This window comes from Podarcis bocagei (assembly GCF_964188305.1).
Source record: "Podarcis bocagei genome assembly, chromosome: 10".
Lineage (NCBI taxonomy): Eukaryota > Metazoa > Chordata > Lepidosauria > Squamata > Lacertidae > Podarcis > Podarcis bocagei.
The window spans coordinates 4698881-5210255 of NC_138135.1; the positions used below are offsets into that span (position 1 = coordinate 4698881).

Below are 511375 nucleotides of genomic sequence, written 5' to 3' on the forward strand. Positions count from 1 at the left end.
TAGAAGTTGCTCTTTTAAGAACTTACAAAATTCACCCCCCAATCCATCCATGCCAAGGGCTCCTCCCACCAATTTTGGTTTTTTTTAAAAAAAATAGTGTCTTCTATTTCAATTGCTGAAATAGGTTCTTTTAATACCGCTCTGTGATCTCGAGTCTTAAATCAAATATTTGTCGATGTTCTCAGGGTCAGGGTTATCAGATATGCACGCTTTCATAAAACGTAGCAAACGCATTAGAGATGTGCCTAGTTTCGCCTTCTGCTACCCTTCACGCTTCTGTCCGCAGGGTTTTTGATTGAGCTTTTGATTGAGTTTCTACTGAAATGAGGTTGCATTGTAATGTTTTAATGTTGTATTTTAATCTTGTTTTTTAAAGCTGTATTTCAGTCAATTGTTTTTATATTTGGTGTTAGCCGCCCTGAGCCCAGTCTTGGCTGTGGAGGGCGGAGTATAAATAAAATTTATTATTATTATTATTATTATTATTATTATTATTATTATTATTATTATCCTGAAATTCTTAGAAAGCTCAGCTAAAATAGCTCTTCCCGACATTCCCACTTTCTCTGACTAATATTAGCACACCCAAAAATTTCTATGTGCTTCCATGTTTGCATTTAGAGCCAAGAGCTGTCTGTATATTTCACATAAGTATTGCAAAATTACTTCTGATTTATCTTTTGTTACCCTTGAGCTGCCAAATTCCGGAGTGCATCCAACCGTGCTGTCGAAAAGTTATAATAAAGGGGTGTCAGAGCCGAATGCGAGAACCACAGCGGGCAGAGTCCGACCCAATCACAGCATTCACACGACTCGCTCGAAAAAATAATCTTTATTGCACAAGGATGGGATTTCAAGAGGATCAGAAGACTGGATTTGAAAGGAAGAGGGACAAGGGAAGTCTACACACCACACGCTGGGAACACCCCCAAAAAACGGCGGGCAGGGTCTCAGTTCGAGGTCCACAGAGGATGCTTCCAGCAGCCTCCTGAACTGCAAGGGAAGAGCTATCCCAAAATGTCTGTGCATGATGGAAACAGTTAAAACACCCCACCAAGCAGGGCTAAGACGTCCTGCCCCACTCCAACGGGAAGCTGTGGGGTGGGTTTCATAACTCTGCTCCCCCCACATCTACCCTGATTTCCTCTCCTCTGCATGGTGTAGGAAACGGGCTCGGCGGCCACAGACAAGTTGATTTATCTTCACTGGTGAGCAGGAAGCCATTCCACCCCCTTCTCTATCCCTCTGTCGGGTGGGGAGCCGCCGATAAGAGATGTACGCCTGGGGCTTCTGTCCCTTTCGATGCCACCCTTCCAGCCCCCCCAGTGCCAAAATCACAGAGCACGAAGAAATAAAAGAGAGAAAAGGCAAACTGGAAGTTGATCGAATTCCCCTCGGTCCCTTCCCCAGAATCAGGCTCTGCCAATACCTGCAGAATCGGCACAGAAAGCGGGTCTGGCCCTCAGTGTGCTGCGATCCCACAGACTGACCTCCCTTTGTCTGTAGATTACAACCAACGCAGCATTGTTAAAAACGGAGGAAAACTCAACGCACAACCTCCGTCTGCCTTGCCCTCCCAAATGAACTCAGGCCGGCCTTTGGAAACCTGGTGCCCCCCAGATGTTTCAAAGTCTCAGCCCCTCCATTGATGAAGGCTGGTGAGAATCATAGTCTAAAACAGATCTGGAAGGCGCCAGGTTAAACGCGAAGCGACTTCACCCCGAATTCAGTGTGCAAAAGTGAACCGTGTAAACGCCGCCACCCCCCAACGCTTCCCTCGAAGAACACGAACAAAACCAACGCGTGGCCCAGTCAAGGGCCGCTGGCCCCACCCTTCTGCGGGCTGGGGGCCACCCTGACCTCTCTGGAACACTCCCTGCAGCCTCCGGCCAGCCTCCCCAAGGTGCCGGAGTCTCCCAAATCAGCCTTCTCATCCGTCGGCAGCACGGCAGGGTCCTCCAGGGACGGGGGCTCGGGAGCAGCCCGGACAACTCACGTGCCCCACCCCACTCCGGGGGCCTGTTCTCACAAGTGGCCCGTGAAGCAGAGGAGGAGGAGCACGTGGACCGTGAGGAGGTAGAGAGTTGCCAGGAGGGGCAGGCGCCGGCGGGAACAGAAGAGGGAGTGGAGGATGCGCCGCAGCCCCACGCCCCCTCGAGTCTGGGGAGAAAGCAAGGAGAGGTTACGAGGCAAGTCTACCAAAGGGGGGCTTCATTCAAGTCAACTCCCGTCGCAAAGGGCCACAGGAGAGGCAGGTGCCTAGGACAGCAACATGGGCCCATCTAGGGTTTCACCAGTACGTTTCCAGGCACAATTCAAAGTGTTGGTGCTGACCTTTAAAGCCCTAAACGGCCTCGGTCCAGTATACCTGAAGGAGCGTCTCCACCCCCATCCTTCTGCCTGGACACTGAGGTCCAGCACCGAGGGTCTTCTGGCGGTTCCCTCACTTTGAGAAGCCAAGTTACAGGGAACCAGGCAGAGGGCCTTCTCGGTGGTGGCACCCACCCTGTGGAACACTCTTCCACCAGATGTCAAAGAGAAAAATAACTACCAAACTTTTAGAAGACATCTGAAGGAAGCCCTCTTTAGGGAAGTTTTTAATGTTTAATAGACCACTGAATTCAATACTCTGTTGGGAGCCGCCAAGAGTGGCTGGGGAAACCCAGCCCGATGGGCGGGGTATAAATTTCCTATTTCCTATTCCTATTCTATGGGTTCCAGAAGCGAAGCGCATTGACTTTTGCAGGAGGTTATACAGTTGTACCCTGGTTTTCGAACAGCTTGGTTCTTGAACGCTTTGGCTCCTGAATGCTGCAAATCCGGAAGTGAGTGTTCTGGTTTGCGACCTGTTTTCGGAAGCCGGACATCCGATGGGGCTTCCTGCAGCCAATCGGAAGCCGCACTTTGGTTTCCAAATGTCGAATGGACTTCAGGAACGGATTCCGTTCAACTGCCAAGGTACCACTGTATATTGCTACAGGGGAGAGTCTGCTGGAGCCATCACGGGAATGTTTTCCCACCTGCCTTGCCTTATCCCGGATGCCTGGGACCCTTGCAAAGCGAAGATGCCGCTTCTTGTCTTAACATTTTTGTAGGGAACATTCATCACCATCTTTTGGTAGGTACACAGACGTGTTTTACCACTGCTGAACTTGTACTGTGTGCGTTACTCTGTATTTGCATGCATTTATTTCTTGACGGAAGGCTTTTCGGCTGAAAGGCAGCATATAAATGAACAGTAACGCGACGTCTGGTGCAGCAGGGAGAACCAGAAGATGCTGTTTGTAACTGGAAAGGCAGTCAGGTTCAAATGACCCAAGTGGATTGTGGACAGACTTGGCCTTAAAGATGCCCACTGATGGCAGATCATTCTAGCTTGGCTTGCCCACTCTGGCTGGGGTGAAGGGAGAGAGTGGAGCTGAGGCTCCCTTGTAGGAGAGATGGGCCCTCACCTGCTGGGAAGAGGCTTACCTTGCTGTAAGAGGTGTCTGTGGGACCTACAAGCAGGGTGTGTTCAGGGCTGGTGGGTATTTCAATGCTGGTGTCCAAAGAGTGGGCCCACTCACTCGATTCTAATCTGCAGGAGAGAGAGAGAGAGAGAGAGAGAGAGAGAGAGAGAGAGAGAGAGAGAGAGAGAGAGACGTGGATTAGTGCCCCATGGTTGACGGGCAGCAGATGCTTGAACAAGCAGCTATACCCCTCAGACCAAGGGTGGCTATTCTTTCAGTTCAAAGGAGCCAACTCCTTGGGGCTACGTCAGCGGCAAATATGGCCTCCAAAATTGTACACAGCCCCCCCCCCAAATCAGGACATCGGTGGAGCTCAGCTCTGGGGTGAGGGAAATCTGCATTGCCACTGGGGCTCTGTGCACCTCAGAGCGGCATCTACAGTGGTACCTTGGATTAAGAACTTAATTTGTTCTGGAGGTCCGTTCTTAACCTGAAATTGTTCTTAACCTGAGGTGCCACTTTAGCTAATGGGGCCTCCTGCTGCCGCCGCACCACCACAGCACGATTTCTGTTCTCATCCTGAAGCAAAGTTCTTAACCCGAGGTGCTATTTCTGGGTTAGCAGAGACGGTAACCTGAAGCGTCTGTAACCAGAGGTACCACTGTACTTCCTTGATTCATCAGTTTAGCATAGTTGTCAACTTTTCCCTTTTCTTGCAAGGAATCCTATTCGGAACAAGGGAATTTCCCTTTAAAAAAGGGAATTTGCTGCCAAGTCAGCCCTGGCCCCTATCATGGGTTGTGGAAGCCCTTCTGGAAGGCCGCTTCGACTGGCCTCTTCCGTCACGCTGGAAGCATCAACGCTCCTGGATCCTGCTTGCTGGAAACCTCAGTAGGGGAAGCTGCTCTTGTATTCGGATCCCATTTGCATCTGGCTGGCCAGTGTGGGGACAGGATGGGCTGCTGGCCTGATCCAGATTTGGAAGGGACCAGGAGGGCCATGTAATGAAACCCCTTCAAATGCAGGAATCTTTTGCCCAATGCAGCTCAGCGCCCGCTGGGATGCCCGAACATGAGAGTGTCAGAGATTACCGGTTTTTTCCTGCGTATTAGACTCAAAAACCATGTCAAAACACTGGGGTCGTCCTATACACGGACCGTGGCATGGGGAGGGAGCTGCGTGCCGCCAGCCAGCTGGTTAGCGGCTCACACGTGGGGGGAGCAGCTGCCCACTTTGCCAATCCCCAGCAATGGTTCTGCTGGGGTGCAAATTCCCCCTTTAAAAAGGGCAACAACTTTGGGCCATCTCCCCTCATTTTCTTTAAATTTAGTCCCCCAGAATAGGAGCCGTCTAATACTTGGGGGCATCTTATACACAGAAAAATTCAGTATGTATGTATATGTATATTTATATGTATATTTGCTTTCGTAGTATATGAAATATGTATATGTATACACAAACACACTCACACACACACACACATACACACACAGTCAGACCTTGGGTTACAGACGCTAAAGGTTGCGTTTTTTCGGGTTACGGACCCGCCAAAACCCGGAAGTACTGTAACGGGTTATCTCCAGTTTTTGGCAGTTGCGCATGCGCAGAAGTGCTAAATCGTGCTTTGCGCATGCGCAGAAGCGCCGAACCGCAACCCACACATGTGCCGAGATGCCGCTGCGGGTTGCGAATGTGCATCCCACACGGAACATGTTCACAACCCCAGCGTCCACTGTATGCGTACGTTATCTATATCTATCTATATATCTATATCTATACACACACACACACAACCTGGTCATGGAAGCCGGGGCCAGGCCCGTGACTCACCTGCGGATGTGATCCTGGGCTGCGGCAAAGGACTCCTCGGCCGCCAGGCGCTGGTCCCGCTCCTCCTGCAGCAGCTCCTCCAGGCGCAAGAGGCCCTGCCTGGCACTGCTCTGCTGCTGCCTGGCCTCCGAGAGCCTGCAGCAAAGAGAAGGGCGGTGAGGAGCAAGGCTCTCCCTGATCGCAGCTGCATGGCCTATGCCAGGCGGCACAGTGGTTAGAGCTGGACTAGGGCCCAAGAGAGACCAGGGTTTGAATCCCTGCTCCACCATGAAGCTCCTTGGGTGTCGGGGGGGCAGTCGTTGCCGCTCTCAGCCTAACCTACCTCACCACCTCCCAGCTCCAACCACCACCTCCCGGCTCCAAAACTGGCACTCACCTCATCTGCAGTTCCTGCAGCTCGGGCGTGTAGCTCTCCCTGGGGTGCTCACTTCTTTCCTGGGGGGCTCCGGGAGCAGCGTCTGTCGGGAGGGAGCCCTGGGCAGGGCAGAAAGCACACATTAGAATCATAGTATCATAGAGTTGGAAGAGACCACAAGGGCCATCGAGTCCAACCCCCTGCCAAGCAGGAAACACCATCAGAGCACTCCTGACATATGGTTGTCAAGCCTCTGCTTAAAGACCTCCAAAGAAGGAGACTCCACCACACTCCTTGGCAGCAAATTCCACTGTCGAACAGCTGTCAAACACTGTCAACATTAAGGCATGGGCCAGATTGCCACAGGCCATAGGTCCTGCACGAGAGTGCCATCCCACCCCCCCCCCCATGGCCAGGTTTCAGGCAATTCTTGCATGGCAGAGGCAGCCAGGCTTACAGGCGTGAAGCAAACACACGTGCTCTGATAGGGAGCTGTAATTGAGAGAGGGAACCAGAATTTGCGCGTAGGCTGAGAATGGCACGGTTTCAGTCGGCCTCTGAAGCCCAGCGAGTCTCAGCCTTACCGAGTCCTTCACTGGGGTCTGGAGCTCCCGCAGCTGATTCTCCAGGGCCTCGCAGCGGGCAAGGACCTCGTTGTAGCGCTGGTGGCTCTCGCGCAGGTTGCGGCTGCTCCCCCGCAGCTGGAGGGAGAGCGAGTTCTTCTCCTCAAAGACCTGAGAGAGCTGGAGAGAGGAGAGACGGGCTGAGATGTCTTCCTCAGCTGACCATCACATGTCCCCCAGGACGTTTCCGAGCACAATTCAAAGTGTTGGTGCTTTAAAGCCCTAAAGGTCCTCAGTCCCGTAGACATAGCTGTCAACTTTCAGATTTGAAAATAAGGGATGAGCAGCTTCAAAAATAAGGGATCAGCAGCCTCACCTGTCCCGGGGACAGTCTATGGGATATCTATCAATCTGGGATAGCAGCGGGAAGCAGTGGGAAACGGGGCTGGAATAAGGGAATTTCCCGCAAAAAAAGGGAAGGTTGACAGCTATGCCAGTAGACCTGAAGGAGTGTCTCCACCCCCATTGTTCTGCCCGGACACTGAGGTCCAATGCCAAGGCTCTTCTGGCGGTTCCAGAAGCCAAGTTACAGGGAACCAGGCAGATGGCCTTCTTGGTGGTGGCACCCACCCTGTGGAACGCCCTCCCACCAGATGTCAAAGAGAACAACAACTACCAGACTTTTAGAAGACACCTGAAGGCAGCCCTGTTTAGGGAAGCTTTTAATGTTTAACAGACCACTGTGTTTTAATACTCTGTTGGAAGCCGCCCAGAGTAGCTGGGGAAATCCAGCCAGATGGGTGGGGTATAAATAATAAATTCTATTCTATTCTATTCTATTCTATTCTATTCTATTCTATTCTATTCTATTCTATTCTATTCTATTCTATTCTGTCAGTTTCTGGCCGTCCTGTCTGTGGAAACAAACCGGAGGGCTTTAATCCTCTGTGAGGAAGAAGCACATTTGACACACGGAGAGCAGAGGTGGTCACTGCGAGGAGAGGGAAAGCACAAGAACTGGAGACAATCCACTTTGAACAACAGACAATTCCCTCACCGTCACTGATGCATAATATGGACATTCTGAGGAGCCCACCCACCGACCCTTGCCCTCCCCTTGCCCTCCCTCCTACCTTGCTGTTCAGCTGCTGGACCCGCAATTCTTTTTGGTGCAGCTCCTTCAAAGTGCTGCTCAGCTGGGCCTGGAGGCTGTTGGTATCAGCCTCTTGACCAGACAAAGCTCCCTGCAAAGTCTTGCTGGAACCGGTGACTCCTGGGGCAGCCTGCAGGGAGACAAATACCTGAGCCCTCAGTGCACAGCCACTCAGCTGGGCCTGGGGGAACTGCACAGCCAAGGGCCAGCGCCTCCCAAGAGCCCGGCCAAAACCTAGGTAACAGTAAAGGGACCCCTGACCATTAGGTCCAGTCGTGGCCAACTCTGGGGTTGCGGCGCTCATCTCGCTTTATTGGCCGAGGGAGCCGGCGTACAGCTTCCGGATCATGTGGCCAGCTTGACTAAGCCGCTTCTGGCGAAGCAGAGCAGTGCACGGAAACGCTGTTTACCTTCCCGCCGAAGCGGTACCTATTTATCTACTTGCACTCTGACATGCTTTCGACATGCTAGGTTGGCAGGAACAGAGACCGAGCAATGGGAGCTCACCCTGTTGTGGGGATTCAAACCGCTGACCTTCTGATCAGCAAGCCCTAGGCTCAGTGGTTTAACCCACAGCACCACCCACGTCCCTAGGCCAAGACCTAGATGTACAGAAATGACGGAAGTGGAGTGTTGGAAGGGACCCGAAGGGCTTACCAGGCTCCGGGAAGGTTGTATGAGGGCCCCGGGACTCTCACAACCTCCCTATAGGGCCAGTAGGCAAAGCCCACTCCAGACAGGCAGGAAGAATCAAGCAGAGGTTGGGGAGCATTTGAGGGTCTTCCTGATTTTGCCTTTACATGTGGACCCCTCAAATGTAACCCTTGTGTGGTTATTGCCTGTTTGTTTGATTTACTTCAATAAAATCTTTTTAAAAAGAAAGAAACAGGATGGCATGGAAGCATAAAAACCAGGTAGAGGGTCTTCTCAGTGGTGGCACCCACACTGAGGAACGCCCTCACATCAGATGTCAAGGAACCACTATCTGACTTTTAGAAGACATCTGAAGGCAGCCCTGTTTAGGGAAGTTTTAAATGTTTGATCGTGTTTTTAATATTCTATTGGGAGATGCCCGGAGTGGCTGGGGAAACCCAGCCAGATAGGCAGGGTATAAATAAATTTATTATTATTATTATTATTATTATTATTATTATTATTATTAAATTGTCATGTTGGAAGGGACCCAAGTCCAACCCCCTGAAATGCAGGAATCTCCACTAGATCATACATGAGAGGTGGTCATTCGACCTCTGCTTATAAACCTCCAAGGAAGGATTGTCTAACAACTCTCAAGAAAGCTTTTCCTGATGTTCTTGTAACCTCAGTTTGGGAAAAGGCCTGGGCAAAGGGCCCCGTTGCAACGTCAGTCCCACCCACCACACCACCCCCAGCCTCACCTGTCTCTGGCGCTGCTCCTCTTCCACCACAATTCGTGCACCAGGTCTCTCTCCCTCCTGCACTGCTCTCCGCAAGGAACTCTGCTCCTGCCCTGTGGCCGATGGGGCCTCCAGCTTCCAAGATGCTTTCTCCTCCCTGCAAGACATCACAAGAGAGGAACTGCAGAGGCGGCACATGGTGGGGTGAGGGAAAAGGGCGACCTGCCCACCAAAGCTCACATGGTGCTTCCTGGTGAAGCCGTGATGAGTCTGGGCACAGCAGTTGTTGCACCAAAGTCAAGAGAGCTCTGGGGAACTGTCAAGGAGGGCGCCCCAAGGCCAGGCTCCAGACAGAGGAGATTTGCTAGAGAAATGAATGTGCACAGCAGCCGGTGTGGAAGGCTGGGGTTGAATCTGAAGAAGCCCGAGTTCAAATCTTTGGCCAGCCGCGAAACTCGCTGCTTGATCGCGAGTCAAAGGCAGCTGTGAGAATAATGGCAACCCCTGCTGCACCAACCTGAGAGAAGCACGGGGTGCAATTTTGACAAAAGTCAGAACAAATAAAAAGGAAAAGGGCCACATCATACCCATTCTGCTTTTGTAAGAAATTGGCATTTAACGTGGCAGCACCCAAGCTTTATACCTCGTTACATCGTGCAAGAGAGTGTATTCAGAAAGGACTCCTTCAGGTGTTCTACATGCCAGGAAATGAAATTCCTGCAGATCTGTTTTCTACGGTTGTTAACAGAGAACAACTTAAGGTTTATGTATAGAGGTTGCAATTGGGTTGAACCACAGGTACTACAAATTACATGGAAAGGGGGAGGATGTTGGGACATAGTTCCATTCCACCTTAAAAGGAACAGGCATGACTGTTGTGTGTCACATGCCTGTTTACTTCCAGCACGGTCTGCTGGGAATTTCCGTTGTATATTGCTTTTGCTATATTGCTCTTGTTGGACACGAAGGGAAGCAGACATGTTTTCCTTTGTTCCTGGACTATGCTGAATAAATGCCTGTAAATAATGCTTACACATGTCTCTGTCCGCCACTTCCGTTGTGAAGATTTATTCACTCTGCTGATAAGAACGTGCTCAGCTTCTGAATGTATTGGAGGCTCGAGTTGCTGATTGATGCTGTTCCAGAGTTCGCTCGGCTGCCGGCCAGCGGCTGGAGCCAGCTGGGGGCCTGCCAAATGCCCCCGTCTCCCCGGACACATCCCAACACCAGGTTGGTGGCCATCCCTGCCTCCAGTGGCAGGGAGTTCCATAGTTTAAGTATGCACTGCTTAGAGGAAGCGTTTCTTTGCTCTGTGCTGAAACTTCCAGCACTAAGCTTTCCCCCTGCCTCTGTGACAGGGTGAGACTCACCTGAGCTGGTGGAGCTCCATCTGCCAAGAGGCCCCGTCCTGCCTCAGAAGCTCCACCTCTTGCTTCTGCTCTTCCACCTGGGCCTTCAGGCGCGCGATCTCTGCTGTGTCCACCCCAACCTGCAGGTACTGCTGCTGGAGGTTCTTCAGCTCCACCAGCTTGGGCAGGAGAGAAGGAAAGTCAGTCAGTTTTAGTGCACATAGCCAAAGGCTGCCGCAATGTACGCAGAAGCATTCAACAATTAAAAGAAAATACAGTCATACCTCGGGATGAATACGCTTCAGCTTAAATATTTTTGGGTTGCACTCCGCAGCTACCCGGAAGTAACAGAGTGCGTTACTTCCGGGTTTCGCCGCTCGCGCATGTGCAGATGCTAAAAATGACGTCACATGCATGTGCGGAGGCGGCAAAACGCGACCTGCGCATGCGCAGCCACATCTTACGTTCGCTTCAGGATGCGAACGGGGCTCCGGAACGGATCCCGTTTGCATCCAGAGGTACCACTGTATGCTGGATTAATACAAAAAACTTAAAACATTTATATTATCAAGACATTACCTACTCTAAACAGAACTATAAAAGTATCTTAATATACAGGTTAAGACATTAAACAATAAAATTTATAGGCTAAAATACCACATGGCCACTAATATATTAAAAATAATGTTACTTAATACAATGTGCAATTATATTCAGAGTTTGGTGATAAGGATAGAATATAGCTTGATGCAGATAGGGTCAAATAAATTCATCTCCTTTACAGTTGGTGGCTATCTTGGCTATATAATTTGCTCTAATTTTCCTAGCAGCAGTTGCAAAGAGTGCTACACGCCAGGTCACATACTTATCTATGTCTGCGAGGAAATATAAAATCATGTCAGAGGGGTTCTGGCCAGGGGACCTTGTCATTATAGGTGCTAAAAATCGTTCTCTTGCTTCATTATATATGGGGCAGCGCAAGATATAATGCATAAGGTCCTCTACTTCAGGACATCCCCTAATGCAAACACGTTCGTTGGTATGCCTCTGTGTCTCCCATCTCTATAAGCAGAGTTTATTGCATTTAATCATAATTTGGAAAAGCTTTCCAAAGTTGTACAAAAGTCAGCTCATTGAAATAAGGTGTATGAGAGAAGGAAAGAGAAGAGATGGGTTAAGCCTGCCACTCGGAAGGCTCCAAGGGTCAATGTCTGCAGACCATCCCCGCGTGACGCCCTTGGGGAAAACTCACCACCTCAAGTACGGGGAACCCTCAGCCTTCCAGAGGTTGCTGAACTACAACTCCCATTATCCCTGGCCACAGGCCATGCTTGCCGGGGCTGATGGGAGTTGTAGTTCAGCAACATCGGGAGAGCCAGAAGTTCCCCACACCTGCCCATCTCTTGGTTTCAGAACTTCAGAACTTCAAGCCAAATTAACCCAGAATACAAGACTCTGTGGATCTCATTACAATTTCCCCCCTACAAAAGCTTTTAATACATTTCCCCCAGTTGCCTTTGATTGTTCTCCCTGAGTCTGACTAAAAAAATAAAATACCGTATTTTTCGCTCTGTAACACGCACCCGACCATAACACACACGTAGTTTTTAGAGGAGGAAAATCCGTAGGCATGCCACCCGTAGGCATTCCCTCCATAACACGCACAGACATTTCCCCTTACTTTCTAGGAGGAAAAAAGTGAGTGTTATGGTGCAAAAAATACAGTAAGTGTTAGGCTACGAAGAATCTCTAGTTCTCTATTATGTAGAAACCGTTTAATCATCCTATGCGCTTTTTAAATGTGGGGGGGTTGGGGGGAAGGGGTTATTGTTGTTTTTATTTTGATTATGGATTTTGTGGTTTTATATTTTGATTTTATTCTGTAAACAGCCCCAAGACCTGCAGGTATAGGGCAGTATAAAAATTCAATAAATAATAATGATTACAAACCCGAAGCAGCGCACACAAAAACTGCATTTACCAACAATCACTCAATAATATACTTCAGCTCTGTGAAAAGAAACCTGAGAGGTGGAGAAGGAATTCTGCCAAAACCCAGTGCCAGATACGTAAGAGGGAGAACCGGTTTAGGGTGCAGAACCACTCCAGATCAGGGGCAAGGAGGTCTCTGAACAGACAGCCAGCAACATGGGTTGGGGAAGTGTTTCTAAGGACTGTGGTGGAAGAGGTGCTGAGCTTGCAGAAGGTGGCAGGCTGGAGAATATACCTCCAAGACAAAACATTTTCTCCCATACAGGGCGTGTGTTCATGGATATGTTCTTACAGACTCTTTTGGACACTGTCCAGTTATGCATTATTGGAAACAAAAGGCTGACTAACTGGGAATCTGCTTTGAGCCTCTGTACTGAACCCCCAAAGGGAATTTTCCTCCCCCAGAGGCAAGTCTGTCTGCACCCTCTGCAAGGGGTGCGTGTGTATTAGAGGATAGGCGAGGCAACAGGGAGGCAGAATTAAATTCATGTAGAACCAGAACTTCAGGATTAGATCAGAGGACATATTTATTTTGTGTGTGTGAATGTCACACTCATGCCTATTAACTTACTTTTTCTACAGCTCTAGATTGGATTCTTAAGAAATATGCAATTAACTGTTACTGTTCTAAGTTCTATTGTGCTGTTTTGCTTAGTGGGTGGTGCAAACCACAACAGTGGTACCTCAGGTTACATACGCTTCAGGTTACATACGCTTCAGGTTACAGACTCCGCTAACCCAGAAATAGTGCTTCAGGTTAAGAACTTTCCTTCAGGATGAGAACAGAAATCGCGCGGCGGCAGCAGGAGGCCCCATTAGCTAAAGTGGTGCTTCAGGTTAAGAACAATTTCAGGTTAAGAACGGACCTCCGGAACAAATTAAGTACTTAACCTGAGATACCACTGTATTCGGAATAAGGCATTTTATAGGGTACGGTGGGGGGTGGCACTAGGGATGGGTTTACGGAACCAAGGGAGCAGGGGCACGAAAAACTTTAGGATCCACTACTCTAGACAGCAGGACGTGGGTGGCGTTGTGGGTTAAACCACAGAGCCTAGGGCTTGCCGATCAGAAGTTCAGCGGTTCGAATCCCCACAATCGGGTGAGCTCGCGTTGCTCGGTCCCTGCTCCTGCCAACCTAGCAGTTCCGAAGCACATCTAAGTGCAAGTAGATAAGTAGGTACCGCTTCGGCGGGAAGGTACATGGTGTTTCCATGCACTGCTCTGGTTCGCCAGAAGCGGCTTAGTCCTGCTGGCCACATGACCCGGAAGCTGTACGCCGGCTCCCTCAGCCAGTAAAGCGAGATGAGCACTGCAACCCCAGAGTAGGCCAAGACTGGACCTAATGGTCAGGGGTCCCTTTACCTTTACTCTAGACATCAGGATGTGCTGAGAATCCCCAGCTTCAAGGAAGACCCTTGAGAAAGGTGGGTTAATGAGCAGCATGTGGCAAAAACCAAGGACTCACCAGCCTGTCCCGGTCATCCTGCAGGGCAGACAAGGCCTTCTTGAGGCTGGGCACTTCGGCGAGGCTGACAGAACCGCCGGTCGCCGACTGCAGCTTGGCCTCCTCCACTTTGCGGGCCTTCTCCAGCTCGCCCATCAATCGGTCTCGCTCGCCCTGCAGGCTAGCCATGGCCTTGGAGAAGGACTTGACCTGGCCAGAGGCCCCCTCCAGGTCAGAGGCCAGGCGAACCACCTCGGCGTCTTTGACCTTCAGCTGCTGGCCGAGCTTCTCCAGTCGTGCCAGGAGGCCCTTCTCTTCCACCGACTTCCGGAGGGCCGCCAGTTCAGAGGCCAAGGCGTCTCGCTGCTCCGCAAGGCTCTTCTGCTCCTCCTGGAACCGAGCCTTCTCCTCCTGGAGGCTCTGAACCAGCAAGCGCTGCTCTTCCAAGTCCGCCGAATACTTCTTCTCCATGGCGCGGAGCTCTTCGTTGCACTCGTCCCAGCTGTCCTGGAGTGAGCTCATGGCCTTCCCGAAGGACTGGACTTGGGCCTTCAGGTCCTGGTTCTCCTCTGTGACAGCCAGGAGGCTCTGCTCCATCTCGAGGAGGTCTTTGGCCAGCTCGGCCACCCGCTCCTCCGCCGTCTCTGTCTCGTTCCGCATCAGCCCGGCGTCGTGGTGCAAGCTCTTCAGCTCCGCCTTCATCTGGGCTTCCGCCTCCTGCATCTTGCGGCTGGTGCTCTGCCGGAGAAGGGCCAGCTCCTCCTCCAGCTCCGCCGCCTGCCTCCGGGCGAGCGAGAGCTGCCCGCTCAGCTCCTCCGCTTCCTCCCCTTTGCCCAGCAGCTGCGCCTGCAGCTCCAGCAGGGGCCCGTCCTCGCGCAGGGCCGCCACCTCGCTCTGCGCCCGGGAGAGGGAGGCCGCGAGCAACTCCGCCTGCTCCCCCAGGCTGCGCTTCTCCAGCCGCAGGGCCTCCGCCGCGCGCTCAGACTCCCGCAGCTGTTCCTCCAGCGCCCGGATGCGCTCCAGCTGGGTCTTCAGCAGCTGCTTCTGCTGGCTGTCCTTGATGGAGAGCAGCTGGTTCAGGTCCTGGCGGTAGCGCACCAGTTCGGCGTCCAGCTTGGCGTTCTCGGCATGCAGGTCGTCCACGCGGCTGTGGAGGCTCCGCAGCTCCCCCTTCAGCCGGTTGTTCTCGGCCGCCGCCTCCTGGATCAGCTGGTCCTTCTCCAGGATGGCCGCCAGGTGCCGCTGCTCCAGCTGGCGGTAGTCGCCCAGGACCCGCTCCCGGTCGTCCTGCAGGGAGGACATGGATTTGGTGAAGGAGTCCAGCTGGGCCTTGTGGCGCTTGCTCTCCTCCTGGGTGCTCTGGAGCTTCCTGCCCAAATGCTCCACCTTCTCCAGGGCTTTTACCTTCTCGGCGTCCGAGGCTGCCCTCTCCTCTCCCGCCTGGCTGATCCTGGCCTCCAGCTCCTTCAGCTCCTCCTGGTGCTGCCGCTGCAGCTCCGACACGGCGGAGGAAACGGCCTCTTCCTTGGCGGCCACCAGGCTGATGATCTTCTGGTCCGTGACGCTCATCTCCGCGTGGAGCCTGTCCGTCAGGTCCTTGGATGCCCGCAGGTCGGCCTCCAGCTGCTCCCGACTCAGCCGGCTCTCTCGAAGGTCGGCCTCTTGGCTTTTCGCCGTGGCCGCCAGCCTGTCCACTTCCTCCAGGCACTTCGTGAAGGAGTCCTGCAGGCCGGCCAGCTTCTCACTCTGGCTCTGGAGCTGCGCTTCCTGTTTCTGGATCTGGTCCTGGGAGTCTCGGAGCAGCCGCTGAGCTTCCTCCAGCTGCATCACCAGCCCCCTTTTCTCCTCCTGGAGCGACTCGGCTTCCTCCAGGAGACGCTGGTGCTCCTTCTGGGCTCTGGAGTCCTGCGCCGATTTGCTGCGTTCCAGGCTGCGAAAGCAGAGAAGGGCAGGATCAGACTCAAAGCAGGAAAGTCCTCTGCCTGTCCTCACTCCCTAATCAATAAACACACAAGACGTAACTAGCTGTACGTTTGAAAAAATGATATATACTATTCATTGTATTGTAGATTTCAACAACAGCAGCTGCTACTATGCTATAAGATCCACTGTCCTGTGATATCATATATGGTATGTACGGCTGCTGACGGTTTTTATATTATTTTTGCTGTAAAAATGTGTGAGATTACGATATTGTATTTATTTGCATTACCTAGAGTTTGTACTACTGATGAAGCCCAAGACGGTGAAACAAGACTAATATTCCGGAAATCCTTGTCTTAGGCTCTGTGAAAGGATTCTGTGGAACTGCAACAACCTTTCGTGTAGATTGTTGGACTCCACGAACAGACAGGTGGAATAGACACTTTCACACATATGGACCTTATGCATAAACTGGTTAGAGAATGAACTGATCCACTGGGTCTTCTATGTTTTTCGTTGACCTTTATGAGCTACTTCTGTTGAAATCTACAATTCAATACAATAAACAGTATATATCATTTTTTCAAACCTACAGCCGGTTACATCTTGCGTGTTTATTGAATATGTTTCACGTAACCAGAGGTTTGTTGTTGTTTTGTCCTCACTCCCCATCAAAAGCAGGCAGGATCCCACGGCTAACGGAAGATTCACAAAGTAATCTAGCCAACGAATCCCATGGGGCCAAGCTGGAAGGTGTGCAGAAGATGGAAGGGTCTAGAAACTGAGCCTTATGAGGAACAGTTGAGGGAGTTGGGGATGTTTAGGCTGGAGAAGAGAAGACAGAGAGGGACTGTCAATGGAAGCTTGAGGAAGCTTGTTTCCTGCTGCCCCGGAAGGCAGAACCTGAACCCATGGATTCAGGTGACAAGAAAGGAGATTCCAGCTAAACATCCCCCCCCCCTCAAAAAGCGGTGGGCTCTCCTTCCCTGAAGGTTTTCAAAAAGAGGCTGGATGGTCGGCTGTCAGGGATTCTTCAGTTGATATTCCTGTGTTGCAGGGAATTAGATTACCCTTGTGGGTCCTTTCCAATTCTACAGCTATTGTTCTATGAACTCCGGATGAAACTAGAGCAGGGGTAAGCAACCTTTTTCAGCAGGGGGCCGGTCCACTGTCCCTCAGACCTTGTGTGGGGCCGGACTATATTTTGGGAGGAAATGAACGAATTCCTATGCCCCAGAAATAACCCAGAGATGCATTTTAAATAAAAGGACACATTCCGCTCATGTAAAAACATGCTGATTCTCAGACCGTCCGCGGGCCGGATTGAGAAGGCGATTAGGCCGCATCCGGCCCCTGGGCCTTAGGTTGCCTACCCCTGACCTAGAATAAAGCCAACATGGGGGGAATGAATGTAACAGCTGTGGTTGGACTACAACGTCCATCATCTCTGACCAGTGGTGCTGCAAGCTATGGACGATGGGAGCTGTGGTCCACGAACAGCTCTAATCACTGAACCACAACCCTTCCCTGTACACTCAGAGTCTTTTGGGGAGGGGGCAGCCACCCCCTTCCTCCCAGCGCCACCCTTCTTTACCTGGCGATGCGGCTCTGCAGGTCCTCCACCTGGGCTGCCATCTGCTTCACCTGCTCTTCCAAGGTGGCACAGGCCTGCTCCCGGGCGCGCACCTCCTGCTCCTTCTTCTCGATGGCCTCGCTGAACTTCTTCTCCCACTGCCTGGACTCGTCGATCACACGGTCCCTGTCGTCCTGCAGGGAGGACATGCTCCGGGTGAAGGCAGCCAGCTGGGCCAAGGTGTGGTTCAGGTTGCCTTGCAGCTGCTTGGCCTCCTGGTCCTTCTGGTGCAGGGATTCCCGCAGGTCCCGCGCTGCCGCCTCCGAGCGGGCCTGCTCCCTCTGCAGGGCCTGCAGCCTCTCCTCCGTGTTCCTTGCCTCCTTCGAGTGCTTGTCCTTCTCCCGCTCCAGCCGCCTCTCGAGGGCCTTCTCCTTCGCCCTCAGCTGCGCTTGGACCTCTGCTTTGCTCGCTTGGAGCTCCTCTCTGGCCTTCAGGCTCTCGGCCAAGACTCTGGCCGCCTCGCTCTGAGTATCATCCAGCGAGACTCTGCAGGCGGCCAGCTCTGCTTGGGCCTTCTGGGTGTCCTCTTCGGCCTTGGCCAAGCTCTTCCTGGCGGCTTCCAGCTCCTTCTGGAACTCACTCTGGACGAACTCCAGGGCCTTGATGGTCTTCTCCAAGCTGCTGGTTTTCTCCTGGCTTTTAATGCAGCCTTTCTGCAGCTCCTTCACCTCCTGCTGCTTCGCCCTCAGCAGCTCCTGGAGCTCCTTCACCTGTGCCCGGCCGTTGTCGCCCTTCCAGGCACCTTTCAGCTTCTCCACGTGCTCTTTCTTCCTCTCTGCATCTGCCTTCTCCTGCAGGAGATGCCGTTTCTCATCCTCCAAGCGGTCCAGGGCCCCTCGAAGGCTCTCCACCTCGCTCAGGAGCTGCTGGTTGTTGCTCTGCAAGTCCGCCACGTCCTGCTGGTAGTTCCCGATGCTCCCGTTCAGCTCCGCCAGCTGGTTCATGAGCCTCTCCTCCAGATCGTCCTTCTCAGCCTCCAAGGCCTCCTTCAGCCTCAGGGCTCCGGCAAGCTGCTCCTCTGTTTGCTGGCCAGCTCGCTCCATCTCGAGGACCTTCTCCTGCAGAGCTTCCACTTCCCAGCCTTTGGCAGCCAACAGTCCCTCCAGCACTTTCTTCTCCTCGCTCAGGGTCTCCACATCCCTCCGGACCCTGCTCAGCTCCTCCTCCGCCACCTGCCTCTTCTCCTCCAGGTCTGCAACTTGTTCAGTGAATTGCTGCAAGGACCCGTTTGTTTCGTCACGAGGAGGGCTGGCTTTGCAGATTTCGTCTTCCTGTGTGGGAGTGGCTTCTGGAGGCTGCCAACGTGATCCTGAATCCACCTGAGCCTCTAGGGGCTCCACCAAGGAGCTGGAAGTGACTTCCTCACTTTTCGCTGCCACCACCACCTCCTCCTCTTCCACATGTGCTTTGCTTTGCAGCGCCTGCCTCAAGTCCTGGATCTGCTGGTTCAGGGCGTCCTTCTCAGCCTTGAGAACCTCCAGCTGGCTGGAAAGGGATTTGCAGTCTTGCCTGGAGCTCTCCAGCTCTTCTCGGAGGTCGCCGCCTGCCCCTTCTGCCCCTTCTGCGCAACCGTCCGCAGGATGGATCTCCGCCCTCAACCGCTCATTCTCCTCCTCCAGCTCCAGGATCTTCTGCTGCTTGGACTTGGCAAACTTCCGCATCTTCTCCCGCATCCCCTCCATCTCCTGCTCGGCCCCCTGCAGGCGGGCATCCGCCTCCCTCTTCTCCGCCTCCACTCCCTTCAGCTTGAGGAAGAGCTCCTGCTTCTCCTGCCGGACGCCCTCCACCACCCGCTGCATCCTTTCCGCCTCGTCGCTGACGTTCTCGTACGACTGCAGGAGGGTCTCGTATTCCGCCTGCAGCTCCGCGTGCTTCCGCTGCCACTCGGAGAGCTCCTGGGCTTGGGAGCGCCGCAAGGCGTCTGCCTCCTCCTCCAGCCGGGCCTTCTCCTGCGTCAGGCCCTCCAGGGCCAGCTTCAGGCTCTCGCAGGAGCTGGAGACATTCTGGTTCTCCACCAGGGCTCTGTCCACTTCCATAATGAGCTTCTCCCGCTCCTCTCCGAGGGCCGCCAGCCTCTCCCCAAGGGCCACCTTCTCCTTCCCCAGCTCGGAAGCTCGGTTCTCTGCCTCTGAGAGGAGGCGGGACATCTTCTCCAGAGCAGCCTTGGTGCCGGCCAGCTCCTCCTTCAGGGCCTTGCTCTCCTTCAGCACCTCCTTCCTGGAGATGAGTGCAGCCTGCAGTTTCCTTTGCAGCTGGCTCTTGGACTGCTCCTCGGCGGCGGCCGCTTCCGACTTCTGCTGGGCTTCAGCCTCCAGGCGCTGGGACCGCTCCTTGCTCTGGGCCTCCTCCAGCTGTCCTTGCATGGCCTTGAAGGCCTCCTCTCTCTCCTGCAGCACCGCCTGCAGGCCACGCAAAGACTCGCTTTTGTCCACTAGCTGAGCATTGAGGTGTTCAATTTCTTCCTTGCTGGCCAGCTGCTTCTGCTCTTCTAAAGCTGCTTGGTGAAGCCTCAGACCCTCTTGCCTGGCAGCCTCGGCCTGGCTCTCCTCCAGCTCTCGCCCAAGGCTTGCTGCACGGGTTTCGGCCTGGCGGCAGGCTTCCTTCACTGTTTCCAACTCAGCTACCAACTGCCCGACTTGCTCCTGGAGCTGCAGAGCTGCCTCAGACCTGCTCCTGAGCTCCCCTTCCAGGTGCCTGACCTGGGCTTCCAGCTCCCCTTTCTCAGCCTTGAGCTTCTCAAGGTCTGCCTTGAGTGCTTCCACAGCTGCAAAATCTTCGGCCGCCATGGAGCTTCCAGGGGCCGGATCTTCAGGAGGGAGAGAGGCCTTCTCCAGGGCCTGGCTCAGATCCTGGAGCTGACCTTGCAGCTTCTCCTTCTCTCGGCTCTGCTGCTCAAACTGCTCCTGCAGGAGACCGTAGTCTTCCTTCTGCTGCTTGAGCTGCTCGCGGTGATGGCGGTTCTTCTCCTGGGCCTTCTTGATGGTGTCTTTGCGGGAGGCCAGGGCTTCCTGGAGCTTCCTCTGCAGCTGCTCCCTCTCCTGCTCCAGAGTGCAGATCCTCTCCTCCAGAGCACCCCTCGGCTCTCCTTCCAGGCTGGGTTCAGCAGTGCTGTCTGACGGAGGAAGAGCAGGAGGAATGGCGGAGACCTCCATGCTTTCTCTGGCTGGTGCCTGTTTCTCGGAGGCTGAGCTGCAGCCCTCAAGTTCAGCTCGCAAGTCACCGATGAGGAGGTCCTTCTCCTGCACACTCTGCCGAAGCTCCCCGACCACAGCCTGCAGCGCAAGCACAGCGGACTCCTTTTCCCCCAAGATGCGCTGCAGCTCGGCCTCCTTTTCCAGAACCAGCTGGCCCAGAGAAGCAGCCCTGCCTCGCCTTGCAGGGCGCCCGTTGCCTTCTGCGCTTACGCTGCTCTCAGGGGGTTCCTCTTCCTCTCCATCCTTATGGGCCTCTGGGCCTCTGGCCCCAGGCCTTGCAGGCTCCTCGCTCCCTGCTTCCAGTGCCTTCTCCAGTTTGTGGACCTTGCTCAGGAGCTCCTTCCTGCTGACAAGAGCTGCCTGCAGCTTCTTCCGGACGAGCTCGTTTTCCTTCCGCAACGCTTCCGCCTCCTCACTGGTGGGCGAAGATCTCTCCTCCAGCTGCTCGGGCACCTTCTTTTTCTCCTCCTCCTCCGTCCCCACGCCCTGCTCTCTCGTCTCCTTCCTTTCTGCCACCAGACTCAGCTGTTCCGTCAGGCTCGCCAACTCCTTCCCCATCAAGAACTTCTCCTCGTTCAGCTGCACCATCCGGCTCGACATGCCCATGCTGACTTCCGCCATCCGCTGCTCCCGCTCCGCCACGTCCAGCCGCAGCCTCTCCACCTCGGCAGCGCTCTCCAAGAGGAGCCCCTGCAGCCGGGCGGCCTCCGACTCCTTCGACGCGAGGCTCTGGGAGAGCTCCTCGGCCTGGGCGGAGGCCTCCTGCAGCCGTCCTGACAGCACCTGCCTTTCCTGCTCCCCCTCCTCCAGAGAGCCTCTCAGGCTCCTCCCCTGCAGGTCCTGCTCCGCCAGGCGGCGCTGCGTCTCGTCCAGGTCCTTCTGCAGAGCGGCAATCTTCACCTCCTTGGACTTGGCCTCGTTCTGCAAGCTCTGGAGCTGCTCCTGCAGCAGGGCCAGCTGGGACGCCCCACTCTCGTGGTTGGAGAGCCGCCGCTTCTCCGAGTCGGCCAGGTCCCCTTCCAGCTGCCTCACCTGCTCCTCCAGCTCCTTCTGCTGGGACAGGAGCTGATCCCTCTCGGCACGGATAGTGTCCACAGCCCCAGAGGAATCCTCTGCCAGCTGCTGCAGCAGCCTGATTTCTGTGTCCCTCTCTTCCAAGACCCCCTTATGGAGCTGCTCTGCTTCCCGCAGCCCGGCAATTTCGAGATGCAACCTTTCCAGTTCTTGCGTTGCCAGAGAAGGCTCCTTAGCTGCTTCTCTGTCCTCCGTGGAGAGGTCGTCTTTCCCCAAGAGTGTCTCCGGAAGGGGAGAGGACTCCTCCTGAATTTCTACGGTGACCAGCGAGCTGCTGCTCGAATCGCTCTGGGTGAGGACCACCCCGTCTTCTTCTCCACCACTGGCTTGTGACTCCCCTGGCGGCGGAGGCTCAACTCCGGCAGGGTCCTGAAGCTGCCTCTTCAAGAACGCAATCTCTTCCTGCGCCTCCTGCATCTCCAGCATCAAGACGGACAGATCTTTGTGTTTCTTCGCAGAAAGGTAATCCAGGACACCAGGGGGTGTGTTGTCCGTGGCCTCTGGGCTGGGCTGAAATGAGAAGAAGGGGGAGTTTAGTTCTCCAGCAAGGCAGTTTGAGGAATGAGCACGGCAGAGGGAATCAGAGCTCCCATCTCTGCCACCTCCCTCCATGACTGTAGCACGGGGATGACAGGGGACCTATTTTATTTTTATTTTATTATTATTATTATCATCATTATTATTATTACTTTGAGCATTTGTAGCCTGCTCATTGGCTGAAATGCTTCCACGGTGGCTTTCATACAATCAAGACAGTCCCTTCCTGCAGGTTTACTAGTCAAACACGACACACAAGGGGAAAGGGACAGGGAGGGAAGAGGAAAAGTATTGCAGGGCTTTTGTTAAAAAAAACAACAACAGAGATAATTCAAGAAAGCAAATCCAGGAGATGGAAGCGGGGCAAAGGGGGGGGGGTCCTACCTGAGCTAAGGCAACAGGATCATCTGGTGAGCAGAGGCCTTCAACGCTGTTGCTTCCCAGACCGTCAGGCACACCTAGCCAAAGAACACAGGAGAGAGTCAGCTGCAGAAAAAGCCAGCACTTTTAACTATTTGAAAGTTTTAAATTATTGATATTAATTTTTCAAAGTGACAGTTTTGACCTACAAAGCTTTAAACGGCTCAGGACCGCAATACGTCAAGGATCCCCTCTCTCCATATGAACTGACTCAGTCCCTGCCATCATCCTCTGATGCCCTTCTGCGTGTGCTCCCTCCATGAGAGGTCCCGAGCAGTGGCGTAGCGTGGGTTGTCAGCACCCGCGGCAAGGCAAGTAATTTGCGCCCCCTAACCCATGGATTTTAGTAGGGGCAGAGAGCTGCGAGTGCGAGAGCGCCCCCCCCGACGTAGCGCCCGGTGCGGCCGGCCCCCCCTGCACCCCCCACGCTACACCGCTGGTCCCGAGGCCTTTTCTGTGGTGGCTCCCCACTTGTGGAAAGGTGAAAGCAGGTCCCCTAAGTGCCTCCCCCCTCAATGCCTGCACCGCACAGCTTTGAGATGCTTACTGCCAGGCCCAGGGGAAGGGTCATCAACTCCAGACGGCAGCCCCAAAGATTGCATTTCAACGCCTGTTTCAGCACAGCTGACCTTCTGGGAGAAAAGAGAAGAGAAAAAGGGAAGCATTTTATTATTATTTATTTTATAAAATTTGTATACTGCTTGATTGTAAAAAAACAACTACCAACCACCTCAAAGCAGCTTATACAAAAAGAATGAAATAATAAATTAAGATCAATAAATTTAAACTTTCAAAGTAACCATGGACAAAAAGCAGATTAAAATTCATATCTACTTTCTAAAGATCTGAGAAGGCTTGTCTAAACAACAATGCTTTTAGCAGTCACCAAAAAGAGTTTGGTGATGGCGCTACCGGCTATCAATTGGCAGGGAGTTCCAAAGTGTAGGGGCTGCCTTACTAAAATATCGAGTTTCTTGTCGCACTTGTAACAGTGCCAGCTCTGCCGATTGAAGTGGATGACTAGCCATGTGTGGGGTAAGCTGATCCCATAGGCAAACAGGTCTTGAGTTTTACCAACCACCAGACTGGCTGCAGCACTAGACAGAAACTGTCTCCTTTGCAGAAAACCCACATCAAGGGGACAAGCTGACTGTATATGAAGAATTCTCATAACCTCAGCTTGGTGTTCTCTTTTTAACACAGCTCTGTTTTTCCTAGTGGATTCGTTCCCCTCCTGCAGCAACCATTTGCCACACCCTCAAAGCTCCTTGCAAGAAGCTTTTGTACTGCCCTTCCTGACTGTTGTGACTCATCACTGACCAAATCTCATGGCTCCCCTGCCTGCAGATAGGAAGATATTTTGCTCTGCTGAGCCTGAAGCCTTTGAAGGAAGGGAAAGATGAATGGAATTAAATCCCAAGGGCAGAGCGCTACTGATTTTCCCTCCAGGCTGGGGGGGAACCTCAGCAGACCCCTCCACAAGGCAAGTAACCCTCATGAACTGGGCTTCCTCCGACAGCAGTGGCAAGTTTGTGATGCCAGAATTCAGGGTTCGGGGAGCCAACTGCAGCACAGCAAGCCGCACTTGGCGTAACTTTCAGACATCTTTGCGACTCTCTCAGTCATTTCTACAGAACTCCTTTCATGGATTTGAGGCTACTGTCTGTTTGGAAACCACTTTGAGTTTTTTCCAACAATCAAGCGGAATATAAATTTTATGAAACAATATATGGTTCGCTTTAATCTACTGGTCTGATACTTGCTCCTAAAAAGACCCCCCAAGATGTCATTTTGATTAGCGTTCCTTCAGATGCCAATGATACATGTACCGTATTTTTCCATCTATAAGACGCCCCCATGTATAAGACGCCCTCTATTTTGGGGGAGTCAGATTTAAGAAAATGGGGGGAGATGGCCCAGAGTATAAGACGCCCCCAAATTTTAGGGTGTATGTGTGTGTATATACACATATACAAACACACACATACATGAATGATGCCTGAGCTACAAGAAAAATGCAAATACAGCAGGAGTTTCTCATTCAGGACAGGTGAAAAGGAGAGCTGTTCTTTGCCAGTGGAAATTAGAGGCAGCTGTGCATTTTGCTACACTTGATCTTAGCCAAAAGGCTGAGAAGCGATTGCATTTTGACTCTCCCAAAGAACCGTCTGGCTGCAGAGGGGCCAGGGAACTGCAGCGGCTTGCCAAGAGAAAAAGCTGAGAGCATGAAAGATACTCTGCACATGCAAAATGTAGGGGAAACACAAGGGGAGAAGGGTCACCTCTGAGGAAGCAACGGCAGTGCTGAAAGCCCAGTTAAGAGGGTGGGCAAAACTCCAGGTGAAATTCCTAAGCGTTCTCTCTCTCTGTGTCCCATGTTAAGCCTCCTAATAATAACCCAGCAAAGAGGATTGCTGGGTGCAGCCAAGAGCGCAGCTTAGAAGGAGCCGTTCTCAGGCAAAGTGCTTAGCCTACTGGAAGGGCTTCTTCGTCCATTCTACTTTTGCTCGGAGGTTACCTGGTTTGACTCTGCCGAAACCACAGGGAATTCGAGCCTCTTTTCCAGCATGGCAACTTTGGAGCGGAGGGTCTCTGAAAAGGCAGAGGAGGGAAGAGAGGTGTTAATCAGAAGAAGAAGACAAGGAGGAAGCGGGATCTGGAAGGAGGCCGGAGTTTGGGGTCAGAGCTGTAAATGGAGTGGTGTCAGGCCAGGCCAGGCCAGGCCATGAGCTCATATCCTCTCTGGAGAAAGGAGGGTTACAGGATGTCCTGGAAGAGGTGATGACACAGGGACACGCTTCTCAAGAGCGATGCTTTCTCAAGGGAAAGTAAAAGCTCAACAGGATTGAGGCTCTCTGCAAAGGATGAGGACGGGAAGACTGGGAGGGGAGCATTTCAGGGAAATGGCGCAATTTTCCCTACGGGGGACTCGGGGTTGTTAGCATAATTGCCTTCATGAATTTGTCTGCATTGCATTTAAAGCCATCCAGGTTGAGGCCATCCCCTTTCACCTTTGGAACAGGTTCCATAGTTTAACTATGACGAAGGGCTTCCTTTTATCTGCCCCAAATCTTCAGCTTCCTAAAGGTAAAGGGACCGCTGACCATTAGGTCCAGTCGTGGCAGACTCTGGGGTTGTGGCGCTCATCTCGCTTTACTGGCCAAGGGAGCCGGCGTACAGCTTCCGGGTCATGTGGCCAGCATGACTAAGCCGCTTCTGGCGAACCAGAGCAGCGCACGGAAACGCCGTTTACCTTCCTGCCGGAGTGGTACCTATTTATCTACTTGCACTTTGACGTGCTTTCGAACTGCTAGGTTGGAAGGAGCAGGGACCGAGCAACGGGAGCTCACCCCGTCGCGAGGATTTGAACCGCTGACCTTCTGATCAGCAAGTCCTGGGCTCTGTGGTTTGACCCACAGCGCCACCCGCGTCCCAATTCAGCTTCCTAGGATGTCCCTGAGCCCTAGAACTCTCCATGCCACACATCACTCCATAAACTTCTATGAAATTATCTGCTCTTTGGCCCCGAAGATAAAAAAAAGTCTCAAATTGGGGGGGGGGGTGCTCTGCCTGATGCTGAGCATGCCTTCTTGGGTTCTCAACTAGCAGAATCCACTTGCTTTGAAGAGGCGGATCACAGGAGAACAGGGGGCCTCTCCCTTGCAAGGTTGTTAAGGGTCTATTCATCTGTTGCCTTAAAAAACACACACACCTGCATGTGAAATCTTAAAAACCCATCCAGCTTAACAATAGAAGGGGCACCACCCCCTCCAAGCGCAAACACCCACTTGCGCTGCAACAAACATGATTATCGTAATCTCTCAGGAGTCTGGCTGTGTCAAGATCTCTGCCAAGAACACTCTGAATTATCCCGGCTGTGTGCAAACCCTGTACAAGATCAGCACACACAAGTGATGTGTGTGTGCATAGAGACCTTGGAAGGCCCGATCCAAGAGGCGAAGTCCAAGTTGGAGCACAGGACTCAAGAACTGGGTCGGCTTTTGGTTGGCCAGGCGCAAGCCAGCAGGCAGGAATTTTAACTGGGTTCAGTGAGTGTTCCACTGAATACACTGTTGGGGGTTAGTTTCTTTTTAAGGGTGCCATCTACCCACAAGCCTGGGCCCTTGCAAAGGAGAGGGGCTGGAAAGCTGAACAAAAACTCATAGTCTTATCATACGAGGCCCATCTCTATTTCCCCCCTTCCCAAGAGAGGGTTAAATAAGAACGGGGCCTTTTTCTGTGGCGACTCCCCAGTTGTGAAATGCTCTCCCTGGCACCATCACTGCATGTCTTTAGGTGCCAGGCAAAAACATTCCTCTTTGCCCAGACCTTAAATAACCTCTTGCCTATTAAAGGTGGAGGAAGCTGTTACCACACTCCTTGGCAGCAAATTCCACTGTCGAACAGCTCTTACTGTCAGGAAGTTCTTCCTAATGTTTAGGTGGAATCTTCTTTCTTGTAGTTTGGATCCATTGCTCCGTGTCCGCTTCTCTGGAGCAGCAGAAAACAACCTTTCTCCCTCCTCTATGTGACATCCTTTTATATATTTGAACATGGCTATCATATCACCCCTTAACCTCCTCTTCTCCAGGCTAAACATGCCCAGCTCCCTTAGCCGTTCCTCATAAGGCATCATTTCCAGTCCTTTGACCATTTTGGTTGCCCTCGAGGCTTGACAACCATATGTCAGGAGTGCTCTGATGGTGTTTCCTGCTTGGCAGGGGGTTGGACTCGATGGCCCTTGTGGTCTCTTCCAACTCTATGATTCTATGATTCTACAATGATTTTATTATGATGCTGTGTATTGTTATACTCTGTACTATGTTTTTACTATTATGCTGTGTAAGGTATGTTCTTAACGTTGTACACCACACTGGGGTCTTTGGATTAAGGGTGGTATATTTATCAGTATCACCACCCTCCAGCCCGTTGAACCCATAGCTCTTCTCCCTTTCCCTGGAACCATTAGCAGTTGCTCTTCATCTTAATCTATTTATACGGGATTCCTGGGGGGAAGCCACACAGCCCTGGCTGGAGAAAGCAGATCACAAACAGGTTTTAGAAGGTGGAAAGTGGCGAAAGAAGAAGGAGAAAGGTACCATTTTCGGCTTGCAGAGCTTCCAGAGTCTTGCGCTGCTCATCTTGCCAGGCATTTCTTGCAAAAGCTGCTGCGTCCTCTCCAGTGGCCAGCTGCAGAGCAGAAGGACACAGAGAACACAAATTAACTTTTGCAGATTGATGTGGGAAATAGATGGAATGGAGTGATGAAGGGACACATGCACAGCTGGTGGGGGCTAGAAACAGGCTGGTCTGCCCCTCCCTGGTTTGCTGGGGCCTTCGGGGAAGCAGTTACCTCGTTCGGCGTAGAGAGCTGCTTTCCTTCCTGAGCTGTAAGTGCTTTGGGTTTGGCCTGTGAATGGTCAGACTCCTTGGGCCTTTCTGGGAGCTCCCCTGGGGAAACAAACACGGAAGGTTAGTTTCCCAGCAACATCTAGAGCCAGCGCCACCTCTTCTGCCCCAGCGCTAACAAAGGGCTGTGTCATCCTGCACCTTACACTTGCGGAATTTGCTTTTCTGTCAATGAGTGGGTGTCACCAGGACTCAGCTTTCACTCTGTAAAAGAAGGACAAGCTTCCATTCAGAGAGCTGCCCTCGGGTCCACTTTCAACAGCCTGGAGACAAAGGCTGCCAAAAGGCACAGCAATCAGGATGGCGGCTCTGCAAGCTGACCTGTTCCTCAAGCCAATGCACCACCGCCGTCCCAAGCAAACCCCCCAAATGGTGCCAAACTCAAGCCTCGAACAACATAACTAGTGTCAGACAAGGTCCCAGGAGACCAGGGTTTAAATCCTCATTCCGCCATGAAATTTGCTTGGCGACCCTGGGCCAGCCACCGTGTCTCAACCTGGCCCACCTCACAGGGTTGTTGTGAGGATAAACTGGAGGGGGGAAGGTGAACCACGTGTTAGGATTCTTGCTCCGTGTTTGCAGTCATGAGATTGTTGTCTATCACATGACGGTGTATGTTTTCATTCCACATAGTGGGAAGTGACGGAGACAGGATGTTTATGTTACTGTGTTCCGTGAAGTGGGACTATTGTCCTTTGTCCTTTCTCTTTTTGCTGTCTGATGAGAAAGAGGAAGGAGCTAAGTCAGAATGCTAGGAGTGTATTATATGTAAATAAACGTAGATTAGCCAAAATGCTGTGCTACCGAGTTCTGTTACGCAAACTGCAAATACTCTGCAGGATCGTAAGTGTGCTGATGCCTCTTGGTATCAGTCGCTGTGATGTTCGGGCTGAAGAAAGCTTTTGAAGCTCCCAAACGATCGACCAGGAGGGAGAGAACATGCCAGTCGGGAATGTGTCTCTGCCAGGGTCCTACACGCGAGTAGGACGGTCCTAGCACTACGTACACCACCTTGAGCGCCTTAGAGGAAAAGGTGGTTTATAAATGTAAATTTTTTTCAAAAAAAACAGAAGAACAAATACAGTCAAATCTCATGTTATGTCCGCTTCATTTTACATTCTTTCAGGTTACGTCCCGCAGCAACCCAGAAGTACCGGAAAGGGTTACTTCCAGGTTTTGCTGCTTGCGCAGATGCACAAAATGACATCACGTGCATGCGCAGAAGCGGCGAATCACAACCCGAGCGTGCGCAGACGCGCCACTGTGGGTTGTGTTCCTTTCATGTTGCAAATGGGTCTCCGGAACGGATCCCGTTCGCAATCAGAGGTTCCACTGTATCTAGCACCGATCATTCCAACACAGTGAACAGATGCAAACCTTGAAAAACTGCTCCCGCCTCCCAAGATTCCAGAATTTGTCCTTTCAAGAATTCAGGCCTATTTCCATTAACCCCCGAGATCTCTGCAGACGAAGGCCTGCTTCCTGACCTTGCTGTGCCAAAGAGCCATCCTCAGAGGAGTGCTCCAGCGGCCGCTCTGCGTTCTGCCGCAGGTGAGCGTTCTCCGACTGCAGAGCCTCATAGCTGGAGCGCATATCCTGCTCTGCTCTTTGGAGCGCAGCAATCTCTTGGCTCTTCTCTGCCATTTCCCCCGCGTGTCTCTCCTCCGCATCTCGGCTCTGGCGCTCGCAGTCTGCTCTCGTTTGGGCGAGCTCCTGAGAGAGCCGCTGCACCTCCTCCTGTGAGCGGTGGGAGGCCAGCTTCTGCTCTGCCAGTTCCAGTTCCAGCCTCTCCACCAGGCTCTGGGACTCCTGCCTCTCGGAAGCAGAGGTGCTGTGCAGGGAATCCAGCTCCTCCTCCACCTTCTGGAGTCTCTCTGAAAGGACCTTGGGAAGTAAAGAGGAGAACACACATGCCTTTCAGGGGTGCAAAGCGATTTTTGTGTATGCACAGAACCCTGGGAAGACCTTTTCCGTGTGCCTCCCCCTCAAGAGGTCTGGAGGGTGGAAACACAAGAACAGGGCCTATTCTGCAATGGCTCCCATTTGTGGAATGCTCTCCCCTAGGATGCTGACCTGTTGCCTTCATTATGCACCTTTAGGCTCCAGGCAAAGAAGTTCCTCTTTAATCAGACCTTTGGCTGTTTGACATCCTATATCCTTTCCAATGTGTTTGTGGAAGGGGAGTTATTGGTTTGTGGATTTGTTGTTGTGCATTTTGTGTTTCATCTTGTATTTTTATGCTATGAACTGCCCTGAGACCGACGGACTGAGGGCGGCATACAAATTTAATAATAATACGGCGGTACCTCAGTTCTTGAACGTTATCTGTTTCAGAAGACCGTTCAACTTCCAAAACATTCGAAAACCGAGGCACAAAGGGCAGCCGGCGAATTAAACTGAGTAAATTGAAAAACACTCAGCAGAAGCCGTTCAAAAACGGAAGCATTATTTCGGCATTTGGGTTCGATACATTCATCAATGGAGACGTAGGAGAACCGAGGTACCACTGTAGTAAGATGCGATTGTATTGCACTGCAGAACTGAGTGTCAAAGAGACATTGTCAACAGTCTATAGAGAATTCTTCCCCTGGAGTCTTGGAGGGGGGAAGTCTCCTGCTTTACGCTGATGTATGTGACTTCCCTGAAATGCTGATCTGCTAGGACTACCGTATTTTTCCGTGTATAAGACGATGTTTCCTTAGAAATAACAGGCAAAAATTGTGGTCATCTTATACATGGATAGCAGAGGGAGGACGTGCGATTGGTGGCAGCAGCCAGGAGGGGATTGGCAGCGCCGATTGGGCGTGTGACTGGTTGCTGTGGCAAGGCCTGCTGATGATTGGCTGTGGCTACGGCACTTGTGCGGTCTATTTACGGTAGTGGCGAGGTGTGTGTGCAATCAGCTGTGGTTGTGTCTAATGTGTATGCGGGCTGCTCAGTCCCCACCTCCCAAAAAATACACAGGAAAATATGGTATTTGCTCAGTGGGCAATTGGCTAGAACATGGGTAGACAAAATAAGACCCGGGGGCCAGATCCAGCCCAACTGCCTTCTAAATCCGGCCCACGGATGGTCGGGGAATCAGGGTGTTTTTACATGAGTAGAATGTGCCCTTTTATTTAAAATGCATCTCTGGGTTATTTGTGGGGCCTGCCTGGTGTTTTTACATAAATAGAATGTGTGCTTTTATTTAAAATGCATCTCTGGGTTATTTTATTATCTTGGCCCAGTATACCTGAAGGAGCGTCTCCACCCCCATCGTTCTGCCCGGATGCTGAGGTCCAGCGCCAAGGGCCTTCTGGCGGTTCCCTCACTGCAAGAAGCAAAGCTACAGGGAACCAGGCAGAGGGACTTCTCGGTGGTGGCGCCTGCCCTGTGGAACGCCCTCCCATCAGATGTCAAGGAAATAAACCACTATCTGACTTTTAGAAGACATCTGAAGGCAGCCCTGTTTAGGGAAGTTTTTAATGTGTGACATTTTAGTGTATTTTTTGTCTTTGTTGGAAGCCGCCCAGAGTGGCTCGGGAAACCCAGCCAGATGGGCGGGGTACAAATAAATTATTATTATTACTATTTGTGTGGCATAGGAATTCATTCATATTTTTTTTCTTTTTCAAAATATAGTCCAGCCCATATGGTCTGAGGGACAGTGGACAGACCCACGGCTGAAAAGGTTTGCTGACCCCTGGGCCAGAATGTGTTGCATCACAGCTTGTCACACACTGGGCTCCAGGTTTCGTGGTACCATCCGCCAATGAGCAAAGGATGGAGAGGGTTGATGGGTCGACAGTCCCGCTTTGCAGCAGAGGGAGTGGAAGCCTCTGACCCTTTCCAGCTCTTATCGTCCTGAATGTAAGTACCTGTTTCTGCTCTTCGGTAATGTTCAGCTCCTGCTGCAACAATTCCACCACCTGCGTCCGCCCCAGCAAGGCTGCCTCCTGCTCCTCCAGCTTCCGTTGCAACAGCCGCAGGTTCTGAGACAGAGAGAACACCAGTTTTGCCAGGCTCAGAGGCACAAATCCAGAGATCACAGCACGGACCTTTCACTTGCGGGCTTCTTTGTCTCTGGCTCTCCTCGCCTGAGCCCTCCAACCCCTTTTACGGGCCCAGATTGGGGCGCGTATCTCACCCCTCACCCCCAAACCTCTGCCAACGCACCTGCTGCATTTCCGCTTCCAGATCCGAACGGGCGGCTAGCTGGTGCAATTCGGCCTGGTGCTGGTGGGCCTGTTCCTTCAGGAGAGAGTCCTTCTTCTGAACCTCCTCTTGCAGAGTGCTGAGCTGCCAACAGAACACACTAGTTAAAAAGTTGCTAGCAGGAATGCCCTGTGCCTTTGGAGTCAAAAAGGTTTTTCAAGGAGCAAAGAAACTCATACAGTGGTACCTCGGGTTACATACGCTTCAGGTTACAGTCTCCGCTAACCCAGAAATAGTACCTTGGGTTAAGAACTTTGCTTCAGGATGAGAACAGAAATCGTGCTCCGGCGGTGCGGCGGCAGCAGGAGGCCCCATTAGCTAAAGTGGTGCTTCAGGTTAAGAATAGTTTCAGGTTGAGAACGGATCTCCGGAACGAATTAAGTACTTAACCTGAGGTACCACTGTATTAGTATTTTAAATCTAGTCCAGCAACCTGTCTATGGGAAGCCCACAGACAGGACCTGAAAACTATCAGGCAACAAAATTATCCTCCCCGCTTGTGATCCCTCGGAAACTGGCATTCAGAGGCAAACTCCCTCCAACAGTGAACATAGCATTTGCAGCTAGTAAAGGTAAAGGGACCCCAACCGCTAGGTCCAGTCGTGGCCGACTCTGGGGTTGCGGCGCTCATCTCGCTTTATTGGCTGAGGGAGCCGGTGTACAGCTTCCGGGTCATGTGGCCAGCATGACTAAGCCGCTGCTGGCGAACAAGAGCAGCGTACGGAAACGCCATTTACCTTCCCGCCGGAGCGGTACCTATTTATCTACTTGCACTTTGACGTGCTTTCGAACTGCTACGTTGGCAGGAGCAGGGACTGAGCAACGGGAGCTCACCCCGTCGCAGGGATTCGAACCCCCGAATCCCCTCCGACAGTCATCCAAGTTGATGACCACCATCGCTTCCTGCAGATGGGAGTTCCATAGTTTTACTATGTGCCGTTTGAAGAAGTATCTCCTTTTTTCTGTGCTGTTCAATGCACTGAGGCATTACCTTTGAATGCATCTCAGAATAAACTGCTGAGAAGCCAGTGGCAGGAGGTGGCCACAACCCAACTCGACGTACAGAGAGTTCCATTTATTTATTTATTGCATTTACATCTCATCTTTTTCTGCAAGGAGCTCAAGGTGGCGTACGTGGTTCTCTCCCTCCTCATTTAACCCCCACAACAACCCTGTGAGGTAGGTTAGGCTGAGAGGAAGTGAGTGACTCCCAAAGCGACATGGAGAACTTCATGGGATTTGAACCCTGGTCTCTTAGGTCCTAGCCCAACTCCTTAACCTCTATGCCGCAATTCCAAATTCTGCCCTTGCTCAAACGAGTCCCAGAATGCCAAAAGTAGTGACTAAGATACAGTGGTACCTCGGGTTACAGACGCTTCAGGTTACAGACTCTGCTAACCCAGAAATAGTAGAATCATAGAACCATAGAATCATAGAGTTAGAAGAGACCACAAGGGCTATCGAGTCCAACCCCCTGCCAAGCAGGAAACACCATCAGAGCACTCCTGACATATGGTTGTCAAGCCTCTGCTTAAAGACCTCCAAAGTAGGAGACTCCACCACACTCCTTGGCAGCAAATTCCACTGTCGAACAGCTCTTCCTGTCAGGAAGTTCTTCCTAATGTTTAGATGGAATCTTCTTTCTTGTAGTTTGGATCCATTTCTTCGTGTCCACTTCTCTGGAGCAGCAGAAAACAACCTTTCTCCCTCCTCTATGTGACATCCTTTTATATATTTGAACATGGCTATCATATCACCCCTTAACCTCCTCTTCTCCAGGCTAAACATGCCCAGCTCCCTTAGCCGTTCCTCATAAGGCATCATTTCCAGTCCTTTGACCATTTTGGTTGCCCTCGAGGCTTGACAACCATATGTCAGGAGTGCTCTGAAATCTTAAAAACCCATCCAGCTTAACAATAGAACAGTACCACCCCCTCCAAGCGCAAACACCCACTTGCGCTGCAACAAACATGATTATCGTAATCTCTCAGGAGTCTGGCTGTGTCAAGATCTCTGCCAAGAACACTCTGAATTATCCCGGCTGTGTGCAAACCCTGTACAAGATCAGCACACACAAGTGATGTGTGTGTGCATAGAGACCTTGGAAGGCCCTGACCCAAGAGGCGAAGTCCAAGTTGGAGCACAGGACTCAAGAACTGGGTCGGCTTTTGGTTGGCCAGGCACAAGCCAGCAGGCAGGAATTTTAACTGGGTTCAGTGAGTGTTCCACTGAATACACTGTTGGGGGTTAGTTTCTTTTTAAGGGTGCCATCTACCCACAAGCCTGGGCCCTTGCAAAGGAGAGGGGCTGGAAAGCTGAACAAAAACTCATAGTCTTATCATACGAGGCCCATCTCTATTTCCCCCCTTCCCAAGAGAGGGTTAAATAAGAACGGGGCCTTTTTCTGTGGCGACTCCCCAGTTGTGAAATGCTCTCCCTGGCACCATCACTGCATGTCTTTAGGTGCCAGGCAAAAACATTCCTCTTTGCCCAGACCTTAAATAACCTCTTGCCTATTAAAGGTGGAGGAAGCTGTTACCACACTCCTTGGCAGCAAATTCCACTGTCGAACAGCTCTTACTGTCAGGAAGTTCTTCCTAATGTTTAGGTGGAATCTTCTTTCTTGTAGTTTGGATCCATTGCTCCGTGTCCGCTTCTCTGGAGCAGCAGAAAACAACCTTTCTCCCTCCTCTATGTGACATCCTTTTATATATTTGAACATGGCTATCATATCACCCCTTAACCTCCTCTTCACCCCTTAACCTCCTCTTCTCCATGCCCAGCTCCCTTAGCCGTTCCTCATAAGGCATCGTTTCCAGGCCTTTGACCATTTTGGTTGCCCTCTCTGGACACGTTCCAGTTTGTCAGTGTCCTTCTTGAACTGTGGTGCCCAGAACTGGACACAGTACTCCAGGTGAGGTCTGACCAGAGCAGAATACAGTGGCACTATTACTTCCCTTGATCTAGATGCTATACTCCTATTGATGCAGCCCAGAATTGCATTGGCTTTTTTAGCTGCCGCGTCACACTGTAGTACCTTTGCTTAAGAATTCTGCTTCAGGATGAGAACAGAAATCACGCAGCAGCAGCGGGAGGCCCCATTAGCTAAGGTGGTACCTCAGGTTAAGAACAGTTTCAGGTTAAGAATGGACCTCAGGAACTAATTAAGTTCTTAACTTGAGGTACCACTGTATTACAAAAAGCCTTCACAACCTCCTCCTGATGTTTGATGTCTTATCGTGGTTTTTAATATTCTGTTGGGAGCCACCCAGAGTGGCTGGGGAAACCCAGCCAGATGGGCAGGGTATAAATAATTGTTGTTGTTGTTGTTGTTGTTGTTTCCTCCCTACCTGGGTCTGTGCTTCCTCCAGGCTTCTTGTTTTTGCGTCCAGCTCTTCCTGCAGCTCCTGACACCGCCTTTGCAGAAGCTCGGTCTCCTCTTCCCGCTCATCCCGCGTCCCTTGGTCACTCTGAAAAGGAGGCAGCGAGTTACTGAAAGGGAGTGATCTGTGAACAGCATACTTCTGACTGGGAAAGAAGAGGTTCGGTTAACCCACTGGCCAAACACTTCTGAGCATTTTTTTAACGCATTAGCTTCATTAGAACACAAACATGGCTTTGAAAGGATATATGATTTCTGACATGATTGAGAATCGTAGAGCCAGGGACGGAGAACTTTAAAGCATTAAAATCGGGATGTGGAAAACATGGAAACAACGAGGAGAGACAGGACTGAGATTTGGAGATATGCTTCAGAGGTCCAGACTATGGGAAGCCCCGAAAAATCAACAAATACAATTTGGATTGTAGCTTGGCCTTTTTTATTTTAGTTTTTTGTTTTAATTGGATTATGATTGGATATGTTAACTGGATACTTTTTATTGGAAAATTAATAAAAATGATTTTTTTAAAAAAATAACGCTAACATGACTTTTCCCTTGACTCGTCATAATTTAATCTTGTAGCTAAAGCTTTCTAGATGTGAAAAGAGGCACACTGCCAGTCCTCACTGATAATAATAATAATAATAATAATAATAATAATAATAATAATAATAATAAAAATTTTATTTATATCCCGCCCTCCCCGGCCAAAGCCGGGCTCAGGGTGGCTAACAACAATAAAACAGTACAACAGTACAACACAACACTCTAAAATCATTCATTATAAAATTAATTCAAATAAACCACTGGCAACCATTGGGCCAGAGCTTCGCGAAGATTGCCGAAGGAGGGAGTCAGGCTGTGCCCTGGCCAAAGGCCTGGTGGAACAGCTCTGTCTTGTAGGCCCTGCGAAAAGATGCCAAGTCCCGCAGGGCCCTAGTCTCTTGTGACAGAGTGTTCCACCAGATCGGAGCCACAGCCGAAAAAGCCCTGGCTCTAGTTGAGGCCAGCCTAACCTCTCTGTGGCCTGGGACCTTCAAGATGTTTTTATTTGAAGACCGTAAGTTTCTCTGTGGGGCATACCAGGAGAGGCGGTCCCGTAGGTACGAGGGTCCTAGGCCGTATAGGGCTTTAAAGGTTAAAACCAGCACCTTAAACCTGATCCTGTACTCCACCGGGAGCCAGTGTAGCTGGTATAGCACCGGGTGAATGTGATCTCGCGGCGAAGACCTCGTAAGGAGTCTCACTGCAGCATTCTGCACCCGCTGGAGTTTCTGGGTCAGTCTCAAGGGCAGCCCCACGTAGAGCGAGTTACAATAATCCAGTCTGGAAGTGACCGTCACGTGGATCACAGTGGCAAGGTCAGGGCGAGAGAGGTAAGGAGGAGAGGAGCTCGCTGAGGGGTTCCTGGGGAAGCACATCAGAAGCCAGAGGGGCAAGGACTTCCTGGCGATGTGGAAGGAGCTCAGGTCCACGTAGCTCACTAGCATCCACCGCAGCTTAGCACACAAGAGACACAAGCAGCGAACAGGGACAAAAGTGTTTCAGCAACCGGCTGTGTGGCTGAGCTACTTCCCAGGGCAAAGAACGGCTTCTGAGAGCACGGAGGGCAGGTGATGTCCAAAAATAAAAAGGTGTGCCATATGAAAAGCAGAGTAAGCATTCTGGACCAGGAGGCTGGCTAGTCTCACCTTTGTGGAAGAAAGAGGGTCCGTTGCGGGAGATGCTGCTCCCTGTTCTGAAAGTTGCTCAAGCAGCTTGCTCTGAGATGCCAGCTTAGCTTTGGCCTGCAGTTTCAGCTTCCGCAGCTTGGCTTCCGCAGCCTGCTTTTCTTCCTAGAGGAGGGAATTTTTACATACAGGAATGACAGCATGTTCAAAGGCTGATGTGAGCCAAGGCCCTGCAGTGGGGCAAGAGGCTGGGCTCAATGGCCTCCTGGCCCCCATCTCAGTTTTGCGATTTTAAGTGTTGCAGCAGACAAAAGGTTCCCAGTTACGGAAGAGTTGAGCAGCGACGCCTCCCACAGAGGAACGGTACCTGTAGCAGGGCATCCTTCTGCCGTAGCTGAGCATCCTTCTCGCGCACCAGGTCCTTCAGCTGCGCCACCAGCCTCTCCATGTGGCCCAGCCGTTCCAGAACGTCCTCTGACGTCTCCTCCCCATTCTGCTGGTTGGGCTCCAGGACCGGGCCCTGCGGGGTAACAAGAAGAACTCTGTGTAACAACGCCATGGCCAAAGGACCCAACATCTAGCTTCATCCCTAGGGCTAAACATCTGGCGGTGGAAGTTCCACACCATATTATTATTTTTATTTATAAAATGTACATACTGCCCTCCCTCCAAAGATCACAAGGCAGTTTACAGAATAAAAGCACCAAACACATAACATAATAACAAGAAACCCCACCCCAAACACATTTTTTTTAAAAAAAGCCATTCACTCTTTAATCAGCCAAAGGCCTGGTTGAAGAGAAATGTTTTCACCTGGCGCCTAAAGATATAGAATCATAGAATCATAGAATCCTAGAGTTGGAAGAGACCACAAGGGCCATCGAGTCCAACCCCCTGCCAAGCAGGAAACACCATCAGAGCACTCCTGACATATGGTTGTCAAGCCTCTGCTTAAAGACCGCCAAAGAAGGAGACTCCACCACACTCCTTGGCAGCAAATTCCACTGTCGAACAGCTCTTACTGTCAGGAAGTTCTTCCTAATGTTTAGGTGGAATTTTCTTTCTTGTAGTTTGGATCCATTGCTCCGTGTCCGCTTCTCTGGAGCAGCAGAAAACAACCTTTCTCCCTCCTCTATGTGACATCCTTTTATATATTTGAACATGGCTATCATATCACCCCTTAACCTCCTCTTCTCCAGGCTAAACATGCCCAGCTCCCTTAACCATTCCTCATAAGGCATCGTTTCCAGGCCTTTGACCATTTTGGTTGCCCTCCTCTGGACACGTTCCAGTTTGTCAGTGTCCTTCTTGAACTGTGGTGCCCAGAATATGTAATGAAGATGCTAGGCGAGCCTTCCTGGGGAGAGCGTTCCACAAACGGGGAGCCACCACAGATAAGGCCTGTTCTCATGTTGCCATAGGCATCTCACATGACTTCCCCAAACAACTCTGGGAATGATAGTTCCCCCTCACCAAGCTGTGATGCCCAGCACCCTTAACAAACTACAGTTCTTGGGATTTTTGGGAGGTGGGGAGAGGAGGTAGTCATGGGCTTAAATGTGCATTGGACGTGTTTTAAATGTATGGTGTGGATTTGCCCTGAGAGTCCTGGAGAGCAGTACAGTGGTACCTCGCAAGACGAATGCCTCGCAAGACGAAAAACGGGCAAGACGAAAGAGTTATCCGTTTTTGGAGTCGTTCCGCAAGACGAATTTCCCTATGGGCTTGCTTCGCAAGACGAAACGTCTTGCGAGTTCTTGCGAGTTTGTTTCCTTTTTCTTAAAGCCGCTAATAGCCGCTAAGCCGCTAATAGCTGCTAAGCCGCTAATAGCCGCTAAGCCGCTAATAGCCGTGCTTCGCAAGACGAAAAAACCGCAAGACGGAGAGACTCGCGGAACGGATTAATTTCGTCCTGCAAGGCACCACTGTAATCAGAAATAGCTTAGAGAAATCAAGGGCTGCTTTACACAAAGATGTCCACTTCATGCAGCGGTCGCCAGGTGATTGGCTTTGCATCTATGAATGAGCCATCCCAAATCAAGCACCACAGACAGAACTTGCAGGCTGCCGCAATTGGCACACTTCTGAGAGGACGCCATTCACATTCACTCATACCTCGGGTTGAAGTAGCTTCAGGTTAAGTATTTTTGGGTTGCACTCCGCGGCAACAGAAGTAACGGAGCGCGTTACATCTGGATTTCGCTGCTTGTGCATGCGCAGACGCTCAAAATGATGTCACGTGCATGCGCGGAAGTGGCAAAACACGGCCCACACATGCACAGACGCGTGTTACGTTTACTTCAGGATGCGAACGGGGCTCCTGATCGGATCCCATTCGTATCCAGAGGTATCACTGTGTTCAGCTGTGGACCATCGGTCATTAAAGGACACAATGGGTGTGAAAGCAGGCAGTGAACGTGCATGCGTGAAGCAGCTCTAAATGGTGTGATACTGCTTGGACTGCAGGACTGAAAACACAGCTGGGGGTGGGGATCCTCCGGACTGGTGGCTTTGGAGCTGAGGCTTATCTACTAATGAATGCCCCACGGTCTCTATGGAGGAGCCAGGAGCCAGTGCAGAAGGTGGCAGCTCATCTTCTCACAGAATTAGTGTGTATGGTGCAGGTCATTATAGAATCACAGAACTGTAGCATGGAAAGGGACTTTAAGGGTCATCTGGTCCAATCCCCCACAATGCAGGCATCTCATCACCAGCATTTATGCTGTCTTCTGCCTGTTCCCAAGACAATTTAAGGCACAGGCTTTGAGCACAAATGCCCTCCTTGTTTTCAGCTGCCTGTGTGCAGCCAGGACCTCCTAGCCCAGCTGGCACCTCGGGAGAAGCACATGCATGCTGCAGACCCTTCCTTCCCCACACCCACTGGGCAGCAGGCCTCGGCTGGGAAAAAGCTACTTACATCAGGCTGATCGGCAGCCTCCACAGCCTCTCCTTCCCCTGACAGCTCCTGCAGGACAGTGTTGGCCAGTCCCGACAAGCGGCTCAGCATCTTGAGCCTCCAGCTCTTGCAGGACAGAGAAGGAGGAGGAGAAAGTGGATGTCAGCACAAATGGGAAAGGTTTGGGGCTAGGTTTAGTCGCTGCACAGGGAACGTGCTTCTGCCATGATGTCATAGCAAAAGCCAAAAGAGGCAAGGAAGAACTTGCTTATTGCCCAAGGCCACGCACAAAAATCAAGCATCCAGACATCTCAAGCATGCATGGAATAAGGGACTGCCCCATCTGCTGCTGTCCAGGATGAAGCATCCCCGTGGAAACAGAATGACACACACACCCGCCCACCTCAGGCCAAGTGTTTGCCTTGGTCAGAAGCCGGAAATTCACTTCACTGGGTTACAGAAATCAGGAATGTGCCTCACGGATGATGGGGTAAAGGACATTTCCTTAGATCTGTTCCTCACCCAGGTTTCTAAATGGGCCCTTGCCTGGCAGCCTAGAGAATTACCACCAAGCAACTAGGCTAGGAAGCTTGCAGAAGCTGAAAAGGAATCGAATCCTTTTATTTATCCTTTCTGGTCAACCATGGGCCACAAATTATTTTTAAAAAAGGAATGTGTGAGTGAGGAATGCACACTACGCTTGGGATGTTCCAAGGACGGGCTTTCAAGCCTGAACTTGCTGCACCAGAACCAAGAAACCCTGAAAGGCAGAGCACCCCCGCAGCAACTCCAAACTGCTCAAGGCAGAGGGAGGATGGGCAGAGGCAGTGGCCTTGAGCGAACAGATTCCCACATCTCATCACCTGCATTCTCAACACCCACACCGCTTCCCTACAGCAGCCAAAACATGGACATTTCAAGTGCTGCAGAATCAAAACCAAATATCCTGACAGGCTTTACAACCTTCGTTGTCTGAATCTAACTCCCATCAGACCCACTGTGAAAGGTCAGGGGTGATGGAAGCAGCAATCCAACAGCATTGGAAGGCCCCAGCTACCCGCCAACACCACTGCTTGAAGGTACCTTTAAACGGTGGCAGGGAGGGGATTCCCTGTTCCTGCTGCCTCACCCTTTATTTATAAAAACAGTTTCCTGACTTTCCAACAAATGGTGTTCTTGCCCAGGTCACATACGCACAACTGACTTGTTGTGGAAGCAGAGGTGACACTGCCTGCTCCTGAAACACCAGCCAGAACATCAGCAAAGGCTACCCGGACATTGACGATAAGAGTTTCCTGCTCAACTCCCTTGGGCGCTTTGGGTGGGGCTGCTGAGGATGAGAGCAACAAGCACTTTCTCAGAAGCTGTTAATTCTGTTTGACTTCACTGGCATGAGTGTGGCCAAGAAACTGTGCTGTGAATCAGCAGATCCCTGGTCCAAGTCTGCCAAGACTCACCAAGCGCAGCCTTGGGCAACCCAGGACCTCTCAGCTTTAGCCTAACCTGATTTTCGGGAAGCGGGGATAGACTTGCCTATGCAAAATACGGTAATTTGCAAAGGGTAAAATTTGCACCAGAAAATGTTCTGAAGCCCTAGAGAGCGGTCTAACTTAGCACATGCGTTTTACTACAAAACCTTGAAACTGCTGAACTTGTCTAACGTTTATTTGAAATTAGCATTCATTGATTGTTAATAATGAACTTATGAACTGGCAAATTTTCCACAGAAAAAGAAAGCACTGGGATTTCTTTTATGCCCAACATAACTGCCCAACTACCTGTATTAAGGGGATAATAATACTGACTGATCTTACTTGGAAACCCAGCCAGATGGGCTTGGTATAAATAATAAATTATTACTACTACTACTACTACTACTACTACTACTACTATTATTATTATTATTATTATTATTGGGCTGTTGTATGAATTACAACAAATGCATGCTTGGGAAATGTTGCATTTTACGGCACTTCACTCTAGGAAAGCTACACTTAGAGGTAGTGAATCAGATACATCTTTGTCTCACATGGCAGCACACCTGTGGTTTTCCAACACAGAGCCTTATGCAAACCAGCCCTTCAGTCAAGTAAGAAGCGAGGGTGAATCATCAGGCCAGGTGAGTGGAAACCCAAACAGATTCCTTGGGGCAACTCCCCTGCAGAAGGTTAATTAAGGTAATGAGCCTGAGGCACCTGCTTCTGCTCTTACAGAATGTTTATGCCTTGTTATCAAGAAAAGATCACTTGATAATAATGAGAAATAATGCCTTTTAGTGTCACCCACCCAGTATTGTGGAATACTCTGTCAACAGAGATTCAGCAGGCAAGTATTATTATTATTTACTGAATTTATACACTGCCCTATACCCGGAGGTCTCAGAATAAAATCAAAATATAAAACCACAATATACATAATCAAAAAAACAACCCAATAACACCCACCCTCCCCCCAAAAACCCACCTTTTAAAAAGGGCATAAGAGTACATCTTTCTACGCTGGTTAACTGATGCCTGTTTTTAACCCTTTAGTACGTTTTACTGCATGTTTTATCTATTTCTGTTGTGAACTGCTTTTAGTTTTTTCTTAATGAAATAGCGCTCTATATTTTTATAAGTAAATAAAACAAAACACTCCTTGTTTAATTCCAGCTTGTCAAAGTAACCGAGGCCACAGCCCACTCTCTGTTTGCACTGGGCACAGAATGGAAGATTACAAACTTAAGGAACATTTTAGCCACTTCCTGGTTTCAAACGTAGCAGCCCAGTTTGCATGTAACGCTCACCCAAGCCATGGCTTTGAGCAGGCAAGCAAACGTGCGGGTTCCTGGAGTGATGGTTGTGGTACTGCTGCTGCAACGCTATCAGAGGCTAAGCCGTGGTTTGGGTCTGCATGATGTGTGAACCCAGCTTTGTGGTTTGACTTAAGACGAACATGGGTTGTAAACCAAGAGCAAATCCCAGTTACAGCTCATGGCTTGTTTCACTCCTGGCTTAGCCCCAGGTGAGGGAGGGATGCTGCAACCTTCTCTCAGGGAACCGGCACATTTGCTCATTTGTGCATTACTTGCGAGCCAAGCTAATGCTGTGCAATGTGAAAGCAACCCCAAGACACATGAGAGCTGTCAAACTGGTGCACTGGAACCAGCAAGACAAGCGGAGGTACCAACAATTTCAGCTTATGGGAAGTCCACTGAGAAGAGGAGCCTGCCTTTAAAGAGCACCTGCAGGGGTGGCGGCAGAGCTGGATTTCGGTTTGATGAGGCCCTAAGCTACTGAAGGTAAAGAGGCCCTTTATATGTTCAGCTGTCCGTTGTCCACAATAAATTGTGGCTGTTTTTTGTGTGGAATATATGCTATAAGGTAATTGATGGTGCTAATAGGTATCTCAAGCCATTTGCACATGTTGCCATGCACCCAGTCCATGCAGAATGTAGGCACCCTATATATAGAAAGGAGCAAACCAGTGATATTTTGGGGAGCATGTGGGGCCCATTCCTTACATCCTAGGAGCCTACACAACACAAAACACTGTTGCTGTATGTAGGTTTTATTTTATTTGATTTTCATCTTATATTTTGGAAATGTACCTCCAGTTGTTTTTCCTTTAATTTTTTTGGGGGCCCCCAAGAGAGTGGGACCCTAAGCTATAAGATTGCTTAGAACAACAACTACCAGGCTTTTAGAAGACATCTGAAGACAGCCCTGTTTAGGGAAGCTTTTAATGTTTGATGGACTACTATATTTTAATATTTTGTTGGAAGCCGCCCAGAGTGGCTGGGGCAACCCAGCCAGATGGTAGGGGCATAAATAATAAATTATTATTATTATACGTAAATCTTGCTGCAAGACAAGCGGAGGGTACCAACAGTTTCCGGCTTATGGGAAGTCCAAGGGGCAGAGACTGAGAAGAGGAGGCTGCAGGGTGGGTGCAAGGCAACAGAGACCCAAATGGAGCTCCCAAACAGTAAAGCCTTTCCTGTCCTTGATGGGCAGACACCTGCAAGCGGAGCAGAGAGAAGGGTGACCAAGCCGCCGTTAAAGACACAGGAGCAGAGGGATGCAGAGCTCATGGCAACCTTGCCTGGAGAAAGGCACGGATCTGCTGCGAGGGACGTGCCAGGCTGGACAGTTGCATGGGCACTTTTGAGAAGGCAGCTCCCGGGTGGGGGGTCACGGAGGGTGGCTTCCCACCGCTTCCCCTCCATTCCCGAGGTTCAAGAGGTGCAGCCACGCTGGCCTAAGGATGCCGCAGGTCCACAGAACTGTAGCGCTGGAAGGGACCACTAGGGTCATCTAGCCCGACCCCGGTTGTTTGAGCCAGGCACCGAGATTGAGCTCTACCGGCTGAGCCATCCCTGGGCCGACCCGAGGCTGCCCCTGTTGGCCTTCTGCCTTCCTCCCTCCAACAGAGGAGCTGCTGCCTCCGCACCCTGCGGTTTTAGCAGCCGCACAGCAGGCCGAAGTTCAGCGGCCGCTGAGCTACACCGGTGGAACTTCTGCCTGCGCGCCTCCCTCCCTCCCCCCCCCCACCGGAGGAGCAGCCTAAGGGCTCGCCGAGCTCCCTCAGGGCGGGCGGAGAGGGGCAGCCTTGCCTGGCCGGGCCCGGCAGCAGACTCACCGCTCTTCTCCTCAGCCCGCGTCCTCTCCGGGTTCCGGCCACATCAGCACCGGAAGTGCCCTGGTCTCTGCCCCTCGGCGCTTCCGGGTTGCTCCCTTCAAGCGCCCGCCTCTCGTCCAATCAGAACCCGTGCAGCTCCTAGACGGACGGAGCGCCCTTCCAACCGCAGCGCAGGGCTTGGGCCGTTGCCGGGGTGACGCCGCGGCCGGCGCAGCCGCGTCGCGCCACTTGCGCGTCCGCCAATCAGCAGGGCGGGATTCTCTCTCCTCCTCCCTCTCTTTCCCACAAAGCGAGCCGCACGAAAACAAAACGCAAGGAGCCAATCAGGAAGCGAGGTCTCCCCCCGCCCACCGGCGCAGGAAACCAATCAGCGGCCGCGCTGCGGAGGCGGGTCTGAAGTTGGAGGCCAATCAGGGCGGGCGGGCGGGGGATGGAGGCTGTCTTTCCAGGCGCCGCTTTACTCCGGAAACTTCCCGCGAGGAAGCCACGCCCCCTCCGAGGGGCGGGGAAATGGTTTTGCATATGGTAATTTATGTTAATATGTCTTTGCCTGCAGTTTAACTATTATGCGCTTAATATTAATGAGGTAGAATTAAAAGGAATTGAGAGGAGGAGCCCATTTCTGAAGTGAAATTTATACTCAAATTCCATTAATTAACCAATAATAATAATAATAATATTTTCTTATCGTCATATCAAAATTGTTGTTGCTGTTGATTTATTATTATTCTTTTGTTTTTATTACCTTCACCTTTAAATCACCTTTCATCCCTCAGGGTCCCAGGGCAGTTAATAATTAACAGCAATTAACTAATAAATTACACAGCATTTTACACTGGGGCAAGAGTATGGAAACAAGAAGAAATTCTGACGAAAGAAGAACGGCAGACGAAATCAATGGACTATGCAGAATTGGACAAAATGACAGGAAGGAAACCTGTGGAACCAGAGATTGGAAGAAGTATATGAATTATTTGAAGAGCTGGCTTCCAGGTGGAAAAATCAAAATTAGAAACAGAATTGTTAGAACCCAAAACTAAGACTCTGTCAAAGATGTATAACTTGCTGTTGAAATGGAATACTCAGGATGAAACGGTGAAATCTGCGATCATTAAATGGGCACAAGATGTTGGACATAACATTATGATGGCTGACTGGGAACAGTTATGGACCACAGGTATGAAGTTTACGGCATGTAGTGCCTTAAGAGAGAATATTATGAAAATGATTTACAGGTGGTACATGACCCCAGTCAAGCTTGCAAAAATCTATCATTTGCCCGATAATAAATGTTGGAAATGTAAAGAAACTGAAGGTACATTCTTTCACCTTTGGTGGACGTGTCCAAGGATTAAGGCTTTCTGGGAGATGATATATAATGAATTGAAAAAGGTATTTAAATATACCTTCTTGAAGAAACCAGAGGCCTTTCTCCTGGGCATGGTCGGCCAATTGGTGCCAAAGAAGGACAGAACTTTCTTTATGTATGCCACAACAGCAGCAAGAATACTTATTGCAAAGTACTGGAAGACACAAGACTTACCCACTCTGGAAGAATGGCAGATGAAAATGATGGACTACATGGAATTGGCGGAAATGACCGGCAGAATCCGAGACCAGGGAGACGAGTCGGTGGAAGAAGATTGGAAGAAATTTAAAGACTATTTACAGAAATATTGCAAAATTAATGAATGTTAGAATGATGTTTAAGTGGTTTCTAGCTGTAATGGTTTAAAAGAATATGGAAAAATTGGATTTTTAATAGGTAAAAATTTAATGTTACAATATATTAAGATTAAAGATCAGGATAATAAGGAGGGAAAGGAATTGCTGAACTAATAAATTGAACTGGAATACAAAAAAGGGAGGTATGAGGAGGTCCGGGAAACAAGTAAATGAAAGATAAGTGACGAAAAGATGGAATTATTTTTAACTGTTTTTTCTTTTGTATTTTTTCTTTTTTCTTTTTCATTATGTAATACTGTGAAAACTTTAATAAATATTTATATATATAAAAAAGAATTATTTGAAGAGCAACTGTAACCAACAAATTACGCTAGTAGGACTACAAGACGTTTTGTAAGGAGAAATATACGAAGTGTTACAAAGCAGAAAAAGATAGAGATATTGGTTATGAGTTTGAAATGTAATAGGGAAGATAAGAAATGCATGCTGAGAGATTAGATTGGAAAATTTTCAGACAGGATTGACGGAAGTCAAAAATTTGAATAAGATGTAAAAGTATGTTTAATTACTGTTGAAAATGATATTCTAAAAAAACCTAATAAAAAATTATATTAAAAAAATTAATTACACAGCATTTTTGGCAGGCTTATTGATGGGGAAGGGTTTTTTTTTTTAGCAAAGGTTTCTTTATTGGTGGCGGAGAGTGAAATTAACAAATAGGAATTGACATGTGTTTGGGTTTTTCCCCAGCTGCCCCCTCTCCCCCCTCTGTCGTCAGTTGCTGAGGCTGAAGATCCCTGTCTACCCACAAGTCTCTTCCTCTCCAGGGCAATTTCCCCCAAGCAATCGGAGGCTGCGCCTTCCTGACAGCCCACCTCTCCTCCGCCCTCTTCATGCCTCCCCTGGTTCTGGAAGATCAAGCCGGAGGGGAGCTTGTCACAGCAGCAGGAGGAGACAATTGTGTCTCTTCACCAAACTGATTCCTGACTGCCTCTTTTTTAAAAAAAATATATGCTTTTTATTAAGTTTTCGTTTTAAATACACCAACACCAACAAACAAATATATCAAGTCTTTTTACATCTATCTTACTTTATGCTCCATAGAGCCATTGACTTCCCTCCTTCCCTTCCGCAGGTTTTCTTATTCCAATCCTTAATTCACAGTTTCATTAGTAAAAGACTAAACCATGACATGAGATTTATTTGAGTCCTGCTAACGTCTTCAAATTTCTACAGTTCTCACTTATATAGACCATAAATTTACTCCATTCTTTTTGGTACTTTGTTTCCTCCTGACTGCGAATCCTATGTATCAGTTTTGCTAGGTCCGCGTACTCGACCAACTTTGTCTGCCACTCCTTTACAGTCGGTTACTCCTGTGTTTTCCACTTTTGGGCTATCAGAACTCTGGCTGCTGTTGTAGCATACATATATAGTCTTTGGTCCGTCTTCTTAATATCCTCTCCTATCAAACCTAGCAGTAGTTCTTCAGGCTTTTTGGGGAAAGTATATTTAAACATCTTTTTTAATTCATTATAGATCAATTCCCAAAACTCACCGTCCTTTTCTTTACATTTCCAACAGATTTTACTACTCGTCCTATACATTTTTGCTAGTTTGGTAGGAGTAAGATACCAGCGATAGACCACTTCCATTGCATTCTCTTTTAAAGTAGAGCATGCAGTAAATTTTAAATTTTCATTCCAGAGTTTGATCCATGCATCATATTCTACAATATGCCCAAAGTCTATTGCCCATTTTGCCCTAGCCTCTTTTATCAATTCATCTATTGTATTCCATTCTAATAAGAATTTATACATTTTCGAGAGTAATTTGGTCTTGCAATTCCTGTCTGCCTCTTGGCCCCTCTCCTCTCCTGCTTCCGCTTCTGCCTATTATTCTGGACTTCTCTCTGCCACCAACTCTCCCTGCTCACTAAGCCTTGTAGCCTCTTCACATTCCAACACTTCCTTCTCCCCCCAGTGCTCTCCCTCTGGTCCCTCATCGTTGTCCCACCACCCCTTCCTGGGATCGGAGCATACTTCCCTTGGGGGCTTCCCAGCTGGGTTCCTCCCATGGATCCAGCCAGTCCACCCCACCCACAAATAATAATAATAATAATAATAATAATAATAATAATAATAATAATAATAATATGTTTCAGATAACATTTCCTGCAATACCTTTTAAGGACAGGGTGGGTGGGCGAGCCACAGGCCTGCGGCAACTTTTGTTTTATCAAAACCCTTTTTAAAATTATTATTAGGGGGTCTCTTCTAGCAAAAACTTCCAGAAATGGTCAGAATGCACGCAGAGTCTGGGGCATAGATCTCGAAATGCTTTGCTCCCATGTGAAGACTCCGTGTTACTCTAAGACATCAATGTTCCTGCTGGCATGTTCATCATAATTGGAGGACCCTGGAGGTTAGTCATTTCATCCAACATATGTCTCCCCAAAAAATGTCCCGAGAATTGCAATGGCGTGTAAAAAGAGAGGAAGAAGAGATCAGCCTCTGATCATCTTTTGGTGCAAATATCTGCTTAACCCCCCTCACCTTTAGCTCCCGTAATAGCAGCAGTTTCTTGGATTATTCTTCCCTCTTCTTTTCTTTCCATTCCGTGCATATCGTTGAAGCTTTAAAGGCTTCTAAATGGGTCTGAGATCAGATTAGAAGGCTATAATTGGCTTGGGAAGATCTCCCCCAGTGCTGCTTAACATGATTTGGATGTCTATTGTGAAAACAGAAGGGAGCCAGGAGCCGGTCCTGTAGCAACTACCAGTGGCAGAGGGCGGCTGCTGCTGCTGAGGGTCTCCCCGTGGTCCACCTCCACACAGAATGGGAAGCAATGGCAGCAGGACACTGGATGACCTGCAGACCTTGGAGATTCACCACTGGTACAAGAAGTTCATGACAGAGTGTCCCTCTGGGCAGCTGACGGAACATGAATTCAAGCATTTCTTTGGACTCCGAGGCCTGGACCCAGAGGCCAACCAATACATTGAGCAGATGTTCCACACCTTCGATATGAACAAGGTAGGCCAAGGCTGCTGGGCTCAGCTGCACCAGTTTTCCAAAGCCAATGAACTAGCTGTGGTGGCCACCAAAGTAGCGGTGACATTTTAAGAGGAGCAGAAGCAGCTCAAGGACACCCCCAGAACTGTGCAAGCGGTTCTTCCTCCCCCCCCCCGCCCCCCAGGAGCATACTTTGGAAACACCTTTCGGAATGGTGAAAAGAATGTAGCAGGTGCTGATTGGCTAGCTCCCATAACATCAATACCTCCCTGCACTTGCTAGAGCAGTTTTGTCACTGATTTTTAAAAGGTGAATTTGGTGAGCATAGGATGGTGGGTGAGGTGTAAATGCCCACAAATGTTTTAAATTGCTTTTTATTTATCTTATTCTCATTTTGTGTGTTGTATGCCGCCTTCCTATACAAAAGTGTGGTCTAGAAATATTTCAACGTACAAGTAATAACAGATAGAGGTACGAGAATATGAGATAGCTCATATTCTGCGTGGTAGGCAGGTTATAGCTAAGGGCTGATATATACCCGGCTCAGGAACACTTCGATCATAGGTCCTCCTCTGGGAAACTTGAATTCCACTTCTGACACCAGTGTTGCACGCCACCCCAATCTCTTAGCATTGTGACATTCCAAGGGTTTCAGGCGCTTTCCCCCAGGGTTTGTGTTTTCTATTGGAATGAGGCACAGCAGAGACTGGTGTCTTTATGATGTATGGTTCATTTACACATATATACAACCTGAGCCTACAAGGGAGCATTGACACCCCAAAAGTGTCTCGTTTCTCCCATAGCCACAGCCTTGGGATTCAAACAGAAATAAAACATTGCTGGCCAGGTCCAAAGAAATGCTTGGATTCATGCTCCATTAGCAAGACACAATCATGAACAACTTGTAGAAAGGGTGGATCTCCAATGTCTGAAAATTCAGATGGTGTGTAAAAAGAAGCAATGCAAGAAAGAAAGAAGAGGTCAGCCTCTGGTCAATTTTTGGTACAAATATCTGATTAACCCCTTCACCTTTTCTGATTAAGCTCCCGTAATAGCAACCTTTTCCTGGATTATTCTTCCCCGTTCTTTCCATTCCCTCTTTGTATCGTTGAAGCTTTAAAGGCTTCTAAATGGGTCTGAGATCAGATTAGAAGGCTATAATTGGCTTGGGAAGATCTCCCCCAGTGCTGCTTAACATGATTTGGATGTCTGTTGTGAAAACAGAAGGGAGCCAGGAGCCGGTCCTGTATCAACCACCCGTGGCAGAAGGCGGCTGCTGCTGCTGAGGGTCTCCCCGTGGTCCACCTCCACACAGAATGGGAAGCAATGGCAGCAGGACACTGGATGACCTGCAGACCTTGGAGATTCACCACTGGTACAAGAAGTTCATGACAGAGTGTCCCTCTGGGCAGCTGACGGAACATGAATTCAAGCATTTCTTTGGACTCCGAGGCCTGGACCCAGAGGCGAACCAGTACATTGAGCAGATGTTCCACACCTTCGATATGAACAAGGTAGGCCAAGGCTGCTGGGCTCAGCTGCACCAGTTTTCCAAAGCCAATGAACCAGCTGTGGTGGCCACCAAAGCAACTCTGGAGGTAGCGGTGACATTTTAAGAGGAGCAGAAGCAGCTCAAGGACGCCCCCAGAACTGTGCAAGCGGTTCTTCCTTCCTCCCGCCCCCCAGGAGCATACTTTGGAAACAACTTTCGGAATGGCGAAAAGAATGTAGCAGGCGCCGATTGGCTAGCTCCCGTAACATCACCAATACTTCCTTGCATTCGCTAGAGCAGTTTTGTCTCTGATTTTTTAAAGTTGGTGAATTTGTTCAGCATCATATGAGGGATAAGGTGTAGATGCTTTTTTATTTTTCCTATTGTGTGTGCTCTATACCACCTTTTCATACTTTTAACGAAATGTGGCTATAGATATTTCATTACGCGAGTATAACAGATAGAGGTACAATTGCAAATAGATATAGATAACTCATCTTCTAAGTGCTGATCCTGCAGTTGAATTTTTGTGTGCGTTACCTGTAACACAAGTTGCAAATTCCACCCCGCGCTATGGGTGAAAAAGAAAACCCAGCTGTGAGCAATCAAAAATTAGTACCAAGTTCATGAACACAATTTAGCTGCTTTGGTTTCTTACTTTGTTTTTAAGTGCTTTAAAAGCAAAATGCAGCAGAAAGGAACTTGGGGTGTTGCCACCCCAAATCCCTCCTCTGTAGAAAGATTAGGTCTGGGAGGAACAGGTGGCAGCATCAGAACCTTAGGAGAAAGTAACAAGGAGGTGAGACTCTCATCTGTGCCTGGATGGGACATCCATTGGGAGACTTGTGCAAATTTCCTTGAGCTTCCTGAAAGGAAGAGAAGAATAAAAGGCAAGCCAGGAAGACCCTGGTCTTTTCCTGCCCAGCTCTCTAAGACACCCCTGGGATCCACTGATTTGGTTAAAATGCACAGTGCGAGAATGAGGACTCCAGATCTCTGGGTAGCACAATCTGTAATGCCTAACCCAGCCTTCTCCAACTGGTGCCCCCCAGACCTTTTGGACTACAGCTCTTGCTGGCCCCTCGCAACGGCTTAAAGCTCTCTGAGCTTGGCTCACAGGTCACAGGTGCTTGCTTTGGCTTCTGGAAATCTCCCCTGCATGCGAACCACCCACCCGACATCAGCTGTGTAAAGCTGTCCTACAAAGGCAGGCTGAAGGAACTGGATGTGTTCACCCGAGAACAAAGAGGATTAAACCGGAGGGGTGGGGGAGACAAGAGATGAGAAGACAGCAGGAGGCTGGAGTGCCGTCCCCTAGACGAGGGCTGGGCATAGCAGGCTGCAACCATCTCCAGCGTCCAAGTGGAAAGAGAGAAATGGAGGAATTGGTCAAACTACTGATTTTATATGAATTTATAAAGCTAGGTATCTTCCCTGAGCTGTCAAGTCAAAAGGATACACCCAGGCATATATATCATTGTAACAACTTTAAAGATGTGCCCCCCTCCGTCATTTCCATAACAGAATCTTAGGAATTCCCTCCTCCTCTCCATGGATTCTTTAAATATCTATATCAACTGCATATTGTGGTTCATCCAAACTTCAGTTCTCCATCGTTTCCAAAATCTTTGTAACATTGCAGGAGTTATTTAAAGCCTGCCAAAGAGGTCAAGTGTTTACAGTGTTCTTATAAATATCTGTATTTACCGTATCCCAATCTCAAATGAAGTTGCTATCTTTCTGATTTTCCATGTCAGTCTTGTCATCTCTGCATAATCTAGTAGCTACTAGATGAAGCTACTGGAAAGAGAGGGTCTCTGAAGGAGACCTGAATCAGCTCCGTCCCAGAGCACATGCGCACACAGTCCGGAGGTGCATCTTCAATTCTGTGTGCTTGTGGCTGGGGAAGGCAGCAACCCTAACCTCTCCAATGTTCCAACTCAGGTGGTTAAAAAAGCAAGAGTGCCTTTGCTTCATTTCTATCCCACCCTTTCTCCAAGGAGTTCAGTAGGGTGTACGCTATGCTTGCCACTTTCCCGTATATTAATAATAAATAATAATAATAATTTATTATTATTATTTGTTATTTATACCCCACCCATCTGGCTGGGTTTCCCCAGCCACTCTGGGCGACTCCCAACAGAATATTAAAAACACAAAAAAAACATTAAACATTAAAAACTTCCCGAAACAGGGCTGCCTTCAGGTGTCTTCTAAAAGTCAGATAGTTGTTTATCTCCTTGACATCTGAACAATCTTCAACGTCAACCAGCCAGGTCACAATTTGCACCAGCCTCTTCTCTCCCTCCCTAGTTTTCTTATTTCTGCCCTCAATACTTCCTCTGCTTTTTCCCTGCTCCCCCTCCACAGGATGGCCATATTGACTTCATGGAGTACGTGGCTGCCCTCAGCCTTATCCTGCGAGGAAAGATGGAGCAGAAGCTGCGCTGGTACTTCAAGCTCTACGATGTAGATGGAAACGGCTGCATTGACCGCAGTGAGCTGCTCAATATCATCCAGGTAATGGGAAACTCTGTTTTCTTGCAAAGGGCGCCAAAGCTGATTTCTGCCAGAGTTTAGAATGTGTCTGCAGGTTAGCCACTTCCTCATCCCGGGAGCAGCTAAGGAGGTGCCGCTCTGCACAGTCTCAGAGGCACACTCTTCTCATTGCCCCTTCACATGCTCAAAGGCTAAAAACTCACATCCCCAAAGAGAGGCGGTTGATCCCAACCATAGTAGTAGCTGGTGAGCAGCGACAGGAGAGGGCTCTTATTTTGTAATTTATTTATAAAAATGTGCCATAAGAAAATACAGTGGTACCTCAGGTTAAGTACTTAATTCGTCCCGGAGGTCCGTACTTAACCTGAAACTGTTCTTAACCTGAAGCACCACTTTAGCTAACGGGGCCTCCTCCTACCGCCATGCCGCCGGAGCATGATTTCTGTTCTCATCCTGAAGCAAAGTTCTTAACCCAAGGTACTATTTCTGGGTTAGCGGAGTCTGTAACCTGAAGCGTATGTAACCTGAAGCATATATAACCTGAGGTACCACTGTATATCAAAGCGGTTTACAGCAAGGTAAACAAAGCTATACAATAAGGACCACAAAAGAGCTAAAAACAGACATTGGTTAACCATTGTGGAAGGAAAAAGTCAGTGCTCTCTGGCAACAGCTGTGCGGCTTCACTCCGTAAAAGTAGCGGTTGATTCAAAACACCGCGCCACTCACCCCACGTCGCTTCGGATCCCCCAAAAAGGGTTTCCCTGCGAGTAGGGGAGGCGCTCCTGGTGTCAGCCGAATCCCACCTTCCCAGGCTTCCTCCACCTGAGATTTTTAAAGGGTCTCTGCCTTCGCTGCGGTGGCAAGACCCGATTTTCACGGAGCGGGTTCCTCTCGGTCAGAGGAATTCCGCCATTGCCGATGGTGCTAACCTGGAAGTTTCCAAACCTTTTCCAACTCCACCCAGGATTCCCCTTCACAGCCATGTCCTGATTTTTCATTTTTTCCCCTATTTTTATTTATTAAATTTGCACACTGCCCTATACCCGCAAAATAAAATAAACAAACCCAAAATACATAATCAAAATGTGAACAACCCAATAGCACCCCCTCCCACAACTCATTTTATTTTAATAAATTTATTTATTTGTTTTTCAAGTTAAAATTTTGCAATCACAAACATACAACACACAACATAAAGACAAGGTTCCAGAGAACTTCCATCCTCCCTGTTATTTAATCATTTTCTCCTACATCTTTTGTAATCATCCAAATCTTTTACATTATATCCAAAATTCACCATTAAACTACAAGTGTTCTTCCCACAACACATTTTAAAAGGGCGTTGGGTGTCAATCAGCCAAAGGCCTGGTTAAAGAGGAACATTTTTGCCTGGCGTCTAAAGGTGTATAATGAAGGCACCAGGCAAACCTCCCTGGGGAGAGCATTCCAGAGATGGGGAGCCACTGCAGAGAAGGCCCCGTTCTCGTGTTGCCACCCTCCGGACTTCTCGTGGAGGAGTGACGCGAAAAAGGGCCTCAGAAGATGATATCAGGGTCCGGGTAGGTTCATATGGAACCTATGCTTAGTTTGGAAACAAATGTTTTCTTTTGATCCCACATTGCTGGCAGAGCAGAAGCTGCGAGGGATGGCCTTTAAAAGCTCTCCTGACTCTTGTTTTCTTCCCCAACCTGTTAATATCTTACTGGTATATTTTACCTTGTAAGCGAGGGTTGAGCTTCTCCACATCCTCGCAGATTCCTTCAGGCAGGTATGTTGGGTCTGTGTGCCTTGCTCTGGCCAAACCCTTCCCCGTTCATCCAAGTTGGTGGCCATCAGGGTCTCCTGAGGCAGCGAGTTCCATAGTTTAACTATGCATGGCATGAATTTTCTATCAGTCCTGAATTTTCCAACCTTCAGCTCCGTTGAATGCCCACAAGTTCTGGTGTAATGAGCGAAGGTGACAGCCATGGTTTTATTTAGATGATTTCTATCCTAACCTTAGGGATGTGGGTGGCACTGTGGGTTAAACCACTGAGCCTAGGACTTGTCGATCAGAAGGTCGGCAGTTCGAATCCCCGCAATGGGATGAGCTCCCGTTGCTCGGTCCCTGCTCCTGCCAACCTAGCAGTTTGAAAGCACGTCAGAGTGCAAGTAGATAAATAGGTACCGCTCCGGCGGGAAGGTAAACGGCGTTTCCGTGCGCTGCTCTGGTTCGCCAGAAGCGGCTTAGTCATGCTGGCCACATGACCCGGAAGCTGTATGCCGGCTCCCTCGGCCAATAAAGCGAGATGAGCGCCACAACCCCAGAGTCGGTCACGACTGGACCTAATGGTCAGGGGTTCCTTTACCTTTTCCTTTATTCTAACCTTTGCACAAGACACAGGGAGGATTCCAAGAAGGCAAAACAAAACTACGGCAATATATAAAACCCACAAAATAGCATTGTTCCTAAAACACGCAGCAGAGCAACTCAAGGTTTGCAGCTGCTGTTGCAATTAACTAACGAGACATTTTGCTGGGGCAGGGGACATTCTCAACTCATTCTGGGTTTCTGTACATTAGCTGTTGCAATTGCTGATATTAAAGAGCAATTGTAAACAATGATATTTATGCAGCGGTGGTTTATGAACTGAACCAAATAAGCGCCAAACTCTTCCGTTTCAGGCAATCCGTGCCATCAATGGCTGCGACCACGAGACGAGCGCAGAGGAATTCACCAACCGTGTCTTCAACAGGATTGATGTCAACGGCGACGGTGAGACCCCCTCCCCCGAGACCCTCTCCGCTGGCTCTGAAGCCCTTCCCCAGGCCCACCCTGGTTCCGCAGTCCGTTGCAAACTTTGCTGCCTAGAACTCTGCAGGTTCCAAACTCTGGGCCAAAAAGAGCAGAGCTTGAACCCATTACACAGACACCCTCCCCAACCCTGAACAGGGCCCTCCTCCCTTCACCACATGGGCCTCAGAATAGAAGGCAACCCTCTCACCTATCCCACACCCAGCTGGCAGCGATGGGCGAACTACACATTATACACAAATGCCCATAACTGGGCCCTGCGAACATCTGGGACTCTGTGGAGAAGTTACAGATAGGTAGCCGTGTTGGTCTGCCATAGTCAAAATAAAAAAATTCCTTCCAGTAGCACCTTAAAGACCAACTAAGTTAGTTCTTGGTATGAGCTTTCGTGTGCATGCACACTTCTTCAGATACACTGAAACAGAAGTTGCCAGATCCTTCTATATAGTGAGAAGGTGGGGAGGGGTATTACTCAGAAGGGTGGTGGGAATGGGAGATTGGCAGATAGCTGAGATGAGCCTGTTGACGACTCTTAACGACTGTAATAGGTCTTACAGGAAAAGGCAAGGGGTGAGAAGGTGAGAAATGGCTTAGTCATGTATAATGAGATAAGAATCCAATGTCTCTGTGGAGAGGAAAACTCTTTTTGGAAGAGGGATTAGCACTGAGGACAAGAGGCAGGAAGAAAAGGAGGAAGAGTCTGTTTTCATAGAGTCGTGGAAGAGGCACCGAGAGTCATCTAGTCCAACCCCCTGAAGTGCAGGAATCACAACTTCTCTGCTCAGTACTTCTTCTTTTTTCTTTTTTTTAAAGGTTTTGTTACATGCACTTGTTAGAGGATAAGAATCTAAATCAGCTGGTGTCCTGCAACCCACATAATCCCAGACCGTAGGTCATGCCAATCAGGGTTAGTGGAAGGTTTAATAAACTCATCCCCAATGCCTCTTACCCTATTAAAAAAAACATTATTCAGAATAGAGGTTTGCACAACCCACCGTGGAAAGTAAATAACGCAATAAAATGCAAAACTGTAACAATTAATTGTACATTTACTCAAAATCCAATAAAAACTATTTAGTTTAATTTTCAACAGAATTGATGAACTTGAGCTAGAGATACCAGCTGTTCAAAGTCTGATAGTCATTTACAAGTGCAGCACCCACTGCCTCCCAGGGGACTGTACTATCCAGTTTGGAAACCACTAAATTAGTCCAAAACATATTGAGGGCACCAGGTTGGGGAATTCATCTTCTCTAGGTTTTTGTTTTGCTGTGAGGCTCAGATCACAGTGAACTAGTTTCTTGCTCTACTGGGTTTTGAAAATACTGAACCGTATTTTAACCAGTAACCCACGTTTTCTCGGTTGAGTTCTGGCTAAAGTTCAGTTGACAGGACAGAGTGACAAGGCAGTACCACCTAAACAACTCCTGGCTGGGAGTTCAGGGGAGCTGACTCAAAGCGTAGCTTGCTAGGCCAAAGTGAAGACTTTGCAAGAAGGCTGCTCCAACAGCCTTGCAAATCCGGAGCTCGCAGGAGCATCCCTGAAAAGGTCATGCAGCAAAACAAAGATAGCCTTCCCTGATCCAGAGCTCTGCAGAGTAGAGTTGCAAGGAAGAATGACGCATACCGTATTTTGCGCCCCATAGGACGCTCCGGCCCATAGGACGCACCTAGTTTTTTGGGGGGGAAATAAAGGAAAAAAAATTATTTCCCCCCCAGGTGCGGGGCTGGAAGAACCAGGTCGGGGAACAGCGGGAAGGCGCGCTCTGCCTCCCCGCTGTCCCCCGAGCTTGTGGGGCTGGCTATGGGGAGAAGTGCGCTGATCCCGGGACTGCAGGCAGCTCTGTGCGGCCATCGGGAACGGGGCGGGACTTCGCACCCGGCTCCCGGTGGCTGCGCAGAGCTGCGCTGATCCCGGGACTGCAGGCAGCTCTGCGCGGCCATCAGGAACGGGGCGGGACTTCGCACCCGGCTCCCGGTGGCCGCGCAGAGCTGCACTGATCCCGGGACTGCAGACAGCTCTGCGCAACCCTCGGAGCCGGTCTCCTGAGGGTTGCGCAGAGCTTCCTGAAGCCTGGAGAGTGAGAGGGGTCGGTGTGCACCGACCCCTCTCGCTCTCCAGGCTTCAACGAAAGCCTGCATTCGCCCCATAGGACGCACACACATTTCCCCTTCATTTTTGGAGGGGAAAAAGTGCGTCCTATAGAGCGAAAAATACGGTAGTTACTTTCCTGAGTTTGCTGCAACCAGATCTGGAAGGGCTGTGGCTCAGCGAGTAGAGCACTCGCTTTGCGTGTAGAAGGTCCCAGATACTTGAAAACATAGGAAGAGCCTAATGGATCAGGCCAATGGCCCACTTACTCCAGCATCCTGTTCTCCCAGTGGCCAAGGTGCCTAAGTGGGGAACCAGCAGGCAGGATTGGAGCACAGGAGCCCTCCCCCTTCCTGGGATTTCCAGCAACTGGTGCAGTGGTCCCTTGGTTCTCAAAATTGGAAGTCCGTTCCAAAACCAAAGCATTCCAAAACCAAGGCGCGCTTTCCCATAGAAAGTAATGCAAAACGGATTAATCCATTCCAGACTTCTAAAAACAGCCCCTAAAACATGAATTTAACATGAATTTTACTGTCTAACAATTATGAGACCACTGATCCATAAAATGAAAGCAATAATCAATGGATTGTAAAGGGTAAAGGGACCCCTGACCATTAGGTCCAGTCGTGACAGACTCTGGGGTTGCGGCGCTCATCTTGTTTTATTGGCCGAGGGAGCCGGAGTACAGCTTCTGGGTCATGTGGCCAGCATGACTAAGCCGCTTCTGGCGAACCAGAGCAGCGCACTGAAACGCCGTTTACCTTCCCGCCGGAGTGGTACCTATTTCTCTACTTGCACTTTGACATGCTTTTGAACTGCTCAATGTATTGTACTATAAAATAAATAAGACAGTATTGCAGATGATAAAAAATTATTATTTTTTTCTTGCCTGCACTGATGATAGTCATTGTTTGGATGGAGGGCTTTTATCCATTTCTGCAGTCACACAATCAATCAATCAGTAGCTGAACTGGGTTTCACACAGTCACAAAAACAAAAACAAATTAATCGAGAAACCTCAAAAACAAAAACGCAAATTAAATAGCAAAAACAAAAGCGTCAAACTTAATCCATTCCAGAAGTCTGTTTGACTTCCAAAATGTTTGAAAACCAAGGCGCAGCTTCTGATTGGTGCAGGCACCCCGGAAACAATAGGCGACAGCCGCATCGGACGCTCGGCTTCCGAAAAACATTTGAAAACTGGAACACTTACTTCCAGGTTTTTGGCGTTTGAGTACCAAGGTGTTTGAGAACCAAGGTACCACTGTATTCAGAAGCATTTTAGAGGCAGAGCCTAGTCATCGATAGCCCTCTCCTCCACGAATTTGTCTCATTCTCTTTTAAATCCATGTTGATTGGTGGACATCGCTGACTGTTGTGGGAGCAAGTTCCATAGCTTTATCTCTCCTCCCAGAAAAAATGAAAATGGACTGGAGGGGGAAGCCCGTTTTCTCCTTCTCTCATTGTCTCCTGTTTCTCTGCCCCTCAGGTGAGCTATCTCTGGAGGAGTTCATCGAAGGCGCGAGGAAAGACGAGGAGTTCATGGAGGTGATGATGAAGAGTCTGGACTTGGATCATATTGTGTCCATGATCAACAGCCGGCGGCGAAACAGCGTCTAGCGGCTGGGCAGGGATGCAGGGGGGGAAGTGAGCTTCCTCAGGTGTTGGAAGCAGCAGAGAATACCTGGAGGAGGAGGAGGAGGAGGAGGAATCCTGGAGGGCAGATGCGTTTGGTGGAATGGGAGCAAGGTGCATTTGCAGAACAAGCAAAAGAGCATGACCTGAATGGATAAGTCGTCCACAGGCCATTTTCTCCCCATTCATCTGCTCTCCCAACTGCCTAGAAGTGGGGGGTTAAGCCAATCTGTTCTCAGAACTGCAGGCTGGGCGTGGGACCTCCTAGTTTTACGAATGCAGCACACTCTGTATGCACTACTAGGGTATCCCGTGTGTGGAAGAGTAGCTTTTAGATATCTTCAGGGAAGAAGTAGGAGACTCCGCTGTGAGGTTTCTAGGCAGCCACGCTTCTCCTTTTCTCAAGACTCTCACAGTTAGAAGGTTAGTTGCTGGGGCAGGTCACGATGGGGTTCTTGATGCACGGTGAGTGAAGCCACCTCTGCCAGCACAAGCACACCTGTCTGTGCATGTCCACCTCCCTTGGCTGCTGGCTGTGAAGGATCACCTTTGCAGTGCCTGCGGGCTCCTTTCCAGGAGGATGAGCCCCCCAGAAAGGAGATGAGACTGCCTCAAGCAGTGAATATGGGGGGGGGGCATTCAGGGTGCCAAGTTGAGCCGTGGGCCTAGTCCAGGAGTCCCCTGGCACAAGCCTGGGAGATGCCCAGGAGTCCAGAATGAATTGGGCCCTCTTAGTGGGAGTGGGAGAAAAGCAATGACAAACCTAGACAGCATCTTGAAAAGCAGAGACATCACCTTGCCAACAAAGGTCCGTATAGTTAAAGCCATGGTTTTCCCAGTAGTGATGTACGGAAGTGAGAGCTGAACCATAAAGAAGGCTGATCACCGAAGAATGGATGCTTTTGAATTCTGGTGCTGGAGGAGACTCTTGAGAGTCCCCTGGACTGCAAGAAGATCCAACCTCTCCATTCTGAAGGAAATCAGCCTTGAGTGCTCACTGGAAGGACAGATCGTGAAGCTGAAGCTCCAATACTTTGGCCACCTCATGAGAAGAGAAGACTCCCAGGAAAAGACCCTGATGTTGGGAAAGATGGAGGGCACAAGGAGAAGGGGACAACAGAGGACGAGGTGGTTGGACAGTGTTCTCGAAGCTACCAGCATGAGTTTGACCAAACTGCGGGAGGCAGTGGAAGACAGGAGTGCTTGGCGTGCTCTGGTCCAAGGGGTCACCAAGAGTCGGACACAACTAAACGACTAAACAACAACAGGGGAGTGGCTGCTGATTTGGATTGGGCCCCCAGCCTAGCCCTGCATCCACAAGAGGGACAGGAGATTCTTCCCACAAAAGGTGAGGGGCTGCCGCCCCGACTGACTCCTTGGTTCCCTTTCTTTTGAGCCAGAAGCTTGGAGTGCTGGCTGGCTCCAGCGCTGGAGCCCGAAGGTGCTCCCCAAAGCCTTTCCAAGGAAAGGGGGAAGGAGGACATTGTAAATAGGAGGCCAGGCTCTTGCAATATTTGGCGCTCTTTCTTTGTACAGTTTGCAATTAAAAGGAGAGAAATCCGAGGGTTGCTTGTTTTTTATTCCCGTCAGCAAATGGCTTGTTTGAATGGTGTCTTCTTAACCGACTGACCGTTGGCAAAACAACAAGGGACACGGAGGTTGCTGGGGGACATTAGGAAGCAGGAGAGGGAGGAGAGAGGAAAGACCGGCTCTCTTTCCCCAGCCGAATCCTTTAGAGGAGATCTAAGATTGACGGCAGGAGCAGGGACCGAGCAATGGGAGCTCACCCCGTCGCGGGGATTTGAACGGCCAACCTGCTGATCGGCAAGCCCTAGGCTCTGTGGTTTAACCCACAGCGCCACCCGCGTCACAACCTAGTAGTTCGAAAGCACGTCAAAGTGCAAGTAATAATGAGATAAATAGGTCCGGCAGGAAGGTAAACGGTGTTTCCATGCGCTGCTCTGGTTCGCCAGAAGTGGCTTAGTCATGCTGGCCACATGACCTGTACGCCGGCTCCCTCGGCCAATAAAGCGAGATGAGCGCCGCAACCCCAGAGTCGGCCACGACTGGACCTAATGGTCAGGGGTCGCTTTACCTTTACCTTAAGATCAATGGCAAACATAGCATCAAAGCAGTGTTCGCCAGACTTCTCCCCATACTTCCCTGTGTCGTTGGCAACCTGCAATGCCAACCCTTGATTCAGCTGGCTGTCTTTGGTCTGGCAGGCCTTGGATAAATATTGTTATGTGCCACCCCAATCTCTGAGCAGGGAGAGACCCCAGGGGTTCCAGGCACTTACCCAGGTTTGGTTTCCTAGGTAAGGAGGTCAGTGGAGACTGTGGTGTCCTTAGGCTGTATGGTTTGATTTATAAGTATATGCAGTCTGCAAATAAGATGGAGGGGCTCACAGCATTAAATCCCCTCTCCTGATCTTCCTTCACCATTAGTAGCTGCCTTGGATCCAGCAGAGAGTAAGAAGGTCTCTGTGTCTCCAGCTTCCAGTCTGCTCTCAACTTCCTCTCACTGGCTATTGTTCTTCTACCTCGCAGCTAGGTAAAGTGGGAAAAGGCCCACCCATTTGTCCTATGGCCCAGAGCAGGGGTCAGCAACCTGTTGCCCATGGGGCGGTTTAACCAGCCCACAAGCCTCTCCTGAACCGAGCTGCCCGCTCAGCGAGTCTCTACGCACTGCGCTAAACCGGCATGGCGTGGCACGGGGACTCGCTTCCCCTGTGCATGCCCAGACGCCGGAAATCGCACGCACGATCCAGCCCACGGAGAGATCACCACGGGACTTGACTGGACCAGGCAGGTAAAACCTTACTGACCCCTGGCCAGAGCAACTTCAGATACCCCTACAGATAGAGGATCCCAAGAATTTGAATGGACTTAGGGCATCATCCAGGCTGACACCCCCCCCCCAAAAAAACCCCAAACTCATAACAATATTAAGGATTCCATTTGTGTCCAAATGTCCATGTTGCAAAGCTTGGGCAGGAGGTTCATGACTGCACAGGTGCTGGGCAAGCAGTGCTGTGCACAACTGGCTGCTGCAAATTCTCACATTCAGCTTTCCCAGAGCTTAATGTGGAAGAGCAAAGGGTTCATTTTAACAGAATGCAGTGGGTGTGATGCCTAGGCAGCTAGTCAGACGGGCGGACTTGGCCTACTAAGCCGCCTGGATGTGAAACTGCTTTGGATTCCAGCTGCAGAATGTTCTGAGAGGCTTGGAGGAGGAACGGGATTCTCCAGGGAGCAGAATGATGCCACGAAGCTGGAGAACATCTAGGAGGACCTCTCCATCAGATCTGCTGGTGTTCCTCAGGCTGCTCCCTAAAGTGTGTGTGTGTGTGTGTTTTACCAACCACCAAAACACAAACAGTGAAACCCCCCCAGGCGGCCGATACATTGGGTATACAATATTCAATGATATACATATTCAATAATATTCAATAATAACATTCAAATCAACCATATGTGCTCTTCTATATACCTTAACACTCCTCCTTCCACAAGGTTTATTTAACTTTTAACATTTTAATTGCCCCACATTGTTCAAACCTACTCAAATAATTCAATATCTTCTCAAACCAATCCTCCTCTTTCTCACTGACCTTAAACCCTTTCATTCTATGCATCTTCACATTTAGCTATTATTCAGTTTTTTTCCTCCATTGGTTCACCTCTAGCTCTTCTGCATTTTTCCAATTACTCTCTATAACCTGTCTGGCTGCAATTACCATCAATTTTACCCATTTGCATTCCTCTTTTGTTTTTAACTCAGTACTACGTAATAAGTAATAAGAACGATTAATTTAGTTATTTCTTCCCTAAAAGTCATGCCCCCTTCATTGTAATATTCATGAAGGGGCCAGGCAAAATTTTTCTTCCTCTCCTATTCAAGCTGCTTTAAATTAAAATAAAATAAGTAATGCGATAGGAAAGAGAGAATGTTGTGAATGTGTAGTTAAACTATAGAATTTGCTCCCACAGGAGGCAATGAAGGCCATCAAAAAAGGCTGCTTTAAAGAAGGATTCGACACATTCACAGAGAGGACTATCAATGGCAACTAGACACAATGACTAGGCTGTTTCCACTGTTGGGGCAGCAATACTTCTGAATCCCAGTTGCTGGAGACCCCAGGTGACATGCGTGCTCTTGTGCTCAAATTCAGCTTACTGGGGCATCTGGTCAGGCACTGTGAGACCAGGAGACTGGACTAGATGGGTCATTGGCCGGATCCAACAGGCTCTTCCTATGTTCTTAAATGTTGGGAAGCCACAAGATGGAAATCTGAGGATCCAAGTCTCCCATTGCCTTGCTTTGTTTTCCTAGCTTTATACCTGCACTAAAGAGGCTGGGCAAACAACTGTTTTCAGAGGCAGGAGCCTCTCTCTCTCTCTCTCTCTCTCTCTCTCTCTCTCTCTCTCTGCCACCCCACGAAACCTTTGCCCCGGATGCCACTTGGCAAAGGAATGTTAGTGCTCTAGCAAAGCATCCCAGTGATTTTCCACTGGTAAAAGATACAGGGTCAGCATACCCAAACCTCACATCGCAATGCCATTACATCAATCTATGAATTTGCATATTATTTCAAAGCCCTCAAGTCGGGGACACTCTCACTGCCACCTGTGACTTCCATCGTTTAAGTATGTGCTGCGTGGAGATGGGCTTCCTTTTCCTGAGTCTTCCAAAATTTAGCGTAATTTAATGCTAACGAGTGCTAGAGGAAGCAAAGCCTTTCTGGAATCCAGCCACTTTCTCCATGCATTACTTTATAAATGTTTATCATGTTGACTCTCCCTCGCCTTTTCTCTAAACTAAAAGGTTGCAGACATTGCGGTGGGAATGTTCAGGGAGGCAGGAGAGGATGTATTGTTTATTAATATCCTTTCTAACTTGTGCTAGCAAGTTCTATAATTTAGCAGAGTTTTACATTCTCCTTTCAAACGCACAGCAGGTAGCTGGTTGCAGGCTTGTGTAAGCCTCTCAATATTAGATTCCTGGTAAGTCCCCTCAAAAAAAAACGAAGATCATGGCCACTGGTCCCATCACCTCCTGGCAAATAGAAGGGGAGGAAATGGAGGCAGTGAGAGATTTTACTTTCTTGGGCTCCATGATCACTGCAGATGGTGACAGCAGCCACGAAATTCAAAGACGCCTGCTCCTTGGGAGAAAGGCGATGGCAAACCTAGACAGCATCTTAAGACATCACCTTGCCAACAAAGGTCCGTATAGTAAAAGCTATGGTTTTCCTCGTAGTGATGTATGGAAGCGAGAGCTGGACCATAAAGAAGGCTGATCGCCAAAGAATGGATGCTTTTGAATTCTGGTGCTGGAGGAGACTCTTGAGAGTCCCATGGACTGCAAGAAGATCAAACCTCTCCATTCTGAAGGAAATCAGCCCTGAGTCCTCACTGGAAGGACAGATTGTGAAGCTGAGGCTCCAATACTTTGGCCACCTCATAAGAAGAGAAAATTCCCTGGAAAAGACCCTGATGTTGGGAAAGATGGAGGGCACAAGGAGAAGGGAACGACAGGACAAGGTGGTTGGACAGTGTTCTCGAAGCTACCAGCATGAGTTTGACCAAACTGTGGGAGGCAGTGGAAGACAGGAGGGCCTGGCGTGCTCTGGTCCAGGGGGTCACGAAGAGTCGGACACGACTAAACGACTAAACAACAACAAGTCCCCTCTTAAAAGAATAAACACACCACAATCTTGTGTAAGGTATATAAAAATAGTTTACTCACATTCAGTTCACAGTTGGATCCCTGAAGGCAGACTTACTTACAAAATATATATGTGTGGGTCTATCCCATATGGGGATAATCTCAGTGTCCTCTGTTGGCTGGAAGCCAACAGAGCATTTCTGGCTAAAAAGCTGCTCCAATGACGGAGGACGTCAAAGAGAGAAGAGGTGTGCTGCTTGACTTGCCCTTTTGTTACCTGGACAGGTAAGGTCACACCCATCTCTAGTCACATGCAAAAAGAAGTATGCCCCAGCCAGAAGGAAACAGGAAGTTTTCAACTGGCTGGACCAAACATCCCTTTGCATGTCCTCTCTAGTGTGGCGTTCAGAAAGTAAAGGAAGGATTGAACTCTGATTAATAAGAATACACACAGAGGCTTGAACCAGCAAGACTCTGGGAAGGGTGCGTATAAATCTCTCTCTCTCTCTACCCCTCAGCCCAGGTCGTTTTATTCACAAAAGAACTTTTTACAGAGTGTTTAAAAGAACCAATCAGATTTCTTCTGAGAATTTCCACAAACCCACGTGGGGACAAGTTAAACTACTAATGCTAATTAAGCATGGGATAAACAAAGAACAGAACTACAAAGGAAGACATTTGGCAACCCTGGAGGTGATAAACAAGCAATATACATGATAAGGAGGAAGGCCAGGAGGAGAGCGATCACTATCACCTTCATGTGAGATCTGTTTTCTGGCCCTAAGATTAATATCCTAAGATTAACATATCAGAAAGCTACTTCAAAGAAGCTTGCCCACTATCTTTGATGACCCAGGACGCCTGCCTGGCGAAGCAACTGGGCTGTGTACGTGACTTGTGAAGAGAGAGAAATGGGCAGTAGAGGAAATGGCCAGAGACGCAGAGGGTTGTGGGATTTGGTCAGAAATTATTGTCAATGTATCAAACCCAGTCAACACAATGCATTCATCGTGGACACAATGGCTTGATGCATGTTTTATAATTCCTCATAGTAATCCCACCTGACCCCACACTCTGGATATTTGCACTCCTACACTCTAGGAAAACAAAGAATGTTGTACTTGACTACTACTTATGTATCACATCCCACAATCGCAACTGAGATTGGAGAAATTCGTGGAGGAGGATGTTAACAGAGAAATCTGAGGGCTCGCTTGGACAAAAAAAACAAGGACACCAGCCAGGAATACCCGAGCAAAACAGCAGCCAGTAGGCTTGGCCTTTATTGAAGACTGTTGTGATAGGACTCCCACCTGCCACTAGGTGGAACAAGATGGAAGCCCCGAACAAAAGAGAACCCAAACATTTATTAGCTGCTAATCCCCGTGTTGCACCCCCCCCCCACTACATCACTCATACTTCACGGTTACATCATGAAAGGGGAGGTCTGGTGGCAGTAATCTGAGCATCCTGGACCCTGCCCCATGGTTCCCCTTGCCCTCCACCAAACACCCATCAAGTGAAACAAAAGAGATATTTACTTTTCCGTGTTTTCCAGCCAAGTTAATCACACCCTTTTGTCTTCATCTGGGTTTGTTATTTCTGTCTGGCACTCAGGTATCAGGATGCCAGGGATTATCACTCAGGCAGAGGGGCTGCTGAGTAGCTGAGCTCACATGTCTATATGAATTTCTGCAGTTTTCCCAGTGAGCCAGTACATAGAGACAGGGACGCGGACTTAGAAAAAATATTGGGGGGGCCCGGGAAAGCTCATGAATAATAAATAAGCTCATGAATATGTAAATAAAGTGGCTCCGGCCCTAAATAGGGCAAGCCACGCCCCCCAGCCAGCCGATTGGCTGGCTGGGAGGTGTGGCCAGTCGGGATTCCCCTGTTCTCGCGGGATTTCCGGCAGTGCCTCCGATTAGGGCGCGCGGCTGGCTGGCTGGCGAAGGAGCAGGCGGAGGGAGGAGGAGGCGGGGGACGGTGGCGGCGCTCTGCTGAAAGGGCGCCCGCCCGAGATTATTGGGGGGGCTGAGCCCCCCCAAAAAATTTTTTGAGGGGGCTCGAGCCCCCTCAAGCCCCATGGAGTCGGCGCCTATGCATAGAGACATTTATCAGTGAATTCTTACATGTGGCATTGTGCAGCAGAGGCTGAGTGATAAGAAGAAACTGTGATGGGGTGTTTTGTGGGGACAAGTTACAAAAGTGATTGTGCTGATTTTGGTAGTGGGCTGCATGTGCATGATATCTGCTGGAGGGGCAACCCCCCCACCCAACCTACCGTATTTTTCACCCTATAGGACGCACTTTTCCCCCTCCAAAAATGAAGGGAAAATGTGTGTGCGTCCTATGGGGTGAATGCAGGCTTTCGCTGAAGCCTGGAGAGCGAGAGGGGTCGGTGCGCACTGACCCCTCTCGCTCTCCAGGCTTCAGGAAGCTCTGCGCAACCCTCGGGAGACCGGCTCCGAGGGTTGCGCAGAGCTGCCTGCAGTCCCGGGATCAGCGCACTTCTCCCCATAGCCAGCCCCACAAGCTCGGGGGACAGCGGGGAGGCAGAGCACGCCTTCCCGCTGTTCCCCGATCTGGTTCTTCCAGCCCCGCACCTGGGGGGGGGAAATAAAAAAAATTCTTTATTCCCCCCCCCCAAAAAAAACGAGGTGCGTCCTATGGGGCGCAAGATACGGTATACATAAATTCCTGCAACAATGAGAGGGCTATCAGTTGGTTGTGCTCCGCCTCCCCGCTTGGACTAGAAGGGCCATTGGCCTGTCCCAGCAGCACTCTGCTTATGTTCTTATCCACCTTGACCCAGACAATGAAGGAACAGGGTGCAGGGTCCCGCTTTGCTGCCAGGGTACTTGGCCATGCTCCATGGACCTGAGACACAAACACCGAGGCAACTGACCAACATCAACCTCTGCTCTGATCTGGGGAAGCCCAGGGCTTGTTTGTGTGCAAAGTGGGAGGGAGGAGTTGCGTCTGTCCCCCTCATAGGATGCTAAGGAGTCCTCTCCTCCTCCTCCTCCTCCTCCTCCTCGCAGGGTGCTGCAAACTTCAAAACATTAATCGTTTGCTCGGATGCCCTGCTCAGAAAGGAGTTCGGCCCCTGGCAGGTTAACAGGTGACTTATTGCCCCCGGTTCCGGCTCCTGTTAGCTCAGCCTCGCCTCCTTACATAAGGCCAGAGTCTATAAACAGCTGGGCAGGTGCTGCGGACTCCCCAGAGATCTCCTTCCCCACAGCTGGAAGGATGAAGGTGGTGGACGTGGTGAGTGAGCAGAAGCCCCCCTTTCTCAGCAAAGCTCCTCCGTTGGGAGAAGGCAGAAGGCCGAATGGGGAAGGGGTGCTGGAGGAGGGCTGGAGCTCAGCGGTAGAGCGTCGGCCTCGCATGCAGAAAGTCCCGGGTTCAGACTTTTCTGGGATCCCTAGGTGCAGCTGGAAAATGCTCCTTGGCAGAAACCCTGGAGCGCAGCTGCCAATCAGTGCAGACAGTGTGGATCTAGATGCTGACTTGGTAGAAGTAGCTTCCAAGATGAGGCCCCTTCAGAGACAGGCACCTCAGGATAGAGAGCAAAGGTTGGGAATGCAGGGATGGTAAAAACCATATTACGCAGGTCTACTACTTTCCTCTGGGGATTAGATCCAAAAATATCTTCCTAGCTCTTCGACAAATGCAATTATTCATTTTTATTTATTTCCTGAACTTTGTATACCACTTGATTGCTTTTTTAAAAAACCCCAAAACTCAAAGTTATTAACAAAAGAGCTAAAACAATAAAACTGAATGCAGATTAAAACTTGCATCACCTTTCTAAGCCTCTGGGTACGTGGGTTTTTCTCAGATGTCGAAAAAAGTACAGTGAAGGAGCCTGCCTGGCGTCCATAGGAAGGGAGTCCCAAAGTTCCACTAAAAGGCCAAGTTCTTACAAATGTGGAAGGGATATTATGTGGCGCTTGGAGCGAGGCCAGTTCCGCGAATTGCAGCAGCCAATTGCATGTGTATGGGTGAGACGATCTCGTAGGTCAATTGGCTGCAAGTTGTTAAGGGCTTTGTATACTAATAGCAGCATCTTGGAGTTGTCTTGGTAGCAAATCTGACCTGAAGGGGTAAGAAAAAGAGAAAAATCCCACCTCCATCCCTGGATCATAATGTTAGGTGCCACCCTTAGCAGTGAGAGATTCCAGGGGGATCCGGATGCTTCTACTCAGATTCTGCTTCATTGGAGTGAAGGTCAGACGAGACGGGGAAGGGAGGAGACAGGGAAGGGAGGAATGCCGCCGGCTCGGGGTAGGCATGGGAGTTGCAGGTGGGCAGGCGGTGCACCGAATGTCACCCCCCTCAGTGAGGGCACCCAGGGCGGTCCACCCTCATTGTCCCCCTTCCTACGCCCCTGCTCTGGATAGAAGTGTAAGGAGGCGGTGCTGAGCTGGACTGCTATTTAGGTCTCCTTCTGCCCCTTCCAAGTCCCACCTCTCATGTAAATTTCACAGCGTGTTACCTAATAAGAGAGAACTATATGAAAATGCACCACAGGTGGTACCTGGCGCCAGAAAGGCTGGCAAAAATGAATAAAACATATAATAATAAGTGCTAGAGATGTAAGAAACAAAAAGGAACCTTCTACCATATGTGGTGGACATGCCCCCAAATTGGGAAATTTTGGAGCATGATCCATGAAGAAATAAAGAAAATACAAAGAATATTATATAGTAAAAGGCCAGAGGCATTCCTTTTAGGAATTTTAAATGATGACCTTCCAAAGGACAAAACTATTTTTTTTCTTATACGCAACATATAAGAAACCTGGTGGCTAAGTATTGGAAAGGGAATAAGTTACCCACTAGGGGAGAATGGTTATGTAAGCTTTCAGAATATTTAGAATTAGCCAAATTGACAGATATGATAAGACAAAAGCCAAAAAGTAAAGTGAAAAAGGAATGGGAGTGCCTAAATGAATACCTTAAAATCCAAGGTCCGAGGACAGAAATCTGGCTGAGTCTGGAATAACCTTGTGAAGTGAAAGGATAAGAGGGATTTATATCTAGATGCTAGGATAGAGATGATAAGGAAAACAGGAAGACACAATGAGAGATAAAGGAGGTGCTGTGGAATTGGTGGAAGTCAATGTTTGTTTTTCTTTTTAGTGTTTATATTATTAACTTGTAAGATATGGATTTGTGGGTTTTTTGTATGCTGGTTTTTGTGTTTTGCGTATTGTTATTTTTTGATATTTTTCATGTTGTTGTTGTTGCATGGAAAATACTAATAAAATTTATTATTTAAAGATTAAAATAAAAAGTCCCAGCTCTCACAGAGCCTTTTTCTTCAGGGCTGCGACCCTTCAGAGGTGTACAGGCCAGAGGGCGATGCGGAGAATGGGAAGTCCAAGGGGGACTACAGGAATTTCAAGGTGAGTGCAGATCTGCTACGAAAGGGATCTATTTTCCAAGCAATCTCATGAAGACCCAGGAGAGGAACGGGTAGTGATGCCCACAAAATGTCTCTGTTCTCTCCCTGCCAGAGCAGTTAAGAAGAAACAGGCTCCATCTTGAGGTCAAGAAAGCACAATAATTGTTTAAGAGAGACATTAACAAGAGAGCCCATGTGGCATAGTGGTTAGAGTATTGGACTAGGATCTGAGAGAGCAGGGTTCAAATCCCCACTTGCCCACAAAGCTCACTGGGCGAGCTTGGGAGCCAGTTGCTGCCTCTTGGTCTAACCCACCTCACAAGGTTGTCATGGAGATGAAATGAGGAGGGGTGAGAACACCATGAGCTCCTGGGAGAAAAATTTGAGATAGAAATCTAGTAAATGAATATATTAACACCACCCAGGCAGCTAAAACAAATGTAATAATAATAATAATAATAATAATAATAATAATAATAATAATAATAATAATAATAATAATGATAATTATTATTATTATTATTATTATTATTATTATTATTATTATTATTATTTATACCCCGTCCATCTGGCTTGGTTTCCCCAGCCACTCTGGGCGGCTCCCAACAGAATATTAAAAACATGATAAAACATCAAACGTTAAAAACTTCCCTAAACAGGACTGCCTTCAGATGTCTTCTAAAAGTCAGATACCGTAGTTGTTTATTTCCTTGGCATTTGATGGGAGGGCGTTCCACTACCTGGCCCTCTGCCTGGTTCCCTGTGACCTCACTTCTCACAATGAGGGAACCGCCAGAAGGCCCTTGGAGCTGGACCTCAGTGTCTGGGCAGAACGATGGGGGTGGAGACGCTCCTTCAGATATACTGGACCGAGGCCGTTTAGGGCTTGAAAGGTCAGCACCAACACTATGAATTGTGCTCGGAAACGTACTGGGAGCCAACGTAGGTCTTTCAGGTCTGGTGTTATGTGGTCTCAGCAGCTGCTCCCAGACACCAGTCTAGCTGCCGCATTCTGGATTAGTTGCAGTTTGTGGGTCACCTTCAAAAAGAAAGAGACATTTATTGTACAAATTTATTTATTTTTTTTAAAAGAACCACTCCCTGCCCCAAAAGAGCTGATGGATGTGCCAAAGGTCTCTCTCAATCCTGCCTTTTTTAGGATGGGCCCCTGATGGACCGAGTCTACAACACCTACTTGCAGATGCACACCAACCAGACGGTGGATTTTGTACAGAGGAAGGTAGGTTTGCTGGGGGGGGGGGTCTCCAGTGGTAAGGAAGGCTCATGACACCCAGCTTTTACAAGCAATGGAGGGTCCTTCTCTGCAGCTCAGGTGTCAATTCTCAAAACGGTTCCAAAAGATGCACATCAAAGGCAAGTGAATCTCTCTGCATACGACACGCCACTCTCCGACCCCTGAAACGTTGCGAACATTTCCCAAAATCTACACCAAATGTTTTTGGGCCCCTTCTCCCTTGGCTTCATCAACTCATCCCCAGGGCCCCGTACCCTAAACAGTGGTACCTTGCTTCTCAAACTTAGTCCGTTCCGAAAGTCAGTTCCAAAACCAAAGCGTTCCAAAACCAAGATGCGCTTTCCCATAGAAAGTAATGCAAAACGGATTAATCCGTTCCACACTTCTAAAAACAATCCCTAAAACAGCAATTTAACATGAATTTTACTATCGAACGAGACCACTGATCTATAAAACAAAAGCAATAATCAATGTACTGCAGTCACACAATCAATCAGTAGCTGAACTGGATCCCACACAGTCACAAAAACAAATTAACCAAAAAAGCCTCAAAAAGAAAAACACAAAATAAATAGCAAGAACAAAAGCGCCAAACTTAAATCCATTCCGGAAGTCCATTCGACTTTCCAAATGTTCGAAAACCAAGGCGCAGCTTCTGATTGGTGCAGGTGCCCCGGAAACAATAGCTGCATTGGACATTCAGGTTCCTAAAAATGTTCAAAAACCAGAACCCTTACTTCCAGGTTTTTGGCGGTTGGGAACCAAGGCGTTTGAGAACCAAGGCACCACTGCAGATAAGAAAAGCATTATTCAGGATGGTGGTTTGCATGGCCCACTAAGAAAAACAACAACACAAAACAGGAGCAATTGAATGCACAATTATTTGGAACCACCGATCTACACCTTCTGGCTGAGCTCCCCCAACCCATGGTTCAATAATAGTGTCCTCACAGTCCCCTCTCCCTAGAATGAGGAGTATGGAGGCTGCCGTCTCCGTCGGATGACCATCATGGAGGCCTTGGACCTGCTGGACAACGTGGTCGATGAATCGGACCCCGACGTCGATTTCCCCAATTCCTATCACGCCTATCAGACGGCGGAGGGGATCCGAAGGGCACACCCCAACAAAGGCGAGTGGCTGGCGACTCCACCTGGGGGATAGATTTCTTTTCATCTTTTTTAGTAGTGATTATACACACACACACACACACACACACACACACACACACACACACAATTGTAACTGTTTACAGTAGTAAGATAAGGTATACATTTCCCCCATTCCTTATTAAAATTTTGGCCTTCCTGATTTCTGACTCTTCTGGTCATTTTAGCCATTTTGGCATAGTCCATCAACTTGATCTGCCATTATTCTCTGCTAGGGACTTTATCTTCTTTCCATCTCTGGGCCAATAACATCTGCACAGCTGTGGTCACATACATAAATAGCCTTTTCTGCTCCCTTGGGATTTCAGCACCTGCAATTCCTAAAAGGAAGGCTTCAGCGTTGTTGTTTTTTAAAAAAGGTTATTTTAAACATTTTTTTCAACTCATTATATATCATTTCCCAAAATCCTTTTACTACCTTACAATTCCACCACATTCCTTACATCTCCAGCATACATTTGAGCCTGTTTTATACTTTTTTTGCTAATTTGCTAGGAGCTAAATACCATAGTTAGACACATCCTTTTCATACAATTTTCTTTCAACGTATAACATGCCTCTCTTTTCTTGCCGCAGATTGGTTTCACCTGGTCGGGCTACTTCATGACATTGGAAAGATCTTGGCACTCGTTGGTGAGCCTCAGGTAAGCAGAAAGGTTACATACTTGCCCAGTCTCCTTCATGATCCCCGTTAAGCAAGTTGCCCCCTCTGAGGCTACCTTGCCTAATGCTCAGCTCCTGGGTCCTTCCTGGCAGGAGAGACCATGCCTTCCCCAATCTTCCCCTATCAGGGAATTTAGCAGGGGTGCCCAGGAACCCCAAACGGGGCAAAATTTCACCTGACCCCCTCCTTCCCCACCTGCGTTTGACGTCTGTAATTTTGTATTTTAGTCAACGAACTTACCGTATTTTTTGCACCATAACACTCACTTTTTTCCTCCTAGAAAGTAAGGAGAAATGTCTGTGCGTGTTATGGAGGGAATGCCTACGGGTGGCATGCCTACGGATTTTCCTCCTCTAAAAACTATGTGCGTGTTATGGTCGGGTGCGTGTTATAGAGCGAAAAATACGGTACTATACGCTACATAGAAGTGCCAGTCTGAAGTGGCATATGCAGTCATGCTACTTTTATACTCTACTCAACTCTCTGAGCAAAGACTGACTCTGGGGAGTCCAGGCACTTACCCCCCAGGGTTTGGTTTTCTAGGAATGAAAGTCAGCAGAGACACTGGTTTATTAGGGATATGGGACGCAGGTGGTGCTGTGGTCTAAACCACTGAGCCTCTTGGGCTTGCCGATCTGAAGGCTGGCAGTTCGAATCCCCGCGATGGGGTGAGCTCCCATTGCTCTGTCCCTGCTCCTGCCAACCTAGCAGTTCGAAAGCACACCAAAAAGTGCAAGTAGATAAACAGGTACCACAGCGGTGGGAAGGTAAACAGTGTTTCCGTGTGCTCTGGTTTCCATCACGGTGTCCCGTTGTGCCAGAAGCATTTTTGTCATGCTGGCCACATGACCTGGAAAGTTGTCTCTGGACAAACGCAGGTTTCCTTGGCCCAAAAGTGAGAGGAGCGCTGCAACCCCATAGTCGCTTTTGACTGGATTTAACCATCATGGGGTACTTTACCTTTATTTGGGGTATCTTCTTCATCTTTCTTCTTTGTAGCCGAGTAAGATTGTCTTCCATAAACACAGTTTTAACAATGAGTCTGTAAGTGACTGGAGGCCAGTTCTGAATCCACACGTCCTTCCACAGTGGGAACATTGGTTTCCGGGCGGGAGTTGATACTGGTGTGGATTTGCCAAGCATGCCTTCCTCTTAGTACGTTTCTCCCTTGCGTCCTGAGTTCGAGTGTCTTCAAAGCCCATGACACCTTTGGTAAAGGCTGTTCTCCAACTGGAGCGCTCACAGGCCAGTGTTTCCCAGTTGTCGGTGTTTATACTACATTTTTTAAAGATTTGCCTTGAGAGAGTCTTTGAACCTCTTTTGTTGACCACCAGCATTACGCTTTCCATTTTTAAGTTCAGAATAGAGTAGTTGCTTTGGAAGATGATCATCAGGCACCCGCACAACATGACCAGTTATGGTTTTATTGATGCATCTATGCAAGCTGACCATAAGATGGAGGGGCTCACAGTGTTAACCCCCAACAGATTTTGCTTCTGCATTAATCACAGCCTTGGGGTAAGCAAGTTCTGTGTCTCCAGCTTCCAGGCTGCTCCCAGCTCAGCTCACACACAACTCTTTGGCGATTGTTCTGCTTTCTAGCAGCTAGGTCTGTGGGATGGAGGAAACTCCCACCCATTAGCCTGGAGGACACACTCATTTAGCTCTGCCAGCCGAGCTTATTTTTTATTTGGGGGGGATACTGAAGAGGACCCCTAAACAGCCAGCTAAGGCCATTGCCTTGCAAAGAAACTTGTCTGATTTGTTCAACAACTTCCTCTCTTAGATTCTAACAGATACTGGTCCAAGACCAGACCACACCATCCAGACTGAACCCCCATCCCAAACCAATGCCAATAATAATTAATATATGTTGTTGCGATTGCAAGATTACTGTATTTTTCGCTCCATAAGACACGCCTAGTTTTTAGAGGAGGAAAACAAGAAACAGTGGATGTATGATTTTTGTGGTTCATGCTGTGGCCACAGACATGTGATTTGACAGTGAGTTTGGGGTAGCCCAATGCAAAAATCCTGAGGATCCATGTGGATCCGTGCTTTGTAACCACATTTTGGTGCCATTGCGGCCCCACGAAACAGTGGGTGCGTGATTTTTTTGCTGCAGGCTGAAGCCATGGACATGCTATGTTATCTGATGGAGAATTTGGGGTGACCCAATGTAAAAATCCTGAAGATCCATGGGCGTTTACCTCCCCCCTCCCAGGCAGCCTCCTTTATTGCGTCCCTTATCTTCCTCCCGATCACTTGCCGATCAGCTGCTTCCTTTCAACACTCCCTTCCCTCTTGTTTGCCTTAGTGTCTTTTCCTCAGCTGGAGCAGTTTTTTGCTCCTCCTTTTCTTCTAATTTCTCTCCTCATTGATTTAGTCTTCCTGTCTCCTCTCCTTGCAAGTTAGCTGTTTTTATCTCCCATGCAGCCTCCTTTATCGCTAGCATCCTTTAACTCCCTCCTGATCGCTTGCCGGTCAGCTGCTCAGCGGCTTCATTTCAACACCCCCTTCTCTTTTTCTAAAAAAAAAAAAAAAGGCACGATCTGCTTTTCGCCCCTGGGCAATTCAGCTCCAGGGACCACACATTCGCTCCCTAAGACGCACAGACATTTCCCCTTACTTTTTAGGAAGAAAAAGGTGCGTCTTATGGAACAAAAAATACGGTATATCCAATGAAGTCATCTGTTCACGGAAGAACCTCCACTTACACAACACAACTTTCCCTCCCTCTCTTCCCCTGCCCTTGAATATCTATTCTGGGGGTCCCTCTCCAGGCCTTTGAGGCAGATTTGGGGGTGGTGCAGGGGGGCGTTCAGGGAGAGGAGTGGGAAGCTGCATTGCACCATCAGAAGTCCGTGCGCAAACGGGATAAGTTTGGGGGATCTACAAACCCCTGTTGACAATATTGTGGTTCTCCAGGGAGCCTAGCTCAGCTCATCTCCTTGAGAAAGGTGGCACACCCAGTCCTTGCCCGGTTTATTATTGAAAATGAACACAAGGCTGGGATGGAGGCTCAGCAAAACAGGCCAAAGAACAAACCGGTTTGCAGGCACTCTGGATGGCCAAGAGGAATGGGGGGGAGCTCACTGACCTGCTCTTCCTTCCCCTCCATTTCTTCCAGTGGGCCGTGGTGGGTGACACTTTTCCAGTGGGCTGCAAGGTCCAGGACTCTGTCGTCTTTCGGGACTCCACTTTCCACAACAACCCCGACATGACAAACCCCTTGTACAAGTAAGCATTCGCTCACATCCCTGTTTTGTTCTGTGAGCAGGAGAAAGAGAGCCCTTCATTTGGAGGGACAAAAACGTAAGAAGCCCATCTAGTCCACAAAAATGCCAATGAATATCACAAATGGATATAGAAGTGTGAAGAAGTAAATTGTCTGGAGAGCTGAGAAGCTGAAACCAACAGTTTCTGTAATAGTGGCCTAACCCTCCCTCTCCAAGTATTAATCCAGAATAGCCAGCAGAATCCAAGATGGTCCCCTTTCCTATCTTGCGATAATCCCATTCGTAAGAAGGAGCCTGAGGTACGTTGGGGAGCAAGCCTTGAGATTTGTCTTCTCTTTCTCTCCTCCTCAGCACTAAGTATGGGATCTACCAGCCTCATTGTGGTTTGGAGAATGTCCTGATGTCCTGGGGCCACGACGGTAAGAGCTCCAGCTTTGCATCTGAGGCAGGAGGCTATGGAACACTAAATTAAAAAGTTAGTTTCAACTAAGCTTGTGGAGAGGTTTTATGACATCCACTGCTTATGAAGCACTGGATCAAGCAAATGATCTCCCTTGCTATCAAATGTATTTCTTCATTAACTTTCCTTTCTGCAAAGGTCTGTTCTGTGCCGTGGAGCCTGAATCTGCTGCCTGTCGGACTTGTGTTCAACCGAGCTACTCCTCCGGTTGAGTCCTCTGATGGTGACTAACGACCTAAGCCTTTGATGAGGCTCCAGGCACGCTCCCATTATGCAGAGTATCCAAGCAGCAGCAGAAGGACGAGACATATGAGCAGTATTGCTAAGAGTTTTATTTCTAACTATGCAGACAGAAAATAATACGCATCCTTTCTCTGTGAAAGCAGAGGGGCAATTGGTACAAAGAAACCAGTAAAATCAACATCCGTCTCCTGTCTCCCGTGAGACTTCCAACAGTCTGGAATCTCTGGAATGTAAACAGAGTCTTGTGACTCCAAGCACTGCACAGTGGCACGAACAGAAACCTAACTTCCTCCCCCTTTCTGTGAACACTACTGGGCAGTGTATCAGTACAATCTCAGTACAAACCCAGTTTCTGTACATAGGTACAGTGTAGATCCCTCGGAACAGCCTTGGACAACAAATCAGCAGGAATTTCATTTCCTGGCATGTAGGACACCGTTACGAGTCCTTTCTGAACACATTCCCTAGCATGTTGCAGCTTCAATTGCAGGTGCTTCGTGCTTTGCTTACAACCTTCAGAAGTCAGCAAAGCCAAACATGCTTTGTTGTCCTGATAAACCTGGATTGGACACTTTACATTAATTCCCATGTCTTTACACAATTGTAACAACCATTCACAATCCACAAGCAAATAAGACAGTGCATTCAGTTCAGCTTCACAATAACTTAAGCTTACTGTTGTTTGCCTCTTGCACGACCAATCAAATAGACCCTGGTTGTACATGTAGCAAACTCCAGGTGTGCTTTTCCTGTCTGTAGTGTCACTTCCAAAACTTGCATCAGCAAATATCTCAAGACCGCCAAACTTTTGATTGTTAAACAAAGTCTGTAGTGCATTGTGCCTTTCAAATCGCAAAAACGAGCAGTTTAGAAGTACCCAGAAGAGGAGACAAAGCCCCCTTTTGTCTTCTGTTTCTCTTCTTCTCTCCACTCCAGAGTACATGTACAAAGTGATGAAGCACAACAAATTTGCTCTCCCTCAGGAGGTAAGCTGGAGATCTCACCATCTATGCCCCAAATGCATTCCTACTTGTTTGTTCCTACTTGTTCCTAGTAAAATAATAACAGCCAGTGCTTTTTTCAGGGGGGGGGGACACACACGCATACCCCTAAACATTTTGTGAATCTTTGTACTTTTGTCCATTGACTGTATTTATTTTCCCTGATTTGAACTATAAAATGGTGATTTTCTTGAGTCAAAATGAGAGTACCCCTAAACATTTTTTAAAAAAGAAAAAAAAGCACTGATAACAACACTTTCTCTGTTTTGCCTTTTGGAAGTTGGTAAGGATGCAAGCACCATCAGCACCTAATGTGAGGCTAAGGGAACTCTATTGGAAGCAAAGAGGGAGAGTCGAGTTTGCTAACACCTGTCTGAGGTCTGTGCAAAGTGTTTCCTTATACAGGGGTTGGTTTTGCTCTCTGCGTTTTTCTTTAAGCTGTTCATCAACAGCATCTCCCAAAAAAAGTACACATCACTTGGGAAGACAGGCAAACTAACACCAGTGCCCTGGAAGAAGCAAAGATCCCCAGTGTTGAAGCAATGATTCTTCAACATCAACTTCGTTGGACTGGTCATATTGTGCGGATGCCTGATGATCGTCTTCCAAAGCAACTACTCTACTCCGAACTTAAAAATGGAAAGCATAATGCTGGTGGTCAACAAAAGAGGTTCAAAGACTCTCTCAAGGCAAATCTTTTAAAAATGTAGTATGAACACCAATGATTGGGAAACACTGGCCTGCAAGTGCTCCAGTTGGAGAACAGCCTTGACCAAAGGTGTCATGGGCTTTGAAGACACTCGAACTCAGGACGCAAGGGAGAAATGTGCTAAGAGGAAGACACGCCTGGCATATTCACACTGTGATCAACTCCTGCCCGGGAACCAATGTCCCCACTGTGGAAGGACGTGTGGATCCAGAATTGGCCTCCACAGTCACTTGCGGACTCACTGTTAAAACCGTGTTTGTGGAGGGCAATCCTACTCGGCTACGAGGGATCGCCAAAGAAGAAAGAAGAAAAGTGTTTCCTGGTGCAGCTGGTTCCACTGATTAGAGCAGCCTTTCTCAACCTGTGGGTCCCCAGATGTTGTTGAACTACAACTCCCATCACCCCTAGCTAGCAAGGCCAGAGCTCAGGGTTGATGGGAATTGTAGTCCAACAACAACTGGGGACCCACAGGTTGAGAACCACTGGGAGCAATGCTGGCACTCCTGGGTATCCAATGATGCTGAAAAATTCAAGATGTACTTCATGCAATGTGTAGTTAAACTATGGAGGGCTATTGGTGGCTCTGAGCCAGAACGGCTCTGTTCTGCCTCCACAGCTGAGGCACCAATGCTGCTGAAAACCAGAGGAGGAGAGGAGGCTCTTGCATGCAGGTTTCCCAGCAGAAGAGGCACCTAGTTGACCTCTCTGAGAAGAGGGTGCTCAGGGCCATGGGCCTGATTCTGCAGGGTTCATCTTACATTTTTTTTGTTTTTTGTTTAAAAATATTTTTTCCCAACAACCAAAACAGGAATGCTTAAGGGAGCTGGGCATGTTTAGCCTGGAGAAGAGGAGGTTACGGGGTGATATGATAGCCATGTTCAAATATAGAAAAGGATGTCACATAGAGGAGGGAGAAAGGTTGTTTTCTGCTGCTCCAGAGAAGCGGACACGGAGCAATGGATCCAAACTACAAGAAAGAAGATTCCACCTCAACATTAGGAAGAACTTCCTGACAGTAAGAGCTGTTCGACAGTGGGATTTGCTGCCAAGGAGTGTGGTGGACTCTCCTACTTTGGAGGTCTTTAAGCAGAGGCTTGACAACCGTATGTCAGGAGTGCTCTGATGGTGTTTCCTGCTTGGCAGGGGGTTGGACTCGATGGCCCTTGTGGTCTCTTCCAACTCTATGATTCTATGATAACACAAACAGTGAAACCCCCCAGGCGGCTGATACATTGGGTATACATAATCAATAATAACATATTCAAATCAACCCTGTGTACAATTCTATATACCTTAACACTCCTCCCTCCACAAGGTTTATTTAACTTTTAACATTTCAATTGCCCCAAATTGTTCAAACCTACCCAAATAATTCAGTATCTTCTCAAACCAATCCTCCTCCTCCTCCTCACTGACCTTAAACCCTTTCATTTTATGTATCTTCACAGTTAGATATTCTAAGATTATAATATTTTTCAGTTTTTCCCTCCATTGGTTCACCCCTAGCTCTTCTGCATTTTTCCAATTACTCGCTATAACCTGTCTGGCTGCAATTACCATCAATTTTACCCATTTGCATTCATCTTTTGTTTCTAACTCGGTGCTACTCTGGCTAATAAGAACCATTAATTTAGATATTTCCACCTTCCTACCCACAATTGCCAATATTTCTATACCAATCTGTTTCCAAAATTCATTAACTAACGGACAATCCCACCACATATGACTGTATGTTCCCATCACTCCACATTTCCTCCAACAATTCTTACTTCCAGATTTTGTAATATGATATAACCTTACAGGTGTGTAATACCATTTTTGTACAAACTTCAACCCTTGTTCCTGGATTATCCTAGAGGTCGCAACAAAGGGTGGTTGCCGAAAGATTCTTTCCCAATTTTCATCTAAAATCTGTTCCTGAATATCTAGCTTCCAATATTCTTTCAAACTTTCCTTTGGTGATTTCTCTTACATTGTTAGAGTAGTTGCACCGCACCGCAGGGCAGGAAAGGCTCAGCTCCTGCAAAAATGCACAGAACATGTGGCAGCCCTGAGCCAGCAGCAGCTGCGAGGGACATGGGCTCAGGCAGCAGTAGTTGCCCTGAGGGTTGGTGGAGAACGGAAACATCCCTACTTTCTTCCTCAAAACAATGCCAGCAATTTCTCCTGGTTACCCCAGAACTTTGCAAGGCACACAGATATGAGATGTGGGAACTTGGACAGCCTGGAGAGATCTCGCGAGAGCATCCCAGAACCTGCAGGCTGACTGGGACTTGCCCAGGAAGGAAGGCAGAGACCTTATTAAAAGCTCTCTGCCCCTTGCTTGGAGGGCAAGACCTGCCTGGTGCGCCCACTGCAGATGGGTGGTCTTGACAGGGGCAGTTCAAGGATTCTCATTTTTGCATGTGTGAGCCGTTGCCAGATCATAACCCTCACGTAATATACGATCCTGCTGTACTACCAATGCAGGTAAAGTTAAAGGGACCCCTGACCATTAGGTCCAGTCATGACCGACTCTGGGGTTGCGGTTCTCATCTCGCTTTACTGGCCGAGGGAGCCGGCGTACAGCTTCCGGGTCATGTGGCCAGCATGACTAAGCTGCTTCTGGCGAACCAGAACAGCGCACGGAAACGCCGTTTACCTTCCCGCCGGAGTGGTACCTATTTATCTACTTGCACTTTAATGTGCTTTCAAACTGCTAGATTGACAGGAGCTGGGACCAAGCAACGGGAGCTCACCCCATCGCGGGGATTCTAACCACCGACCTTCTGATCGGCAAGTCCTAGGCTCTGTGGTTTAACCCACAGCACCACCCACGTCCTTCACAGAGCCGTTAGCTATTCAATCCAATACAGAGCCGGTAGCTATTCCAAGTTAATCCATTTTGGGTAGAAATTAAAGGGGGAAAGTGAGGCTGCCAAGATGGGTCAAAGGGCAGATTTGTTTTTATTTTCCAATCTGCCTTTTGGCAAGAAAAATCTTAAGACCGAATTCCTTATCAGCAATTAATTAGCATGTTGTTTGCTGGAGGGAGAGGCGGTGCAGAAGGAGCAAAGTCCATGTGAGATAAGCAGGTTTATTTCCATCAACAGCTCTCCCACAAACGACTGATAAGTTTCCTTTTCCTTTTTTGCCGAATAAACATTTTCAGAGTTCTTAAATTCTGATGGCATCTGTGTTGGCAGTGCAATGAAGGAGTGTCCCCTGCTTTGACTTAGGGTCACGAAATTAAAAGAGACCTGCTTCTTGGGAGAAAAGCAACGACAAACCTAGACAGCATCTTAAAAAGCAGATACATCACCTTGCCAACAAAGGTCCGTATAGTTAAAGATGGTTTTCCCAGTAGTGATGTACGGAAGTGAGAGCTGGACCATAAAGAAGGCTGATCGCCGAAGAATGGATGCTTTTAAATTCTGGTGCTGGAGGAGACTCTTGAGAGTCCCATGGACTGCAAGAAGATCAAACCGATCCATTCTGAAGGAAATCAGCCCTGAGTGCTCACTGGAAGGACAGGTCCTGAAGCTGTGACTCCAATACTTTGGCCACCTCATGAGAAGAGAAGACTCCCTGGAAAAGACCCTGATGTTGGGAAAGATGGAGGGCACAAGGAGAAGGGGACGACAGAGGATGAGATGGTTGGACAGCGTTCTTGAAGCTACCAGCATGAGTTTGACCAAACTGCGGGAGGCAGTGGAAGACAGGAATGCCTGGCGTGCTCTGGTCCATGGGGTCACGAAGAGTCGGACGCGACTAAACGACTAAACAACAACCCCAGAGATTCTGCCTTGCCTTGGGTGTGTCCAAAAGTCACCCTGCTTGCCTTGGGGGGGGCAGTAGTGGGGCTTTCCCAAAGCTTCAGGGCTGCATGGCTTTCTCTTTGCACACCCCTCTGTGCTCTAAAGCAGTGGAGGCTGATGCAGTTTTGCTTTCCTCCCCCTTCTCTGCAGGCTTTCTACATGGTCCGCTTCCACTCCTTCTATCCCTGGCACACAGGGGGAGACTACATGCACCTGTGCAATGAGGACGACCTCCGGATGCTGCCCTGGGTGAAAGAATTCAAGTACGTGGCTGCAAGCCTACGGAGGGAGAGGCAGGGATGGAGGCGTTGGGGTCTCTTCTCAGGAAGCAGCGTGGTTCAGTGGTTAGAGTGCTAGACTGGGACCCGAGAGACAAGGGTCCCCAGTCCCCAGTTGCCAATTCTCAGCCTGGCTTACCTTGCAGGAGTTGTGGGGATGAAGCAAAGACCTCGAGCTCGGAGGAAAAGATGGGTATATAAAAACATCAGTAAGAAAGGGCCCATCTAACTCAGTGCTGTCAGCACTGACTGGCAGCTGCTTCCCAGGGTAGGAAGTCTCCCACATGGAGATTAAATCTGTGACCTTTGAGGTTCAAAATAGGTGCTCTGGATCATCATCATCACCATAATTTATTATTTATACCCAGCCCATCTGGCTGGGTTTCTCCAACCACTCTGGGCAGCTTCCAACAAATTATTAAAAACACAATAAAATGTCAGACATCAAAAACTCCCCTAAACAGGGCTGCCTTCAGATGCCTTCTAAAAGTCAGATAGTTGTTTATTTCCTTGACATCTGATGGGAGGGCGTTCCACAGGGAGGGAGCCACCACCGAGAAGGCCCTCTGTCTGGTTCCCTGCAACCTCACTTCTCGCAATGAGGGAACCGCCAGAAGACCCTCGGAGCTGGACCTCAGTGTCCAGGCAGAACGATGGAGGTGGAGACGCTCCTTCAGGTATACTGGACCGAGGCCATTTAGGGCTTTCAAGGTCAGCACCAACACTTTGAATTGTGCTCAGAGCCAATGTAGGTCTTTCAAGACCAGAGCTATGTGGTCCCAGCTGCTGGTTTCAGTCACCATTCTGGCTGCCACATTCTGGATTAATTGTAGTTTCAGGGTCACCTTCAAAGGTAGCCCTACGTAGAGTGCATGGCAGTTGTCCAAGCAGGAGATAACCAGAGCATGCACCACTCTGGCGAGACAGTCCGCGGGTGGATAGGGTCTCAGATGGAGTTGGTAGACAGCTACCCTGGACACAGAATGGACCTGCACCTCCATGGACACCTGTGAGTCCAAAATGACTCCAAGGCTGCACACCTGGTCCTTCAGGGGCACAATTATCCCATTGTCCTCCACACCCACCCACCCCCTGACCCCCAAAAAGTGTACTTCTGTCTTGGCAGGATTCAACCTCAATCTGCACTGTTACTAATATAAACCCATCAGTAACAGAGGGCCCATCTAACTCAGTGCAGTGAGCACTGGCTGCCAGCTGCTCCCCGGGTAGGGAGTCTCCTCCTTGGAGATGCCACTGGAGATGAAATCTGGGACCCTTGGGGTTCAAAATCTGGATCACGACCTGCCCTCTCCCACCTTGGACCCCCAAGCCAGGCAAGTGTTCCTTAATCTTGGGTCCCCAGTTATTGTCAAACTACAAGCCCCATCATCCCTGACCCCTGGGTTCTGCTAGCTAGGGATGATGGGAGTTGTAGTCCGACAACAGCCGGCACTCTGTGGGTACCAGGGAGCAACCCCACCTTCCTTATTCCACCCCCTTGCAGCAAGTTCGACCTGTACACCAAGTGTGGGGAGTTGCCCAATCCGTCAGAGTTGAAGCCGTACTACCAGAGCCTGATCGACAAGTACTGCCCAGGTGAGCTTTCCTGGTGATGCTCAAAATGGGCTCTGCTTCCTTGTCGCTGACCCAGCCGCTGCTGCAGGATGGATGTGCCAATCTCTCGAGGACTTCGCAACTGCAAGGAACAGGGAACACGTGGGAGGGCAACACACTTCAGGCCGTTTCAGCATGTTTTCCGAAAAACGGCGAAATCCATTCGAAATGGCGCAAGATCCCTCTGTCAAAAACCAATAAAACGCTATTCAAATTGTAATGGACAGAAATCTGCCCTTATTCCCTTATGGGGGACACAAGAGCCCTTATAGAGTCCTTCGTAGGTTCTCCATCGGTCGGAGAAAAGAACAGAGGCCAACCAGAGAATATTGAGAGAAGCAAAGCAGCTAGTAAGCCTGATCTTTATTGAACTGTTGCAACAGGGTGCCCCCTTCACACACAGGAGGACCACCCAGAACCCAGGTGTGCCTGCCCTTATATAGACATTTTAAATTGCCCGCCCTGGAGTCCAAGACCACCCCTAGATACATCATACCTATATCACAGAAATGGCGGTCTACAGCAGAAATCTGAGTGCGTTGTTTATATCCTGTCTGGCATGTTACCAGTTAATGCTCACTTGATTGGAAACCCTGGGGAGCCTGGCCAGTCTTTCGTAATGACAAATACTTAGTTCCTGAGCCAGGTCACAGGCTCACCCTATTCCTACACAGACATACCCTTAAGACAGGATTTGTGAAGGAGGAGACAATGGGGAGGCTTTTTCCTTTGACCTTGCGGAGAAATGTTTGAGGTCAATTTGGGAGGGACAAAATGGCTTCAGGACTTTCTGGGGGGCGGGGGCGTTTCAGACATGTGGCGTATATATCGATGTACGTGCTTGATTGGTGCATTTATGAACATTTATTATACTAAGACCTTAATTTTTTTTTATTTCAAAACCGGCAGGTTGTGCTCTCTGCTCTTCCTCCACGGCTGGAGGTAGGAAAGCTGAGCACCAGGTTGCTGGAACCTGCAAGGTGGGGGGGGGGGGAGAGACCATTGCCTTTGGGCTCAAATCCTATCACAAAATCAGAGTTGGAAAGGGTCCCAATGGTCATCTAGTCCAACCCTGTGCTATGCAGGTATCTCAGCTAAAGCAGGTGGCCATCTTGCTTGCTGGTCCCCCCCCCAATCTGGGCATCGGGTTGCCCCCTGCGAGAACAGAATGGGCGCTGGCCTGATCCTGCAGGCTCCTATGTTGACAGCATGTTTTGGCTGCACCAGCATGAGATCCGGCTTACTGTGGCGGGAGCCCAACTGGTAGAGCGCCACAAAACTCAAGCAGAGGGTCGGAAAACCTGGCGCGGGTTTGAATCCTCTGGGGGCGCCAGACTCCTCACATTCCCGCTCCTGGGGCCCAGACATACAAGACGCCCCCCCGCAACCCCAAACACACACACACACACACACAGGAGAAAGAAAGCTGGAATGTAAAGGCTTTATTTAGAAAATTATAGATCACTCTGTCTCTGGGCGCCGGCAGCGCAACTCCTTCCTTGGGGGGGGGGGCATCTGCTAGAATCAACAGGCCCACCGAGGTTGCTGTTCAGGGCCCTCCCACTAGAGGGCAGCACAGGGGTGGGGGCGGCAAAGCCAATCTCACCTGCCCCCCAGGTGGAGGGGGGAAGGGAGGCACAACTGAGGTCAAGGCAAGGGCCAGGAAAATAGGAGGGGCTGGCCCAGAAAGAAGTTTGTGGGTTGAGGCAAGGCGGCCACTTCTGCTGCCCCTCTTTTTTGGGGGGCACCCACCACCTCACAACAGTGCTCAGCAAGAGAGAAAGGGTTTTCCCCTGGGGGGGGGAGCTCCCGTGTAAATCCCCCACACCAAGAGCAGCAGACTTTCGCACCCAATGCCAGCTCCAGCAGCAGAGCCAAAAATCCAGAGGAGAGAGATTTTTTTATCTAAAAATGAATATTTTTTGGGGGGGGGGATACATACTCCCCCCGCACCCGGTTTTCAGGCATCCAGCTCCTCGTGAGGAGCAGGAAGAGCCCCAAGAATGAAACCGCGTTCAATAAGCAGCATCAAATAAAAGAGGGGGTTTTTTTGGGGGGGGGGGTGCAGAGGTGTCTTAAGAGGCCAAAGAGGCCTTTTGTCTAGCCTAGAACAGCCTCGTCCTTTGGGGGGCCTGTGCCACTTCACGGGCGGCATCTGGGAAAAGCTTTGGGGTGCAGGGAAAGGAAAAGGTTCAATGGGCCCCCAGACCCGAAAGCCCTGTGCAGGTGAAGCAGAGCCCCCCAAACAGGAGGAGGAGCAGGGAGCGAGGGTCAAGAGAGATCCCCAAAGAGACCCGCACCCCAAAAATCTGCGGGCGTTTCTGGCCAAAAGCGGCAGGGCCCTGTGGGAGCATCCGCCAGCCCCTGGAAGGTGGGATTGGGGGCACAGAATGGGGCACCCCCTCCAGGAACAGCACCTATTATTATTTCTTCTTCTTGACGTTGCGGGGTCCGTCTGCGGGGGGCTCGGCCAGGCCCCTGGACTTCTCCGCTGCTGCTGCCGCCTCCTTCCTCCTCACTTGCCCGTTCTTCTCGCTGGCGGCTGCCTGGTCTCCTGCGGCCCCGGTGTCCACTTCCGCCCGCTTGCCGCCCTTGGGCTTCCCAGGCCCGCTGGGGGCGCCCCCCGCCAGCAGCCAGCCCCCCGCCACCCTCAGGAGGCAAATGGCAGCCCCTGTGAGGTACAGGGACCAGATGATGGCCGGGCCGCTGTACGGGTGGAGGTACTCTCGAACTCGCTGCAGGGCCGTCGATAGCGGGGCAGCCGAGGCCCTCTTCGGGGAGGCCTTGTCCTACGAGGGAGGGAGGAAAGTGTTGGCAAGGCAAGGCCATAGCTCAAAAATCACAGTGCTGGGAGGGACCCCCAAAGGTCATTCAGTACAACCCACTGCAATGCAGGAATCTCACCTATAGCATCCCTGGCAGGTGGCTCTGTTTAGAAACCTCCAAGGAGGGAGAGAGCCTACTACCTCTCCTGGGAGTCTGTCCAACTTCTTGTTGTTATTGTTGTTTATACCCTACCCATCTAGCTGGGTTTCCCCAGCCACTCTGGGCGGCTCCCAGCAGAATATTAAAAATAGAATAAAACTTCAAACATTAAAAGCTTCCCTAAACAGGGCTGCCTTCAGACATCTTCTAAAAGTCAGATCATTGTTTATTTCCTTGACATCTGGTGGGAAAGCATTCCACAGGGTGGGTGCCACCACCGAAAAGGCCCTCTGCCTGGTTCCCTGTAACCTCACTTCTTGCAGGGAGGGAACCGCCAGAAGGCCCTCGGAGCTGGACCTCAGTGTCCGGGCTGAAGGATCGGAGTGGAGATGCTCCTTCAGGTCTACTGGGCTGAGGCTGTTTAGGGCTTTAAAGGTCAGCACCAACACCTTGAATTGTGCCTGGAAACATACTGGGAGCCGCGGCCGCTCCCAGTCACCAGTCCAGCTGCCGAATTCTGGCTTAGTTGCAGTTTCCAGGTCACCTTCAAAGGTAGCCCCACGTAGAGCTTACAATATCGTGACAAAATTTTGCATGTCGTCTCAAGATCAAGGAGCAACTTGGAAAACAGCTGGACACCATTCTAAATCAAGGCTGTACTTTTCCAAACTGCACTGGTTTTAGCTACTGATTTCAAAACTGCCCTAATTTGGGAGTGGGGCTTCTTAATATTCAAACCCGTGCAATAGAGGGATCTCTGCTCTCATTGTCAGAAAGTTATTCCTGATGTTTAGCTGCACTTCTGCTGTGGGATGAGCAGGGGAACATCTAGCGAACACGAATGGTTTGGCTTTCACGCAAACAGAACGGAGGAAAAGAATTTATTTTAGAAAATAGAATTATTGATTTATTGTGGATTGATCATTAGTTGGTTAACCTCACTTGTAGGTATTGCAAATGTTAAAAGACTGCACGTGCAGGAACTGGCAAGGGGATAGCTGATGGCTGATAATGGGTTTTTTATTAAAAATAATAATACTGTAATATAAGGTTAATTGTAAGGAATGCTATGCGAATTAGGAATAACTTGGAAAATAATGCGGAAGCAAAAAAAGAAACTTTGGACACATCAAGAATGGAGGCGGGAAACCAATTTTTGGAAAAATTGTATTAAATTTGTTTTAACATGGGTGATTTGGTAAACATTTGGAAAATCAGTAATAAGGATTTGGCAGGGCAGGGGGCTCTCCCCACAAAGCGTGAGGAAGCAATCTCCCATCATCTAGCTGCTGAACCCCCCCCCCCTTTCTGAGAGCCAGGAGGGAAGACAAACGGGGGGGGGGGGGGAGGGACCGGAGCGGGGACTCTCGTCTTCTGCCGGGGCAAAGGGGAGCCGCACAGGGCTCCCCCCCCCACTCTCTACCCCATTGAAAGGTTCAGGACAGGTCAAAGAAAGTCCTTCTTTACGCAGCCAGAGTTAACCTGTGGAACTCCCTCCCACAGGAGGCAGTGAAGGCGGCTTTAAAAGAGGGTGGGACAAATTCCTGGAGGAGGAGGAGAGGGCTCTGGGTGGCTCCTATGCTCTGGCCTCCACAGCTGAGGGAAGCCATGCTTCTGAATTGCTGTCCCTAGAAACCACAGGAGGGGAGAGGGCTCCTGTGTTCGAATCCTGCTTGCAGGTTTCATTTTGGGACAGCTGGATGGCCTCTGTTGGAAGAGACCCTGAGGATCATCTAGAACAGCCCCAGGGCCGGATTGAGGTTTGAGGAGGCCCTCAGCTCCTGAAGGTAATGGAGCCCTTGATATCTCCAGCTGACCTTTGTCAACAACAAATGGTTGCTGTTTTTTGTGTTGAATGTATGCTATATGTTCATTGATGGACCTCATAGGCATCTCAAGCCATTTGCATATAACAAAATATGTGTTTTATCAAAGTAATTGCTGAACAATTAAGAAGTATATTAATAGTGAAATACAATTAAGAAGTAGTACATATTACTAGTGAAATAATGATTAAGCTCTAACTTAAAATGATTTTTTATTCATAACAAACTTAATAATGCAAACACATTGGCATTGGGCAACAACAAATGTTCCTCTAGAAACACAGTTTACAAAGACTCGCGATCTAGTCTCTAGAAACTTGCTAGAACATGAAATAATAATAGCTGTAATTATATGATGCAAATAATTATAAATAGCAGAATGTAGGCACCCTCTGTATAGAAATGAGCAAAGCAGTGATATTTGAGGGAGCAGGCTAGCAGGCGGGGCCCATGACTTACATCACAGGAGCCTACACAACACAAAACACTGTTGCTGCATGTAGGCTTTATTTTATTTGCTTTTTTATCTTATATTTTGGAAATGTACATCCAGTGGTTTTTTCCCCTTTAATTTTTTGGGGGCCCGCAAGAGAGTGGGGGCTTATACGTAAGCCTGTTGAGTTTATACGTAAATCTGGCACTGCACAGCCCTGTGCAAGGCAGGAATAGGCAGTTCCCCCAGACGGGGATCGAACCTGCAACCTTGGCATCATCAGCACCACGCTCTAACCAATGGAACTATCCAAGCCCGATGCTCCCCTGTTCCCCCTGTTCCCATGCACCCCTCCTCACCCTCTTGAAAGGGCATAGATGCTCCCTGCTCCTCAACTCACCTTAAGCCCATGTTGGACCAAGAGGTTGTCCAGGGCAGGGTCGCCGAGGAAGACAGCCGGGTAGAATTCCTCCTGCCACTGCCGCCTCCACCACCGCTGAGGGAGGGACCTGCAAGGGGGGCAGGAAGCGGGAGAATAACTGGGTGCACTCATAGAATCATAGAGTTGGAAGAGACCACAAGGGCCACCGAGTCCAACCCCCTGCCAAGCAGGAAACACCATCAGAGCACTCCTGACATATGGTTGTCAAGCCTCTGCTTAAAGACCTCCAAGGAAGGAGACTCCACCACACTCCTTGGTGCAAATTCCACTGTTGAACAGCTCTTACTGTCAGGAAGTTCTTCCTAATGTTTAGGTGGAATCTTCTTTCTTGTAGTTTGGATCCATTGCTCCGTGTCCGCTTCTCTGGAGCAGCAGAAAACAACCTTTCTCCCTCCTCTATGCGACATCCTTTTATATATTTGAACATGGCTATCATATCACCCCTTCACCTCCTCTTCTCCAGGCTAAACATGCCCAGCTCCCTTAGCCGTTCCTCATAAGGCATCGTTTCCAGGCCTTTGACCATTTTGGTTGCCCTCCTCTGGACACGTTCCAGTTTGTCAGTGTCCTTCTTGAACTGTGGTGCCCAGAACTGGACACAGTACTCCAGGTGAGGTCTGACCAGAGCAGAATACAGTGGCACTATTACTTCCCTTGATCTAGATGCTATACTCCTATTGATGAGACCCAGAATTGCATTGGCTTCTTTAGCTGCCGCGTCACACTGTGACTCATGTCAAGTTTGTGGTCAACCAAGACTCCTAGATCCTTTTCACAGATCCCGCCTTGGATCAAATCTATGCTTCCAGCTGCCATAAGAAAGCTGCAGAGATAGCGCAGGATAGTGCGCACCCCGGAAATGATCTCTTTCAGCTTCTGCCTTCTGGAAGAAGGTACAGAGTTATAAAGACTAGGACTAGCTGTGGTGTCTAGATTGTGGTGTCTTTATTCTTTTAAGAGGGATTCAAGGGAACTTACCAGGAACGTGCAATTCAGTCTGAGTCAGACTGACTGTATAATAGTGAGAGGCTCACACAAGCCTGCAACCAGCTATCTGCTGTGCATGTAAGAAAGGGGAATTTAACTCTGCTACACAAAGGAACTTGCTAGCGCAAGTTAAAAAGGCTCAGTGGTTTAGACCACAGCGCCACCCGCATCCTTAGCGCAAGTTAGGAAGGATATTACCGTATTTTTCGCCCTATAAGACGCACCTTTCCCCCTCCAAAAATGAAGGGGAAATGTGTGTGCGTCCTATGGGGTGAATGCAGGCTTTCGCTGAAGCCTGGAGCGCGAGGGGGTCGGTGCGCACCGACCCCTCTTGCTCTCCAGGCTTCAGGAAGCTATCCGCTAGTTGTGGGAGACCCAGCTCTCCCAGGGCTAGCGGAGACCTTGCCAGCACCCAGAAGCTTGGGGCGCGCTGAGCTCCGCACGCCCCAAGCTTCAGGATTAGCGCAGCGTTCCGCTAGCCCTGGGAGAGCCACGCGGCTCTCCCACGGCTAGCGGAGACCTTGCTGGCACCCAGAAGCTTGGGGCGCACTGAGCTCCGCACGCCCCAAGCTTCGGGATTAGCGCAGCGCACCTGGGGGGAAAATAATTCCCCCCCTTTATTTCCCCCCCAAAAAACTAGGTGCGTCCTATGGGCCGGTGCGTCCTATGGGGCGAAAAATACGGTAATAAACAATATATCCTCTCCTGCCTCCCTGAACATTCCCACGAGAAGATGGTCGAGGAGAGGACGAAACAGCCCCAAAGGATTCCCTGCCCTCTCCCAGAAAGCGCTTCATGTCACTCACCAATCCTGGCCGGCGTCCGTGAACCAGTATTTGTACAACTGAGCCCGGATGTAGGTTGGGGGTTTGGCGCTGAAGGGGTATTTGGAGTCGTCCACCTGCACGAGATGGATCACTGTGGGAGGGAAAGGAAGTTCTTTCAGGCCCAATGGGTCCGGATGTCCCACCCCCTTAGACCCACGGGGCTTTTGTGGGTTTAGGATAAGAACGGTGTCTGCCACCTTAAGCTCCTTTGGAAAACAAGGTGGGATATACAAATGCAATCACAAACGATATTCCTGATAATCACAGGAAAGTTTTCCTCTATGCGACAACAGCTGCCAGGATGCTCATAGCAAAAAATTGGAAAGGGAGAAAAATCCCATCAATGAAAGAGTGGCAAATTAAATTTTGCAAATATATACATCTGGCAAGACTCACAGCATTCATAAGGGGACAATCGGACTAAAAATTAGTAAAAGAATGAGATTGTGCTAAAGAGTATATGAAAAGATATTGTTCTGGAGTAAGTATCTCGGTATGTAACGAATGAAGCTTTGCAGGGTTAAAGAAAGTGAAAAATGGTGCAGAAAATATAAAGATAGAGGTAATCTACATTAGACACAACAATTTAGAAAGAGTAAAAATTTTGAGGTCTTAGAAGAAAGGAAGGAGGTCAATATGTGTATATGTATGTAATGGTTAGAATGATAAGGTTTTATTTGTAGTTGTGTGGTTTTTTTGGTTGTTTCTTTTTCTTGTTTGTATTGCTTTATTTTGGATTTAATGTTTGTAATTTTTGTTGTAATTTTGCATTGAAAATATAATAATAATAATAATAATAATAATAATAATAATAATAATAATAATATTTTTTAAAAATGCAACAAATGAATCAACAGCAATAATAACAGAAGGCAGAATTAGACAAACAGCTTGATTGGAATAACTTCCACGGGTCTTAATATTTTAGCGTTCTCGTTCGGGAGGGGAAGGAGAAGCTGTAGTAAGTCGCCCCCAATATCATAATTCTGTAAAATGTGGGAAATGGCCGTTCTCTGACTCTTTCCCTCCTCTCACCTTCTTTCTTGCCCTGTAGGAGGCGGTAGACGAAGCCCGTGAACCAGGGGCTGTGCGCTTGGGGAGCCAGGGCGGCAAACCACATCTGCCAGTCGAGGCGCGGCTGGTGCGGGGTCACGACAGGGGGGGCAGCGCTGACGTTGCCCGGCTTGTACATGAACTCAATCTCCTGCAGGCGAGAGGGAGAGAGAGGCACTGATCACACACACATCACCTGAAGCCTTATATCCCAGGTCAGCGAGGTTCATTGGACGACCACGAGAAAGTGAGCCTTTGGGTGTCATCAGCCCAGTCCTGCGGGACTCCCTGCCACTTGACACCCAGCAGGTGCCTCCCAAGCAAACTTTTAAATGCCTGCTGAAAACTTCTATATTCCTCCAGGCTTATGCAGGCAATTAAGAACATACCAAACCACTTTGTATTTCTATGACACAGGGATGCACAAATATCTTTACAAATGATATACAGTGGAACCTTGGCTCTCGAACAGAATCTTGTTCTGGGAGTCCGTTCAACTCCCGAAACCGTTTGAAAACCAAGGCGCGGCTTCCGATTGGCTGCAAGAGCTTCCTGCGCTCAAGCGGAAGCTATGTCGGACGTTTGGCTTCCGAAAAACGATCAAAAACCAGAACGCTCACTTCCGGGTTTTCAGCGTTCGGGAGCCAAAATGTACAAGTACTAAGGCGTTTGAGAACCAAGGTACGACTGTACATAAATAAATATATATATATGTGATATATATAAATGAAACCACCCAAACCCCCAGGATGCTGTGCTTCCACCGTCAGCTGCCTCCCAAGTCATGCAAATGACTCATTAGTCCACCCCGGCTTGTGCCCATCCTCCATGAGGTCTAGCACCTTGTGCAAGCATTGTTTTGCCAAAGTCCTTGGATGGCATCAGCAGCTGCAAGCAGAAGAGAGGCCTGAATCCTCCGCCAAGAGGAGGATAAAAGTGCGTGGTCTAAAACTGCGTGCACCAAAAACTCCTCTCCTGCGGACTCCACCCACATCAGCTTCTCACGACGGGCTTTATTAAAGCAAGAAGGCTAATTGGACAGCGTCTGAAGGACTTAGGAGCAACAGAACAATCTGGCCATTATAAAGAAATTCTGTCCTTGGTATGCCTCCCCCCCCCCCTTCTTAGTTTGATTCCCTGGCACCATATTTGTATAAATTAACTATCCCAAAATACAGACATGCCTTCACACAGGCCAGACTGGATGTGATGCCCTCTGCCGTACGTGAGGGAAGATACCAAAAGATTCCAACTGAGAAACGACTCTGCCCCTGTGGAGATGGCAGTCTGGAAACAGTGGCTCATGTTCTCCTGTCCTGCCCCCTTTATAAAGATCTGAGGAATGAGATCACCACCCCACTCCTACTCACCATCCCAGGCCGCCCATCTGCAGCCACATTGTTCTCTCTTTTATCAGATCAAAATGATCAGACAACAGCAAAGGTTGCTAGGTTGATCAAGGGTGCAGTGAGATTAAGGGCCACTATCTGAATGATAATCTTGGTCATTTGATTGCCCTTCTTACCCATTGTTGTCTTTTTAATTGCACACCATATTTTTCGCTCTATAAGACGCACCTAGTTTTTGGAGGAGGAAAACAAGAAAAAAAATATTCTGAATCCCAGAAGCCAGGACAGCCAGCGGGATCACAGCGCAGCAATCCCACTTGCTGTCCTGGCTTATGGGATAGCCGCGCACAGCCTCTCCCGGGCAAGGGGAGCCTTCATATTTCAATATTTCAATTGTTGTATTTTAATTTTGTTTTTAAGTTGTATTCATACAACTTGTTTTTATTATTGCTTGTTAGCCGCCCTGAGCCCGGCCTTGGCTGGGGAGGGCGGGGTATAAATAAAAATTATTATTATTATTATTATCCCCTGCCCAGGAGAGGCTGTGTGCAGCTAAGGCTCCCCCCCAAGAGTCACACTCTCTTTAAAGAGCGTGCAGTGTGTCCGGCTCTTGGGGGCTTTTCCCCGAGGAGGGAGGAAAAGAGCCGTGCGGCTCTTTAAAGGGAGTGCTGAGCAGAGCCTCCCACCTGCATTCGCCCCATAAGACGCACACACATTCCCCCTTACTTTTTAGGAGGGGAAAAGTGCGTCTTACAGAGCGAAAAATACGGTATATGGCTTGTTTTATGTTGCTATGGCCGTTGGCTAAAGCGAATAAAGTTTATCTATCTCCATGAATTACCGTCCATGTTTCCTTGTCATAGCTGCCTTCCAAGACCACCTCAGGTCGCCCGCCGACCCCCGTCATCCGCCGGAAGAGGCCGTAGGAGTTGGCGAGCTGGTAGCGGTCGACAGCGCTGAAGAGCTGGTGGACGCTGGGCCAGAGTTTCCCGTTGGACTCGTACTCAATGTAGGTGAAGGGGACCTGGGGCAAGAGAGAGAGAGAGCAAGGAGGGGAGGGTTTTTTGGGGGGGTCAGCCTCTCCTGGAGACAACGTTGCAGGAACAGGAGCAGCAAGAGCTCAGCTGTCCAAAAAACATGCATTGGGTATGTGGAACCCTGTCTCTGAATGAATGAAGCCCCGCGTTATAAGAAAAAATTGCTCCTTTTCCCTTATGGTGTACCCAAGAGCCCATATAGAGTCCTTAAGTGGGTTCCCTATCGGTAGCAGAAAATAATAGAGGCCAACCAGAGAATATTGAGAAGCAAAGCAGCTAAGCAAGACTTGACGTTTTCATCCCCCAAAAAGTTTTTTTGATTTGAGTTTCTACTGAAAAGAGGATGCATTTTAATGTTGTATTTTAATCTTGTTTTTAAGTTGTATTTCAATCAATGGTTTTTATACCAGTGTTAGCTGCCCTGAGCCCAGTCTTGGATGGGGAGGGTGGGGCAGAAATAAAATTTAATAATAATGATCTTTATTAAACTGTTGCAACAGGGTCCCCCGGCTCACCCCACGCAGGGAGGGAAAGGAGGGATCCAGAACATTGGTGTGTAAGCTCTTATAGACTTTTGAAATTGCCTCCCCTGTAGCTCAAGACCACCCCAAAAAAACATCATACATGCATCACAGAAAGAGGTGGTCCCCGGCAGAAATTTGAGTGTGTTGCCTCTCTCCTGTCTGCCAGGATACCTGATAATGCCTTATTATCCGAATGCCTTTTCTGGGGAGCCTGGCCATTCCTTGGAGATGGTAAATACTTAGTTCCTGAATCTCTTACGCACGTTGAGAGTGTGCTCAGGTTAACAGATACTTGCCAGACTGTATTCACAGGGAGGTGTAAGCAGCCCCTACAGTCCAAAGACAATTGGAAAGCTTTCCTCATCTCCTTGCAGAGAAATATTTGAGGTCAATTTGGGAGAGTCAAAAATGGCTTCAGGATTGTTCTCCTGTACTATTTCAGAGACACGGTTTATATACTTATGTATGTGTTTGCCTTGTACATTTATGAACATTTATTTCATATATGTAAATGTAAAGGGACCCCTGACCATTAGGTCCAGTCGTGGCCGACTTGGGTTGTGGCGCTCATCTCGCTTTATTGGCCGAGGGAGCCGGTGTACAGCTTCTGGGTCATGTGGCCAGCATGGCTAAGCCGCTTCTGGCGAACCAGAGCAGCGCACGGAAATGCCGTTTACCTTCCCGCTGGAGCGGGACCTATTTATCTACTTGCTCTTTGTTGTGCTTTCGAACTGCTAGGTTGGCAGGAGCAGCGACCGAGCAACGGGAGCTCACCCCGTCGCGGGGATTCGAACTACCAACCTTCTGATCGGCTAGTCCTAGGCTCAGGGGTTTAACCCACAGCGCCACCCACGTCCCCTTTCATATATGTAAGACCTTAGAATTCCTATAACACCAGGACTCCCCACCACTAGGGATCCCTTTCCAAGTGAGAGCAACTGTTAGGGGGGCTTTGCTTCCCCCCAATTTGCTTCAAAAGGAAACAACAGGACAAATATATTCATTCCACAGTGAGATGCAAGGTTCATATTTATACGAAAAGCACCCCTCCCTCCCACTTCTCTTTCCCCTGCCATCGTTCAAAGGTGCCATTTTTCTTTTTTCTGAGTTGGCACACTTGGCAGCTTTCGAGGCCCACGCAAGACGTCATCCCTTTCCCCAAGCTGTCGCCTGATTTACTCACCAGGCTGATGGTAAACATCCCGAGAGCCGCAGTGGCGAAGATGGCCCACTGGGTGGCGCTCCAGAGCTTCCAGAAAAAGCCACGGGTGCAAGCACTCCTATGGGGGGGGGGAGAGAAAGAGGACAAATAGAGAAGGCTGCATATTAACTTCTCCCATCTCTTTTTAATTTTATTTTACAGTTCAGTTTTTATTCGTTTATAAACAATACATCCAATCACCTCGAAACACCAAAACACAAAAGCGTTACGAACAAACCGCCACCAATACAAAAAAGGACAATATATAACTGAAAAAGGAAAGAATAAAGCAACTTTCTTCTCCACCTGACGACTTCCTCTGCCTCCTTTATTTCCTTGTTAACTGCATCTGGTTTTTTTTTTAGTAAACTTAACCAATATTAAATGTTGTTTGTATTCTTTTTAAACTTGTGTTATTACAAGAGTTAATCAAAGCATATTAAGGATTCGATGTGGGGACTATGTTCTTTTAAATATAGTCTACAGATGTCCCACTCTTGGTTATACTTTTGGATCGACCGGTCCCTGGCCTTTTCTGTCGTGTTTGCCAATTCTATATCCAGTGGTACCTTGGTTCTCAACCGCCTTGGTACTCAAACAACGTGGAACCCAAACACTGCAAACCCAGAAGTGTTCCGTTTTGTGAAGTTTTTTCAGAAGCCGAACATGCTCCGTTTTGAGTATTATGATGCGGTGTGTCTGTTATTTTGCGTTCTTGTGGCTCTTTTTTTTTCCTTTTTGTGACTGTGTAGAACCCAGTTCAGCTATTGATTGTGTACATTGATTATTGCTTTCATTTTATGGATCAGTGGTCTCATTAGACAGTAAAATTCATGTTAAATTGCTGTTCTTGGGGTTGTTTTTAAATTTTGAGGTATTTAGTAAAGAGTTACAGTCATACCTCATGTTACAGTGCTGCCCCGCAAGACGAATGCCTCGCAAGACGGAAAACCTGCTAGACGAAAGGGTTTTCCGTTTTTGAGCTGCTTCGCAAGACGATTTTCCCTATGGGCTTGCTTTGCAAGACGAAAACGTCTTGCGAGTGTTCCGATTTTTTTCTGCTCCCCCCCCTTTTTCTAAGCCGCTAAGCAGCTAAGCCTTTAATAGCCGCTAAGCCTTTAATAGCCACTAAACTGCTAATAGCGCTAATCCGCTAATAGGGTTGCTTCGCAAGACGAAAAAACCGCTAGATGAAGAGACTCGCGGAACGGATTAATTTCGTCTTGCGAGGCACCACTGTACGTGCGCTTCACGGTTTTTCAGGTTGCGTCCCGTGGCAACCCGGAAGTACCGGAAAGGGTTACTTCTGGGTTTTGCCGCTCGCGCATACACAGAAGCACCAATTCGTGCTATGCACCTGCACAGATACGGCACTTCAGGTTGCGGGCTTTTCATGTTTTGAACGGGCCTCCGGAATGGATCCCGTTCGCAACCAGAGGTACCACTGTACATTAGAACTGAAAAATATATAAAATGCTATAATATAAAGGTTAGTTTTGAAAGCCAAGAGGTGGGAGGGAAGGAAGTTGACAGGCTCTAAGGAGCCAGAGAAATGGACAAGAATGATGTGATTATATACGTTTAAACAGAAAAGTAATAAAAAATATTTTTTTAAAAAAGGAAAAAAAGAAAGCAGCAGGGACACTGCCGAGGCCTTTCCCCCAAAAGACACCGCTTCCCCCTTTACCTGTGAGGCACTCACCTGTACCCAGCCTGAAGGATCTCCCAGACCAGAGAGACAAGTCCGATGGCCGCCAGAGGGAGGGTCACCATCCGCAACCACAGCATGAACTCGTGGTAGGTGAAAGCTGGAGAGAGACAGGCAAGTTGTCCACGTACGTGAAAAAGCTGGGAGCAGGGGTGACAAGCCCCCAGCCCAAATCAGTGAACTTTAAACTAAGAATCAGAACAGTAGGCACCCCTATGGTACCTCCCGAGACAGGCGGGGGCCCAAAACAGAACCACAGATGCACCCTTTCAGAAAGATTCCTGGCTTAGTGTTAGGGCATCTGCTTGGCATGCAGAATGTCCCAGGTTCAGACCCTGATGGTCTCTCCAGGCAGAGCTAGCACAGGCCTTGCCTGAAACCTTGCTGAGCTGCTGCCAGCCTGTGTCCGGTAGTACTGCTCTGGATGGACCAGGCGTCTTCCTTGATGCAAGGCAGATCCCCATGCTCCGCATTCAAAAGAACTCAGTTTTTGAATGTGGCAGCATCTACACTGCGGAACTCCCTGCCTATTGATAGCAGGCAAGCAGCTTCACTTCACTTTTTTCGGCGCCTCCTAAAAACGTTTTCGTTCAGACAAGCCTCTCCTGATGTTTACAGAGTTGGCGCAAGCTCTGTTTTCGGCCTATCATTATTTTAACTTCATGAATGCATTAAATTATTGTTGCTCTTTTTTCTGGGTGGTAATTTTATTGCTTTATCTCATTTTTGTAAACCATGTTGAGGGGTTTTTTATTATTAAAAAAATACAATCAAGCAGTGTACACATTTTATGAAAGAAAGAATGTTCCCACGAATTGAACAATTTCCTTTATGGTATTAAATTTTCCTGGTGCCAAAATTGCCACATTTTGATGTTAGATCATCAGGCTTGGTTTCCAGACCCATGATCATCTTGGTTGCCCTCCTCTGCCCACCTTGCAGCTTGTCAACATCCTTCTTAAATTGTGGTGCCCAGAACTGGACACAGGATTCCAGGTGGGGTCTGACCAAGGCAGAACAGAGCAGGAACATTACTCCCTTTGATCTGGACACTAGACGTCTGTTGAAGTTACTGTTCATTGTCATCGATGGCAAAAGCCACACATTCTTTCCATAGGAAAAAAGCAGTGAAAATCCCTCAACCATTTATATGGATATTCTCAGGGCTGGATTTAGGTTTGATGAAGACCTCAGCTACTGAAGGTAATGGGGCCCTTGATATGTCCAGCTGTCCTTTGTCAACAACAAATTGTCACTGTTTTTCGTGTGGAATATATGCTATTTTGTCATTAATGGACCCAATAGGCATCTCAAGCTATTTACCCATGTGGCCATGCAACCAGTCCATGCAGAATGTGGGCACCCTATATATAGAAAGGAGCAAACCAGTGATATTTTAGGGAGCAGGCAGGGCCCATTACTTACATCCTAGGAGCCTACACAACACAAAACACTGTTGCTGTATGTAGGTTTCCTTTTGTTTTTTATGTTATATTTTGGAAATGTAGGCACCCTATATATAGAAAGGAGCAAACCAGTGATATTTTAGGGTGCAGGTGAGCAGGTGGGGCCCATTACTTACATCCTAGGAGCCTACACAACACAAAACACTGTTGCTGTATTTGTTTTTTATGTTATATTTTGGAAATGTACATCCAGGTTTTCTTCCCTTTAAATTTTTCGGGGGCCCCCAAGAGAGTGGGGCTGTAAGCTATAGTTTGTTTAGCTTATACATAAATCTGGCACTGGCATATTCTATTTTCATCCTGCCACGATTATGGCAGCATCTTGCACCCCGATGTTTCTTTTTAAAAGTTCTTTATTACAAAATAATTTACATAACAAAAAACACCATAAACAGACTAACAACACCTCATTTGACATTGTATATCCTTTAACTTCCGATTCACCTCATTGTGCTTTTTATACCTTACTAGTCTATACGCACTTCATTTTTAATAATTCATTTTGGTTAATTATCAGGAAAAAAATTACTTTATAAATTCCTCAAACTTCAAGATTCAATCCAAATCTGTCAGGAGATTTGTGTTATTACAGTACTTTTTAAGACATTCTTTGAACGTTGTCCAATCTTTACTAAATTTCTGGTTAGAATTTCCCCGTCATCCTTGCAAGTTCTGAGTATTCTGACGTTTCCATACCTGCCTTGGACTCAATCAGCTTCTTCTCCCAGTTGACCTTCAGGTCGAAGTAAAGAGCCGTCCAGTAGACCAGCAAGCCATAGGCGCCCAGTTCGGACAGAAGAGACATGACAGACGCCATGCTGGGAGGCCAAGCTGCGGACAAGAGACAACACGGAGCAATGCAAGGATGGAGGGGGGGGTGGGCATGGAGGGGCCGTGGACACCCCCCTCCCTAGATGGGTCACTGGGCAGAGAGGGCGGAGAGAGCGACTCGAAATCCTCACCTGCTTTGTGGGAAGAGAGTTTCAAGGCTGATGCAGCGGCCCCAACCTCCCACTGGGGGAACTCAAAATATCTATCTTCCTAGAAGTTTGGGGGACAGGAGGTGGGCGGGTGTGGAGGACTCCCTGGTCGTGAATGGGGCAACTGTGCCCCTGAAGGACCAGGTGCGCTGTCTACCAGCTCCATCTGGTACGCAGGATGAGACCCTCCCTGTCCACAAAACTGTCTGCCAGAGTGGTGCATGCTCTAGTTATCTCTCGCTTGGACTACTGCAATGCACTCTACGTGGGGCTACCTTTGAAGGTGATTCGCAAACTACAACTAATCCAGAATGCGGCAGATAGACTGGGGACTGGGAGCAGCCGCCGAGACCACATAACACCAGTCCTGAAAGACCTTCATTGGCTCCCAATAAGTTTCCGAGCACAATTCAAAGTGTTGGTGTTGACCTTGAAAGCCCTAAACGGCCTCAGCCCAGTAGACCTGAAGGAGCCTCCCCACCTCCATTGTTCTGCCCGGACACTGAGGTCCAGCGCCGAGGGCCTTCTGGCGGTTCCCTCCCTGCGAGAAGTGAGGTTACAGGGAACCAGGCAGAGGGTCTTCTTGGTAGTGGCACCCGCCCTGTGGAACGCCCTCCCACCAGATGACAAAGAGAAGAAGAACTACCAGACTTTTAGAAGACATCTGAAGGCAGCCCTGTTTAGGGAAGCTTTTAATGTTTAATAGGTTATTGTATTTTAGTGTTTTGTTGGAAGCCGCTCAGATTGGCTGGTATAAATCATCATCATCATTATTGTAGATAGGAAGGAGTTCACTGCTCAGAATTTGCGCTAAGGTGGTCTTATTGCTGCTCCCCAGTGGCATTGCCTAAAGGGGTGCTAAGAGGTACCGGGGAGGGAAGGAGGGGGCGATGGAAGCGTGAGTCAGACTTTGAAAAGGTTCCCAAATACTTTTTGGTGCCCGGCCCTCTTGACTCGATAAACTCATCCCCTGCTCCTCCTACCCTACAAAAAGCATTACTTAGAATATTGTAATGATGATGATGATTCTATTATTGGTACCCCGCCTATCTGACTGAGCCGCCCCAGTCACTCTGGGCGGCTTCCAACATACAAAAAACCAGAACGTGGCAGCAGACCTACATTGGCTCCCGGGACGTTTCCGAGCACAATTCAAAGTGTTGGTGCTGACCTTGACAGCCTTAAACGGCCTTGGCCCAGTATACCTGAAGGAGCGTCTCCACCCCCATCGTTCTGCCCAGACACTGAGGTCCAGCTCCAAGGGCCTTCTGGTGGTTCCCTCCCTGTGAGAAGCCAAGTTACAGGGAACCAGGCAGAGGGCCTTCTCCGTGGTGGCGCCCGCCCTGTGGAACGCCCTCCCATCAGATGTCAAAGAGATAAACAACTATCTGACATTTAGAAGACATCTGAAGGGAGCTCTGTTTAGGGAAGCTTTTAATGTTTAATGCTGTATTTTTTAATATTCTGTTGCTCAGAGTGGCTGGGTCTAAACTGTTGTTGTTGTTGTTGTTGTTGTTGTTGTTGTTTGTTGTTGTTAAACATTAAAAAACTCTAAACATTAAAAAGCTTCCTGATACAGGGCTGCCTTCAGACGTCTTCTAAAGGTTGTACAGTTACTCATCCCCTTGACATCTGTTGGGTGGGTGCCGCTACCGAGAAGGCCCTCTGCCCGGTTCCCTGTAACCTCACTTCTCGCAGTGAAGGAACGCAAAGCCCACCAAGAAAGATAGTAACACAATATTCGAAAGAGCAACCATGAAATGCACATTGATTCAAAACCCAGTGAAAACTATTTGGCTTAATTCAACACTGGAGGGGGACGACGACTTGATCTGGTGATGCCAGATTCTTGAACTCTGCACCCCCCAGTGCCCCCTTTCCTCTTGGCAACCTCCCAGAGGACACCAGCACCCACCTGGGGATCAGATGATGTAGACCCTGCCCGTCGCTAGCCCTGGACCCATTTCACAGAGCCACGGAGACCAAAGCCACTTACCGGCTGCCGTTTTCTTCCTGCCGTGACCCAGCCACATCCCCAAATGTTCGTCATCCAGGAGGGAGAAGCTTAGCACGATGGTGAGAAGGTTGAAGAAGTTGTAGTTGCCCGTGGCGATGATGAGGAGCTGCAGGAGGACCTGGAAAGGGTTTCGGAAACCTGTCGTTATGATCTTAAACCTAGGTTTTAAAAGACAACCCACCCACCCCACAACCGGACCGGATGCAAACGGACGGGGACAGGGTCTATACAAAGAAGCGCATTTATCAGGGCCGAGAATAGATGTATTAGCAAGAGAATTTCCACAGCCCAGCTGAAAGTTTGAGCGTATTAGATGTTAGGATATTTCTGTTCCACCTTAAAAGGGAGCAGGCTGTGAGTCACAGAGTCTGCGTATTTCCTGTTCACAGGATGTTTACGTTGTCTGTTGCTTTCGTTTTCTCTCTGTCTGGAGACACTGACGCAGGCAGTCATGGCTTTCTTTGATCTGATGCCAATCTCCCTGTTAAGTTTTGGCATCATGCAACATTACACCGATCCTGGTCTGACTGCACTGGCTACTGATTAGTTTCCGGCCCCAATTCAAAGTGCTGGTTTTGACCTATGAAGCCTTAAATGGCTCAGGACCGCAAGACCTCAAGGACCGCCTCTCTCCATATGAACCCACCTGGACCCCGATATCATTTTCTGAGGCTTCCTCCTTGAGAGGTTCGGAGGGTGGCAACACAAGAACGGGGCCTTTTCTGCAGTGGCTCCCTGTGCATGGAATGCTCTCCCCAGCGAAGTTCGCCCGGCGCCTTCATTATACAGTCATACCTCGGGTTACTGACGCTTCAGGTTGCGTTTTGTGGGTTACGAACCTGCCGAAATCCAGAAGTACTGAAACAGGTTACTTCTGGGTTTCGGCGGTCGCGCATGCACAGAAGCGCTAAATCACGCGTTGCACATGTGCAGAATCGCAACCTGCATGGGCACAAACGTGCCGTTGCGGGTTGCGAACGTGCATCCTGCACGGATCACGTTCGCAACCCGAGTGTCCGCTGTACTCCTCTGGGCGCCAGGCAAAAACATTCCTTTTTAATCAAACCTGATTGACATTCTATGCCCTTTTAAAAAGTGGTTCGTTTTGAGAGGTTGTTATTGGGCTATTGTTATTATTTTGATTTTATATATTGTGTGAAGCGCCCCAAGACCTCCGGGTACAGAGCGGTATATAAGTTCAATGAATGAATGAATGAGGTTGCCTGTGGATACCTGGCTGTAGAAGGCAAAGAGGCGGAGGCGCCGCAGAGGAGCGAAGAAGAGTGCTGGGATGGCTATCTCGATGACGTAAGTGGCCACCACGCTGAACTTCTGGAACCAGACGGGCAGCTGGTGGGCGAACCACGAGGCTGGGGTGGGGATGCACTGGGTCTCGTAGTGGTAGGTTAAAGCTGGGGAGACAAGTGGTTATGGGATGCATAAAAGGATCCGGAACGAGGGGTTCAGAAAGGAGATTCTGACCGAACATTCTGGCCACAATGTGGGATGTAATCCATTGGATCAGTCAAATGCAACATTCCTTCTTTCCCTAGAACGGGCACAATTAGGGGGAACATCCTGTTTCATGGCATGTGACCTGGGAGATGGACAGGGATCTGGCTGACTCCTTGAAAGAGCCGAGTCACGCAGCCATTTTCTCAGCCTTGATTTCTAGCTTTTGTCTCTCTCTTGTTGCTGTTCTTTTGCCAACGTTAAATAAGCTGGAGTTCTTGTTATTAAATATACCAAGAAAAAAGCACACCAGGAACTCAGGCCAACGTAAGTTTCAATAGCGGAAGTGGTCCCTACTTGCTAATCAAAAGTCAGTTTTAACAAAAACTGATCCATTCAAAAGTATGTATTCTGACAAGGATTACAAACTCTAATAGAGATTACAAACTCATGAAGATATGTATAACACAATAATTCGTTACAGAATTAGAGGTAAGAGTTTATGAGGAGAGACAAGTTCAGGTTAGTCCATAGATTCAACGTGAAGGTCTTAGTTTCAATCACTGAGCAAGTGAGAAGTCAGTTATGGATCAGAAACCAGTAAGTTCATGGAAAACGCACAGAAAAACTCAAGATACATGTTGATCTACCCACACGTAGTTGTCATCTCTGAGAAACGTAGAAAATAACAGGATACATTTATCCGAAAGTCTTCAAAGTTACACAACCCTTTAAAAATTAGCTGATGAAGGTGAATACATTGAAACAGGGCCCTGTCCTGGTTTCTGATCCATCATTGACTTCTGCTCAATGATTGAAACTAAGCTGTTCTTTTGCTGCCTGATTGGTCTCCTGCCACCATTTTCTTATCAAAATGTGATTTTGCTGTCTGCCGGCTCTCAGCCAGCAGCACACGAGTCCAGTCTCCACGTGAGAAGCTCAGTTTCTTTCTGTAACTACTAACTTCTGTAACTTCTTTCTTTCTGTAACTACTAAGTAAAGCCTAACTTTCAGGGAACAAACCGTGAACTGAAACGTGAGTAAACCTTTTACCTTACTCAGAAAGACCCTCGTGTCTTTATTCTTTTAAGAGGGATTAAAGCGTACACCAGGAAATAATCTTAACTAGGAGATTCAAACGAATCTGCAAACTAGCTTCCACCTATATCACTTCACTAGTGTGAGTGAAGGAAGGCTAATACTTATTCAATATATCCTTTCTGACTAGCCTTAACATTCCCACAAACAAGAGCCGTTTGAGGTTTACTACCCCTTGCTGATTTTATAACACTACGGCTTTCAAATCGAGGCCTTGCCTCTTCGTTTTGCTGCCGCGACTCCTTCGCCTGTGATTTCCCCACTGACCTGTGAGCCCCCACCAGGTGGGGCAGCGGCTGTTCAGCTTCACCACCCCTGAGGCGAACATGAGGCGGAAGAGCAGCCAGCGCAACAGCCAAAAGGTCACTCCGTCGTGGGGCCGCCAGGCCGTCGTGCGCCACTTGAGCAGGTGAAGCGGGGCCACCAGCACCGCCAGGAAGCCCGTCTCCAGCAAGAGGCTGTCCCTGGGAGGGGGAGAAAGATACGGGGAGATTGGAGGAGAAATCAGGGGAGGCCACCCGCTCTGAGATGCCGCTCTTCACACAGACACACTGGGTCAAGGCCTGGGTCTCGTTATTTTATTACAGAATGTTTAAGACAACTTTTGTTAAAAGACTAGAAGCCTTTTTGCTAGGTATTACAGGTCAAGTCTTGCCAAAAGAGTGGAAAAGACTATTTACAGTGGTGCCCCGCAAGACGAATGCCCCGCAAGACGGAAAACTCGGTAGACGAAAGAGTTTTCCGTTTTGGAGGTGCTTCGCAAAACGAATCTCCTATGGGCTTGCTTCGCAAGACGAAAATGTCTTGCGAGTTCCTGCTGGTCCCCCCCCCCTTCCACCCCTTTTCTAAGCTGCTAAGCCGCTTATCAGCTGATCCGATCAGCAGATAAGCCGCTAGAAGCTGCTAATAGCGCTAAGCCGCTTATCAACTGATCCGATCAGCAGATAAGCCTCTAAAAGCCGCTAATAGCGCTAATCCGCTTATCAGCTGATCCGATCAGCAGATAAGCCGCTAAAAGCCTCTAATACCGCTAATCCGCTAATCCGTCAATGGGCTTGCTTCGCAAGACGAAAAAAACCGCTAGACGAAGAGAATCACAGAACGGATTCTTTTCGTCTTGCGAGGCACCACTGTATGTACAGTGGTACCTCGCAAGATGAATGCCTCGCAAGAAGAAAAACTCGCAAGATGAAAGAGTTTTTCGTTTTTTGAGTTGCTTCGCAAGACGAATTTCCCTATGGGCTTGCTTCGCAAGACGAAAAACGAAAAAACCGAAAACGTCTTGCAAGTTTGTTTCCTTTTTCTTAAAACTGTTAATACCCAGGGTGACTTCGAGGAGCAACTCATAGCACGCGGTGTGGTAGCCTTTTTTGAGGTTTTTGAAGACTTTGGTGATTTTGAAGACTTTGGGAAACCGTGCTTCGCAAGACGAAAAAACTTGCAGAACGAATTAATTTCGTCTTGCGAGGCACCACTGTATACCACAACGGCGGCTAGAATGTTACTAGCCCCAAAATGGAAAGACAACAAGATACAGTCATACTAGGGGTTACAGACGCTTCAGGTTGCGGATGCGCCGAGACCCAGAAGTACCGGAACAAGTTACTTCTGGGTTTTGGCGGTTGCGCATGCGCAGAAGTGCCAAATCGCGCTTTTGCATGCGCAGAAGCGCTGAATCTCAACCACTGCGGTTGCAAACATGCATCCTGCACGGATCAGGTTTGCAACCCGAGCGTCCACTGTACCAACCAAAGAAGAATGGCAAGAAAAACTGATGGAGTAGGCGGAAATTCGGAGCCGTCTTTCCCATAGGGATTAGTGCACCAGGGGGCTGGCTTCTCAGGGGTGCCCCAGCGAGTGGGGGAGCTGGACAGCTTTGCCGGGGGGCTCCCCTTTCCCTGCATGCCCCCCAGCTGCGCCCTGCCAACCATAAGGCTGGCAGGCGTGCAGCTTCCCTTTCAAGCCTCCTCGGGAGGAGAGCGATCCCCTCAGTGGCTTAGGATAGAAGCTGTGCCCCCACCACCCATATGGCTGGAGGGTACGCAGCTTCCCTCCCAAGCCTCTGCGAGGACCGCTGTCCCACAGCAGCATGGGGGAGAGTTGTGCCCCCCCCCCCATGGCTGGCAGTGAGCAGCTACGGGCACCCCAACACTATCCATGGTAATTTGGGAGCGCTGGGTGGGTATTTGCACCCCGGCGCTGCATCTGCTAAAGACAGCCCTGCTGAAATGGCAAAACTAACTGGACAACTAAGAGACAAGGACCGTAGAGACTGCAAAAAGGACTGGGAACCGTTTATGTTGTACTTACAGAAACATCGTAAAGATGTGGACTCACTAGCAGCGTTTGAGTAAACACTTACAATTAAGAAAGCAAGCATAAAAGTTAAGAGGTAACAATGGGGAAATAATAAAGGGTAAGATGTAATACGAAAAAATACGGCACAAAAATGGTAAGATTACGATAATATTTAACTAAAAGATTAAAAAATTAAGGTAAAATAAAACAAATATTCAAAGAACCAGAAGAGGAAGTTGAGGGAAGTCACGGGGGGGGGGGATAGGGATTTATAGATTATTTTTGTGACAATAATGATTGTGTTGGATATCAAATTGTAAAACTTAATAAAATTTATTTATTTATTATTATCTTTATTTTATTTTATTAGAATCATGCCTTGGTTTTCAAATGCCTTGGGAGTCGAACATTTCAGCTCCCAAACAATCAAAATTTTAACCAGAAGTGACTGTTCCGGTTCCTGAACGTTCTTGGGAACCCAAACATCCGACGTGGCTTCCAATCAGCTGCAGGAACTTCCTACAGCTGATTGGAAGGCGCGCCTTGGTTCCCGAATGTTTTGGAAAGTCGAACGGACTTCCAGAACAGATTCCGTTTGACTTCCAAGGTACTACTGTACTTATTAAACCTGTACACCGCCCTATAACCGTTGATCTCAGGTTGGTTCGCAACAGAAAAATTTAAAAAAATATAAATTCTGTCCTCCTCACCACCAAAATGCCAGATTCTGCTTCCAAACAAATGACGGCAAGCTTGCAGGATGAAGCAAGGAGGCGCAGAGCCCAGGGGCTACATCCTGCCACTCAGCTCCTGACGCACAGCGACGCCACGGCCCACTTTGCAAAGCTGTCCGTCCTCTCTGCTCCTCAACATGTAGGAAAGCTTAACCAGGCATCCCCTGTCCCAGATTTTAGCCATCCGTTGTCTCAAGGATTGGATGTGCACGTTCCGTCCCCCAGTTTATGCAAACAATAATTGCATAATTGCCGTCCTCTTTAATCCCCTTTTTTAAAGTGGAAGGCTGAGAGCAGAGGACATGCAACACACACACACACACACAAACACACGCCACAGCCTGGATGTCATTTGCAGCCTGCTGTCCCCAGCAGGTCAGAGAAAGGAAGCGCCACACCCAAAATCTGGATGTTTAATGTTTTATTGTGTTTTTAATATTCTGTTGGGAGCTGCCCAGTGTGGAAACGCAGCCAGATGGTTGGGGTATAAATATTTATTATTTATTTATTATTTATTATTTTTATTATTTTTATTATTTTTATTATTTTTATTATTTTTATTATTATTATTATTGCAATATGCCACTTACCACTGGAAATACAGGAAGACCTGTCCAACCTGTGGGGAGAGAAAAGGGAAAGCACACATCAAACGGGGTTCAGACCCCCTCCGTCCACTCCATTTCAACTAATTTTTTTCTTTGCACCCACCTCCCGGCTGTAGCACCGCTGGCAAAAAACCACCCTGACAAATCTCACGGTTTTCAGATACAGCCGCTTGCAGATTTCGGTGGCTAGCTTGCCTCTGGCTCCCCCACTAGCGCAATGCCCCTAAGAGGCTCAGGACGCTCCAAATATCTGAAGCTTCGCCTGCTTCCCTACAGACCCTTGTCTGTGCTGAAATCGGCAAAGGGGACCCTTTTGGTGGACCCCCCCACCTCCTGTCCGCAGAGGTTTGGGTGGAGGGAGCCCAGAGGGTGCCTATGCTGTGGGACTCCCTCCCCACAGAAGAACTGTCACTAAGCACTTTTCAACAACTGCCAAAGATGCGCCAGTTTACCCTGGCCGTGGACACCCGAGTTGAATACCGTATTTTTTGCTCTATAAGACTCACTTTTTTTACTCCTAAAAAGTAAGGGGAAATGTGTGTGCGTCTTATGGAGCGAATGCAGGCTGCGCAGCTATCCCAGAAGCCAGAACAGCAAGAGGGATCGCTGCTTTCACTGCGCAGCGATCCCTCTTGCTGTTCTGGCTTCTGAGATTCAGAATATTTTTTTTCTTGTTTTCCTCCTCCAAAAACTAGGTGCATCTTCTGGTCTGGTGCGTCTTATAGAGTGAAAAATACGGTACTTCTGAATATTCCTATTCTTGAGACTGCAATCTGTTATACTGGTTCTATTTTAAATCGGTGTTTCCCAAACCCATTTGGGGCTACTGCCCCCTTGGTTCCCTAAACTCATCCCCAGATGCCCCTGCCCTATTTTTTAATTTTTTTTAAAAAAGGCATCATTCAGAAGAGCGATTTGCACGACCCACCAAGGATGGTAATAGTGTTAGGTATCATTCGTTAAGAAACAGTAAAAGGGTGCAGAGAATTTTAAGGGTGTTTTCTGTGAGTTCTGGGTGTGGTGTTCTAGGCCGATTAGGCACAGATGGTAATATGTATAAAGGAAGAAGTTGCAGTTCAAATTTGCCTGCAGAAAGAGAATACCCACACACTTTGCTTTTGTAGTTTTGTGTAGTGGCAATGAAACTTTTGTTTGCATATTTTACACCAGTCTTGTGGTTCTGTCGTCTGTTTCAGCTTCAATAAATAGCACCATGAAATTCAAAGCAGGGACAGCGAGTTGCACCTTTCTTCGAAACCCAGCTAAAAATGGTTTGGTTTAATTAATTGAGCCAATCTGACGAATTCAATCTGGCGATTCCTGCTTTTCAAAGTCTAACAGTCCTTTACTCCCAACGCCCTTTAAAAATATGCTGGGGAGAGAGATATTATTGGGTTGTCATTTTTATTATGTATCTTGTGCTTTTATACTGTACAGTAATACCTCGGGATAAATGTGCTTCAAGTTAAGCATTTTCAGGTTGCGTTCCGCAGCGACCCGGAAGTAATGGAGCGCGTTACTTCTGGGTTTCGCCGCGCACGCATGCGCAAAAGGTCAAAATGACATCACGCACATGCGTGGAAGCAGCGAAACCCGACCCACACACGTGCACATGCAGGTTGCGTTCACTTCAGGATGCGAACAGGGCTCTGGAATGGATCCCGTTCGCATCTCAAGGTACCACTGTATTGTGATTTTAGCCTGCAGTAGGGCAGCATACAAATTTAATTTAATTTAGGGCAGTATACAAATTTCATAAATAATACTCCTGAGCTCCTCTGCTGCCCCTAGCACCCCCCCCCCCCAATAATCTAATTGCCCCCTCTTAGGGACACTAGTTCCCACTTTGGAAACCACTGCAATAGATTGCTTTGACCCTCCATGAGACCTTAGGGTGAAGGGTGGGCAATAGATCCAACTGAGAATAAATAAGAAGAGGGATGCAAGTGGCAAGCGCGTTGTGCATGCCCGCTCCCTGCGGAACTGTGCAGGTTTGGGTTTCCCCCAATGCTGCAGGCAACTCCCCCCCCCCCCGGTGAAATCTCCACCAAGATCTTCCCGCAGAGGGCTGCACGGCCCGCCAACTGGACCTGCGCCTCGCCCGCCCCCACGCAGGGAGGGAGCCAAGACGGAGGAGAAAGACGAGGGCCGGCTGCAGATTGCTGGCGCTGAACCCAGCTCCCTTGCCACGGGCTCGGATCCAGAGCCGCTCCACCGCCTGCCCAGCCCGCCAGGAGGTCCCGGGGGCTGTCAACTCATGACAGCACAATGGCGTGGGAAGAGGAACCCGGGAGGAAGGAGGGAGAGTGCAGGCCTGGCCCCTTTTTCGGAGGATGTCAAGCTCTCGGGATCAACCCAGCAGCTGCCACCTTTGGGCAAAGGAGTTGCAATTTGGGGAATAGCAATGGAAGCCGGAGGAGAACCTGCAGGATCAGGCCATCGGCCCATCTAGACCAGAATCCTGTTCTCACACTCAGGGCCAGATTTCGGTATGATGAGGCCCTCAGCTCCTGAAGGTCATGGGGCCCTTGATATGTCCAGCTGTCCTTTGTCAACAACACATTGTCGCTGTTTTTGTGTTGAAAATATGCTATATATGGTCATTGATGGACCTGATAGGTATCTCAAGCCATTTGCACATGTCTTCATGCACCCAGTCCATGCAGAACGTAGACACCCTATATAAAGGAAGGAGCAAACCAGGGATATTTGAGGGAGCAGGCTAGCAGGCGGGGCCCTTGATTTACATGATAGGAGCCTACACAACACAAAACACTGTTGCTGTATGTAGGTTTTCTTTTATTTTATTATATCTTATATTTTGGAAATGTACAACCAGGTTTTTTTTCCTTTAATTTTTTTTTGGGGGCCCCCCAAGAGAGAGGAGCCCTAAGCTGTAGCTTGCTTAGCTTATACATAAATCTGGCACTGATATATTTATCTACTTGCACTACTAATAGTGATAAAGAGCAGAATGTAGGCACCCTATATATAGAAAGGAGCAAACCAGTGATATTTGAGGGAGCAGGCTAGGCCCATGACTTACATCATAGGAGCCTACACAACACAAAACACTGTTGCTGCATGTAGTTTTTATTTTATTTGTTTGTTATCTTATATTTTGGAAATGTACATCCAGGGGGTTTTTTCCTTTAATTTTTTGGGGGGGCCTAAGCTGTAGCTCGCTTAGCTTATATGTAAATCCAGCACTGATCTCACACTGGCCGACCAGGTGCCTGCGGGGAAAACCAGAAGCAGGATTCAAGCATGAAACCACACTCCTCTCCTGTGTTTCCCAAGAAATGGCATACAGGAACATTGCTGCCTCCGACTGCGGAGAGCAGAGCATGCGCCATCCTGGCTATCAGCCACTGACAGCCGTCTCCTCCTCCATGAATATGTCTCAATCTCTTTTAAAGCCATCCGCGTTGATGGCCGTTGATGCCTCTTGTGGCAGGGAGTTCCACAGTCTAACTAAGAGGAACTTTCTTTTGTCTAAATAAAAAAATTCCTTCCAGTAGCACCTTAAAGACCAACTAAGTTAGTTCTTGGTATGAGCTTTCGTGTGCATGCACACTTCTTCAGATACACTGAAACAGAAGTTGCCAGATCCTTCTATATAGTGAGAAGGTGGGGAGGGGTGTTACTCAGAAGGGTGGTGGGAATGGGAGATTGGCAGATAGCTGAGATGAGCCTGTTGACGACTCTTAACGACTGTAATAGGTCTTACAGGAAAAGGCAAGGGGTGAAAAGGTGAGAAATGGCTTAGTCATGTATAATGAGATAAGAATCCAATGTCTCTGTTCAGACCAGGTCTCTCCATGGTTTTAAGTTTGGTAATGAGTTGCAATTCAGCAGCTTCTCTTTCCAGTCTATTTCTGAAATTCCTTTGTAGTAAAACAGCTACTTTGAGATCTTTTATAGAATGTCCTGGGAGATTGAAGTGTTCTCCTACTGGTTTCTCTGTTTTGTGATTCTTGATGTCAGATTTATGTCCGTTTATTCTTTGGCGTAAGGTTTGGCCTGTTTGTCCAAACCTTTCTTTTGTCTGACCTGGATCTTCCACTTCTTTGGATATTCATGAGTTCCAGTGTTATGGAGGAGAAAAAGCCTTTGTCTATCCACTTTCTCCACCCCCAGAATAATTTTATAAGCTTTCTATCCCGTCGCCTTTAAGATAAACCCCCCCAAAAACTGCCTGCATCCCTTTGGTGATTCTGACGGCCCTTTTCCAAACCTTCTAAATTCTCAACCTCTCCAAAGCTCTCCCACCCCACTGGCAGAGATTCTCCCATCAACCAGGACGTGGAAGACATCTGGGGCTGGGGGCTGGATCAATAGGGCACAGCACAGAACGGAGAGTCTGTGCCCAGAGGGAGATGCGACGACAAGCGCCAATTCTGGTCGCGGGAGGATTCCTGAAACGACCCAACCCTCCCCAGATCTAGGTCAGAGTTTTGTCTGTCCGCTGGAATCCTCTGCGCTCAAACACAGCCTTAAAAGGAAGGAGGGAGGAAGACAGCCTGGCGGAGGAGACTGGAATGTCACTCTGAGATGCTCTAAAAGCAAGGGAATCCCTCTCCACGCTGTGATTCCTCTGACCTTAGGGAAGAACGCAGGAACATCTGAAGTGGTACCCAAAACTCTGGATGAACGGTGACTCAGGGCTTGCTCCTCATCTGAAGCCCCTTCCCTCCTGTTTGAGGGTCTCTGTCGGCCTCCCTCCTCCTAAAAAATTCTCGCTCCGTTTTTTTCTTCTGTGTCAGCTGGCAAAAGGACCTAGCTGGGGGGGACGGGACACGGCACAGAAGGCAAAGGGAGCACATTTCACGACACAGCCAAGTTGGAACAATTCAAACCCCACACAAAATATTGCGGGGGCTCCCTTAACTGTGTTATTCTGCTGACTTAAAGCAGTGGTACCCATTGTGGGTGGTACCACCCATGGGGGGGGCAGTGAGATTACCTGGCCGGGGGTGGGGGGCTAAGAGCAAGGGGGCGAGAAGGGGGCACTGGAGGTGTAAATGGCTATCTGACTTTGAAAAGCTGATATCGCCGGATCAACTTCACCCATTGCATTGATTTAAGCTACATAATTTTAATTGGATTTTGAATAAATGTGCATTTGTTTTGAATTTTACTGATTACTGTTATGTGTATTAATACCTCACCTTCCCCTGGTAGGAATGAAATTTTACTGGGCTATCATGTGGGCCGTGCGACCTGCTATCCTGAATAATGCTTTACTTAGGGGAGGGGGGCATTGGGGGTGAGTTTACGCAACACGGGGGTTTTTGACAGCTGCTGGCTTAAACCATTTAATACCCCGTCTTCCCACCCAAGAGACCCTAAAGGCTGCTGAGAATCCAGATTTTACACTCAAGTGGGCTCTGTCCAGTCAACCTAAATTGCATTTGCCAACAGCATAGAACGGCAGGCAATGGGTTTCGCCTTGGCCCTCTTAGTTTTTTTCAGTGCTGCACACCTTGAGCTCTTGGGCAAAATATAGGCATGCGCCGAGCGAAATGATGCGCAACAATTAAGAATACAGAGGCATTTATTTCCAAGACACCCCCAGCAAGGAAGAGATTTGCTCTTCGAGGGCCTAATTCCCCCCAAAGTAAGCAGTGGCCCCTCTGAGCTCCCAGGGGTGAGGGTTTGCACACGAGGAGTCATGGGAGAAAAGGCCCCGCTCCTGGGGGGCATTAACGCAGCTTGCCAAAAGGCTGGTGGGGTTTTAAAGCCAGGATCTGACGAGTGAATAAAAGTGCCTCTGAAAGGTATCCAAGTCACCTTGGCTCTTTTACGGTTTTGATTTTGGCTGCTTATCTTGGGCTTCCAAGGACCCAAAGCAAAGCACCGGCAAGCAAGCACCGACTGCCCCCTACTGCTGCCACACACACCCCAAGGCCACGCGCCGCTTGCCGCCCCCCCATACCTGATAAACGGAGAGGTAGAACGCCCAAAGGGCCAGGAAGACCAGGCTGTCTCGCAGTGGCTCCAGGATCAGGGCCCCGAAGGAGAGCAGCGTCCCCAGCAGGCAGAGCAGCTCCAGGCCCTGCTCTGTGTCCAGTCCCAGGCGTGGCCCCAGCCACAGCAGGGTGGGCGAGTCGCGCAGCTGCTCCCAGAAGCCCTTGCCGCTGAAGCGAAGCACCTTCCGGGCGGGCAGGATGCCATCCTTCCCATAGAGGCCTGCAAGGAGGTCGAAGCAGGAGGAGTTGGTGGCAGCGGCCACAGGCAAGACCTTTATGGGGGGCACGGCATCTCCGACCCCAACAGATCCCCCAGCTCCAGCCTTCCCCAATTCGGCACCCTGCTGATGCTTTGAACTTCAATGCCCATCCCTGCAAAACACCAACTAGCCTGGCAGGCCCAACATCATTGGTCCATTTAACTCAGAGTTGTCAGCACGGACTGGCAGCAACACGCTGCGGGATCAGAGGCAGGGGGGCTCTCTCAGCTGGAGATGCCATTAGGGACTGAACCCAGGTGTTTCGGCAAATAATAATAATTTATTATATACATGCCGCCCATCTGGGTTGCCCCAGCCACTGGGCAAATAATAATAATAATAATAATAATAATAATAATAATAATAAATTGTATTTATATCCCACCCTCCCCAGCCGAAACCGGGCTCAGAGCGGCCAACAACAATAAAAGCAACACAATACACATAAAATCACAGTCAATTGAAATGCATTCTAAATCAATTCATTCTAAAATGAATTCAAAATCAAATTAATGGCAACCATTGGGCTAGAGTTCTATGAGGATTACAGAAAGAGGGGGGTCAGACTGTGCCTTGGCCAAAGGCCTGGTGGAACAGCTCTGTCTTGCAGTCCCTGCAGATAGATATCAAGTCCCGCAGGGCCCTAGTCTCTTGCAGAGCGTTCCACCAGATCGGGGCCACGGCCGAAAAAGCCCTGGCTTTGGTTGAGGCCAGCCTAACCTCCCTGTGGCCCAGGACCTCCAAAGTGTTTTTGTTTGAAGACCGTAAGGTCCTCCGTAGGACATAGAGGCGGTCCCGTAGGTACGAGGGTCCTAGGCCGTATAGGGCTTTAAAGGTTAAAACCAGCACCTTAAACCTGATCCTGTACTCCACTGGGAGCCAGTGCAGCTGGTATAACATTGGGTGAATGTGATCTCGCAGCGAAGACCCTGTAAGGAGTCTCGCCGCGGCATTCTGCACCCACTGGAGTTTCTGGGTCAGTCTCAAGGGCAGCCCCATGTAGAGCGAGTTACAATAATCAAGTCTGGAGGTGACCATTGCGTGGATCACAGTGTCAGGGCGAGAGAGGTAAGGAGTCAATTGCTTAGCTTGGTGGAGATGAAAAACATCAAACATAAAAAACTTCCCTAAACAGGGCTCCCTTCAGATGTCTTCTAAAAGTCAGGTAGTTGTTTATTTCCTTGACATCTGACGGGAGGGTGTTATACAGGGCAGGTGCCACCACCTAGAAGGCCCTCTGCCTGGTTCCCTGTAACCTCACCTCTCGCAGGGAGGGAACTGCCAGAAAGCCCTCGGCGCTGGACCTCCATGTCCGGGCAGGGCGATGGGGGTGAAGACGCTCCTTCACGGATACAGGATCTGAAGCAAGTGTCCCACCCCCTAAGCTACAACCCTTCCCGTGCTGCAACGGTCCCATGCCCCAAAAAGTATGTGTGGAGGAGCCCACCTCCCTAGGAAGAACAGTTGTTGTCTCAAAAGACAACAATGGAGTGCACCTCCGATGGTGAAGCCAAACTGCTGTGTTAGAAGCAACAAAGTGACCCACCTCCCCGGGCCGCAAGACTGGGCTGTGTGCCTGGAGGTCTGGGGCTGCCCAAAGGACAAGAAACCCCCTCTGGACCTGGCTGATGGGGTCCAAAGGTAAGGAGAGCTTGGCTGTTGGAGATGCTGTAAGGAGGTGTACAAGGCACCATCCAACTGTCTTAGGGACTCCGGATTTGTGTAGGCTTTGCGCATGACCCTTTTCTAATTGATTTTTGAATTTCATTGTTATTCTTGTTTTTATATTATATTTTATGCTGCTTTTACAATTAAGTGAAAGGAATTTTAAATGGGAATACAAAAGGGGAGGTGTGAGGAAGTCAGGAATCAAGTAAATGAACTATAAGATATGAAATACTGATTTTTCTTTTTTAAGAAACTGATTTTTTTACTTTTTGTGTGTTTTGTTTTTGGTATTTTTGTACCCTTCTTTTTTCTACTGTGGCTATTCTTTGTTTTTATCTTTTATGCTTAAACTTTTATTGTCTTTAAAATTCTAATAAATATTATATATATATATATATATATATAAATACAATTAAGTGTTTTAAATTTGTTGTTAGCTGCCCTGAGCCCAGTTTTTGAACTGGGAAGGGCGGGGTATAAATAAAAATTATTATTACTATTTTCTTCTCCTAACGATGTCCCGCAGAGGCAGCACAGGCTTAGGATGTGAATTCTCCTTCTCCTCAATGGGTTCCCAACCCCAGGTGGTTGAGCCCCACCTGCCCCACACTTCCTTCTGCAGAAACCACCTTCTTGACCGTTGGACCCACGCTGGGTCTCATCCGCTCAACCCACCACCTGCAGAGGAAGACCCCAACTCACCAGTGGGCCCCAGAGACAACTGGGAGATTTTCCTGACTTTGCAAGGGGGCAAGGAAAGCCAAAGGACGGCTTTGGGCTGCGCGGGGGAAAATTCCCCCAGCTGAAGAGGGCCCGGGGCTTGATTTTCGGCACAGCCTCCAGCCATAAGGAGATTAAGAGTTGGATTTGGAAGCATGAGAGGCCCTTGGCGGAGGGCCCAGAAGCCGGAGGGGAAGGAAAGCCTGGCAGGAAACTTACAGAAAAGGGGAAGAGAAACCAGGAGGAAGGGGGGGGGGGGTTCAGCTCTGACAGTAGCTGCAGGCAGGATGGGCTGGGCGAGGTGGAAGGCATTGCCTGGCAAAAATAAAAGGTGTGTAAGAGCTGACTGCAAGCCACGTGCACTGACACCCTCAACCCCCTTCCAAAATCCTGCACCGAGCTTGCACTATTGCAATGTGGATGCCACGTGTTATGTGGAAAGGGGAGGGAGGGGTGCAGCAGAGGGAGGGGAAAGTTCCATAGGATATCCGGCCCTGGAGAAAGGGGGTGGGCTGAGGGCAGTGGGCTCCGTTCCACAGCCGGGACTTGCTGAGAAGGGGCAGGATTTGGGTGGGGGAGAAGGTAAGGGGTGGGCTCTTTAGGGCGGATGGGACCGTGAGAGGAGACCTGCAAGATTAGGCCGACAGTCCGTCTACCCCAGCATCCCGTAGCTCCACAGAGCCAAGAAGCTGGATAGACTGCCGCTGGCCCTGGAGGTTCCATCAGAAGAGACCGGCTGCTGGATCAGGCCACTCGCCCACCGAGCCCAGGTTCCCCGACAGGAAACCTGCAAGCAGGATTTGACCCTCTCCTCTCTGGCGTGGTTTCCAGGAACAGGGCCCTGTGAGGAAGGGGGCCGGGCCATGGACCCCTTTAGCTGAAGAGGACTCAGATCAGCCGCCTCCCACCTTTGCAGACTCAAGACCCCCTTCTAACCCAAACACGGATTTGGGGACCCCTTAATCTGTCACCACGTCCTTGCCCAGGGGTGGTACACCTGCTGCAACCCACCTTGGATCAAGACCAGAATTCTAGGCCAGGGATGGGGAACCTGTAGCACTCCAGATGTTGTTCTCCTCCAGCTCCCATCAGCAACATCTGGAGAGTCCAAAGTTTGCCACCCCTGCCCTGAATAAAGCTGTTAGCAATGTTAGGGTCTATTTCCACGGTATTGCATAATCACCCCGTGCTCCTACAGGAGGAAGAACAGGACAAACATGAACAATGGGTTCACCCAGTGCCTTCCAGCTGTTTTGGACTACGATTCCAGCTGTTTTACCATATCACCAAAGCTCGCTCTTGTCAACACGGTTAAGAGTCAGGTATGGGGGAAGCTGCAGTCTTCAACATCTGGAGGGCACCAGGTTGGAGACCCCTGCTTTGTACCAAGCTGCTCCCGGGGAAGCGGAGCGGGCGGTTTCGTCCCGCCTCCACCTGCCGAGCCAGAGGGGCGCCCTGCACAGACCCGACTCCGCTGCCCGGGCCAGCTCCTCCGAAGTTGCCAGCATCTGTCCCGGTCCTTCCAGGCCCAGGCCGACAGCCACGTCTCCCTCTCTCTCACACACGCGGGGCTCCGTGCATGCTTCCCTCCGGCCTCACCTGCAGCCCCCAGCTTGCAATGCCTAGAATCCTCAGCACCACAAAATGCTAAGAGTCCAGAGGGGCCCCCAAAGGTCATCCAGTCCGACCCGCTGCAATGCAGCCAGGCCCGGTTTCCGAGAACGCCCGAACCCACACGCCACAAGCTCGACCCCCGAGAGCTGCTACCCACATTTCATGCAGACCCAGCGGAACCCCCCCCCCCGCCGCCTCAAAACGCCACTTCCCGTGCAGGAGAGCAAGAGGGCACCTGAGCGCGTGCAGAGTGCAATGGCTCGGCTCAAGGCTTCCCGCTTCTCCCCCGCGGCCCTTAGCACAAACCCTGGCCCTCTTCCCACCCCTTCCCCGGCGGCCTCCTCCCTCTCTCCGGCCCGCGGGGCCCTCTCCGGCCCCCGGGACGGAGGCGAGCCTCGCGTAGCAGCGGCAGGGCCCGAGTCCCGGGGGAAGAGGGAGCCTTCTCGGCGCCGCGCTTACCGGGGACCTGGACGTAGAGCGAGGCGAAGGCGGCGACGTAGACGGCGGCCAAGCCCCGCAGGAACAGCTGGCGGGCCAGGCGGGGCGGCTCGGCTCCCATGGCGGCGGCGGCGGCGAAAGAAGCAGCCTGCGCTCGCGGCTCGCTACAATGTAGCCAACTTCGCCAGGGGGCGGGCTCAGAACGCCAGGGCCGCCGAGCTGATTGGCTCAGACGCCGAGAGGGGGGCGCGGTTAGAACGCCAGCGCCCAGGCGGGGCGCGGGGGAGGAGAAGGAGGGCGGGGCCGGGAAGAGAGCCGGGGGCGGGGCCTGCGCTTAAGAAACGAGGAGGCGTCGCCGAGGGATCGCGTCACAGCGGCGCGGCTTCGTGGGCGTCACTGCGCCGCGACGGGCGGGAAAGACGAATTCGCGGAGCGTTGGGAGCGGCGCGCGAGGGAGCGAAGGGTGAGTCCGGGGGAGGGAAGGGGGGTCGGGTGGGGGGGGTCTCCCGGTCTCCATAGCAACCGCGCAGGTAGGAACACCCCCTCCCAGGGCGGGAGGGGAGGGGCGGCGCTGAGGCCAATTGCACTCTGCACATGCTCAGGAGACGACGACGCCAACTCCCCTCCCCCATTTACCCCCTTCGTTTATTTATTCGCGGGTCTCATTTGCTTGCTCATTTATTCCCTTTATTCTTCGGTGTGTTTCTTAGGTTTTTTATATTTATTAATTTATCTAACAATAATAATAATAATAATAATAATAATAATAATAATAATAATAATAAAATTTTTAATAAATAATAAAATAATAAAATAAAATAATAATAATAATAATAATAAAATTTTATTTGTATCCCGCCCTCCCCAGCGAACGCCTTGCTCAGAGCGGCTAGCAACAGTAAAAATAGCACCATTTACATAAAATCAACTCAGAATCAAATTAATGGCAGTTCAGAATCAAATTAATTTGTTCAGTCGTTGTTGTAGGAGGTGTTAAATTTTTACACCGCCCAGGGTTTAGGTTTGATGAGGCCCAAAGCTGCTGAAGGTCATGGGGCCCTTGATATGTCCAGCTGTCCTTTGTCAACAACAAATTGCCGCTGTTTTGTGTGTGGAATATATGCTATATGGTCATTGATGGACCTACCGTATTTTCCGCTCTATAGGACGCACTTTTTCCCCTCCTAAAAAGCAAGGGAAAATGTGTGTGCGTCCTATGGAGCGAATGCAGGGGGGAGGCAGGCGGGAAAAGCCCCCAAGAGCCGCACACAAGCTCTGTGCGCTCTTGCGGGCTTTTCCTCAGGAGGGAGAAGGGACTGACTGGCCGCATCAGTCCCTTCTCCCACCTCGTAGAAAAGCCCACAGGAGCCACGCACCCTTTAAAGAACGCGCAGCTTCTGTGGGCTTTTGCGGGAGGTGGGGGAATTCCCCCACCTCCCAGAAAAGCCAGGAGAAGCCGCACACTCTTTAAAGGGGTTGCGCGGCTTCTGCGGGAGGTGGGGGAATCCCCCCACCTCCCGCAAAAGCAGGACGAAGGTCTGGGAGAATCGCACAGGCTGCCTGCAGCCTGTCTGCTGCTCCCAGAGCTGGGGGGGGGGGGAATAATCTTTTTCCCCTTGATTTCCCCCTCTGAAAACTAGGTGCGCCCTATGGTCAGGTGCGCCCTATGGTGCGAAAAATACGGTAATAGGTATCTAAAGCCATTTGTACATGTGGCCATGCAACCAGTCCATGCAGAATGTAGGCACCCTATATATAGAAAGGAGCAAACCTGTGATATTTTAGGGAGCAGGCAGGGCCCATGATTTACATCATGGGAGCCTTCAAAACACAGAACACTGTTGTTGTATGTAGGTTTTATTTTGTTTTTTATCTTATATTTTGGAAATGTACATCCAGGGTTTTTTCCCCTTTAATTTTTTTGGGGGCCCCCAAGAGAGTGGGGCCCTAAGCGATAGCTTGTTTAGCTTATACGTAAATCCGGTACTGACACCGCCCCTTCATCCTAGGATCATGGGGTGGTTCTCGTTATTAGGAAAAAAAAACCCATAAAATTACTCGGCGTTTTCATTCCCTTTACTAATTCGTTTGATTGTTGCTTCCCTTTATGCATTCGGTCGTTCAGTCCACCAATCCACCAATGAATTATTCATTCGTTGAATTTGTGACCTGCTTTTATTTTGCCCAGGGCAACCTAAAGCAACACCCCCCAAGCCACCTAGATATAGCATTAAAACCAAAAGGAAACGACCCTCCCAGCTCCAAAAGATTTGTTCCTTTAATTGATTGGTTGATTGATTCCCTTCATTTGGCGCCTCTAGTGCACATGCTCTTCAGAGGAGCTCTTAGGACTCCCTAACTGCTCCCCTCCCAGCCCGCCTTATTCCTGTGACTAATTGAAGCTCTACTTTTAATATACCGTGTTTTAATTGTGGCCACCTGCCCAGGGAAAGAGCAGATAATTAACAATAACCATAATAACAGTAGGATGCATTTGGCATCAGTGTAAAAATACGGGGTGGAGACCAGAGTGAAAACAGTTGCTTTATTTCAGGCATTTATGTACTGCCTGATAATCAGAATTTCTAAGAGGCACACGGGAAGCACGTGCAAAGAACAGGATAGCAACTTTGTAAAAGTTTGGTGTGTTTTTTCTCCCCCCCCCCCCCGGTCTGTTTCTCTTTTTCTATTTCTCTCTCTTATTTACGTCTCACCATGTTTAGTGCACATATAATTATGTACTTTTTAACTGCCAATAAAGATGTCTGGGGGGGGGGAAGAGGAGAGAAATGGTTTACGACTGGAAGAAAGGGGCGTACCCTTAAAATACATGCCTTTCCTGTGGTGTGTTTGGAAATTCCCTTGAGACACATGGAACAGGTGGTTCATGAATTGATAAGTGATAGTAGATTATGCAAGCTTGATCAGCAGGACAGAAATATTTTTGAAAAAATAATAATAACAGTTTCAATAAAACAAAATATCAAAACATCTCATTATCCCCCCCCCATTTCACCTCCCCATCAAACCCTGCCTCCTTCCTCCCCCGAGACCTCTCTCAGCTCCTCCCTCTGATTTCTCCACTCATATTGTTCTCTGCATACTGTAAAATTGTATAAATCCTTATCTATCTACTATGTTAACAATCAAGAAATTTGTGTATGTTTATTCAAAACCTGAAAAGGAGTCCAATTCATTTTGTTGTCTTTTTAAGTAATGTGTGAAACGTTCCCATTCTAGGACAGAAATATTTCAAAAAACATTATTTCAGGTGTTTATGTAGCATGTTTGCAAATCGCCTTGGGACACATGTAAAGCTGATATGTAAATTGATGATAAATGGGTAAAGAGGGAGTCTTCAGCATGGGGCAGAAAACAAGACGGAGGGTTCTAAAGCCAGGCTGCTTGGTTTTGCCAAGGTGTGGAGCCTGATGGTGGGTTTGAACCCTGGGCTTCCAGGAGGTCATAGTCCCTACACTCTAACCCAGAGCTTTCCAAACTGTGTGTTAGTGGGCAGGTGTGTTGCTCAAACACTCCCTGCCACTCAAACTGAGTGGGGTTAGCTCAAACTCTGGTTCACTTGTAAAACTGAATTACTTTGTTGTGAAATGACGCATATCTGAAAAGCATACGTCGCCAACGTGGGAAGTTTGGAAAGCTCTGCTCTAACCACTGTACCACACTGGCTCCAGTTCTTAATGGGTGGGATTATGCAAGTCTCTCTCTTCTTTATTTTGGTTATTTGTTATCTGAACAGCAGGTCTTTGAACAGCGGGCGGAACCTGAACATTCATGCCTAAAATGCATTAAACCCCTGGAGTGTGGGTCTGTTCTGGATGGGATTTGCTGCCATGGAGGACGTGGAGTCTCGTTTCGTGCACTTCCTCAAGCCGATAAGGGACCTCACTGCGAACTGGGCGGTGGATGTGGCAGCTCAGCTGGGAGAGTACCTGGAGGAGGTAAGTGCCTCCATTTGCTCCTGCTTTGAGGGAAGCGTGTGTGCAGGGAGCTGCTTTGGCACGGGAATCTCATTCTACCTATGGTGCCTCTGCCCCTGCAGAGTGAAAGTCTCCTCCTAGCTGCGGGCGGGGCTTTAAAGGAGGAGTAGCACCTGTCTTCTGTGTCCAGGGCATCTGTCTGCCAGCTCCATCTGGTACGCAGGCTGAGACCCTCCCTGCCCACAAAACTGTCTCGCCAGAGTGGTGCATGCTCTGGTTATCTCCCGCTTGGACTACTGCAACGCGCTCTACGTGGGGCTCCCTTTGAAGGTGACTCATAAACTGCAATTAATCCAGAATGCATCAGCTAGACTGGTGACTGGGAACGGCCGCCGAGACCACATAACACCGGTCTTGAAAGACCTACATTGGCTCCCAGTACGTTTCCGAGCACAATTCAAAGTGTTGGTGCTGACCTTTAAAGCCCTAAATGGCCTCGGTCCAGTATACCTGAAGGAGCGTCTCCACCCCCATCGTTCTACCCGACACTGAGGTCCAGCACCGAGGGCCTTCTGACAGTTCCCTCACTGCGAGAAGCAAAGTTTCAGGGAAGCAAGCTATGGGAGATCCAACATGTCTCCATTTGTTCCCTGTTAAATTGGGATATAAGCAGTACCCTTAGTTGCTTTTCGATGCTGATATGATTGAAGAACAAAATCAAACAGAGCTCTTGCTGTCTGTTAGAATTACTTTGCCGAAACAGAATCTATTATTCCTGTATTCTCTTGTCACCTCATGTATTTATTTATTTTTTTAACCCTGCAGCTGGCGCAGATCTGCATTTCATTTGATAATGGCAGAACCACCATGAACTTTACAGAAGCAGCAATGCTCATCCAAGGTTCTGCCTGCATCTACAGTAAGAAGGTGAGGTGGCTATCAAGAATGCTCAAACTAGATGGACCGTGGAACTGCAACAAAATTGATTGGCTTAGCAAACCTCCATTCTTGCCTCTAAACCTGTTGCCTTTTTTCTCTTTTTTCAGGTGGAATCTCTCTACTCACTGGTCTTCCAGGCACTTGATTTCATTTCCAATAAGAAGTTAGTTGAACTTTTTTTGAGGGGGAGGGAAGATTTTCACTTCTGCAGTGGCTAGAGCTCTTTATATTTCTGTCCTGGAATCCCTCACTTTCCTCTGCCCATTGTGCTGCCTTTGACTTAGTTACAGTCAAACCTCGGTTGTCGAACGTAATCCGTTCCAGAAGCCTGTTCGGCTTCCAAAATGTTTGACAACTGAGGCACAGCTTCTGATTGGTTGCAAGAGCTTCCTGCACTCATGCGGAAGCTGCGTCAGACACTCAGCTTTCAAAAACCGGAGCATTTACTTCCAGGTTTTTGACGTTCAGGAACCGAAACGTTCCAAAACGGAGGTGTTCGCGATCCGAGGCTTGATTGTATTGCCAAGATAGCTTTGTCTCTCTCCATTATTTTTTTACTTTAGACAAATCTTTTAAGTTGTCAGGTGTACTTTTTTCTAATATTGGCAGCAAATATTTGGTTAGTGGAGCTGAATAGCTTCCTTTTCTGGAAGTTTTCTGGCATTGAGAGTGCTCTAGGTTTATGTCCTCATATTGTGAAGGAGCAATTTTGTTTTGCTGCTTCCAAATGTTTGCCTCATTTGTCTTAAGTTGGCATGTCTTTCGCTTGCTCGTTTCCTGCTGCCTCGTGTTATGACCGTGGGGCTAGGTGTTTCCACCATTCATAGAATCATAAAGTTGGAATAGACCACAAGGGCCATCGAGTCCAACCCCCTGCCAAGCAGGAAACACCATCAGAGCACTCCTGACATATGGTTGTCAAGCCTCTGCTTAAAGACCTCCAAAGAAGGAGACTCCACCACACTCCTTGGCAGCAAATTCCACTGTCGAACAGCTCTTACTGTCAGGAAGTTCTTCCTAATGTTTAGGTGGAATCTTCTTTCTTGTAGTTTGGATCCATGGCTCCGTGTCCGCTTCTCTGGAGCAGCAGAAAACAACCTTTCTCCCTCCTCTATGTGACATCCTTTTATATATTGGAACATGGCTATCATATCACCCCTTAACCTCTTCTCCAGGCTAAACATGCCCAGCTCCCTTAGCCGTTCCTCATAAGGCATCGTTTCCTTATGACTCTCTGTGTGTTTTATTATAAGAACAATTCCAAAAACGCAGCTCCCCTGACGTGCTAGCTTCCTTGCTAGCAAGGAGAAGTGTTGTTTTGACATAAAACCACATTTGTCTATGTACTTCGAAACCCACCCACCCCACCATTTGTAGATAGAAATGATCAGTGCAAAGAATTTTACACTGGCTTATTTGTCTGACTGCATCCAGCCAGTCATTACTATAGCTGTAAGTAGGCAGAAGGTTCTGTGGTACCAAAGACTCGGGACCGCGATACCTCAAGCACCGCCTCTTCCCATATGAACCTTCCCGGAGATCATTTGAGGCCCTCCTTCGTGTGCCTCCTCCTTGAGAGGTCCGGACGGTGGCAACAAGAACAGGGCCTTTTCTGCAGTGGCTCCCGCTCTGTAGAATGCTCTCCCCAGGAAAGTTTGCCTGGCGCCTTCATCCTGAACCTCGACTGTAGTATTGCCTGGTAACCTGGATTCTGAAATTGCACTCTTCGGGGGGACTTTCATTGGCTTGAAAAAGAGAGGGATTAAAATTTTAAAAAACAACAATTTGCTCTGATTTTCCTTTTCTCGTGACTCTTTCAACTCCCACCAATTAGGCGTGAGAAGCAGGCTGCATCAGTAGGAGAAGATGGAGTTGACAGAGATGTCAGCAATGGACCAGCAGCAGAAGAGGAAAAGGTGAGGCCCATTGCCATTGTGCAAGGGAATGTGTCCATATTCTCTCTCCCTCCGCAGGCAAAGCTGTTCTTTTGACGGGGCCAAAGGCAGCAACAGAAACTGGCTGCAGATGGATTCTGTCAGAGCAGCGTCAAACAGCTCTTGCCTGTGGCCGTTCTGCTTCATCCATCTGTAGAACAGCCTTTGCCAACCTGCCAGCCTTCGGATGCTGGGCTACAGCCTCCCATCAGCTGAGGGGATGTCCTAGTTTAACTGGGGGGCACCAGGTTGGCAAAAGCTTTAATTTTTGCTCTTGGTGATGACTGTAGGCTTCTTCTAGTTGCAGAAACTTACAGGAAAATGCTGCCAGCAATCTCTTTGTATAAATTCCAGAGGGGTGGCTGGGCTTGCCTGCTCTAGCAGAAGCAACATTGGAATCCTGCAGCTCCTTCAAACCTCATAGAATTGTAGATTCGGTTTCGGTCCGGTATACCTGAAGGAGCATCTCCACCCCCATTGTTCAGCACGGACAGTGAGGTCCAGCGCCGAGGGCCTTCTGGCGATTCCCTCCCTGTGAGAAGTGAGGTTGCAGGGAACCAGGCAGAGGGCCTTCTCGGTAGTGGCACCCACCCTGTGGAACACCCTCTCTTCAGATGTCAAAGAAATAAACAACTATATGACATTTAGAAGACACCTGAAGGCAGCCCTGTTTAGGGAAGATTTAATGACTGATGGTTTAATGTATTTTTAATCTTTTGTTGGAAGCCGCCCAGAGGGGCTGGGAAAACCCAGCTAGATGGGTGGGGGAGAAATAATAATAATAATAATAATAATAATAATAATAATAGTAATTTTTAGAGTTGGAAGGGACCACAAGGATCATGTAGTCCAACCCCCTGCAATGCAAGATTCTTGACCTTGAGATTGAGTTTCAAGCACTGCTGACCTAATGAATGTTTTATGGTATAAAGCAGCTCAGGGCCCTCATTTACGGAACCACCTCTCCTGGTCTGCCCCACAGAGGACCATGAATAACCCTAGTTCAGAGGTCCCAGGCCCTAAGGAAGTCAGATTATCCTCCACCAGGGCCAGGGCCTTCTCAGTGATGGCTCCGACCCGGTGGAATGCTGTCCCATGAGACCAGGGCCCTGCAGGATTTAACCTCCTTCCGTCGGGCCTTTAAGACACAGCTATTCTGCCTGGCTTGAATTTGAACTTAGCCTGATCTTTTATTCCCCTTCCTTCCTTCCCTCCCCCTCCCCTTTTATGAAGATCACCCACTCTGAGACCCCACAGCTAATTCTCCCCTGGCCTCCTCGCTGGCCCAAGTAGGACCAATTCAGCCAGCTAGCCCTGGGGATTATCTAATGCTTAGTTCCCCTAAACTGATTTCTGAATTTTGAATTTCATTGTTATTCATATTTTTATACTGTATTTTATGCTGCTTTTACAATTAAGTGTTTTAAATTTGTTGTTAGCTTCCCTGAGCCCGGTTTTTGAACCGGGAAGGGCGGGTTATTATTATTATTATTATTATTATTATTATTATTATTATTATTATTGAACCGGGAAGGGCGGGTAATAATAATAATAGTAGTAATAATAGTAATAATAATTATTATTAATAATAAGGTTATATAGATGGAAGTCTACTTTGTCAGGTGCATGTATCTTTTTATGTTGCTTAAATACACTTAAAGTCACTTCAAAATTGTAGCCTGCCTTGAGGACTAGGGATGGGGCAGGCTAGATTTTTATCTTTATTTTTAAATGGCAGCCATGGTACCTCCCATTAAAAGCAATTTAGTATGTAGCTTTGGGCAGGCTCCCTTTTCTTCTTCTGCCCTCCCACTCCTTGCTTGCCTAGGCAATGTGCGCCATTGATGGAGTTTCTCTGTTTCTCTGTAGTTCCTCTCTTTGGACGACATCCGTGATACCAGCAGAGCAAGCAATGACATGAGGGAAAACCAGAGAAATAGTGTGAGTAGCCTCTACTGTTCCCATTTTTGATGTCTGAAGATGAATGGAATGGGAGGGGTCAGGAATTCAAGGGGGGGTATGTTGAGCTTCATACAAGTTTCACCCCCCCCCTGCCCCACTGCTGAAATTGTGAATTCGGCCACAAGTAGCGCGGTGTGTGTCATAACACATCTAAGTTTAACATGGGGAACTGTGGTTTTGGTATTGGAAGATATACCGTATTTTTTGCACCATAACACTCACTTTTTTCCTCCTAGAAAGTAAGGGGAAATGTCTGTGCGTGTTATGGAGGGAATGCCTACGGGTGGCGGGTGGGATCTGCTGCAGTCGTGAGCAGAGGATCCATGGTTCCCCTTCCTTCCCTCCTCCGTGGCTCGCTTTGAAACAGCAAAGCGGGAGAAGAGCCGCTGAGTGAGGAGGAGAGAGAGACAGAGAGCCTGCTTCTTTAAAGGAGCAAAGTGGAAGAGGAGAGTGTAAGCGGCTCCTGTCCGGTTGGTTCCTTTAAAGCAAGCAGGCTCTCTGTCCCTCTCTCCTCCCCACTCAGCTCGCTACATAGCAGCAAAGTTTTTCAGCTCGCTAAGCCGGGGATGAGCGGGAGGAGGAAGAAAAGCAGAGCCTGCTTGCTTTAAAGGAGCAAAGCGGGAGAGGAGAGGAGCCTTCTCCTCTTAAACCCCTTTTCTGCATTATTAGCAGCATCCTTCTCCTTGTCCCTTGAGTGCTTTTCCTTCCCTCCCCACTTAAAATGTGGTTACAAAGCACGGATCCACATGGATCCTCAGGATTTTTGCACTGGGTCACCCCAAATTCACCATCAGATCACATAGCATGTCCATGGCTACATCTTGCACCAAAAAAATCACGCACCCACTGTTGCCTGGGGCCGCAGTGGTGCAAAAACGTGGTTACAAAGCATGGATCCACATGGATCCTCAGGATTTTTGCATTGGGCTACTCCAAACTCACTGTCAGATCACATGTCTGTGGCCACAGCATGAACCACAAAAATCATACATCCACTGTTTTGTTTAGAATATTTTTTTTCTTGTTTTCCTCCTCTAAAAACTACGTGCGTGTTATAGAGCGAAAAATACGGTAATTATTAATTAAGAGAAAACAACTCCATCTATCTCAACATCCCCTCTTAAAGCCAGCTTTGAGGAAGAAATCTCAAAGCTATTTACCACACATTCAAACATCAGATAAAACAATCCAGAACAAAACATTACTGAAGAAAGTCAGATGTAGATATCCAAAGCAAAGTAATTAACAGGAAATTATAATATTATCTTAAAAGGTTTCAAAGTAAAGCGTTGCAAAGAAGGTCAATTGCAGAATGCACCTTGAGCTCAGCAAAGTTAAAGAAATAATTGCCTTGAATTCATTTCAAAAGAAAACATTACTAAAAAAAGGTCAAATACTAAGTGCACATTTCAAACGGCACGGTTATCAAGAGGATAAAATATTATAAGCATAGAGCATAACTGCTGCTGTCGCCACCAGTTCTGCCAATGGTGGTTCATGGCCAGGGGCAGCTGTGGAAGCTCAGATTCGATGACCTGGGTCTGCTCCAAGAGGCAGCCAAGATGGTCTCTGGCCTCTTCAGCAGCATTGACTTTTTGTAGCTGGAGTCAGTCCGGGCCCCACCCTCCCAGGCCAGATGGGAGGAAGCCCTGCAGGGCAGGGAGCAGATCTTCCAGGGCTCCCAGCCAAGGTGATGAAACTGAAGCAATGGGAAGCTGGCTTATTCTGAGTCAGGCCTTTGGTGCATTTAAGAGAGTTTTTCTCTACGCTGACAGATAGTGATCCTCCAGAGTTCAGACCAGGAACATTCCCGGCCTTGCTGATGCAAGGAGGACCTGTTGCATGCAAGGCATGGCCTACAGCCTTCCTTTCCAAGTCCCTTGCTCATAGATGTTTGTGGCCATTGAAATATCACATTGCTGTGAGTTCCAGACTGAGAACTGTTGCTCCGTGGCTGGCACAAGATGTCAGGTCAGCTGGAAACAGCATTCTTCCTACGTTCTTTTTTTTGTTGTTGTTGTAAGATGTTTATTAGGATTTTTTTAAGATATTACAATACAAAATGAAAAAGAAAAAAAAAGAAAAAAAATGATTAAAAGCCACTCCATTTTTCTATTACTTATTTTCCTTAGCTTGTTTCCCGGACCTCCTCATACCTCCCTTTTTTTGTATTCCAGTTCAATTTGTTGGCTCAGCAAATCCTTACCCTTTTTGTTTATCCTAATCTTTGGTCTTAAAATAGTAACCATAGATTTTTCCCTATTAACAACCCATTTTTCATATTCCCTTAAAGCATTACAGCGGGGGACCACTTAATTTCTATCCAACATCATTCTAACATTCATTAATTTTACAATATTTCTGTAGATAGTCTTTAAATTTCTTCCAATCTTCTTCCACCACCTCTTCTCCCTGATCTCAGATTCTGCCAGTCATTTCCGCCAGTTCCATATAGTCCATCACCTTCATCTGCCATTCTTCCAGAGTGGGTAGATCTTGTGTCTTCCAATACTTTGCAATGAGTATTCTTGCTGCTGTTGTAGCGTACATAAAAAAGTTCTATCCTTCTTTAGCACCAATTGGCCGACTATGCCCAGGAGGAAGGCCTCTGGTTTCTTCAAGAAGGTATATTTAAATACCTTTTTCAGTTCATTATATATCATTTCCCAGAAAGCCTTAATCCTTGGGCACATCCACCAAAGGTGAAAGAATGTACCTTCAGTTTCCTTACATTTCCAACATTTATTATCGGGCAAATGGTAGATTTTTGCAAGCTTGACTGGGGTCATGTACCACCTGTAAATCATTTTCATTAAATTCTCTCTTAAGGCATTACATGCCGTAAACTTCATACCTGTGGTCCACAACTGTTCCCAGTCAGCAAACATAATGTTATGTCCAACATCTTGTGCCCATTTAATCATAGCAGATTTCACCGTTTCATCCTGAGTATTCCATTTCAACAGCAAGTTATACATTTTTGACAAAATCTTAGTTTTAGGTTCTAACAGTTCTGTTTCTAATTTTGATTTTTCGACCTGGAAGCCAATTTTCTTATCCAAATTATATGTCTCCATTATCTGAGGATAATAATGAAGCTAGTCTCACACTTTGTTTTTTAATTTCTCAAAACTCTGCAATTTCAATCTATCTCCGTCTTGTTCCAAAATTTCCCAATATTTCGGCCATTTGGCCTCCATATTGAGCTTTTTCAGAGCTTTTGCTTCCATCGGTGACAACCACCTTGGAGTTTTATTTTCCAATAAGTCCTTATATCTTATCCAGACATTAAACAATGCTTTCCTGACATTCTTCCTACGTTCTTGTGCTTTCGACCTTCCGAGTCCAGCTCTGTCATCTTTCTGTCACACTCCTGTTCCCCTAAGCCAGAAAGCCCTGCTTGTTTATGCCTCCTTTAATCAGCAAGCGGACCCATCCGATTTCCCCTTTCCTGGAAGGTCTCCAACAGCACTGTGTGTGCTTCCCCCACCCTCCACTGTTCTAGATACACGAGAAGGGCTGTGGCTCAATAGCAGAACATCTCTTTTATGTGGATTAAGGGTAAAGATATAACTTAGAGATAGAGGGTTTTATACTTTCCTTTCTTCATTTTATTCCTTTTTTATGCTCTTCTATTTCTATCTTCTCACTCTATTTTGCTTTTATTGTACTCTATGTTGAAAACTTTTAATGGAAAGGGTTATTTAAAAAAACAGCAGAGCATCTATTTTCCTAGTAGGGTGGGGTAAGACTGAAACTCTGTACAGTGGTACCTTGGTTCTCAATCCATTCCAGAAGTCTGTTCCAAAACCAAAGCGTTCCAAAACCAAGATACACTTTCCCATAGAAAGTAATGCAAAACAGATTAATCCGTTTCAGATTTTTAAAACGACCCCTAAAGCAGCAGTTTAACATGAATTTTACTAACGAGACCATTGATACATAAAATGAAAGCAATAATCAATGTTTTCTACTATAAAATAAATAAGACAGTATTCTAGATGATAAAAATTAAAATTATTTTTTTCTTACCTGCACTGATGATGAACGTTGTTTGGATGGGGGGCTTTTATCCATTTCCGCAGTCACACAATCTATCAATCAGTAGCTGAACTGGGCTCCACACTGTCACAAAAATAAATTAACCGAAAAAGCCTCAAAAACAAAAATGCAAAAGAAATAGCGAAAACAGAAGCGCCAAACCTATTCTGTTCCGGAACTCCGTTTGACTTCCGAAATGTTCAAAAACCAAGGCGCAGCTTCTGATTGGTGCAGGTGCCCCGGAAACAATAGCCGACAGCAGCATCGGAAGTTGGGCTTCCGAAAAGCGTTCGAAAACCGGAACACTTACTTCTGTGTTTTCGCTGTTTGAGTACTAAGCCGTTTGAGAACCAAGGTACCCACTTAAAGGTACCCACTCATTACCAAACTTAAAACCATGGAGAGACCTGGTCTAAACAAAGACATTGGATTCTTATCTCATTATACATGACTAAGCCATTTCTCACCTTCTCACCCCTTGCCTTTTCCTGTAAGACCTATTACAGTCATTAAGAGTTGTCAACAGGCTCATCTCAGCTATCTGCCAATCTCCCATTCCCACCACCCTTCTGAGTAATACCCCTCCCCACCTTCTCACTATATAGAAGGATCTGGCAACTTCTGTTTCAGTGTATCTGAAGAAGTGTGCATGCACACGAAAGCTCATACCAAGAACTAACTTAGTTGGTCTTTAAGGTGCTACTGGAAGGTATTTTTTTATTTTGACTATGGCAGACCAACACGGCTACCTATCTGTAAGGTACCCACTGTATTGCTGCTTCCAGCCAGTGTGAGCAAAACTGCACTAGATGGGCCCCAATGATCTAGCACAACGCAAGGCTGCTTCCTGTCTTCCTGTGATCCCTTTGCTCACAACTCCCAGCTAGAAAAATAGGGCACTGCCAGCAGCTGAAGAGGAGCACTCAGCTGAAGGGAAGCTCAAGAGCTCTCTAGCCTGAGATGGCCGAGTCTCCAGGAGGGCATAGTGGCTCAGCACCCCTCCTGCCCCAGAGGACGACCCCCACCGCCCCTCTCCCTAGAGACGTTGGAACTCGCTTCCTTATCTTTCCAGGCGAACGACGTTGTCCCCTTGACTCCAATGGCCCTGGTTCCACCAGATGACGCAGAAAAGACGAACAATCCCCTCTTCAGGTAAGGATCCCCCGCCCCAGCCTTTAATTTTCCTAGTCAGAGGGGATTCTCAATGCGCTCTGGGGGAGGCGTGCCTTCTCATGCTGCCCAGCTCTCTAGGGCTTGTCAGGAGTTCAGCCTACACACGAGTAGGATCCTGGTAGAGACACCTGCCCGACTGGCATGTTCCCTCCCTCCTGGTCAATCGTTCGGGAGCTTCACAATCTTTCTTCAGCCCGAACATCACAGCGACCGATGCCAGCAGACATCGGCACACTTAGGGATCCACAGAGTTTGTGCAAGTTGCCTAACAGACCTCAGCAACTCAGCATTTTGGCTAATCAGCTTTATTTATAAACACACACAGAGCACTGCAACATGGCTCCCTCTCTCTCTAGCATCACACAGCAAAGAGAGAAAGAGCAAAGGACAATAATCCCACTTCACGGAACACAGGAACACAAACATCCTGTCTCCATCACTTCCCACTCTGTGGAGTCAAAACCTACACCGTCATGTGAAAGACAACAATCCCATGACTGCAAACCTGGAGCAGGAATTCTAACAGGGCTGGCCTACAGACTGAAGAGGTCACTGTGTTTCCTTGCAGCCAGAAGGGGGAGAAGTTGGCGAGCCGGAAGGATTTTCACATGAACATCTGCACTCCTCAAATCACCGGCAGGCTGGAACTGGTGGGGCTCTCGCCGATACAGGACAGGAACTGGGACCGGGGGATCGGCTCTATAGGTAGGGGCCGGCGCATAGCGCTTCTCTCTTCCCTCTTGCTCCCTTGGGGGGGGGATGTTAAGAGCGTAAGAAGGGGCCACATGCTTTGGGTCGTTAGGGGGATGTTGCTGCCATGCTCTAGGGTGGCCCTCTCAGTACCCTCTCCTTCCTCTATAGGTGTGCAGGGCCTTCTTCCAGCAGGCTCCACGCCCATGGACGTCTGCGGGTTCCGGACGCCTGTCGCTGCGCTGGACTTCTCCGAAGAAAGCGGTGAGTTGCGCCTGGCAAGACAAATGTCAAAAGATTTTGAATAAATGGACAAGTTATAGGAATTGGATAGCATGGGGGGGAAGCCAACCCAAGCATCCAAATTAGAATGAATAACCTGTGCACATGGTTAGAAGAGAAAACAATTTTTTTGGGGGATGGATCAAAGGGGAGGGAGGAAGGGGGGAAAGTTAGGATAAATGAGTAGGGACAAAAGTACCGTATTTTTCGCTCTATAACACGCACCCGACCAGAACACGCACGTAGCTTTTAGAGGAGGAAAATCCGTAGGCATGCCACCCGTAGGCATTCCCTCCATAACACGCACAGACATTTCCCCTTACTTTCTAGGAGGAAAAAAGTGAGTGTTATGGTGCAAAAAATACGGTATATACTGTTAGGCATAACTAATAGGAGGATGATTTTGATGCAGGTTATTGTTAGACTTGCGACTGAATGTTTTTTTTGTAAGTTATTTGAAGTGCCTGGATGAAAGTGTGATTATAAAGAATGGGGCGGGAGGGGGGTGGAGTTGCGCCTGGCTTTCTGGAGGCGACTGAGGGCATCTGAAAAATAAGAGCCCGTATTGGAGATGCTTAAAAAGAGGTTCCTAGACTGGAACTATTCCTCCCAGAAACCCAAAAGAAAAGGGCGCATGCTCCAAGCGAGAGTCCTTCATTGAAACACAAATTCTCAAAGGGACAGCCTCAGAAATAAGGAGGAGGCTGCAGAGTTCCGCATCCAAAGCCATGTTTTTTGTACACTTCCAGATTACAGACGCCATTTCCTTTCCCCAATCAAAGAATCACAGCAATCTTATTAGTTGCAACCCAAAGTCATCATCCTGAACCGATCTAAACCGTTTGGCTTTTCAGATCAGCCCTCATCATAATATCATGTGATTACGTATAACCATTTTCTGCTGTCTTTCCTTATTAAGACTTTGACTGATTTTCCTGTTCATTAAGTCTTCCAATGTCCCCTTTCATCTGTCTACAAAACAATTGAAGATTGATTGCAATTGCCATGCCTAGCTGATTCTCTTTTCATGCATCTACAATGGCCACGATGGATTCGAACAGTTTACTCTTTCATAGGTGCCTAAAAGCAGCTACAGGCCTTTTCAGTTTAGCTAGGCCATAGACTCAAAACGGAACAATCAAAATGCAGTTTTATGAAATTATTATTTTCTCCAGCACCTGCTGGTCAGCCCAATGACCTTGTTCAGCATTCTGTTCTCACAGTGGCAAACCGGGTGCGCCCAAGGGAAACCTGAACGCAGAACCCAACCCCTCCTGTGCCTTCCACCAACTGGAATTCAGAAGCATCGCTGCCTCTGGTTGTGAGGGCAGAGCAGAGCCATAAATGGCTAATAATAAAAATAATGAAATTTTATTTATACCCCGCCCTTCCCGGTTCAAAAAGCCGGGCTCAAGGCGGCTAACAACAAATTTAAAACACTTAATTGATGCAACAAAAAACAGCATAAAATAGAGTATAAAATGTGAATAACAATAAAATAAAAAATCAATTTAGGGGGGAAATCCATCCAGCAAACATTGGGTGATCACCAGGGCTAGCTGGCTAAATTAGTCCTGCTTGGGCCAGCGAGGAGACCAGGGGAGAATTAGCTGTAGCATCCCAGAGCAGGTAATCTTCATAAAAAGGGGAGGGGGAGGGAAGGGAAGGAAGGGGAATAAAATATCAGGCGAAGTTCAAATTGAAAGCCAGACAGAGTAGCTCTGTCTTACAGGCCCTGCAGAAGGAAGTGAAATCCTGCAGGGCCCTGGTCTCATGGGACAGAGCATTCCACCAGGTTGGAGCCACTACTGAGAAGGCCCTGGCGGAGGATAGTATGACTTCCTTAGGGCCCGGGACCTCTAACCTATGATTATCCATGGACCTTAAGGTCCTCTGCGGGGCAGACCAGGAGAGGCAGGCCCGTAGGTACGAGGGTCCTAAGCCACCCATAGCCCTCTCCCCCTCCATGAATTTCTCCAATCCATTTTTGAAGCCCTCCAGGTTGTTGGCCTTCATGGGGGAGGGAGTTCCACCGTTTAACTTCCTTTCCCAAGGAAAGCAGGGAGCTTCGCGGCGAGAGCGCAGCCCATTCCACGGCTGCTGCTGTTTTGCCGGGCCGGAAGATCACCTCCCTCCTCTTCCTTTCTCCCTGAAGCAGGTGCAGCAGCGCCCATGTGTGACGATAACGAAGACTGCGACAACTTCCTGCCAGCGCTTCCCGAAGACGTCCTGGATGGCTCGCCAGCTGGGGAGGAGGAGCTCCATGTTGAGCATCAGATGGTATTTGGCAGGACGAGGGGAGGAGGAGAGCAGGAGGCTGCCTAGGCGTAGTGACAAACCCTTAACAATCTTTTCCCTTTGCCTTCTAGAGCATCCCTCAGAGGAAAGGCTACATGCTGCGAGAGAGAAGCCCTGCCCCGGGTGCCTGCGTCAAGGTCAGGGGAACGAAATGCCCCAGCCTCACGTCGTGAGAGCCACTGTGGGGTTGTGGCTACAGCGTTCGCCTACGGCCTGGGAGACCAGAGTTCTAGTCCCCGTGTGGGTGACCTTGGGCCAGTCGCTGACTCTCAGGCCAGCCTCCCTCACAGGGCTGTTGTGAGGATAAAATGGGGAGAACCCTGTGCGCTGCCTAGAGCTCCTTGGAGACACGGTGGGGATGGAAATGCAATAATATAAGCAAACAAACTTGGGCAGAGGGTTGTCTTTGCGCAAACCCCTCAGTAATAATAATAATAAATTTATTATTTATACAGCGACCATCTGGCTGGGCATCCCCAGCCACTCTGGGCAGCTTCCAACAAAATATTAAAATACAGTAATGGATCAAACATTAAGAGCTTCCCTAAAGAGGGCTGCCTTCAGATGTCTTTTTAGCTGGGTTCTCTCGTACGTTGAAAATTTGTCCAATGTCTTGCATGTGCCAGAGGAAATCGGAGCCACAATTGTTTTGTGCTTGCCAGCATTGCACAAACATTACGAGGGCTTTGACGCCACTTTTGACGCCACTTTGGCCAGAGCCAGGCTCAGGATGGCTAACACCAATAAAAATCACAGCAAAAACATAATAGGGGAGAAAGAGAAGGGGGGGGGAACCAATTTTAAATACAGGTTAAAATGCAATTTAAAATGCAGCCTCATTTTAAAGTAGCCGATAAATCAAGACCATAAGGGGAGGGCAACATAAGGGTCAGACCGAGTCCAAACCCAAAGGCCAGGCGGAACAGCTCTGTCTTGTAGGCCCTGCGGAAAGATGTCAAGTCCCAGAGGGCCCTGGTCTCTTGGGACAGAGCGTTCCACCACGTCAGGGCCAGTACTGAAAAGGCCCTGGCCCTAGTTGAGACCAGTCTAACCACCTTGCGACTTGGGACCTCCAAAATGTTATTTGTAGACCTTAAGGTCCTCCATGGGGCATACCAGGAGAGGCGGTCCCGTAGGTACGAGGGTCCTAGGCTGCCTAGGGCTTTAAAGGTCAAAACCAGCACCTTAAACCTGACCCTGTACTCCACTGGGAGCCAGTGCAGTTGGTAAAGCACTGGATGAATGTGATCCTGCGGCAAGGATCCCGTAAGGAGCCTTGCAGTGGCATTCTGCACCCGCTGGAGTTTCTGTGCCTCTGTTTCTCTTCCAGGAGATGCTGGACCCCTGGCGCAGCCTGGACCCCTTCAGCTCCTCCGATGATAAACCCCTGAGGAAAGGTATCTGGAGAGGGAGAGGGAGGCTGGGTGGGTTGGCTGGCTGGCTGCAGGGTGGATTTGATTTAAATCACGCTTTAAATCACTAGTCAGTAAGACTTGATTTAAACCACTAGTCAGTAAGACTTGATTTGAATCATTTCTTTTACAGAAAGTCTCATTCTTGGTGGTATCATCTTAATATTGACAACCAGATGAAGGTTTCGTTTTTGGAATAATAAATTTTCAGAGTAGTTTTTACAGTTATATCAAAAATTACTGATTTGGTTATACTATTAGAAACACATGGACAGATAATTATGAAATTATTGTTTATATTTGGACAACTTTTCTGCTGCAGTTTATTAGAAGGAGAAAAATAATCATTCCCTTAATAACAATTAAAACAATTTATTTAACTAAAACAGTAACATTGTAGCATATGCATTCATGTTTGTTAGCTGACGTGGTGAAACAATTTTTTAAATAAAACTTTATTTAGCACACATGAAAAACTTAAAAGAAATTATTATTTCCTGATTATAGCCTTTGGACTCTAATGTAACTCTAAAAATAGTTTTCTGTTTAAAAGATTTTTCCTCCAAAAGCATTTTATTTTAAAAATCCAAGTTAAATAAAAAATTACAATTTTAATTATTTTTTTATTTTAAAATAGTTGATTTTTATCCACCCTGCCTGGCTGGCTGCTGCAGAACCCCCCCCCCCCCAGTAACCCACCTCCTGAAAAACCATCAGTTAGACCCTGTATGGGCTGTGAGGAGAGATTTGCCCCCTGAGGTTTCCTTAAGAAAACTTACTCCATAGAATCATCGAGTTGGGAGGAACCCCAGGGGTCTTCTAGTCTGACCTCCTGCAGTGCAGGAGTTGCAACTCAAGAATCCCTGACAGAGGGCCATCTAACTGCTGCTTAAAAGCCTTCAATGAAGTAGAGTCCACCGTTTGTGGCAGGAAGTGTTAGAAACTCAGATATACAGTGGCACCTTGGAAGTCGAACGGAATCCGTTCCGGAAGTCTGTTCGACTTCCAAAACGTTCGGGAACCAAGGCATGGCTTCCGATTGGCTGCAGGAAGCTCCTGCAGCCAATCAGAAGCTGCAGAAGTTGCATCGGATGTTTGGGTGCCAAAGAATGTTTGAAAACCAGAACAATCACTTCCGGTTTTTGATCGTTCAGGAGCCAAAACATTCGACTCCCAAGGCGTTTGCAAACCAAGGTACCACTGTATGCTCCAAATGGCTCCTTAAACCAGGGTTACCGCCGCCAAAACTGAATGCCTCGTTGCCATTTGGGGGTCAGACAGCTCGAAAGTCCATTTTCCAACATGACTTTTTGGTTCCTGAAATTCGTGCTGATTGTGCAGATAAAATATAACGGATAGCATTTGAGAGGATGTGGTATTACTCTGTGAAAAGGTCCAGATCCAAGGATCCCCAGGCACACACCTCCAGATGGTGGAGACGTCAGGCACCGTCCTGGCCCCCGGGCATCTTCACTTGGTCCCAAAGGCCAACAGCTGGGGGCAAAATGTGCCTGGCAAATTTTGAACGCTGGTGGCACGTGACAGCCTTTGGCCGTTATCTTGGTCCCTTTGTGGGACGCAACAAATACTGGAAAGGGATGGAAAACCGGGAAAGTGTTAGACCAGGCTTCCTCAACCTCAGTCCTCCAGATGTTTTGAGACTACCATTCCCATCGTCCCTGACCACTGGTCCTGCTAGCTAGGGATCATGGGAGTTGTAGTCCAAAAACACCTGGAGGGCCTAGGTTGAGGAAGCCTGTGTTAGAAGCTTATAAAGTGTGAAACGTAACAGTAAGAGTCTTGGCTGTTGACTGCTGGGGGTTTTTGGTGGGACTGGGAGGGCCTCTGTTTCTGCCCCCGTGACCCGATGTAGGAGGGCAGCTCCTTCCGCTTCTCTCTCTTTAGGCAAGCCGTTCACGGTGCCACATGCCCTGGAGAACCTGCCGGGCACCAAGCGGAAGAGGAGGCTGCCCAGCAAGCTGCAGGAATTCACGGCCTGGTTTTCAGCCACAGGTGACTACAATGGGGCACGAGTGTGGGGCTGCTGTGGGACTTGACCTTGCCACCTCAGGCTTGCTGTATCCAAGAAGTCTCTGTTTCATGAACGCAGCTTGTCCTCTGTTGTGGATGTGCTTGTTCTGCCCCTGTGCCCCCCACCACGTACCGTATTTTTCGCTCAATAAGACACATTGGACCATAAGATGCACCTAGTTTTTGGAGGAGGAAACTAAGAAAAAAAAGATTCTGAATCTCAGAAGCCAGAACAGCAAGAGGGATCGCTGCGCAGTGAAAGCAAGGATCCCTCTTGCTGTTCTGTCTTCGGGGATAGCTGTGCAACCTGCATTTGCTCCATAAGATGAACGCACATTTCCCCTTACTTTTTAGGAGGGGAAAAGTGAGTCTTATAGAGCAAAAAATATGGTAGGTCAGAGGGTGCTGCTTTTGGTAAGGCCTAAGAACCGAAGAGGAGCTTGCTAGATCAGCCCAGCTTCCTGTTCTCACAGTCGCCAACCAGGCACCTGGGGGAAATCTGCAAACACAAGCGCTCTCTGGCGTGGCTTCCAGCAACGGGTATTTAGTCACATCCTGTTCCAGCTCTTCTAAGTCGTCTTCTTTGGCCATCCCTCGCAGCCAAGTAAGATTGTCTTCCACAAACACGGTTTTAACAGTGAGTCCGCAAGTGACTGTGGAGGCCAATTCCGGATCCAAACGTCCTTCCAAAGTGGGGACATTGGTTTTCAGGTGGGAGTTGATCCCGGTGTGGATTTGCCAAGCGTGCCTTCCTCTTAGCACCTTTCTCCCTTGCGTCCTGAGTTCGAGTGTCTTCAAAGCCCATGACACCTTTGGTAAAGGCTGTTCTGCAACTGGAGCACTCGCAGGCCAGTGTTTCCCAGTTATTAGTACTTATACTACCTTTTTTTAGATTTGCCTTGAGAGAGTCTTTAAACCTCTTTTGTTGACCACCAGCATTACGCTTTCCATTTTTAAGTTCGGAATAGAGTAGTTGCTTCGGCAGACAATCATCAGGCATCCACACAACATGACCAGTCCAACGAGGTTGATGTTGAAGAATCATTGTTAAACACGGGTGATCTTTGCTTCTTCCACTACACTGGTGTTAGTTCGCCTGTCTTAGTATTCACTCTTGCAGCTCATAGGGAAAGGGCCGTCGCTTTGCAAGCACAGCATCTCGGGTTCAATTCCCAGGTAGGAATAGGAGGAACTCCTTTCCTGAAGCCCTAAAGAGCCACTGCCAGTGTCAACAACACCAAGAGAGGTGGACCAAGGGTTGGACTTGGTGTAAATACTTGGAAGTTTCATCACAACTGAGCAACATACAGATTCTATTAAATAATAATATTAACAAAATTTTATTTATACCCTGCCCTCCCCAGCCAGAGCCGGGGTCAGGGCGGCTAACATCAGTAAAATCACAATAAAAACATAATGGGGGGGGCCCAGAAACCAATTTAAAATACGGGTTAAAATACAATTTAAAATGCAACCTCATTTTAACAGTAGCCCATAGATCAAAACCAGAAAGGGAGGGAAACATAAGGGTCAGACTGAGTCCAAACCAAAGGCCAGGCAGAACAGCTCCGTCTTGCAGGCCCTGCGGAAAGATGTCAAGTCCCTCAGGGCCCTGGTCTCTTGGGACAGAGCGTTCCACCAAGTCGGGGCCAGTACTGAAAAGGCCCTGGTCCTAGCTGAGACCAATCTAACCACCTTGCGACTTGGGACCTCCAAAGTGTTGTCATTTGTGGACCTTAAGGTCCTCCGCAGGGCATACCAGGAGAGGCAGTCCCTTAGGTACGTGGGTCCTAGGCCGCCTAGGGCTTTAAAGGTCAAAACCAGCACCTTAAACCTGACCCTGTACTCCACCGGGAGCCAGTGCAGTTGGTAAAGCACTGGATGAATGTGATCTCGCAGCGAAGACCTCGTAAGGAGTCTCACTGCGGCATTCTGCACCCGCTGGAGTTTCTGGGTCAGCTTCAAGGGCAGCCCCGCATAGAGCGAGTTACAATAATCAAGCCTGGAGGTGACCGTTGCATGGATCACTGTGGCCAGGTCGGGGCGGGAAAGGCAAGGGACCAGCTGCTTAGCATGGCGAAGGTGGAAAAATGCCAGGTTCTTGCACAGCATCGTCTTTCCCTTTGACCTGACGCGTTGCCTGGCCTTGGAAGTGCCTCTGTGCCACCTTGAGGAGGGGAGGGAGCAGGGAGGGCCGCTGAGCCAGAGAACCTCTGCCGTCTCCCTCTGAGCATGTGCTTCTTCTCTCCCCAGAGCACCACAGAGCTGGTAACCAGAGAAGCAGGAAGAAAGGTCCAGTGTTCCCTGGTGAGTGGGTGCAACTCGTGGGTGGGTGGGAAGGTCACTGTCCTGGGTCCTTTGTCGGTTTGCCTTCCCCTCTTCATTAGTTTGCTTATGCTTGACTTTGCGTTTAATACGAAACAAGCAAAGCTGCAGGGAGCAAGTTAGAAATACCAAAGCATTCTCTGCATTTCTTTGGGCCCCACTCTGGGCATCTTCCAGACGCCTCTCCTTCAGGCAGTCCAATTTACAGCCTTTGGGCGTTGCTCTCATACAATCCTAGGGTTGGAAGGGACCCACAGGGGTCATCTAGTCCAACCCCCTGCAACGCAGGAATCTCAGCTAAAGGATCCCTGACAGGTGGCCACCCGACCTCTGCTTAAAAACCTCCCACAAAGGAGAGTCCACCACCGTCAGAGGTTTTCCATTTCTCTGTCAAATGGCTCTCACCGTCAGAAGATTCTTCCTGAAGTTTGTCATGTGACTCCATTGGGTGCTCCCCTCTGTAGCTCTCATGTGACCTCTCCTTGGGGTGGGTGCGGCATTTCCTTCTACACACACACACACACACACACACACACACACGGTAGCTGAGGGTTAGTCGGATCCCAGGTGTTGCCTTGCAGCCTGAGGGACACCAACTGCCCATTCATACTAATAAAACCTGCACATGTTCCCACATGGGCGGGCAGGTGTCTCGGGACCCTGCCACAGCCACTGAGCATCTTTTCGGCACCAAAATGTGCACAAAATGTAGAAGCTGCAATGGAGCCCCTCTCCAGAGAGCTTGAAAATAGATGTGACTACAGATTTCATCATCCTTGACCCTTGGCCATACAGCCTGCTGGGAGTTGGAATCCCACAGCATCTGGGGCAAGAATCACCTTTTCTCTGTCGAGGGCAGTGGAAGATGGGTGTTGGGGGTATAGACCAGGGGTCGCCAACCCTAAGGCCCGGGGGCCGGATCCGGCCCAATTGCCTTCTAAATCCGGCCCGTGGACAGTCTGGGAATCAGTGTGTTTTTACATGAGTAGAATGCTTTTATTTCAAATGCATCTCTGGGTTATTTGTGGGGCATAGGAATTTGTTCTTTTCCCCCCTAAAATATAGTTCGGGCCCCCCCACAAGGTCTGAGGGACAGTGCACCGGCCCACGGCTGAAAAAGGTTGCTGACCCCTGGTATAGACAGTTGAAAAGAGAGCTAAGCTGAAGCCAAGCTGGGTTGGGGAGGATTTCAGAAGGGATTTTGGAGTCAGCCACGTAAGAATCCGGGGCAGGGAGCTGGGGAGCAGCAAAGCAAGTTCTGCAGAAGAAGAGCTGGATGGAGAGTGGCTTTTCGCTGCTCCTTGCAAAGCTGCTTCCCAGAGCCTGGGAGCAGGATAAGGGGATTTGGGGAGGGGGAGAGAAGCTGTAGCTGGGCTTTGTCGAAGACCCTGTTCCTGATCCTGTCATTTCTGGACAGATCTCGAAGTCCTCTACTTGAATCATGCGAAGGAGCGCTTGGCTGCCCAGAAGAAGCTGCAGAGGATGAGGATGGTGAGGAGAGAGACCTTTCATTCATTCGTTTTGCTTAACTTCGCTGCCCCTGATTTCCTGCCAGTGCAGACAAGGCAGTTTGCAATCTGATGAAACACAATCTAATAGGCACACGACTTGCAAGGAGAAAAGGGTGGCAGCTGGGAGCGTTGTCTGTGTTGGGAGCCCCCTCTGATCCCCGTAGAAGTGGTCCAGTTTGCTAGCATCTCTGCATGATCAAGTTTATCTAGTGCATTTTTCCTCAAGGTGGGACACACATTGTTCTTGCCCTCCTCATTTAATAATAAGAAATTATTATTTGTACCCCGGCCAGAGCAGGGCTCAGAGCAGCTAACATTATATAAATAATACAGTATTCGATCCCTTCAACAACCCTGTGAGGTACCGTATTTTTTGCACCATAACACTCACTTTTTTCCTCCTAAAAAGTAAGGGGGAATGTCTGTGCGTGTTATGGAGGGAATGCCTACGGGTGGCATGCCTATGGATTTTCCTCCTCTAAAAACTATTTGCGTGTTATGGTCGGGTGTGTGTTATAGAGCGAAAAATACGGTAGGTTAGGCTGAGAGAAGGCAGTGACAGGCCCCCGGGGTCACACAGTGAGCTTCACGGCTGAGTGAGAGGGATTTGAACCCAGGTCCCAGCCTGATACTAACCACTACAACACTGCTGCTGTAATGCATAAATCTGATGCAAGAAAATTGGTGCTCTCCTTGCAAGAAGAGTCCTGGTGCTCTGGCAAGAGGAATATCTGCCCAATGCCCTCCTGCCCCTTATCCCGGGTTTTGGAGACGCTTGTGAGGCTCGCTAGAGCCCTCTAAGGCCCAGGCTGAGAAGAGGAGCTACTGTCCCTTGTCAAATATTTGGGAGCAAAAAGTTCATTTCCAGTGCTGGTGGAATGGCTAGTGTGTCGGGCTAGGACCCAGGAGTAAGGTAAAGGGACCCCTGACCATTAGGTCCAGTTGTGGCCGACTCTGGGGTTGTGGCGCTCATCTCGCTTTACTGGTCGAGGGAGCCAGCGTACAGCTTCCGGGTCATGTGGCCAGCAGGACTAAGCCGCTTCTGGCAAACCAGAGCAGCGCACGGAAATGCCATTTATCTTCCCGCCAGAGCGGTACCTATTTATCTACTTGCGCTTTGACGTGCTTTCGAACTGCTAGGTTGGCAGGAGCAGGGACCAAGCAGCGGGAGCTCACCCCGTCGCGGGGATTCGAACTGCCAACCTTCTGATCAGCAAGTCCTATGCTATGTGGTTTAACCCACAGCGCTACCCACGTCCCTCAGGACCCCTGGGTTCAAATCCTCAACTCAGCCATGAAACCCACTGGGTGATTTTGGACCAATCACTGCCTCTATCAGCCTAACTTAACTCACAGGGTTGTTGTTGGGGATTAAATGGGGGGGGGGAGATAACTGGGTGTGCCACCTTGAAGGAAAAAATTCAGATATAACCGCCACAAATGAATGACTAGAATAAGGCTGCTTGGGAAGGCAAGCTTTGCTCAAAACCTCATGAAAAGTGACTGACCCTAAGCGAGAACAGGGTGGCAAAAACAGGCCTGGTTTTTGTTTTTATCTTTCCCCCTGAAGCAAGATGCGCAGCTGGCCAATCGGTTAGAGGAGCCCGAAGCCCTGGAGGAGGAAGAGGAGCAAGACGACGATGACGCCATGGGCGATATGGATGTCGGAGGGGCAGGTCTGTCCACAGTTTCTGGGCTGAGCGCTGGGAATCTCGGGCCTCTCCCCCAAAACCAGGGCCTCCATTTTCAGCCCAGAATTGGCCGTTGCAATGGGGGGCCACACGATGCTCCTTCCACACAGGTCCCCCACCCCTGGTTTAAAGCAACCGGTGGGGCGAAGGAACCACATTTCTGGACGCCAATTCACCCAAATCTCGGTGCCCATTTGCCCACAGCCGTTGTGCTCAAGCCTTTCCCCAAACGCTCCCCCCGTCGCACTTGCCTCGACCGCCACCTTTCTCTGTCCACAGATGACTTTCTGGAGCCCGAAGGCGCCCCCCAGGTGGAAGCTGCAGAGGAGGCACCAGTTGGCCTGATAGGTAACAATTGTCAGGTGGCGTTGTTAGCTGGGCTGGGGGCTGGGGCCTGTAAGAATAGCTGGAAGCTGGTCAGTTAACCCACAGCCCAATGGGGAGCAATTGGGGGGGGGCAAATCTTGGGTTCAGCACTGAGCAGCTGATTATTATTATTATTATTATTATTATTATTATTATTATTATTATTATTATTATTGTTATTAATTTATATTTGTTTATTTATACATACCCCGTCCATCTGGCTGGGTTTCCCCAGCCACTCTGGGCGGTCTCCAACAGAACACTAAAATACAATAACCTATTAAACATGAAAAGCTTCCCTAAACAGGGCTGCCTTCAGATGTCTTCTAAAAGTTTGGTACAGTGGTGCCTCGCAAGACGAAAAGAATCCGTTCTGTGATTCTCTTCGTCTAGCGGTTTTTTCGTCTTGCGAAGCAAGCCCATTGACGGATTAGCGCTATTAGCGGCTTATCTGCTGATCGGATCAGCTGATAAGCGGCTTAGAAAAAAGGGGGGAGGGGAAAAAACCAGCAGGAACTCGCAAGACATTGTCGTCTTGCGAAGCAAGCCCATAGGAAATTCGTTTTGCGAAGCACCTCCAAAACGGAAAACTCTTTCGTCTAGCAAGTTTTCCGTCTTGCGAGGCATTCGTCTTGCGGGGCGCCACTGTAGTTATTTTTCTATAAAGAAAAAACTATAAAAATTACAAACACATCAAAATCAAACAAATCCCCGAACCCAACCAAATATCCATTCCACCCCCACACAAAAAAAAATCAAAAGGGGAAAAAAGAGCATTTTAAAAAGAACTCTGCGCCGCTCCGAGTCCTCCTGGGCAGCAACAGCAGCAATGGCAACCATCCTTATGAGGCCTGTCAGGCCCTGTCCTGGGCCAGGTGGTGAGTGGCAGGAACAGGGCCCTTAGGCACTCACGCAGGGGAGTTATTTATTTCTGTTATTTGTGCCAAAGAGCCCTGTGGGGCATAGCCGAATAATTTGGCTGCTTTTCACAACTCACAGCTGCGGGTTGAGAAAGATACCTAATGAATATTTATCCTGCACCAACTGGTGACCAGGGAAGCCTAGGCTTCGAAGTGTGTTGGGGGTACAGTGAGTGAGTGGCCCCATCAAGAGAAGGCTCTGACCTGTGGTTGTCTGGAGACAATGGAGGAATGCACCTTGGGGATCCAGGAGAGACATGTTTTGTTGCAGCTGAGGCAGGTGAAGGCGTCCAGTTGTGCTGCTGCTGATGCCCCATGCTGTTTCTTCTCTCTGAGCTCCTCCCAGCCGTCATTCCTCCTCTGGTCACTTCACTGCTATGAACGCACAACTTGTCCACCTTCAGCATACGTGAAGGAGCATCTCCACCCCCATTGTTCAGCCCAGACACTGAGATCCAGCGCCGAGGGTCTTCTGGCGGTTCCCTCACTGTGAGAAGCGAAGTTGCAGGGAACCAGGCAGAGGGCCTTCTCGGTGGTGGCGCTCGCCCTGTGGAACGCCCTCCCGTCAGATGTCAAGGAGATAAACAACTATGAGTTTTAGAAGACATCTGAAGGCAGCCCTGTTTAGGGACGTTTTTGGTGTCTGACATTTTATTGTGTTTTTAATATTTTGTTGGAAGCTGCCCAGAGTGGCTGGGGAAACCCAGCCAGATGGGCTTGGGTATAGATAATAAATGATGATGATGATGATGATCCAGAGCACCTATTTTGAACCCCAAAGGCCCCAGATTTAATCTCCAAGTGGGAGACTCCCTACCTGGGGAGCAGCTGCTAGTCAGTGCCCAGAGTAGCTGGGGAAACCCAGCCAGATGGGTGGGGTATAAATTACAGTGGTGCCCCGCTAGACGAATGCCTCGCAAGATGAAAAACTTGCTAGACGAAAGGGTTTTTCGGTTTTGCGTTGCTTCGCTAGACGAATTTCCCTATGGGCTTGCTTCGCAAGACGAAAACGTCTTGCGCTTTTTTCTTAAAGCCGCTTGAAGAGGCGCAGTTGCGACGGACCGTGCTTCGCAAGACGAAAAGACTTGCGGAACGAATTATTTTCGTCTTGCGAGGCACCACTGTATTATTATTATTATTATTATTATTATTATTATTATTATTATTATTATGCCTGTCTCCAGGCACTGTGGTCGTCTGCCAGGGATTCCAGCCTCTGGCCCCTGCAGCTGTTTCTAGGGTGCTTTTGATGTTGTGGGATGTAAGCAGGGCAGTTGCCCACAGCTAATCTGAGACGTTTAGGAGAACCTCTTAATTTCTGCATTTGCTTACAGATCTTGGTGACATCACCCCTGCCATCAACTACGAGGAATACGTGCAAAGAAATGTGGTGCGTATCGTGTGTGTGTTGGGTCACGTGGCATTTAGGTGTGTCCCAGGCAGCCACCCATCAAAACACTGGCCAGACTCACACCTGATTATCTTACTTAGTGAGGTGATGGTCTTGCCTGCTTTCAGAGCCATGCCCTGGGGACGCTCGGCCTCACTGTGTCTCCCACCACTTGTTACTGAACTTATATCCCGCCTTTTCCTGTTCCTGGTTCTCCCTTTCTCCATTTTAACTGTACAACAATCCTGTAGGTAGGCCAGGCCGTGAGAGATTATGGCTGGCCCAAGTCAACCAGTGAAGTTCATAGCTGACTTGAGATTTGAGCCACGGTGTCAGGCCCTAGTCCTAGACTCTAGGCACTAGCGCGTCTTATTTCTTCCCCTTTTTTAAATTCAAATTTTACTTCTTAATAAAATACAGTGGTACCTCGGATTAAGTACTTAATTCGTTCCGGAGGACCGTACTTAACCTGAAACTGTTCTTAACCTGAAGCACCACTTTAGCTAATGGGGCCTCCTGCTGCCGCCGTGCCGCCAGAGCACGATTTCTGTTCTCATCCTGAAGCAAAGTTCTTAACCTGAAGCACTATTTCTGGGTTAGCGGAGTCTGTAACCTGAGGTACCACTGTAAAGCAAAGATAAAGAATTTGAATAAATACTCGGAACGTTACAGCAGGTTGAAAGCAGCATAAGGTTGAACAATATAATTAAATGTACTGTTCCGAAACATTACAAAAAAGCCTGTTTTTCCATAAATATTTTAGGCTGGTTTATATGTATTCGTTTGTAATAAGTTAGCTTAATCATGGTTACTACGGACCCAATTTTCTCAGTTCATTTAGAAATAGTAGGATATATGTTCTTCTCCCCCCCCCCCCAACACACACTTTTAGCTATTATAATAGCTAAGCAGCTTCCCAGTCTTTTTTGAAGTCTCTGTTGTCCGTGTCTCTCTGAGTTTCCCTGTTAGCTTTGCCAGTTCAGCATATTCCATCAGTTTTTCTTGCCATTCTTCTTTGGCCGGTGTCTTCTCATCTTTCCATTTCTGGGCTAGTAAAATCCTAGCTGCTGGTGTTGCAGGAAGCCATATTTCTGCCTCTCATACTGGGGACCCCTTGAGACAGGCAGCCAGAGCCCCAGCCATCCAGGGGGCAGCTATTGCCCAAGGTAATATTGGATGAGAGGGCCTAGCAGTGGCAATTGGCCACGATAGTTTAATGTAGGGTTACCAGGTGTCCCTGTTTCCCGGGGACAGTCCCCGGATTTGCGAGTAAGTCTGCGGACAAATTCCGTCCCCGGATTTCATCTAATGTCCCCGGGAAACGCAGCAGTGGCAGTCTCAGCAGCCCGGAGCAGTTGGCTCTGGCTGGCTTCAGGAGCTGCTCAGAAGTCCCCATGTGATGGTGGTGCAGGGGCTCAAAGATGCAGCTTCCGGGCTGCCTCCACCTTCCCTCACCCCAGCAACTAAGCTGTGAAGGGAGGCTTCATGCTGCCCATCGGAGCAGCCTCCCAACTCCTACTTGCGTGCAAGCAAGAGGGGGCAGGGATCTCTCAGCTGTGAAGGGGAGGCTTCACGCTGCTTATCAGAGCTTGTGTGCAAGCAGGAGGGGGCAGGAACCTCTCAGTTAGGCAACGGGAAGTCTCCCTTCCCAGCTGAGGAATCCCAGCCCCTGCTGCTTGCACAAAAGTAGGAATGGGATTGGGGCTGCTCCAATGGGAAGGGAGGCATTGCGCTGCCTGAGAGATCCCTGCTCCCTGCTGCTTGCACGAAAGTAGGAAAGGGATTGGGTTTGCTCCGATGGGAAGGGAGGCATCGCGCTGCCCGGGCCTCATTGCCGCCGCCGCTCTCGGCCCTCCTTCTCCGCCTTCCATGCCTGACCCACTGCGCACCGCTTCTCCACCACCACCGAAGAACCAACAACTCAGGGGCTGCCCAGGCTCAGGGAGAAAGGAGATAGAAGCCTTGGAGGAAGGGGAAGCGTGGCGGTTGAGGTCAAGGCGGCAGCCACCCCTCTGCCACCGCCATGGCTGCAGCATCAACGTCCTGAATGTGTAGTATTTATTTATTTGAAGTGTCCCCGGATTCATTGAAAAAAATCTGCTAACCTTAGTTTAATGAGCCCTCCATGTTCAGATACAGTCTACCCTGAGGACAGGACAGGACTAAGCAGGTTGTGTTCTGCTGGCTTATTATGCAGTAGCAGTTTGGGATTAAAAAAAAATCAGAGCGGTTGGATAAAAAACAGCTGCCTTGCGCTAGCCTCCCAGCTCTGAGCAGTAGTTGGCCTTTGCGACCAGAGCGCTCCTTCAGAGCAGGATCAGAACCCCACCTTCTGCGGATCTTGAGCGCAAGGCCCTTGGTTTGATTTGATGTTTTCATCCCCAAAAAGTTTGATTTGATGTTTTCATCCCCAAAATTTTTTTGATGTGAGTTTCTACTGAAATGAGGCTGCATTTTAATCTTGTTTTTAAGTTGTATTTTAATCCATTGTTTTTATACCTGGTGTTAGCCACCCTGAGCCCGGTCTTGGCTGGGGAGGGCGGGGTATAAATAAAAGTTTTTATTATTTTATTTTTTCTCTCCCCAGGAAGTGTTCATCTCGCACTCCCAGAAATACGCCCGAGAGACCGTTCTGTCCCGGCACGTTCGGGACTGGGAAGAGATGGTGGTCCCGAAGCTGGAGGAGCAGGTGAGACTCAGTTTGGGGGGGCCAGGCCTGCCTGACTCCCCCTATTTCCCAGGTCCCACACCTCTTGCCATCTCCCGCCAACAACACCCTCAAGTGCTTTTGTGTAGCTGTAAGGCAGGGGTCGGGACGCGAGTGGCACTGTGGGTTAAACCACAGAGCCTAGGATTTGCCAATCAGAAGGTCAGCGGTTCAAATCCCCGCGACGGGGTGAGCTCCCGTTGCTCAGTCCCTGCTCCTGCCAACCTAGTTCGAAAGCACGTCAAAGTGCAAGTAGATAAATAGGCACCACTACGGCGGGAAGGTGAACGGTGTTTCCGTGCGCTGCTCTGGTTCACCAGAAGTGGCTTAGTCCTGCTGGCCACATGACCCGGAAGCTGTATGCCAGCTCCCTCGGCCAATAAAGCGAGATGAGCGCTGCAGAGTCGGCCACGACTGGACCTAATGGTCAGGGGTCCCTTTACCTTTTAAGGCAGGGGTCAGCAACCTTTTTCAGCCAGGGGCCGGTCCACTGTCCCTCAGACCTTGTGGGGGGCCGGACTATATTTTGAAAAAGATCCGCCGGATAGCAGGCAGCTATCCCGAAGCAGCAGCAACCGCGGCAGCCTCCCCTTCCCACGGCGAGGTGGTGCGCGGCTTCGGCCAGGGCTCCAAGGAGCGGGGCATCCCCGCAACTGCCAGAACTACCAGCCGGTAAGCACTGCTAGTTGGCTGCAGGTGGGGGTAGTCTTATACGAGTATATCCCAAACTCTATATTTTAACAGGAAAAGTTGGGGGTCATCTAATACGCCCAGTCGCCTAAAACGCCAGAATCTACAGCACTCACATAAAGACTACCTTACAGTGCGTTTAAAACCAAAATCGCATTTGGATGGAAACTGTTTCTCAGGCGGCTAGTCCTAGTCTTTATGACCCTGTACCCTCTTCCAGAAGGCAGAAGCTGAAAGAGATCATTTCCGGGGTGGGCACTATCCTGCTTCCCTAACCTGCTTCCCCCTCTCCACCTAGGAATCACACGAAGCCTTGGACATCCACAGCTATGGGGACATGCTGGTGTCCAAACTGGGCACCGTGGGCGAGTGGCACTCCTTCGCCAGCCTGGTGGCGGGGCAGCCGCCTTTCGAAGTCTGCCGCTGCTTGTTGGCCTCCCTTCAGCTGGTGAGTACGGCGTTCCAAAGGCCGGAGGGTGGGGGCCCTTTTGTGGTTGGGGGTTACGGGGTCCATCTGGGTGTGCCACCCCACCCCTTTCCCCTTCTATCGTAGCCAGGTTGCCTTCCAGCCTTGGGGGGAAGGGGTGCAGCTCGGTGGGTAGAGGTCAAAGGTCCCAGGCCCATTGGAGGTATTTAGTAATAATAATAATTTTTTATTTATACCCCACCCTTCCCGGTTTGGGACGCAGGTGGCGCTGTGGGTTAAACCACAGAGCCTAAGACTTGCCGATCAGAAGGTCGGCGGTTTGAATCCCTGCGACGGGGTGAGCTCCCATTGCTCAGTCCCTGCTCCTGCCAACCTAGCAGTTCGAAAGCACGTCAAAGTGCAAGTAGATCAATACAGTAGGTACTGCTCCAGTGGGAAGGTAAACGGCATTTCCATGCGCTGCTCTGGTTCGCCAGAAGTGGTTTAGTCAATGCTGGCCACATGACCTGGAAGCTGTACGCTGGCTCCCTCGGCCAGTAAAGCGAGATGAGCGCCGCAACCCCAGAGTCGGCCACGACTGGACCTAATGTTCAGGGGTCCCTTTACCTTAACCTTTCCGGTTCAGAAAACCGGGCTCAGGGCAGCCAACAACAAATTTAAAACACTTAATTGTGATACAACAAAAAACAGCAAAAATATGGTCTAAAACTTGAATAACAATAAATTCAGAATTCAAAAATCAATTTGGGGGGAAATCCATCCAATAAACATTAGATGATCACCAGGGCTAGCTGGCTAAATTAGTCCTCTTTGGGCCAGCGAGGAGACCAGGAGAGAATTAGCTGTGGGATCCCAGAGCGGGTAATCTTCATAAAAAGGGGAGGGGGAGGGAAGGAAGGGGAATAAAAGATCAGGCTAAGTTCAAACTGAAAGCCAGGCGGAATAGCTCTGTCTTACAGGTCCTGCAGAAGAAGGTTAAAACCTGTAGGGCCCTGGTCTCCTGGGACAGAGCATTCCACCAGGTCGGAGCCATCACTGAGAAGGCCCTGGCCCTGGTGGAGGATAGTCTGACTTCCTTAGGGACCTCTGAACTATGGTTGTTCATGGACCTTAAGGTCCTCTCGGGGCAGACCAGGAGAGGCGGTCCTGTAAATAGGAGGGCCCTAAGCCACAAAGGGCTTTAAGCAGAGGTTGGATGGCCACCTGTCAGGGATACCTTCGCTGGGATTCCTGCAATGCCGGGGGTTGGGCTGGATGACCCTTAGGGCCCCCTTTCAACTCTTAAGATTCTGTGATTCATTCCCCAGTGACATCTCCAGGTAGGGCAGAGAGAGATATGTCTCGGATCCCCGAGAGTGTTGCTGCCAGCCCTTGTGGCCAATACTGAGCTAGGCAGACCCCAGGGACTCACATGGTGTAAGGCAGCTTCCCTGGTTCCACATTGTAGCCTGTGGGTTAGCTCAGCTGGTAGAGCACGGGACTCTTGAATCTCAGCGTCGTGGGTTTGAGCCCCACGTTGGGCAAATGAATTCCCGCATTGCAGGGGATTGGACTGGGTGATGATGGTGATTTATTTATTACTTATCTCCCACCCATCTGGCCAGGTCTCCCCAGCCACTCTGGGCGGCTCCCAACAGAACATTAGAATAAAACTTCAAGCATTAAAAACTTCCCTAAGCAGAACTGCTTTCAGATGTCTTCAAAAAGTCAGATAGTTGTTTACAGTGGTGCCCCGCAAGACGAATGCCTCGCAAGACGGAAAACTCGCTAGACGAAAGAGTTTTCCGTTTTGGAGGTGCTTCGCAAAACGAATCTCCTATGGGCTTGCTTCGCAAGACGAAAATGTCTTGCGAGTTCCTGCGGGGTTTTTTTCCTTTCCCCCCTTTTTCTAAGCTGCTAAGCCGCTTATCAGCTGATCCGATAAGCTGATAAACTGATAAGCCGCTAATAGCGCTAATCCGCTAATCCGTCAATGGGCTTGCTTTGCAAGACGAAGAAATCGACGAAGAAAATCACAGAACGGATTCTTTTCGTCTTGCGAGGCACCACTGTATTTCCTTGACATCTGATGGGAGGGCATTCCACAGGAATTGTGGATCATCTCTGTAGTGATGTAGGGATATAGGAAAAGGTGAACAGGTTCTTACTTTTTTATTGTTAACTGCCTTGGGAATAATAATAATAATAATAATAATAATAATAATAATAATAATAATAATTTATACCCTGCCTATCTGGTTGGGTTTCCACAGCCACACTGGGCGGCTTCCAACAGGAGGTTAAAAATACATGAAAACATCAGTCATTAAAAACTTGCCCAAACAGGGCTGCCTTCAGATGTCTTCTAAAAGTCAGATACAGTGGTACCTCGGGTTAAGTACTTAATTCATTCTGGAGGTCCGTTCTTAACCTGGAACTGTTCTTAACCTGAAGCACCACTTTAGCTAATGGGGCCTCCTCCTGCCGCTGTGCAATTTCTGTTCTCATCCTGAAGCAAAGTTCTTAACCTGAAGCACTATTTCTGGGTTAGCTGAGTCTGTAACCTAAAGCGTATGTAACCCGAGGTACCACTGTAGTGGTTTATTTCCTTGACATCTGATGGGAGGCTGTTCCACAGGGCGGGCGCCACCACCGAGAAGGCCCTCTGCCTGGTTCCCTGTAACCTCACTTCTCGCAGGGAGGGAACCACCAGAAGGCCCTCGGACCTCGGTGTCCAGGCAGAATGACGGGGGTGGAGATGCTCCTTCAGGTCTACAGGGCCGAGGCCGTTTAGGCCTTTCAAGGTCAGCACCAACACTTTTGAATTGTGCTCAGAAACGTCCTGGGACCTTCGGGGCTCCCTTCCCGCTCTACAAGTCTCTGATTCTTCCTCTAGGCCAACGACTACACAGTGGAAATCTCCCAGAAGCCTGGCCTGGAGGAGGGCATGGACACCATGGCTCTTCGCCTGCTGACCCAGGACAAGGCACACGACCGTTTCCGCACCTACACGGCTCCCTCGCTCGGCCAGCACTGACGCCTCTCCTCCTGCGCACATGCATGTGTGTTTGTGTGTATATATGTGTATATATCTCTGTACAGCTTCTGCACCCTCCTTTCCCCACTCCGCTTCGACCCTCTTCTCTTTGCCACAATAAACTCGTGCGCTGGAGTCATTCCTGGGTTTCCTTTCTGAGCGCCGGGCACTGACAAAACTCGGGATCTGTTCCCTTCTGGGATTTTGTTTCCGTTGGGAGCATGGGGCGGACGGGGGGTTCAAGATGCGCAAGCCGAGGGGTCCTGCTCTGTCTGGTCCCTGCGGCCCTTAGGCCTAACCTTCCTCTGCTGGCGGCAAAGAGGCTGTTTGGAACCTGGAGGCCGGCTGGAACAAGAGCTGCACTCATTGAGTTTGTGTGACGCTGGTTTTGTTCCCTGCAGCGCAGTTTGAGGAAGCACAGCTCTGCAGTGGTTAAGCTTTACTGCACATGAGATTAAAGGCTTCTGTGCAGCCGAAGTGTTACAGGAGGTTGTCTGCTGTATAGTATCTCTCTTCTGGCCACGGAAGCAGCAGCAGCATTTGGTCACTAGGAAAGCTACCGCCCTTAGAGGGTTCATGCTCCAGGATTGCCTCTGCATTCCCAGAAGCCACAACCAGCCAGACACATAAGTGCTGCTCTTGGAAATGCAAAGAGCGGGCAACACTCCCAGAGTTACAACCATTTCAGCCGTAAACTCGAGGCTACAGAATTACACATGCATCCCGCAAGACACCAGGTGTACCGGGAATCTATTGTTATACAGTGGTACCTTGGGATGCGAACGGGATCTGTTCCAGAGCCCCGTTCGCATCCTGAACAGAACGTAAGACACGTGTGTGTGGGTCGCGTTTCACCACTTCCACGCATGCCATCATTTTGAGCGTCTGTGCATGCACGAGCGGCGAAACCCGGAAGTAACACGCTCCGTTACTTCTGGGTCGCCGCAGAGCGCAACCTGAAAATACTTATCCTGAAGCGTATTTATCTCGAGGTATGACTGTACTGGCAGGGAAGCCAAAAAAACGCCACCTGAAGCGTCTGTAACCCGAGGTATTACTGTATGTTTTGCTTACTGTTTGACTACTCTTGTTGTAGTTATGGGGGGGGGGGGTTCCATGTTGTAAGCCGCCTTGAGCGTGGATTGAGCTGTGGAAAGCTGGCATACAAATAAAAGGATGTCTGCATGTACCCAGCAAACCTCTGTGGAGAGGCTTCCACAATGCGTGGCACCAGAGAAGAAGGCAGTCAAAATAATGCCCAGAGAGTAGGTGGGCTCTCTGTGACATTCTGGCCGTGGCTGGACAGCAACTCGGGTATATCAGCTAGGTGCCAAATGGCTCCTTAACCCAGGACGTGGGTGGCGCGGTGGGTTAAACCACAGAGCCTTGGACTTGCTGATCAGAAGGTCGGCGGTTCGAATCCCCGCGACGGGGTGAGCTCCCGTTGCTCGGTCCCTGTTCCTGCCAACCTAGCAGTTCGAAAGCACATCAAAGTGCAAGTAGAGAAATAGGTACCACTCTGGCGGGAAGGTAAACGATGTTTCCGTGCGCTGCTCTGGTTCGCCAGAAGCGGCTTAGTCAGCTGCACTCTGGCTCCCTCGGCCAATAAAGTGAGATGAGCACTGCAACCCCAGAGTCAGCCACGACTGGACCTAATGGTCAGGGGTCCCTTTACCTTTTTACCATTGCCAAAACAGACTGCCTCATTGCCATTTGGGGGCCAGGTGGCTTGAAAAACAACATTTTGGTTCCTGAAATTCATTCTGAATTTGTGGAGGTAACATATATAACCAATAGAATTCTGCAGAATACGTTGCTAGGGTGCGAAAACAGCCAAGATCCCCAGATCTACATCTCCAGGTTGTCAAGACATCAGCTGGCATCCTGGTGCCCGGGCATCTAAACTTGGCCGCAAGTGGCAGGTAAAGGGACCCCTGACCATTAGGTCCAGTCGCGGCCGACAGCAGGTCCTTGCCCCTCGAATGTACCCCAGATTAACCAAACTGCTGCAAGCAGAGACGCCCATTTTATAGTGGGGGGCACCTGCGCTTAACCTGGGGGCTTTGTGCTTCAGAGGGAAAGAATCGGAGCAGCAGGGGTAACCATCCACAAACAGTAGCTCTTTGGAAAGCAATCTTGAAAGCCTTTGCTGCAGCTCTTGGAAACCACAGCGGACAGACAAAGAAGTATGTTTGCGTTTGTTAAAAAGCACCCCAAAATATTTTGTAGGAAGCAAAGCAAACCTCTCTTCTCCCCCAGGTAACCCAGTAAATGAACACACGCAATATCAGTGAGTAGCAATGTAATTTCTCCCTTGACATAGCCTCCGGAACTCACCACCACAAGGTGCCAAGACAGAAGCTTGTAAGTTGAAACAGCACCCCCCCCCCAAAAAAAGAGCAGCGTTGAGAGAGCCACCTGCCAGGCCTCCCTCTCAGCCAAAGAGGCTCTCGTAGGTGTCCATGTGTCCCTGCACACTCTTGGCAATCTGCGCCTCCGTCTTGTTCCGGTTGTAATAGTCCAGGAAGAGCCCGTCTGGGCTGAGCAGGTAGATGATCACGGTGTGGTCCACAATGTAGTCGCCATCCTCGTCTCTGGGGCCGGCGCTGGCGTAGACCCGGAAGGCCCGGCCCACTTCCCGCACCTGCTCTGGGGTGCCCGTCAACCCCAGGAGCCGCGGGTGGAAATCCCGGACGTACTTGGCCAGCGCAGGCACGTCGTCCCTCTCGGGGTCGACCGTGATGAAGACGGGCTGGACTCTCGGCAGGTGAGATTCGCTGTCCAGCAGTTCCACCACACGACTCATTTTCTCCAGCTCCTCGGGGCAGATGTCCGGGCAGTGGGTGAAGCCAAAGTAGAGCAGGACCCAGCTGCCCCGCAGGTCGGCCTTGGAGCGGGGCCGCCCCGTGTGGTCCAGCAGCCGGAAATCCCCCTGCCCGAGGGCCAGCTTCCGCAACTCCTCAATGCGCCTCAGTTTCTCCTGCCGGAGCTTCTCTTTCCGCAGGTACAGCCAGCCGGCCAGGATGCCGCCGCCAAAGAGGACGGTGATGAGCAGTCGAGTCTTGAACAGGAGGCGGGGGCCGGACGAGGGGCTCTGTGGGGTCCCCTGGGAGAAAGACCTCCAGCTGGCTGCGTGCTGCTGTGTCCTGCTGGGGTGCGAAGCCCCTCTCGCTCCCAGATAGGCGCCCTGGGCTGCGGAGTCCGAAGTGCCCTTTTCCAAGGAATTCAGCAGAGATGCCTGGCAACCTGTGCCACCAACCAAAGATGCAAGCCGGCTGTGCCAGGCTGCCTGGAAGCGGCACCTGACTTGTTTGCAGAGAAGCGGGCATCTTCTTCTCCCCCAAAGGCGGGGGGCCTGGCCTGGCACCACATGCCAGAGGCTCGGGCTGACAAAGGACCGAAGCATCCCGGACAAATCTGGAAGGAGAAAACCTTATGTGCTTAATTAATAATAATAATATTTTTTTATTTATACCCTGCCCTCCCCAGCCAAGACCGGGCTCAGGGCGGCTAAAATCTAATAATAAAAAAGTTGATTAAAATACAATTTAAAAGATTAAGATACAACATTAAAACATTAGGGTGCAATCTCTTCATAGGAGGAGAAAGGAAAAAGAAAGAGGGGGAGGGAATCAAACTGATTCCAAGCCAAAGGCCAGGCGGAACAACTCTGTCTTACAGGCCCTGCGGAAAGAAATCAGATCCCGCAGGGCCCTGGTCTCAAGAGACAGATCGTTCCACCAGGTCGGAGCCAGTGTTGAAAAGGCCCTGGCTCTGGTTGAGGCTAATCTAACTTCCTTAGGGCCCGGGACTTCTAGGGTGTTGCTATTTATGGACCTTGAGGCTCTCCGTGGGGCATACCGGGAGAGGCGGTCCCGTAGGTACGAGGGTCCTAGGCCATGAAGGGCTTGAAAGGTCAAAAGCAGGACCTTAAATCTGACCCTGTACTCCACCGGGAGCCAGTGCAGCTTGAAAAGCACTGGGTGAATATGCTCCCATGGCAAAGACCCCGTGAGGAGCCTCGCTGCAGCATTCTGCATCCTCTGGAGTTTCTGGGACAGCTTCAAGGGCAGCCCTGCGTAGAGCGAGTTACAATAATCAAGCCTGGAGGTGACTGTCGCATGGATCACTGTGGCCAGATCAGGGCGGGATGGCCATCCATTAGTAGATAGAGCTGAGTGTCATCAGCATATTGGTGACAAGCCAGCCCAAAGCTCCGGATAATCTGGGCAAGGGGGCACACAAAGATATTAAAAAGCATCGGGGAGAAGATTGCGCCCTGCGGCACTCCACACACCAAGGAGTGGTGCGACGATATCTCCCTCCCTAGGGCCACCCTCTGTCCCCGACCAGAGATAAAAGAGCACAGCGAATTAGGGGCTATGCCCTGTATCCCAACGTTGGCGAGGCGGTGGTCCAAAAGATCATGATCGACCATGTCAAAGGCTACTGACAAATCTAAGAGAATCAGCAGTCCCAACCCGCCTTGATCCACTTCAATTTATGCCCTTGCATCTGTGTGGCACACAGGGACGCGGGTGGCGCTGTGGGTAAAACCTCAGCGCCTAGGACTTGCCGATCGTCAGGTCGGCGGTTCGAATCCCTGCGGCGGGGTGCGCTCCCGTTGCTCGGTCCCAGCGCCTGCTATCCTAGCAGTTCGAAAGCACCCCTGGGTGCAAGTAGATAAATAGGGACCGCTTACTAGCGGAAAGGTAAACGGCGTTTCCGTGTGCTGCACTGGCTCGCCAGATGCAGCTTGTCACGCTGGCCATGTGACCCGGAAGTGTCTGCGTACAGCGCTGGCCCCCGGCCTCTAGAGTGAGATGGGCGCGCAACCCTAGAGTCGGACACGACTGGCCCGTACGGGCAGGGGTACCTTTACCTTTATCTGTGTGGCACACAGAGGTTTCCCCCTGCCCACGTTTTCTCCTCAACCAGCCTATGTTTCAGGTTGGACAGAGCCACAGCAACTGGTCCCCGGTCCCCCAGCAAACCCCCAGGAGCTCACACCGGCGCAGTGTGCAAGCTTTCGTGAAACACCAGGTTCTTCCTCAAGCTAGGTAGTTCCAAAAAAGGCAAGGAAGAATAGGAGAGCGTCTGAGCAGTGGAGCGATGTTAGACTGGAAATGCTAACAGGAGCTTTTATGAAATCCCCCCCTTAGCCGGGAAGCTCCCTGGGGGAGCCGCTGCCTCTCAGCCAACCTACTTCCTCCCAAGATTGTTGTGAAGATAAAAATGGGGGAAAGAATTGCATGCCAGGTTGAGCTCCCTGGGGGAAAAAGGTGGGCCACAAATACAATTAATAGCAATAATTAACAAGAAGCCTTCTGTTAAGGGAAATAGGGGTACAAGGATCCTACCATTGGCTCCCAGTACGTTTCCGGGCACAATTCAAAGTGTTGGTGCTGACCTTGAAAGCCCTAAACGGCCTCGGCCCAGGATACCTGAAGGAGCGTCTCCACCTCCATCATTCAGCCCAGACACTCAGGTCCAGCGCCGAGGGCCTTCTGGCGGTTCCCTCCCTGCGAGAAGCAAAGCTACCAGGAACCAGGCAGAGGGTCTTCTCAGTGGTGGCACCTGCCCTGTGGAATGCCCTCCCACCAGGTGTCAAGGAAATAAACAACTATATGACATTTAGAAGACATCTGAAGGCAGCCTTGCTTAGGGAAGCTTTTAATGTTTGATGCATTACTGTATTTTAATATTTTGTTGAAAGCTGGCCAGAGTGGCTGGGGTATAAATAATAAATTATTTCTATTATATTACCATTCATCTGGGAATATGGAATGTGAAACCACTGAGAAGGAGCACACTAGCGCTCTTCTCCCAAAGGACTATGGGTGGGGAAGGGGGCAGGAGAGAAAGATTGTTAAATAGCTCAAAGATAGCACAGCAGTTGAAGCCGGCCTGGGGGTGGCGAGTTCAAGTCCATCCCCTGCTGTGGATTCAGAAAGCCCAATTTCTTGGTCTCATATCTCCACTTTTGCAGCTCAGGGCAGTCACTCCGGGGGGCTTCAAGAGCCACCAAGGCACAGTCCCCAAACCCACCCTTTCCTTTCCACAGAGGCCATTCTTTCCCCACTGCAGTTGGAGGCAGCAGGGCTGCTGGATTCCTGTTGCTGGAAACTGCAGGAGGAGAGAATCGCTCGTGTTCAGATCCTACTGGACCAGGTGGGCCATTAGCCTGATCCAGTGAGAAGGAGGATTTAAATTTGTATAATTGTTCTTTCCTAAGGCCCCCTCCTCGCTTCCTTCTGGGGCGACCCTCCCCCTCTTCAAACAGGGTCCTAACTCAAAAAACCCTGGGAAGCCTCAAAGGTCTTTCGGGAACTGGGAGGGGGAGCAGATCCTGCTGGAGGAAGGAACGGGGTGCAATGTGAAAATCCTCCCCCCCCCCAATTTAACCCCTTCCCTGGGACGCTTTGAGGAGAAAGAGGCAAAGCTCATGCGAACCCTGTGAGGATGTTGGCAGGCAAAGGTCTGCGAGGAAGAGAAGCGGAAGTTGTTGATCTCTTTCACCACCTTTCTCTTTTCGGCTGGGTTTCTCCACCTGTCAACCTTCTGGCAGGCAGAAATTCAGCAGGTGGGGAGGATTTGCCTCCATTGCTGGTGTTGGAAAGTTTGCTTCCATTTGACCCTCGCCATGGATTGCTTTGAAGTCATTTCTGCACCAGGGAAAGTAAAATTTAGCCCAGTTCCACCCCCCCCTCCACCTGTCCAGTAGTAACTTAGAGACCAACTAAGTTAGAAACTGGTATGAGCTTCTGTGTGCATGCAGATGGGTACGACTGGAAGGGATTTATTTTATTTCTTAATTTATTTTATTTTGTTTCTATTACGGCAGACCAACAGGGCTACCTACCTGTAACCAGAACCCTGCTCTCCTTTTCCTCTGATCCACTCCCTCCTTTTCCCAACTCAAACCTGGAGGGGGGGTTCCCCTCTGATCTCCTCCCCCCCCCCCTGAACCAAGCAGGGCTCGGACCCCCTGCAGGCTCCCAATTCCCCCCCACGCAATACATCCCCCTCCCCAATGCACCCCCTCCCCTCTCCCAATTACAGCCCTCCCCTCCCCCAATGCACCTCTCCCCTCCCCCAATGCACCCCCTCCCCTCCCCCGCATCTGCTCCCTCCAGCCACGTGCTTCCCTCCTTACTTCCGGGTTCTCCTGCCGGCGGACACCTTGGGCTCGACCTCGCCGATTCTGCGCATGCGTGCTTGGGTGTCCCGCCGGCTCCACCTCCTCGGCCCTCCCCTTCTCCCTGCCTTGCCTTGTTCCCTGAAGCGGCCAGCGGAGGGAGCTCCAGCGCCACGCGAGGGGGGGGGGGAATGGGCTGACGTTTTCTTTCCCTCCCTCCAGAATTAGTTTTTTTTATTATTATTGCAGATTGGCTGTTGTTAAGGAGTTGTTGCACGCTTCCATAGTATTATTTACTTATTGCATTTGCACCGTTTCTCCCCCTTCCTTGCATAATTTCACCTTGAGAGAGAAAAGGCTGGGAGGTGCAAATGCAATAAGTAAATAATACTGTGGAAGCGTGCAGCAACTCCTTAACAACAGCCAATCTGCAACAACAACAATAACAACAACAACAATTAATTATGGGAAGCTGGGCTGATCCCGGAAGAATGGATGCTTTTGAATTCTGGTGCTGGAGGAGACTCTTGAGAGTCCCATGGACTGCAAGAAGATCAAACCGATCCATTATGAAGGAAATCAGCCCTGAGTGCTCACTGGAAGGACAGGTCCTGAAGCTGAGGCTCCAAGACTTTGGCCACCTCATGAGAAGAGAAGACTCCCTGGAAAAGACCCTGATGTTGGGAAAGATGGAGGGCACAAGGAGAAGGGGGAGACAGAGGACGAGATGGTGGGACAGTGTTCTCGAAGCTACCAGCATGAGTTTGACTAAACTGCGGGAGGCAGTGGAAGACAGAAGTGCCTGGCATGCTCTGGTCCAGGGGGTCACGAAGAGGCGGACACGACTAAACGACTAAACAACAACAACCCCCTTCCTTGTCTAGTTTTGCACAAGCCCTGGGCGATTCAACCCTTGGGCCAAACAGAATGAGAAGGTTTGCAAAGGAGCGATGGGGGACCTTGCAGGTGATGTCTGGGAGTGGGTAATAATAATAATAATAATACCCCGCCTATCTGGCTGGGTATATATATATATATTTTAAAAAAAATATTTATTGTTTTTACAACAATTTAAACACTTACAAAGGAGAAAACAAAGAAAAAACAATACACAATAAATTATAATACACAAACACTACATAAAAATTAACAAAACAAAACAGAAACAATTTAAAAGCACATCAAAAGATAAAAGAAAAAAAGGGGGGAAGGAAGAAAAAAGAAAAAACTTCCAATATCTTATCTTTCTTTCCCATATTTCCACAGCCTCCTCACACCTCCCTTTTTGTGTTCCACTTCTATTGATTATTTCAGCAATTCCTTACCATCTTCTCCTGTTTTCTATCCTATAATTATCTTAACATCTTTTAACCTTATTTTCCTCTAATGCTCTATTAATCTATTTATACTTAATTCCTTATAACATTTCTACTAAAGCCATATAATTTCATTCCAACATTCTTCTAACATTCATTAATTTTACAATATTTCTATAAATAGTCTTTAAACTTTTCCCAGTCTTCTTCCACCGACTCTTCTCCCTGGTCTCGGATCTTGCCAGTCTTTTCCGCCCATTCAATCTAGTCCATCAACTTCATCTGCCATTATCCCACACTTCGATTCTTTTAAGAGACAGCCATTCTCTCAACCAGCAAAAAGCAGATGATTCACAACAAAGTTTAGGTGTCTGACAGGACAGGTCCACCTCCTTCTTTAACATCCGTCAATATCTTAAGTTTTACTTGAGGCTTCCTGCCCTGCCAAACCAATCCAGGAACATCCCTCTGCCACCTCCCGAAACAATCCCTCCCATCCAAAGCTTGCAATGTTTGAAACAAAAGCAACATCCCCAGCAACACAGCAACCCTCATCCCCACCACATCAGCTCGGCCCGACCATAACAACTTCAAATTTATCCATATTTCCCAATCCCCCTTCTCTTCAATCCAATGTCCTTCACAGTTACCCTTAAGTAAATTCACATTTTTGGCGGCCCTACTGACCCCCAAAAATCTCTCTTTCTCAGCCAATGTTGATCCTGTCTCCTCCTGAAGCTCTGTCAAACTTTCCTTCCCCAGTTCTGGTGGAACCAGCTTATATTCGTCAAGTTGCTTTTGAATGTGTGGAGCTCTCTCACACTCCAATTGTGTTGTTTTACCTTCAGCAGCAAAGGTTTCCCTGACTTCATCCGCAGTTTGCCGTGTTAAAGTAGGTTCCTGTGTCAGTTTCTGGGTGACTTCTGTGTTGATATTCACATTTTGTCCCAGATTATTTAAACTTTCTGCCATTAAATCAATTTTGATATTTGCAGCATTTACTTTCACCAGCCTTTCATTCATCAAATCTTTTTTCTTATGAAGCTCTTCCAGCGAATCATTTATTTTCAATAATGCGACCACTAAGGCCTCTTCTGTTGACATTTCATCTGTTCTTTCCTTTCCGTTTGCCATAACACTTAAAGAATCCAAGGTCAGTCCCTGAGTCACACAGTTCTTATCTTGAAGCTGGAAAGTCCCCTAGCCCAGCTCTTAAAAAGTGACCAATTTCTGTCTGTCACCAATGGAAGCAAAGGCTCAGAAAAAACTCAATATGGAGGCCAAATGGCCGAAGTATTGGGAAATTCTGGAACAAGAGGGAGGCAGATTAAAACTGCAGAGTTTTGAAAAATTAAAAAAACAGAGTGCGAGACTGGCTCCACTATTATCAAATAATGGAGGGATATAATTTGGATAAAAAACTAGGCTTCCAGGTGGAAAAATCAAAATTGGAAACAGAATTGCTAGATCCCAAAATTAAGAATCTGTCAAGAATGTATAACTTGCTGTTGAAATGGAATACTCAGGATGAAATGGTGAAATCTGCTATGATTAAATGGGCACAAGATGTTGGACATAATATTATGATGGCTGACTGGGAACAGTTATGGACCACAGGTATGAAGTTTACGGCATGTAATGCCTTAGGAGAGAATATTATGAAAATGATTTACAGGTGGTACATGACACCAGTCAAGCTTGCAAAAATCTACCATTTGCCTGATAATAAATGCTGGAAATGTAATGAGACTGAAGGTACATTCTTTCACCTTTGGTGGACATGCCCAAGGATTAAGGCTTTCTGGGAAATGATCTATAATGAAATGAAAAAGGTACTTAAATGTACTTTTCCTTTTAAATATACCTTCCTGAAGAAACCAGAGGCCTTTCTTCTGGGCATGGTCGGCCAATTGGTGTCAAAGAGGGACAGAACTTTTTTTATGTATGCCACAACAGCAGCAAGAATACTTATTGCAAAGAACTGGAAGACACAAGATCTACCCACCCGGGAAGAATGGCAGATGAAGCTGATGGACTACATGGAGTTGGCGGAAATGACTGGCAGAATCTGAGACCAGGGAGAAGAGTTGGTGGAAGAAGATTGGAAAAAAATTAAAATTTATTTACAGAGATATTGTAAAATTAATGAATGTTAGAAGGATGCTGGAATGAAGTTATATGGCTTTAGCAGAAATGTTATAAAGAACTGAGTGAAAATAGATTGTTAATGGGTCATAGTGGAAATTTAAGGTTAGATTGTGTTAAGATAAATTATAGAACAAAAATTAAGAAAGATGGAAAGGATTTGCTGAAATAGCTAATTGAACAAGAATACAAAAAAGGGAGGTGTGAGGAGGTCAATGATACAAGTAAATGAAAGGTAGATATATAGGGATATTCGATGTGTTTTTAAATGTTTGTGCTTTTCTTGTTGTTTTGCTGTACTGTTTTTTGTTTATTTTTGATGTATTGTGAATTTTTTATTGTTTCTTTCTTCTTTTTTCTGTAACTATTAAACCTTTAATAAATATCTTTTTTTAAAAAAAGTGACCAATTTCAGAAACTTCCACTAGGGGGAAACAGTTTCTATTTATAATAATCAACGATATCACCTTTAAGTGCAATCCAAAGTTAGTTTCAGTTTTCAGTTACTTTTTTACTCCTTTTTAGAAGCAGCCGGAGACAGTGGAAACAATATCTCTCTCTTATTTTGCTAGCTGTCAAGGAACGTTCTAAGTGCTGTCAATGGACATTCCAAAATGTCAGTCCCACTAGCAGCCCGTTTCCAGGGTCAGAGCGGCAGTACTTTACCTCTCTTTACTCTCTTCTGCAGGCATACTTAGTCCACAACTTCCCCATCTTCTCCTGCCTCCAAGGGGGTTTTTATACTCTTTGCCGAAGGAGATTTAATCTTTTACAAAAGGCTTTCCAAGACTTCAGCTTAGAGACTCCATGCCTCAGTCTATTTACAAATAGGGAAGGCGGACTTCCTGTTTTGAACCTCCCCGTTTCGATGCCAAATTAAACGTTTAAAATCCAATTCTCCCGTATCAGCTCTACTGACATGTAATTACTTTGGAGTCCAAATTGTCCACAGGAAAAAGTCAGTGCTCTCCGGCAACAGCAATGCGGCTTCACTCCGTGGAAGAAGCAGACGATTCGAAGCACCGTGCCACTCACCCCACGTCGCTCCGGATCCCCGAAACCAGGTTTCCCCGCGAGTAGGGGAGGCGCAGAAGGTGCCCACCAAATCCCATGTTCACAGGCTTCTCCCCCCTGTGATTTTCACGGGTCTCCGCTTTCGCCGTAGCGGCCAGACCCAAATTTCCACAGAGCAGATTCCTCCCAGTCAGAGGAAATCCGCCATTGCCCAGAGGCACCAACCCAGAAGTCCTCCTATCTGGCAGAGTATAGGGATGTGGGTGGAGCTGTGGGTTAAACCACAGAGCCTTCTGGACCGTCCATAGGGGCTGGGAGCTGGGGGCACTGTTATACAATGGTTTCGCTCCTTCTTCCTGGGCCGTGTTCAGAAAGTGGTGTTGGGGGATGAGTGTTCAGACCCCTGGGCTCTCACTTGTGGGGTGCCTCAGGATTCCGTCCTCTCCCCCATGCTTTTTAATATCAATATGAAGCTGCTGGGAGAGATCATCAGGGGGTTTGGGCTGAGTGTTCATCAGTATGTGGATGATACCCAGCTCTACCTCTCTTTCAAATCAGAACCTATGAAGGCGGTGAAGGTCCTGTGTGAGTGCCTGGAGGCGGTTGGAGGATGGATGGCGGCTAACAGATTGAGGTTGAATTCTGACACAAAACAGAAGTACTGTTCTTCGGGGAGAGGAGGCGGCAGGTGTGGACTCCCTGGTCCTGAATGGGGTAACTGTGCCCCTGAAGGACCAGGTGCGCAGCCTGGGAGTCATTCTGGACTCACAGCTGTCCATGAAAGCACAGGTTAATTCTGTGTCCAGGGCGGCTGTCTACCAGCTCCATCTAGTACACAGGCTGAGACCCTCCCTGACCACGGACTGTCTCGCCAGAGTGGTGCATGCTCTAATTATCTCCCACTTGGACTACTGCAATGCGCTCTATGTGGGGCTACCTTTGAAGGTGACCCGGAAACTGCAATTAATCCAGAATGTGGCAGCTAGACTGGTCACTGGGAGTGGTTGCCCGGACCACATAACACCGTTCCTGAGAGATCTGCATTGGCTCTGATATGGAAGGGGGGCATGCCTTTCTTCACCCTTCCGCCAGTCACCAGAGGGTCTGAGGCGATGACCTCAAGGGCACCCAGCCCCACGTGGACCCCTCAGCCCCCACACCGTTGCACAAGCACCGCACTCTACCCCAAGCCCCATAAATAAAGTGCCTTTCCCCTTTTCCGCTATTACGGGCGAAATAAGCCCAAAACCTTATGCCTTCCCTCCCCACTCTATCTTTACTATGGGTCGACTGTATGAAGCTGTATTCCCTATTCTTTCAATGGGTGCATTCTACCCAATCAGAACCTTGCATTCGCCTTGCAGAGCTAGCTCAGCGAACTCCTGCACGCCTCATTTAACCTCTTGACAAGCTGCTGACGGCTCCCCACTGGGAGAACAATGGAACCGAAACTTATGAACTCATAAAAGTGTCAAATCTTGCTACAATGTATCCATTTTGTTTCCGACCTCAATTATCAATATAAAATGGACTAAAATCCTTAAAATTCATATAAAATCAACCACAACTCCGATTTTCTTGCTTTTGGTGTCAATCGGCTCAGTCTCTCCAAGACTCCATGACACCTCCCCTGCCCTCCATGATCCCTTAAGCGAGGTGTCACGTACTCTCAGGAAGACCCTAATCCTGTCAAATCACTCTGCCAAGCCTTTCCTCCGGGCAATGCCAGGTGGCAGACTATGCATACATGGACCATTGTCTTCTCATCAACGGTACTCAGGATGTGCTTATCTGCGCATATCTCCAGCTCTGCATATTCCCCCTCCCTCCTCCATATGTTAATCCTGTGTAACCCAACCTCTTCTTAATGTATTCATGATGTAACTGGGATGTATTTTGCACTGTATTCTGGGACATGGAGGGAAGTTTTAAAAGTTCATGTCACCCCTTTCTCGCGGTTCAATCTCGCCTTGAACCTGTTGCGCAATAAACTTGGATCTTCTGCAGCTTGCTCCTGTCTCCGGCTGAGCTCATTTTCCTCCACAGGGACCCGCGGACTTAGTCTGACGAGCTGGGTGACAGAGCAGCCTCGCACCCAGATTTTACCGTAACAGCTCCCAGTACGTTTCCGAGAACAATTCAAAGTGTTGGTGCTTACCTTTAAAGCCTTAACGGCCTCGGCCCTGTATCCATTGTGGCGCTGAGGGCCTTCTGGCGGTTCCCTCATTGCGAGAAGTGAGGTTACAGGGGACCAGGCAAAGGGCCTTCTCGGTGGTGACGCCCGCCCTGTGGAATGCCCTCCCTTCAGATGTGAAGGAAATAAGCAGCTATCCTATCTTTAAAAGACATCTGAAGGCAGCCCTGTTTAAGGAGGTTTTTAATATTTAATGCTTCACTGTTTTTAACACTCGATTGGGAGCCGCCCAGAGTGGCTGGGGAAACCCAGCCAGATGGGCCAGGTATAAATATTATTATTATTATTATTATTATTATTATTATTATTATTATTATTATTATTAAGGCTGCATGGCATTTAAGAATGAGACTGTGAGTTTATCTTTATCTTCTGCATATACCATTTGCTACATTTCTTAAATGTGACAATTTTGTGCTATAGAAGGAGGAGAGTGACATATAAGAGGACACAGGGAGTTAAATTCTGAGGCGAGAGGAACCCGGAAGCTGCTTTAAGACCCAGAAATGGTGAAAAGCAAGATATAGTCTGTGTTCTAGGATTATGATAATGTTTTATTCTCTTGCTGATTATGCTGTTTTCAATGTGCATTTTATATTTCCCCTCCTTTAGCAATGTTTTCTTCTGAATGAAGCTGAACTGTGACACACACCCGAGCCTTTGATGAGGCTCCAAGCACACTCCCCATTCAGCTGAGTATCCAGCACGCAGGGAAGGACGAGAAGTTTATTAGCTACATTGCTAAAGAGTTTTATTTCTAACTACGCAGACAGAAAAGAAATATACATGCTCTCTCTGTGAACGCAGAGAGCAACGGAAAAACAAAGGAACAGGAAACAGTAACATCACATCCGTCTCCTGTCTTCCGTGAGACTTCCAACAGTCTGGAATGTCTCTGGATTGCAAAACAGAGTCCTGTGACTCCAAGAGCACGGCACACTGGCAACACACAGAAACCAGCACCACCTCCCCAAGGGTGAAGATGTGTAGACACACCTCCTACCCCAGGAAATGCCCAGAGGTGACAATTGCTGGGCTCACTGTTAGCCAAGGGAAGCCAAATCTCATCACCAGCCAAATCTCACCAGGCTGCAGACATTAAAGGAAGTTCTGTTGTCCTTTTGGATGGTGGGTACTTGAGACAGGTTTGCCTAATATTGTACTTGGGTGTTGCCCTGACATATCTGTCTATGCTAATCTTGTGTAATCCTCCCCTTTCTGACGTTTTAGTGATGTAGCAATGATGCATTGATGATGCTGTGCGAACTCTATCCTGGGATTTGGTGGGAAAGTGTAAAAAGTCAGTGTTGCCCCAGGGTCAGAGTTCCCTCACTGCTGTTTGAACCTGTTGCACAACAATAAAGGATCTCAGTCTACTGACTGCTCTTTGCTCCAAATTGCTTGGCTGGAATTTCCTTCATTTACTGACCGCATGGACCCACAGGGGACTTGTACCCTGGCAAGCTGGGCTGTTGAGCAGTCTCTCATCCCATAATTTTCTTTAAAAAGTTGAAAGGTCCTTTCCCATTTCCAATACTGACGGCCTGTGATAAAATCGTCGGACTCTTATCTCCTCCTGGCTCCTGAGTTTATTGGCCAGACCTAGGAGTTTTTATAGCCTTTGGGGGTATACAGTGGAACCTTGGTTTACAACCATACAGTGGTATCTCGGGTTAAGTACTTAATTTGTTCCAGAGGTCCGTTCTTAACCTGAAGCACCACTTTAGCTAATGGGGCCACCTGTGGCCGCCACGCCACTGGAGCACCATTTCTGTTCTCATGCTGAAGCAAAGTACATAACTCAAGGTACTATTTCTGGGTTAGCAGAGTCTGTAACCTGAAGTGTATGTAAATAAAGCACTTTTGCAATCTTTTCATTTAAACTGCTTCTCCTCTTTGAGTTTGTTGATTGTTTGTATGGTTTCAACTCCTAAAGTTCTTCCTGTCTATGAGTCTGTTGATGTAGATCTTGCACTAGGACTGAACCTCTATCTACTTTCCTGATATTTATAAGGTTTGTGTTTTGTGTGAGTTTGTTGACATAAATCAAGGGTTCCAGTCTGACTGAAGCTCCTTCCACAGGCCATACATTTAAACAGTTTCTCCCCTGTGTGTCTGCTGATGTTTTCTAAGATTTCCATTCTGACTGAAGCTCTTTCCACACTCAATGCAATTATAAGGTTTCTCCCCTGTGTGAGTCCGTTGATGTCTTCTAAGGGTTGCATTCAAACTAAAGCTCTTTCCGCACTCCATACATTTATATGGTTTCTCCCCTGTGTGAGTCCGTTGATGACTTCTAAGGTGTCCATTATCAGTAAAGCTCTTTCCGCACTCTATACATTTATATGGTTTCTCCCCTGTGTGAGTCTGTAGATGTATATTGAGGTGTCCACTCTGACAGAAGGTCTTTCCGCACTCCATACATTTAAATGGTTTCTCCCCTGTGTGAGTCCGTTGATGTGTTCTAAGTTTTCCATTCTCACTAAAGCTCTTTCCGCACTCCAGGCATTTATATGGTTTCTCCCCTGTGTGAATCCGCTGGTGTAATTTAAGGTCTCCATTCTGACTGAAGCTCTTTCCGCACTCCAAGCATTTAAATGGTTTCTCCCCTGTGTGAGTCCGTTGATGTCTTCTAAGGCTTCCACTAATACTAAAACTCTTCTCACACTCCAGACATTTATATGGTTTCTCCCCTGTGTGAATCTGCTGGTGTAATTTAAGGTCTCCATTCTGACTGAAGCTCTTTCCGCACTCCAGGCATTTAAATGGTTTCTCTCCTGTGTGAGTCCGTTGATGTCTTCTAAAGTTTTCATTATTAGAAAAGCTCTTTCCGCACTCCAGGCATTTAAATGGTTTCTCTCCTGTATGAGTCCGTTGATGTCTTCTAAGGTGTCCATTATCAGTAAAGCTCTTTCTGCACTCTATACATTTATATGGTTTCTCCCCTGTGTGAATCCGCTGGTGTAATTTAAGGTCTCCATTCTGACTGAAGCTCTTTCCGCACTCCAGGCATTTAAATGGTTTCTCTCCTGTGTGAGTCCGTTGATGTCTTCTAAGGTGTCCATTATCAGTAAAGCTCTTTCCGCACTCTATACATTTATATGGTTTCTCCCCTGTGTGAATCCGCTGGTGTAATTTAAGGTCTCCATTCTGACTGAAGCTCTTTCCGCACTCCAGGCATTTAAATGGTTTCTCCCCTGTGTGAGTCCGTTGATGTCTTCTAAGGTGTTCATTATCAGAAAAGCTCTTTCCGCACTCCAGGCATTTAAATGGTTTCTCTCCTGTGTGAGTCCGTTGATGTCTTCTAAGGTGTTCATTATCAGAAAAGCTCTTTCCGCACTCCAGGCATTTAAATGGTTTCTCTCCTGTGTGAGTCCGTTGATGTCTTCTAAGGTGTTCATTATCAGAAAAGCTCTTTCCGCACTCCAGGCATTTAAATGGTTTCTCTCCTGTGTGAGTCCGTTGATGTCTTCTAAGGCTTCCACTAATACTAAAACTCTTCTCACACTCCATACATTTATATGCTTTCTCCCCTGTGTGAATCCGCTGGTGTAATTTAAGGACTCCATTCTGACTGAAGCTCTTTCTGCACTCTATACATTTATATGGTTTCTCCCCTGTATGAGTCCGTTGATGTCTTCTAAGGTGTTCATTATCAGAAAAGCTCTTTCCGCACTCCAGACATTTATTTGGTTTCTCCCCTGTGTGAGTCCATTGATGTGTTCTAAGGGTTCCATTATCAGTAAAACTCTTTCCGCACTCCATACAATAATATGGTTTCTCCCCTGTGTGAGTCTGTTGATGTGTTCTAAGTTTATCACTCCGATAGAAGCTCTTTCCGCACTGCATGCATTTAAATGGTTTCTCCCCCGTGTGAATCCGTTGATGTCTCCTAAGTTTATCACTCCGATAGAAGCTCTTTCCACAATCCAGACATTTAAAAGTTTTTTCCCTTGTGGGAGTCCGTATATGTAATCTTAAGTGTCCATGTTGACTGAAGTTCTTCCCACACTCCCTGCATTGCAGTCCTTTCCTGCCCATGTGAGTCCGCTGATTTGTTCTAAGTTTTCCAATATCAGTGAAACGTTTCCCACACTCCATACCTTTAAACGGTTTCTCCCCTGCTGGAGGTCGTTGATGTGAACTATGTGTGCTCATTCAATGATTCATATTCCGCATTTCACACATTTAAATTTCTATCCCTAATTGGGGGGGGGGGAATTGTGCCCCATCCCCTGGAGTTCTGACTGTCTTCTCCATCTCCTTCTTCATAGTGGGAGGAAAGGGAATCCTATTTTGGTTTCAAGGAAGAGAACAAAGTGAAAGAGAACACATCAAGCTCCATTTGCACCTTCTCCTATTTCAACGTCTCCTACATTCCCTCACCTCCTACCCATGTTCCCAAGTGAAGTTGCAATGTCAAATGATAGTAATTTATGAGCAACTTTCAAAATCTTCAATCAACGTTAATAAAGCAGCTTGATTTTTTAAAGAACGATGTGCTGTCTGATCTTGTGCCTGTCTTCTGATGCAGGACTATCCTGAAACGACACTGAAAAGCAGGATATTCAAGGCAAATAGATAAACTGTACTTAGTGGAATGTGTAGTATCTTGAAAATGTAGTATTGATTCATTAATGGCTTGAAGGGGACATGAATTTATTCCTGTTCTGTCTTAAAGATCATAATCATACGATGTCATGGGGTGTTAGGGGAGCGGTAGTACCTTTGGTGGGGGAAATGTCATGCACCTTCTGGGGTAATTTATCCACCATTGGTCCCCACCCTGCACTCAGCTCTCACCTGTGGCTTCCAGAAGCTTTCAGGATGCAATACGGCCACAATCCCAGGAACAGCTTCAACCGACCGGCTAAACCAGGTGAGGATATCTGATGGGTCTCAAATTCTTGGTGGGTTGGGGAATTCTGCTGCAGGTGAAGAAAGGCCCTGGTGGATGGAGAGGATGAGAACAACAGTGAATCCCACAGTCAAGAAGGCAGATTCTGCCCATTCTGCAGAGGAAAGTGAAGGGCAGATGGGGCTCATCAACCTGGGAAGGGAGCTCCTCGAGAAGGAAAACTCTGCTCGTAATACTTTGGTGCACTCCTTTGCTTCCTCGTGAGTTATCTTCAGGAGAAGAAAAGGCTATGGAGGAGAAATTACACAAATCCAGAGTGGACTCTCTAAGACAGTTGGATGGTGTCCTGCACATCGTCTTCATTCAACTCCTGCAGCCAAGCTGGTGCCTAACGTACTGCTCTGCTTTCCTTGGGACCATATAAGCCAGGCTGAGAAGGGGGTCTTGTTGTCTAGGCAGCCCAGGACCCCTAAACACACTGTCCAGGCTGGCAGTACTGCTAACACAGCAGTTTCGGGGGGAGCGATGAACTCAGACCTGTGTATCAAAATCTCTCCAATGTGGAATATGAAAAACATAAGTGCTGTTTATATTATACATCAATTAAAAATTATTCAGAATATTTGTCTTTTGAAGAAAAGATCACCAAGTATCCGATGGCCCCTTCAATGCTAATGAAAGTCCTGTGCCTGGAGCTTTTGGGGGTGCAGGACCAGTTTTAATGGAGAAATCTGAGGGCTCCCTTGGACAAAAAACAAGGACAGCAGCCAGGAATACCAGAGCAAAACAGCAGCCAGTAGGCTTGGTCGTTACTGAAAACTGTCACGACAGGACTCCCACCTGCCACCCGGTGAAACAAGATGGAAGCCCCGTACAAAAGAAGACCCCAACTTTTATTAGTTACTAATTCCTCAAACTACACCCCTAAAACTAAATCACAACTACATCACTGATACATCACAAAAAGGAGGGGTTGAGGGAGGAGTTGTGGTGGTAACCTGAGTGTCCTGTCACCTGGCTGGTTCCTCCTTTCCCCCTCCCCATGAGTACTTTCCAGGTGGACTTCCGGTCGGCGCCAGCGCTAATGGCGGTCCTCTTTCCGAGCTCCAGAGGAGGACTGCTCTGCGAGTTCGGGTCTGACCCGCTACGGCAAGCGGGGGACCCCTAAAATCACAGGCGCGGAAGCCTGTGAACGAGGAGATTCGGTGGGCACCAGGAGCGCCCCCCCTTTACCGCAGAAAGAGCCTTTTTAAAGGCTCCGGAACGACATCGGGGGAGCGCGGTGCTGAGAATCACTACCCAGCCCGCAGAGTGAAGCCGCGTCGCCATTTGCGGAGAGCGCCGATTCCTTCCTGTAAATTCCGGACTGAAAAAAACCCGTGAGTAAGATTGAACCTCTATTTGAAACCAAAGTTGGAAATTTGGCTGAAAGCGGGGAAGGGGAAAATTAAGGAAGTCTGCCTTCCCCCGACTGCATGACTCCACTCCTATATGCAAGTTCTTTGTTACCTTTATGGTCTTCTGTCTGGGACCATCAGAGTTGGCATAACAACTGGGCAGGGCTCCTGTGGATGTGCTGGGATGGTGAAGGGATTATGGCTGCCCTGTATTAAACCTATCCCCTTTGATAGTCCTTTCTTCATGGAGCAAAATAAAAGTGGACCGGTGTACCGTATTTTTCGCTCGATAACACGCACCTGACCATAACACGCACCTAGTTTTTAGAGGAGGAAAACAAGAAAAAAATATCTGAATGAAACAGTGGATGTATCATTTTTGTGCTTCATGCTGTGGCCACAGACATGTGATTTGACGGTGAGTTTGGGGTAGCCCAATGCAAAAATCCTGAGAATCCATGTGGATCCATGCATTGTAACCACGTTTTTGTACCATTGCAGCCCCAGGCAACAGTGGGTGCGTGATTTTTTTGGTGCAGGCTGTAGCCATGGATATGCTATGTGATCTGATGTTGAATTTGGGGTGACCCAAAGCCGAGCTGCAGCCTTAGAAGGGGAAAATGGGGCTTTCGGAGGTGGTTTTTACTGCCCCGCTGCTTCCAATTTTTTAAAAGGCAAATTGCAGGTGAAGATGCAGCAGTCCGTCACTCTCTCACTCCCTCCAAGCACCCACGCTAGCGAACAAACACAGGCAACCACACACTCACAAAGCACACGCACTAGCAAACACACAGTCGCGCTGCAGAGTGGCCAAACCTCCTAGCAAGCACTTCCCTGGCTTCTGCTGACCGCAACGAAGATGACCCTCGAAGAAAATGTGTGATGCACTCGGGCCAGTCGGCTCCAGGGACCACACATTTGCTCAATAACACGCATGGACAGTTCCCCTTACTTTTTAGGAGAAAAAATCTGCGTGTTATGGAGGGGGAAATACGGTAAATCTGATGTACAGTTGATTTACTATAAATTTATAAGAAAAGCGTCGTGTATGTTGTGTGTGTCGTGTAAGTACAAACTGAATGACTGGGGAGGGGGGTTCCTGCAACAGCAGGAAAGCTTCTTCCACCATTATCCTTCCAATTGGGATTCAGGCCTCATCATGGGACTAAAACAGCACTGGTTGCACTGGATGATGATCTCCGATGTGCTAGAATCCGAGGGGAAAACTGTTTCCTGGTTCTGCTGGATCTCTAAGCGGCTTTGGAGACCGTCGACCATGGTATCCTTCTGGACCCTCTAGGGGAGCTGGGGGCCCTGCTCTGCAGTGGTTCCCCTCCTTCCTCCTGGGCCTTGTTCAGAAAGTGGTCTTGGGAGAGGAGTGTTCTGACCCCTAGGTGCTCCCTTGTGGGAACAACAGAGTTGCCGTAAACGATAATCCCACCCACAAACTCTCATTTACACACAGCCTGTCGATTGGGGGGGGGGGGTGTCACACACCTCACCTGTGCTAATGCTGGCAGTCTTTGGCCTGTATAGGCACACCCTGGGTGTTGAGGCTCCAGCCACGGGGGCTGTCTATCATGAAAATGAGTCCTTTGACTGGGAAGATTCACGCAGCCGCTGTCATTGAATTTTGATGGATTGTATCTCAGCTTGTCTGTCAGTCTGACACTGCCTACAAAAAGTTAGAGGAACAAAAATGCCTTTGAGATGCAACTTCTATATCAGTCCTGAGAGCCATTCCATGGACTCGGCACCCCTGTTCCTGACAACAGGTGTACATCTTCTGCATCCTCAATGAACCATGCAGAGAAGAGACGCTTAAAGATGGAAGCCTGAGAGAGAGGAAAAGGTTTCTGGCTGCTTCCTGGGTGGGATTGCGGAAACAAAGAGCCGCTTCTGAGAAGGCCTCCCCCCTCCTCTCTTCCTCTCGGGATTTCCTCTCCTCTCCAGGGGGAACAATGGTTGGACCGGGCAGAATTGCTGTATCTGCCATTAATTTGATTTTGATTTTATATTAGAATGAATTGCTTTTAGAATGCATTTTAATTAATTTATCATGAGCCCGGCTTTGCCCGGGTAATGGTGAGATATTAATAATAATAATAATAATAATAATAATAATAATAATAATAATAATAATAATAATTATTATTATTATTATTATTATTATTATTATTATTATTATTATTATCTGGACAGGGCAGGGGCTTATGGGGTGGGAAGCGGGTGAAGCTTGCAGGAAGGAAGGTGTGTCTTGCTAATGGAGAAATCTGAGGGGCCCCCCTGGAGAAAAAACAAGGACACCAGCCAGGAATACCAGAGCAGAACAGCAGCCAGTAGGCTTGGTATTTATTGAAGACGGTCGCGACAGGACTCCCACCTGCCACCAGGTGGAACAAGATGGAAGCCCCGTACAAAAGAGAACCCAAAATTTTATTAGCTGCTAATCCCAATGTTACAGTCCCCAAAATACATTATGAAAGGGGAGGTCTGGTGGCTGTAATCTGAGCATCCTGGACCCTGCCCCATGGTTCCCCTTGCCCTCCACCAAACATCTATCAGGTGAAAGAAAAGAGATATTTACATTTCCCTTCTAGGAGCAGAAGTGCATCAGTAGCCAGAGTGGAACAAGGGGGGGAGGAAGTGCAAACAAACATGACCGCCATGTGGCCTGACTTATCCCCCCCCCCCCAAGAAGGGAAATGGCCGGCATGCGGCCTACAGCTAGAGGGTGGTGGATGGCTATGCCCCCCCCCGCCACCGCAAAACAAAAAGGTTTCCCCCCCAGCCTATCTGGGTGCCCGCCCAGAAAGAAAAGCCACAAAATTGCAGCCTAGCCTGGCGGAGGGGCCATGCCCCTTCCAATCAGGCCAGAACTTACCTTAATCCGGCCGCCAGGACACGCTCCTGAGGATCCTGATCCTGCAAGGAAGAAAACCAAAAGAGGCTTGGACAAAGGGGTCGGCCTCCATTCTTTGGCCTTTGCCCCACCCCCGGCTGGCCACCCATTGTCCTCCCTGACCTGTTTCTCAGCCAAGTTCATCACACCCTTTTGTCTTCATCTGGGTTGGTTATTTCTGGAATGGCTACCTGTCCAGCACTCAGGTATCAGGATGCCAGGGATTATCACTCAGGCAGAGGGGCTGCTGAGGAGCTGAGCTCACATGCATATATGAATTTCTGAAGTTTCCCCAGCGAGCCAGTACATAGAGACATTTATCAGTGACTTCTTACATTTGGTATCGTGCAGCAAAGGCCCTTTGAATAGATAGGAAGAAACTGTGATCAAGTGCTTTGTGGGAAGAAATCACAAAAGTCACAAAAGTGATTGTGCTGATTTCGGTAGTGGGCTGCATGTGCATGATACATAGGCGCCGACTCCATGGGGCTTGAGGGGGCTCGAGCCCCCTCAAAAAATTTTTTGGGGGGGCTCAGCCCCCCCAATAATCTCGGGCAGGCGCCCTTTCAGCAGAGCGCCGCCGCCGTCCCCCGCCTCCTCCTCACCTGCTCCTTCGCCAGCCAGCCAGCCGCGCGCCCTAATCGGAGGCACTGCCGGAAATCCCGCGAGAACAGGGGAATCCTGACTGGCCACACCTCCCAGCCAGCCAATCGGCTGGCTGGGGGGGCGTGGCTTGCCCTATTTAGGGCCGGAGCCACTTTATTTGCATATTCATGAGCTTATTTATTATTCATGAGCTTTCCCGGCCCCCCCCCCCAATATTTTTTCTAAGTCCGCGTCCCTGGCATGATATCTGCTGGAGAGGCAACCACCCCCAACCTATACATAGATTCCTGCAACAGTCTGGACAGGGCAGGGGCTTATGGGGTGTAAAGAGGATAGAGGTTGCAGGAAGGAAGGGGTGGGGGGACACGACCCCCCACTTTCCAGGGATCCCTCTCTGGTAGCCTTGAAGGGGTGGCCGATTCCTGGGTGGGAGGGAGAAGCCAAGGCGGCCCCTCCGGAGATTCCCCACGGGAGCCACTATGGATAAGTCTCCCCAAAGACTGGTTTCCTATCTCTCCCCCCCCCAATTCTGCCCTTCCCTGCCCCAGGGATGCTCCCCCTCCCCACTTCCTCGACTCCCTCCCTCTGTCCCAGAGTCTCCCCTGAACCCAAAGGCCCCCCTTGGCGTGGCTCACCCGTCGCCCTTCGCCCCCCATCTCTCCATCCGGAGGGGCCCCCCCAAGACGAGCAGGGGAGGACAGGGGGGTCTCTATCCAGGCGTCCCTCACGCCCGTTAACCCTTTCATGGCCCACCTTTCTCCGTGCGAAACCCACAGCGCCCCAGGGATGCCTGCGCGGGGAAATGGGGCGAGGGGGCTTCGTTGGGATCCCCTGGGTGGGCTTCCTAAGGGCCCAAGGAAAACCTCCTTCGCTGTACGCGTGCAGGGATCCAGATCCACGAAAGGTGCTTTGGGGAGCTCAAGGGGGTCTCTGGATCCTTCTCTCCCCTTCCCCCCGCGACCCCTTTACCTCTTGTCCTCGCTCCCGATTCTCCTTTCCTTTCCTGCAACATCCACGGGGGGTGTCCTCCCCTGCCGCCCCTCCTCCCCTTTCCGAAAGCGCGCCCCCCTAGAGCTACGGCGCAGAGCAGCAATCCGGCGCAGAAGCTCCACTTGCGGGAGAAGCAGGCAGGTTGGGAGGGGGGCTCACCCCCCCCACACTTTCCCGAAGCAGGAGCCGGATGGCGAGGAAGAGGAGCAACATATTGGGGAGGGGATTTGGGCTTTGCGGAGGCGGGGTCTGGGAAGGATGTGCCGGAAGGGGTGGAATTTGGGGGGCGGGGAGCAGAGGAAGGTGTTCCCCCTCCCCTCTTCCTCCTGAGAATCAGGAGAATGGGGGCTGGGCTGATCCCGGCAATCCTACTGCAAAGTGGTGTGTCCCCCCCAATGTTTATATTGCAAAATCCTTCCCTCCCCCACCCCACGCCATGAGCTTAGATCCCCCCGTGTTTTAGGTATTGCTGCTGTTAAATCCAGCAAGGGGGGGAGGCGCAGTCAAGACAGAAATCCATCGGGATGGTGGATTGAATCCTGATACTTTCCAAGGCGAAGCGCAGGGAAGCCTTGCAGCTAGGGGGATGTGTGAATACTGTTGTGGTGCTTTGGGGAGGAGGGTAGTTAAAAGGTGTGGGAAACTGGGGTTGTGGTGGAGCGATGAACCCCAAAGGACTGAGAATTCACTGTGAACAGGACTGGCCCACCCAAGCCTCACCCCCTTACCTAAAAGCCTGACAGCCCGCAATGTGACAGGATTGTGACTCCTGCCCTCAGCAAGCAAAATAGTTCCCCTCCCCACCGGAGGAAAGCAATCTATGGGATGCTGAGGTGCCCTGAGGGCTGTGCGGGACTCCCATTCCTTGAAATGGAGGGAGCCGTGGGCTGTCAGCTTTGTGTGTGTCTCAGGGAAAAGGGGGGCGCTCTGTGTGTTTTGCTAGCAGTTAAATTGCACTTTTTGGGGAAAGAGCTTTCTTTTTGTGTGCTTTGCATTGAGACTCGTGTTTCCAGCTCAGCCAGGGGAGCTGGGGCGGGAGGGCCCCCTGTGTGTGAGAGAGGGGCGGGAGAACCCCCCCCCCTCCGCAATAACCGGCTCCCAGCACTGTGTATGTCTAAGTATTTTATTGTCTCTATCTCGGCCAAGAGGGGCTGAGGCTGTGAGGAAAGAGGGGGAAGCTGCTTTAAGACCCAGAAGTGGTGAAAAGCAAGATATAGTCTGTGTTCTAGGATTATGATCATATTTTATTCTCTTGCTGATTATGCTGTTTTCAATGTGCATTTTATATTTCCCCTCCTTTAGCAATGTTTTCTTCTGAATGAAGCTGAACTGTGACACACACCCCAAAAGAAAAAATCTCAGGAAAGTATTTGTTACAGAAATTACAAGGCGGGGTGGGGCACATCCTTAAAGTTGTTAAATGTTACAAATATTATGCCTGAATGTATCCTTTTGGCTTGACAGCTCAGGGAAGATACCTAGCTTTAAAAAAATCATATAAAATCAACTCCTTTGCCAGTTTCCTCCATTCCAAAGCTATTTTGCCCTTGGAAAAAGGACTCTTTTTTCCTGCCACCTGTTGGACTTGGGTTCGACCGAGCTCCTCCGATGATGATTAATGACCCGAGCCTTTGATGAGGCTCCAAGCACACTCCCGATTCAGCAGAGTATCCAGCACGCAGGGAAGGACGAGAAGTTTATTAGCTACATTGCTAAAGAGTTTTATTTCTAACTACGCAGAAAGAAAAGAAATATACATGCTCTCTCTGTGAAAGCAGAGAGCAACGGAAAAACATAGGAACAGGAAACAGTAACATCACATCCGTCTCCTGTCTTCCGTGAGACTTCCAACAGTCTGGAATGTCTCTGGAATGCAAAACAGAGTCCTGTGACTCCAAGAGCACGGCACAATGGCAACACACAGAAACCAGCACCACCTCCCCAAGGGTGAAGATGTGTAGACACACCTCCTACCCCAGGAAATGCCCAGAGGTGACAATTGCTGGGCTCACTGTTAGCCAAGGGAAGCCAAATCTCATCACCAGCCAAATCTCACCAGGCTGCAGACATTAAAGGAAGTTCTGTTGTCCTTTTGGGTGGTGGGTACTTGAGACATGTTTGCCTAATATTGTACTTGGGTGTTGCCCTGACACATCTGCCTATGCTAATCTTGTGTAATCCTCCCCTTTCTGACGTTTTAGTGATGTAGCAATGATGTATTGATGCTGCTGTGCGAACTGTATCCTGGGATTTGGTGGGAAAGTTTTAAAAGTCAATGTCGCCCCAGGGTCAGAGTTCCCTCACTGCTGTTTGAACCTGTTGCACAACAGTAAAGGATCTCAGTCTACTGACTGCTCTTTGCTCCAAAATGCTTGGCTGGAATTTCCTTCGTTTACTGACCGCATGGACCCGTGGGGGACTTGTACCCTGGTGAGCTGGGCTGTTGAGTAGTCTCCAAACCCATAATTTTCTTTTAACATGTTGAAAAGTCCTTTCCCATTCCCAATATTGACTGCCTGTAATAAAATCGTTGGATTCTTATCTCCTCCTGGCTCCTGAGTTTATTGGCCAGACCTAGGAGTTTTTATAGCCTCTGGGGGTATACAGTGGTACCTTGGTTTATAACCATACAGTGGTACCTTGAGTTAAGTACTTAATTTGTTCCAGAGGTCCGTTCTTAACCTGAAACTGTTCTTAACCTGAAGCACCACTTTAGCTAATGGTTTCTCCTGCTGCTGCCGCGCTGCACAATTTCTGTTCTCGCCCTGAAGCAAAGTTCTTAACCCGAGGTACTATTTCTGGGTTAGCAGAGTCTGTAACCTGAAGTGTATGTAACCCGAGGTACCACTGTAATCCATTCCGGAGGTCCGGTTGTAAACCAAAACAGGTTGTAACCCAAGGCGTGCTTTCGCCAATGGGGCCTCCCCCCCCCAAAATGGGTTGTAATCCAAAAAAAAGGGGCACGGACTTCGGTGTCAGGAAAAAGCAGCAATGCAAAAGCCAGCTGCGGGTGGCTGGAATGCAAAACAGGATGTTGATGTCTGGAACTGTACTGTTGGGGAAAAGGGGCAGTCTATTCTCTGTACTGAGCACCGGATGTTAGCTCAGAGTGTCATCTGACCTGTACTGGAAGTACAGGGGTGGAGTTGTGACTCTACTGCCAGAGTCTGGAGAGTGCAGTCACGTTTCTCTGTACTGCTGAAATGACAGGAATAAAGAAATGTAAATAGACTCCTGTCTGTCTCTTTTCCCCTCCCTGGGGGAATGCAGGGAGAGGGAGGATGGTGTGTTCTTCTCACGTCTGAGGAGGATCGCCGATTTATGGCCTTGCCTGTATCCTGCCGGGAGAAGCAGATCGGAAGGTCAACAAGTATCTCAGTCGGTTGCCCGGGGGAGGCCAGTTACCTCTGACTGCGAGCTGAGATACTGACAGGTTGTAATCCAAAACGGTTGTAATTCAAAGCGGTTGCAAACGAAGGAAGCACTGCACAACATTTGGTGGCGTGACTCAGATAAATCGAGGCTTTCTTTGAGCCCACCCAGCTGTGGGTGCCTGAACCGAGGGAGCTATGGGCTTTGGCTCTGCGTGTCTCGGCCAGCTGTGGGTGCCTCAAGCAGGCAGCAGCAGGCTCCCAGCTCTGTGAATGTCTATGTAGTGTATCTAGCACGGCCAAGAGGGGCTGAAGCTGTGAGGAAAGAGGCGTTTTCTCGCTTTGTGTTTTGCTTGAAGGCTCCTGTCCGGCTGTGGGCTGGGGCTGCAGAGATCAGGCTCTCTCTCCTCTTGGCACAACTGCGAGTTCTCTGCCCAGGACTGGCAGGCTGTGCAGCCGAGGGGGTTATGAGTCTTTTTTTTTTCTATAGGCTTTCTCACTGTGGCCCTTGCTGGCCACCAGTCTTTTCAAACTGCTTTCGCCCCACCTTTTATTTTATCTGCAACATGTCGGAAGGGCAGGGAGTCCCCCTTGTGTAACATCTTAAGCAGGAGGGCATAACCTCGCTGATGGTGCAGTGGGCACTGAAGGAGGCAGAAGTAATCAAACCCCAAAAGAAAGAGAACTTTTCCAGAGGAGAGGCGAAAAAGAAAGAACCGACCTGGCCCCCAACAGCTCCCATATCAGCATTTAATTGGCCAGACCTAGGAGTTTTGATAGCATTTGGGGGCATACAAGACCCGGACTCTGAGCCTTCTTCCCTTGGGTGTCCCCCAGCTGGTGCCTCCCCCCCTTTCACCCAGCCAGTCCATGACAGCAAAAGCAGCAACAACAGTAAATTCAATACAATAATAATATGTACACTGGTCCTCTGGCAGGAAGAATAATAACTTCTGGGACTATAGAAAAGGACTATCTTCCCCAAACCCCAGAATAAGCAGGAGCTCTGGGATTGCCTCATGGGGTTCGTGAGGGAAGATGGGCCCCCCAGGAGACTTCCCTGCTACCTGCAGCCCCTCCTTCCCCCTATTGCAAAAAGGCTTGGGGGAAATCTCCCATTAAATTACAGCATTTTAAGTTTTCTTCAGAACATGTAGGAGGCAGGGAGAAGTTCTACTGAAGAAGCAGTATTCGGAGATCATGCGGTGGTGAGGGTGAGAGAGTTTGGTGCAAAAACCAGTCACACACAGATGCACCCATCTTGCATGCTTGAGTACAGCAACTCCAGGGCACGAGCCAAGTATCGGCAGGGTAGGGGCCACGTGTAAAGCAATTCCCACACTGACGTCAAAAACACACACAGAGGCAGCAGGACTTCTTCAGTAATAGTTTACTGAGTTTTCAAAGCATACAGTTCTCACTGGGTTCCCAGTGAGGCACAAAACTTAGCTCCTGAGAGCAAATCCAGTTTCAGCAGTAAAAAAATACAGCACACAGGATACCTAAGTCAGGCACACAAACCGGCAGAAGGGAGCAAGGGAAGAAAGACGCTGGAAGGACACAGGGCACCTACCACACGCCATACATTTAAACAGTTTCTCCCCTGTGTGTCTGCCGATGTACTCTAAGGTGTGCACTCTGCCTGAAGCTCTTTCCACACTCCATGCATTTAAATGGTTTTTCCCCTTTGTGAGTCCGTTGATGTATACGGAGGTATCCACTCTGATTGAAGCACTTTCCACATTCCATGCATTTAAATGGTTTCTCACCTGTGTGAGTCCGTTGATGTCTTCTAAGGTCTCCATTCTGAATGAAGCTCTTTCCACACTCCATACATTTATATGGTTTCTCCCCTGTGTGTGTCCGTTGATGTGATCTAAGGCCTGCATCGTGACTGAAGCTCTTTCCGCACTCCATGCATTTAAATGGTTTCTCCCCTGTGTGAGTCCGTTGATGTGTTCTAAGGTTTCCATCGAAACTGAAGCTCTTTCCGCACTCCATACATTTATATGGTTTCTCCCCTGTGTGAGTCCGTTTATGTTTTCTAAGGTCTCCATTCTGACTGAAGCACTTTCCGCATTCCTGGCATTTAAATGGTTTCTCTCCTGTGTGAGTCCGTTGATGTTCTCTAAAGTTTCCATTGAAACTGAAGCTCTTTCCGCACTCCAAACATTTAAATGGTTTCTCCCCTGTGTGAATCTGTTTATGTATATTGAGGTATCCACTCTGACTGAAGCACTTTCCACACTCCAGACATTTAAATGGTTTCTCCCCTGTGTGAGTCCGTTGATGTGTTCTAAGGCCTCCATTATCATTAAAGCTCTTTCCGCACTCCATACAGTTATATGGTTTCTCCCCTGTGTGAGTCCGTTGATGTGTTCTAAGGCCTCCATTATCATTAAAGCTCTTTCCGCACTCCAAACATTTAATTGGTTTCTCCCCTGTGTGAGTCCGTTGATGTATATTGAGGTGTCCACTCTGACTGAAGCTCTTTCCACACTCAAGACATTTAAATGGTTTCTCCCCTGTGTGAGTCCGTTGATGTGTTCTAAGGCTTCCACTCTGACTGAAGCTCTTTCCGCACTCCAGGCAGTTAAATGGTTTCTCCTCTGTGTGAGTCCGCTGATGTGTTCTAAGTTTTCCATTTTCACGAAAGCTCTTTCCGCACTCCAGGCATTTAAATGGTTTCTCCCCTGTGTGAATCCGCTGGTGTAATTTAAGGTCTCCATTCTGACTGAAGCACTTTCCACACTCCATACATTTATATGGTTTCTCCCCTGTGTGAATCTGTTTATGTATATTGAGGTGTCCACTCTGACTGAAGCTCTTTCCACACTCCATACATTTAAATGGTTTTTCCCCTGTGTGAGTCCGTTGATGTATTCTAAGCTTTCCATTATCACTAAAGCTCTTTCCACACTCCATACATTTATATGGTTTCTCCCCTGTGTGGGTCAATTGATGTATTCTAAGTGTATCACTCCGATAGAAGCTCTTTCCACACTCCATACATTTAAATGGTTTCTCCCCTGTGTGAATCTGTTTATGTATATTGAGGTGTCCACTCTGACTGAAGCACTTTCCACACTCCAGACATTTATATGGTTTCACCCCTGTGTGAGTCTGTTGATGTTTTCTAAGGTTTCCAGTATCACTAAATCTCTTTTCACACTCCATACATTTATATGGTTTCTCCCCTGTGTGAGTCCGTTTATGTTTTTTAAGGTCTGCATTCCGACTGAAGCTTTTTCCACATTCCATACATTCATATGGTTTCTCCCCTGTGTGAGTCCTTTGGTGTAATTTAAGGCTTCCATTTTGACTGAAGTTCTTCCCACACTCCCTGCATTGGAATCCTTTCTTGCCCTCGTGAGTCCGCTGATGTGTTCTAAGTTTTCCACTATCAGTGAAACGTTTCCCACACTCCATACCTTTACATGGTTTCTCCCCTGTTGGAGTTTGTTGATGTGAACTATGTGTGCTCATTCAATGAAGCGTATTCCGCATTTCACACATTTTAATTTCTATCCCTAATGGGGGGGAATTGTGCCCTATCCCCTGGAGTTCTGAGTGTCTTCTCCATCTCCTTCTTCAGAGTAGGAGGAAAGGGAATCCTGTTTTGGTTTCAAGGAAGTTGAACTAAGGGAAAGAGAACACATCAAGCTCCATTAGCACCTTCTCCTATTTCAACGTCTCCTACATTCCCTCACCTCCTACCCATGTTCCCAGTTTTTAGGAAGTGAAGTTGCAATATCAAATGATAGTAATTCATGAGCAACTTTCAAAATCCTCAACCAATGTTCATAAAGCAGCTTTATTTTTTAAAAAATAATGTGCTGTCTGATCTCGTGCCCATCTCCTGACGCAGGACTATCCTAAAATGACACTGAAAAGCAGGATATTCAAGGCAAATAGATAAACTGTACTTAGTGGAATATATAGTACCTTGAAAATGTAGTATTGATTTATTGATGGACTGTATTAAAGATCATAATCATACGATGTCATGGGGTGTTAGGGGAGCAGTAGTACTTTTGGTGGGGGAAATGCCATGCACCTTATGGGGTAATTTCTCCACCATTGGTCCCCACCCTGCACTCAGCTCTCACCTGTGGCTTTCAGGAGCTGTCAGGATGGAATAGGGGCCACAATCCCAGGAACAGCTTCAACCGGCAAGCTAAAGCAGGTGAGGGTAGATGATGGGTCTCAAATCCTTGGTGTATTAGGGAATTCTGTTGCAGGTGAAGGCAGGCCCTGGTGGATGGAGAGGAGGAGAAAAACAGTGAATCCCACAGTCAAGAAGGCAGATTCTACCCATTCTGCAGAGGAAAGTGAGGGCAGATGGGGCTCATCAACCTGGGAAGGAAGCCCATCGCGAAGGAAAACTCTGGTCGTAAAACTTTGGTGCACTCCTTCACTTCCTTTTGAGTTATCTTCAGGAGAAGAAAAGGCTATAGAGGAAAACCTACACAAATCCAGAGTGGCACCGTCTCTAAGACGGTTGGATGGTGCCCTGCACACTTCCTTCCAGCCACTCCTGCAGCCAAGTTGGTGCCTAACGTACTGCTCGGCTTTCCTTGGGACCATATAAGCCAGGGTGAGAAGGGGGTCTTGTTGTCTAGGCAGCCCTGAACCCCCAAACACACTGTCCAGGCAGTGCTGCTAACACAGCAATTTCAGGGAGAGCGATGAACTCAGACCTGTGTATCAAAGTCTCTCTGATGTGGAACAAGGAAAACAGAAGCGCTATTTACATCATACATCAATTAAAAAGTATTCAGAATATTTGTCTTTTGAAGAAAAGACCACCAAGTATCCAATGGTCCCTTCAAAGCTAATGAAATATTGTGCCTGGAGCTTTTGGGAGTGCAGGACCAGGAAAGCTTCTGCCACCATGATCCTTCCAATTGGGATTCAGGCCTCATGATGGGACTGAAACTGCGCTGGTTGCGCTGGATGATGATCTCCCATGCGCTAGAGTCTGAGGGGAAAGCTGTTTCCTGGTTCTGCTAGATCTCTCAGTGGCTTTGGAGACCTTTGGCCATGGTGTCCTTCTGAACCCTCTAGGAGAGCTGGGGAAATGGTTATACAGTGGTTCCCCTCCTTCCTCCTGGGCCATATCCAGAAAGTGGTGTTGGGGGATGAGTGTTCAGACCCCTGGGCTCTCACTTGTTGGGTGCCTCAGGGCTCTGTCCTCTCCCCCATGCTTTTTAATATCTATATGAAGCTGCTGGGAGAGGTCATCAGGGGTTTTGGGCTGGGTGTTCACGAATATTTGGGTGATACACAGATCTTCTCATTTTAATCAGAACCAGTGAAGGTGGTGAATGCACTGTGTTGGTGCCTGGAGGTGGTTTGAAGATGGATTGTGGCAGACTTCCGGAGGCGGCGCGAACGGCAATGGCGGCCTCCTTCGCGCTGTGAAGGGGAAGCTCCACAGAAACGGGTCGTCCGCTACGGCGAAGCGGGGACCCAAGTCGGAAACCCACAGGCAGCAAAAGCCTGTGGTCGTGGGACTCGGCGGGCACCAGAAGCGCCCCCCGAAACGAAGAAGGGACCTCGTAAGGGGCTCTGGAACGTGGAAGGGCTGGCGCGGTGCTGTGAGTCGATTGCTCTTTCTGTGGAGTGAAGCCGCGTAGCTGCTGTCGGTGAGCGCTGACCTTTTTTCCTGGGAACATTCGACTAGCAAAGCAACAACCCGTGAGTAAGAGGGACTGTATTAATTTGGGACTAAATTAATTTAAAATTCGGCCAAAGCAAGAGACGCAACCAGGAAGTCCATCTCCCGGCTCTGCTTAAAGACTTAAAGCAAAGACTTTGATCTGTCTGGTGCCTTTGAAGCTGCGCCTAAAGGAACTAATTCGTGCATTACCTGAACTGACTTTGTTGTTATCAATGGATTTAACTCTTCTAGTTGTGGACTTTGTTTTTACCTCTTCCCCTGGATTTACAAATTGATTAAGGAACCTAGGCAGTCGGACTGCCAGACTGTCAGAACTGTCAGATTGTGGACTTTGTTACTTTGGACTGTTACATCTGAGCGCTACTTGAACTGTTACATAGAAATACTGTTTCTGGCACTTTTTAGAGACATTGTTTTACTTATAAGGATAACTCTGCTAACCATAAGAGACCTGAAGGCTTTTTGGAATTTTGGAATTTTGAGGCTGTTTTGACATTGTTTTAAAAGTTTTGAAGCTTTGGAACAATTTGAGAAAAAACTTTTTATGAACTATAAATTTGCTGCTTCCCTCAAGATACGTTTGAACTCCCCCTAGAGGATTTTGGATTTACAACTTTCTGGGACTTGTTTTTCTTTCTTTTCTCCTCTCTCTTTGTTTACTCTCTGGGCTTGTGGATTCCCATGGGATCGCATGCAGTTTGACCTTGGCACGTAGACAGAAGTGGAATGAGCGGCACTGGGAAAACAAGATCAGCCAAAGCTAAAGCTAAACAAACGACTTTAACTTCACAGCTGCGTAGATCATCTGTTCCTGCTATTTTGGTGACACAAGAGGAAGAAACCGAGCAAACTACGCCAGAAGGCATGGCTGCAGGAGGATCTCCCTCAGTACTGGACAAAATTTTTGAAAAGTTGGAAGGTTTGAGTAAACAAGTGGCTGAGCAATCATCTAAAATTGATCAAAACACAGCCAGCGTAAACAAACTGACTCAACAAGTGGCACTGAATGCACAATCAATTGGGAAACTATTTGAAGCCACCACAGAAAACCGTAAATTGGCTGAGGAAGCTAATCAGAAAGTTGAAGCTTTAAAGGAGGAGGTGAAACCTATGCGCAAGCAGATTGGCGATCAGCAGGCCTATCAGTCTATGATAGAACTACGAAGCAGGGAAAACAACCTGAGATTGAGGTCAATCTTAGAACTTGAAGAAGGGGACTTAACTGAGTACCTGACAAAAGAATTTACAAAAGGACTTTAAAATTGTGAGTGCTTTTAGACTTGGAAAAGTAGCAAGGAGAGACAGGCCCAGAGATTGTTTGATTGCTTTGAGATCAAAGGAGGAAAGAGATAAGATATTGAGTGCACACTTCCAAAAGTCACTTGAGATTCAAGACCTGAGAGTAGAAATTTACAAAGATATCCCGAAACAATTATTGGATCTCAGATCTAGCTACACAGAGTTGGCGAAATTGCTGAGGAGTAATTCAATTGTCTTTAGGTGGGAATTTCCTCAAGGACTATCTTTTACATTCAGAGGGAAGAAAGTGAAAATCAAAACAGCCGGGGACAAAGAAAAGTTTCTGAGTGACTACGGAGAAGACCTTCAGAAAGGGACCGTAGGAACCCCAGGGTCTGGGCCACTGCCTGTACCTATACCTTTGGGGCCTGAAGAACAGAAGAAAGAGACGCCACCACCAAAGGGATAACAGATCTGTCCAGGATGTCTCTGCAGCTCTTAAGCTGGAACATTAATGGCTGCAATTCCCCGGAAAAAAGGAGAAGGATATTTCATCTATTAAAGAAAGAGCAATTAGACATTATTTGCTTGCAGGAAACACATGTGACTAGGCTCCACAGAAAAGTGCTAATTAATAAGAGACTAGGCCAAGAATTTATTTCATCGGACCGAGTGAAGAAAAGAGGAGTGGTGATATATGCAAAGGAGAGCCTGTCACCAAAATTCCTTTTTAAAGATGAGCAAGGAAGAATTTTGGCAATTGAAATACAAACACAAGGGGGAAAGTTTTTGATATTGGGAATTTATGCACCGAATGAGGGGAAATCGGAATTCTACAAGAAGCTGCATGAGACAATGCTGGACTATCTGGACTATAGCAACATCATTATGATGGGTGATATGAATGGGGTGGTATCTACAAACATGGACAAAGCGCAAAGTCAAAGTGTGACAAAAGAGGGTAGACTACCAAAAACCTTTTTTGAACTAACCGACAATATGGACTTGATTGATATTTGGAGGACAAAGAACCCCCTGGGAAGAGAAGGGACATTCTTTTCTGAAGCCCAACTGACATGGACAAGAATTGACCAAATATGGATAACTAGAGCAGTGTTTCCCAAACTTTTTTGGGCAACGGCACACCTGTTTACTGAAAAAAATCTCGCGGCACACCACCATTAAAGCCCCGCCCCGTGACGTCAGCGCGCAGCGTCACGCCGGGAGGGACGCACGAAAGTGAAAGTTTTTTCCCTCCCCCTTGCCGGGGAACCTCCAAGCTTTGGGGGTGGGAGGAGGCAGCAGAGCGAGCGACTGAGGGACGGCGGCAACTGAGGCGGCGGCGGCTGTTGTGGTGGTGGCGGCGATAGCGGGCGGAGGAGGGGGCGGCGGCGGGGCTTGAGGAGCCGTCGCCAGGAGTTGCTGCTGCTGTTGTTGCTGCTGCTGCCCGGACATGCCGGCCTCCTCCTCCTCCGCTGTCTCACGCTCCTCCCTTTTGCACGTGCTGCCCCGCCGCTCGGCACCACCACCGCGGAGCCGCCCCCGGCTCGACGCGGATCCTCGCCGCCGCCGCCTCTCACCACCCGACTCGCCCGCCTCCCTCCCACGGCACACCAGCCAATGTCTCACGGCACAGTAGTGTGCCGCGGAACACCGGTTGGGAAACACTGAACTAGAGGACTGGCACCTAAGACCAGAAAGGTGGAAATCTGCCCAAAAACCTGCTCCGACCATAACGCAGTAAAGATGGAAATGAGACTAATTCCAACCAGCTCCTTTAGATGGAAGATGAATGACATCTTGTTAAGAGACCAGGAGATTATCAAGAAGGCCCAAAAGACTTTGAAAGACTATTTTGAAATAAATTTGAACACCACAGTGGAAAAAAGAGTAATCTGGGACGCAAGCAAAGCAGTTATGAGGGGGTTTCTGATACAACAGAACACGATAAAGAAAAGAGTACAGAACGAGAAAAAAGATAAGATCTTGGAGAAAATAAAGGAATGTGAGAAAAAGCTAAGATCGAAACCAAAGTCACAGGAGATTCTGAGAGAAATTAAACTTTATCAAGCACAATATTCCAAACTGATAAATCAGGAAGTTGAGTGGAAAATTAAGTTAATGAAACAAAGGACTTTTGAATCGGCAAATAAATGTGGAAAACTGCTAGCATGGCAGTTGAAAAAGAGACAAAAACTGAACACGGTTACTAATCTAGAGATTGAAGGGAGAAATATTCAGAATCCTGTGGAGATTAGAAAGTGTTTCCAGAGATACTTCAAACAACTCTACACTCAAGGGCCGCAAAAAGAGACTGAGATAGACCAATTTTTAAGAAGTAATGGATTACCAAAACTGTCTCAAGAAAATAGGACAATACTGAACTATAAAATAACACAAGAAATTGAAGGTGCCATTCAGAATATGCAATTGGGCAAATCTCCAGGGCCAGATGGGCTTACCTCCAAGTACTATAAGATATTGAAAGATTATTTGATACAACCATTAATGGAGGTTTGCAATGAGATTATGGAGGGGAAGAAAGCACCGGAATTGTGGAAAGAAGCTTTCATCACATTGATACCCAAATCGGAAACGGAAAAGACACAACTGAAGAACTACCGTCCCATCTCTCTTTTAAATGTGGATTACAATTTTTTTGCAGACATTTTAGCAAATAGATTTAAAAGAGTGCTAAACGAAGTGATTCATAAAGATCAGGCAGGATTTCTCCCAGGTAGACATTTGTTTGATAATACAAGGAACATTATTGACATTCTGGAACTTCTGCAAACGAACATTAACACAAAAGCAGTATTGATTTTTATAGATGCGGAGAAGGCCTTTGACAACATCTCATGGAAGTTTATGAAGAAAAACCTTGAAGGGATGGGAGTGGGACGGGGGTTTGAAAATGGTATAGATGCAATTTATTCAGAACAAAAAGCTAAATTGATAGTTAACAATGTGGTGACAGAAGAGTTTAAGATTGAGAAAGGAACACGACAAGGTTGCCCTATTTCCCCTTTGTTATTTATTTCGGTCCTGGAGGTGCTCTTGAGCATGATTAGAGGGGACCGGTTGGTTGAAGGAATCCAGGTCGGAGCCAAACAGTATAAACTTAAAGCTTTTGCAGATGACCTGGTCTTGACATTACAGGAGCCAGAATCTAGTACGAAAAGGGTGTTAGAACTGATTCATGAGTTTGGTCGGGTGGCGGGATTTAAACTAAACAAGCAAAAAACTAAGGTTCTGGGGGGAAAATTGACAACTTTAGAATCAGAAAGGTTTCGGAAAGAGACAGATTTAAATGTGGTCAAAAAGGTGAAATACCTAGGGGTAAATATGACAGCCAAAAATTTGAACTTATTTAAGGACAATTATGAAAAGTGCTGGTCAGAAATTAAAAAGGATCTAGAAAGCTGGTCAAGATTGAAGCTTTCCTTGTTGGGCCGAATTGCTGCTATAAAGATGAATGTATTGCCAAAAATGCTGTTTTTGTTTCAGACCCTACAGATTGTGGACAAGGTGGAGTGTTTCAGGAGGTGGCAGAGAGACATTTCTAAATTTGTCTGGCAGGGCAAAAAGCCCAGAATAAAATTTAAAATATTAACTGATGCTAAGGAAAGAGGGGGGTTTGCCCTGCCAGACTTAAGGTTGTATTATGAATCAGCAGCTTTCTGCTGGCTGAAAGATTGGCTGCTTCTGGAGAACACTGATATTTTGGATTTGGAAGGGTTTAACAACGCTTTTGGATGGCATGCATATTTGTGGTACGACAAGGTAAAAGTCCATAGAGCTTTCAAGAACCATATTGTCAGGAAGGCAGTGTTTAATGTCTGGATAAAATACAAAGACTTATTAGAAAATAAGACCCCAAGGTGGCTGTCACCAATGGAAGCTAAGGCTCAGAAAAGACTCAATATGGAGGCCAAATGGCCGAAATATTGGGAAATATTAGAAAAAGATGGAGATACTTGGAGATTGCAGAGTTTTGAGAAATTAAAGGACAAAGTGCGAGATGGGTTACATTATGCTCAGATTAGGGAGGCCTTTAATCTGGAGAAAAAAACAGGCTTCCAGGTGGAAAAATCAAAATTAGAAACAGAACTGTTAGAACCTAAGACTAAGGTACTTTCAAAAATGTACAACTTGCTGTTAAAATGGAACACTCAAGAAGAAACGGTTAAATCAGCTATGATAAAATGGGCACAGGACATTGGGTACAATATTATGTTTGCTGACTGGGAAAGGTTATGGACCACCGGTGTGAGGTTCACGGCATGTAATGCCTTGAAAGAAAATATTATGAAAATGATATATAGGTGGTACATGACCCCAGTCAAGCTTGCAAAAATATACCATATGCCAGACAATAAATGTTGGAAATGTAAGGAAACTGAAGGAACATTCTTTCACCTCTGGTGGACTTGCCCAAGGGTTAAGGCTTTCTGGGAAATGATCTATAATGAGCTAAAAAAGGTATTTAAGTATACCTTCCCTAAGAAACCAGAGGCCTTCCTTTTGGGCATTGTCGGCCAAAGGGTGCTAAAGAAGGACCGAACTTTCTTTATGTATGCGACAACAGCAGCAAGAATACTCATCGCAAAACATTGGAAGACTCAAGATTTGCCCACTCTGGAAGAATGGCAGACGCAACTGATAGACTATATGGAATTGGCAGAAATGACTGGCAGAATCCGAGACCTGGGAGAAGAGACAGTGGAAGAGGATTGGAAAAAGTTTAAGGACTATTTACAAAAACATTGTAAACTGTATGAATGTTAAGATGATGCAGGATAGAAAACAACATGGCATCAGTAACTTAGTTGAAAGAAGTATGAAAATAAGTAATACATAAGAACAAAGATGAAACCTTGATTAATATTATGTCAAACTTAAATATCTAAGTATTTGATAATAATATTTAAAATTGGAGACATAATAACTGAAAACTGCAAAATAAGAGTCGAAAGAAGGTGAAGAATTGCTGTTTATAACTTTATAACTGGGAACGCAGGAAAGGGAGATGTGAGGAAGTCCGAAAGGTTATGGAAATTTGGTTCTTTGACACTTGATTATGTTGTATTTCATTTATTCTGTGCTAGCTTTTTTGCTTTTTGCTTTTTTGTTTGTTCTATGTTGGTGATGGTGTTTTATGTGTCTGGTGATTCATTGTTTAAAACCTTTAATAAATATCTTTTTTAAAAAAATGAAGATGGATGGTGGCTAACAGATTGAGCTTGAATCCTGACAAGACAGAAGTACTGTCCCTGGGGAACAAGGGGATGGGCAGGTGTGGGGGACCCCCTGGTCCTGATGGGGTAACTGTGCCCCTAAATAACCAGGTGTGCAGCCTAGGGGTCATTTTGGACTCACAGCTGACCATGGAGGTGCAGGTCAATTCTGTGTCCAGGGCAGCTGTCTAGCAGCTCCATCTGGAATGCAGGCTGAGACCCTCCTTCCCTGCAGACTGTCTCGCCAGAGTGGTGCATGCTCTGGTTATTTCCGGCTTGGACTACTGCTATGTGGTCTACATGGGGCTACCTTTGAAGGTGACCCAAAACTGCAACTGAATGGGAGCAGCGCCGAGACCACATATCACTGCTCCTAAAGGACCTTACCTGGCTCCCAGCACATTTTCAAGCACAATTCAAACTGTTGGTGCTGACCTTTAAAGTGTCATGGTTGCATTTTCCAGGCATAGAAAAGTATTGATCTAATGCAGGCTTCCTGAAACTCGGCAGTTTCCTTTCTGCTGAGAGCTGGTGGTGGGATAAGTTGTGATGAGGTTATGAAGAACCTTTCTTGTTTTGGGGAACCAGATGAAGCTGGTTTAAACTGGAGTGAGCCAGGCTTGTTATCCAGTCCCAAGGTTACGCTGACATTTAATGGAATATAAATTACAAGGCTTAAAGGTGCCTTGTCCCACTTCCTAGTCTGCTATTTCTCTACTCTGCTTGTGTGATTCTTAGTTGAGTGCTGTTTTGGTATGCTAAGTTAGGGTTTTACGTAAGTTAAGTTTTTGCTATTTTTTGAATCCTGTTATGTTTCTTTGCCTTCAGTAATAAATTTATTTGCTGAATGAGATTGTTATGGAGCAGCAAGATCTGCAACCTAAACCCCTCAACAGCCTCAGCCCTGTAGGCCTCAAGGAGCATCTCCACCAACATCGCTCAGTCTGAACAGGCAGGTGGTCCTTCGAAGGTCTTCTGCTGATTCTCCCCCCCCCCACGCAAGAAGCGAAGTGTTACGGAAATTACAGGGGGGGGCACATCTTTAAAGTTAAATATTACAAATATTATGCCTGAATATATCCTTCCAACTTGACAGCTCAGGGAAGTCACCTAACTTTAAAAATAATATAAAATCATCTCCTTTCCCAGTTCCCCCCATTCCAAAGCTATTTCCCCCTGGCAAAAGGACTCCAGGAAGTTCTCAGAGGTGAAAATTGCTGGGCTCATTGTTAGCCAAAGGAAGCCAAATCTCATCACCTGACTCGCCTCAGGCTCCAGACATGCAAAGGAATTGTACTTTTGGGTGATGGGTACTTAAGACATATTTGTCTATGCGGGGGGGGGGCACCAGTGGGCGAATTGGAAGATGGCTGACAATAACATCTCTCCGACCCACACAAGGTAATTAAGAGGCTGTGATGGGAGTATGCAGCCTCCCTTGCCCCCCCAAGGGAATGGGGGGGCTGCCTTGCCTGCTGTGCCCATAATTCACGCCCAGATTCGAAATAAGGGGGTGAGGGCACTAGGCATAAAGCCCTCGGGTGGAGTCCGGCTCTCCCGGATGCTGTCTCTGATTGTGCACTGGTTTGCATAAGCTCAAGATATTTAATTGGAAATTAAGCAAATGCACATATTTCAAGTGAAGAACGGGAGTGAAAACTGCTAACTGAAGTGGCCTCTGTGAAACGAGAGCAACGGGTTTGGATTTAACGGAATACAACATGAAGAAATTACATCAGGTTCAGTATGCCGGAGCGGGACTGGATGGAGGGGGGGGGACTTTTTTTCTTTTCTTCAATAACCCCTTCTCAAAAAGAACCGCTGCATAATCGACCTAAGCAGGATGATTAAAAACTGTGTGGAAATAATTTACTACCGAAAGCTTGACATGTGAGATCGAGAAAAAGAACAAGGGCTTTTGATGGCGCAGCAACAAAAAGGGAGTCGCCATTTTGACGGGTCTTGTCGAAAGATTTATCGGGAGGAGGAAGCTTTGTTTTCACACTGGATTCCTGGTAGAACCTGGTAGAACCTCCTCGAGGACTGAGAAAGAGGGACAAACCTGTGAAAAGTGAATAAGTAGACAGCAAGAATGTTTTTCTTTATGGAAGCGATGAAATACGGCGGCTGTCTGAAATACGACTCTTGGACGAACGGAAAAACCCACACAGGAATACAAATTTGTTTGAACCTGCTTATGGAGACAATCAGAGGCCACAAAGACAGAGAGAGAGGAAAAAAATATGAAAACAACTAGAAGAGATGTGGAAAACAGCAAGAAAGGATTGGACAGAATTTTGAACATTATTTGGACAGATTTGTGGACTTTTAAAGCAGTAACAATAAGAGAATTGGACCCCTTTCGGAACTTGAAATATGGGTACCCCCAACAAAATTTAAAATTGGGCTCTGTAATTCAGAATTTATGTGATTTGATTTGATATGATTGGTCTGTTAATAAAAAACATTTTTTAAAAAAAGACATATTTGTCTATGCTAATCTTATACCTGAGTCTTGCCCTGCCATGTCTGCTTATGCTAATCTTGTACCAAGGACTTGTCTGGACATGTTTGCCAAGGTTAACCTCTCCCCTTCGAACTGTATTCTGGGATGTGGTGGGAAAGTTTTAAAAGTCTTTGTCACCCCATCCTTGGGGTTCAAAATTTGCTCTTTGAACCTACTGCGCAATAAACTTTGGTCTACAGCTATTTGCTCCGGTTGGCTGGACTCCTTCCTTTATTCTGCAGGGACCCACGGGCTCTGCCCGACCAGCTGGGGGACTGAAAAGTCTCGCACCTAGATTTTTCCTTAACAGAAGTTACAGAGAAGCAGGCTGAGGGCGAGGAAATGGGCAACATTCTGACATTTAGAAGACAGCTGAAGGCATCCCTCTATCGGGAGGTTTTTAATGTCTGATGTTTTACTGTCTTTTCTTTGTACTGGAACCATGCAGTGGAAGAGAAACTTAAAGATGGAAGCCTGAGAGAGAGGAAAAGGTTTCTGGCTGCTTCCTGGGTGGGATTGCGGAAACGAAGAGCTGCTTCTGAGAAGGCCTCTCCCATCCTCTCTTCCTGGACAGGGCAGGGGCTTATGGGAAGAGGATGGCGGTTGCAGGAAGGAAGGGGTGGGGGACATGACCCCCCCACTTTCCAGGGATCCCTCTGGCTGCCTTGATGGGGTGGCCGATTCCTAGGTGGGAGGGAGAAGCCAAGGCGGCCCCTCGAGAGAATCCCCGCGGGTGCCACGATGAAGACGTTTCCCCAAAGACTTTTCTACCTATCTTTTCCCCCATCATTGCTGCCCTTCCCTGCCCAGGGATGCTCCCCCTCCCCACTTCCTTGACTCCCTCTGTCCCAGAGTCTCCCCTGCACCCAGAGGCCCCCCTTGGCGCGGCTCACCCCTCACCCCCCATCTTTCCATCCTGAGGGTCCACCCCAAGACGCACAGATTAGGGACAGGGGGGGGTCTCTATCCAGGCGTCCCTCACGCCCCTTAACCCTTTCATGGCCCGCCTTTATCCGTGCGGAGCCCATAGGGTCCCAGGGATGCCTGCGCGGGGGAAACGGGGCAAGGGGGCCCTCGTGGGGACCCCCTGCGTAGGTGTCCCATGTCCGCCGCTGCCAAGGCGCCTAAGGGGCCAAGGAAAGCTCCCTTCACAGCACACGTGCAGGGATCCAGGCCCTGCCGGTAGTGTCCATGAAAGTCGCTTTGGGGAGCTGGTGGGGGTCTCAGGGTCCTTTTCTCCCCTTTCCGCCCCCCGCGACCCCTTTACCTCTTTGTTTTCGCTCCCGATTCTCATTTCCTTTCCTGTAACATCCATCGGGCGGGGGTTCCCTCCCCTGCCGCCCCGCCTTTCCTTTCCGAAGCGCGCTCCCCTAGAGCTACGCCGCAGAGCAGCAATCCGGCGCAGAAGCTCCACTTGCGGGAGAAGCAGGCAGTTTGGGAGGGGGGCTCTCTCCCCTCATTCCGGAAACAGAAGCCGGATTGGAGGAGGTGGAGGAGGAGGAGCAGCGCATGGTGGAGGGATTTGGGGTTGTGGGGGCGGGGTGAAAGGAGGATGTACCAGGAAGGGAGGAATTGGGGGGGGGGGCGAAGGAGAGGAAGGTTCCCCCCTCCCTTCTTCGTTCAGGTGATGAGGAGAGCGGGAGAGGGGCTGATCCCGGCAATCCATTTGCAAAGTGCGGTCCCCCCCCGAATGTTTACATTGCAAAATCCTTCCCTCCCCCCGCCCCCCACGCCATGATCTTAGATCCATTCCATGTTTTAGGTATTGGTGCACACTGAGCGGCGGGTTGGGCTCTGTGACTCCTGTGTTACGGGAAAAATGGGGCTTGGGCTTTTGCACACACGCCTCCCCCCCCCCCCGACACCCAGGTAAAATTCATCCCTTGTGTCTCCGTCAGATGTGACACAATGAGGCCAGGAAGAAAGCAAGGCAGCTGTTGATCTGTTTGCGCGCAGAGGGCCCCACCCCCCATGCGAGGAGTGAAGCAGCCCAGAACTAAAGCGCGTTGCAATTTGTACACCCTCAGATAGTAGGCCCCCCCCGTCACAGAGAGAGCACCCCAAAAACATCCCCGGTCGCGTCACAAAATGCGTTGTACACGGATATCAGATCAGACTCCGAGTTCATGTTTGGGCAACATGACAAGTCTGTCTGTCAATCGGGATGCCTGACGATTCCTGCTCCCTGCCTTTTCCTGGCCAGCCTGAGAGATCACTGGAAAGGGCGGATTTATTGACTCCAGAATCCCTCATCGCAGACCCGTTTCATTCAGGCCTAGAGATCTGCTCTTTGGAACAGTCTGCTTGGATCGTGTGGATCATCCATGATGTCATACTCATCTCACGGGGGGGGGGGGCTCAGGAAGAATCTCCTGCCACGTGACTGGGGGAGTCTGGAGGCTGACGGGGGTCAGACAGGCTGCTGTTTTGCTCTCCTTACTATTTCAGCTCAGCTTTACTGGCAGAAGTTACATTTCATCCAGAAATGGGTGGATTCATTGAGGAAACGGGGCTACGTTTCAAAGAGGCAAACGTGTATACTTTGTTATCACCCAGTGAGTTGTGTTGCAAAGGCCAATTGCAGAAAGGCTCCTATTGTATCACCTGCGGCTACATGCCAGAGTTTTGATCTTTTTGCGGAAATGTTTTCCTCTGGCTGAGACCATTCGGGGCTTTCAAGGTCAGCACCAACACTTTGAATGGTGCTCGGAAACGCACCGGGAGCCAGTGAGGATTTCTTAGGACCCGTGTTCAGGGGCCAGCTGTTAGGGGGCCTTTCAGCTGCTGTCCAAAACTGAATGTATCCCTTCCCGGAAGTAATCCATAAACCTCTCCTCCTCCGCCTTCTCGGGATGCCATTGGTGCGCGATGCTCCGCCTCTCGAAAGAGGGAGAGGCGTGAGTTGGGTGCGCTCGGCTTGCCAAGGGTTAAACGGAAACGAGCTAGATTCCTAGACAGGAAAGTAAGACGGGGGGGGGGCAAAGTAAGTAAGACTTTCCGGAGCGAAAGCCCAACCCCTCCCTTTCCTGCAAGAAGTCGGGCGTGTGGGGGTCCCGTTGGTTCGGCTCTGCAGAGGCTACCTGGGGGCGCCTGCTGGGATCTGGTGAGTCTCATCTCTCCCAGCATAGGGCCCATGGGGAGAGCGGGGGTCCCAGCGCTGCATGGCGAGAGGGGGCAAGTCAGGGCGGGGAGGGGCGCAGGAGGGCGGCAGCTCTGCTCTTCCTTTGCATGGATGCCCTTGGATCCAGGAGTGGGAAAAAGCATGCAGAGAAACCACATTCAGATGTATGGGTCAGTCCCCTTGTATAACGCAGGCTACATCCGGACATGAAATATACCCTGGTCCCTAAAACCTCACTGGTGCAAGGAAGGAAGGAAGGAAGGAAGGAAGGAAGGAAGGAAGGAAGGAAGGAAGGCAGAGAAGAGAAAGCGCTTCCTCTTGCAGGGCAGAGTAAACCTGTGGAACTGCCTCCCACAAGAGCCAGGGAAGCCACCAATCAAGGTGGTGTTAAAAGAGGAGGAGGCCAATCCGTGGAGGAGAAGGAGGAGGAGGAGAGGGCGATGGGGGAATCCTCTGCCCTGTCTCCCGCATAGGAGGCTGTCCTATGGTCTGATCCTGCAGGGCTCATTTTCTCCTCCAGTGCTTAGTGTTGGGATGCAGCCAAGGAATTGGGGGCAAATGGCAGCCCCCCAGCTGTGCTAGGCGATCCCCAGTCCTTGGATCAGCATGAAACTGCAACCCAAGCTTCAACAGCCTTCAGTAGCTGGGCACACACACTCAGCAGAGTAAACGCACAACAGAAGTGGCTGGAGAGGCATATGTGAGCAGATTTACAAGCAGTTTATTCAGCACACATCAGGACAAAGGAATCATGTCTCCTCTCCTTCATGTCCAAAGCAAGACAGCATAAGCAAAATCTATACAGTGGTACCTTGGGTTAAGTACTTAATTCGTTCTGGGGGTCTGCACTTAACCTGAAACTGTTCTTGACCTGAGGCACCACTTTAGCTAATGAGGCCTCCTCCTGCTGCTACCACGCCACCAGAGCACGATTTCTGTTCTCATCCTGAAGCAAAGTTCTTAACCCGAGGTAGCGGTGTCTGTAACCTGAAGCGTCTGTAACCTGAGGTACCACTGTACACAAACAGAAGTTCCCAGCAAGCTGTGCTGGAGTGTAAACAGGCATGGGACATGCCTGTCCCTTAAGATGGAACGGAAATATTCTAACACTTAGTAGTTCCTCCATATGCAAGCTTGGCCTCTGAGATTGCTGGGGGTTGGACTAGATGATCCTTGGGGTGCCATCCACCTCTATAGTTCCATGAAAGCACTACTGGAGGTCTCACAAGCCAAGGCATTGAGAGCAGGAGAGGTCCTGCTGGAATGGAAACAACCAGTGCAACTGTTTTTAAAACAGGAATCCAATGTGTTTGTTTGGGGGGGGGGACTCAGTGGGGAGGGGTAGTCCCCTGGATGCCACCTTGATCTCCTTGGGCAAAGAGGTGGGAGAGAAATGCCATTCATAAAGAGAGGCAGCCCAGCCAATCATCTGGCTGCTGTGTTTTGGACCAATTCCGGAGTCGCCTTCAAGGGCAGTTCCACACAGAGAGCGTTGCCACCATCCCATCTGGCGCAGAGCAGGGAAGACCAGGACCATGTCCTCTCTGTCCCTAAAGGTCTGTGGGGTGGGGAATTAGCCTGAGCTGGACATGGGCCTCAAGCGACCATGATGGACCCAGGAGTGCCCGCAAGTATTCATGACTGGGGAGGGGGCATGTTAAGCAATGTAACATCATCATCATTACTGTTAGTTCCCTGCCCATCAGCCGAATTTCCAAGAGCAGATTACAAAATTTAAAAAACAGCAATAAGAACAGTTGAAAACACATTACACGCTTAGAAAGGCGAGTCCCACTTCATTTGTTTTTGAGTGCTGTCCTTTGACCCCACCCACATGTTATTTGGCCCTCAGAAGTTAGCCAGATAAGGGAATAAATGGGCCCTGAAGTGGGGTTGGGCAGGAGAGCAACTCTTGAGGAACCCTGAGTTAGGACCCCCACTATAACCCAATGCTCAAATAACACTCAGTACAAATGAGTCACTTGTCAATCACAGTTCTGACTTCATTCCTTGATTGAAAACTCCGAAAGGCAGGAGCAACCAGGGTGATTCATCTCTCAGAAAGACCAACAGTTCCCTGCACATTTTGCATGGTCACTTTCCCTCTAAGAGGGCTGGAGACTTACTGTATTTTTCTCTCCATAAGATGCACTTTTTCCCTCCTAAAAAGGGGAAATGTGTGTGCGTCTTATGGAGCGAATGCAGGTGGGAAACGACCCCAAGAGTCGCACACACGCTCCGCACGGTTCTTGCGGGCTCTTCCCCGAGGAGGGAGTGACACGGCCAGTCAGTTCCTTCTCCCTCCTCATAGAAAAGCCCGCAGTTGCTGCAGACCCTTTAAAGAGCGTGCGGCTCTTGCTGGCTTTTGTGGGAGGTGGGGGAAGGGACAGAGGGCAGCCCCTCAGTCCTTTCCCCCACCTCCCGGAAAAGCCCCCAAGAGCCACACTCACTAGCCGCATGGAGCATGTGTGCGGCTCTTGGGGGCTGCTCCCTCCTGGGGAAAAGCCTGTAAGCACCGCATACACGCTCCACGTGACTCGTGAAAGGGAGCGCTGAGCAGAGCCTGGGATGCATACTGCACTGTTGCTTTCTGAGGCCAAAGGAAAGGACTGGACCCAGATTAAAATAAGACACGAGGCTTTGACCGGCAAGGTTCTTGGAGGAAGTGTGTACACCACACCCCTCACCAGGCCATTTTATTAGCAAAAGAATCCTTTACACAGTGCTCGTAAGAACCAATCAGATTTCCTCTGAGCATTTAAACAAACCCCAAGTGGGGACAAAGTTAAACTATAAACACTAGTTAGGCATGCATACTTTGGAGTAAGTGAATGAAAACTACAAAGGAGCACATTCAGCAATCAATACACATGATAAGAAGGATGGCCAGGAGGACAGTGATCATTATCACCTTAATGTGAAACCTGTTTCCTGGCCCTAAGGTTAACATCCTAAGATTAACATGTCAGAAAAGCTACATCGACGAAACTGCCCGTTGTCTTTGAGGACCCAGGACGCCTGCCTGTCTAAGTGTGTACGTGACTTGTGAAGAGAGAGAAATGGGCAGTAGAGGAAAAAGGGCATGAATGTAGAATCTTATGGGATTTAATCAGAAATTATCATCAATATATCAATCCCAGCCAACACAATGCATTCATCGTGGACACAATGGCTTGATGTATATTTTATAATTCCACATGGTAATCTCATCTGATCCCTACAAGCACTCCCTTTAAAATATATATTTTTTCTTGCATTCCCCTTCTAAAAACTAGGTGTGCCTTATAGTCAGGTGCATCTTATGGAGTGAAAAATACGTTTTGCTTCTCCTTTCTAAAGAAACCTCAAGAGTCTGGGTTGTGGTGCAGTCCAGAGCTGGCTCTTCCAAGACTCATACATGCTTCCTCATGGAACATTTTTCTCCTCCAGGCAATAGGTCAGTTTTGTAACAGAACGATGTATTTGCTTTGTAGAATTTGCAAGGATCTCTAATTCAGACAGACAGAACTTGGCAGAAGATCAAGGGATTCCTTCATCTCTTTTGGAATCTTCCTGAGAGCACAGATGGATGAGCAAGACTCAGCTGGCCCTGAAGCAGGAAGAAGCCATGCCATCAGAACTGGGAGCAGTGGAGGATTCTGGGAAAAAACTGTGCAGAAGATCCTGGGTGAGGAGGACACTCTCCGCTCAGAGGTGCAGAGCCAGCAGTTCAGGCAGTTCTGCTTCCAGGAGGCCAAAGGACCTCGAGAGGTTTGCAGCCGACTCCACCACCTTTACCACCAATGGCTGAAGCCAGAAAGGCACACGAAAGCTGAGATGCTGGACCTGGTGATCTTGGAGCAGTTCCTGGCTGTCCTTCCACTGGAGATGGAGAACTGGGTGAGGGAATGCGGAGCAGAGACCAGTTCCCAGGCAGTGGCCCTGGCCGAAGGATTCCTCCTGAGTCAGGCAGAGGACAAGAAGCAGGCAGAGCAGCAGGTGAGAGAGACTTTCCTCTGGATACTCCCAAGGGGCTCCGAACGTGAGTGAGGGTATCTGAAAATTCTCCATCCTTTTTTTGGAAAGCAGCCATTGAATGCTATCAGATTGCCCTTCAGTTTTTGCCTCTGTCATTCCTTTTCTAACTCTTCTTTATATTCTCTGTTTTGAAACATTGTTGCTATTTCAGAGACAGGATCTGTTTGCAGAAATGGGCCCAGATATCTCTGAGACCAAAAGGATTCTGTTGGACACGAGAGTAAGGCTGCTGGGTAAGGAAGGAGTCCGTTCTCTGTTTGGTCCCTTTCTGTGGATATCAAAACGAATCCATGGGTTCTTTTCCTCTCTTTTTTTTTGGGGGGGGGGTAGACACTTGGGGCCAGGAGCACCAAGGAGGGAGATGTATTTTTTAACCCAACTAAATTATGAAATGGGTCCAAATGTCCAGATGCACTCAGAAGGTGAGACTTCTGCACTCCTGGCTTCCCACTTACCTCTGTCTCTTGCAGGTGACCAGATGATGCCAGCAAGACCTCCTCATCCATCTATTCCTGGTGGGGAAGGAGAAGCAACGGTTGTGAAAGCAGCTCAGGTAGAGGGAGGGAGCCCTGTGGGGAAGGGGGCTGAGGGGTGGGGCATCCAGGGTGCCTCTGGCCCCCAAGGAATCTCTCTCCTCCTCTTGGCTTCTGTCCAAGCTTCTCTGAAGGCATCTTTGTCAAGGGCAGCCTAGACAGAAGCCAAGAGGCTGGGAATGCCGTTCAAGAAGCTTAATGTGCTGAAAATAAGGAACAGCCACCTTGCCTTAACTCACCTTCTGAAGGTCAATAAGATCATTCATAAGTCATTGTCGTTTTATTTGTAGAGTTATCATTGAATGCTAAAATAGACTTCTAAGCAGTTCAAAAAGCCTAAAAAACAGTTCCCAGGATTCACCTATCCTGTCACATCAGTTGCACAATGGGGCTTTCCCCACCTTCTCCTCCCCCCCTTTCCCCCCAGTGCACTTCTGGAAGTTGTCTTTAGGGCATCAGAAAGGTCTCTCCCCCCCCCCCCCCCGAAGAACAGGACATGGGGAGCAGAGAGGGGATCCTTCAATCTGGCACAGACAGAAGGATTTTAAGAACACAATGAAGAGTTCCTTCCATTTACACAAAGATTAATGTCCATCACTAAATCACACAAGAAAAGAATTCCACTAAGACATTAAAAGCAGCACCCACAATTAAAACGTGCAGCAGGATGATTCCATTGAAACAAAACACCATTTAATGAGCAGAAAGAAACAGCAATGTGTAGCAGACAACCTTAGTGCTCTCTAAAGAGGACCTTTTCCTTTCTCTCTTAGGGTCCAGTGTGCTTTGAAGATGTCGCTGTTCATTTCACAGATGAGGAATGGGCGTCACTGGATCCTGACCAGAGAGCTCTGCATAAGGAAGTCATGGAGGAGAATTGTGGGATCGTGGCCTCTCTCAGTAAGGCTCCCTTTTGGATCCCAATCTCTCTTTGGAAATTCCATGCATCTCTCTCTCTGATAAGCCTCCCTGGTTTTGAGGGAGATCTACAGGGCCACTTGCAGCATCTGGGATTCTAATACCCCTTAAACTCACCTTAAATGGAGGGACCTTGCTGAGAATGGAGTGGGAACATGCTGGGAATTTGAGGTTAGGAAAGCACATCTTTGTTTGACACTGTCCTGCCTTGTATTGCCCAAAATCTTCCTGACACAGAGCTTGTGGAAGGCATTGAAGGGTTGTTTCTGATGGTTTTAATTGTCCACAATTCACTTCACAAAGCAGCTTGCTCAACACACAATCCTGCTAGACCTTCATCTTGGTATTGAACGGTTAGCATCCCATTCACCCATACAGTTGTCCCTCGGGTTACAGACACTTCAGGTTACAGACGCTTCAGGTTACAGACTCCACTAACCCAGAAATAGTACCTCGGGTTAAGAACTTTGCTTCAGGATGAGAACAGAAATTGTACAGCAGCGGCATGGCGGCAGCGGTAGGCCCCATTAGCTAAAGTGGTATCTCAGGGTAAGAACAGTTTCAGGTTAAGAACGGACCTCCGGAACGAATTAAGTTCTTAACCAGAGGTACCACTGTACTCTTTTGGAGAGGTGAGCCATTGCCATAAGTGCCTCGCCAGTACACATGTCCAGGTCAGTATCAATGAAGAGGTTGTTGGTTTCTTAGGTAGACACAATCATCCACCACCTCCAGTGTCTGAAACTCACATGGTGCTAGGCGCATTTTGCAACAGGAAATGTCATAGACACGAGCAGTTTCTGAGCTCTGCTCACAGAATCTAATATTTCAGATTAAAACTGCAGAGTGGAAGGAAAGAAGGACCTTTTTCTGCCTCCCCACTTCCAGCTACTCTCTAAAGACTGAAGGAGAGACCTTCTTAAAAACTCAGAGGGGTGGGCAGGGGAATGACTAGACCATGTGAAAAATGAACATATTATTTCAGCTGCAGTTCATTCCTTTTCAGCTGTATTTTTTTGTCATAAGAGAGTGCATATGGACATTCCATTTTTGAGCCCATAACCTAGGTTTAAGGTCCTCTTTATGTCCTAGCTGTCCTATCTCTGTTTCTAACACTGCCCACCTCTAGTGTGTGGTCACCAATGTTGATGCATGGAATTCTTCCTCTATCACAAGGGTTAATGATCAATATTCAATACAGTGGCCCTCCATTTCTTCCGGCAGCTCTAATCCATTTCTTCATTGCAGGTGGTGATGATTTGGAAACTGAGAGAGAGGACGCCCATGACAGAATTCACACAGTGGAGAAGCCATTGCCACTCTTGGAGTGTGGAGAGAGCTTCAGTCACAGCTCCCATTCGACTACCCACCAAAGAAATGCTATTGAGAAGAAATCCTCTCAGTTCTCTGAATGGGGAAAAACTCTCTGTTGGAATGAAAGCCTCACTTCACAGGAAATAATTCACATAGGGGAGGATCCACTGAAATACTTGGAATGTGGAAAGAGCTTCAGTACGAGTGCACATTTCATTTCACATCAAATAACTCACAGCAGGGAGAAACCCTATCAGGGCTTGGATTGTAGGGAAAGCTTTAATACAAGCACAACCTTCCATAAACACCAGAGAATTCACAGGGGCGAGAAGCCATTTCAATGCCGAGAGTGTGGAAAGAGCTTCAGTCAAAGCACCCATCTCACAGCCCATCAAATAATTCATACAGGTGAGAAACCCTATCAGTGCTCAGAATGTGGGCGGAGCTTCAATCACAGGGCGAATCTCACGGCCCATCAAAGAATTCACAGTGGTGAGAAACCCTATCAGTGCTCAGAATGTGGGAAGAGTTTCACTGTGAGCTCCGGTCTCGCTTCCCACCAAAGAATTCATACTGGGGAGAAACCCTATCAATGCGTGAATTGTGGAAACAGCTTCAGTCAGAAGGCAAGTCTCATTTCCCATCAAAGAATTCACAGTGGTGAGAAACCCTATCAGTGCTCAGAATGTGGGAAGAGCTTCAGTCGGAAGCAAAATCTCACTTCCCATCAAAGAAGTCACACTGGTGAGAAACCCTATCAGTGCTCGGAATGTGGAAAGAGTTACTGCCATAGAGCCAATCTCACTTCCCACCAAAGAATTCACAGTGCTTGGAACGTGGAAAGAGCTTCTGTAAAAGCGCCCATCTCGCTACCCATCAAAGCATTCATACCGGGGAGAAATCCTATCAATGATTGGATTGTGGAAAGAGTTTCCTCCAGAGAGCCGATCTCACTTCCCACCAAAGAATTCACACAGGGGGGAAACCATATCAGTGCTTGGAATGTGGAAAGACCTTTAGTCACCGTGCCAATCTCGTGGCACACCCAAGAATTCACAGTGGTGAGAAACCATAACAGTGCTCCCAATGTGGGAAGAGCTTCACTGTGAGCTCCAGTCTCGCTTCCCATCAAAGAATTCACAGTGGTGAGAAACCCTATCAGTGCATGGAATGTGGAAAGAGCTTCAGTCAGAAGCAAAGTCTCCCTTCCCATCAAAGAATTCACAGTGGTGAGAAACCATATCAGTGCTTGGAATGTGGAAAGAGCTTTGGTAAGAGGACCAATCTCACTTCCCACCAAAGAATTCATACAGGGGAGAATCATAGAATTTTAGACCTGCAGGAGACTTCTGGGTCGTCTAGTCCACTGCAGGACTCTCAACTAAAGCTTCCATTACATATTGCCTTCAAACTTCTCCTTACAAACCTCCAAGGAAGGAGAGTCCACAACCTTCCAAGGGCATCTCTAATTTGAAGCCATTGGTTTGGGTCGCAGCCTCCAGAGCTGGTGAAAACAAGCTTGTTCAATCTTCCACGTGATAGTCCTTCCTGTTCCCCAGAAGGCTTGGTTTCCAACTCTTAATTCTCTTGGTCACCCCCCTCTGCACACCTTCCAGCTTGTCAAAACCCTTCTTAAATTGGGGCACCCAGAACTGGACACAGGACTCCAGGTGTGGTCTGAACAAGGCAGAAGAAATTGAGGCTGTTACTTCTCTTGATCTGGACACTTGACTTCTTTGGACGCAACCTAGAATAACAGCCTTTTTTGCTGCTGCATCATACTGTTGACTCATGTTAGTCTAAGACCCTTTTTCCACATGTACTACTGGCAAGCCCGGTATCCCCCATCTTATATTTGTGCTGCAAATTCTTCTTGCCTAAGTACAGCAACTTACCTTTCTTCTTACTGAAATTTACTGGATGTCTTTATATACCACCTGTTTCTTCAAGAAGCTCAGTGAGGTGTTGAGTCATTCTCCCCCTCATTGTTTAATCCTGACAACAACCCTGTTAGGTAGGTTGGGCTGTGAAGCCATCACCCAGTGGGCTTCATGGCTGAGTGGGGATTTGAACCCAGGTCTCCCAGTTCCTAGTCCAAAACTCTTAAGCACTGCACCCCACTGGCTCTCGAATGAGACTCTTGGAAAGTGCATGCATGCGCATTTCCCGAAAGTTTCAGTGCAATGTCTTGGTGTTTGTAGTTAAAGTTTTATACGCATGTATCAATGACGTTAATATATTAATGGTAATTACAGTAGAAGAGTAAATTTTAGGTAATGCTAGATAGCGATAGGGTTAGTTTGGAATGCTGGGATTGAAAAATTGAATAATTGAACAATTTCCACATGAATCACAAGAAGTTCTAAAATATAAATACAAAATGGCAACAGCAACAACCCCTGAAAAAGCCCCATGTCATGTATTGATGAAGTTGTTAGAAAATTTATTATGGGAAAGGGGGTAAAAGTCTTAAAATTTCATGCAACCATATTCTCGGGGTTCCTACTCTTTGTGTGAATGAACCTTGTTGCTACAAATAAAGATCAGGTCTACTGTTTTGCTCCTTTAACCTGCCTGGATTCTCCTTCTTTGCTGACCCCGGAGGGACCGCGGGGTGTGGCCCCCTGGGGAGCTGGGCAGCGGAGGAAATCAGCACCCCAGGATTTTTTCCTTCTCAGTGCTTTTCCACCTGAGCCTCTTACCTAAAAGCTTGACACCCCGCAATGAGACAGGATTGTGTCCCTGCCCTCAGCAAACAAAATAGCTCCCCCCTCCCAAGATACTGAGGTGCCCTGAGGGCTGTGCGGGACCCCCAGTCATTGAAATGAAAAGGGGAGAGGCTCAGGAAAGTTTCAGGGAGCAGGCAGAGAGGGGGCCGCACAGGCTCCAGAAGCTCCGTCTCGCTCATTCCTCCACACTACTCCCCCCCCATTACACCTGCCTCCCCCCCATGGCACCTTCACAAGTGTGGGGAAGCTGTGACCCCTCTGCCCCCATCAAAGTTCCTTTAAGACCCCATATTTCAGGGGGCAGGCTCATCTGCAGCAAAACAAAACACAGCTGCCCTGGCCAAGTGGAGCCAGGCTGGGGGGCACTGTGGGGAACCCGGAAATGTGCCCTTAGAAGAAAAATGTGCCCCTCTGTTGGAGGCAGCCCTCCTTCTGAAACACCAAGAGAGTAAACGGACAGTTCTCTGAATGGAGATGAGCAGAATGCGGAGTCCACTCAAGATCAGTATTGGGACCTGTGGCTTTTCAACTTGTTCATAAATGATCTAGACTTAGGAGGTAGCAAAGTAAGAGAGATTGCAAGGAGCTCCAAAAGGACTTCTTCAAAGGGGGTGAATGGGCAGAAAATACAGTTCATTATCAATAAGATTAAAGTGATGCATGTTGGGACAAAAAAACAACACCTGTTAATATCATGTACAGGCTCATGGGGTCTGAACCAGGTTTCTCTGTGTGCTCTAGGAGACCAGGGGAGAAGGGAGGTGGTCGCAGCAGGAGGGGGAGTCTCCCTGGATGCTTCAGCACCCAGCCTCCTCTGGGTCTCTTGGCCCTCTCCTCTCCTCCCTCTGAGCCTGAACTGCTCTCTGCCCCAGACTCTTCCTGCTCACCAAACCCTGTTTCCTCCTCAGCTTGCAACACCTCCCCTCCCATTCTGCTCCCTTTTATCCCTCTTTCTGCTCATCGCCATCCCACCACAAGTCCCCAGGATCTGACCCTTCTTCCCTTGCAGGTCCCTCAGCTGGTGCCTCCCCCCCCCATGACAGCTCTATGACAGCAAAAGCAGAAACAACAGTGCAATCAGTATGATAGTAATATGAACTGTGGTCCTTTGGTAGGAAAACTCCCTACCAGCATGATTGAATAAAAACTTCTGGGACTATGGAAAACTACTATCTTCCCCAAAACCCAGAATAAGCAGGCGCTCTGGGGTTGCCCCATGGGGTTCAAGAGTGAAGATGGGCCCCCCAGGAGACTTCCCTGGTACCTGTAGCCCCTCCTCCCCCCTCTTGCAATTAGGCTTGGGGCAAAATCTTACATTAAATTACAGCATTCCAAGTTTTTTTCAGAATGCTTAGGAGGCAGGGATGAAGTTCTGGTGAAGAAGCAGTGCTTGGAGATCATGCGGTGGGGGTTGGTGACAGAGTTTGGTGCAAAAACCGTCTTGCATGCTTGAGTAGAGCAACTCCAGGGCAGCAGGACTTCTTCAGTAATAGTTTACTGAGCTTTCAGAGCATACAGTTCTCATTGGGTCCCCAGTGAGGCACAAAACTTAGCTCCTGAGAGCAAATCCAGTTTCAGCAGTAAAAAAATACAGCACACAGGATATCTAAGTCAGGCACACACACCAGCAGAAGGGAACAAGGGAGGAAAGAGGCTGGAAGGACACAGGGCAATGGATGTGTGTCTTTCGCTTCCTGTCGCCTGGGAGGGAAGTCAGGAACTCGGCATATTCAGGGGCTTCACAAAGGAAAGGAAAGCTTTCTTCTTTTTTTCAAAAAAAATATTCATTTTATAACACAAATAAAGAACACAAACAGAAAAACAAACAACACAAACAGATTATTCTCTTATCCTTATTTTTCTAAACATTGTTAGGTGGGCTTCCCCAAGTCCCACCTATCTGATTTTCATTTTCCTTCATCTTTAGCAGTTTACATATATAATAGTTTCTAACCATTTTTTTATCACACTTAAATTAACTTCACATTTTATCGCTTACAAATAATATTATTTTAAAATACACTATCTTCTACTTCTACTTCTACAACCCTATCCACTTCCAGAACTATTCTTAGATTTAAATATTAACATATTTTTTAAAATATTCCTTAAACTTCTCCCTATCTTCTTCCATCATCTCTTCTCTCTGGTCTCGGAGTCTCCCGGTCAGTTTGGCAAATTCCATATAGTCCATCATCTTCATCTGCCATTCTTCGATAGTTGGTAAATCTTGTTTCTTCCAATTCTTTTTTCCACAATTTCTCCCAGTCCACCATCATGATATTGTGCCCCACATCCCTGGCCCATTCAATCATTACAGATTTCCCTTGTTCATCTCTTGTATGCCATTCCAGCAATAAATTATACATCTTAGATAGGTATTTTGTTTTTGTATCTAATAATTCCATTTCTAGTTTGGATTTCACTGTTTGAAAACCAATTTTCTTATCCATTTTAAACATTTCATTTATCTGGATGTACTGGAACCAATTGTGGATCGAGAACTCCCAGAAGTGCAAGCTGGATTTCAAAGGGGCAGAGGAACTAGAGAGTTCCAGAAAAACATCTACTTCTGCTTCATTGACTATGCAAAAGCCTTTGACTGTGTCGACCACAGCAAACTATGCCAAGTTCTTAAAGAAATGGGAGTGCCTGATCACCTCATCTGTCTCCTGAGAAATCTCTATGTGGGACAAGAAGCTACAGTTAGAACTGGATATGGAACAACTGGTTGGTTCAAAATTGGGAAAGGAGTACGACAAGGCTGTATATTGTCTCCCTGCTTATTTAACTTATATGCAGAATACATCATGCGAAAGGCTGGGCTGGATGAATCCCAAGCTGGAATTAAGATTGACAGAAGAAATATCAACAACCTCAGATATGCAGATGACACAACCTTGATGGCAGAAAGTGAGGAGGAATTAAAGAACCTTTTAATGAGGGTGAAAGAGGAGAGCGCAAAATATGGTCTGAAGCTCAACATCAAAAAAACTAAGATCATGGCCACTGGTCCCATCACCTCCTGGCAAATAGAAGGGGAAGAAATGGAGGGAGTGAGAGATTTTACTTTCTTAGGCTCCATGATCACTGCAGATGGTGACAGCAGCCACAAAATTAAAAGACGCCTGCTTCTTGGGAGGAAAGCAATGGCAAACCTAGACAGCATCTTGAGAAGTAGAGACGTCACCTTGCCAACAAAGGTCCGTATAGTTAAAGCCATGGTTTTCCCAGTAGTGATGTATGGAAGTGAGAGCTGGACCATAAAGAAGGCTGATCACCGAAGAATTGATGCTTTTGAATTATGGTGCTGGAGGAGACTCTTGAGAGTCCCATGGACTGCAAGAAGATCAAACGCATCCATTCTTCAGGAAATCAGCCCTGAGTGCTCACTGGAAGGACAGATCGTGAAGCTGAGGCTCCAGTACTTTGGCCACCTCATGAGAGAAGACTCCCTGGAGAAGACACTGATGATGGGAAAGATGGAGGGCACAAGGAGAAGGGGGCAACAGAGGACGAGATTGTTGGATAGTGTTTTCGAGGTTACCAGCATGAGTTTGACCAAACTGCGGGAGGTAGTGGAGGACAGAGGTGCCTGGCGTGCTCTGGTCCATGGGGTCACGAAGAGTCGGACACGACTAAACGACTAAACAACAACAACAACAACTGGAACCAATCATCTAATTTATCTTTCAACGGATCATAAGATTTTAATCTAAATTGGTCCCCTACTTCCATCAAACTATCATTATACTTCAACCATGTATCTTTCGTATTCAACCTTTTATGGGTCTTAGCTTCCAATGGTGATATCCATCTGGGTGTTTTCCTTTCTAACAAATCCCTGTATCTTATCCAAACACCATCCAAAGATTTTCTAATTACCGTATATGATTTTTAAATCCTTTGTGAGCTTTTAGCTTGTCATACCATAAATATGCATGCCAACCAAATACATTATCAAAACCTTCCAAATCCAAAACATTTGTATCTTCCAATAAAAACCATTGTTTCAGCCAGCAAAAGGCTGCAGCTTCAAAGTAAATCCTTAAATCTGGCAGGGAGAAACCCCCCTCTCTTTTACATCTGTTAATAATTTAAACTTAATTCTGGGGTTTTGCCCCGCCAGATAAATTTAGATAATATCTTTTGCCATTCCTTAAAACAATTCAACTTATCAATGATAGGGAGTACTTGGAACAAAAATAACACCTTAGGCAATACATTCATCTTTATCGCAGAAATTCAGCCCAGCAAAGATAGTTTCAACCTTGTACAAAAATCCAAATCTCTTTTGATATCTTTCCATAACTTTTCATAGTTGTCTTTGTACAAATGCATTTTTTGCAGTCATATTTACACCCATATATTTCACCTTTTTCACAAACTTCAGCCCTGTGGGTTCCTCTAAGTTAAGTTTTTCATGTATCGTTATTCCCCCCCCCCCCCGTAAAACTTTGGTTTTATTCTTATTCAATTTGAAACCTGCAACTTGTCCGAACTGTTGAATTATCTTCTGTGCTTTGATTGCACTGATCTCAGGGTCCTGTAAAGTCAATACCAAATCATCAGCAAAGACTTTTAACTTATATTGTTTAGTTCCCACTACTATGCCTTTAACTTCCTCATCATTCCTTATCATATTCAGCAGCACCTCTAGGACAGAATTAGAAAGCAGGGGGGGAGGAAGTGGGCACCCTTGCCTGGTTCCCTTCTCAATCCTAATTTCTTCTGAGACCACATTGTTAATTATAATTTTTGCTTTCTGCTCCAAGTAAATTGCATTAATACCATTGACAATTTTTTGACTGATCCCCATATTACACAAGTTCTGTTTCATAAAACTCCAAGAAACATTATCAAAGGCTTTCTCTGCATCAATAAACATAAACATTGCTTTAGGATTCTTTTTTGCCTCTAATCTTTCCAGCACATTCCTAATATTATCTTTCATATGCCTCTCAGATAAAAAAACCTGACTGATCTTTATGTATGTGCTTATTCAAAATCTTCTTCAATCTTGTAGCCAAAATATTTGCAAATATTTTATAATCCACATTCAACAAGGAAATTGGTCACTGATTCCTTACTTGAGCTCTATCTGTATCTGGTTTGGGTATCAGAGTGATGAAGGCCTCTTTCCAGGACTCGGGTGCTTTGTCCCCCTTTAATATTTTGTTACAAACATCCATCAATGGTTGTATCAGCCAATCCTTAAATATTTTATAATACTTGGAAGTTAAAGCATCAGGTCCCAGTGCTTTGCCTATTTTCATTTGGGCAATTGCCCCTTCAACTTCTTGTCTTGTAACCAGTTCATTTAGTAGGCTTGTTTTGTCCGCTGGAATTTTCTGCAATCCATTTTTGTCCAAAAACTGTTCCATTTTATCCATTTTTCCTTTATGTAAAGCTGCTTATAGTACTTTTGAAAACATTTTCTAATCTCTGTTGGGTTCTCAATATTCTTACCATCCTCCATAATATTAATTATTGTACTCTCCTTCTGTCCCCAAGCCAATAATTTTCTGCATTTATTTGCCGATGCAAAAGTCTTTTGTTTCATCAATATAATTTTCCATTCAATTTCTTGGTTTACTGTTTGTGAAGACTAAGATTGTAATGCTTTAATTTCCTTTTGAATTTGTTGATTTTTTGAGTTACATCTTAGCTTTTTCTCTTTCTCCTTTGAGACAGAACTTTTTCCTTTTGCTCATTCTGTGCTTCCTTCCTGATAGAATTCTGTTGAATCAAAATACCTGGCATTACCACTTTACTTGCACCCCTTGCTTCAATTCCAGGATTCAGGTTCAATTCAAAATAGTCCTTTAGGGTCTTTTGAGCTTTATTTACGATCAATTCATTTCTCAGTAAAACATCATTCATCTGCCATCTAAAAGTACCCTGTAGAGACAATTTTAACTCTGTCAGCACAGCATTACGATCAGAACAAGTCCTTGAGCAAATCTCTGATTTAGTGACTCTTGAGGTCAGGTCTTTAGTTAGCTGTCAGGGAATTGGAGGCTGCGAAAAAGCTGAGGGGGAAGCAGAGAGGCAAGAGTATCTGGTGGCGTGGGAAGGGGCCCCTAGTTCAGAGAATACCTGGGTCCTGGAGAGTTGTATCACTGACGAGGGTCTAGTGGAGGAGTTCCACAATTTCTTCCCCGACAAACCCAAACCCCGGGGTAGATTTTTCCAACAGGTGTTCGGGCCGACGGATGATGAAGAGGATTTCGAGGGATTCCCACCATCTGACAAAGAGGAAGAAGAAGAGGAAAGTGTCTATTGGGGAACACGAGGAACTGTGGGTTTGAGGAAGGACTGGAGGACGGTTTTTGAAGATACGGATGAGGAGAAGGGTAGTTTTCCAGGCTTCACCCCCGCCACTCCGGAGGATAAATTGGGGGTGGTCGATTCTCCCGAGGGGAAGGGGGCCTTTGAGGAGGGGGTGGATGTCAGGGAATTGGAGGCTGCGAAAGAGCTGAGGGGGAAGCAGAGAGGCAAGTACAGAGAGCCCACGCCGGTAATTAGCAGTTTTTCTTCCACGTCAGAGGAGGAAGCTGGGAGGGGGGAGCCAGTGCTGGGAACCAGCCACTCACAGAGCAGAGGAAGCAAGAGGCGTGGGCTCAGGAAATGGGCTTGCTGGGGGAGGCATAAAAAAAGTCAGACGATTCATCTGACTCCGAGAGATGAAGTGTGTCTTTGAACTCTTGTAACTGCTTTGAAGCTTAGCAATAAATCTCTTGTACAGAGATGGCTGTGTGCCCGGAGCATTATCTCAGCTAGCTTGTCAGCACAACCCCTACATTAGCCATATATAATCCAAACGTAAAAGGTACACACAATACAGTCCTTTTGATGTTGGAAGAATTGACCGCTAATGCCTCACAGTCTCGCAGCTTCGTATAATCACAGGAAGCTTTTTATCTGATGTGTCGCAGCTCCAACCCCCTCGTTCTCGGAGCTCAAAAGCAGAACTTTCCAGGGAGGGGGGAGCCCACTTTTGACACCTGCCAGATTCCATGTCCTCAAAATGCTCGATTTGAGGTTTTCCCGGGGGTCTGCTGTGCTGGAGCAGTTTGCCCTGCCTTTGATATACCGAGGTCTCCTCCGATAAAGAGATCTCCAACTGTGATGGCGAGCGATCAACCAGAAGCCCTTCATGAAGCAAAGCTTTCTGCCGGCTGCTTTGAGGCAAATGTGCATCCCAGAAACACACACTAATAATAATAATAATAATAATAATAATAATAATAATGACAATAAAGATATTATTATTACTATTATTAGTATTGCCATATCCATTGTTTTCCAAAGGTTATCACAATGTAGTCTAGAAACTGGTATAGGATGAGATCAATATATGCCCAGCCCTAATCCTCACTCACCACCAGAAATACAGATTCACCCTCTCCCCCTCACTATCAAAAGGTACCTTACATCTAAAATTATACTCATTATTGTGGGACATTACCTTCATTATTTCATTACTATACAGTTTTACATATAAACACCAGAACAAATACATGACACGCTTTGAAGATGGATTTTCTGCTGAGTTCATTGGTGTGAAGAAGAGTAAACTCTGAAAGGAACACGTTCCTCACTCCATACATTTAAATGGGTTCTCCACTCTGAGAAGAAGAAGAGTTTGGATTTGATATCCCGCTTTATCACTACCCGAAGGAGTCTCAAAGTGGCTAACATTCTCCTTTCCCTTCCTCTGTGAGGTGAGTGCTGCTGAGACAATTCAAAGAAGTGTGACTGGCCCAAGGTCACCCAGCAGCTGCATGTGGAGGAACGGAGACGCAAACACGGTTCCCCAGATTACGAACCACTCTTAATACACTACACCACACTGGCTCTTAGATGTTCCTTAAACACTCCATTATAACTAAAGCACTTTCTGCAATCTTTCCCTTTAAACAGCTTCTCCTCTTTGAGGGTTGATGGGTTTGTAGGGTGTCAACTGTTAAAGTTCTTCCTGTCCATGAGTCTGTAGATGTAGGATTCCACTAGGACTGAACCTCTACCTACTTTCCTGATATTTATATGGTTTGTCTTTTGTGTGAGTTTGTTGACATAAATCAAGGCTTCCACTCTGGCTGAAGCTCCTTCCACAGTCCATACATTTAAACAGTTTCTGCCCTGTGTGTCTGCTGATGTGTTCTAAGATTTCCATTTTGACTGAAGTTCTTTCCACACTCCATACATTTAAATCGTTTCTTACCGATGTGAGTCTGTTGATGTACTCTCAGGTTTCCACTATAACTGAAGCTCTTTCCACACTCCATACATTTAAAAGGTTTCTCTCCTGTGTGAGTCCGTTGATGTTGTCTAAGGTGTGCACTCTGACTGAAGTTCTTTCCACACTCGATACATTTATATGGTTTCTGCCCTGTATGAGTCCGTTGATGTATTCTAAGGTGTCCAATCCGAATGAAGCTCTTTCCGCACTCCATACATTTAAATGGTTTCTCCCCTGTATGAGTCCGTTGATGTATTCTAAGGTTTCCAATCTGAATGAAGCTCTTTCCACACTCCATACATTTAAATGGTTTCTCCCCTGTGTGAGTTCGTTGATGTGTTCTAAGGCTTCCACTATCACTAAAACTCTTTCCACACTCCATGCATTTAAATGGTTTCTCCCCTGTGTGAGTCAGTTGATGTTGTCTAAGGTTTGAATTGAAACTGAAGCTCTTTCCACACTCCATACATTTAAATGGTTTCTCTCCTGTGTGAGTCCGTTGATGTTGTCTAAGGCCTGCATCGTAACTAAAGCTCTTTCCACACTCCATACATTTAAATGGTTTCTCTCCTGTGTGAGTCCGTTGATGTGATCTAAGGCTTCCACCATAACTAAAGCTTGTTCCACACACTATGCATTTAAATGGTTTCTCCCCTGTGTGAGTCCGTTGATGTGATCTAAGGCCTGCATCGTGACTGAAGCTCTTTCCACACTCCATACATGTATATGGTTTTTCCCCTGTATGAGTCCGTTGATGTATTCTAAGGTTTCCAATCTGAATGAAGCTCTTTCCACACTCCAAACATCTAAATGGTTTCTCACCTGTGTGAGTTTGATTGTGTAAAGTTAGGTGCGCATTTTGACTAAAGCTCTTTCCACACTCCTTGCATTTAAATGGTTTCTCCCCTGTGTGAGTCAGTTGATGTTGTCTAAGGTTTGAATTGAAACTGAAGCTCTTTCCACACTCCATACATTTAAATGGTTTCTCTCCTGTGTGAATATGTTGATGTTTTCTAAGGCTTCCACTATCACTAAAGCTCTTTCCACAAGCCATGCATTTAAATGGTTTCTCCCCTGTATGCGTCCGTTGATGTATTCTAAGGGTTCCACTATCACTAAAGCTCTTTCCACACTCCATGCATTTAAACGGTTTCTCCCCTGTATGTGTACGTTGATGTATTCTAAGGTTTCCAATCCGACTGAAGGTCTTTCCACACTCCATACATTCATATGGTTTCTCCCCTGTGTGAGTCCGTTGATGTGATCTAAGGCCTGCATCGTAACTGAAGCTCTTCCCACACTCCATACATTCATATGGTTTCTCCCCTGTGTGAGTCCGTTGATGTGATCTAAGGCCTGCATTGTAACTGAAGCTCTTCCCACACTCCATACATTCATATGGTTTCTCCCCTGTGTGAGTCCGTTGATGTGATCTAAGGCCTGCATCGTAACTGAAGCTCTTCCCACACTCCATACATTCATATGGTTTCTCCCCTGTGTGAGTCCGTTGATGTGATCTAAGGGTTGTATTGGAACTGAATCTCTTTCCACACTCCACACATTTAAATGGTTTCTCCCCTGTGTGAGTTTGTTGATGTATTCTAAGTGTATCTCTTCGACGGAAACTCTTTCCACACTCCATACATTTAAAAGGTTTCTCCTCTTTGTGTGTCTGTGCATGTAACTTAAGGTGTGCCCTCTGACTGAAGTTCTTCCCACAGTCCATACATTCATATGGTTTCTCCCCTGTGTGAGTCTTTTGGTGTAATTTAAGGTTTCCATTCTGACTGAAGCTCTTCCCACACTCCCTGCATTTGAATCCTTTCTTACCCATGGGAGTCCGCTGATGTATTCTAGGTTTTTCACTATCAGTGAAACTCCTTCCACACTTCAAATCTTTAAAAGGTTTCTCTCCTGTGAGTTAGTTGATGTGAGCTATGTGTGCACATTCAGTGAAGCATATTCCACATTTCGCACATTTCAATGTCTATTCCTAATGAAATGAAAGGTTCTCCGTCCCCCGGAATTCTGACGTTCTTCTGTAACACCTTCTTCAGAGTGGGCAGAGAGGAAGTCCTTTTTGGATTCCAAGGAAGAGAACAAAGGGAAAAGAACAAATCAATCACCATTAGCCCCTTCTATTATTTCAACATCTCCTACATTTCCCCCTCTTCCTACCCATGTTCTCAATTTTTATGAAATAATAATAATAATAATAATAATAATAATAATAATAATAATAATAATATATTATGTATACCCTGCCCATCTGGCTGGGCTTCCCCAGCCACTCTGGGCAGCTTCCAGAAAAACATTAAAATACTGTAATACATCAAACATTAAAAGCTTCCCTAAAAAGGGCTGCCTTCAGATGTCTTCTAAATGTCTGGTAGTTGTTTATCTCTTTGACATCTGGTGGGAGGGTGTTCCACAGGGAGGGTGGCACTACCGAGAAGGCCCTCTGCCTGGTTCCCTGTAACTTTGCTTCTCGCAGTGAGGGAACCGCCAGAAGGCCCTCGGTGCTGGACCTCAGTGTCTAGGTAGAATGATGGGGGTGGAAATGCTCTTTCAGATATACTGGACAGAGGCTGTTTAGGGCATTAAAGGTCAGCACCAACACTTTGAATTGTGCTCAGAAACGTACTGGGAGCTAATGTAGGTCTTTCAAGACCGGTGTTATGTGGTCTCGGTGGCCGCTCCCAGTCCCCAGTCTAGCTGCTGCATTGTGGATTAGTTTTAGTTTCTGGGTCACCTTCAAAGGTAGCCCCACGTATAGCGTATTGAAGTCCAAGCGGGAGATAACCAGAGCATGCACCACTCTGGCAAGGCAGTCCACAGGCAGATAGGGTCTCAGCCTGCGTACCAGATAGAGCTGGTAGACAGCTGTCCTGGACACAGAATTGACCTGTGCCTCCATGGACAGCTGTGAGTCCAAAATGACTCCCTGGCTGCACACCTGGTCCTTCAGGGGCACAGTTACCCCATTCAGGACCAGGAAATCCTCCACACCTGCCCGCCTCCTGTCCCCCAAAAGCAGTACTTCTATCTTGTCAGGATTCAACCTCAATCTGTTAGCCACCATCCATCCTCCAACCGCCTCCAGACACTCACATAGGACCTTCACTGCCTTCACTGGTTCTGATTTGAAAGAGAGGTAGAGCTGGGTATCATCCGCATATGGATGAACACCCAGCCCAAACCTCCTGCTCTCCCAGCAACTTCATGTAGATGTTGAAAAGCATGGGGGAGAGTACAGAACCCTGAGGCACCCCACAAGTGAGAGCCCAGTGGTCTGAACACTCATCCCCCAACACCATTTTCTGGACAAGGCCCAGGAGAAAGGAGCGGAACCACTGTATGACAGTGCCCCCAGCTCCCAGCCCCTCAAGACGGTCCAGAAGGATGTTATGCTCAATGGTATCAAACACCGCTGAGAGATCCAGCAGAACTAGGAAACCTTTGTCCCTAGCCCACCAGAGATCATCAACCAGTGCGACCAAGGCAGTTTCAGTCCCATGATGAGGCCTGAATCCCAACTGGAAGGGATCCAAATGGTCCGCTTCTTCCAGGCGTGCCTGGAGTTGTTCAGCAACTACTCGCTCAATCACCTTGCCCAAGAATGGAAGATTTGAGACTGGGCAATAGTTGGGCATCGTGGCCGCATCTAAAAATGGTTTTTTAAGAAGCGGTTTAAGAACTGCCTCTTTCAGCGGGTCTGGAAAGGCTCCCTCATGGAGGGAAGCATTCACCACCCCACGAAGCCCATCGCCCAGCCCTTCCTGGCTAGCTTTTATCAGCCAGGATGGGCAAGGATCAAGGAGAGAAGTGGTTGGTTTCACTCGTCCAAGCAGCCTGTCCACATCATTGGGGGTAACAGGTTGGAATTGATCCCACACAACTTGACTAGACAGGACTGTAGCACTCTCCCGCCCCGGCCCTGATGCCATGGTGGAGTCTACCTGAGCGACTTGAGCGACCTGAGTGAATCTGAGCGACTTTATCTGTAAAAAACTTTGCAAAATCATTGCAGGAGATCATGTGGGCTGCACTGAGCCCTGATGGAGCAGGTGGTTCTGCTAAATTGCGAACCACCTGAAAAAGTCTCCTGCTGCTGTTTTCTGCAGATGCAATAGAGGTGGTGAAGAAAGTAGTTTTCGCCGTCACTACCGCCACTTGGTAGGCTCAACATTCAGCTCTAACCCGTGTCTGGTCAGCTTCAGAATGGGTCATCCACCACCGGTGCTCTAGCCGTCTCAACGATTGTTCCATTGCCCTCAGATCCGTGGAAAACCACGGGGCTCTCCGGGCTCCATGCAATCAGAGAGAGTGCTTCGGAGCCAGTCAATAGCCCTGGTTAACTCCACATTCCAGCGGGCCACCAGGGAATCGGCTGAAAGGCCATCAACATGGGATAAAGCATCCCCTACCACTCTCTGGAAACCATTTGGATCCATTAAGTGGCAGGGGCGGACCATCCAAATCGGTCCTACCTCCCTGCAGAGGGGAAGGGTCGCGGAGAAGTCCAGCTGCACCAGGAAGTGATCTGAGAATGGCACTTCTTTTGTTTTGCTTTTACTTAGTGTCAGATCACCAACATCCATAGAGGTGAACACCAGGTCCAAGGCATGTCCGCGGCTATGGGTTGGGCCAGACTTATTTAGGGACAGCCCCATGGAGGCCATGCTTTCCATGAAGTCCCGAGCGGCCCATTGTAAGGTCGTGTCGGCATGGATGTTAAAATCCCCTAGGACAACCAAACTAGGTGTCTCCAGGAGAACATCCACCATGACCTGAAGCAGCTCGGGCAGGGAATCCTTGGTGAAGCGGGGGGGGGGGGTCAGTACACCAAAAGGAATCCTGTACTGCCCCTATTGCCCAACTTCCAGAACATGCACTCAGAGAACTGGGTCTTCCCAATAGGACGCCTGCTGCAAACTAATGACTTCCTAAAAATCACTGCAAACCCCCCTCCCCGCCCACATGACCTGGGTTGCTGTGTGTAAGTGAAACCTGGTGGACAAGCAGCAGCAAGGACAGGCCCATCTGCTTCATCCAACCAAGCCTCTGTTACACATGCCAGGTCAAGTCCTCCATCCACGATCAAGTCATGGATCACAATGGTTTTATGGATCATTGACCTGGCATTGCACAGCAGCACCTTCAGGTTGTGTGGGTATCCCTTTGCTGATTCCAGTATCCCGTCCGGTCAAGACCAGACCTGGAGGCAGGGATAGTCCTCAAACAATGACTAAGCCCGCTTCCTCAGTAATGACGTGGTCTGGTCTTAGCATAACTCCTCCTCCTACCCGTGATCACTGAGGTTGGTTGTCCCAGTACATCCCCCCCTGTGGAACTTGCCCCAGCCATTTTGTTTGTTGGGACCCACTCCCAGGCAGCCCTGACCCCTCCCCTTAAAATCAAATTAAAACCAATACAACAAACAAACTAACAAAACAATAAAACAAACAAAAAAAGAGAGTGTTACAAACACACCATAATTAAATTAAATTAAACAAATTCCCGCACCCAACTAAACACCCACCCCACCCCACCCCCTCTTACGCACAGCAAATGAAAAAGCAATGTCATCAAATGATAGTAATGCAGCAGCAACCTTTCATAATCCTCAATCATCGTTAATAGCACAGCATGATCTTGGAATACAGCCTTTTCAAATCAATTGTTTCCTCACAGGAAAGGCAGCTGCTCTCTGTCCATGCAGGCCCTCTCTTTCTCTGGTCCATCGTTCCTTTGGACATTCCCCATCCTCTGCATCATAATCCTTCATCCACCTCTAGATCTTTATGAATCACCTGCACAGTCTATATCTTGTCCAGGGACTGTGGTCTGGGTCAGTCAGAGAACTAGTGACAAGGCTTGGTGCTTGGGGTCAGCTGAATGGGTGCCCAGGGAAGCTCCTGTTCTGGGAGATGGACCTCTGTCTATATGCCTCGCATTGCATGGAGAGAGCAGGAGAAGCGGAAGGAAAGCAGCTGGCAAATGGGAATCCCAGGCGGAAACACCCACCCCAATGGTTCCTTATAATAATGATGTGCTGCCTGATCTCGTGCCTGTCTTCTGACACAGGACTATCCTAATCTGGCACTGACAAAGCTGGATATTCAAGGCAAAGGGATAACTGTACTTAATGAAAAGTTCAACCTTGTAACACTGTCCTAAAGGATCTTCACTCACTCTCAGTGCATTTCGGAGCACAATTCAAACTGCTTTTGCTGATTTTTAAATTGTCATGGTTGCATCTTTCAGGCAACAAAAGTATTGATCTGACATATAGAGATCATTCCTAGTCTATTGGTTCAAGAAGGTTCTGGTGGTTTTACTCTGTGTGATTCAAAGTGGTGTTTTCTCTAGCTGGAACATTTTACCTGATCAGGGAGTTTCCTTTCTGCTGAGAGCAGGTGGTGGGATCAGTTGTTATGAGGTTATGCTGAACCTTCCTTGTTTCTGGGAACCAGAAGAAGCTGGTTTAAACTGGGGTGAGCCAGGCTTGGTATCCAGTCCCAAGGCTACTCGGACACTGAATTGTTTATAAATCGCAGTATTGAAAGGCGCCTGGTCCCGCTTCCTATTCTGCTATTCTCTACTCTGCCTGTGTCTTTCTTACTTGAGTGCTGTTTTGGTATGCTATGTTTTACTGTAAATTCAGTTTTTGGATTGTTATGATTCTTTGCCTTCAGTACTAAATTTATCTGCTGAATGGTTTTTTTTTTTGCTGCCTCTGAGTGTTTTTTCCTACACTGCTAACTATATGTCGGTCTTGGAGATTGTTATGGAGGAGCAAGATCTGTGACCTAAATCCCTAAACTGCCTCGGCCCTGTAGACCTGAAGGAGCGTCTCCACCCCCCATCCTTCAGTCTGAACACTGAGGTCCTCCTCTGAGGGTCTTCTGCTGGTTCCCTCCCTGAAAGAAGTGAGGGTACAGGGAACCAGGCAGAGGGCCTTCTCGGTGGTGGCGCCCGCCCTGTGAAACGCCCTCCCTTCAGAGGTCAAGGAAATGAACAACTATCTGACATTTAGAAGATAGCAGAAGGCAGCCCTGTGTCAGGAAGTTTATAATGTTTGATGTTTTCCTGTTTTTTATGTGTACTGGAAGCTGCCCAGAGTGGCTGGGGAAGCCCAACCAAATGGACTACATATACATATGCAGATGGACTACATTGTATAAATGCTACAATCATTCTTATCATCTTGTGATTTTTTGTAGTTTTTTTGGAATTTGTACTGCAATATTAGCTCAAGAAATGTTATGGGTGGACAAAATCACAGGGTTGCCATAAACTATAATCCCACCCATGAACGCGCATTCACATACATTCTGTAAATTTGGGAAGGTCACACACCTCACCTGTGCTAATACTGGCAGTCTTTGGCCTGCACAGGCACACCCGGTGTGTAGAGCCTCCAGCCACAGGCACTGTCTATCATGAAAATGGGTCCTTTGACTGGGAAGATTCATGCAGTCGCTGTCATCGGATGATGAAGGATTGTATCTCAGCTTGTCAGTCACTCTGACATTGGCTACAAAGAATCAGAGGAACAGAAATGCTTTTGAGGTGCAGCTTCTATATCAATCCTGAGAGCCATTCCATGGACTCTGCACCCCCGTTTCTGATGACAGGTGTACATTATCCTCATCCTCAGTGGAAAAGACAATTAAAGATGGAAGCCTGAGAGAGAGGGAAAGGTTTCTGGCTGCTTCCTGGGTGGGATTGCGGAAACCAAGAGCCGCTTCTGAGAAGGCCTCCCCCCTCCCCTCTTCCCTTCTGGATTTCCTCTTCTCTCCAGGGGACCAAGGAATGGACTGGGCAGAATCGCTGCGTCTGGACAGGGCAGGGGCTTATGGGGTGGGAAGAGGATGGAGGTTGCAGGAAGGAAGGGTGGGGGGACAGGACCCCCACTTTCCAGGGATCCCTCTCTGGTTGCCTTGAAGGGGGGGCATTCCTGGGTGGGAGGGAGAAGCCAAGGCGGCCCCTTCGGAGATTCCTCGTGGGCGCACGATGGAGATGTCTCCCCAAAGACTGGTCTTCCTCCCCCCCCCCATTGCTGCGTTTCCGTGACCCGGGGGTGCCCCCTCCCTTCTCCTCCCACTTCCATGACCCCCTCTCTTTCCCTGAGTCTCCCCTGCACCCAGACGCCCCCTTGGCCCGGCTCATCCCTCGCCATGCGCGACCCATCTCTCCGTCCCTAATGCGCCCCCCAAGACGAGCCGGGGAGGGACAGGGGGGGGGTCTCTATCCAGGCGCCTCCCGCACCCCTTAACCCTTTCCTGGCCCGCTTCTCCGCGCCCCAGGGAGTCCTCGTGGGTGGGCGCCCCATTTCCGCCCCTTCGCAGCACGCGTGCCGGGATCCAGGCCCCACGGAAGGCGCTTGGGGAGCTGGAGGGGGTCTCTGGGTCCTTTTCTCCTCCCTCCCTCCGACCCCTTTACCTCTTTGTCCTCGCTCCCGATCCTCCTTTCCTTTCGTGCAACGTCCACGTGGGTGGGTGGGGATTTACCTGCCGCCCCTCCTCCCCTTTGAGAACGCGCGCCCCCCTAGAGCTACGGGGCAGAGCAGCAATCCGGCGCAGAAGAGCCACTTGCGGGAGAAGCAGGCAGTTTGGGAGTGGGATCACACCCCCCCCCCCATTCCAGGAACAGAAGAGCCGGATTGGAGGAGGAGGAGCAATGTATTGGGGGTGGGATTTGGGATGGTGGGGGCAGGTTGAGAGGAGGATGTGCAGGGAGGGGAGGGAACGTTTGAGTGGGGTGGGGAGGAGAGGAAGGTTTTCCTCCCTTCCTTTAATGGATTGGAGAGCGGGGGAGGGGCTGATCCCGGAGATCCAGCTGCAAAGTGGGTCCCGTCCCGCCTACAAGGTTTACATTGCAAAATGCTCCCCTCCCCCACCCCATGGACTTAGATCCATCCGTGTTTTAGGTCTTGGCGCTGTTCAAACCAGGAATGGGGGGCAGTTAAACGACTCCCCCCAAATCCCAGCTCCCCACCCCAGCCTCTGACTAAGGCCAGGACAATGACCGTGGACACAGGCACCGTCCATGCACAACAGCCAAGAGGCTCAGCAAAGCAGCCCATACAATTGTAGCAAGAAGTGGATACCACGTGTTAACGGAGAAATCTGCGGACGTTACGGACGTGTTGGTATGCTTGGGGGATTATGGCTGCCTTGTGTCACGTCTCCCCCCTTTGATAGTCCTTCCCTCATGGTGTAAGATAAAAGTGGAACGGTGCAGATCTGATGTACGGCTGATTTTCTATGAATTTATAACAGAAGCATTGTGTGTATGTCGTGTTTGTACAAACTGAATGATGGGGGGGGTCCTGCAACACATGATTCCCAGTCCCAAAGAAGGGCAGTGCCAAAGAATGCTCCAACTACCGTACAATTGCACTCATTTCACACACTAGCAAAGTTATGCTTAAAATGCTACAAGGCAGGCTTAAGCAGTATGTGGACTGAGAACTCCCAGAAGTGCAAGCTGGATTTAGAAGAGGCAGAGGAACCAGAGACCAAATTGCAAACATGCGCTGGATTATGGAGAAAGCTAGAGAGTTCCAGAAAGACATCTACTTCTGCTTCATTGACTATGCAAAAGCCTTTGACTGTGTCGACCACAGCAAACTATGGCAAGTTCTTAAAGAAATGGGAGTGCCTGATCACCTCATCTGTCTCCTGAGAAATCTCTATGTGGGACAAGAAGCTACAGTTAGAACTGGATATGGAACAACTGATTGGTTCCAAATTGGGAAAGGAGTATGACAAGGCTGTATATTGTCTCCCTGCTTATTTAACGTAGATGCAGAATTCATCATGCAAAAGGCTGCACTGGATGAATCCTGTAATAAACAAATTAAAGTCTTATATATATAATAAATGTTCATAAATGTACCAACCAAGCACATACATAGATATGTGGACCACATGTCTGGAGAAGCACAGGAAGACCGACCTGAAATCATTTTGACTCCCAAACTGACCAAATGTTTTCTCTGCAAGGAGGGAGGGGGTGAGGGAACCTTCCCATTGTCTCAGGAATTGGGAAATCACCATCTCAAAGGAATGGCCAGACTACCAGGAAAGGGAATCAGATAAGGCATTACCAGATAACCTGGCAGACAGGAAAAATGACAACATTCACATTTCTGTTGCAGACCACCTTTTCTGTGATGCAGGTATGATGTTTGTGGGGGGTGGTCTGGGGTTACACCCCTCTGTGATGTATGGAGGGATGGTCTGGAGCTCCAGGGCAGGGAATTTAAAATGTCTATATAAGGGCTGGCACACCTTGGTTCGGGGTCCTCCTCAGGGGACCACCCTGTTGCAACAGATCAATAAAGATCAGGCTTATGAGCTGCTTTGCTTCTCAATAGTCTCTGGTTGCCTCTGTTATTTCCTCCTACCGATGAAGAGCTTACAAGGGACTCTGTAAAGGGCTCTTGTGTCCCCCATAAGGGAAGAAGGGCAGCTTTATTTACAACAGATGGCACCCCAGATGGGACCTTCGGTTGGCCGGATTCTGGGGGCAAGGAAGGACTGGTGATCCAGTGCGCAGCAGGCCATTTGCCAGGAGGAGCCACCAGTCCTCTAGTGACCCCAGGGTCTGGAAAGAAGTGGAGTTCCAGCGGGGCCAACCAGAGGAAGCAACGCTTGATCAGGCCAGCCTCATATTTATTTATTTAAATAATCTTTATTGATTTAAATTACAAACATATACAAAGAATTTACAATCTCATACTGCAAAAAGAAGATTAAAGAAAAAACAATGAAGAAAAAAAGGAAAGAAGAAAATATTCGTTAATATTGTTCCGGTTTACTCCACAAACAGTATTTGTTGTGTTTACAAGTATCACTCAAGTTCTGCTAATATGGTGTGGTTGGTACAATATGATCTTATATAATCCTTAAATATTCTCCATTCTCCAAGTATTTTCCGGTTCAGTACTCCTCCAACTCTTCCCGTCAGTTTTGCTAGTTGTAAATATTCTAACATGAGTATCTGACAATCTGTAATTATCAGTATTATTTTCCATTTCATCGCCACAAGAATTCTTGCTGCTGTGGTGACATACATGAACAGTGGTCTTATTTCTTTTTTAATTTCTAATGGTAATATGCCTAAAAGAAAGATCTCTGGGTTTTGTAATAAGTGAGTCTGAATAATTTCTTGAACTCAAGAGTTATCCCATAATTGCCTAATGATTGCACAAGTCCACCACATGTATGACTCCACATCTATTTTACATCTCCAGCAAGCCGGTTACCCTCCGTTATACATTTTCACTAGTTTCAAGGGGGTACGACGCCATCTATAGAACATCTTCATGATGTTCTCCCTAAGGTTATAGCATGCTGTGAATTTAATACCTTCCGCAGTCTCTCCCACTTATCCATATATATATATGTTGTATCCAAAATCCTGTGCCTGTTTCACCATAACTGCCTTGACTGGTTCTTCTTTCCCATTCCAAAAGGTAATCATAGATTTTTGAAATATTTTTTCCTTTCATAAAAATTAATTCTCTTTCAAATTTATATGTTTCTTTTGCAATTCCTTGTTTTAAATCCATGGCCAATCTTTGGTGTAACTGAAAATATTGTAACCAATCCGTTAGGACGGCGATTTTTAATTTAATCCTATTTTTTCAATGTAGGCTTGTCTTTATCTATTTCTAGGATTAATCCTAACGTAGGCCAATCTGCTTTCATATTTCTTTTTCTTACTGCCCTGGCTTCTCTTGGTGATGTCCACAAGGGTATTTTTGGCTCAAGTATTCCTTTATATTTATTCCAGATTTTATATCATGATTTTCTTATCACATGGCTCAAAAATCCCCTGTGGACCTTCACTTTTCCGTATATTAAAGAAGCGTGCCATCCAGACTGATTCTCGTGACCTTCCAAGTCTAATAGGTCTGTATCTTTTAGTGTAATCCAGTCTTTTATCCAAACCAATCCTGCCACCACATGGTAAAATTCCAAATCTGGCAATGAAAAACCTCCTATCTCATTTTTATCTGTTAATAACTGGTGTTTAATTCTCAGTTTCCCCCCAGTAGTAATGTATGGAAGTGAGAGCTGGACCATAAAGAAAGCTGATCGCCGAAGAATGGATGCTTTTGAATTCTGGTGCTGGAGGAGACTCTTGAGAGTCCGATGGACGGCAAGAAGATCAAACCTCTCCATTCTGAAGGAAATCAGCCCTGAGTGCTCACTGGAATGACAGGTCCTGAAGCTGAGGCTCCAAGACTTTGGCCACCTCATGAGAAGAGAAGACTCCCTGGAAAAGACCCTGATGTTGGGAAAGATGGAGGGCACAAGGAGAAGGGGACGACAGAGGACGAGATGGTTGGACAGTGTTCTCGAAGCTACCAGCATGAGGGAGGCAGTGGAAGACAGGAGTGCCTGGCGTGCTCTGGTCCAGGGGGTCACGAAGAGGCGGACACGACTAAACAACTAAACAACAACACAATTATCGGTTTCTTTTCACTCCATATGAATCTAGATATTTCCCTTTTCCACTCCCTAAAACAATTCATTTCTCCTAAAATGGGTATTGTTTGGAATAAGAAAATCATGTTGGGGAGGATATTCATTTTCACAACCGAGACTCTTCCCCAGAGTGAGAGTTTGGTCCAGGTTTCCATATTTTTAAAAATTTCTTTCCATACTTTACTAGAATTATCCTCATATAAATTTAAACTTTTATTTGAAATCCAGATCCTTAGGTATTTAACCTTATTTTTAATACCCAGGCCTGTTTCTTTCTTGAAGTTCTTTTTTTCCCTTCCATTGTGAGGGTTTTTGTCAGTAATTTAGTTTTTTTGGTAGTTTATTTTCAGCCACAGGCCTGCCATAAATTAATCTTGTAATCGTGACTCAACTCACGGAAAATGAGAAAAAATTGGTAACAAAACCAAAAGATGAACAAATTAAACAGACTATTAAAATGTTACAAACTCAGTTCTCCATGTTGGTGAACCAAGAAGTGGAATGGAAATTAAAACAAATGAAACAGAAGTATTTTGAATCAGCCAAGAAAACTGGGAAGCTACTGGCATGGCAACTAAGAAAACGTCAAAGTCAAAATATAATTAATAAAATAATTAATTAATAAAATTAGGATAGGAGAACAATTGACGGAAGACCCAAAAGAAATAAGAAGAGCCTTCCAAGGATTCTATAAGGAACTTTACAGGAAAGAAAAGGAAGACATAAATAAAATAAAGAGATACTTGGAAACACATAAAGAAGAAAGAGAACAACTAAATGCCCCAATAACAAAACAGGAAATCCAAAGGTCCATCAAGAGGATGAAACAAGGTAAAGCCCCAGGACCGGATGGGCTTACCTCAAAGTATTACAAAACACTGAGTGAACAGTTGATACCGGTTCTCTGTGAAGTAATGAACTCTATTCTACAAGGAGGAAAAATACCAAATTCCTGGAAGGAGGCATATATAATGTTGATCCCCAAACAAGACACAGATCATTTGAGCGTTAAGAATTTTAGACCAATATCACTGTTAAATAATGATTACAAACTATTTGCGGACATTATGGCAAACAGATCGAAAATAATATTAAATGAGCTAATTCATAAAGACCAAGGAGGTTTTTTACCAGGCAGGCAATTAAAAGATAATGTAAGACATATTATTAATACATTGGAATATTGGGACGCTCAGCAAATTACTTGCAGCGCCTGGAACATAAAGTACACCGCTGATGGTTGTGTGCAAACTTGCAAGTTTCACAGTCCCTTCTCCTGCGATTTGCAACATCTTTCCATCAGCCAGGTGGATCTCACCTTCCTGAGGCTTGAAGGAGATAAAGAGGTGCCGATCCTTCGAGATGTGGCGGGTACAGCCTGAATCAACAACAAAGCTGCCTTTGGCTGTTGGAGCAGTCTTTACAGCAAGCAAACCCTTGTTTTGCACCGGTGTGGGCTTTTGCAGCTTGCCCCCCTGCTGCTCCTGGCCAGCTGACGTGCCTCTAGCCTTTGGTGAAGCTGTGCCAGCAAGCAAAACCTTGCTTTCCACTGGCGTGGGCTTTTGCAGCTTGCCCCCCTGCTTCTGGTCAGCAGACGTGCCTTTAGCCTTTGGTGAAGCAGTGCCAGCAAACAACGCTTTGTTTTTCCCTGGCGCGGGCTCTTCACCCTCCCTCTGCTCCTGGCCATCTGCAGGCGTCTGCGTCTGCCTCTGTTTACCTTTGCCTTTCCGGCCTCTGCAAAGGCGTTGACCTTGGTTCTCACGAGAACCAGAGCTCTCAGCTGCCGACTCCTTGGCTCCCCCTGGAGGCTGGAATGCTGCCTGGGATGACGTGACGGTCAGCTCCCCCTGCAGCTTGCAACCGGTGCCCTCAGCATCCCTGCATTCACTCGCATTCTGGGAAACAGCTAGGACCTCCGATGCAGTCAAACTCTGGGCTGGGATTACTGACTTGTGAGCTTTCATCAAAGCATTCCACATCCCATGTGCAGTGGTGTTGCCAGCCAGCGTCTTAATTTCCTCAAGAGATACGGATAAGACTATTATATCTATCGCCTTCGAATCAGCGGCTTTCCATCTCTCTGTCAGAGGAACCGGGGGGGCCTCACTCACGGTATGCCACACCCTAAACTGACGCAGCAAACTTTCACACCATTTTGCCCAGGTTTCATAATTCTGCCCATGCAACTTAGGACAGTCAGCATTTTCAGAAGCTTGGGAAAACTCCATTCCAGCTTTTATTTGAGCCGTGAGCCTTTTATAAACTTCAGAGACTCCTTATCTTGGCAGCCATTAATCACGAAGCCTCTTTGGCGCAGCTCCCAGGCCAATTAAGCCTTCAGGAGATCAAAGGCTCCTTGCCGAGGTAAAACAGAAAAGCGTCCCTTTCTTTCGCTTTCCCCACAACATACCTCTCTGATGCAGTCTGTTGCAGCATTTACTCTCCTGTAGGTGCTGTGAATCTGGGCCCGAAACCCTTGTTGTTGGGAAACTGCCAGGGAGATATAGTCCATCATGGCCCCAAGCCGATTGCCGGACGTCCATCAATCTCCCGTAGACAGGCAGATCCAGCAGTTAGCGACACGAAGCCTCAGAAACGGATTGCCACATTCCAGGCTTGTGTACACTGTTTATCAGCAGAAACACAGCCGAAAGCTTGCACCGCAGAAGAGCATAATTTACAGACTTTATTTAGCGTAGAACAGAACAAAAGAAAACATGACCGTTCTGTGTCAGCATCTCTGGCCAACTGGCAAAAACGAAAGGAACAACAGCAGAACATAAACATCCTGTGAACAGGACATGCGCAGACTCTGTGACTCCCAAAGCCTGCTCCCTTTTAAGGTGGAACGGAAATATCCTAACAGTGCCCAAAGATTAAGGCTTTCTGGGAAATGATATATAATGAATTGAAAAAGGTATTGAAATATACCTTTCTGAAGAAACCAGAGGCCTTTCTCCTGGGCATGGTCGGCCAATTGGTGCCAAAGAAGGACAGAACATTTTTTATGTATGCAACAACAGCAGCAAGAATACTCATTGCAAAGTATTGGAAGACACAAGATCTACCCACCCTGGAAGAATGGCAGATGAAGGTGATTGACTACATGGAATTGGTGGAAATGACTGGCAGAATCCGAGACCAGGGAGAGGAGTCGTTGAAAGAAGACTGGGAGAAATTTAAAGACTATTTACAGAAATATTGTAAAATTAATGAATGTTAGAAGGATGTTGGATAGAAACTAAGCAGTTTCCAGCTGTAATGCTTTAAGAGATATATATAAAAAAAAAGGTTTCACAAATGGGTAAAAGTTTAATGGTAAGGATTTGCTGAACTAACAAATCGAACTGGAATACAAAGAAGGGAGGTATGAGGAGGTCCGAGGAAATAAGTGTACGGAACTTATGTTACTGATAATTAATGTGTGTTTTTAACTGTTTTTTTATTTTGTATGTTTATTTTTCTTTTTTTTGTTATATCTTAAAAACTTTCAATAAATATCTTTTTTTTTTAAAAAAGGAAAGGGACTCTTTTCCCTAGAGTGTAAGAAGCAGAAAAGGTTGGTGGGACCCCATGGGAAAAAGAGGGAGAAGGACTTTGTAGAGTCCTTCGTAGAGAAGACGAACAACAGTCAGGACAGGAAAGACCTGGGAAAAGGCTAGGGGGGTTTTGTTTTTGTTTTGGATTTGGTTGAAAATTGGGATCCCCACATTCTAAGAGTTCTAACCGCCAGACGCAAAGGCATGTGCTAGTTGCAGCAGGAGGGGGGGTCTCCCTGGATGCTTCAGCAGCCGGCCTCCTCTGGGTCTCCTGGCCCCCTCCTCTCCTACCTCTGAGCCTGAACTGCTCTCTGCCCCAGACTCTTCCCGCTCACCTAACCCAGTTTCCTCCTCAGCTTGCAACACCTCCCCTCCCGGTCTGCTCCCCTTTCTCCCTCTATCTGCTCATTGCCATCCCACCACCAGTCCCTGGGCTCTGAGCCTTCTTCCCTTGTGGGTCCCCCAGCTAGTGCCTCCCCTCCCCCACCAGCCAGTCCATGACAACAACAGCAGCCACAACACTGTGGTCCTCTGGTAGGAAAACTCCCGAGTAGCATGATTGAATAAAAACTTCTGGGACTATGGAAAAATGCTAGCTTCCTCAAACCCCAGAATGAGCAGGAGCTCTGGGGTTGCCCCATGGGGTTCATGAGTGAAGATGGGCCCCCCAGGAGATTTCCCTGGTACCTGCAGCCTCCTTCCCCCTCTTGAAATTAGGCTTGGGGGGACATCTCCCATTCAATTTCAGTATTTCAAGTTTTCTTCAGAACGCGCAGGGCAGGAGGCAGCGATGAAATTCTGGTGAAGAAGCAGTGCTTGGAGATCATGTGGTTGGGGGGGGGTGAGAGAGTTTGGTGCATAAACCAAAGGTACTTTACATATAAAATTATGCTCACTATTCTGAGATGTTGCCTTCATTATTTCATTATTATACAGTTCTACATATAAACACCAGAAGTTTGCATATACCTCATGCTTTTAGGAATGATTTCCTGCTGAGTTCAATGCTCAGAGTGGACTCTGAGAGGAAGACATCCCACACTCCATACATCTAAATGGGTTCTCCCATGTGAGAGTCCCTGGATATACCTTAAATAAAGGTAAAGGTAAAGGGACCCCTGACCATTAGGTCCAGTCGTGACCAACTCTGGGGTTGCGGCGCTCATCTCGCTTTATTGGCTGAGGGAGCCAGGGGACAGCTTCCGGTCATATGGCCATGACTAAGCCGCTTCTGGCGAACCAGAGCAGTGCACGGAAACACCGTTTACCTTCCCGCCGGAGCAGTACCTACTTATCTACTTGCACTTTGACGTGCTTTTGAACTGCTAGGTTGGCAGGAGCAGGGACCGAGCAACGGGAGCTCACCCCGTCACAGGAATTCGAACCGCCGACCTTCTGATTGGCAAGTCCTAGGGTCTATGGTTTAACCCACAGCGCCACTCGAATCCCTGTACTTTAAATACTCCGTTATAAATAAAGCACTGTTTGCAGTCTTTTCATTTAAACTGCTTCTCCTCTTTGAGTTTGTTGATGGTTTGAGGGGTTTCAACTCTTAAAGTTCTTCCTGTCCGGTCCGTGAATCTGTTGATTTTGACTCTGACAGAAGCTCTTACCACACTCGATACATTTAAATGGTTTCTCCCCTGTGTGAGTCCATTGATGTTTTTTAAGGCTTCCATTTTCACTAAAGCTCTTTCCACACTCGATACATTTATATGGTTTCTCCCCTGTGTGAGTACGTTGATGTTTCCTAAGGCTTCCATTTTCACTAAAGCTCTTTCCACACTCGATACATTTTTTTAAAATAATCTTTATTAAAGTTTCAAAAGGTTACAAAAAAAAACAGAAAAACAAAAGAAAACACAAAAAAACAACAAAAAAATTCCACCTTTTAGGTCTCATTTTCAATAACTTCTTTTCATGACTTCCCCACGCCTCCCCTTATTGTATTCCAACTCCAGTTGTTTGTTCAAACAAGTTTTTATCCTTAGTGTCCTAACCATAATTTGTTAATTTACTTAACCATAATTTGTTAATATAATTCTTTATAGTAGGTTTAAACCTTAGTTCATTATTATCCTTAATTTAGTTTATTTAGCAATTTTTAAAATATATACCTTAATCATATATGAAAAAAGAGAAAAGAGATATAAAAACATAAAAAGAGATACCTTTCCTAAGGCTGTCCCTAGTTCCCATCCACGGATTCCCCATTCTTATAATAATAAAGAACATATAATTTTTACACTGCAAAGTAAGAATCAGACCGCCTATGGACTTCTAAACCCCACCCTTCTCTCCCCAGTTTCAGTCCCAAACCAAAGTCCAGCTAGTCCATCTTTTTAGCCTGGTGACCTTACGTCTGAGGCTCTCAAATCTCTCTCAGTCCCTTTCAGCCGGCTTCTTTGGAGGTCTCTCATACTAAATATCCAAGGTCGAAGAGGTACCTTCTCAGTGCTGACCATGTTTCTTCCAGCCAGGCCTACTTGTTTAAAGGTGGAGCTCCAGCTCTGTTTCTTAAGTCTATATGTCCCAAATAGTCCAGCTTTCACCTTGGTCGAATTAGAGTTCATCTTGGCAGATCTCCGGCTCTCTTTTGTCTTCTGTAACATTTCAGCCACCCCTTCTTTCTGCTCCTCCTGTTCAGCAGGTGTCTTTTCCTCCTCTTCAATCTTTGATTTCATTTCTTGTCCAGCTGCCTGTGTTTTGAGCATCAAGTCCCTTTCCAACTCAGTAGGTATATTTTCTGTTAACTTCGGTTTTGTGGGGCTTGTAGACAAAACATGGCCTTGCTCGCTCATCTCTCGCAGCTTTCCCACGAGAAAGATAAGCTCTTGCAAGTCAGCTCGTATTTCCCGACCTAGTTCCATTCTTGTAATGTCCAAGAATCCCCTCTAGAGGGATTCTGGTTACTTAGTATTCTTTTCTCTTCCGATCCAAAAGTCAGATTTATTTGTATCAGTCTTTCTTTACTTTCAATATTTTGTAACAATATAACCGGTTAAAATTTAAGCTTTCGGTTTTTCCCAACTTTGACAGCTAATTTGACAGCTGTCAAAAGTTTTCTGTAGATCCTCAGCAGGCTCTTTTCACGGGTTACTCCCAGGCTTGAGAAAAGTGGTACTTAATCCAAACAAATGAACTCTTGTCCTCCAGCACATTAGCTTAGTCCTTTAAATCCGTGGAATTTATATTTTTTATCCAATCACAACAATTCTTCTCGCAACCTTAGTTGACAGATCCTTGCTTTAAACTGTTGACAATAGGGGGGAGACGGACTTCCCTTTTTTTTTCACCTCCCCCGCTCGTACCAAATCCAAAACCGAATTATTTGTAATCCAATTTCCAAATTACTCACGGGTTGTTGTTCTTGATTTTAAGTCCAAATTTTAGCAGGAAGAAGTCAGCGCTCTCCGACAAATGGCATGCGGCTTCGCTCGGCAGGGGAAGCAGTAGACTCACAGCACCACGCCGCACCCCGGCATCCATTCCGTAGCCTTTAAAAAGGCTCCTTCATGAGTCGGGAGGGCGCTAACGGTGCCCGCCGAGTCACCATGTCCATGGGCTCCGTGCCCGTGGTTTTTAAGGGTCCCCGTGTCGCCGGCATGGCAAGACCCAGCCCCCTGTCAAGCCGATTCCCTCCGGAGCTCGGAGGGAATCCGCTATTAGCCGATCGCGCTAACCCGGAAGCTAACACTCGATACATTTAAATGGTTTCTCCCCTGTGTGAGTACGTTGATGTTTCCTAAGGCTTCCATTTTCACTAAAGCTCTTTCCACACTCGATACATTTATATGGTTTCTCCCCTGTGTGAGTCCGTTGATGTCTTCTAAGGCTTCCATTTCCACTAAAGCTCTTTTCACACTCCATACATTTAAATGGCTTCTCCCCTGTGTGAGTCTGTTGATGGGATCTAAGGTGTCCATTCTGACTGAAGTCCTTTCCACACTCCATGCATTTAAATGGTTTCTCCCCTGTGTGAGTCCGTTGATGTGTTCTAAGGCTTCCACTATGACTAAAGCTCTTTCCACACTCGAAACATTTAAATGGTTTCTCCCCTGTGTGAGTCCGTTGATGTTTCCTAAGGCTTCCATTTTCACTAAAGCTCTTTCCACACTCGATACATTTATATGGTTTCTCCCCTGTGTGAGTCCGTTGATGTCTTCTAAGGCATAGATTTTCACTAAAGCTCTTTTCACACTCCATACATTTAAATGGTTTCTCCCCTGTGTGAGTCTGTTGATGGGATCTAAGGTGTCCATTCTGACTGAAGTCCTTTCCACACTCCATGCATTTAAATGGTTTCTCCCCTGTGTGAGTCCGTTGATGTGTTCTAAGGCTTCCATTTTCACTAAAGCTCTTTTCACACTCCATACATTTAAATGGTTTCTCCCCTGTGTGAGTCTGTTGATGGGATCTAAGGTGTCCATTATGACTGAAGTCCTTTCCACACTCCATGCATTTAAATGGTTTCTCCCCTGTGTGAGTCCGTTGATGTTTCCTAAGGCTTCCATTTTCACTAAAGCTCTTTCCACACTCGATACATTTATATGGTTTCTCCCCTGTGTGAGTCCGTTGATGTCTTCTAAGGCTTCCATTTTCACAAAAGCTCTTTTCACACTCCATACATTTAAATGGTTTCTCCCCTGTGTGAGTCCATTGATGTGTTCTAAGGCTTCCACTATCACTAAAGCTCTTTCCACACTCGATACATTTAAATGGTTTCTCCCCTGTGTGAGTCCGTTGATGTTTCCTAAGGCTTCCATTTTCACTAAAGCTCTTTCCACACTCGATACATTTAAATGGTTTCTCCCCTGTGTGAGTACGTTGATGTTTCCTAAGGCTTCCATTTTCACTAAAGCTCTTTCCACACTCGATACATTTATATGGTTTCTCCCCTGTGTGAGTCCGTTGATGTCTTCTAAGGTTTCCACTATGACTAAAGCTCTTTTCACACTCCATACATTTAAATGGTTTCTCCCCTGTGTGAGTCTGTTGATGGGATCTAAGTTGTCCATTCTGACTGAAGTCCTTTCCACACTCCATGCATTTAAATGGTTTCTCCCCTGTGTGAGTCCGTTGATGTATATTGAGGTGTCCACTCTGATTGAAGTTCTTCCCACACTCCCTGCACTTAAAAAGTTTTCTCTCTCTGTGAGTCCGCTGGTGTGTTCTAAGTTTTGCATTGAAAGAGAAGCTCTTTCCACACTCCATACCTTTAAATGGGTTCATTCCTTTTTGTGTTCGTTGATGTGAACTGTGTGTGCTCATTCAGTGAAGCATATTCCACATTTCACACATTTTAATGGCTATTCCTAATGAAACGAAGGGTGCCCTGTCCCCTGCAATTCTGTCTCCTCCATCACCTTTTTCAGAGTGGGAAGAAATGAAATCCTGTTTGGGTTTCAGGAAAGAGAACACAGAAAAAATGGACACATCAACCACCATTAGCATATTCTCTTATTTCAACATCTCCTATATTCTCCCATGTCCTCCCCATGTTCCCAATTTTTAGGAAATGCAAATGGTATGATGTCAAATGGTAGTAATGCATCAGGAACCTTTCATAATCCTCAATCATCTTTAATAACACAGCATGACCTTGGAATGCTGTTGTCCTCTGAGACTGCCTTTCAAATCAAGTGGTTGCCCCCATTTCCACCTCTAGATCTTCATGAATCACCTTCACAATCCCACTGACCTCAGGAGGTCCATATGGACTATTTTGGGAGACCCAGGCCTTCATCTCTTCCAGGGGCTGTGGTCTGGGTCAGTCAGAGAACTAGTGACAAGGCTTGGTGCTTGGAATCAGCTGAATGGGTCTCAGGGAAGCTCCCGTTCTTGGAGATGGACCTCTGTCTACATGACTCACATTGCATGGAGAGAGCAGGAGAAGCAGAAGGAAAGCAGCTGGCACATGGGAATCCCAGGCGGAAGCACCCACCCCAATGGTTCTTTATAATGATGATGTGCTGCCTGATCCTGTGCTTGTCTTCTGACAGGGGACTATCCTAATCTGGCACTGAAAAGCCGGATATTCAAGGCGAGGAGATAACTGTACTTAATGGTAGGTAGACATATTGGTCTTACACAGTTGAAAAAAATAATAAAAAAATAGTCCAGTAGCACCTTAGGGACCAACTAAGTTTGTTTTAGGTATAAGCTTTCATATGCATGCACACTTCCTCTTATAGTGAAGGGTAGTGGGAGATCGTAGTAGGAGTACCCTTCTGAGGAAAACCCCCACCCCCACCTCCCATGATATATACAGGTCTGGTGACATCTGTTTCAGTGTATCTGAAGAAGTGTGCATGCACACAAAAGCTTATACCTAGAACAAACTTAGTTGGTCTCTAAGGTGCTACGGGAATATTTTGTAATTTTTTATTTCAACTGCGTCATATCAACACAGCTACCTACCTGAATCTAGATGTCATGGGGTGTTTGGGATAAGTAGTTCCTTGGCTGGGGGACATGTCCTGCACCTTCTGGGGTAATTTTTCCACCCTTGGTCCCCACCCTGCACTCAGTTCTCACCTGTGGCTTCCAGAAGCTGTCAGCATGCAACAGGGGTTCAAGCAACGGCTTCAACCGGCCGGCTAAACCAGGTGAGGAAAGCTGATAGGTCTCAAATCCTTGGGGGGCTGGGGAATTCTGCTGCACCTGAAGTCAAGCCCTGGTTGATGGAGAGGAGGAGAACAACCGTGAATCCCACAGTCCAGAAGGCAGATTCTGCCCGTGCTGAAGAGGAAAGTGAAGGGCAGATGGGGCACGTCCACTTGGAGGTTTGTTATCTAGTCCCAGGGTTACTCTGACCTTGAATTACATATAAATTACAGTATTGAAATGTGCCTGCTCCCACTTCCTATTCTGATATTACTCTACTCTGTTTGTCTGTTTCTTACTTGAGTGCTGTTTTGGTATGCTCAGGGTTTTACTGTCAGTTACTTTTTTTGTGTGTGGATCCTGTTATGCTTCTCTGTCTTCAGTAATAAATTTCTCAGCTGAATTATTTTTTTGCTGCCTCTGTCTTTTCTCCTATACAACGATCATTATGGAGGAGCAAGATCTGCAACCCAAAGCCCTCACCAGCCTCGGCCCTGTGGACGTGAAGGAGCATCTTCACCCACATCGTTCAGTCCGGACAGGGAGGTCCGCCTCCGAGGGTCTTCTGCTGGTTCCCTTGCTGTTAGAAGTGAAGTTCCAGGGAACCAGGCAGAGGGCCTCCTGCCACATGGGATGCCCACCCTTCTATGGGCAAGGAAGTAGGCAACCATCTGACATTTAGAAGACAGCTGTATCAGGAGGTTTTTAATGTTTGATGTTTTACTGTCTTGTACAGTATATGTACTGTAGGGATGCGAGTGGCGCTGTGGGTTAAACCACAGAGCCTACGACCTGCCGATTAGAAGGTCGGCAGTTTGAATCCCCGCGATGGGCTGAGTTCCCGTTGCTCGGTCCCTGCTCCTGCCAACCTAGCAGTTCGAAAGCACGTCAAACTGCAAGTAGATAAATAGATACCACTCCGGTGGGAAGGTAAACGGCGTTTCTGTGCACTGCTCTGGTTTGCCAGAAGCGGCTTAGTCATGCTGGCCACATGACCCAGAAGCTGTATGCCGGCTCCCCGACCAGTAAAGTGAGATGAGCGCTGCAACCCCAGAGTCGGCCACGACTGTACCTAATGGGCAGGGGCCACTTTACCTTTACCTATATGCACTGTAAGCTGCCCAGAGTGGCTGGGGGGGAAATACTAATACTATAACTTCTAGAGTGGTACCTCGGGTTACAGGCACTTTAGGTTACAGACTCTGCTAACCCAGAAATAGTACCTTTAATTAAGAACTTTGCTTCAGGATGAGGACAGAAATCGTGCTCCGGCAGCGTGGTGGCCCCATTAGCTAAAGTTAATGTTCAGGTTAAGAACAGTTTCAGATTAAGAACGGAGCTGTAGAACGAATTCAGTTCTTCACCCGAAATACCACTGTACTATTATTATTATCTTGTGATTTTTTTGTAGTTATTTTGTAATTCGTACTGCAATATCAGCTCACGAATTGTTATGGGTGGAGAAAATCACAGGGTTTCCGTAAACTATAATCCCACCCACACACTCTCATTCACATACAGTCTGTAAATTTGGGAATGACACACACTTCACCTGTGCTAATACTGGCAGTCTTTGGCCTGCACAGGCACACCCGGTGTGTAGAGCCTCCAGCCACAGGCACTGTCTATCATGAAAATGGGTCCTTTGACTGGGAAGATTCATGCAGTCACTGTCATCGGATCTCAGCTTGTCAGTCACTCTGACATTGCCTACAAAGAATAGGGGGAACAGAAATACTTTTGAGGTGCAACTTCTGTATCAATCCTGAGAGCCATTCCATGGACTCTGCACCCCTGTTTCTGATGACAGGTGTACATTATCCTCATCCTCAGTGGAAAAGACAATAATGATAGAAGCCTGAGAGAGAGGAAAAGGTTTCTGGCTGCTTCCTGGGTTGGATTGCGGAAACAAAGAGCCGCTTCTGAGAAGGCCCCTCCTCTCCCCTCCCCTCTTCCTCTCCGGATTTCCTCTCCTCTCCAGGGGACTAATGGTTGGACTGGGCAGAATCGCTGCGTCCGGACAGGGCAGGGACTTATGGGGTGGGAAGAGGATGGAGATTGCAGGAAGGCGAGGGACGGGGCCTGGACCCCCACTTTCCAGGGATCCCTCTCTGGTAGCCTCGAAGGGGGGGGGGCGATTGCTGGGCGGGAGGGAGAAGCCAAGGCTTCCCCAAGGAAGCCACGATGGAGACGCCCCCCCCCAAAGACTGGTCTTCCTATCTCCCTCCCTCCCCCATTGCTGCGCTTCCCTGACTCGGGGATGCCCCCTCCCTTATCCCCCTACTTCCCCGACCCCCTCCCTTTCTCCCGGAGTCTCCCCTGCATCCAGACGACCCCTTGGCTCACCCCTTGCCAGGCGCGACCCATCTCTCCGCCCCTTTTGCCCCCCCCCTAAGACGAGCCCGGGAGAGACAGGGGGGTCTCTATCCTGGCTTCTCTCCGCGCCCCAGGGATGCCTGCGCGGGGGGAACGGGGCCAGGGAGTCCTCGTGGGTGGGCGCCCCATATTCGCCCCTTCGCAGCACGCGTTCCGGAATCCAGGCCCCACAGAAGGCGCTTGGGGGAGCTGGAAGGGTCTCTGGGTCCTTTTCTCCCCTCCCCCCCCCGCGACCCCTTTACCTCTTTGTCCTCGCTCCCGATTCTCCTTTCCTGCAACATCCACGGGGGGGGGGCCTGCCTTCTCCCTCCCCTTTCCGAAAGCGCCTCCCTAGAGCTACGGGGCAGAGCAGCAATCCGGAGTGAATTGCTGGGAGAAGCAGGCAGTTTGGGAGGGGGGCTCACCCCCCCCATTCCCGGAGCAGAAGCCGGATTGGAGGAGGAGGAAGAAGGGGTAGGATGTTTGGGCGCGGGATCTGGGGTTGTGGGGGCGGGGTGAGAGGAGGATGTGCCGGGAGGGGAGGGAAAGAATTTGGGGGGGGGAGAGGAAGGTTCCTCCCTCCCGTCTTCCTTCTGGGGATCAGGTGAGCGGGGGAGGGGCTGATCCCGGAGATCCAGCTGCAAAGAGGGGTCCCCCCCACGTGCAACATCTTCCCCTCCCCTCCCCCTCCCACACCCCACGAGCTAAGATCCCTCCGTGTTTTAGGTATTGGTGCTGTTCAAACCAGGAATGGAGGGGGGCAGCTAAACGACTCCCCTCAAATTTCCGTGGGAAATGGGGAGAAAAAATTGTGGGGGGAAACCCCATGTCATATCGATGAATACCTGCCGGAGGAGTTTCATAGCAGGTTCCCAAGGAAGCCCAAACCCCTTGGTAGGTTCTGGAGAGAGCAATTTGGCACCACGGGGGATGAAGAAGAGTTTGAGGGGTGGCCAGCCTCAGAAGAGGAGGAAGGAGGGGAAGCCGAGGAAGAGGAATCCGACTGGGGAGATTGGGCAGTGGAAGGAGATAGCAACAGATGGAGAGCGGTGTTTGAATCCTCTGAGGAAGGGGAGAGCTCTTTCGAGGGGTTTCCTGCATCGCCTTCCGAGGAACGGAGGGGAGAGGGGGAGGGCCCTGGGAGGGAGGTGGATGTCAGGGAACTGCCATCAGAGGGAAGAGGAGAGGAAAGTTGCTCCAGTGATGCAGGGGAGGGAACTAGCAAGGAGAGAGAGAGGGTTCCCACGGGGGAAAGAAATCCAGGGGACACCAGGGAGAAAGGGGAAGCCGAGAGCAAGGCGGAGGGGAGGCTCAGAGACTCTTCCAGTGAAATCAGTGGAGAGAGCACAGGACCTCCGCTTGGCACGCCAACGCTGCGCAGAAGGCTTCCACGCAGGGAATCTAGGCGGAGACTTGGAGTCAAACAACTCCTATGTTGGCGCAAATTTAGGTCCCGCCCACTGATGGATTCTGCCAGTGACTAAGACAGTCGCGTTTCAAGGGCTGTCAACCGGGGAAAGTTTTAGCTACACGGCTAGCTTGGAGCAGTTTGCAGTTTACGCACAAGCAACCCCAATTCCCATTACAACCGGTATAAAATTTACGGCATGTAATGCCTTAAGAGAGAATATTATGAAAATGATTTATAGGTGGTACATGACCACAGTCAAGCTTGCAAAAATTTATCACTTGCCCGATAATAAATGTTGGAAATGTAAAGAAACTGAAGGCACTTTTTTTCACCTTTGGTGGACGTGTCCGAAGATTAAGGACTTCTGGGAAATGATATATAATGAAATGAAAAAGGTACTTAAATGTACTTTCCCTAAGAAACCAGAGGCCTTTCTCTTGAGCATTGTCGGCCAATTGGTGTCAAAGAAGGATAGAACTTTTTTTATGTACGCTACAACAGCAGCAAGAATACTCATCGCTAAGTATTGGAAGACACAAGAGCTACCCACTCTGGAAGAATGGCAGATGAAGGTGATAGACTACATGGGACTGGCAGAAATGACTGGCAGAATCCGAGACCAGGGAAAAGAGGCGGCAGGAGAAGATTGGAAGAAATTCAAAATTTATCTTAAGAAATATTGTAAAGTTAATGAGTGTTAAAATGTTGTGGTTATAGAAAGTAAGGGATTACAACTGAAAAAGTTTAAGTAAAAGAAAAGGAAAGGAAAGGAAACAATTAGACGAAATTAAGGGGAAGGATTTGCTGAAACAAATTTGGAAATTGGAATGCAGAAAGGGGAGGTATGGGGAAGTCAGCGAAATAAGTTTTAAGAAAATTGGATATGAAATTATATAGGTATGTTTGCTTTTGTCTGTTTTTTTGTGTTTGTATGTTTGTATTGTGTATTGTGTATTGTTTGTGTTAATATAAATTGTGAAAATTCAATAAAAATTTATTTAAAAAACACAAAAACTGGGAAAGATGGAAAGGATTTGCTGAAATAGCTAATTGAACTAGAATACAAAAAAGGGAGGTTTGAGGAGGTCGTCGAAACAAGTAAATGAAAGATAAGATATGAAAATATTGGATGTGTTTTTAATTGTTTCTGTCTTTGTTTTTGTTTTGTTAAGATAAGCAGTGGTTGGTTTTTTTTGCTTTTTATGTATTGTATTGTATTGTTTTGCTTTGTTTAACTCTTTTTCTTTTTATAATTATTAAATTCTTAATAAATATTATTTTTTAAAAAATAAAATAAACAGAAACGATTCCTAGACAGGAAAGTAAGACGGGGGGGGGGCAGGGTCCTCCAGAGCGAAAGCCCTATCCCTCCCTTTCCTGCAAGAAATCGGGCGTGTGGGGGTCCCGTTGGTTCGGCTCTGCAGAGGCTGCCTGGGGGCGCCTGCTGGGATCCGGTGAGTCTCCTCTCTCCCAGGATAGGGCCCAGGGGAGAGCGGGGGTCCCAGCACTGCATGGCGAGAGGGGGCAAGTCAGGGCACGGAGGGTCACAGGAGGGCGGCAGCTCTGCTCTTCCTTTGCATGGATGCGCTGCTGGCCCCTTGGGGAGGGGTCTGGGGTCCAGGAGCGGGGAAATGCATGCAGAGAAACCCCATTCGGATGTATGGGTCAGTCCCCTTGTATAATGCAGGCTGTCCGTGGATGGAAACATTCAGACATGAAATATACCCTTGTACCTAAAACCTCACCTGTGCAAGGAAGGAAGGAAGAAGGAAGGAAGGAGAGCAGAGAGGAGAAAGTGCTTCCTCTTGCAGGGCAGAGTAAAACCTGTGGAACTGCCTCCCACAAGAGCCAGGGAGGCCACCAATCAAGGTGGCTTTAAAAGAGGAGGAGACCAATCTGTGGAGGAGGAGGAGGAGAGGGGGATGGGGGAATCCTCTTCTCTGTCTCCCCTATAGGGGGCAGCCCTGTGGCCTTATCCTGCAGGGCCCATTTTCTCCTCCAGTGCTCAGTTCCTCCAGATGCAAGCGTGGCCTCTGAGATTGCTGTGGGTTGGACTAGATGATTCTTGGGGTGCCATCCACCTCTATAGTTCCATGAAAGCACTACTGGAGGTCTCACAAGCCAAGGCACTGAGAGCAGGAGAGGTCCTGCTGGAAAGGAAACAACAAGTGCAACGGTTTTTAAAACAGGAATCCAATGTGTTAGTTGTGGGGGGACTCAGGGGGGAGGGGTAGTCCCCTGGATGCCACCTTGATCTCCTTGGGCAAAGAGGTGGGAGAGAAATGCCATTCATAAAGAGAGGCAGCCCAGCCAATCATCTGGCTGCTGTGTTTTGGACCAGTTCCCAAGTCGCCTTCAAGGGCAGTTCCACACAGAGAGCGTTGCAACCATCCCATCTGGTGCAGAGCAGGAAAGACCAGGACCAAGTCTGGGACTGGGACTGTGGGTGGCAAACTACCCTGAGCAGGATATGGGCCCCTGAGCCTCAAACGACCATGATGGACCCAGGCGTCCCCAAGTATTCATGACGGGGGAGGGGGGGAGTGTTGGGCAATGTAACATCATCATCATGATTGTCAGTTCCCTGCTCATCATCTGAATGTCCAAGAGCAGATTAATAAGAACTGTTGAAATAAGCAATAAGAACAGTTGAAAACACATGGCACACATAGAAAGGTGAGTCCCACTTTATTTGTTTTTGAGTGCTGTCCTTTGACCCCACCCACATGTCATTTGGCCCTCAGGAGTTAGCCAGGTAAGGGAATAAATGTGCTCTGACATGGGTTTGGGCAGGAGAGCAACTCTTGAGGAACCCTTACTTACCGTATTTCTCTCTCCATAAGACACACTTTTTTTCTTTTTCTTATAAAATATTTATTAAAGGTTTTAAACAATATAACACCATACACATACACAACCCAAAAGCAATAAAAAACACCATCACCAAAGTGAGAAAAAACATAGGAAAAAAGAAAAAACAACCGACAAAAAATCATGTGAAAGACATAAAACATAGTTAGACTTCATGAACCAAATTTCCATAACCCTCTTTTCTGACTCCCTCACATCTCCCTTTTCTGTGTTCCCATTTATAAAATCAGTTCAGCAATACTTCACCTTCTCTCAAAACTTGTTTTAAATTATACGTTTCAACTATTATGTCTCCAGTTTGCCCTTTGTTATCAAATATTTGACTATTTAAGCTTGACATAATATTATTCAAAATTCACCTTTGTTCTTATAGTTTAGTTATTTTCATGCTCCTTTCCGCTAAGTCACTAATGCCATGTTATCTTAATATCCTGCATCATTCTAGCATTCATACAATTTACAATACTTTTGCAAATAGTCCTTAATTTTTTTCCAATCCTCTTCCGTTTGTTCTTCTCCGAGGTCTCGGATTCTGCCAGTCATTTCTGCCAGTTCCATGTAGTCTATCAGTTGCATCTGCCATTCTTCCAGGGTGGGCAAATCTTGTGTCTTCCAATATTTTGCGATAAGTATCCTTGCTGCTGTTACTGCATACATAAAAAAGGTTCCATAAGACACACTTTTTGCCTCCTAAAAAGGGGAAAGGTGTGTGCATCTTATGGAGCGGATGCAGGCGGGAGGCAGGTGAGAAACGCCCCCAAGAGCTGCACATATGCTCCGCGCCGCTCTTGCAAGCTTTTCCCAGAGGAGGGAGGAGGAACTGACGCGGCCAGTCAGTCCCTTCTCCCTCCTCGTAGAAAAGCCCACAGTTGCCGCACACCCTTTAAAGAGGATGCGGCTCTTGCTGGCTTTTGTGGGAGGTGGGGGAAGGGACAGAGGGCAGCCCCTCAGTCCCTTCCTCCACCTCCCGGAAAAGCCCCCAAGAGCCACACTCCCTTTCACTAGCCGCGTGGAGAATGTGTGCGGCTTTTCCCACCTGGGGAAAAGCCTGCAAGCGTGACACACACGCTCCACACAGCTCATGAAAGGGAGCGCTGAGCAGAGCCTGGGATTTTCTTGCATTCCCCTTCTAAAAACTAGGTGTGCCTTATAGTCAGGTGCATCTTATGGAGCGAAAAATACATTTTCCTTCTCCTTTCTAAAGAAACCTCAGAGTCTGAGTTGTGGTGCAGTCCAGAGCTGACTCTTCCAAGACTCATACATACTTCCTCACGGAAAATTTTTCTCCTCCAGGCAATATGTCAGTTTTGTAACAGAACAATGTACAGTGGTACTTGGGTTAAGAACTTAATTCGTTCTGGAGGTCCGTTCTTGACCTGAAACTGTTCTTAACTTGAGGTACCACTTTAGCTAATGGGGCCTCCCACTGCCACTGCAGTGCAATTTCTGTTCTCATCCTGAAGCAAAGTTCTTAACCCGAGGTACCATTTCTGGGTTAGCGGAGTCTGTAACCTGAAGTGCCTGTAACCTGAGGTACCACTGTTTTTGCTTTGTAGAATTTCCTAGCACCTCTAATTCAGACAGACAAAACTTGGCAGAAGATCAAGGGGTTCCTTCATCTCTCTTGGAGTCTTCCTGAGAGCAGAGATGGATGAGAAAAACTCAGCTGGCCCTGAAGCAGGAAGAGATCATGTCATCAGAACTGGGAGCAGTGGGGGATTCTGGGAAAAAAACTGTGCAGAAGATCCTGGGTGAGGAGGACACTCTCCGCTCAGAGGTGCAGAGCCAGCAGTTCAGGCAGTTCTGCTTCCAGGAGGCCAAAGGACCTCGAGAGGTTTGCTGCCGACTCTACAACCTTTACCATCAATGGCTGAAGCCAGAAAGGCACACGAAAGCTGAGATGCTGGACCTGGTGATCTTGGAGCAGTTCCTGGCTGTCCTTCCACCAGAGATGGAGAGCTGGGTGAGGGAATGTGGAGCAGAGACCAGTTCCCAGGCAGTGGCCCTGGCCCAGGGGTCTGCAACCCGTGGCTCCGGAGCCGCATGTGGCTCTTTTACACCTTTGCTGCGGCTCCGGGGCGGATACTAGCGAGGGGAGGAGGCGCATTGTGCGCCCCGACACTCCCCACTGTGGCGGGCGCTGTACTGGCTGTGATGTTGCATGGGGGCGATGCGTGCATTAGTCACGCACCGTCCCAACGTCACCTTCCCGCCCGCTGTCAGATCAGAGGGCAGCGGCGTGCATGCTTTAAATGTCACAATGGTTTTGCGGCTCCCAGGTTTTGTTTTTTTCTTCGGAAACGGGTCCAAGTGGCTCTTTTTGTCTTAAAGGTTGCAGACCCCTGCCCTGGCCGAAGGTTTCCTCCTGAGTCAGGCAGAGGAGAGGAAGCAGGCAGAGCAGCAGGTGAGAGAGACTTTCCTCTGGATACTCCCAAGGGGCTCCGAACAGGAAGGAGAACATCCCCAAAAGCTCTACTAATGGCCCATCCTTTTTTTGGAAAGCAGCCACTGAATGTTATCAGATTGCCCTTAGGTTTTTGCCTCTGTCATTCCTTTTCTAACCCTTCTTCATATTCTCTGTTTCGAAACTTTGTTGCTATTCCAGAGACAGGATCTGATTGCAGAAATGGGCCCAGATTCCTCTGAGACCAAAAGGATTCTGTTGGACACGAGAGTAAGGCTGCTGGGTAAGGAAGGAGTCCGTTCTCTGTTTGGTCACTTTCTGTGGATATCAAAACGAATTCATGGGTTCTTGTCATCTTTTTGGGGGGCAGGACACTTGGGGCACCAAGTAAGGGAGATGTATTTTTTAACCCAACTAAATTATGAAATGGGTCCAAATGTCCATATGCACTCAGAAGGTGAGACTTTTTTGGGAGCAGCTGCACTCCTGGCTTCCCACTTACCTCTGTCTCTTGCAGGTGACCAGATGATGCCAGCAAGATCTCCTCATCCATCTATTCCTGGTGGGGAAGGAGAAGCAACAGCTGTGGAAACAGCTCAGGTAGAGGGAGGGAGCCCTGTGGGGAAGGGGGCTGAGGGGTGGGGCAGCCAGGGTGTCTCTGGCCCCCAAGGAATCTCCTCTTGGCTTCTGTCCAAGCTTCTCTGAAGGCATCTTTGTCAAGGGCAGCCTAGACAGAAGCCAAGAGGCTGGGAATGCCATTTGAGAAGCTTCATGTGCTGAGAATAAGGAACAGCCACCTTGCCTTAACTCACCTTCTGACGGTCAATAGGATGATTCATAAGTCATTGTAGTTTTATTTCTAGAGTTATCATTGAATGCTAAAATAGGCTTCTAAGCAGTTCATCAAGCCTCAAAAATAGTTCCCAGGAATCACCTATCTTGCACAATGGGGTTTCCCCACCTTCTCCTCCCCCTTTTAATGCGCAGAAATAAACAGCAATGTGTGGCAGACAACCTTAGTGCTGTCTAAAAAGGACCTTTCTCTTTCTCTCTTAGGGTCCAGTGTGCTTTGAAGATGTTGCTGTTCATTTCACAGATGAGGAATGGGCGTTGCTGGATCCTGACCAGAGAGCTCTGCATAAGGAAGTCATGGAGGAGAATCACAGGATTGTGGCCTGTCTCAGTAAGGCTCCCTTGTGGATCATGACCTCTGTTTAGAAATTCCATGCATATCTCTCTCTGATAAGCCTCCCTGGTTTTGAGGGAGGTCTGCAGGGCCACTTGCAGCACCTGGGATTCTAATACCCCCCAAACTCACCTTAAATGGAGGGCTATTGACTGTTTTGACCATGGACATGATCAAGCCAACATAGACATTGCTGAGAATGAAATGGGAACATGCTGGGAATTTGAGGTCAGGAGAACACATCTTTGTTGACACTGTCCTGCCTTCTATTGCCCAAAATCTTCCTGATATGGAGCATATGGAAGACATTGAGGGTTTTTTTCCCCTAATGGTTGTAATTGCCCACAATTCACTTCACAAACTGCTTGCTCAACGCACAATCCTGATAGACCTTCCTCTTGGCATTGAAGAGTTAGTAACACATTTGCCTTGCCAATACACTTGTCCAGGTCAGCATCGATGAAGAGGTTGTTGGTTATGGTAGAACCTCCTAGGGAGACAAAATCATCCACCACCTCCAGTGTCTGAAACTCCCATAGGCGCATTTTGCAACAGGGAATTTCATAGACACGAGCAGTTTCTGAGCTCTGCGCGCAGTACTGCACCTAAGATTTCAGACTAAAACTGCAGAGTGGAAGGAAAGGAGGACCTTTTTCTGCCTCCCCACTTCCAGCTACTCTCTGAAGGCTGAAGGAGAGACCTGTCAAGGTGGTGTCTGCTCTTCGCAATAAACACCCTCTGCTCACTCAGAGAGATATTTACAGTTCTTTCTTTACATATGTACGAACAGCTACAGTTCAAAATCATGCATCTGAATCTGACCAGTCAGATTTGGGGAGTGGCTTCCTTCGGCTCCTTCTCCAACCCAGCAGATGTGGGAATCTCGCAAGACGTCTTTGATTCTCTCCTCGCCTGTGCCAAAGGCACCGCTTCCCCTTCTGTTCCTGAACTCCCTGGTTGGTGGCAGGGCTCTCCAGTACTGCAGAGCCCTGACACCACTTGACTGCTCTCTGCCTTCTCCTCCCCTACTTTGTCCATCATTTCCCTGTTTTCCCTGTCTGACTGTCCCCGCTCTGATACTCCCCCTTCCATTGACCCAAGGGCTCTCTGTCCCGTGACATCACCCCCCCTAAGCCCCCCCCGATCTGTCTCGCTTTCAATGTCTTCTGAGGATCTGAAACCTACAAGTGGTGATATACCTGTGGGTGCGTGAATTGTGTTATTGTATGCAAACTCTGCCAGACTCAATTTCCTCAAAACTTTTCTCTCTGTTCTCCCCTTGCCTGTCTGTCCCATGACAAGACCTTCTTAAAAAATTGGGGAGTGGGGGGTGGGCAGCGGAAGGGCTAGACCACGTGAAAAATTAACATATTATTTTAGCTGCTGTTCATTCCTTTTCAGCTTTGTATTCTTGTTATAAAAGAGTGCGCCTAGACATTCGTTGTTGCGCCTGTATCCTCGGTTTAAGGTACCTTTAGCTCCTGGCTGTCCTATCTCTGTTTCTAACACTGACCACCTCTAGTGTGTGGTCACCAATGTTGATGCATGGAATTCTTCCTCTATCACAAGGGTTAGAGATCAATATTCAATACAGTAGCACTCCCATTTCTTCCTACAGTTCTAATCCATTTCTTTCTTCATTGCAGGTGATGATGATTTGGAAATTGAGAAAGAGGATGCCCATGACAGAATCCACACAGTGGAGAAGCCATTGCCACTCTTGGAGTGTGGAGAGAGCTTCAGTCACAGCTCCCATTCGACTACCCACCAAAGAAATGCTATTGGGAAGAAACCCAACGGGCAGGGGTACCTTTACCTTTACCTTACCTTATCGTACCACAAATATGCATGCCAGCCAAATGCTTTATTAAGGTAAAGGTAAAGGTACCCCTGCCCGTAAGGGCCAGTCTTGACAGACTCTAGGGTTGTGTGCCCATCTCACTCAAGAGGCCGGGGGCCAGCGCTGCCCGGAGACACTTCCGGGTCACGTCGCCAGCGTGACATCGCTGCTCTGACGAGCCAGAGCCGCACACGGAAACGCCATTTACCTTCCCGCTAGTAAGCGGTCCCTATTTATCTACTTGCACCCGGGAGTGCTTTCGAACTGCTAGGTTGGCAGACGCTGGGACTGAACAACGGGAGCACACCCCGCCGCGGGGATTCGAACCGCCGACCTTTCGATCGGCAAGCCCTAGGCACTGAGGCTTTTACCCACAGCACCACCCGCGTCCCTACAGCGCCACCCGCATCCCTAAATGCGTTATTAAAACCTTCTAAATCCAACACGTCTGTGTTTTCAAGAAGCAGCCATTCTCTCAGCCACCAAAAAGCAGCTGATTCATAATAAAGTTTAAGGTCTGGCAGGGCAAATCCACCTCTTTCTTTAGCATCGGTTAATATCTTAAATTTTATTCGAGGCTTCTTGCCCTCCCAAACAAATATGGAAATACCTTTCTGCCACTTCTTGAAACAATCCATCTTATCTAAGATTTGCAATGTTTGAAACAGAAACAACATCCTTGGCAGCACGTTCATTTTTATCACAGCAATTCGGCCTAACAATGATAACTTCAAATTTGACCATACTTCTAAATCCTTTTTCACTTCAGACCAACATTTTTCATAGTTATCCTTAAATAAATTCACATTTTTTGCAGTCATTTTAACCCCTAAGTATTTCACTTTCTTAACTAATGTTAATCCTGTCTCCTCCTGAAATTTCTCTCTCATTCACAGTTAAGTTTTTCTCTAAAACCTTAGTTTTCATCTTGTTCAACTTAAAACCTGCTACCTGTCCAAATTCTTGTATCAATTCCAGTACCCTTTTAGTACTAGATTCTGGCTCCTGTAGAGTCGATACTAAGTCATCAGCAAATGCTTTCAGTTTGTACTGTTTAGCTCCCACTTGTATACCTTTAACCTCTTGGTCCTTTCTAATCATATTTAACAAAACCTCAAGGAACGATATAAAAAGCAATGGAGAAATTGGACAGCTTTGTTGTGTCCCTTTCTCAATCTTAAACTCTTCTGTCACTACATTGTTCACAATTAATTTAGCCTTTTGTTCAGAATAAATTGCACCTATACCATTTTCAAAACTTTGGCCTACCCAAGCTTGTTTAATCTTCCACCTGACAGCCCTTCCTGTTCCTCAGAAGGCTTGGTTTCCCAAAACTTAATTGTCTTGCTCACCCCCCTCTGCACACCTTCCAGCTTGTCAAAATCCTTCTTAAATTGGGGCACCCAGAACTGGACACAGGACTCCAGGTGTGGTCTGAACAAGGCAGAAGAAAGTGGGGCTATTAGTTTTCTTGATCTGGACACTTGACTTCTTTGGACGCAGCCTAGAATAACAGCCTATTTCGCTGATGTTGACTCATGTTAGTCTTGTGGTCCACTAAGACTCCAGGTCATTTCCACATGTACTACTGGCAAGCCTGGTATGTCCCATCTTATATTTGTGCAGCTGATTCGTCTTGCCTAAGAGCAGAATCTTACCTTTCTTCTTAGTGAAATTTATTGGTTGCCTTTATATACCACCTGTTTCTTCAAGGAGCTCAGTGTGGTCTTAAGTCATTCTCTCCCTCATTGTTTAATCCTGACAACAACCCTGTGAGGTAGGTTGGGCTGTGAAGCCATCACCCAGTGACTGAGTGGAGATTGGAACCCAGGTCTCCCTGGTCCTAGTCCAAAACTCTTAAGCACTGCACCCCATTGGCTCTCGAATGAGACTCTTAGAAAGTGCATGCATGCGCATTTCCCGAATTTTGCATTTCAGTACATTTCAGTGCAATGTCTTGGTGTTTGTATTTAAAGTTTTATATGCATGTATCAATGACATTAATATAATAATGGTAATTACAGTAGAAGAGTAAATTTTAGGAAATGCTAGATGGTGATAGGGGTAGTTTGGAATGCTGGGATTGAGCAATTGAACGGATCAATTTCCACGTAAATCACAAGATCTAAAATATAAAAACAAAACACAACACCAACAACCCCCCCCAAAACCCCCAAATTCAAGAGTCTGTTCAGCAGCCTCAGCTTTTGCAGCTGGCATCAATCCTGGCTCTTCCCTCCCAGGCTAGGTGGAAAAGGTCTCTAAGGAGAGAGCCCGTCTTCTGGGACTTGCAGCCAAGATGGTTGGCTGCAACCATTGGAGGGTGGAATGGAATGGGACAGTGGTGGCAATTGTGGAGCAGGGTTGGTTAGACCTGTAGTAGAGAAACAGCATTATAATCCCCGTTGTTGCAGCTGTAGTAAAGTTTCAAAAGAAAAAGAAAAGAAATGAGAACATTTGAAACCACATGTTTATGTCTATTTTTTAAATAAATCAGTTTAATGAATCAATGCACACTTCCTCCTCTGTTATGTTTGGGGTGAAGTGTTGAAGAGTTCTCTGTGGTGGCAACAGGAATAAAGGGGAGTTTGGCGGAAGATCCATCTCCTAGCCGTGCACCTTGAATGAAACGGGAAGGTGGCCCAGGGATGGGTGGGCAGGGCCAGAGCCCCTCTGAGCAAAGGCGGTGGGGGCTCAACATGGGGAGATAAACTAGAGGACACTCGGAGAGTACAAAGCGCTTCATAAAAACCAACTCTGCTGTCTTTACAACATCCCTATGAGGTGGACCTGTAGCCTTTCCCCATTAATGTGGGAAGTCGAAGAGAGGAGGAGGAGAGCAGAGAGGGGCGTGAAGCAGAGGCTCTGTCCCTCTGCCCTCTTGCAAGTTGCACACACACAATGCGCTCTGATTTGCACTGCTCATTCACATCTGTTTTAGGCCCCCAGGCATTTACTGGAACGGTCTAGGTCAGGGGTCTGCACCCTTTAAGACAAAAAGAGCCGCTTGGACCCGTTCCCGAAAAAACAACAACAACTGGGAGCCGCAAAAACATTGCAACATTTAAAACAAATATAACACTGCATATATTGTTTCTGGCCTTAATGCTATATATACAGGATCGTGCAGTCAGCTGTCAATCTCAAGAAAAAAGGACAAATTAATAGCTAATTAAAATATTTAATTTACAACCAGGTAACCAGGTTAATGGGACTTTTGCTCCTGAACCTCAGTGCTCAGTGTCTGCACATCAGGGCTGTAAGACGTCACCTTCATTTTCACACAGGCTTGCAAGCTGTCATCTGTGAGGTGTGATCGGTGTTTGTTTTTAATATAGTTCATGTTGGAGAAGACCTGCTCACATACATATGTGGAAGAGACCACAAGGGCCATCGAGTCCAACCCCCTGCCAAGCAGGAAACACCATCAGAGCACTCCTGAGATATGGTTGTCAAGCCTCTGCTTAAAGACCTCCAAAGGAGACTCCACCACACTCCTTGGCAGCAATTCACCAAACTTTCACCAAACTTTCCCCTGCTTAAGTTTAAAAAGGGGCTTCAAGCAACTAAAAAGGGGCTTCAGACAACTAACTCCACGTGGAATTCCATGCGACCGCGACTGCATAATCAATGCCACAAAATGCCAAAGAAAATTAACCAGGGCCCCAGTGAACCATAAATCATAATCAGTGCCTGATGTAAATAGTAATTAATAATGGGGGCCCAATGTCATCCTCGTCATTATAAAAATAATCCCTCTCTTCGCGCCGCCCAGCCTCCCAAGAAAAAAACCCCACTTCAAACGGTAACAAAGCACAAATTCCACGTGACCGCGACTTGCTATGCCCAATAATCAATGCCCCAAAATGCCATAGAAAATTAATCAGGGCCCCAGTGTACCATAAATCATAATCAGTGCCTGATGTAAATAATAATTAATAATGAGGCATTCGTCATTATAAAAATACCGTATTTTTCGCCCCATAGGACGCTCCGTCCCATAGGACGCACCTAGTTTTTTGGGGGGGAAATAAAGGGAAAAAAAATTCCCTTTATTTCCCCCCCAAAAGCAGGTCGGGGAAACAGAACCAGGTCGAGGAACAGCGGGATGGCGGCGCTGCGCCTCCCTGCTGTCCCCCGAGCTTATGGGGCTGGCCAATGTCTGCCCTGCGCGAGGGGCGCTCTGCATCAGGGCCCCCCCTGCGGGGCGGCAGGCTGCTACCCACAGCGTGGGGAGCCTTGCCGGGAAGTCCGGCAAGGCTCCCCACGCTGCGGATGTCTGCCTGGCGAAGGGGGCGCTTTGCTTCAGGGCGCCCCTCGCACTGGGCAGCAGGGTGCTCACCTCCGCCCCTCGCCTCCGCCCCTCGCCTCCTCCCCTCGCCACTGCCCCGGAGCCGCAGCAAAGGCTTTAAAGAGCCGCATGCGGCTCTGGAGCCGCAGGTTGCCAACCCCCGGTCTAGGTGCTGATTTTTAAAGTATATAAGTCGTTCAGTCATGTCCACCTCTTTGTGACCCCCTGGACCAGAGCATGCCAGGCACTCCTGTCTTCCACCGCCTCCCGCAGTTTGGTCAAACTCATGCTAGTGGCTTCGAGAACACTGTCCCACCATCTCGTCCTCTGTTGTCCCCTTCTCCTTGTGCCCTCCATCTTTCCCAACATCAGGGTCTTTTCCAGGAAGTCTTCTCTTCTCCTGAGGTGGCCAAAGTCTTGGAGCCTCAGCTTCAGGATCTGTCCTTCCAGTGAACACTCAAGATTTTTTTGGAAAATCAATAAAAATTATTAAAAATGAAATAAAACCCACACCCCAGGATATTTCCCCTATCACCTCTTTTCCACCTGAGCCTCACCCCCATACCTAAAACCCAGACATCCTGTAGTGTGCCAGGATTGTGACTCCTGCCCTCAGGAAACAAAATAGCTCCCCCCCCCCCGATGCTTAGGTGCCCTGAGGGCTGTGCAGGACCCACAATACTTAAAATGAAATAGGGAGGGGCTCAGGAAACCTGAAGGGAGCAGATGGGGAGGGGGCTGCACAGGATCCAGAAGCTCCTTCTCGCTGATCCCCCCCCCATGAAGTTCCTTTAAGACCCCACATTGCAGGGGGGAGGGTCACTTGCAGCGAAACAAAATGCAGTTGCCCTGGCCGAGTGGAGCCAGGCTGGGGGATGCTGTGGGGACCCCAGAAATGTGCCCCTCTGTTGGAGGCAGCCCTCCTTCTGAAACACCAAGAGAGTAAACGGACAGTCTCTGAATGGAGAGGAGCAGAAAGCGGAGTCCCCTCAAGATCAATATTGACACCTGCGGCTTTTCAACTTGTTCATAAATGATCTAGACTTAGGAGGGAGCAGGGAGGGGGCAAAGTTTGCTGATGGCAATAGATTGTCCTGGGGTTCATGAGTGAAGATGACCCCCCCAGGAGACTTCCGTGGTACCTGCAGCCCCTCCTTCCCCCTCTTGAAATTAGGCTTGGGGGGAAATCTCCCATTCAATTTAATTATTTCAAGTTTTCTTCAGAACGCGCAGGGCAGGAGGCAGTGATGAAGTTCTGGTGAAGAAGCAGTGCTTGGAGATCATGCGGTGGGGGGGGGGAGTGACAGAGTTTGGTGCAAAAACCAAAGGTACTTTCGTCTAAAATTATACTCACTATTGTGAGATGCTGCCTTATTTCATTATTATAATGTTTTACATATAAACACCAGAACTTCACATATACCTCATGCTTTTAGGAATGATTTCCTACTGAGTTCATTGCTCAGAGTGGACTCTGAGAGGAAGACGTCCCACACTCCATACATCTAAAAGGGTTCTCCCATGTGAGAGTCCCTGGATGTTCCTTAAAGACTCCATTATAAATAAAGCACTTTTTGCAATATTTTCATTTAAACTGCTTCTTCTCTCTGAGTTTGTTGATGGTTTGAAGGATTTCAACTCTTAAAGTTCTTCCTGTTCATTAGTCTGTTGATTCTGAACTTCCACTAAGAGTGAACCTCTATCTACTTTTCTGATATTTATATGGTTTGTCTTTTGTGTGAGTTTGTTGACAAAAATCAAGGGTTCCACTCTGACTGAAGCTCCTTCCACACTCCATACATTTAAATACTTTCTCCCCTGTGTGAGTCTGTGTGATGTTTCCTAAGGCATCCATTATTACTAAAACTCTTTCCACACTCCATACATTTAAATGGTTTCTCCCCTGTGTGAGTCCGTTGATGATTTCTAAGGTTTGCACTCTCACTGAAGTTCTTTCCACACTCCATGCATTTAAATGGTTTCTCTCCTGTATGAGTCCGTTGATGTTTCCTAAGGCTTCCATTTTCACTAAAGCTCTTTCCACACTCCATACATTGAAATGGTTTCTCGCCTGTGTGAGTCCGTTGATGATTTCTAAGGTTTGCACTCTGACTGAAGCTCTTTCCACACTCCATACATTCATATGGTTTCTCCCCTGTGTGAGTCCGTTGATGTGATCTAAGGATTCTATTCTGACTGAAAACCTTTCCACACTCCATACATTCATATGGTTTCTCCCCTGTGTGAGTCCGTTGATGATATCTAAGGTCTCCACTCTGACTGAAGGTCTTTCCACACTCCATACATTTAAATGGTTTCTCCCCTGTGTGAGTCCGTTGATGATTTCTAAGGTTTGCACTCTCACTGAAGTTCTTTCCACACTCCATGCATTTAAATGGTTTCTCTCCTGTATGAGTCCGTTGATGTTTCCTAAGGCTTCCATTTTCACTAAAGCTCTTTCCACACTCCATACATTGAAATGGTTTCTCGCCTGTGTGAGTCCGTTGATGATTTCTAAGGTTTGCACTCTGACTGAAGCTCTTTCCACACTCCATACATTCATATGGTTTCTCCCCTGTGTGAGTCCGTTGATGTGATCTAAGGATTCTATTCTGACTGAAAACCTTTCCACACTCCATACATTCATATGGTTTCTCCCCTGTGTGAGTCCGTTGATGATATCTAAGGTCTCCACTCTGACTGAAGGTCTTTCCACACTCCATGCATTTAAATGGTCTCTCCCCTGTGTGAATCCGTTGATGTTTTTTAAGGTCTGCATTCTGACTGAAGCTTTTTCCACATTCCATACATTTATATAGTTTCACCCCTGTGTGAGTCCGTTGATGACTTCTAAGACTTCCACTATCACAAAATCTCTTTTCACACTCCATACACTGAAACGGTTTCTCCCCTGTGTGAGTCTGTTGATGTCTTCTCAGGTGTCCACTCCTACTGAAGCTCTTTCCACACTCCATACATTTATATGGTTTCTCTCCTCTATGAGTCTGTTGATGTTTCCTAAGGCCTCCATTTTCACTAAAGCTCTTTCCACACTCCATACATTGAAATGGTTTCTCCCCTGTGTGAGTCCGTTGATGATTTATAAGGTTTGCACTATGACTGAAGCTCTTTCCACACTCCATACATTGAAATGGTTTCTCCCCTGTGTGAGTCCGTTGATGTCTTCTCAGGTGTCCACTCCTACTGAAGCTCGTTCCACAATCCATACATTTAAATGGTTTCTCCCCCGTATGAGTCCATTGATGTTGTCTAAGGTTTCCACTCTGACTGAATCTCTTTCCACACTCCATGCATTGAAATGGTTTTCCCCCTGTATGAGTCCGTTGATGTTGTCTAAGGCTCCCACTATCATTAAAACTCATTTCACACTCCATACATTGAAATGGTTTGTCCCCTGTGTGAGTCCGTTGATGTCTTCTAAGGCTTCCACTATCATTAAAGCTCTTTCCACACTCCATACATAAATATAGTTTTTCCCCTTTGTGAGTCTGCTGGTGTGTTCTAAGTTTTGCATTGAAACACAAGCTCTTTCCGCACTCCATACCTTTAAATGGGTTCTTTCCTTTTTGTGTTCGTTGATGTGAACTATGTGTGCTCATTTAGTGAAGCATATTCCACATTTCACACATTTTAATGGCTATTCCTAATGAAACGAAAGGTGCCCTGTCCCCTGCAATTCTGTCTTCTCCATCACCTTTTTCAGAGTGGGCAGAAAGGAAATCCTGTTTGGGTTTCAGGAAAAAGAACACAAAAAAGGGCACATCAACCGCCATTAGCACCTTCTCTTATTTCAACATCTCCTACATTCTCCCATGTCCTACCCATGTTCCAAATTTTTAGTATATGAAAATGGTATGATGTCAAATGGTAGTAATGCATCAGCAACCATTCATAATCCTCAATCATCTTTAATAACACAGCATGACCTTGGAATGCTGTTGTCCTCTGAGACTGCCTTTCAAATCAAGTGGTTGCCCCCATTTCCACCTCTAGTTCTTCATGAATCACCTGCACAGTCCCGCTGAGCTCAGGAGGTCCATATGGACAATTTTGGGAGACCCAGGCCTTCATCTCTTCCAGGGACTGTGGTCTGGGTCAGTCAGAGAACTAGCGACAAGGTTGGTGCTTGGGGTCAGCTGAATGGGTGCTCAGGGAAGCTCCTGTTCTTGGAGATGGACCTCTTGTCTACATGCCTCACATTGCATGGAGAGAGCAGGAGAAGCAGAAGGAAAGCAGCTGGCCCGTGGGAATCCCAGGCGGAAACACCCACCCCAATGGTTCTTTATAATGATGATGTGCTGCCTGACCCTGTGCTTGTCTTCTGACAGAGGACTATCCTAATCTGGCACTGAAAAGCCGGATATTCAAGGCAAGGAGATAACTGTACTTAATGGTAGGTAGACATATTGGTCTGACACAGTTGAAGTAAAAAAATTAACAAAAATAGTCCAGCAGCAACTTAGGGTCTTGGGAGAAAAGTATTGAGAAACCTGGACAGCATCTTAAAAAGCAGAGACATCACCTTGCCAACAAAGGTCCGTATCGTAAAAGCTATGGTTTTCCCAGTAGTGATGTATGGAAGTGAGAGCTGGACCATAAAGAAGGCTGATCGACGGAGAATGGATGCTTTTGAATTCTGGTGCTGGAGGAGACTCTTGAGAGTCCCATGGACTGCAAGAAGATCCAACCTCTCCATTCTGAAGGAAATCAGCCCTGAGTGCTCACTAGAAGGACAGATCCTGAAGCTGAGGCTCCAAGACTTTGGCCACCTCAAGAGAAGAGAAAGACCCCCTGGAAAAGATCCTAATGTTGGGAAGATGGAGGGCACAAAGAGAAGGGGACGACAGAGGACACGATGCTTGGATAGTGTTTTCAAAGCTACCAGCATGAGTTTGACCAAAATGCGGGAGGCAGTGGAAGACAGAAGTGCCTGGCATGCTCTGGTCCAGGGAGTCACGAAGAGGTGGACACGACTAATCAACTAAACAGCAGCAGCAGCAGCAGCAGCAGCAGCAGCAGCAGCAACAGCAACTTAAGGACCAACTAAGTTTGTTCTAGGTATAAGCTTTTGTGTGCATGCACACTTCTTCATATAGTGAAGGGTAGTAGGAGATGGTAGTAGGAGTACCTTCTGAGAAAACCCCCACCCCACCCTCCCACGATATACAAGGGTCTGGTGACATCAGTTTCAGTGTATCTGAAGAAGTGTGCATGCACACAAAAGCTTATATCTAGAACAATCATAGTTGGTCTCTAAGGTGCTACTGGACTATTTTTTAATTTTTTATTTCAACTTCGTCAGACCAACACGGCTACCTACCTGAATCTAGATGTCATGGGGTGTTGGGGAGCAGTAGGTCCTTTGGTGGGGGACATGTCCTCCACCTTCTGGGGTCATTTTTCCACCCTTGGTGCCCACCCTGCACTCAGCTCTCACCTGTGGCTTCCAGAAGCTGTCAGCATGCAACAGGGGTTCAAGCAACGGCTTCAACCGGCCGGCTTAACCAGGTGAGGATAGCTGATGCGTCTCAAATCCTTGGGGGGCTGGGGAATTCTGCTGCACCTGAAGTCAAGCCCTGGAGGATGGAGAGGAGGAGAACAACCGTGAATCCCTCAGTCCAGAAGGCAGATTCTACCCGTGCGGAAGTGGAAAGTGAAGGGCAGATGGGGCACGTCCACCTGGAGGCTTGTTATCTAGTCCCAGGGTTACTCTGTCATTGAATTATAGATAAATTACAGTATTGAAATGCGCCTGCTCCCACTTCATATTCTGATATTACTCTACTGTTTGTCTGTTTCTTACTTGAGTGCTGCTTTGGTATGCTAAGTCAGGGTTTTACTGTAAATTAAGTTTTGGTATTTTTGGGATCCTGTTATGCTTATCTGTCTTCGGTAAGAAATTTCTCAGCTGAGTTCTTTTTTGCTGCCTCTGTGTTTTCTCCTACTCTGCTAACTATACATCGATCATTATGGAGGAGCAAGATCTGCAACCTAAAGCCCTCATCAGCCTTAGCCCTGTGGACCTGAAGGAGCATCTTCACCCCCATCGCTCAGTCTGGACAGGGAGGTCCTCCTCCGAGGGTCTTCTGCTGGTTCCCTTGCTGTTAGAAGTGAAGTTCCAGGGAACCAGGCAGAGGGCTTCCTGCCCGTGGAATGCCCTCCCTTCAGAGGGCAAGGAAGGAGGCAACCACCTGACATTTAGAAGACAGCTGTATCAGGAGGTTTTTAATGTTTGATGTTTTATTGTCTTGTATATGTACTGTAGGGATGCGGGTGGCGTTGTGGGTTAAACCTCAGAGCCTAGGGCTTCCCTATCAGAAGGTTGGCAGTTTGAATCCCCGCGACAGGGTGAGCTCCCATTGCTCGGCCCCTGCTCCTGCCAACCTAGCAATAGTTCAAAAGCACGTCAAAGTGCAAGTAGATAAGTAGGTATCGCTCCGGCGGGAATGGAAACGGTGTTTCCGTGCACTGCTCTGGTTCGCCAGAAGCGGCTTAGTCATGCTGGCCACATGACCCTGATGCTGTACGCCGGCTCCCTCGGCCAGTAAAGAGAGATGAGCGCCGCAACCCTAGAGTCTGCCACAACTGGACCTTACCTTTACCAACTGTACTGTAAGCTGCCCAGAGTGGCTGGGGGAAGATACTAATACTATGACTTCTACAGTGGTACCTCGTGTTACAGACGCTTCAGGTTACAGACTCTGCTAACCCAGAAATAGTACCTTTTATTAAGAACTTTGCTTCAGTATGAGAACAGAAATCGCATGACGGCAGCAGGAGGCCCCATTAGCTAAAGTGGTACCAGAGGTTAAGAACAGTTTCAGGTTAAGAACGGACCTTCAGAACGAATTCAGTTCTTAACCTGAGGTACCACTGTACTATTATTATGATGATGATGAGATTTTTTTATAGTTATTTTGGAATTCGTACTGCAATATCAGCTCACGAAATGTTATGGGTGGAGAAAATCACAGGGTTGCCGTAAATTATAATCCCACCCACAAACTCTCATTCACATACAGTCTGTAAATTTGGGAATGACACACACCTCACCTGTGCTAATACTGGCAGTCTTTGGCCTGCACAGGCACACCCGGTGTGTAGAGCCTCCATCCACAGGCACTGTCTATCATGAAAATGGGTCCTTTGACTGGGAAGATTCATGCAGTCGCTGTCATCGGATGCTGATGGGTTGTATCTCAGCTTGTCAGTCACTCTGACACTGCCTACAAAGAATCAGAGGAACAGAAATGCTTTTGAGGTGCAACTTCTATATCAGCCCTGAGAGCCATTCCATGGACTCTGCACCCCTGTTTCTGATGACAGGTGTACATTATCCTCACCCTCAGTGGAAAAGACAATAAAGATGGAAGCCTGAGAGAGATGAAAAGGTTTCTGGCTGCTTCCTGGGTGGGATTGCGGAAACCAAGAGCCACTTCTGAGAAGGCCTCTCCCCTCCCCTCTTCCTCTCAGGATTTCCTCTCCTCTCCAGTTGGACCAGTGCTTGGACTGGACAGAAGCGCTGCATCTGCACAGGGCAGGGGCTTATGGGGTGGAAGGAGGATGTAGATTGCAGGACGGAAGGGTGGGGGGACAGGACCCCCACTTTCCAGGGATCCCTCTCTGGTCGCTTTAAAGGGGGGGTCGATTGCTGGGCGGGAGGGAAAAGCCAAGGCGGCCCCTCCGGAGAGTCCCCAAGGAAGCCTCGATGGAGACGCCCCCCCCCCCGACTATCTCCCTTCCCCCAGTGCTGCCCTTCCCTGCTCCCCCCTACTTCCCCGACCCCTCCCTCTCTCACGGAGTCTCCCCTGCACCCAGACGCCCCCTTGGCTGACCCCTCGCCATGCGCCCCCATCTCTCCATCCGGAGGGCCCCCCCAAGACGAGATGGGGAGGGACAGGGGGTCTCTATCCTGGCTTCTCTCCGCGCCCCAGGGATACCTGCGCGGGGGAAACGGAGCCAGGGAGTCCTCGTGGGTGGGCGCCCCATCTCCGCCCCTTCGCAGCACGCGTGCCGGGATCCAGGCCCCACGAAAGGCGCTTGGGGGAGCTGGCGGGATCTCTGGGTCCTTTTCTCCCCTCTCCCCCCCCCCCGGACCCCTTTACCTCTTTGTCCTCGCTCCCGATTCTCCTTTCCTTTCCTGCAACATCCACGGGGGTGTCCTCTGCCTCCTCCCTCCCCTTTCCGAACCCCCCCCCCCCGAGCTACGGGGCAGAGCAGCAATCCGGAGTGGAAGCTCCACTTCCGGGAGAAGGTTGGGAGGGGGCTCACCTCCCTCCACATTCCTGGAGCAGAAGCCGAATTGGAGGAGGAGGAGGAAGGAGTGGGATGTTTGGGGGCGGGATCTGGGGTTGTGGGGGCGGGGTGAGAGGCGGATGTGCCGGGAGGGGAGGGAAAGAATTGGGGGGGGGAGGAGAAGGTTCCGGAGATCCAGCTACCAAGTGGGTCCCGTCCCTCCTACAAGGTTTGCATTGCAACATCCTCCCCTCCCCCACCCCACGAGCTTAGATCCCTCCGTGTTTTAGGTCTTGGTGGCTGTTCAAACCAGGAACGGGGGGGCAGCTAAACGACCCCCCCCAAATCCCAGCTCCCCACCCCAGCCTCTAAGGCCAGGACAAGGACCGTGGACACAGGCCCCGTCCCTGCACAACAGCCAAGAGGCTCAGAAAAGCAGCCGATACAATTGTAGCCAGAAGCGGATTCCAAAATCTGAGGGATCCCTTGGACCAGAAACAAGTAGACCAGCCAGGAAGAGGAGAGCAAAAGAGCAGCCAGTCGGCTTGGTCTTGATTGAAGACTGTCGCCACAGGACTCCCACCTGCCCCCAGGTGGAACAAGATGGAAGCCCCCAACAAAAGAAGACCCCAACTTTTATTAGCTGCTAATCCCCCATGCTACACCCCCAAGACTACATCATGACTACATCATTGACACATCACACAGAGGAGGGGTTCAGGGAGGAGAAGAAGAAGGAGTTTGGATTTGATATCCTGCTTATTCACTACCCAAAGGAGTCTCAAAGCGGCTCACATTCTCCTTTCCCTTCCTCTACCCCAAACAAACACTCTGTGAGGTGAGTGGGGCTGAGAGACCTCAGAGAAGTGTGACTTCTCTGAAGGAGGAGGAGTTGTGGTGGTAACCTGAGGGTCTTCTCACCTGTCTGGTTCCTCCTTTCCCCTCCCCATGATTACATTCCTGAGGACAAAGGGGAGTTCACTGTTTCCTGCCCCCAGAGGGAAGGGCTGGTCACTGTCCTGTGTTTCAGTCCCTACTGAATCCACTTCCATATCCGGTTCCTTTGTAAGTGGAATGATCTTCTGTCTAGGACCATCAAGGTTGGCATGCCAACTGGGTAGGGCTCACTGCGGACGGACGTGTTGGCTGCCTTGTGTCAAGTCTCCCCCCTTTGATAGTCCTTCCCTCCGCGTGCAAAATAAAAGTCGAACGGTGCAGATCTGATGTACGGCTGATTTTATATGAATTTATAACAGAAGCATTGCACATGTCGTGTGTGAGTGTGAGTGTGTGTGTGTCGTGTTTGTACAAACTGAGTGATTGGGGGGGGGTTCCTGCCACACATGAATCCCAATCCCAAAGAATGCACCAATTACCACACAATTGCGCTCATTTCACATGCTAGCAAGGTTATGCTTAAAATTCTACAAGGAAGGCTCAAGCAGTATGTGGACTGAGAACTCCCAGAAGTGTAAACTGGATTTCGAAGGCACAGCGGTACCACAGACCAAATTGCAAACATGCGCTGGATTATGGAGACTATAGAACATCCTTTGACTGTGTTGACCACAGCAAACTATGGCGAGTTCTTAAAGAAATGGGAGTGCCTGACCACCTCATCTGTCTCCTGAGAAATCTCTATGTGGAACAAGAAGGAGGACGGTATATTGTCTTCCTGCTTATTTAACATAAATGCAGAATTCATCATGCAAAAGGCTGGGCTGGATGAATCCTGTAATAAAAAATTTAAGGTATTTTATCCAAACCAATCCTGCCTCCGCATGATAGAATTGCAAATCTGGCAATGCAAAAACTCATTTCTCCTTTTTATCTGTTAATAACAGGTGTTTAATTCTCGGTTTCTTTCCACTCTATATAAATCTAGATATTTCCCTTTTCCACTCCATAAAACAATTCATTCCTCCTAAAATGGGCATTGTTTGGAATAAAAAAATCATTTGGGGGATGATTCATTACATGAATCCATGTGCTGGTCGCAGCAGGAGGGGGGGGTCTCCCTGGATGCTTCAGCATCCGGCCTCCTCTGGGTCTCCTGGCCCCCTCCTCTCCTCCCTCTGAGCCTGAACTGCTCTCTGCCCCAGACTCTTCCCGCTCACCAAATCCTGTTTCCTCCTCAGCTTGCAACATCTCCCCTTCCGGTCTGCTCCATTTTCTCCTTCTTTCAGCTCATGCAACCACCAGTACCCAGGATCTGAGCCTTCTTCCCTTGTGGGTCCCCCAGACTGGTACCTCCCCACCCTCACTAGCCAGTCCATGACAACAACAGCAGCCACAGCACTGTGGTCCTCTGGTAGGAAAACTCCTGAGAAGCATGATTGAAGCAAAACTTCTGGGACTATGGAAAAATACACTCTTTCCCAAACCCTGGAATAAGCAGGGCTCTGGGGTTGCCCCATGGGGTTCATGAGTGAAGATGACCCCCCCCCAGGAGATTTCCCTGGTACCTGCAGCCCCACATTTCCCCTCTTGAAATTAGGCTGGGGGGGGATCTCCCATTCAATTTCAGTATTTCAAGTTTTCTTCAGAACGTGCAGGAGGCAGCGATGAATTTCTGGTGAAGAAGCAGTGCTTGGAGATCATGCGGTGGGAGAATGACAGAGTTTGGTGCAAAAACCAAAGGTACTTTCATCTAAAGTTATACTCACCATTGTGAGATGCTGCCTTCATTATTTTATTATTATACAGTTTTACATATAAACACCAAAGCTTCACATATACCTCATGCTTGTAGGAATGATTTCCTGCTTAGTTCGTTTCTGTGAAGAAAATAGTGGACTCTGAGAGGAAGACGTCCCACACTCCATACATCTAAATGGGTTCTCCCATGTGAGAGTCCCTAGATGTTCCTTAAATACTCCATTATAAATAAAGCATTTTTGCAATCTATTCATTTAAACTGCTTCTCCTCTTTGAGTTTTTGATGGTTTGCAGGGTTTCAACTCTTAAAGTTCTTCCTGTTCATTAGTCTGTTGATTCTGAACTTCCACTAAGAGTGAACCTCTATCTACTTTCCTGATATTTATATGGTTTGTATTTTATGTGAGTTTGTTGACATAAATCAAGGGTTCCACTCTGACTGAAGCTCCTTCTACAGTCCGTACCTTTAAATGGTTTATCCCGTGTGAGTCTGTTGATGTTGTCTAAGGTGTCCATTAACCCTAAAGCTCTTTCCACACTCCATACATTTATATGGTTTCTCCCCTGTGTGAGTCCGTTGATGATTTCTAAGGTCTCCACTCTGACTGAAGCTCTTTCCACACTCCATGCATTTAAATGGTTTCATCCCTGTGTGAGACCGTTGATGTTTTTTAAGGTTTCCATTATCACTAAATCTCTTTCCACAATCGATACATTTATATGGTTTCTCCCCTGTGTGAATCCGTTCATGATTTCTAAGGTTTCCATTATCACTAAAGCTTTTTCCACACTCCATGCATTTAAATGGTTTCTCCCCTGTATGAGTCCGTTGATGATTTCTAAGGTTTCCACTCTGATTGAAGCTCTTTCCACACTCCATGCATTTAAATGGTTTCTCCCCTGTATGAGTCCGTTGATGTGATCTAAGGCTTCCATTCTGACTGAAAACCTTTCCACACTCCATACATTCATATGGTTTCTCCCCTGTGTGAGTCCGTTCATGTGATCTCAGCTTTCCACTATCACTAAAGCTCTTTTCACACTCCATACATTTAAATGGTTTCTCCCCTGTGTGAGTCCGTTGATGTCTTCTTAGGGTTCCACTATCACTAAAGCTCTTTTCACACTCCATACATTTAAATGGTTTCTCCCCTGTGTGTGTCCGTTGATGTATATTGAGGTGTCCACTATGACTGAAGTTCTTCCCACACTCCCTGCATGTAAAACGTTTTCTCTCTCTGTGAGTCCGCTGGTGTGTTCTAAGTGTTGCATTGAAAGAGAAGCTCTTTTCGCACTCCATACCTTTAATTGGGTTCTGTCCTTTTTGTGTTCGTTGATGTGAACTATGTGTGCTCATTCAGTGAAGCATATTTCACACATTTTAATGGCTATTCCTAATGAAATGAAAGGTGCCCTGTCCCCTGCAATTCTGTCTTCTCCATCCCCTTTTTCAGAGTGGGCAGAAAGGAAATCCTGTTTGGGTTTCAAGAAAGAGAACACAAAAAAGGGCACATCAACCTCCATTAGCACCTTCTCTTATTTCAACATCTCCTACATTCTCCCATGTCCTCCCCATGTTCCCAATTTTTAGGAAATGAAAATGGTATGATGTCAAATGGTAGTAATGCATCAGCAACCTTTCATAACCCTAAATCATTTTTAATAACACAGCATGATCTTGGAATACTGTTGTCCTCTGAGACTGCCTTTCAAATCAAGTGGCTGCCCCCGTTTCCACCTCTAGATCTTCATGAATCACCTGCACAGTCCCACTGACCTCAGGAGATCCATATGGACCATTTTGGGAGACCCAGGTCTACATCTCTTCCATGGACTGTGGTCTCGGTCAGTCAGAGAACTAGTGACAAGGCTTGGTGCTTGGGGTCAGCTGAATGGGTGCTCAGGGACGCTCCTGTTCTTGGAGATGGACCTCTTGTCTACATGCCTCACATTGCATGGAGAGAGCAGGAGAAGCAGAAGGAAAGCAGCTGGCACATGGGAATCCCAGGCGGAAACACCCACCCCAATGGTTCTTTATAATGATGATGTGCTGCCTGATCCTGTGCTTGTCTTCTGACAGAGGACTATCCTAATCTGGCACTGAAAAGCAGGATATTCAAGGCAAGGAGATAACTGTACTTAATAGTAGGTAGCCATATTGGTCTGACACAGTTGAAGTAAAAAAGTAACAAAAATAGTCCAGTAGCACCTTAGGGACCAACTAAGTTTGTTCTAGGTATAAGCTTCTGTGTGCATGCACACTTCTTCATATAGTGATGGGTAGTGGGAGATGGTAGTAGGAGTACCATTCTGAGAAAAACCCCACCCCACCCTCTCACGATATACAAGGGTCTGGTGACATCTGTGTCAGTGTATCTGATTAAGTGTGCAACACGGCTACCAACCTGAATCTAAATGTCATGGGGTGTTCGGGATAAGTAGTTCCTTTGGTGGGGGACATGTCCTGCACCTTCTGGGGTCATTTTCCACCCTTGCTCCCCACCCTGCAGTCAGTTCTCACCTGTGGCTTCCAGCAGCTGTCAGCATGCAACAAGGGTTCAAGCAACGGCTTCAACCGGCCGGCTAAACCAGGTGAGGAAAGCTGATGGGTCTCAAATCCTTGGGAGGCTGGGATATTCTGCTGCACCTGAAGTCAAGCCCTGGTGGATGGAGAGAACAACTGTGAATCCCACAGTCCAGAAGGCAGATTCTGCCCGTGCGGAAGAGGAAAGTGAAGGACAGATGGGGCACGTCCATTTGGAGGCTTGTTATCTAGTCCCAGGGTTACTCCGACATTGAATTATATATAAATTACAGTATTGAAATGCGCCTGCTTACACTTCATATTCTGATATTACTCTACTCTGCTTGTCTGTTTCTTACTTGAGTGCTGTTTTCTTATGCTAAGTCAGGGTTTTACTGTGAGTTACATTTTTGCTATTTTTGGGTCCTGTTATGCATATGTGTCTTCAGTAATAAATTTCTCAGTTGAATTGGGGGGGCCACTAGGTGGCGCATCGGAAGATGGCTGACAATAACATCTCTCCGACCCACACGAGGTAATTTGGAGGCTATGATGGGGGTAATTAGCCTCCTTACCCCCCCAGGATTGGGGGGGGGGCGGCCCTTGCCTGCTGTGCCCTATACCACCACCAAATTTGTGGGGGTGGGGGCACTAGGCACAAAGCCTTCCTGTGGGATTCCGGCTCTCCTGGACGCCGTCCCTGATTAGCGCTGCTGGTTGCAATGATCTTTAAAAGAAACAATTTGGATGAGATTAATTGCACATGCTTCAAGGAAAAAGGGGAGTAAAGACTGCTGACAGAAGAGATCTCTGATAACAAGACAAGAATAAAATATGAGAAGATACGTCAAGATATGGTATGACAAATGGGGGAGGGGGGAGAAAACCTGCCTTCCTTTTTTTCATGTGAGTTAACAAGAATCCCCTCCCCTAATGAGTCAGAAATTAAGGACTTAAGCTGTGGATTTAAGGCTGTGTGGAGATAAACTTTCCATCCAAAGCAATGTTTCAAGATGAAGCTGGAAAGCTAAGAGTTTTGGAATGACGCAGTTAAAAATGCCGTCACCATTTTGGGAGGCATTGTTGGAGCTCTTGGGTCTGGGAGGAGAAAGAGAGAAATAGAGTTGTTTACATATCGTGGATCAACTCCTCGGTGGGACTTAAGAGCGACAAATGCCAAAATTTACGATGGAAAGAGCGATGTTATCTACGAAGGAGATATATGGAAACCACCTGGACTTAGTGGAGGAACGGGAAATCCACACAGGATTATACTTGTTATCGGCTTAAGGAGACCAACAGAAGAGATTGTAAAGGAAAAAGAGAAATTATATGAATAAGATATGATGTGGAAACACCAAGATAAGACTGGATAGAATTATGAACTTTGTTTGGACTGATTGGGACTGATTTGGACATTAACGCAGTAATAAGAAGATGATCTGAATCCCCCTTTGGATCTTGAAGTATGGGTTCCCCCAACAAAATTTAAAAATTTGGCTTTGTAATTTGGAATTTATACGATGTGATTTAATTTGATGTGATTGGCCAGTTAATAAAAATTATTTTAAAAAAATAAAAAAATTTCTCAGTTGAATTAATTTTTTTGCTGCCTCTGAGTGTTTTCTCCTACTCTGCTAACTATACATTGATCATTATGGAGGAGCAAGATGTGCAACCTAAAGCCCTCAACAGCCTCGGCCCTGTGGACCTGAAAGAGCATCTTCACCCCCATCGCTCAGTCCGGACAGGGAGGTCGGCCTCCGAGGGTCTTCTGCTGGTTCCTTTGCTGTTAGAAGTGCAGTTCCAGGGAACCAGGCAGAGGGCCTCCTGCCCCATGGAATGCCCTCCCTTCAGAGGGCAAGGAAGTAGGCAACTATCTGACATTTAGAAGACAGCTGGGTGTCGTTGTGGGTTAAACCATAGAGCCTAGACTTCCTGATCAGAAGGTTGGCGGTTCGAATCCCCGCGATGGGGTGAGCTCCCATTGCTCGGTCCCTGCTCCTGCCAACCTAGCAGTTCGAAAGCACATCAAAGAGCAAGTAGATAAATAGGTACTGCTCCGGCGGGAAGGTAAACAGCGTTTCCGTGTGCTGCTCTGGTTCTTCAGAAGCGGCTTAGTCATGCTGACCACATGACCCGGAAGCTGTACACCGGCTCCCTCAGCCAATAAAGCGAGATGAGCGCCGCAACCCCAGAGTTGGCCACAACTGGACCTAATGGTCAGGGGTCCCTTTACCTTTACCTATATGTACTGTAAGCTGCCCAGAGCAGCTGGGGGAAGATACTAATACTAGAACTTCTACAGTGGAACCTTGGGTTACAGACGCTTCAGGTTACAGAGTCTGCTAACGCAGAAATAATAACTTGGGTTAAGAACTTTGCTTCAGGATGAGAACAGAAATTGCGTGGTGGCAGCAGGAGACCCCATTAGTAAAGTGGTACCACAGATTAAGAACAGTTTCAGGTTAAGAACGGACCTCCAGAAAGAATTCAGTTCTTAACCTGAGGTACCACTGTACTATTATTATTATCGTGTGGATTTTTGTAATTATTTTGAAATTTTTACTGCAATATTAGCTTACGAAATGTTATGGATGGAGAAAATCACAGGGTTGCCATAAACTATAATCCCACCCACAAACTCTCATTCACTTAGTCTGTAAATCTGGGAAGGTCACACACCTCACCTGTGCTAATACTGGCAGTCTTTGGCCTGCACAGGCACACCCGGTGTGTAGAGCCTCCAGCCACAGGCACTGTCTATCATGAAAATGGGTCCTTTGACTGGGAAGATTCATGCAGTCACTGTCATCGGATGCTGATGGGTTTTATCTCAGCTTGTCAGTCACTCTGACATTGGCTACAAAGAGTAAGAGGAACAGAAATGCTTTTGAGGTGCAACTTCTATATCAATCCTGAGAGCCATTCCATGGACTCTGCACCCCCGTTTCTGATGACAGGTGTACATTATCCTCATCCTCAGTGGAAAAGACATTAAAGATGAAAGTCTGAGAGAGAGGAAAAGGTTTCTGGCTGCTTCCTGGGTGGGATTGCGGAAACAAAGAGCTGCTTCTGAGAAGCCCCTCTCCCCTCGTCTCGGGATTTCCTCTCCTCTCCAGGGGACCAGTGGTTGGACTGGGCAGAAGCGCAGGACAGGCGCTTATGGGGTGGGAAGAGGATGGAGATTGCAGGAAATAAGGGGAGGGGGACAGGACCCCCCACTTTCCAGGGATCCCTCTCTGGTCGCCCTGAAAGGGGGGGGGTCGATTCCTGGGCGGGAGGGATAAGCCAAGGCGCCCCCCCCGGAGATTCCCCAAGGAAGCCAGGATGGAGACGTGTCCCCAAAGACTGTTCTTCCCATCTCTCCCCCCCCCCAGTGCTCCCCTTCCTCCCCCCTCCGTCTCTCCCGTGGTTTCCCCTGCACTCCGGCGCGACTGGCCCCTCACCCTGCTCGCCCCATCTCTCCATCCTAGGGCCCCCCCCAGCGGGAGTGGGGGAGGGACTGGGGGGTCTCTAGCCCGGCGCCTCCCGCACCCCTTAACCCTTTCCTGGCCCGCTTCTCCGCGCCCCAGGGAGTCCTCGTGGGTGGGCGCCCCATCTCCGCCCCTTCGCAGCACGCGTGCCGGGATCCAGGCCCCACGGAAGGCACTTGGGGGAACTGGAGGGGTCTTTGGGTCCTTTTCTCCCCTCTCCCCCCCCCCCCGGACCCCTTTACCTCTTTGTCCTCGCTCCCGATTCTCCTTTCCTTTCCTGCAACATCCACGGGGGGGTGTCCTCTGCCTCCTCCCTCCCCTTTCCGAACCCCCCCCCCCAGAGCTACGGGGCAGAGCAGCAATCCGGAGTGGAAGCTCCACTTCCGGGAGAAGGTTGGGAGGGGGCTCACCTCCCTCCACATTCCTGGAGCAGAAGCCGAATTGGAGGAGGAGGAGGAAGGAGTGGGATGTTTGGGGGCGGGATCTGGGCTTGTGGGGGCGGGGTGAGAGGCGGATGTGCCGGGAGGGGAGGGAAAGAATTGGGGGGGGGGGAGGAGAAGGTTCCGGAGATCCAGCTACCAAGTGGGTCCCGTCCCTCCTACAAGGTTTGCATTGCAACATCCTCCCCTCCCCCACCCCACGAGCTTAGATCCCTCCGTGTTTTAGGTCTTGGTGGCTGTTCAAACCAGGAACGGGGGGGGCAGGTAAACGACTCCCCCCAAATCCCAGCTCCCCACCCCAGCCTCTAAGGCCAGGACAATGACCGTGGACACAGGCCCCGTCCATGCACAACAGCCAAGAGGCTCAGAAAAGCAGCCGATACAATTGTAGCCAGAAGCGGATTCCAAAATCTGAGGGCTCCCTCGACAAGAAACAAGGAGACCAGCCAGGAAGAGCAGAGCAAAAGAGCAGCCAGTCGGCTTGGTCTTGATTGAAGACTGTCGCGACGGGACTCCCACCTGCCACCAGGTGGAACAAGATGGAAGCCCCCAACAAAAGAAGACCCCAACTTTTATTAGCTCCGAATCCCCCATGCTACACCCCCAAGACTACATCATGACTACATCATCGACACATCACAAAGAGGAGGGGTTGAGGGAGGAGTTGTGGTGGTAACCTAAGTGTCTTGTCGAGAGCCAGTGGGGTGTAGTGGTTAAGAGTGATAGTCACGTAATCTGGGGAACCGGGTTCCCGTCTCCGCTCCTCCACATGCAGCTGCTGGGTGACCTTGGGGCAGTCACACTTCTCTGAAGTCTCTCAGCCCCACTCACCTCACAGAGTGTTTGTTGTGGTGCAAGAAGGGAAAGGAGACTATTAGCTGAATGAATGCTTCGGTCTCTGCTGCGCTCCTTTTGTTCCGCAGGGACCTGCAGACTCAGTCAGATGAGCTAGGTGGCAGAGCAGCCTCACACCTAGATTTTCCGTAACAATGTCTTATATAGATAATAAATGTTCACAAATGTACCAACCAAGCACATACATAGATATGTGGACCACATGTCTGGAGCAGCTCAGGAAGACCGTCCTGAAACCATTTAGACTCCCAAACTGACCAAATGTTTTCTCTGCAAGGAGGGAGGGGGTGAGGGAACCTTCCCATTGTCTCAGGAATCGGGAATTCACCATCTCAAAGGAATGGCCAGACTACCAGGAAAGGGAATCAGATAAGGCATTATCAGAGAACCTGGCAGACAGGAAAAACAACAACATTCACATTTCTGTTGCAGACCACCTTTTCTGTGATGCAGGTATGATGTTTGTGGGAGGTGGTCTGGGGTTACACCCCTCTGTGATGTATGGAGGGGTGGTCTGGAGCTCCAGGGCAGGGAATTTAAAATGTCTATATAAGGGCAGGCACGCCTTGGTTGAGGGTCCTCCACAGGGGAGCACCCTGTTGCAGCAGATCAATAAAGATCAGGCTTGGCTTTGCTTTGCTTTGCTTCTCAATAGTCTCTGGTTGCCTCTGTTATTTCCTTCTACCGATGGAGAGCCTACAAGGGACTCTGTAATGGGCTCTTGTGTCCCCCATAAGGGAAGAAGGGCAGCTTTATTTACAACAGATGGCACCCCAGATGGGACCTTCGGTTGGCCGGATTCTGGGGGCAAGGAAGGACTGATGATCCAGTGTGCAGCAGGCCATTTGCCAGGAGGAGCCACCAGTCCTCTAGTGACCCCAGGGTCTGGAAAGAAGTGGAGTTCCAGCGGGGCCAACCAGAGGAAGCAACGCTTGATCAGGCCGGCCACAAATTTTTTTATTTTTTAAAATAATCCTTATTGATTTAAATTACACACATATACAAAGAATTTGGAATCTCATACTGCATCTCCCCTTCCGGTCTGCTCCCCTTTCTCCCTCTTTCTGCTCATCCCACCACCAGTTGCTGGGCTCTGAGCCTTCTTCCCTTGTGGGTCCCCCAGCTGGTGCCTCCCCCCACCAGCCAGTCCATGACAACAGCAGCAGCCACAGCACTGTGGTCCTCTGGTAGGAAAACTCCCGAGTAGCATGATTGAACCAAAACTTCTGGGACTATGGAAAAATACACTCTTTCCCAAACCCCGGAATGAGCAGGAGCTCTGGGGTTGCCCCATGGGGTTCATGAGTGAAGATGACCCCCCCCAGGAGATTTCCCTGGTCCCTGCAGCCCCTCCTCCCCCCTCTTGAAATTAGGCTTGGGGGAAATCTCCCATTCAATTTCAGTATTTCAAGTCTTCTTCAGAACGCGCAGGGCAGGAGGCAGCGATGAAGTTCTGGTGAAGAAGCAGTGCTTGGAGATCATGCGGTGGGGGGGGGTGACAGAGTTTGCTGCAAAAACCAAAGGTACTTTCATCTAAAATTATACTCATGATTGTGAGATGTTGCCTTCATTATTTTATTATTATACAGTTTAACATATAAACACCAGAACATCAAATATACCTCATGCTTTTAGGAATGATTTCCTGCTGAATTCATTGCTCAGGGTGGACTCTGAGAGGAAGACGTCCCACACTCCATACATCTAAATGGGTTCTCCCATGTGAGAGTCCCTAGATGTTTCTTAATCACTCCAATATAAATAAAGCACTTTTTGCAGTCTTTTCATTTAAACTGCTTCTCCTGTCCATGAGTCTGTTGATTTTGAACTTCCACTAAGAGTGAACCTCTATCTAATTTCCTGATATTTATATGGGTTGTCTTTTGTGTGAGTTTGTTGACATAAATCAAGGCTTCCACTCTGACTGAAGCTCCTTCTACAATCCATACCTTTAAATGGTTTCTCCCCTGTGTGTCTGCTGATGTTTTCTCAGATTTCCACTCTGAGTGAAGCATTTAGTATTTACTCCATACTTTTAAATGGTTTCTTCCGTGTGAGTCCGTTGATGAGTTCTAAGTTTTCCATTATCACTAAAGCTCTTTCCGCACTCCATACATTTAAATTGTTTCTTACCGATGTGAGCATGTTGATGTCTTCTAAGGTTTCCACTATAACTGAAGCTCTTTCCACACTCCATACATTTAAAAGGTTTCATCCCTGTGTGAGTCTGTTGATGTATGCTAAGGCTTCCACTATCACTAAAGCGCTTTCCACACTCCATACATTTAAATGGTTTCTCCTCTGTGTGAATCCATTGATGTCTTCTAAGACTTCCACTGTGACTGAAGCGCTTTCCACACTCCATACATTTAAATGGTTTCTCCCCTGTGTGAGTCTGTTGATGTCTGCTAAGGCTTCCACTATCACTAAAGCTCTTTTCACACTCCATACATTGAAATGGTTTCTCCCCTGTGTGAGTACGTTGATGTCTTCTCAGGTGCCAACTCTGACTGTAGACGTTTCCACACTTTATACATTTAAATGGTTTCTCCTCTGTGTGAGTCCATTGATGTCTTCTAAGTCTTCCATTATCACTAAAGCTCTTTCCACACTCAATACATTTATAAAGTTTCTCCCCTGTGTGTTCCCGTTGATGTCTTCCAAGGTTTCCACTATTACTAAATTCCTTTCCACACTCCATACATTCATATGGTTTCCCCCCTGTGTGAGTCCGTTTGTGCAATTTAAGGTTTCCACTCTGACTGAAGTTCTTCCCATACTCTCTGTGTGAGTTTTCTCTCTGTGTGAGTCCACTGGTGTCTTCTAAGTTTTGCATTGAAACACAAGCTCTTTCCGCACTCAATACCTTTAAATGGGTTCTTTCCTTTTTCTGTTCATTGATGTGAACTATGTGTGCTCATTCAGTGAAGCATATTCCACATTTCACACATTTTAATGGCTATTCCTAATGAAATGAAAGGTGCCCTGTCCCCTGCAATTCTGTCTTCTCCATCACCTTTTTCAGAGTGGGCAGAAAGGAAATCCTGTTTGGGTTTCAGGAAAGAGAACACAGAAAAAAGGGCCCATCAACCGCCATTAGCACCTTCTCCTATTTAAACATCTCCTACATTCTCCCATGTCCTAGCCAGGTTCCCAATTTTTAGGAAATGAAAATGGTAAGGTGTCAAATGGTAGTAATGCATCAGCAACCTTTCATAATCCTCAATCATCTTTAATAACACAGCATGATCTTGGAATACTGTTGTCCTCTGAGACTGCCTTTCAAATCAAGTGGCTGCCCCCGTTTCCACCTCTAGATCTTCATGAATCACCTGCACAGTCCCACTGACCTCAGGAGGTCCATATGGACCATTTTGGGAGACCCAGGTCTATGTCTTTTCTGGGGACTGTGGTCTGGGTCAGTCAGAGAACTAGTGACAAGGCTTGGTGCTTGGGGTCAGCTGAATGGGTGCTCAGGGAAGCTCCTGTTCTGGGAGATGGACCTCCATCTACATGCCTCACATTGCATAGAGAGAGCAGGAGAAGCAATAGGAAAGCAGATGGCACATGGGAATCCCAGGCAGAAACACCCACCCCACTGGTTCTTTATAATGATGATGTGCTGCCTGATCCTGTGCTTGTCTTCTGACAGAGGACTATCCTAATCTGGCACTGAAAGGCAGGATATTCAAGGCAAGGAGATAACTGTTCTTCATGGTAGGTAGCCATTTTGGTCTGACACAGTTGAAGTAAAAAATTAACAAAAATAGTCCAGTAGCACCTTAGGGTCCTGGGAGAAAAGCAATGAGAAACCTAGACAGCATCTTAAAAAGCAGAGACCTCACCTTGCCAACAAAGGTCCATATAGTTAAAGCCATGGTTTTCCCAGTAGTGATGTATGGAAGTGAGAGCTGGACCATAAAGAAGGCTGATCGCCGAAGAATGGATGCTTTTGAATTCTGGTGCTGGAGGAGACTCTTGAGAGTCCCATGGACTGCAAGAAGATCAAACCTCTCCATTCTGAAGGAAATCAGCCCTGAGTGCTCACTGGAAGGACAGATCCTGAAGCTGAGGCTCCAAAACTTTGGCCACCTCATGAGAAGAGAAGACTCCCTGGAAAAGACCCTGATGTTGGGAAAGATGGAGAGCACAAGGAGAAGGGGATGACAGAGGACGAGATGGTGGGACAGTGTTCTCGAAGCTGCCAGCATGAGTTTGACCAAACTGCGGGAGGCAGTAGAAGACAGGAGGGCCTGGTGTGCTCTGGTCCAGGGGGTCATGAAGAGTCGTACACAACTAAATGAATAAACAACAACAACAGCAACAGCACTTAGGGATCAAGTGCGTGCACACTTCATGTGCTTGCACACTTCTTCATATAGTGAAGGGTAGTGGGAGATGGTAGTAGGAGTACCCTTCTGAGAAAAACCCCACCCCACCCTCCCACGACATACAAGGGTCTGGTGACATCTGTTTCAGTGTATCTGAAGAAGTGTGCATGCACACAAAAGCTTATACCTAGAACAAAATTAGCTGGTCTCTAAGGTGCTACTGGACTATTTTTTAATTTTTTATTTCAAGTGCGTCAGACCAATACGGCTACCTACCTGAATCTAGATGTCATGGGGTGTTGGGGAGCAGTAGGTCCTTTGGTGGGGGACATGTCCTGCACCTTCTGGGGTCATTTTTCCACCCTTGGTCCCCACCCCACACTCAGGTCTCACCTGTGGCTTCCAGAAGCTGTCAGCATGCAACAGGGGTTCAAGCAATGGCTTCAACAGGCCGGCTAAACCAGGTGAGGAAAGTTGATGGGTCTCAAATCCTTGGGGGGCTGGGGAATTCTGCTGCACATGAAGTCAAGCCCTGGTGAATGCAGAGGAGGAGAACAACCGTGAATCCCACAGTCCAGAAGGCAGATTCTGCCTGTGCGGAAGAGGGAAGTGAAGGGCAGATGGGGCACGTCCACCTGGAGGCTTTTTATCTAGTCCCAGGGTTACTCTGACATTGAATTATATATAAATTACAGTATTGAAATGCACCTGCTCCCACTTCATATTTTGATATTACTCTACTCTGCTTGTCTGTTTCTTACTTGAGTGCTGTTTTGGAATGCTAAGTCAGAGTTACATATTTGCTATTTTTGGATCCTGTTATGCTTATCAGTCTTCGGCTGCACAAAGAGGGAGAACTGCGCAGCGCCCCTTCAGCGAGGCGCCTGTCCTAGCTTCTGCCTTAGCCTCTTCATCCTGCTGCCCTTGGCGCTGTTATCCCAGAAGCCAGAACAGCCACACAGTATCCCAGAAGCCAGATTCCTCTTGCTGTTCTGGCTTCTGGATTTCAAAAATCTTTTTTTCTTGGAATCCTCCCCCCAAAACTAGGTGTGTCTTATAGAGCGAAAAATACGGTAGGTACCGCTCCGGCGGGAAGGTAAACGGCGTTTCCGTGTGCTGCTCTGGTTTGCCAGAAGCGGCTTAGTCATGCTGGCCACATGACCCGGAAGCTGTACGCAAGCTCCCTCAGCCAATAAAGCGAGATGAGTGCTGCAACCCCAGAGTTGGCCACGACTGGACCTAATGGTCAGGGGTCCCTTTACCTTTAACTATATGTACTGGAAGCTGCCCAGAGTGGCTGGGGGAAAATACTAATACTATAACGTCTAGAGTGGTACCTCGGGTTACAGGAGCTTCAGGTTACAGACTCTGCTAACCGAGAAATAGTACCTTTAGTGAAGAACTTTGCTTCAGGATGAGGGCAGAAATTGTGCTCCAGCGGCGTGGTGGCCCCATTAGCTAAAGTGGTGCTTCAGGTTAAGAACAGTTTCAGATTAAGAACGGACCTGCAGAACAAATTGAGTTCTGAACCCGAAGGACCACTGTACTATTATTATTATCTTGTGATTTTTTGTAGTTATTTTGGAATTTTTACTGCAATATTAGCTTACGAAATGTTATGGGCAGAGAAAATCACAGGGTTGCCGTAAATTATAATCCCACCCACAAATTCTCGTTCACATAGAGTCTGTAAATTTGGGAATGACACACACCTCACCTGTGCTAATACTGGCAGTCTTTGGCCTGCACAGGCACACCCGGTGTGTAGAGCCTCCAGCCCCAGGCACTGTCTATCATGAAAATGGGTCCTTTGACTGGGAAGATTCATGCAGTCACTGTCATGGGATGATGATTGGTTGTATCTCAGCTTGTCAGTCACTCTGACATTTCCTACAAAGAATAAGAGGAACAGAAATGCTTTTGAGCCATTCCATGGACTCTGCACCCCTGTTTCTGATGACAGGTGTACATTATCCTCATCCTCAGTGGAAAAGACATTAAAGATGGAAGCCTGAGAGAGAGGAAAAGGTTTCTGGATGCTTCCTGGGTGGGATTGCGGAAACCAAGAGCCGCTTCTGAGAAGGCCCCTCCTCTCCCCTCTTCCTCTGGGGATTTCCTCTCCTCCCCAGGGGACCAATGGTTGGACTGGGCAGAAGTGCTGCGTCCGGACAGGGCAGGGACTTATGGGGTGGGAAGAGGATGGAGATTGCAGGAAAGAAGGGTGAGGGGACAGGACCCCCCACTTTCCAGGGATCCCTCTCTGGTCGCCTTGAAGGGGGGGGGCATTCCTGAGCTTGAGGGAGAAGCCAAGGCGGCCCCTTCGATGATTGCCCAAGGAAGCCATGATTGAGACGCCCCCCCAAAAAACTGGTCTTCCTATCTCCCCCCCACAGTGCTCCTCTTCCCTTCCCCCTCCCTCTCTCCCGCAGTTTCCCCTGCACTCTAGCGCGACTGACACCTCGCCCTGCGCGCCCCATCTCTCCATCCTAGCCCCCCCCCCGAACAGGAGGAAGGGAGGGACTGGTGGGGTCTCTATCCAGGCGTCTCTCGCGCCCCTTAACCCTTTCATGGGACGCGCGCAGCCTGGGAAACGGGGCGAGGGGTCCGCCCTGCGAGGAAAGCTCCCTTCGCAGCACGCGTGCCGGGATCCAGACCCCACGAAAGGCGATTTGGGGAGCTGGCGAGGTCTCTGGGTCCTCGTCTCCTCCCGCCTCCTCCCCCCGCCCTTGCCCCCCATCCATGAGTCTCCCCTGCACCCAGAGCCCCCTTGGCTCACCCCTCGCCAGGCGCAACCCATCTCTCCGTCCCTATTGCCCCCCCCCCAACGGGAGCAGGGGAGGGGACAAGGGGGTCTCTATCCTGGCTTCTCTCCGCGCCCCAGGGATATCTGCGCGGGGGAAACGGAGCCAGGGAGTCCTCGTGGGTGGGCGCCCCATCTCCGCCCCTTCGCAGCACGCGTGCCGGGATCCAGGCCCCACGAAAGGCGCTTGGGGGAGCTGGAGGGGTCTCTGGGTCCTCTTCTCCCATATCCCCCCCCCCCCGCGAGCCCTTTACCTCTTTCTCCTAGCTCCCGATTCTTCTTTCCTGCAACATCCACGGGGGGGGGGGTCCCCTGCCTCCTCCCTCCCCTTTCCGAAAGCGCCCCCCCGAGCTACGGGGCAGAGCAGCAATCCGGAGTGGAAGCTCCACTTCCGGGAGAAGCAGGCAGGGTGGGATGGGCTCACCCCCCCCCCATTCCTGTAACAGAAGCCGGATTGGAGGAGGAGGAGGAAGGGGTGGGATGTTTGGGGGCGGGATCTGGGGTTGTGGGGGCGGGGTGAGAGGAGGATGTGCCCGGGAGGGGAGGGAAAGAATTGAGGGGGGGAGAGGAAGGTTTTCCCCCTCCCCTCTTCCTTCTGGATCAGGAGAGCGGGGGAGGGGCTGATCCCGGAGATCCAGCTGCAAAGTGGGTCCCGTCCCTCCTACAAAGTTTGCATTGCAAAATGTTCCCCTCCCCCACCCCACGAGCTTAGATCCCTCCGTGTTTGTTTGTTTTATATGAAATTTTTATTGGTTTTTCAACATTTATAAAAACACATACAATACAATACAATACACAATACAAACAAAAAGACACATAAACACACAAGTATAATTTCAAATCTTTTCTTTTCATAAACCTTACTTCACCGACTTCCCCGTACCTCCCCTTTCTGCATCCCTATTTCCAAATTCATTTCAGCAAATCCTCCCCCTTACATTAATCTAATTTTCCCTTGTTCTTTTCTTTTACTTGATCTTTTACGGCTGTAATCCCCCTCCGTGTTTTAGGTATTGGTGCTGTTCAAAGCAGGAACGGGGGGGCAGCTAAACGACTCCCCCCAAATCCCAGCTCCCCACCCCAGCCTCTGACTAAGGCCAGGACAAGGACCGTGGACACAGGCCCCGTCCATGCACAACAGCCAAGAGGCTCAGAAAAGCAGCCGATACAATTGTAGCCAGAAGCGGATTCCAAAATCTGAGGGATCCCTTGGACCAGAAACAAGGAGACCAGCCAGGAAGAGCAGAGCAAAAGAGCAGCCAGTCGGCTTGGTCTTGATTGAAGACTGTCGCCACAGGACTCCCACCTGCCACCAGGTGGAACAAGATGGAAGCCCCCAACAAAAGAAGACCCCAACTTTTATTAGCTGCTAATCCCCCATGCTACACCCCCAAGACTACATCATGACTACATCATTGACACATCACACAGAGGAGGGGTTCAGGGAGAAGAAGAAGGAGTTTGGATTTGATATCCCGCTTGATCACTACCCAAAGGAGTCTCAAAGTGGCTCACATTCTCCTTTCCCTTCCTCTACCCCAAACAAACACTCTGTGAGGTGAGTGGGGCTGAGAGACCTCAGAGAAGTGTGACTTCTCTGAAGGAGGAGGAGTTGTGGTGGTAACCTGAGGGTCTTCGCACCTGTCTGGTTCCTCCTTTCCCCTCCCCATGATTACATTCCTGAGGACAAAGGGGAGTTCACTGTTTCCTGCCCCCAGAGGGAAGGGCTGGTCACTGTCCTGTGTTTCAGTCCCTACTGAATCCACTTCCATATCCGGTTCCTTTGTGTGTGTGATGCTCTTCTGTCTAGGGCCATCAAGGTTGGCATGCCAACTGGGTAGGGCTCACTGCGGACGTGTTGGCTGCCTTGTGTCAAGTCTCCCCCCTTTGATAGTCCTTCCCTCCGGGTGCAAAATAAAAGTCGAACGGTGCAGATCTGATGTACGGCTGATTTTATATGAATTTATAACAGAAGCATTGCATATGTCGTGTGTGAGTGTGAGTGTGTGTGTGTCGTGTTTGTACAAACTGAGTGATTGGGGGGGGGGTTCCTGCCACACATGAATCCCAATCCCAAAGAATGCACCAATTACCACACAATTGCGCTCATTTCACATGCTAGCAAGGTTATGCTTAAAATTCTACAAGGAAGGCTCAAGCAGTATGTGGACTGAGAACTCCCAGAAGTGTAAACTGGATTTCGAAGGCACAGAGGTACCACAGACCAAATTGCAAACATGCGCTGGATGTTTATGGAGACTACAGAACATCCTTTGACTATGTTGACCACAGCAAACTATGGCGAGTTCTTAAAGAAATGGGAGTGCCTGACCACCTCATCTGTCTCCTGAGAAATCTCTATGTGGAACAAGAAGGAGGACGGTATATTGTCTTCCTGCTTATTTAACATAAATGCAGAATTCATCATGCGAAAGGCTGGGCTGGATGAATCCTGTAATAAAAAAATTAAGGTCTTTTATCCAAACCAATCCTGCCTCCGCATGATAGAATTGCAAATCTGGCAATGCAAAAACTGATTTTTCCTTTTTATCTGTTAATAACAGGTGTTTAATTCTCGGTTTCTTTCCACTCTATATAAATCTAGATATTTCCCTTTTCCACTCCATAAAACAATTCATTCCTCCTAAAATGGGCATTGTTTGGAATAAAAAAATCATTTTGGGGATGATTCATTACATGAATCCATGTGCTGGTCGCAGCAGGAGGGGGGGTCTCCCTGGATGCTTCAGCAGCCGGCCTCCTCTGGGTCTCCTGACCCCTTCCTCTCCTCCCTCTGAGCCTGAACTGCTCTCTGCCCCAGCCTCTTCCTGCTCAGCAAACCCTGTTTCCTCCTCAGCTTGCAACAACTCCCCTCCCATTCTGTTCCCTTTTCTCCCTCTTTCTGCTCATCCCACCACAAGTCCCCAGGATCTGAGCCTTCTTCCCTTGTTGGTCCCCCAGCTGGTACCTCCCCACCCTCACCAGCCAGTCCATGACAACAACAGCAGCCACAACACTGTGGTCCTCTGGTAGGAAAACTCCTGAGAAGCATGATTGAAGCAAAACTTCTGGGACCATCTTCCTCAAACCCCAGAATGAGCAGGAGCTCTGGGGTTGCCCCATGGGGTTCATGAGTGAAGGTGGGGCCCCCAGGAGACTTTCCTGGTACCTGAAGCCCCTCCTCCCCACTCTTGAAATTAGGCTTGGGGGGAAATCTCCCATTCAATTTCAGTATTTCAAGTTTTCTTCAGAACGCACAGGGCAGGAGGCAGCGATGAAGTTCTGGAGAAGAAGCAGTGCTTGGAGATCATGTAGTGGTGGGGGGGGGGAGTAACAGAGTTTGGTGCAAAAACCAAAAGTACTTTCATCTAAAATTATACTCACCATTGTGAGATGTTGCCTTCATTATTTTATTATTATACAGTTTTACATATAAACACCAAAGCTTCACATATACCTCATGCTTGTAGGAATGATTTCCTGCTTAGTTCATTTCTGTGAAGAAAATAGTGGACTCTGAGAGGAAGACGTCCCACACTCCATACATCTAAATGGGTTCTCCCATGTGAGAGTCCCTAGATGTTCCTTAAATACTCCATTATAAATAAAGCATTTTTGCAATCTATTCATTTAAACTGCTTCTCCTCTTTGAGTTTTTGATGGTTTGCAGGGTTTCAACTCTTAAAGTTCTTCCTGTCCATGAGTCTGTTGATTTTGAACTTCCACAAAGAGTGAAACTCTATCTACTTTCCTGATATTTATATGGTTTGTATTTTATGTGAGTTTGTTGACATAAATCAAGGGTTCAACTCTGACTGAAGCTCCTTCCACAGTCCATACCTTTAAATGGTTTGTCCCGTGTGAGTCTGTTGATGTTGTCTAAGGTGTCCATTAACCCTAAAGCTCTTTCCACACTCCATACATTTATATGGTTTCTCCCCTGTGTGAGTCCGTTGATGATTTCTAAGGTCTCCACTCTGACTGAAGCTCTTTCCACACTCCATGCATTTAAATGGTTTCATCCCTGTGTGAGACCGTTGATGTTTTTTAAGGTTTCCATTATCACTAAATCTCTTTCCACAATCGATACATTTATATGGTTTCTCCCCTGTGTGAATCCGTTCATGATTTCTAAGGTTTCCATTATCACTAAAGCTTTTTCCACACTCCATGCATTTAAATGGTTTCTCCCCTGTATGAGTCCGTTGATGATTTCTAAGGTTTCCACTCTGATTGAAGCTCTTTCCACACTCCATGCATTTAAATGGTTTCTCCCCTGTATGAGTCCTTTGATGTGATCTAAGGCTTCCATTCTGACTGAAAACCTTTCCACACTCCATACATTCATATGGTTTCTCCCCTGTGTGAGTCCGTTCATGTGATCTCAGCTTTCCACTATCACTAAAGCTCTTTTCACACTCCATACATTTAAATGGTTTCTCCCCTGTGTGAGTCCGTTGATGTCTTCTTAGGGTTCCACTATCACTAAAGCTCTTTTCACACTCCATACATTTAAATGGTTTCTCCCCTGTGTGTGTCCGTTGATGTATATTGAGGTGTCCACTATGACTGAAGTTCTTCCCACACTCCCTGCACGTAAAACGTTTTCTCTCTCTGTGAGTCCGCTGGTGTGTTCTAAGTGTTGCATTGAAAGAGAAGCTCTTTTCGCACTCCATACCTTTAATTGGGTTCTGTCCTTTTTGTGTTCGTTGATGTGAACTATGTGTGCTCATTCAGTGAAGCATGTTTCACACATTTTAATGGCTATTCCTAATGAAATGAAAGGTGCCCTGTCCCCTGCAATTCTGTCTTCTCCATCCCCTTTTTCAGAGTGGGCAGAAAGGAAATCCTGTTTGGGTTTCAAGAAAGAGAACAAAGGGAAAGAGAACATATCAACCGCCATTAGCACCTTCTCTTATTGCAACATCTCCTACATTCTCCCATGTCCTACCCATGTTCCCAATTTTTTAGAAATGAAAATGGTAAGGTGTCAAATTGTAGTAATGCATCAGCAACCTTTCATAACCCTAAATCATCTTTAATAACATAGCATGATCTTGGAATACCGTTGTCCTCTGAGAATGCCTTTCAAATCAAGTGGTTGCCCCTGTTTCCACATCTAGATCTTCATGAATCACCTGCACAGTCCCACTGACCTCAGGAGATCCATATGGACCATTTTGGGAGACCCAGGTCTACATCTCTTCCATGGACTGTGGTCTGGGTCAATCAGAGAACTAGTGACAACGCTTGGTGCTTGGGGTCAGCTGAATGGGTGCTCAGGGACGCTCCTATTCTTGGAGATGGACCTCTGTCTACATGCCTCACATTGCATGGAGAGAGCAGGAGAAGCAGAAGGAAAGCAGCTGGCACATGGGAATCCCAGGCGAAAACACCCACCCCAATGGTTCTTTATAATGATGATGTGCTGCCTGATCCTGTGCTTGTCTTCTGACAGAGGACTATCCTAATCTGGCACTGAAAGGCAGGATATTCAAGGCAAGGAGATAACTGTACTTAAGAGTAGGTAGCCATATTGGTCTGACACAGTTGAAGTAAAAAAGTAACAAAAATAGTCCAGTAGCACCTTAGGGACCAACTAAGTTTGTTCTAGGTATAAGCTTTCGTGTGCATGCACACTTCTTCATATAGTGATGGGTAGTGGGAGATCGTAGTAGGAGTACACTTCTGAGAAAAAACCCACCACACACTCCCACGATATACAAGGGTCTGGTGACATCTGTGTCAGTGTATCTGATTAAGTGTGCAACACGGCTACCTACCTGAATCTAAATGTCATGGGGTGTTCGGGATAAGTAGTTCCTTTGGTGGGGGAGATGTCCTGCAGCTTCTGGGGTCATTTTCCACCCTTGGTCCCCACCCTGCAGTCAGTTCTCACCTGTGGCTTCCAGAAGCTGTCAGCATGCAACAGGGGTTCAAGCAACAGCTTCAACCGGCCGGCTAAACCAGGTGAGGATAGCTGATGGGTCTCAAATCCTTGGGGGGCTGGGGAATTCTGCTGCACCTGAAGTCAAGCCCTGGTGGATGGAGAGAACAACTGTGAATCCCACAGTCCAGAAGGCAGATTCTGCCCATGCGGAAGAGGAAAGTGAAGGACAGATGGGGCACGTCCAGCTGGAGGCTTGTTATCTAGTCCCAGGGTTACTCTGACATTGAATTATATATAAATTACAGTATTGAAATGTGCCTGCTTACACTTCATATTCTGATATTACTCTACTCTGCTTGTCTGTTTCTTACTTGAGTGCTGTTTTCTTATGCTAAGTCAGGGTTTTACTGTGAGTTACATTTTTGCTATTTTTGGGTCCTGTTATGCATATGTGTCTTCAGTAATAAATTTCTCAGTTGAATTGGGGGGGCCACTAGGTGGCGCATCGGAAGATGGCTGACAATAACATCTCCCCGACCCACACGAGGTAATTTGGAGGCTATGATGGGGGTAATTAGCCTCCTTACCCCCCCCCAGGATTGTGGGGGGGGGGGCGGCCCTTGCCTGCTGTGCCGTATACCACCCCCGAATTTGTGGGGGTGGGGGCACTAGGCACAAAGCCTTCCTGTGGGATTCCGGCTCTCCTGGACGCCGTCCCTGATTCGCGCTGCTGGTTGCAATGATCTTTAAAAGAAACAATTTGGATGAGATTAATTGCACATGCTTCAAGGAAAAAGGGGAGTAAAGACTGCTGACAGAAGAGATCTCTGATAACAAGACAAGAATAAAATATGAGAAGATACGTCAAGATATGGTATGACAAATGGGGGAGGGGGGAGAAAACCTGCCTTCCTTTTTTTCATGTGAGTTAACAAGAATCCCCTCCCCTAATGAATCAGAAATTAAGGACTTTTTTTTCATGTGAGTTAACAAGAATCCCCTCCCCTAATGAATCAGAAATTAAGGACTTAAGCTGTGGATTTAAGGCTGTGTGGAGATAAACTTTCGATCCAAAGCGATGTTTCAAGATGAAGCTGGAAAGCTAAGAGTTTTGGAATGACGCAGTTAAAAATGCCGTCGCCATTTTGGGAGGCATTGTTGGAGCTCTTGGGTCTGGGAGGAGAAAGAGAGAAATAGAGTTGTTTACATATCGTGGATCAACTCCTCGGTGGGACTTAAGAGCGACAAATGCCAAAATTTACGATGGAAAGAGCGATGTTATCTACGAAGGAGATATATGGAAACCACCTGGACTTAGTGGAGGAACGGGAAATCCACACAGGATTATTATACTTGCTATCGGCTTAAGGAGACCAACAGAAGAGATCGTAAAGGAAAAAGAGAAATTATATGAATAAGATATGATGTGGAAACACCAAGATAAGATTGGATAGAATTATGAACTTTGTTTGGACTGATTGGGACTGATTTGGACATTAACGCAGTAATAAGAAGATGATCTGAATCCCCCTTTGGATCTTGAAGTATGGGTTCCCCCAACAAAATTTAAAAATTTGGCTTTGTAATTTGGAATTTATATGATGTGATTTAATTTGATGTGATTGGCCAGTTAATAAAAATTATTTTTAAAAAAATCTCAGTTGAATTAATTTTTTTGCTGCCTCTGAGTGTTTTCTCCTACTCTGTTAACTATACATTGATCATTATGGAGGAGCAAGATGTGCAACCTAAAGCCCTCAACAGCCTCGGCCCTGTGGACCCGTCCATCACTCAGTCCGGACAGGGAGGTCTGCCTCCGAGGGTCTTCTGCTGGTTCCTTTGCTGTTAGAAGTGCAGTTCCAGGGAACCAGGCAGACGGCCTCCTGCCCCATGGAATGCCCTCCCTTCAGAGGGCAAGGAAGTAGGCAACTATCTGACATTTAGAAGACAGCTGGGTGTCGTTGTGGGTTAAACCATAGAGCCTAGACTTCCTGATCAGAAGGTTGGCGGTTCGAATCCCCGCGATGGGGTGAGCTCCCATTGCTCGGTCCCTGCTCCTGCCAACCTAGCAGTTCGAAAGCACATCAAAGAGCAAGTAGATAAATAGGTACTGCTCCGGCGGGAAGGTAAACAGCGTTTCCGTGCGCTGCTCTGGTTCTCCAGAAGCGGCTTAGTCATGCTGGCCACATGACCCGGAAGCTGTACACCGGCTCCCTCAGCCAATAAAGCGAGATGAGCGCCGCAACCCCAGAGTTGGCCACAACTGGACCTAATGGTCAGGGGTCCCTTTACCTTTACCTATATGTACTGTAAGCTGCCCAGAGCAGCTGGGGGAAGATACTAATACTAGAACTTCTACAGTGGAACCTTGGGTTACAGACGCTTCAGGTTACAGAGTCTGCTAACCCAGAAATAATAACTTGGGTTAAGAACTTTGCTTCAGGATGAGAACAGAAATTGCGTGGTGGCAGCAGGAGACCCCATTAGTAAAGTGGTACCACAGATTAAGAACAGTTTCAGGTTAAGAACGGACCTCCAGAAAGAATTCAGTTCTTAACCTGAGGTACCACTGTACTATTATTATTATCGTGTGGATTTTTGTAATTATTTTGAAATTTTTACTGCAATATTAGCTTACGAAATGTTATGGATGGAGAAAATCACAGGGTTGCCATAAACTATAATCCCACCCACAAACTCTCATTCACTTAGTCTGTAAATCTGGGAAGGTCACACACCTCACCTGTGCTAATACTGGCAGTCTTTGGCCTGCACAGGCACACCCGGTGTGTAGAGCCTCCAGCCACAGGCACTGTCTATCATGAAAATGGGTCCTTTGACTGGGAAGATTCATGCAGTCACTGTCATCGGATGCTGATGGGTTTTATCTCAGCTTGTCAGTCACTCTGACATTGGCTACAAAGAGTAAGAGGAACAGAAATGCTTTTGAGGTGCAACTTCTATATCAATCCTGAGAGCCATTCCATGGACTCTGCACCCCTGTTTCTGATGACAGGTGTACATTATCCTCATCCTCAGTGGAAAAGACATTAAAGATGAAAGTCTGAGAGAGAGGAAAAGGTTTCTGGCTGCTTCCTGGGTGGGATTGCGGAAACAAAGAGCCGCTTCTGAGAAGCCCCTCTCCCCTCGTCTCGGGATTTCCTCTCCTCTCCAGGGGACCAGTGCTTGGACTGGGCAGAAGCGCAGGACAGGGGCTTATGGGGTGGGAAGAGGATGGAGATTGCAGGAAATAAGGGGAGGGGAACAGGACCCCCCACTTTCCAGGGATCCCTCTCTGGTCGCCCTGAAAGGGGGGGGGTCGATTCCTGGGCGGGAGGGATAAGCCAAGGCGCCCCCCCGGAGATTCCCCAAGGAAGCCAGGATGGAGACGTGTCCCCAAAGACTGTTCTTCCCATCTCCCCCCCCCAGTGCTCCCCTTCCTCCCCCCTCCGTCTCTCCCGTGGTTTCCCCTGCACTCCGGCGCGACTGGCCCCTCACCCTGCTCGCCCCATCTCTCCATCCTAGGGCCCCCCCCAGCGGGAGTGGGGGAGGGACTGGGGGGTCTCTAGCCCGGCGCCTCCCGCACCCCTTAACCCTTTCCTGGCCCGCTTCTCCGCGCCCCAGGGAGTCCTCGTGGGTGGGTGCTCCATCTCCGCCCCTTCGCAGCACGCGTGCCGGGATCCAGGCCCCACGGAAGGCACTTGGGGGAACTGGAGGGGTCTTTGGGTCCTTTTCTCCCCTCTCCCCCCCCCGGACCCCTTTACCTCTTTCTCCTCGCTCCCGATTCTCCTTTCCTTTCCTGCAACATCGACGGGGGGGTGTCCTCTGCCTCCTCCCTCCCCTTTCCGAACCCCCCCCCCCAGAGCTACGGGGCAGAGCAGCAATCCGGAGTGGAAGCTCCACTTCCGGGAGAAGGTTGGGAGGGGGCTCACCTCCCTCCACATTCCTGGAGCAGAAGCCGAATTGGAGGAGGAGGAGGAAGGAGTGGGATGTTTGGGGGCGGGATCTGGGCTTGTGGGGGCGGGGTGAGAGGCGGATGTGCCGGGAGGGGAGGGAAAGAATTGGGGGGGGGAGGAGAAGGTTCCGGAGATCCAGCTACCAAGTGGGTCCCGTCCCTCCTACAAGGTTTGCATTGCAACATCCTCCCCTCCCCCACCCCACGAGCTTAGATCCCTCCGTGTTTTAGGTCTTGGTGGCTGTTCAAACCAGGAACGGGGGGGCAGGTAAACGACTCCCCCCAAATCCCAGCTCCCCACCCCAGCCTCTAAGGCCAGGACAATGACCGTGGACACAGGCCCCGTCCATGCACAACAGCCAAGAGGCTCAGAAAAGCAGCCGATACAATTGTAGCCAGAAGCGGATTCCAAAATCTGAGGGATCCCTTGGACAAGAAACAAGGAGACCAGCCAGGAAAAGCAGAGCAAAAGAGCAGCCAGTCGGCTTGGTCTTGATTGAAGACTGTCGCCACAGGACTCCCCCCTGCCACCAGGTGGAACAAGATGGAAGCCCCCAACAAAAGAAGACCCCAACTTTTATTAGCTCCGAATCCCCCATGCTACACCTCCAAGACTACATCATGACTACATCATCGACACATCACAAAGAGGAGGGGTTGAGGGAGGAGTTGTGGTGGTAACCTAAGTGTCTTGTCGAGAGCCAGTGGGGTGTAGTGGTTAAGAGTGATAGTCACGTAATCTGGGGAACCGGGTTCCCGTCTCCGCTCCTCCACATGCAGCTGCTGGGTGACCTTGGGGCAGTCACACTTCTCTGAAGTCTCTCAGCCCCACTCACCTCACAGAGTGTTTGTTGTGGTGCAAGAAGGGAAAGGAGACTATTAGCTGAATGAATGCTTCGGTCTCTGCTGCGCTCCTTTTGTTCCGCAGGGACCTGCAGACTCAGTCAGATGAGCTAGGTGGCAGAGCAGCCTCACACCTAGATTTTCCGTAACAATGTCTTATATAGATAATAAATGTTCACAAATGTACCAACCAAGCACATACATAGATATGTGGACCACATGTCTGGAGCAGCTCAGGAAGACCGTCCTGAAACCATTTAGACTCCCAAACTGACCAAATGTTTTCTCTGCAAGGAGGGAGGGGGTGAGGGAACCTTCCCATTGTCTCAGGAATCGGGAATTCACCATCTCAAAGGAATGGCCAGACTACCAGGAAAGGCAATCAGATAAGGCATTATCAGAGAACCTGGCAGACAGGAAAAACAACAACATTCACATTTCTGTTGCAGACCACCTTTTCTGTGATGCAGGTATGATGTTTGTGGGGGGTGGTCTGGGGTTACACCCCTCTGTGATGTATGGAGGGGTGGTCTGGAGCTCCAGGGCAGGGAATTTAAAATGTCTATATAAGGGCAGGCATGCCTTGGTTGAGGGTCCTCCACAGGGGAGCACCCTGTTGCAGCAGATCAATAAAGATCAGGCTTGGCTTTGCTTTGCTTTGCTTCTCAATAGTCTCTGGTTGCCTCTGTTATTTCCTTCTACCGATGGAGAGCCTACAAGGGACTCTGTAATGGGCTCTTGTGTCCCCCATAAGGGAAGAAGGGCAGCTTTATTTACAACAGATGGCACCCCAGATGGGACCTTCGGTTGGCCGGATTCTGGGGGCAAGGAAGGACTGATGATCCAGTGCGCAGCAGGCCATTTGCCAGGAGGAGCCACCAGTCCTCTAGTGACCCCAGGGTCTGGAAAGAAGTGGAGTTCCAGCGGGGCCAACCAGAGGAAGCAACGCTTGATCAGGCCGGCCACAAATTTTTTTATTTTTTAAAATAATCCTTATTGATTTAAATTACACACATATACAAAGAATTTGGAATCTCATACTGCATCTCCCCTTCCGGTCTGCTCCCCTTTCTCCCTCTTTCTGCTCATCCCACCACCAGTTGCTGGGCTCTGAGCCTTCTTCCCTTGTGGGTCCCCCAGCTGGTGCCTCCCCCCACCAGCCAGTCCATGACAACAGCAGCAGCCACAGCACTGTGGTCCTCTGGTAGGAAAACTCCTGAGTAGCATGATTGAACCAAAACTTCTGGGACTATGGAAAAATACACTGTCGAGAATCCAGCTCGACATCAGTAAGAAAATCAGTAAGAAATCAGTCTCACACCAAGATGACTTGAAGAAAAAGCTTTGGCTACAGCCGTAACGTTTATTGTGTGCAGTAAAAAGTAGATCATCCTCCCTCCTCCAGCACTGCGCTTGCTCTGCCTGGTACTCAAAAGTAACAAATCAAAGGAATGTAACCTTGCTTTTGCCCACAGACAAAGAGAGTGTTATGCTACGTGAGCCAATCATTAGTCTAGCATGAGGTGTTCACTTGCTCATCATGCTCTTAGCAATATCTCGTGCTGTAAAATCACTCTGCAATAATAAGAACTCTGCTCATGCTCTTATGTACAAGCAATCATTTTCCCACATGCCCTCTTTTCTTGTTTATATTATAAGAGGAAATCTTAATCAGAATCATATATCTCATTACCTAAGCGTTTATATTTTGCAACATAAATTCCCCTTGTAACCCTTGTGGTGGGCCGTGGTCGAAACCACCATGCAATATATTGGGAAATCAAAAAGCAAGCAAGCATTGAATAATAAAACCAACAATACATGCAATTACAATCAATAATATTTTTCTTAACCATACTCCATTAAGTAACCAAGAAAATAACCAATCCCATGGATCAAAACCTTCAGGCGGATTCAAAGGATTATGGGTTATCATTTGTTCCATATAATCAATAATAGTGGAGATATTGGTTGATTGATCAGTTATATACATACAACAATGAGAATGAATTAAGGCATAAATTCCACCTTTAGAGGCAAGGATTACATTTAAAGCATAAAAAGTTTATAAAGCAACTTCTCTTATTTCTGACTTTTTTTGTTTTTGTTAATTATTTTTAAAACAAAGATGAAAGAATTAAAAACAAAGCTTCGGTCCAATTTGCCACAGAATAACCATAAATCAGATTGAAGCAAACATGTAGATGTACTGCTCTTTCTCATCCAGTCGAACCAAACATAAAAATCTCTACACGCAGCTTGTTGTTCATAGGTCATGTAGGTTGTGACATTATTAACTGAGACTTTCGGTCTATCACTCATAGTGGTAACATTAAAAAAAACAAGAAGATCCATTAACATACTCATAGGTCCAATTACAATATGGATAATGACCTAAACTTTTTTTGCTATTATGATTAAAACGAAAACAATAAGGCACTATTTTTACAAGCGATAAAAAACAACAACACAGGGAATAAACTTATGCGATTATCCTTCATATTATTGCTAATCTTAAATGAAGCATTTACTGGAATGCTAGAATACCACCACCAAAAAAGGCTCAAAGCTTTGAGAAGCTTTTTTTAAAATCATTTTTCTCAGCAGCTAAAAAGCACTAGCCAAGCATATTCCGCTTGCTGTAACTAAAAAGATTGCAACAAGGTCGAGAACAGAGCCCATTGTCTTCGCAAGGCTTGCCAAAGAACCACACCGCAACCCGCCTTCGGTCCGGGAACCATGCCAAAGCACAAAAATGAAACAACTGGAACACACTGAAATCTCACCCCCTCCCTTGCCAAGAGTCCACAATAGTTCCAAGACAGCCCTCTGTACATGCTCAGGGGAACACATCATAAGGCAGGACTCCTGAGGGAGGAGAAAAAAAAAATATCTGGGGGGTAAAATCTAAGTGATGCCAATAAGGATGAGAATGGTAAATTAGTCCAAAGGCTGTTTCCGAGCAACCTGCGTGGTATTTCGTGGCTCGATTATTGGCATGTAAAAACCATAATCCAGAAGAAGTCACACAACCATTTCTGCAGATACAGGAGCCCATTTGCTGTAAATAAGTCTGATGTATTGCTCCTTGTACTGCTGAGTCAAAAGTCCAAGCCCAATGAAACGTGGTGACACAGAGGCAGTGTCCACAGTGAGATGTACCTTAGAAAATGGAGCCAAAGAAGGCGTGTGGGTGACATCCATTTGCCAAATTGCCAGGGGATGCAGGCCTCTAGGGTTGACTGCATCAAAAGAAGTGACTGTGATCTTGTCTGCTGGATCCTTATGTCCTTTAAGGGCAGAAAATAGTGGAGACAAAGTGGAGGTGGGCAGGTCCAAATAACTCTTTATCCAATTCAGCTGTCCAAGAATTTGTTGTAAATCCACCAATTTAAGATGATCAGGGAACTGTAGTTGAGGCGTGACTGGAATGGCAGCAGATGCTGTCAGCTTGTGTCCCAGGTACGTAATGGGTAAAGTCCGCCGGATTTTTTCTTTAGCCACTGTCAAGCCAACAGGTTTTATCCTTTGCAGGATTTTGGGACACGGCGGAGGACAAGGCCGTGGCTAGCAGGCCGTGGCTAGCAGTGCCCACTGACTGGCAGGCTTTAAGCATATCAGCAATGGCTATATTTGATGTTGCCATTAGAAGGCGCAGCGCTTGCTTACAGTCCTCATTTGCAAGCTGGCGTATAGTCAGTTCTTGTGCTGCCAGGTCCTGAACTTGCCGCTTGAAGGTATTATACAAGCGATCAACAAATTGTCCATAGGGCTCTGCAGGGTCCTGTCTGATGCTCCCCCATCGGCCATTGCGCTCATTCCTGTCATCAGGGACAGAGGCCAGAGCCTCTTGGGCTGAGGCTGTGGTGGCTGCCCAATACATAGGATCAAGGGCCAACTGTTGGGCAATGGTAAGAAAATTGCCTCCTCCCGTCAGCCCATCGAGAACATCGGTTTGGGTCAGCATGACGGGGGCTGGGGGTGCAGGAGCAATCACAGGAAAGAGATTTGGAGTATCAGAATCAAAAGGCAGCAACGGAGCAGCAGTACAAAGAGTCTCTTCTTGGAGAGGAGTGGAAATGGGGGGTGCTGAATGCGAAGAATGCAGGGGAGGGACGACAGGAGCCGAAGGAGAAAAAATGTCTGCCTGTTTAGGAGGCTGATAAGACGGTGCTTCTGAAGGCAGCATGAGGACTGGGAGGGGGGGCAAAGGAGCTGAAGCAGCGGCCAGGAGGAGATTTGTAGGAGTTAGGCTTGAGATAGCCTTATAAACCTTACAGCAGGCATGCAAAACTTTGACATCAATCTGAGGATGGTTTTGGAAAAATTGTCCTATTTTTTCCCAGTCTTTTAAATGATAATTCCCATGCTGAGGAAACCAGGGACAGTGAATATCCAATGCTTCTATAAGAGACACGATATCAGCATCTGAGACAAGAAGGCTGTTGCTGGCCAAAAGAGATTTAAGGTCTTCAAAAAACTTTTTCTGTGGTGGAGAGAGAGACTGCCCCATAATGGCAAAAGAAAAGGGGGGGGTTGGGAGCACTCACCAGGGATCCACTAGGTGGATGAACGACGCGTCTGCAGCCCTTGCCGGGCGAGATGAGTGCTGATAAGTCCTTAACGTAGTCCAGAATCACATACACGGGGTACCAAGGGAGCACTCACCGGGATCCATAGTGGATGAAAGACGCGTGGTGAGCGCTGAACGATGAAAAACAACGTGGAGTCCAAAAGTAGTCACACGGGGTACCAAATGTCGAGAATCCAGCTCGACATCAGTAAGAAAATCAGTAAGAAATCAGTCTCACACCAAGATGACTTGAAGAAAAAGCTTTGGCTACAGCCGTAACGTTTATTGTGTGCAGTAAAAAGTAGATCATCCTCCCTCCTCCAGCACTGCGCTTGCTCTGCCTGGTACTCAAAAGTAACAAATCAAAGGAATGTAACCTTGCTTTTGCCCACAGACAAAGAGAGTGTTATGCTACGTGAGCCAATCATTAGTCTAGCATGAGGTGTTCACTTGCTCATCATGCTCTTAGCAATATCTCGTGCTGTAAAATCACTCTGCAATAATAAGAACTCTGCTCATGCTCTTATGTACAAGCAATCATTTTCCCACAATACACTCTTTCCCAAACCCCGGAATGAGCAGGAGCTCTGGGGTTGCCCCATGGGGTTCATGAGTGAAGATGACCCCCCCAGGAGATTTCCCTGGTCCCTGCAGCCCCTCCTCCCCCCTCTTGAAATTAGGCTTGGGGGAAATCTCCCATTCAATTTCAGTATTTCAAGTCTTCTTCAGAACGCGCAGGGCAGGAGGCAGCGATGAAGTTCTGGTGAAGAAGCAGTGCTTGGAGATCATGCGGTGGGGGGGGGGGTGACAGAGTTTGCTGCAAAAACCAAAGGTACTTTCATCTAAAATTATACTCATGATTGTGAGATGTTGCCTTCATTATTTTATTATTATACAGTTTAACATATAAACACCAGAACATCAAATATACCTCATGCTTTTAGGAATGATTTCCTGCTGAATTCATTGCTCAGGGTGGACTCTGAGAGGAAGACATCCCACACTCCATACATCTAAATGGGTTCTCCCATGTGAGAGTCCCTAGATGTTTCTTAATCACTCCAATATAAATAAAGCACTTTTTGCAGTCTTTTCATTTAAACTGCTTCTCCTGTCCATGAGTCTGTTGATTTTGAACTTCCACTAAGAGTGAACCTCTATCTAATTTCCTGATATTTATATGGGTTGTCTTTTGTGTGAGTTTGTTGACATAAATCAAGGCTTCCACTCTGACTGAAGCTCCTTCTACAATCCATACCTTTAAATGGTTTCTCCCCTGTGTGTCTGCTGATGTTTTCTCAGATTTCCACTCTGAGTGAAGCATTTAGTATTTACTCCATACTTTTAAATGGTTTCTTCCGTGTGAGTCCGTTGATGAGTTCTAAGTTTTCCATTATCACTAAAGCTCTTTCCGCACTCCATACATTTAAATTGTTTCTTACCGATGTGAGCATGTTGATGTCTTCTAAGGTTTCCACTATAACTGAAGCTCTTTCCACACTCCATACATTTAAAAGGTTTCATCCCTGTGTGAGTCTGTTGATGTATGCTAAGGCTTCCACTATCACTAAAGCGCTTTCCACACTCCATACATTTAAATGGTTTCTCCTCTGTGTGAATCCATTGATGTCTTCTAAGACTTCCACTGTGACTGAAGCGCTTTCCACACCCCATACATTTAAATGGTTTCTCCCCTGTGTGAGTCTGTTGATGTCTGCTAAGGCTTCCACTATCACTAAAGCTCTTTTCACACTCCATACATTGAAATGGTTTCTCCCCTGTGTGAGTACGTTGATGTCTTCTCAGGTGCCAACTCTGACTGTAGACGTTTCCACACTTTATACATTTAAATGGTTTCTCCTCTGTGTGAGTCCATTGATGTCTTCTAAGTCTTCCATTATCACTAAAGCTCTTTCCACACTCAATACATTTATAAAGTTTCTCCCCTGTGTGTTCCCGTTGATGTCTTCCAAGGTTTCCACTATTACTAAATTCCTTTCCACACTCCATACATTCATATGGTTTCCCCCCTGTGTGAGTCCGTTTGTGCAATTTAAGGTTTCCACTCTGACTGAAGTTCTTCCCATACTCTCTGTGTGAGTTTTCTCTCTGTGTGAGTCCACTGGTGTCTTCTAAGTTTTGCATTGAAACACAAGCTCTTTCCGCACTCAATACCTTTAAATGGGTTCTTTCCTTTTTCTGTTCATTGATGTGAACTATGTGTGCTCATTCAGTGAAGCATATTCCACATTTCACACATTTTAATGGCTATTCCTAATGAAATGAAAGGTGCCCTGTCCCCTGCAATTCTGTCTTCTCCATCACCTTTTTCAGAGTGGGCAGAAAGGAAATCCTGTTTGGGTTTCAGGAAAGAGAACACAGAAAAAAGGGCCCATCAACCGCCATTAGCACCTTCTCCTATTTAAACATCTCCTACATTCTCCCATGTCCTAGCCAGGTTCCCAATTTTTAGGAAATGAAAATGGTAAGGTGTCAAATGGTAGTAATGCATCAGCAACCTTTCATAATCCTCAATCATCTTTAATAACACAGCATGATCTTGGAATACTGTTGTCCTCTGAGACTGCCTTTCAAATCAAGTGGCTGCCCCCGTTTCCACCTCTAGATCTTCATGAATCACCTGCACAGTCCCACTGACCTCAGGAGGTCCATATGGACCATTTTGGGAGACCCAGGTCTATGTCTTTTCTGGGGACTGTGGTCTGGGTCAGTCAGAGAACTAGTGACAAGGCTTGGTGCTTGGGGTCAGCTGAATGGGTGCTCAGGGAAGCTCCTGTTCTGGGAGATGGACCTCCATCTACATGCCTCACATTGCATAGAGAGAGCAGGAGAAGCAATAGGAAAGCAGATGGCACATGGGAATCCCAGGCAGAAACACCCACCCCACTGGTTCTTTATAATGATGATGTGCTGCCTGATCCTGTGCTTGTCTTCTGACAGAGGACTATCCTAATCTGGCACTGAAAGGCAGGATATTCAAGGCAAGGAGATAACTGTTCTTCATGGTAGGTAGCCATTTTGGTCTGACACAGTTGAAGTAAAAAATTAACAAAAATAGTCCAGTAGCACCTTAGGGTCCTGGGAGAAAAGCAATGAGAAACCTAGACAGCATCTTAAAAAGCAGAGACCTCACCTTGCCAACAAAGGTCCATATAGTTAAAGCCATGGTTTTCCCAGTAGTGATGTACGGAAGTGAGAGCTGGACCATAAAGAAGGCTGATCACCGAACAATTGATGCTTTTGAATTATGGTGCTGGAGGAGACTCTTGAGAGTCCCATGGACTGCAAGAAGATCAAACCTCTCCATTCTGAAGGAAATCAGCCCTGAGTGCTCACTGGAAGGACAGATCCTGAAGCTGAGGTTCCAAGACTCTGGCCACCTCATGTGAAGACTCCCTGGATAAGACCCTGATGTTGGGAAAGATGGAGGGCACAAGGAGAAGGAGACAACGGAGGACTAGATGGTTGGACAGTGTTCTCGAAGCTACCAGCATGAGTTTGACCAAACTGCGGGAGGCAGTAGAAGACAGGAGTGCCTGGCGTGCTCTGGTCCAGGGGGTCACGAAGAGTCGGACACAACTAAACGAATAAACAACAACAACAACAACAGCACTTAGGGATCAAGTGCTTGCACACTTCATGTGCTTGCACACTTCTTCATATAGTGAAGGTTAGTAGGAGATGGTAGTAGGAGTACCCTTCTGAGAAAAACCCCACCCCACCCTCCCACGATATACAAGGGTCTGGTGACATCTGTTTCAGTGTATCTGAAGAAGTATGCATGCACACGAAAGCTTATACCTAGAACAAAATTAGTTGGTCTCTAAGGTGCTACTGGACTATTTTTTAATTTTTTATTTCAAGTGCTTCAGACCAATACGGCTACCTACCTGAATCTAGATGTCATGGGATGTTGGGGAGCAGTAGTTCCTTTGGTGGGGGACATGTCCTACACCTTCTGGGGTCATTTTTCCACCCTTGGTCCCCACCCCGCACTCAGGTCTCACCTGTGGCTTCCAGAAGCTGTCAGCATGCAAGAGGGGTTCAAGCAATGGCTTCAACAGGCCGGCTAAACCAGGTGAGGAAAGTTGATGGGTCTCAAATCCTTGGGGGGCTGGGGAATTCTGCTGCACCTGAAGTCAAGCCCTGGAGGATGGAGAGGAGGAGAACAACCATGAATCCCACAGTCCAGAAGGCAGATTCTGCCTGTGCGGAAGAGGGAAGTGAAGGGCAGATGGGGCACGTCCACCTGGAGGCTTTTTATCTAGTCCCAGGGTTACTCTGACATTGAATTATATATAAATTACAGTATTGAAATGCACCTGCTTCCACTTCATATTTTGATATTACTCTACTCTGCTTGTCTGTTTCTTACTTGAGTGCTGTTTTGGAATGCTAAGTCAGAGTTACATATTAGCTATTTTTGGATCCTGTTATGCTTATCAGTCTTCGGCTGCGCAAAGAGGGAGAACTGCGCAGCGCCCCTTCAGCGGGGCGCCTGTCCTAGCTTCTGCCTTAGCCTCTTCATCCTGCTGCCCTTGGCGCTGTTATCCCAGAAGCCAGAACAGCCACACAGTATCCCAGAAGCCAGATTCCTCTTGCTGTTCTGGCTTCTGGATTTCAAAAATCTTTTTTTCTTGGAATCCTCCCCCCAAAACTAGGTGTGTCTTATAGAGCGAAAAATACGGTAGGTACCGCTCCGGCGGGAAGGTAAACGGCGTTTCCGTGTGCTGCTCTGGTTTGCCAGAAGCGGCTTAGTCATGCTGGCCACATGACCCAGAAGCTGTACGCAAGCTCCCTCAGCCAATAAAGCGAGATGAGTGCTGCAACCCCAGAGTTGGCCACGACTGGACCTAATGGTCAGGGGTCCCTTTACCTTTAACTATATGTACTGGAAGCTGCCCAGAGTGGCTGGGGGAAAATACTAATATTATAACGTCTAGAGTGGTACCTCGGGTTACAGGAGCTTCAGGTTACAGACTCTGCTAACCGAGAAATAGTACCTTTAGTGAAGAACTTTGCTTCAGGATGAGGGCAGAAATTGTGCTCCAGCGGCGTGGTGGCCCCATTAGCTAAAGTGGTGCTTCAGGTTAAGAACAGTTTCAGATTAAGAACGGACCTGCAGAACAAATTGAGTTCTGAACCCGAAGGACCACTGTACTATTATTATTATCTTGTGATTTTTTGTAGTTATTTTGGAATTTTTACTGCAATATTAGCTTACGAAATGTTATGGGCAGAGAAAATCACAGGGTTGCCGTAAATTATAATCCCACCCACAAATTCTCATTCACACAGAGTCTGTAAATTTGGGAATGACACACACCTCACCTGTGCTAATACTGGCAGTCTTTGGCCTGCACAGGCACACCCGGTGTGTAGAGCCTCCAGCCACAGGCACTGTCTATCATGAAAATGGGTCCTTTGACTGGGAAGATTCATGCAGTCACTGTCATGGGATGATGATGGGTTGTATCTCAGCTTGTCAGTCACTCTGACATTTCCTACAAAGAATAAGAGGAACAGAAATGCTTTTGAGCCATTCCATGGACTCTGCACCCCTGTTTCTGATGACAGGTGTACATTATCCTCATCCTCAGTGGAAAAGACATTAAAGATGGAAGCCTGAGAGAGAGGAAAAGGTTTCTGGATGCTTCCTGGGTGGGATTGCGGAAACCAAGAGCCGCTTCTGAGAAGGCCTCCCCCCTCCCCTCTTCCTCTCGGGATTTCCTCTCCTCCCCAGGGGACCAATGGTTGGACTGGGCAGAAGTGCTGCGTCCGGACAGGGCAGGGACTTATGGGGTCGGAAGAGGATGGAGATTGCAGGAAAGAAGGGTGAGGGGACAGGACCCCCCACTTTCCAGGGATCCCTCTCTGGTCGCCTTGAAGGGGGGGCATTCCTGAGCTTGAGGGAGAAGCCAAGGCGGCCCCTTCGATGATTGCCCAAGGAAGCCATGATTGAGACGCCCCCCCAAAAAACTGGTCTTCCTATCTCCCCCCCACAGTGCTCCTCTTCCCTTCCCCCTCCCTCTCTCCCGCAGTTTCCCCTGCACTCTAGCGCGACTGACACCTCGCCCTGCGCGCCCCATCTCTCCATCCTAGCCCCCCCCCCCGAACAGGAGGAAGGGAGGGACTGGTGGGGTCTCTATCCAGGCGTCTCTCGCGCCCCTTAACCCTTTCATGGGACGCGCGCAGCCTGGGAAACGGGGCGAGGGGTCCGCCCTGCGAGGAAAGCTCCCTTCGCAGCACGCGTGCCGGGATCCAGACCCCACGAAAGGCGATTTGGGGAGCTGGCGAGGTCTCTGGGTCCTCGTCTCCTCCCGCCTCCTCCCCCCGCCCTTGCCCCCCATCCATGAGTCTCCCCTGCACCCAGAGCCCCCTTGGCTCACCCCTCGCCAGGCGCAACCCATCTCTCCGTCCCTATTGCCCCCCCCAACGGGAGCAGGGGAGGGGACAAGGGGGTCTCTATCCTGGCTTCTCTCCGCGCCCCAGGGATATCTGCGCGGGGGAAACGGAGCCAGGGAGTCCTCGTGGGTGGGCGCCCCATCTCCGGCCCTTCGCAGCACGCGTGCCGGGATCCAGGCCCCACGAAAGGCGCTTGGGGGAGCTGGAGGGGTCTCTGGGTCCTCTTCTCCCATATCCCCCCCCCGCGAGCCCTTTACCTCTTTCTCCTAGCTCCCGATTCTTCTTTCCTGCAACATCCACGGGGGGGGGGTCCCCTGCCTCCTCCCTCCCCTTTCCGAAAGCGCCCCCCCTAGAGCTACGGGGCAGAGCAGCAATCCGGAGTGGAAGCTCCACTTCCGGGAGAAGCAGGCAGGGTGGGAGGGGGCTCACCCCCCCCACATTCCCGGAACAGAAGCCGGATTGGAGGAGGAGGAGGAAGGGGTGGGATGTTTGGGGGCGGGATCTGGGGTTGTGGGGCGGGGTGAGAGGAGGAGGGGAGGGGAGGAAAAGAATTGAGGGGGGAGAGGAAGGTTTCCCCCCTCCCCTCTTCCTTCTGGATCAGGAGAGCGGGGGAGGGGCTGATCCCGGAGATTCAGCTGCAAAGTGGGTCCCGTCCCTCCTATAAGGTTTGCATGAACGGGGGGCAGCTAAACGACCCCCCCCCATCCCAGCTCCCCACCCCAGCCTCTGACTAAGGCCAGGACAATGACCGTGGACACTGTAGCAAGAACCCCCCCCCCAATCATTCAGTTTCTACAAACTTCACACACACTCACACTCACACACTACATACACCACGCTTCTGTTATAAATTCATAGAAAAATGAACCATACATCGGATTTGCACTGTTCCACTTTTATTTGGCTCCATGAAGGAAGGACTACAAAATGGGGAAGGTTTGATACTGGCCAGCCATAATCCCTTCAGCATACCAGCACATCCACAGGAGCCCTGCCCAGTTGCTATGCCAACCCTGATGGTCCTAGACAGAAGACCCTTCAAGATCACAAAGAACTTGCATATGGGAGTGGATTCAGCACGGACTGGAACAAAGGACAATAATCAGCTCTTCCCTCAGGGGGCAGGAAACTGCAAACTCCCCTCTGTCACCTGGAAAGTACTCATGGGGAGGGGGAAAGGGGGAACCAGCCAGGTGACAGGACACTCAGGTTACCACCACCACCCCTCCCTCAACCCCTCCTTTCTGTGATGTATGCATGATGTTTCTGGGGGTGGTCTTGATCTACAGGGTGGCAATTTCAAAAGTCTTTATAAGCCCTTGCACAGCATTTTTCTGGGTCCTTCCACTCTCCTGCAAGTGAGGGGAGCATCCTGTTGCAACAGTTCAATAAAGGCCAAGCCTACAGGCTGCTGTTTTGCTCCAAGTTATCCTGGTTGGTGTCTTTGTTTTTGTCCAAGGGAGCCCTCAGATTTTTCCGTTAACAGACACAGGCACCATCCCTGCACAACAGCCAAGAGGCTCAGAAAAGCAGCCGATACAATTGTAGCAAGAAGCAGATTCCATGTCTTAAGGGAGAAATCTGAGGGCTCCCTTGGACAAGAAATAAGGAGACCAGCCAGGAAGAGCAGAGCAAAAGAGGAGCCAGTAGGCTTGGTCTTGATTGAAGACTGTCGCCACAGGACTCCCACCTGCCACCAGGCGGAACAAGATCGAAGCCCCCAACAAAAGAAGACCCCAACGTTTATTAGCTGCTAATCCCCCATGCTACACCCCCAAGACTACATCATGACTACATCATGATTACATCATGACTACATCATTGACACATCACAAAGAGGAGGGGTTCAGGAAGAAGAAGAGGAGTTTGGATTTGATATCCCGCTTTATCACTACCCAAAGGAGTCTCAAAGCGGCTAACATTCTCCTTTCCCTTCCTCCCCCACAACAAACACTCTGTAAGGTGAGTGGGGCTGAGAGACTTCAGAGATGTGTGTATTCTTTGAAGGAGGAGGAGTTGTGGTGGTAGCCTGAGGGTCTTGTCACCTGTCCGGTTCCTTCTTTCCCCTCCCCATGATTACATTCCTGAGGCCAAAGAGGAGTTCACTGTTTCCTTCCCCCAGAGGGAAGGGCTGGTCACTGTCCTGTGTTTCAGTCTGTACTGAATCCACTTCCATATGCAGGTCCTTTGTGAGTGGAATGATCTTCTGTCTACGACCATCACGGTTGGCATGGCAATTGAGTAGGGCTCACGGCGGACGTGTTGGCTGCCTTGTGTCAAGTCTCCCCCCTTTGATAGTCCTTCCCTCATGGTGCAAAATAAAAGTCGAACAGTGCAGATCCGATGTACGGCTGATTTTCTATGAATTTATAACAGAAGTGTTGCCTATGTCGTGTGTGAGTGTCGTGTTTGTACAAACTGAATGATTGCAACACATGAATCCCAATCCCAAAGAAGGGCAGTGCCAAAGAATGCTCCACCTACCGTACAATTGCACTCATTTCACACGCTAGCAAGGTTATGTTTAAAATGCTACAAGGAAGGCTCAAGCAGTATGTGGACTGAGAACTCCCAGAAGTGCAAGCTGGATTTAGAAGAGGCAGAGGAACCAAATTTAGAAGAGGCAGAGACCAAATTGCAAACATGCGCTGGATTATGGAGAAAGCTAGAGAGTTCCAGAAAGACATCTACTTCTGCTTCATTGACTATGCAAAAGCCTTTGACTGTGTCGACCACAGCAAACTATGGCAAGTTCTTAAAGAAATGGGAGTGCCTGATCACCTCATCTGTCTCCTGAGAAATCTCTATGTGGGACAAGAAGCTACAGTTAGAACTGGATATGGAATAACTGATTGGTTCAAATTTGGGAAAGGAGTACGACAAGGCTGTATATTGTCTTCCTGCTTATTTAACATAAATGCAGAATTCATCATGCGAAAGGCTGGGCTGGATGAATCATGTAATAAAAAATTTAAGGTCTTATATATATAATAAATGTTCATAAATTTACCAACCAAGTGCATATACATAGATATGTCGACCACATGTCTGGAACAGCACAGGAAGACAGTCCTGAAACCATTTAGACTCCCAAACTGACCAAATGTTTACTCTGCAAGGAGGGAGGGGGTGAGGGAACCTTCCCATTGTCTCAGGAATTGGGAAATCACCATCTCAAAGGAATGGCCAGACTACCAGGAAAAGGAATCAGATAAGGCATTATCAGATAACCTGGCAGACAGGAAAAATGACAACATTCACATTTCTGTTGCAGACCACCTTTTCTGTGATGTAGGTATGATGTTTCTGGGGGGTGGTCTGGGGTTACACCCCTTCTGTGATGTATGTATGATGTATGGAGGGGTGGTCTGGAGCTCCAGGGCAGGGAATTTAAAATGTCTATATAAAGGCAGGCACACCTTTGTTCTGGGTACTCCTCCTTTCCTGCGTGTGAGGGGAGCACCCTGTTGCAACAGATCAATCAAGATCAGGCTTTGCTTTGCTTTGCTTCTCAATAGTCTCTGGTTGCCTCTGTTATTTTTTCCTACCGATGGAGAACCCACAAGGGACTCTATAAAGGGCTCTTGTGTCCCCCATAAGGGAAGAAGGGCAGCTTTTGTTTACAACAGATGGCACCCCAGATGGGACCTTCGGTTGGACGAATTCTGGGGGCACGGAAGGACTGGTGATCCAGCGCACACCAGGCCATTTGCCAGGAGGATCCACCAGTCCTCTAGTGACTCCAGGGTCTGGAAAGAAGTGGAGTTCCAGCGGGGCTAACCAGAGAAAGCAACGCTTCATCAGGCCGGCCACAAATTGATTTATTTTTAACATAATCTTTATTGATTTAAACTACACACATATACAAAGAATTTACAATCTCATACTGCAAAAAAGACAATTAAGAAAAAACAATTAAGAAAAAAGGAAAGAAAATACAGAAAAAGGAAAGCAGAAAAAGCAGATTTATGCGCATAAAAAAACTTAATCTTCCTAATTAAATAAAAAAGACTTCTGACAAAACGAGTCTTCCAATCATTCTCATGGTACTGTTTATACTGCCGTTGTTTCCCCCCACAGTTTTATATTCTTTAATATTGTTCCAGTCTACTCCACAAACAGCATTTGTTGTGTTTACAAGTATCACTCAAGTTCTGCTAATATGGTGTGGTTGGTACAATATGATCTTCTATAATCCTCAAATATTCTCCATTCTCCAAATATTTTCTGGTTCAATACTCCTCTAACTCTTCCCATCAGTTGTAAGTATTCTAACATGGGTATATGGCTTCTCTTGGTGATGTCCACAAGGGTATTTTTGGCTCAAGTAGTCCTTTATATTTCTTCCAGATTTTATATCACGATTTTCTTATCACATGGCTCAAAAATCCCCTGTGGACCTTCACCTTTCCGTATATTAAAGAAGTGTGCCATCCAGACCGATTCTCGTGGCCTTCCAAGTCTAAGAGGTCCATATCTTTTAGTGTAATCCAGTCTTTTATCCAAACCAATCCTGCCACCGCATGGTAGAGTTCCAAATCTGGCAATGCAAAACCTCCTCTCTCCTTTTTATCTGTTAATAACTGGTGTTTAATTCTCAGTTTCTTTCCACTCCATATAAATCTAGATATTTCCCTTTTCCACTCCTTAAAACAATTCATTCCTCCTAATATGGGCATTGTTTGGAATAAGAAAATCATTTTGGGGAGGATATTCATTTTCACAACCGAGACTCTTCCCCAGAGTGAGAGATGGAGTTTGGTACAGGTTTCCATATATTTTTTTCCATATATTTTTTACTAGAATCATTCTCATATACATTTAAACTTTTATTTGAAATCCAGATCCCTAGGTATTTAACCTTATTTTTAATTTCCAGGCCTGTTTTTTCTTGAAGTTCTTTTTTTTCTTCCATTGTGAGGCTTTTTGTCAGTAATTTAGTTTTTTGGTAATTATTTTCAGCCCCAGGCTGGCCATAAATTAATCTAGTAAAAGACCCTGGGGTGGCCAGGAGCAGCGCATGCGGACGTGAGTCTAGGAATGGAGAAGATTGTGGGCGGGATTCTCTGAAACATCCAGCAGCGAAGATTCTCCTCCTTTGCTGTATCTTTTGCTGACGGTCTTCACTCCCAGCCTTCCTGGCAAGAGGTAGTGAGGAGGGGGAGGGGAGAACGGGAAAATTGGGGTTCTGCAATTAGAGAGGCAATGAACTGCAAGGGGAGAACGCCAGTCAAAGCTCTCATTCCCTGTTGGTGAACCTGAGATTTGAAACTTTACCTTTTTCCCAAGGAAGACGCCCCAAGGCTGGTCCCAGTGGCCACTTTGGATAGCAACGGACTTGGGCTCGGTTTCCAATTTCTCTTTTTCTCCTAAATGCAGCTGCACCGGCAGCACCAAGATCCGGAAGGAAGTGACTGGTGTGCGTCAGAGCGCAAGGGCGTTTACAGTTCCTTTCCGTTCTCTCTGGAGCAGCCGGATTTGGCACTGGGCTGCCAGGCGTCCAATGGAAAGGGACTCTTTTCCATTGCGTGTAAGAGGCAGAAAAGGTTGGTGGGACCCCATGGGAAAAAGAGGGAGAAGGACTTTGTAGAGTCCTTCGTAGAGAAGACAAATGACTGTCATGACAAGAAAGACCTGGGAAAAGGCTGGCGGGTTTTTTGTTTTGGTTATGGCTTTGCTTGAAAAATGGGATCCCCACATTCTAAGAGTTATAACCGCCAGACGCAAAGGCATGTGCTGGTCGCAGCAGGAGGGGGGGGTCTCCCTGGATGCTTCAGCAGCCGGCCTCCTCTGGGTCTCCTGGCCCCCTCCTCTCCTCCCTCTGAGCCTGAACTGATCTCTGCCCCAGACTCTTCCCGCTCACCAAACCCTGTTTCCTCCTCAGCTTGCAACATCTCCCCTTCCGGTCTGCTCCATTTTCTCCCTCTTTCTACTCATTGCCATCCCACCACCAGTCCCCAGGATCTGAGCCTTCTTCCTTTGTGGGTCTCCCAGCTGGTGCCTCCCCCCCCCTCACCAGCCAGTCCATGACAACAACAGCAGCCACAGCACTGTGGTCCTCTGGTAGGAAAACTCCTGAGTAGCATGATTGAAGCAAAATTTCTGGGACCATCTTCCTCAAACCCCAGAATGAGCAGGAGCTCTGGGGTTGCCCCATGGGGTTCATGAGTGAAGATGGGGCCCCCAGGAGACTTCTCCAATACCTGCAGCCCCTCCTTCCCCCTCTTGAAATTAGGCTTGGGGGGAAAATCTCCCATTCAATTTCAGTATTTCAAGTTTTCTTCAGAACGCGCAGGGCAGGAGGCAGCGATGGGGTTCTGGTGAAGAAGCAGTGCTTGGAGATCATGCGGTGGGGGGGACGACAGAGTTTGGTGCTAAAAACCAAAGGTACTTTCATCTAAAATTATACTCATGATTGTGAGATGTTCCCTTCATTATTTCATTATTATGCAGTTTTACATATAAACACCAGAACTTCACATATACCTCATGCTTTTAGGAATTATTTCCTGCTGAGTGGACTCTGAGAGGAAGACATCCCACACTCCATACATCTAAATGGCTTCTCCCATGTGAGATTCCCTGGATGTTCCTTAAATAAAGGTAATGGTAAAGGGACCCCTGACCATTAGATCCAGTCAAGGACAACTCTGGGGTTGCGGCGCTCATCTCGCTTTATTGGCCGAGGAAGACGGCGTACAACTTCTGGGTCATGTGGCCAGCATGACTAAGCCGCTTCTGGGAACCAGAGCAGTGCACAGAAACGCCGTTTACCTTCCCACCGGAGCGTTACCTATTTATCTACTTACACTTTGAAATGCTTTCAAACTGCTAGGTCGGCAGGAACAGGGACCGAGCAACAGGAGCTCACCCCGTTTTGGGGATTCGAACCACCGACCTTCTGATCTGCAAGTCCTAGGCTCTGTGGTTTGACCCCCAGCGCCACCCGCGTCCCTGTTCCTTAAATGCTCCATTATAAAGAAGGCACTTTCTGCAGTCTTTTCATTTAAACTGCTTCTCCCCTCTGAGTTTGTTGATGGTATGACGGGTTTCAACTCTTAAAACTCTTCCTGTCCAGAAGTCTGTTGATTTTGAACTTCCACTAAGAGTGAATTTCTATCTACTTTCCTGATATTTACCGTATATGGTTTGTCTTTTGTGTGAGTCTGTTGACATAAATCAAGGGTTCCACCCTGACTGAAGCTCCTTCTACAGTCCATACCCTTAAATGGTTTCTCCCGTGTGTGTCCGTTGATGTCTTCTAAGGTCTCCACTCTGACTGAAGCTCTTTTCACACTCCATGCATTTATATGGTTTCTCCCCTGTGTGAATCCGTTGATGTGTTCTAAGGCTTCCATTTTCACTAAAGGTCTTTCCACACTCGATACATTTAAATGGTTTCTCCCCTGTGTGAGTCCGTTGATGTCTTCTAAGGGTTCCATTTTCACTAAAGCTCTTTCCACACTCCATGCATTTAAATGGTTTCTCCCCTGTGTGAGTCCGTAGATGATTTCTAAGGTCTCCACTCTGATTGAAGCTCTTTCCACACTCCATGCATTTAAATGGTTTCTCTCCTGTGTGAATCCGTTGATGTTGTCTAAGGCTTCCACTAAAAGTAAAGCTCTTTGCACACTCAATACATTTAAATGGTTTCTCCCCTGTGTGAGTCCGTTGATGTTGTCTAAGGCTTTCACTAAAACTAAAGCTCTTTGCACACTCAATACATTTAAATGGTTTCTCCCCTGTGTGAGTCCGTTGATGTTTTCTAAGGCTTCCACTATCACTAAAGCTCTTTGCACACTCGATACATTTAAATGGTTTATCCCCTGTGTGAGTCCGTTGATGTTGTCTAAGGCTTCCACTAAAACTAAAGCTCTTTCCACACTCAATACAATTAAATGGTTTCTCCCCTGTGTGAGTCCGTTGATGATTTCTAAGGTATCCTCTGTTACTAAAGCTCTTTCCACACTCAATACATTTATTTGGCTTCTCCCCTTTGTGAGTCCGTTGATGTGTTCTAAGGCATCCTCTGTTACTAAAGCTCTTTGCACACTCCATACATTTAAATGGTTTCTCCCCTGTGTGAGTCCGTTGATGGTTCCTAAGGCTTCCACTTTCACTAAAGCTATTTCCACACTCGATACATTTAAATGGTTTCTCCCCTGTGTGAGTCCGTTGATGTGTTCTAAGGTTTCCACTCTGATTGAAGCTCTTTCCACACTCCATGCATTTAAATGGTTTCTCCCCTGTGTGAGTCCGTTGATGTGATCTAAGGTGTTCACTCTTACTGAAGTCCTTTCCACACTCCATGCATTTAAATGGTTTCTCCCCTGTGTGAGTCTGTTGATGTCTTCTCAGGTTTCCATTATCACTAAAGCTCTTTCCACAATCAATGCATTTATATGGTTTCTCCCCTGTGTGAGTCCGTTGATGTTGTCTAAGGTGTCCACTCTGACTGAATCTCTTTCCACACTCGATACATTGAAATGGTTTCTCCCCTGTGTGAGTCCATTGATGATTTCTAAGGCCTCCACTCTGATTGAAGCTCTTTCCACAGTCTATGCATTTAAATGGTTTCTCCCCTGTGTGTGTCCGTTGATGTATATTGAGGTGTCCACTCTGACTGAAGTTCTTCCCACACTTCCTGCACATAAAACGTTTTCTCTCTGTGTGAGTCTGCTCGTGTATTCTAAGTTTTGCATTGAAAGAGAAGCTCTTTTTGCACTCCATACCTTTAAATGGGTTCTGTCCTTTTTGTGTCCGTTGATGTGAACTATGTGTGCTCATTCAGTGAAGCATATTCCACATTTCACACATTTTAATGGCTATTCCTAATGAAATGAAAGGTGCCTTGTCCCCTGCAATTTTGTCTTCTCCATCACCTTTTTCAGAGTGGGCAGAAAGGAAATCCTGTTTGGGTTTCAAGAAAGAGAACACAGGGGGAAAGGACACATCAACCGCCATTAGCACCTTCTCTTATTTCAACATCTCCTACATTCTCCCATGTCCTCCCCATGTTCCCAATTTTTTAGAAATGAAAATGGTATGATGTCAAATGGTAGTAATGCATCAGCAACCTTTCATAATCCTCAATCATTTTTAATAACACAGCATGACCTTGGAATACTGTTGTCCTCTGAGACTGCCTTTCAAATCAAGTGGTTACCCCCATTTCCACCTCTTCATGAATCACCTGCACAGTCCCACTGACCTCAGGAGGTCCATATGGACCATTTTGGGAGACCCAGGCCTTCATCTCTTTCAGGGACTGTGGTCTGGGTCATTCAGAGAACTAATGACAAGGCTAGGTGCTTGGGGTCAGCTGAATGGGTGCTCAGGGAATCTCCTGTGGAGATGGAGATGGACCTACTTGCCTCACATTGCACGGAGAGAGCAGGAGAAGCAGAAGGAGAGCAGATGGCAAATGGGAATCCCAGACGGAAACACCCACCCCAATCGTTCTTTATAATGATGATGTGCTGCCTGATCCTGTGCTTGTCTTCTGACACAGGACTATCCTAATCTGGCACTGAAAAGCAGGATATTCAAGGCAAGGAGATAACTGTACTTATTGGTAGGTAGACAGATTGTCCAGTAGCACCTTAGAGACCAACTAAGTTTGTTTTAGGCATAAGCTTTCGTGTGCATGCACACTTCTTCTTATAGTGAAGGGTAGTGGGAGATGGTAGTAGGAGTACCCTTCTGAGGAAAACCCCCACCCAACCTCCCATGATATACAAGGGTCTGGTGACATCTGTTTCAGTGTATCTGAAGAAGTGTGCATGCACACGAAAGCTTATACCTAGAACAAACTTAGTTGGTCTCTAAGGTGCTACGGGAATATTTTGTAATTTTTTATTTCAACTGCGTCATATCAACACGGCTACCTACCTGAATCTAGATGTCATGGGGTGTTTGGGATAAGTAGTTCCTTGGCTGGGGGACATGTCCTGACCTTCTGGGGTCATTTTTCCACCCTTGATGCCCACCCTGCACTCAGCTCTCACCTGTGGCTTCCAGAAGCTGTCAGCATGCAACAGGGGTTCAAGCAACAGCTTCAACCGGCCGGCTAAATCAGGTGAGGATAGCTGATGGGTCTCAAATCCTTGGGGGGCTGGGGAATTCTGCTGCACCTGAAGTCAAGCCCTGGTGGATGGAGAGAACAACTGTGAATCCCACAGTCCAGAAGGCAGATTCTGCCCGTGCTGAAGAGGAAAGTGAAGGGCAGGTGGGGCACGTCCATCTGGAGGCTTGTTATCTAGTCCCAGGGTTACTCTGGCATTGAATTACAGTGGTGCCCCGCAAGACGAAATTAATTCGTTCCGCAATTTTTGTTGACTAGCGAATTTTTCGTCTTGCGAAGCACGAAATCCCATAGGAATGCATTGAAAATCAATTAATGCGTTCCTATGGTCAAAAAAAGTCCAAACAAAGCCAAATTTGGTACAACAACAGTTTATTAACTGCTCTTTAAAGTCACACATACTGTAAAGAGCAGTTCAAAAATTTAAGGGAAAATAAATTAACTTTATAAACAAAACATGTCTTTGTTTTTAGTCAAAGAAAAAAAGTCGCGAGACGTTTTCGTCTTGCGAAGCAAGCCCATAGGGGAAATTCGTCTTGCGAGGCAAATCGCGAACGGAAAAACCTTTCGTCTAGCGAGTTTTTTGTCTTGCGAGGCATTCGTCTTGCGGGGCACCACTGTATATATAAATTGCAGTATTGAAATGCGCCTGCTCCCACTTCATATTCTGATATTACTCTACTTTGTTTGTCTGTTTCTTACTTGAGTGCTGTTTTGGTATGTTCAGGGTTTTACTGTGAGTTACATTTTTGCTATTTTTTGGATCCTGTTATGCTTATTTGTTTTCAGTACAGTCATACCTCATGTTACGTTTGCTTCAGGTTGTGCATTTCTCTCTTGTGTCCCATGGCAACCCAGTTACTTCCAGGTTTTGCCGCTCGCGCATGCGCAGACGTGCAAAATGATGTCACATGCATTCGCAGCAGTGAATCATGACCTGCACATGCGCAAACGTGGTTTGTGTTCTGCGCATGTTGCGAATGGGCCTCCGGAACGGATCCTGTTCGCAACCAGAGGTACCACTGTAATAGATTTCTCAGTTGAATTATTTTTTTGCTGCCTTTGAGCATTTTTTGCTACTCTGCTAATTATGCGTGGAACTTGCTCTGAAGATCGTTATGGAGGGACAAGATCTGCAACCTTAAGCCATAAACAGCCTCAGCCCTGTGGACCTGAAGGAGCGTCTCCACCCCCATCACTCAGTCTGGACAGGGAGGTCCGCCTCTGAGGGTCTTCTGCTGGTTCCCTTGCTGTTAGAAGTGAAGTTCCAGGGAACCAGACAGAGGGCCTCCTGCCCCATGGAATGCCCTCCCTTCAGAGGGAAGGAAATGGGCAACTCTCTGACATTTAGAAGACAGCTGCATTGGGATGTTTTTAATGTTTGATGTTTTACTGTCTTTTTTATGTACTTTAACTCCCCGGAGTGGCTGGGGAAACCCAACCAGATGGGCAGGCTATAAATACTGCAATTATTCTTATCATCCACCTGAGCACGGCCTTGGCTGGGGAGGGTGGGGTATAAATAAAACTTTATTTTTATCATCATCATCATCATCATCATCTTTGGATTTTTTAAAGTTATTTTGGAATTTGTACTGCAATATCAGCTCACGAAATGTTATTGGTGGATAAAATCACAGGGTTGCCGTAAATTATAATCCCACCCACAAACTCTCATTCACATAGAGTCTGTAAATTTGGGAAGGTCACACACCTTACCTGTGCTAATACTGGCAGTCTTTGGCCTGCACAGGCACACTCTGTGTGTAGAGCCTCCAGCCACAGGCACTGTCTATCATGAAAATGGGTCCTTTGATTGGGAAGATTCATGCAGTCGCTGTCATCGGATGCTGAAGGATTGTATCTCAGCTTGTCAGTCACTCTGACATTGCCTACAAAGAATAGGGGGAACAGAAATGCTTTGGAGGTGCAACTTCTGTATCAATCCTGAGAGCCATTCCATGGACTCTGCACCCCTGTTTCTGATGACAGCTGTACATTATCCTCATCCTCAGCGGAAAAGACATTAAAGATGGAAGCCTGAGAGAGAGGAAAAGGTTTCTGGCTGCTTCCTGGGTGGGATTGCGGAAACCAAGAGCCGCTTCTGAGAAGGCCCCCCCCCCTCCCCTCTTCCTCTCGGGATTTCCTCTCCTCTCCAGGGAGAACAATGGTTGGACTGGGCAGAAGCGCTGTGTCTGGACAGGGCAGGGGCTTATGGGGTGGGAAGAGGACGGAGCTTGCAGGAAGGAAGAGGTGGGGGGGACACGACCCCCACTTTCCAGAGATCCCTCTCTGGTCGCCTTGAAGGGGTGGCCCATTCCTGGGAGGGAGGGAGAAGCCAAGGCGGCCCCTCCGGAGATTCCCCGAGGAAGGCACGATGAAGACCCAAAGACTGGTCTTCCTACCTCTCCCCCCCCCAATACTGCTGGGATGCTCCCCTCCCTCCCCCCCCCCCACTTCCTCGACCCCCTGCCTCTCTCCAGCGTCTCCCCAGCACCCAGAGGCCCCCTTGGCCCGGCCCAACCCTCGCCATGCGCGCCCCATCTTTCCATCCGGAGGGGCCACCCCAAGACGAGATGGGGAGGGACGGGGGTGGGGTCTCTATCCAGGCGTCTGTAGCGCCCGTTAACCCTTTCATGGCCCGACTCTCTTCCCGCGAACCCCACAGCGCTCCGGGGCAAGGAAGCCCTCGTGAGGACTCCCTGGGAGGGGGCCCCATGTCCGCCCCTGCCAAGGCGCCTAAGGGGCCAAGGAAAACCCCCTTCGCAGCACGCGCCCAGGGATCCAGGCCCTGCCCGTGGGGCCCACGGAAGGCGCTTTGGGGAGCTGGCGTGGGGTCCCTGGGTCCTTTTCTCCCCCCTCCTCCCTCCGTGATCCCCTTACCTCTTTTAACTCGCTCCCGATTCTCCTTTCCTTCCCTGCAACATCCACCGGGCGAGGGGTTTCCCTGCCTCCTCCCTCCCCTTTCCGAAACGCGCGCCCCTAGAGCTATGGAGCAGAGCAGCAATTCGGCGCAGAAGCTCCACTTGCGGGAAATGCAGGCAGTTTGGGAGGGGGGCTCATACCCCACATTCCCAGAATAGAAGCAGACTTGCGAGGAGGAGGAGAAGGAAGAGGAGCAACGTCTGGGGGCGGGATTTGGGGTAGTGCGGGACGGGATGAGAGAATGATATGCTGGGAGGGAAGGGAAAGAATTGAGGGGGGGAGGAGAGGAAGATTACCCCTCCCCTCCTCTTTCTGGGGATCTGGAGAGCGGGAGAGGGGCTGATCCCGGCAATCCAATTGCAAAGTGGGGTCCCGCACAAACAGTGTTTACATTGCAAAATCCTTCCCTCCCCCACCCCACGCCATGAATTTAGATCCGTCCCTGTTTTAGGTATTGGTGCACCAGGAATGGGGGGGGGGGAGTTAAACGACTCCCCCAAAACCCCAACGCAGCCTCTGACTAAGGCCAGGACAATGACCATTGAGACAGGCACCTTCCATGTACAACAGCCAAGAGGCTCAGAAAAGCAGCCTATAAAATTGTAGCAAGAAGCGGATACCATGAATCGGACTGTTTCCTCCGACTACCCAATACTGTATAGAAAACTGAAAAAGCTTCAAATAATCGCCAACATTCAACGGTTTGACGGATTTCCTGGGTAAACGTCTTTTATATACCTTACACAAGATTATGTTGTGTCTATTCTTTTTAAGAATAGGGAAATTACCAGGAATCTTATATTGAGAAGCTTAAACAAGCTTGCAACAAGCTAACCACTGTGTGTTTAAAAGAGGAATGCAAAACTCTGCTAAGTTATAGAACTTGCTAGTGCAAGTTAGGAAGTATATTAAACAATATATCCTCTCCTGCCTCTCTGAACATTCCCACAAAGGGTTATTGGCCCCAGCGTTGCGTATTTTTGAAGGATTGGAAAGGATTGAGATCCTAAGCTGAAAAGTATTTTTCTGAGCATACTTCCTGGTAAGCACATGGTCCTTTGTTCCATAGTGTAGTGGGGATTAAGCAACCCCCCCCCCCAGTCCCTTAGAGTTCACAGTGACCTAAAGCAGTGAAGATTTGTTTTGTATTTTGAGATTTTTTGCTATTTTGATTTTGAGATTTTGACAGCTTTTGAAATTTTGAATATTTTTTTAATTTTGAGATGGCCAGTATTGCTTTTGATAGTGATGCAGGGCAAGAAATGCCTATGCTGAATGAATAAAATTTTGTGCACTGGAAGCAACATTTAATAGCACTTCTAAATGCAAAAGGAGTCTCTGGAGGTCTAGGGACAAAGGTGAGAGCTGTTTCCTAGTTCTGCTGGATCTCTCAGCGGCTTTTGATACCATCGACCATAACATCCTTCTGGGCCGTCTAGAGGGGCTGGGAGCTGGGGGCACTGTCATACAGTGGTTCCGCTCCTTCCTCCTGGGTCGTGTTCAGAAAGTGGTGTTGGGGGATGAGTGTTCAGAGCCCTGGAACCTCACTTGTGGGGTGCCTCAGGGTTCTGTCCTCTCCCCCATGCTTTTCAACATCCACATGCAGCCGCTGGGAGAGATCATCAGGGGGTTTGGGCTGGGTGTTCATCAATATGCAGATCATACCCAGCTCTACCTCTCTTTTAAATCAGAACCAGTGAGGGCAGTGAAGGTCCTGTGTGAGTGTCTGGAAGTGGTTGGAGGATGGATGGCGGCAAACAGATTGAGGTTGAATCCTGAACTGTTCTTGGGGGACAGGGGGCAGGATGGTGTGGAGGACTCCCTGGTCCTGAATGGGGTAACTGTGCCCCTGAAGGACCAGGTGCGCAGCCTGCGAGTCATTTTGGACTCACAGTTGGGACTCACAGAGGCACAGGTCAATTCTGTGTCCAGGGCAGCTGTCTACCAGCTCCATCTGGTATGCAGGCTGAGACCCTCCCTACCTGCAGACTGTCTCACCAGAGTAGTGCATGCTCTAGTTATCTCCCGCTTGGGCTACTGCAATGTGCTCTACGTGGCGCTACCTTTGAAGGTGACCCAGAAACTGCAATTAATCCAGAATGTGGCAGCTAGACTGGTGACTGGGAGTTTAAAAGGGGAATGCAAAACTCTGCTAAGTTATAGAACTTCCTAGCGCAAGTTAGATAGGATATTATTAAACAATATATCCTCTCCTGTCTCCCTGAAAATTCACACATAGACCACAGTGCCACCCGCGTCCTCCCTGATCTTTTATTAATAGACCTTCTCAAGGCACTCACGCAGGAAGAAGGAGGGAACTCTGACCAAAAGAAAGACCATACTTTTATAAATGTCAGAAAAGGTTGTCCACCCCACCTTTTCCCGCCCTCGTAGATCTGTCATGGAGGACGTCAGAGAGGAGGTGCCCCAGCGTGAGGTTACAGCTAAGGATCCTTTGTGAAGTGGTGGGTGATAGTGACATGTTTGCTATTCATGTGTTTGCAAAGTACCTGCTGCCGGTGTCTGGGCTGAACCCATTCTGTTAATGGCGGTCCCTTTTGTGATGTTGCAGGAATGGAGACGACAGAGGCAACAGCACTGGAAGTGATAATTAGAATGTTGTGCTAAGATGTTCCCAGCTTTGTGTCCGATTGGGACCGGGAGAAGACAGTCTTTATTTGTGAAAGGTTGTTACTTTGTTTGAAGAATGGCTTATTCGGTAAATGTGCCTTAGTCATGAATGGGTGTGTTTTTCACTGTGGAGCCATGGATTCAAACTACAAGAAAGAAGATTCCACCTAAACATTAGGAAGAACTTCCTGACAGTAAGAGCTATTCAACAGTGGAATTTGCTGCCAAGGAGTGTGGTGGAGTCTCCTTCTTTGGAGGTCTTTAAGCAGAGGCTTGACAACCATATGTCAGGAGTGCTCTGATGGTGTTTCCTGCTTGGCAGGGGGATGGACTCGATGGCCCTTGTGGTCTCTTCCAACTCTATGATTCTATGAGCCACTGGATGGCAGTGTGGGGTGGTCTATATTGGGTACCGTATTTTTCGCTCCAAAACACACACTTTTTTGCTCCTAAAAAGTAAGGGAAAATACCTGTGCGTGTTACGGAGCGAATGCACTCGACTGGATCCATGGCTGCCGTCAGTCAGGCAAAGCGGGAGCCGCTTGCAGGGCTTTGCACGGCTCTAGCTTTGCTTGCTTTACAGCCAGGAGGAGGGGGAGGAGCCGAGGAGGGAGGGAGGGAAGGAGAGCCATGGCAGCAAAGCGGGCAGCAGCCGCTTACACGCGAGGAGGGACAGACGGGAGCCATAGGGAGCCGGAAAAGCGCCACGTAGCCAGCAACAGCTGCTGCAGCCTCAGCTAGCAACACTCTCTAAACGGAGCAATGAGGCTGCATAGGGACGGCAGGGCACAGGAGGGCTCTGAGCCACGAGCGCAGTGAAAACCAGTAAAAAAGTTTTTTAAAAGGCTGCTGGGGACAGGAGGGCACGGGATGAGGGAGAGGGGGAAATTATGATTCTCCCAGCATCTCAGCTGATCCGCTGAGCAGGACTTGGGTTGCAGGGGATTCGTCATTAGCTGCGTAAAGCAGCAAAGAGGGAGAGAAGGAGCAAAGCCGGAGAGGAAAGGAGCTGCTTACACTGCTGTAAGTGGCTGCTGTCCGGTTGGCTCCTTTAAAGCAACAGTGCTCTTTCCCTCCCCCCCTCCCCTCTCAGCTCGCCGAAAAGCTCCTTTTCCACACACCCCACTCGAGCTCCTTCTCCCCTTAAACCCCTCTTCTGCATCATTAGCCACATCCTTCTCCACACACCCCACGCGTGTTCCTTCTCCCCTTAAATCCCTCGCCTGCATCATTAGCCGCATCCTTCTCTACACACCCCACGTGTGTTCCTTCTCCCCTTTAACCCTTGCCTGCATCATTAGCCACATCCTTCTCCACACACCCCACGCGTGTTCCTTCTCCCCTTTAACCCTCGCCTGCATCATTAGCCGCATCCTTCTCTACACACCCGTGTGTTCCTTCTCCCCTTTAACCCTTGCCTGCATCATTAGCCACATCCTTCTCCACACACCCCACGCGTGTTCCTTCTCCCCTTTAACCCTTGCCTGCATCATTAGCCACATCCTTCTTCACACACCCCAAGCGTGTTCCTTCTCCCCTTAAATCCCTTGCCTGCCTCATTAGCCACATCCTTCTCTACACACCCCACGCGTGTTCCTTCTCCCCTTTAACCCCTTGCCTGCATCATTAGCCACATCCTTCTCCACACACCCCACGCGTGTTCCTTCTCCCCTTAAACCCCTCTTCTGCATCATTAGCAGCATCCTTCTCCACACACCCCACGCGTGTTCCTTGTCCCTTGAATGCTTTTCCTTCCCACTTAAAACGTGGTTACAAAGCACGTATCCACATGGATCCTCAGGATTTTTGCACTGGGTCACCCCAAGTTCACCATCAGATCACATAGCATATCCATGGCTACAGCCTGCACCAAAAAAATCACGCACGCACTGTTTCATGGGGCTGCAATGGCGCAGAAACGTGGTTACAAAGCATGGATCCACATGGATCCTCAGGATTTTTGCATTGGGCTACCCCAAACTCACCGTCACATCACGTCTGTGGCCACAGCATGAACCACAAAAATCATACATCCACTGTTTCGTTTAGAATTTTTTTTCTTGCTTTCCTCCTCTAAAAACTATGTGCGTGTTATGCTCAGGTGCGTGTTATAGAGCGAAAAATACGGTAAGTCATGACAGCAACAGTTTCACTTAGTTCCAGCTATTTTGTACAAAGTTTTACAAAGTCTGTTTCAGTAGCACATTCAAAGCATTACACAGTACAATTTTGTATCAACATGACCACGTTAGAGCCAAGGCTTTACACTTTTGGGAGCATACATTTTCTTAATAACAATCTCAGAAACATAACAGAGAACATAACAGAGAACATACATAAATGGGAATTCAAGTCAGGCCCTCGAGGTGGCTCTGGCAAGTGAGCCCAGCTGCATGTGACAAGGGTGGGGAGAAATTCCTTCCTGGCCGTCACCTTTGAGTATAGGGGTCACTGCCCCTATTCCTCTAGCACAGAGCTCAGCAACCTTTTTCAGCTGTGGGCCGGTCCACCGTCCCTGAGACCATGTGTGGGCCGGACTGTATTTTGAAGGGGGGGGGGGGGATGAACGAATTCCTATGCCCCACAAATAACCCAGAGATGCATTTTAAATAAAAGGACACATTCTACTCATGGAAAAACACGCTGATTCCTGGACTGTCTGTGGGCCGGATTGAGAAGGCGAATGGGCCATATCCAGCCCTCGGGCCTTAGGTTGCCTACCCCTGCTCTAGCAGGAGCGATTGTGGGGCTTCCTTGCCCGCTTCCATTCAGCTCCGCCATCCTCAAATGGCAAGTCTTCTTCAGTGATTGTGGGAGCGGACAGGCTGGAAGCTGAAGCGGCTTCTCTTGGAGTAGGCTTTGCTTTGCTTTCTGTTGACCTCAATCTGTGTTTTTAATGTTCTGGTGGGTACCTGCAGCTCCTCCTTCCCCCTTTTGCAATTAGGCTTGGGGGAAGATGTCCAATTAAATTACAGTATTTTAAGCTGTCTTCAGAAAGCGTAGGAGGCAGGGAGAAGTTCTGGTGAAGAAGCAGAGTTTGGAGATCACACGGTGGTGGGGGTGAGAGAGTTTGGTGCCTAAACCAGTCTGACACTCACACACACACACACCCTCCTTGCATGCTTGAGTAGAGCAACTCCAGGGCATGAGCCAAGTAGCAGCAGGGTAGGGGCCACGTGTAGAGCAAGTCCCACACTGAGGTCAAAAACACACACAGAGGCAGCAGGACTTCTTCAGTAATAGTTTACTGAGCTTTCAAAGCATACAGTTCTCACTGGGTCTCCAGTGAGGCACAAAACTTTGTTTCTGAGAGCAAATCCAGTTTCAGCCGTAAAAAAATACAGCACACAGGATATCTAGGTCAGGAACACACACCGGCAGAAGGGAGGAAGGGAGGAAAGAGGCTGGAAGGACATAGGGCAATGGATGTGTGTCTTTCGCTTCCTGTCATCTGGGAGGGAAGTCAGCAACTCGGCATCTGCAGGGGCTTCATGAAGAAAAACTTTCTGCCTCCTGCTTCCAGGTACATCCCAGAAACTCACACTGTGATTCACGGTGTATTGCAGTATCAATTGCTTTACAAAGCCCTGATCCTCACCACCAGCAATCTAGATTCCCCCTCTCTATCAAAATGTACTTTACATATAAAATTATAATCACTGTTGTGAGACATTACCTTCATTATTTCATGACTATAGTTTTACATATACGCACTCCATACATCTAACAGGGTTCTCCCCTTTAGATCTCCCTAGATGTTTCATAAACACTCCATTGTAACTAAAGCACTTTCTGCGATGTTTCCATCTAAACTGTTTCTCGCCTTTGAGTTTGTTGTTGGTTTGTAGGGCGTCAGCTCTTAAAATTCTTCCTGAACGTGAAGAAGAAGAAGAGTTTGGATTTGATATCCCGCTTTATCACTACCCGAAAGAGTCTCAAAGCGGCTAACATTCTCCTTTCCCTTCCTCCCCCACAACAAACACTATGTGAGGTGAGTGGGGCTGAGAGACTTCAGAGAAGTATGACTGGCCCAAGGTCACCCAGCAGCTGCATGTGGAGGAGCGGAGACGCGAACCTGGTTCCCCAGATTACGAGACTACCGCTCTTAACCACTACACCACACTGGCTCTGTTGATGTAGGACTTCCAATAGGACTGAACGTCTACCCTTAAAGTTCTTCTTGACATTAATGTGGTTTGTCTCTTGTGTGAGTTTGTTGATGTAAATCAAGGGTTTCACTCTGACTGAAGCCATACATTTAAGTGCTTTCCCTCCTCTGTGTCTGCAAATGTCTTCCTCTGAGATTTTCACTCTTACTGAAACTTTTCCGCACTCCATTCATTAAAATGATCTCTCTCCTGTATGCGTCCGTTGATGCACATTGAGGTGTCCACTCTGACTGAAGCTCTTTCCGCACTCCATACATTTATATGGTTTCTCCCCTGTGTGAGTCCGTTGATGTGTTCTAAGGTGCGCAGTTTGACCGAAGCTCTTTCCGCACTCCATGCATTTAAATGGTTTCTCCCCTCTGTGAGTTCGTTGATGTATTCTAAGGTTTGCATTAAAATGGAAGCTCTTTCCGCATTCCATACATTGAAATGTTTTCTCTTCTGTGTGAGTCCGTTGGTGTGTTCTAAGGTTTGCATTGAAACTGAAGCTTTTCCCACACACTATACATTTAAATGGCTTCTCCCCAGTGTGAGTCTGTTGATGTATTCTAAGGTTTCCAAGCTGACTGAAGCTCTTTCCACACACCATACATTCACATGGTTTCTCCCCTGTGTGAGTCCGTTGATGGGTTCTAAGGTTTCCAAACTGACTGAAGCTCTTTCCGCACTCCATACATTTAAATGGTTTCTCCCCTGTGTGAGTCCGTTGATGTGTTCTAAGGGTTGCATTGAAACTGAAGTTCTTTCCGCACTCCATGCATTTAAATGGTTTCTCCCCTGTGTGAGTCTGTTGATGTCTACTGAGGTCTCCATTCTGACTGAAATTCTTTCCACACTGAATACATTTAAATGGTTTCTCCCCTGTGTGTGTTCGTCGATGTAAATGGAGTCTTGAACTGTCACTGAAGCTCTTTCCGCACTCCATACATTTGAATGGTTTCTCCCCTGTGTGAATCCGTTGATGTGTTCTAAGGTGTGCACTCTGACTGAAACACTTTCCACAATCTATGCATTTAAATCGTTTTTTACTTATATGAGTCTCTTCATGTGTTCTAAGGGTTCCACTAAATCTGAAATTCTTTCCACACTCCATACATTTATATGGTTTTTCACCCGTGTGAGTCCGTTGGTGTAATTTAAGGTTTCCAATCTGACTGAAGCTCTTTCCACACTCCCTGCATTTGAATGGTTTCTCTCCTGTGTGAGTCCGTTGATGTGTTCTAAGGTGCGCAATTTGACTGAAGCTCTTTCTACACTCCATGCATTTAAATGGTTTCTCCCCTGTGTGAGTCCGTTGATGTGTTCTAAGGTTTGCAGTGAAATGAAAGCTTTTTCCACACTCCATACATTCATATGGTTTTTCACCCGTGTGAGTCTGTTGATGTATTTTAAGGTTTCCATTCTGACTGAAGCTCTTTCCACACTCCATGCATTTAAAAGGTTGTTCCCCTGTGTGCGTCTGTTCATGTTTTCTAAGGTTTCCATTCTGACTGAAGCTCTTTCCACACTCCATACATTTAAAAGGTTTCTCACCTGTATGTGTCCGTTGATGTAAAGTTAAGTGTCCCCTCTGACTGAAGTTCTTTCCACACTCTGTGCATTGAAATCGTTTCTTGCCCATGTGAGTCCGTTGATGTGTTCTAAGTTTTCCACTGTCAGTGAAACTTTTTCCACTCTCCATACCTCTAAATGGTTTCTCCCCTGTTTGAGTTCATTGATGTGAGATCTGTGTGCTCATTCAGTGAAGCATATTCCACATTTCACGCATTTTAATTGCTATTCCTAATGAAACGAAAGGTTCCCCATCTTCTGGAATTCTGACTGTCTTGGGTATCACCTTCTTCAGAATGGGCGGAAAGGAAATCCTATTTTGGTTTCAAGGAAGAGAACAAAGGGAAAGAGAGCACATCAAACACCATTAGCAGCTTTTCTTATTTCAACATTTCCTATATTCCCCCACATCCTACCCATGTTCCCAGTTTTTATGAAATGAAGATGCAATGTCATCAAATGATAGTAATGCAGCAGCAACCTTTCATAATCCTCAGTCATTGTTAATAGTGCAGCATCATCTTGGAATACAGCCTTTTCAAATCAATTGTTTCCTCACAGGAAAGGCAGCTGCTCTCTGTCCATGAAGAGGCCCTCTCTTTCTCTGGTCCATCTTTCCTTTGAACATTCCCCATCCTCTGCATCACAATCCTCCATCCAACCCTGTTTCCACCTCTAGATCTTCATGAATCACCTGCACAGTCCCATTGGCCTCAGGAAGTCCATATGGACCATTTTGGGAGTCCCAGGCCTTCATCTCTTCCAGGGACTGTGGCCTGGGTCAGTCAGAGAACTAGTGACAAGGCTTGGTGCTTGGGATCAGCTGAATGGGTGCTCAGGGAAGCTCCTGTTCTTGGAGATGGACCTCCATCTGCATGCCTCACATTAAATGGAGAGAGCAGGAGAAGCAGAAGGAAAGCAGATGGCACATGGGAATCCCAGGCAGAAGCACCCACCCCAATGGTTCTTTATAATGATGATGTGCTGCCTGATCACGTGCCCCTCTGCTGACACAGAACTATCCTAATCTGGCACTGACAAAGCTGGATATTCAAGGCAAAGGGATAACTGTACTTAGTGGAAATTTCAGCCTTGAATATATGGTATTGATTCATTGATGCCCTGAAGTTGTGTTATCTCTGGAGACAAGAATTTATTCCTGATTTGTCTTAAGTATCATAATTATACAATGTCTTGGGGTGTTAGAGGAGCGGCGATACCTTTGGTGGGGGAAATGTCATGCACCTTATGGGGTAACCTATCCACCACTGTGCCCCACCCTCCACTCAGCTCTCACCTGTCGCTTCCAGAAGCTGTCAGCATGCAACAGGGGCCACAATCCCAGGAATGGCTTCAACCGGCTGGCAAAACCAGGTGACGATTGTTGATGGGCCTCAAATCCTTGGTGGGTTGGGGAATTCTGCTGCAGGTGAAGGCAGGCCCTGGTGGATGGAGAGGATGAGAACAACAGTGAATCCCACAGACAAGAAGGCAGATTCTGCCCATCCTGCAGAGCAAAGGGAAGGGAGCCCACTGAGAAGGAAAACTCTGGTCCTAAACTTTGCTGCCTCATGACTTATCTTCAGGAGAAGAGAATGCTATGGAGGAAAACCTACACAAATCTTGAGTGGAGTCTCTAAGATGCTTGGATAGTGCCCTGCACACCTTCTTCATTCAACTCCTGCAGCCAAGCTGGTGCCAAACATATTGCTCTGCTTTCCTTGGGACCATATCAGCCAGGCTGAGAAGGGGGTCTAGTTGTCTAGGCAGCCCAGGACCCCCAAACACACTACCCAGGCAGTGCTGCTAACACAGCAGTTTCAGGCGGAGAGATGAGCTCAGACCTGTGTATCAAAGTCTCTCCAATGTGGAACAAGGAAAACAGAAGTGCATCATATGTCACTGTAAGAGTATTTGAAAAGACAAAGTATCTGGTGGCCCCTTGAAAGCTAATAAAAGTATTGTGGCAGAAGCTTTTGGGGGTGCAGGACCAGGAAAGCTCCTGCCACCCTGATCCTTCCAATGGGGATTCAGGCCTCATCATGGGACTTGAACTGCCCTGGCTGATTATCTCCAATGGGATAGATATTGAGAGGGAAGCTGTTCCCTGGTTCTACCGGATCTCTCAGTGGATTTGGAGACCTTTGACCATGGTATCCTTCTGGACCCTCTAGGGGAGCTGTGGGAATTACTATGCAGTGGTTCCCCTCCTTCCTCCTGGGCCATGTCCAGAAAGTGGTGTTAGGTGATGATTGTTCTCAGCCCCGGGTGCTCCCTTGTGGGGTGCCTCAGAACTCCATCCTCTCCCCCATGCTTTTAAATATCTATATGAAGGCGCTGGGAGAGATCATCAGGGGTTTGGATTGGGTGTTCACCAGTATGTGGGTGATACCAAGCTCTTCCTCTCTTTTAAATTGGAACCAGTGAAGGCGGTGAATGCCCTGTGTTGGTGCCTGGAGGTGATTTGAGGATGGGTGGCAGCTAACAGATTGAGGTTGAATCCTGACAAGACAGAAGTACTGTCCCTGGAGGACAGTAAGTTGTGGAGGATTCCCTGGTCCTGAATGGGGTAACTGTGGCCCTAAAGGACCAGGGGCACAGCCTGGGGATCATTTTGGACTCACAGCTGTCCATGGAGGCGCAGGTCAGTTCTGTGTCCAGGGCAGCTGTCTGCCAGCTCCATCTGGTACACCGGATGAGACCCTCCCTGCCCTCGGACTGTCTCACCAGAGTGGTGCATGCTCTGGTTATCTCCAGTTTGGACTACTGCCATGTGTTGTACATGGGGCTACCTTTGAAGGTGACTCAGAAACTGCAACTAATCCAGAATGCGGCAGCTGGACTAGTAACTGGGAGCAGCCGCGGAAACCACATAACACTGGTCCTAAAGGATCTTCCCTGGCTCCCAGCGCATTTCCAAGCACAATTCACACTGTTGGTGCTGACCTTTAAAGTGTCATAGTTGCATTTTTCAGGCATAGAAAAGTATTGATCTAATGTAGAGAGATCAATCATTCCTGGTCTATTGCTTCAAGAAGGTTCTGGTGGTTTTACTCTGTGTGATTCAAAGCTGATGTTTTCTCTAGCTGGAACATTTTAGCTGCTAAGGGAGTTTCCTTTCTGCTGAGAGCAGGTGGTGGGATCAGTTGTTAGGAGGTGTACATTATCCTCATCCTCAGTGCACCAGGCAGTGGAAAAGACTCTTAAAGATGGAAGCCTGAGAGAGAGGAAAAGGTTTCTGGCTGATTCCTGGGTGGGATTGCGGAAACAAAGAGCCGCTTCTGAGAAGACCTCTCCTCTCCTCTCTTCCTCTCCTGATTTGAACCGCTGCGACTGGACAGGGCAGGGGATTATGGGGTGGGAAGAGGAGGGAGCATGCAAGAAGGAAGGGGAGGGGGGACACGACCCCCCACTTCCCAGGGATCCCTTTGGTTGCCTTGAAGGGGTGGCCGATTGCTGGGAAGGAGGGAGAAGCCAAGGCGGCCCCTCCAGAGAATCCCCGTAGGCGCCATCATGGAGATGTCTCTCCAAAGACTGGTCTTCTTAGCTCCCCCCCCCCCAAATGCTGCCCTTTCCTGCCCCAGGAATGCTCCCCCTCCCCACTTCCTCGACTCCCTCCCTCTGCGCCAGAGTCTCCCCTGCACCCAGAGCCCCCCCCCTTGGCGCCTTATATGGTTAGGGTTATGTCTGCCGCTGCCAAGGCGCCTAAGGGGCCAAGGAAAGCCCCCTTCGCAGCACACGTGCAGGGATCCAGGCCCTGCCCGTGGGGCTCACGGAAGGCGCTTTGGGGAGCTGGCGGGGGTCTCTGGGTCCTTTTCTCTCCTCTCCTCCCCCGGGAGCCCTTTACCGCTTTGTCCTCGCTCCCGAGTCTCATTTCTTTCCTGCAACATCCACGGGGGGCGGGGATCCTCCTCTTCCCATCCTCCTCTCCTTTCCGAAAGGCGCCCCCCCCCCGCGAGCTACGCCGCAGAGCAGCAATTCGGAGTAGAAGCTCCACTTGCGGGCGAAGCAGGCAGTTTGGGAGGGGGGCTCTCTCCCCTCATTCCGGAAACAGAAGCCGGATTGCGGGGAGGAGGAGGAGCAGAAGGAAGAGGTGCGACATACTGGGGGGTTTGAGGGTTGTGGGGGCGGAGTGAGAGGAGGATGTACCAGGGAGGGAGAAATTGAGGGGGGCGAAGGAGAGGAAGGTTTTTTCCCTCCCTTCTTCCCTCAGGGAATGAAGAGAGCGGGAAAGGGTTGATCCCGCCAATCCATTTGCAAAGCGGGGTCCCCCCCTACAATGTTTGCATTGCAAAATCCTTCCCTCCCCCACCCCACGCCATGAGCTTAGATCCGTTCCATGTTTTAGGACGATATTGGAGCACACTGAGTAGCGGGTTAGGCTTTGTGACTCCTGTGTTACGGAAAAAATGGGGCTTGGGCTTTTGCACACACGCCTCCCCCCCCCCCCGACACCCAGGTAAAATTCATCCCTTGTGTCTCCGTCAGAGGCAACACAATGAGGTCAGGAAGAAAGCAAAGCAGCTGTTGATCTGTTTGCGCGCAGAGCCCCCCCCCCCCATGCGAGGAATGAAGCAGCCCAGAAGTAAAGCGCGTTGCAATTTGGACACCCTCAGAAAGTAGCTCCCCCCCCCCGTCACTGAGAGAGCACCCCAAAAACATCCCCGGTTGCGTCACAAAATTGCGTTGTACACGGAAATCAGATCAGACTCCATGTTTTGGCAACATGACAAGTCTGTCTGTCAATCGGGATGCCTGACGATTCCTGCTCGCTGCCTTTTCCCGGCCAGCCAGAGAGATCACTGGAAAGGGCGGATTTCTTGACTCCAGAATCCATCATCGCAGACCCCTTTCATTCAGGCCTAGAGATCTGCTCTTTGGACCAGCCTGCTTGGATCATCAATGGATCATATCTGGATCATCCATGATGTCATACCCATCTCACGGGGGGGGGGGCTCAGGATGAATCTCCTGCCACGTGACTGGGGGAGTCTGGGGGCTGACGGGGGTCAGACAGGGCTGCTGTTTTGCTCTCCTTACTATTGCAGCTCAGGTTTTCCTGGCAGAAGTTACATCTCATCAAGAAATGGGTGGGTTCGTTGAGGAAACGGGGCTAAGCGAAAACATCCATTGAAAAGAGGCAAATGTGTATACTTTGTTACCACCCAGCGAGTTGTGTTGCAAAGGCCATTTGCAGAAAGGCTCCTATTGTATCACCTGCGGCTACATGCCAGAGTTTTGGTCTTTTTGCGGAAATGTGTCTGTGTAAATGCACTTATCCCCATGCATTTATAATGGCAAGACATTAAATCCCTTGAGATCCACAAGCGCCAGAACCATAAGCCCACATAGGAGTCCAAAAGCACAGAACGAAGCAGCCCTATCAAAAGCTGGATGTCTAACAAAAAATAAAATAAAAAAAAAATCCTTCCAGTAGCACCTTATTTGAGATCTTGTATAGAATGTCCTGGGAGATTGAAGTGTTCTCCTACTGGTTTCTCTGTTTTGTGATTCTTGATGTCAGATTTATGTCCGTTTATTCTTTGGCGTAATGTTTTTATTTTATTTTATTTTGACTAGGGCAGACCAACACGGCTACCTATCTGTAACAAAAACAAAAACAACTATTTTTTGTACCCCATCCATCTGACTGGATTGCTCCAGCCACTCTGGGCAGCTTCCAAAAGAATAGAAGAAAAGATAACCGAACATGATATATTAAAAGCTTCTTGATACAAAGCTGCTTTCAGGCGTAGGGCTTTCAAGGTCAGTGCCAGCACTTTGAATGGTGTTAACGGAAAAATCTGAGGGCTCCCTTGGACAAAAAGTAAAGACACCAACCAGGATAACTTGGAGCAAAACAGCAGCCTGTGGGCTTGGCCTTTATTGAACTGTTGCAACAGGGTATTCCCTTCACTTGCAAGAGAGAGGAAAGACCCAGAAAGATGGTCTGCAAGACCTTATAAAAACTTTTGAAATTCCCCTCCTCTAGGTCAAGCCCACCCCCAGAAACATCATGCATACATTACAGAAAGGAGGGGTTGAGGGAGGAGTTGTGGTGGTAACCTGAGTGTCCTGTCACCTGGCTGGTTCCTCCTTTCCCCCTCCCCATGAGTACTTTCCAGGTGACAATGGGGGGTTTGCAGTTTCCTGCCCCCAGAGGGAAAATCTGATTATTGTCCTTTGTTTCAGTCTGTGCTGAATCCACTCCCATATGCAAGTTCTTTGTCTTTTTGATTGTCTACTGTCTGGGATTATCAGGGCTGACATAGCAACTGGGCAGGGCTCCTGTGGATGTGCTGGGATGGTGAAGGGATTATGGCTGACCAGAACCAAGCCACCCCCCCCCCTTTGATAGTCCTTGTCACATGGAGTAAAATAAAATGGAACAGTGCAAATCCGATGTATGGTTGATTTTCTATGAATTTATAACAGAAATGTGGCGTATGTAGTGTGTGAGTGTGAGTGTGTGTGAAGTTTGTGCAAACAGAATGATTGGGGTGGGGGGTTCCTGCTACAATGGTGCTCGGAAAAGGACCAGGAGCCAGTGAAGATTTCTTAGGACCCTTGTTCAGGGGCCAGCTGTTAGGGGGCCTTTCAGCTGCTGTCCAAAACTGAATGTATCCCTTGCCGGAAGTAATCCATAAACCTCTCCTACTCCGCCTTCTCGGGATGCCATTGGTGCGCGATGCTCCGGCTCTCGAGAGAGGGAGAGGTGTGAGAGAGAAAGTAAGGGGGGGCAGGGTCCTCCAGAGCGAAAGCCCAATCCCTCCCTTTCCTGCAAGAAGTCGGGTGTGTGGGGGTCCCGTTGGTTCGGCTCTGCAGAGGCTGCCTGGGGGCGCCTGCTGGGATCCGGTGAGTCTCCTCTCTCCCAGGATAGGGCCCATGGGGAGAGCGGGGGTCGCAGCGCTGCATGGCGAGAGGGGGGCAAGTCAGGGCGGGGAGGGTCGCAGGAGGGCGGCAGCTCTGCTCTTCCTTTGCATGGATGCGCTGCTGGCCCCTTGGGGAGGGGTCTTGGGTCCAGGAGCGGGGAAATGCATGCAGAGAAACCCCATTCAGATGTATGGGTCAGTCCCTTTGTATAACGCAGGCTACATCCGGACATGAAATATACCCTGGTCCCTAAAACCTCACTGGTGCAAGGAAGGAAGGAAGGGAGGGAGGGAGGGAGGGAGGGAGGGAGGGAGGAAGACAGAGAAGCGAAAGCGCTTCCTCTTGCAGGGCAGAGTAAAACCTGTGGAACTCCCTCCCACAAGAGGCAGAGGCCACCAATCAAGGTGGCGTTAAAAGAGGAGGAGGCCAATCCGTGGAGGAGGAGGGGGGCAATGGGGGAATCCTCTGCCCTGTCTCCCGCATAGGAGGCAGCCCTATGGTCTGATCCTGCAGGCCTCATTTTCTCCTCCAGTGCTTAGTGTTGGGATGCAGCCAAGGAAATGGGGGCAAATGGCAGCCCCCCAGCTGTACTGGGTGATCCCCAGTCCTTGGATCAGCATGAAACTGCGACCTGAGCTTCAGCAGTCTTCAGTAGCTGGGCACGCACACTCAGCAGAGTAAACGCACAACAGAAGTGGCTGGAGAGGCATATGTGAGCAGATTTACAAGCAGTTTATTCAGCACACACCAGGACAAAGGAATCATGTCTCCTCTCCTTCACGTCCAAAGCAAGACAGCATAAGCAAAAGCTATACAGTGGTACCTCGGTTAAGTACTTAATTTGTTCTGGAGTTGGTGCTTCAGGTTAAGAACAGTTTCAGGTTAAGTACGGACCTCCAGAACGAATTAAGTACTTAACCCGAGGTACCACTGTAATCCGAATCTCCTAGAGCAGATTACAAAATTTTTAAAAACCAGTAAAAATAGTTGAAAAGACATCACAGTGGTACTGCAGGTTAAGTACTTAATTCCTTCCGGAAGTCTGTTCTTAACCTGAAACTGTTCTTAACCTAGACACCACTTTAGCTAATGGGGCCTCCCACTGCCACCGCACGATTTCTGTTCTCATCCTGAGCAAGGTTCTTAACCCAAAGTACTATTTCTGGGTTAGCAGAGTCTGTAACCTGAAGCGTCTGTAACCCAAGGTATCACTGTACTCTCATAGAAAGGCGAGTTCTAATTTATTTGCTTTTAAGTGCACACATATGCACCCATCTTGCATGCTTAAGTACAGCAATTCCAGGGCATGAGCGGAGTAGGGGCCATGTGTAGAGCAAGTGCCTCACTGAGGTCAAAAACACACACAGAGGCAGCAGGACTTCTTCAGTAATAGTTCACTGAGCTTTCAAAGCATACAGTTCTCACTGCGTCCCCAGTGAGGCACAAAGCTCATGAGAGCAAATCCAGTTTCAGCAGTAAGAAAATACAGCATGCAGGATATCTAAGTCAGGCACACAAACCGGCAGAAGGGAGCAAGGGAGGAAAGAGGCTGGAAGGACACAGAGCAATGGAGGTGTATCTTTCGCTTCCTGTCTTCTGGGAGGGAAGTCAGCAACTCGGCATATTCAGGGGCTTCACAAAGCAAAGCTTTCTGCCAGCTGCTTCCAGGCAAATGAGCATCCCAGAAACACACACTGTGATCTGTGGTGTGTTGCCATATCAATTGTTTTTGGAAGGTTATCGCGATGTGGTCTAGAAACCAATATGGGACAATATATCGCCCAGCCCTAATCCTCACTGACCACCAGCAATCCAGATAAACCCTCACCCTTTCTCTCTCAAAAGGTACTTTACATCTTAGATTATAATGACATTGTTTGGCATTGCCTTCAATATTTCATTACTATACAGTTTTACACATAAAAAACCAGAACTTCACATACACAACATGTGTTAAAGACTGATTTCCTCCTGAGTTCATTTCTGTGAAGAAAAGAGTGGACACTGAAAGGAAAACGTCCCATTCTCCATACATCTAAATGGGTTCTTACATGTGAGAGTCTCTGGATGTTCCTTAAACAATCCATTGTAAATAAAGCACTTTTTGCAATCTTTTTATTTAAACTGCTCCTCCTCTTTGAGTTTGTTGATGGTTTGTAGGGTTTCACTCCTAAAGTTCTTCCTGTCCATGAGTCTGTTGATATAGGACTTCCACCAGGACTGAACCTCTATCTACTTTCCTTTTTTAAAAAAGTAATATTTATTAAAGGTTTAAGGGTTACAGAAAGGAAAAAAGGAAAAAACAAAGTTAAACAAAACAATACATTACAATAAAGAAAAACAAGAACAGAAAACACTACTTATCTTAACAAAACAGAAACAGAAACAGAAACAGAAACAGAAACAATTAAAAACACTTATCTTTCATTTACTTGTTTCATTGAGCTTCTCACACCTCCTTTTTTGTATTCTAGTTCAGTTAGCCATTTCAGCAAATCCTTTCCATCTTTCTCAGTTTTGGTCCTATAATTTGTCTTGACACAATCTAACCTTACTTTTCCCCCTTTAGCCGATTAACAATCTATTTTTACTTCATCCTTTATAACATTTCTGCTAAAGCCATATAACTTCATTCCAACATCCTTCTAACATTCATTAATTTTACAATGTTTCTGTAAATAATCTTTAAATTTCTTCCAATCTTCTTCCACCGACTCTTCTCCCTGGTCTCGGATTCTGCCAGTCATTTCCGCCAGTTCCATGTAGTCCATCAACTTCATCTGCCATTCTTCCCGGGTGGGTAGATCTTGTGTCTTCCAGTGCTTTGCAATAAGTATTCTTGCTGCTGTTGTAGCATACATAAAGAAAGTTCTATCCTTCTTTGGCACCAATTGGCCGACCATGCCCAGGAGAAAGGCCTCTGGTTTCTTCAGAAAGGTATATTTAAATACCTTTTTCATTTATAGATTATAGATCATCTCCCAGAAAGTCTTAATCCTTGGGCATGTCCAACAAAGGTGAAAGAATGTACCTTCAGTCTCATTACATTTCCAACATTTATTATCGGGCAAATGGTAGATTTTTGCAAGCTTGACTGGTGTCATGTACCACTTGTAGATCATTTTCATTATATTCTCTCTTAAGGCATTACATGCCGAAAACCTCATACCTGTGGTCCATAACTGATCCCAGTAGGCCATCATAATGTTATGTCCAACATCTTGTGCCCATTTAATCATAGCTGATTTCACTGTTTCATCCTGAGTGCTCCATTTCAACAGCAAGTTATACATTCTTGACAAATTCTTAACTTTGGGATCTAACAATTCTCTTTCCAATTTTGATTTTTCCACCTGGAAGCCAAGTTTTTTGTCCAAATTATATGCCTCCATTATTTGGTAATAATGGAGCCAGTCTCGCACTCTATTTTTTAATTTTTCAAAACTCTGTAGTTTTAATCTATCTCCCTCTAGTTCCAAAATTTCCCAATATTTCGGCCATTTGGCCTCCATATTGAGCTTTTTCTGATCCTTCGCTTCCATTGGTGACAACCACCTTGGGGTTTTATTTTCTAGCAAGTCCTTATATCTTATCCAGACATTAAAAAGTGCTTTTCTGACAATATGGTTTTTAAACGCTTTATGTGCTTTGACCTTATCATACCACAAATATGCATGCCAACCAAATACATTGTTGAATCCTTCTAAGTCCAGCACATCGGTGTTTTCAAGAAGCAGCCATTCTCTCAGCCAGCAAAAAGCAGCTGATTCATAATAAAGTTTAAGGTCTGGCAGGGCAAACCCACCTCTTTCTTTAGCGTCAGTTAATATCTTAAATTTTATTCGAGGCTTCTTGCCCTGCCAGACAAATCTAGAAATATCTCTCTGCCACTTCTTAAAACAGTCCATTTTATCCAAGATTTGCAATGTTTGAAACAAAAACAGCATCCTTGGCAATATGTTCATTTTTATCACAGCAATTCGGCCTAGCAATGATAGCTTCAGATTTGACCATATTTCTAAGTCCTTTTTCACTTCAATCCAACATTTTTCATAGTTATCCTTAAATAAATTCACATTCTTAGCAGTCATGTTAACACCAATTTCACTTTCTTAACCAGTATTAATCCTGTCTCCTTCTGAAACTTATCTCTCTCAATCACAGTTAGATTTTTCTCTAAAACCTTTGTTTTCATCTTATTCAACTTAAAGCCTGCTACCTGACCAAATTCTTGAATCAGTTCCAATACTCTTTTAGTACTAGATTCTGGCTCCTGTAATGTCAATACCAAATCATCAGCAAATGCTTTCAATTTGTACTGTTTAGCTCCCACTTGTATACCTTTAACCAATTGGTCCCTTCTAATCATGTTTCGTAGAACCTCCAGGACTGATATAAAAAGCAATGGAGAGATTGGGCAACCTTGTCGTGTTCCCTTCTCTATCTTAAATTCTTCCGTCACTACATTATTCACAATTAATTTAGCCTTTTGTTCTGAGTTCCAAAACCTTGACCTACCCCCATCCCCTGTAAATTCTTCTTCATAAAACTCCAAGAGATATTGTCAAAGGCTTTCTCCGCGTCCACAAATATCAGAACTGCTTTAGTATTAATATTCACTTGTAGTTTTTCTAAGATGTTAATTATGTTCCTCGTATTGTCAGACAAATGTCTGCCCGGGAGAAAGACCGCTTGGTCTTTATGCATTTCTTCTACTAGCACCTTTTTAAATCTTTTAGCCAAAATATCTGGAAATTTTTTTTATAATCCACATTAAGCAACGATATGGGACGGTAGTTCTTAAGCTGTGTCTCTGTTTTCGGTATAAGTGTAATGTAATATTCCTTCCACGACTCTGGTGCCCTTTCCCCTTCCAGTATTTCATTACAGACTTCCTTTAAAGGTTGTATTAACCATTCTTTCAGAGATCTATAATATCTTGAAGTCAAACCATCCGGTCCTGGAGATTTACCTAATTGCATGTTCTGAATGGCCCCTTCTACCTCCTGCTCCGTTATTTTGTAATTCAGCATTAGCTTATTTTCTTGAGAGATTTTTTGTAGTCCATTTGTTTTCAAAAATCGGTCAATGTCCATTTCTTCCTGCGTCTCCTGTGTATATAGTTGTTTAAAGTACCTCTGGAAGCACTTTCTGATCTCCACTGGATTCTGTATATTCTTTCCTTCCACTTCCAAATTCGTAATGGTATTAAGTTTTTGTCTTTTTTTCATTTGCCAAGCCAGCAGTTTTCCGCACTTATTTGCTGATTCAAATGTCTTTTGTCTCATCTGTTTAATTTTCCATTCTATTTCCTGATTCATCATTTTCATATATTGTACTTGATATAACTTTATCTCTTTCAGGATATCCTGCGACTTTGGTTTCGCTCTCAATTTCTTCTCTCCTTCCTTTATTTTCTCCAGAATTTTGTCTTTTTTCTCATTTTGAGCTCTCTTCTTGATTGCATTCTGTTGTATCAGAAATCCTCTCATAACCGCTTTACTTGCATCCCAGATTACTCTTTTTTTCCACAGTAGTATTCATATTTATCTCAAAATAATCTCTCAAGGTTTTTTGGGCCTTCTTAGTCACTTCTTCATTCCTAAACAAAGTGTCATTCATCCTCCATCTAAAGGAACCAATTGGTGTCAGTTTCATTTCCATCTTCACAGCATTGTGGTCGGAGCAAGTTTTAAGACAGATTTCCACTTTACTGATCTTCGGAGCCAGTCCTCTAGTTACCCAAATTTGGTCAATTCTTGTCCATGTCATTTTGGCCTCAGAGAAGAAAGTTCCCTCTCTTCCCAGAGGGTTCTTCATTCTCCAGATGTCAACTAAATCCATATTGTTAGTCATGTCAAAGAAGGTTTTTGGTTGTCTACCATCCTTGGTAACTACCTGTCTCTGTGCCTTATCCATATTTGTAGGCACCACTCCATTCATGTCTCCCATCAAAATCATATTGTAATCCATATAGTCCATCAGAGTCTCATGTAGCTTCTTTAAAAATTCCGATTTCCCTTCATTTGGTGCATAAATGCCTACTATCAAAAATTTCTTTCCTTGTGATTGAATTTCGATTGCAACAAATCTTCCTTGGTCATCTTTAAATATAAATTTTGGTGATAGGCTCTCCTTTGCATAAAGGACTACTCCTCTTTTTTTGACTTTATCTGATGAAATAAATTCATGGCCCAATCTTTTATTACTCAATACCTTCCTGTGAAGCCTTATCACATGTGTTTCTTGTAGACAAATCAAGTCCAATTGTTCTTTTTTCAATAAATGAAAAACTCTCCGCCTTTTTTCCGGGGAGTTCAGTCCATTCACATTCCAGCTTAATACTTGCAGTGCCATGATGTAATTACTCTGATTTTCCTCCAACTGCACCCAATGCTTGCTCTTCTTCTGTTGGTGGTGTTGGTGTCACATTCACTGGGTGGTCCAGTCCAAAGGATAATGTTGCTATATCCAGTATTCCTCTATTTACTGATCCTCTGTCCGATGCTCTTTGCTCTAGTCCTCTGTCTGGTGATCTTTTGTCTAATGCTCTTGGCTCTTTTCCAAGTTCCTTCTGCAGATCTTCGTAGTTATTCAAAAACCTTACTTTATCCTCTACTGATCTTATTTTTATTTTCCTTCCTTTGAAACTGAAGGATAGGCCTTGGGGAAATTCCCACCTGAAGATGATTTTATTCCTTCTCAGCAGGGCAACCAAATCTCCATAACTTGACCTAAGGTCCAAAAGATGTTTCGGGATATCTTTAAATATTTCCACTCTTGACTGCTGTACTACCAAGGTCTTCTGGTAGTGCCAACCCAAAATTTTATCTCTCTCTTCTTTGGATCGGAGGGTAATCAAACAGTCTCTTACTCTGTTCTTCTCTTTCTTCCCTCCTCTCCCAAGTCTAAAGGCCCTCACGATTCTAAATTCCTCTTCTTCCAAATCCAAATCCCAAAAATCTGCAAATTCCTGCGTGAGAAAATCTATCAAACTGTCCTTCTCCAGTTCAGGTACAGCTCTGATCCTCAAATTCATCTGTTTTTCCTTGAGCTCAATCATAGAAAGCGTCGACTTGTGGTCCTCAAGTTGCCTCTGTAGGTCTGGGACTCTCTCTGTTTCCAGTTGTGTTACTTTAACTTCCACGGCAGCAACTTTTCCCCTGGCTTCCTCTGCGGTCTGTGGAATCGAAGTAGATTCATGTATCAGTTTCTCGATGGTTTCTGTGTTGGCATTCACCTTTTGTCCCAAATTATTTAAACTTTCTGTGTTTTGATCAATTTTAGTAGATGCAGCATCCACTTTCTTATTTAGCTGTTCCAATGAGTCATTTATCTTACTTAATGCAAGTGCTAAAGCCTCTTCTGATAACATTCCTCTTGGTTTAGAATGTGTTAGTACAGCCGCAGATGACGCAGAAGGGCCGGATGTTGACGCTCTTCGCTGCCAAGACTTCCCAGACCTTGTTGTTTTGTCTGCGATTGAGGAATCTATTTTTTCTTTTCCATCTGCCATAACACTTAAGAAATCCAAGGTCAGTCCCCCAGTCCCACAGTTTTACCTTACAGCTGGAAAATTCCCCTGCTCCAACTCTTGTAACAGTTTTAGAAACTTCCTCTCGGGGGAAACAGTTGCTATTTGTATTTGTATTAATCCATAATAACGCCTTTTAAGACACAGTTCAAACAATAAAGTTAGTTTCAATTTTCAGCTACTTTTCCTCCTTTTTAAGATCAGAAGAGGACAGCTAAAAACAATGTATCTCCCTTATTCAGCTAGCTGTCAGCGAACGGTCTATTCACAGTCAATGCATGTTCCAAAGTACGGCAGTCTTATTGGCAGCCCCTTTCCAGGTTCTGAGCAGTGGAATTTTAACTTCCTTCCCTCTCTCTTGCAGGTATATACGGTCCAAAACTTCCCCCCTCTTCTCCTGCATCCAAGGGGGGGGGGTCCACTATTTTTTAGTGCTGGAAAATTAGTCCTTTCCAATAGGCTTTCCAAGACTTTAGCTTGCAGCCTCTTTGCTTTAATCTATTTACAAAAGCAGAAGGCGGACTTCCTGTTTTGAGCCTCCCCGTTTTGGTACCAAATTAAGTCTTTTTTTCTTTAAGAACTTCCAATTTCTTCTACTCACGGGTAGTTGCTTTTAGAATCAGATTGTCCACAGGAAAAAGTCAGCGCTCTCCGGCAACGGCTGTGCGGCTTCGCTCCGTGGAAGAAGCAGTCGTTTCAAAGCTCCGCGCCGCTCACCCCACTTTGCTCTGGATCCCCGAAACTGGGTTTCCCCACGAGTAGGGGAGGCGCGAAAGGTGCCCACCGAATCCCACATTCACAGGCTTCACCCGCCTGTGATTTTTGAGGGGTCTCTGCCTTCGCCGTGGCGGCCAGACCCAGTTTCCACAGAGCAAATTCCTCCCGATCAGAGGAATTCCGCCATTACCAAAGGCGCTAACACGGAAGTCTCCGAACCTCTATCTTCTTTCCTGATATTTATAAGGTTTGTGTTTTGTGTGAGTTTGTTGACATAAATTAAGGGTTCCACTCTGACTGAAGCTCCTTCCACAGTCCATACATTTAAACAGTTTCTTCCCTGTGTGTCTGCTGATGTTTTCTAAGATTTCCATTCTGACTGAATATCTTTCCGCACTCCATACATGTAAATGGTTTCTCCCCTGTGTGAGTCTGTTGATGTCTTCTGAGTTTTCCATTATCACTAAAGCTTTTTCCGCACTCTATACATTTAAATGGTTTCTTTCCTGTGTGAGTCCATTGATGTATATTGAGGTGTCCACTCTGACGGAAGCTCTTTCCACACTCCATACATTTAAATGGTTTCTCCCCTTTGTGAATCAGTTGATGTTTTCTAAGGCATCCATGATCACTAAAGCTCCTTCCGCACTCCATACATTTATATGGTTTCTCCCCTATGTGAATCCGCTGGTGTAATTTAAGGTCTCCATTCTGACTGAAGCATTTTCCACACTCCAGGCATTTAAATGGTTTATCACCTGTATGAGTCCGTTGATGTCTTCTAAGCTTTCCATTATCAGTAAAGCTCTTTCCGCACTCCATGCATTTAAATGGTTTCTCCCCTGTGTGAATCCGCTGGTGTAATTTAAGGTCTCCATTCTGACTGAAGCACTTTCCACACTCCAGGCATTTAAATGGTTTTCTCCCTGTATGAGTCTGTTGATGTCTTCTAAGGTTTCCATTATCAGTAAAGCTCTTTCTGCACTCCATGCATTTAAATGGTTTCTCCCCTGTATGAGTCCGTTGATGTGTTCTAAGGTTTCCATTGAAACTGAAGCTCTTTCCGCACTTCATACATTTAAATGGTTTCTCCCCTGTGTGAATCCGTTGATGTATATTGAGGTATCCACTCTGAGTGAAGCTCTTTCCACACTCCATACATTTATATGGTTTCTCCCCTGTGTGAATCCGCTGGTGTAATTTAAGCTCTCCATTCTGACAGAAACCTTTTCCACACTCCATACATTTAAATGGTTTCTCCCCTGTGTGAGTCCGTTGATGTTTTCTAAGGTCTCCATTCTGACTGAAGCACTTTCCACACTCCACGCATTTAAATGGTTTTCTCCCTGTATGAGTCTGTTGATGTCTTCTAAGGTTTCCATTCTGACTGAAGCTCTTTCCACAATCCAGACATTTATATGGTTTCTCCCCTGTGTGAATCCGTTGATGTGTTCTAAGGGGTCCATTGTCACTAAAGCTCTTCCCGCACTCCTGGCATTTAAATGGTTTCTCCCCTGTGTGAATCCGTTGATGTGTTCTAAGGTTTCCATTATCAGTAAAGCTCTTTCCACACTCTATACATTTATGTTGTTTCTCCCCTGTGTGAGTCCATTGATGTGTTCTAAGGTTTCCATTGAAACTGAAGCTCTTTCCACACTCCATACCTTTAAATGGTTTCTCCCCTGTTGGAGTTTGTTGATGTGAACTATGTTTCCTCATTCAATGAAGCATATTCCACATTTCACACATTTTAATTTCTATTCGTAATGGGGGGGGGGGAAAGTGACCCACTTCAGAGTGCGAGGAAAGGGAATCCTGTTTGGGTTCCAAGGAAGAGAACCAAGGGAAAGAGAACACATCAAGCTCCATTAGCTCCTTCTCCTATTTCAACATCTCCTACATTGCCTCACATCCTACCCATGTTCCCAGTTTTTAGGAAGTGAAGTTGCAATGTCAAATGATAGTAATTCATTAGCAACTTTCATAATCCTCAATCAATGTTAATAAAGCAGCATGATTTTTAAAAGAATGTGCTGTATGATCTCATGCCCGTCTTCTGACGCAGGACTATCCAGAAACGACACTGAAAAGCAGGATATTCAAGCAGATAGATAAATTGTACTTAGTGGAATTTGTAGTATCTTGAAAATATAGTATTGATTCTCTAGTGGCCAGAAGTGTTATTTCTGGGGACATGAATTAATTCCTGTTCTGTCTTAAAGATCATAATCACACAATATCATGTGGTGTTAGGGGAGCGGTAGTACCTCTGGTGGGGAAAATGTCATGCACCTTATGGGGTAATTTATCCACTATTAGCTCCCACCCAGCACTCAGTTCTCACCTGTGGCTTCCAGAAGCTGTCAGAATGCAACAGAGGCCATAATCCGAGGAATGGCTTCAATCAGCCGGCTAAACCACGTGAGGATAGCTGATGGGTCTCAAATCCTTGGTGTATTAGGGAATTCTGTTGCAGGTGAAGGCAGGCCCTGGTGGATGGAGAGGATGAGAACAACAGTGAATCCCACAGCCAAGAAGGCAGATTCTGCCCATTCTGCAGAGGAAAATGAAGGGCAGATGGGCCTCATCAACCTGGGAAGGGAGCTCCTCGAGAAGGAAAACTTTGGTCGTAATACTTTGGTGCACTCCTTCACTTCCTCTTGAGTTATATTCAGGAGAAGCCTATGGAGGAAAACAACTCACACAAATCCAGAGTGGAGTCTCTAAGATGGTTAGATTGTGTCCTGCACACCACCTTCCAGCCACTCCTGCAGCCAAGCTGGTGCCTAACGTACTGCTCTGCTTTTTTTTGGGACCATATAAGCCAGGCTGAGAAGGGGCTCTTGTTGTCTAGGCAGCCCAAGACCCCCAAACACACTGTCCAGGCTTGTAGTGCTGCTAACACATCAGTTTCAGGGGGAGCGATGAACTCAGATCTGTGTATCAGAATCTCTCCAATGTGGAATATATAAAACAGAAGTGCTGTTTATATCATACATCAATTAAAAAGTAATCAGAATATTTGTCTTTTGAAGAAAAGGCCATCAAGTATCCGATGGCCCCTTCAGAGCTAATTAAATTATTGGGCCTGGAGCTTTTGGGGGTGCAGGATCAGGAATGCCTCTGCCACCATTAACCTTCCAATTGGGATTCAGGCCTCATCATGGAACTGAAATTGCCCTGGTTCTGCTGGATCTCTCAGCAGCTTTAGAGTCCTTTGACCATGGTATCCTTCTGGACCCTCTAGGGGAGCTGGGGGGCCTGCTATGCAGTGGTTCCCCTCCTTCCTCCTGGGCCATGTCCAGAAAGTGGTGTTGGGGGATGAGTGTTCAGACCCCTGGGCTCTCACTTGTGGGGTGCCTCAGGGCTCCGTCCTCTCCCCCATGCTTTTTAATATCTATATGAAGCTGCTGGGAGAGATCATTGGGGCTTTTGCCTTGGTTTTCACCAGTATGTGGATGATACCCAGCTCTTCTTCTCATTTAAATCGGAACCAGTGAAGGTGGTGAATGCCCTGTGTTGGTGCCTGTACATGGTTTGAAGATGGATGGTGGCTAACAGATTGAGCTTGAATCCTGACAAGACAGAAGTACTGTCCCTGGGGAATAGAGGGTGGGCAGGTGTGGGGGACCCCCTGGTCCTGATGGGGTAACTGTGCCCCTAAATAACCAGGTGCGCAGTGTTGTGATCATTTTGGACTCACAGCTGACCATGGAGGGGCAGGTCAATTTTGTGACCAGGGTAGCTGTCTAGCAGCTCCATCTGGAATGCAGGCTGAGACCCTCCTTCCCCGCAGACTGTCTCGCCAGAGTGGTGCATGCTCTGGTTAGTTCTGGCTTGGACTACTGCTATGTGGTCTACATGGGACTACATTTGAAGGTGACCCAAAACTGTTGGGTAACTGCCAGGGAGATATTGTCCAACATGGCCCAAGCCGGCTGCCGGACGTCCACCGATCTCCCGTACCTCAGGCAGATCCAGCAGTTAGCGACACGAAGCCGTTCTGGAAATAGATTGCCACATTCCAGGCTTGTGCACAATGTTTATCAGCAGAAACACAGCCAAAAGCTTGCACCGCAGAAGAGCATATTTTACAGACTTTATTTAGCGTAGAACAGAACAAAGGAAAACATGACCGTTCTTTGTCAGCGTCTCTGACCCGACTGGCGAAATCGAAAGGAACAACAGCAGAACATAAACATCCTGTGAACAGGACATGCGCAGACTCTGTGACTCCCAAAGCCTGCTCCCTTTTAAGGTGGAACGGAAATATCCTAACATCCTCTCCCTTTCCGTGTAACCTGTTGTACCTGTGGTTCACCCAATTGCAACCTTTGTACATAAACCTTATGTTGTTCTCTGTTAACAACCTTCGACAACAGATCAGCAGAAATTTCATTTCCTGGCATGTAGGACACCTGAATCAGTCCTTTCTGAATACACTCTCTTGCACGATGTAGCTTAATCTGCAAGTACTTGGTTCTCTGCTTGCAACTCTCGGAGTTCAGCAAAGCCAAACACGATCTATTGTCTTGATACACTTGTACAGGACATTTCACAGACACTCTGATGTCCTTAAACAGTTGCATCAACCATTCACAATCCATGAGTGAAAATGACAGAGCATTGAGTTCTGCTTCACAGGAACTTAGGCTCACTGTTGTCTGCTTCCTGCACAACCAGTCAAACAGGCAGTGGTTGTACATGTAGCATACTCCAGAAGTGCTTGTACCATCCGTGGTGTCACTTCCAAAGCTTGCATCTGCAAAGATTTCAAGACCTCCAGTCTTCTGACTGGTGAACCTCAGCCTGTAGTGCATAGTCCCTTTCAAATAGCGGGCTATGCGCTTCAGAGCTTTCCAATCCTGAACCGTAGGATTGTTGGCATGTCTGCTAAGCAAATTACAGCTTACAGCTATGTCAGGTCTTGAACATCTGGCAATGAAATTCAGCTTGCCTAGAATGCATCTGTATAGCGTTGTGTCAGAAAACACTTCAGCAGTACTGTCTACCTGGTAACCTGTCACCATCGGTGTGTCTGCTGGGTTTGCATCAACCAAATTCAACCTGGCTAACACATCAGCAATTTTCTGTGTTTGGTGTACCAGAAAATGTTGTTTTTCCCTGGCACAGGCTCTTCACCCTCCCTCTGCTCCTGGCCATCTGCAGATGCCTGCATGTGTTTACCTTTGCCTTTCCGGCCTCTGCAAAGGCGTTGACCTTGGCTCTCACGAGAAACAGAGCTCTCAGCTGCCGACTCCTTGGCTCCCCCTGGAGGCTGGTATGCTGCCTGGGATGACGTGACGGTCAGCTCTCCCTGCAGCTTGCAACCGGTGCCCTCAGCATCCCTGCACTCATTCGCATTCTGGGAAACAGCTAGGACCTCCGATGCAGTCAAACTCTGGGCTGGGATTATTGGCTTGTGAGCTTTCATCAAAGCATTCCACATTCCACGTGCAGTGGTGTTGCCAGCCAGCGTCTTAATTTCCTCAAGAGATACAGATAAGACAATTATGTCTATCGCTTTCGAATCATCGGCTTTCCATCTCTCTGTCAGAGGAACCGGGGGGGGGGGCTCAGATACGGCATGCCACACCCTAAACTGACGCAGCAAACTTTCACACCATTTTGCCCAGGTTTCATAATTCTGCCCATCCAACTTAGGAAACTGAGTATCTCCATAAGCTTGGAAAAACTCCATTTCCAGCCTTTACTTTAGCCGTGAGTCTTTTATGCCTTCAAAGACTCCTTATCTTGGCAGCCCATTAATCACGAACTCTTTGGCTCGGCTCCCAGGCCAATTAAGCCCTGCCGGAGTTCCAAAGGCTCCTTGCGAGGTAAACAGAAAAGCGTCCCTTTCTTTCGCTTTTCCCACAACATACCTCTCTGACGCAGTCTGTTGCAGCATTTACTCTCCTGTAGGTGCTGTGAATCTGGGCCCGAAACCTTGTTGTTGGGTAACTGCCAGGGAGATATTGTCCAACATGGCCCAAGCCGGCTGCCGGACGTCCACCGATCTCCCGTACCTCAGGCAGATCCAGCAGTTAGCGACACGAAGCCGTTCTGGAAATAGATTGCCACATTCCAGGCTTGTGCACAATGTTTATCAGCAGAAACACAGCCAAAAGCTTGCACCGCAGAAGAGCATATTTTACAGACTTTATTTAGCGTAGAACAGAACAAAGGAAAACATGACCGTTCTTTGTCAGCGTCTCTGACCCGACTGGCGAAATCGAAAGGAACAACAGCAGAACATAAACATCCTGTGAACAGGACATGCACAGACTCTGTGACTCCCAAAGCCTGCTCCCTTTTAAGGTGGAACGGAAATATCCTAACAACTGAATGGGAGCAGCGCCGAGACCACATATCACTGCTCCTAAAGGACCTTTCCTGGCTCCCAGCACATTTTCAAGCACAATTCAAATTGTTAGTGCTGACCTTTAAAGTGTCATGGTTGCATTTTTCAGGCAAAGAAAAGTATTGATCTAATGCAGGCTTCCTGAAACTCGGCAGTTTCCTTTCTGCTGAGAGCTGGTGGTGGGATAAGTTGCGATGAGGTTATGAAGAACCTTTCTTGTTTCATGGAACCAGATGAAGCTGGTTTAAACTGGAGTGAGCCAGGCTTGTTATCCAGTCCCAAGGTTACTCTGACATTTAATAGAATATAAATTACAAGGCTGAAAGGCGCCTGGTCCCACTTCCTAGTCTGCTATTTCTCTACTATGCTTGTGTGATTCTTACTTGAGTGCAGTTTTGGTATGCTAAGTTAGGGTTTTATGTTAATTAAGTTTTTGCTATTTTTTGAATCCTGTTATGCTTCTTTGCCTTCAGTAATAAATTTAATTGCTGAATGAGATTGTTATGGAGCAGCAAGATCTGCAACCTGAAGCCCTCAACAGCCTCAGTCCTGTAGACCTGAAGGAGCATCTCCACCAAAATCGCTCAGTCTGGACAGGCAGGTGGTCCTTCGAAGGTCTTCTGCTGATCCCCCCCCCCTGCGAGACGCGAAGTTACAGGGACCCAGGCAGAGGGCAAGGAAATGGGCAACTTTCTGACATTTAGAAGACAGCTGAAGGCAACCCTTTATTGGGAGGTTTTTAATGTCTGCTACTTTACTGTTTTTTATTTGTAGTGGAACCAGGAAGTGGAAGAGAAACAGACCATCGGCTGTGGTGAGGACTGCAGGGCCTGTTCCCTTCCAGGGCCCTTTCCAACTGGCCCAGGCCCTCACTCTCCCAGCTACAAAGAGACTCCTGCTGTGGTGAGACCTTGGACCATCGGCTGAGGTGAGGACTGCAGCGCCTGCTCCCTTCCAGGGCCCTTTCTAACTGGCCCAGGGGGCGTGGCCCAGGCCCTTATTTAGAACAAACTTTTGGGAAAGTGCGGGAAGTTGTTCTGCTATTGCTTCCCTGTTCCAAGTGGTTAATGTGTTTTAAAATGTCCTCAAGCAATCGGTGGCATTTAATCCCCCCCCCTTTTTTCCTTTGTTGGGAGTGGGTGGGAGGGATGGATATTTGGTTGGGGATTAATTTGAGTATAATTGTTCTGTTTTTGTTTTTTGTTGTTTTATTGGTTGTGTATTGTTTGTGTTTCATTTTTAAGGGGCAGGATCAGGGCTGCCTGGGAGTGGGGCCCCAGCCAACACAATGGCTGGGACAAGTTCCATGGGGGGCGGGAAGCACTAGGACATCCGATCTGGGTGATCATGGGCAGCAGGAGGAGTTACGCTAAGACCAGACCATGTCATTACCGAGGAGGCAGGTTTAGTCATTGTTTGAAGACTATCCCTGCCTCCGGGTCTGGCCTTGACCGGAGGGATGCTGGAATCAACAGGGGAAACCCACATGACCTGAAGGTGTTGCTGTGTAATGCCAGGTCAATGATAAATAAAACCACTGCCATCCATGACCTGATTGTGGATGGAGGATTTGACCTGGCATGTGTGACAGAGACCTGGTTGGATGAAGCAGATGGGCCTTTCCTTGCCGCTGCTTGCCCACCTGGTTTCTCTTTTTTAATAATAATAATAATAATAATAATATTTATTACTTTTATAGATTACAAAAAGGGAAGAGAAAAACAGAAAAAAGACAGAGGAGGAAAGCAAAAAGGAGAGAAGGAAAAAAACACAATATAGTACAATATATAGACACAACCTAAACTCAAAACTAAACACATTAAACTAAACTAAACAAACCCCACTCCCTAACCTTAACCCTAAATAAAACAAAACAAAAACAATTTAAAAACATACATCATCCCTTTTCCGTACTCTATCTTTCATTCCCTTGTTTCCTCGACCTCCTGTCACCTCCCTTTTTGTATTCCACTTCTATTAATTGTTTCAGCAAATCCTTTCCATCTTTCTCCATTTTCTAGCATATTGTACATAATGTATTTTTTAACCTTATTTCCATTAAAACTAAAATACTTATATATGCTTAACTCCTTATAACATTTCTGCTAAGCCCATAAAAAATCATTCCACCATTTTTCTATCACTCATTAGTTTTACCATATGTCTATATATAAACTTTAAATTTTCAAGTCTTCATCCACCATCTCCTCTCCCTGGTTTCAGATTCTGCCAGTCCTCTCCGTCAACTCCATAGAGGCCATCAACCTGGTGATCTTCTGGTTGCTTACGCACAGCAACCCAGGTCATGTGGATGGGGGGGGGGTTGCAGTGATTTTTAGGAAGTCATTAGCTTGCATCAGGCGTCCTACTGGGAAGACCCAGTTCTCTGAGTGCATGTTCTGGAAGCTGGGCAATAGGGGCAGTACAGGATTCCTTTTGGTGTACTGACCTCCCCGCTGCACCAAGGATTCCCTGTCCGAGCTGCTTCAGGTCATGGTGGATGTTCTCCTGGAGATACCTAATTTGGTTGTCCTAGGGGATTTTAACATCCATGCCAACATGACCTTACAAGGGGCTGCTTGGGACTTCGTGGAAAGCATGGCCTCCATGGGGCTGTCCCTGAATAAGTTTGGCCCAACTCATAGTCACGGACATGCCTTAGAGCTGGTGTTCACCTCTAGTGACGTGGGTGATCTGACACTAAGTAAATGTGAAAGAAAAGAAGTGCTATGGTCAGATCACTTCCTGGTGCAACTGGACTTCTCCACGACCCTTTCCCTCTGCAGGGAGGTGGAACCAGTGTGGATGGTCCGCCCCCGCCACTTAATGAATCCAAATGGTTTCCAGAGAGTGGTAGGGGATGCTTTATCCCATGTTGATGGCCTTTCAGCTGATTTCCTGGTGGCCTGCTGGAATGCGGAGTTAACCAGGGCTATCGACTGTCTGGCTCTGAAGCGCCCTCTCTGATTGCATGGAGCCCAGACAGCCCCGTGGTTTTCTTTGGAGCTGAGGCGATGAAACAATCGCTGAGACGGCTAGAGCGTCGGTGACAGAAAACTCATTCCGAATCTGACTGGAAACAGGTTAGAGCTCAACGTCGAGCCTACCAAGTGGTGATAGCGACGGCAAAGAAGACTTTCTTCACTGCCTCTATTGCATCTGCAGAAAATAGTAGCAGGAGACTCTTTCAGGTGGTCCACAATTTAACAAAACCACCTTTACCACCTATGCCTTGTAAAGACCGCAAGATCTCCTGCAACGATTTTGCAAAGTTTTTTGCAGATAAAATCACTCATATTCAGAAGGAGGTAGACACCACCATGGGAGCAGGGTCAGGGCAGGAGAGTGCTAGAGCCCTGTCTGGTCAAGTTGCATGGAATCAATTTCAATCCGTTACCCCAGAGGATGTGGACAGGCTGCTTGGATGCGTGAAACCAACCACCTGTCTCCTTGATCCTTGCCCATCCTGGCTAATAAAAGCAAGCCGGAAAGGGCTGGGCAATGGGCTCTGTGGGGTGGTGAATGCTTCCCTCTGCGAGGGAGTCGTCCCAGACCTGCTGAAAGAGGCGGTCATTAAACCACTTCTTAAAAAAAATCTTTAGACCCAGCCAATTTGGCAACTATCGCCCAGTCTCAAATCTTCCATTCTTGGGCAAGGTGATTGAGCGAGTGGTTGCTGAACAACTCCAGGCACGCCTGGAGGATGCAGACCATTTGGATCCCTTCCAGTCAGGATTCAGGCCTCATCATGGGACTGAAACTGCCTTGGTTGTGCTGGTTGATGATCTCCGGCGAGCTAGGGACAAAGGTGAGAGCTGTTTCTTAGTTCTGCTGGATCTCTCAGTGGCCTTTGATACAATCGACCATAACATCCTTCTGGACCGTCTAGAGGAGCTGGGGGCACTGTTATACAGTGGTTTCGCTCCTTCCTCCTGGGCCGTGTTCAGAAAGTGGTGTGGGGGATGAGTGTTCAGACCCCTGGGCTCTCACTTGTGGGGTACCTCAGGGTTCCGTCCTCTCCCCCAAGCTTTTTAACATCTATATGAAGCCACTTGGAGAGATCATCAGGGGGTTTGGAACTGCATCAATATGCAGATGATACCCAGCTCTACCTCTCTTTCAAATCAGAACCAGTGAAGGCGTTGAAGGGCCTGTATGAGTGCCTGGAGGTGGTGGGAGGATGGATGGCGGCTAATGGATTGAGGTTGAATCCTGACAAGATAGAAGTACTGTTTTGGGGGGGCAGGGGGCAGGCTGGTGTGGAGGACTCCCTGGTCCTGAAAGGGGTAACTGTGCCCCTGAAGGACCAGGTACTCAGCCTGGGAGTCATTTTGGACTCACAGCTGTCCATGGAGGTGCAGGTCAATTCTGTATCCAGGGCAGCTGTCTACCAACTCCATCTGGTACACAGACTGAGACCCTACCTGCCCGCGGACTGTCTCGCCAGAGTGGTGCATGCTCTGGTTATCTCTGGCTTGAACTGCTGCAATGCACTCTACGTGGGGCTACCTTTGAAGGTGACCCGGAAACTACAACTAATCCAGAATGCGGCAGCTAGACTGGTGACTGGGGGTGGCTGCCGAGACCACATGACACCAGTCTTGAAAGACCTACATTGGCTCCCAGTATGTTTCTGAGCACAATTCAAAGTGTTGGTGCTGACCTTTAAAGCCCTAAACGGCCTCGGCCCAGTATACCTGAAGGAGTGTCTCCAGCACCATTGTTCTGCCCCGACGCTGAGGTCCAGCGCAGAGGGCCTTCTGGCGGTTCCCTCATTGCGAGAAGCAAAGCTACAGGGAACCAGAAAGAGGGCCTTCTCGGTAGTGGCGCCCTCCCTGTGGAACGCCCTCCCATCAGATGTCAAAGTGATAAACAACTACCTGACATTCAGAAGACATCTTAAGGCAGCCCTGTTCAGGGAAGTTTTGTGACATTTTAGTGTATTTTTGGTCTCTGTGGAAGCCGCCCAGAGTGGCTGGGGAAACCCAGCCAGATGTGTAGGGTACAAATAATGTTGTTGTTTATTCGTTTAGTTGTGTCCAACACAACTTCGGCGATTAGCCTTCTTTATGGTCCAGCTCTCACTTCCATACATCACTAGTGGGAAAACCATGGCTTTAACTATACGGACCTTTGTTGGTAAGGTCTCTGCTTTTTAAAATGCTGTCTAGGTTTGCCATCGCCTTTCTCCCAAGGAGCAGGTGTCTTTTAATTTCGTTACTGCTGTCACCATCTGCAGTGATCATGGAGCCCAAGAAAGTAAAATCTCTCACTGCCTCCATTTCTTCCCCTTCTATTTGCCAGGAGGTGATGGGACCAGTGGCCATGATCTTCGTTTTTTTGATGTTGAGCTTCAGACCATGTTTTGCACTCACCTTCAATAAAAGTTTCCTTAATTCCTCCTCACTTTCTGCCATCAATGTTGTGTCATCTGCATATCTGAGGTTGTGGATATTTCTTCCAGCGATCTTAATTCAGGCTTGGGATTCATCCAGCCCAGCCTTTCGAATGATGAATTCTGCATATAAGTTAAATAAGCAGGGAGACAAAATACAGCCTTGTCGTACTCCTTTCCCAATTTTGAACCAATCATTTGTTCCATATGCAGTTCTAACTGTAGCTTCTTGTCCCACATAGAGATTTCTCAGGAGACAGATGAGGTGATCAGGCACTCCCATTTCTTTAAGAACTTGCCATAGTTTGCTGTGGCCGACACAGTCAAAGGCTTTTGCATAGTCAATGAAGCAGAAGTAGATGTCTTTCTGAAACTCTCTAGCTTTCTCCATAATCCAGCGCATGTTTGCAATTTGGTCTCTGGTTCCTCTGCCACTTCTGCAAGCTGGATTTATTATTATTATTAGAAAGATGGAATCCTGAGAGAGAGGAAAAGGTTTCTGGCTGCTTCCTGGGTGGGATTGCAGAAACGAAGAGCTGCTTCTGAGAAGGCCTCTCCCCTCCCCTCTTCCTGGACAGGGCAGGGGTTATGGGGGCTTATGGGGTGGGAAGAGGATGGAGGTTACAGGAAGGAGGGGTGGGGGGACTGGACCCCCCACTTTTCAGGGATCTGTCTCTGGTCTCCTTGAAGGGGTGGCCGATTCCTGGGTGGGAGGGTGAAGCCTAGGGGGCCCTTCCAGAAAATCCCCGTAGGCGCCACCATGGAGAAGTTTCCCCAAAGACTGGTTTCCGATCTCTCCCCCCCAATGCTGCCCTTCCCTGCCCCAGGGATGCTCCCCCTCCCCACTTCACTCCCTCCCTCTGTTCCAGAGTCTCCCCTGCACCCAGAGGCCCCCCCCCCTGGCGCGGCTCACTCCTCACCCCCCATATTTCCATCCTGAGGGGCCACCCCAAGACGCACAGATTAGGGACAGGGGGGTCTCTATCCAGGCGTCCCTCACGCCCGTTAACCCTTTCATGGCCCGCCATTATCCGTGCGGAGCCCACACGTCCCCAGGGATGCCTGTGCGGGGGAAACGGGGCAATGGGGCCCCATGTCCGCCGCTGCCAAGGCGCCTAAGGGGCCAAGGAAAGCCCCCTTCGCAGCACACCTGTAGGGATCCAAGCCCCACGGAAGTCGCTTTTGGGAGCTGGCGGGGGTCTCTGTGTCCTTTTGTCCTCCTCCTACCCCCGCGACCCCTTTACCTCTTTGTCCTCGCTCTCGAGTCTCATTTCTTTCCTGCAACATCCACGGGGGGCGGGGATCCTTCTCTTCCCATCCTCCTCCCCTTTCCGAAAGCGCCCCCCCCCCCAGAGCTACGCCACAGAGCAGCAATTCGGAGTAGAAGCTCCACTTGCGGGCGAAGCAGGCAGTTTGGAAGGAGGGCTCTCTCCGCTCATTTCGGAAACAGAAGCCGGATTACGGGGAGGAGGAGGAGGTGCAGCGCATGTTGGAGGGATTTGGGGTTGTGGGGGCGGGGTGAGAGGAGGATGTACCGTGAAGGGAGGAATTGAGGAGGGCGAAGGAGAGGAATGTTTTCCCCCTCCCTTATGGGGATGAGGAGCGCGGGGGAGGGGCTGATCCCGGCAATTCAGCTGCAAAGTGGGGTCCCCCCCTACAATGTTTACATTGCAAAATCCTTCCCTCCCCCCGCCCCCCACGCCATGATCTTTCCATTCCATGTTTTAGGTATTGGTGCACATTGAGCGGCGGGTTGGGCTCTGTGACTCCTGTGTTACGGGAAAAATGGGGCTTGGGCTTTTGCACACACGCCCCCCTCCCCCCCGACACCCAGGTAAAATTCATCCCTTGTGTCTCCGTCAGAGGCAACACAATGAGGCCAGGAAGAAAGCAAGGCAGCTGTTGATCTGTTTGCGCGCAGAGCCCCCCCCCCTCCATGCGAGGAGTGAAGCAGCCCAGAACTAAAGCGCGTTGCAATTTGTACACCCTCAAATAATCGCCCCCCCTGTCACAGAGAGATCACCCCAAAAACATCCCCGGTTGCGTCACAAAATGAGTTCTGCATTTAAATCAGATCAGACTCCGAGTTCGTGTTTTGGCAACATGACAAGTCTGTCTGTCCGTCGGGATGCCTGACGATTCCTGCTCCCTGCCTTTTCCTGGCCAGCCTGAGAGATCACTGGAAAGGGAGGATTTCTTGACTCCAGAATCCATCATCGCAGACCCGTTTCATTCAGGCACAGAGATCTGCTCTTTGGACCAGTCTGCTTGGATCATGGGGATCATCAATGGATCATCCATGTTGTCATACCCATCTCAGGGGGGGGGGGCGCTCAGGAAGAATCTCCTGTCACGTGACTGGGGGAGTGTGGAGGCTGACTGGGGTCAGACAGGGCTGCTGTTTTGCTCTCCTTCCTATTTCAGCTCAGGTTTTCCTGGCAGAAGTTCTATTTCATCAAGAAATGGGTGGATTCATTGAGGAAACGGGGCTAAGCGAAAACATCCGTCGAAAAGAGGCAAATGTGTATACTTTGTAACCACCCAGTGAGTTGTGTTGCAAAGGCCATTTGAAGAAAGGCTCCTATTGTATCACCTGCGGCTACATGCCAGAGTTTTGGTCTTTTTGCGGAAATGTGTCTGTGTAAATGCGCTTATCCCCGTGCATTTATAATGGCAAGACATTAAATCCCATGAGATCCACAAGCACCAGAACCATAAGCCCACATAGGAGTCCAAAAGCACAGAACGAAGCAACCCTATCAAAAGCTGGATGTCTAACAACAACAACATCAACAACTTTTTTTGTACCCCATCCATCTGACTGGATTTCTCCAGCCACTCTGGGCAGCTTCCAAAAGAATAGAAGAAAACATAACCCAACATAAAACATTAAAAGCTTCTCGATACAAAGCTGCTTTCAGGCGTAGGGCTTTCAAGGTCAGCACCAATACTTTGAATGGTACTTGGAAACGGAACGGGAGCCAGTGAAGATTTCTTAGGACCCGTGTTCAGGGGCCAGCTGTTAGGGGGCCTTTCAGCTGCTGTCAATAACTGAATGTATCCCTTGCCGGAAGTAACCCATAAGCCTCTCCTCCTCCGTCTTCTCGGGATGCCATTGGGGCGCGATGCTCCGGCTATCGAAAGAGGGAGAGTCGTGAGTTGGGTGCGTTCGGCTTGCCAAGGGTTAAACGGAAACGAGCTAGATTCCTAGAGAGGAAAGTAAGACGGGGGGGGGCAGGGTCCTCCAGAGCGAAAGCCCAACCCCTCCCTTTCCTGCAAGAAGTCGGGCGTCTGGGGGTCCCGTTGGTTCGGCTCTGCAGAGGCTGCCTGGGGGCGCCTGCTGGGATCCGGTGAGTCTCCTCTCTCCCAGCATAGGGCCCATGGGGAGAGCGGGGGTCCCAGCGCTGCATGGCGAGAGGGGGCAAGTCAGGGCGCGGAGGGTCGCAGGAGGGCGGCAGCTCTGCTCTTCCTTTGCATGGATGCGCTGCTGGCCCCTTGGGGAGGGGTCTGGGGTCCAGGAGTGGGGAAATGCATGCAGAGAAACCATATTCGGATGTATGGATCAGTCCCCTTGCATAACAGAGGTTGTCTGCGGATGAAAACATTCGGACATGAAATATACCCTGGTCCCTAAAACCTCATTGGTGGGTGGGTGGGTGGGTGGGTGGAAGGAAGGAAGGAAGGAAGGGAGGGAGGGAGGGAGGGCTTCCTCTTGCAGGGCAGAGTAAAACCTGTGGAATTCCCTCCCACAAGAGGCAGAGGCGTTAAAAGAGGAGGAGGCCAATCCGTGGAGGAGGAGAGGGCTATGGGGGAATCCTCTGCCCTGTCTCCCGCATAGGAGGCAGCCCTATGGTCTGATCCTGCAGGCCTCATTTTCTCCTCCAGTGCTTAGTGTTGGGATGCAGCCAAGGAATCCGTGTGCTGGGCTTTCTCCAGTCCTTAGATAAGCATGAAACTGCGACCCGAGCTTCAGAAGCTGGGCACGCGCACTCAGCAGAGTAAACGCACAACAGAAGTGGCTGGAGAGGCATATGTGAGCAGATTTACAAGCAGTTTATTCAGCACACACCAGGACAAAGGAATCATGTCTGCTCTCCTTCATGTCCAAAGCAAGACAGCATAAGCAAAAGCTATACAGTGGTACCTCTGTTAAGTACTTAATTTGTTCTGGAGGTCTGTTCTTAACCTGAAACTGTTCTTAACCTGAAGCACCACTTTAGCTAATGGGGCCTCCTGCCACTGCGCTGCTGGAGCACAATTTCTGTTCTCATCCTGAAGCAAAGTACCTAACCCGAGGTAATATTTTTCACCCTATAGGATGCACCGTCCCATAAGGCGCACCTAGTTTTTTGGGGGGGAAATAAAGGGAAAAAAATTATTTTTCCCCCAGGCGCGGGGCTGGGGCGGGGGAAGCCCGAGCCCCCAAACAGGCAGCTCTCTGCAAGCCGAGGGAGCCCAGCGCTGGCTCCCGCTGCTTGCAGAGAGGTCCGCGAAGCTTGGACGCGCTGAGGTCAGCGCGCGCAGACTTCAGCATGCAGGCACCTCTCCGCAAGCAGCGGGAGCCCAGCGCTGGGTCCCGCTGCTTCCCGAGAGGTGTGCGAAGCCTGCATTCACCCCATAGGACGCACACACATTTCCCCTTCATTTTTGGAGGGGGGAAATGCGTCCTATAGGGTGAAAAATACGGTATTTCTGGGTTAGTGGTGTCTGTAACCTGAAGCCTCTGTAACCGGAGGTACCACTGTACACAAACAGAAGTTCCCAGCAAGCTGTGCTGGAGTGTAAACAGGCATGTGACACACAACAGTCATGCCTGTCCCTTAAGATGGAACAGAAATATTCTAACACTTAGTAGTTCCTCCAGATGCAAGCGTGGCCTCTGAGATTGCTGGGGGTTGGATTAGATGATCCTTGGGGTGCCATCCACCTCTATAGTTCCATGAAAGCACTACTGGAGGTCTCACAAGCCAAGGCACTGAGAGCAGGAGAGGTCCTGCTGGAATGGAAACAACCAGTGCAACTGTTTTAAAACAGGAATCCAATGTGTTTGTTGTGGGGGGGACGGGACTCCGTGAGGAGGGGTAGATCCTTGATCTCCTTGGACAAAGAGGCAGGAGTGCAAAGTCCTTCATTAAGAGAGGCAGCCCAGCCAATCATCTGGCTGCTGCGTTTTGGGCCAGTTCCCAGAGTCGCCTTCAAGGCAGTTCCACACAGAGAGCGTTGCCACCATCCCATCTGGCGCAGAGAGGACCAGCGCCATGTCCTCTCTGTCCCAAAAGGTCTGTGGGGTGGGGAACTAGCCTGAGCTGGACGTGGGCCTCAAGCGACCATGATGGACCCAGGAGTGCCCTCAAGTATTCATGACTGGGGAGGGGGCATGTTAAGCAATGTAACATCATCATCATCATCATCATCATCATCATCATCATTACTGTTAGTTCCCTGTCTGTACAGTGGTACCTCGGGTTACATAAGTTTCAGGTTACAACTCTGCTAACCCAGAAATAGTGCTTCAGGTTTAGAACTTTGCTTCAGGATGAGAACAGAATTTGTGCTCTGGCGGCCCAGCAGCAGCTGGAGGCCCCATTAGCTAACGTGGTGCTTCAGGTTAAGAACAGTTTCAGGTTAAGTACGGAGCTCCAGAATGAATTAAGTACTTAACCCGAGGTACCACTGTAATCCGAATCTCCTAGAGCAGATTACAAAATTTTTAAAAAACCAGTAAAAACAGTTGAAAACACATCACAGTGGTACTGCAGGTTAAGTACTTAATTCCTTCCGGAAGTCTGTTCTTAACCTGAAACTGTTCTTTTTTTTTAATTTTTTTATTGCTTTCCAGATACAGTTGTAAAGTCAGATATAAAAAAAGGAAATAACAGAAAGAAGAATAAAGAAGAAAGAAAAAGAAATCCATCTTTCAAAGACATTTTTTCATCACCAACCGGACTTCCCCACATCTCCCTCACCCTGCATTCTTTACAATAAAAATAACAGCAAATTGTTACCTTGTTTCATGCATTCTTTTGTACTTTCATAATAATATATTTTAAGTTTAAGGTACTTATTATCAGTTTGCTTTTACCCTGAATTAAATATAATGTTGCTTTAAACTTTAGTCCTTTCATAGTTATAACTTAGTTTCCAATATCACCAAATCTTATTGCTGAAGCTAGATTTTCCAAATCATGCAAATTCTTAACATTCATATAGCTTATAATATTTTTGTAAATAGTCCTTAAATTTTTTCCAGTCCTCCTCCATTGTTTCTTCTCCCAAATCTCGAATTCTGCCAGTCATTTCAGCCAGTTCCGTATAGTCCATCAATTGCGTCTGCCACTCTTCCAGTGTGGGTAAATCTTGTGTCTTCCAGTATTTTGCGATGAGAATTCTTGCTGCTGTAGTTGCATACATAAATAAAGTTCTATCCTTCTTTAGCACTTTCTGGCCGACTGTTCTTAACCTGAAACTGTTCTTAACCTAGACACCACTTTAGCTAATGGGGCCTGCAGCTGCTGCCGCACGATTTCTGTTCTCATCCTGAAGCAAGGTTCTTAACTCGAAGTACTATTTCTGGGTTAGCAGAGTCTGTAACCTGAAGCGTCTGTAACCCAAGGTACCACTGTACTCTCATAGGAAGGTGAGTTCTAATTTATTTGCTTTTAAGTGCACACAGATGCACCCATCTCGCATGCTTAAGTACAGCAATTCCAGGGCATGAGCGGAGTAGGGGCCACGTGTAGAGCAAGTCCCTCACTTAGGTCAAAAACACACAGAGAGGCAGCAGGCAGGACTTCTTCAGTAATAGTTCACTGAGCTTTCAAAGCATACAGTTCTCACTGGGTCCCCAGTGAGGCACAAAACTTAGCTCCTGAGAGCAAATCCAGTTTCAGCAATAGAAAAATACAGCACACAGGATATCTAACTCAGGCACACAAACCGGCAGAAGGGAGCAAGGGAGGAAAGAGGGTGGAAGGACACAGGGCAAAGGATGTGTGTTTCCCTTCATGTGGTTTTGGAGGGAAGTCAGCAACTCGGCATCTGCAGGGGCTTCACAAAGCAAAGCTTTCTGCCGGCTGCTTCCAGGCAAATGAGCATCCCAGAAACACACACTGTGATCTGTGGTGTGTTGCCATATCAATTGTTTTTGGAAGGTTATCCCGATGTGGTCTAGAAACCAGTATGGGACATTATATCACCCAGCCCTAATCCTCACTGACCACCAGCAATCCAGATAAACCCTCACCCTTTCTCTCTCAAAAGGTACTTTACATTATAGATTATAATGACATTGTTTGGCATTGCCTTCAATATTTCATTACTATACAGTTTTACACATAAATACCAGAACTTCACATACACAACATGTGTTAAAGACTGATTTCCTCCTGAGTTCATTTCTGTGAAGAAAAGAGTGGACACTGAAAGGAAAACGTCCCGTTCTCCATACATCTAAATGGGTTCTTACATGTGAGAGTCTCTGGATGTTCCTTAAACAATCCATTGTAAATAAAGCACTTTTTGCAATCTTTTTATTTAAACTGCTCCTCCTCTTTGAGTTTGTTGATGGTTTGTAGGGTTTCAACTCCTAAAGTTCTTCCTGTCCGTGAGTCTGTTGATTTAGAATTTCCACCAGGACTGAACCTCTATCTACTTTTCTTTTTTTTAAGTAATATTTATTAAAGGTTTAAGGGTTACAGAAAGGAAAAAAGGAAAAAACAAAGTTAAACAAAACAAAACAATACATTACAATAAAGAAAAAAACAAGAACAGAAAACACTACTTATCTTAACAAAACAAAAACAAAAACAGAAACAATTAAAAACACAATGAATATTACCATAACTTATCTTTCATTTACTTGTTTCATTGACCTCCTCACACCTCCCTTTTTTGTATTCTAGTTCAGTTAGCCATTTCAGCAAATCCTTTCCATCTTTCTCAGTTTTTGTCCTATAATTTGTCTTGACACAATCTAACCTTACTTTTCCCCCTTTAGTCGATTAACAATCTATTTTTCCTTAATCCTTTATAACATTTCTGCTAAAGCCATATAACTTCATTCCAACATCCTTCTAACATTCATTAATTTTACAATGTTTCTGTAAATAATCTTTAAATTTCTTCCAATCTTCTTCCACCGACTCTTCTCCCTGGTCTCGGATTCTGCCAGCCATTTCCGCCAGTTCCATGTAGTCCATCAACTTCATCTGCCATTCTTCCCTGGTGGGTAGATCTTGTGTCTTCCAGTACTTTGCAATAAGTATTCTTGCTGCTGTTGTGGCATACATAAAGAAAGTTCTATCCTTCTTCGGCACCAATTGGCCGACCATGCCCAGGAGAAAGGTCTCTGGTTTCTTCAGAAAGGTATATTTAAATACCTTTTTCATTTCATTATAGATAATCTCCCAGAAAGTCTTAATCCTTGGGCATGTCCACCAAAGGTGAAAGAATGTACCTTCAGTTTCATTACATTTCCAACATTTATTATCGGGCAAATGGTAGATTTTTGCAAGCTTGACTGGTGTCATGTACCACCTGTAGATCATTTTCATTATATTCTCTCCTAGGGCATTACATGCCGAAAACTTCATACCTGTGGTCCATAACTGTTCCCAGTCAGCCATCATAATGTTATTTCCAACATCTTGTGCCCATTTAATCATAGCTGATTTCACCGCTTCATCCTGAGTGTTCCATTTCAACAGCAAGTTATACATTCTTGACAAATTCTTAACTTTGGGATCTAACAATTCTGTTTCCAATTTTGATTTTTCCACCTGGAAGCCAAGTTTTTTGTCCAAATGATATGCCACCATTATTTGGTATTAATGGAGGCATTCTTGCACTCTATTTTTTTATTTTTCAAAACTCTGTATGTCAGGGAACTGCCATCAGAGCATCAGGTGGTGGAGGGACTCAGGCAGGATGAAAGAGACTCAACTGCTGAAGCAGGGACCAGCAGGGGGAGGAGTGGGTCTCTGAGGGAATGCGAGCAGGAGGGAGGGCTCAGGGAGGCTTCCAGCGAGAACAGTGGGGAGGTATCGGAGTCTCCCATAGGGAGACCCATACCTCGCAGGAAACTGTCACGCCGTGAGTCCAGGAGACGCGTTTCCGTTAAGGAACTTCTTTGCTGGAAACGCTTCCGCAGGCAGCCACTGTCGGACTCTACTAGTGACTAGAGCAGACATGTCTGAGGAGCTCCGTCACACACGGAGGTTTGTGGGGGCGCACAAACTCTGAGGGAGCGCGTTTTCACGCACAAGCAGCTAATCAAACCCTCACAGCAGTCCGACAGTCTTTGTACGCTGCCTGTGCAAGAGAAGGCATCATGAGCGAACCAACCGGAACCAGAGGAGCAGGGGCTGGAGCTGGTCCAAGCTTGGAAGATAGATACCGAGCGTTGGAGGTTCAACTGGCCCTGCAGACGGCGAGGCTGGAGGAGAGAAGGGCTCAGGATGCAGACAAGAAGGGGAGAGCCACTCAATTCCCCAGAAAGGTACCAGGATTGGTGCAGAAATTTGGGGGGGACCCCAAGGACTACCATGCTTTTAGGACAGAGATGCAATATGCCCTTAATGTGCAGTTCGATGAGTTCCCTGATGAGGAATCGCGAGTTGCTTTTGTAATTGGGCATCTTGAGAAAGGGGCTAGAGACTGGGTTCGACCCCTAATGGCAACGCACAATGACATACTAAAGGACACAATGAAGTTCTTTCGTGCAATGGATATCATGTTTTCCAGCGATATTGAGGAAGGGGTGGTGCGCAGACAGCTAATGGCTTGTAAGCAGGGGAGTCGATCTGTCCGTGAATATTGGACTGAGTTTACCATGCTGATTCACAGACTGAGTTGGGATTTATCGGCGGCACCCGTTCAAATGCTATTTGAAGAAGGTCTTTCTTCGGGGGTGAAAGACGAGCTGGCACGGAGCCCCAGGGCGGAGTCTATGGATCAGCTGACCAAATCTGCGCTGACCATAGGAGCGCGGCAGGAGGCAAGAGCCTTGGAGAGGCGGGAAGGGAGAGGGGAACGTTGGAAGGAGTTCCGCATTCCAGACATTCCTGAGCCAGCTTTCCCGCCGGCAGAGCCGATGGAAATCGGAACAGCGCGCGCGCGCGCATTTTCAAAAACCAGCGAGGGAGCTAAGAAGGAGGGAAAGGGCCCCCGGAAATGCTATCTCTGCCAACAGCCAGGCCACTTTGCCAGAGTCTGCCCCCAGAGGAAGGAATGGCAAGGGATGGTGGGAGCTGTTGAGGGGGGAGAAGAAGGGGGAGCGGAGCAGGTAAAAGCCAACGCCTGGTTGCCACAATTGGGGCACTGCAGCCAGGCCAAAGAGCAGTGAAAGTGCCCGTGCCAGAAGCTCCTCGACCTGCTCTAGTGATTGAAGTGTCGCTAGAGCTGCAGAATGGGCACCCCCTAAAAATAAAGGCGCTATTGGACTCAGGCAGCTCCTGCAATTTTATGAGCAAGGAGTTTGCTGCTGAACACCAGATACAGACCATCCCTTTAAGCAACCCCCTGCAGGTGACCACGATTGATGGCAGGGAGTTGTTGGGAGGAGGAGTCCGCTTGCAGACTGTCCCAATGATAATGAGGGTGGCAAGGCACACAGAACTGATAGCGTTTAATGTGGCCACCCTGGGGGGCGCTCCCATTATTTTGGGAATGAGCTGGCTAGCTCTACATGATCCGCTGGTTGGCTGGCATCAAAGAGTGGTGTCCTTTGGTTCAGCACATTGCCTAGAACACTGCAAAGGGGAGAAGGGTTCAGTAGGGGCCCAAGCCACCCTAGCAGGGACTGAAGTAATGGGGAAGGTGAAGGTACCACCACAGTATGCAGATCTCAGCGACGTGTTCAGTGAGAAGGAAGCTGACCAACTACCACCTCATAGACCCTTTGATTGTCAGATCAATTTACTCCCTGGAGCACAGCTTCCCGTGGGCAAGTTGTATGCCATGTCAGACAGGGAAATGCAGGAGTTGCGAGGGTTCATTGACAAGAACCTGAAGAGAGGCTTCATCAGAGAGTCCAAAGCAGCAGGGGGGAGCCCAGTGTTCTTTGTGGACAAAAAAAATGCGGACAAGCCGAGACTTGTATGTGATTTTAGGCGGCTGAATGCAGTGACTGAACCGGTGGCGTTCCCTATGCCCAGAATTGATGATATTTTGACCATGGTGAGGAAGGGAAAGATTTTCACAAAGCTGGATCTAAGGGGGGCGTACAACCTGATACGCATAAGGAAAGGGGATGAATGGAAAACCACCATGTTTACCCCTTTGGGGGCGTTTGAATACCTCGTTATGCCATTTGGATTACAAGCAGGCTCCGCGTGTTTTCAATCTTTTATGAACCACGTGCTGGGCCCTTTGCTCTACAAGAATTGTGTTGCCTTTCTAGATGATGTGTTGGTGTATTCTGAGAATGAGGAGCAACATGTGAGAGACGTCAGAGAAGTGTTGAGCAGACTGCAAGCCAACAGGCTGTGGGTCAAACTGGAGAAGTGTCGGTTCCATACCAAGGAGGTGGAATTCCTGGGGTACCGCCTGTCAGACAAGGGATTGGCCATGGATCCCGGCAAGGTACAGGCAGTGCTGGAATGGAAAACACCCAAAACCAAGAAGGATGTGCAGAGGTTCCTAGGGTTTGGAAACTTTTATCGTAAGTTCATCCGCAACTTCGCCCATCTGACGGCGCCCATCACTGACTGTCTCAGCAGTAAGAAGAAGTTTGTATGGACGGCGGAGGCGGAGCGAGCGTTTGAGGAACTGAAAAGGGCCTTCGCCTCTGAAGAACAACTTCTGCATGTGGATTTACGAAAGAAGCTAAGGGTTGAAACAGACGCATCTGACAGAGCCATAGGGGCGGTGCTTCTTCTGCAGCCGGGGAAGGAGGAGTCGGAGTGGCGTCCGTGTGCCTTCTTCTCGCGGAAGCTGAACAAATCCGAGAGGAACTACACGGTGTACGACCGAGAACTGCTTGCTATTCATGAGGCGTTCCGGAGATGGAGGCATCTGCTAGTTGGTGCACAACATAAAGTGCAAGTGTGCACGGACCATAAAAATCTAGAGTACTGGAGAACGGCGCGAGTGCTCAACCAAAGGCAGTTGAGATGGGCCCAAGAGTTCTCCAAATTTAACTTTGAGATTTGTTATGTGCCAGGCCCAGAGAATGTTAGGGCGGACGCTCTCTCACGCAAACCTGAATATTTGGAGGGGGAGGGAGCACCCGAAGAAACCCATATCATTCCAGAGGACCGCTGGGTGTGTGGGGCAAAGGGAATTGGTAGAGGGTACGGTGCAGGATGCATACGCCCAGGGGAAACTCAGGGATCTCAGAGGGGAGGAAGACAAACCCGGTGGTTTTGAGGAGAGAAATGGGGCATTGTATTATAAGGGAGCGTTATATATACCTGAAGGGGAATTGAGGGAGAAAGTACTCAAGCAGCTGCACGATAGCCCCACAGCAGGGCACTTTGGGCAACACAAAACCATGTGGCTGGTTACCAGGGAATTTTGGTGGCCCAAGGTCAGGGAAGATGTGCGGGAGTATGTGAGAGGGTGTGAACAATGCCAAAGAGCCAAGGGGGAGAGGCAGGCGCCGGCTGGTTTATTAGAACCACTGCCCACACCTGAGAGACCGTGGGAAGCAGTGGCAATAGATTTCATGACTGATCTGCCAAGGTCTAGAGGGAAAACAGCCATCATGGTTGTAGTAGACCTGTTAACTAAAATGGCCCACTTCATAGCCTGCTCACATGCGGTTACAGCAGAAGAAACCGCCAAATTGTTTGTAGAGAATGTGTTCAGGTTGCATGGCGCCCCCTTGAGGGTGGTTTCAGACCGAGGGAAACAATTTACTTCCCGGTTCTGGAGGAAGCTCATGAGCTTACTGCATGTAGAGGTTAATTTCTCGACGGCCCGTCATCCTGAAACCAACGGGCAGGCGGAAAGAGCAAATGGGGTTCTCCAACAATATTTGAGGTGTTATGTTAATGACAGAGAGAATGATTGGGTGGAGAAGCTGGCGTTGGCAGAATTTGCCTACAACAATGTAGAGAACGTGTCCACGGGGATGAGCCCCTTTTTGGCTAATCACGGGTGCCATCCCAGAGCCTTCCCAGGGGGGGAGGGGGAGAACTGGAGCGTTCCAGCTGCAGAGCAGTTCGTGGAAGAAATGGAAGCGATCCATCGCCAGCTCCAACTCAACTTAAACAGGGCTAAGGAGGAATATAAGAGGCAAGCAGACAAAAACAGAAGGGAAGGTGAAAGCATCAGGGTGGGGGACCAGGTGTGGCTGTCAACCCAAGGGTTGCCATTCAAGGGAGGTTGTAAGAAATTAAGACCCAAAAGGCTGGGTCCGTTTGAAGTCATACAGCAGGTCAATCCAGTGGCTTTCAGGCTCCGGTTACCGAACCACATGAAGCTGCACCCAGTTTTTCACAGGTCGTTGCTGTCACCGTATAGAGGAGACAGTGAGGGGAGGGTCACTAGGGGACCAGCAATGGAGGAGAAGGAACACAGCTACCATGTAGCGGAGATCCTCGATTCCAGGTGGAAGGGAGATCAAGTAGAGTATTTGGTAATGTGGGAAGGGGAACCGGAGTCGGAAAACACCTGGGTTAGGGCAGAGGATGTCAATGACGAGGTTTTAATAGAGACTTTTCATCAGAGGTTCCCACGTAAACCTCAGCCTGTAGCGAGGTTCCGAAGGGAATACTTTGCCACCACCGACGAGGAAGAGGAGTTGGAGGGGTTCCCAGATTCTGAAGAGGAGGAGGATTCAGCTGGCCAGGACGACGATCGATGGAGAGAATTGTTCGAGACGTCAGAAGATGAGGAAGATTCGTTTCGGGGTTTTAGCCCTTCACCTCCCAGGGGGGAGGAATTGGGAGGGGGTGAGGGGGGCCCTGGAGGGGAAGTGGATGTCAGGGAACTGCCATCAGAGCATCAGGTGGTGGAGGGACTCAGGCAGGATGAAAGAGACTCAACTGCTGAAGCAGGGACCAGCAGGGGGAGGAGTGGGTCTCTGAGGGAATGCGAGCAGGAGGGAGGGCTCAGGGAGGCTTCCAGCGAGAACAGTGGGGAGGTATCGGAGTCTCCCATAGGGAGACCCATACCTCGCAGGAAACTGTCACGCCGTGAGTCCAGGAGACGCGTTTCCGTTAAGGAACTTCTTTGCTGGAAACGCTTCCGCAGGCAGCCACTGTCGGACTCTACTAGTGACTAGAGCAGACATGTCTGAGGAGCTCCGTCACACACGGAGGTTTGTGGGGGCGCACAAACTCTGAGGGAGCGCATTTTCACGCACAAGCAGCTAATCAAACCCTCACACTGTAGTTTTAATCTATCTCCCTCTTGTTCCAAAATTTCCCAATATTTCGGCCATTTGGCCTCCATATTGAGCTTTTTCTGAGCCTTCGCTTCCATTGGTGACAACCACCTTGGGATTTTATTTTCTAGCAAGTCCTTATATCTTATCCAGACATTAAACAGTGCTTTTCTGACAATATGGTTTTTAAATGCATTATGTGCTTTGACCTTATCATAGCACAGGTATGCATGCCAACCAAATACATTGTTGAATCCTTCTAAGTCCAACACATCAGTATTTTCAAGAAGCAGCCATTCTCTCAGCCAGCAAAAAGCGGCTGATTCATAATAAAGTTTAAGGTCTGGCAGGGCAAATCTACCTCTTTCTTTAGCGTCAGTTAATATCTTAAATTTTATTCGAGGCTTCTTGCCCTGCCAGACAAATCTAGAAATATCTCTCTGCCACTTCTTGAAACAGTCCATTTTATCCAAGATTTGCAATGTTTGAAACAAAAACAGCATCCTTGGCAATACGTTCATTTTTATCACAGCAATTCGGCCTAGCAATGATAGTTTCAGATTTGACCATATTTCTAAGTCCTTTTTTCACTTCAATCCAACATTTTTCACAGTTATCCTTAAATAAATTCACATTCTTAGCAGTCATGTTAACCCCCAAGTATTTCACTTTCTTAACCAGTATTAATCCTGTCTCCTTCTGAAACTTATCTCTCTCAATCACAGTTATATTTTTCTCTAAAACCTTTGTTTTCATCTTATTCAACTTAAAGCCTGCTACCTGACCAAACTCTTGAATCAGTTCCAATACTCTTTTAGTACTAGATTCTGGCTCCTGTAAAGTCAATACCAAATCATCAGCAAATGCTTTCAATTTGTACTGTTTAGCTCCCACTTGTATACCTTTAACCAATTGGTCCCTTCTAATGATGTTTAGTAGAACCTCCAGGACCGATATAAAAAGCAATGGAGAGATTGGGCAACTTTGTCGTGTTCCTTTCTCTATCTTAAATTCTTCCATCACGAACTTCCGGGTTGGCGCCTCTGGCAATGGCGGATTTCCTCCGATCGGGAGGAATCCGCTCCGTAGAAAAAAGGGTCTGAACCGCCTCGGCGAGGCGGAGACCCATCAAAAACCACAAGCGGGAGAAGCCTGTGGACGTGGGATTTGGCTGGCACCTTTGCGGCCCCCCTACTCGCGGGGAACCCCGGTTTCGGGGATCCGGAGTGACGTGGGGTGAGTGGCGCGGTGCCTTGAATCGACTGCTTCTTTCACAGAGTGAAGCCGCATTGCTGTTGCCGGAGAGCGCTGACTTTTTCCTGTGGACAATTGGATCTTAAATAACTGTCCGTGAGTAGAACGGAAAATTGGATTAAGAAATTTCTTTTAATTTGGCACTGAAGCGGGAAGGTCTAAACAGGAAGTCTGCCTTTCCGCTTTTGTAGATAGATTAAAGCAAAGACACGGCAAGCTAGAGTTTAGAAAGTCGTCCGTAAAGGATCAATTTTCATCATTTAAAATTACTGAACCCGTTTCCAGGTGGAAAAGTCAAAGTTAGAAACAGAGCTGTTAGAACCCAAAACTAAAAATTTGTCCAAGATGTATAACTTGCTGTTGAAATGGAATAGGCAGGATGAAACTGTTAAATCAGCTATGATTAAGTGGGCACAAGATATAGGTCATAACATTATGTTTGCTGACTGGGAATGGTTGTGGACCACCGGTATGAAATTTACGGCATGTAATGCCTTAAAAGAAAATATTATGAAAATGATTTATAGGTGGTACATGACCCCAGTCAAGCTTGCAAAGATTTATCATTTGCCTGACAACATATGTTGGAAATGTAAAGAAACTGAAGGTACTTTTTTTCACCTTTGGTGGACGTGCCCAAGGATTAAGGCTTTCTGGGAAATGATATATAATGAAATGAAAAAGGTATTTAAATATACCTTCCCTAAGAAACCAGAGGCCTTTCTTCTGGGCATTGTCGGCCAATTGGTGCCAAAGAAAGACAGAACATTCTTTATGTATGCTACAACAGCAGCAAGAATTCTCATCGCAAAGTATTGGAAGACAGAAGACCTACCCACCGTGGAAGAATGGCAGATGAAGGTGATAGACTATATGGGATTGGCAGAAATGACCGGCAGAATCCGAGACCAGGGAAAAGAGGCGGCAGGAGAAGATTGGAAGAAATTCAAAAATTATCTTAAGAAATATTGTAAAATTATTGAATGTTAGAATGACGCTGGCTTTAAAAAGTAAGGGGTTTACAGCTGTAAGGGTTAAGCTTAAAGAAAAATAGAGGAGGTAAATTAAACAAAATTAAGAGTAAGGATTTGCTGGGAAAAATCTGAAAATAGAATGCAGAAAGGGGAGGTATGGGGAAGTCGGAGAAAGAAGTTACAAGAAAATAAGGAGCTGAAATTATACTTGTTATTTTTTTGTGTGCTTGTTTGTGTTATCCGTATTTGTTTAAAAATTTGTGAAAAGTGAATATATATATATATATATATATATATATATATATATATATATATATATATATATACTGAACCCCCCTTGGAAGCAGGAGAAGAGGGGGGAATTTTCTCTGGACTGTTTAAACCTGCAGAAGAGAGAGTAAAAAAAAGCAATTTTCCACCGTCTTGAACCTGGGAGCGGGGTGTCAGGACAGACATCCTTGGGAAGTTCATTGACTATAGACAAACGTTTTTGACAGATAGTTAAAAGAAGAGAAACATATTGATTCCATTGTTCCCCTTTGCATCCAAAAAGAACAAAATATTGACAAAATATCTGAAAAAGGAAACTTTGTTGTTAGATCTGCTTTTTTAAAAAAAAAGAAGCAGAAGAAGAGATGGATACAAATAGAAGCCTTTTCCCCTAGAGGGAGCTTGTGAAACTGTTATTAAATTTGAACTGGGGAGCTTTGCAGCTGCAATAGATTAAGATCGTGGGATCAGACTTTGACCTTGCACAAGAATGTACTCGGAGGCTCTGGTGCTTGCCTTCTGCAAGACAAGTGCTCTATTGGAACAGCTACATGAGAAGACGGATTTGATGACTGTTGCGATTGGAAATTTTGGACAGGCAGTGGGTATCTATATAGAACGCACTCAGGAATTAATCCAGGAGTGTGCTCTGACAGATCAGATGAGGGAGGAGGTTGTTGCTGGACCTCGGGAGGCAGAGATGGAGGGAACTGTGGCCCAGCAGGAACATAAGTTGTTGGATCTGACGAATGAACCTGGAAAAAGCCAGATTTGGAGAGATAGAGTCTTGTTTGGTTTGGAGATGGGGGGCTGGATAGACCCCCCTATGCAGGGATGTTTTGACCTTTCAAGTCTGGCTTTGGGCTGGGAGGAGTTCAGAGTTGTGGGGGCCCTTAACTTTGGAGAGACCTTGAAACATGCTTTTAAATACTACATGGAGTACAGTGTTGACTATGGAAAAGGGGCTGATCTGTCGAGAAGGGACAAAAATATCGTCAAACTGGAGTCTCCACGAATGAAAGGAGCAGAAGACAAAGTAAAATACAGGTATAAATATGAAGAAGACTTGCGGAAGGGACATGGAAGAGATTTAAGGGTCTCGGACATAAGGTTACCGGGTTGATGAACTAGATGGATGGGATAGAAAGGACTGACAAAACCCGAGACCAGGAGGAAGAGACGTTGGAAGAAGATTGGGAGAAAGTTTTAAAATAATTATTTAGGAAAATTTTCGTAAAATTAATGAGTATTAGAAAAATGTTGGAACAAAATTATTTGTCTTTAGCAGAAATGTTAAAAAGAATTATGTAAGAATATGTTATGGTTATGAGAAATTGGTATAAATAAGATTTAAGTTTTAAATTTTAAGGTTTTTTATGGTAAGATAAGGTTAAAATAGATCAAGGTAATTTAATGACAGAATATTATGAAAGATGGAAAGGATTTGCTGAGATAATTAATAACTAGAATACAAAAAAGGGAGGTGTGAGGAGGTCGATGAAATAAGGTAATGACAGTTAAGGGTTTCAGAATACTGGATCTGTTTTTATTTTTTTTGTTTATTTTTGCTTTTTGATTTTGATGTATTATGTGCTTTGCTTTTGCTTTTTGATTTTGAATTGTTATTTGTTTTTCCTTCTTCTCTTTGTTTTTTTGTAATCTTAAAATTTTCAATAAATATTATTTTTTTTAAAAAAATTCTTCCGTCACTACATTATTCACAATTAATTTAGCCTTTTGTTCTGAGTAAATTGCACCTATACCATTTCCAAAACCTTGACCTACCCCCATCCCCTGTAAATTCTTCTTCATAAAACTCCAAGAGATATTGTCAAAGGCTTTCTCCGCATCCACAAATATCAGAACTGCTTTAGTATTAATATTCACTTGTAGTTTTCCTAAGATGTTAATTATGTTCCTCGTATTGTCAGACAAATGTCTGCCCGGGAGAAAGACCGCTTGGTCTTTATGAATTTCTTCTACTAGCACCTTTTTTAATCTTTTAGCCAAAATATCTGCAAAAATTTTATAATCCACATTAAGCAACGATATGGGGCGGTAGTTCTTAAGATGTGTCTCTGTTTTCGGTATAAGTGTAATATAAGCTTCCTTCCACGACTCTGGTGCCCTTACCCCTTCCAGTATTTCATTACAGACTTCCTTTAAAGGTTGTATTAACCATTCTTTCAGAGATCTATAATATCTTGAAGTCAAACCATCCGGTCCTGGAGATTTACCTAATTGCATGTTCTGAATGGCCCCTTCTACCTCCTGCTCCGTTATTTTGTAATTCAGCATTAGCTTATTTTCTTGAGAGATTTTTTGTAGTCCATTTGTTTCCAAAAATCGGTCAATGTCCATTTCTTTCTGCGTCTCCTGTGTATATAATTGTTTAAAGTACCTCTGGAAGCACTTTCTGATCTCCACTGGATTCTGTATATTCTTTCCTTCCACTTCCAAATTCGTAATGGTATTAAGTTTTTGTCTTTTTTTTCATTTGCCAAGCCAGCAGTTTTCCGCACTTATTTGCCAATTCAAATGTCTTTTGTCTCATCTGTTTAATTTTCCATTCTATTTCCTGATTCATCATTTTCATATATTGTACTTGATATAACTTTATCTCTTTCAGGATCTCCTGCGACTTTGGTTTCGCTCTCAATTTCTTCTCTCCTTCCTTTATTTTCTCCAGAATTTTGTCTTTTTTCTCATTTTGAGCTCTCTTCTTGATTGCATTCTGTTGTATCAGAAATCCTCTCATAACCGCTTTACTTGCATCCCAGATTACTCTTTTTTCCACAGTAGTATTCATATTTATCTCAAAATAATTTCTCAAGGTTTTTTGGGCCTTCTTAGTCACTTCTTCGTTCCTAAACAAAGTATCATTCATCCTCCATCTAAAGGAACCAATTGGTGTCAGTTTCATTACCTTCTTCACAGCATTATGGTCAGAGCAAGTTTTAGGGCAAATCTCCGTTTTGCAGATCTTCGGGACCAGTCCCCTGGTTTCCCAAATTTGGTCGATTCTTGTCCAAGTCATTTTAGCCTCAGAGAAAAAACTTCCCTCTCTTCCCAGAGGGTTCTTCATTCTCCAAATCTCAACTAAGTCCATACTTTCAGTCATGTCAAAGAAGGTTTTTGGTAGTCTACCATCCTTGGTAACTACCTGTCTCTGTGCCTTGTCCATATTTGTAGACACCACTCCATTTATGTCTCCCATCAAAATCATATTGTAATCCATATAGTCCATCAGAGTCTCATGTAGCTTCTTAAAAAATTCCGATTTTCCTTCATTTGGTGCATAAATGCCTACTATCAAAAATTTCTCTCCTTGTGATTGAATTCAATTGCAACAAATCTTCCTTGGTCATCTTTAAATATAAATTTCGGTGATAGGCTCTCCTTTGCATAAAGGACTACTCCTCTTTTTTTGACTTTATCTGATGAAATAAATTCATGGCCCAATCTTTTATTACTCAATACCTTCCTGTGTAGCCTTATCACATGTGTTTCTTGTAGACAAATCAAGTCCAATTGTTCTTTTTTCAATAAATGAAAGACTCTCCGCCTTTTTTCCGGGGAGTTCAGTCCATTCACATTCCAGCTTAGTACTTGCAGTGCCATGATGTAATTACTCTGATTTTCCTCCAACTGCGCCCAATGCTTGCTCTTCTTCTGATGGTGGTGTTGGTGTCACATTCACTGGGCGGTCCAGTCCAAAGGATAATGTTGCTATATCCAGTATTCCTCTATTTACTGATCCTCTGTCCGATGCTCTTTGCTCTAGTCCTCTGTCTGGTGATCTTTTGTCTGATGCTCTTGGCTCTTTTCCAAGTTCCTTCTGCAGATCTTCTTTGTAGTTATTCAAAAACTTTACTTTATCCTCTACTGATCTTATTTTTATTTTCCTTCCTTTGAAACTGAAGGATAGGCCTTGGGGAAATTCCCACCTGAAGATGATTTTATTCCTTCTCAGCAGGGCAACCAAATCTCCATAATTGGACCTAAGGTCCAAAAGATGTTTCGGGATATCTTTAAATATTTCCACTCTTGACTTCTGTTAGTGCCAACCCAAATTTTTATCTCTCTCTTCTTTGGATCGGAGGGTAATCAAACAGTCTCTTACTCTGTTCTTCTCTTTCTTCCCTCCTCTCCCAAGTCTAAAGGCCCTCACGATTCTAAATTCCTCTTCTTCCAAATCCAAATCCCAAAAATCTGCAAATTCCTGCGTGAGAAAATCTATCAAACTGTCCTTCTCCAGTTCAGGTACAGCTCTGATCCTCAAATTCATCTGTTTTTCCTTGAGCTCAATCATAGAAAGCGTTGACTTGTGGTCCTCAAGTTGCCTCTGTAGGTCTGGGACTCTCTCTGTTTCCAGTTGTGTTACCTTAACTTCCACGGCAGGAACTTTTCCCCTGGCTTCCTCTGCGGTCTGTCGAATCGAAGTAGATTCATGTATCAGTTTCTCGATGGTTTCTGTGTTGGCATTCACCTTTTGTCCCAAATTATTTAAACTTTCTGTGTTTTGATCAATTTTAGTAGATGCAGCATCCACTTTCTTATTTAGCTGTTCCAATGAGTCATTTAGCTTACTTAATGCAACTGCTAAAGCCTCTTCTGATAACATTCCTCTTGGTTTAGAACGTGTTAGTACAGCCGCAGATGACGCAGAAGGGCCGGATGTTGACGCTCTTCGCTGCCAAGACTTCCCAGACCTTGTTGTTTTGTCTGGGATTGAGGAATCTATTTTTTCTTTTCCATCTGCCATAACACTTAAGAAATCCAAGGTCAGTCCCACAGTTTTACCTTACAGCTGGAAAATTCCCCTGCTCCAACTCTTGTAACAGTTTTAGAAACTTCCTCTAGGGGGAAACAGTTGCTATTTGTATTTGTATTAATCCATAATAACGCCTTTTAAGACACAGTTCAAACAATAAAGTTAGTTTCAATTTTCAGCTACTTTTCCTCCTTTTTAAGATCAGAAGAGGCCAGCTAAAAACAATGTATCTCCCTTATTCAGCTAGCTGTCAGCGAATGGTCTATGCACAGTCAATGCACGTTCCAAAGTACGGCAGTCTTATTGGCAGCCCGTTTCCAGGTTCTGAGCAGTGGAATTTTAACTTCCTTCCCTCTCTCTTGCAGGTATATACAGTCCAAAACTTCCCCCCTCTTCTCCTGCATCCGGGGGGGGGGGGTCCACTATTTTTTAGTGCTGGAAAATTAGTCCTTTCCAATAGGCTTTCCAAGACTTTAGCTTGCAGCCTCTTTGCTTTAATCTATTTACAAAAGCAGAAGGTGGACTTCCTGTTTTGAGCCTCCCCGTTTTGGTACCAAATTAAGTCTTTTTTTCTTTAAGAACTTCCAATTTATTCTACTCACAGGTAGTTGCTTTTAGAATCAGATTGTCCACAGGAAAAAGTCAGCGCTCTCTGGCAACGGCTGTGCGGCTTCGCTCCGTGGAAGAAGCAGTCAATTCAAAGCACCGCGCTGCTCACCCCACTTCGCTCCGGATCCCCGAAACTGGGTTTCCCCACGAGTAGGGGAGGCGCAAAAGATGCCCGCCGAATCCCACGTTCACAGGCTTCACCCGCCTGTGATTTTTGAGGGGTCTCTGCCTTCGCCGTGGCGGCCAGACCCAGTTTCCACAGAGCAAATTCCTCCCGATCAGAGGAATTCCGCCATTACCAAAGGCGCTAACCCGGAAGTCTCTGAACCTCTATCTTCTTTCCTGATATTTATAAGGTATGTGTTTTGTGTGAGTTTGTTGACATAAATCAAGGGTTCCACTCTGACTGAAGCTCCTTCCACAGTCCATACATTTAAACAGTTTCTCCCCTGTGTGTCTGCTGATGTTTTCTAAGATTTCCATTCTGACTGAAGCTCTTTCCGCACTCCATACATGTAAATGGTTTCTCCCCTGTGTGAGTCTGTTGATGTCTTCTAAGTTTTCCATTATCGCTAAAGCTCTTTCTGCACTCTATACATTTAAATGGTTTCTTTCCTGTGTGAGTCCATTGATGTATATTGAGGTGTCCACTCTGACGGAAGCTCTTTCCACACTCCATACATTTAAATGGTTTCTCCCCTTTGTGAATCAGTTGATGTTTTCTAAGGCATCTATGATCACTAAAGCTCCTTCCGCACTCCATACATTTATATGGTTTCTCCCCTATGTGAATCTGCTGGTGTAATTTAAGGTCTCCATTCTGACTGAAGCATTTTCCACACTCCAGGCATTTAAATGGTTTATCACCTGTATGAGTCCGTTGGTGTCTTCTAAGCTTTCCATTATCAGTAAAGCTCTTTCCGCACTCCATGCATTTAAATGGTTTCTCCCCTGTGTGAATCCGCTGGTGTAATTTAAGGTCTCCATTCTGACTGAAGCACTTTCCACACTCCAGGCATTTAAATGGTTTTCTCCCTGTATGAGTCTGTTGATGTCTTCTAAGGTTTCCATTCTCACTGAAGCTCTTTCTGCACTCCATACATTTAAATGGTTTCTCCCCTGTATGAGTCCGCTGATGTGTTCTAAGGTTTCCATTGAAACTGAAGCTCTTTCCACACTTCATACATTTAAATGGTTTCTCCCCTGTGTGAATCCGTTGATGTATATTGAGGTATCCACTCTGAGTGAAGCTCTTTCCACACTCCATACATTTATATGGTTTCTCCCCTGTGTGAATCCGCTGGTGTAATTTAAGCTCTCCATTCTGACAGAAACCTTTTCCACACTCCATACATTTAAATGGTTTCTCTCCTGTGTGAATCCGTTGATGTTTTCTAAGGTCTCCATTCTGACTGAAGCTCTTTCCACAATCCAGACATTTATATGGTTTCTCCCCTGTGTGAATCCGTTGATGTGTTCTTAGGGGTCCATTGTCACCAAAGCTCTTTCCGCACTCCTGGCATTTAAATGGTTTCTCCCCTGTGTGAATCCGTTGATGTGTTCTAAGGTTTCCATTATCAGTAAAGCTCTTTCCACACTCTATACATTTATGTGGTTTCTCCCCTGTGTGAATCCGTTGATGTGTTCTAAGGTTTCCATTGAAACTGAAGCTCTTTCCACACTCCGTACATTTATATGGTTTCTCCCCTGTGTGAGTCCGCTGATGTAAACTTAAGTGTCCATTCTGACTGAAGCTCTTTCCACAATCCATGCATTTAAATGGTTTCTCCCCCGTGTGAGTCCATTGATGTCTTCTAAGTGTATCACTCCGATAGAAGCTCTTTCCACACTCCAGACATTTAAAAGGTTTTTCCCCTGTGTGAATCCGTTGATGTAAACTTAAGTGCCCATGTTGACTGAAGTTCTTTCCACACTCCCTGCATTGGAATCCTTTCTCGCCCATGTGAGTCCGCTGATTTGTTCTAAGTTTTCCACTGTCAGTGAAACTTTTCCCACACTCCATACCTTTAAATGGTTTCTCCCCTGTTGGAGTTTGTTGATGTTAACTATGTTTCCTCATTCAATGAAGCATATTCCGCATTTCACACATTTTAATTTCTATTCCTAATGGGGGGGAAAGGTGACCCATCCCCTGGAGTTCTGACTGTCTTCTTCATCTCCTTCTTTAGAGTGAGAGGAAAGGGAATCTTGTTTTGGTTTCGAGGAAGAGAACTAAGGGAAAGAGAACACATCAAGCTCCATTACCACCTTCTCCTATTTCAACGTCTCCTACATTCCCTCACCTCCTACCCATGTTCCCAATTTTTAGGAAATGAAGTTGCCATGTCAAATGATAGTAATTCATGAGCAACTTTCAAAATCCTCAATCAATGTTCATAAAGCAGCTTGATTCTTTAAAGAATGATATGCTGTCTGATCTCATGCCCGTCTTCTGACGCAGGACTATCCAGACACGACACTGAAAAGCAGGACATTCAAGGCAAATAGATAAACTGTACTTAGTGGAATATGTACTACCTTGAATATGTAGTATTGATTTATTGATGGACTGAAGTTGTGTTATTTCTGGGGACATGAATTAGCGTATTTTTCGCTCTATAACACGAACCCAACCATAACACGCACGTAGTTTTTAGAGGAGGAAAATCCATAGGCATGCCACCTGTAGGCATTCCCTCCATAACATGCACAGACATTTCCCCTTACTTTTTAGGAGGAAAAAGGTGAGTGTTATGGTGCAAAAAATACAGTAATTCCTGTTCTGTCTTAAGATCATAATCACACAATATCAAGTGGTGTTAGGGGAGCGGTAGTACCTCTGGTGGGGGAAATGTCATGCACCTTATGAGGTACCGTATTTTTTGTTCTATAAGACTCACTTTTTCCCTCCTAAAAAGTAAAGAGAAATGTGTGCACGTCTTATGGAGCGAATGCAGGCTGCGCAGCTATCCCAGAAGCCAGAACAGCAAGAGGGATTGCTGCTTTCACTGAGCAGCGATCCCTCTTGCTGTTCTGGCTTCTGAGATTCAGAATATTTTTTTTCTTGTTTTCCTCCTCCAAAAACTAGGTGCGTCTTGTGATCTGGTGCGTCTTATAGAGCGCAAAATACGGTAATTTATCCGCTATTAGCTCCTACCCAGCACTCAGTTCTCACCTGTGGCTTCTGTGGCTCTGTCAGAATGCAACAGAGGCCATAATCCAAGGAATGGCTTCAATCAGCCGGCTAAACCAGGTGAGGATACCTGATGGGTCTCAAATCCTTGGTGGGTTGGGGAATTCTGTTGCAGGTGAAGGCAGGCCCTGGTGGATGGAGAGGATGAGAACAACAGTGAATTCCACAGTCAAGAAGGCAGATTCTGCCCCTGCTGCAGAGGAAAGTGAGGACAGATGGGGCTCGTAAACCAGGGAAGGGAACCCTTCGAGAAGGAAAACTCTGGTCGTAATACTTTGGTGCACTCCCTCACTTCCTCTTGAGTTATCTTAAGGATATGAAAATACTATGGAGGAAAACCTACAGAAATCCAGAGTGGAGTCTCTAAGACGGTTAGATGGTGTCCTGCACACCTCCTTCTAGCCACTCCTGCAGCCAAGCTGGTGCCTAACGTACTGCTCTGCTTTCCTTGGGACCATATAAGCCAGGCTGAGAAGGGGGTCTTGTTGTCTAGGCAGCCCTGAACCCCCAAACACACTGTCCAGGCTCACAGTGCTGCTAACACAGCAGTTTCAGGGGGAGCGATGAACTCAGATCTGTGTATCAGAATCTCTCCAATGTGGAATATGTAAAACAGAAGTGCTGTTTATATCATACATCAATTAAAAAGTAATCAGAATATTTGTCTTTTGAAGAAAAGGCCACCAAGTATCCGATGGCCCCTTCAAAGCTAATTAAATTCTTGGGCCTGGAGCTTTTGGGGGTGCAGGATCAGGAATGCCTCTGCCACCATTAACCTTCCAATTGGGATTCAGGCCTCATCATGGAACTGAAATTGCCCTGGTTCTGCTGGATCTCTCAGCAGCTTTAGAGACCTTTGACCTTGGTATCCTTCTGGACCCTCTAGGGCAGTGTTTCCCAACCGGTGTTCCCCGGCACACGAGTGTGCCGTGAGACACCGGCTGGTGTGCCGCGAGATGCCTGGAGGGAGGCGGGCGAGTCGGGCGGCGAGAGGCGGGGCGGGGGCGGCGAGGAGAGGCCGCGCCTCCTGCTGCTGCCTGGCGCTCCTCCTCGCAGCCGGCAGCGCTGCCTGGGCGCCTCCGCGCGACTCTGTCTCGCTGGGTTTGGTCTCCCAGCAGAGACGGGTCACACGCGCACCTCCCTCCCTCCCTCAGCCTGCGCGGAGGCGGATTGAGCGCAGCTGAGAGGAGCTGCCGAGGGAAAAAACGTTCACTTTTGTGCGTCCCTCCCGGCGTGACGCTGCGCGCTGACGTCACGGGGCGGGGCTTTAATGGTGGTGTGCCGCGAGATTTTTTTTTAGTACACAGGTGTGCCGTTGCCCAAAAACGTTTGGGAAACACTGCTCTAGGGGAGCTGGGGGCGCTGCTATGCAGTGGTTCCCCTCCTTCCTCCTGGGCCATGTCCAGAAAGTGGTGTTGGGGGATGAGTGTTCAGACCCCTGGGCTCTCACTTGTGGGGTGCCTCAGGGCTCCGTCCTCTCCCCCATGCTTTTTAATATCTATATGAAGCTGCTGGGAGAGATCATCGGGGCTTTTGCCTGGGTTTTCACCAGTATGTGGGCGATACCCAGCTCTTCTTCTCATTTAAATCAGAACCAGTGAAGGTGGTGAATGCACTGTATTGGTGCCTGGAGGTGGTTTGAAGATGGATGGTGGCTAACAGATTGAGCTTGAATCCTGACAAGACAGAAGTACTGTCCCTGGGGAACAGAGGGTGGGCAGGTGTGGGGGACTCCCTGGTCCTGATGGGGTAACTGTGCCCCTAAATAACCAGGTGCGCAGCGTTGTGGTCGTTTTGTACTCACAGCTGACCATGGAGGTGCAGGTCAATTCTGTGTCCAGGGCAGCTGTCTAGCAGCTCCATCTGGAATGCAGGCTGAGACCCTCCTTCCCCGCAGACTGTCTCGCCAGAGTGGTGCATGCTCTGGTTATTTCTGGCTTCGGCTACTGCTATGTGGTCTACATGAGACTACCTTTGAAGGTGACCCAGAAACTGAATGGGAGCAGCTACCGAGACCACATATCACTGCTCTTAAAGGATCTTACCTGGCTCCCAGCACATTTCCAAGCAGAATTCAAACTGTTGGTGCTGACCTTTAAAGTGTCATGGTTGCATTTTTCAGGCAAAGTATTGATCTAATGCAGGCTTCCTGAAACTCGGTAGTTTCCTTCCTGCTGAGAGCTGGTGCTGGGATAAGTTGTGATGAGGTTATGAAGAACCTTTCTTGTTTTGGGGAACCAGATGAAGCTGGTTTAAACTGGAGTGAGCCAGGCTTGTTATCCAGTCCCAAGGTTACGCTGACATTTAATGGAATATAAATTACAAGGCTTAAAGGTGCCTTGTCCCACTTCCTAGTCTGCTAGTTCTCTTACTCTGCTTGTGTGATTCTTAGTTGAGTGCTGTTTTGGTATGCTAAGTTATGGTTTTATGTAAATTAAGTTTTTGCTATTTTTTGAATCCTGTTATGCTTCTTTGCTTTCAGTAATAAATTTATTTGCTGAATGAGATTGTTATGGAGCAGCAAGATCTGCAACCTAAAGCCCTCAACAGCCTCAGCCCTGTAGACCTGAAGGAGCATCTCCACCAACATCGCTCAGTCTGGACAGGGAGGTCCTCCTTGGAAGGTCTTCTGCTGATTCCCCCCCCCCTGCGAGAAGCGAAGTTACAAGGAATCAGGCAGAGGGCGAGGAAATGGGCAACATTCTGACATTTAGAAGACAGCTGAAGGCAACCCTGTATTGGGAGGTTTTAATGTCTGCTATTTTACTGTTTTTTATTTGTCGTGGAACCAGGAAGTGGAAGAGAAACAGACCATTGGCTGTGGTGAGGACTGCAGGGCCTGTTCCCTTCCAGGGCCCTTTCCAACTGGCCCAGGCCCTCACTCTCCCAGCTACAAAGAGACTCCTGCTGTGGTGAGACCTTGGACCATCGGCTGTGGTGAGGACTGCAGTGCCTGCTCCCTTCCAGGGCCCTTTCTAACTGGCCCAGGGGGCGTGGCCCAGGCCCTTATTTGGAACAAACTTTTGGGAAAGTGCTGGAAGTTGTTCTGCTACTGCTTCCCTGTTCCAAGTGGTTAATGTGTTTTAAAATGTCCTCAAGCAGTCGGTGGCATTTAATTCCCCCCCCCCTTTTTTCCTTTGTTGGGAGTGGGTGGGTGGGATGGATATTTGGTTGGGGATTCATTTGAGTATAATTGTTCTGTTTTTGTTTTTTGTTGTTTTATTGGTTGTGTATAGTTTGTGTTTCATTTTTAAGGGGCAGGATCAGGGCTGCCTGGGAGTGGGGCCCCGGCCAACATAATGGCTGGGACAAGTTCCACGGGGGGGCGGGAAGCACTAGGACATCCGATCTGGGTGATCATGGGCAGGAGGAGGAGTTACGCTAAGACCAGACCATGTCATTACCGAGGAGGCAGGTTTAGTCATTATTTGAAGACTATCCCTGCCTCCTGGTCTGGCCTTGACGGGAGGGATGCTGGAATCAACAGGGGAAACCCACATGACCTGAAGGTGTTGCTGTGTAATGCCAGGTCAAAGATAATTAAAACCACTGCCATCCACGACCTGATTGTGGATGGAGGATTTGACCTGGCATGTGTGACAGAGACCTGGTTGGATGAAGCAGATGGGCCTTTCCTTGCCGCTGCTTGCCCACCTGGTTTCTCTTTTTAAAATAATAATAATATTTATTACTTTTATAGATTACAAAAAGGGAAGAGAAAAACAGAAAAAAAGACAAAGGAGGAAAGCAAAAAGGAGAGAAGAAAAAAACAATATAGTACAATATATAGACAATGCAAAACACAACCTAAACTAAACACATTAAACTAAACTAAACAAACCCCACTCCCTAACCTTAACCCTAAATAAAACAAAACAAAAACAATTTAAAAACATACATCATCCCTTTTCCGTACTCTATTTTTCATTCCCTTGTTTCCTCGACCTCCTGTCACCTCCCTTTTTGTATTCCACTTCTATTAATTGTTTCAGCAAATCTGCTTAACTCCTTATAACATTTCTGCTAATGGTGGAAAAAATCATTCCACCATTTTTCTATCACTCATTCGTTTTATCATATGTTTATATATAAACTTTAAATTTTCCAATCTTCTTCCACCATCTCCTCTCCCTGGTTTCGGATTCTGCCAGTCCTTTCCGTCAACTCCATAGAGTCGATCAACCTGGTGATCTTCTGGTTGCATACGCACAGCAACCCAGGTCATGTGGATGGGGGTGGGTGCAGTGATTTTTAGGAAGTCATTAGCTTGCATCAGGCGTCCTACTGGGAAGACCCAATTCTCTGAGTGCATGTTCTGGAAGCTGGGCAATAGGGGCAGTACAGGATTCCTTTTGGTGTACTGACCTCCCCGCTGCACCAAGGATTCCCTGTCCGAGCTGCTTCAGGTCATGGCGGATGTTCTCCTGGAGATACCTAGTTTGGTTGTCCTAGGGGATTTTAACATCCATGCCAACATGACCTTACAAGGGGCTGCTTGGGACTTCGTGGAAATCATGGCCTCCATGGGGCTGTCCCTGAATAAGTTTGGCCCAACTCATAGTCACGGACATGCCTTAGAGCTGGTGTTCACCTCTAGTGACGTGGGTAATCTACACTAAGTAAATGTGAAAGAAAAGAAGTGCTATGGTCAGATCACTTCCTGGTGCAACTGGACTTCTCCACGACCCTTTCCCTCTGCAGGGAGGTGGAACCAGTGTGGATGGTCCGCCCCCGCCACTTAATGAATCCAAATGGTTTCCAGAGAGTGGTAGGGGATGCTTTATCCCATGTTGATGGCCTTTCAGCTGATTTCCTGGTGGCCTGCTGGAATGCGGAGTTAACCAGGGCTATCGACTGTCTGGCTACGAAGCGCCCTCTCTGATTGCATGGAGCCTGGACACCCCCATGGTTTTCTTTGGAGCTGAGGTGATGAAACAATCGCTGAGACGGCTAGAGCGTCGGTGACAGAAAACTCATTCCGAATCTGACTGGACACAGGTTAGAGCTCAACATCGAGCCTACCAAGTGGCGATAGCGGCGGCAAAGAAGACTTTCTTCACTGCCTCTATTGCATCTGCAGAAAATAGTAGCAGGAGACTCTTTCAGGTGGTCCACAATTTAACAAAACCACCTTTACCACCTATGCCTTGTAAAAACCCCAAGATCTCCTGCAACGATTTTGCAAAGTTTTTTGCAGATAAAATCACTCATATTCGGAAGGAGGTAGACACCACCATGGGAGCAGGGTCGGGGCAGGAGAGTGCTAGAGCCCTGTCTGGTCAAGTTGCATGGAATCAATTTCAATCCGTTACCCCAGAGGATGTGGACAGGCTGCTTGGATGCGTGAAACCAACCACCTGTCTCCTTGATCCTTGCCCATCCTGGCTAATAAAAGCAAGCCGGAAAGGGTTGGGCAATGGGCTCTGTGGGGTGGTGAATGCTTCCCTCTGCGAGGGAGTCGTCCCTGACCTGCTGAAAGAGGCGGTCATTAAACCACTTCTTAAAAAAAATCTTTAGACCCAGCCAATTTGGCAACTATCGCCCAGTCTCAAATCTTCCATTCTTGGGCAAGGTGATTGAGCGAGTGGTTGCTGAACAACTCCAGGCACGCCTGGAGGATGCGGACCATTTGGATCCCTTCCAGTCAGGATTCAGGCCTCATCATGGGACTGAAACTGCCTTGGTTGTGCTGGTTGATGATCTCCGGCGAGCTAGGGACAAAGGTGAGAGCTGTTTCTTAGTTCTGCTGGATCTCTCAGCGGCCTTTGATACAATCGACCATAACATCCTTCTGGACCGTCTAGAGGAGCTGGGAGCTGGAGGCACTGTTATACAGTGGTTTCGCTCCTTCCTCCTGGGCCGTGTTCAGAAAGTGGTGTGGGGGATGAGTGTTCAGACCCCTGGGCTCTCACTTGTGGGGTGCCTCAGGGTTCCGTCCTCTCCCCCAAGCTTTTTAACATCTATATGAAGCCACTTGGAGAGATCATCAGGGGGTTTGGAACTGCATCAATATGCAGATGATACCCAGCTCTACCTCTCTTTCAAATCAGAACCAGTGAAAGCGTTGAAGGGCCTGTATGAGTGCCTGGAGGTGGTGGGAGGATGGATGGCGGCTAATGGATTGAGGTTGAATCCTGACAAGATAGAAGTACTGTTTTGGGGGGACAGGGGGCAGGCTGGTGTGGAGGACTCCCTGGTCCTGAAAGGGGTAACTGTGCCCCTGAAGGACCAGGTACTCAGCCTGGGAGTCATTTTGGACTCACAGCTGTCCATGGAGGTGCAGGTCAATTCTGTATCCAGGGCAGCTGTCTACCAACTCCACCTGGTACACAGACTGAGACCCTACCTGCCCGCGGACTGTCTCGCCAGAGTGGTGCATGCTCTGGTTATCTCTGGCTTGAACTGCTGCAATGCGCTCTACGTGGGGCTACCTTTGAAGGTGACCCGGAAACTACAACTAATCCAGAATGCGGCAGCTAGACTGGTGACTGGGGGTGGCTGCCGAAACCACATGACACCAGTCTTGAAAGACCTACATTGGCTCCCAGTATGTTTCTGAGCACAATTCAAAGTGTTGGTGCTGACCTTTAAAGCCCTAAACGGCCTCGGCCCAGTATACCTGAAGGAGTGTCTCCACCACCATTGTTCTGCCCCGATGCTGAGGTCCAGCGCCGAGGGCCTTCTGGCGGTTCCCTCATTGCGAGAAGCAAAGCTACAGGGAACCAGGCAGAGGGCCTTCTCGGTAGTGGCGCCCTCCCTGTGGAACGCCCTCCCATCAGATGTCAAAGTGATAAACAACTACCTGACATTCAGAAGACATCTTAAGGCAGCCCTGTTCAGGGAAGTTTTGTGACATTTTAGTGTATTTTTGGTCTCTGTGGAAGCCACCCAGAGTGGCTGGGGAAACCCAGCCAGATGGGCAGGGTACAAATAATGTTGTTGTTTATTCGTTTAGTTGTGTCCAACACAACTTCGGCGATTAGCCTTCTTTATGGTCCAGCTCTCACTTCCATACATCGCTAGTGGGAAAACCATGGCTTTAACTATACGGACCTTTGTTGGTAAGGTGATGTCTCTGCTTTTTAAAATGCTGTATAGGTTTGCCATCGCCTTTCTCCCAAGGAGCAGGTGTCTTTTAATTTCGTGACTGCTGTCACAATCTGCAGTGATCATGGAGCCCAAGAAAGTAAAATCTCTCACTGCCTCCATTTCTTCCCCTTCTATTTGCCAGGAGGTGATGGGACCAGTGGCCATGATCTTCATTTTTTTTTTTATGTTGAGCTTCAGACCATATTTTGCACTCACCCTCAATAAAAGGTTCCTTAATTCCTCCTCACTTTCTGCCATCAATGTTGTGTCATCTGCATATCTGAGGTTGTTGATATTTCTTCCGACGATCTTAATTCAGGCTTGGGATTCATCCAGCCCAGCCTTTCGCATGATGAATTCTGCATATAAGTTAAATAAGCAGGGAGACAATATACAGCCTTGCCGTACTCCTTTCCCAATTTTGAACCAATCAGTTGTTCCATATGCAGTTCTAACTGTAGCTTCTTGTCCCACATAGAGATTTCTCAGGAGACAGATGAGGTGATCAGGCACTCCCATTTCTTTAAGAACTTGCCATAGTTTGCTGTGGTCGACACAGTCAAAGGCTTTTGCATAGTCAATGAAGCAGAAGTAGATGTCTTTCTGAAACTCTCTAGCTTTCTCCATAATCCAGCGCATGTTTGCAATTTGGTCTCTGGTTCCTCTGCCACTTCTGCAAGCTGGATTTATTATTATTATTAGAAAGATGGAATCCTGAGAGAGAGGAAAAGGTTTCTGGCTGCTTCCTGGGTGGGATTGCAGAAACGAAGAGCTGCTTCTGAGAAGGCCTCTCCCCTCCCCTCTTCCTGGACAGGGCAGGGGTTATGGGGGCTTATGGGGTGGGAAGAGGATGGAGGTTACAGGAAGGAGGGGTGGGGGGACTGGACCCCCCACTTTTCAGGGATCTGTCTCTGGTCTCCTTGAAGGGGTGGCCGATTCCTGGGTGGGAGGGTGAAGCCTAGGGGGCCCCTCCAGAAAATCCCCGTAGGCGCCACCATGGAGAAGTTTCCCCAAAGACTGGTTTCCGATCTCCCCCCCCCATGCTGCCCTTCCCTGCCCCAGGGATGCTCCCCCTCCCCACTTCACTCCCTCTCTCTGTTCCAGAGTCTCCCCTGCACCCAGAGGCCCCCCCTGGCGCGGCTCACTCCTCACCCCCCATCTTTCCATCCTCAGGGGCCACCCCAAGACGCACAGATTAGGGACAGGGGGGTCCCTATCCAGGCGTCCCTCACGCCCGTTAACCCTTTCATGGCCCGCCTTTATCCGTGCGGAGCCCACACGTCCCCAGGGATGCCTGTGCGGGGGAAACGGGGCAATGGGGCCCCATGTCCGCCGCTGCCCATGTCCGCCGCTGCCCCCCTCTCCGCCGCCCGCGACCCCTTTACCTCTTTGTCCTCGCTCTCGAGTCTCATTTCTTTCCTGCAACATCCACGGGGGGCGGGGATCCTCCTCTTCCCATCCTCCTCCCCTTTCCGAAAGCGCGTCCCCCTAGAGCTACGCTCAGAGCAGCAATTCGGAGTAGAAGCTCCACTTGCGGGCGAAGCAGGCAGTTTGGAAGGGGGGCCCTCTCCGCTCATTTCGGAAACAGAAGCCGGATTACGGGGAGGAGGAGGAGGTGCAGCGCATGTTGGAGGGATTTGGGGTTGTGGGCGCGGGGTGAGAGGAGGATGTACCAGGAAGGGAGGAATTGAGGAGGACGAAGGAGAGGAATGTTTTTCCCCTCCCTTCTTCCTTATGGGGATGAGGAGCGCGGGGGAGGGGCTGATCCCGGCAATTCAGCTGCAAAGTGGGGTCCCCCCCCCTACAATGTTTACATTGCAAAATCCTTCCCTCCCCCCGCCCCCCACGCCATGATCTTAGATCCATTCCATGTTTTAGGTATTGGTGCACATTGAGCAGCGGGTTGGGCTCTGTGACTCCTGTGTTACGGAGAAAATGGGGCTTGGGCTTTTGCACACACGCCCCCCCTCCCCCCCGACACCCAGGTAAAATTCATCCCTTGTGTCTCCGTCAGAGGCAACACAATGAGGCCAGGAAGAAAGCAAGGCAGCTGTTGATCTGTTTGCGCGCAGAGCCCCCCCCCCCATGCAAGGAGTGAAGCAGCCCAGAACTAAAGCGCGTTGCAATTTATACAGCCTAAGATAGTAGCCCCCCCCCCCGTCACAGAGTGAGCACCCCAAAAACATCTCCGTTTGCGCCACAAAATGCGTTGTACATGGAAATCAGATCAGAGTCCGAGTTCGTGTTTTGGCAACATGACAAGTCTGTCTGTCCGTCGGGATGCCTGACGATTCCTGCTCGCTGCCTTTTCCTGGCCAGCCTGAGAGATCACTGGAAAGGGCGGATTTCTTGACTCCAGAATCCATCATCGCAGACCCGTTTCATTCAGGCACAGAGATCTGCTCTTTGGACCAGTCTGCTTGGATCATGGGGATCATCAATGGATCATCCATGATGTCATACCCATCTCACGGGGGGGGGGCTCAGGAAGAATCTCCTGTCACGTGACTGGGGGAGTCTGGAGGCTGACGGGGGTCAGACAGGGCTGCTGTTTTGCTCTCCTTCCTATTTCAGCTCAGGTTTTCCTGGCAGAAGTTACATCTCATCAAGAAATGGGTGGGTTCGTTGAGGAAACGGGACTAAGCGAAAACATCCATTGAAAAGAGGCAAATGTGTATACTTTGTTACCACCCAGTGAGTTGTGTTGCAAAGGCCATTTGAAGAAAGGCTTCTATTGTATCACCTGCGGCTACATGCCGGAGTTTTGGTCTTTTTGTGGAAATGTGTCTGTGTAAATGCACTTATCCCTGTACATTTATAATGGCAAGACATTAAATCCCATGAGATCCACAAGCACCAAAACCATAAGCCCACATAGGAGTCCAAAAGCACAGAACGAAGCAGCCCTATCAAAAGCTGGATGTTTAACAACAACAACAACAACAACAACAAAATGTTTTTTGTACCCCACCCATCCAACTGGATTGCTCCAGCCACTCTGGGCAGCTTACAAAAGGATAGAAGAAAACATAACCCAACATAAAACATTAAAAGCTTCCCGATACAGAGCTGCTTTTAGGCGTCTATGGAGGTCGTATAATGGTTTATCTCATTGACATCTGGTGGGAGAGCGTTCCACAGGGCAGTCACGACAACCGAGATGGCTCTCTGTAACCTCACTTCTCGCAATGAGGGAACTGCCAGAAGGCCCTCGGAGCTGGACCTTATGCTTTTCATATAATCAGTTAGCCATATATCCATATATAACCATATATCCTTATAATGGTTTTTTTTATAATCCATGTTTGAATCATGAAGGCTTCTGCAGAGCTTAGGGCAGAATGCTTAGATTTGAAAAATCCAAAATGAACTCTGTCCCAGTTCTCTCCCCTTGTTCTTCTCAATGTCTCGCTAACCTAAGGGGGGAAGCAATAAATCTGCTGTGCTGGCATTTTCCTCCTGTCCAGACAGGGTCCTGAGCAGCTAAAAACAGGAAGATGCTAACCGCAAAATGTCCCTGTTTGGCAGATGTTGCGTAGGAGAGCTTAACGGCTGAATACAGTTCCTTTCTCCTTTTTATTAGGGGAAAGGTCGGACTAATGTTCAGACTGAAGAAAGCAGAAGTTGGGAGGGAACTCTTTACATGATCAGGGGGCAAGGCTTGAATGCACTCATCGGTTCTATTTTTGCTGCCATGTGCGATTGTATTCGATTATGTCATGATCTATGATGTATGTACTCAGGTATAAAGCCTCAGGGCGCTAGAGCTATGACGCCCAGTCTCTGGAAACGATTGCACTGGGTCAATTATTGCTTAGCAATAAATATCACTTTCTTTTTCTCCACTACTGCGTCTGTCAATTCTTGGACACAATTTGAGTGGGTCACAGGTACCTTAAAAATCCTTGCTACAAGGCGGCCCTCGGAGCTAGACCTCAGTGTCCGGGCTGAACTATGGGGGTGGAGACGCTCCTTCCCTTCTACTGGGCTGAGACCATTTAGGGCTTTCAAGGTCAGCACCAACACTTTGAATGGTGCTCGGAAACAGACCGGGAGCCAGTGAAGATTTCTTAGGACCCGTGTTCCAGCAGGGGCCATGTTATGTACTGAGTTGAATAGGATCCAAACTGCAGCAGTCTGACTGGTCCTAGAACAATAGGATCCAAAACGCAGCAGTCTGATTGGTCCTAGAACAATAGGATTCAGAATGCAGCAGTCTGATTGGTCCTAGAACAATGCAGCAGTATGATTGGTTGGCAGGAACCACCCAATCATTCTCCAGATAGAAGCGAATCCACAACCTGATTGGCTTACAGTAGAATTCCAGAATTAGCCAATCATGTGCAGCCCATTGTGTAAATAATGTATATAAAGCAGATACTTTGAGGGGACATTCATTCATTCCTCCTCACCACTATGAGCTGAATAAAGAGCATGAAATCACTTTGCGACTCTGTTTCACTGGTGATGAAGGTGGGATCCCGCTGAGCTGACTGCCACACACAGCACCGCAGCACTGCCACCTGCCGCACCGCTGCCTCGCACCGTTTATCCAGGCTTCAGCTCCAGGACACAAGGAACTCAGAATGGCAACTGACAGCAGCTTCTCGCCGTTCAACCCAGCATCCGGAGACTGGGAAGCGTACGCCTCCCATTTCACCTTCCTCCTAGAAGCCAAAGGGGTCACCGACGACAAAGACGCCAGGAAGAGGGCGATATTCTTCAGCATTTGCGGAGAGGAGACGTTTGAAATCGCCCAGGGTCTCCTTGCACCTGAAGACGTCGCTACTGTTCCATACAAAACAATAATGGAACAGCTGAAGGGGCACTTTTCGCTGCAGCCGTCAGTGGTGGCTCGTCGAAATGCCTTCTACGCAAAGCGGCAAGCCCCTGGGGAAACCATAACTGGGTTTGTGAACTGTCTCCGCCATGCCGCCCGGTTCTGCAACTTCTCAGAGCTGGAGAACATGCTTCGTGACCGCCTCGTCGGTGGCCTGAAGGATGAGAAGCTGCAACGACGCCTCTACGCTAAGAAGGACCTAACGTTCCAGGTCGCTCTGGAGGAGGCCCTGGCAACAGAAGCTGCCAAGAGGTCGACGCAAGAGGCACGGCCGAGCCTGCCATCCCAACCGAGGGTCCACCACGAAGACCTCACCGACGACTCAGGATCCGACAGGGAGGAGGTGCACCGAGTACAGCAGCGCACTCAAGCAGCGCACAAACCACAGCTGCCTCGACGAGAAGGAGGAAACTGCGCAAGCTGCGGGGAGAGTCACGAGAGGAGGACCTGCCGTTTCTGCAACGCAGAGTGCAGGCAGTGCAGAAAATCGGGACACATCGCCTGGGTGTGTCGGGCTCGGCCCACCTGACGCCAGGCATCAGATGACCAATCCAAGAGCCCCAGGTCCCGGGGCCCAACGCACCAAGGCAACGCGACGGAGCTCACGGACTTCCAGGTATACCAGTTGCCCCACCCGAACGTAGAGAAAATTTATGTAGAGGTACAGATAGAGGGGGCCCCATGCCGCATGGAGCTTGACACGAGTTCAACTCTATCCATAATCTCGGCAAGGACCTTAAGGAAACTGTGTCCTACTGGGGGTCCCAAACTCAGGCCGGCCCCATTCACCCTCCGGGACTTCCAGAAATGTAAGGTCCCCACAGTGGGGGTGGGGACCTTCAGGGTGCAATACCGAGGGTGGACACGGCAACTGGACTTGCTTGTGGTCAAGGGCCCCTACATTAGCTTACTGGGATTGGCATGGTTTGGACCACTGGGGCTAGCTGTCACCGGGGTGAACCACACTAGCTTACAAGTGGATGTGGACGCCATATGCAAGGAATTTCCGGAGGTTTTTGATGGGAAATTGGGACAGTATACAGCCCACCCCCCATTGCTCTACAGCTTGACCCCGCAGTATGAACGGTCAGGCTCAAGGCCCGCCGGGTCCCGTTCGCCCTGAAACCCCATATAGACGAGGAATTGGACCGGCTCATGGAGCAAGGCGTGCTGGAGCCGGTACCTAATGCCCCCTGGGAAACCCCAATCGTCACACCCGTCAAGCCTAATGGTTCGGTCCGCATCTGCACAGACTACAAATGTACCATAAACAAGGCCCTCACGGCCCATGCATACCCAGTGCCAGTGGTCAGCCATATCCTTGCCACCCTGGCTGGGTCGAAAATTTTTGGCAAGCTGGACTTGGCCCAAGCATATCAACAGCTGCCAGTAGATGAGGCCACAGCAGAGGCACAGACGATTGTGACGCACAGAGGAGCATTCAGGGTAAAGCAGCTGCAATTCGGTGTCAGTGTGGCACCAGGCATATTCCAGAATCTAACGGACTCGCTCCTTAAAGGGATTCCTGGCATCACCCCCTTTTTCTATGATGTGTTGATTGCCGGGCCCACACCAGAGGAGTTTGAGGACCGCCTCCGCACCATTTTGCACTGTTTCCAGACAGCAGGTCTTAAGGTGAAGCGGGAAAAATGTCTACTAGGAGTGCCTCAGGTGGACTTTCTGGGATTTATGGTGGACGCAGAAGGGGTCCACCCGACTGGGGACAAGGTACGGGCCATTTGTGATGCCCCATCGCCCAAGAGCAAGACTGAACTCCAGGCCTTCTTGGGACTATAGAACTTTTACCATTCCTTCCTTCCCCACAAGGCGGCGGTAGCGGAGCCCCTACACAGACTCCTGGACAAGCGGGCCCCTTGGGTGTGGGGCCAGTGCCAGGAGGCCGCATTCCAGGCAGTCAAGGACTTGCTTGTCTCAAACTCGGTCTTGGCACACTTCGACGAGAAGCTGCCGGTGGTGCTAGCATGCGACGCCTCGCCCTATGGCATTGGTGCTGTCCTGGGACACCAACTCCTGGATGGAAGAGAGGTACCGGTGGCATACTTTCCCCAGACACTCAACACAACTGAGCGGAACTACTCGCAAATCGACAAGGAGGGTCTGGCAATCGTGAAGGGAGTAAAAAAATTCCATGATTTCTTGTACGGGCGGCCCTTCACCGTGGTGACTGATCACAAGCCGTTGCTTGGCTTGTTTGCCCCCGAAAAGCAGACCCCCCAAGTGCTGTCTCCTCGTGTCCTCAGGTGGTCAATTTTCCTTGCCAGCTACCAGTATGCACTGATTTACCGCCCTGGGAAGGCGATGGGCCATGCGGACGCCCTCAGCAGGCTACCACTACTGGAAACAGGCCCCGACCCAGCACCTGCACAAGAGGTTATGAGCCTGGAGCTGCTTCCCAACCGCCCCATTCAGGCACAAGAAGTTGCACACCATTCCAAGAAAGATAGGGTCATCTCCCGGATCCTGGACTGGGTGTGGAGGGGATGGCCCAGCAGCAGCCCCAGGCCAGAATTCGCCGGCTACACAACCCGCAAACATGAACTGTCGGCCCACAAGGGGTGCCTGTTATGGGGAAGCAGGGTCGTTGTTCCCCAGCCCCTCCGCAAAAGGGTCCTCACATGCCTACACGAGACAGACCCAGGGGTAGTGAGAATGAAGGCCCTGGCCAGGAGTTATGTGTGGTGCCCGGGGATGGATGGAGAGATAGAAGCCTGGGTCAAACACTGCCAGGCCTGCCAAGAATGCCACCCAGATCCCCCAAGGGCCCCAGTCCAGTCCTGGGAGTCCGCCCGAGCACCATGGTCACGCCTGCATGTGGACTTCGCTGGCCCCTTTCAGGGGAAAACATTCTTCATAGTGGTGGACTCCTACACCAAATGGCTGGAAGTCGCACTGGTACCGTCCACTTCTACGTCTGCAGCCATCCAGGTACTTCGCAGGCTGTTTGCAACCCACGGGCTCCCTGACACTCTCGTCTCAGACAACGGGACTGCATTTACGTCAGGAGAATTCCAAACCTTCACAGCGCAGAACGCCATCCGCCACATCCTTTCGGCGCCATTCCACCCTGCCACAAATGGCCAAGCAGAACGCATGGTGCGGACCACCAAGGACACCCTTCGCCGCATGACGCAAGGGGACTGGGAGTACCGCCTTGCCACATTCCTCCTAGCACAGCACAGCACCCCCAGCTCAACGACTGGCCGGAGCCCCGCTGAACTACTAATGGGTCGGCGCCTTGCACTATGAGATGAATAAAGAGCATGAAATCACTTTGTGACTTTGAGTATATTTCAGACCAGGGGGCCAAAACTGAAAGTATCCCTTGCCGGAAGTAATCCATAAACCTCTCCTCCTCCGTCTTCTCGGGAAGCCATTGGTGCACGATGCTCAAGAGAGGGAGAGGCGTGAGTTGGGTGCGCTCGGCTTGCCAAGGGTTAAACAGAAACGAGCTAGATTCCTAGACAGGAAAGAAAGACGGGGAAGGCAGGGTCCTCCAGAGCGAAAGCCCAATCCCTCCCTTTCCTGCAAGAAGTCGGGCATGTGGGGGTCCCGTTGGTTCGGCTCTGCAGAGGCTGCCTGGGGGCGCCTGCTGGGATCTGGTGAGTCTCATCTCTCCCAGCATAGGGCCCATGGGGAGAGCGGGGGTCCCAGTGCTGCATGGCGAGAGGGGGCAAGTCAGGGTGGGGAGGGTCGCAGGAGGGCTGCAGCTCTGCTCTTCCTTTGCATGGATGCGCTGCTGGCCCCTTGGGGAGGGGTCTGGGGTCCAGGAGCGGGGAAATGCATGCAGAGAAACCCCATTCAGATGTATGGTTGTTGTTTAGTCGTTTAGTCATGACCCCCTGGACCAGAGCATGCCAGGCACTTCTGTCTTCCACTGCCTTATCTCCTCCTGGCTCCTGAGTATTGTTGGCCATACCTAGGAGTCCCTTAGGAGTCCTAAGGGACACGGGTGGAGCTGTGGGTTAAACCACTGAGCCTAGGACTTGCCGATCAGAAGGTTGGCGGTTCGAAGCCCCACCACGGGGTGAGCTCCCATTGCTCAGTCCCTGCTCCTGCCAACCTAGCAGTTTGAAAGGCACTTCAAAGTGCAAGTAGATAAATAGGTACCGCTACGGCGGGAAGGTAAACGGCGTTTCCGTGTGCTGCTCTGGTTCGCCAGAAGCGGCTTAGTCATGCTGGCCACATGACCCGGAAGCTGTATGCCGGCTCCCTCGGCCAGTAGAATGAGATGAGCGCCGCAACCCCAGAGTCGCCCGCGACTGGACCTAAAGGTCCCGGGTGCCTTTACCTTTAATAGGAGTTTTTATAGCCTTTGGAGGTACAGTGGTACCTCGGATTAAGAACTTAATTCGTTCCGGAGGTCCGTTCTTAACCTGAAACTGTTCTTAACCTGAAGCACCACTTTAGCTAATGAACCCTCCTGCTGCCGCCGCGCCTCCAGACCACGATTTCTGTTCTCATCCTGAAGCAAAGTTCTTAACCTGAGGTACTATTTCTGGGTTCGCGGAGTCTGTAACCTGAAGCGTCTGTAACCTGAAGCGTATGTAACCCGAGGTACCACTGTATACAACATTTGGTGCTGTGACTCGGATAAATTGAGGCTTTCTTTGAACCCACCCAGCTGTGGGTGCCTCAACTGAGGGAGCAGTGCCCCCCCCCAGCTCTCTGTGCATCTCAAGCAAGGGGGGCACCTCTGTGTGTTTTGCTCGCATTTAAATTGCACATTTTTTTGGGGGGGGGGAGCTGTCTTTTTGTGTGTCTTGCATTGACGCTTGTGTCTCCAGCTCAGTCAGGGGAGCTGGGCTGGAGGGCCAGCGCTCTCTCTCTCTCTCCCTCTGCGTTTGTGGACACCCCCCCCCCCTGGCAGCAGTGGACTGCCAGCTGTGGGGGCCTCAACCAGGCAACAGCAGACTCCCAGCTCTGTGAATGTCTATGTACTGTCTCAAGCTCAGCCAAGAGGGTTGTGAGGAAGGGGGGGGTGGAGTTTTCTCACTTTGTGTTTTGCTTGAAGGCTTTTGAAGTGTGACAAAACACCCTGGATGTTTGGAGCAGTTTGCATACTCAGACTCCTGGGTAGCAGTCCTCAGAGAGAACCCTACATAAGTTCAAAAGAAAATGTTGTACCTCACTGAGGATGCAGTGGGCTCTGGAGGAGGCAGAAGTAATCAAACCCCAAAAGAAAGAGCACTTTTCCAGAGGAGAGGCGAAAATGAAAGAACCGACCTGGCCCCCAACAGCTCCCATATCAGCCTTTAATTGGCCAGACCTAGGAGTTTTGATAGCCTTTGGAGGCATACAAGACCCGGACTCCGAGCCTTCTTCCCTTGGGTGTCCCCCAGCTGGTGCCTCCCACCCTTTCACCCAGCCAGTCCATGACAGCAAAAGCAGAAACAACAGTAAAATCAGTACAATAATAATATGCACACTGGTCCTCTGGCAGGAAGAATAATAACTTCTGGGACTATGAGAAAGGACTATTTTCCCTAAACCCCAGAATAAGCAGGAGCTCTGGGATTGCCCCATGGGGTTCGTGAGGGAAGATGGGCCCCCCAGGAGACTTCCCTGTTACCTGCAGCCCCTCCTTCCCCCTATTGCAATAAGGCTTGGGGGAAATCTCCCATTAAATTACAGCATTTTAAGTTTTCTTCAGAACATGTAGGAGGCAGGGAGAAGTTCTGGTGAAGAAGCAGTGTTTGGAGATAATGTGGTGGTGGGGGTGAGAGAGTTTGGTGCAAAAACCAGTCACACACATTTGCACCCGTCTTGCATGCTTGAGTAGAGCAACTCCAGGGCATAAGCCAAGTATCGGCAGTGTAGGGGCCAGGTGTAGAGCAATTCCCATGCTGAGGTCAAAAACACACACAGAGGCAGCAGGACTTCTTCAGTAATCGTTTACTGAGCTTTCAAAGCATGCAGTTCTCACTGGGTTCCCAATGAGGCGCAAAACTTTGCTCCTGAGAGCAAATCCAGTTTCAGCAGTAAAAAAATACAGCACACAGGATATCTAAGTCAGGCACACACACCGGCAGAAGGGAGCAAGGGAGGAAAGAGGCTGGAAGGACACAGGGCAATGGATGTGTGTCTTTCGCTTCCTGTCGTCTGGGAGGGAAGTCAGGAACTCGGCATCTGCAGGGACTTCACGAAGCAAAGCTTTCTGCCGCTGCTTGCAGGCACATTCCAGAAACACACACTGTGATCTGTGGTGTGTTGCCATATCAGTTGTTTTTGGAAGGTTATCATGATGTGGTCAAGAAACCAGTAATGGACAATATATCGCCCAGCCCTCACTGACCACCAAGTAATCCAAATAAACCCTCTCCCCTTTTCTATCGAAAGGTATATCACATCTTAGATTATAATCACATTATTTGACATTGCCTTCAATATTTCATTACTATACAGTTTTACACATAATTACCAGAACTTCACATACACAACATGTTTTAAAGACCAATTTCCTGCTGAGTTCATTTCTGTGAAGAAAAGAGTGGACTCTGAGAGGAAGACGTCCCACACTCTATACATTTACATGGGTTCTTACATGTGAGCGTCTCTGGATGTTCCTTAAACAATCCATTGTAAATAAAGCACTTTTTGCAATCTTTTCATTTAAACTGCTTCTCCTCTTTGAGTTTGTTGATGGTTTGAAGGGTTTCAAGTAGTAAAGTTCTTCCTGTCAGTGAGTCTGTTGATTTAGAATTTCCACTAGGACTGAACCTCTATCTACTTTCCTGATATTTATAAGGTTTGGCTTTTGTTTGAGTTTGTTGACATAAATCAAGGGTTCCACTCTGACTGGAGCTCCTTCCACAGTCCATACATTTACATCGTTTCTCCCCTGTGTGTCTGCTGACGTTTTCTAAGGTGTCTATTCTGCCTGAATCTCTTTCCGCACTCCATGCATGTAAATGGTTTCTACCCTGCGTGAGTCTGTTGATGTCTTCTAAGTTTTCCATTATCACTAAAGCTCTTTCCGCACTCAGTGCATGTAAATGGTTTCTCCCCTGTGTGAGTCTGTTGATGTATATTGAGGTGTCCACTCTGACTGAAACTTTTCCCACATTCCATACATTTATATGGTTTCTCCCCTGTGTGAGTCCGTTGATGTTTTCTAAGGGTTCCATTGAAACTAAAGCTCTTTCCGCACTGCATACATGTAAATGGTTTCTCCCCTGTGTGAGTCTGTTTATGTATATTGAGGTGTCCACTCCGACTGAAACTTTTCCCACATTCCATACATGTAAATGGTTTCTCCCCTGTATGAGTCCGTTGATGAATATTGAGGTGTCCACTCTGACGGAAGCTCTTTCCGCACTCCAGGCATTTAAATGGTTTCTCCCCTGTGTGAGTCAGTTGATGTGTTCTAAGGTTTGCATTGAAACTGAACCTCTTTCCGCACTCCAGGCATTTAAATGGTTTCTCCCCTGTGTGAGTCCATTGATGTTTTCTAAGTTGTCCATTATCACTAAAGCATTTTCCGCACTCCATACATGTAAATGGTTTCTCCCCTGTGTGAGTCTGTTTATGTATATTGAGGTGTCCACTCCGACTGAAACTTTTTCCACATTCCATACATTTAAATGGTTTCTCCCCTGTGTGAGTCAGTTGATGTGTTCTAAGGTTTGCATTGAAACTGAAGCTCTTTCCACATTCCATACATTTATATGGTTTCTCCCCTGTGTGAGTCCGTTGATGTATTCTAAGGGTTGCATTGAAACTAAAGCTCTTTCCGCACTCTATACATTTAAATGGTTTCTCCCCTGTGTGAGTCCGGTGATGTGTTCTAAGTTTGCCATTATCAATAAAGCTCTTGCCACACTCCATACATTTATATGGTTTCTCCCCTGTGTGAGTCTGTTGATGTATATTGAGGTGTCCACTCCGACTGAAACTTTTTCCACATTCCATACATTTATATGGTTTCTCCCCTGTGTGAGTTAGTTGATGTATTCTAAGGGTTGCATTGAAACTAAAGCTCTTTCCGCACTCTATACATTTAAATGGTTTCTCCCCTGTGTGAGTCCGGTGATGTGTTCTAAGATTGCCATTATCACTAAAGCTCTTGCCACACTCCATACATTTATATGGTTTCTCCCCTGTGTGAGTTCGTTGATGTATTTTAAGGGTTGCATTGAAACTAAAGCTCTTTCCACACTCCATACATTTAAATGGTTTCTCCCCTGTGTGAGTCCGGTGATGTGTTCTAAGTTTGCCATTATCTCTAAAGCTCTTTCCGCACTGCATACATGTAAATGGTTTCTCCCCTGTGTGGGTCTGTTGATGTATATTGAGGTGTCCACTCCGACTGAAACTTTTTCCACATTCCATACATTTATATGGTTTCTCCTCTGTGTGAGTCCGTTGATGAATATTGAGGTATCCACTCTGACTGAAGCTCTTTCCACACTCCATACATTTATATGGTTTCTCCCCTGTGTGAATCCGGTGATGTATATTGAGGTGTCCACTCTGACTGAAGCTCTTTCCACACTCCATACATTTATATGGTTTCTCCCCTGTGCTATTCTGTTGATGCCTTCTAAGTTTTCCATTATTGCTAACGATCTTTCTGAACTCCATACCTTTAAATGGTATCTCCCGTTGGAGGTCGTTGATGTGAACTATGTGTGCTCATTCAATGAAGAATATTCCACATTTCAATTTCTATTCCTAATGAAATGAAGGTGCACCATTCCCTGCAGTTATGACTGTCTTCTCCATCCCCTTCTTCAGAGTGGGAGGAAAGTAAATCCTGTTGGGTTTCAAGGAAGAGAATTAAGGGAAAGAGAACACATCAACCTCCATTAGCACATTCTCCTATTTCAACGTCTCCTACACTCCCTCACCTCCTACCCATATTCCCAATTTTTAGGAACTGAAGTTGCCATGTCATCAAATGATAGTAATTCAAGAGCACCTTTCCAAATCCTCAATCAATGTTCATAAAGCAACATGATTCTTTAAAGAGTGATGTGCTGTCTGATCTCATGCCTGTCTTCTGACGCAGGACTATCCTAAAATGACACTGAAAAGCAGGATATTCAAGGCAAATAGATAAACTGCCGTTAGTGGACTGTGTAGTACCTTGAAAATGTTGTATTGATTCACTAATGGCCTGAAGTTGTGTTATTTCTGGGGATATGAATTTGTTCCTGTTCTGTCTTAAATATCATAATCATACGATGTCATGGGGTGTTAGGCGAGCGGTAGCACCTTATGGGGTAATTTATCCACCACTGGTCTCCACCCTGCACTCAGCTCTCACCTTGGGCTTCCGGAAGCTGTCAGCATGCAATAGGGGCCACAATCCCAGGAATGGCTTCAACCGGCCTGCTAAACCAGGTGAGGATAGCTGCTATGTCTCAAATTCTTGGTGGGTTGGGGAATTCTGCTGCAGGTGATGGCAGGCTCTGGTGGATGGAAAGGATGAGAACAACAGTGAATCCCACAGTCAAGAAGGCAGATTGTGCCCATTCTGCAGAGGAAAGTCAGGGCAGATGGGGCTCGTCAACCGGGGAAGGAAGCCCATCACGAAGGAAATCTCTGGTCATAATACTTTGGTGCACACCCTCACTTCCTCTTTTTTTTAAAAAATTATTTGTTTATTTATACATACATACATACATACATACATACATACATACATACATCTAATTCGGCATATTCTGTCAGCTTTTGGATCCAATCTTGTATAGAGTGGATTTCATTACTCTTCCATTTGCTACGATCAAAACTCTTGCTGGCGCCATCGCATATAAAAAGATACCCTTCCTCTTTTCTGGAATATCCATATCTGTTATTCCCAGGAGGTAGGCCTCTGGTTTTTTATTGAAAGAGATCTTTTGCATTTTTTGCTGTTCTGCATGTATACTCTCCCAGAATACCTGTATTTTCCTACATATCCACCACATATGGAAGAATGTTCCTGAGTCTCCAACAATTACTTGACACATTTTTATACATTTTTGAAAGTTTCCATGGTGTTAGATACCATCGATGTTGCATTTTTTGAAAGTTCTCTCTAATTGTGTAACAGTTTGTGAATTTCCAATTGATCTTCCATAAATTTTCCCATTGGGCCATGGTTCCCTCACTTCCTGAAGGAGCGTCTCCACCCCCATCGTTCTACCTGGACACTGAGGTCCAGCACCGAGGGCCTTCTGGCAGTTCCCTTACTGCGAGAAGCCAAGTTACAGGGAACCAGGCATAGGGCCTTCTCAGTAGTGGCGCCTTCCCTGTGGAACACCCTCCCACCAGATGTCAAAGAGAACAACAACTACCAGGCTTTTAGAAGACATCTGAAGGCAGCCCTGTTTCGGGAAGCTTTTAATGTTTGATGTATTATAGTATTTTAATATTCTTTTGGAAGCCGCCCAGAGTGGCTGGGGAAGCCCAGCCAGATGGGTGGGGTATAAATAATAAATTATTATTATTCCTCTTGAGTTATCTTCAGGAGAAGAAAATGCTATGCAGGAAAACCTACTCAAATCCAGAATGGACTCTTTAAGATGGTTGGATGGTGTCCTGCACAACTCCTTCCAGCAACTCCGATGGCCCCTTGAAAGCTAATGAAAGTCTTGGGCCTGGAGCTTTTGGAGGTGCAGGACCAGGAAAGCTTCTGCCACCATTATCCTTCCAACTGCGATTCAGGCCTCATCATACGACAGAAACTACCCTGGTTGCACTGCTTGATGATCTCCCATGGGCTAGAGACCAAGGGGAAAGCTCTTTCCTGGTTCTGCTGGATCTCTCAGCGGCTTTGGAGACCTTTGACCATGGTATCCTACTGGACCCTCTAGGGGAGCTGAGGGCCCTGCTATGCAGTGGTTCCCCTCCTTCCTCCTGGGCCATGTCCAGAAAGTGGTGTTGGGGGATGAGTGTTCAGACCCCTGGGCTCTCACTTGTGGGGTTCCTGAGGGCTCCGTCCTCTCCCCCATGCTTTTTAATATCTATACAAAGTCACTGGGAGAGATCATCAGTGGGTTTGGGCTGTGTGTTCCCCAGTATGTGGATGATACCCAGCTCTTCCTCTCTTTTAAATTGGAACCAGTGAAGGTCCTGTGTGAGTTTCTAGACCTGATGGAGGTAACTGTGCCCCAAAAGGACCAGGTGCACAACCTGGGGGTCATTTTGGACTCACATCTGTCCATGGAGGCGCAGGTCAATTTTGTGTCCAGGGCAGTTGTCTGCCAGCTCCATCTGGTACGCTGGCTGAGACCCTCCATGCCTGGAGACTGTCTCCCCAGAGTGGTGCATATTCTGGTGATCTCCCGCTTGGACTACTGCCATGCACTACATGGGGCCATCTTTGAAGGTGACTCGTAAACTGCAACTAATCCAGAATGTGGCAGCTAGAGAACAGAATGGGAGCAGCCGCTGAGACCACATAACACCAGTCTGAAAGGATCTTCACAGACTCCCAGTACATTTCTGAGCACAATTCACATTGTTGGTGCTGACCTTTAAATTGCCTCGGTTGCATTTTTCAGGCATAGATTCCTGTTATGCCTTCTGTCACAAATTTATTTGCTGAAGGAATTTTTTGCTGTCTCTGAGCTTTATTTCCTACTCTGCTAATTGTATGTCCGACTTGCTCTGGAAATCATTATGGAGGAGCAAGATCATTGACCTAAAGCCCTACAGCTTCACTCTCTGTAGACCTGAAGGAGTGTCTCCACCCCCATCCCTCAGTCTGTACACTGAGGTCCTCCTTCGAGGGTCTTCTGCTGGTTCACCCCCCCACCCCCATTGAGAAGCGAAGTTACAGGGAAGCAGGCAGAGGGCAAGGAAATGGGCAACTATCTGACATTTAGAAGACAGCTGAAGGCAGCCCTGTATAGGGAGGTTTTTAATGTCTGATGTTTTACTGTCATTTATAGGTACTGTAAGCTGCCCAGAGTGGCTGGTGAAACCCAGCCAGTTAGGCAGGGTAGAAATACTACCATCATTCTTATTATATTGTGATTTTTTTCTTGTAGATATTTTGGAATTCGTACTGCAAAATCAGTTCATGAAATGTTATGGGTGGAGAAAATCACAGGGATGCCATAAACGGTAATCCCACCCACAAACTCTCATTCACATACAGTCTGTAAATTAGGGGAGGTCACACACCTCACCGGTGCTAATACTGGCAGTCTTTGGCCTGTATAGGCACACCTTGTATGTAGAGCCTCCAGCCACAAGCACTGTCTACCATGAAAATGGGTCCTTTGGGAAGAATCTCAGCTTGTCAGTCACTTTGACACTGCCTACAAAGAATAACAGGAACAGAAATGCTTTTGAGGTGCAACTTCTATATCAGTCATGAAAGCCATCAACTGCTTCTTCCGTGGAGTGAAGCCGCACAGCCATTGCCGGAGAGCGCTACCTTTTTCCTGGGACAATTTGGCTACAAAAACAACTACCCATGAGTAGATTAAATTTGGACAATTGGACTTTAAACAACGACCTGCGAGTAAAACGGAAAATTGGATTAAGAAATTCCTCTTAATTTGGCACAAAAGCGGGAAGGTCTAAACAGGAAGTCAGCCTTCCGTTTCTTGTAGATAGATTAAAGCAAAGACATGGCAAACTAGAGTTCAGGAAATCGTTTGTAAAGGATCAACTTTCATCATCTAAAACCCCCTTCGGAAGCAGGAGAAGAGAGGGGATTTTTTCCGGATTATTTAAACCTGCAGAAGAGAGTGTAAAGAAAAGTAATTTTCCACCGTCTTGAACCTGGGAGCGGGGTGTCAGGATAGACGCTTTTGGGAAGTTCATTGACTATAGACAAACGTTTTTGACAGACAGTTAAAAGAAGAGAAACACAGTGATTCCATTGTTCCCCTTCGCATTTTAAAGGAACAAATATTGACAAAATATCTGAAAAAGGAATCTTTGTTGTTAGATCTGCTTTTAAAAAGAAAAGAAAAGAAAAGAAAAGAAAAGAAAAGAAAAGAAAAGAGATGGATACAAATAGAAGTTCTTCCCCTAGAGGGAGCTTGTGAAACTGTTATTAAATTTGAACTTGGGAGCTTCGAAGCTGCAATAGATTAAGATCGTGGGAACAGACTTCTGACCTTGCATAACAATGTACTCAGAGGCTCTGGTGCGTGCTTTCTGCAAGACAAGTGCTTTATTGGAACAGTTACATGAGAAGACGGATTTGATGACTGTTGTGATTAGAAATTTTGGACAGGTAGTGGGTATCTATATAGAACCCACCCAGAAATCAACTCAGGAGTGTGCTCTGACAGATCAGATGAGGGAGGAGGTTGTTGCTGGACCTCGGGTGGCAGAGATGGAGGGAGCTGTGGCCCAGCAGGAACATGAGTTGTTGGATCTGACAAATGAACTTGGAAAAAGCCAGATTTGGAGAGATAGAGTTTTGTTTGGCTTGGAGATGGGGGGCTGGATAGACCCCCCCCCCATGCAGGGATGTTTTGACTGGCAATGGGCCATGAGGAGTCTAGGGTTGTGGGGGTCCTCAACTCTGGAGGGACCTTGAAACATGCTTTTAAATACCACATGGAGTTCAGTGTGGACTATGGGATAAAAATACTGTCAAGTTGGAGTTTCCACGAGTGAAAGGAGCAGGAGACAAAGTAAAGTACAGGTATAAATATGAAGAAGATCTGCAGAAGGGACATGGAAGAGACTTTAGGGCCTCGGACATAAGATTACCAGGTTAATGAACTAGATGGATGGGATAGAATGGACTGACAAAACCCGGGACCAGGAGGAAGAGACGTTGGATGAAGATTGGAAGAAAATTTTAAAATTTTTATTAAGGATTGTTTTGTAAAATTAATGAGTATTAGAAAAATGTTGGAACGAAATTATTTGTCTTTAGCAGAAATGTTAAAAAAAATTATATAAGAATATGTTATGGTTATGAGAAATTGGTATAAATAGGATTTAAGTTTTAAGTTTTAGGGTCTTTTATAGTAAGATAAGGTTAAAATAGATTAAGGTAATTTACTGACAGAATATTATGAAAAATGGAAAGGATTTGCTGTGATAATTAACAACTAGAATACAAAAAGGGGAGGTGTGAGGAGGTCGATGAAATAAGGTAATGACAGTTAAGGATTTGGAAATATTGGATCTGTTTTTAATTTTTTCTGGTTTATTTTTGCTTCTTGATTTTGATGTGTTATGTGTTATGTTTTGTTTTTTGTTTTTGATTTTTATCGATTTGTATTGTTTGATTGCTGTTTGTTTTTCCCTTGTTTTTCCCTTCTTTTTCTCTTTGTTTTTTCTGTAATTTTAAAAATTCTCAATAAATATCATTTTTTAAAAAATAATAAAGTTGGAAGCCTGAGAGAGAGGAAAAAGTTTCTGGCTGCTTCCTGGGGGGGATTGCAGAAACAAAGAGCCGCTTCTGAGAAGGCCTCTCCCCTCCCCTCTTCCTCTTGAAATTTCCTCTCCTCTCCAGGAGGACCCAAGGTTGGACTGGGCAGAATGGCTGTGTCTGGACAGGGCAGGGGCTTATGGGGTGGGAAGAGGATGGAGCTTGCAGGAAGGAAGGGGTGGGGGAACTGGAGCCCCCACTTTCCAGGGATCCCTCCCTGGTCACCATGAAGGGGTGGACGATTCTTGGGCGGGAGGGAGAAGGCAATGCGGCCCCTCCAGAGAATCCCGGCGGGCGCCATGATGGAGACAAGCCCCAAAGACTGGTCTACCTAGCTCCCCCCACCATTGCTGCCCTTCCCTGCCCCAGGGATGCACCCCCGACTTCCTCGACCCCCTCCCTCTTTCCCTGATTCTCCCCTGCACCCAGAGGCCGCCTTGGCGGGGCTCACCCCTCGCCCTGCGCCTCCCATCTCTCCATCCAGAGGACAACCCCCCGCCCAACACGTGCCACACGGGGGTCTCTATCCAGGCGTCCCTCGCGCCCATTAACCCTTTCATGGCCCGCCTTTCTCCGTGCAGATCCCACAGGGCCCCAGGGATGCTTGTGGGGGGGAACGGGGCAAGGAGGCCTTCGTGGGGACCCCTTGGGTGGGGGCCCCATGTCCGCCACTGCCAAGGCGCCTAAGGGGCCTACGAAAGGTGCTTTTTGGGAGCTGGCGGGGGCCATGATGGAGACAAGCCCCAAAGACTGGTCTACCTAGCTTTCCCCCATTGCTGCCCTTCCCTGCCCCAGGGATGCTCCCCCCGACTTCCTCGACCCCCTCCCTCTTTCCCTGAGTCTCCCCTGCTCCCAGAGGCCGCCTTATCGGGGCTCACCCACCGCTCGCCCTGCGCGCCCCACATCTCCATCAAGAGCACACACCCCCCAACACGAGCCACACGGGGGTCTCTATCCAGGCGTCTCTCGCGCCCATTAACCCATTCATGACCCGCCTTTCTCCATGCGGAGCCCACAGGGCCCCAGGGATGCCTGCATGGGGGAAACGGGGCAAGGGGGCCTTCGTGGGGACCTCCTGGGGGGGTCACAATGTCCACCCCCGCCAGGGCCCCTTAGGGGCCAAGGAAAGCCCCCTCCGCAGCACTCGTGCAGGGATCCAGGCCCTGCCCGTGGGGCCCACGAAAGGCGCTCTGGGGAGCTGGCGGGGATCTCTGGGTCCTTACCGCCCCTCCCCTCCCCCCGCAACCCCTTTACCTCTTTGTCCTCGCTCCCGATTCTCCTTTCCTTCCCTGCAACATCCACGGGGGTGGGGTGTCCTCCCCTGCCTCCTCCCTCCCCTTTCTGAAAGCGCGCGCCCCTAGAGCTACGGCGCAGAGCAGCAATCCAGCGCAGAAGCTCCACTTGTGGGAGAAGCAGGCAGTTTGGGAGGGGGGCTCATCCCCCCCCATTCCCGGAACAGAAGCCGGATGGAGAGGAGGAGGAAGAGGAGGAGGAGGAATGGGTGCAACGTATGGGGGCGGGATTTGGGGTTGTGTGGGAGGGGTGAGAGAATGATGTGTCGGGAGGGGATGGGAGGAATTGGGGGGGTGCCTAACGTACTGCTCTGCCTTTTTTCGGACCATATAAGCCAGGCTGAGAAGGGGGTCTTGTTGTCTAGGCAGCCCAGGACCCCCAAACACACTGTCCAGGCTCACAGTGCTGCTAACACAGCAGTTTCAGGGGGAGCGATGATCTCAGACCTGTGTATCAAAATCTCTCCAATGTGGAATATGTAAAACAGAAGTGCTGTTTATATCATACATCAATTAAAAACTAATCAGAGTATTTGTCTTTTGAATAAAAGGCCACCAAGTATCTGATGGCCCCTTCAAAGCTAATAAAATATTGTGCCTGGAGCTTTTGTGGGTGCAGGACCACGAAATCTTCTTCCACCATTATCCTTCCAATTGGGATTCAGGCCTCACCATGGGACTGAAACTAACGCTGGTTGCTCTGGATTATGATCTCCGATGCGCTAGAGTCCGAGGGGAAAGCTGTTTCCTGGTTCTGCTGGATCTGTCAGCGGCTTTGGAGACCTTTGACTTTGGTATCCTTCTGGACCCTCTAGGGGAGCTGGGGGGCCTGCTATGCAGTGGTTCCCCTCCTTCCTCCTGGGCCATGTCCAGAACATGGTGTTGGGGGATGAGTGTTCTGACACCTGGGTGCTCCCTTGTGGTAGCAAGGTTGCCATAAACGATAGTCCCACCCACAAACTCTCATTCACACACAGCCAGTGAATTTGGTGGGGGGGACACACACCTCGCCTGTGCTAATACTGGTAGTCTATCGCCTGTATAGGCACACCCTGTGTGTTGAGCCTCCAGCCACACAGGGACTGTCTATCATGAAAATGGGTCCTTTGACTGGGAAGATTCATGCAATGGCTACCATTGGATGATGATGGGTTGTATCTCAGCTTGTCAGTCAGTCTGACACTGCCTTCAAAGAATAAGAGGAACAGAAATGCTTTTCAGGTGCAACTTCTATATCAATCCTGAGAGCCATTCCATGGACTCTGCACCTCTGTTTCTGATGACAGGTGTACATTATCCTCATCCTCAACAAACCATGCAGTGGAAAAGACACTTAAAGATGGAAGCCTGAGAGAGAGGAAAAGGTTTCTGGCTGATTCCTGGGTAGGACTGCGGAAACAAAGAGCCGCTTCTGAGAAGGCCTCTCCCCTCCTCTCTTCCTCTTGGGATTTCCTCTCCTCTCCAGGGGGACCAATTGTTGGACTTGGCAGAACCACTGTATCTGCCATTACTTTGATTTTGAATTGATATTAGGATGAATTGATTTTAGAATGCATTTTAATTAATTGATTGTGATTTTATGTAAACTGTGTTACTTTTATTGATGTTAGCTGCTCTGAGCCCGGAGGGCGAGATCTAAATATTAAAAGTATTGTTATTATTATTATCTGGACACGGCAGGGGCTTATGGGGTGGGAATTGGGTGGAGCTTGCAGGAAGGAATCTTCCGTCTTGTTAACGGAGAAATCTGAGGGCCCCCCTGGACAAAAAACAAGGACACCAGCCAGGAGTACCAGAGCAAAACAGCAGCCAGTAGGCTTGGTATTTATTGAAGACTGTCATGACAGGACTCCCACCTACCACAAGGTGGAACAAGATGGAAGCCCCAAACAAAAGAGAACCCAAACTTTTATTAGCTGCTAATCCCCATGTTACAGCCCCCAAAATACATCACTAATACATCACGGTTACATCATGAAAGGGGAGATCTGGTGGCAGTAATCTGAGCATCCTGGACCCTGCCCCATGGTTGCCCTTGCACCCTCCACCAAATACCCATCAAGTGTAACAAAAGAGATATTTACTTTTCCCTGCTAGGAGCAGAAGTGCGTCAGTACCCAGAGCAGAACAAGGAGAAGGGGTGCAAAAAACCATGACCGCCATGTGGCCTGACTTATGCCCCAACCCCACCAACAAAAAGGGAAATGGCTGGCTGGAGGGCAGTGGATGGCGTCATCAGGGGAGCCATGCCCCCGCTACAAAACAAAAAGACCCCCCCCCAAGGCTAGCTGGGGGCTTGCCCAGAAAGAAAAGGGGCAAAATTGTGGCCTAGCCTGGTGGAGGAACCATGCCCCTTCCAATCAGGCCAGAACTTACCTTAATCCGGCCGCCAGGACACGCTTCTGATGATCCTGATCCTGGAAGGAAGAAAACCAAAAGGGGCTTGGACAAAGGGGTCGGCCTCTTTTCTTTGGCCTTTGCCCCACCCCCAGTCAGCCACCCATTGTCCTCCCTGACCTGTTTCCAAGGCAAGTTAATCCCACCCTTTTGTCTTCATCTGGGTTGGTTCTTTGTGGAATGGCTACCTGTCTGGCACTCAGGTATCAGGATGCCAGGGATTATCCCTCAGGCAGAGAGGCTGCTGAGTAGCTGAGCTCACATGTCTATAGGAATTTCTGAAGTTTCCCCAGTGAGCCAGTACATAGAGACATTTATCAGTGAATTCTTATGTTTGGTATCGTGCAGCAGAGGCCCTTTGAACAGATAGGAAGAAACTGTGATGGAAGTGCTTTGTGGGGACAAATCACAAAAGTCACAAAAGTGATGGTGCCGATTTTGGTAGTGGGCTGCATGTGCATGATATCTGCTGGAGGGGCAACCCCCCCCAACCTATACATAAATTACTGCAACAGTATGGGCAGGGCACTTGCTTATGGGGGCTTATGGGGTGGGAGTAGGATAGAGGTTGCAGGAAGGAAGGGGTGGGGGGACACGACCCCCTACTTTCCAGGGATCCCACTAGTAGCTTTGAAGGGGTGGCCGATTCCTGGGTGGGAGGGAGAATCCAAGGCGGCCCCTCGAGAGAATCCCCGCGGGCGCCACGATGGAGACGTGTCCCCAAAGACTGGTCTTCCTAGCTCTCTCTCTCTCCCCCCCCACCATTGCTGCCTTTCCTTTGCCCCAGGGATGCTCCCCCTCCCCACTTCCTCGACCCCCTCCCTCTGTCCCAGAGTCTCCCCTGAACCCAGAGGCCCCCCTTGGCGCGGCTCACCCCACGCCCTGCGCTCCCATCTCTCCGTCCGGAGGGGCCCCCAAGACGAGCAGCGGAGGGACAGGGGGTCTCTATCCAAGCGTCCATCAAGCCCCTTAACCCTTTCATGGCCCACCTCTCTCCCCGCGGAACCCACGGGATGCCTGCGCAGGAAGATGGAGCGAGGGGGCTTCGTTGGGATCCCCTGGGTGCGCTTCCTAAGGGTCCAAGGAAAACCCCCTTCGCAGCACGCGTGCAGGGATCCAGATCCACAACAGGCGCTTTGGGGAGCTCAAGGGGGTCTCTGGATCCTTCTCTCCCCTTCCCCCGCGACCCCTTTACCTCTTTGTCCTCGCTCGCGAATCTCCTTCCTGCAACATCCACGTGGGTGGGGGGGATTTACCTGCCGCCCCTCCTCCCCTTTCCGAAAGCGCGCGACCCTAGAGCTACGGCGCAGAGCAGCAGTCCGGCGCAAAAGCTCCACTTCCGGGAGAAGCAGGCAGTTTGGGGAGGGGATTTGGGGTTTGCGGTGGCGGGGTGTGGGAAGGATGTGCCGGGAGGGGTGGAATTTGGGGGGCGGGGAGGAGAGGAAGGCTCCCCCCTCCCCTCTTCCTTCTGTGAATCAGGAGATGGGGGCTGGGCTGATCCCGGCAATCCTACTGCAAAGTGGGGTGTCCCCCCCCCACAATGTTTATATTGCAAAATCCTTCCCTCCCCCACCCCACGCCACGAGCTTAGATCAGTCCGTGTTTTAGGTATTGCTGCTGTTAAATCCAGGAAGTGGGGAGCGGCAGTCAAGACACAAATCCATCGGGATGGGGGATTGAATCCTGATACTTTCCAAGGCGAAGCTCAGGAAAGCCTTGCAGCTGGGGGGATGTGTGAATACTATTGTGGTGCTTTGGGGAAGAGGGTAGTAAAAAGGTGTGGGAAACTGGGGTTGTGGTGGAGCGATGAACCCCAAAGGACTGAGAATGCACTGTGAACAGGACTGGCCCACCCAAGCCTCACCCCCTTACCTAAAAGCCTGACAGCCCGCAATGTGACAGGATTGTGACTCCTGCCCTCAGCAAGCAAAATAGTCCCCCCCCACCGGAACAAGGCAATCTCCGGGATGCTGAGGTGCCCCGAGGGCTGTGCGGGACCCCCATTCCTTGAAATGGAGGGAGCCGTGGGCTGTGGCTGTGTGTGTGTCTCAGGCAAAAGGGGGAGGGCTGCCCTGTGTGTTTTGCTAGCAGTTAAAATTGCACTTTTTGGTGAAAGAGCTTTCTTTTTGTCTGCTTTGCATTGACGCTTTTGTCTCCAGCTCAGCCAGGGGAACTGGGGTTGGAGGGCCAGCTGTGGGGGGGGGACCCCCCCCTGCAACAAGAGGCTCCCAGCTCTATGTATGTCTTTGTATTTTATTGTCTCTTTCTTGGCCAAGATGGGCTGAGGCGGTGAGGAAAGAGGGGAAAGTTTTCGCACTTTGTGTTTTGCTTGAAGGCTCCTCTCCGGCTGAGGCTGGGGCTGCAGAGATCAGGCTCATTCCCCCCTTGGCACAACTGCGAGTTCTCTGCCCAGGACTGGCGGGCTGTGCAGCCGAGGGGGGCATTTATTTATGAGTCTTTTCTTTCTATAGGCTTTCTCTCTGTGGGCCTTGCTGGGGCAGCAGGCCACCAGTCTCTTTTCAAAAGGCTTCCCCCCCACACTTTTATTTTATCTACTACATGTCAGAAGGGCAGGGAGTCCCCCTTGTGTACAACTTAAGCAGGAGAGCATAATGGGGGGGGGTCACACTCACAGGAGGAATGGACTCCATTACAAGGCATGGTGAATAATTTTGACAAATTCAAATGCAAATACGGTGGAGCGATGAACCCCAAACAAGTGGGAACTCCCTCCGGACAGCCCCCCCCCCCCCCGGGCTCGTAGGACCTGGACCTAACCAACCAGGTCTTTAGAAGCATGACAAAACACCCTGGATGTTCAGAGCAGTTTGCATACACGCACTACTGGGTAGCGGTCCTGAGAGAGAGCCCTACGTGGCTACAGACGTTGAAAGGACAGTATTGCACCTCGCTGATGGCGCACTGGGCTCTGGAGGAGGCAGAAGTAATCAAACCCCAAAAGAAAGAGCACTTTTCCAGAGGAGAAGAGAAAATGAAAGAACCGACCTGGCCCCCAGTGGCTCCCATATCAGCCTTTAATTGGCCAGACCTAGGAGTTTTGATAGCCTTTGGGGGCCTACAACACCCGGACTCTGAGCCTTCTTCCCTTGGGTGTCCCCCAGCTGGTGCCTCCCCCCCTTTCACCCAGCCAGTCCATGACAGCAAAAGCAGCAACAACAGTAAAATCAGTACAATAATAATATGCACACTGGTCCTCTGGCAGGAAGAATAATAACTTCTGGGACTATGGGAAAGGACTATTTTCCCCAAACCCCAGAATAAGCAGGAGCTATGGGATTGCCCCATGGGGTTCGTAAGGGAAGATGGGCCCCCCGGAAGACTTCCCTGTTACCTGCAGCCCCTCCTTCCCCCTCTTGCAATAAGGATTGGGGAAAATCTCCCATTAAATTACAGTATTTTAAGTTTCCTTCAGAACACGTAGGAGGCAAGGAGAAGTTCTGGTGAAGAAGCAGTGTTTGCAGATCATGCGGTGGTGGGGGTGAGAGAGTTTGGTGCAAAAACCAGTCACACACAGATGCACCCGTCATGCATGCTTGAGTAGAGCAACTCCAGGGCATAAGCCAAGTATCGGCAGGGTAGGGGCCTGGTGTAGAGCAATTCCCATGCTGAGGTCAAAAACACACACAGAGGCAGCAGGACTTCTTCAGTAATCGTTTACTGAGCTTTCAAAGCATGCAGTTCTCACTGGGTTCCCAATGAGGCACAAAACCTTGCTCCTGAGAGCAAATCCAGTTTCAGCAGTAAAAAAATACAGCACACAGGATATCTAAGTCAGGCACACAATCCGGCAGAAGGGAGCAAGGGAGGAAAGAGGCTGGAAGGACACAGGGCAATGGATGTGTGTCTTTCGCTTCCTGTCGTCTGGGAGGGAAGTCAGGAACTCGGCATCTGCAGGGACTTCATGAAGCAAAGCTTTCTGCCGCTGCTTGCAGGCACATCACAGAAACACACACTGTGATCTGTGGTGTGTTGCCATATCAGTTGTTTTTGGAAGGTTATCATGATGTGGTCAAGAAACCAGTAATGGACAATATATCGCCCAGCCCTCACTGACCACCAAGTAATCCAGATAAACCCTCTCCCCTTTTCTATCGAAAGGTATATTACATCTTAGATTATAATCACATTGTTTGACAATGCCTTCAATATTTCATTACTATACAGTTTTACACATGATTACCAGAACTTCACATACACAACATGTTTTAAAGACCAATTTCCTGCTGAGTTCATTTCTGTGAAGAAAAGAGTGGACTCTGAGAGGAAGATGTCCCACACTCTATACATTTAAATGGGTTCTCACATGTGAGCGTCTCTGGATGTTCCTTAAACAATCCATTGTAAATAAAGCACTTTTTGCAATCTTTTCATTTAAAGTGCTTCTCCTCTTTGAGTTTGTTCATGGTTTGAAGGGTTTCAAGTAGTAAAGTTCTTCCTGTCCGTGAGTCTGTTGATTTAGAATTTCCACTAGGACTGAACCTCTATCTACTTTCCTGATATTTATAAGGTTTGGCTTTTGTTTGAGTTTGTTGACATAAATCAAGGGTTCCACTCTGACTGGAGCTCCTTCCACAGTCCATACATTTACACAGTTTCTCCGCTGTGTGTCTGCTGATGTTTTCTAAGGTGTCCATTCTGCCTGAAGCTCTTTCCGCACTCCATGCATGTAAATGGTTTCTCCCCTGTTTGAGTCTGTTGATGTATATTGAGGTGTCCACTCTGACTGAAGCTCTTTCCGCACTCCAGGCATTTACATGGTTTCTCCCGTGTGAGTCCGTTGATGTGTTCTAAGTTGTCCATTATCACCAAAGCTCTTTCCGCACTCCATACATGTAAATGGTTTCTCCCCTGTGTGAGTCTGTTTATGTATATTGAGGTGTCCACTCTGACTGAAGCTCTTGCCACACTCCATACATTTATATGGTTTCTCCCCTGTGTGAGTCCGTTGATGTATTCTAAGGGTTGCATTGAAACTAAAGCTCTTTCTGCACTCCATACATTTAAATGGTTTCTCCCCTGTGTTAGTCTGTTGATGTTTTCTAAGATTTCCATTATTACTAAAGCTCTTTCCACACTCCATACATTTAAATGATTTCTCCCCTGTGTGAGTCTGCTGGTGTGTTCTAAGGGTTGCATTGAAACTGAAGCTCTTTCCGCACTCCAGGCATTTAAATGGTTTCTCCCGTGTGAGTCCGTTGATGTTTTCTAAGTTGTCCATTATCACTAAAGCTCTTTCCGCACTCCATACATGTAAATGGTTTCTCCCCTGTGTGAGTCTGTTTATGTATATTGAGGTGTCCACTCCGACTGAAACTTTTCCCACATTCCATACATTTATATGGTTTCTCCCCTGTGTGAGTCTGTTGATGTTTTCTAAGTTGTCCATTATCACTAAAGCTTTTTCCACACTCCATACATTTATATGGTTTCTCCCCTGTGTGAGTCCGTTGATGTGTTCTAAGGTTTGAACTGAAACTGAAGCTCTTTCCGCACTCCAGGCATTTAAATGGTTTCTCCCCTGTGTGAGTCCGTTGATGTTTTCTAAGTTGTCCATTATCACTAAAGCTCTTTCCGCACTCCATACATGTAAATGGTTTCTCCCCTGTGTGAGTCTGTTTATGTATATTGAGGTGTCCACTCCGACTGAAACTTTTCCCACATTCCATACATTTATATGGTTTCTCCCCTGTGTGAGTCCGTTGATGTTTTCTAAGTTGTCCACTATCACTAAAGCTTTTTCCACACTCCATACATTTATATGGTTTCTCCCCTGTGTGAGTCCGTTGATGTGTTCTAAGGTTTGAACTGAAACTGAAGCTCTTTCCGCACTCCAGGCATTTAAATGGTTTCTCCCCTGTGTGAGTCCGTTGATGAATATTGAGGTTTCCACTCTGACTGAAGCTCATTCCACACTCCATACATTTATATGGTTTCTCCCCTGTGTGAGTCCGTTGATGTTTTCTAAGTTGTCCATTATCACTAAAGCTTTTTCCACACTCCGTACATGTAAATGGTTTCTCCCCTGTGTGAGTCCGTTGATGTGTTCTAAGGTTTGCATTGAAACTGAAGCTCTTTCCGCACTCCAGGCATTTAAATGGTTTCTCCCCTGTGTGAGTCTGTAGATGTTTTTTAAGGGTCCCATTATCACCAAAGCTCTTTCCGGACTGCATACATTTAAATGGTTTCTCTCCTGTATGTGTCTGTTTATGTATATTGAGGTGTCCTCTCTGACTGAAACTCTTTCCACAATCCATACATTTAAATGGTTTCTCCACTGTGTGAGTCTGTTGATGTCTTCTAAGATTTCCATTATTACTAAAGCTCTTTCCACACTCCATACATGTAAATGGTTTCTCCCCTGTGTGAGTCCGTTGATGTGTTCTAAGGGTTGCATTGAAACTGAAGCTCTTTCCACACTCCAGGCATTTAAATGGTTTCTCCCCTGTGTGAGTCCGTTGATGAATATTGAGGTTTCCACTCTGACTGAAGCTCATTCCACACTCCATACATTTATATGGTTTCTCCCCTGTGTGAGTCCGTTGATGTTTTCTAAGTTGTCCATTATCACTAAAGCTTTTTCCACACTCCATACATGTAAATGGTTTCTCCCCTGTGTGACTCCGTTGATGTTTTCTAAGTTGTCCATTATCACTAAAGCTTTTTCCACACTCCATACATGTAAATGGTTTCTCCCCTGTGTGAGTCCGTTGATGTTTTCTAAGTTGTCCATTATCACTAAAGCTCTTTCCGCACTCCATACATTTATATGGTTTCTCCCCTGTGTGAGTCCGTTGATGAATATTGAGGTGTCCACTCTGACTGAAGCTCTTTCCACACTCCATACATGTAAATGGTTTCTCCCCTGTGTGAGTCCGTTGATGTGTTCTAAGGGTTGCATTGAAATTGAAGCTCTTTCCGCACTCCAGGCATTTAAATGGTTTCTCCCCTGTGTGAGTCCGTTGATGTGTTCTAAGGTTTGCATTGAAACTGAAGCTCTTTCCGCACTCCAGGCATTTAAATGGTTTCTCCCCTGTGTGAGTCCGTTGATGTTTTTTAAGGGTCCCATTATCACCGAAGCTCTTTACGGACTGCATACATTTAAATGGTTTCTCTCCTGTATGTGTCTGTTTATGTATATTGAGGTGTCCACTCTGTCTGAAGCTCTTTCCACACTCCAGGCATTTAAATGGTTTCTCCCCTGTGTGAGTCCGTTGATGAATATTGAGGTTTCCACTCTGACTGAAGCTCATTCCACACTCCATACATTTATATGGTTTCTCCCCTGTGTGAGTCCGTTGATGTTTTCTAAGTTGTCCATTATCACTAAAGCTTTTTCCACACTCCATACATGTAAATGGTTTCTCCCCTGTGTGACTCCGTTGATGTTTTCTAAGTTGTCCGTTATCACTAAAGCTTTTTCCACACCCCATACATGTAAATGGTTTCTCCCCTGTGTGAGTCCGTTGATGAATATTGAGGTGTCCACTCTGACTGAAGCTCTTGCCACACTCCATACATGTAAATGGTTTCTCCCCTGTGTGAGTCTGTTGATGTATATTGAGGTGTCCACTCTGACTGAAACTCTTTCCACATTCCATACATTTAAATGGTTTCTGCTCTGTGTGAGTCTGTTGATGTTTTCTAAGATTTCCATTATTACTAAAGCTCTTTCCACATTCCATACATTTATATGGTTTCTCCCCTGTGCTATTCTGTTGATGTCTTCTAAGTTTTCCATTATTCCTAACGCTCTTTCTGCACTCCATACCTTTAAATGGTATCTCCCCTGTTGGAGGTCGTTGATGTGAACTATGTGTGCTCATTCAATGAAGAATATTCCACATTTTAATTTCTATTCCTAATGAAACCAAAGGTGCACCATTCCCTGGAGTTTTGACTGTCTTCTCCATCCCCTTCTTCAGAGTGGGAGATACGTAAATCCTGTTGGGTTTCAAGGAAGAGAATTAAGGGAAAGACAACACATCAAGCTCCATTAGCACCTTCTCCTATTTCAACGTCTCCTACACTCCCTCACCTCCTACCCATGTTCCCAATTTTTAGGAACTGAAGTTGCCATGTCAAATGATAGTAATTCAAGAGCACCTTTCCAAATCCTCGATCAATGTTCACAAAGCAGCATGATTCTTTAAAGAGTGATGTGCTGCCTGATCTTGTGCCCGTCTTCTGATGCAGGACTAGCCTAAAATGACACTGAAAAGCAGGATATTCAAGGCAAATAGATAAACTGTCGTTAGTGGAATGTGTAGTACCTTGAAAATGTTGTATTGATTCACTAATGGCCTGAAGTTGTGTTATTTCTGGGGACATGAATTTATTCCTGTTCTGTCTTAAAAGATCATAATCATACGATGTCATGGGGTGTTAGGAGAGCGGTAGTACCTTTGGTGGGGAAAATATTATGCACCTTATGGGGTAATTTATCCACCACTGGTCTCCACCCTGCACTCAGCTCTCACCTTTGGCTTCCGGAAGCTGTCAGCATGCAATAGGGGCCACAATCCCAGGAATGGCTTCAACCGGCCTGCTAAACTAGGTGAGGATAGTTGCTGGGTCTCAAATTCTTGGTGGGTTGGGGAATTCTGCTGCAGGTGATGGCAGGCTCTGGTGGATGGAAAGGATGAGAACAACAGTGAATCCCAGTCAAGAAGGCAGATTGTGCCCATTCTGCAGAGGAAAGTCAGGGGAGATGGGGCTCGTCAACCGGGGAAGGAAGCCCATCGCGAAGGAAATCTCTGGTCGTAATAGTTTGGTGCACACCCTCACTTCCTCTTTTTTTTTTAAAAAAAAAAATATTTATTTATTTATACATACAACAAGAAAAAAACACACACAAAAAACCACAAATACCAAATTACACACAAACTACAAAAATAACCATAGACACATAATTTTCTTGGCAAACAATAAAACATCTATTGGTCTTAACACTAAAGACCCAACTTCCCGTCTATTCCATATTTCAAATTCATATTAAGTATTGCCACTACACACATTTTTTTTCATAATTAAACTTATTCTCAATAAATCTAATTTCTTCTATCTACCTAGCAACTATCACTGAAGTTCCTCGAATGCTGCAACAGAATTTAAACTACTATATTTATTTTTCAGATATTCTTTGAAAACCTCCCATTTAGAAACAAATTCCTGTTTTGATTTATTCTTTATTTTTTCTGATAAACCATCTAATTCGGCATATTCTGTCAGCTTTTGGATCCAATCTTGTATAGAGGGGATTTCATTACTCTTCCATTTTGCTGCGATCAAAACTCTTGCTGCCACCATCACATATAAAAAGATACCCTTCCTCTTTTCTGGAATATCCAGATCTGTTATTCCCAGGAGGTAGGCCTCTGGTTTTTTATTGAAAGAGATCTTTAGCATTTTTTGCAGTTCTGCATGTATACTCTCCCAGAATACCTGTATTTTCCTACATATCCACCACATATGGTAGAATGTTCCTGAGTCTCCGCATCTCCAACAATTACTTGACACATTTTTATACATTTTTGAAAGTTTCCATGGTGTTAGATACCATCGATGTTGCATTTTTTGAAAGTTCTCTCTAATTGTGTAACAGTTTGTGAATTTCCAATTAATCTTCCATAAATTTTCCCATTGGGCCATGGTTCCCTCACTTCCTGAAGGAGCGTCTCCACCCCCATCGTTCTACCCGGACACTGAGGTCCAGCACCGAGGGCCTTCTGGCAGTTCCCTCACTGCGAGAAGCCAAGTTACAGGGAACCAGGCAGAGGGCCTTCTCAGTAGTGGCGCATTCCCTGTGGAACACCCTCCCACCAGATGTCAAAGAGAACAACTACCAGGCTTTTAGAAGACATCTGAAGGCAGCCCTGTTTCGGGAAGCTTTTAATGTTTGATGTATTATAGTATTTTAATATTCTTTTGAAAGCCGCCCAGAGTGGCTGGGGAAGCCCAGCCAGATGGGCGAGGTATAAATAATAAATTATTATTATTACTATTATTCCTCTTGAGTTATCTTCAGGAGAAGAAAATGCTATGGAGGAAAACCTACACAAATCCAGAATGGACTCTCTAAGATGGTTGGATGGTGTCCTGCACAACTCCTTCCAGCAACTCTGATGGCCCCTTGAAAGCTAATGAAAGTCTTGGGCCTGGAGCTTTTGGAGGTGCAGGACCAGGAAAGCTTCTGCCACCATTATCCTTCCAACTGTGATTCAGGCCTTATCATACGACAGAAACTACCCTGGTTGCGCTGCTTGATGATCTCCGATGTGCTAGAGACCAAGAGGGAAGCTCTTTCCTGGTTCTGCTGGATCTCTCAGCAGCTTTAGAGACCTTTGACCATGGTATCCTTCTGGACCCTCTAGGGCAGTGTTTCCCAACCGGTGTTCCGCGGCACACGAGTGTGCCGTGAGACACCGGCTGGTGTGCCGCGAGATGCCTGGAGGGAGGCGGGCGAGTCGGGCGGCGAGAGGCGGGGCGGCGGCGGCGAGGAGAGGCCGCGCCTCCTGCTGCTGCCTGGCGCTCCTCCTCGCAGCCGGCAGCGCTGCCTGGGCGCCTCCGCGCGACTCTGCCTCGCTGGGTTTGGTCTCCCAGCAGAGGCGGGTCACACGCGCACCTCCCTCCCTCCCTCAGCCTGCGCGGAGGGAGAGCCAGAGAGAGGCATCGCTCCTGCGCGGCGGGAGAGGGAGCAGCCGGAGCGATGCCCCAAACGAAGGCATGGGACCGGAGGGGAAATCCTCCCGGCGTGACGCTGCGCGCTGACGTCACGGGGCGGGGCTTTAATGGTGGTGTGCCGCGAGATTTTTTTTCAATAAACAGGTGTGCCGTTGCCCAAAAACGTTTGGGAAACACTGCTCTAGGGGAGCTGAGGGCACAACTGTGCAGTTGTTCCCCTCCTTCCTCCTGGGCCATGTCCAGAAAGTGGTGTTGGGGGATGAGTGTTCAGACCCCTGGGCTCTCACTTGTGGGGTGCCTCAGGGCTCCTTCCTCTCCCCCATGCTTTTTAATATCTATCCGAAGTCACTGGGAGAGATCATCAGGGGGTTTGGGCTGCATGTTCCCCAGTATGTGGATGATACCCAGCTCTTCCTCTCTTTTAAATTGGAACCAGTGAAGGTCCTGTGTGAGTGTCTGGAGGCAGTTGGAGGATGGATGGCAGCTAACAGATTGAGGATGAATCTTGACAAGACAGAAATACTGTCCCAGGGGGACAGGGGGCAGGCAGATGTGGAAGACTCCCTAGACCTTATGGAGGTAACTGTGCCCCAAAAGGACCAGGTGCACAACCTGGGAGTCATTTTGGACTCACAGCTGTCCATGGAGGCGCAGGTCAATTTTGTGTCCAGGGCAGTTGTCTGCCAGCTCCATCTGGTATGCTGGTTGAGACCCTACATGCCTGGAGACTGTCTCCCCAGAGTGGTGCATGCTCTGGTGATCTCCCGCTTGGACGACTGCCATGTGATACATGGGACTACCTTTGAAGGTGACTGGTAAACTGCAACTAATCCAGAATGTGGCAGCTAGACAACAGAATGGGAGCAGCCACTGAGACAACATGACACCAGTCCGAAAGGATCTTCACTGACTCCCAGTACAGTGGTGCCCGGCAAGACGAATGCCTCGCAAGACGAAAAACTCACTAGACGAAAGGGTTTTGCGTTTTTCGAGTCGTTCTGCAAGACGAATTTCCCTATGGGTTTGCTTCGCAAGACGAAACGTCTTGCGAGTTCTTGCGAGTTTGTTTCCTTTTTCTTAAAGCCGCTAAACCGTTAATAGCCGCTAAGCCGTTAATAGCCGCTAATAGCCGTGTTTCGCAAGACGAAAAAACCGCAAGACGAAGAGACTCGTGGAACGGATTAATTTCGTTTTGCGAGGCACCACTGTACATTTCTGAGAACAATTCACATTGTTGGTGCTGACCTTTAAATTGCTGTGGTTGCATTTTTCAGGCATAGATTCCTGTTATGCCTTCTGTCACAAATTTATTTGCTGTAGGAATTTTTTGCTGTCTCTGAGCTTTTTTTCCTACTCTGCTAATTGTATGTTGGACTTCCTCTGGAGATCATTGTGGAGCAGCAAGATCATTGACCTAAAGCCCTACAGCCTCACTCTCTGTAGACCTGAAGGAGCGTCTCCACCCCCATCGCTCATTCTGTACACTGAGGTCCTCCTTCGAGGGTCTTCTGCTGGTTCACCCGCCCACCCCCATTGAGAAGCGAAGTTACAGGGAAGCAGGCAGAGGGCAAGGAAATGGGCAACTATCTGACATTTAGAAGACAGCTGAAGGCAGCCCTGTATCGGGAGGTTTTTAATGTCTGATGTTTTACTGTCTTTTATATGTACTGTAATTTGCCCAGAGTGGCTGCGGAAACCCAGCCAGTTAGGCAGGGTAGAAATCCTACAATCATTCTTATTATACTGTGATTTTTTTGTAGATATTTTGGAATTCGTACTGCAATATCAGTTCATGAAATGTTATGGGTGGAGAAAATCACAGGGATGCCATAAACGGTAATCCCACCCACAAACTCTCATTCACATACAGTCTGTAAATTAGGGGAGGTCACACACCTCACCGGTGCTAATACTGGCAGTCTTTGGCCTGTATAGGCACACCTTATATGTAGAGCCTCCAGCCACAAGCACTGTCTACCATGAAAATGGGGCCTTTGACTGGGAAGAATCTCAGCTTGTCAGTCACTCTGACATTCCCTACCAAAAATAAGAGGAACAGAAATGCTTTTGAGGTGCAACTTCTGTATCAAGCCTGAGAGCCATTCCATGGACTCTGCACCCCTGTTTCTGATGACAGGTGTACATTATCCTCATCCTCAATGAAAAGACATTAAAGATGGAAGCCTGAGAGAGAGGAAAAGGTTTCTGGCTGCTTCCTGGGTGGGATTGCAGAAACAAAGAGCCGCTTCTGAGAAGGCCTCTCCCCTCCCCTCTTCCTCTTGGAATTTCCTCTCCTCTCCAGTTGGACCAGTGCTTGGACTGGGCAGAATCGCTGCGTCTGGGCAGGGGCTTATGGGGGCGGGCAGAGGATGGAGATTGCGGGAAGGAAGGGAAGGGGGGACAGGACCCCCCACTTTCCAGGGATCCCTCTCAAGTCGCTTTGAAGGGGTGGCCGATTCCTGGGCCGGATGGAGAAGCAAAGGAGGCCCCTTCAGAGATTCCCCGCGGGCGCCACGATGAAGACGTCTCCTCAAGGATTGGTCTTCCTGTATCTCTCTCTCCCCCCCCCCGCGCCAATGCTGCCCTTCCCCGCCCGGGGGATGCTCCCCCCGACTTCCTCGACCCCCTCCCTCTTTCCCTGAGTCTCCCCTGCACCCAGAGGCCGCCTTGGCGGGGCTCCCCCCTCGCCCTGCGCGCCCCATCTCCCAATCCAGAGGACACCCCCCGCCCAACACGTGCCACACGGGGGTCTCTATCCAGGCGTCCATCGCGCCCGTTAACCCTTTCATGGCCCGCCTTTCTCCGTGCAGATCCCACAGGGCCCCAGGGATGCCTGTGCGGGGGAAACGGGTCAAGGAGGCCTTCGTGGGGACCCCTTGGGTGGGGGCCCCATGTGCGCCGCTGCCAAGGCGCCTAAGGGGCCCACGAAATATGCTTTCGGAAGCTGGCGGGGGTCTCTGGGTCATTTTCTCCCCGCAACCCCATTACCTCTTTGTCCTCGCTCCCGATTCTCCTTTCCTTTCCTGCAACATCCACGGGGGGTGTCCTCCCCTGCCGCCCCTCCTCCCCTTTCCGAAAGCGCGCCCCCCTTGAGCTACGGCGCAAAGCAGCAATCCGGCGCAGAAGAGCCACTTCCGGGAGAAGCAGGCTGTTTGGGAGGAGGGTTCATCCCCCCCCCCATTCCGGGAACAGAGGTCGGGTGGCGAGGAGGAGGAGCAACATATTGGATTTGGGGTTGTGGGGGCGGGGTGAGAGGAGGATGTGCGGGGAGGGGAGGGAAAGAATTGAGACGGGACGGGGAGGAAGGTTATTCCCCTCCCGTTTTCCTCCTGTAGATCAGGAGAGCGGGGGAGGGGCTGATGCTGGCAATCCAATTACAAATTGGGGTCCCCCACCCCACAATGTTTACATTGCAAAATCCTTCCCTCGCCCACCCCACGCCATGAGCCGTGCGTCCGTGCTTTAGGTATTGGTGCTCTTCAGACCAGGATGGGGGGGACAGTTATACGACTCCCCAAAACCCCAAGTCCCCACCACAGGCTCTGACTAAGGCCGGGACAATGACCGTGGACACAGGGACCTTCCATGCAAAACAGCGAAGAGGCTCAGAGAAGCAGCCTATACAATTGTAGCAAGAAGCGGATACCATGAATAGTACTGTGTCCTCCGAGTATCCAATATAGAAAACTGTAGAAACGTGAAATACCGGTAATCGCCCCAATTCAACGGTTTGACCGATTTCCTTGGTTCCCACGACTAATGACTCCTCTGGAATTCGGGGACCTCGGGCTCCCCCTGACTCCATAATCCCTTAGGAGGCAGGAGGCGATCCAGGGCAGCACATGCCCCAGGCAGAAATCCATCGGATTATGGATTATTCTGGTACTTTGGGGAAAAGGTGTGAGAAACTGGGGCTGTTGACAGGGGTGGGTGATTGGTCCATGTTTCTGAATGCCAAAGACTCCTACTTTGTGACAAATCTGTGATGCATCAAAGATGCTATGGAAAAATGTATTGTGGGAAATGGGGAGAGGTCTTAAAAATCCATGCAACCATCTTCTCGGGGTTCCTACTCTTGGTGTGTTTGAACCTTGTTGCAACAAATAAAGATCAGGTCAACTGACCGCCCTTTGCTTCTTTAACTTGGCTGGAGACTCCTTCTTTTGCTGACCGGAGGGACCCCCGGGGAGTGGCACCCTTACGAACTGGGCAGCGGAGTAAATCAGCACCCTGGGATATTTTCCTTCTCAACTCGTTCCCACCTGAGCCTCACCCCCTTACCTAAAAGCCAGACACAACACAATGTGACAGGAGTGTGACTCCTGCCTTCAGCAAACAAAATAGCTCCCCCCTCCCGAGCAAAGCAACCCCGGGATGCTGAGGTCCCCCAGTCCTTGAAATGAAAAGGGGGGGGGGGGTTGGGAAACCTTCCGGGAGCAGGCAGGGAGGGGGCTGCCCAGGCTCCAGAAGCTCCTTCTCAGTTATTCCTCCCCCACCCCCTCCTCCTGCCTCTCCTCCTTTCCTACAGCTTCTTCACTTGTGGGGAAGCTGTGGCCCTTGCACAGGGGCCCCTTGGGCCTGATCCTGCAGGGCGTACCTGGCATTCCTCCAGATGCAGGTGAGCCCTCCTTTCTCCTTCAAGGTGAACAGGGTTTCCCAAATTTGGGTCTCCAGCTGTTTTCGGACTACAGCTGCCATCACCCCTAGCTAGCAAGACCAGTGGTCAGGGATGATGGTGGAAAAGATCGTAAAACAGCTCCTTCTCCTTATGGGATGCACGAGGAGCCCGTCTAGGAAACAGTCGGTCTCCCAAAAGTCAGAGAAACTAAGAGAGACCAACCAAGGTAACGCTGGGTCAAAGCGGCTGCTATGCCTGACCTTTTATTAAGGTAAGAAAGGTAAAGGACCCCTGGACGGTTGAGTCCAGTCAAAGATGACTATGGGGTTGCAGTTCTCATCTCGCTTTCAGGCTGAGGGAGCTGGCGTTTGTCCACAGACAGCTACCTGGTCATGTGGCCTGCAAGACTAAACCGCTTCTGGTGCATGACAGAAACCAGAGCACACAGAAACACCGTTTACCTTCCCACCACCTATTTATCTACTTGCACTGGTGTGCTTTCAGACTGCTAGGTCGGCAGGAGCCGGAGCAGAGCAACGGGAGTCACCCCGTTGCTGTGATTCAAACTGCCAACCTTCTGATCAGCAAGACCATGAGGCTCTGTGGTTTAGACCACAGCGCCACCCACATCCCCCCTGATCTTTTATTAATAGACCTTCTGCAGCAGAGTCTGAAGCCACTCACGCAGGAGGAAGGCGGGAACTCTGAACAAAAGAAAGACCATACTTTTATAAATTTCAAAAAAGGTTGTCCACCCCACCGTTTCCCACCCTTGTAGATCTGTCATGGAGGACGTCAGGAAGGAGGTGCCGCAGGGTGAGGTTACAGGTGAGGATCGTTTGTGAAGTGGATGGTGATAGTGACATTATTCATGTGTTTGCAAAGTACCTGGTGCTGGGGTCTGGGCTGCACCCATTCTGTTAATGGCTGTCCCTTTTGTGATGCTGCAGGAATGGGCAGAGGAAACAGCATTGGAAGCAACAAGCAGTGCGTGTATGGGCGTTCACAGTTCCCACTGTTGTGCTAAGATGTGTGGAATGTGATCCATCAGAAGCAGTACAAGTCAATCTGAGACAGATTGAATTGTATAATAGTGAGAGGCTCACACGAGCCTGCAACCAGTTATCTGCTGTGCATGTAAAAAGGGGAATGCGCTCTGCTACATAAAGGAAATTGCTGCCGCAAGTTGGGAAGGATATTAACAAACAATATATCCTCTCCTGCCACCCTGAACATTCCCACAAGATGTTCCCATCTTAGTGTCAGATTAGAACTCTTACTGGGAGAAGTCAGTCTTTATTTGTGAATGGCTGTTACTTTGTTTGAAGAAGGCTTTACACTTTCGGGACTATAATGTATGCATTTTCTTAATAACAATCACAGAAACATAACAGAGAACCCGCCTCCTTTTCCATAGACAGTACATCAATGGGAATTCTAGTCAGGCTTTCGAGGTGGCTCTGGCAAGTGAGCCCAGCTGCATGTGACAAGGGTGGGGAGGAATTCCTTCCTGTCAATCAGTTTTGAGTATAGGGGTGAGTGACCCTATTCCTCTGGCAGGAGTGATAGTGGGGCTTCCTTGCCCGCTTCCATTCAGCTCTGCCATCCCCAAATGGCAAATCTCCTTCAGCCCTTGTTGGAGCGGACAGGCTGGAAGCTGAAGGGCTTCCCTTGGAGTAGGCTTTGCTTCGCTGTGTGTTGACCTCAATCTCTGTATTTTTAATGTTCTGTTGGGTACCTGCAGCTCCTCATTCTCCCTCTTGCAATAAGGCTTGGGGGACTAGCTCCCAATAAATTACAGTATTTTAAGTTTTCTTCAGTATGCGCAGGGGGCAGGGATGAAGTTCTGGTGAAGAAGCAGTGTTTGGAGATCATGCGGTGGTGGGGGTGAGAGAGTTTGGTGCAAAACCCAGTCACACACAGATGCACCCATCTTGCATGCTTGAGTAGAGCAACTCCAGGGCATGAGCCAAGTATCAGCAGGGTAGGGGCCACATGCAGAGCAATTCCCACGCTGAGGACAAAAACACACATAGGGGCAGCAGGACTTCTTCAGTAATAGTTTACTTAGCTTTCAAAGCATACAGTTCTCACTGGGTCCCCAGAGAGGCACAAAACTTAGCTCCTGAGAGCAAATCCAGTTTCAGCAGTAAAAAAATACAGCACACAGGATATCTAAGTCAGGCACACACACCAGCAGAAGGGAGCAAGGGAGGAAAGAGGCTGGAAAGACACAGGGCAATGGATGTGTGTTTCGATTCCTGTCATCTGGGAGAGAAGTCAGCAGCGTAGCATCTGCAGGGACTTCACGAAGCAAGGCTTTCTGCCGGCTGCTTCCAGGCACATCCCAAAATTCGCAGTGTATTGACATATCAATGGTTTTTCAAAGGTTATCGGGTTATGGTCTAGAAACCAGCACTGGATAAGATATCAATATATCGCCCAGCCCTAATCCTCACCCACCACCAGCAATCCATATTCACCCTCTCCCCTTCTCTATCAAAAGGTAAGGTAAAGGTAAAGGGACCCCTGACCATTAGGTCCAGTCGTAACCAACTCTGGGGTTGCGGCGCTCATCTCGCTTTGCTGGCCAAGGGAGCCGGCGTACAGCTTCTGGGTCATGTGGCCAGCATGACTAAGCCCCTTCTGGCGAACCAGAACAGCACACGGAAACACCGTTTACCTTCCCACCTGAGTGGTACCTATTTATCTACTTGCACTTTGACATGCTTTCGAACTGCTAGGTGGGCAGGAGCAAGGACCGAGTAATGGGAGCTCACCCTGTCACGGGGATTCAAACCACGGGCCTATGGTTTAACCCACAGCGCCACCCGCATCCCTGTCAAAAGGTACTTTATATCTAAAATTATTCTCACTATTGTGAGACATTACCTTCATTTAAAGAAATACAACACACAGGTACACGTACCAGCAGAAGGGAGCAAGGGAGGCAAGAGGCTGGAATGACACAGGGCAATGTGTTTTGTCAGGGAATGGTCTGAAGCCGAATATTGGGGAATCCATTCTCAAGGAGATCAGCTTTCCTCAGAAGAAGAGATGGAGGGGAGAAACGGCCCCCCTCCTTTCCAGTGGTCTCAGAAGCAGGGAGAGACACAGACAGAGAGCAGATTAGACAGGAGTTACCCAGTTCGAGATAATGGCAACACTCAGCTGGGCCCTGAAGCCGGAAGCCGGATCTCCTCTGATTCATTGCTGTGAAGAAGAGGGGACTCTGAGAGGAACATGTCCCGCACTCCATACATCTAAATGGGTTCTCCCATCTGAGACTCCCTTGATGTTTCTTAAACACTCCATTATAACTAAAGCACTTTCTGTAATCCTTCCATTTAAACTGCTTCTCCGCTTTGAGTTTGTTGATGGTTTGTCGGGTTTCAACTCTTAAAGTTCTTCCTGTCCATGAGTCTGTTGATCATAGAATCATAGACTCACAGAGCTGGAATAGACCACAAGGGCCATCGAGTCCAACCCCCTGCCAAGCAGGAAAATGTAGGACCTCCCCTAGGACTGAACCTTTATTTCCTTTCCTGAAATTTATATGGTTTGTCTCTTGGGTGCGTTTGTTGGCGTAAATTAAAGGGTTCCACTCTGACTGAAGCTGCTTCCACACGCCATAGATTTAAATGGTTTCTCCCATGTGTGTCTGCTGATGTTTTCTAAGATTTCCACTTTGACTGAAGCTCTTCCCACACTCCAGGCATTCAAATGGTTGCTCCCCTGTGTGAGTCCGTTGATGTCTTCTAAGGCTTCCATTATGAAGAAAGCTCTTTCCACACTCCATACATTTAAATGGTTTCTCCCCTGTGTGAGTCCGTAGATGAATACTGAGGTGTCCACTCTGACTGAAGCTCTTTCCACACTCCATACATTTAAATGGTTTCTCCCCTGTGTGAGTCCGTTGATGTGTTCTAAGGGATGCATTGAAATTAAAGCTCTTTCCACACTCCATGCATTCATATGGTTTTTCACCTGTATGAGTCCGCTGGTGTAATTTAAGGCTTCCATTCTGACGAAAGCTCTTTCCGCACTCCATACATTTATATTGTTTCTCCCCTGTGTGAGTCCGTTGATGTGTTCTAAGGGATGAATTGGAATTAAAGCTCTTTCCACACTCCATGCATTCATATGGTTTTTCACCTGTATGAGTCCGCTGGTGTAATTTAAGGTTTCCATTCTTACTGAAGCTCTTTCCACACTCCATACATTTATATGGTTTCTCCCCTGTGTGAGTCTGTTGATGTATATTGAGGTGTCCACTCTGACTGAAGATCTTTCCACACTCCAGGCATTCAAATGGTTTCTCCGCTGTGTGAGTCCGTTGATGATTTCTAAAGCTTCCATTATGATGAAAGCTCTTACCACACTCCATACATTTAAATGGTTTCTCACCTGTGTGAGTCCGTAGATGAATACTGAGGAGTCCACTCTGACTGAAGCTCTTTCCGCACTCCATGCATTTAAATGGTTTCTCCCCTGTGTGAGTCCGTTGATGTGTTCTAAGGCTTCCATTCTCACTGAAGCACTTTCCACACTCCATGCATTCATATGGTTTTTCACCTGTATGAGTCCGCTGGTGTAATTTAAGGTATCCACTCTGACTGAAGCTCTTTTCGCACTCCATACATTTATATCGTTTCTCCCCTGTGTGAGTCCGTTGATGTCTTCTAAGGGATGAATTGGAATTAAAGCTCTTTCCACACTCCATGCATTCATATGGTTTTTCACCTGTATGAGTCCGCTGGTGTAATTTAAGGTGTTCACTCTGACTGAAGCTCTTTCTGCACTCTATGCATTTAAAAGGTTTTTCACCCGTGTGAGTCCGTTGATGTCTTCTAAGGACACCATTCTTACTGAAGCTCTTTCCGCACTCCATACATTTAAATGGTTTTTCCGCTGTGTGAGTCCATTGATGTGCTCTAAGCCTTCCATTATCAGTAAAGCTCTTTCCGCACTGCATACATTTATATGGTTTTTCCCCTGTGTGAGTCCGTTGATGTGTTTTAAGCCTTCCATTTTTACTAAAGCTCTTTCCGCACTCCATACATTTATATGGTTTCTCCCCTGTGTGAGTCCATTGATGACATCTAAGGTCTCCATTCTGACTGAAGCTCTTTCCGCACTCCATACATTTATATGGTTTCTCCCCTGTGTGAGTTTCAAGATGAATATTTAAGTGTCCACTCTGACTGAAGCTCTTTCCGCACTCCATACATTTATATGGTTTCTCCCCTGTGTGAGTCCGTTTGTGCTGTTTAAGCTCTCCACTCTGACGGAAGCTCTTTCCGCACTCCATACATTTATATGGTTTCTCCCCTGTGTGAGTTTGAAGATGAATATTTAAGTGTCCACTCTGACTGAAGCTCTTTCCGCACTCCATACATTTATATGGTTTCTCCCCTGTGTGAGTCCGTTTGTGCTGTTTAAGGTGTCCACTCTGACAGAAGCTCTTTCCGCACGCCATACATTTATATGGTTTCTCCCCTGAGTGAGTCCGTTGATGTATTCTAAGTTTTCCATTTTCACTAAAGCTCTTTCCGCACTCCATACATTTAAAAGGTTTTTCACCCGTGTGAGTCCGTTGATGTGTTCTAAGGCTTCCATTGAAACTGAAGCTCTTTCCGCACTCCATACATTTAAATGGTTTTTCCTGTTGGAGGTCGTTGATGTGAGCTATGTATGCTCATTCAGTGAAGCATATCCCACATTTGACACATTTTAATTTCTCTTCCTAATTAAACTGAAGGTGCCCGATCCCCTGAAGTTGTGACTGTCTTCTCCTTCACCTTCTTCAGAGTGGGAGGAAAGGAAATCCTGTGTGGGTTTCAAGGAAGAGAACAAAGGAAAAGAGAGCACATCAGATGCCATTAGCACCACCTCATATTTCAACATATCCTACATTTCCCCGCATCCTACCCTTGTTCCAAATTTTTAGGAAATGAAAATGCAATGTCATCAAATGATAGTAATGCATCAGCAACCTTTCATAATCCTCAATCAGCAGCATGATAAAGCAGCATGATATTGGAATGCAGACTTTTCAAACCAATTGTTTCCTCACCAGGAAAGTCAGCTGCTCTCTTTCCATGAAAAGGCCCCCTCTTTCTCTGGTCCATCGTTCCTTTGGACATTTCCCATCCTCTGCAACATAATCGTCCATCCACCTCTGTCTCTTAATGAATCACCTGCACAGTCCCATTGGCCTCAGGAGGTCCATATGGACTATTATGTTTGACCTAGGTCTATGCCTTTTCCAGGGACTGTGGTCTGGGTTAGTCAGAGAACTAGTGACAAGTCTTGGTGCTTCGGGTCAGCTGAATGGGTGCTCAGGGAAGCTCCTGTTCTTGGAGATGGACCTCCGTCTAGATGCCTTGCATTGCATGGAAAGAGAAGGAGAAGCAGAAGGAAAGCAGCTGACGCATGGGAATCCCAGACGGAGAAACCCACCCCCATTGCTCCTTATAATAATGAGGTGCAGCCTGATCTTTTCCTGTCTCCTGAATCAGGACTATCCTAAAATGACACTTACAAATCTGATTACTAAAGGCAAATAGATAACTGTACTTAATGGAAACTTCATCCTTCAATATGTAGTATTGATTCATTAACAGCCTGAAGTTATGTTGTTTCTTGAAAAATAAATTTATTCCTGATCTGTCTTAAATATCATAATTATAGGATGGCTTGGGGTGTTAGGGGCGCGGTAGTACCTTTGGTGGGCGACATGTAGTCCACCTTGTGGGGTAATTTTTCCACCATTGGTCCCCACCCTGCACTCAGCTCTCACCTGTGGCTTTCAGAAGCTGTCAGAATGCAACAGAGGCAGCGATCCAAGCAACGGCTTCAACGGGCTGGCTAAACCAGGTGAGGATATCTGCTGGGTCTCAAATTCTTGGTGGGTTGGGGAATTCTGCTGCAGGTGAAGGCAGACCCCGGTGGATGGAGAGGAGGAGAACAACAGTGAATCCCACAGTCAAAAAGGCAGATTCCGCCCATGCTGCAGAGGAAAGTGAAGGGCTGATGTGATTGTCAACCGGGGAAGGAAGCACATCGAGAAGGAAAACTCTGATCCTAAACCTTCACTGCCTTGTGAGTTATCTTCAGGAGAAGAGAAGGCTATGGGGGGAAACCTACACAAATCCAGAATGGACTCTCTAAGACGGTTGGATGGTGTCCTGCACACCTCCTTCCAGCATCTCCGATGGCCCCTTGAAAGCTAATGAAAGTCTTGGGCCTGGAGCTTTTGGAGGGGCAGGACCAGGAAAGCTGTTGCCACCATTATCCTTCCAATTCGGATTCAGGCCTCATCATGGGACGGAAACTGCCCTGGTTGCGCTGCTTGATGATCTCCGATGGGCTAGAGACCAAGGGGGAAAAAGCTCTTTCCTGGTTCTGCTGGATCTCTCAGCGGCTTTGGAGACCTTTGGTCATGGTGTCCTACTGGACCCTCTAGGGGAGCTAGGGGCACAACTGTGCAGTGGTTCCCCTCCTTCCTCCTGGGCAATGTCCAGAAAGTGGTGTTGGGGGATGAGTGTTCAGACCTCTGGGCTCTCACTTGTGGGGTTCCTGAGGGCTCCATCCTCTCCCCCATGCTTTTTAATATCTATATGAAGACGCTGGGAGAGATCATCAGGGGGTTTGGGTTGGGTGTTCCCTGGTGTCAGGGAACTGCCATCGGAGGAACAGGTGGGGAGAGGGCTCACGGAGGCTGGGAGGGAATCAGCAGCGAAAACAGGGACCAGCAGGGGGAGAGATGGGTCTCTGGAGGAAGGTCTCATGAATGCGGAGAGAGACGCAGCAGCTAAAGCAGGAACTAGCAGGGAAGAGGGATGGCTCAGGGACACGTCCAGCGAGAACAGCGGGGAGGTGTCAGAAGCTCCCATAGGGAGACCCATTCCTCGCCGGAAGCTGTCACGTCGTGAGTCCAGAAGACGTGTTTCCGTTAAGGAGCTTCTATGCTGGAAGCGCTTCCGAAAGCAACCACTGTCGGAATCTGCAAGTGACTAGGGGAGACATGTCTGAGGAGCTCTGTCACACACAGAGGTTTGTGGAGTTGCACAAACTCTGAGGGATCACGATTTTACGCACAAGCAGCTAATCATCCCATCACAGCATTCCGACAGTCTCTGTAAGCTGCCTGTGCAGGAGAAGGCATCATGAGCGACCCAGCCGGAACCGGAGGGGCAGGAGTTGGAGCGGGTCCAAGCTTGGAAGAAAGGTACCGAGCGTTGGAAATCCAACTGGCGCTGCAGACGGCGAGGCTTGAGGAGAGAAGGGCTCAGGATGCAGACAAGAAGGGGAGAGCCACCCAGTTCAACAGAAAGGTACCAGGATTGGTGCAGAAGTTTGGGGGGGACCCCAAGGACTACCATGCCTTTAGGACAGAGATGCAATATGCCCTCAATGTGCAGTTTGATGAATTCCCTGATGAGGAATCGCGAGTGGCTTTCGTGATTGGGCATCTTGAGAGGGGGGCGAGGGACTGGGTTCGACCCCTGATGGCAATGCACAATGACGTCCTAAAGGACACCATGAAGTTCTTTCGTGCAATGGATCTCATGTTTTCCAGCGATATTGAGGAGGGAGTGGTGCGCAGACAGCTAATGGCTTGCAAGCAGGGAAGCCGATCTGTCCGTGAGTACTGGACTGAGTTCACCATGCTGGTTCACAGATTGGGGTGGGATTTATCGGCGGCACCCATTCAAATGCTTTTTGAAGAAGGCCTTGCTTCGGCTGTGAAAGACGAACTTTCCCGGGGTCCTAGGGCGGATTCCATGGATCAGCTGACTAAATCTGCGCTGACCATAGGAGCGCGCCAGGAGGCGAGAGCTTTGGAGAGGTGGGAAGGGAAGGGGGAACGCTGGAAGGAGTTCCGCATTCCTGACATTCCAGAGACAACTTTCCCGCCGGCAGAGCCGATGGAAATCGGAACAGCGCGCGCGCGCGCAGTTTCAAAACCCAGTGAGGGGGGAAAGAAGGAGGGAAAAGGCGCCCGGAAATGCTATCTCTGCCAACAGCCAGGTCACTTTACCAGAGTCTGCCCCCAGAGGAAGGAATGGCAAGGGATGGTGGGAGCTGTTGAAGGAAGAGAGGAGGGAAAACCGGAGCAGGTAAAAGCCAACGCCTGGTTGCCACAGTCGGGGCACAGCAGCCAGGCTGAAGAGCAGTGAAAGTGCCCATGCCAGAAGCTCCTCAACCTGCTCTAGTGATTGAAGTGTCGCTAGAGCTGCAAAATGGACACCCCCTAAAGATAAAGGCGCTGTTGGACTCAGGCAGCTCCTGCAATTTTATGAGCAAAGAGTTTGCTGCTGAACACCAGATACAGACGATCCCTTTAAGCAACCCCCTGCAGGTGACCACGATCGATGGCAGGGAGTTGTTGGGAGGAGAAGTCAGCTTGCAGACCGTCCCAATGATAATGAGGGTGGCAAGGCACACAGAACTGATAGCGTTTAATGTGGCCACCTTGGGAGGAGCTCCTATTATTTTGGGGATGAGGTGGCTAGCGCTACATGATCCGCTGGTGGGCTGGCATCAGAGAGTGGTTTCCTTTGGTTCAGCACATTGCTTAGAGCACTGCAAAGGGGGAAAGGGTTACCATTCAAAGGGGGTTGTAAGAAGTTAAGACCCAAAAGACTGGGCCCATTTGAAGTCACGCAACAGGTCAACCCAGTGGCTTTCAGACTCCGGTTACCGAACCACATGAAGCTGCATCCAGTTTTCCACAGGTCGTTGCTGTCACCGTATAAAGAGGACAGAGAAGGGAGGGTCACTCGGGGACCAGCAATGGAGGAGAAGGAACACAGCTACCATGTAGCGGAGATTCTCGACTCCAGGTGGAAGGGAGATCAAGTAGAGTATTTGGTAACGTGGGAAGGGGAACCGGAGTCGGAAAACACCTGGGTCATGGCAGAGGATGTCAATGACGAGGTTTTAATAGAAACGTTTCATCAGAGGTTCCCACGTAAACCTCAGCCAGTGGCGAGGTTCCGGAGGGAATACTTTGCCACCACCGACGAAGAAGAAGAGTTGGAGGGGTTCACTGATTCCGAGGAGGAGGAGGATTCAGCGAGCCGGAACGGAGACCGATGGAGGGAAATGTTCGAGACGTCTGAAGATGAAGAGGATTCTTTTCGGGGTTTTACCTCCTCACCGCCCAGAGGAGAGGGAATGGGCGGGGGTGAAGGGGGTCCTGGAGGGGAGGTGGATGTCAGGGAACTGCCATCGGAGGAACAGGTGGGGAGAGGGCTCACGGAGGCTGGGAGGGAATCAGCAGCGAAAGCAGGGACCAGCAGGGGGAGAGATGGGTCTCTGGAGGAAGGTCTCATGAATGCGGAGAGAGACGGAGCAGCTAAAGCAGGAACTAGCAGGGAAGAGGGAGGGCTCAGGGACACGTCCAGCGAGAACAGCGGGGAGGTGTCAGAAGCTCCCATAGGGAGACCCATTCCTCGCCGGAAGCTGTCACGTCGTGAGTCCAGAAGACGTATTTCCGTTAAGGAGCTTCTATGCTGGAAGCGCTTCCGAAAGCAACCACTGTCGGAATCTGCAAGTGACTAGGGCAGACATGTCTGAGGAGCTCTGTCACACACAGAGGTTTGTGGAGTTGCACAAACTCTGAGGGATCACGATTTTACGCACAAGCAGCTAATCATCCCATCACACCTGGTATGTCGAAGATACCAAGCTCTGCCTCTCTTTTAAATTGGAACCAGTGAAGGTACTGTATGAGTGTCTGGAGGCAGTTGAAGGATGGATGGTGGCTAACAGATTGAGGTTGAATCTTGACAAGACAGAAATACTGTCCCAGGGGGAAAGGGGGCAGGCAGGTGTGGGAGACGCCCTAGACCTGATGTAGGTAACTGTGCCCCAAAAGGACCAGGTGCACAACCTGGGGGTCATTTTGGACTCACAGCTGTCCATGGAGGCGCAGGTCAATTCTGCGTCCAGGGCAGTTGTCTGCCAGCTCCATCTGGTACGCTGGCTGAGACCCTCCATGCCTGGAGACTGTCTCCCCAGAGTGGTGCATATTCTTTTGATCTCCCGCTTGGACTACTGCCATGCGCTACATGGGGCCATCTTTGAAGGTGACTCGTAAACTGCAACTAATCCAGAATGTGGCAGCTAGACAACAGAATGGGAGCAGCCACTGAGACAACATAACACCAGTCTGAAAGGATCTTCACTGACTCCCAGTACATTTCTGAGCACAATTCACAGTGTTGGTGCTGACCTTTAAATTGCTGTGGTTGCATTTTTCAGGCACAGAATCCTGTTATGCCTTCCGTCACAAATTTATTTGCTGAAGGAATTTTTTGCTGTCTCTGAGCTTTATTTCCTACTCTGCTAATTGTATGTTGGACTTGCTCTGGAGATCATTGTGGAGCAGCAAGATCATTGACCTAAAGCCCTACAGCCTCACTCTCTGTAGACCTGAAGGAGTGTCTCCACCCCCATCGCTCATTCTGTACACTGAGGTCCTCCTTCGAGGGTCTTCTGCTGGTTCACCCCCCCACCCCCCATTGAGAAGCGAAGTTACAGAGAAGCAGGCAGAGGGCAAGGAAATGGGCAACTATCTGACATTTAGAAGACAGCTGAAGGCAGCCCTGTATCAGGAGGTTTTTAATGTCTGATGTTTTACTGTCTTTTATATGTACTGTAATTTGCCCAGAGTGGCTGGTGAAACCCAGCCAGTTAGGCAAGGTAGAAATACTACAATCATTCGTATTATATTGTTATTCTTTTGTAGTTATTTTGGATTTTGTACTGCAATATCAGCTGACAAAATGTCATGGGTGGAGAAAATCACAGGGCTGCCATAAACTGTAATCCCACCCACTACTTCTCATTCACATACAGTCTGTAAATTAGGGGAGGTCACATACCTCACCTGTGCTAATACTGGCAGTTTTTGGCCTGTATAGGCACACCTTGTATGTAGAGCCTCCAGACAAAGGCACTGTCTATCAAGAAAATGGGTCCTTTGACTGGGAAGAATCTCAGCTTGTCAGTCACTCTGACATTCCCTACAAAGAATAAGAGGAACAGAAATGCTTTTGAGGTGCAACTTCTATATCAGCCCTGAGAGCCATTCCATGGACTCTGCACCCCTGTTTCTGATGACAGGTGTACATTATCCTCATCCTCAATGAACCATGCAGTGGAAAAGACAATAAAGATGGAAGCCTGAGAGAGAGGAAAAGGTTTCTGGCTGCTGGGGGGGGGGGGATTGCGGAAACCAAGAGCCGCTTCTGAGAAGGCCTCTCCCCTCCCTTCTTCCTCTCCGGATTTGAAGCTCAGCGACTGGGCAGGGCAGGGGTTTATGGGGGCGTGAAGAGGATGCAGCTTGCAAGAAGGAAGCCACAGGGGGGTCTCTATCCAGGCGTCCCTCGAGCCCGTTAACCCTTTCATGACCTGCCTTTCTCCGTGCAGATACCACAGGGACCCAGGGATCCCTGCGTGGGGGAAACGGGGCAAAGGAGCCCTCGTGGGGACCCCCTCGGTGGGCGCCCCATGTCCGCCGCTGCCAAGGCGCAGCACGGATGCAGGGATCTAGGCCATGCCGACGGGACGCATGAAAGGTGCTTTGGGGAGCTGGCGCGGCGTCCCTACCTGGGTCCTTTTCTGTCCTCCCCCCCTCCCCCCGCGACCACTTTACCTCTTTCTCCTCGCTCCAGATTCTCCTTTCCTTTCCTGCAACATCCACGGGGGGGGGGCGCTTTGTCGCCTGCTGCCCCTCCTCCCCTTTCCGAAAGCGCGCGCCCCTAGAGCTACGGCGCAGAGCAGCAATCCGGAGTGGAAGCTCCACTTCCGGGAGAAGCAGGCAGGTTGGGAACAGAGTTCTATTCCCGGAACAGAGGTCGGATGGCGAGGAGGAGGGGCAACATATTGGGGAGGGGATTCCGGGTTGTGGGGGCGGGGTGAGGGAAGGATGTGCCGGGAGGGGAGGGGAGGAACAGGGGGGAGGGAGAGGAAGGTTTCCCTCCTCCCCTCTTCCATCTGTGGATCAGGAGAGCGGGGAGGGGCTGATCCCGCAATCCAATTACAAAGTGGGTCGTCCCCCCCAATGTTTACATTGCGAAATCCTTCCCTCGCCCACCCCACGCCACCAGCCGTGCGTCCGTGCTTTAGGAATTGGTGCTCTTCAAACCAGGAATGGGGGGGGGCGGTTAAACGACACCCCAAGTCCCTACCACAGCCTCGGACTAAGGCCAGGACAATGACCATTTGCACAGGCACCTTCCATGCACAGCAGCAAAGAGGCTCAGAAAAGCATATTGAATCCTGATGCATTCAAAGGAGAAGCGCAGGAAAGCCTTGCAGTTGGGGGGGGGGGGTCCGAATACTATTATGGTTCTTTGGGGAAGAGGGTAGTTAAAACGTGTGGGAAAATAGGGTTACCAACGGGCAGGGTGACATGCTCATTTTTCTAAATGCCAAAGTCTCCTACTTTGTTCCAGAAATTTTTCTATTGGATTCAGACATGTGGTGTGTGTGTGTTATTAGAACATTTATTTTGTATATATTAGACCTTAAAATTCTTACAACAATTGCATATGGTTGCACAAACTTTTAACACCTCTCCCCATTTAACACAATACATTTTTCAACAGGGTCATCGATACATCGCAGCAGGAGGCCCCATAAGCTAAAGTGGTGCTTCAGGTTAAGAACAGTTTCAGGTTAAGTACAGACCTCCAGAACAAATTAAGTACTTAACCCGAAGTACATTCCGAGTATGTTTCCGAGCACAATTCAAAGTGTTGGTGCTGACCTTGAAAGTCCTAAACGGCCTCGGTCCTGCATACCTGAAGGAGCATCTCCACCCCCATCATTCACCCGGACACTGAGATCCAGCTCCGAGGGCCTTCTGGCGGTTCCCTCATTGTGAGAAGTGAGGCTACAGGGAACCAGGCAGAGGGCCTTCTCGGTAGTGGCGCCTGCCCTGTGGAACATCCTCCCATCAGATGTCAAGGAGATAAACAACTACCTGACATTCAGAAGACATCTTAAGGCATCCCTGTTCAGGGAAGTTTTTAATATGTAACGCTGTACTGTTTTTAACACTTGATTGGGAGCCGCCCAGAGTGGCTGGGGAGACTCAGCCAGATGTGCGGGGTATAAATAAATTATTATTATTATTATTATTATTATTATTATTATTATTATTATTATTATTATTATTATTATTATTGCACTGTACGGCATTAAACATTAAAACACTTTGCTAAACTTCTCCAGAAATGTGCCCCAAGAAGAAATGTGCTTCCCCAGTCAGAGGCAGCTGTCCTTCTCTGGTGCTCAAGTGCGGCCGGTGGGCTTCCCAGAAGAGGCCCCTACTTGGCCCCTGGGAGGACAGGGGCCCCGTGGGCCTGATCCTGCAGGGCTCACCTGACGTTCTAATGCAGGTGAATCCTCCTTTGTACTTCAGGTAGAACAGGGTTTCCCAAATTTGGGTCTCCAGCTATTTTTGGACTACAGATCCCACCATCCCAAGCTAGCAAGACTAGGGATGAAGGGAATTGTTGGCAGGCCCTGCAGGTGGCTCTGGAAAGTGAGCCCAGCTGCATGTGACCGGGGGGGGGGATTCCTTCCTAGATTCCAGAAGTGGCCATCACCTTTGAGTATAGGGTCAGTGCCCCTATTCCTCCAGCAGGAGCGATTGTGGGGCTTCCTTGCCCGCTTCCATTCAGCTCTCCGCCATTCCCAAATGGCAATTCTTCTTTAGCCATTGTGGGAGCTGACAGGCTGGAAGCTGAAGTGGCTTCCCTTTGAGTAGGCTTTGCTTCGCTTTCTGCTGACCTCAGCCTCTTGGATTGTGGCCAGCTTTCCTCTTCCATTTCCCTGAATGCTGAGCAGTGTTGGATGTGTGGGGAAGTGAAATTCACTCCATAACTTTTCTGCAGGGTTCCCTCCGCAGCACAGAAGGATGGGGGGAGGGAGGAACACATAGTAATAAATGAGCACTCCTGTGAATGGAGAGAATCAGAAAGTGGAGTCCCCTACAGATCAGTATCGGGACCCATGGCTTTTCAACTTGTTCATAAATGATCTAGAGTTAGGAGTGAGCAGGGAGGGGGCAAGGTTTGCTGATGGCAGTAAATTGTCCAGGAGTGTTCAAACAAAGACAGAATACAAGGAGCTCCAAAAAGAGCTCCCCAAACGGGGATTGGGCTGAAAATACAGTTCATTGTCAACAAGATTAAAGTGATGCATGTTGGGGGGCAGGGAAACACCCTCTTAATATCGTGTGCAGGATCATGGGGTCTGAACCATTCTGCTCCCTTTTCTCCCTCTTTCTGATCATTGCCATCCCACCACCAGTCCCCAGGATCTGAGTCTTCTTCACGAAAGAGCACTAAAATCAGTATGATAGTAATATACACTGTGGTCCTCTGGCAGGAAGACTCCCTAGCAGCATGATTGACTGATAACTTCAGGGAATATGGAAAAGTACTATCTTCTCCAAACCCCAGAATAAGCAGGAGCTCTGGGGTTCCTCCAGGGGGTTCATGAGTGAAGATGGGCCCCCCAGGAGACTTCCCTGGTTCCTGTAGCCCCTCCTTCCCCATCCTACAAATAGGCTTGGGGGGAAATCTCCCATTCGATTTCAGTATTTCAATTTTTTTTCAGTATGCGCAGTGGACAGGGATGAAGTTCTGTTGAAGAAGAAGTGTTTGAAGATCATGCAGTGGTGGGGGTGACAGAGTTTGGTGCAAAAACCATCTTGCATGCTTGAGTAGAGCAGCTCCAGGGCATGAGCTAAGTAGCAGCAGGGTAGGGGCCACGTGTAGAGCAAGTCCCACACTTAGGTCAAAAACACACACAGAGGCAGCAGGACTTCTTCAGTAATAGTTTACTGAGCTTTCAAAGCCTACAGTTCTCACTGGGTCCCCAGTGAGGCACAAACCTTAGCTCCTGAGAACAAATCCAGTTTCAGCAGTAAAAAAATACAGCACACAGGATATCTAAGTCAGGCAGACACACCGGCAGAAGGGAGCAAGGGAGGAAAGAGGAGGAGCTTCACGAAGCAAAGCTTTCTGCTGGCTTCTTCCAGGCAAACATGAAACACAAAAACACACTGTGATCTATGGTGTATTGCCGTATCAGTTGCTTTTTGGTTTTTTTTTGTTCCCCCCCAAAAATAATAATATTCATCTTATAACACAAATAAAGAACACAAACAGAAAAACGAACAATAGAAACAAATTCTTGTCATATCCTTATTTTCCTATACATTGTGAAGTGGGCTTCCCCACTTATCTGATTTTCATTTTACTTGTTTACTTGTTTTTTAAAGGTTCTCGTGATGCGTCAGGGAGTGGTCTGAAGCGGAGTATGGGGGAATCCATTCTCAGGCAGATCAGCTTTCCTGGGAGCTGGAGGGGGGGAATTGACCTCCTCTTTTCCAGTGGTCTCAGAAGCAGGGAGAGACACCGATACAGAGCAGATTAGACAGGAGTTACCTAGCTAAGAGAAAAGGACAAGAGAAACAGACTCAGCTGGACCTGAAGCAGGAATACGGATTTCTTCTGAGTTCCTTACTGTGAAGAAGAGTGGACTCTGAGGGGAACTTGTCCCCCACTCCATACATCTAAATGCGTTCTCCCTTGTGAGAGTCCCTAGATGTTTCTTAAACATTCCATTATAATTAAATCACTTTCTGTAATCTTTCCATTTAAAGTGCTTCTCCTCATTTCTGCTGATGGTTTGTAGGGGTTCAACTCTTAAAGTTCATCCTGTGCATGAGTCTGTTGATTTAGAACTGGACCTATACAGTGGTGCCCCGCAAGATGAATGCCTCGCAAGACGAAAAACTCGCTAGACGAAAGAGTTTTCCGTTTTTGAGGTGCTTCGCAAAACGAATTTCCCTATGGGCTTGCTTCACAAGACGAAAATGTCTTGCAAGTTCTAAGCCACTAATAGTGCTAATCCGCTAACCGCCGTGCTTCGCAAGACGAAAAAACCCCAAGACGAAGAGAGTCACGGAACGGATTAATTTCGTCTTGCGAGGCACCACTGTACCTCTCACTAACTTCCTTACATTCATATGGTTTGTCTCTTGTGTGAGTTTGTTAATGTAAATCAAGAGAGCCAGTGTGGTGTAGTGGTTAAGAGCGGTAGTCACGTAATCTGGGAAACTGGGTTCGTGTCTCCACTCCTCCACATGCAGCTGCTGGGTGACCTTGGGCCAGTCACACTTCTGTGAAGTCTCTCAGCCCCACTCACCTCACAGAGTGTTTGTTGTGGGGGAGGAAGGGAAAGGAGAATGTTAGCCGCTTTGAGACTCCTGAAGGGGAGTGAAAGGCGGGATATCAAATCCAAACTCCTCTTCTTCTTCTTCTTCCACTCTGACTGAAGCTCCTTCCAGAGGCCAAACATTTAAATGGCTTCTCCAAAGTGGGTCTGCTGATGTTTTCTAAAACTTCCACTGTGCCTGAAGTTCTTTCCACACTCAATGCATTTAAATGGTTTCTCCCCTGTGTGAGTCCGTTGATGTGTTCTAAGGGCTCCATTATCACGAAAGTTATTTCCGCACTCCATACATTTACATGGTTTCTCCCCTGTGTGAATCCGCTGGTGTCTTCTAAGGGTTTCATTGAAACTAAAGCACTTTCCACATTCCATACATTCATATGGTTTTTCGCCCGTGTGAGTACGCTGGTGTAATTTAAGGTTTGTATTCTTACTAAAGCTCTTTCCACACTCCATGCATTTATATGGTTTCTCCCCTGTGTGAGTTCGCTGGTGTATATTGAGGTGTCCACTCTGACTGAAGCTCTTTCCACATTCCATACATTTATATGGTTTCTCCCCTGCGTGAATCCGCTGGTGTAATTTAAGGTCTCCATTCTGACTGAAGAACTTTCCGCACTCCAGGCATTCAAATGGTTTCTCCCCTGTGTGAATCCGTTGATGTATTCTAAGGCTTCCATTTTGACTAAAGTTATTTCCACACTCCATACATTTATATGGTTTCTCCCCTGTGTGAATCCGTTGATGTATTCTAAGACTTCCATTATTACTAAAGCTGTTTCCACACTCCATACATTTATATGGTTTCTGCCCTGTATGAGTCCGTTGATGTGTTCTAAGGTTTCCATTATTAGTAAAGCTCTTTCCACACTCCATACATTTATATGGTTTCTCCCCTGTGTGAGTTCGCTGGTGTATATTAAGGTGTCCACTATGACTGAAGCATTTTCCACACTCCATACATTTAAATGGTTTCTCCCCTGTGTGAGTCCTCTGATGTGTTCTAAGTGTATTTCTCCGACTGAAGCTCTTTCCACAATCCAGACATTTAAAAGGTATTTTCCCTGTGTGAAATTGTTGATGTAAACTTAAGTGTCCATGTTGACTGAAGTTCTTCCCGCACTCCCTGCATTGGAATCCTTTCTTGCCCATGTGAGTCTGCTGATGTGTTCTACGTTTTCCACTATCTGTGAAACTTTTCCCACACTCCATACCTTTAAATGGTTTCTCCCCTTCTTGAGATCGCTGATGTGAACTATGTGTGCTCATTCAGTGAAGCATATTCCACATTTCACACATTTTAATGTCTATACATAATGAAACAAAAGTGCCCCATCCCTCAGAATTCTGACTGCCTTCTCCATCTCCTTCTTCAGAGTGGGAGGAAAGGAAATCCTGTTTGGGTTTCAAGGAAGAGAAGAAAGGGGAAGAGAACACATCAAGCGCCATTAGCACCTTCTCTTATTTCAGCATCTCCTACATTCCCCTGCCTCCTACCCATGTTCCCAGTTTTTAGGAAATGAAGATGCAATGTCACCAAATGATAGTAATGCATCAGCAACCTTTCATAATCCTCAGTCATCGTTAATAAAGCAGCATTATCTTGGAATACAGCCTTTTCAAATTGTTTCCTCAAAGGAAAGCCAGCTGATCTCTTTCCATGAAAAGGCCCTCTCTTTCCATGGTTCATCATTCCTTTGGACATTCCCCATCCTCTGCATCATAATCCTCCATCCACCTCTAGGTCTCCATGAATTACCTGCACAGTCCCATTGGTGTCAGGAGGTCCATATGAACCATTTTGTGAGACTCAGGTCTTCGTCTTTTCCAGGGACTGTGGTCTGGGTCAGTCAGAGAACTAGTGACAAGGCTTGGTGCTTGGGGTCAGCTGAATGGGTGCTCAGGGAAGCTCCTGTTCTTGGAACTGGACCTCAGTCTACATGCTTCTCATTCCATGGAGAGAGCAGAAGCAGCAGCAGAAGGAAAGCAGCTGGCAAATGGGAATCCCGGACGGAACCCCCCCCCCCATTGCTCCTTATAATAATGATCTGCTTGCCTGATCTCGAGCCCCTCTTCTGACACAGGACTATCCTAATCTGGCACTGAAAAAGCTGGATATTAAAGGCAAATGGATAACTGTACTTAGTGGAAATTTCATCTTTGAATATGTAGTACTGATTCATTAACAACCTGAAATAGTGTTATTTCTTGAGATATTAATTTATTCCTGATCTGTCTTAAATATTATAATTATAGGATGTCTTGGGTGTTGAATTGTTTCTTTAAATGTAAAGGTTCATCATTGTTCCACCCGATGTGTATGTCTTTAAGGGGCCAGAGAAAGGGCCAGAGCAAGATAATGAGACCCAGCTTTACAGCTGTGAAACATAGCAGGTGCTGCTGAGTTGTATTTGATTAAGGTGTGTCGGCATTTGGGTGTAGTATATAAGGAGCAGCACCTAGCTCTCCCATTACCCTGGGGGATGGGTTGGTGGTTGGGTCTGGTTTGTTGTTGATGTATGTAGTGTAAATGGAGTTTTTGCTTTTGTGATTAAAACCTTGTTTGTTATTTTTGAGTCCCTTTTTAATGCATGGTCTCCCCAGCAAGCTCTCTGCAGCGCTACCATACTGCAAATAGCCAACATTGGGGTGTTAGGGGAGCGGTAGTACTTTTGTTGGAGGAAATGTAGTCTACCTTCTGGAGTACTTTTTCCACCATTGGTCCCCACCCTCCACTCAGCTCTCACCTGTGGCTTCCAGAAGGTATCAGCATGCAAAATGGGCAGCAATCCCAGGAACGGCTTCCACTGACCGGCTAAACCAGGTGAGGACACTTGATGGGTCTCAAATCCTTGGTGGGCTGGGGAATTCTGGAAAACAGAAGCGCTATTTACATCATAGATCACTGTAAAGTTATTCAAAATATTTGTCTTTTGAAGAAAAGACCACCAATTATCCAATGGCCCCTTCAAAGCTAATGAACATCTTGTGCCTGGAGCTTTTGTGGGCTGCAGGACCAGGAAAGCTTCTACCACCATTATCCTTCCAATTGGGATTCAGGTCTCATAATGGGATGGAAACTGCCCTGGTTGCACTGCTTGATGATTTCCGATGGGCTAGAGACCAAGGGGAAAGCTGTTTCCTGGTTCTGCTGGATCTCTCAGCGGCTTTGGAGACCTTTGACCATGGTATCCTACTGGACCCTCTAGGGGAGCTGGAGGCTCTGCTATGCAGTGGTTCCCCTCCTTCCTCCTGGGCCATATCCAGAAAGTGGTGTTGGGGGATGAGTGTTCTGACCCTGGGGTCTCACTTGTGGGGTACCTCAGGGCTCCTTCTTCTCCCCATGCTTTTTAATATCTATATGAAGACACTGGGAGAGATCTTCAGGGGGTTTGGGCTGGGTGTTCCCCAGTATGTGGATGATACCCAGTTCTTCCTCTCTTTTAAATTGGAACCAGTGAAGGCAGTGAAGGTCCTGTGTGAGTTTCTGGAGGCAGTTAGAGGATGGATGGCGGATAACAGATTGAGGCTGAATCTTGACAAGGCAGAAATACTGTCCCAGGGCGAAAGGGGGCAGGCAGGTGTGAGAGACTCCCTTGACCCGATGGGGGTAACTGCCCCAAAAGGACCAGATGCACAACCTGGGGGTCATTTAGGACTCACAACTGTCCATGTAGGCACAGGTCAATTCTGTGTCCAGGGCAGCTGTCTGCCAGTTCCATCTGGTATGCAGGATGAGACCCTACCTGACAGCAGACTGTCTCTCCAGAGTGGTGCATGCTCTGGTGATCGCCCGCTTGGACTACTGCCATGTGCTACATGGGGCTACCTTTGGAGGTGACTCGTAAACTGCAACTAATCCAGAATGCGGCAGCTGGACAACAGAATGGGAGAAGCCGCTGAGACAGCATAACACCAGTCTGAAAGGATCTTCACTGACTCCCAGTACATTTCTGAGCACAATTCACATTGTTGGTGCTAACCTTTAAATTGCCTCGGTTGCATTTTTCAGGCATAGATTCCTGTTATGCCTTCAGTCACAAATTTATTTGCTGAAGGAATTTTTTGCTGTCTCTGAGCTTTATTTCCTACTCTGCTAATTGTATGTTGGACTTGCTCTGGAGATCATTGTGGAGCAGCAAGATCATTGACCTAAAGCCCTACAGCCTCACTCTCGATAGACCTGAAGGAGTGTCTCCACCCCCATCGTTCAGTCTGTACACTGAGGTCCTCCTTCGAGGGTCTTCTGCTGGTTCAAAACACCCCGTGAGAAGCGAAGTTACAGGGAAGCAGGCAGAGGGCAAGGAAATGGGCAACTATCTGCATTTAGGGGACAGCTGAAGGCAGCCCTGTATCAGGAGGTTTTTAATGTCTGATGTTTTACTGTCATTTATAGGTACTGTAAGCTGCCCAGAGTGGCTGGTGAAACCCAGCCAGTTAGGCAAGGTGTTTCCTGCTTGGCAGGGGGTTGGACTCGATGGCCCTTGTGGTCTCTTCCAACTCTATGATTCTATGATTCTATGATTCTATGAAATACTACAATCATTCGTATTATATTGTTATTCTTTTGTAGTTATTTTGGATTTTGTACTGCCATATCAGCTCACAAAATGTCATGGGTGGAGAAAATCACAGGGATGCCATAAACAGTAATCCCACCCACTACTTCTCATTTACATACAGTCTGTAAATAAGGGGAGGTCAAATACCTCACTTGTGCTAATACTGGCAGTTTTTGGCCTGTATAGGCACACCTTGTATGTAGAGCCTCCAGCCACAGGCACTGTCTATCATGAAAATGGGTCCTTTGACTGGGAAGAATCTCAGCTTGTCAGTCACTCTGACATTCCCTACAAAGAATAAGAGGAACAGAAATGCTTTTGAGGTGCAACTTCTGTATCAAGCCTGAGAGCCATTCCATGGACTCTGCACCCCTGTTTCTGATGACAGGTGTACATTATCCTCATCCTCAATGAACCATGCAGTGGAAAAGACAATAAAGATGGAAGCCTGAGAGAGAGGAAAAGGTTTCTGGCTGCTGGGGGGGGGGGATTGCGGAAACCAAGAGCCGCTTCTGAGAAGGCCTCTCCCCTCCCTTCTTCCTCTCCGGATTTGAAGCTCAGCGACTGGGCAGGGCAGGGGTTTATGGGGGCGTGAAGAGGATGCAGCTTGCAAGAAGGAAGCCACAGGGGGGTCTCTATCCAGGCGTCCCTCGAGCCCGTTAACCCTTTCATGACCCGCCTTTCTCCGTGCAGATCCCACAGGGACCCAGGGATCCCTTCGTGGGGGAAACGGGGCAAAGGGGCCCTCGTGGGGACCCCCTCGGTGGGCGCCCCATGTCCGCCGCTGCCAAGGCGCAGCACGGATGCAGGGATCTAGGCCATGCCGACGGGACGCATGAAAGGCGCTTTGGGGAGCTGGCGCGGCGTCCCTACCTGGGTCCTTTTCTGTCCTCCCCCCCCCCCCGCGACCCCTTTACCTCTTTCTCCTCGCTCCAGATGCTCCTTTCCTTTCCTGCAACATCCACCTGGGGGGGGGCGGTGTCGCCTGCCGCCCCTCCTCCCCTTTCCGAAAGCGCGCGCCCCTAGAGCTACGGCGCAGAGCAGCAATCCGGAGTGGAAGCTCCACTTCCGGGAGAAGCAGGCAGGTTGGGAACAGAGTTCTATTCCCGGAACAGAGGTCGGATGGCGAGGAGGAGGGGCAACATATTGGGGAGGGGATTTGGGATTGTGGGGGCGGGGTGAGGGAAGGATGTGCCGGGAGGGGAGGGGAGGAACAGGGGGGAGGGAGAGGAAGGTTTCCCTCCTCCCCTCTTCCATCTGTGGATCAGGAGAGCGGGGAGGGGCTGATCCCGCAATCCAATTACAAAGTGGGGTTCCCCCCCAATGTTTACATTGCGAAATCCTTCCCTCGCCCACCCCACGCCTTGAGCCGTGCGCCCGTGCTTTAGGTATTGGTGCTCTTCAAACCAGGAATGGGGGGGGGGCGGTTAAACGACACCCCAAGGCCCCACCACAGCCTCGGACTAAGGCCAGGACAATGACCATTTGCACAGGCACTTTCTATGCACAGCAGCAAAGAGGCTCAGAAAAGCATATTGAATCCTGATGCATTCAAAGGAGAAGCGCAGGAAAGCCTTGCAGTTGGGGGGGGGGGGGTCCGAATACTATTATGGTTCTTTGGGGAAGAGGGTAGTTAAAACGTGTGGGAAAATAGGGTTACCAACGGGCAGGGTGACATGCTCATTTTTCTAAATGCCAAAGTCTCCTACTTTGTTCCAGAAATTTTTCTATTGGATTCAGACATGTGGTGTGTGTGTGTTATTAGAACATTTATTTTGTATATATTAGACCTTAAAATTCTTACAACAATTGCATATGGTTGCACAAACTTTTAACACCTCTCCCCATTTAACACAATACATTTTTCAACAGGGTCATCGATACATCGCAGCAGGAGGCCCCATAAGCTAAAGTGGTGCTTCAGGTTAAGAACAGTTTCAGGTTAAGTACAGACCTCCAGAACAAATTAAGTACTTAACCCGAAGTACATTCCGAGTATGTTTCCGAGCACAATTCAAAGTGTTGGTGCTGACCTTGAAAGTCCTAAACGGCCTCGGTCCTGCATACCTGAAGGAGCATCTCCACCCCCATCATTCACCCGGACACTGAGATCCAGCTCCGAGGGCCTTCTGGCGGTTCCCTCATTGTGAGAAGTGAGGCTACAGGGAACCAGGCAGAGGGCCTTCTCGGTAGTGGCGCCCGCCCTGTGGAACATCCTCCCATCAGATGTCAAGGAGATAAACAACTACCTGACATTCAGAAGACATCTTAAGGCATCCCTGTTCAGGGAAGTTTTTAATATGTAATGCTGTACTGTTTTTAACACTTGATTGGGAGCCGCCCAGAGTGGCTGGGGAGACTCAGCCAGATGTGCGGGGTATAAATAAATTATTATTATTATTATTATTATTATTATTATTATTATTATTATTATTATTATCACACTGTACGGCATTAAACATTAAAACACTTCGCTAAACTTCTCCAGAAATGTGCCCCTAGAAGAAATGTGCTTCCCCAGTCAGAGGCAGCTGTCCTTCTCTGGTGCTCAAGTGCTGCCGGTGGGCTTCCCAGAAGAGGCCCCTACTTGGCCCCTGGGAGGACAGGGGCCCCGTGGGCCTGATCCTGCAGGGCTCACCTGACGTTCTAATGCAGGTGAATACTCCTTTGTACTTCAGGGAGAACGGGGTTTCCCAAATTTGGGTCTCCAGCTGTTTTTGGACTATAGAACCCACCATCCCAAGCTAGCAAGACTAGGGATGAAGGGAATTGTTGGCAGGCCCTGCAGGTGGCTCTGGAAAGTGAGCCCAGCTGCATGTGACCAGGGGGGGGGGATTCCTTCCTAGATTCCAGAAGTGGCCATCACCTTTGAGTATAGGGTCAGTGCCCCTATTCCTCCAGCAGGAGCGATTGTGGGGCTTCCTTGCCCGCTTCCATTCAGCTCCGCCATTCCCAAATGGCAATTCTTCTTTAGCCATGGTGGGAGCAGACGGGCTGGAAGCTGAAGTGGCTTCCCTTTGAGTAGGCTTTGCTTCACTTTCTGCTGACCTCAGCCTCTTGGATTGTGGCCAGCTTTCCTCTTCCATTTCCCTGAATGCTGAGCAGTGTTGGATGTGTGGGGAAGTGAAATTCACTCCATAACTTTTCTGCAGGGTTCCCTCCGCAGCACAGAAGGATGGGGGGAGGGAGGAACACATAGTAATAAATGAGCACTCCTGTGAATGGAGAGAAGCAGAAAGTGGAGTCCCCTATAGATCAGTATCGGGACCCATGGCTTTTCAACTTGTTCATAAATGATCTAGAGTTAGGAGTGAGCAGGGAGGGGGCAAGGTTTGCTGATGGCAGTAAATTGTCCAGGAGTGTTCAAACAAAGACAGAATACAAGGAGCTCCAAAAAGAGCTCTCCAAACGGGGATTGGGCTGAAAATACAGTTCATTGTCAACAAGATTAAAGTGATGCATGTTGGGGGGCAGGGAAACACCCTCTTAATATCGTGTGCAGGATCATGGGGTCTGAACCATTCTGCTCCCTTTTCTCCCTCTTTCTGATCATTGCCATCCCACCACCAGTCCCCAGGATCTGAGTCTTCTTCACTAAAGAGCACTAAAATCAGTATGATAGTAATATACACTGTGGTCCTCTGGCAGGAAGACTCCCTAGCAGCATGATTGACTGATAACTTCAGGGAATATGGAAAAGTACTATCTTCTCCAAACCCCAGAATAAGCAGGAGCTCTGGGATTCCTCCAGGGGGTTCATGAGTGAAGATGGGCCCCCCAGGAGACTTCCCTGGTTCCTGTAGCCCCTTCTTCCCCATCCTACAAATAGGCTTGGGGGGAAATCTCCCATTCGATTTCAGTATTTCAATTTTTTTTCAGTATGCGCAGTGGACAGGGATGAAGTTCTGTTGAAGAAGAAGTGCTTGAAGATCATGCAGTGGTGGAGGTGACAGAGTTTGGTGCAAAAACCATCTTGCATGCTTGAGTAGAGCAGCTCCAGGGCATGAGCTAAGTAGCAGCAGGGTAGGGGCCACGTGTAGAGCAAGTCCCACACTTAGGTCAAAAACACACACAGGGGCAGCAGGACTTCTTCAGTAATAGTTTACTGAGCTTTCAAAGCATACAGTTCTCACTGGGACCCCAGTGAGGCACAAACCTTAGCTCCTGAGAACAAATCCAGTTTCAGCAGTAAAAAAATACACCACACAGGATATCTAAGTCAGGCAGACACACCAGCAGAAGGGAGCAAGGGAGGAAAGAGGAGGAGCTTCACGAAGCAAAGCTTTCTGCTGGCTTCTTCCAGGCAAACATGAAACACAAAAACACACTGTGATCTATGGTGTATTGCCGTATCAGTTGCTTTTTGGTTTGTTTTTTTGTCCCCCCCCCCAAAAAAATAATATTCATCTTATAACACAAATAAAGAACACAAACAGAAAAACGAACAATAGAAACAAATTCTTGTCATATCCTTATTTTCCTATACATTGTGAAGTGGGCTTCCCCACTTATCTGATTTTCATTTTACTTGTTTACTTGTTTTTTAAAGGTTCTCGTGATGCGTCAGGGAGTGGTCTGAAGTGGAGTATGGGGGAATCCATTCTCAGGCAGATCAGCTTTCCTGGGAGCTGGAGGGGGGGGAATTGACCCTCCTCTTTTCCAGTGGTCTCAGAAGCAGGGAGAGACACCGATACAGAGCAGATTAGACAGGAGTTACCTAGCTAAGAGAAAAGGACAAGAGAAACAGACTCAGCTGGACCTGAAGCAGGAATACGGATTTCTTCTGAGTTCCTTACTGTGAAGAAGAGTGGACTCTGAGGGGAACTTGTCCCACACTCCATACATCTAAATGCGTTCTCCCTTGTGAGAGTCCCTAGATGTTTCTTAAACATTCCATTATAATTAAATCACTTTCTGTAATCTTTCCATTTAAACTGCTTCTCCTCATTTCTGCTGATGGTTTGTAGGGGTTGTATACAGTGGTGCCCCGCAAGATGAATGCCTCGCAAGACGAAAAACTCGCTAGACGAAAGAGTTTTCCGTTTTTGAGGTGCTTCGCAAAACGAATTTCCCTATGGGCTTGCTTCACAAGACGAAAATGTCTTGCAAGTTCTAAGCCACTAATAGTGCTAATCCGCTAACCGCCGTGCTTCGCAAGACGAAAAAACCCCAAGACGAAGAGAGTCACGGAACGGATTAATTTCGTCTTGTGAGGCACCACTGTACCTCCCACTAACTTCCTTACATTCATATGGTTTGTCTCTTGTGTGAGTTTGTTAATGTAAATCAAGGGGTCCACTCTGACTGAAGCTCCTTCCAGAGGCCAAACATTTAAATGGCTTCTCCGATGTGGGTCTGCTGATGTTTTCTAAAACTTCCACTGTGCCTGAAGCTCTTTCCGCACTCAATGCATTTAAATGGTTTCTCCCCTGTGTGAGTCCGTTGATGTGTTCTAAGGGCTCCATTATCACGAAAGTTCTTTCCGCACTCCATACATTTACATGGTTTCTCCCCTGTGTGAATCCGCTGGTGTCTTCTAAGGGTTTCATTGAAACTAAGGCACTTTCCACATTCCATACATTCATATGGTTTTTCGCCCGTGTGAGTACGCTGGTGTAATTTAAGGTTTGTATTCTTACTAAAGCTCTTTCCACACTCCATGCATTTATATGGTTTCTCCCCTGTGTGAGTTCGCTGGTGTATATTGAGGTGTCCACTCTGACTGAAGCTCTTTCCACATTCCATACATTTATATGGTTTCTCCCCTGCGTGAATCCGCTGGTGTAATTTAAGGTCTCCATTCTGACTGAAGAACTTTCCGCACTCCAGGCATTCAAATGGTTTCTCCCCTGTGTGAATCCGTTGATGTATTCTAAGGCTTCCATTCTGACTGAAGCTCTTTCCGCACTCCATACATTTATGTGGTTTCTCCCCTTTGTGAATCCATTGATGTATTCTAAGGCTTCCATTTTGACTAAAGCTCTTTCCACACTCCATACATTTATATAGTTTCTGCCCTGTATGAGTCCGTTGATGTGTTCTAAGGTTTCCATTATTAGTAAAGCTCTTTCCACACTCCATACATTTATATGGTTTCTCCCCTGTGTGAGTTCGCTGGTGTATATTGAGGTGTCCACTATGACTGAAGCATTTTCCACACTCCATACATTTAAATGGTTTCTCCCCTGTGTGAGTCCTCTGATGTGTTCTAAGTGTATTTCTCCAACTGAAGCTCTTTCCACAATCGAGACATTTAAAAGGTATTTTCCCTGTGTGAAATTGTTGATGTAAACTTAAGTGTCCATGTTGAGTGAAGTTCTTCCCACACTCCCTGCATTGGAATCCTTTCTTGCCCATGTGAGTCCGCTGATGTGTTCTACGTTTTCCACTATCTGTGAAACTTTTCCCACACTCCATACCTTTAAATGGTTTCTCCCCTTCTTGAGATCGCTGATGTGAACTATGTGTGCTCATTCAGTGAAGCATATTCCACATTTCACACATTTTAATGTCTATACATAATGAAACAAAAGTGCCCCATCCCTCAGAATTCTGACTGCCTTCTCCATCTCCTTCTTCAGAGTGGGAGGAAAGGAAATCCTGTTTGGGTTTCAAGGAAGAGAAGAAAGGGGAAGAGAACACATTAAGCGCCATTAGCACCTTCTCTTATTTCAGCAACTCCTACATTCCCCTGCTTCCTACCCATGTTCCCAGTTTTTAGGAAATGAAGATGCAATGTCACCAAATGATAGTAATGCATCAGCAACCTTTCATAATCCTCAGTCATCGTTAATAAAGCAGCATTATCTTGGAATACAGCCTTTTCAAATTGTTTCCTCAAAGGAAAGCCAGCTGATCTCTTTCCATGAAAAGGCCCTCTCTTTCCATGGTTCATCATTCCTTTGGACATTCCCCATCCTCTGCATCATAATCCTCCATCCACCTATATGTCTCCATGAATTACCTGCACAGTCCCATTGGTCTCAGGAGGTCCATATGAACCATTTTGTGAGACTCAGGTCTTCGTCTTTTCCAGGGACTGTGGTCTGGGTCAGTCAGAGAACTAGTGACAAGGCTTGGTGCTTGGGGTCAGCTGAATGGGTGCTCAGGGAAGCTCCTGTTCTTGGAACTGGACCTCAGTCTACATGCTTCTCATTCCATGGAGAGAGCAGAAGCAGCAGCAGAAGGAAAGCAGCTGGCAAATGGGAATCCCGGACGGAAACACCCCCCCCCCCATTGCTCCTTATAATAATGATGTGCTGCCTGATCTTGTGCCCGTCTCCTGACACAGGACTATCCTAATCTGGCACTGAAAAAGCTGGATATTAAAGGCAAATGGATAACTGTACTTAGTGGAAATTTCATCTTTGAATATGTAGTGCTGATTCATTAACAACCTGAAATAGTGTTATTTCTTGAGATATTAATTTATTCCTGATCTGTCTTAAATATTATAATTATAGGATGTCTTGGGTGTTGAATTGTTTCTTTAAATGTAAAGGTTCATCATTGTTCCACCCGATGTGTATGTCTTTAAGGGGCCAGAGAAAGGGCTAGAGCAAGATAATGAGACCCAGCTTTACAACTGTGAAACATAGCAGGTGCTGCTGAGTTGTATTTGATTAAGGTGTGTCGGCATTTGGGTGTAGTATATAAGGAGCAGCACCTAGCTCTCCCATTACCCCGGGGGATGGGTTGGTGGTTGGGTCTGGTTTGTTGTTGATGTATGTAGTGTAAATGGAGTTTTTGCTTTTGTGATTAAAACCTTGTTTGTTATTTTTGAGTCCCTTTTTAATGCATGGTCTCCCCAGCAAGCTCTCTGCAGCGCTACCATACTGCAAATAGCCAACATTGGGGTGTTAGGGGAGCAGTAGTACTTTTGTTGGAGGAAATGTAGTCTACCTTCTGGAGTACTTTTTCCACCATTGGTCTCTACCCTCCACTCAGCTCTCACCTGTGGCTTCCAGAAGCTGTCAGCATGCAAAATGGGCAGCAATCCCAGGAACGGCTTCCACTGACCGGCTAAACCAGGTGAGGACACTTGATGGGTCTCAAATCCTTGGTGGGCTGGGGAATTCTGGAAAACAGAAGCGCTATTTACATCATACATCACTGTAAAGTTATTCAAAATATTTGTCTTTTGATGAAAAGACCACCAATTATCCAATGGCCCCTTCAAAGCTAATGAACGTCTTGTGCCTGGAGCTTTTGTGGGCTGCAGGACCAGGAAAGCTTCTACCACCATTATCCTTCCAATTGGGATTCAGGTCTCATAATGGGATGGAAACTGCCCTGGTTGCACTGCTTGATGATTTCCGATGGGCTAGAGACCAAGGGGAAAGCTGTTTCCTGGTTCTGCTGGATCTCTCAGCGGCTTTGGAGACCTTTGACCATGGTATCCTTCTGGACCCTCTAGGGGAGCTGGGGGCCCTGCTATGCAGTGGTTCCCCTCCTTCCTCCTGGGCCATGTCCAGAAAGTGGTGTTCGGGGATGAGTGTTCAGACCCCTGGGCTCTCACTTGTGGGGTACCTCAGGGCTCCTCCTTCTCCCCATGCTTTTTAATATCTATATGAAGACACTGGGAGAGATCTTCAGGGGGTTTGGGCTGGGTGTTCCCCAGTATGTGGATGATACCCAGCTCTTCCTCTCTTTTAAATTGGAACCAGTGAAGGCAGTGAAGGTCCTGTGTGAGTTTCTGGAGGCAGTTAGAGGATGGATGGCGGATAACAGATTGAGGCTGAATCTTGACAAGGCAGAAATACTGTCCCAGGTGGAAAGGGGGCAGGCAGGTGTGAGAGACTCCCTTGACCCGATGGGGGTAACTGCCCCAAAAGGACCAGGTGCACAACCTGGGGGTCATTTAGGACTCACAACTGTCCATGTAGGCACAGGTCAATTCTGTGTCCAGGGCAGCTGTCTGCCAGTTCCATCTGGTATGCAGGATGAGACCCTACCTGACAGCACACTGTCTCTCCAGAGTGGTGCATGCTCTGGTGATCTCCCGCTTGGACTACTGCCATGTGCTACATGGGGCTACCTTTGGAGGTGACTCGTAAACTGCAACTAATCCAGAATGCGGCAGCTGGACAACAGAATGGGAGCAGCCGCTGAGACAACATAACACCAGTCCGAAAGGATCTTCACTGACTCCCAGTACATTTCTGAGCACAATTCACATTGTTGGTGATGACCTTTAATTTGTCTCCACCCCCATCACTCAGTCTGTACACTGAGGTCCTCCTTCAAGGGTCTTCTGCTGGTTGAACCCCCCCCCCATGAGAAGCGAAGTTACAGGGAAGCAGGCAAAGGGCAAGGAAAGGGGCAACTATCTGACATTTAGAAGACAGCTGAAGGCAGCCCTGTATCGGGAAGTTTTTAATGTCTGATGTTTTGCTGTCTTTTATATGTACTGTAAGCTGCCCAGAGTGGCTAGTGAAACCCAGCCAGATTGGCAGCATATAAATACTATCATTCTTATTATATTGTTATTGTTTTGTAGTTATTTTGGAATTCGTACTGCAATATCAGCTAACGAAATGTTATGGGTGGAGAGAATCACAGGGCTGCCGTAAACTGTAATCCCACCCATAACTTGTCATTCACATACAGTCTGTAAATTTGGGGAGGTCGCACACCTCACTTGTGCTAATACTGGCAGTCTTTGGCCTGTATAGGCACACCTTGTATGTAGAGCCTCCAGCCACAGGCACTGTCTATCATGAAAATGGGTCCTTTGACTGGGAAGAATCTCAGCTTGTCAGTCACTCTGACACTGCCTTCAAAGAATAAGAGGAACAGAAATGCTTTTGAGGTGCAACTTCTATATGAATCCTGCGAGGCATTCCATGGACTCTGCACCCCTGTTTCTGATGACAGATGTACATTTCCCTCATCCTCAATGAAGTAGGCATTGGAAAAGACAATAAAAATGGAATGCTGAGAGAGAGGAAAAGGTTTCTGGCTGTTTCCTGGTGGGATTGCGGAAACAGAGAACGGCTTCTGAAAAGGGCTCTCCCCTCCCCTCTTCCTCTCGGGATTTGAACTGCTGCGTCTGGACAGGGCAGGTGTTTATGCGGTGGGAAGAGCATGGAGCTTGCTGGAAGGAAGGGGTGGGGGGACTGGACCCCACACTTTCCAGGGATCCCTCTCTGGTCGCCTTGAAGGGGTGGCCGATTCCTGGGCGGGAGGGAGAAGGCAAGGCGGCCCCTCCGGAGATTCCCCGCGTCCGCCACGCGGACCTATATGCAACCTTTGCTTTGTACTTGTGTTAAACAATCAGCAACAAGCACATATGTGGCAATGCTGTAATATTCAATAAAAGGGACTCCCCGAGACATGCTCGAGAGGATGCCTCCCATCTATGACACAACCACTCGTCTGTCGTTTATTTCAACCCAACACGGACCCCTCCCTACAGACTGGTCTTCCTTTCCCTCTCTCATTGCTGCCCTTCCCTGCCCCACGGATGCTCCCCCCGACTTCCTCGACCCCCTCCCTCTTTCATTGAGTCTCCCCTGCACCCAGAGGCTGCCTTGGCGCGCCCCATCTCTCCATTAAGAGCACCCCCCCCAACACGAGCCACACGGGGGTCTCTATCCAGGCGTCCCTCGCGCCCGTTAACCCTTTCATGGCCCGCCTTTCTCCGTGCAGATCCCACAGGGCCCCAGGGATGCCTGTGCGGGGGAAACGGGGCAAGGAGGCCTTCGTGGGGACCCCCTGGGTGGGGGTCCCATGTCCGCCGCTGCCAAGGCGCCTAAGGGGCCCACGAAATATGCTTTGGGGAGCTGGCGGGGGTCTCTGGGTCCTTTTCTCCCCTCCCCCCGCGACCGCATTACCTCTTTGTCCTCGCTCCAGATTCTCCTTTCCTTTCCTGCAACATCCACGGGGGGGGGATCTACCTGCCGCCCCTCCTCCCCTTTCCGAAAGCGCGCGCCCCTAGAGCTGCGGGGCAGAGCAGCAATCCGGCGCAGAAGCTCCACTTCCAGGAGAAGCAGGCAGTTTGGGAGGAGGGCTCACCCCCCCCCCCATTCCCGGAACAGAGGTCGGATGGCGAAGAGGAGGAGCAACATATTGGGGAGGGGATTTGGGGTTGTGGGGGCGGGGTGAGAGGAGGATGTGCCGGGAGGGGAGGGGAGGAACAGGGGGGAGGGAGAGGAAGGTTTTTCCTCTCCCCTCTTCCTCCTGTAGATCAGGAGAGCGGGGGAGGGGCTGATGCTGGCAATCCAATTACAAATTGGGGTCCCCCACCCCACAATGTTTACATTGCAAAATCCTTCCCTCGCCCACCCCACGCCTTGAGCCGTGCGCCCGTGCTTTAGGAATTGGTGCTCTTCAAACCAGGAAGGGGGGACAGTTATACGACTCCCCCAAAACCCCAAGTCCCCACCACAGGCTCTGACTAAGGCCATGACAATGACCGTGGACACAGACACCTTCCATGCACAACAGCAAAGAGACTTAGAAAAGCAGCCTATACAACTGTAGCAAGAAGCGGATACCATGAATCGTACCTTGTCCTCCGAGTATCCAATATAGAAAACTGTAGAAACGTCAAATACCGGTAATCGCCCCAATTCAACGGTTTGATCGATTTCCTGGTTCCCACGACTAATGACTCCTCTGGAATTCGGGGATCTCGGGCTCCCCCTGACTCCATAATCCCTTAGGAGGCAGGAGGCGATGCAGGGCAGCACATGCCCCAGGCAGAAATCCATCGGATTATGGATTATTCTGGTACTTTGGGGAAAAGGTGTGGGAAACTGGGGCTGTTGACAGGGCTGGGTGACGGGTCCATGTTTCTGAATGCCAAAGACTCCTACTTTGTGACAAATCTGTGATGCATCAAAGATGCTGTGGAAAAATGTATTGTGGGAAATGGGGAGAAGTCTTAAAAATTCATGCAACCATCTTCTCGGGGTTCCTACTCTTGGTGTGTTTGAACCTTGTTGCAACAAATAAAGATCAGGTCAACTGACCGCCCTTTGCTTCTTTAACTTGGCTGGAGACTCCTTCTTTTGCTGACCGGAGGGACCCCCGGGGAGTGGCACCCTTACGAACTGGGCAGCGGAGTAAATCAGCACCCCGGGATATTTTCCTTCTCAACTCGTTCCCACCTGAGCCTCACCCCCTTACCAGGCACAACACAATGTGACAGGAGTGTGACTCCTGCCCTCAACAAACAAAATAGCTCCCCCTCCCCCCACTGGAGCAAAGCAACCCTGGGGTGCTGAGGTCCCCCAGTCCTTGGAATGAAAAGGGGAGGGGCTCGGGAAACCTTCCGGGAGCAGGCGGGGAGGGGGCTGCCCAGGCTCCAGAAGTTCATTCTCAGTTATTCCTCCCCCACCCCCTCCTCCTGCCTCTCCTCCTTTCCTACAGCTTCTTCACTTGTGGGGAAGCTGTGGCCCTTGCACAGGGGCCCCTTGGGCCTGATCCTGCAGGGCTTACCTGGCATTCCTCCAGATGCAGGTGAGCCCTCCTTTCTCCTTCAAGGTGAACAGGGTTTCCCAAATTTGGGTCTCCAGCTGTTTTCGGACTACAGCTGACATCACCCCTAGCTAGCAAGACCAGTGGTCAGGGATGATGGTGGAAAAGATTGTAAAACAGCTCCTTCTCCTTACGGGATGCACGAGGAGCCCGTCTAGGAAACAGTCGGTCTCCCAACAGTCAGAGAAACTAACAGAGACCAACCAAAGTAACGCTGGATCAAAGCGGCTGCTATGCCTGATCTTTTATTAAGGTAAGAAAGGTAAAGGACCCCTGGATGGTTAACTCCAGTCAAAGATGACTATGGGGTTGCAGTTCTCATCTCGCTTTCGGGCTGAGGGAACTGGCGTTTGTCCACAGACAGCTTCCTGGTCATGTGGCCTGCAGGACTAAACCACTTCTGGTGCATGACAAAAACCAGAGTGCACAGAAACACCGTTTACCTTCCCACCACCTATTTATCTACTTGCACTGGTGTGCTTTCAGACTGCTAGGTTGGCAGGAGCCGGAGCAGAGCAACGGGAGCTCACTCCGGTGTGGGAATTCAAACTGCCAACCTTCCGATCAGCAAGACCATGAGGCACTGTGGTTGAGACCACAGCGCCACCCACATCCCCCCTGATCTTTTATTAATAGACCTTCTGCAGCAGGGTCTGAAGCCACTCACGCAGGAGGAAGGGGGGAACTCTGAACAAAAGAAAGACCATACTTTTATAAATTTCCACCCCACCGTTTCCCACCCTTGTAGATCTGTCATGGAGGACGTCAGGAAGGAGGTGCCGCAGGGTGAGGTTACAGGTGAGGATCGTTTGTGAAGTGGATGGTGATAGTGACATTATTCATGCGTTTGCAAAGTACCTGGTGCTGGGGCCTGGGCTGCACCCATTCTGTTAATGGCTGTCCCTTTTGTGATGCTGCAGGAATGGACAGAGGAAACAGCATTGGAAGCAACAAGCAGTGCATGTATGGGCGTTCACAGTTCCCACTGTTGTGCTAAGATGTGTGGAATGTGATCCATCAGAAGCTGTACAAGTCAATCTGAGACAGACTGAATTGTATAATAGTGAGAAGCTCACACGAGCCTGCAACCAGCTATCTGCTGTGCATGTAAAAAGGGGAATGCGCTCTGCTTCATAAAGGAAATTGCTGCCGCAAGTTTGGAAGGATATTAACAAACAATATATCCTCTCCTGCCACCCTGAACATTCCCACAAGATGCTCCCATCTTTGTGTCAGATTGGAACTCTTACTGGGAGAAGTCAGTCTTTATTTGTGAATGGCTGTTACTTTGTTTGAAGAATGGTTTATTCAATAAAAGTGTCTTAGTCATGAATGGGTGTTTTTTTATATACTGTAGACCCAGTAGACGGCAGTGTGGAGTTGTCTATACTGGGTCTGTCATGACAGCAACAGTTACACTTTGTTCCATGTATTTTGTACAAAGTTTTACAAAGTCTGTTTCTGTAGCACATTCAAAGCATTACACAGTACGTTTGTGGTATCAACATGACCACGTTAGAGGCAAGGCTTTACACTTTTGGGACTATAATGTATATCTTTTCTTAATAACAATCACAGAAACATAACAGAGAATCCGCCTCCTTTTCCATAGACAGTACATCAATGGGAATTCTAGTCAGGCTTTCGAGGTGGCTCTGGCAAGTGAGCCCAGCTGCATGTGACAAGGGTGGGGAGGAATTCCTTCCTGTCAATCAGCTTTGAGTATAGGGGTGAGTCACCCTATTCCTCTGGCAGGAGTGATAGTGGGGCTTCCTTGCCCGCTTCCATTCAGCTCTGCCATCCCCAAATGGCAAGTCTCCTTCAGCCCTTGTGGGAGGGGACAGGCTGGAAGCTGAAGGGCTTCCCTTGGAGTAGACTTTGCTTCGCTGTCTGTTGACCTCAATCTCTGTATTTTTAATGTTCTGTTGGGTACCTGCAGCTCCTCATTCTCCCTCTTGCAATAAGGCTTGGGGGACTATCTCCCAATAAATTACATTATTTTAAGTTTTCTTCAGAATGTGCAGGGGGCAGGGATGAAGTTCTGGTGAAGAAGCAGTGTTTGGAGATCATGCGGTGGTGGGGGTGAAAGAGTTTGGTGCAAAAACCAGTCACACACAGATGCACCCGTCTTGCATGCTTGAGTAGAGCAACTCCAGGGCACGAGCCAAGTATCAGCATACTGAGCTTTCAAAGCATACAGTTCTCACTGGGTCCCCAGTGAGGCACAAAACTTTGCTCCTGAGAGCAAATCCAGTTTCAGCAGAAAAAAATTACAGCACACAGGATATCTAAGTCAGGCACACAATCCGGCAGAAGGGAGCAAGGGAGGAAAGAGGCTGGAAGGATACAGGGCAATGGATGTGTGTGTTTCAATTCCTGTCGTCTGGGAGAGAAGTCAGCAGTGTAGCATCTGCAGGGACTTCACGAAGAAAAGCTTTCTGCCGGCTGCTTCCAGGCACATCCCAAAATACACACTGCGATTCGCAGTGTATTGACATATCAATTGTTTTTCACAGGTTATCGGGATATGGTCTAGAAACCAGCATTGGATAAGATATCAATATATCGCCCAGCCCTAATCCTCACCCACCACCAGCAATCCATAATCACCCTCTCCCCTTCTCTATCAAAAGGTAAGCTAAAGGTAAAGGGACCCCTGACCATTAGGTCCAGTCGTGACCAACTCTGGGGTTGCGGCGCTCATCTCGCTTTGCTGGCCGAGGGAGCCGGCATACAGCTTCTGGGTCATGTGGCCAGCATGACTAAGCCCCTTCTGGTGAACCAGAACAGCACACGGAAAGACCGTTTACCTTCCCACCTGAGTGGTACCTATTTATCTACTTGCACTTTGACATACTTTTGAACTGCTAGGTTAGCAGGAGCAAGGACCGAGTAATCAGAGATCACCCTGTCACGGGGATTCAAACCATGGGCCTATGTTTTAACCCACAGTGCCACCCGCGTCCCTGTCAAAAGGTACTTTATATCTAAAATTATTCTCACTATTGTGAGACATTACCTTCATTTAAAGAAATACAGCACACAGGTACACGTACCAGCAGAAGGGAGCAAGGGAGGCAAGAGGCTGGAACGACACAGGGCAATGTGTTTTGTCAGGGAATGGTCTGAAGCCGAATATTGGGGAATCCATTCTCAAGGAGATCAGCTTTCCTCAGAAGAAGAGATGGAGGGGGAGAAACGCCCCCCTCGTTTCCAGTGGTCTCAGAAGCAGGGAGAGAAACAGACACAGAGCAGATTAGACAGGAGTTACCCAGTTTGAGATAATGACAACACTCAGCTGGGCCCTGAAGCCGGATCTCCTCTGAGTTCATTGCTGTGAAGAAGAGGGGACTCTGAGAGGAACATGTCCCGCACTCCATACATCTAAATGGGTTCTCCCATCTGAGACTCCCTTGATGTTTCTTAAACACTCCATTATAACTAAAGCACTTTCTGTAATCCTTCCATTTAAACTGCTTCTCTGCTTTGAGTTTGTTGATGGTTTGTCGGGTTTCAACTCTTAAAGTTCTTCCTGTCCATGAGTCTGTTGATCATAGAATCATAGACTCACAGAGCTGGAATAGACCACAAGGGTCATCGAGTCCAACTCCCTGCCAAGCAGGAAAATGTAGGACCTCCCCTAGGACTGAACCTTTATTTCCTTTCCTGAAATTTGTATGGTTTGTCTCTTGGGTGCGTTTGTTGGCGTAAATTAAAGGGTTCCACTCTGACTGAAGCTCCTTCCGCACGCCATAGATTTAAATGGTTTCTCCCATGTGTGTCTGCTGATGTTTTCTAAGATTTCCACTTTGACTGAAGCTCTTCCCACACTCCAGGCATTCAAATGGTTGCTCCGCTGTGTGAGTCCGTTGATGTCTTCTAAGGCTTCCACTATGAAGAAAGCTCTTTCCACACTCCATACATTTAAATGGTTTCTCCCCAGTGTGAGTCCGTAGATGAATACTGAGGTGTCCACTCTGACTGAAGCTCTTTCCGCACTCCATACATTTAAATGGTTTCTCCCCTGTGTGAGTCCGTTGATGTGTTCTAAGGGATGCATTGTAATTAAAGCTCTTTCCACACTCCATGCATTCATATGGTTTTTCAGCTGTATAAGTCCGCTGGTGTAATTTAAGGCTTCCATTCTGACGAAAGCTCTTTCCGCACTCCATACATTTATATCGTTTCTCCCCTGTGTGAGTCCGTTGATGTTTTCTAAGATTTCCACTTTGACTGAAGCTCTTCCCACACTCCAGGCATTCATATGGTTTTTCACCTGTATGAGTCCGCTGGTGTAATTTAAGGTTTCCATTCTTACTGAAGCTCTTTCCACACTCCATACATTTATATGGTTTCTCCCCTGTGTGAGTCTGTTGATGTATATTGAGGTGTCCACTCTGACTGAAGATCTTTCCACACTCCAGGCATTCAAATGGTTTCTCCGCTGTGTGAGTCCGTTGATGATTTCTAAAGCTTCCATTATGATGAAAGCTCTTACCGCACTCCATACATTTAAATGGTTTCTCACCTGTGTGAGTCCGTAGATGAATAATGAGGAGTCCACTCTGACTGAAGCTCTTTCCGCACTCCATACATTTAAATGGTTTCTCCCCTGTGTGAGTCCGTTGATGTGTTCTAAGGCTTCCATTCTCACTGAAGCACTTTCCACACTCCATGCATTCATATGGTTTTTCACCTGTATGAGTCCGCTGGTGTAATTTAAGGTATCCACTCTGACTGAAGCTCTTTTCGCACTCCATACATTTATATCGTTTCTCCCCTGTGTGAGTCCGTTGATGTGTTCTAAGGGATGAATTGGAATTAAAGCTCTTTCCACACTCCATGCATTCATATGGTTTTTCACCTGTATGAGTCCGCTGGTGTAATTTAAGGTGTTCATGCTGACTGAAGCTCTTTCCGCACTCTATGCATTTAAAAGGTTTTTCACCCGTGTGAGTCCGTTGATGTCTTCTAAGGACGCCATTCTGACTGAAGCTCTTTCCGCACTCCATACATTTAAATGGTTTTTCCGCTGTGTGAATCCATTGATGTGCTCTAAGCCTTCCATTATCAGTAAAGCTCTTTCCACACTGCATACATTTATATGGTTTTTCCCCTGTGTGAGTCCTTTGATGTGTTTTAAGCCTTCCATTTTTACTAAAGCTCTTTCCGCACTCCATACATTTATATGGTTTCTCCCCTGTGTGAGTCCATTGATGACATCTAAGGTCTCCATTCTGACTGAAGCTCTTTCCGCACTCCATACATTTATATGGTTTCTCCCCTGTGTGAGTTTGAAGATGAATATTGAAGTGTCCACTCTGACTGAAGCTCTTTCCGCACTCCATACATTTATATGGTTTCTCCCCTGTGTGGGTCCGTTGATGTATTCTAAGGTCTCCATTCTGACTGAAGCTCTTTCCGCACTCCATACATTTACATGGTTTCTCCCCTGTGTGAGTTTGTAGATGAATATTGAAGTGTCCACTCTGACTGAAGCTCTTTCCACACTCTAGGCATTTAAAAGGTTTTTCACCCGTGTGAGTCCGTTTGTGCTGTTTAAGCTCTCCACTCTGACAGAAGCTCTTTCCGCACTCCATACATTTATATGGTTTCTCCCCTGTGTGAGTCCGTTTGTGCTGTTTAAGGTGTCCACTCTGATGGAAGCTCTTTCCGCACGCCATACATTTATATGGTTTCTCCCCTGAGTGAGTCCGTTGATGTATTCTAAGTTTTCCATTTACCCTAAAGCTCTTTCCACACTCCATACATTTAAAAGGTTTTTCACCCGTGTGAGTCCGTTGATGTGTTCTAAGGCTTCCATTGAAACTGAAGCTCTTTCCGCACTCCATACATTTAAATGGTTTTTCCTGTTGGAGGTCGTTGATGTGAGCTATGTATGCTCATTCAGTGAAGCATATTCCACATTTGACACATTTTAATTTCTCTTCCTAATTAAACTGAAGGTGCCCGATCCCCTGAAGTTGTGACTGTCTTCTCCTTCACCTTCTTCAGAGTGGGAGGAAAGAAAATCCTGTTTGGGTTTCAAGGAAGAGAACAAAGGAAAAGAGAGCACATCAGATGCCATTAGCACCACCTCATATTTCAACATATCCTACATTTCCCCGCATCCTACCCTTGTTCCAAATTTTTAGGAAATGAAAATGCAATGTCATCAAATGATAGCAATGCATCAGCAACCTTTCATAATCCTCAATCAGCAGCATGATAAAGCAGCATGATATTGGAATGCAGACTTTTCAAACAATTGTTTCCTCACCAGGAAAGGCAGCTGCTCTCTTTCCATGAAAAGGCCCTCTCTTTCTCTGGTCCATCGTTCCTTTGGACATTTCCCATCCTCTGCAACATAATCGTCCATCCACCTCTGTCTCTTAATGAATCACCTGCACAGTCCCATTGGCCTCAGGAGGTCCATATGGACTATTATGTGAGACCTAGGTCTATGCCTTTTCCAGGGACTGTGGTCTGGGTTAGTCAGAGAACTAGTGACAAGTCTTGGTGCTTCGGGTCAGCTGAATGGGTGCTCAGGGAAGCTCCTGTTCTTGGAGATGGACCTCCGTCTAGATGCCTTGCATTGCATGGAAAGAGAAGGAGAAGAAGGAAAGCAGCTGACGCATGGGAATCCCAGACGGAGAAACTCACCCCCATTGCTCCTTATAATAATGAGGTGCAGCCTGATCTTTTCCTGTCTCCTGAATCAGGACTATCCTAAAATGACACTTACAAATCTGAATACTAAAGGCAAATAGATAACTGTACTTAATGGAAACTTCATCCTTGAATATGTAGTATTGATTCATTAACAGCCTGAAGTTATGTTGTTTCTTGAAAAATAAATTTATTCCTGATCTGTCTTAAATATCATAATTATAGGATGGCTTGGGGTGTTAGGGGAGCGGTAGTACCTTTGGTGGGCGACATGTAGTCCACCTTGTGGGGTAATTTTTCCACCATTGGTCCCCACCCTGCACTCAGCTCTCACCTGTGGCTTCCAGAAGCTGTCGGCATGCAACAGAGGCAGCGATCCAAGCAACAGCTTCAATGGGCTGGCTAAACCAGGTGAGGATATCTGCTGGGTCTCAAATTCTTGGTGGGTTGGGGAATTCTGCTGCAGGTGAAGGCAGACCCTGGTGGATGGAGAGGAGGAGAACAACAGTGAATCCCACAGTCAAAAAGGCAGATTCCGCCCATGCTGCAGAGGAAAGTGAAGGGCTGATGTGATTGTCAACCGGGGAAGGAAGCCCATCGAGAAGGAAAACTCCGATCCTAAACCTTCACTGCCTTGTGAGTTATCTTCAGGAGAAGAGAAGGCTATGGGGGGAAACCTACACAAATCCAGAATGGACTCTCTAAGACGTTTGGATGGTGTCCTGCACACCTCCTTCCAGCATCTCCGATGGCCCCTTGAAAGCTAATGAAAGTCTTGGGCATGGAGCTTTTGGAGGGGCAGGACCAGGAAAGCTTCTGCCACCATTATCCTTCCAATTCGGATTCAGGCCTCATCATGGGACGGAAACTGCCCTGGTTGTGCTGCTTGATGATCTCCAATGGGCTAGAGACCAAGGGGAAAAAAGCTCTTTCCTGGTTCTGCTGGATCTCTCAGCGGCTTTGGAGACCTTTGGCCATGGTGTCCTACTGGACCCTCTAGGGGAGCTAGGGGCACAGCTGTGCAGTGGTTCCCCTCCTTCCTCCTGGGCCATGTCCAGAAGGTGGTGTTGGGGGATGAGTGTTCAGACCTCTGGGCTCTCACTTGTGGGGTTCCTGAGGGCTCCATCCTCTCCCCCATGCTTTTTAATATCTATATGAAGACGCTGGGAGAGATCATCAGGGGGTTTGTGTTGGGTGTTCCCTGGTATGTGGATGATACCAAGCTCTGCCTCTCTTTTAAATTGGAAACAGTGATGGTACTGTATGAGTGTCTGGAGGCAGTTGAAGGATGGATGGTGGCTAACAGATTGAGGTTGAATCTTGACAAGACAGAAATACTGTCCCAGGGGGAAAGGGGGCAGGCAGGTGTGGGAGACGCCCTAGACCTGATGTAGGTAACTGTGCCCCAAAAGGACCAGGTGCACAACCTGGGGGTCATTTTGGACTCAAAGCTGTCCATGGAGGCACAGGTCAATTCTGCGTCCAGGGCAGTTGTCTGCCAGCTCCATCTGGTAGGCTGGCTGAGACCCTCCATGCCTGGAGACTGTCTCCCCAGAGTGGTGCATATTCTTTTGATCTCCCGCTTGGAGTACTGCCATGTGCTACATGGGGCCATCTTTGAAGGTAACTTGTAAACTGCAACTAATCCAGAATGTGGCAGCTAGAGAACAGAATGGGAGCAGCCGCTGAGACCACATAACAGCAGTCTGAAAGGATCTTCACTGACTCCCAGTACATTTCTGAGCACAATTCACATTGTTGGTGCTGACCTTTAAATTGTTGTGGTTGCATTTTTCAGGCATAGATTCCTGTTATGCCTTCAGTCACAAATTTATTTGCTGAAGGGATTTTTTGCTGTCTCTGAGCTTTATTTCCTACTCTGCTAATTGTATGTCGGACTTGCTCTGGAGATCATTGTGGAGCAGCAAGATCATTGACCTAAAGCCCTACAGCCTCACTCTCGATAGACCTGAAGGAGTGTCTCCACCCCCATCACTCAGTCTGTACACTGAGGTCCTCCTTCGAGGGTCTTCTGCTGGTTCAAAACACCCCGTGAGAAGCGAAGTTACACGTAAGCAGGCATAGGGCAAGGAAATGGGCAACTATCTGACATTTAGGTGACAGCTGAAGGCAGCCCTGTATCGGGAGGTTTTTAATGTCTGATGTTTTACTGTCTTTTATATGTACTGTAAGCTGCCCAGAGTGGCTGGTGAAACCCAGCCAGTTAGGCAAGGTAGAATACTACAATCATTCGTATTATATTGTTATTCTTTTGTAGTTATTTTGGATTTTGTACTGCCATATCAGCTCACAAAATATCATGGGTGGAGAAAATCACAGGGATGCCATAAACGGTAATCCCACCCACTACTTCTCATTTACATACAGTCTGTAAATAAGGGGAGGTCAAATACCTCACTTGTGCTAATACTGGCAGTTTTTGGCCTGTATAGGCACACCTTGTATGTAGAGCCTCCAGTCACAGGCACTGTCTATCATGAAAATGGGTCCTTTGACTGGGAAGAATCTCAGCTTGTCAGTCACTCTGACATTCCCTACCAAAAATAAGAGGAACAGAAATGCTTTTGAGGTGCAACTTCTGTATCAAGCCTGAGAGCCATTCCATGGACTCTGCACCCCTGTTTCTGATGACAGGTGTACATTATCCTCATCCTCAATGAAGCTGGCAGTGGAAAAGACATTAAAGATGGAAGCCTGAGAGAGAGGAAAAGGTTTCTGGCTGATTCCCGGCTGGGATTGCGGAAACCAAGAGCCGCTTCTGAGAAGGCCTCTCCCCTCCCCTCTTCCTCTCCGGATTTGAACCGCTGCGACTGGGCAGGGCAGGGGTTTATGGGGGCGTGAAGAGGATGCAGCTTGCAAGAAGGAAGCCACAGGGGGGTCTCTATCCAGGCGTCCCTCGAGCCCGTTAACCCTTTCATGACCCGCCTTTCTCCGTGCAGATACCACAGGGACCCAAATATCCCTGCGTGGGGGAAACGGGGCAAAGGGGCCCTCGTGGGGACCCCCTCGGTGGGCGCCCCATGTCCGCCGCTGCCAAGGCGCAGCACGGATGCAGGGATCTAGGCCATGCCGACGGGACGCATGAAAGGCGCTTTGGGGAGCTGGCGCGGCGTCCCTACCTGGGTCCTTTTCTGTCCTCCCCCCCCCCGCGACCCCTTTACCTCTTTCTCCTCGCTCCAGATGCTCCTTTCCTTTCCTGCAACATCCACCTGGGGGGGGGGGCGGTGTCGCCTGCCGCCCCTCCTCCCCTTTCCGAAAGCGCGCGCCCCTAGAGCTACGGCGCAGAGCAGCAATCCGGAGTGGAAGCTCCACTTCCGGGAGAAGCAGGCAGGTTGGGAACAGAGTTCTATTCCCGGAACAGAGGTGAGATGGCGAGGAGGAGGGGCAACATATTGGGGAGGGGATTTGGGATTGTGGGGGCGGGGTGAGGGAAGGATGTGCCGGGAGGGGAGGGGAGGAACAGGGGGGAGGGAGAGGAAGGTTTCCCTCCTCCCCTCTTCCATCTGTGGATCAGGAGAGCGGGGGAGGGGCTGATCGTGGCAATCCAATTACTAAGTGGGGTTTCCCCCCAATGTTTACATTGTAAAATCCTTCTCTCGCCCACCCCACGCCACAGGCCGTGCGTCCGTGTTTTAGGTATTGGTGCTCTTCAAACCAGGAAGGGGGGACAGTTATACGACTCCCCCAAAACCCCAATTCTCCACCACAGCCTCGGCCTAAGGCCAGGACAATGACCATTTGCACATGCGCTTTCCATGCACAACAGCAAAGAGGCTCAGAAAAGCAGCCTATACAATTGTAGCAAGAAGCGGATACCATGAATCGGACTGTTTCCTCCGACTATCCAGTACGCCTAATGGTTCCTCTGGAATTGGGGGATCCAGGGCTCCCCCTGACTCCATCATCCCTTAGGAGGCAGGGGGCGATCAAGGGGAGCACATGTCCCAGACAGAAATCCCTCGGGGTGGCGGATTGAATTCTGATGCATTCAAAGGAGAAGCGCAGGAAAGCCTTCCAGTTGGGGGGATGTCCGAATACTATTATGGTTCTTTGGGGAAGAGGGTAGTTAAAACGTGTGGGAAAATAGGGTTACCAACGGGCAGGGTGACGTGCTCATTTTTCTAAATGCCAAAGACTCCTACTTTGTGACATATTTGTGATGTATCCAGTGGCGTAGCGTGGGGGGTGCCAGGGGTGCCGGCCGAACCAGGCGCAACATCTGGGGGGGGCGCGAGTCCAGAGGGAAGGGACAAGTTCCTTCCTCCGCCAGTCTCCCCGCCGCCACCGCTAGCCTTGCGCCCTAGCGCGCGCCCCCCCCACCGCTGCGGCTGCGCTCCACTCACTGCTCGCAGGAGGAGCAGCCGCTGCAGCAGCACCGACGCCGCCACTGACGCCTGGCCGGGCACGGGCAGCCTCCACATCCCCCCGCCGCCGCCATCCCCTCGGCCCAGCCACAGGCGGCGGCTGCTTCTGCCGACTGGGAGGGAGGAGAGCTCCGAGGGGCCTCGCCGCGCCCTGCGCTCCCCAAAACCCTCCGAGAGGAAGCCGGCGGGCGGGCAAGGGTCTCCCGGCAGAAGGGGGCGCCGCTGGCTCCGGCTCTCAGCCGCGGGGGGGGGGGGCGAGGACGGAGCACATCTGGATGCCCCCGAACCCGGCCGGGAGGAGGAGAGGCGCTCGCCAAGCCCAGATCTGGAGCTCCACCTACAGCCCAAGGAGAGGAGGGGGCGGGGAGGCGCCCGAGGGAAGGGGGCTTCGGCTGCCTCGGCCCACGGGGGCTCCGCAAATAATAAATTTAATAAATTCCTGATGAGCCTTTGGGGGGGGGTCCTTGGCTCCTTCGCTCGCCCCCAGTCCCAGTGGCGTAGAGTGGGGGGGTGCAGGGGGCCGGGCGCAACATCTGGGGGGCACGCTCGCGCTCGAGTGCTAAAATCCACGGGTTAGGGGGCGCAAATTACTTGCCTTGCCCCGGGTGCTGACAACCCACGCTACGCCACTGGATGTGTCAATAACCCTGTTTAAAAATGTATTGTGTTAAATGGGGAGACGTGTTAAAATTTCGTGCAACCATATGCAATTGTTGTAAGAATTTTTAGGTCTAATATATACAAAATAAATGTTCTATGAACACACCACATGTCTGAATCCAATAGAAAAATTTCTGGAACCATTTTGTCCCTCCCAAATTAACCTCAAATATTTCTCTGCAAGGTCATAGTGGGAAACTTCACCATTGTCTAGACAGCATCTTAAAAAGTAGAGACATCACCTTGCCAACAAAGGTCCATATAGTAAAAGCTATGGTTTTCCCAGTAGTGGTGTATGGAAGTGAAAGCTGGAATATAAAGAAGGCTGGTCGCCGAAGAATGGATGCTTTTGAATTCTGGTGCTGGAGGAGACTCTTGAGAGTCCCATGGACTGCAAGAAGATCAAACCTCTCCATTCTTAAGGAAATCAGTCCTGAGTGCTCACTGGAAGGACAGATCGTGAAGCTGAGGTTCCAATACTTTAGCCACCTCATGAGAAGAGAAAACTCCCTGGAAAAGACCCTGATGTTGGGAAAGATGGAGGGCACAAGGAGAAGGGGACAACAGAGGACGAGATGGTTGGACAGTGTTCTCGAAGAGACCAGCATGAGTTTGACCAAACTGTGGGAGGCAGTGGAAGACAGGAGTGCCTGGCGTGCTCTGGTCCATGGGGTCACGAAGAGTCGGATACGACTAAACACCTAAACAACAAGAAGACATGAATAAGGGACGCGGGTGGCGCTGCGGGTTAAACCACAGAGCCTAGGACTTGCTGATCAGAAGGTCGGCGGTTCGAATCCCCACGAGGTGAGCTCCTGTTGCTTGGTCCCTGCTCCTGCCAACCTAGCAGTTTGAAAGCACGTCAAAGTGCAAGTAGATAAATAGGTACTGGTCCGGTGGGAAGGTAAACGGCATTTCTGTACACTGCTCTGTACACTGCTCTTCCCTAAACTTCGCCAGAAATGTGCCCCAAGAAGAAATGTGCTTCCCCAATCAGAGGCAGCCGTCCTTCTCTGGGGCTCAAGTGCTGCCGGTGGGCTTCCCAGAAGAGGCCCCTGCTTGGCCCCTGGGAGGACAGGGGCCCCCGTGGGCCTGATCCTGCAGGGCTCACCTGATGTTCTAATGCAGGTGAATACTCCTTTGTACTTCAGGGAGAACGGGGTTTCCCAAATTTGGGTCTCCAGCTGTTTTTGGACTATAGAACCCACCATCCCAAGCTAGCAAGACTAGGGATGAAGGGAATTGTTGGCAGGCCCTGCAGCTGGCTCTGGAAAGTGAGCCCAGCTGCATGTGACCAGTGAGGGGAGAATTCCTTCCTGGATTCCAGAAGTGGTCATCACCTTTGATTATAGGGTCAGTGCCCCTATTCCTCTAGCAGGAGCGATTGTGAGGCTTCCTTGCCCGCTTCCATTCAGCTCCGCCATTCCCAAATGGCAATTCTTCTTTAGCCATTGTGGGAGCAGACGGGCTGGAAGCTGAAGTGGCTTCCCTTTGATTAGGCTTTGCTTCGCTTTCTGCTGACCTCAGCCTCTTGGATTGTGGCCAGCTTTCCTCTTCCATTTCCCTGAATGCTGAGCAGTGTTGAATGTGAGGGGAAGCAAATGTCACCCCATAACTTTTCTGCAGGGTTCCCTCCGCAGCACAGAAGGATGGGGGGAGGGAGGAACACATAGTAATAAATGAGCACTCCTGTGAATGGAGAGAAGCAGAAAGTGGAGTCCCCTATAGATCAGTATTGGGACCTGTGGCTTTTCAACCTGTTCATAAATGATCAGGAGTTAGGCATGAGCAAAGTTTGCTGTTGACAGTAAATTGTCCAGGAGTGTTCAAACAAAGACAGAATACAAGGAGCTCCAAAAAGAGCTCCAAACGGGGATTGGGCTGAAAATACAGTTCATTGTCAACAAGATTAAAGTGATGCATGTTGGGGGGAGGCAGGGAAACACCCTCTTAATATCATGTGCAGGATCATGGGGTCTGAACCGGGTTTCTCTGTGTGCTCTAGGAGACCAGGGGAGAGGGGAGCTGGTCACAGCAGGGGGGGCGTCTCCCTGGATGCTTCAGCAGCCGGCCTCCTTTGGGTCTTCTGGCCCCGTTCTGCTCCCTTTTCTCCCTCTTTCTGCTCATTGTCATCCCACCACCAGCCCCCAAGCTCTAAGCCTTCTTCCCTTGTGGGTCCCCCAGCTGGTGCCTCGCCCCCGCCCCCGCAATCAGCCAGTCCATGACAGCAAAAGCAGCCAGAGCAGTAAAACCAAATTTTGCACTCACAGCTGTCCATGGAGGTGCAGGTCAATTCTGTGTCCTGGGCAGTTGATGTGTGGGGAAGCACAATTCACCCCAGAACTTTTCCGCAGAGTTCCCTCTGCAGCACAGAAGGATCGGAGGAGGGAGGAACACATAGTAATAAACGGAGACTCCGATAAATGGAGAGAAGAAAGTGGAGTCCCCTATAGATCAGTAATGGGACCCATGGCTTTTCAACTTGTTCATAAATGATCTAGAGTTAGGAGTGAGCAAGGAGGGGGCAAAGTTTGCTGATGGCAGTAAATTGTCCAGAGTTGTTGAAACAGAGACAGATTGCAAGGAGCTCCAAAAAGAGCTCTCCAAACGGGGTGATTGTCAATGAATACAGTTCATTGTCAACGAGATTAAAGTGAGGCATGTTGGGGGGCAGGGAAACACCCTCTTAATATCATGTGCAGGATCATGGGGTCTGAACTGGGTTTCTCTGTGTGCTCTAGGAGACCAGGGGAGAGGGGAGCTGGTCGCAGCAGGAGGGGGGGGGGTCTCCCTGGATGCTTCAGCAGCTGGTCTCCTCTGGGTCTCCTGCCCCCCTCCTCCCTCTGAGCCTGAACCGCTCTCTGTCCCAGCCTCTTCCTGCTCACCAAACCCTGTTTCCTCCTCAGCTTGCAACACCTCCTCTCCCGTTCTGCTCCCTTTTCTCCCTCTATCTGCTCATCGCCATCCCACCACCAGTCCCCAGGATCTGAGCCTTCTTCCCTTTTGTGTTCCCCCAGACTGGTGTCTCCCCCCCCCCTGCACCCCTCCAGTCCATGACAGCAACAGCAGCAACAAGAGTAAAATCAGTAGGATAGCAATATGCACTGTGGTCCTCTGGCAGGAAGACTCCCTAGCAGCATGATTGACTGATAACTTCTGGGACTATGGAAAAATATTATCCCCCCCAAACCCCAGAATAAGCAGTAGCTTTGGGGTTCCCCTAAGTGGTTCATGAGTGAAGATGGGCCCGCCAGGAGACTTTCCTGGTACCTGCAACCCATCGTTTCCCCTCTTGCAGTTAGGCTTCGGGGGGCGGGAATCTCCCATTAAATTTTAAGTTTTCTTCAGAACGTGCAGGGGGCAGGGAAGAGGTTCTGTTGAATAAGTAATGTTTGGAGATCATGTGGGGGGGGTGACAGAGTTTGGTGCAAAAACCAGTCACACACAGATGCACCCGTCTTGCATGCTTGAGTAGAGCAACACCAGGGCATGAGCTAAGTAGCAGCAGGGTAGGGGCCACATGTAGAGCCAGTCCCACACTGACGTCAAAAACACACACAGAGGCAGCAGGACTTCTTCAGTAATAGTTTACTGAGCTTTCAAAGCCTACAGTTCTCACTGGGTCCCCAGTGAGGCACAAAACTTAGCTCCTGAGAGCAAATCCCGTTTCAGCAGTAAAAAAAATACAGCACACAGGATGTCTAAGTCAGGCACACACACTGGCAATAGGGAGCAAGCGAGGAAAGAGGCTGGAAGGACACAGGACAATGGAGGTGTGTCTTTCGCTTCCTCAGCAACTCAGCATATTCAGGGGCTTCACAAAGAAAAGCTTTCTGCTGGCATCTTCCAGGCAAACATGCAACACAAAAACATACGCTGTGATCTGTGGTGTATTGCCATATCAGGTTGTTGTTGTTTTTTTAAAAAAATCATTTTATAACACAAATAAAGAACACAAACAGAAATACAAACAAATTATTGTCATATCCTTATTTTCCTAATCATTAAGTGGGCTTCCCCAAGTCCCACCCATCTGATTTTCATTTTACTTCATCTTTAGCAATTTACATATATCATCGTTTCTAACAATATTTTTTTATATCACACTTAAAATAACTTCACATTTTATCACTTACAAATAATACTCTTTTAAAATACACTATCTTCTACTTCTAAGCCTATAGCCTCTATCCACTTCCAAAGCTATTCTAAGATTTAAATATTAACATATTTTTTCAAATATTCCTTAAACTTCTAATCTTCTTCCACCATCTCTTCTCTCTGGTGTCAGTGTCTCCCGGTCAGTTCGGCAAGTTCCATATAGTCCATCATCTTCATCTGCCCTGCTTTGATAGTTGGTTATTCTTGTTTCTTCCAATTCTTCGCTAGCAATATTCACGTAGCTGTTGTGGCATACAGAAAAAAAATAACATCCTTTTTGGGGGATTTCACCCCCCCCAAAGTACCAAGTAAAAAGGCTTCTGGTTTTTTAATAAATGTGTTTTTCAACACTTTTTTCAGTTCATTATAAATCCTTTCCCAGAAGTCTTTTACCTTGGGGCACATCCACCACATGTGGTAAAAGGTTCCTTCTTTTTCTCTGCATTTCCAGCATTTATTATAATGAGTATGATACATTTTTGCTAACTTCACTGGTGTTAAATACCATCTATACATCATTTTCACCAATTTTTCTCTTAATACTTTACAAGCTGTAAATTTGATTCCTTTTTCCCACAATTTCTCCCAATCTAACCATCATGATATTGTGCCCCACATCCCTGGCCCATTCAATCATTACAGATTTCACTTGTTCATCTTTTGTACGCCATTCCAGCAATAAATTGTACATCTTAGATAGGTTTTTTGTTTTTGTATCTAATAATTCCATTTCCTGTTTGGATTTCTCTCTTTGAAAAGCAATTTTCTTATCCATTTTAAACACTTCATTTATCTGGATGTACTGGAACCAATCATCTAATTTATTTTTCAACGGATCATAAGATTTTAATCTAAATTGGTCCCCTACTTCCATCAGAATATCATTATACTTCAATCACATATCTTTCATATTCTTTTTTTAAAATAATTTTTATTAAGTTTTCCATTTAACAATCCAATCATATCACATTAATTATTCCAAATTATACCAATACATATCATAAAGTCCAAATATTTTGCCAAATTATAATTTTTTGTTGGGGGTTCCCATGCTTCGAGTTCAGTCGGGTCCAATAATCTTATATTTCTGCTGCTTTTAGTGTTCACCAGTCCCATCTTTGGATCTTCCTGTTGTTTTCCTTTTTCTTCTTAATAGCCTCTGAGTTGTTTCCACAGACGAATTAAAGTAAGCTATATTATGCTTCTGTGTGAACTTTGTAAGGCTCTCTCTTTTTTAAAAGCTGGTAAGTCTTTTGTTTGCAATAAATCCTCACATGCTGATCCAAAAGTCCTGCTCGGGCGGCAGACGCCATCTTTTTCAGTTCCGATGAAATAAAATCTAGGTGTTTGCCCATTAATTTTCCCAGGCATGTTGCACCATAAATTAGCCTTTCCAGGGAAGATTTGCCAAGTTGAACTTAGAATGCAAACATCATCATCATCATCATCATCATCATCATAATTTATTATTTGTACCCCGCCCATCTGGCTGTGTTTCCCCAGCCACTCTGGGCGGCTTCCATAGAAACAAAAAATACACTAAAATATCACACATTAAAAACTTCCCTGAACAGGGCTGCCTTAAGATGTCTTCTGAATGTCAGGTAGTTGTTTATTGCTTTGACATCTGAAAGGAGGGCATTCCACAGGGCGGGCGCCACCACCAAGAAGGCCCTCTGCCTGGTTCCCTGTAGCTTTGCTTCTCGCAATGAGGGAACCGCCAGAAGGCCCTCGGCGCTGGACCTCAGCGTCCGGGCAGAACGATGGGGGTGGAGACGCTCCTTCAGATATACTGGACCAAGGCCGCTTAGAGCTTTGAAGGTCAGCACCAACACTTTAAATTGTGCTCGGAAACGTACTGGGAGCCAATGTAGATCTTTCAAGACCGGTGTTATGTGGTCTCTGCGGCCGCTCCCAGTCACCAGTCTAGCTGCCGCGTTCTGGATTAGTTGTAGTTTCTGGGTCACCTTCAAAGGTAGCCCCACGTAGAGTGCATTGCAGTGGACCAAGCAAGAGATAACTAGAGCATGCACCACTCTGGCGAGGCAGTCCGCGGGCAGATTGGGTCTCAGCCTGCGTACCAGATGGAGCTGGTAAACTGCTGCTCTGGGTGCAGATTTGACCTGTGCTTCCATGGACAGCTGTGAGTCCAAAATGACTCCCACGCTGTGTACTTGGTCCTTCAGGGGCAGTTACCCCATTCAGGACCAGGGAATCCTCCACACCTGCCCGCCTCCTGTCCCCCCCCCAAAACAGTACTTCTGTCTTGTCAGGATTCAACCTCAATCTGTTAGCCGCCATCCATCCTCCAACCACCTCCAGGCACTCACACAGGACCTTCACTGCCTTCACTGGTTCTGATTTGAAAGAGAGGTAGAGCTGGGTATCATCCGCATACTGATGAACACCCAGCCCAAATCCCCTGATGATCTCGCCCAGCGGCTTCATGTAGATGTTGAAAAGCATGGGGGAGAGGACAGAACCCTGGGGCACCCCACAAGTGAGAGCCCAGGGGTCTGACCACTCATCCCCACCCACCACTTTCTGGACACGGCCCAGGAGGAAGGAGCAGAACCACTGTATGACAGTGCCCCCAGCTCCCAGCCCCTCAAGACGGTTCAGAAGGATGTTATGGTCGATGGTATCAAACGCTGCTGAGAGATCCAGCAGAACTAGGAAACAGCTCTCACCTTTGTCCCTAGCCCGCCAGAGATCATCAACCAGTGCGACCAAGGCAGTTTCAGTCCCATGATGAGGCCTGAATCCCGACTGGAAGGGATCCAAATGGTCCGCTTCTTCCAGGCGTGCCTGGAGTTGTTCAGCAACCACTCGCTCAATCACCTTGCCCAAGAATGGTAAATTTGAGACTGGGCGATAGTTGGCCAAATTGGCTGGGTCTAAAGATGTTTTTTAAAGAAGCGGTTTAATGACCGCCTCTTTCAGCGGGAAGGCTCCCTCACAGAGGGAAGCATTCACCACCCCGCAGAGCCCATCGCCCACAAACAGAAAAACGAACGATAGAAACAAATTCTTGTCATATCCTTATTTTCCTATACATTGTGAAGTGGGCTTCCCCACTTATCTGATTTTCATTTTACTTGTTTACTTGTTTTTTAAGGGTTCTCGTGATGCGTCAGGGAGTGGTCTGAAGCGGAGTATTGGGGAATCCATTCTCAGGCAGATCAGCTTTCCTGGGAGCTGGAGGGGGGGAATTGACCCTCCTCTTTTCCAGTGGTCTCAGAAGCAGGGAGAGACACCGATACAGAGCAGATTAGACAGGAGTTACCTAGCTGAGAGATAAGGACAAGAGAAACAGACTCAGCTGGCCCTGAAGCAGGAATACGGATTTCTTCGGAGATCATTGCTGGGAAGAAGAGTGGACTCTGAGAGGAACATGAACCACACTCCATACATCTAAATGCTGTGCATCCTGTGCATGAGTCTGTTGATTTAGAACTGGACCTATACAGTGGTGCCCCGCAAGACGAATGCCTCGCAAAACGAAAAACTCGCTAGACAAAAGAGATTTCCGTTTTTGAGGTGCTTCGCAAAACGAATTTCCCTATGGGCTTGCTTCGCAAGACGAAAATGTCTTGCGAGTTCTAAGCCGCTAATAGCGCTAATCCGCTAACCGCCGTGCTTCGCAAGACGAAAAAAACCGCAAGACGAAGAGAGTCACGGAACGGATTAATTTCGTCTTGCGAGGCACCACTGTACCTCTCACTAACTTCATTACATTCATATGGTTTGTCTCTTGTGTGAGTTTGTTAATGTAAATCAAGGGTCCCACTCTGATTGAAGCTCCTTCCAGAGGACAAACATTTAAATGGCTTCTCCGATGTGGGTCTGCTGATGTTTTCTAAAACTTCCACTGTGCCTGAAGCTCTTTCCACACTCAATGCATTTAAATGGTTTCTCCCCTGTGTGAGTCCGTTGATGTCTTCTAAGGGTTTGATTGAAACTAAAGCACTTTCCACATTCCATACATTCATATGGTTTTTCACCCGTGTGAGTACGCTGGTGTAATTTAAGGTTTGTATTCACACTAAAGCTCTTTCCACACTCCATGCATTTATATGGTTTCTCCCGTGTGTGAATCCGTTGATGTATTCTAAGGCTTCCATTATCAGTAAAGCTCTTTCCACACTCCATACATTTATATGGTTTCTCCCCTGTGTGAGTTCGCTGGTGTATATTGAGGTGTCCACTCTGACTGAAGCTCTTTCCACATTCCATACATTTATATGGTTTCTCCCCTGCATGAATCCGCTGGTGTAATTTAAGGTCTCCATTCTGACTGAAGAACTTTCCACACTCCAGACATTCAAATGGTTTCTCCCCTGTGTGAATCCGTTGATGTATTCTAAGGTTTCCATTTCGACTAAAGCTCTTTCCACACTCCATACATTTATATGGTTTCTCCCCTGTGTGAATCCGTTGATGTATTCTAAGGCTTCCATTATTACTAAAGCTGTTTCCACACTCCATACATTTATATGGTTTCTCCCCTGTGTGAGTTCGCTGGTGTATATTGAGGCCTCCACTCTGACTGAAGCTCTTTCCACATTCCATACATTTATATGGTTTCTCCCCTGCATGAATCCGCTGGTGTGATTTAAGGTCTCCATTCTGACTGAAGAACTTTCCGCACTCCAGGCATTCAAATGGTTTCTCCCCTGTGTGAATCCGTTGATGTATTCTAAGGCTTCCATTTCGACTAAAGCTCTTTCCACACTCCATACATTTATATGGTTTCTCCCCTGTGTGAATCCGTTGATGTATTCTAAGGCTTCCATTATTACTAAAGCTGTTTCCACACTCCGTACATTTATATGGTTTCTCCCCTGTGTGAGTTCGCTGGTGTAATTTAAGGTCTCCATTCTGACTGAAGCTCTTTCCGCACTCCATACATTTATGTGGTTTCTCCCCTTTGTGAATCCGTTGATGTATTCTAAGGTTTCCATTATCAGTAAAGCTCTTTCCACACTCCATACATTTATATGGTTTCTCCCCTGTGTGAATCCGTTGATGTATTCTAAGGTTTCCATTATCAGTAAAGCTCTTTCCACACTCCATACATTTATATGGTTTCTCCCCTGTGTGAGTCCTCTGATGTGTTCTAAGTGTATCACTCCAACTGAAGCTCTTTCCACAATCCAGACATTTAAAAGGTATTTTCCCTGTGTGAAACTGTTGATGTAAACTTAAGTGTCCATGTTGAGTGAAGTTCTTCCCACACTCCCTGCATTGGAATCCTTTCTTGCCTATGTGAATCCACTGATGTGTTCTACGTTTTCCACTATCTGTGAAACTTTTCCCACACTCCATACCTTTAAATGGTTTCTCCCCTTCTTGAGATCACTGATGTGAGCTATGTGTGCTCATTCAGTGAAGCATATTCCACATTTCACACATTTTAATGTCTATACCTAATGAAACAAAAGTGCCCCATCCCTCAGAATTCTGAATGTCTTCTCCATCACCTTCTTCAAAGTGGGAGGAAAGGAAATCCTGTTTGGGTTTCAAGGAAGAGAAGAAAGGGGAAGAGAACACATCAAGCGCCATTAGCACCTTCTCTTATTTCAGCTTCTCCTACATTCCCCTGCCTCCTACCCATGTTCCCAGTTTTGAGGAAACGAAGATGCAATGTCACCAAATGATAGTAATGCATTAGTAACCTTTCATAATCCTCAGTCATCGTTAATAAAGCAGCATGATCTTGGAAAACAGCCTTTTCAAATCAATTGTTTCCTCAAAGGAAAGCCAGCTGATCTCTTTCCATGAAAAGGCCCTCTCTTTCCCTGGTTCATCATTCCTTTGGACATTCCCCATCCTCTGCATCATAATCCTCCATCCACCTCTAGATCTTTATGAGTCACCTGCACAGTCCCAATGGCCTCAAGAGGTCCATATGAACCATTTTGTGAGACTCAGGTCTTCATCTTTTCCAGGGACTGTGGTCTGGGTCAGTCAGAGAATTAGTGACAAGGCTTGGTGCTTGGGGTCAACTGAATGGGTGCTCAGGGAAGCTCCTGTTCTTGGAGATGGACCTCTGTCTACATGCCTCACATTGCATGGAGAGAGCAGGAGAAGCAGAAGGAAAGCAGCTGGCAAATGGGAAACACCCCCCATTGCTCCTTATAATAATGATGTGCTGCCTGATCTTGTGCCCGTCTCCTGACACAGGACTATCCTAATCTGGCACTGAAAAAGCTGGATATTAAAGGCAAATGGATAACTGTACTTAGTGGAAATTTCATCTTTGAATATGTAGTACTGATTCATTAACAACCTGAAATAGTGTTATTTCTTGAGATATTAATTTATTCCTGATCTGTCTTAAATATTATAATTATAGGATGCCTTGGGTGTTGAATGGTTTCTTTAAATGTAAAGGTTCATCATTGTTCCACCCGATGTGTATGTCTTTAAGGGGCCAGAAAAAGGGCCAGAGCAAAATAACGAGACCCAGCTTTACAGCTGTGAAACATAGCAGGTGCTGCTGAGTTGTACTGATTAAGGTGTGTCGGCATTTGGGTGTAGTATATAAGGAGCAGCACCAAGCTCTCCCATTACCCTGGGGGATGGGTTGGTGGTTGTGTCTGGTTTGTTGTTGATGTTTGTAGTGTAAATGGAGTTTTTGTGATTAAAACCTTGTTTGTTATTTTTGAGTCCCTTTTTAATGCATGGTCTCCCCAGCAAGCTCTCTGCAGCGCTACCATACTGCAAATAGCCAACATTGGGGTGTTAGGGGAGCAGTAGTACTTTTGTTGAAGGAAATGTAGTCTACCTTCTGGAGTAATTTTTCCACCATTGGTCCCCACCCTCCACTCAGCTCTCACCTGTGGCTTCCAGAAGCTGTCAGCATGCAAAATGGGCCACAATCCCAGGAACGGCTTCAACCGGCCGGCTAAACCAGGTGAGGATACCTGATGGGTCTCAAATCCTTGGCGGACTGGGGAATTCTGGAAAACAGAAGTGCTATTTACATCATAGATCACTGTAAAGTTATTCAAAATATTTGTCTTTTGAAGAAAAGACCACCAATTATCCAATGGCCCCTTCAAAGCTAATGAACGTCTTGTGCCTGGAGCTTTTGTGGGCTGCAGGACCAGGAAAGCTTCTGCCACCATTATCCTTCCAATTGGGATTCAGGCCTCATCATGGGATGGAAACTGCCCTGGTTGCACTGCTTGATGATCTCCGATGGGCTAGAGACCAAGGGGAAAGCTGTTTCCTGGTTCTGCTGGATCTCTCAGTGGCTTTGGAGACCTTTGACCATGGTATCCTACTGGACCCTCTAGGGGAGCTGGAGGCTCTGCTATGCAGTGGTTCCCCTCCTTCCTCCTGGGCCATATCCAGAAAGTGGTGTTGGGGGATGAGTGTTCTGACCCTGGGCTCTCACTTGTGGGGTGCCTCAGGGCTCCTTCCTCTCCCCATGCTTTTTAATATCTATATGAAGACACTGGGAGAGATCTTCACGGGGTTTGGGCTGGGTGTTCCCCAGTATGTGGATGATAGCAAGCTCTGCCTCTCTTTTAAATTGGAACCAGTGAAGGCAGTGACGGTCCTGTGTGAGTTTCTGGAGGCAGTTAGAGGATGGATGGTGGCTAACAGATTGAGGCTGAATCTTGACAAGGCAGAAATACTGTCCGAGGGCGAAAGGGGGCAGGCAGGTGTGGGAGACTCCCTAGACCCGATGGGGGTAACTGCCCCAAAAGGACCAGGTGCACAACCTGGGGGTCATTTTGGACTCACAGCTGTCCATGTAGGCACAGGTAAATTCTGTGTCCAGGGCAGCTGTCTGCCAGTTCCATCTGGTATGCAGGATGAGACCCTACCTGACCGCAGACTGTCTCTCCAGAGTGGTGCATGCTCTGGTGATCTCCCGCTTGGACTACTGTCATGTGCTACATGGGGCTACCTTTGGAGGTGACTCATAAACTGCAACTAATCCAGAATGCGGCAGTGACTTCCGGTCGGCGCCATCGGTTAATGGCGGATTTCCCTCCGAGCTCCGGAGGGAGTCTGCTTTGCGAGTTCGAGTCCTGCCGCTACGGCGAAGCGGGGGCCCTCAAAAATTACAGGCGCGGAAGCCTGTAAACAAGGAGACTCGGTGGGCACCATTGCGCCCCCCCGAAATCGCAAGGGAGCCTTTTTAAAGGCGCCGGAACGGCAGCGGGGGTGAAGCGCGGTGTTGAGAGTCGTCACCCAGCTGAAGCGAAGCGGCATCGCCATAGCTGGAGAGGACCGATTCCTTCCTGAAATTTGGATTACAAATTAAAACCTGTGAGTAGGACTGAAAACTAATTTGGGATTTACAATTACCTCAAAGAATTTTGGCTGAAAACGGGATTGGTTTTAAAGCAAGGAAGTCAGCCTTTCCCGGACTGCAAAAAGCATACAGCAAAGAAGGTTAAAAGCTGCAACCTTTGAAAGAACTTAAAGAACTAAGTGAACTAGACATTGGCCTTAAAATTCCCCCTTTTGGCTGGCAGGAGCAAAAGGGGGTTGAATTTGTGTTTTAAACCTGCTGGAAAAGGGGTTTAAAAATTTTTTACCGCTGTGTCAAATACCCCTGAAACAGACTGCCTAAGTGAGGATGCCGGAAAGAGAACTGTCAGTGAGTTAAATGGTTATTTGGAAAGCTACTTTGTTTTTAAGTTATTGGGCTCTGGAGAGTTACTAAATTACTGGCCTGCTAAACTCTGAAAATACAGGAAACTGTTGCAATTGGCTTTCTGAAAACTCTAGGGGGATTGATTATAAGACATTTTGTTTTAGAACTTTTGGAAACTTTCCCCCCCTAGAGGACATTGTGGTAATTGTTGCAAATTGGATTGTAACTATCAAGGCAGTGGAAATTTCCTTTTAAAAACAATTTACAGACGTGAGAGTGACCTTGGCTGGGACATGAGTGGTGCACCAGAAGAGACAACAACTAGATCTGGTAGACCATACAAGACAAAATCTTTACAACCGCGTAGAGTTTCAGCTTCAGGCATCCCAGTGGCACCAGCTGCAACTGGCCAGATACAAACAACAATGACATCAGATGCTGTGACACAAGCTTTAGTCAAAATAAATGAGTCTTTGGAATCTCTGACAAAGCAGGGAGCGGAAAACAGCAAAAAATTGACAGAGCTCTCAATAAAACTTGATCAGAATACACAAAGTGCTAATGAATTAGGGAAAAGAGTGACTTCTAATACAGAATCTATTAATAAAATTTTAGAGGACTCTGCCAATATACGCAAAATTGCAGAAGAAGCTAAAGTTTCTGCTGAGGAGGCCAAAGTCTCTGCAGATGCCACCCAGGAAAAAATAGTACCAGTTTGCAAAAAGTTAGAAGATCATGCATTAGCCCTGTCCATGCTTGAATTGCAGAGGAAGGAAAGGAACTTAAGATTGAGAGCAGTCCCTGAAAGCGAAAGAGACAATTTGGCGGACTTCCTTTCTAAAGAATTTTCAGATTTTTGGCAACAGGAGCTGGAGAAGGAAGAAATTAAGATAGTGACTGCCTTCAGATTGGGCAGAGCGCAAGGCAGGAAAAAGCCAAGGGATTGCCTGATAACCTTAAGATCAAAAGAGGAAAGATATAAAATACTGAATTTGCATTACCAAAGAACCCTCGAGATTGAAGATTCTTTTGTGGAGATTTTTAAAGATATACCAAAACAGATTTTGGACGTAAGAACACAATATAAAGAGTTGGTCGGTCTACTGAGAAAGAATGAAATACCTTTCAGGTGGGAATTCCCTCAAGGTCTATCCTTTAAATTTAAAGGTGGGAAAATCAGGATAAGATCAGTTCAAGACAGAGACCAATTTTTGAATGATTACGGGGAAGATCTCCTGAAAGGAGCAGTGGGAGTGGAATTAACATCAGAGTCAAAAGAAGCAACAGACATCTTAAATTTGACGTTTGGACTTAAATCACCGACAGAAGAAGAACAGCTACTCGGAGCAACAGGAGGCAAATAGTTTCAAGATGGCTCTGCAACTTTTAAGCTGGAATTGTAATGGTCTGAACCTCCCTCGAAAGAGAAGAAATGTGTTTCACTTATTGAAAAAAGAACATTTGGACTTGATTTGTCTACAGGAAACCCATGTGACAAGATTGCATAGGAAACTACTCATCAACAAGAGATTAGGCCAAGAATTTATTTCATCAGATAAAGTTAAGAAAAGAGGAGTGGTAATCTATGCAAAGGAAAAACTTTCCCCGAAATTTATGTTTAAAGATGAACAAGGGAGATATTTGGCAATTGAAATTCAAGCCCAAGGTGAAATTTTTTTGATATTAGGGATTTATGCACCCAATGAAGGGAAGTCAGAATTCTTTAAGAAGTTGCATGAGACATTATTGGACTATTTGGATTATAATCTAATTATGATGGGAGACATGAATGGAGTAGGATCTACAAATATGGACAAAGCACAAAGACAGGTAATTTCCAAAGATGGGAGATTACCAAAGACCTTTTTTGAAATGACTGAAAACATGGACTTGATTGATATTTGGAGAACAAAGAACCCTCTCTCAAGAGAGGGTACTTTCTTTTCTGAAGCTATGATGACCTGGACTAGAATCGACCAAATTTGGATTACTAGTGGGATGGCTCCAAAGATTAAGAAAGTGGAAATCTGCCCAAAGACTTGCTCCGACCATAATGCCATAAAGATGGAGATGAAATTTACAACAGCTGGTTCATTTAGATGGAGGATGAATGACACCCTATTTAGAGATGAGGAGACCCTCACTTGTGGGGTGCCTCAGGGTTCCGTCCTCTCCCCCATGCTTTTTAACATCTATATGAAGCCGCTGGGAGAGATCATCAGGGGGTTTGGACTGGGGGTCCATCAATATGCAGATGATACCCAGCTCTACCTCTCTTTCAAATCAGAACCAGTGAAGGCGGTGAAGGTCCTGTGTGAGTGCCTGGAGGTGGTTGGAGGATGGATGGCGGCTAATGGATTGAAGTTGAATCCTGACAAGACAGAAGTACTGTTTTGGGGGGACAGGGGGCGGGCTGGTGTGGAGGACTCCCTGGTCCTGAATAGGGTAACTGTGCCCCTGAAGGACCAGGTGCGTAGCCTGGGAGTCATTTTGGACTCACAGCTGTCCATGGAGGCGCAGGTCAATTCTGTATCCAGGGCAGCTGTCTACCAACTCCACCTGGTACGCAGACTGAGACCCTACCTGCCCGCGGACTGTCTGGCCAGAGTGGTGCATGATCTAGTTAACTCCCGCTTGGACTACTGCAATGCGCTCTACGTGGGGCTACCTTTGAAGGTGACTCGGAAACTACAGCTAATCCAGAATGCGGCAGCTAGACTGGTGACTGGGGGCGGCCGCCGAGACCACATAACACCGGTCTTGAAAGACCTACATTGGCTCCCAGTACGTTTCCGAGCACAATTCAAAGTGCTGGTGTTGACCTTTAAAGCCCTAAACGGCTTCGGCCCAGTATACCTGAAGGAGCGTCTCCACCCCCATCGTTCTGCCTGGACACTGAGGTCCAGCGCCGAGGGCCTTCTGGCGGTTCCCTCATTGCGAGAAGCAAAGCTACAGGGAACCAGGCAGAGGGCCTTTTTGGTGGTGGCACCCGCCCTGTGGAATGCCCTCCCATCGGATGTCAAGGTGATGGACAATTACCTGACATTCAGAAGACATCTTAAGGCAGCCCTATTCAGGGAAGCTTTTAATGTATGATATTTTAGTGTTTTTTGGTTTCTGTGGAAGCTGCCCAGAGTGGCTGGGGAAACCCAGCCAGATGGGTGGGGTACAAATAATAAATTATTATTATTATTATTATTATTATTATTATTATCCACAAAAAGGCCAAAAAAACTTTGAAGGACTATTTTGAAATAAATCTTAAAACAGATGTGGAAAAAAGAGTAATCTGGGACGCAAGTAAAGCTGTGATGCGAGGATTCCTAATACAACAAAATTCAATAAAAAAGAGAAACTAAAATGAAAAGAAGGTCAAGATTCTGGAAAAGATAAAAGAAGGAGAGAAGAAACTGAGATCTAAACCAAAGTCCCAGGAGATTCTGAGAGAGATTAAGCTACATCAGACACAATATATGGAATTGACGAATCAAGAGATTGAATGGAAGATTAAACAAATGAGACAAAAGACATTTGAATCTGCAGATAAATGTGGCAAACTTCTAGCTTGGCAATTGAAGAAAAGACAGAAATTGAATACGATTACAAGCCTAGAAGTGGATGGAAAGAATATATACAAACCTAATGAGATTAGAAATTGCTTTCTGAGATATTTTAAAAAATTATACTCACAAGGGCCGCAGAAGGAAGAAGATATAGATGAGTTTCTCAAGCAATATGGATTACAAAAAATCTCTTACCCAAAGTAAAGTGGATCTAAACCAGAAAATAACAGAACAAGAGATAGAGGGTGCCATCCAAAACATGCAACTGGGCAAATCTCCAGGACCAGATGGGTTGACTTCCAGATATTACAAAGCTTTGAAGGAGTGGTTGGTACAACCGTTAAAGGAAGTCTGCAATGAGATTTTGGAGGGGAAAAGGGCACCAGAATCGTGGAAAGAAGCGTATATTACACTCATACCAAAAACAGAGACTGAAAAGACTCAGCTTAAGAACTACCGCCCTATATCATTACTTAATGTGGATTACAAAATTTTTGCAGACATTTTGGCAAAAAGATTGAAAAGAGTGCTGATGGAAGAGATTCATAAGGACCAAGCAGGCTTTCTCCCAAAAAGACATTTGTCAGATAATGTGAGGAACATAATAGACATTTTGGAATTATTAGAGGTGAACATAAACACTAAAGCAGTTTTGATATTTGTGGACGCAGAGAAAGCCTTTGACAATATCTCTTGGAGTTTTATGAAGAAGAATATTCACGGGATGGGGGTAGGCCAAGGATTTGAGAATGGTATGGGTGCAATATATTCTGAACAAAAGGCTAAGCTGATTGTAAATAATGTGATAACTGAAGAATTTAAAATAGAAAAAAGGACACGACAGGGGTGCCCAATCTCCCCATTACTTTTTATATCAGTTCTGGAGGTGTTGCTAAATATGATTAGAGATGACCAGCTGGTTAAAGGGATACAGGTCGGAGCTAAACAGTACAAGTTAAGGGCCTTCGCAGATGATTTAGTACTTACTTTACAAGAGCCAGACACTAGTACAAAAAGGGTTTTAGAGTTAATTCAAGAATTTGGTCGTTGCCGGATTTAAATTGAACAAACAAAAGACTAAGGTTTTGGGGGGAAAATTAACAGTCATGGAAAGGGAGAAGTTCCAGAATGAAACAGGCTTGACGGTGGTTAAGAAGGTGAAATATCTAGGGGTTCATATGACATCTAAGAATTTGAATTTGTTTAAAGATAATTATGAGAAATGTTGGTCAGAAGTTAAAAAGGATCTAGAAATATGGTCAAATTTGAAGCTTTCAATGTTAGGCCGAATTGCAGCTATAAAGATGAATGTATTGCCTAGAATGTTATTTTTGTTTCAAACATTGCAAATTCTTGACAAGATGGACTGTTTCAAGAGGTGGCAGAAGAACATTTCGAAATTTGTCCGGCAGGGCAAAAAGCCCAGAATAAAATTTAAGATATTAACGGACGCAAAAGAAAGAGGGGGATTTGCCCTGCCGGACTTAAAATTGTATTATGAATCAGCAGCGTTCTGCTGGATGAAAGAGTGGATGCTCCTCGAGAATACAGATATCTTGGATTTAGAAGGTTTTAATAATGCATTTGGATGGCATGCATATTTATGGTATGACAAAGCTAAGGTGCATAAGGCCTTTAAAAATCACATTGTTAGAAAAGCACTATATAATGTTTGGACTAGATATAAAGACTTGATGGAAAACAAAACTCTTAGATGGTTGTCGCCTTTGGAGGCTAAAGCTGTGAAAAAACTCAATATGGAGGCCAAATGGCCAAAGTATTGGGAAATTTTGGAACAAGAGGGTGATAAATTGAAACTACAGAGTGATGAGAAATTGAAAACTAAAGTACGAGATTGGATCCATTATTATCAAATAATGGAGGTTTATAAACAAGACAGGAAAATTGGCTTCCAGGTGGAGAAATCAAAATTAGAAACAGAACTGTTAGAACACAATGCTAAGAATTTGTCAAGAATGTACAACTTGTTGCTGAAATGGAATACACAAGATGAAACAGTTAAATCAGCTATGATTAAGTGGGCACAGGATATTGGTCATAATATTATGTTTGCTGACTGGGAACAGTTGTGGACCACCGGTTTAAAATTTACGGCATGTAATGCCTTAAAAGAAAATATTATGAAAATGATCTATAGGTGGTACATGACCCCAGTCAAGCTAGCAAAAATCTATCATTTGCCTGACAATAAGTGTTGGAAGTGTAAAAAAACTGAAGGTACTTTCTATCACCTTTGGTGGACGTGCCCGAAGATAAAGGTTTTCTGGGAAATGATATATAATGAAATGAAAAAGGTACTTAAATGTACTTTCCCTAAGAAACCAGAGGCCTTTCTTTTGGGCATTGTCGGCCAATTGGTGTTAAAGAAAGACAGAACTTTTTTTATGTATGCTACTACAGCAGCAAGAATACTCATCGCAAAGCATTGGAAGACTCAAGATCTACCCACTCTGGAAGAATGGCAGATGAAGGTGATAGACTATATGGCACTGGCTGAAATGACCGGCAGAATTCGTGAACAGGGGAAAGAGACGACGGATGAAGATTGGAAAAAATTTAAAATTTATCTTAAGAAATATTATAAAATTGATGAATGCTAAAATGTTGAGGTTTTAGAAAAAAAGGAGATTACAGCGGCAAAAGATTAAGTAAAAGAAAAGAATAAATAAGGGACAAATTTGATAAAAATAAGTTTAGGATTTGCTGAAATAATTTTGGAAATTGGGATGTAGAAAGGGGAGGTTTGGGGGAGTCGGAGAAGTGAGGTTTATGAAAAAGATACAAAATTATACATGTTTGTTTGTTTCTTTATTTGTTTGTATTGTCTATAAAAAATTTTGTAAAACCAATAAAAAATATTTTTTTTAAAAAAAAAAACAGAATGCGGCAGCTGGACAACAGAATAGGAGCAGCCGCTGAGACAACATAACACCAGTCCGAACGGATCTTCACTGATTTCCAGTACATTTCTGAGCACGATTCACATTGTTGGTGCTGACCTTTAAATTGCCTCGGTTGCATTTTTCAGGCATAGATTCCTGTTTTGCCTTCAGTCACAAATTTATTTCCTGAAGGATTTTTTGCTGTCTCTGAGCTTTTTTCCCTACTCTGCTAATTGTATGTCGGACTTGCTGTGGAGATCATTGTGGAGCAGCAAGATCATTGACCTAAAGCCCTACAGCCTCACTCTCTATAGACCTGAAGGAGCGTCTCCACCCCCATCGCTCAGTCTGTACATTGAGGTCCTCCTTCGAGGGTCTTCTGCTGGTTCAACACACCCCATGAGAAGCGAAGTTACAGGGAAGCAGGCAGAGGGCAAGGAAATGGACTACTGCCATGTGCTACATGGGGCTACCTTTGGAGGTGACTCGTAAACTGCAACTAATCCAGAATGCGGCAGCTGGACAACAGAATGGGAGCAGCCGCTGAGACAACATAACACCAGTCCGAAAGGATCTTCACTGACTCCCAGTACATTTCTGAGCACAATTCACATTGTTGGTGATGACCTTTAATTTGTCTCCACCCCCATCGCTCAGTCTGTACACTGAGGTCCTCCTTCAAGGGTCTTCTGCTGGTTGAACCCCCCCCCCATGAGAAGCGAAGTTACAGGGAAGCAGGCAGAGGGCAAGGAAATGGGCAACTATCTGACATTTAGAAGACAGCTGAAGGCAGCCCTGTATCGGGAAGTTTTTAATGTCTGATGTTTTACTGTCTTTTATATGTACTGTAAGCTGCCCAGAATGGCTGGGAAACCCAGCCAGATTGGCAGCATATAAATACTACAATCGTTCTTATTATATTGTTATTGTTTTGTAGTTATTTTGGAATTTGTACTGCAATATCAGCTAACGAAATGTTATGGGTGGAGAGAATCACAGGGCTGCTGTAAACTGTAATCCCACCCATAACTTGTCATTCACATACAGTCTGTAAATTTGGGGAGGTCGCACACCTCACTTGTGCTAATACTGGCAGTCTTTGGCCTGTATAGGCACACCTTGTATGTAGAGCCTCCAGCCACAGGCACTGTCGATCATGAAAATGTCTCCTTTGACTGGGAAGAATCTTGTCAGTCACTCTGACACTACCTTCAAAGAATACGAGGAACAGAAATGCTTTTGAGGTGCAACTTCTATATGAATCCTGCGAGGCATTCCATGGACTCTGCACCCCTGTTTCTGATGACAGATGTACATTTCCCTCATCCTCAATGAAGTAGGCATTGGAAAAGACAATAAAAATGGAATGCTGAGAGAGAGGAAAAGGTTTCTGGCTGCTTCCTGGTGGGATTGCGGAAACAGAGAATGGCTTCTGAAAAGGGCTCTCCCCTCCCCTCTTCCTCTCGGGATTTGAACCGCTGTGTCTGGACAGGGCAGGTGTTTATGTGGTGGGAAGAGCATGGAGCTTGCTGGAAGGAAGGGGTGGGGGGACTGGACCCCACACTTTCCAGGGATCCCTCTCTGGTCGCCTTGAAGGGGTAGCCGATTCCTGGGCGGGAGGGAAAAGGCAAGGCGGCCCCTCCGGAGATTCCCCGCGTCCGCCACGCGGACCTATCTGTAACCTTTGCTTTGTACTTGTGTTAACCAATCAGCAACAAGCACATATGTGGCAATGCTGTAATATTCAATAAAAGGGACTCCCCGAGACATGCTCGAGAGGATGCCTCCCATCTATGATACCACCACTCGTCTGTGGTTTATGTCAACCCAACACGGACCTCTCCCTACAGACTGGTCTTCCTTTCTCTCATTGCTGCCCTTCCCTGCCCCACGGATGCTCCCCCCGACTTCCTCGACCCCCTCCCTCTTTCATTGAGTCTCCCCTGCACCCAGAGGCTGCCTTGGGGCGCCCCATCTCTCCATTCAGAGCACCCCCCCAACACGAGCCACACGGGGCGTCCCTCGCGCCCGTTAACCCATTCATGGCCCGCCTTTCTCCATGCAGATCCCACAGGGCCCCAGGGATGCCTGTGCGGGGGAAACGGGGCAAGGAGGCCTTCGTGGGGACCCCCTGGGTGGGGGTCCCATGTCCGCCGCTGCCAAGGCGCCTAAGGGGCCCACGAAATATGCTTTGGGAACTGGCGGGGGTCTCTGGGTCCTTTTCTCCCCTCCCCCCGCAACCCCATTACCTCTTTGTCCTCGCTCCCGATTCTCCTTTCCTTTCCTGCAATATCCACGGGGGTGGGGTGTCCTCTCCTGTTGCCCCTCCTCCCCTTTCCGAAAGCGCGCGTCCCTAGAGCTACGGCGCAAATCAGCAATCCGGCGCAGAAGAGCCACTTCCGGGAGAAGCAGGCAGTTTGGGAGAGGGACTCACCCCCCCCCCCATTCCCGGAACAGAGGTCGGATGGCGAGGAGGAGGAGCAACATATTGGGGAGGGGATTTGGGGTTGTGGGGGCGGGGTGAGAGGAGGATGTGCCGGGAGGGGAGGGAAGGAATTGAGAGGGGGCGGGGAGGAAGGTTATTCCCTTCCCGTTTTCCTCCTGTAGATCAGGAGAGCGGGGGAGGGGCTGATCCTGGCAATCCAATTACAAATTGGGGTCCCCCACCCCACAATGTTTACATTGCAAAATCCTTCCCTCGCCCACCCCACGCCTTGAGCCGTGCGCCCGTGCTTTAGGAATTGGTGCTCTTCAAACCAGGAAGGGGGGACAGTTATACGACTCCCCCAAAACCCCAAGTCCCCACCACAGGCTCTGACTAAGGCCAGGACAATGACCGTGGACACAGACACCTTCCATGCACAACAGCAAAGAGACTTAGAAAAGCAGCCTATACAACTGTAGCAAGAAGCGGATACCATGAATCGTACCTTGTCCTCCGAGTATCCAATATAGAAAACTGTAGAAACGTCCGTTAATCGCCCCAATTCAACGGTTTGATCGATTTCCTGGTTCCCACGACTAATGACTCCTCTGGAATTCGGGGATCTCGGGCTCCCCCTGACTCCATAATCCCTTAGGAGGCAGGAGGCGATCGGGCAGCACATGCCCCAGGCAGAAATCCATCGGATTATGGATTATTCTGGTACTTTGGGGGAAAGGTGTGGGAAACTGGGGCTGTTGACAAGGGGTGGGTGATTGGTCCATGTTTCTGAATGCCAAAGACTCCTACTTTGTGACAAATTTGTGATGCATCAAAGATGCTGTGGAAAAATGTATTGTGGGAAATGGGGAGAAGATGCAACCATCTTCTCGGGGTTCCTACTCTTGGTGTGTTTGAACCTTGTTGCAACAAATAAAGATCAGGTCAACTGACCTCCGTTTGCTTCTTTAACTTGGCTGGAGACTCCTTCTTTTGCTGACCGGAGGGACCCCCGGGGAGTGGCACCCTTACGAACTGGGCAGCGGAGTAAATCAGCACCCCGGGATATTTTCCTTCTCAACTCTGTCCCACCTGAGCCTCACCCCCTTACCTAAAAGCCAGACACAACACAATGTGACAGGATTGTGACTCCTGCCCTCAGCAAACAAAATAAGACCCCCCCCCAGAGCAAAGCAACCCCGGGATGCTGTGTCCCCCAATCCTTGACATGAAAAGGGGAGGGGTTTGGGAAACCTTCCGGGAGCAGGCGGGGAGGGGGCTGCCCAGGCTCCAGAAGCTCCTTCTCAGTTATTCCTCCCCACCCCCTCCTCCTGCCTCTCCTCCTTTCCTACAGCTTCTTCACTTGTGGGGAAGCTGTGTTCCTTGCACAGGGGCCCCTTGGGCCTGATCCTGCAGGGCTTACCTGGCATTCCTCCAGATGCAGGTGTGCCCTCCTTTCTCCTTCAAGGTGAACAGGGTTTCCCAAATTTGGGTCTCCAGCTGTTTTCGGACTACAGCTGCCATCACCCCTAGCTAGCAAGACCAGTGGTCAGGGATGATGGTGGAAAAGATCGTAAAACAGCTCCTTCTCCTTATGGGATGCACGAGGAGCCCGTCTAGGAAACAGTCGGTCTCCCAAAAGTCAGAGAAACTAACAGAGACCAACCAAAGTAACGCTGGCTCAAAGCGGCTGCTATGCCTGATCTTTTATTAAGGTAAGAAAGGTAAAGGACCCCTGGACGGTTAACTCCAGTCAAAGATGACTATGGGGTTGCAGTTCTCATCTCGCTTTCAGGCTGAGGGAACTGGCGTTTGTCCAGACAGCTTCCTGGTCATGTGGCCTGCAAGACTAAACCACTTCTGGTGCATGACAGAAACCAGAGCGCACAGAAACACCGTTTACCTTCCCGCCACCTATTTATCTACTTGCACTGGTGTGCTTTCAGACTGCTAGGTTGGCAGGAGCCGGAGCAGAGCAACGGGAGCTCGCCCCGTCGCGGAATTCAAACTGCCAACCTTCTGATCAGCAAGACCATGAGGCACTGTGGTTTAGACCACAGCGCCACCCCCCCCCCGATCTTTTATTAATAGACCTTCTGCAGCAGGGTCTGAAGCCACTCACGCAGGAGGAAGGGGGGAACTCTGAACAAAAGAAAGACGATACTTTTATAAATTTCCACCCCACCGTTTCCCACCCTTGTAGATCTGTCATGGAGGACGTCAGGAAGGAGGTGCCGCAGGGTGAGGTTACAGGTGAGGATCGTTTGTGAAGTGGATGGTGATAGTGACATTATTCATGTGTTTGCAAAGTACCTGGTGCTGGGGTCTGGGCTGCACCCATTCTGTTAATGGCTGTCCCTTTTGTGATGCTGCAGGAATGGACAGAGGAAACAGCATTGGAAGCAACAAGCAGTGCATGTATGGGCGTTCACAGTTCCCACTGTTGTGCTAAGATGTGTGGAATGTGATCCATCAGAAGCAGTACAAGTCAATCTGTACAAGTCAATCTGAGACAGATTGAATTGTATAATAGTGAGAGGCTCACACGAGCCTGCAACCAGTTATCTGCTGTGCATGTAAAAAGGGGAATGCGCTCTGCTTCATAAAGGAAATTGCTGCCGCAAGTTTGGAAGGATATTAACAAACAATATATCCTCTATATACTGTAGACCCAGTAGACGGCAGTGTGGAGTTGTCTATACTGGGTCTGTCATGACAGCAACAGTTACACTTTGTTCCATGTATTTTGTACAAAGTTTTACAAAGTCTGTTTCAGTAGCACATTCAAAGCATTACACTGTACGTTTGTGGTATCAACATGACCACGTTAGAGGCAAGGCTTTACACTTTTGGGACTATAATGTATATCTTTTCTTAATAACAATCACAGAAACATAACAGAGAATCCGCCTCCTTTTCCATAGACAGTACATCAATGGGAATTCTAGTCAGGCTTTCGAGGTGGCTCTGGCAAGTGAGCCCAGCTGCATGTGACAAGGGTGGGGAGGAATTCCTTCCTGTCAATCAGCTTTGAGTATAGGGGTGAGTCACCCTATTCCTCTGGCAGGAGTGATAGTGGGGCTTCCTTGCCCGCTTCCATTCAGCTCTGCCATCCCCAAATGGCAAGTCTCCTTCAGCCCTTGTGGGAGGGGACAGGCTGGAAGCTGAAGGGCTTCCCTTGGAGTAGACTTTGCTTCGCTGTCTGTTGACCTCAATCTCTGTATTTTTAATGTTCTGTTGGGTACCTGCAGCTCCTCATTCTCCCTCTTGCAATAAGGCTTGGGGGACTATCTTTACCTTTCCACCTGAGCGGTACCTATTTATCTACTTGCACTTTGACATGCTTTCGAACTGCTAGGTTAGCAGGAGCAAGGACCGAGTAATCGGAGATCACCCTGTCATGGGGATTCAAACCACGGACCTATGGTTTAACCCACAGCGCCACCCGCGTCCCTGTCAAAAGGTACTTTATATCTAAAATTATTCTCACTATTGTGAGACATTACCTTCATTTAAAGAAATACAGCACACAAGTACACGTACCAGCAGAAGGGAGCAAGGGAGGCAAGAGGCTGGAACGACACAGGGCAATGTGTTTTGTCAGGGAATGGTCTGAAGCCGAATATTGGGGAATCCATTCTCAAGGAGATCAGCTTTCCTCAGAAGAAGAGATGGAGGGGGAGAAACGGCCCCCCTCGTTTCCAGTGGTCTCAGAAGCAGGGAGAGACACAGACACAGAGCAGATTAGACAGGAGTTAACCAGTTTGAGATAATGGCAACACTCAGCTGGGCCCTGAAGCCGGAAGCCGGATCTCCTCTGAGTTCATTGCTGTGAAGAAGAGGGGACTCTGAGAGGAACATGTCCTGCACTCCATACATCTAAATGGGTTCTCCCATCTGAGACTCCCTTGATGTTTCTTAAACACTCCATTATAACTAAAGCACTTTCTGTAATCCTTCCATTTAAACTGCTTCTCCGCTTTGAGTTTGTTGATGGTTTGTCGGGTTTCAACTCTTAAAGTTCTTCCTGTCCATGAGTCTGTTGATCATAGAATCATAGACTCACAGAGCTGGAATAGACCACAAGGGCCATCGAGTCCAACCCCCTGCCAAGCAGGAAAATGTAGGACCTCCCCTAGGACTGAACCTTTATTTCCTTTCCTGAAATTTATATGGTTTGTCTCTTGGGTGCGTTTGTTGGCGTAAATTAAAGGGTTCCACTCTGACTGAAGCTCCTTCCACACGCCATAGATTTAATTGGTTTCTCCCATGTGTGTCTGCTGATGTTTTCTAAGATTTCCACTTTGACTGAAGCTCTTCCCACACTCCAGGCATTCAAATGGTTGCTCCCCTGTGTGAGTCCGTTGATGTCTTCTAAGGCTTCCATTATGAAGAAAGCTCTTTCCACACTCCATACATTTAAATGGTTTCTCCCCTGTGTGAGTCCATAGATGAATACTGAGGTGTCCACTCTGACTGAAGCTCTTTCCGCACTCCATACATTTAAATGGTTTCTCCCCTGTGTGAGTCCGTTGATGTGTTCTAAGGGATGCATTGAAATTAAAGCTCTTTCCACACTCCATGCATTCATATGGTTTTTCACCTGTATGAGTCCGCTGGTGTAATTTAAGGGTTCCATTCTGACTGAAGCTCTTTCCGCACTCCATACATTTATATCGTTTCTCCCCTGTGTGAGTCCGTTGATGTGTTCTAAGGGATGAATTGGATCTAAAGCTCTTTCCACACTCCATGCATTCATATGGTTTTTCATCTGTATGAGTCCGCTGGTGTAATTTAAGGTTTCCATTCTGACTGAAGCTCTTTTCGCACTCCATACATTTATATGGTTTCTCCCCTGTGTGAGTCCGTTGATGTATATTGAGGTGTCCACTCTGACTGAAGATCTTTCCACACTCCAGGCATTCAAATGGTTTCTCCGCTGTGTGAGTCCGTTGATGATTTCTAAAGCTTCCATCTTGATGAAAGCTCTTACCGCACTCCATACATTTAAATGGTTTCTCACCTGTGTGAGTCCGTAGATGAATACTGAGGAGTCCACTCTGACTGAAGCTCTTTCCGCACTCCATACATTTAAATGGTTTCTCCCCTGTGTGAGTCCGTTGATGTGTTCTAAGGCTTCCATTCTCACTGAAGCACTTTCCACACTCCATGCATTCATATGGTTTTTCACCTGTATGAGTCCGCTGGTGTAATTTAAGGTATCCACTCTGACTGAAGCTCTTCTCGCACTCCATACATTTATATCGTTTCTCCCCTGTGTGAGTCCGTTGATGTGTTCTAAGGGATGAATTGGAATTAAAGCTCTTTCCACACTCCATGCATTCATATGGTTTTTCACCTGTATGAGTCCGCTGGTGTAATTTAAGGTGTTCACTCTGACTGAAGCTCTTTCCGCACTCTATGCATTTAAAAGGTTTTTCACCCGTGTGAGTCCGTTGATGTCTTCTAAGGACGCCATTCTGACTGAAGCTCTTTCCGCACTCCATACATTTAAATGGTTTTTCCTCTGTGTGAGTCCATTGATGTGCTCTAAGCCTTCCATTATCAGTAAAGCTCTTTCCACACTGCACACATTTATATGGTTTTTCCCCTGTGTGAGTCCGTTGATGTGTTTTAAGCCTTCCATTTTTAATAAAGCTCTTTCCGCACTCCATACATTTATATGGTTTCTCCCCTGTGTGAATCCGCTGGTGTAATTTAAGGTATCCATTATCACTAAAGCTCTTTCCGCACTCCATACATTTATATGGTTTCTCCCCTGAGTGAGTTTGTAGATGAATATTTAAGTGTCCACTCTGACTGAAGCTCTTTCCACACTCTATGCATTTAAAAGGTTTTTCACCCGTGTGAGTCCGTTTGTGCCGTTTAAGGTGGCCACTCTGACTGAAGCTCTTTCCGCACTCCATACATTTAAATGGTTTCTCTCCTGTGTGAGTCCGTTGATGTGTTCTAAGGCTTCCATTGAAACTGAAGCTCTTTCTGCACTCCATACATTTAAATGGTTTTTCCTGTTGGAGGTCGTTGATGTGAGCTATGTATGCTCATTCAGTGAAGCATATTCCACATTTGACACATTTTAATTTCTCTTCCTAATTAAACTGAAGGTGCCCGATCCCCTGAAGTTGTGACTGTCTTCTCCTTCACCTTCTTCAGAGTGGGAGGACGGAAATCCTGTTTGGGTTTCAAGGAAGAGAACAAAGGAAAAGAGAGCACATCAGATGCCATTAGCACCACCTCATATTTCAACATATCCTACATTTCCCCGCATCCTACCCTTGTTCCAAATTTTTAGGAAATGAAAATGCAATGTCATCAAATGATAGTAATGCATCAGCAACCTTTCATAATCCTCAATCAGCAGCATGATAAAGCAGCATGATATTGGAATGCAGACTTTTCAAACCAATTGTTTCCTCACCAGGAAAGGTAGCTGCTCTCTTTCCATGAAAAGGCCCTCTCTTTCTCTGGTCCATCGTTCCTTTGGACATTTCCCATCCTCTGCAACATAATCCTCCATCCACCTCTGTCTCTTAATGAATCACCTGCACAGTCCCATTGGCCTCAGGAGGTCCATATGGACTATTATGTGAGACCTAGGTCTATGCCTTTTCCAGGGACTGTGGTCTGGGTTAGTCAGAGAACTAGTGACAAGTCTTGGTGCTTCGGGTCAGCTGAATGGGTGCTCAGGGAAGCTCCTGTTCTTGGAGATGGACCTCTGTCTAGATGCCTTGCATTGCATGGAAAGAGAAGGAGAAGCAGAAGGAAAGCAGCTGACGCATGGGAATCCCAGACGGAGAAACCCACCCCCATTGCTCCTTATAATAATGAGGTGCAGCCTGATCTTTTCCTGTCTCCTGAATCAGGACTATCCTAAATTAACACTTACAAATCTGAATACTAAAGGCAAATAGATAACTGTACTTAATGGAAACTTCATCCTTGAATATGTAGTATTGATTCATTAACAGCCTGAAGTTATGTTGTTTCTTGAAAAATAAATTTATTCCTGATCTGTCTTAAATATCATAATGATAGGATGGCTTGGGGTGTTAGGGGAGCGGTAGTACCTTTGGTGGGCGACATGTAGTCCACCTTGTGGGGTAATTTTTCCACCATTGGTCCCCACCCTGCACTCAGCTCTCACCTGTGGCTTCCAGAAGCTGTCAGCATGCAACAGAGGCAGCGATCCAAGCAACGGCTTCAACGGGCTAGCTAAACTAGGTGAGGATATCTTCTGAGTCTCAAATTCTTGGTGGGTTGGGGAATTCTGCTGCAGGTGAAGGCAGACCCTGGTGGATGGAGAGGAGGAGAACAACAGTGAATCCCACAGTCAAAAAGGCAGATTCCGCCCATGCTGCAGAGGAAAGTGAAGGGCTGATGTGATTGTCAACCGGGGAAGGAAGCCAATCGAGAAGGAAAACTCTGATCCTAAACCTTCACTGCCTTGTGAGTTATCTTCAGGAGAAGAGAAGGCTATGCGGGGAAATGTACACAAATCCAGAATGGACTCTCTAAGACGGTTGGATGGTGTCCTGCACACCTCCTTCCAGCATCTCTGATGGCCCCTTGAAAGCTAATGAAAGTCTTGGGCCTGGAGCTTTTGGAGGGGCAGGACCAGGAAAGCTTCTGCCACCATTATCCTTCCAATTCGGATTCAGGCCTCATCATGGGACGGAAACTGCCCTGGTTACGCTGCTTGATGATCTCCGATGGGCTAGAGACCAAGGGGGAAAAAGCTCTTTCCTGGTTCTGCTGGATCTCTCAGCGGCTTTGGAGACCTTTGGCCATGGTGTCCTACTGGACCCTCTAGGGGAGCTAGGGGCACAACTGTGCAGTGGTTCTCCTCCTTCCTCCTGGGCCATGTCCAGAAAGTGGTGTTGGGGGATGAGTGTTCAGACCTCTGGGCTCTCACTTGCGGGGTTCCTGAGGGCTCCATCCTCTCCCCCATACTTTTTAATATCTATATGAAGACGCTGGGAGAGATCATCAGGGGGTTTGGGTTGGGTGTTCCCCGGTATGTGGATGATACCAAGCTCTGCCTCTCTTTTAAATTGTAACCAGTGAAGGTACTGTATGAGTGTCTGGAGGCAGTTGAAGGATGGATGGTGGCTAACAGATAGAGGTTGAATCTTGACAAGACAGAAATACTGTCCCAGGGGGAAAGGGGGCAGGCAGGTGTGGGAGACGCCCTAGACCTGATGTAGGTAACTGTGCCCCAAAAGGACCAGGTGCACAACCTGGGGGTCATTTTGGACTCACAGCTGTCCATGGAGGCGCAGGTCAATTCTGCGTCCAGGGCAGTTGTCTGCCAGCTCCATCTGGTACGCTGGCTGAGACCCTCCATGCCTGGAGACTGTCTCCCCAGAGTGGTGCATATTCTTTTGATCTCCCGCTTGGACTACTACCATGCGCTACATGGGGCCATCTTTGAAGGTGACTCCTAAACTGCAACTAATCCAGAATGTGGCAGCTAGAGAACAGAATGGGAGCAGCCGCTGAGACCACATAACACCAGTCTGAATGGGTCTTCACTGACTCCCAGTACATTTCTGGTGCTGACCTTTAAATTGTTGTGGTTGCATTTTTCAGGCATAGATTCCCGTTATGCCTTCAGTCACAAATTTATTTGCTGAAGGAATTTTTTGCTGTCTCTGAGCTTTATTTCCTACTCTGCTAATTGTATGTCAGACTTGCTCTGGAGATCATTGTGGAGCAGCAAGATCATTGACCTAAGGCCCTACAGCCTCACTCTCTATAGACCTGAAGGAGTGTCTCCACCCCCATCGCTCAGTCTGTACACTGAGGTCCTCCTTCGAGGGTCTTCTGCTGGTTCACCCCCCCACCCCCATTGAGAAGGGAAAGGAAATGGGCAACTATCTGACATTTAGAAGACAGCTGAAGGCAGCCCTGTATCGGGAGGTTTTTAATGTCTGATGTTTTACTGTCTTTTATTTGTACTGTAAGCTGCCCAGAGTGGCTGGGGAAACCCAGCCAGTTAGGCAAGGTAGAAATACTACAATCATTCGTATTATATTGTTATTCTTTTGTAGTTATTTTGGATTTTGTACTGCAATATCAGCTCACAAAATGTCATGGGTGGAGAAAATCACAGGGCTGCCATAAACTGTAATCCCACCCACAACTACTCATTCACATACAGTCTGTAAATTTGGGGAGGTCACATACCTCATCTGTGCTAATACTGGCAGTTTTTGGCCTGTATAGGCACACCTTGTATGTAGAGCCTCCAGCCACAGGCACTGTCTATCATGAAAATGGGTCCTTTGACTGGGAAGAATCTCAGCTTGTCAGTCACTCTGACATTCCCTACCAAAAATAAGAGGAACAGAAATGCTTTTGAGGTGCAACTTCTGTATCAATCCTGCGAGGCATTCCATGGACTCTGCACCCCTGTTTCTGATGACAGGTGTACATTATCCTCATCCTCAATGAAGCAGGCAGTGGAAAAGACATTAAAGATGGAAGCCTGAGAGAGAGGAAAAGGTTTCTGGCTGCTTCGGGGGGGGGGGGGATTGTGGAAACAAAGAGCTCCTTCTGAGAAGGCCTCTCCCCTCCCCTCTTCCTCTCCGGATTTGAACCCCTGCGACTGGGCAGGGCAGGGGTTTATGTGGGCAGGGGTTTATGTGGGCGTGAAGAGGATGCAGCTTGCAAGAAGGAAGCCACAGGGGGGTCTCTATCCAGGCGTCCCTCGAGCCCGTTAACCCTTTCATGACCCGCCTTTCTCCGTGCAGATCCCACAGGGACCCAGGGATCCCTGCGTGGGGGAAACGGGGCAAAGGAGCCCTCTTGGGACCCCCTCGGTGGGCGCCCCAAGTCCGCCACTGCCAAGGCGCAGCACGGGTGCAGGGATCTAGGCCATGCCGACGGGACCCACGAATGGCGCTTTCGGGACCTTGCGGGGGTCTCTGGGTCCTTTTCTGTCCTTCCCCCCCCCCCCCGCGACCCCTTTACCTCTTTGTCCTCGCTTCAGATGCTCCTTTCCTTTCCTGCAACATCCGGGCCGGGGGCGGGGCGGTGTCGCCTGCTTCCCCTCCTCCCCTTTCCGAAAGCTTGCGCCCCTAGAGCTACGGCGCAGAGCAGCAATCTGGAGTGGAAGCTCCACTTCCGGGAGAAGCAGGCAGGTTGGGAACAGAGTTCTATTCCCGGAACAGAGGTCAGATGGCGAGGAGGAGGGGCAACATATTGGGGAGGGGATTTGGGATTGTGGGGGCGGGGTGAGGGAAGGATGTGCCGGGAGGGGAGGAATTGGGGGGAGGGAGAGGAAGGTTTCCCTCCTCCCCTCTTCCATCTGTGGATCAGGAGAGCGGGGGAGGGGCTGATCCCGCAAACTAATTACAAAGTGGGGTCCCCCCCCAATGTTTACATTGTAAAATCCTTCCCTCCCCCACCCCACGCCACCAGCCGTGCGTCCGTGCTTTAGGTATTGGTGCTCTTCAAACCAGGAATGGGGGGGGGGCGGTTAAACGACACCCCAAGTCCCCACCACAGCCTCGGACGAAGGCCAGGACAATGACCATTTGCACAGGCACCTTCCATGCACAGCAGCAAAGAGGCTCAGAAAAGCAGCCTATACAATTGTAGCAAGAAGCGGATACCATGAATCGGACTGTTTCCTCCAACTATCCAATATGCCCAATGACTCCTCTGGAATTGGGGGATCCAGGGCTCCCCCTGACTCCATAATCCCTTAGGAGGCAGGAGGCGATCAAGGGCAGCACATGTCCCAGACAGAAATCCCTCGGGGTGGCGGATTGAATTCTGATGCATTCAAAGGAGAAGCGCAGGAAAGCCTTCCAGTTGGGGGGATGTCCGAATACTATTATGGTTCTTTGGGGAAGAGGGTAGTTAAAATGTGTGGGAAAATAGGGTTACCAACGGGCAGGGTGACGTGCTCATTTTTCTAAATGCCAAAGACTCCTACTTTGTGACATATTTGTGATGTATCCAGTGGCGTAGCGTGGGGGGTGCCAGGGGTGCCGGCCGAACCGGGCGCAACATCTGGGGGGGCGCGAGTCCAGAGGGAAGGGACAAGTTCCTTCCTCCGCCGGGCTCCCCGCCGCCACCGACAGCCTTGTGCCCTAGTGCGCGTGCGCCCGCCGCCGCTGCGGCTGCGCTCCACTCACTGCTCGCAGGAGGAGCAGCCGCTGCAGCAGCGCCGACGCTGCCACTGACCCCTGGCCGGGCACGGGCAGCCTCCGCACCCCGCCGCTGCCGCCATCCCCTCGGCCCAGCCACAGGCGGCGGCTGCTTCTGCCAACTGGGAGGGAGGAGAGCTCCGAGGGGCCTCGCCACGCCCTGCGCTCCCCAAAACCCTCCGAGAGGAAGCCGGCGGGCGGGCGAGGGTCTCCCGGCAGAAGGGGGCACCGCTGGCTCCGGCTCTCAGTGCAAGTCTCAGCCGCGGGGGGGGGGGCGAGGACGGAGCACGGCTGGAAGCCCCTGGTCCCGGCCGGGAGGAGGAGAGGCGCTCACCAAGCCCGGATCTGGAACTCCTCCTACAGCCCAAGGAGAGGAGGGGCGGGGAGGCGCCCGAGGGGAGGGGGCTTCGGCTGCCTCGGCCCGCGGGGGCTCCGCAAATAATAAATTTAATAAATTCCTGATGAGCCTTTGGGGGGGTCCTTGGCTCCTTCGCTCGCCCCCAGTACCAGTGGCGTAGCGTGGGGGGGTGCAGGGGGGCCGGGCACAACATCTGGGGGGGCGCGCTCGCACTCGAGTGCTAAAATCCATGGGTTAGGGGGCGCAAATTACTTGCCTTGCCCCGGGTGCTGACAACCCACGCTATGCCACTGGATGTATCAATGACCCTGTTGAAAAATGTATTGTGTTAAATGGGGAGAGGTGTTAAAATTTCGTGCAACCATATGCAATTGTTGTAAGAATGTTAAGGTCTAATATATACAAAATAAATGTTCTATGAACACACACACACCACATGTCTGAATCCAATAGAAAAATTTCTGGAACCATTTTTCCCCTCCCAAATTAACCTCAAATATTTCTCTGCAAGGTCATAGTGGGAAACTTCCCCATTGTCTAGACAGCATCTTAAAAAGTAGAGACATCACCTTGCCAACAAAGGTCCATATAGTAAAAGCTATGGTTTTCCCAGTAGTGGTGTATGGAAGTGAAAACTTGAATATAAAGAAGGCTGGTCGCCGCAGAATTGATGCTTTTGAATTATGGTGCTGGAGTCTTTAGAGTCCCATGGACTGCAAGAAGATCAAACCTCTCCATTCTTAAGGAAATCAGTCCTGAGTGCTCACTGGAAGGACAGATCGTGAAGCTGAGGTTCCAATACTTTGGCCACCTCATGAGAAGAGAAAACTCCCTGGAAAAGACCCTGATGTTGGGAAAGATGGAGGGCACAAGGAGAAGAAGATGACAGAGGATGAGATGGTTGGGTAGTGTTCGTGAAGCTACCAGCATGAGTTTGACCAAACTGCGGGAGGCAGTGGAAGACAGGAGTGCCTGGCGTGCTCTGGTCCAGGAGGTCACGAAGAGTCGGATACGACTAAACAACTAAACAACAAGAAGACATGAATAAGGGACGCGGGTGGCGCTGCGGGTTAAACCACAGAGCCTAGGGCTTGCTGATCAGAAGGTCGGTGGTTCGAATCCCCACGAGGTGAGCTCCTGTTGCTTGGTCCCTGCTCCTGCCAACCTAGCAGTTTGAAAGCACGTCAAAGTGCAAGTAGATAAATAGGTACTGGTCCGGCGGGAAGGTAAACGGCATTTCTGTACACTGCTCTGTACACTGCTCTTCCCTAAACTTCGCCAGAAATGTGCCCCAAGAAGAAATGTGCTTCCCCAATCAGAGGCAGCCGTCCTTCTCTGGAGCTCAAGTGCTGCCAGTGGCCTTCCCAGAAGAGGCCCCTGCTTGGCCCCTGGGAGGACAGGGGCCCCGTGGGCCTGATCCTGCAGGGCTCACCTGACGTTCTAATGCAGGTGAATACTCCTTTGTACTTCAGGGAGAACAGGGTTTCCCAAATTTGGGTCTCCAGCTATTTTTGGACTATAGAACCCACCATCCCAAGCTAGCAAGACTAGGGATGAAGGGAATTGTTGGAAGGCCATGCAGGTGGCTCTGGAAAGTGAGCCCAGCTGCATGTGACCAGTGTGGGGAGAATTCCTTCCTGGATTCCAGAAGTGGCCATCACCTTTGATTATAGGGTCAGTGCCCCTATTCCTGCAGCAGGAGCGATTGTGGGGCTTCCTCGCCCGCTTCCATTCAGCTCCGCCATTCCCAAAGGGCAATTCTTCTTTAGCCATTGTGGGAGCTGACGGGCTGGAAGCTGAAGTGGCTTCCCTTTGAGTAGGCTTCGCTTCGCTTTCTGCTGACCTCAGCCTCTTGGATTGTGGCCAGCTTTCCTCTTCCATTTCCCTGAATGCTGAGCAGTGTTGGATGTGTGGGGAAGTGAAATTCACTCCATAACTTTTCTGCAGGGTTCCCTCCGCAGCACAGAAGGATGGGGGGAGGGAGGAACACATAGTAATAAATGAGCACTCCTGTGAATGGAGAGAAGCAGAAAGTGGAGTCCCCTATAGATCAGTATTGGGACCTGTGGCTTTTCAACTTGTTCATAAATGATCTAGAGTTAGGAGTGAGCAAAGTTTGCTGTTGACAGTAAATTGTCCAGGAGTGTTCAAACAAAGACAGAATACAAGGAGCTCCAAAAAGAGCTCCAAACGGGGATTGGGCTAAAAATACAGTTCATTGTCAACAAGATTAAAGTGATGCATGTTGGGGGGGGCAGGGAAACACCCTCTTAATATCATGTGCAGGATCATGGGGTCTGAACCGGGTTTCTCTGTGTGCTCTAGGAGACCAGGGGAGAGGGGAGCTGGTCACAGCAGGGGGGGCGTCTCCCTGGATGCTTCAGCAGCCGGCCTCCTTTGGGTCTTCTGGCCCCATTCTGCTCCCTTTTCTCCCTCTTTCTGCTCATTGTCATCCCACCACCAGCCCCCAAGCTCTAAGCCTTCTTACCTTGTGGGTCCCCCAGCTGGTGCCTCGCCCCCGCCCCCGCAATCAGCCAGTCCATGACAGCAAAAGCAGCCAGAGCAGTAAAACCAAATTTTGCACTCACAGCTGTCCATGGAGGTGCAGGTCAATTCTGTGTCCAGGGCAGTTGATGTGTGGGGAAGCACAATTCACCCCAGAACTTTTCCGCAGAGTTCCCTCTGCAGCACAGAAGGATCAGAGGAGGGAGGAACACATAGTAATAAACGGAGACTCCGATAAATGGAGAGAAGAAAGTGGAGTCCCCTATAGATCAGTATTGGGACCCATGGCTTTTCAACTTGTTCATAAATGATCTAGAGTTAGGAGTGAGCAGGGAGGGGGCAAAGTTTGCTGGTGGCAGTAAATTGTCCAGGGTTGTTCAAACAAAGAGAGACTGCAAGGAGCACCTAAAAGAGCTCTCCAAACGGGGTGATTGGGCTGAAAATACAGTTCATTGTCAACGAGATTAAAGTGAGGCATGTTGGGGGGTAGAGAAACACCCTCTTAATATCATGTGCAGGATCATGGGGTCTGAACTGGGTTTCTCTGTGTGCTCTAGGAGACCAGGGGAGAGGGGAGCTGGTCGCAGCAGGAGGGGGGGGTCTCCCTGGATGCTTCAGCAGCCGGTCTCCTCTGGGTCTCCTGCCCCCCTCCTCCCTCTGAGCCTGAACCGCTCTCTGTCCCAGCCTCTTCCTGCTCACCAAACCCTGTTTCCTCCTCAGCTTGCAACACCTCCTCTCCCGTTCTGCTCCCTTTTCTCCCTCTATCTGCTCATCGCCATCCCACCACCAGTCCCCAGGATCTGAGCCTTCTTCCCTTTTGTGTTCCCCCAGACTGGTGTCTCCCCCCCCCTGCACCCCTCCAGTCCATGACAGCAACAGCAGCAACAAGAGTAAAATCAGTAGGATAGCAATATGCACTGTGGTCCTCTGGCAGGAAGACTCCCTAGCAGCATGATTGACTGATAACTTCTGGGACTAGGGAAAAATATTATCCCCCCCAAACCCCAGAATAAGCAGTAGCTTTGGGGTTCCCCTAAGTGGTTCATGAGTGAAGATGGGCCCGCCAGGAGACTTTCCTGGTACCTGCAACCCATCGTTTCCCCTCTTGCAGTTAGGCTTCGGGGGGGGGGGGAATCTCCCATTAAATTTTAAGTTTTCTTCAGAACGTGCAGGGGGCAGGGAAGAGGTTCTGTTGAATAAGTAATGTTTGGAGATCATGTGGGGGGGGGTGACAGAGTTTGGTGCAAAAACCAGTCACACACAGATGCACCCGTCTTGCATGCTTGAGTAGAGCAACACCAGGGCCTTAGCCAAGTATCGGTGGGGTAGGGGCCACATGTAGAGCAAGTCCCACACTGACGTCAAAAACACACACAGAGGCAGCAGGACTTCTTCAGTAATAGTTTACTGAGCTTTCAAAGCCTACAGTTCTCACTGGGTCCCCAGTGAGGCACAAAACTTAGCTCCTGAGAGCAAATCCCGTTTCAGCAGTAAAAAAAATACAGCACACAGGATGTCTAAGTCAGGCACACACACTGGCAATAGGGAGCAAGCGAGGAAAGAGGCTGGAAGGACACAGGACAATGGATGTGTGTCTTTCGCTTCCTCAGCAACTCAGCATATTCAGGGGCTTCACAAAGAAAAGCTTTCTGCTGGCATCTTCCAGGCAAACATGCAACACAAAAACATACGCTGTGATCTGTGGTGTATTGCCATATCAGGTTGTTGTTGTTTTTTTAAAAAAATCATTTTATAACACAAATAAAGACCACAAACAAAAAAACAAACAATTCAAACAAATTCTTGTCATATCCTTATTTTCCTAAACATTGTTACGTGGGCTTCCCCAAGTCCCACCCATCTGATTTTCATTTTACTTCATCTTTAGCAGTTTACATATATCATCGTTTCTAATCATATTTTTTTTATATCACACTTAAAATAACTTCACATTTTATCACTTACAAATAATACTATTTTAAAATACACTATCTTCTACTTCTAAGCCTACAGCCTCTATCCACTTCCAAAGCTATTCTAAGATTTAAATATTAACATATTTTTTCAAATATTCCTTAAACTTCTAATCTTCTTCCACCATCTCTTCTCTCTGGTGTCAGAGTCTCCCGGTCAGTTCGGCAAGTTCCATATAGTCCATCATCTTCATCTGCCCTGCTTTGATAGTTGGTTATTCTTGTTTCTTCCAATTCTTCGCTAGCAATATTCACGTAGCTGTTGTGGCATACAGAAAAAAAATAACATCCTTTTTGGGGGATTTCACCCCCCCCCCAAAGTACCAAGTAAAAAGGCTTCTGGTTTTTTAATAAATGTGTTTTTCAACACTTTTTTCAGTTCATTATAAATCCTTTCCCAGAAGTCTTTTACCTTGGGGCACATCCACCACATGTGGTAAAAGGTTCCTTCTTTTTCTCTGCATTTCCAGCATTTATTATAATGAGTATGATACATTTTTGCTAACTTCACTGGTGTTAAATACCATCTATACATCATTTTCACCAATTTTTCTCTTAATACTTTACAAGCTGTAAATTTGATTCCTTTTTCCCACAATTTCTCCCAATCTAACCATCATGATATTGTGCCCCACATCCCTGGCCCATTCAATCATTACAGATTTCACTTGTTCATCTTTTGTACGCCATTCCAGCAATAAATTGTACATCTTAGATAGGTTTTTTGTTTTTGTATCTAATAATTCCATTTCCTGTTTGGATTTCTCTCTTTGAAAAGCAATTTTCTTATCCATTTTAAACACTTCATTTATCTGGATGTACTGGAACCAATCATCTAATTTATTTTTCAACGGATCATAAGATTTTAATCTAAATTGGTCCCCTACTTCCATCAGAATATCATTATACTTCAATCACATATCTTTCATATTCTTTTTTTAAAATAATTTTTATTAAGTTTTCCATTTAACAATCCAATCATATCACATTAATTATTCCAAATTATACCAATACATATCATAAAGTCCAAATATTTTGCCAAATTATAATTTTTTGTTGGGGGTTCCCATGCTTCGAGTTCAGTCGGGTCCAATAATCTTATATTTCTGCTGCTTTTAGTGTTCACCAGTCCCATCTTTGGATCTTCCTGTTGTTTTCCTTTTTCTTCTTAATAGCCTCTGAGTTGTTTCCACAGACGAATTAAAGTAAGCTATATTATGCTTCTGTGTGAACTTTGTAAGGCTCTCCCTTTTTTAAAAGCTGGTAAGTCTTTTGTTTGCAATAAATCCTCACATGCTGATCCAAAAGTCCTGCTCGGGCGGCAGACGCCATCTTTTTCAGTTCTGATGAAATAAAATCTAGGTGTTTGCCCATTAATTTTCCCAGGCATGTTGCACCATAAATTAGCCTTTCCAGGGAAGATTTGCCAAGTCGAACTTAGAATGCAAACATCATCATCATCATCATCATCATCATCATCATCATCATCATAATTTATTATTTGTACCCCGCCCATCTGGCTGTGTTTCCCCAGCCACTCTGGGCGGCTTCCATAGAAACAAAAAATACACTAAAATATCACACATTAAAAACTTCCCTGAACAGGGCTGCCTTAAGATGTCTTCTGAATGTCAGGTAGTTGTTTATTGCTTTGACATCTGAAAGGAGGGCATTCCACAGGGCGGGCGCCACCACCAAGAAGGCCCTCTGCCTGGTTCCCTGTAGCTTTGCTTCTCGCAATGAGGGAACCGCCAGAAGGCCCTCGGCGCTGGACCTCAGCGTCCGGGCAGAACGATGGGGGTGGAGACGCTCCTTCAGATATACTGGACCAAGGCCGCTTAGAGCTTTGAAGGTCAGCACCAACACTTTAAATTGTGCTCGGAAACGTACTGGGAGCCAATGTAGATCTTTCAAGACCGGTGTTATGTGGTCTCTGCGGCCGCTCCCAGTCACCAGTCTAGCTGCCGCGTTCTGGATTAGTTGTAGTTTCTGGGTCACCTTCAAAGGTAGAGTGCATTGCAGTGGACCAAGCGAGAGATAACTAGAGCATGCACCACTCTGGCGAGGCAGTCCGCGGGCAGATTGGGTCTCAGCCTGCGTACCAGATGGAGCTGGTAAACTGCTGCTCTGGGTGCAGATTTGACCTGTGCTTCCATGGACAGCTGTGAGTCCAAAATGACTCCCACGCTGTGTACTTGGTCCTTCAGGGGCAGTTACCCCATTCAGGACCAGGGAATCCTCCACACCTGCCCGCCTCCTGTCCCCCCCCCAAAACAGTACTTCTGTCTTGTCAGGATTCAACCTCAATCTGTTAGCCGCCATCCATCCTCCAACCACCTCCAGGCACTCACACAGGACCTTCACTGCCTTCACTGGTTCTGATTTGAAAGAGAGGTAGAGCTGGGTATCATCCGCATACTGATGAACACCCAGCCCAAATCCCCTGATGATCTCACCCAGCGGCTTCATGTAGATGTTGAAAAGCATGGGGGAGAGGACAGAACCCTGAGGCACCCCACAAGTGAGAGCCCAGGGGTCTGACCACTCATCCCCACCCACCACTTTCTGGACACGGCCCAGGAGGAAGGAGCAGAACCACTGTATGACAGTGCCCCCAGCTCCCAGCCCCTCAAGACGGTTCAGAAGG

At 48.0% G+C, this 511375-nt stretch overlaps 22 protein-coding genes and 2 long non-coding RNA genes across 64 annotated transcripts; 5 read left to right on the forward strand and 19 right to left on the reverse strand.

Moving 5' to 3' along the window:
- Positions 1-817: 817 nt before the first annotated feature.
- On the reverse strand, positions 818-44583 carry GOLGB1 (golgin B1). 2 transcript variants are annotated; one of them, XM_081209696.1, is made up of 23 exons: positions 44471-44583; positions 39872-39976; positions 37322-37474; positions 36976-37119; positions 35252-35371; positions 31863-31985; positions 31565-31678; positions 29192-29588; positions 27649-27746; positions 27395-27485; positions 24814-24887; positions 22843-22924; positions 22260-22333; positions 17032-21848; positions 13536-15444; positions 10097-10254; positions 8748-8883; positions 7331-7480; positions 6219-6377; positions 5656-5753; positions 5280-5414; positions 3472-3577; positions 818-2160 (listed from the first exon to the last, which is right to left on the reverse strand). In XM_081209696.1, exons 2-23 carry the CDS (start codon positions 39959-39961, stop codon positions 2026-2028), a joined length of 9363 nt encoding a protein of 3120 aa, XP_081065822.1. In that variant the 5' UTR covers positions 39962-39976; positions 44471-44583; the 3' UTR covers positions 818-2025. The 2 variants fall into 2 exon arrangements, with proteins under 2 accessions (XP_081065822.1, XP_081065821.1); XM_081209695.1 differs by having other exon boundaries at positions 22843-22927.
- A 5862-nt stretch (positions 44584-50445) lies between these two features.
- Positions 50446-60656, forward strand: LOC308595809 (guanylyl cyclase-activating protein 1-like). The gene is made up of 4 exons (XM_081210539.1): positions 50446-50684; positions 53033-53182; positions 55829-55919; positions 59540-60656. Exons 1-4 carry the CDS (start codon positions 50487-50489, stop codon positions 59668-59670), a joined length of 570 nt encoding a protein of 189 aa, XP_081066665.1. The 5' UTR covers positions 50446-50486; the 3' UTR covers positions 59671-60656.
- A 7902-nt stretch (positions 60657-68558) lies between these two features.
- Positions 68559-85470, forward strand: MIOX (myo-inositol oxygenase). The gene is made up of 10 exons (XM_081210593.1): positions 68559-68625; positions 70688-70768; positions 71927-72007; positions 72990-73152; positions 73766-73833; positions 76984-77093; positions 77444-77511; positions 78732-78781; positions 83453-83565; positions 85085-85470. The coding sequence occupies exons 1-10, from the start codon at positions 68608-68610 to the stop codon at positions 85191-85193; spliced, it is 861 nt and encodes a 286-aa protein (XP_081066719.1). The 5' UTR covers positions 68559-68607; the 3' UTR covers positions 85194-85470.
- A 1151-nt stretch (positions 85471-86621) lies between these two features.
- On the reverse strand, positions 86622-121015 carry LMF2 (lipase maturation factor 2). Its single transcript, XM_081210006.1, has 14 exons — positions 120853-121015; positions 116098-116351; positions 110142-110170; positions 106787-106983; positions 105203-105381; positions 103949-104087; positions 101669-101803; positions 99501-99606; positions 97781-97877; positions 95878-96060; positions 93670-93838; positions 92614-92725; positions 90779-90887; positions 86622-87983 (listed from the first exon to the last, which is right to left on the reverse strand). Exons 1-14 carry the CDS (start codon positions 120950-120952, stop codon positions 87618-87620), a joined length of 2175 nt encoding a protein of 724 aa, XP_081066132.1. The 5' UTR covers positions 120953-121015; the 3' UTR covers positions 86622-87617.
- Positions 121016-121183: 168 nt separating this feature from the next.
- Positions 121184-156713, forward strand: NCAPH2 (non-SMC condensin II complex subunit H2). 5 transcript variants are annotated; one of them, XM_081210092.1, is made up of 21 exons: positions 121184-121294; positions 124589-124790; positions 125595-125696; positions 125816-125871; positions 127543-127624; positions 129512-129583; positions 134718-134797; positions 135387-135523; positions 135680-135772; positions 137946-138070; positions 138160-138225; positions 139419-139485; positions 141406-141513; positions 143785-143838; positions 145274-145347; positions 146938-147043; positions 147338-147406; positions 149679-149734; positions 152322-152423; positions 153430-153579; positions 156434-156713. In XM_081210092.1, exons 2-21 carry the CDS (start codon positions 124668-124670, stop codon positions 156572-156574), a joined length of 1863 nt encoding a protein of 620 aa, XP_081066218.1. In that variant the 5' UTR covers positions 121184-121294; positions 124589-124667; the 3' UTR covers positions 156575-156713. The 5 variants fall into 5 exon arrangements, with proteins under 5 accessions (XP_081066218.1, XP_081066222.1, XP_081066219.1 ...); XM_081210096.1 differs by having other exon boundaries at positions 137949-138070; XM_081210093.1 differs by having other exon boundaries at positions 121204-121294; positions 124592-124790.
- On the reverse strand, positions 121947-122283 carry LOC308595476. The gene is made up of 2 exons (XR_014012057.1): positions 122153-122283; positions 121947-122113 (listed from the first exon to the last, which is right to left on the reverse strand). It is a non-coding gene; the product is annotated as an uncharacterized lncRNA (long non-coding RNA).
- A 2150-nt stretch (positions 156714-158863) lies between the features above and the next one.
- SCO2 (synthesis of cytochrome C oxidase 2) lies at positions 158864-163799 on the reverse strand. 5 transcript variants are annotated; one of them, XM_081210455.1, is made up of 2 exons: positions 163731-163799; positions 158864-160006 (listed from the first exon to the last, which is right to left on the reverse strand). In XM_081210455.1, exon 2 carries the CDS (start codon positions 159978-159980, stop codon positions 159009-159011), a length of 972 nt encoding a protein of 323 aa, XP_081066581.1. In that variant the 5' UTR covers positions 159981-160006; positions 163731-163799; the 3' UTR covers positions 158864-159008. The 5 variants fall into 5 exon arrangements, with proteins under 5 accessions (XP_081066581.1, XP_081066578.1, XP_081066580.1 ...); XM_081210452.1 differs by having other exon boundaries at positions 158864-159991; positions 163731-163796; XM_081210454.1 differs by lacking the exon at positions 163731-163799 and adding an exon at positions 163437-163570 and having other exon boundaries at positions 158864-159991.
- A 6916-nt stretch (positions 163800-170715) lies between these two features.
- On the reverse strand, positions 170716-181490 carry LOC308595598 (uncharacterized protein). 4 transcript variants are annotated; one of them, XM_081210027.1, is made up of 4 exons: positions 181114-181490; positions 179521-179561; positions 178139-178311; positions 170716-175328 (listed from the first exon to the last, which is right to left on the reverse strand). In XM_081210027.1, exon 4 carries the CDS (start codon positions 174537-174539, stop codon positions 172473-172475), a length of 2067 nt encoding a protein of 688 aa, XP_081066153.1. In that variant the 5' UTR covers positions 174540-175328; positions 178139-178311; positions 179521-179561; positions 181114-181490; the 3' UTR covers positions 170716-172472. The 4 variants fall into 4 exon arrangements, with proteins under 4 accessions (XP_081066153.1, XP_081066152.1, XP_081066154.1 ...); XM_081210026.1 differs by lacking the exon at positions 181114-181490 and having other exon boundaries at positions 179521-179944; XM_081210028.1 differs by lacking the exon at positions 181114-181490 and having other exon boundaries at positions 178134-178311; positions 179521-179944.
- A 4390-nt stretch (positions 181491-185880) lies between these two features.
- On the reverse strand, positions 185881-200647 carry LOC308595615 (uncharacterized protein). The gene is made up of 3 exons (XM_081210065.1): positions 200438-200647; positions 188615-188759; positions 185881-188144 (listed from the first exon to the last, which is right to left on the reverse strand). Exon 3 carries the CDS (start codon positions 187989-187991, stop codon positions 186093-186095), a length of 1899 nt encoding a protein of 632 aa, XP_081066191.1. The 5' UTR covers positions 187992-188144; positions 188615-188759; positions 200438-200647; the 3' UTR covers positions 185881-186092.
- A 1520-nt stretch (positions 200648-202167) lies between these two features.
- LOC308595613 (uncharacterized protein) lies at positions 202168-211642 on the forward strand. Of its 2 annotated transcripts, none has more exons than XM_081210062.1 (6): positions 202168-202273; positions 205765-206269; positions 206460-206541; positions 206779-206861; positions 207615-207741; positions 208984-211642. In XM_081210062.1, exons 2-6 carry the CDS (start codon positions 205856-205858, stop codon positions 210180-210182), a joined length of 1905 nt encoding a protein of 634 aa, XP_081066188.1. In that variant the 5' UTR covers positions 202168-202273; positions 205765-205855; the 3' UTR covers positions 210183-211642. The 2 variants fall into 2 exon arrangements, with proteins under 2 accessions (XP_081066188.1, XP_081066189.1); XM_081210063.1 differs by having other exon boundaries at positions 209008-211642.
- A 6565-nt stretch (positions 211643-218207) lies between these two features.
- LOC308595607 (uncharacterized protein) lies at positions 218208-410021 on the reverse strand. Of its 2 annotated transcripts, XM_081210053.1 has the most exons (5): positions 409680-410021; positions 317887-318059; positions 305010-305182; positions 303686-303824; positions 218208-222123 (listed from the first exon to the last, which is right to left on the reverse strand). In XM_081210053.1, the coding sequence occupies exon 5, from the start codon at positions 221879-221881 to the stop codon at positions 219932-219934; it is 1950 nt and encodes a 649-aa protein (XP_081066179.1). In that variant the 5' UTR covers positions 221882-222123; positions 303686-303824; positions 305010-305182; positions 317887-318059; positions 409680-410021; the 3' UTR covers positions 218208-219931. The 2 variants fall into 2 exon arrangements, with proteins under 2 accessions (XP_081066179.1, XP_081066180.1); XM_081210054.1 differs by lacking the exons at positions 303686-303824; positions 305010-305182; positions 317887-318059; positions 409680-410021 and adding an exon at positions 228496-228636.
- On the reverse strand, positions 236108-306551 carry LOC308595630 (uncharacterized protein). Of its 9 annotated transcripts, none has more exons than XR_014012092.1 (6): positions 276213-276357; positions 275185-275357; positions 266131-266303; positions 264515-264653; positions 260199-262799; positions 236108-236779 (listed from the first exon to the last, which is right to left on the reverse strand). XR_014012092.1 is itself a non-coding variant. In XM_081210137.1 (6 exons), the coding sequence occupies exon 6, from the start codon at positions 262674-262676 to the stop codon at positions 260859-260861; it is 1818 nt and encodes a 605-aa protein (XP_081066263.1). In that variant the 5' UTR covers positions 262677-262799; positions 264515-264653; positions 266131-266303; positions 275185-275357; positions 276213-276247; positions 306378-306551; the 3' UTR covers positions 259954-260858. The 9 variants fall into 9 exon arrangements, 8 of the variants coding, with proteins under 8 accessions (XP_081066263.1, XP_081066269.1, XP_081066262.1 ...); XM_081210137.1 differs by lacking the exon at positions 236108-236779 and adding an exon at positions 306378-306551 and having other exon boundaries at positions 259954-262799; positions 276213-276247; XM_081210143.1 differs by lacking the exon at positions 236108-236779 and having other exon boundaries at positions 259954-262621.
- LOC308595745 (zinc finger protein 202-like) lies at positions 247847-340154 on the forward strand (the record flags this gene model as incomplete). The annotated part of the gene is made up of 8 exons (XM_081210426.1): positions 247847-247918; positions 249045-249140; positions 250892-251337; positions 251680-251739; positions 251941-252022; positions 252257-252339; positions 252796-252922; positions 339766-340154. Exons 3-8 carry the CDS (start codon positions 250987-250989, stop codon positions 340152-340154), a joined length of 1092 nt encoding a protein of 363 aa, XP_081066552.1. The 5' UTR covers positions 247847-247918; positions 249045-249140; positions 250892-250986.
- On the reverse strand, positions 278817-282128 carry LOC308595793 (uncharacterized protein). The gene is made up of 2 exons (XM_081210511.1): positions 281990-282128; positions 278817-280309 (listed from the first exon to the last, which is right to left on the reverse strand). Exon 2 carries the CDS (start codon positions 280099-280101, stop codon positions 279301-279303), a length of 801 nt encoding a protein of 266 aa, XP_081066637.1. The 5' UTR covers positions 280102-280309; positions 281990-282128; the 3' UTR covers positions 278817-279300.
- LOC308595720 (uncharacterized protein) lies at positions 300219-445070 on the reverse strand. Of its 2 annotated transcripts, XM_081210371.1 has the most exons (3): positions 445035-445070; positions 442645-443682; positions 300219-301316 (listed from the first exon to the last, which is right to left on the reverse strand). In XM_081210371.1, the coding sequence occupies exons 2-3, from the start codon at positions 443554-443556 to the stop codon at positions 301002-301004; spliced, it is 1227 nt and encodes a 408-aa protein (XP_081066497.1). In that variant the 5' UTR covers positions 443557-443682; positions 445035-445070; the 3' UTR covers positions 300219-301001. The 2 variants fall into 2 exon arrangements, with proteins under 2 accessions (XP_081066497.1, XP_081066496.1); XM_081210370.1 differs by lacking the exon at positions 445035-445070 and having other exon boundaries at positions 442645-443996.
- LOC308595673 (uncharacterized protein) lies at positions 324951-355675 on the reverse strand. Of its 6 annotated transcripts, none has more exons than XM_081210256.1 (4): positions 355568-355675; positions 344912-345056; positions 328741-328885; positions 324951-327757 (listed from the first exon to the last, which is right to left on the reverse strand). In XM_081210256.1, exon 4 carries the CDS (start codon positions 327571-327573, stop codon positions 326065-326067), a length of 1509 nt encoding a protein of 502 aa, XP_081066382.1. In that variant the 5' UTR covers positions 327574-327757; positions 328741-328885; positions 344912-345056; positions 355568-355675; the 3' UTR covers positions 324951-326064. The 6 variants fall into 6 exon arrangements, with proteins under 6 accessions (XP_081066382.1, XP_081066385.1, XP_081066383.1 ...); XM_081210259.1 differs by lacking the exon at positions 355568-355675 and adding an exon at positions 349009-349437; XM_081210257.1 differs by lacking the exons at positions 344912-345056; positions 355568-355675 and adding an exon at positions 331291-331528.
- LOC308595690 (uncharacterized protein) lies at positions 336200-344336 on the reverse strand. The gene is made up of 2 exons (XM_081210315.1): positions 342787-344336; positions 336200-336542 (listed from the first exon to the last, which is right to left on the reverse strand). The coding sequence occupies exon 1, from the start codon at positions 344284-344286 to the stop codon at positions 342892-342894; it is 1395 nt and encodes a 464-aa protein (XP_081066441.1). The 5' UTR covers positions 344287-344336; the 3' UTR covers positions 336200-336542; positions 342787-342891.
- Positions 361115-388307, reverse strand: LOC308595657 (uncharacterized protein). The gene is made up of 3 exons (XM_081210215.1): positions 388201-388307; positions 376862-378765; positions 361115-361964 (listed from the first exon to the last, which is right to left on the reverse strand). The coding sequence occupies exon 2, from the start codon at positions 378554-378556 to the stop codon at positions 376967-376969; it is 1590 nt and encodes a 529-aa protein (XP_081066341.1). The 5' UTR covers positions 378557-378765; positions 388201-388307; the 3' UTR covers positions 361115-361964; positions 376862-376966.
- LOC308596380 lies at positions 368661-373206 on the reverse strand. The gene is made up of 2 exons (XR_014012504.1): positions 372864-373206; positions 368661-369678 (listed from the first exon to the last, which is right to left on the reverse strand). It is a non-coding gene; the product is annotated as an uncharacterized lncRNA (long non-coding RNA).
- On the reverse strand, positions 397552-410923 carry LOC308595648 (uncharacterized protein). Of its 6 annotated transcripts, none has more exons than XM_081210182.1 (4): positions 410896-410923; positions 403796-403927; positions 400942-401086; positions 397552-400428 (listed from the first exon to the last, which is right to left on the reverse strand). In XM_081210182.1, exon 4 carries the CDS (start codon positions 400254-400256, stop codon positions 398592-398594), a length of 1665 nt encoding a protein of 554 aa, XP_081066308.1. In that variant the 5' UTR covers positions 400257-400428; positions 400942-401086; positions 403796-403927; positions 410896-410923; the 3' UTR covers positions 397552-398591. The 6 variants fall into 6 exon arrangements, with proteins under 6 accessions (XP_081066308.1, XP_081066307.1, XP_081066309.1 ...); XM_081210181.1 differs by having other exon boundaries at positions 403791-403927; XM_081210183.1 differs by lacking the exon at positions 410896-410923 and adding an exon at positions 407266-407481 and having other exon boundaries at positions 403791-403927.
- LOC308595554 (uncharacterized protein) lies at positions 414425-423538 on the reverse strand. Its single transcript, XM_081209898.1, has 4 exons — positions 423390-423538; positions 418199-418343; positions 414948-417662; positions 414425-414865 (listed from the first exon to the last, which is right to left on the reverse strand). The coding sequence occupies exons 3-4, from the start codon at positions 417542-417544 to the stop codon at positions 414472-414474; spliced, it is 2991 nt and encodes a 996-aa protein (XP_081066024.1). The 5' UTR covers positions 417545-417662; positions 418199-418343; positions 423390-423538; the 3' UTR covers positions 414425-414471.
- LOC308595602 (uncharacterized protein) lies at positions 427393-430709 on the reverse strand. Its single transcript, XM_081210043.1, has 2 exons — positions 428263-430709; positions 427393-428232 (listed from the first exon to the last, which is right to left on the reverse strand). The coding sequence occupies exon 1, from the start codon at positions 430664-430666 to the stop codon at positions 428657-428659; it is 2010 nt and encodes a 669-aa protein (XP_081066169.1). The 5' UTR covers positions 430667-430709; the 3' UTR covers positions 427393-428232; positions 428263-428656.
- A 7068-nt stretch (positions 445071-452138) lies between the features above and the next one.
- On the reverse strand, positions 452139-492741 carry LOC308595735 (uncharacterized protein). Of its 8 annotated transcripts, none has more exons than XM_081210403.1 (4): positions 457685-457755; positions 456530-456625; positions 454804-454926; positions 452139-453449 (listed from the first exon to the last, which is right to left on the reverse strand). In XM_081210403.1, exon 4 carries the CDS (start codon positions 453321-453323, stop codon positions 452181-452183), a length of 1143 nt encoding a protein of 380 aa, XP_081066529.1. In that variant the 5' UTR covers positions 453324-453449; positions 454804-454926; positions 456530-456625; positions 457685-457755; the 3' UTR covers positions 452139-452180. The 8 variants fall into 8 exon arrangements, with proteins under 8 accessions (XP_081066529.1, XP_081066527.1, XP_081066528.1 ...); XM_081210401.1 differs by having other exon boundaries at positions 456490-456625; XM_081210402.1 differs by having other exon boundaries at positions 456485-456625.
- On the reverse strand, positions 462627-502750 carry LOC308596854 (uncharacterized protein; the record flags this gene model as incomplete). The annotated part of the gene is made up of 5 exons (XM_081212161.1): positions 502709-502750; positions 499881-500025; positions 479212-480718; positions 463416-464196; positions 462627-462666 (listed from the first exon to the last, which is right to left on the reverse strand). The coding sequence occupies exons 3-5, from the start codon at positions 480533-480535 to the stop codon at positions 462627-462629; spliced, it is 2145 nt and encodes a 714-aa protein (XP_081068287.1). The 5' UTR covers positions 480536-480718; positions 499881-500025; positions 502709-502750.
- Between the last annotated feature and the right edge of the window lie 8625 nt (positions 502751-511375).

Bases quoted from the DNA above. Each gene is read 5' to 3' on its own strand.
- LOC308595554 (XM_081209898.1), bottom strand. From the start codon at position 417,544: ATGAGCACACATAGTTCACATCAACGACCTCCAACAGGGGAGATACCA. The intron at 414,866-414,947 runs TAGTGATAATGG...CGGAAAGAGCTT, and splicing joins ATGGAGTGCGGAAAGAGCTT to CAGTTTCAATGCAACCCTTA.
- SCO2 (XM_081210455.1), bottom strand. From the start codon at position 159,980: ATGCTTCGGTCCTTTGTCAGCCCGAGCCTCTGGCATGTGGTGCCAGGC.
- NCAPH2 (XM_081210092.1), top strand. From the start codon at position 124,668: ATGGGATTTGCTGCCATGGAGGACGTGGAGTCTCGTTTCGTGCACTTC. The intron at 135,524-135,679 runs GTAGGGGCCGGC...CTTCCTCTATAG, and splicing joins CCGGGGGATCGGCTCTATAG to GTGTGCAGGGCCTTCTTCCA. The intron at 149,735-152,321 runs GTGCGTATCGTG...TTCTCTCCCCAG, and splicing joins AATACGTGCAAAGAAATGTG to GAAGTGTTCATCTCGCACTC.
- LOC308595657 (XM_081210215.1), bottom strand. From the start codon at position 378,556: ATGGAGTGTGGGAAAAGTTTCACTGACAGTGGAAAACTTAGAACAAAT.
- LOC308595615 (XM_081210065.1), bottom strand. From the start codon at position 187,991: ATGAGCACACATAGTTCACATCAACAAACTCCAACAGGGGAGAAACCA.
- LOC308595720 (XM_081210371.1), bottom strand. From the start codon at position 443,556: ATGAGCACACATAGTTCACATCAGCGATCTCAAGAAGGGGAGAAACCA. The intron at 301,317-442,644 runs TGCTTTAGTTTC...GGGTGTGGAAAG, and splicing joins AATGTATGGAATGTGGAAAG to CGCTTCAGTCACAGTGGAAG.
- LOC308595613 (XM_081210062.1), top strand. From the start codon at position 205,856: ATGGATGAGCAAGACTCAGCTGGCCCTGAAGCAGGAAGAAGCCATGCC. The intron at 206,542-206,778 runs GTAAGGAAGGAG...TGTCTCTTGCAG, and splicing joins CACGAGAGTAAGGCTGCTGG to GTGACCAGATGATGCCAGCA. The intron at 206,862-207,614 runs GTAGAGGGAGGG...TTTCTCTCTTAG, and splicing joins CGGTTGTGAAAGCAGCTCAG to GGTCCAGTGTGCTTTGAAGA.
- LOC308595809 (XM_081210539.1), top strand. From the start codon at position 50,487: ATGGGAAGCAATGGCAGCAGGACACTGGATGACCTGCAGACCTTGGAG. The intron at 50,685-53,032 runs GTAGGCCAAGGC...CCCCCTCCACAG, and splicing joins ACACCTTCGATATGAACAAG to GATGGCCATATTGACTTCAT. The intron at 53,183-55,828 runs GTAATGGGAAAC...CTTCCGTTTCAG, and splicing joins AGCTGCTCAATATCATCCAG to GCAATCCGTGCCATCAATGG.
- LOC308595648 (XM_081210182.1), bottom strand. From the start codon at position 400,256: ATGGAGTTCAGAAAGATCGTTAGCAATAATGGAAAACTTAGAAGGCAT.
- LOC308595607 (XM_081210053.1), bottom strand. From the start codon at position 221,881: ATGGGTAAGAAAGGATTCAAATGCAGGGAGTGTGGGAAGAGCTTCAGT.
- LOC308595602 (XM_081210043.1), bottom strand. From the start codon at position 430,666: ATGGAGTGCGGAAAGAGCTTCAGTTTCAATGGAAGCCTTAGAACACAT.
- LOC308595793 (XM_081210511.1), bottom strand. From the start codon at position 280,101: ATGCAAAACTTAGAAGACACCAGTGGACTCACACAGAGAGAAAACTCA.
- LOC308595735 (XM_081210407.1), bottom strand. From the start codon at position 453,323: ATGAGCACACATAGTTCACATCAGCGATCTCAAGAAGGGGAGAAACCA.
- LOC308595598 (XM_081210027.1), bottom strand. From the start codon at position 174,539: ATGAGCACACATAGTTCACATCAACGACCTCCAGCAGGGGAGAAACCG.
- MIOX (XM_081210593.1), top strand. The intron at 70,769-71,926 runs GTGAGTGCAGAT...TGCCTTTTTTAG, and splicing joins GGGACTACAGGAATTTCAAG to GATGGGCCCCTGATGGACCG. The intron at 83,566-85,084 runs GTACGTGGCTGC...ACCCCCTTGCAG, and splicing joins CCCTGGGTGAAAGAATTCAA to CAAGTTCGACCTGTACACCA.
- GOLGB1 (XM_081209695.1), bottom strand. From the start codon at position 39,961: ATGCTGAGCCGCTTGTCGGGACTGGCCAACACTGTCCTGCAGGAGCTG. The intron at 31,986-35,251 runs GTAGGGAGGAAA...TTCTGTTGGCAG, and splicing joins TGGAGGAAGCACAGACCCAG to CTCAGCACTCTGCAAGAGGA. The intron at 31,679-31,862 runs GTGCGTTGGCAG...TCTCTGTCTCAG, and splicing joins TGGAAGCGGAAATGCAGCAG to AACCTGCGGCTGTTGCAACG.
- LMF2 (XM_081210006.1), bottom strand. From the start codon at position 120,952: ATGGGAGCCGAGCCGCCCCGCCTGGCCCGCCAGCTGTTCCTGCGGGGC. The intron at 106,984-110,141 runs GTAAGTGGCATA...TCCCCCTCCCAG, and splicing joins GTCTTCCTGTATTTCCAGTG to GGACAGCCTCTTGCTGGAGA. The intron at 93,839-95,877 runs GTAATTCATGGA...TCTCGCCTGCAG, and splicing joins ATGACAAGGAAACATGGACG to GAGATTGAGTTCATGTACAA.
- LOC308595630 (XM_081210137.1), bottom strand. From the start codon at position 262,676: ATGAGCACACATAGTTCACATCAACGAACACAAAAAGGAAAGAACCCA.
- LOC308595673 (XM_081210256.1), bottom strand. From the start codon at position 327,573: ATGGAGAGTGGAAAAAGTTTCACTGACAGTGGAAAACTTAGAACACAT.
- LOC308595690 (XM_081210315.1), bottom strand. From the start codon at position 344,286: ATGAGGAAACATAGTTCACATCAACAAACTCCAACAGGGGAGAAACCA.